Source organism: Kogia breviceps, chromosome 6, assembly GCF_026419965.1.
Source record: "Kogia breviceps isolate mKogBre1 chromosome 6, mKogBre1 haplotype 1, whole genome shotgun sequence".
Lineage (NCBI taxonomy): Eukaryota > Metazoa > Chordata > Mammalia > Artiodactyla > Physeteridae > Kogia > Kogia breviceps.
Window position 1 is genome coordinate 103,264,835 of NC_081315.1, and position 576,716 is coordinate 103,841,550.

Consider the following 576,716-nt stretch of genomic DNA (forward strand, 5'->3'; position numbering starts at 1 on the left):
TTAAAATTTACCAACTGCCTTCCCTCTCCTTTCAATATCAAAAAGGTTCTAAACATAATCTACCAGTACTGGTTTCCTTAAATTCCTGAAAAGATGGTCAGAATATTTATGTGATTATGTCAGCGATCTTTTCTGGGTATTAAAGCACATTGTGCTTTTTCTTTATTTAAAAATAATTATAAATTATTTTCTTGAAATTATTTCTTTTTGGAATTTTTGTAAAAGTCTCAGCACATCATCTACTTTAGTGGGGGAGAAGTCTGCTTTTTATTCTTTAGAATAGTCAACCATTTTCATCTTTTTATTTTATTTTATTTTATTATTTATTTATTTATTTTGCGGTACGGGGCCCTCTCACCGTTGTGGCCTCTCCCGATGTGGAGCACAGGCTCCAGATGCGCAGGCTCCACGGCCATGGCTCACGGGCCCAGCCACTCCGCAGCACGTGGGATCCTCCCGGACCGGGACACGAACCCGTGTCCCCTGCATCGGCAGGCGGACTCCCAACCACTGCGCCACCAGGGAAGCCCCATTTTCATCTTTTTAAAATAAATTAGCCAATAATTAACCAGTAGGAAGTGGCAACATACAAACAAATTAAATTAATGGAAAAAAAGCAGAGTACAACAAATGGTGAACTTAATGAAGAAAAATGAGAAAAGATGTTAAACAATTTGAAATTTTATATTCTTATTAATTCTTAGAAAAATATCTTTTTGAACTTAATTTCCTTTTTACTTCCTTAAAAAATAGAACACACTCATTTTTAAGTAAAAATATTTAAATTATTTTCCCTTATTTGCATATGTGGCAAGACTTGGCTTTTGTCAACCACTTATCTGTAGTACCAAGACTTATGAAACACAAGGATTAATGGGAGTACCACTCTAACATATTTTAAAGGGAATTTTATTATTGCTGTCTTTGAACAATAAAGCAACTAAGCATGCATACCACTTTGCTAATACAGGGAGTCGAAGTTCAAGTGTGAGAGAGTGGGAAAGGAATTCTAAAATTTTTCAAATGTTTTAAAACATACCTTACTGAAGCTGATTCTTATGTTTGGCTCTATCATGATAAGTAAAAAGATCGTGATTCCCAGTTTCCTAGGGGCTGACTGTCCAATATATAACAACATAATTATTAATAGCATTTTCTTTCACCATCAAAAGTGTTCTAGCAATGGGGACAAATGGAGAGGGGGATAGAAAGAGGGGGCTGATATGATTCTCCTTCCTATTTCACCATTCTCTTGTGTGATTTTCTTTTTTATGTATTTATTTATTTATTTATGTCTGCATTGGGTCTTCTTTGCTGAGCGCAGGCTTTCTCTAGTTGCGGCAAGCAGGGGCTACTCTTCATTGCGGTGCACGGGCTTCTCATTGTGGTGGCTTCTCTTGTTGCAGAGCACGGGCTCTAGGTGCATGGGCTTCAGTAGTTGTGGCGCACGGGCTTAGTTGCTCTGCGGAATGTGGGATCTTCCCAGACCAGGGCTCGAACCCATGTCTCCTGCATTGGCGGGTGAACTCCCAACCACTGCACCACCAGGGAAGTCGCTCTTGTGTGATTTTCTTCCATATGGTCTGCCGTTGTTCTTTTCCGGGCCTAAAATAGCACGTTTTTTTTTTTTTTTTTTTTTTTTTTTTTTAATCTCAATTAAAAAGCTGTTTCTTTTAATTGAGGACTTAAATGGAAAGATTTTATCATTTCATGTTATAGTAGCAGAACCAGTTTTTAGTTTAATCTGATATAAAATTATAGGATAAATTTTTTGTTTTCTGGATCACCTAATCATAAATATTCTAAGAGTATCTCATAAGATGTTAAGAGCAATTACAAAAATAAAGGTAGAAACAGACTTCTGTATCCTGTCTCATCAGTAGCTTGGTCAAGAGGAAAATTTGGCTATCTGTGTCAATAGGAGAATTCAAGGACTTTGGGTGCAGAATAAAAATAGCACTTTGGACTACAAAAAAACCACAGGCTTCCAAAGCATTGACCATCAGGAAGGAAAGAAGGAAGGAGGGAAGGAAGACAAGAAAGAAAAAAAGCTTCCTCTGCAGTGTTGTTTTCAGTTGACTGATTTGCATTTTATTTAAAATAGTTGATTTTCCTTCTAGAGGAGTAGGCATCAAGGATTCCTTCTCTGTGTTAGTAATAATAATAATAATAAATGGACACTGGTTATGATAGTTGAAGAAAATGCAAAACAACAAAAAAGTATGAATTAATTACATTTTTAACTGAGATTACATTATATTTGTCATAATAGCATCTTAACTGCCTGGAGAATATACGTGTGAGAATGTATTTCTTTAGACTATAGTTAATTTTTGGTATGTATTTGGGTTGTATTCTCTTGGAATAAATTTGAGGCCTTTTTAAGATTCTGAAGTCCAAAAGCTGGCAAACCACAATCTGCAAGAAAGAACACAGGAATTGGAAACAATTACCTGTGGTTTTATTTCCAACTCTACCTCATTTGCTTAACTTGGGTAAATCACTGAATGATCTTGAGCCTCAGTTTCTTCATCTGTTGAAAAGAAGTGCTAGTACCTTTCCTACCACATCTAATTTTTACAAGGAACAAATAAGAAAATAGATGTGAAAGCAGGTTGAAACTTAGAAAGTACTATACATATTATTCAAATTGTTTATGAGTAGAAATAGCATTATCTGTTTAATGCCTAATTATAACAAATAAAAGCAAAACTTGCTAGAAACAGGCATAGTTAAAATATGTGTGATTTCGGTGTGTTTGGCAACAAAATATTCTTTCTTATGAGATTAGATTCACTATGATACAGTCTCCAGATGCAAATGAAAGGCCCTTATTATTTCAAAGGAATGAAATTGTAAACTGAAAATATAAGGTTGAATAGCGCTGCATAATCTCTATGATCCTTATTCATTTTCTACCTTATATACTCGGTAAAAATACATGCCTTATCCCCTATTCAAATCATTAGCTCTTGGAGGACAGAGTTCCTGTTAGTTTCATCTCTGTAACCTTCACAGAACTTTTGCACATAGTTGAGAGCATAAGAATTATGTCACAGGCACCCAATAAGAAATGAAGAAGCTCAGTTTCAAATCCAGATCTATCTAACATCAAAAGCCTTGTCCTTTCCTGATACCATCTCAGTACTATAAACTAGTCATTTTGTAGAACAGTGTTGAGTGTTCCATGGACAGCAGGTCTTACATATTTATATGTAAAATCATACATATAAGTGTAAGACCTGCTGTCCACAGAACCCTCAACACTTCTGCAAAGTGACTAGTTTACAGTACTGGTTGGAAATAACTTCAGGTCCTCAACTTGTGTTCCTGACTCATGTTCTTCTCTCACCCACCACCTTTGCTCTCACCATCTCAAACCTTTGCTTCCTTGGTTCTTCTCCACAAAGAAAAGATACCCAGAGTTCTTAATCCTCTGAGCACAAAGAAATCTCCTGGTGTCATCTCTCCACCACCAGGAAGAAAAAAAGATAATGTACCCTCTGGTTAGAATTCAAACTGATAATTGATATTTTGAAAAGTTCCAAATATAAATGCTGTCCATCAGCAACTCTGTTGATATTAAATCATTGAAAAACTTCACTACTTCAAAGTACTTGTGTCCCATTTTGTCCCTATGTTCCCAGTGCTGACCTCACCGTGGCTGGGTGCACTTAGGTAACCTAGGTGTGTAAATTCATCAGTTGGGTCTACTTCATTGCTTCCATCCTGGCCTTGTTCTCTAGCATCTGGATTTCTCAGGGAAAACACTAAGAAAAGTCATATAAAGGGAATCTATTAGTAAATGTAGTCCTACATTTTCTCAAAGCATGTTCCTCAGAAAGATAGTCTCCAGAAGTGCTCCACTATAAAGAAGGAAGGAAGAAAAGATTCCTGTGGTCTAAAAAGTAAGATAAGCTGCATACCTTACATTTGCTTGCAGAATGACAAGAGATTCTCACCAGCCCTTACTTCACTAAAGGCAGGAATAATGCGTCTACTATGCCCCAAATACTACTACAGTGTCTGGCCCTGGAAGGTGTTTAACAAATATTTGTCAATCAAAAAAATTAAATGCATTTCCAATACTAAATACTCTGGGAAGAACTACAATTTAAAACAGTTTTTTTCAGTTTTGTTTCACCCAGAGTTACCCAAATATATCTGAACACAGAATCCTTTTTTCAAAGAAATCGTGTTTTATGGATCACATTCTAGGAAATGTTGATAGGTATGGTAAATCAAACAAAAGAAAACCTATTTTGCTCTGAAGGTTAGAAAATATTTTGTTTTAATTCTCTAGAATCTTGGCTAGCCCTAAAAAGACTCATAATCTTTTCCAGAGGTCTGAATAATTCCCATTAGAGAGAGGAATTCAAGCAGGAAGTAGAGAACTTAGACTCTTTTAAAATTTGTTCAGTTTCCTAACATTATGGGAGAATTAACCAGTTCAGGAGATGGTCTAGCTCTGGATTCTCTAATGGTCTCTTTTCCTCAAACTGTGTAAACACCAATTTACCATCTTTATCAGATTTTTGAGATAAAAATAAAACTATTTATTCCAAAGTCAACATAAATTCTTAAAGGTTAAGAACAACAACAACAAAAATCTTATACATTACTCTGGGACCTAGTTCTACAACCATAGAAAGAAATAAGAATCTCCCCAAATTTTGAATTCAAAAGTCTGAGTTTTATATTTTTAAATGCTTTCTGAAACAAAATATTTTTTAAATGAGTTTTATTCTTTCAAAAATGTTGATAATGCATGTATCAGGGTTTTTTTTTTTTAACTTACCCAAAGTTTGGTTAGCTACAGTTCTTCAAAGCAGTCCTAAACACTTCTTGTTTTCAAGTGGATAGGTAATCAAGACTATTGGCCCTGCTTTGTGCAAAAATTATATATAAAAAATTACACAAACAAAAAACTGAACAGAATGTCAGTCTAGATTCCAAGAAGTTCATTACCTTCTAGAATCATTATAGATATTAAAGTACAAATCCAAATGTTAAACAGACCTGGCTCAGGTGAAACAAATTAGTTAGCAGTGTAAGCCCCAGTTGTCTCATGTAAAATGGACATAACCACAGAGCTTACTTCATAGGTTATTATAAAACTCATGGAAAAGTGTCTAGCACACAGAAAACACTCAGTGTTAGCTTTGAATTCTTAGCCCAGTCCCCTATTTTCCAGAAGTTAAAAATGAGACCCAGACAACATAAAGGATTTGTTCAAAGCAACACAGATAGTTAGTATCAGGGCATGAATTGTAACTTAATTCTCCCAACACATCCTCTACAACATCATAACAACAACACGCACAAAAAAATAGGAGTGGGAAAAATAATTTGAAAATACATATAACTTGATCTACAAAGGAACCGTAAAATGATGCAACGGTGAGAAACAAATAACTTACAAGTTGAGAAAACACTTGAGTGAATGAAATGATCATATTTGTAAGGTTAGTCAGAACGGCCACATAAGAATACTTTAAAATCATATTTTCATGAAAAGTGGAAAACATGGGAAGATGAAGCAGAGAAGGCAATTGGTGGGAAGAAGAGATGGGAACAGACATTTGAATGCTCTAAATCAACTACATGCTAAGACCAGCAAGCAAGTTTTCCTGCCCACTGCATTGAGATTGAGAGAACCTGTGTCTGGCACTATTCTTAGCTCTATACAATGTATCTGAGTCCTCACAGGAACCCAAAAAAGTAGATACCATTATAGTCTTCACTTCCAGGTGAGAAAATGGAGACTTGGAGGGGTTGAATATCTGGCCTAGGGCCAAATACTTAATAAGTGACACAGCCAAGAGTTAAGCCCTATTAGGTCCATAACAAATTATGATGTGAAAATGAAAGGGAGAGAGAGGAAAAAAGCAAGGGAAATGATGACTTCGGAATGTTTTCCTCTTTGTAGGCTAAAACTAAAATGTTGTATTAAAGATAAAGATATATTTTAGATATATTTACATATATATACATTCATGTAAATCATTGCATACATGCTTTTTATCAATGTTCTGGTGAATTTTAAGGAACTATTGAAGATCACGTACCTTTGTTTTTCTTAGGTCAAAACAACCAAATTATGAGAGGAGAGGCTTCCATGTTTTACAAAAGTTCAGTATACTTTCTGATACTAAGAATCATTCAAATCCAAAGATTACACACATAACCACAGTTCATTTTAAAAATTGGGCCATATGTGATTGCATATATAAGTGGCAAAGATCCAATAGAATGAAACTATAAAATGCTGCAAGGTGCAAATGAATCAACAGGAAAGGGGATGAGAGATTGCTGGGTTGTAGCAAGAAGTTTAACAGGACTGGCAAACTCAGCTTTAAGCTGTATATTAAAATACATTTGTATTGCCATGCTTGTGAACTAACTACAGTGGAGTGGTTAAGAGCATGGCCGCTGGAATCCTACAAACCTGTTTCTATCCCAGATCTGCAACTTATGGGCCATGTGAACACAGGCATATTACTTCATTTCACTAAGTCTCAGTTTCTTTACATACATAAGGCAGAAAATAATATTATCTATTTCCCGTACAATAATACACAGTGCTTATCACAGGACCTGCCACATTCATATGAGTGTTAGCACTACATAGGTTATATTTTGCTTTGATATCCATAATTTTTTAAATGCTACCCATGACAACCTGAATAAATTATACTTAGTTCTCATTCTCTTTGAACACTTATTGCCCTTTCTCTTTGAACACTTCTTGGCCCATTTGACTCTTCAGCTTCTCCTTGAACTTCTCTGCTTCCTTGACGTACGTGATTGAACTGTATTGTCTTTCTGCCCACCTCTGTGATCGCTGTTGCTTATTTTTTTCTTCTATTCTCTCACTGTGATATAGTCCGAAGATTAGCCCTAGGTATTCTTCTCTCTCTTCATACTCTCTCTCCCCAGCAAATTCATCCACTGTCATAACTGTCTTAACCACATTTAGGTAGATACCAACAAACCACCTCCACTACTGACTCCTTGAATGCCCTCCTTGTCCTTATCCAGCTGACTCTGAACATTTCTGAGTGACTGTCACGCTGTTTGCTTTCACTCATCATGACTAAAATGCCAGTCACTGTCGACCCTGCAGTGGCCTCTGTACATCATCATCCATCTTTCCAAACAAAAGGAACAAACTCTCCACTTAAGTAGAAATGAATTGTTTGGAAGTCTATAGAGGCTAGCTCAAAGGATTGATGGGAGGGCTGGAAAACCAGCCTCAAAAATAAGCAGAAGCCAAGACACAGCCATACCCCACCGCAGTCACAGGCTGCTGAGGATGTCATCACCACTAAACAATTACTCTTATGCTACTGGATTCACAACACTGCCACACACAAAACATAACCTCTGACCATCCACTGCCCTCTTCCATCACTCCCACAAGAACTAAAGCTCCACATGGGTGTATCTGTTCTGTCCAGCCTAGGTGACATCACCTACACTTCACCTACTGTATGAAGAAGATTGGAGGGAGATTATCTGCTCCTGAACACATATTTTTGTCTCCCATGGTACAAGGTAGGACTCTACCTTCTTGTTTTGGAATCTTTCCGAAATATGAAGAATGTTTAGATGCTACGCAACCAAAAAATAGAAGTGTTTCTACACCTTCCGGTAAAACCAGCTTGCCCTCTTGACCACACTGCTTTTGTCATCACCCTCAAATCGCTCTGTGCAAACCCCACCTTGTTATCAATCAGTTTTGGGGTACCATCAAATTTCCCTTATAGTACCTCCTTCACCCTGGTCCATTATCTCATCACTTCATATTGTGCTTTTGAAATGATCTTTTCACTGGCTCCCTGCCTCTAGGTTCTTCCCTTACACATTTGTTGTGGACATTTGCTCTTTAGTTACAGTGCTCCAATTTTCTTTTGGATAACTACCTCTCCTCCATTGCATCTGAACTGTTAATCAAGGTGACTTGACCTACAAATTCGAATAGCAGATCTATGACCCAAGGTAAATCATCACATACTGCCTCTTAGAATAGCAATATTGACCAGATGTAATACAAATACTGAAAATGGTCAGATCTAACAATCTGACCATTCTAACTTGACCCTTAGAGTGTACTTGGTCCTACGTTTTTCCAAGTCTGATTCTCGGTTTCCCATCAGTGAATTCCCATATATTTCTCCCCCCCAAAAATGATTTTTGAGCTTATGTTATGTTTTAACCATAACTCTGATAAAACACTGCTGTCAAATCAGTTTTTCAGAAATATCTTTTAATCAAAGCACTACTCTGTTCAAAAACTTTCAAAAGCTTCCCACAGGACAAATATGAAACCCTTTTAAATGCTCTCTAAGACCTTCCACATTGTGACCTCAAGCTATACATTATGGGTTGAATTGTGTCCCCCCGAAAATTTCTATGTTGAAGTCCTAACCACCTCCCAGTACCTCAGAATGTGACCTTATTTGGAAATAGGGTCATTGTGATGTAACTAGTTAAGATGAGGTTGTACTGGAGTAAGGTAGTCCCCTAATCTAATATTGTCCTTATAAAAAGAACCTCATGTGAAGAGAGACATGTACAGAGGACAAACCATATGAAGAAACAGGGACAATGCCATCTACAATGAACACCAAAGATTGCCAGCAACCAGAAGCTAGGAGAAAAGCATGGAACCAACTTCCTTCAGAAGGAACCAACCCTGCAAATACCTTGATCTCAGACACCTAGTCTCCAGAACTTTGAGGCAATATATTTCTACTGTTTAAGCCACCCAAGTTTGTGGTCCTTTGTTTTGGCAACCCTAACAAACTAATACACCATCTTTCTGGATTAAAACCCCATACTCCCTTAAAAAATAATTTTCTCTCATAAAATAATGAATTATTATACCATTCTCCTTATTTTTATGTACACTTATAATTTTTTGTGAAAAATGTTTTTTCTAAATCCCAACAGATTTCTTCTAGGAAGTTAACAAGCTGATTCTAAAGTTTATATGGCCCAACAAAGACCTAAACAACCTGGAAAATAAAATAATACGTGGGAAATTGCCCTATCAAATATCAAAATTTATTATGAATTTATTTTAATTAAGATAGTGTCTTATAAACACAGAGATAAAGAAATTGACCAATTGCAGTGCCAAAAAAGAGAATTATGTATTTATGGCATCTTGATATCTGGCAGAGACAACTCTAGAGGTAATTAGAAGAAAATCAACGTTTTTTTAACGATGTTGAAACAACTAATTATCCACATGGAAAAAATAAAAATAAATTGAAAACATACCTTATGTCATATATAAAAATCAAATTCTAATGCATTATAAACAAAATGTGATGGTAACTTTAAAACTTTCAGAACAAAATCTAGGAGAGTATACTATTGTCTTGGGATAGCAAATTATTCCTTAAATGAGATACAAACTATTAAGGAAAAGACTTATAAATTTTAGGAAAAGACTTATAAATTCTATTATAATAAGATTAAGAACTTCTTTTCATCAAAAGATACCATAAAGAAAATGAAAAGACAAACCAGAAAGTATTGAGAGAAACTGCAATACAAAAAACTGACAAAGAATTTGTTTCAAGAATACACCAAAAACTTCTGTGAATCAATAAGAAGTCGGAGGGAGAGGCGAGAAGATGGCGGAAGAGTAAGGAACGGAGATCACCTTCCTCCTCACAGATACATCAGAATACATCTACACGTGGAACTTCTCCTATAGAACACCCACCGAATGCTGGCAGAAGACCTCAGACCTCCCAAAAGGCAAGAAACTCCCCACGTACCTGGGTAGGGCAAAAGAAAAAAGAATAAACAGAGGCAAAGAATAGGGACGGGACCTACACCAGTGGGAGGGAGCTGTGAAGAAGGAAAGGTTTCCACACACTAGAAGCCCCTTCGCGGGCGGAGACTGCGGGTGGCGGAGGGGGAAGCTCCGGAGCCGCGGAGGAGAACGCAGCAACAGGATGCGGAGGGCAAAGCGAAAAGATTCCCGCACGGAGGATCAGTGCCGACCACCACTCACCAGCCCGAGAGGCTTGTCTGCTCACCTGCTGGTAAGGGCGGGGGCTGGGAGCTGAGGCTTGGGCTTCGGTCGGATCCCAGGGAGAGCACTGCGGTTGGCGGCGTGAACACAGCCTGCAGGGGGCTAGGGCGCCACGGCTAGCCGGGAGGGAGTCCGGTTGAAGTCTGGAGCTGCCGAAGAGGCAAGAGACCTTTTCTTCCCTCTTTGCTTCCTGGTGCGCGAGGAGAGGGGTTTAAGCGCGCCGCTTAAAGGAGCTCCAGAAACGGGCGCGGAGCTGCCGAAGAGACAAGAGACTTTTTCTTGCCTCTTTGTCTCCTGGTGCGAGAGGAGAGGGGATTAAGCGCACTGCGTAAAAGAGATCCAGAAACAGGCGCGGAGCTGCCGAAGAGACAGGAGACTTTTTCTGGCCTCTTTGCTTCCTGGGGCGCTAGGAGAGGGGATTAAGGGCACCTCGTAAAGGAGCTCCAGAAACGGGCGCGAGCCGCAGCTGTCGGCACGGACAGTAGAGACGGGTGTGGGACGCTAGGGTTGCTGCTGCCGCCACCAAGAGGCCTGTGTGCGAGCACAGGTCACTCTCCACACCGCCCCTTCTGGGAGCCCGTGCAGCCCGCCACTGCCGGGGTCCCAGGATCCAGGGACAGCTTCCCTGGGAGAACGCGGGGCGTGCCTCGGGCCGGTGCAGCATCACGCCAGCCTCTGCGGGCTCGCCCCGCATCTGTGCCCCTCCCTCCCCCCGGCCTGTGCCAGAGCCCCCGAATCAGCTGCTCCTTTAACCCCGTCCTGTCTGAGCGAAGGGCAGACACCCTCGGGCGACCTACGCACAGAGGCGGGGCCGAGTCTAAAGCTGAACCCCAGGAGCTGTTGCGAACAAAGAGGAGAGGGAGAGGTCTCTCCCAGCAGCCTCAGAAGCAGGGGATTAAAGCTCCACAATCAACTTGAAGTGCCCTGCCTCTGTGGAAAACCTGAATAGACAGCGAAATATCCCAAGTTGAGGAGGTGGACTTTGGGAGCAAGATATACTATTATTTTCCCCTTTTTTATTTTTGTGAGTGTGTATGTGTGTGCTGTTGTGTGAGATTTCGTCTGTATAGCTTTGCTTGCACCATTTGTCCTAGGGTTAGACCGACCCTTTTTTTTTTTTTTTAGAAATTTTTCTTCTTAATAATTATTTTTTATTTTAATAACTATATTTTATCCTACTTACTTTGTCTCCTCCCTTTCTTTCTTCCTTTCTTCCTTCTTTCTTCCCTCCTTCCTTCCGTCCTCCCTTCCTTCCTTCCTTCCTCCCTTCCTTCCTCTCTTCCTTCCTCCCTTTCTTCCTCTCCTCCTTCCTTCCTTCCTTTCTTGCTTCCTTCCTTCCTTCCTTCCTTTCTTCCTTCCTTCCTTCCCTCCCTCCCTCCTTCCTTCCTTCCTTCCTTCCTTCTTTTCTTTCCTTTCTAGTTTTTCTCCCTTTTATTTTGAGCTGTATGGATTAAAGGCTCTTGGCGCTCCAGCCAGGCATCAGGGCTGTGTCTCTGAGGTGGGAGAACCAACCTCAGGACACTGGTCCACAAGAGACCGCCCAGCTCCACGCAATATCAAATGGCGAAAATCTCCCAGAGATCTCCATCTCAACACCAAGACCCAGCTTCACTCAAGGACCAGCAACAAAGAGTGCTGGACACCCTATGCCCAACAAAGAGCAAGACAGGTCTACAGCCCCACCCATTAGCAGAGAGGCAGCCTAAAATCATAATACAGCTACTAACATCCCCAAACACACCACCAGACATGGGCCTGCCCACCAGAAAGACAAGATCCAGCCTCATCCACCAGAACACAGGCACTAGTCCCCGCAACCAGGAAACCTACTCAACCCACTGAACCAACCTTAGCCACTGGGGACAGCCACCAAAAACAACGGGAACTACGAACCTGCAGTCTGCAAAAAGGAGACCCCAAACACAGTAAGATAAGCAAAATGAGAAGACAGAGAAACACACAGCAGATGAAGGAGCAAGATAAAAACACACCAGACCTAACAAATGAAGAGGAAATAGGCAGTCTACCTGAAAAAGAATTCAGAATAATGATAGTAAAGATGTTCCAAAATCTTGGAAATAGAATAGACAAATTGCAAGAAACAGTTAACAAGGACCTAGAAGAAATAAAGAGGAAACAAGCAATGATGAGCAACACAATAAATGAAAGGAAAAATACTCTAGATGGGATCAATAGCAGAATAACTGAGGCAGAAGGATAGATAAGTGACCTGGAAGATAAAATAGTGGAAATAACTACTACAGAACAGACTAAAGAAAAAAGAATGAAAAGAACTGAGGACAGTCTCAGAGACCTCTGGGACAACATTAAACGCACCAACATTCGAATTATAGGGGTCCCACAAGAAGAAGAGAAAAAGAAAGGGACTGAGAAAATTGAAGAGATTATAGTTGAAAACTTCCCTAATATAGGAAAGGAAATAGTCAAGTCCAGGAAGCACAGAGAGTCCCATACAGGATAAAACCAAGGATAAACATGCCAAGACACATAATAATCAAACTATCAAAAATTAAATACAAAGAAAACATATTAAAAGCAGCAAGGGAAAAACAACAAATAACACACAACGGAATCCCCATAAGGTTAACATCTGATCTTTCAGCAGAAACCCTACAAGCCAGAAGGGAGTGGCAGGACATATTTAAAGTGATGAAGGAAAAAAACCTACAACCAAGATTGCTCTACTCAGCAAGGATCTCATTCAGATTTGATGGAGAAATTAAAACCTTTACAGACAAGCAAAAGCTGAGAGAGTTCAGCACCACCAAACCAGCTTTACAACAAATGCTAAAGGAACTTCTCTAGGCAAGAAACACAAGAGAAGGAAAAGACCTACAAGAACAACTGGAAACAATTAAGTAAATGGCAATAGGAACATACATATCTATAATTACCTTAAATGTAAATGGATTAAATGCTCCCACCAAAAGACATAGAGTGGCTGAATGGATACAAAAACAAGACCCATATATACGCTGTCTACAAGAGACCCACTTCAGACCTAGGGACACATACACACTGAAAGTGAGGGGATGGAAAAAGATATTCCACGCAAATGGAAATCAGAAGAAAGCTGGAGTAGCAATTCTCATATCAGACAAAATAGACTTTAAAGTAAAAACCATTACAAGAGACAAAGAAGGATACTACATAATGATCAAGAGATCGATCCATGAAGAAGATATAACAATTGTAAATATTTATGCACCCAACATAGGAGCACCTCAATACATAAGGCAAATACTAACAGCCATAAAAGGGGAAATCGACAGTAACACAATCATAGTAGGGGACTTTAACACCCCACTTTCACCAATAGACAGATCATCCAAAATTAAAATAAATAAGGAAACAAAAGCTTTATTTAAAGCTTGTGTTACATTAAACAAGGTGGACTTAATTGATATTTATAGGACATTCCATCCAAAAACAACAGAATACACATTTTTCTCAAGTGCTCATGGAACATTCTCCAGGATAGATCATATCTTGGGTCACAAATCTAGCCTTGGCAAATTTAAGAAAATTGAAATCATATCAAGTATCTTTTCCGACCACAACGCTATGAGACTAGATATCAATTACAGGAAAAGATCTGTAAAAAATACAAACACATGGAGGCTAAACAATACACTACTTAATAATGAAGTGATCACTGAAGAAATCAAAAAATATTTAGAAACAAATGACAATGGAGACACGATGACACAAAACCTATGGGATACAGCAAAAGCAGTTCTAAGAGGGAAGTTTATAGCAATACAATCATACCTTAAGAAACAGGAAACATCTCGAATAAACAACCTAACTTTGCACCTAAAGCAATTAGAGAAAGAACAAAAAAACCCCCAAATTTAGCAGAAGGAAAGAAATAATAAAGATCAGATCAGAAATAAATGAAAAAGAAATGAAGGAAACAATAGCAAAGATCAATAAAAGTAAAAGCTGGTTCTTTGAGAAGATAAATAAAATTGATAAACCGTTAGCCAGACTCATCAAGAAAAAAAGGGAGAAGACTCAAATCAATAGAATTAGAAATGAAAAAGGAGATGTAACAACTGACACTGCAGAAATACAAAAGATTATTAGAGATTACTACAAGCAACTCTATGCCAATAAAATGGACAACCTGGAAGAAATGGACAAATTCTTAGAAATGCACAACCTGCCGAGACTGAACCAGGAAGAAATAGAAAATATGAACAGACCAATCACAAGCACTGAAATGGAAACTGTGATTAAAAATCTTCCAACAAACAAAAGCCCAGGACCAGATGGCTTTACAGCCGAATTCTATCAAACATTTAGAGAAGAGCTAACACCTATCCTTCTCAAACTCTTTCAAAAAATAGCAGAGGGAGGAACACTCCCAAACTCATTCTATGAGGCCACCATCACCCTGATACCAAAACCAGACAAAGAAGTCACAAAGAAAGAAAACTACAGGCCAATATCACTGATGAACATAGATGCAAAAATCCTCAAGAAAATACCAACAAACAGAAGCCAACAGTACATTAAAAGGATCATACAGCATGATCAAGTGGGTTTTATTCCAGGAATGCAAGGATTCTTCAATATACGCAAATCAATCAACGTGATACACCATATCAACAAACTGAAGGAGAAAAACCATATGATCATCTCAATACATGCAGAGAAAGCTTTTGACAAAATTCAACACCCATTTATGATAAAAACCCTGCAGAAAGTAGGCATAGAGGGAACTTTCCTCAACATAATAAGGGCCATATGTGACAAACCCACAGCCAGCATCGTTCTGAATGGTGAAAAACTGAAACCATTTCCACTAAGATCAGGAAAAAGACAACGCTGCCCACTCTCACCACTCTTATTCAACATAGTTTTGGAAGTATTAGCCACAGCAATCAGAGAAAAAAGGAAATAAAAGGAATCCAAATAGGAAAAGAAGAAGTAAAGGTGTCACTGTTTGCAGATGACATGATACTATACATACAGAATCCTAAGGATGCTACCAGAAAACTACTAGAGCTAATCAATGAATTTGGTAAAGTAGCAGGATACAAAATTAATGCACAGAAATCTCTGGCATTCATATACATTAATGATGAAAAATTTGAGAGTGAAATTAAGAAAATACGCCCATTTACCATTGCAACAAAAAGAATAAAATATCTAGGAATAAACCTACCTAAGGAGACAAAAGACTTGTATGCAGAAAACTATAAGACACGGATGAAAGAAATTAAAGATGATACAAATAGGTGGAGAAATATACCATGTTCTTGGATTGGAAGACTCAACATTGTGAAAATGACTCTACTCCCCAAAGCAATCTACAGATTCAATGCAATCCCTATCAAATTACCACTGGCATTTTTTACAGAATTAGAACAAAAAAATTTCACAATTTGTATGGAAACACAAAAGACCCCGAATAACCAAAGCAATCTTGAGAACGAAAAATGGAGCTGGAGGAATCAGGCTCCCTGACTTCAGACTATACTACAAGGCTACAGTAATCAAGACAGTATGGTACTGGCACAAAAACAGAAATATAGATCAACAGAAAAGGATAGAAAGCCCAGAGATAAACCCACACACATATGGTCAGCTTATTTTGATAAAGGAGGCAACTATATACAGTGGAGAAAAGACAGCCTCTTCAATAAGAGGTGCTGGGAAAACTGGATAGCTACATGTAAAAGTATGAAATTAGAACATTCCCTAACACCACACACAAAAATAAACTCAAACTGGGTTACAGGCCTAAATGTAAGGCCAGACACTATCAAACTCTGAGAGGAAAACATAGGCAGAACACTCTATGATATAAATCACAGCAAGATCCTTTTTGACCCATCTCCTAGAGAAATGGAAATAAAAACAAAAATAAACAAATGGGACCTAATGAAACTTAAAAGCTTTTGCACAGCAAAGGATACCATAAACAAGACCAAAAGACAACCCTCAGAATGGGAGAAGATATTTGCAAATGAAGCAAGTGACAAAGGATTAATATCCAAAATTTATAAGCAACTCATGCAGCTCAATAACAAAAAAACAAACAACCCAATCCAAAAATGGGCAGAAGACCTAAATAGACATTTCTCCAAAGAAGATATACAGATTGCCAACAAACACATGAAATGATGCTCAGCATCACTAATCATTAGAGAAATGCAAATCAAAACTACAATGAGGTATCACCTCACACCTGTCAGAATGGCCATCATCAGAAACTCTAGAAACAAGAAATGCTGGAGAGGGTGTGGAGAAAAGGAACCCTCTTGCACTGCTGATGGGAATGTAAATTGATACAGCCACTATGGAGAACAGTATGGAGCTTCTTTCAAAAACTACATATAGAACTATGATACGACCCTGCAATCCCACAACTGAGCATATACCCTGAGAAAACCATAATTCGAAAAGAGTCATGTACCAAAATGTTCGTTGCAGCTCTATTTACGATAGCCAGGACATGAAAGCAACCTAAGTGTCCATCAACAGATGAATGGATAAAGAAGATGTGGCACATATATACAATGGATATTACTCAGCCATAAAAAGCAATGAAACTGAGTTATTTGTAATGAGGTGGATAGACCTGGAGTCTGTCATACAGAATGAAGTAAGTCAGAAGGAGAAAAACAAATACCATATGCTAACACATATATATGGAATCTAAGGAAAAAAATGTCATGAAGAGATTAGTGATAGGACAGGAATAAAACACAGACCTACTCGAGCATGGACTTGAGGATAAGGGGAGGGGGAAGGGTAAGATGTGAAGAAGTGAGAGAGTGGCACGGACATATATACACTACCAAATGTAAATTAGATAGCTAGTGGGAAGCAGCTGCATAGCACAGGGAGATCACCTCTGTGCTTTGTGACCACCTAGAGGAGTGGGATAAGGAGGGTGGGAGGGAGGTTGACGCAAGAGGGAAGAGATATGGGAACATATGTATATGTATAACTGATTCACTTTGTTGTAAAGGAGAAACTAACACACTATTGTGAAACAGTTATACTCCAATAAAGATGTTAAAAAAATAAATATATAAATAAATAAAATAGAAATATCAGAATGTCAAAAAAATTTAAAAAGAATTTAAAATAAAGTATGTTTATATAATGTTAAAAAATTTTTTAAAAAGAAGTCAGATAGCTCAGTAGGAAAATGCCCAAAAGATGTGGACAATAATTGCATTACAAAAGAGAGCTAGCAGCCCAATAAACATGAAAATGCCCTCAATTCCGTTAATAACATAGATATGTAAACTAAGACACAATGAAGCACATGATATAGCCACTAGATTGGCAGAAATTAAGAAATATAACAATAATAAATATTGACAAGACTGCTGTTAGTGAGATTACAGTTTGATACAATTACTTTAGAAAAGAATTTGGCATTAACCTGTAAAGTTGAGAATGCCCATACCTAAAATCCAACAATTTAAATCTTAAGTATACATCTTAGAGAAACCAGGAAACATGTTAAAGAATAGTTATGGAAGTGTTGCTTCTAATAGCAGAAATAATGAATATAACAAAAATGTCCAATAACAGGAGGTTGGATAAATTATAATATGTTGATACATTGGGTTATTATATAGCAGTAAAATTGAATGAACCAATACTATATGCAACAAGGTATAAAATGTTAAAAACATAACCTTGAGTGGAAAAAAGGCAGACCATAAAAGGCTTCATTGAGTACAATTTTTTATAAAGCTCATAAACAAGCGAAACTGAACAGTACACTATCTAAGGATACATACATATATTAAATTTATTGCTAACGCAAATACAAGCAAAGGAAAGGTAAACATAAATTTCAAGATAGAGTTTATCTGGTTGGAATAGAGAATGGGAGGCCCAGAAAAAGAAGGGAAGAATCCTAAAAGAACACAGATAGCTTCAATAGCATTGGTAATATTCTATTTTTAAATTTAATGGTAGGCCCAAAGGTGTTCATTCTGGGATTATGCATCAAATCTTACATATATAGTGCATGTATCCTTTTTTTGCACCTAATATTACATAATAAAATATTAAGGAATATGTCACATTTTTGACGAGATAGATTTGTATTATGGTTTCATTCCTTTCATTGAAAGCATCAATAGTCACGGGGTTTATTGTGATGTATTATAAAGAGGTGATTCTCTATGTTTACTTCCCCCACCCCAAAGTTAATATATTAGTTTTGTATTGATGTTTAACACATTACCACAAACTGAGCAGCCTAAAACCACATCAATCTATTAGCTCATAGTCCTGTAGGCCAGAAGTCCAGTCATGATGTGATTGAGTTCTCTGCTCAGGATCTCACAGAGCTGAAGTCAAGGTTTTGGCTGAGCTATCTTTCTTTCTGGATCGTATGGTGAAGAATCTGCTTCCAAGCTCATTCAGATTATTGGCTGAATTGCAGCCCTTGTGGTTGTAGGACTGAGGTCCATATTGTCTTTCAAGGGGGCTTAGCTCCTGGAGGCTTCCCACATATTCAAAGTCAGCAAGGGAAACTGTTTCTCACATGGAATCCTCACACTTCAAACCTCCTTCCAGAAGGAGCTTATCCCTTTTAAGGGCTCATCTGATAAGGTAAGGCCCATCAGGATCCTCTCCCTGTTTTTAAGGCTAAATGATTTGGGACATTAGTTACATCTGCAAAAACCCTTCACAGAAGTACCTACATTATTACTTGGCTGAATAACTAGGAGAGTATGCATTTGCATCAGAGGCCACAAATCTTGGGGGTCATGTTAGAATTTTGCTTATCACTTTTAGCTAATTATCAAACTTAATTGATTTCATAATTCCTCCCATTGCCAGTTAGTCTTTTATGCCACCTTCATCATATTATATATGTTTGCATATATATATATATATATATATATTATATATATATGCCAAGATCCCATTTCCAGGTTATTTATACTTTAATGTTGATCAGTTTATCTATTCTTATGGCATCCCCATGCAATAATTTTTAATTATAATATTTCTAGTGTATTTTAATATTTTACATGGCAAGTTTCACCCCATTACTTGTTCTTTTCCATATTTTTGGCTGGTTTTACATTTCATGTTACGCCAAAGTTTTAAAAAATAAAAATAAAGTGAAATAAACAATTCATTTGGAATTTTTATTGTAATTACATATTTTATAGACTTTGGAAATTAAATTTGACAAAACTGGAAATTTGATTGGAACTATATTTGAGAATAATTGACATATGTATTAATCTGAACTCTTCCGATTGCTGGTGAAAGAAAGCCAGTGCAAACTAACTGTTAATATTTGTAAATCATATTAAACAGGATCTAACATAAGGTCAAAGTGTCTGTTTAATACATAAACCAACTATTATTTTGGTTTCAGCTTAAATATTTTCTCATCAGAGAGGCCTTTCCTGAATTCCACACTAAAGTAGTCCTCCCATCATTTTCCATCCCATCTGTCAAAATTCTGCAAATTGTAAAGGTCAGGTGACTATAAAGAAATTAAACTTACTTCCTAAAGCAAACACTCAAGAACTTATACTTTTAAATAAGTGACCATCTCCCTCAAGGTTGTCTTCTTGAAAGTTATAGAAAACACCTCTGGGACATATGCCCAGTTCCTGCTCTCCTTCTCTGAGGACTTCTCCCAAAACCATACCACTTCACCCAAGGTATTGAGTCTTTGTACTGGGTCAGCTGTGTTGCCCAACCACAGTCAAATAGACACTGAGATACGTTGGACTACTGAGCTCTCTCTACTGGGAATTTGTAATTGAGAACCTGAGATAAAGAACACACTTCAGTTATCTGCAGGTGCTGAGCTTGTGCATAAGGGCTGAAACTCCATTTTTTGATCAGCCCCTCCTCCCCATCAGAGGGAGGGAGAATGATAACTAATGATGCAGATATGAAAATTACATGGACTTTGTGGCTCCAGAGGGAGAAAGAGAGAGAGGAAGTAGATTTTGATTACTTGTCAAATCCCACTTCTAGATTTACAAAACACAGTACTATTTCTTGTACTTGGATTTCTCCAGGATATCCTTGTTTACTTCAGATGAATTGCCCCTTATGTTAAGCTGTTTTGTGTGGGTTTCTGCTACTTGCAAATAAACTCTTCGTAAAGAAACTATATCTCTTTCTAATCAGTCTTTGGTTATGTAAGACATTTTTGAGATAATTACTCTAGAACTGCCTTCTGAGCTTTGATCACGATCTTTCATTTGATGACACATCTTAATCTTTAAAAAAAATTTTAACAACCAAAAGTCTTTCAAAGATACATAACTTTACAAAAGTGAGGATTTGAAGAATACTCACAGAATACTCATATTTTAACTAATTGGCTTAACTGTTTTACAGTAACAACTTTTCACTGTAGAGTTAGTATATGATTGAGATTAAGAAGATAGATTCAGAAATTAGATTTCCTTAGTTCAGATTCTGGTTCTGTCACTTATTAATTGTGTAACTGAGAAAGTTATAGGGTTATTATGAGATATACATAAAATATCTATAAAAACACTTAAAACAGTGTCATGTAGTAAGTGCTCAATAAATATTAGCTATTCTTATTTTTACTATTACTATTCTGATTATGTGCAATGTGCAAAGCAATGTGGTACATACTACAAAGGAACGTCAACTGAATGTTAGAAGGAATTTCTACCCTCATGAATAAATAGCCTATAAATTATAGTTTGAACTCAAGAGAAATAGAGTCATGGTCTCCTTAATGGTTTAGTCGTGTGAATTTGTACCCAACAATATTTTTAATGAATTAGTTAAATATAAGTGACTTACATGATAAAATAGCTTTTGTAGAAGAATAATTTAATGTTAAAAACATTTGACCACCTTTGAGTAAATAAGTTTTTAGTGCTCTTGTCAGTAGGAATGTTTCTCTATTCCTGAATTTCATTCATTCTTACAATCATTCTACAATATTCATTGAGTATTTACTGTGTGCTATGTTCTAATTGCTATTGATACAGCTGTGAAGAAGACAAGGTCTAGCTGGAGGTTTACTATAAGAAATCAGGCAAGAAGCAAATAAATAATGTAGTGACTTTAGCTATTGATAAGTGCTATGAAGAAAAGAAAACAGGAGAGTGATTGGGATGACAGAGTACTCAGTGATTCCCAGGGGTCTGGGGAAGTGACACCAAGTGAAGTCTACATAGTGGGAAGGACCCACCTAGAGTACCATATGCTTTTCTCAGCCATAGAATTCCCTTTGGCCATAAATAACCAAAGTTTATTCCTTATTTTTGTATCACTGATACTTCAAATCCAATTCTTTTGCAAGTAGTATTTGAGCACAGAAAAAACATCTGAATATGAAAAGCTTGTAGCTAGTTCACCCTGCCTATTTTAAAAGAAGTCTATTTTCCTTGTTGCATCTTGAAACTCAAATGTAATGATACAGAACTGGAAGGAAGTGGTGATCAGAAAATGCAAATTTCATTTAAACTATTTTGGTACCCAATATCCTGCCTAGAATGACTGAGACCAATCTGGATGCCCAAGATGTGGGGAACTTTGTTTGAACATTTCAAGCACAAATCCATCTTCAGTTTTGCTTCCAGAGATTTTGGCAACTGATCCCAGTTCTGGGAGAATCAGTGGGCCTCATAGGAAACCTGGATGGCTCCATTTCTATGAGGAAATAAAATTCTTGGATAATAATATGTATGTTTCACAATTACTGCAAATTTTGAACTGAAAAAATTAAATTGTATTGTATTTATGAAATTATTTCCAATGGAAGAGTACTAAAAACTCTCAACAAAATAATGAATTCTATTAATTATAGAAAAGAATAATATTAAATAATAATATTATTTAATAATAATATTTAAAAGCTAAATTGAAAAAGATACAAATATCTAAAACAATGAGCCAAAGAATTTTTAGGTTAGGTATCTTTTATGTCCCACCCCACTAGATCCAGCTTTTTTTTTTTTTAACATCTTTATTGGAGTATAATTGCTTTACAATGGTGTGTTAGTATCTGCTTTATAACAAAGTGAATCAGCTATACATAAACATATATCCCCATATCTCCTCACTCTTGCATCTCTCTCCCACCCTCCTTATCCCAACCCACTAGGTGGTCACAAAGCACCGAGCTGATCTCCCTGTACTATGCGGCTGCTTCCCACGAGTTATCCATTTTACATTTGGTAGTGTATATTAGATCCAGCTTTAACCAATGTCACCCCTAAGTCTTAACTATTAGGTCTATATTTAAATATCACTTTAAGGTGGTGTTTCCTGATCACTCCATCCAAAAAAAGTTATCTATTCCCCTATTTTCTTCTCTCATTATTCCCTCTTTATTTCTTTCAGAACACTTTCCATGATTTACAATAATGTGCTTGCTGTCCACGTATTCATTATTTATCTACACTAGACAGATAATGTAAATTCTTAAGGACAGAGAAGAGGACTACTCCATTCTGTTCTGTGCTGTATATAAGGCACCATCAGAGCACCTAGGATGTAGTAGATAGTAAATACTGAGGAGATGAGATAATTAATGCCATCCACCCTCTCTACTCTGTTCCATCTCCATCAAAATACTCCATTTTCATCAACTTGTTCTTGCTAACATTATAACTGCCCACACGTTATCATCATCTACTTCCAGTCTCCGGACCACTGTTAGTTTGGGCTGTTTGTGCACTGCATAAAGACACTATGCAAGGGGATAGAGGGGGCTGAAATCCAGCTTGAAATCCAGCTTGAAATCCAGCTGTGAAATCCAGCTTGTGCTCTCTCTCCTGGCATGGTGACTGCGTCCACCCAGAGGGACCATCTTTCCTAATTCACACAGTCTCCATTACAGGCTAAGAGGTCCTTTTCTGACTAGACTCACTTCGGAGCTTGAGTTCTCTCTCTGTTTTATATTCTGTTATGGGTTGATTTGTGTTCCCCACAAAAAAAATATGCTGAAGTCCTAACCCTCAGTTACTTCGGAATGTGACCATGTTTGGAACTAGGGTCATTGCAGATGTAAATAGTTAAGTTAAAGTGAAGTCATACTGCAGTAGAGTGGGCCCGTAATCCAAAATGACTGGTGTCCTTATAAGGCGGCCATGTGATGACAGAGACACACAGAGAGAACACCATGTGACAATAAAGGCAGAGATTGGAGTGATGTAGCTGCAAGCAAGAATCTCCAAAGATTTCCAACAAACCACCAGAAGCTAGGAAGAGGCAAGGGAAAATTCTCCTACAGGTTTCACAGAAAGAACGGCCCTGTCAGCACCTTGATTTCTGAATCCTGGCCTCTGGAATTGTGTGATAATACATTTACGTTGTTTTGAGCCACCCAGTTTGTGGTGCTTTTTACAACAGCCCTAGGAAAACAACATACATCCCTAGTATCTTTTCACTTTGTCAGGTGAGACTGATTAAACACAGGACCCCACCACCACCACCACACACACACACAAAATAAATACCCTGCCTACTGTCAGCATAGCAGGTACTTTTCCCCATTTCATCCTTTTTTATCCCTCACTAGATGGAAGTCTATTAGTCTGAGGCAGAAGCTGTAGTGAATTTAAGGAGGTCATCTTTACACAACCAGTGACAGCTGATTTGGTACTTGAGCTTGTACAAAAAAATCACGGATGTGGAATAATTTTTTTTAAGCTTAGAAATTTGACTTCATGCAAAGTTCCCTTGCTGCCTACTCCATAGACCTACCTTTTCAAAATAAATCCAGAGATTAGATACTAATAGCTGTCACAAACGTGCTTTGGCAAGCTATGAATAGTAAGCTTATTCCTGAGATCTAAACTCTCAAGAATAGAAGCTTCCTAAACCTGAAACATTCCGTGACAACAGAAACTTCCTTCACCTGTCTGTATGATCTTCCACATCTCTATCATATGCACTCTGAGAGGAAAAATAACTGGTTGAAATACAAAGATATTAATGGCCAAGGGGACAATGAGGTATATTTAGACCAAGATGTGAATATAGATCGCATTAATAGTCTCCAATAATAGTCTTCTGTCTGCAGACAGAGCAAAGTTTTTAAATAAATAAAAAGGATGGTAGAGCCAAACCATGCACTTTAGAATATACATGCTACTCCCAGTACAAACTTGCACTCCATTAACATTACAGAGGTTACTCAATTACCAAATTCACCATTTTCAGAAAGGAATCAAACCAAGGTTACCAAAACAGCTGTTCAGTTGGCCTCATTTCATGAATGGAATCCATGGTGTTGGCCCAAATGGTTTTTTTATTTTTAATCTTTGCCAAAGAGCTTAATTAAATAAATTATTTTAAACAAAATATACTACTTAATAATAATTATTATTTTAAAACTGTTTAGAAAAGAAAATCATTGTGAAAATACTTTCTAATTTAAGAATGTTTGCAAATCCAGGCTTAAGTTGAAGCTATATGTAGTCCCACAAAGACTGGAAAAAGTCACCTCTGTGGCTGAATTTTTTCATACATTTCAGACCAGTTCTTTTTCTTTTAAAGTGAGATAGTTGATAAAAATTTGTTTTTAGAAACTTACCAATATGAAATATTTTCCATTTAAATTCTAAAGCAGCTATACTATGAAATCCTAAATTTTTCAAGTAGATTATCCTTCATGGTAGATATTTTTAATGCAGCAAACAATTTTAAACTAGACTTGTATGTATTTTAAGGATGAAAATTAAATATATTTACTGAACAACTTCAATTAACAGGAGAACAAAGAATACAGGACAGATAAGGTACATTTTCATGTATAACCCTGAAACTGCCTCAATTATCTGGAAGAAAAAAAAGAAATATTTTTTAAACTTTCTGATCTGAGTGCTCCCTTTTAAAAAACTAGTTTCTTTTTATTCATTCGTTTGCTTATTCATTCAAATATTTACTGAGTGCTTGCTTCATATAAGGCATTACTAGATACTATTGCTTTATTTTTCTATCACCTGGGCTTTTTTTTTTAATGTAAGTAATCTTTAACAAAAGTCAGGTATTTGCTTGAGAAAAAAAAAGTAGGTTTCCTCTCTAAAGGAATTAAGCAAATAATTTAGGGAAAAGTATAGTGGTTTTTGATAGCCATTGGTACCTGTGGTAGATTGTATGATTGGCTAACAATTCATCCTTCCCTTTCCCACAATCTTGCCATGGTTCCTTGTGTGCAGAATATACCATCTCCTCCATTGACTTTGGACTTGACTGTGTGACTCAATTTGACCAATGGAATGTTAGCCAATGTGATATAAGGAGAGGCTTTAAATGTTTCATGTTGTCTTGCTTGCCCTTGTGCCTATTTGTCATCTTCATGACAGGAGCATGCCCCAAGTAGCCATGGATCCCAGCATGAGGCACGTGCACATGAACCCAACCTGAGACTTGGAGCTAAGCCTACCCGAACCCAGAAAATCCACAGGCTCATCAAATTGAGGGAGGTCGAGAGAAAAGCACTTCAGAAAATAAAAATTAAACTGCTTGGTTTTTCAGTGAACAGTCATAACATGTAGACAACATTTACTGATGACCAATTTTCAGGATCAACCTATAGATAAAGCATACATTTAAATCTGGTTGCAGAGTAGATTGTAAATGTTATCAAACGATGCAAAATGTAGATGATGAAAAGTGAAAACTGAAAGGGAAAGAAAGAACAAATGGAAAGGTAAGGGCGCTAAAAACCTTCATCTGGAGAAATGGAGAATCAAATACATTGGCTACGATTGATGAATAAAAGTATATTAGATTTAAAAAATTTTTAATCACTGTATTAGTTTTCTAGGGCTGCCCTAGCAAAATACTACAGACTGGGTGGCTTACACAACAGATTTGTTTTCTTATATTTCTGGAGGCTGGAAGTCTAAGATCAAGGTGTCGGCAGAGTTGATCTCATTCTGAGCCCTCTCTCCTTGCCTTGAGGATAGCTGCCTTCTCACTGTGTCCTCACATGATCTTTTCTCTGTGCACACATTCCTGGTGTCTCTTTGTGTCCAAATTTCCTCTTCTTATAAGCACACGGGTCAGATTGAATTAGGGCCTGACCTCATGGGCTCATTTTAACTTAATCACCTCTTTCAGGGCCCTGTCTCCAAATGCTCACCGTCTGAAGTTGTGTGGGTTAGGGCTTCAACATATGAATTTTCGGAGAACATCTTTCAGCCTATAATGAGCACCCATGTGTTTAAAAACATGTATTCAAATAGTGATATAACTATATTGAAAGGTAGGAAGAAGGGAAAATAGTTTGACAATGTCAATAATTGAAGTCAAGAACTAGTGGTAAACACTATTTAGAGATATGGAGCTATTCAGGGCTGCCATGTACAGTTGTACAAGTTGTACAGGGTACAATTGAATATGGAGGTCCTGACTGACCACAAGAATAACTATTAACATAAACAGTTAAAAAGTTGAAAGTAGTTAGCTGTGGAGAACTGGACTGGAATTGAGGAAGGGCAGGGCAGACTTGTTTTTTTCATTAAAAACCACTCAGTACTAGTTTATTCTTTTTTTTTTTCACATCTTTATTTGAGTATAACTGTTTTACAATAGTGTGTTAGTATCTCCTTTACAACAAAGTGAGTACTAGTTTATTCTTAAATCACATGTACATATTAGTTTGATTCCAAAAAAATTTAGCTTCAATAAATAAATAAATAAACATTTCATTTCTTCTTTGCCTTCGTCCCACCACTGCCCTGTTTCCAAACCTTATTAACTCTTGAATGGACTATGGTAAAGTCTTTTTAATGTTTTCCTTGCCTCTATTACCCTCCAACCCATCCTGCATGCCTCTAGAGGGTCCTTTCTCAAATAAAAACATCTCCTAAAAAAAACTGATTCTAAATCAAGGAAATCAACTGTATGGGAGAAAAAAAATCTAGAAATGCTCTTTTCTGGCCATTATCATATAAGAATATACTTCTATTGGATTGAACCATATGTAATTGCTTTTTTTTATAGGTCAGACACACTCAAATATCAGTAATTCCATAGGTTGAATACAGTAGATCAGAGATTGAACTTGATATGATGCAAATGACTTTGTCTTCCATGAGTTCATAATCTAATACTTGTTAAAATGTGTCCCCACATAATCTACTTCTTACTGCAGGTTTTGTACAAATTCATTAAGTGCTTGCTTAAATAAAGCACTTTTTAAATGATTTTTACAAAATAAATATGACCATGTCACTCCCCTGTTTAAAATATGTCAGTGGTCCTGCCCTCCTCTGTGTGATGGTCCTTAACCTGGAGGATGTGATCTTCTGTGATCTGTCCCTTGCCTTCCTAGTGTCTTCTGTGATCACTCTATTATTGTCATTTTATATCCTCTCAAAATGAACTGTTTCCCCTTTCATCATGGTGTAGCTGCCTTTAGGCTTATAAAATCTTTTTGTCCAAGGTTATTGGCTTTAGACAGAGCTCATTACAGGACTTGGTTTTCTTCTCTCCTTTTATGAACTCTGTTCCTTGGTGGTGGCTTCATTCTCAAACACCATGTACTTAGTTGCAAAATGGTTGTAGCACATTTAGTAGAAAAGAGCAAAAGTCTCTCCCAAGTTCACTGTGTCTCATTGGCCCTGACTAGGTAATGTGTCTATCCTTGAGCCAATCACTATACAGGGGGATACAATGTGCTGATTGGCTAGTCCTGACTCACCTGCTCAAGTCTGCAGTCAGGAGTAGTGTCAATTCCATAAGACACAGATAAACTGAGGATAGGAGAGGGAATGGTCTTCAGGGGAAAATTGAGATCTGATTTCTAAAAGGAAGGTCTACAAATAGTGTGCAACAAGCACTATAGATATATGTCATGATCATGAGAGCAAATTCTGTGACTTATCCTTGAAGCCCAGAGCCTAGTGTTGCACTTGAAAAACATTAGATGTCCAAAATGTTTATTAAATTTTTATGTGTGGGGTATTGATTTCTGACTAAAAGATATATTTCATGATAAGGTATATATCTTAAGTGTTGATATTTTTAAATTAAATCACCCAGTGTATACAAAAGCAAGTTGTTTAAGATATTTCTGTGAAAAATGAACAGTATTTTATAACTGCATGTAAATTCTAATCATACAAAATTTGCAAAATAAAATTCTGTCACATTTTTTATATATACTACAGTTTTGTTTGAACTGAGAAAATCATGTAAAATCCATCCCAAAGTAGTTGACATTTTGGAGGGTTTTTTCTTTTCTTTTCTTTTTTTCTTTCTCAGAGAGTGCTTGGAAACCAATGCTTTAAAAGAAAATGCTGCTTTGGCAATAAGTTTTACATAATCCTCAAGGTGCCAAAATAAACCCTTGGATCAAGGGATTCATAGTAGAAAAAAGAGCCTGCTTTTTAAACATACAAAAAAGCACATCTGAAGATTTATCCTCAAAAGTGAGCATGTACAAATCAGACTTCTTTGAGGAATAAAGGTGTGCTAAAAGACATTCTATCTTAGCAATTGAGATTGCCCCAACATGATGCAACTATTTCATTAGCTGCATGTGGGTAATTTGATTCTTCTCACTCGTTCTATTCCTTGTAGAACCTATCTGGGCAGCTATTTAATGGTACCAGGCCAAATTTCTTCTTCACTACTTCCTGCCAAGTAGTACCGTAGTCATCAAGATGTGATCATCTGTTTCACATTGCTTTAACTCATGCTGAATGAAAGCACCAGGGTGATTTGCCATTTTATTTCAGTTCTCATTCCTGAAAAGTAGAAAATATGTGAACACTTCTTTTTATCCCCTTTTCAAAATCATAAGACTGTAACCTCATTAACATTGTCCAATTTGATGCATTATACTATTTGATTGGAGGGAGAAAGATGATTAGAATGGAAAGAGATGGTTTTTAAGAGAGGAAATTGGTTGGCGGAGGGAAAGAATAAAGACTTTACTTGATAGAATATAAAAGCTTTCACAGTGCAGAAATGCTTTGTCCAAAATGGTAGCCTTCATCCACATGTGGCTAATCTGAATTGAAATGTGTTGCAAGTGTAAAATACACATAGAATTTCAAAGAGTACAGAAAAAAGAATGTAAAATATCTCATTCAAACTTTTATATTGATTATATGTTGAAGTGGTAATGTTTTAGATGTACTGGATTAAATAAAATATATTTTTTAATGACTTTTACTTTTTAAATATGGCCACTAGAAAATTTAAAATTGTACGTGTGGCTTACATTTATGTCTCACATTATGTTTCTATTGAACAGAGCTGGTCTACAATTTACATGCCAAGAAGTTAGAAAGGTCAGAGATGAGATATAAAGAGATACAAAGTCATATTTAACAAGCAATCTCAAATGCTATTTTCTGTTTTGAAAGGCTTATTTGGAGGAATATTCATCTCTCTAATAGAAGTCAGGGTAAAGTAGGGGAATTTTTTTCAATGAAGTAGCTATTTGGTTTTGCCTGTCTTGATATCTACATTCCCTTCTTCTAGTAATAGTGACCTTTGAGGAACTCTCTCTCCCTGATTTTGAGTCCACGTGGTTTGGATGAGGCTGACCCATGGTTCTAGAGTTGGTTATGTGGCCCAGGCCTAACTAATCAGAATATTCTGTTCCCCTGGCCACAATAATTGGCTCAAGAAGTTGATAAAAGTTGGTCAACTTTGAATAAGCTGTGCATTTTGGAGTAACTAATAAAAAAGAAGTGTTGTTAATCTGGGGGATTAAGCTGTAACTACTAGTGGTTACCTTGGCCAAGCGCATTGGGAGATATGACCTAAGAACAGAAAAAACAAAGAAGAAAGCAATGGTAAAAGACAGAGAGAAACAGATTATTTTTGAGTACCTGGATTTATTCTGTGACTAAAGGTACCACCTGGAATTTTTCAGAATCTTAATAAATAGCCTACTTTAATCAAACAAATTTAAGTTTAATTTGTTTTTCAAAACTAAGAAATCTGACTAAAGGGATTGATAAATGATTAAATAAACAATATGCATTCACAAAATTCAATAAAAATTCACAGAGGTTTGTCTATGTTCAAGGAACTGTCAGGTGGAGGAAGGCACAAAGTCATTATTATATTTTTATTATTATTACTATTATTATTATTATTACATTAGTAATTCATCCATTCATTCATCCATCCATCTATCCATACAGTAAGCACTCACTGAGATCCTCTTCCATGCCAGGCACTATCATAGACACTGGAGAAACAAAGATAAAAATTCAAAGTCACATACATTGAGGATCTTTCATTTTCTAAGTTACTTACGTGCCTATTACTAGTTCTTTTTGCTCTCCCCAACATCCTTCCAATTTTCATTTTTCCACAAGTCAAGCCAGTTATACAATTTCTGCTCCATTTTGTCCCAGGAAATTCTTTCTTGGATCTCTCCATCATCCTACATCCAAAAGCAAGTCCATCCTGCATTTGGACTTGCTTTTGGGGTCTTCAGCCAGCTCTCATTTATAACTGTCCTTCCTCACCTTAGGAATTCCTTTGACCTATTTTTTATGTTGGATTCCCTGTTTCTATGATTACTTATCTCCTTAATTATAAGAAATCACATCCCCCAGTGGCATCCTGAAAAGGAATACATGGGAAGTAAATGCTTTGAGACCTTGCAAGCCATAAATATCTACCTTAGTCACATGACTGACTGACTGTTTGACAGATTTTAGAATTCTAGATTGGAGATAATTTTTAGTTACATTTTGAAGACGTTGTCCATTGTCATTTGCTGAGAAGTGTGATACTATTCTGATTCCTTATTCATTGTACATGGTCTACATTTTCTCTCTAGAAGTTTTTAGAATTGTCTCATTGTTCCTGGGATCATGAAATTTCATAATTATTTGTCTTGGAGTGAAGCCATTTAATCTAGAGGCTCATTTCCCTCAGTTCTGGGAACTTTTATTATTTCTTTGATAATACCCTCCTCTCAGTTTGTCTATAGGCTCTTTCTTGAACTCAGGTTGGTCAGATGTTGGAATTCCCAGACTGATTTTGAAATTTTCACATCTTCTACTGTCTGTCTCTACATCTCTTTGGTTTTTTGATGCTACCTTTAAGAAATTTTCTGTCTTCACCTCTCAACACTTCTGTGGAATTTTGTCTTAATTTCATCTGAAATATTTTTAATTTCCAAGAGCTCTTTCTTGATTCCTTGTGTTCTCTGTTCCCACAGCATCTTGTTTCAAAGTAATTCTTGTTTTAATAATGCAATATCTTCTCTTATCTCTTTGAGGATGCTAATTATAATTACTTGGAGCTTTCTTATATTCCCTGAATTGTCTCTGTTTTATTTTGAATTCCTTTTATCTGCTTGTTTTGGTCTCTGTCTTTTGGATTTTTGCCTCAAATGTCTAAGGACTCTTAGCTGCCAATGCACATTTATGAGTGAAACCCTTAAACATTTTTTGGATGCTCTGTGTAAATGGGTGAGCCTTATGGCTGGTGGGCTTTACTGAAGTGTGATCAAGCAGAAGGCAAGCTTTTCATTATGAAGATATTCAAACGTCAGCATCTATAAGTCTTTTCTGTGAGACTTTTGAGTTTCTCTTGAGAAAGAGCTCCAATTTCCTGCTAAAAGGTGTAACTCTGGTTATGGTGTTCTAGGAGCAAGTTGGGGGGAAACTTAGCAAACTTTTATTTAATAATCTGTGTTCAGTCTGCAACTTTATTTATTTATTTATTTATTTTCGGTACGCGGGCCTCTCACCATTGTGGTCTCTCCCGTTGCGGAGCACAGGCTCTGGACGCGCAGGCTCAGCGGCCATGGCTCACGGGCCCAGCCTCTCGGCGGCATGTGGGATCTTCCCGGACCGGAGCACGAACCCGTGTCCCCTGCATCGGCAGGCGGACTCTCAACCACTGCGCCACCAGGGAAGCCCCAGTCTGCAACTTTAGCCCCTCCTTCTACTAAACTTGGTGTTCTCACATTCATAATCTCTCTAGTCCAATTTCTCCGAAGAGTGAATGTCCAATCTCTTCTAGGAGTTGGGATAAAAAGGCCTGGCTGCACATACATGGTCAAGAAGGAGTCTAGAGGAGGAGGTGATTCTCAGCACTCCTTACACACTCTTTCAACCAATTCCCAGGCTTTTTAGCCACCTTCTCACTTCTACCTTCTGTGTTGAGATTCTCCTATTTCCTGAGAACAATGGAGAAACAGAGACTGGGAGAGACCAATGGTATTCAAAAGAGTTTCTGAGTTTTATATTTAGATTTATTTTTTTTTCAAGTTTCTGGTTTAGAGCTTAATAACTTTAGTGTATATTAATAAGATCAGGTGATTTTACCTATTAAATTTGAAAGTCTACAATATAATCATATTAGACTATTTTTTACCTTCTGTTGCATAAGTGATTATTAATTATAATTTAAATCTTAGTATAATTTAAATCATCAAATGTTATATAATTTTGACATATTGACTACTAAGTTAAAAGGTACTAAAGTTCGGGGCTTCCCTGGTGGCGCAGTGGTTGGGAGTCCGCCTACTGATGCAGGGGTCACGGGTTCGTGCCCTGGTTTGGGAAGATCCCATGTGCAGCGGAGCGGCTGGGCCCGTGAGCCATGGCCGCTGAGCCTGGGCGCCCGGAGCCTGTACTCCGCAATGGGAGAGGCCACAACTGTGAGAGGCCCGCATACTGCAAGAAACAAAACAAAAACAAAAAAAATGGTACTAAAGCTTTATCAACTTTTTATTTTTATTCATATCCCTTCTTTTTTTTAAACATCTTTATTGGAGTAATAACTGTTTTACAATGGTGTGTTAGTTTCTGCTTTACAACAAAGTGAATCAGTTATACCATATCTCTTCTTTATAAGGGTAAATCACAGTATAATTTAATTGCTTCTTCTTTTTTTTTTTTTTTTTTTTTTTTGTGGTACACGGGCCTCTCTCTAGTGTGGCCTCTCCCGTTGCGGAGCACAGGCTCCGGACGCGCAGGCTCAGCAGCCATGGCTCACGGGCCCAGCCTCTCCGCGACATGTGGGATTTTCCCGGACCGGGGCACGTGTCCCCTGCATCGGCAGGCGGACTCTCAACCACTGCACCACCAGGGAAGCACTAATTGCTTCTTTCTTTTCTATCTTTATTTCACATCTATTCTCTAGGTGGATATTAATATGCACTACTACCATATTTCACTGGTTAAATAAACCTTCTTTATGGTAATATTTTAAGATAAACTTCTTCAGTCCACTGGATTTTACTTCAGAGCTTTATTGCTAGGCCTGTTTACCATGAAATATTACTATTTTGTACTATTTTTATATCAAAATACATAAATATTTTCTATAATTGAAACTGAGGACTCAATCCTAGCTATTGTCAACAGCATGGAAAAGATTTTTCAAATTCATAAATTGTTCGTATTTCTGCTCCCTAAGACATTTTAGTAGGTAAAGTGATTTGCTTTATTCATACAAGACATTGTGGTTTATTTTGTATGAGGAATTTCAACACACTGAAAGGCCAAATGATTATTTCTGGGTTTGAAATAAAACCTCTGTAAAATGCAAACATGCCACCTCCTTTTGTCACTGTCTTGACATCAGGGGTGAAAAATAAGTTTGGATTTATGAGTAGGTCTTGAGAATGTTGGTGGGAGTGAAAGAAGTCCTATATATTTCATGTTTTCTTTTAAAAATCCCAATTTGTTACCCTTTTATTTCAACTTAACAAAAGCCTCTTTGGTATCAATGAAGTGTAGAATACAGGTATAAAGAAGTGATGAATACCCAGGCCTTGACTTCACAATCAACAAGGTGATAGAGTGGAATAAAAAGATATATCCACACATAACTATAATATATGGAAGAATATGATAAAAACCCATGAGAAAAAGTATAAAAAACATGCTTTAAGAGCACAGAAAGGAGTATTAGACGAGTTCCATGACAGTAGACAGCACGGAAATATGAGAAAGTGGGTGGCAAAAACCCCAGTTTGGCTGAATGATATATTAAATACTGGGGGACTGTACTTTTGTGTTTGTGTCACTATCTTCACTCAAATAGTGAGGAGCCCCTCATGAAAATCATATAAAGTCCAGGTTCCTCAATTTCTGACTTTTAACAAGGCAACATTATTAACTTCTTTTCTGCTTCCCAGTGTAAAGCAGTCATTAAATTTGGAAAGACAGATTCAAATTCCAGTTCTATCACTAACTAGCTGAGTGAAGTTGGACAAGTTAACTTCTCTGGGCCAATTCATAATTCCTTTTCTGTGATATGTGGATATTAATAACAGCACTTATTGTATAGGGTTATGGGAAAGGTTAAATGAATTAATAACATACATGCTCAACAAATCATGGCTATTATTATAGCAAAAAAAATTCAATATTAGGAACCAGGAAATCTGATCTTTAGTTTGGGTACTACTGCTTGTAAGCTGTGTAACCTACATAAATAGCTTATTCTGTCTGGGCCTCAGTACCCTATCTGAAAAAGTAGGGGAATGACCTAGACAACACATACTCTTCCTAAACTGTAATAGACTAGGTGCTGTAGATGACATTTTTATTTGACTTTGATACTGAACTATGCAATTGGATTAAATTGGATCAAATTGCCATCATTAAGCATATAATACATTGAAATTTTATTAAATGGCTGAAAATGAAAGTGATAATAATGAGTTAGGCTGCAGAAGTAATTTCAAGTGCACACAAAAAGAGTAGTGATAGATCAGATCCTATTAACATCTGCCTGGATGTAAGAGAAAATAGATGGTAAATTTATTCAATTCAGATACCAAGCTCAAAGATGTATGATTTTGTAAAAAAAAAAGAAAAGAAAAGAAAACATGCTCACCCTAATTTCAGTATTGGTTATCCTGACAGTTTAGGGCCTGAGTCTTCCTAATACAGGGAAAATTGTATCCAACTATAAGATATTTAATATGAAGAGGTTACAGGGTGTATTAGTAATGTTTTTAAAATGTATTTAAAAATATCCAATGGTTGAACTAAACAAAGAACATGGAGAACAAAATTCTGAGATATGCCCCTGAGATGAGTGACCATATTGAATCAACTATCGTGTCCATTTTTATGTACACTAAGGACAGCCTGGGATTAGGAAATAGACATTACAGTAGAAGAAATGAAGTGCATCATCATTATATTTCTGCTTCTTCGATTTTTATTCCCTCCTTTGAAATCTTATCATTGTTCCCTATAAAATGTACAAAAAAGATGTTGATAATGGAAATGTATCAAGAAGACAAAATCGCTCATCTATTTAACTAATTATTTAACTACAGTATTGAAATTAAATGCATCAGCATGTATATCTGAGGTAATGGTGTCCTTAGAGTCCAAACTCCCACAAGAAAAAAAAGTACTGAAAAATCTTTGGCTCATAAACATGGATGAATCTAAGATGTTTGCATAAAATTTAGCATAATATGATTATGTGGCTGATTAGAAATTTTCTGGAAGGGGCTATGTTCCATGTCCTACTAATTGGTTGATCAAATTTGTCTTTGATTTTTATATCTCTGATCAGTGCAGTGCATTATAGCTCAGAACTAATGGAAATATAGTAAAGTGTGATATTTTTAAAGCAGCTAATAAAGTTTACTCAAAAAATGGCTTCTCAGAAATATGATTTATAGTTAATTAAGGCATCTAATGGCTATGCCTTATACTTCCAAATATCTAATTCATACAGAAATTTTTATATTTTATTACATTATAAAATGTGTATTATTTTTATGTTACATGTTGATAATTCATAATTGAATGGGTATTTTACAATATTATTAGTATACCGGGTTGTTTATTTTTGTTGCAAAGTAAAAGAATAGCTTTCATTTTTGGTTAGTATCTCAAAAAACATCTCTTGTCATGTACTTCTGTGATTTTATATTTCTTTACTATGGAAACATGTGTATTTCAAGCTACTCCAATTTATTTGTATGTTTATATCATATTCTCCTAAAATGTACCCCAGATTGGGAATTGACTGCCAAATGATCTCATAAATCAAGAAATGTAATTTTCCCAGCCATTTATATGTATACTTGATACTCTATAGAGGTGCTTATAAGCTTTAGTGGATAATAGTGAACTTGGATGGATATTTATGGTGGTTTGATTGAAGTAATGACCCTAATTCGGTGATACCTTTCTGTATCCATGCCATTAGTTAGTATTCTCCCTCTCAGATTTTGGGCTTGATCGTATGAGTGGCCTTGTTTAATAGGAGAGTAGCAAGCAAACAAATGCAAGCAAAGACTTGAAAAGCACTTACACATTAGTGCTTACCCTCTTTATATGCTTTGTATGCTGTCACTAAATAAATAAGCTCTAGCCAGTCTCTGGATAATGAGATGCATGGCTCAGTCGTTCCTTTTACTTAGCAAACAGGGAGCCAAACTCCAGACCAGAGTGAGGCCATCCTAGATCAAGCAGCTTCCAGCATTAGAAATCCCAGTCAAAACCAGCAGAGCCTCACCAACTGAGCAGAACTGCCCATTTGACCCATTGACTTTTGAGTGATAACAAATGGTTGTTCTTTTAAGCTACTAAGTTATAGACTGGCTTTTTACACAGCAATAAACCAATGATACTATATGTATTGGAAATAGACAACAGAACAAAAACATCTTTCCAAAGAACATTAACATTTTCATATAATATACCTGTTGTTATGTTAAAACTGTTTGTGAGTAACTAGATTTTCAGTGTAGGAGACAATCTTGGATATGACCCCCTCTCTATCCTTGTCTTTATAGATATCCCTAACATTTGTCAAATCAATCAATAAACATTAGGCATCAACTAAGTGCCTGGAACAGCACTAGATGCTGAAAATACAAAGGTGAATCAGCCAGACTTCTATCATTATGTTCACTGAGCTCACACGAACATCGAGTTTTTGGATTATTACAACATACTCTGTGATACTTGCCATGGAAAACTCTTTGCTCTTCAAAGTCAAGCTGAATTCCAAAGTTAACTCTGTGTATTTCATTGTATCTGGCCATGATCTTCCCCTTCTTCCAGAAATTCTATAGATATGATATTCATTAGTTCTGTTCGTTAATACTTCTATTTCCCCTTCTTTGTGGGAACATTGTAGCATTGCACTTTCCTTATGCAGTAGATTGAAAAGTGGGCACAAATTATTTCTTTCCCTCTTTCCATACCCCTTTGCAATGTGTCTTGCAGCTCTTCCTGTTAAGAAGTAGGATCTATTTCCCCATATTGTCACTGGGCTTGGCCATATGATTTGCTTTAGCCAATGGGCCGGGGGCAAATGTAACCCAAGCCGAAACTTAAAAACGCTTTCATTGCAGCTCTATTTAAAATAGCCAGGACATGGAAGCAACCTAAGTGTCCATCGACAGATGAATGGATAAAGAAGATGTGGTACATATATACAATGGAACGTTACTCAGCCATAAGAAGAAATGAAATTGAGTTATTTGTAGCAAGGTGGATGGACCTAGAGACTGTCATACAGAGTGAAGTAAGTCAGAAAGAGAAAAACAAATACCGTATGCCAACACATATATATGGGATCTAAAAAAAAAAAAAAAAAAGTTCTGAAGAACCTAGACGCAGACATAGAGAATGGGCAAGCTGGGATGAAGTGAGAGAGTGGCATGGACATATATACACTACCAAACGTAAAATAGATAGCTAGTGGGAAGCAGCCGCATAGCACAGGGAAATCAGCTCCGTGCTTTGTGTCCACCTAGAGTGGCAGGATAGGGAGGGTTGGAGGGAGGGAGACGCAAGAGGGAGGAGATATGAGGATATATGTATATGTATAGTTGATTCACTTTGTTATACAGCAGAAACTAACACACCATTGTAAAGCAATTATACTTCAATAAAGATGTTAAAAAATAAAGAATAAAAAATAAAAAGCGCTTGTGCATTGGGGCTTGCTCGTTTTGAACCCTGTGACTTCCACCATGTGAACAAGCCAAGGCTAGCCTCCTGATGATGAGGGACACCTGGATTGATTGCTCTGTTGTCCCAGCTGACAGCTCACCCTCAGAAACAGAGCTGCCTTGTTGACAGGCAGCTATTCACAAACACCTGAGTGAGCCCAGGCCAGGCCAGAAGAACTGTCTGGCTGAGCCTAACACAAATTGCTATTCCATAGAATCATGAACTAAATAAATAGTTGATGTTATAAGCTTTTAAGTTCTGAGGTGGTTTGTTATGTCCTCAAAGCTATCTGATATATCACTCCTTTGAAGTTAGGCATAGCCATATGATTTGCTTCACCCAGTGAAATATTTCACTTCTGGCAGGTCTTTAAGAGCTGGACTGTGCCTTGGCATCTTCTTTCTCTTGTCATGCTGACTGCAGAACTTTCAGATGGTGGGGCCCCATAAACGTGGGTCCCTGAGTGGACATAGAACAGTTCTTCCTCTCCTCCCCAGTACTGAGTCTTGGAGAACATATAGTTTAAGTAAGAAATAAATCTTTGTATTAAACCTCTGAGACTTTGGGTTTCTGTTACTGGAGCATAACCGAACCCATTATGACTAACATAGACTTTGGTACCCAGAAGGAAGTACAGTTATGATAGAAAATCTAAAATATTTAGCTATGACTTAGAAGCTCAGTGGGTGGTGGCGAGGAAAGTGTTGTTAGAGGCTGGAAAGTTGGCAATCCATGCTAGCTGTGGTAAAATATTTGCTAAAGCTATTCACACATGCCTCCCATTCTTCCCCTTTCTAAACAGAAATGTTTACCACGGTTGTTCTGTTCCTGTCCCACCAGTGTTTGTTTGTTGAGTGCGTGTGTGTGTGTGTGTGTGTGTGTGTGTGTGTGTAACCAGGGAGGATAGATATTTTGTCTTTTCAGATCTTTATAACAACAGAAGTTTTTCTCCTGTTCTAATACGGGGACTACCAAGCATCACCCAGAGATGCTGGACTTTGAGATTAATGCCATTACTGAATAGAAATTTTGGATTGTTTCACTTGTGATAGGAAGGAATGTATATTGTAGTGTAAGGAGAGTGGTATGTATATTGGTGACTAGAAGGATGGATTGTAGTAATCACTGGTGTTGTTCACCAGTAAATCTGGGTTAATTTTTCTTCTGGGCAAATGGTAGGATTACACTTTCCTGTTTCCTGCTCCCTTGAAGATAGCATGCCCATATGATTTGCTTTTGTCAATGAAATGTGAGTGAAATTGACTTGTATCACTTTCAGAAAGAACCTGTTTGCCATTCATCTTCCTTTTGCCTATCTTGTAAGTGAGGAAGTTCCAGAGATTGGTTGGAGCTTCCCTAAGCCATTTGGTTGCTTGGTGAGAATCTCATGGAGTGACTCACCCCACCCTCTCCCTTCCTTCTACCAAAGATGAACATACAGATGAGCAGGAAATAACTTTTTTTGTTGTTTTTAAGCAACTAAAACTCTTGGATGCTTTGTTACTGCACCATAACCTAGCCCATCCTAACCAATGTAGAGTACTGAGATAGAAAAGCTACAGAGGCTGATCATCTTAGCAGTTACAACACGAGTAGAATCCACAACAGAAACCATCCACTGATAACTCCAAAAGCACCGTCACTAGTGATTTCACTTGCGTCTCCAATTGTGTCCATTCTAGAAAAGATGATTATGAGACCTCAAACTTCATTTTTTTTTAATTTTTGAAAATTTAAAACTACATATTCAGTATTGAGGAGGCAACATGAGCAAGGACTACTTTTTCCTAGGAAGCAAAAAAAAAAAAAAAAAAGTGGAGGTGGATAAGGAAGGATAAGCCATAAAACAGGGAGGATGGAAATGAATTGAATTCAGAATTCACAGAAGTTTCCAAGAAGAATTAAAACATATTTCCCACAGACTTGTGCATAAATTCCCTGTAATCCACAGTACTTCTCAGCAAACTGTGTGTGTCATAGCTTCGGTTCGGCCTCCTGCACGTATACAGAAATGCATGCACAATCACTGTGGTGCAAAAGTTAAAAATGTCATTGGAGTTTATAGCTAATCAAAAGCTTTCTCTCTCTCTGAAGAAATATTTTCTCTAGCTCAGCGCAGAATTCATTCCACACATTTAAGTGCTAAATCCCGTGCTGCGCACTGTACTAGGGTTAGGCAAGTGAAAGACGACACGGTACACAAGACTCAATGGGTCGCTGTCCTCCAGGAGTTTACTTTTTGAGGAGCATAAAAGTGTCCCCTTTTGGAGTTTTCACCCAGCCACATCCAAGCCCCCCGTAAACGATTTCCGGTGAAAAGCCCCGCAATTTTCCCCTAATCTTTACAAATATTCTCGCTTTCCGAGATGTCATCACCCTGGAAACTGAAGTTACTGTGGGTTCTCTCTCTGGACATTTGGCAGTTATTTCGGATGCAGCCGAATGACCGGCTTGTTCCTTCCCAGCAGGGACGAGATCACAGTGACCCCCAAAAGTTTCCAGCACTTAAAGCACAAAGCGCAGCCCGAACCTTCAAGATACCGACAACACTAGCGGCTTCCACCGCCTTTCTATCGTGGATCCTAAGGAAGTTGAGGTGGCTGGGTCAGACCCCGCAACGCGCGCAGCGCACTGTCCTGAGCGCTAAACCCACAAGCTGCACAGAGCTCAGAAGCCGAAGGTCAGGCTGCGAGCCCAAGTGTGCGAAGGGTACGGAAACGTGCCCATCCCTAGTGGACTACAAGAACCGGCATGCACCGCGCCGCGACAGCAAGCTCCGCTTCGGGACCCCAGCGCAAGGAGGCCTGGGAAGTGAAGTCTCCGGGAGTCCGGAGTCTCGTCGCGAAGACAGAAAGGAAGCGTTGCTAGTCCGGTCCATTAGCACGCCGGTTCCTGGCGGGGCTCCGAGCCTCTGGCTGCCGCTCAGGGTTTTCGCGGGCGGCGGGAGCGGTATGGCTCGCTTGAGTAAACTCCGGGGGGAGGGGAGAGAGGGGAGTAGATGGGGAGGCGGGGTCAGCGGAAGCGTCAGGTTGCTTCCTTCTCCTCACGCTCCCTCCCCGCCTCTCCCAGAGGGAGCGGTGGGAGGGGGAGGGAAGGGCAGAGGGAAGGTAGTGTGACACGTGTCAATCAACCCCCCTCCGGGGGGCGCGCGCTCCGGGGCTCGCGCCGAGGGCTCGCGCCCCTGCCTCGTGCCTGCGCCGCTCGTATGTAAATGAGGGCGCGTGACGCGGGACGCAGATGGACAAGGGAAGAGAGAGAATGGCCGCTGCCGCCGCCGCTGCTGCCGCCGCCGCCGCCGCCGCCGCCGCTCAGTGCCGGAGCCCTCGGTGCGCGGCGGAGAGGAGAGGATTCCGGCGGGAACTCGACTCTTGGCGCCACCGCCTCATGCACTGTGTAGGTAAGAGAGACACGGGCCGGGGCCCCGGCTCCTCGCGGCGACGGCTGCCGCAGCCCGAGGAGTTTGTGGCAGAGGGGTTTAGTTGAATCTCCCGTTCGGGTCAGTTCATTGGAGGAGTGAGATGGGAGCGGCGGCGGCGCGGCGGATCCGGCGCTCGCCTTTTGTCTGGGGGCTCCTCGCCCGGCGCGGTCCGCGCTCCTTTCCCCTCCTCAGCTCTTTGGCTCCCCGGGAACTGTTAGTTCTGACCCGCTCGCCGAGTCCCCGAGGAAACGGCTCGCTTGCGCTCTCCCCGAAACTCCTCGGCGCCCCTGGCTGCTCGCCGTCCACCCTGTCAAGAGGGAGGAAGCGGGCCGGTGGGTCGGCGCCCGGCCGGAGAGGAGCCCGCGGGCAGAGCCGGCGGGAGGAAGGCGGGCTGGTCCGCGCCCCTGCCGGGCGCACACACACCCCCTTCTGCCGCCGGGGTCCGGGCGGGCCGACGCGACCGGGTTCCCGGGGACGGGGACCTGAACGACCCCCGGGAGCTCGCGGGGCGGGGACCGCGGGTGAGCCGGCTGGGGGCGAGGGGCGGCGGGGGCGTCGCCCGAGGGGCGGGGGCGCCCAACTCTGCCCTCTCGCGCTCGGCGGCGGCGGCGCCGTGTGTACTCCTTTAAGAAGGAGCCGCTCGAGCGCTGACGGTTGGGATTTGAAGTTCTTCCTCCCTCTTTGGAAGTCTGGACGGAGAGGGGGTGTTGCCATGGCGACGGCAACCCCCCCGTTCTTCTCGCGGACGCCCCGAAGACTCGGGTCCTCTTCTACTGTCATGTGATGGACCCTTCCTTGCACAGACACGCACATCGCCCTCCCCAACTCCCATCCCCGTTCTGCAGTTCCGTCTTCCCTTTTGGTTGGGTCGGAATCTTTCTGCTTCAAACTTCTGGGCTCCGGGCTGTCATTCTGCGGGTTGCTCGGGGGTGGCGGGAGGTGGTGGGACCTCCCCACTTTGCCGCCGTCGCTGTTTTGTCTGAGTAAGACGTGTGCGTGGAGCTGTTATCCAGCAGGTTGGATAACACCGAGTGGGCACCGAGGGGATAACGCGGTTTATGGGTTGGGGTGTGTTATGTTTGTTTTGGAAGGGGTTGATGGGTGGGAGAGTAGGAGAAGAGGTAGAGGGAAGGTTGCATTGTCTAAGCAGTGGATAGTGGCAGCAGTTTGCTCGACTGGCAGTTAAATCTTGGCATTTGGAGTTGAGGAGTAACCTTAGTGCCCTAAGAAAACAACTCTTACCATGTTTCCATCTGTTCTTGCGCCACCTCGCGCCCCTTTTCCCCAAGCCCCCTCAGATTTGTTTGGTTAGCACCTGAAGATCTTTCTTGTTTTTCACTAGTGAAAAGTAGATGGTGGTAGGATAAACTAGTACAACTTCAAATCAGAAATGTGCACTGCAGAATACGGTGGATTTAGGAAAACGTACGAGAAGGAAGTTTGCTCTGAGTAGGGGCATTTAAGTTATGTTCAAGCAATTCACTGTTTTACCCTTTAAAATATGTTCTGTTCTTATCTAAGGAAATGTTCTAGGAAATAGCTTTAGTCAGGTATTCATAAGTGATTTTATCTCTTTTTAAAAGTGTAAAAAAACCCTCACGGTATTCTTATATAAAAATGTTAAGCCAAAGGTTGCTGGTGCTTACCGAATACAAAATGGACCCTGTTTTTATAATTGCTTATGTAAAGATCTCTTCCACTGACAACCTGTTTGAAAATTGTTGAGTTCGTTCAGTTAGAATCAGGCAGGATGATAGCATTGTAACACTGGCTCGAGATACTATTGTGTTAAGTTTTGCCGAGGCACAGTTATTTGACGGTGTCTTCGGACAATTTTTATATTTTAGAATACTTTGGCTTTTTGTTTTTTCTCATCTTGCTTGTTTAGATGCATTAAGTATGGCTTTGTCTCACAAAAATATATGTGCTTTTGAAAAATAGTCGAATTTTAATTAAACACAAAATTAATTGGATTTGATGGAAAAAGAGAAATAGGATGTCTTTCTGTCTTACCTACTTGGATACTCAGGTAGGATTGGAAGACATTGAAGATTGTGTTAACGCTGTGTGTCTAATATGCAGTCTCTATATTACATTTTTAATGTAGTATACACTTGTACGGTATTTGAAAGAAATTTTTTTCCTGAGCTCTAACTGTATTTGAGAATTATTTCCCACAGTCCCAGTCCTATTCAGGAGACCTAGGAAGATCCATCTCATAGTTGGTTTTTATCATGGTTGTTTTTTAAATAAACAATAAAACTCTCTTAAGCAGGATATACACTGGTTGATTGGGTTTTTTTCAGTAGTCTGTATGTGAAGCACCTACTCACAGTATGAATTGGGATTAAATGTATTTTGTGTAACTATTTTAATTTACCTTTTGCTATTACTTTGTAAATATATTTGAAAAAAGCCGTATTCTTTTTACTTTGCATGTGTGTATGTGTGTGAATATATATGTGTATATGTACTTCTGTATTGAATATTCATTGCTCTTATTGGTTGAAATTATTTTTATAAAATATTCTTTCTGCCTTTGGGGAAGCAGATGATCCACAAGTCTTATTTTTAAATGAAATATGGAAAGTGTAAGCAGTGTCTCAGGGCCTTACAGCAAATTAATATTGAGCCAGTAGTGAAGTTTTAAAATCTCAGTTCTTAGCCTAAATCTTTAAAGTAATCTCATTCATTTTTTAAACAACATATATAAATATTCTAATTTTATGAGCAAAAAGTTCATTTTCCTTGCCATGACTGCTTGTAGTTAGCTAAGATGTTTAACTCTTGATATGGAAAATGATTATTTACCTTTCTCTATTTGTGGAACTCATCTCTTTAGGTTAGGTTTATGGCTACTCTGTGATTTAATCCTGGTTTTTCTTTTTTTATAATTGAAGAGTTGTCCTGTAAGCTGTGTGTCCCAATTAATAGCTTTATTTACAATGTGGTGCTTTTTACAATTTGATTTTTCTCTGTAATCATCCTGTACTGTGCTATAGTTTTGAATATGTTCATCTAACAAATGTTTGAGTGCTTATTGGATACAATAAACAGTATCCTGGTACTCAGCATGTTGAGTGATAACAGATATAGTCCTGGATCTTATGGAATTATATATGGAATATATAATTAGTATCTGATAAATCATATAATTTAAAGCAAAGTCAAGTCCAGGATAAAAGAAATGCATTAGTATATTTTTAAACATTATCAGGACTTGTGTAGTCTATTAGGATATTTGATCTGGGAAATAAGTTTTCTGTTTTGTTTTAACTTTTAATTTTGATATAATTTCGAACTTACAAGAAAAGTTGGAAGAATAGTACCAGGAACTCCTCTATACCCTTACCAACATTCACCAGTTGTATTACATTTTGCAGTATCTGCTTTATCATTCTTGCTTTATATCTATATCTTTTTTTTTTTTCTGAACCATTTGAGGGTAATTTGGAGACATGATGCCTCTCTACCCCTAAATTCTTCAGTTATATTTCCTAAAGCCAAGGACATTGGCTTACCTAACTACAGTATAGTTATTAAAACCAGGAAATATAACATTGACATACTATTAATGATATTATTATCAAATTCATAATCCATATTCAGATTTTATCCATTTTACTTTATAAGCTTTTCCCCCCAGCTAGGATCATACGTTGCATTTGGTTGTCATATCTCTTTTTAGTCTCTTTAAATCTGGAACGCTTACTTCCTCAGCCTTTCTTGTATTTCTTGACCTTGACATTTTTGAAAAGTATAAGAGAGTTATTTTGTAGAATGTCCCTCAGTTTGAATTTGTCTGTTGTTTCATCATGATTAGATTGGTTATGCATTTTTGGCAGGAATACCTCTGAAGAGATGTTCTGTCCTTCTTAATACATCAAATCTTGAGATTCATAGTGTTGTTTTGTCCCAGTGTTGGTGATGGTAGTTTTGAAAATTTGGTTAGTGTGGTATTTTCCATATTTCTCCCTGAAAGTTGTCCTTTTGTAATTAGTATGTAATTTGTGGGAAAATACTTTTGAGGAACAGGATATTTACATAGTCTCATCAAAACTTTACCTACAGGTTTTAACATCCATTCATGATTTTTCTAGCTTCATCATTCTGTAACTAGTAGTTGATATTCTGTCATAAAGCAGTCTATCCCATCTTCTCCTTTATTTATTTTGTTAGTTATTTTCATCCGTATGAACTCATGGGTTCTTATTTTATTCAGTGGTTAAATCCATTACTGTCATTATTTTGGTTTCCAAATTGTCCCAGGTCTGGCCAGCGGGAGCCTCATCAAGCTGTTCCAGTGTTTTTTGACAAATCACATGTCTCCCCAACCCCTCCCTGCCCAATGATTATTTTTGAGCACTTCCTTCCTGCCCAAACAAGATAGTCCAGGTTCATCTTGTAGTTCATATGTCCCAGCCCTGACATCAGCCATTTTTCCAAGGAGCCCTCCATTCTTTTTAGGGAAAATAGATTTAGATACCAAAATCTGAGCACGAGGTGTCAGGACTGTTTTTAAGCCCTATTTTTCTGATACAGAAGTTAATGATCAGTGTAACCAGTGTAACTGATTTGCCTAAGGTTACAACAATAAAACAATGAAGATTTGATTAGAATCATTTTATAAACTCCAACATACCATTGTTGTCCAGTAGAAATAAAATGGGTGCCAAATATATTATTTAAAATTTTCTAGTAGACACATTAAAAAAGCATGTTTGATTTAGCCCAATATATTAAAAATATTTTAACATTAATCCATATAAAATTGTTGAGTTAGTTTACATTCTTTTTAAAACATTAAGTCTTTGAAATCAGTTATTATAGCATATCTCAGTTTGGACTAGCTACATTTCAGGTGCTTAGTAGCCTCATGTGGCAAATGGCTACCACATTGGACAGCACAGTTTTATAGTGTAGTGACTCCAGCCAAGGCTTGATGACCTTGGTACCACTTATTTCAAATCTGTTGATACTATCCAAACTGATAGCTTTCCCCAAATCTTTTATTTGCATAACGTAATACAGTGAACGGGAATATAGGCACTGGAGCTAGACTACCTGTGTTTGAACTCTAGCTCTCTAGCTGTTACCACCTACCAGGGTGGACAAGTTACTTAACCTCTCTGTACTTCAGTTTCTTACCTGTAAATTGAAAATAATGAGGTTGTTCGAAAATTAATTGTGTTGATATATGTTAATATGTGTCTGCCTTATAGAAAACATTCCATAAACATTTGCTGTTATTATTTATACAGGTTATTAAAAGCTTTGAGCTTTAAGTTTTTGCCAGTAGATTCTTTCTGGTGGGAATGCTGATGAACAATGAAGAGGTCATGAGGCATGTTAGAGAAAAAGATAGTAAGGGCTTGAAAGATCTATATTCTAGGGTATTCTTGAGCCGTAGAGTCATGGAGTTTAAGAATCATAGTATAATCACTTAGCTTGATCTTCGCTTTTTATGTATAAGAAAAGCAAAAGACATTTGATGCTGTCCTACGTTGCAAGGAATGTTTTGGCTTTGTAGTAGCTGAATACAAGAAATTCGTTTAAATTCATTAAAAAAAATCTGTATCATATTATATCATCTTGAACCTACTCTTTGTTGGTACCTACTCTCTGTTCTCTTCCTGTTAACCGCATCACTGTCTTAGAGTTCTACACTCTGCAGGTGTTTACAGAGTAGACTTTTCCAAACTACCTGCCCCATTGATAATCAGCAGTATCAGGGGCAGAGGATATACTCTTTCTTCCTCTATTTTTTAATCTCTGAAGAAGTTACGGGAGCACTTCATAGAGCTATAACACTTAAAGATGGGATAGTCCAGTTAAATAAAGTTCTAGGTAATCAACTTGACACTTCTTTCCGATGCTTCTTGCCTCCTACTCTTTTATTTTTCCACCAACTTCTACCTCATCTTGTCACTATTGCTGTGTAAATTCTGGAAGGGTAGATTTACTTAGAAATCTGGATTTGATGAGAACTGGTATGAATGGGTCAACTACCCAAAAACTTTGCACAACTGTCTTTTCAGGCACTAGCAGATTTTTTTATCCATTAAAAAAAGATGTGAATTAAAGTACTATCTAATAACATGTATCAGGCAAATGGAATCTATGATGATCATGAGTAGTTGGGTGGTAAAGACACATATCCAAATTTCTCTGTAAAATAGGCACATTGTGAATTTTGCATGTAAAAAAATGTAAAAATTCGCATGTAAAATTTTGAAATTCTGTGTACTCTTGGATAATTGTATACTTGGAAGTTCTGCCATCCTTGGGTTCAAGCAGTATATGAATTTCATATATTTGCATATGTTAGAAACAGGCTGTATGCTCGTCTGAGCATATCACATGTATTCTCCTTTCTGTGTGGTGCTGTCTCTTCCTGTCCATGCTACTTCCCTTGGCTGGTTACATGTGTGTATCCCTCCCTGTTTGTCTGGGTACTGTGATAAGTTCCTGTTATGTCACCAGAAGTAGCTATTATGTATCCTCCATGCTCCCCTGGTTTGTCTTTCAATCCTGGTGTTTAATTCTTCTACCACTGTGCAGTCTTGGGAGGAGCAACAGAGGCGTGTAGATTTTTGGATATGCAATTTTTTCTTCCTTTTTGGTAAATCCAGTTTTTCAATTATAATATCATATGTTATTTAGGTTTAGAGTTTCTATCTTTTTCTTTTTTGATGATATTCCTTCTTTTTTGGGGTGTGTGTGTATATTTTATTCACCACAGAATATAGACAAGAGGCTGTGAATAGTCCCAGACCAACCTTAAGGTAACGCCATATTTGTATTTGAAGAATGGCACTTTGCTCTTAATAAAGCTAAATAAAAATTTGTTTTGAGGATTTTTATGTTTTCTAGGAAACAACTTACAATGAAGAATCACTTTTCTATATCTCCTTTCTTTTATATAGTTTTCCCATTAATTGGCAACAACCCTGCTTACTTATATTTGCTTTGTTTTTCTTTTCTCTTTACCTTGAATTATTACCAAGTTATTATTATTTTCTTTACAGTATCTCTTGGATTCAGTTTTTCTGATGAAGTGTTAAGCACTTGGGCTGGTTTAGGTAAGACTCTAGTTTATATCAGTATCTGCATCATTGATTTTACTGTCCTTCAGTCTAGCTTATAACCTATATTAAATCATTATTTGGAATAGCTACTTTGATTTTGTACTTTACAAAGCAATAGTATCTCCCATTTGTCTTTTTTCATCAAATAAAAGCTCCTAACCATATCCAGTTAGTTGATCATAGTCCACCAGGCTTCTTCCCTGTTTGTTTGCCTAGTTTCTTCTTTAGACAGCCCAACCACTTTCATCTGCCTTTACTTCTGTTTTGTACACATTGCTCCAAATTCTTGAGTATCTTATTAATCATAACAGCTACTCTGCCTGCATCCTCAGTCTCCTTTAAAATTCAGTTGTATCCTAGAGTCTTTTCTAAAATATTTCTTGAAAAACTAGTTTGAGACTTTCTCTGTTAATTCAGATTGGCCAGTTCTTTTCTGATGGCTATGTGTAAGGTGTGTATGTAGGGAAAAAACTTTGTCCAGTAGTCTTCATATTTAAATAGTAAACTATTTAGTAAACAGTTTAGGGACAAGGGGCTAAGTCTTCACAAATGGTAAAAAGGATTAAGAATTGAAAGAACATAGTTCCTTTTTAGCCTCTATTGTTATAACCTTAGGCATGAGTCATTTCACTTTTCATAGATGAAAATCTACGGATAATAGATTTATAGCTGTCCTTAAATGTTCACTATCTTTTGTTTTTATGAAAGGTGCTATTATACTTACATAGTAGTTGTTTCTGGGCTAAAAATATAAATTAAGGAATTACCAGCATAAAGATGATATTTAAATCCTTGAAATGGATGAGACCACCTAAGGGTAAGGGATAGTATAACTAGAGAGGAGTACTCAGTACCATGTCTTAAGGAATCTTAGCATTCCTTGGATGGAGGAAGAGGAGCCTCAAAGGAAAGCCCCTGGACTTTCACACTGAAAAGTAAGGCCATTGGCTATGTCGGAAAACCAGGAGAGATGGTATTACCAAATCTAAGAGAAGAGTGTTAAAATAAGGAGGGATTGTTGTATGTTGATAAGATGTCAAGTACTGTTAAACAGGGAAACGTGCATTGTTTTTGGCATCATGGAAGTTCTTAGTGACCTTGACCGGATGAATTTCAGCAGAGTGGTAGGGATGGAAGCTATATTGTAATAGGTTAGAAAGTATTTAAGATTTATGAAAGAGGAGAAACCATTTGAGAAGCTACATTTTGAGGCAGAATAGATGTATAGAGCAGTAATTGGAAGGGTGTGGGATCTACGGATGTTTGTTTTATACATGGATAAGATGGAGAATACTTTTTTGAATTGATAATATCCATGATTACTTTATATGTTAATTAAGCTGAGACTTGATAGCAACAAAATATTGAGAGATAAATTAGATAAATAGAATGGGCTTGGTTTGAATCACTGAATGTGAACACTAAAATTGTTTCTTTTTCCCTTCAAAACATATTTTCCTAATCAAGTTCATCAAGTAAAATATGGTTTGTGGCATTAGTGTGTTACACAGTTTAAAAGATTGATTTTTTCCAGTTAATTTACTGTTGTCAGTCAGTCATCAAATATCTTGAGTTGATGGGAGTGTAATTCTATGTTTCTTCCTTAACCAGGTTCTGAACTAGAAATAGGCTTAGGAATCAGGGATCAAAATGTTAGCTTTTTAGATGGTAAGGTTGTATTGAAGAACCTGGCTTGTAGCTGAGGCCAGAATTAACACAATATCATCCTGAATTGAACTTACCAACCTATCAAAGACAGAGCAGCTAGAGCTGCAGGCCTCTTCTAAAATACAAGGAAGCTCTACCCCATGTGGTTTGCTTATAGTAGGTAGGACCATCTAGGCAGAATGAACAGGCTTGAACATGCATGAAAAATGGCCTTTAAAACATTAATTCATTCCACTAGGAACAACTATCAGCATGTTGCCAATACTAGTTATCCCTCTCTCCTTTGGTAGGATGAATAGGGGTAGAGAAAAGGGCAGAAGCTTCTTCCAGAATACTTCCCCTAAAAACATGATAGGAGTTGGGAGAGGTGGGAACTGTGAGTTGGGTAAAAAAGCTAATTCCTACACTAGGAATTCTTCGCTTTTAAAGAGCTCACAGTTATCAGGAATGTTAAGTATTAGAGATGGCATAATATAATGGAAAGGCTTAGGAGACAGCAATTAATTTTGATTTGAAGAATCTGAAATGACTAGGCTTCAAAGGATTGACTGAAAGCTGGAGTTGGCAGACTTTTTTTTGTAAAGGGCTGGATGTAAATATTTTAGGCTCTGTGGGCCATATGGTCTTTATTGCAAGTACTCAACTCTGCTGTTGTAGCACAAAAGCAATCTATAAATGAATGAACATGGCTGTGTTCCAATAACAAAATTATTTACAAAAATAGGCAGATTTGGTCTACTGGCCATGGTTTGCTGATCCCTAAGTTAAATGATCCAGCAGAAAAGTAGGTTGGAAGAAACAGGTTGAAGGATAGTATAAGCAAAGGTATAGAAGTCTAAGTAATGTATATTCTGAAAATATTCAGCACTCTAGTGCCACTGGAGTATAGGGTGGGAGTAGGAAGTAGGACTGAAAGTATAAATTACGGCATCTATAAGGAGGAAATTATAAGCCTTTGAAGTTTGTTTTTTTAATGGGTAATAAGCATGATCAGATAAGTCGGCTTATTTTCATTTTGAACATCTGCTGTTGGTTCAGGTTCGAGCGTTTTTTTATTTCTAATAGTTTTAAGAAGCTCAAATTGAAGCAGCCTTTTTAAGTCAAAACGGGGAAAATGAGCAATCTCCACTTCAATAAATTAATTAAGATATTGGATTGCTGAAGTACTCTCAGATGGCACCCTTCTTTTTTGCTTGGGTTCTGAACAACTTGAAAATTAAAACAAGGAGAAAGATGGAAGCAGAATATTACTTTTATTACAAATAGAGGCCAGGCTAGAGAAATAGATTGGTGAAGGAGTCAGGTATTCTGGCATAAGCCAATTTATCCACCCAGTGCTAGGCATACTAGGGAAGCAGAGTGGAGTATGAGCTCTCTGGGTGTTCTCGGGATAGCTACTCCCAAGGGTCTACCCAACTATTCTTTACAAAATCACCCATCAGATCAGTCACTTCGCTTCCCTAGGAGTGAAGAGAGGCTCAGATTGTGCTTATGACGCATCCTTCCTCATAGAAACAGGGAGCAAGGAAAACGTGTTACTCCTGTAACAATCAAGGCTAATTTTTGCAGAGTTGTATCTGGGCATAAGTGTACTGGAAACAATACAATTGTCATTATACTGAAAACAAGTCAAACTTACATATTCTAAATATTTTTTAAAATATTTAATTCTAGTGTTTGAAACACTCATATTTTTTAAACTCTCAAAATAAAATTGATAGTTTTGTTTTTTTGATGAACTAGATTTTTCTACAGGCCTGTGTAAGATATTTAAATAAAATGCATATTTGGCTAGAAAAGAAAGACAAGACTTCCTTCTTTATCAATTTTCAATTGACTTTTTAAATTTAGAAGGAATTAATATAAAATAATTGACCACTGTTTCTTTAAGTGGAAAAAGCAGATACTTTGACAAATAGATTAGCCTTTTAATTAGCTTGGATTATTGGTGCTTATGCAGTTTATTCACTGGTATCTCTCTTTTTTTTTAAAAAAAATGTCGGGCTTCCCTGGTGGCGCAGTGGTTGAGAATCCGCCTGCCGATGCAGGGGACACGGGTTCGTGCCCCGGTCCGGGAAGATCCCACATGCCGCGGAGCAGCTAAGCCCGTGAGCCATGGCCGCTGGGCCTGCGCGTCCGGAGCCTGTGCTCCGCAATGGGAGAGGCCACAACAGTGAGAGGCCCGCGTACCACAAAAAAAAAAAAAAAAAAAAATGTCATCAGTTGTTTTCCTTGTTCCCTTCTTCTTTCCTTTCGGAACGTTTTGGTACTGAAACCATCAGGTGGGACCAAACAAAGTGTCCACACTGGTTAGGGTATATGGGGGGGAGGGGGCATGTCCTCTTGAAGGTGTGGGTATGTCAGAGCCTGGCAGGGTTGAGGAGGGTCCCCATGTGGGTTGATGGAGCTGGAGGTATGAGGAGCAGTCTGAATAGGAGGGGCACACTAGTGTAAGGTGTTGGTGCCCAAGCAGGGTCAGATCAGTATTTGTGAAGGTGAGTAGCCTGGTACAGAGTAAGAGGGATAAGAGGGCATCTACTAGGAGGTGATGGCCACCAGGGGTGGCAGCAGAAAGTCATCTGTGTAAGAGGGTAGCCTGGTTTGGGTGTATTCAGCCTCAAGTTGGATATGGTGGGAGTCCATGGTTGGAGGCATCCCAGTGCAAGATCAGAACCTGAGGGTGGGGAAAAGAAGACATCCCAGTGGAGGATCAGTTCAATATGGGATGTTAGTGCCTAAGCAAGATGAGGAGGATATTCTTGTAGAAGGAGTGCCAGGCACAAGGAATAGGGGAGGTTATACCCATGGAGGAAGTATGTGGGTGTTGGGGCAGAGAGGGGTAAAGAGAGTGTCCATGTGGGGATGGGGAAGCAGCCACAATGGGAGGCTGGTAACATACAGGGAGACTAGTCAAATAAATAACCTTAAGGATAATGGGAGCCAGCCTGTCACTGTCTGAGAAGGGAGTTACCATTATGGAAGTGGAAAAAACTAGAATACTTTCTGTAGTGTTGGATTGGAAAAGAGATATTGGTATGTGAATTCATGGTTTTTCTTATATATAGATGTAGAATATAGAAATATATACTTATGCCCTAAACTGTTCACTGAGAAGGCACCTAGGAGCAGTGACACCCCAATAGTAGTGAGCATGATGCTTCATTGTTAATTTCCTGATTTTAATGGTCATATTTGTAAGAGAATGCCTTTGTAGGAAACCCTTATTAAAGAATTCAAGGGTGATGGGTTATCATATAGGCCATTTACTCTCAAATATTTGGAAAAGTAAAAGTTCTTACCATACTTAAAACATTTTCTGTAAATTTAACATTGATACAAAGTAAAAATAAATACCTAAAAGCAATGTCATTAGTCTAAATATTACATTCTCTTGAATTAATCACTTTCAGCCCTTAAAATCTCATAGTTGGTAATATATAAACTGACAGACTTTTCAACACTAAGAATTGCCCTTTGAAATAATGATAGCTAATGTCTATTGAATGCTTACCATCATGTGTTAGACACTGTGCTAATAAGCTTCTATTTGTATTAATCACATTTAATTTCCACATGTGAAAGAGTACAGTTTTTAATCTTCATTTTACAGATGAAAAAACCAAGGCTTAGAGAAGCTGACTTGTCCAAGACTTCATCTAGAAAATATGAAGATAGAATTAACATATAGGTCTATATTACTCTTTTGGTGAAACCTAGTTTAAAAATTAGCAAGTCTGATCCTTCCTGCTTTCTGATCAGATAGTTGCATTTAAAACTTTAGTACCAGAGCTGTTCTCTGTTTTATTTCAGAACTTTGAATTCAGGAGTAGGGAGAAGTATTCTGGGTCTAGACCTCCTTGGCCTTTTGTTCCTGGCCCTAGAATAAGAGAGAACCAGGGGCTTCTGTATTTGAATGCACATATTAGAGTTAAGTGTTCCCTTGAGATGGGTTAGTCAGGGAATAATATCCCCAAATTTCTTTCTTGGTCTTAACATTGGGAACGGGGGAGGTAAGAACATAGAGCTAGTGGGGCAAGGGATTTCCCCAGCATAGATTGTCAATGTTAAGTTTTAGTCTTGATGTAAAGATATACAGTTAACCCTCTATCCCAATTCCAAGAATGATAGCCATCCCCTTTCCAACTCTTTTGAACTTTTCCCAAGAATGGCAAGTGATCAGATAGAAATAGCTGATGACAATTTATTGTTTCATTTTAGCTATCATTTGCCTATGCTCCCCTTTACCCATTTAGCGTAGTATAGGAAAGTAGTGCCCTGGTAGAATATGTGTTTGGGTTTTTAGTGGTTTTTTTTAACACTAATATTATGGCATCAGCTTAATCTTTATCTGTTTTTTCTCCTTTGCCTTATTATTTGGCTTTTAATATTTCTATTTTAGCACAGATACATACAACTCATAAATGAAGTAAAAATTCCCAATAACTACAGATTAGCTTACTTACCTAACTTATCTTACTAAGTTATCTTAGTTAACTAATTTATCTTCATTCTTCTCAGTCTGAACCCATAGGTGCTTTCATCCTCTGGCACAGAGTGAGTTTTTTCTGACTCTCTCATTCTTTAGACCTATTCTGAAATTGCTCTTTTGTTTTTTATCAAGAGTAATTGGATTTTCAGTGTGGAAGGTAGCATGGCCATCTGCTATAATCCTTTCGTACATCTCTTTTCTCTTCATAATTTTTTCAGTAAATATTTGTGGGCCAGGCATTGTGCTAGCTGACTCAGATGCATTAGATTGTCTTTGTGAAGCATAGTCTTGTAGTGAAGACAAGCCTCTCTTACTCTGAAGTATGGTAAATGGTATAATAGAAGCACATACAGTATTAAAGTTGTGGTATAGAGAAGACTGATCAGGTTCCTTTGTATGGGTCCAGGAATGACTGTGGGACATGAGAAGAGAAAAGAGAAATAGAAGCTGAATCATGGAGAAACATCTAAGCAGAATATAACAATAATTATTATTATTTTAAATTATTTTATTTTACTGTTCATTAGGCATTAAATGCTTAATTACGCTAGAATTCATTTGATTTTCAAAACAGTCACATAAGTAGAAACTATTTTTATCATCCCCACTTTACAGATAAGGAAGTTGAGTTACAGGTAGTGGAAAACCATTGAAGGATTTTAAAGCGTGAGAGTGACATAATTTAATTTGTGGTTTTATAATATTACTTGGCCAGTAGGGTAATAGGAGAATAGGACAGGCAAATCAATCGGGAATGTCAGGATAGCCCAACCAAGAAATTATGGGCTCTGAAATAGAGTAGTGGTAGAAATGGAGGAGGGAGAAGGATTCAAGAGATATATCATTACAATCAACAGATTTTAGTCATAGATGAGCTGTGGGCATACAGAAAAAGGAGAAAATGGAGAATTATTTCCAGGCTTCTGTTTAAGAGGACTGTTGGATTGTGGGACCATTTTGCAGGATAGGACATAGAGCGGTTTTCATATTTGAGATAGTAGCGTCAGTATATAGGCGTATCAATATCTAGGATCAACCATTAGGGTGTGCTAGTTTGCTGTAAGTCATCTGTTGCAAGAATATGTACAGCAAGACCTCTAAGGAAACCAATCATACAGTGGAATATAGTATGGTATAAATTCTAAGCTTTCTTAACTCAGAAATTTTGCTGCAGGAATGATGTGGCACCTCTGCATTCTTGAATTCTTAGCATTTGTAGGTCCAGGGGTGGCTTTGGACCTTGATTATTATCATGTGTGGTGTTTTGTTTCCTTCCCCGCCCCCCCACAAATTTTATCCCTTATTATCTGTCAGGAAAATACAGCCTAGATAGACTTAGTAATTTTATGTTGTATTTTTTTGTTTAGTATGTGAATAACTTTATAATTATTATAAGTAATTTGGAAAGACTACCTGAAGTCAGTTTTCACAAATTGTGTCAAAGTTAGTAGAGTGAATGTAACATGGTTCACTGTAGGTTTTAGACTTCCATAGCTTTGACATATAATGATTACTTCTTTAAACAAATTCCTAAACGTTTCCTTGTGACCCTCATTTTCTGTCTCCTCCCATTTATTAGCCTATCTCGATATTTGATTAACTTGATCTCTCTCCACTTGTATGTCTTTCAGGTACCCTAAATATAACATATCTAAAACTGAACTCTTGATCTCCCTCTACCAAATACCAAATCTGTTCCTCTGGTTTTCTTCATCTCATTATACCTAGTTTCACAAGCCAGAGACCTGGAAGTCATCTTTCACTTACTGTCCATCTCCTCTCCTATACCCAGTTCACCGATTATTATTTATTATGCTTCCAAATATATTTTTTATTTGAATTTTATTTTATTTATTTTTATACAGCAGGTTCTTATCAGTTATCTATTTTATACATATTAGTGTATACATGTCAATCCCAATCTCCTGATTCATCCTACCACCATCCACCCTCCCGCTTTCCCCCCTTGGTGTCCGTACGTTTGTTCTCTACATCTGTGTCTCTATTTATGCCTTGCAAACCGGTTCATCTGTACCATTTTTCTAGATTCCATATATATGCGTTAATGTACGATATTTGTTTTTCTCTTTCTGACTTACTTCACTCTGTATGACAGTCTCTAGGTCCATCCATGTCTCTACAAATCACCCAGTTTCATTCCAACAGATGGCCAAGAGGCACATGAAAAGCTGCTTAAACCTCACTAGTTATTAGAGAAATGCAAATCAAAACTACAATGAGGGGGCTTACCTGGTGGCACAGTGGTTAAGAATCTGCCTGCCGATGCAAGGGACACGGGTTTGAACCCTGGCCCAGGAAGATCCCACATGCTGCAGAGCAACTAAGCCCGTGTGCCACAACTACTGAGCCTGCACTCCAGAGCCCGCGAGCCACAACTACTGAGCCCACATGCCACAACTACTGAAGTCTGCACACCTAGAGCCCATGTTCCGCAAAAAGAGAAGCCACTGCAATGAGAAACCCATGCACCGCAACGAAAAAGTAGCCCCTGCTCACCGCAGCTAGAGAAAGCCTGCGCGCAGAAACGACGACCCAACACAGCCAAAAATAAAAACAAACAAACAAATAAATACATTTATAGAAAAAAAAATACAATGAGGTATCACCTCACACTGGTTAGAATGGGCATCATCAGAAAATCTACAAACAACAAATGCTGGAGAGGGTGTGGAGGAAAGGGAACCCTCTTGCACTGCTGGTGGGAGTGTAAATTGATACAGCCACTATGGAGAACAGTATGGAGGTTCCTTAAAAAACTAAAAATAGAATTACCATATGACCCAGCAATCCCACTCCTGGACAGATACCCAGAGAAAACCATAATTCAAAAGGACACATGCACCCCAATGTTCACTGCAGCACTATTTACAATAGCCAGGTCATGGAAGCAGCCTAAATGCCCATCGACTGACGAATGGGTAAAGAAGATGTGGTACATCTATACAATGGAATATTACTCAGCCAAATATATCTTAAGTCCATTCTTTTCCCTCCATTTCCACTCCAGTCTAAGTAAACCTCACTTTTTTGCCTGGACTACTGCACAGATTCTTAATAGTTTCCCCTCTTCTGCTCTGATTCTTTTTAGTTTAATCTTGTGTCCTATAACAACAATCTGATGAAGTTTTTGCTCTATTCTCAACCCAACGATGACTTCCTTTTGCACCAGAGGCAAATGCGTGGAAGTCTGAGATGTTGTTTTTTGGAAAATTATTATAGCATGCCCAAAAGTTGCAATGTGGCAGGAACCATGAGAGTACAAAAATTGACTTGAAGCCAGACTGTGAATGTTTTTCCCCGCCTAAGGCATTAGTCCTTATTCTGATATTTAATTGAGTGTCAGTTGACATTTTTGTTAGTTTGCTTTTAAGTGGTGAAGTTCACAGGAATGTCACTTTCCACATTCTATTCAGTGAATTTACTGTTGCATTTATGTTTTATACCACTCCTCTGCAAACACTGATTACTCTTTCTCTGGGGAAATCAAAAGTAGCTTTCCCAGGAGAATATTTGAAAGCTTGGTCATAATTTATAAAAATTATTATGGGAAATTTTAAATATACAAAAAAGAAGAAGAAAGCATAATGAATCTCCATATTTCTGTGACCCAGCTTTAACAATAGTATTGTAGGTTCTGGACTAATTTTTAATAGTAGAATTTTTATTAAACAAAGCAATTTATATGTTGGTTGTCTGAATGCAGCAATCAATCCGTTCCATGTTCTAATGTGAACAAAGCCAGATTACACATTTTTTGTGGTAGTTGTGGATTTATGCTAGAGTTGTGAAAAACATCATGACATTTATGATATCTTACTGCTTGCTTTTAGGCTTAATATAAACTATTTTTGGTTCTTTATGGTTTGTTTATGAGCCAGGAAAGTTGAGCTCTGGACCCCAGAAGCTTACTCTTTTCTTCCCTTTTCTCCCTTCCCCTCCCTGCTCCTCCCCTCCCTTCCCTCCCTTCCCCTTCCCATCTTTTTGTTCTGCTTTTTGAATGGCTGTAAAATCAATAAACCATTGCTGCTTATGTCTTGGATCTATCTGACATTTTCTATTCATCAAGCAAATCAAAGAAGGTGCTGCTTATTAATAGATTCATTGTGTATGTTGAAGAGCAGTTCATTGTTTTTCATCTTGTAGAGCCATTGAATCAACAGAGATATAGCTAATGTGTCAAAGTGTCTCAGAGCATTCCTCTTATTTGGTTGTTGCTGAAATAACAATAACTCACTAAAAATGTTTTCACATTAGTTTTACAATATTTGTTAGCACTCATGATAATTTGGTACTTACAGTTTGGTCTTGGTGTTTATTCAGATCCAAATCAAATTAATTTATGACATAGAAAGTCTGAATTTTAAGAGATATGGATAGACAGAGACATATATAGAGAGACATAGAAGTACGTATAGGTATCTATCCATCTATACACATATATGTATAATTTATCATTAGTAATAACAATATTAGTGATTCCAGGAGACTTTTTAAAAAAAAATTTATTTATTTTATTTATTTATTTTTGGCTGCATTGGTCTTGGTTGCTCTGCGCGGGCTTTCTCTAGTTGTGGCAAGCCGGGGCTACTTTTCGTTGCGGTGTGTGGGCTTCTCATTGCAGGCGCTTGTCTTGTAGCGGGGCATGGGCTCTAGGTGCCTGGGCTTCAGTAGTTGTGGCACATGGGCTCAGTAGTTGTGGCTCGCGGGCTCTAGAGCACAGGCTCAGTAGTTGTGGTGCACAGGCTCAGTTGCTCTGCAGCATGTGGGATCTTCCTGGACCAGGGCTCGAACCCTTGTCCCCTGCGTTGGCAGGCGGATTCTTAACCACTGAGCCACAAGGGAAGCCCCCAGGAGACTTTTTTAAAAAGTATTTTTAGTTCAATTTTAATGAATCATTGAAGAGAATGTCCTGTTGACATTTGTGTGCTTAAAGTTACAATTATATAAAAAGTATTAAATTGAGATTTTTGTAATTATGAATTTAGAGTACCTTTAATTCTAAGTGTCACTTATTAACTTTGTAACCTTTAGAAAGTCATAAACTATTCTCTCAAAGTTGTTAGGTATTGATTTTCAAGTCAGAGCTTTTTTTCCTTCTTCCTTTCTCTTTACTGGACCTCTCTGTATGATTTGCTGACAACCTCTTCTTAACATCCTTTTTTTAAGCTTCACGCTTTCTTTCCTTCAACAAATTTCCTAAACTCAAATGTGATTATATTACCATCCGTGTAAAATTCTTCATTGCTTCCCCACCACCTTGGGATAAAGTCTAAATTCAAAATATATTTTAGAAAAGCCCATCATAGCCTGCTGCCTATGTTCTTTTAACCTTTCTTTTTTTTTTTTTTTTTTTTTTTTTTTGCGGTACGCGGGCCTCTCACTGTTGTGGCCTCTCCCGTTGCGGAGCACAGGCTCCGGACGCGCAGGCTCAGCGGCCATGGCTCACGGGCCCAGCCGCTCCGCGGCATGTGGGATCTTCCCGGACCGGGGCACGAACGCGTGTCCCCTGCATCGGCAGGCGGACTCTCAACCACTGCGCCACCAGGGAAGCCCTCTTTTAACCTTTTTGTTTGTCATTCTATCTTGAGCACTACCATCAAGGAGCCACATCAGTAGCACAGTAATAGTAGTATAGTAATAATAACAGCTAACATTTATAAAACACCTATAAATATTTGTGCCAGATATGTGCTTTACTCATATTCTGTCCTTTAATCCTATAGTAATCCTGAGTATAGGTATCATAGTTAGCATTTTACAGAGGAGCCATGCTGAACCGTTTTTGGATCATCAAGCACTGTGTCTTTGGGCTTTTGCATTTTTTTTTCCTTCTGGATTACCAGTAGCTGCTATCCATTTCTTCTTTTTGTAAACGTTTTAAAAAAGTATAGCTACATAGAGAAAAGTGTATGGATTATAAACTTACACTTAAGGGAACAAAGTGAACATACTCTTGTAACCACCACCAGACTAAGAAATAGAACACCCCAGAAGTCACCTCATAATCCCTCCCAGTCACTAATCTCTCCCCCGTCAAACGTGAATAGTATTCTGACTTCTTAACATCATAAATTATTTTTTGCCTATTTTGGGAAACTTTGTTGAAATAGAATTATACAGCATTTATTCTTTGTGTATAACTTCTTTAACGTATTATGGTTGTGAGATTCATTCATGTGGTCTCCTGTAGATTATTCATTTTCATTGCTCTAATAATATTCTAATATGTATATATGTGATAACTTATTCATCTATTCTGTTTTGAAGGAGTTGGGGCTGTTTCCAGTTTACATTATTACAGACAATACAGTTGACATTCTTATATATTATACGTATTCAATTTTGATTCAATTGCTGGATTATTTTTCTGTCGCATTTTAGCTTATTAGACTTCATTTTTTCAGCTTTTCTTATTAGCCTTTCCAAGTTTGTATTTGGTACCCTTCTGTATGCACTGATAATCACTCTCTCCTTTCTCTGTCATATAACATTTATGCTGTATTTCCCACTAAGTAAAAAGTGTGTGTGTGTGTGTGTCTATGGGTAAAGGAAAAAACGTGTTTTTTCCTTCCCTTTCTTGGCACCCACTGAGTCCTTAAATAATTGTCGAGTGAATGAGTTTTTTTCAGTACATTTACCCTGCATTGCTAAAAAATAAACAAGCATAAATTTAATGGAAATTGGGTAATATATGTATTCTCTGCCTTTGTTTTATTCTCTTCAGTTAAATATATAGATTTACCTTAAAATTGATTATTATCAAGTTATATTGAAATTTTTAAATTTGTCCAGTATTTACTTAGTCCCTTTTCTGCTTCCATTCTACCATACAGCTATCCTGCAAAGTATCTTTGGAAATTTTCTTTATAATTTGTGAAACATTTAGTAACCTTATTTGTGACGAGTGATACTATTTGCCCTTTGAAGGTTGTGTTGTTTTGGACATAGCCAAAAGACATTTGGAGCTATGACAGTAATTTTATGAATGATACACTGTATCAAAAGTGAGTTGAGATTTCAGGGAACATAGACTCTCTGCTACCCTCATCCCCTTGTGGCTTTGAAAACTATTTCTTTTTAGAGAACTAAGTCACTGAATTCAGATAGAGTTAAGTCATTGAGATAAGCCAGAGTTTATAGTATATTTTGCTTCTGAGTTTCTTGTGCCTTAAAAGCTGATTATTTTGCAAGTTACTTACCTTGTACTTAATTTATACTTGAGCATTATTTCCTTAATTTGTAATTGTTTTCTTTTTCATTTTTAGACTTTTTCATCTTGAATTTGTCTTCTCAGAAATTAAAATTTTTATCTTTGCTTTAACTACCATGCCATTACTAACACCCAACCCCCCAAATTAAAATACTAAAGATAATGTACCTTCTACCATCTTATTTCTCTCACTTTCTGTTTGGCTTTAGCACTCTTCTTTTGCTCATCACAGGGATTCTATGTAATGTTTATTGAACTTGTCCACTTTTTGTTTTTCTTCCCCATTAAACTATGACCTTAAGGCAGGTGTTTATTAGGAGTGTAACAAAAATGTTGACTCTGTGAAGACTTTATCACCTGTTTTAGTCTTCTCTAAAACACTATTTGCTACAAATGCTCATTTTTACAGTAGTAATCTTTCTTATTATTTAAAAGCTCTCTACTTCTTTCTTGAAAAATCATTGTGTTACTAAGTGTAGATGGTCCCTCTCTCTCTCCAGCCAAATCCTCTGTCAGCTGCATTTTAGGCGAATTCAACTACATTTATTAGGTGAATCACTGTGATAGATCCTAGGGTTAATAGAAAGGCAGTAATGTTGTCCCTGTTGTCAAGTTGTTAAACATTCTAGTTACCTTTCTCAATCAAAAAAAAAAAGTCTCAAGTTAGGATGTGAACATACTTGGGAGAATGTGGTGCTGGTAACAGTGAATTCTGACAAGTAAGATTGGAAAAGTCTTTGTGATACCATTTGGACAGTATTTGTTGTATGCCAGACCTTTTATTTTATTTATTTATTTATAAATTTATTTATTTTATTTATTTATTTTTGGCTGTGTTGGGTCTTTGTTGCTGCACGCGGGCTTTCTCTAGTTGTGGCGAGCGGGGACTACTCTTCGTTGCAGTGCGCAGGCTTCTCATTGCGGTGGCTTCTCGTTGTCTGCGGAGCATGGGCTCTAGGTGCGCGGGCTTCAGTGGTTGCGATGCGTGGGCTCAGTAGTTGTGGCTTGCGGGCTCTAGAGCACAGGCTCAGTAGTTGTGGCGCACGGACTTAGTTACTCCACGGCATATGGGAACTTCGCGGACCAGGACTCAAACCCGTGTCCCCTGCCACCAGGGAAGTCCCAGAGACCTTTTATTTTGCATGTGAACAAACTGCTGCTTAATATGATTAATTACTCAGCTAGTTATGAAGTTGGAAGAAAATGTTTTAGGTTAGTTTGGAAGACAGGACACTTGACAGATGAACAAAGATGGGGAAAAAGCATTTCAGATAGACAACAGGTGCAAAAGCTCAGATTTGTAAATAACGTAAAAGGTTAGTTGTTTCTTGTAAGTGACATATTAATTGTAATGGAGTTGTATAAAATGAGGTTGGCGAATAGGCAGGGGCTAGATCAGAGAAGGCCATATATGCTATCCTAGAATATTTATAATTTATCAATAGAGACCCATTGAAGAGTTTTAAGCAGAATTAGTGTAGTTGGCTGTTCTTTTAAATAGTGAAAGTTGATTAGAACAGTGATTTCAATATCCATTATAAGAGCCTTGATAATCAGAGACATTGCAGTAAACTTCACATTTTCTGTACTGCTACGAATAATGTTCAGTAGAGGTGAATCTTTAAGGTAACACATTTACTGTTTGAAACCAAAAAACTTTTTTCAACTTATGAACTATATCAGACCTCCAAAAATTTTTCAGAGTAATATAATATATATTCAAGTACCTTCTATCTTAAGAAATAAAACATGACAGATGAAGTTGAATTTCTCATCTGTCGTTTACCAGTCCCATTCCCTTTCCTCCATCCTGGAGGTATGTATTTTTCTCTTGCTGTCAGTCTTCTACAAAGCCTTCATAGTCTACTTTTTATAAGTTATTTCAGTGTAAGAGACAGATATGCTTTATGTATTAGGTGTCTTTCATAAAAGTTGCACAGAGTTTTTGTGTCTGTTTTAAATGCCCAGCAAACCTTCTCTTTAAATTATTGTTTCTTCCTAAAGCATATTGTCATCCCATATTTTCTTTTCATTTTTATGTAAACCTAGTTGTTTTACCTATTAGGTTTGCTTGAAATGAGACATTATCAGTGCTATAAAATATGAATATTCTAGTATTATAACTTTATAAGAGTAACTTACAAACTTAGTAAGAGGTAAAGGGAAATAATATGGACACAGCCTGATCAGAATGTGTTTCCTGAATTTTTGCCTGTGTACTCAGGTAGGAGTAAAATCTAGTTCAGATACCTGAATTGTGTATTTCTAGTTTCTGGTAAAGTTTAGCATTTATTTATTGATTTATTACATTTTATTAAGAAATTCCAAACAAATTAACTTTCTACCTGGAATATATGTGTTTTATTAAATGTTTGAAAACAATAATTAAATCTTCAACGTATGAATTGTTGATGATACTCCAAGTCTTATAGAAGAAGGATTAGTGATTCAGAGAGGTTATGTCATATATCCAAGATCAAATGGCTGGTATGGTGGGAAATTTGAGACTCCGGCATGGATCTTGACTCCATATCTATTATCATTCTATATTTAATGAGAGGGCAAAACAGATTCATACTAGATTATAAAAATCAGGGAATGATAATAGCTCTTAATGAGAGGATGAGACTGTTTTTCCCATCAATAACTAAGAAGCATCTAAATACAGTAAAATATTCTATTGTCAAATCAACTATGTTTAAGTCTTGAACAGGGTAACTGTCTTATACATGTACTTATTCCTCAGTAATTCCTTATGATTAGCTTGGTTTCCATTTGTTGCATAAATGTAAATTAGAGAAAGAGGTGGATAATTAAGGTATACTTCGAGTTTTTCTCTTCTAGTGTCTATTCAGACATGTTGAACTCAGTTCCTTTAATGCTGAGTTTCAAAGCAGCCTTGGCTCTATTTGGGGGCTGGACAAATTTTTATTGTGGGGTGTTGTCCTGTGCATTGTAGGGTGTTTAGCAGCATCCTTAATACCAGTAGATACTAGTAGTTGCATTTATATCCTCATGTTTGGGCATTAGGGAGACTTCAGGGCCTTGTAATAGAGGCACTTTTATTAATAGAGGCACCACAGTCCTTAAGTCAGAGTAGAATGTATATTTGACATATGCTTACAGAAAGAACACAGTCAAGATACTACTTAAGAAAGAGGCAGTGGTTACATTGAAGCTAAAGTGTTTTAGCCTCCAAGAAATAGAAAAAGCACTAAACTAAGCAAGACACAAATATGGGTTCCTCTTAGAACGAGGTAGGATGTAAATAAATAAATGGTTGTGAATTTCAGAAAGATACTTGATGGGGGAAAGATAATTATTAAGATTTTAATTTACAGATTGGGCTGTGTTTTAAAAATTGTTTTGAGAATGAATGTCTTTGGCCTCAGAGCGAAATTTTTCTCTCAAACATGTATTCAACAAATATTTGAATGCCTTACATGGGCCAGATGTTAGGACTATCATAGCAAGCAAGATGACATTGTCCCTTCCTTTTTTGGAGCTTATATAGTTTTGTGGCATTTATCAAATAAAAATATCAAAGATTTATTTATGTGATTTTTTTTCTCTATCGCTCTTCTTTCCCACGTTTGAGGGCAGAATTCTTGTTTCTTCTTCTCACTGATATATCCCCAGCTTCTAGAACACCTGGTAGACATACAAATATTTGTTAAATGAATAATTGATTAGTTGGGAAGAGACATTAAAAACTTATACATGACTAACCAGAATTGTGATAGGTGCTCCAAAGGGAGTATTATATAATATAAAGCATGTAACAATGGGTCTAACCTAGTCTAAAGCTAGATTCGATTATATGAAGCTTTAATTTTAGGCAGTGATTCTTTTTCCCAGCTTTATTGAGGTATAATTTACAAATAAAATTGTATGTATTTAAAGTATACAGTGTGATGATTTGACATATATATACTTTGTGCAGTGATTACCACAATCAGGTTAACTAACATGTCTGTCACCTCACATAGTTAACTTCTTTGGTGTGTGTGATGAGAAAGCTTAAAATCTGCTTTCTTAGCAAATTTCAAGTACACAACACAGTATTACTAACTGTAGTCAGCATGCCGTACATTAGATCCCCAGAGCTTATTTGTCTTATAGCAGAAGGGTTAATACTCTGACTAGCATTGCTCCATCTCCCCCTAACACTCCAGTCCCTGTTAACCACCACTCTACTGTTTCTCTGAGTTTGACTTTTTTTTTTTTTTTCCAGATTCCATGTATAAGTGAGATCATACAGTACTTGTTTTTGTCTGGCTAACTTCGCTTAGCATAATGTCCTTAGATTCATCCGTGTTGTTGCAAATGGCAGAATTTCCTTCTTTCTTATGGCTGAATAATATTTCATTGTCGATACACATCACATCTTCTTTATCCGTTCATCCACTGATGGACACTTAGATTGTTTCCTTAGTACACTTGGCTATTGTAAATATTGCTGCGATGAACACGTGGGGGCAGATATTTCTTTGAGAATAGTGATTTTGTTTCCTTCGGATATATACCCAGAAGTGGAATTTCTGGATCATGTGTTCTATTTTTAATTTTTTGAGGACCTCGCATACTGTTTTGCATAGTGGCTGCACCAATTTGCATTCCCACCAACAGTCCGCAAGAGTGTTGGTGGGAGTTTAACAGCCATCCTAACAGGCGTGAGGTGATATTATTGTGGTTTTGATTTACGTTTCCCCGGTGATTAGTGATGTTGAGCACCTTTTCATAAACCTGTAGCCGTTTGTATATCTTTGGAGAAATGTCTGTTCAGTTCCTCTGTTCACTTTTAAATCAGATTGATTTTGCCACTGAGTTGTGTGAGTCTCTATATATTTTGGATGTTAACCTTTTATCAGATACATGGTTTGCAAATATTTTTATAGATTGCCTGTTCATTGTTCGTTTCTGTGTGGAAGCTTCTTAGTTTGATGTATCCCACATGTTTGTTTTTACATTTGTTGTTTGTGCTTTTGGTATTATGTCTAAAAAAATTATCACCAAGACCAGTATAAAGGAGCTTTTCCCCTATGTTTTCTTCTAGGAATTTTAGGATTTCAGTGATTTTTAAAACCAAGATTTTAAGAATGAGTAGGAGTTATCTAGACATGTTTTGGGAGTAAGAATGGGGGTTGGAATGCACTGTAGGCTGAAGGAACAACTTTGTGTGAATGCCTGAGTTGGGATACAGTGTGGCTCTTTTTAGGGTTTGAGTGTTGGCAGGCTTGGGGTGGGGGCTTGTGGGTAGCATGGTACCAGATGACATACTAACTTTTCTTCAATTATGTACTGAAATACTGAACATTTGTAGTAAAAACAATAATGTCATTACAATATTAGCAACTAAAATAGAAAAAAAACTTTTAAATGGTAGTTTTAAAATATTTTGATTCTGATATTTGATGAAAACTTGTTTTAATTAATTAGAAAATGAGACTCCATCTTCCATCTGTGTACTGATAATCTCTGAGTCTGTGTTTCTACCTCCAGATGTTTTTGTTTTAATTTATGCCCACATAGCCAAGTAGCATATCCAAAAGTGAACTCCTTTTATATCTACCAGTCATATAAGACAAAACAAAAAAAATTTCATGGATTTTCTGTCTCAGTGAATGTTTCTCAATTTCTCAAGCCAGAAATCTTTTTTTTAACATCTTTTTTTGTTGTTGTTGTTAGTAAAACAGATCTTTATTCAAATATAAAAGTTTTTCCCCACAAAAATATTTTTTAAATGTATGATGTGGAAATACCATAGAGAATATTCTACTAGACTATCATATATAAGAAAAGTATGAAAAACTCAATATATATGTAAAATCAATTTACCTCTGGAAATTGCATCTTTATCACAATTAATGCTTTAATAAATCTCTTTGTTTGCTTTCTCCCCTACGTCCTATATGTCATAATATGTTCCCTGACTTATGAACTAGAGGTGATTTCTTCTGAAACCATGAATATCTCTTTATGACATCATCCATGGAAGTAACTGTCCTGTTGGTTAGCGCTACCATCCTATTCATGGTGCTGAGTTTGATGGAAAGCCTTTAAATTAGCCATGTGAGAATTTACTCTTTCTGAGTTGTTCTTATAGGGATGAAGAATATAGTCTTATTTATTCCAGAAAAATATTTGTTTACATGCTAACAAATCTACAATAAAAATCAAGAAGAATATGCATAGCCAATGTCACTGGACTATTTTTACACAAGAACTAGATAGATCTTACAATCTCATTAATCTTACGATCACTAATATTTTTTTAACATCTTTATTGGAGTATAATTGCTTTACAGTGGTGTGTTAGTTTCTGCTTTATAACAAAGTGAATCAGCTATACATATGCGTATACCCCCATATCTCTTCCCTCTCGCGTCTCCCTCCCACCCTCGGTATCCCACCCCTCTAGGTGGTCACAAAGCACCGAGCTGATCTCCCTGTGCTATGTGTCAAGCCAGAAATCTTTACCCCTCTCACTCCCACCTGAAAATAATGAAACTATGTCACCATTTAATTATTTTTTCCATTTAATTGTATTATATGGCTTAAAGCCATTCTCTCTTTTTTTTTTTTTTGGTTTTGTCTTGCGGTACGCGGGCTTCTCACTGTTGTGGCGTCTCCCGTCGCGGGGCACAGACTCCGGACGCGCAGGCCCAGCGGCCATGGCTCACGGGCCCAGCCGCTCCGTGGCATGAGAGATCCTTCCGGACCGGGGCACGAACCCGTGTCCCCTGCATCGGCAGGCGGATTCTCAACCACTGCGCCACCAGGGAAGCCCGCCATTCTCTTTTTCTTAGGTATACTTCTGCCTAAATTTATGTTCTTGTTTTCTCTCTGCTGTATTTCTGCTGGTTTTCTAACCATTCTAGCTTTATTCATCTTTCCCCTTAATGTGTCTGTGTGCCACTTCCTGCTTGAGTGATCTTTTCTGAATGCAAAGCTAATCCTGTCTCTTGACTACTTAAATGCCTCCCATAGGTCATTCTGGCTCTAAGGGTAAATATTAACTACTTGGCAAAATGTGCTAGGCTCTTCCGGATCCATGTTGTGTGCATCTCTCCAGGCTTTTATATTGCCCTTCTTTCTTTTACCATACTTTTTCAGCGTCTAGACATGCTGCTTAAATTAGTTGAAACTTAAAATTTAAAAATCAGTTCTTCATCACCTGTACTGGAGAGCCCAAGTACAGAACATTTCTATCATTACACAAAGTTCTGTTGGGTAATGCTATATTTAAGCATATTAAGCTTTTTTTCCCCCTATCTCTTTACGCATGCTGCTCTCCTTTGCTAAATGTGTAATGTACCCTTCCTTGTTTTGCCTCGCTAATTCTCATTCTTCCATTAAGGCTCAGTTTGGATGTCCTGATTTCTGGAAAACCTTCCCTGATACCACCTTTTCTTGTCTCTTCCAACTCCAAAGTCTGAATTCTTGCCTTTTGCCTTAATGTTTATTGCATTTAAATTCAGGAGTCAGTGTTTGAAACCAGAATTCCAGCAGATACAAAGTACTGAAATTTTGTATAAATTATAGTTTTAGTCAATATAGTTTTATAGTGAGTGTGGTGCATGGATTTGCCACCATGGAAGTAAAGATATACTTAAATAGATTTATCATCTGAGTACTTACTGAAAAAGCACTTCATTAAATAATTGTGACCTTAGGAAAAGATAGTTTGTATGTTACATAGGTCACAGTTTTCAGATTTGCTACTTGAATGATAATTACATACGTCTAATTAGATTTTAAAACACAGAATTGAATCTAGCAACTCAAGAATTTGTCTGAAGGTAAATTTACGAATAGAAAAGCATTGTAGCAGATGTATTTTCATTACAAAAATACAGTATTAAATTTGTAAGTATCAGGTCAGCTTTAATAATGAGCATTATGATAAGCAGAGTGGGGAATGCAGAAAGCATCAGTATGGGTACCTACCCTCACTCAAGTTTATAATATTGTTGCTTATTGTCAGCAAATTTTACTGCTGCTCTACTTTAGTTACCCACTACCCCCCATATCTCACCATCACTTGGTATATTCCTCTTCTGTAATCATTAGTTCAGATATATCTCTGTTTGACCAAGATGAGGAAAGATTCATTTCAGCATAATTTTAGACCTTCAGAAATGGTATTAGTGAGCCAAAGAGAACTTAAGAAAGGAAAATGTGACTTTTTGGGTGAGGGGGGAGAAGACTTCAAATTTTTGCCCAGGGCTTGTCTTTTGTTCTAGGAAAGGCACAAAAGACCCGTTCTTCTTCTTGCTTAATTGTAGTAGATTTGGTGACTGTATTTTCCAAACCAAAGATCTGGATGTGTCTTCTAAAGAGAGGTGGGCTTTTTGTTTTGGTTTCTGTTTGCTTTGGGTTTTGTTAATCTATCTAGAAATATGAGGCTATCATGGGATAGGTTTAGATGCCAAATATTAGAATGCCTCTTTATGGCTTATGGAACAGTAGATTTCTCAAGATATTTCTGAACTCAGATATTCAAATTAAAAAGGTATAACTACCAGAACCCCAGTTTCCTGAATTCAGATGAGTTTCGTTATGCTTGGGTTTGGAAAGGCTTCATTGATATAGCTTAGATATTTAAATTGTGTGGCACAAATAAGTACAACAGGCATTTAAAGACAGATATTAATGAGGAATGGTTTAATTAGGGATGCTTTCTTAGAAGACCTGGGCTTTAGTAGACAAAAGGAGGAATGGAGAAGAGTAGAGGCCTATAGAGGAAAAGAAAAAGGAATGAATAGAGTGTTTTGAGGAATAGAGTTGAGACAGGTTAAGAACACCTGACCAGAACAGAGGATTGACTATACATACAGACGTTAATTTCACCTATCAGGGAAGGGATTAAGATTATCTGATGAGCTCTCCTATAAAATCTCATTCATATGAAAATATCACATCATCCTTATATTTGCCTTCTCTTCCTTTTAGTCTCAAAAGCTTTTTTTGAAAATAGTTTTTCTATGTGTACTTGTATCATACTTTTGCTTTCAAATCATTGTTCTACTTTGGTTCAAAAGGGTCTTTATTTTTGAAGATCATGGGATTTTTAGTATGCCATGAGCGTGCAGAAAGCTGAGTTACCTTTCCACACTCATTGATGACTGTGCCATCTAATTTTCATTCTTCCATCTTTACTCTCAACCCTGACATCATTTATGTTGACTTTATTTTTTATAAGGATAACCTATCAAGTTGCCTAAACTTCACAGTTCATGTAGTTCTCAATAATGACTTTCACTTTTCTCTGCTTCAAAAATCATCTGTTATGCCATATTTAAAATTTTTGGCAAGGTGTATTTTGGGCTGCGCCACATGGCTTATGGGATCTTAATACCCTGACCAGGGATCAGACCCGTGCCCCTTTCAGTGGAAGTGCAGAGTCCTAACCACTGGACTGCCAGGGAAGTCCCATTGGTGAGGTTTATTAAGGTATAATTTACAAAGTATAGTTCTGTGAGTTCTCACATACTAACAATTGGATAACCAACTCCTCAGCATTCGAGATATAGAACAGTTTCACCATCCACAAAAGTTCTTTACTGTCATCTCCTTACCCATACCCAAGCAGTAACAACCATTGATCTGATTTTGACCCTATAGTGTTATATGAATGGAATCATACAGTATGTACTCTTGAGTCTGTCTTCCTTCTCTTAACAGTATGCATTTCAGATATATCCATGTTGTTGCATGTATCAATAGTTTATTCCTTTTGCTGCGTAGTAGTCTCTTGTATCCCTGTTTTTGCATTCAACAGTTGAAGGACATTGGGTAATTGTGAATGAAACTCTACAAACACTTGTGTACAGGTATTTGTAAAAGTGTAGTTTTCATTCTGTTGGTTAAATATTGAGGAGTGGGATTGTTGGATCACGTGGTGATGTGTGTATAGCTTGTTAGAAATTATCAAATTGTTTTCCAAAGTTGTTGTGCCATTTAGCATTCCTTTCTATAATTTATGAGAAATCCAGTTGTTGTGCATCCTTAGAAGCATGTGGTATTAGCAGTTTCTTTTTAACCATTCTAATAGGTGTGTAATGATTTTTTGTTGGGATTTTAATTTGCATATCAATGATAAATGATGTGGGGTACCTTTTCATATGCTAATTTGCCATCCATTTGTTTTCTCTTCTGTGATGTGTCTGTTCAAATCTGTTACCCTCGCCCTTTTTTTTTTGAGTGGTTTGTTTTCTTGAGTTTCTAGATATAAATTCTTCGTTAAATATATTATTTGCAAAAATTTTACATATGCTATTAACCAGTATTGCTACTACTTTTACTTTAGTGAGTTATCTTTTAGAGCAGTTAAAACTGGGAAAATGTCTCTCTTTTTTTTTTTGTAATTGAAGTATAGCAGATTTACAATATTGTGTTAACTTCAGGTGTACAGCAAAGTAATTCAGATATAAGTATATATATATATGTATATATATGTAAGTATATATTCAGATTATTTTCCATTATAGATTATTACAAGATGTTGAATATAGTTCCCTTTCCTATACAGTAAATCCTTGTTGTTTATTTTATATATAGTAGTGTGTATCTGTTAATCCCATACTTCTAATTTATCCTTCCCTCTTCCCTCTTACCATAAGTTTGTTTTCTATATCTTTGAGTCTGTTTCTGTTTTGTAAATAAATTCATTTGTATTATTTTTTAGATTCCACATGAGTGATACCATGTGGTATTTGTCTTTCTCTGTCTGACATTTATGATAGTCTCTAGGTCCATCCATGTGCTGCAAATGGCAATGTTTCATTCTTTTTTATTGCTGAGTAATATTCCTCTGTGTGTGTGTGTGTGTGTGTGTGTGTGTGTGTGTGTACACCACATCTTCTTTCTCCTTTCATCTGTTGATGGACACTTTGGCTGTTGTAAATAGTGCTGCTGTGAACATTGGGGTGCATGTATCTTTTCAAATTAGAGTTTTCATCTTTTCTGGGTACATACCCAGGAGTGGGATTGCTGGATCATATGGTAGCTCTATTTTTAGTTTTTTAAGGATCCTCCATACTGTTTTCCTTGTTTTTTTTTGTTGTTGTTGTTGGAGTTTGTGTTATGGAAATATTAGTGCCTTTACTAGATCTATTAACTAGCAAAATTCTTTTTAGCTCAGCATTGCTCTACCTCATCACTAATCAGGAAAATCAGTTGACTTGGAACTATAAACAAAAACAAAACAATATATTTATGAACCTCACTGAATCAGCATAGAAAAATTGACTTCTGAGGGTGCTAAAGTACCTGTCAAGATGTAGCATGAACAACTTTCTACATTGTGTTGGCCATTTGTATGTCTTCTTTGGAGAATTGTCTATTTAGGTCTTCTGCCCATTTTTTGATTGGCTTGTTTGTATTTTTATTATTAAGTTATATGAGTTGTTTTTATATCTTGGAAATAAAGCCCTTGTCGGTCACATCATTTGCAAATATTTCTCCCACTCTATAGGCTGTCTTTTCATTTTGTTTGTGGTTAGCTGTGCAAAAGCTTTCAAATTTGATTAGATCCCCCAAAATGGGAAATTTTCTTTTATATTTCCTTTCATTGTAACCATTTTTGGGGAATCTTAACTTCTTTCTGTAAATCCAAATGTTTGGGTGGTAACATTTTCTTTTGCCTGAAGAATTTCCTTTCACATTTCTTGTAGTGCAGATCTTCTGATATTTAGTCTTTCAGTTGTTGTCTGTCTGAAATGTCTTTATTTCACCTTCATCTTTGAAAGGTGTTTTTGTTGAGTATAGAATTCTGGGTTTATAGTTTCTTTCAGCACTTTAAAGGTATCATTCCATTGTCTTCTATGTTGCATAGTTTTGGATGTGAAGTGTGCTGTAATTCTCACCTATTTCTTGTGTATGTATTTTAGGGTATTACCAGTTCTGTTCAACATTAACTGGAGACCTTAGCCAGGACAATTAAATTAAGGAGGTGGGGGGGGAAGCACAGTGGTTTGAAAGAGAAATTACAGTTGTGGTTTTCCACAGGTGTTTGTGTATAAAAATGTAAGAGAATCTATAGATATGTTATTAAAACTACTAGAAGAGTTTAGCAAGTTTACTGGATATAAATTGGCCACATCCATGTATACCAAAAAGAAACAAGTTTTTTTTTAGAAGTTAACATTTTTAGTTGACCATAAGATAAGCAAGAATAACTCCAATAAATGATCTGTTTGACCTTTATTAAGAAAATCATTGAGTGGTATTAAGAATATTTTTTTCAAATTATAAAATAGTAATCTTTAACACATTGTGGTATTCACTTAGGAGTAGACAGATCAATGGAGAGCCTAAAAACAAATCCACAAAAAAAGGTTGATAAATGGGCTTAATTAAAGTTACAAACCTTTGTGCTTCAAAAGACATCATCAAGAATGTGAAAAGACAACGCACAGACTTGTAGAAAATATTTGCACATAGATCATATATCTGATAAGGGACCTATATCCATATGAACTTTTATAGCTCAATAATGAGAAGACAAATGACCCCAACTAAAAAATAAGCAAAGGATTTGAATAGACATTTCACTGAAGAACATATGTGAATTACCAATAGCACATAATAAGATGTTCAGTATCATTATTCACTAGGAAAATGAGATATCACTTCATACTCACTAAAATGGCTATAATTGAAAAGACAAGAGTTGGTAAGACTGTGGAGAAATTGCTGGTGGGAATATAAAATGGTCTAGCTACTTTGGAAGACAATTTGGCAGTTTCTTAAAATGTTAAACATAAAAATACTATATGACCCAAAGATTTCATTTCTATGTGTACTTACCCAATAGAAATGAAAATATACGTCCACAAATGCCCATAGCGGCATTATTGACAATAAGAGGAAAAAGTAGAAATAACCCAAAGTTCCATCAGCTGTCCAATGGATATACAAATGTGGTGAAGTACTAATATGTGCTACAACATAGATGAACATCAGACATTATACTCAGTGAAAGAAGCCAGACAGAAAAGTGCACATATTACATGATTTTATTTATTTGAAATATCCAGAAAAGGCAAATTTATAGAGACAGAAAATGGATTAATCAGTACCTGGGGTTGGTTGTAGGAATGAGGAGACTAGATGGGCAGAAGGTTTCTTTTGGAGGTGATGGAATGTTCTAAAATTAGTTTGTGGTGATGATTGTGCATCTCTGTATATATATTAAAATCATTGAATTGTATACTTACAATGAGTGAATTTTATGGTAGGAAATTATATCTCAGTAAAGTATTACTAAAAAAAAATCCAGACTTACATTTTGGGATTTCTTAGGACATAAAGATAGCCTTCTAATCAATTGAGATGGAATGGCGCTTGGGATAAAATTAGATTTCTATATTAGACTCTTCATAAAAATGAATTATGATGGATTAAAGAACTACATTTATAAAGCAAAACTTCAAAATTTTATACGTACACATAGAATAATTACCTATGACTTAAAAATTTTTTTCTTATACAAGAAAAAAATGTACAAACCATAACACAAGATACAAAAAAAAGTTTGTTTATGCTACATTACAACAAAACACCCCCCCCCAAAAAAAAGTCTGAAAAAAATATTAAAATCAGCTATACCTGGAAAAGCCCCCTGCAAAACTTCTGTTATAAGAGAACAAAACGAAAAATCAAGCCATAACTGGGGTGTGGGGGAGGGTACAGTTCATGAAATTGCTAATTATTACCCAGAATACTAAAACTGACTGAATTTTTGAAAAGCCAGTGGTTCAGTTGAAAAGTGGCAAAAGGGCAATATGAAAATACAACATTTCAAAATACGCTAAATTATAGTAATAATTCGGGAACTGCAAATTAAAATAAGTGATTTTATTTTCATATGTGTGACAAATATAAAGCCTGGTGATACCAAGTTTTGGTGAGTATTTGTGGGAAACAGGAACTCTTAAACATTACTGTTAGAACTGTAGGATGATTCAACCATATAATGCAATATCTAGTAAAGTTGAAAATGTTCATACTTGACAGCCAAGTAATTCTTCCACTTATAGATTTCTACCCAAAAAAACTCTAACACTTGGAAAGGATCACACATTTATGAAGATTTTTAATGCAGCTCTGTTTGTAATAACAAAAAAAGTGAAAAGTCACACAGTTCTCAACAGAGAAATAGATAAACTGCATGTACTTATATAAATGAACTCTATAGTCAAACAGAATGAACTAGGAATTTTGGTTTTTGGTAAGGGTGATCTAAGTTATCTAGATCAATCCTTCTGCTGAAAACAATGGAAAATGCTAGGTTAAAAAAATTTTTTTTAAGAACTTAAAAGATAGTTGGGAATACACAGGCTAATGTTAGAAGTAAGAAGAAAATAAGAGGTAAAAAACTGCTTAAGCGTGAAGTCATTTGTTTTATTTGTTCTTTCCTGGCTGACTAGGCAAGAGGATCAGAATTCAAGTCCTGTAACTTGTTCAAGGTAGATATCCTTATATTCCTATCCAAATTAAGCTGGGACTTCAGAGGACCTTGCCCTCAGGGTAAATGCAACCAGACCTATATCATCTTTTTCCCCTTCAGACCCAGGAGGTTGCCTGATGATCAAAGCAGGAAAAGGAAAATGTAAAGGAAGGAAAATATCTGAGACTGAACTTGTCACAGACTGGCCTTCTAGCAGATCTGTACCCTGAGTCAATCAAGGAACTTCATGCCATGAAATTGGTTGAAGTGTTGCTGTGGTCTGAATGTTTGTGTCTCTCCAGAATTCCTAGGTGGAAAACCGAAGGGCCAAAGAGATGGTATTAGGAGGTGGGACCTTCAGGAGGTGATTAGGTCCTAAGGGTGGAGCCCTCATGATTGGGATTACTGCCCTTATAAAAGAGGCCCCAGAGAGCTAGCTTGCCCCTTCCACTGTGTGAGGACACAGGGAGAAGGTGGCATTCTGTAACCTGGAAGAGAGCTTTTACCAGAATCTGACTGTGCTTGCACCCTGATCTTGGACTTTCAGCCTCCAGGACTGTGAAGAATAAATGTTTGCTGTTTATAAGCCACCCAGTCTCTGGTATTTTGTTACAACAGCCTGAATGGACTAAGACAAGTGTATGTTAGTTTCCTATTGCTGTTGTAATACATTAACACAGATTCTTTGATTTAAGACAACATTAATTTATTATCTTACTGCTGTTTATAAGCCACCCAGTCTCTGGTATTTTGTTATAACAGCCTGAATGGATTAAGACAAGTGTATATTAGTTTCCTATTGCTGTTGTAATACATTAACACAGATTCTGTGGTTTATGACAACATTAATTTATCTTACAGTTCTGGAGGTCAGAAGCCTGAGATGGGCTTAGGTGGGCTAAAATCATGTTGTTGGCAGGGCTGTGTTTCTTTGTGAAGGCTTTAGGGGCAGAATCCATTTTCTTGCATTTTCTAACTTTTAAAGGTTGTCAGCATTCCATGCCTTGTGGTCCCCTTCCATCTTCAAAGTGGTCAGTTGAGTCATTCTCATAATGCCGTCTTTCATTCTGATTGTTCTGCCTCCTTCTTCCCAGTTTAAAGATCCTTGTGATTATACTGTGTCCACCATGTTAATCTCATTTTAAGGTGAGCGATTAGGAACCTTAAAAACATTTGCAATCTTAATTCCTCCCTGCCATGTAACATAATTTATTCATGGGTACTGGGTATTGGAACATGGATATCTCTGTGGAGCCATTCATTATTCTGTTTACTACAAGGTGGTTTCTAGCTGATGGTGCCCTTAGATGCTTTCTGGAAACAAATGATAAGCATCCCTGGAGGAGGGCACATCCATCCTAGGCCTTAGGGAATTTTTAAATTTTTAATCTTTTGATGGTAAAAGCCAGTAAGTACTGAATTAAGTGCACAAAGAAACAAGGCAAGATGAGCAAGACCCATCAGACAGCAGAACCAACCCATAAAAGATTTTATATATATATACACACACACACTATATGATCAGATACTAATTTTTTAAATCACTGTGCTTACCATATTTAAAGAAATGACCTAAATATCTGCAGGAAATGAGGAACTGTAAATAAGATGTTAAATATTTGAAAAAGAACATTATAAAACTTGTTTAACTAAAATTACTGAAATCAGCAAGTCAAAGAATGAACTTCCACCTCTGACCATGAGGAAGTAAGAGGGTTTGGACTTATCCTCTACTATAGACAGCTAGGAAACTGGACTGTACATTTAAAAGAAATTTGTTTCAGACATTGGAAAACAGGCAGCACAGAACTGTGGTCCCTGAGGAAAAGGAAACTAATGATCACTCCAGCTTTTTGCCCGGAGGTAGTTTACAGACTATAACATAGGCAGGATTGACCCAAAAAGTGGTCTCGCTGACTGGAGAAGACAAAGGTCAACCTTAGGGTGGTGTATGTGAGTGGCTGGCTCTTGTGGAGCATAATACTGGAAAGGAGAGAGCTACATGGAGAAAGAGCTCAAGAAACCAGCATAGGGTACCCTTGAATCTTTGGCTGAAAACCACTTCATGCATATGTAGGATGACATTCTACAAGGCCTGATAAATAACACCTTTAGGAAAGGACAAGTGCCAGTGAGCTATAATTGGAACAATTTTCAGAACTTACACAGGGCTGGGAACCATTTAGGTTCCCACCAATCAGAATAAGTACAGTCATGGAATATAAGAGGTATTCAGTGGAGATCCAAGAAAACTAAAGGTAGTAGTGGAAAGGCTTTTCTGCTTCTTTCCTTAAAGCCTTTTTCAAAGCCTCAAAATGATCTTCAAGTAAGTTAACTTCCTGAATGAATCAAATGTGACACTCTTCAAGGGGAAAGAACAAAGGACTCACAATATAAAAATTGATAATGTCTGGCATCTGAATAAAATTACTTGACATGCAAAAAAGCAGGAAAATTTAGCTCATAATCAGGAAAAATATCAGTCAATAGAATAAGAACCAGAATTAACTGATAATAGAATTAGCAGATAAGGATATGAAAACTATTAAAATTTCCTAAGTATACTCAAGGATTAAAAGGATAGCATGAACATAATGAAGAGGAAAATGGAGAATGTAAAAAGGAAAGAAATGGTTCAACAAATGGTGCTGGGTCAAATAGATATCAATATAGAAAAGAAGAACATCAGCTCTGTCACACCATTCACAAAAAAAATAATCAAAATGGACCATAGCCCTAAATGTAAAACTTAAATTTCTATAAGTTTTCAGAGAAAAGCTTTGCAGCCTTGATGTAGAGAAAGTTTCTTAGAGCACATAAACAACAACAATAAAGGAAAAAAAATGGATGAATTGATCTTCATCAAAATTAACTTTTATTCCTTGGAAGACACCATTAAGAAAACAGAAAGGAAGGCCATAAGCTGGGAGGAAACAGCAACAACATATATATCAGACAAAAGGATAGTATCCAGAATATATTTAAAAACAAACAAAAATGCTCTTACCACTCCATGATGAGGTCAAACAACCCAATTAAAAATTTTGCAAAATATTTTAATAGAGACATATGAATGGCAGTAAGCATGTGAAAAGATGATCAACATCACTAATCATTAGAGAAATGCAAATAAAAATCACAATGAGATATGACATTAGGAAGGTTTTGAGTCATTTGAATGGTTGAAAAGAAAAAAAAAAGTAAACAAAAGAACAACACACAGTTGACCATACCAAGTGATGTTGGGGTTGAGAAGCCATAGTGTAACATTTGTACATGGTTGGTGAGAATGTAAAATGATACAATAACTTTTCTAAAATTGAAGTATAGTTAATTTACAACATTGTGTTAGTTTCTGGTGTATAGCAAAATGATTCAGTTATACATATATGTTGTTTTTCATATTCCTTTCCATTATAGTTTATTACAAGATATTGAACATAGTTCCCTGTGCTATACAGTAGGACCTTGTTGTTTATCTATTTAATATATAGTAGTTTGTATCTGCTAATCCCAAACTCCTAATTTATCCCTCCCCCCCTTTCCCCTTTGGTAACCATAAATTTGTTTTCTATGTTTGTGAATCTGTTTCTGTTTTGTAAATAGTTCATTTGTATTGTTTTTTAGGTTCTATATATGAGTGATATCATAGGATATTTGTCTTTCTCTTGTATGACTTAGTTGACTTAGTATGATAAACTCTAGATCCATCCATGTGCTGCAAATGGCAATATTTCATTTTTTTTATGGCTGAGTGACATTCCACTGCATATATATGCATCTTCTTTATCCATTCATCTGTTAATGGATACTTAGGTTGCTTCCATGTCTTGGCTATTGTGAATAGTGCTGCAGTAAACATAGTGGTGCATGTATCTTTTCGAATTAGAGTTTTCATCTTTTATGGATATATGCCCAGGAGTGGGATTGCTGATCATATGGTAGCTCTATGTTTAGTTTTTTAAGGAACTTCCATACTGTTTTCCGTAGTGGTTGTACTAACTTACATTCCCACCAACAGTGTAGGAAGGTTTCCTTTTCTTCACACTCTCTCCAGAATTTATTTGTAGACTTTTTGGTAATGGCCATTCTGACTGGTATGAGATGATACCTCAGGGTAGTTTTGATTTGCAGTTCTCTAACAATTAGTGATACTGAGTATCTTTTCATATGCCTGTTGACCATCTGCATGTCTTCATTGGAGAAATGTCTATTTAGTTCTTCTGCCCAGTTTTTGATTGGGTTGTTTGTTTTTTTGTAATTGAGTTGTATGAGCTATTTATTTATTTATTTTTAAAGTAGCCCTTGAGTTGAGTCTATTTATTTATTTAGTTATGGTTGTATTGGGTCTTCGTTGCTGCGCGTGAGCTTTCTCTAGTTGCAGTGAGTGGGGGCTACTCTTTGTTGAGGTGTGGGGGCTTCTCATTGCAGTGGCTTCTCTTGTTGTGGAGCACGGGCTCTAGGTGCATGGGCTTCAGTAGTTGTGGCACACAGGCTCAGTAGTTGTGGCTCACAGGCGCCAGAGCGCAGGCTCAGTAGTTGTGGTGCACGGGCTTAGTTGCTCCACGGCATGTGGGATCTTCCCGGACCATGGCTCAAACCCGTGTCCCCTGCATTGGCAGGCAGATTCTTAACCACTGTGCCACCAGGAAAGCCCTGAGCTGTTTTTATATTTTGGAAATTAAGCCCTTGTCGGTCTCATCATTTGCAAATATTTTCTCCCACTCCATAAGTTGTCTTTTCATTTTGTTTATGGTTTCCTTTGCTGTGCAAAAGCTTATGAGGTTTTTTTCTAGGTCGCATTTGTTTATTTTTATTTTTCTGTTGCCTTGGGAGAATGACCTAAGAAAAACACTGCTATAACTTAACGTCAGAAATGTTTTGCCTACGTTCTCTTCTAGGGGGTTTATGGTGTCATGTCTTAACATTTAACTCTGTAAACCATTTGGGGTTTATTTTTGTGTATGGTGTGAGGGAGTGTTCTAACTTCACTGATTTAATGCAGCTGTCCCGCTTTCCCAACACCCCTTGCTGAAGAGACTGTCTTTTCTCCATTGTATATTCTTGCCTCCTTTGTCGAAGATTAATTGACCGCAGGTGTATGGTTTTATTTCTGGGCTGTCTATTCTGTTCCATTGACCTATATGTCTGTTTTGTGCCAGTACCATGCTATTTAGATTACTGTAGCTTTGTAGCATTGTCTGAAGTCTGGGAGGGTTATGCCTCCAAGCTTTGTTCTTTTCCCTCAGAATTGCTTTGGCAATTCTGGGTCTTTTATGGTTCCATATACATTTTAGGATTATTTGTTTTAAATCTGTGAAAAATATCATGCATAATTTGGTAGGGATCACATTAAATCTGTAGGTTGTTTTGGATAGGTAGTATGGCCATTTTAATTATACTAATTCTTCTAATCCCAAAGCATGGGATATCTTTCCATTTCCTTGAATCATCTTTAGTTTCCTTTATCAGCACTTTATAGTTTTCAGCATATAAGTGTTTCACCTCTTTGATCAGGTTTATTCCTAAGTACTTCATTTTTTTAATGTGATCTTAATAGGGATTTTTTTTTTACTTTACCTTTCTGATATTTTATTATTAGTGTTAAGAAATGCAACAGATTTCTGTATGTTAATCTTGTATCCTGCTACCTTGCTGAATTCCTTTATCAGTTCTAGTAGTTTTTATGTGGTGTCTTTAGGGTTTTCTATATATAGTATCATGTCATCTGCATATAATGACAATTTTACCCCTTAAAATTTGGATACCTTTTATTTCTTTTTCTTGTCTGATTGTTGTGGCTGGGACTTCCAATACTATGTTGAATAGAAGTGGTGAGAAGAGTGGGCATTCTTGTCTTGTTCCAGATTTTAGTGGGAAGGCTTTCAGCTTTTCCCCATTGAGTATTATGTTGCTGTACGTTTGTCATAAATAGCTCTTAATATGTTGAGATATGTTCCCTCTACACCCACTTTGGTAAGAGTTTTTATAATGAATAGATGTTGAATTTTATCAAATAGTTTTCCTGCATCTCTTGAGAGGATCATGTGGTTTTTGTCTCTTATTGAGGTGGTCTGTCACACTGACTGATTTGCATATGTTGAACCATCCCTGTGGCCCTGGGATGAATCCCACTTGATTGTGGTGTATGATCTTTTTCATGTGTTGTTGGATTTGGCTTGCTAATATTTTGTTGAGGATTTTTGCATAAAATGATATAATAACTTTTGACATTTTGATTTCTTAAAAAACTAAACAACTTGGTGTTGCCAAGGGGGAGGGGGGAGGGATGGACTGGGAGTTTGGGGTTAGTAGATGCAAATGATTCCATATAGAGTGGATAAACAACAAGGTCTTACTGTATAGCACAGGGAACTATATTCAATATCCTGGGATAAACAATAATGGAAAAGAATATAAAGAAGAATGTATATATCTGTATAATGGAATCATTTTGCTGTACTGCAGAAATTAACACAATGCTGTAAGTCAACTGTACTTCAATTTTAAAAATAAATTAATTTGAAAAAGGTAAACATAAATCTACCATATAACCCAGCCATTTCACTATTAATTATATATGCAAGAAAAATGAAAATATCCACTGACATCTGACTGGATAACTCCATACGATAGAGTATACTAGAGAATAAAATAACAAAGTAATGATACAGGTGACAGTACGGATAAAACTCAAAATCATTCTGCTTAGTGAAAAGGGTCAGGCAAAAAAAAAAAAAAATGGAGTCTGTACTGTAAGTTTCTATTTTTGTAAAATTCTAGAAAATGGAAACTAATCTATAGTGTTTGCCTAGGGTTCTGAGTAGAGGGATAGATGGATTAAAAACAAGTGAGCAGGGGGCTTCCCTGGTGGCATAGTGGTTAAGAATCCACCTGGCAATGCAAGGGACACGGGTTTGAGCCCTGATGCAGGAAGATCCCACATGCCACGGAGCAACTAAGCCCGTGCACCACAACTGCTGAGCCTGTACTCTAGAGCCACGAGCCACAACTGCTGAGCCTGTGTGCCACAACTACTGAAGCCCACGCACCTAGAACCCATGCTCCTCAACAAGAGAAGCCACCACAATGAGAAGCCTGCGCGCTGCAACAAAGAGTAGACCCTACTCGCTGCAACTAGAGAAAGCCTGCACGCAGGAACAAAGACCCAATGCAGCCAAAAAAATATATAAATAAATTTATTTTTTTTTAAAAGTGAGCGTGCGTTTGGAAGTGTTGCAAGTGTTAGTTTTTTTGATTGTGGTAATGGTTTTATGGGCATATGCATATGTCAGAACTCTTCAAATTATATATTTTAAATATCTGGTTTCCTATTGCAAACTAGGCACTGCAGAAGAAAAGATCAGTGAATTGAAACATAGCAACAGAAAATACCCCAAACACAGAACAGGGAGAAAAAGAACTAGGGAAAAAAGTAAACTGTGCATTAGTGATTTGTGGAACAATATCAAGTGGTCTAACAATATAGAATTGGAATCCAGAACAAAAAGAGGCCATACAAAAAATATTGGGAGAAATAATTGCCATGAGTTTTCCAAATTTGATAACAACTATAACCCAGCACAGATCCAGGTAGCTCAACTTATTTATCCCAAGTAGACTATACACATAAAAAGCCACCCAGAGCACATAATAATCAAATTGCACAAAGTCAGTGATAAAGAGGAAATTTTGAAAGCAGCCAGAGAAAAAGACACATTACTACAGAGGAACGAAGATGAGAAGGACTGCAGTTAGAAACTTTGCAAACCGTTAGACAATGGAAGGATATCTTTAAAGTGCTGACATCAAAAACTGTCAACCTAGAATTCTATACCTAACAAAATATTTTTTTAAGTGAAGACAGAATGATTTTTTCCTCCAGAAAAACAATAGCTGAAAGAATTCATTGCTAGCAAACTTTTAGTACAATAAATATTGAAGGAAGTTCTTAAGACATAAGGTCTACACAAAGGAAAAAAAGGTTACAGAGATTGTAAATATGTGTGTAAATGTAAGAGAGACATTCTCCTGTTTAAAATTTCTTTAAAATAATTTATCTTTTAGAGTAAGAGTAATGCATTGTGGGATTTACAACAGATGTGGATGTAAAATGTATAACTGTGGCACAGAGAATAGGGGTGGAGCATGGATATATACTGCTCCTATCATTGTCTATTAAGTCATATTATAATATTTGAAGGTAGTGAAAAGTTAAAATGAATATTATAAATCCTATAGTAGCAAGCACTAAAAAACTAACAAGAGGTCGAGCTAATAATAGCAAATAGTGGAAATAAAATAGAGTATTAACAAATCCTTATTCAGTCCAAAAGAATATTGCGGGAGGTGATAGTTGGGGGAAGTAACATATAACAGATGGAATAAATGGAAAAAAAATAACAAGATGGCAGATATAAACCCAACTGTATTGATAACTACATTAGATATTAATCATCTAAACACTTCAATTAAAAAGCAGATATTTATACTGTATTGAAATATCAACTATGCTTTCCACAAGAAACTCAATGTAAATATAAAGACATAGGTTAAAAGTTAAAGGATGGAAAAAGATATATAGTTGACCCTTGAACAACAAGTTAGGGATGTCGTCCCTCCACACAGTTGAAATTCTGCCTGTAACTTGTAGTTGGCCTTCCATATTTGTGGTTCCTCTATATCTGTGGTCTGCATCTGTGGGTTTAACCACCCACAGATCGTGTAGCACTATAGTATTAACTATTGGAAAAAATCCACGTGTGAGTAAACCCACACAGTTCAAACCCATGTTCGTCAGAGGTCATCTGTATAAAAAAAATGCTAATCATAAGAAAGTTGCTGTGTCTGATGTAACATCAGACACAGTAGACCTCAGGTCCAAGGATAAGACTTTAGAACAGGGATAAAGGGGAACATTTTTGAATGTTGATGAAATCAATTCACAAAAGAGACAATATAAAAAATATATATGCACCTAATATCATAGATTCAAATTACATGAAGCAAAAACTGACAGAACTTGAAGGAGAAAGATAAGACAGAAAACCAATAGAAATATAGAAGACTTAAAAAACACTTTGTCAGCTAGGCCTAAATGACATTTATAGTACACTCCACCCAATAACTGCAAATACACATTCTTTTCAAGTTTACATGGAATATTCACCAACATAGGATATCATGTGCCACCTGTAAATCAAATCTCAATAAACTTAAAGTGATTGTAATCTAACAAAGCATGTTTTATGATCTCAAGGAATTCAGTTGGGATTCAGTAACAGACTTCTGGAAAATTCCCAAATATTTGGAAAATAAACAGCACATTTATAACCTGGGCGCATAACAAGGCATCATAAGGAAAATTACAAACATTTTTAACTGAATAAAAATGAAAAGACAATTTATCAAAATTTATGAGATGGAGCTAAAGTAGTGAATAGGGAGAAATTTATAGCTTTAAATGCTTTTACTAGAAAAGGACAAAGATCACATATCAATGTTCTAAGCTTTTACCTTAAAAACTTAGAAAAATAAGTGCAAATGAAACAAAAAATAATTATAAGGAAGAATATAATAAAGGTAGGACAGATATAAAAACCATAGAAAAGGATGAACAATAAAATTATTGAAACCTCAAGGTGGTATTTTGAAAAGATCAATAAAATTGGTAAAACTTTGGCCAGAGAGATCAATAAAAAAGTAGAGGAGATAATTAAACTGATATTGAGAATGAAAGAGGTATATCACTGCAGATTGTATAGACATTAAAAGGGTAGTAGGAAAATCTTTTGAACAACTTTATGCAAATAAATACTATAACTCATAAGATACAAATTGCATAGCATAACCCTGTTACCATAACAAAATAGGCATTTCAATAGAAACGATGCTTAAAATCATTAGTCATCAAGAAATTACAAACTACAACCACTATTATATACCCATACATGTTCCTTACAGTGGCTAAAGTTAGAAGGATTGACAGTGCTATATGTTGGTAAGGATGTGGTGCAACTGAACCTCTCACATTTTACTGGTGGGAATGTAAAAGAGTACAGACATTTTGCAGAGCCACTGTACAATTCCTTAAAATATTAACAACAAACCAGGACAGTCTTAACACTCAGCCCAGCAATAACACTCTTATTTATTCAAGAGAAATGATAACATATATTCACAAAGACTTTGAAACAACTCAAATGTCCATCAACATGAGACTTAATAAACAACTTGCCCTATATCCATATAGGGGAATACAACTCAGAAATTAAAAGCACTGTTGATACATGCAACAGCATGGATAAATCTCATTAACAGGTGGCTGAGCAAAAGAAGCTAGACACAAAACAATATATGCTCGCATTCCATTTATATGCAACTATAGAAAAGATAAGTCTAATTTATAATGACAGAAAATAGATTAGTGTTTCTTTGGGCTTTGGGTTGTTCCAGGGAATTTACTCAGATGGCACAAAGATACTACTATTTGAGGTGATAGAAATATTATGTGCTTGATTATGTTCTTAGTTAAATGAAAATATGCATTTGTCAAAATTTATTGAACTTTATTTTTAAAATGGGTACATAGTATTGTATGACAATTTTATCTCTATAAAATTGACTTAAAAAAATCAGAGGATGTGTTTGTCTGCTGATTGTGCAATAGAGGGAATTTGTGAAGTGGAACATATATGGTAGATGAAATTAAATGCAGTTAAGAAAAGAGAAAGAAATGTAAAATATAGGAGAGAGAGAGAGGGCAGCATGAAGTATATTATGAGGACAACTTAAGTACTTTTGATTAGTCTTAGGAAGGGTGTTAACAGCAACACATATTCACCAAAGGAGGTACTTTAGGCAGAAGCAAAGTATTCCTACATGAATGCTCTGAGATATGATAAGTAATGAAGAGCAGAGACAATGGTAAATATGTGTACAAACATAAAACAATATAGTGTTTAGTGAAGTATATAGAGTAATAGCATAAATAAGAAGGAGGTCTAAGTCCTAGAAGGATGAGTAAAGATTTTGATTAAGATTTTGATTAATGTTAGACCTATATCCTAATTTCTGGGATAACCTCAAAAATAATAAAAATAGAGGGCATAATTATCATATTGATAGAGGAAAAACAAAATTAAACAATAAATATTCAGTGAATTCCAAAGTTTGCAAGAAAGGCGAAAAATAGAAGCTTGATGCAAATAGAACAAAAACAGATAAGGAATTTAAACCCAAATATAAACTCTTAAATTTAAATTACTAAATTTTGACAAAATGTTGTAGTGTTTTAGAAAAAGAAATTCCATATTATTTAATAACACAGAAAGGTTGTAAAGAAATAATTGAAAAATACACTATGGAAACAATAACAAAAAGTGTTTTATAGGTGTGTAACAAAACACCATATAGTCAAATGCAAAAATCATTGCTAGAAATAAAAAGGTTCACTTTGTAATTATATGAAGTTCTATTCACCAGGATGGTATAACAATTATAAAATTATAAGCACTTAATAATGTAGCCTCAAAAACTTATAAAGCAAAATTTCAAAGAAGTAAAAAAGAGAAATAGACAAGCCACAATTTCAGAGAAGATTTTGCTTACTTTTCTCAACAATTGATAGAAAAAACAGACATTGAAAAACCAAAACTGTAAAATTGCATCCAGCAATTTTAGAGTATGTATTCTTTTCAAGCATATGCAGAGAATTTTCAAAAATTGTGTATTGACCATAAAGACAGTCTCAGAAAATTTCAAGATTGAAATCATGTTGGATATTTTCTTTTACTACAGTGTAATTAAGTTAGAAATCTATTAAAAGGATAGACTAACCATATATATTTGGAAATTAAGAACTACACTTCTAAAAACTGTGAACCTGGAAAGAAGACATAATGAAAATTAGGGAATATTTTGACTGAATGATGAGAAAATATGACTGGAATGCAGCTTATTAGATGGAAATCAATAACTTTAAATGCATATATTAGAAAAGAAGAAAGGCTGAACGTTAATGAGCTCTTCTATTTCAGGAAGAAAAAATAAGCAGAATAAAATAGAGGGCAGGAAGAAATAAAAGCAGGGACAGGAATTAATGGATAAGAAAACAGACATACAATAGAAAAGATCAAGGAATCAAAAACGAATTCTTTTTAATCTAAAAAAAGAGAGGGAGAGAAACTTTTAATGGCTCAACTGAGAAAAAAGAGAAATCATAAATAACTGAAGTATGGAATGAAAAGCAAAAAGGACATGACTGCTGATATTGTTGACATTAGATAGATAAAAACATACAAGGAAATGTTTTGTGCAAATAAATTGGAAAATATAGTTGAAATGGGCAAGTTCCCAGAAAACTATGACTAACATAAGAAATAGAATACATGAATAATCCTTTAACAGTTAAATAAATTTGATCAGTAATAGGCATTTCAGAAAGATTATTTCCGTTTGGCATCCCTGGCATGTTCTTTTAAAATGTTCAAGCAACGCATACTACATTTTCTAATATTTTCCCAGAGAATAGAAAAACAAAGGACATTGCCACTCATTTTATGAGGGTAGCATAACCTTGATATAAAAACTTGATCAAGTACAAAGGAAATTTACAGACCAGTCTCATTAGTGAACGTAGATGCCGAAATTTGAAAGGACTAATCAAGATAAGAAACCCAGCAAATGTCTCATGATAATGTTGGGTTTTCCCAGGAATGGAAGAGGTTTGGTTTAATATTCAGTGTAATTCACTGTATCACTATATTCAGAGATTTAAGAAAGAAAAATGACATAGTTATTTCAATAAATTCAAAATAAATTTGGTACTCAGCCTTAAAAAAAAAAAGAAAGAAAGAAATGTTGCTGTTTGTGACAATGTGGATGGACCTGGAAGGTATTATGCTTCGTGAAGTAGGTCAGACAAAGACAAATACTGTATGTTTTCACTTATAAATAAAATCTAAAAAATAAAATAAATGAATACAACAAAACAGAAACAGACTTACAGAGAACAAGCTAGTAGTTACCAGAGGGAAGATGGGTGGGAGGATGGGCAAAATGTGTGACGGGGATTGAGAGGTACAAACTACTAGGTATGAAATAAGCTACCAGGTTGTAATCTACAGCACAGGAAATATAGTCAATATTTTATAATAGCTTTGTATGGAGTGTAGTCTATAAAAATATTGAATTACTGTGTTGTACACCTGAAATGCAATATTGTAAATCAAATATAAATAAACGGATTGATTTGGTAAAATTCAATATTTTTGCATGGCAGGAACGCTCCCCTAGCAAGCTAGATATAGAATGAACTTCCTTAATGTGATAAGCAGTATTTCTCTTAAAGAATACAGCAAACATATTTAATGATGAAACTTAGAATGTGTTCCCATTTAGATTGGGTATGTCAAGGATGCTCACCAATTTTCCACATCATAATTGAGGTCCTAGCTAAGCCAATAAGGCAAGAGCAAGAAAAAAGAAAGCAATAAGGATTAGAAAGGAACAAAACAAAACTACCATTATCTATAGATGATATATTTGTATATGTAGAGCATTTCCAGATAAATTATTATAATTACAAAGTTTAGTGATGTTGTTAGATAACAAAGTCAATATACAAACATCAATTGTGTTTCTATAAGCCTACAAGAAACAAAACTTGTAACTAAAGATATCATTAACAATAGCACCAACACTATGCAATATGAATAAATCTTAACAGTCTGTATGTAAGACCTTGGTCTTATCTAGTGAACAGTTGAGGAACCCAGTAGAAGAAAAATGTAGTCCCTGTCTGCTTTCTTTTCAGGCTTAAATCTAGGAAATATACATTGTTTAAATTCAATATGCTTACCCCGGGGTGGGGGGACACTATACATTTTGTCTAAAATGCCACAGAATAACATCCTAAAATAGTTGTTCGCAATATTATTTTTGGAGTAAATTGATCACATCAAAATAGAATATCTTGGTAATAGAGATTTGGTGCTTGTTCAGTCTGAGTCTTTATCTAATAGTAAGTCTTTTCTGTAGCATTCTTGAAAGCATCCTCTGGTGGGAGTTCATTCACTTTTCTGCCTGAAATTTCCACTCATGGGAACTAGTACTGAATCATTTCACAAAGATTTTTTTAAGTACATATTTACCAAGTACCATGAGAGCTACCTTACTTTGTCAAATTTAAGACATCATCAGTTGTAAGATGCATCATTTCTTCATGTTCTACTAAATAAAAAAGTCACTTTTCGACTGACACACCATTGATTTTAACATGCATCTTGAGTATAGAGGTTTTTTAACGTTTTTGAAAGCAGATTATGATTTATGAAACATTTCTACAGAAGTATTTCTCCTGTTTTACAGTTTAGAAATATTACTGAGAAAATCTGTCTTTTATTTTTCAGGTCTGTCATGCTTCCTTTAGTTTTTTTCCTTCATAATTTAAGCATCCCTAAATTAGTTCCTTTTCTTGATTTTCCATTTATTTTGCCATCCTGGTCACTTTCCAGGATGCCTTGTAGTTTATCAGTAACCTGCTTAATACTGAATATGATGCAAACTTCAAAAAGAAAATTGTAAAATACTAATTTATCCACAAAGTAGCATACTCTGAGTTCATGAACTAGAGTCTTGTTAACTTATTAATAAGATTTTCAGTAATTTGTTTCCTTAAAACAAGGCAAAATTGTTGTGTTTTAATTTTTACAAGTAGGTTTAAATTTTATATATCATTCTTTTCACAGCAAAAATTTCTCCCCATTGACACTCATTTACTCGTTTTTAAAATTGAGGTTAAAGATGCTACTTTTTTCAAAGTTAACATTTTTTGTAACCAGTATAAACAGGATTGTAATACATGTCTCTTCTAATTATTCTTTTCATCTCTACAAGTCATTGCAAAACAAATCTGCTCATTATTTTAACCTGGGACTATTTCTAAATGACAAAGGTGTTTACTTGTTTTAGAAATGAATATTTACATTTGAATATTTACATTTTTTTTATAATCATGTAATTCCTGGTAGTCATTGTGTGACTTCTTGCTGTGTTGTATATATTGCTTAGTTCAACTTAATTCATCCAAAGGAAAAAATGACACCTCATAGTATGTTAAATTTATAATTATCTGATTCATATAGAATTTATGGTTTTTGATTATTGTAAAATTAAGCTTTTTTAGTAGTTAATATACTTTTCTCTCTTTAATAACACAGGTTTTGAGAGTATTTTAGAAGGGCTTTATGGACCACGGCTACGAAGAGACCTCAGTTTATTTGAAGGTAATGTTTCTTTAAATTTTATTTAAAAATTTTAATCGTCCATTTTACAAATGAAAAATAGTTGTTCTATACTAACTTTGTATTAAAATGAATTTGTGATCTCATTTAATTAGAAAATATTTTAAATAAGTAAATAAAATGATCTAAATATTATTTCTATTATATAATGTAATAATGATAATTATAAAATTTAAAACAAAATTTCTATTATTACATTATCATATAATCTTTAAAAAACTTTTAGTACATTGATCAAAGTAGAAAACAAAGCTTGTTTTTGGCTTAATGGTAAAATTTAATTTTTATTATTTTAAACATTATGTGCCCTGACTTATTCTTAAAGAGGACTTAAAAGGGTTCAATTAAATAAATATCTCCTGTTGCTTATGATATAGGCAGCCTGGAACTCAGATTGTCGTTCTGAGATACCCTGCCATGTGTGTTCAGAGTTTTAATACTATTTGTTATTTCTTATACCCTCCTCTTCCAAACACTCTAGCATAAATCCTGGTGGAAGATTTTGATCTATGCTATAATTGCTATAATATAGTTTAGTTTTTTTATTACTTGATTGGAAATGTAGAGCACTAGGAGAGAACATTTTCGTAGACATTTGAAATTTTATAGTACAGCTCATTCACAAAATGGGCAGTGCTAGTATAGACTTTCTACTTCGATTTTGGTACAATTATTTCTGAATCTCGTACCTGTTCAGTTTTATATGCTATAACTCTGTTAGCTTCTATTCTCCTCTGGTACTTTCCATTCTACAAAGACCCAAGGTATCTTGTATAAATAAATCTTTTGAGTTGAAGCAATCAAAAGTTTTCTACTTATTCTTTTTTTTTTAAATTAATGTTGAACAGTATAATTGAGTTATGAACCATAGAGCTGGTATCTATGAAAGATCATTTGTGCCACCCACCCATGTTCAGTCAGATGAATGATATCCATGCAGAACATGACTTTTAGGATGGAGACTCCAAAATGTGCCTTATTCTAGTGTATTATCATTCTCATGGCTAAGAGCTTTTTCTTTTATCTCTTAACTGTACTCATTTCTCGTTTTATCATAGTTTAACACTGCATTAAATATTTTTACCTGATATATTTATAAACACTACTAATTGTAGTTTCACCTATTTTTCTGAGCATGTAAATGAAGAAAGGAAAAATCCGAAGAAACAAGATTTTAACCTGTGCTTGATATTTCTTCAACCTTTCTTTTTAAACCTGCTGTCCTCATTCACATCAGAAGTCAGCATTATACTCAATTGCCTTCTGATAACCCAAGTTGCAACTTGTAACTCTAAGCGTCTGGCATCCCTCACTGTCATTTATTTATTTATATAGTTATGTGTGTATATATTTATGTCTTCAGAAATTAGTTTATTACATAAAGGGCAGAATGTCCTAATGAAATAAATTCTTGGATTTTATATTTAGACTAGTAGTTCCTTAGCATACAAGTAACATATGTTCATTTTTGGAAATCAGAGAATACAAATAAATCAGAAAGAAAAAAATTACTCCTAGATCCACGACCCACAGATAACCTTCTCCATTTTTATATAAATTAAAAATATATGTTTGGATGTATTTATTCTTTTATTAAAGTAGTACATACTGTATATACAGTGTATATAGTTGTGGGTTTTTTTGCGGTACGCGGGCCTCTCTCTGTTGTGGCCTCTCCCTTTGCGGAGCACAGGCTCCGGACGCGCAGGCTCAGCGGCCATGGCTCACGGGCCCAGCCGCTGTGCGGCATGTGGGATCCTCCCGGACCGGCGCATGAACCCATGTCCCCTGCATCTACAGGTGAACTCTCAACCACTGCGCCACCAGGGAAGCCCAGTGTATATAGTTTTTTGTGCCTACTGATTTTGTTCACTAGTGTGTCATTTGGGTATATAAAGTTCTGGATCATCATTCTTAATGGCAGCACAGTATTACATTGTAGATCTATGGTAATTAATTAATTTAATACCCTGTTGCTTATATCTCATTCCATTTATTCTTTTAATTCTCATAGATCTTGTACGTTATATCCTCTTTTGTGCTTTTTTTGGTGGGAGGATTTACAAAATTAGCTAAGCTTTGCAACTCAATCTTCTTTTCACACATAGGCACATATTGATGTTGCCCTTTTTCACCCCAGATGTTCTAACTTTTCTCCAGGTTTCTTAGGTAAATTCTTCCTCCTTTTATTTGCTTTTTTGAATTTAAAAAAAAAGATTTCTAATCAAAGTTTCAGGCTTAAGAGGGATAATATTAATTGTAGTAATAAATCTGTATCTGTGCAAAGATAAAGACAGCCATACATTTTGAAGGAAGGTTACAACAGAGCTATCAAAGTGTAGAGCCTTTGAAAAGGCATGTAGAAGCTATCCATTATAGACATCTCCAGCTTTTCTTATCCTCTTCTTAAATAAGTGTGCTTTCTTTGTTGTTATCACTGTTTAAAATGGTTTAATATTTAGATGTTAGGACTACCAAGTGTAGGTATTTCTCATTATACAAATCTGTATGCAGGAATCACATAGGTGAGTGTGATCATCGGAAATCTGAACCCTTGTTACTCACTTTCCAAAACTCAGGAACTAGATGAATTGGCTAGCCAAGGGATCCTTGTATATTACTCTAAATTATTTTTATTATAAAATTAAATGCATAGTATTTTTATTTTATAATACATTTAAGTTAAATAGACTGCATTGCCAATCTACTGTTTCTGTGGAAAACTTTGCTCTAAACTTCATAGTGCTACCTTGAAAGTCAACTTTGGCATACAGTGTGTTTTTAATTTTAAGGCTTTTTATCATCTGTATTAGTGTTTTGAGAAGTTTATATTTTAATTCTTGAAATCTATTCAGTCACCTCCAGATTGAATGGTTTCTAAAGCTTTTGAGTGTTGCTAATTTTTAATTTGTTGGAAACAAAAGCTTTCTGTCTTCTTTGATCTGTTCTTAGGACTTTTTGTCCTTTTGAGGAAAACATAACTATTATTTCTTTTTGGAGTAAACTCTCCAAAGAAACTTTGAATGTCATCAATTTTTATGTACTCCCTGAAAAGTTCCCCATACTCTATGCCTCTCTTCTACCAATCCAGAATTCACGTTTCCTGCTGTCACATGACTTTTAAGCAGAAATTCACTCTTGTTTTCTGCTTTAGTCAATCCTTTCTCATGTCTTATTGGGGAACCATTTTCTTTCATTTGTAGGATCGTCTGATTTACTTGCCCTATGGATATTTACAAAATATGAAAAGAGTACAGTAGGCAGGTGTAAAGTGGCTGATAGATCCTTATTGGTTTTCCCCTAGCTCTGTCCACATTTCAAAGAGAAATTATATCAGAGGTATGCAAGAGATCGCATCTTGGCCAAATCCAGCTCACTGACTGTTTTTGAATGGCCTGTGAGCTAAGAATGGTTTTTATGTTTTTAAATAGTTGGAAAAAATCAAAAGAAGATTTAATGTTTTGTGGCATGTGAAAACTATATGAAGTCCATATTTAATGCCCAATTGGTACAGTTTTATTGGAAACAGCCCCTCTCATTTGTTGACATATTGTCTATGGCTACTTTTGTTCTTCAACAGTAGAGTTGAATGGTTGTGACAGAGATGATATATCCTGCAAAACCTAAAATATTTGCTCTCTGGCTGTTTATATTATAGTAAAGGTTTGCTAATCCCTGACTTATACCATTGACCAACATTTAATATTTTTGGCTTAATATTCTTTTTTTTTCCCAACTGTTAACACTATGATGATGGAGCAAACAAAATTACTTTTTAGTAAGATTTATTGGATGACATATTTTGAATGCTTATTTTGTGTTAGGAACTGTGATGAGCAATGAGGAAAGAAAGATGAATAGGTAGTATCTCTTCCTACTAGGAACCCATACCCTAGTATTAACTAAAAAATGAGTAACTTTCTAATATGAATTGATGATTATTTATATTAAAACCAGAGAATCTAATACTATTTTATAGTTAGTTATATAAGTTATATTAGCTTTCCTCAGTGTGTACACAGAGACTTACCCAAGTGTACAGGCATACCTCAGAGGTATTGCGGGTTCAGTTCCAGACCACTGCAATAAAGAGAATAACGCAGGGCTTCCCTGGTGGCGCAGTGGTTGAGAATCCACCTGCCGATGCAGGGGACACGGGTTCGTGCCCCGGTCCGGGAAGATCCCACATGCCGCAGAGCAGCTGGGCCCGTGAGCCATGGCCGCTGAGCCTGTGCGTCCGGAGCCTGCGCTCCACAATGGGAGAGGCCACAACAGTGAGAGGCCCGCGTACCACAAAAAAAAAAAAAAAAGAGAATAACGCAATAGAGTGAGTCACATGAATTTTTGGTTTCCCAGTGCATATAAATTTTTTGGTTTCTACAGTTAATGTTTACACTATACTGTAGTCTATTAAGTGTGCAATAATAGCATTATGCTAAAAAACAATGTATGAACCTTAGTTAAAAAAGACTTTATTACTAAAAAATGCTAACCATCACTTGAGCCTTTGGCAAGTTGTAATTGTTTTGCTGATGGAGGGTCTTGCATTGATGTTTATGGCTGCTGACTCATCAGGATGTTGGTTGCTGAAGGTTAGGATGGCTGTGATGATTTCTTAAAATAAGACAACAATGAAGTCTGCCACACTGATAGACTCTTCCTTTCACAAACAATTTGTAGCATTCAGTGCTATTTGATAGCATATTACCCACAGTAGAACTTCTTTCACAATTGGAGTCAGTACTTTCAAAACCTGCCATTGCTTTATCAACTAATTTTATGTGATATTCTAAATCCTTTGTTGTCACTTCAACAATCTTCCCAGCATCTTACCAGGAGTAGATTCCATCTCAGGAAAACACTTTCTTTGCTCATCCATAAGAAGCAACTCTTCATCCTTTGAAGTTTTATCATGAGTTTGTAATGATTCAGTCACATTTTCAGGCTCCACTTCTAATTCCAGTTCTCTTGCTATTTCCATCACATCTGCAGTTACCTCCTCCACTGAAGTCCGGAGCCCTTCAAAGTCATCCATGAGGGTTGGAATCAGCTGCTTCAAAACTCCTGTTAATGTTGGTATTTTGACCTCTTCCCATGAATCATGGATGTTCTTCATGGCATCTAGAATGGTGAATCCTTTCCAGAAGGTTTTCAGTTTACTTTGCCCAGATCCATCAGAGGAATCACTATGTATGGCAACTATAACCTTATGAAATGTTTTTCTTAATGATTCCTGGTCAGTGGGCTGCAGAGTGGATGTTGTGTTGGCAGGCATGAAAACAACATGAATCTTGTTCTACATCTCCATCAGAGCTCTTAGGTGATCAGGTGCATTATCAATGAGCAGTCACATTCACATTTTGAAAGGAATTTTTTTTTTTTCTGAGCAGTAGGTCTCAACAGTGAGCTTAAAATATTCAGTAAACCATGTTGTCAGCAGATGTGCCGTCATCCAGGCTTTGTTGTCCCATTTATAGAGCACAGGTAATGTGGTAAATGAGGACTTTTGGAATGGTAAATGAGCATTGGCTTCAACTTCAAGTTATCAGCTGCATTAGCCCCTAACAAGAGAGTCAGTCTGTCCTTTGAAGCTCTGAAGCCAGGCATTGACTTCTCCTCTTTAGCTATGAAAGTCCCAGATGGCATCTTCTTCCAATATGAGGCTGATTTGTCTAAATTTTAAATCTGTTGTTTAGTGTGGCCATCTTCATTGATTATCTTAGGTAGATCTGGATAACTTGCTGCAACTTCTACATCAGCACTGTTGCTTTACCTTGTACTTTTATGTTATGGAGATGGCTTCCCTCCTTAAACATCATGAACCAATCTCTGCTAGCTCCAAACTTTTCTCCTGCAGCTTCTTCATCTCTCTCAGCTTTCATTGAATTGAAGAATTAGGGCCTTGCTCTGGATTAGGCTGTGGCTTAAGGGAATGTTGTGGCTGGCTATCCAGACCACTAAAACTTTCTTATCATTCATGTGTTCACTTTTAATTTCCTTTAAGAACTTTTCCTTTGCATTCACAGCTTGACTGTTTGGCACAAGTGGCCTAGCTTGCAGCCTGTCTCAGCTTTTGATATGCTTCCCTCACTAAGCTTAATCATTTCTAACTTTTGATTTAAAGCGAGAGACTTGTTGCTACTCCTTTCACTTGAACTCTTAGAGGCCATTGTAGGGTTATTAATTGGCCTAATTTCAATATTGTTGTGTTTCAGGGAATAGGGAGGCCCAGCAAGAGGGAGAGATGTTGGGGCCAGGCCAGTTGGTGGAGCAGTCAGAACACACACACGAGGATTATACAGTGGAAAAAAGACTGTCTCTTCAGCAAGTGGTACTGGGAACATTGGACAGCCGCATGCAAATTAATGAAGTTAGAACACGTCCTCACACCATACACAAAAATAACTCAAAATGGCTTAAATACTTAAATATAAGAAATGACACCATAAAATTCCTAGAAGAGAACACAGGCAAACCATTCTCTGACTTAAATCCTACCAGTGTTTTCTTAGGTCAGTCTCCCAAGGCAATAAGAATAAAAGCAAAAATAAGCAAATGAGACCTAATCAAACTTAAAAGCTTTTGTACAGCAAAGGGAACCATAAGTAAAATGAAAAGACAACTTACAGAGTGGGAGAAAATATTCGCAAATCATGTGACCGACAAGGGCTTAATTTCCACAATACACAAACATCTTATATAACTCAACAACAAAAAACCCAGTTGAAAACTGGGTAGAACACCTAAATAGATATTTCTCCAAAGAAGACATACAGATGGCCAACAGGCACATGATAAATGCTCAGCATCACTAATTATTAGAGAAATACAAATCAAAACTATAATTATGTCCCACCTCAGACCAGTCAGAATGGCCATTATTAAAAAGTCTACAATTAACAAATGGCTGGAGAGGGTGTGGAGAAAAGGGAACTTCCTATGCTGTTGCTGGGAATGTAAGTTGGTGCAGCCACTATGGAAAACAGTATGGAGGTTCCTCTAAAAACTAAAAATAGGGTTGCCATATGATTCTGCAGTCCTACTCTTCAGCATACATCCAGACAAAACTATAATTCAAAAAGGCACATGCGTCCCTATGTTCATACCAGCACTATTCACAATAGCCGAGACATGGAAGCAACCTAAATGTCCACTGACAGATGAATGGATAAAGAAGATGTGGTATATATATACAATGGAATATTACTCAACCATAAAAGAGAATGAAATAATACTATTTGCAGCAACGTGGATGGACTTAGAGGTTATCATACTAAGTGAAGTCAGAAAGAGAAAGACAAATAACCATATGATATCACTTATATGTGGAATCTAAAATATGACACAAATGAACTTATCTATGAAATAGAAACAGACTCACAGACATAGGAAACAGACTTATGGTTGCCAAGAGGGAGTGGGCGGGGGAGGGATGGATTGGGAGTTTGGGGTTAGCAGACGCAGACCACTATATATAGAATGGATAAACAACAAGGTCCTATTGTATAGCCCAGGGCACTATATTCAATATCTTGTGATGAACCGTAATGGAAAAGAATCTTAAAAAGAATATAGATATGTATAACTGAATCACTTTGCTGTACAGCAGAAATTGACACAACGTTGTAAATCAACTCTACTTCAGTAAAAAAAAGAACACACATAGAACATTGATTAAGTTTGACAACTTATATCGGCACAGTTCTTGGACCTCAAAGCAGTAATAATAGTAATGTCAAGGATCACTGATCGCAGATCACCATAGCAAATATAATAATGAAAAAGTTTGAAATGTTGTGAGAATTACCAAAATGTGTGACACAGAGACACAAAGTGAATAAACGCTGTTGGAAAAATGGCATTGATAGACTTGCTCAGCACAGTGTTGCCACAAACCTTCAATTTGTAAAAAATGCAATATCTGCAAAGTGCAGTAAAGCAAAGTGCAATAAAACAATAAAACTGCCTTATACAGTTGGACTACAGTTTGTTCACCTATTTGAAAGACCTGGTCACTTCCTAGGTTTGGCAATTATGAATAAACCTGCTATAGACATGTGTGCAAGTTTTTGTGTGAACATACATTTTCAACTCATTTGGTTAAATGCCTAGGAGCACGATTGCTGGATCCTTTGGAAAGGAAAGACTCTGTTTAGCTTTGTAAGAAGCAGACTGTCTTCAAGAGTGGAGAAGAACACAAGTGAACACAAGAACTATTTTGTGTTCCCACCAGCAGTGAATTTAGGTTCCTTTTGCTCTACATCCTCACCAGCATTTCACGTTGTCAGTGTTTTGGACTTTAACCATTTTAATAGGTGTGTAGTGGTATCTTGTAATTTGCATTTCTCTGATGGAATGTAATATTGAACACCTTTTCATATGCCTCTTTACTATCTGCATATCGTCTTGGGTGAGGTGTCTGTTCAGACAGGTTTTGGAGTCAAGAATGAGTTAGGAAATATTTCCTCTGCTTCTGTTTTCTGGAACAGATTATAGAGAAACCATTTGGGCTGGTGCTTTCTGTTTTGGAAGGCTATTAATTATTGATTTAATTTCTTTGATGAATGCCTATTGAGGTTATGTATTTTTTTGTGTGTGTGATATGGTAGATTGTGTCTTTCAAGAAATTTGTCCATTTTATGCAAATCTGTGGGAAACTAATGTTGTCCATAATATTCTTTTGTTACTCTTTTAATGTTCATAGGATCAGTAGTGATGGCCCATCTTTCATTTCTGATATTTTCTTTTTTTTTCCTTGGTTAGCCAGGCTAGAGATTTATCATTATATTGATCTTTAAAAAATCAGCTGATCCTAATTTTTTAAAAGGTATAGAATATAAACTGGAAGGGTATATTGCAAACTATTAATAGTTATCTCTGGATGATGGGATTATGAATAGTTTTTCTTTTCTCCTTTGTACTTTCAATATAGTTAATATGTAGTTTCATAATGAAAAATTCTTTTTTAATTATATTGCCTACTGTTCAGTATCTTTTAACAAAGTTATAATCAGTTTTTTATGACCTTAATGAAAAATCTAATTTCAGTATTCTCCTTTTTCACTTTTCATTTAACTTTATCTTTAGGAACTCCAAATTTATTTTCTATGGCTTGAGGGTACTGAAGAGAATAAAAACATTCAAAAGAAGTGTGATTAGTTAAAAGAAAATGAAAGTAACATCTACTGGACTTCTGTGTTTTGCATATGTTCTTATTTAATTTTTACTAGCCTTAAGATGCAATTATTATCCTCATTGTACAGTGAGGAAATTGAAGCTCAGAGAAAGTGACTTGCCCAAGGCCACATCTATCAATAGTATGTGGAAAGACCATGGTTCACTACAAGGCTCTCTAATTTCAAAGACTGTTATCTTTCCCAGATAAATTAAGTGAATGATTGGAGCCAGACTTTGACCACAGGAATATGTATATATGGTGGAAAGGTTGATTTTTTTCATTCATTTACTATCAGTTTCATATATGACATTGCCTTTTATTAATAAGGCTAGTTGTATGAGGTACATATTTTGACCCTTTTTGAGCTTATACCTTCATGTATTAAAGTTTCAAAATGAGAGACAACTTATTTTAGAGATGACTATCTGAATCATTGTCACATTTTGTTTGAGAGATAAAATGAATGTGTTTTGTTGTAGTGCTTATTTAATTTTTATGACCTGAAAGGACAACCTGGACAGAGGGAGAAGTCTGGCCTCCAGGTGATTTTTCAAAATCGCTTTTCCTATATATAAAAAAATGTATACCATCATCATTTCTTTGGACTGAAAATTAAAAGTTGCTATATAAAGAGTAATTACTAAATATTTTAAAGTAAATTCATAGATTTCTGAACCCAGTAACATTTAATGGCATTTATGTAATCATTGATTATTCAATGCCATTTGTTTAACTATGTAGGTGTTTATTTTAATTGAATTTCCTTGAAGAACTTCACCTAAAATAACTAAAATAAATGAGGATAATCTCAGCATGCCCAATTTTATTTTACAACTGGTAATTGTTTAATTAACCCAAAGTTGTTGTCCCTTGAGTCAATATATTTATCACTGAAACTTTATGAAACCTTTCAATGATTTTTCAGAAATACCTTTTCCAAACCTACCAGCTGTTTTTCAAAAATCCCAATGCTGGATTCCTTTCATAGTCCCTATTCATGAGGCCATAATTTTTAAAAGCAGTAAGATTTCCTTGATTTATCAAAATTATGTTATGCTTGGCATATGAGTCAAGTTTTTGCTACAGTAATGCTACATAACAAACAGCTCCAAAATCTGTTTCATGTTTATGGGTGACCTTATTCACTGGAATCTAGGCTGTGGATGGGGATAACATCTCCTCATGACTCCATGTTCCAGACTGAAGGATTAATGGCTTTACGGGCCAAGTTCTTCTGATGTTGGATGGTGGAAATCCAAGAGAATTGGGGAAATTTCCATGCCTTTAAAAGCCTCTGTTTAGAATGGTATAGTGTCACTTCTTCTATATTCATTTCATTGGTCAGAAAGCTGTGTGTCGCTCTCTGTAAGAGACACTGCACAGTCCTATATTCAAGAGTGTGAATCTATGCTTCTGTTGTACTAACTGGGTGAAAGGTTGAAGAAAATTATGAACCTGCATTACTACAATTTGGGGTTTTTAACTGTATAGGTTATGTAAACCTTTTCATTTGTCAGGTTGTTTACAAAAAGTGATCAGTTTTCTTAAGCAGATATTCAGTTAAAATTTGTCTTCTACAAACTAACCTTATTAAATATATGTGTGATAGTACAGGATTTAAAAAATAATGACTAGCGACTCTACCTCGTTAATAATTCACCTTTGCATGATGTTTTGTAGTTTATAAAGTATTTTCATATTTTAAAAATTTGATCACAAATAAGTTAGGTGATGGGATCCTTATTTTACAGATGTGGAAATTAAAACAAAACCTTTGTGGCCTGGCAAGGCTACAAATAATAAGTTCCATTCCAGATTTTTGGAGACTTCAAATCCAATCATCCTTCCATTACTCCATACTGGATCTTATGTTCCCATTCCCTCCTCATTCCAAGCTTAAATAAATAAAAGGGATATTTCTGGAGTACTGCCAAAGTCAAAGGAAGCTATCACTATACTCTTTATATTCCAGCAAATTATATTATCTTCTATTCTGACCTATATATCTGGATTAATGCAAGAGTATCCCAGGGGCTAAACCTAAGTAGTATTTATTCATTATCATTCCAGAAGGATGAGTTTATTTCCTGTGTAGTTTAGCAGAAAACATGTATTCAGTTTCATTATGTATTTCAAAAGTATAAGAGAAATTACTGTGGTATACCAGTGCTTTTCAAATTAAGTCCAGTGTAGCTGCCTCAGATGATAATGGTTTATGTATTTGAGGTTCTGTGTATGAATTTATTTGGGAAAAGAAATTGGAGGGTATTTCTATTGCAAGGAGAAAGTTTGAAAAATCACTGTCTATACCAAGTACAGTCAGGATGGCAATGTTATTATATCTTCATAAAATTCCTTCATTAGAAAATGTTTTCCACGAACTCGCTAATATATTATAACAGGTGGATTATAAGGAACATTCTTGTGAAAAACAATCCATGTTTGGTATTGAATAATATAACTTGTTTACTTGCTTTTTGCTCTCTTGCAACAAAGCCTTTAGCATGTAATGAAAATCTGATCTGACTTCTTAGCAGTGGATTTCTACTTTTTTCTTGGATAGCATTCCATATTCTCAAATCTGTAGGCTCTTCTGGTGCTTTATTCCATTTCTCTGTTTTATGTTGTCTTTCATGATGTGCAAAATTTATTCCTTTATCCCCATATCTCCCTGTTTGTTCTGACTTCTTTCATAGTGAAAATAAAAATTAATAGACAATGATAAGTTGAATCTTTCAGAAGGCTAGATGATACTTAAAATTCTATTGTTGGAAAATTAATTTATAACCAGCTCATTGTTCTTGCTACTTTGTCTGATAATAGTGCAAAATTACTCTCCGTATTTCTTTCTAGATGTTACCAGTTTAATTTGGGGGGGGGTTCCCCTTACTATTAGTAGCTAGCTTTTTTATATGAGCCATTGCTATGGCGAGTGGTAATTTTATTTGTTTTAATAAAGTTAGTGTATTTAATCAATATTTTTCCCTCTTTTGAAGACTGTGAACCAGAAGAGCTGACTGACTGGTCTATGGATGAAAAATGTTCATTTTGTAACCTACAGAGAGAAGCAGTCAGTGTAAGTTTTAGTGCTATGAAATTCTTTCTAAACTAATTGCACAATTGTAACACAATTTTTTAAACTTAATTTATTCTGAAAATTTGTGACTTTACAGTGAAATTTAAATACTTGATTTTGGTAATGAGAAGAATATTTTAAAGTCTTATGTTAGAAGTCTAACATTTAGCTTAACTTGCAGGTAAAAATCCCAACATTCTCATCTTTTTTGCTTATTTCACATTTCTTTCTTAAAGCTCTCTGACTTATAAAGTTCAGTTCAGATCTGTTTTGTATTTAGGTAGACACAGGTGGGCCTAGTTCGGTCTGAGACCATCCTGTAGTCTGATTTCTTAGGAATCAGTGGTTGGAGGATAATGTAGTACTACATTTTAGCCTTTTACTTTCTCATGAAGTCTTTTGGATATCATAATTATCTCCTGTGAAATGATTAATTATTAGTTTCTACTTTAAACAGGGCATAAACTAGACAAGCAGCATCTTCTTGCATGGTGGGAAGTCCTAACTCTTTATGTACTGTTGTGGGAAGGGCTGAGAAGAAATGGGAATTTGAGAACTTGCACCCATTTTGGTCAGATTAGTGGATAAACATATCTGCTTTGTTCTTAAAACTCTCATTACTGGCATACTATATAGTGAATTTATTTAACAATATATTTTATCTGCCCCCACCCCCTTTTTGACAATAGTTTTGCTTAGGAATAAGACTAGTTTGTCCCTCTATCAAAGATAAATTTCTTTTTTCCTGATTCCTTTCTCAAATTTTATGTTCTGTATATAATTTGATATATTTAAAAGATAAAAAAATAAACATTTAGAGAATTTTTTTGCCATTTTAAATGGAGTCCCATGTTTAAATAAAAAGTGATTTTTTTATGTTGTTTTCTTCTAATTTTAGGATTGTATACCATCTCTTGATTCTTCACAGTCGACACCAACAGAGGAACTATCATCTCAGGGCCAGTCCAACACTGAAAAGATTGAATGCCAAGCAGAAAATTACCTAAATGCACTCTTTCGAAAGAAAGGTAATATTGATATACTTTGTCATTTAAAATTTGCAGTAGACATCTAAAATGTTTGAATTTTTCTCTCACACAGTTTTTAATATGTCAATCTCTACTCCATTCTTGATTATTTCCTTCTTTGTCCTTAGTTTTTCTTCATATTTTAGGGACATTAGGATTTGCAATCACTGTAGAGCTAGTCTTCTATTAGGCTTTCCTTTTCACCATTCTATTCTCAAATCTCTCCCTGACTTTTATTTTCTTAATCTACTATAGGCAGAAGAAAATTTTATATGCTTCTAGTCTTCCTTATTTTGTTTCTGACTTAAGAAGTTCTTTTGTGTTCAGTAAGTGATAGATGTAATATATTGCAAAGCTGTTTATAGAAATATAACAGTTAAATTATTTATCAGCCAGGTTGGTAGTATATTTGCTGGCTTGAGATTCAGTGTTTCTTTGAACACATTTCTTTGTATGTGCTTACTTGACATTACAATGTCAGTGTTGTTCTTTGCTTCCTGTCTATCTAAACATTTAATCCAAATGAGGGCTGTTGTTACTTGTTTTCTTGCTTGATACACATGTATCAGGCAGAAGTTACTTTTATATCTTGAGTTACTTGAGAAAAATACAGAAATATAGACCCTTCCATTTTTTGTTCTTGGCCATTTGCACAGTAGTAGAATGTCTTAATTTTTATCACCTAGACCTTTGGAGTAAGTCATGGTGTAGGAGGAATGAAGGGTGGTGGTGGGAGGATCACTGTACCTCCCAGCTTCCTGAGATTGAGGAAAACATTACTGTATTTTCATCTAAGTATTGATAGTGCTTTTACTCCTCTTTTAAATTAGGTAACATCAGATATTTTCTGTTAAATAAATAACTTACAGGTTTTAATCTATAATGTTGAATATAGTCCTCACCTTTGAGAAAGGAAGCTTTTGTTTAGTCTTACTGTTACGAGTTCTTTTATGTGTTGAAATATGAAAATCCTCTGATGAGAAGAACCATTAGTATATTAAAAGGCCTAAAGTTAAGAACTATATATTTTTTTAAGTGCAGGGACTGAAAATCTTTTCCTGTGTGTTACCAGAGTACTTATTATTGAGAAATTGGCAGTATCTTTAAAAAACAAATTGTTTTCTTAAAATTTTCTTTATGAACCAATATAAAAAATATTTACATGATTTCTTTAAGAATTTTATATTAACTTAGAAAATTTTATTCTGCCGGTATATTTATATTTATAAGAATTATATCAGACTTACATCACGAAGAAAGCTGGAGAAAATGTATGCATTTACACACATGCATGCAGTAAGTTTCACTCACCTTAGAACTTACTCAGTCGCCTCCTCCTTTGAATAATTTGTAATGGTAGTAGGTAGAAATTAATCAATAATAATGCCTTTTAATATTTGATAGTATGGAGTTAGCCTGTGCTCCATTGCCCTGTTAAGAGTAATCAGTAAAAACTTGGTACTATTTCAGCTGATTCAAGCATCTGGGTCTCCAAGAGGTCTCCTACCAATGGTTGGGTGAGTGTTCATGGATATTTAGTGACCTCTCCATTTGGGGATTTTTTTGGTTTTCTTCAAGATCTTTGAAGGATCACAGAGTTTTTAAATGAAAGATTCTTATTAGTAGTATTTTTGCTTTACTTCAAGTCTTCAGTATTTTTGTCTTTGTTAATTTCTTTGTTTGTAGTTCATCATCACTTTCCAGATTTAATTAAACATAAGGACTTTTCTACTTGTTTACTTGGGTTTGTTTCTGTTGTTTGTTTTTAATTTCTTTGAATGAAATCATTTTCAAGATTTCCAATATGGTGTGACTAGGATGAGACTAGAAGATAATAACAGTATCTTTTAAATGGTCTTAACTCCTTTGTTTGTGTATTCGTTTATTTATTTAGTAAGTTCTTTTAACTTTACTTTGAAATAAAAGGCAAAAAATGTGTTTTTAAAGATAGGAAATACTTCCGAATCTTTGGAAGCAAATAAAATGGTAATAAAGCATCTTGTTAGTGAAGTTTTTATTTGATTCCTGAAAATTTCTCAAACTCGGTCATTTTTAGGCATGCTGCATATTAGTAACATTAGTATTACTGATACTTTAAATCTGTTGCTTAGTTTGAGGAGCATAAGCATGTGATCATCTTGCCAAAACATAGAGAAATATTTTAATATCCTTATTGTAGCTTGTTTATTATCTTTCTCAACTATAGTTTTATGGAAGTTGATGATGTAAGCTGCTATTATTGAGAACTCACACTTAGGATAATTAAGGTGGTTGATGTCATCAATTATGATTGAACACTAAGCCCATTTTGTGACTTACCTCATTTAATCCCAAAACACTGTTAAGAGATAGGTACTCTTGTTATCATTTTAACAGACAGAGGTAATGAAACTCAGAGAAGTTTTGGGTTGTGAACGTTTGAATCCTTGGAAGAAATTTAAAAAGGTCAAAGATGTTCTATGTGAGGAACACTTAGATTCTAAGTATGAAGTAGAAAATCGTTCCTGTTCTCTACTACTTAGCAGCCTAGAATTAGGATTATTTTAATTGAATTAGGCAGGCTAGAGAGGACCTATGAGACATACAGAGCATTCCATCTTTGCTTTATATGAACATGAACAGCTTTAGTGATTAGTTCCCTTATAGTATTTAATAATCGGAGAAAACTTATTACTTAATCTAAATACAGTTTGGACTATCCCTTACAATTAGAAGCCAGTCAAAAATACTCTTGTAGGGCTGAGTAAGTACAGTCAGGGGAGTGGATATTTTAGTGCAGAGGTGAACTTTTAACTAATTTTGTATATTCTTTACTTTAGAAATGTTTCAAAATTGAATTCCTTCTAGAGGTTAACCTAGACAATTGTCTAGAGTGCTAGAGTAGAATGAAACCTCCATGATAGTAGGGACTTGTTTTGTTAATTGCAGAATCCTCAGTATCTGGAATAGTACTTGTCACATCTTAGATCTTCAATAAATATTTTTGAAAGAATGAATGAGTACTAAGATAAACTGTCCATATATCTTCCAGTTTGTCTACATATTCAGTGGTATTAGTACTTATTTGTTTTATTTGAAGAAGAAAATTATTTAGCGTGTATATATTGTTTATCTTTTCCTGCTTTGTACTTAAGTTTATTACTGTGTATAGCCTGAATATCAGTCAGTTTATTTGTTTTGAAATGTGGGTAACATAGGCATATAGATATAAAATGCCTTTTCTGAAGCTGTCCCCGTAGGATATGAGCCAAACTATTTTGACTTTGGCTACGCGTTCTCTGATCACCTGAAGCAGTGTAAATCACTGGCTTATGATTCAGGAAGATATCTCATCTTTTATTTTTCAGTTAAAGAAGGCTACTTGACTAAATTGGACAGATAGTATGTACATTGTAGCTGAATGAATCATACTGCTAAGTGTATATAACAAAATAAAGCCTTCCTTCATCAAAATATAATGTTTTTCCTACTTTATCTTTTACCCCCCCCACACACACACACATTGAGCATTCATGTAACTACTATTCTGGCCTTTTCTTTTCGAAGACCTTCTTGATATATGGTTGAAAGCTGCTATGAACCAACCTTTCCTCCTTAAATTAATTGATAGCTAGGTTTTATATAAAGTTTTTCATGCCTTTTTTGAACACAGATCCTTTCCGTTTTAAACTTTTAATTTTTAAGCATGAAAATAAATATTAATACTGCTTATTAATTAATTGGATTTTAAGCATGAAATAAATATTAATACTGCTTATTAATTAATTGGATTATGACTGATACGAAAACATTTGACTTCTTAGAAACAAAAGTGTTAATCTTTTACATTGCTTTTCTCTAAATGCAGGTATCCTTGAATAGCTTATGTAAATTTGACCTGATTCATTCAGGCCCTATGTGTTTCTTATACAAATGTGCCTTTGTGATAACATGTGGTCATACATTGACTTTCTCTTTATATGTGGGCTGCCCTTTTAGAACTCTCAGGAAACTGTATGTTAGTGTCATAAAATAATCCACATACCATTATGAGCCACAATCCAGAGGTGTTCTTGAAAAGATTTTTCTTATTTTGCCATGTAGAGGATATGAATAAAATTCTAAGAATACACTTAAAATTATAACTGTATTTAAGATTTTAATCATTTCTGTTAAAATCACCTTTCTGCCTGCAACACCATCCATAGCAGGAATTAAAGGCCGACTATCAGGTCATTCATTCATCATCACATGGATTCTTATCTCCTTTTGTCTGTTTTAATCTCTAATTTGACCCAGTCATTTACACCCTTACAAGCACCCAAATTTTTTCCACTGTGTCTTCTAGAACTTGTGGTCTTTCATCAGCAATCCCCTATATCCTCAGTCTTTTCTCTTAATGTTCCCTTTACTTTATTGCTTTAAGTGAAACCTATATATTCATAAAAGATGCTTTTGTAGACCTTTCCCTTGCTGGGTGTTTTCAATTCCTTGCTTTATGTAATATGGGGGTGATAAAATTAACAAGCAACTTCTGAGATCTTTATAGCTGCTTTCCAATCATTTATTTGCCATCCTCACTCCAAACCCTGAGCTTGTTTGGAATATCTAAATATTCCATCCATATTATCATGTTGCACACCTCTACCAGCCTTTTCACTTTCTTCCTCCCATCTTAGTTCTTGGTGACTTCAATTTCTATGTAGCTGTTATGTTCTACATTCTGGCCTCTCAGTTACTTGACCTCTTCATTTCCAATGATCTTTTCCTCCATTCCACTCCAACCACCTTTCCCATGATCATCCCTAGACCTTTGTCCCCTCACAAATATAATTTCAACCATCCCTATTTCTACTACCATTTTATTTCAGTAGTCATCCCAGTATTTTTTTAACCTCCTTGCAACCCCCAATCTATTGACTATACCACTTCTCACTATTATTGTCTTTCGACTTCACGTCTCTCCCTCCTCAGCTCAGATACTGTGCTCAATTGCTGTAATCATCTTTCTGTAAAATTTTAACTCCCTTGCTTCTCTTTTCCTTTGTCATATTTGCTTGTCAGAACCTTATCTGTGTTTTAACCCTATTCTCAATATCTTACACACTTACCCTGGAACAGCTGAACTTGACTAAAGTAAAACACGCTATTATGCTGACTTTCTAAGTCTCACCTAGTCCCTTTCCTCTGTTACAGGTGGTTATTTTATATCCTTCTCCTCAAAAGTTCACAACTAAAAATTATGCTTCCTTTTTGTAGCACAATCACCTTCTAACATATTATATAATTTACTTATTTCTTTTATTTTTATTGTTCATTGTCTTATTCCTTTTGCTAAAATATAAGCACTATGAAGAATTAGATTTTTGTATTTTTGTCTGCTGAGATATCACAAGCATCTGACACGTAGTAGATGTTTATTTTCTGTACTTTTACCATCTTCACTTCTCAACTCCCCTTTTCTTTTCAACCCATCCCAATTAGACTTTCTTTTCTACTACTCCACTGAAATTGTTTTATCAGTTTCAGTGGTAATTCCGTCTTGTACTATTCAGAGGAAAGTTATCAGTTCTCACCTTATTCAGCTTTTCAGCATCATTTGATAGGGATGATCACTTCCTTAATCCTGGTTTCTAGGAAATTATATTCTTTTAATTTTTCCCCTGTCTTGCAGATTACTTCTTTCACATGCTCCTTGCTGCTTTTTGTCTTTTTTACCTTTAAATATTGAAGAGCCTAGGAGTTAGTCCTCAGTTGTCTTTTCTTCTCAATATGCCTCTCTTACTTGATGGCATCATTTCATCCAGTGGATTTAATTACAATGTATGTGTTGATGACACCTGAATATTATAGGATTATATCTAATCCTAATCTTTTCTCTAGCTTTACTCTCTTATATCTGTCCACTTGGTATTCTTCAGTAGAATATTCAATAGGCATCTCAGAATGACCTATCTAAAACAGAACACTTGATTTTACTCTCCCCAAACCTTCCCCTGCCCCAGCCTATCCTATCTTAGTAAAAAGTATCACCCTTGACCCCAGTTGGTCAGCCCCCAAGCTAGGAGCCTTTTTCTTGATTCCTCAGTATCCTCTGTATCCACATTCAACCTATCATCAATTCCCATTAGTTCTACCTGCAAACCATTTCCATAGCTGCCATCCTAATCCAAGGCACTCACTTCATCTCTGGCATATACTACTTAAAGAGCCTCCTAACTGGTGTCTCTTCTTCTACTTTTCTCTTCCCTACCAATTCATTTTTTCTACACAGAAGGCAAAATGATATTTCTGAAGCCTAAACCAGGACATTATTCCTCTGCCCAAAAGCTTCCAATGGCTTTGCATTGTCAGTGAAAGTAAAATTTATCAGAAATTCAATCTACATGGCCTACTTCTGCCTCCTCTTTAGCCACATCTCTTATTGTTTATTCTTTTGCAGACTCTGGCTTTTTGCTTTTCCTCAGATGTGCTAACCTTATTCCCATCTCAGGGTCTTCCTACTTGCTGTTGCTGTTACCTCTGTCTGAAATCCTTGTTTACACCTGAGCATTGCACTCCTTCATATTACCAAACATTACCCTGGCCTGACCACTCATTGCCCCAACCATCCTATTTATGATAATTCTTTCAGTCAGTCTCTTTCCCGTCATTCTCCTTTTCATTTGTCTATTTGTTTCCCTGACTCCTCTTTTAATATCTGTTTGTTATCTGCTACTTCTAGAATATAAGAACAGTAAGACAGGGATTTTGTCTATTTTGCTATATCCTCAGCACCTAGAATTATAGCCAGTACAGTTAAAACTCAATAACTTAATTGAATGCATGTAGAAGAGGAATATTTTAAAGATCAACAGTAATGCTTTAAAATCATGATTGTCTATCCAGTTTTTTAAAATGTTACTTATAGCTGTAGTATGCTAGATCTTTTAGCAAAGTCTTTAATGAGTCCTTGCATGTGATAAGAAAGTTCCAATATTCTATGATGTTCTAGGAATCAGCCCAAATAATGAAAATATAAGTGATTCTATATTCCTTTCAGAAATGTTTAGTCATTGAATTATTCTTTCAGTGGTTTTACACAACTCTGATAACCTTTTGAGGACATAATTTAAATTTTGGGGAAGCAGTGTTTCTTTCATTTATCTTTATATAATTCTTTAGAAGTTTGTCTAAATTATTTATTTGCATATTCTAATTCAGTTGAGGAAGTGTAGTCTATTAGGTGAGAGGGAAGACCTAATTCTCAGAAGAGATATAATTCTATTTGGGGCCCTATTTTTTTAATTACCGTCTGTCCCTGGGTAGTATTTCTTCCCTGTGCTCTGTCTCTAATACGGCAGATAGTGAAATTAGCCTGTATGTGAATAAATGTAGTAATCTATATATGCTGTTCAAAATAATGAGTACTGAATTGGGAAAAGCACTTTTTTGTGGAAGTAATAGATGGTTACTACGTGCTATTTAACTGTTTCGTATTAATTTATCATTTAAAAATCTTTTTAGAATATTTTTCTGATTTTCTTGAATAACTCATGAATTCACCAGCTGTGTCATCACCTATGTGTTCTTTCATAAAATCCTGCTAATTTACTTATTTCTTTCCCTGAGTATGACTTTCCCCAGAGCAAGACTAGCATGTTGGCCTTTATAAAACATATTTCTCGTCCATGGTTAGAGAAGTTAATTCATTCAACAAAGTTCCACTAAGTTTTCTTCTATATGCCAGGTACCATACTAGTGGAAAAAAGGCAGAAAACATCCCTGTCTTCTGTGTGCTAGTGAGGGGAAGCAGACAGTAAGCAAGTAAATTCTGTTTGTGGATGAATGTGAATGCGTGCATGCGCACACATACAGACACACACCTTACACACATGCTGGATATAAATATATATGTAGGTGCTGTGGAGGCAAAGCAGGGAAAGGAGCTTAGGGAATGCCAGGGTAGAGGTGGGAATTGCAGTCTTAAAAAGGGTAGTCAAGGGCTTCCCTGGTGGCGCAGTGGTTGAGAATCCGCCTGCCGATGCAGGAGACACAGGTTCGTGCCCTGGTCCGGGAAGATCCCACATGCCGCGGAGCAACTAAGCCCGTGAGCCATGGCCGCTAGGCCTGCGCGTCCGGAGCCTGTGCTCCGCAACAGGAGAGGCCACAACAGTGAGAGGCCCGCATACCGCAAAAAAACAAACAAACAAACAAAAAGGGTAGTCAAATAACATTTGAGCAAATGCTAAAAAGAAAAAAAATAGGGTATCAAACTCAAACTACAGAAAACCTGGGGGAAATACATTTCAGGAGTTAAAGCTAATATCAGTTTTGAAAACTTATTGATCAGTCATGTAGGAGGTGATCGCCACTCCCATTCCTCCGTTTTACAGATTATTTTCCTTTTAAGACTAAGCTAAAATTATAGCATTTAAAAGCAGATAGGGGATTTGGAGATTATTTAACTCTGTTCCTTTACTTACATACAAAGAAGTAACAGTTAAATAACTTGACAAAGCAACATGTAATGTACTATTATGTAAACAACTGATTAAATAATGTAAGATAGTTAATGATTATTAATAGTACTTAGTAAAATAATCAAAAAAGCTTTTTTAAAATGTTTAATTAATCGATTAAAGAGTTGCCAGCATGAAGTTTGATGGTAATAAAAGAGTTGGAGGCTTAGTTCCTGTTGCTATTTGGTGATGAGTAGTATTAAGTCAGAGTGAGCTGGTGAAGTAGTGAACAGGTGAATTAAATGCCTAAGGTTCATCCATGTCTGAATCCATGGAACTAGCTTATCTGAACCATCAGCTGAAGCCACAGAAAAGGCACTGGGATTTTTTTAAAAACTTCTTTTAAAAATGGATGAACTATTTAAGTTCCCTTCACTTGTAGTTTTTCAGCTCCTTGTCTCCCTTTAATGTGTGGAGTCTTCGAATATCATGATCAGACTCACTAGTGTGAACAAACATTTTATCTGCATGATCTAAAATTTTTTTAAAAGATTTGGTGTCAAATATTTGTGACTCCTTTATCTTTGCCTGACAAATGATGAGCATCAAGTTGAAAGATTTTCTAATCATAAACTCTTCACTATGTGATGTTAACAGTTAACATTTCCATGGTCCACTTCATTAAACCCAGCCTCCTTAGCAAGCTGTAAGACTTTTTGGTTTACAGTCAACATTTCTTTTAACTCCTTGAAGTGAACAGAAGAATATGCTAGGTTTGTTCATACTCCATTCATTGTTTATTGTGATACTTTTTCCCAAGCCTGATTGACTGAGGGTGTCTTTTTATCAAAACACCTTCATAAGTCCTACTTCTAGAAGTGTCAAATGCATCAGCATCCCACAGCAGATATTTCATGCCAAGTGTGAAAAATAAAAATCTGTGTCATGTGGGTATCTGTCCACTGTTCTACTTTGTCAGAATACCTGTGGCTTCCCTTGGTCCCCCCATAGGGGCCATGAGATAGGAGATAAGCAAATTTACTGTTTTTTAAATAGCTCTCAGTTTCTACACACCTCCTGTACTTTAAAGCATCTCTGCAAATAGAGCATGATTCTCATGTTTAAAAATGTGTGTTTCATAATACATAATAATGTATAAGACTGCAGACCATAAGTATACACTGTACTGGTGGGCTATTTAAGAGATTTTTAAGGATAATTTTTATTCTGTGAAATGATTTCTACCTTCTTTGTCAATTTTAAGTATTATTCCATCATATCCAAGAGTATTGATTTTAGTAGATTTTGAACTCCTTAGAGGCAAAGACTATCTTAATAATTTTTATCCTTCCAATTCCTTATAAGCATTTCTTAGGGTTTTTTTTTTTTTTTTTGCGGTACACGGGCCTCTCACTGTTGTGGCCTCTCCCATTGCAGAGCACAGGCTCAGTGGCCATGGCTCACGGGCCCAGCCACTCCACGGCATGTGGGATCTTCCTGGACTGGGGCACGAACCTGTGTCCCCTGCATCAGCAGGCAGACCCTCAACCACTGCGCCACCAGGGAAGCCCTATTTCTTAGTTTTTTGAATAGAGTTTTGGTCAAAGACATAAATCAAAATCATAGAAGATACTCTTCAACATGTAATACACATGTAATATATATTTGCTGTTCAATTTATGTATAATTATGCATTTTAGGGTTAAAGTGAGAACACTGCCTACATGCGTGTGTGGTGGAATAACATGGCTCAGCTGCTGAACAAATTTTAAGGTACCATACAGCAGTGTGGTTCAGGGGTGTTGGCAAGGGGCCAAGCAAACACAGGAGAAGCCTGCTCAAAAGACAAGGCAAAATCAGCTTCCTGCTTTCAGTTGCTATATATTCAGGTGCCTTAAAATTTTGCTCTATGAAGTACTGTGTTTCTAAGATGAGGGGTTTTTTTGTTTGTTTTTTTTTAAATGAGAACTGATGTTTATTTTATACGTTTCATTCAGTTCTCCTGCCTCAAGTTGTGTGTGTTTGTTCAATGCTGTGAAAATAAGGGTTTGTGTTTTTTTTAAACTTCTTGGAAAGCCTACATTTCTTAGAGGTCTGCTTTTCTCTCATGTTTTTCTTTTTAAATTTTGTTGCTAAGTTTCAATTTCTTCATGTTATTTTAAATTTTTTAAATTAAACCACAATATTTGTTAGTTTGTATGCTTTTAAAACAGTGGTTATGTCTTTATATACCTAAAAACAGCAGGTTGTTAGATGACTTTAGAGTAAAAACTACTATGACAGTTCTTTTGCTTAGTTTCTTTTTAAGATGTACTTTTAAAGCATACATATAGAAAGTTTTCATTTTCATTGTAAATAATACGTCTAAAAACTCTAATCCAGAATTCTTAAAAGTATGTTTCCTCTTGGTATTTTAGCTGTAAGACCTTAAACCTGATTGTAGTCTGCCTGCAAATTTAAGACAGCCCAATATACTGAATTGGGTGGTGTTAGAATCTCAAGATCAGGACCTTTTGAGGAAAGAAAGAAAACTTAATGGCCAAGAACATTAGCTAAAGACTGAAATAGTTCATATATCCTGAACTGAAATAATAAGGGAGAGGGAGAGGTATGTTACTAGTCAGCTGTTGTTGTTGTTGTTTTTTCCAGACAATTTTCTTCATATACTGTGGTTTTGTGGATGATAAACTATAGTGTAAAAAACACCTGAGTTATAAGCCAGCCACTGAATCAATCTACCACCTCAACTTTTTAATACAAGGTTGAAGTTCTATCTTGCCATAATTTTGAGTCTGATATTTTCAATTTCTTAATCTCACATAAAGATCTTTTTTAGTGCAGTTTTTGTAGAAATAGCACTTTGTTAAATATGCTCTAACACATGAACTCTCCTCTCTATCTCATTTAATATGATATAGTTATAATTCTCTTTTGAATAATTACTTATTCTCTCTGGCACTTTGGAACCTCAGTGGCTGATGAATTCTTTCTGAATTTCTCTTACTAAGATAGAAGGAGTCTAGGATTCTAGCAGAGGAATTGATCAAATACTGTACTTGTGAAATGTGATAAATTAGTTTTATAAATTACCATCTCACCATTTTAAATTTACATTTAATTATGAACTGTCAGTTACAGTTTACTGTTTGCTGTTGACTAGTTGTCCATTATATTCACAGCCTGCTCAGACTGTTCTATTGATTAGAACTCATTGGTTTGTTATTACCAAGTAGCGATCACCCCCTACCTTTCTCCATATGGATATATATTTGTATGTGTGTGTATTTTCTCCCTTAAAGTGTTTCGAGTGAAGTCTTCTAAAATGTTTCCATCTTCAGTAGAAAGGGCAAAGCATAAGTTTTACCATGAAACATATATGGATTCAAATCTTCCCCTACCATACATTAGTTATATAGTTCTGATAAACTACTTACCCTCTTATGTGACTTAGTTTTCTCCTATGCGCAAGAGGCATAATAACTGTGGATGCTTATACTCTGTCTACCCTCACCCACCAAAAAATAGTCTTATTAAAACAAAAGGTACTAGTTTAGATTTTAGTTTGATAGATATGCTGTGTGTTCAGTAGTAGCTTCTGGTGGAAAAAAGAATATGGGCTATGGAGTCAAACCTAGATGGGTTGCTTACTGCTTTGTTTGTTTTTTAATTAAAAAGCTGTGATATTGGACAAGATACTTAACTTGGTGATATTATTGTGAAGATTAATATAATGTAAATGAAACATGCAGCTTAGTGCCATATGTATACTAGGCATCCAGTGAAGAGTAGCCCTATGGTGGATTACACTAATTTTTTTTTGCTGTTGAGTGTACAAGAAATCTAGGCACCAGCATGTAAATGACTTGCTCTAATCATAGTATGGCATAGTAGTTAAGAGGTCAGATTTTGGATTAGACCTGGGTTTTAGTCCTGGTTCTACTGCTTACTCGACCTTGCATGACCTTAGGCAAACTTTTTAACCTCCTTAAGACTAGTTTCCATTTCTATATAATGGGAATAATTGTGGCATTTTTAAGAGGATTATTGTGATGATTAGAAGAGATAATGCATCCAAACTGACCAAATTGTATACATTATTTATGTGCAGTTTTTCTTGTGTACCAATTATACCTCAGTAAAGTTGGGGAGGGGTGGGAAGTAGAGATAATGTAAGGACTTAGTAATCTAAAACTGCTGCTACTGTTATTTATTATCATTATCATCAGTTACTTGGAATCACACTAAATCAAAAAAGGAAGATCACATAGGGTTTAGTTCTCAAATTAAATCTTGTAATCATTAAGAAGATTGTCCTTAGGAGCCCATGAATTAATAACTAACATCAGGGTGTAAGGCATCATACAGTCTCAAAAGAGAAGTAATACTTCAGAACTGTCAGCAGTAAATATATCAATAGTATTCCTCGGGTTCTTTGGGGGAGTAGAAGTGTCAGTTAAATAGAATACAAATTATAACATTCTTTGTGTTTATTTTATACAAATAAAAAGTCACTTTTTTGCTTTGGTTTCTTAGTTGATAAAATGGGAAAATTTTTGCTAAAGTGTGTTGATATATTGTTAGTCTGTGTAGCATTAAGGAAGTGAAACAAAGGTAAAGGAATATTTGAAAAAAATTATTGTACAGGCATATACACCAGTCATCCTTCAATAATCATGTGAGACACTTTGAAGTAAAATTTTAGCATGGATAGTTTGAAAAGTTGGCTAATCCTGCTAGCCATTTTTCATATTCCCTTCATGTTCTGATTAATCAGAGAACCAAAGCTAATTTTAAAATATTAACTAATAACAGAGTGAAAATCTTGTATGAATATATTTGTGTAATGAAAGGTCACATTTTCTAAAGCAAAATGTAGATTATTTGGGAACTATTTATTATTTTAGATTACTTTTTGCTTCTTTAGATATGGGTAATGAAGAGTATACATTGTAGTAACTAGAAATGTTAAAATACTTTTATATGTATTTAAGAAAATTTATTTTTTATTTAAGCCAGCAACATGTTAAAGTGACCTGCCTTAGGGTTGCTTCTGTCTTAAATACACTAAGTTAGGCTACCAGTGTTTCTAATGAGCAACTGGAACCATGATACTAGCCAAATATTCTAGTGAGTCTGATCATATGCTCTAATATTCTGGTATTATTCTGGTATTATTAACTCCAAAGCCTTTTGGGTATGTTATGGCCTAGTGGCTCCTGATTTACTTTGCACATACTTCTTTTTTTTTTTTTTTTTTTTTTTTTGTGGTATGCGGGCCTCTCACTGTTGTGGCCTCTCCCATTGCGGAGCACAGGCTCCGGACGCGCAGGCTCAGCGGCCATGGCTCACGGGCCCAGCCGCTCAGCGGCATGTGGGATCTTCCCGGACCGGGGCACGAACCCGTATCCCCTGCATCGGCAGGCGGATTCTCAACCACTGCACCACCAGGGAAGCCCCATACTTCATTTTTCAACTTAAAATACTCTAGAGTTCTGTGACTCTAGACCATCTGTGAGCTCATGTTAAATGATGGGAATTTTTTTCATGGGAGTCTTTATCCATTTTTGTTTTTCTAAAAAGCACACTTATTGTTCTGGCAGTAGTGGTTGATGTTGTTGAGGTTTGTTTGTAAAAGAAGCACTTACTCTTTGGTGGAGTAATGGTCACTGCCTACCTAGATTAAGGTATGTTTATGTACCTTTGGCATTGTCGTTTGTTCGAGTTATTGGAGTTCCAGAGTTGCAGGCCTTACATGTGTCTAGAAGGTTATAGAGATGAAACTATGGATAATATTGACAAGTCTGTGATTCTTCCTGTTACATGCATTTCTTTGACTTAATCCTTGTTAACCCTGGAAATGTTTTAGACTATTAATAGAGAACATTCCTTCATTGTTGTTGAATATTTTGTTAGACCAAAAAAAAGAAAAAAAAAATTACCATCATGGAGCCAGTGCTGTAAAATGGTGCTGTCCAAAATCATGTGTGCATGTAGTCAGGGATTAAGTAAGGTGATCCACTGGAGTGCAGGAATTCTATTTACATTGATGTACATCCTTGATAAAATAAAACTTCTCCAGTAAAGGGGAACCAAGGCTCCTTGGAGAAGTGGTTGCTTCCATGGCTGGGGCTGGGAAAGTATAAAATGAATTTGGAGCATTTTGTGGTGCCAGAAAGTAAGGAAGTCTCAAAAAAAGGTAGATTGGTAGGACACAGGTGCCAATCTGAAAGAACTGCTGATGGCCGAAGCTGGAACAATTTGAGCAAAAAAATAAATAAGATAACCCATAGAATAAAATCAATGTCCATTTTTTCATATTGATGTAAATAAATAAATAAGGAAGAAGGGACAGCTCTATCTTACAGAAGAATTCCAATTTTAAAATGTAGAAGGAATGCAGGAAATGAAAATCACCCTTAGAACACCACAGTCACAATTATTACATCCAGCAATGAGTGCTTAAATCAGTGGGCAAAAGTTTGATTAGAATCAGAGTATGTGCATATTTTAAAAGTATCTTCCCCAATATATTAATTACAAAGGAGAAAGAGTAGCTCTGCAGTCGAGAAACCGAGCAGACACCAACTTAACCAAGTGATCCAGCGTAGCATCACCAGTAGTAACAAATATCCAGTCTTATTGGTACACTGATATGGTGCACTGAGAAATACACATCACTTCTGTAGTATTCTCGCCAAAAATGCATAACTTTGAACTATAATCATGAGAAAGCATCAGATATACTGAGGAACATTCTCCCAAATAACTGTTTGGTACTCATCCAAAATGTCTAATATCATGAAAGGAAAAACTGAGGAACTTTCATTGATTAGAGGAGACTAAGGAGAAACATGACAATTAAATGCAATGTGAGATCCTGGATTGGATTTTAGAACAGAAAAAGGACATTAGTGGGAAAACTGATGAATTCCAAATAAAATCTACAGTTTAGTTAATAGTATTGTACTGATATTAATTTCTGGGTTTTGATAATTGGTTATATAGGAAATTAACATTAAGAAAAAACTGGGAAAAGAATATACAGGAAATCTTTGTACTGCTTTTGAAACTTTTCTGTAGTCTAAAATTACTTTAAAATTTAAAATATTTTTAAAAACATAATAAAAATAAATAAATTAACCGTTACTAATCTTTGACAGATGGACTAACAGTGGCACCCTTACTTGGGCTTTATATCAGAAGTCCCTTGTCATTATAAAGGAGACCTAGTGTTTTGGGAGAAGAGTGAGAGTTCAGTCCCTCGGACAAGGAGGGATTGATAATGGAGCCCTTATTCTTTGGTTTGCATTCTGAGTGTTGTGATATATTATAGTTTATATGGCCAGTTAAATGGATATACATATTCTACTGTGTAGTTTTATCTGAATTAAGTCTGAAAAATAGATAATACAAATGAAATAGATAATAAATATACAATAGATAAAATAAAAATAGATAATAAAAATGAAAAATACACTTTTTTTTTTTTTTTTTTTGCGATACGCGGGCCTCTCACCGCCGCGGCCTCTCCCGTTGCGGAGCACAGGCTCCGGACGCGCAGGCCCAGCGGCCACGGCCCACGGGCCCAGCCACTCCGCGGCACGCGGGATCCTCCCGGACCGGGGCACGAACCCGCGTCCCCCGCATCAGCAGGCGGACTCCCAACCACTGCGCCACCAGGGAAGCCCCACATATTTTTAACGTGCATTCTCAGTTTTGTTAGTTGATGAGTGAATATCCAACAGAATTTGAAGAACTCTGCTCTAAAGGCATACTTTAGAGACTGATTCTTCCAAAGTCCAAAATTGATGAGCTGAACTTAGAAAGAACATTTAATTGCTAAAAAGCCTAACAGGGAAAGTTGTAGTCACAGGGGAGTTGGACTTTGGCTTTAACAAGGCTACGAGATTCACAAATACCATGGTCAGATCATGGCTTTAAAGAGGCAAAAAGGGGCTTCCCTGGTGGCACAGTGGTTGAGAGTCTGCCTGCTAATGCGAGGGACCACGGGTTTGAGCCCTGGTGTGGGAAGATCCCACATGCCGCAGAGCAACTAGGCCCGTGAGCCACAACTACTGAGCCTGCGCGTCTGGAGCCTGTGCTCCGCAGCAGAAGAGACCGCGATAGTGAGAGGCCCGCACACCATGATTAAGAGTGGTCCCTGCTTGCCGCAACTAGAGAAAGCCCTCGCACAGAAACAAAGACCCAACACAGCAAAAATAATACAATAAAAATTAATTTTAAAAAGTAAATAAATAAAAATGAAGAGGCAAAAAACAGGAGAAGCAGGAAGGGTAAGGAGGGGCAAAAGGATTAAATAGCTGCATTAAGCTGTGGTAGACCATGACTTTTAGTAAAGCGGTAGGCTTTAAGAAATGAAACTTGGAAGTATAACTGGGGGGCAGCTATCCCTTAGCTCACCCCCCCCCAATAAAAACCTCAAATGTTATAAAAGGCAGAGATCCTATGGTTATGTGTTCTCCATGTTCCTCTCATCTGTCAGACTCCTCATTTTACATGGGCAGTTGAGACAGTCAAATCTATGGAATAAAAAGAAGCTTCAGGAAGTCCATGTCCACTCATTTGATCCTTGATTTTATATTTATCCTTTGCAGTGCATGTTCAGTAGTGACATAGTAAACCAAAGTGAAAGCAACATAAGCAATGTCTAAGTCTGCATTATTTTCTGCTTTTGAACCAACTAGCTCATAAGACTTCCAGAAAAAAAAATCATTTTTCTCTAATAATTCCTTTTAGTGACTGTTCAGAAACCTTTTGTGTAAAGTGTCAGAGAGTAAAGGAATGTCTTCTCATTCTTGTTTTTCTATGCCCTGTAAAAGAAAATAAGAAAATCAAAACCAAAAAAGGTTAACTTATTGCTCAGCTGTTAATGCTGCCCTTTATTCCCTTTGAAGTATGAAGAATCGTTTATTTATGAAATTTATTGAATTACCTTGTTGTGGTACCATTGTAGATCCCTGAGTAGGTTAATGAATAAGATACAGTGCTTAGTCTCAAGGAGGACACTGGCATGTTAATAATAGGATACAGTAGAGATAGAATAGAGAAAGTAGTTCATGTGCTCTTGATTCTCTTGTTGACTTAAACCTCGTGTACCCTACTCAGGAATGTTGAAATTGAAGACCAAATGAGCCTCAAGATACTCCTCCAAGAAATATACAATCTTTACATTTTATCCTTCCATACTGGATTGCTAACTCATAGAGAGCAGAAACTATGTATTTTCCCTTAGTGTCTCTTTTATTACCCTGAGCAAGTATCATAGTTATTTTAGAGTCTTGGTAAATGATTTTTTTTTTTTTTTTTTGCGGTACGCGGGCCTGTCACTGTTGTGGCCTCTCCCTTTGCGGAGCACAGGCTCCGGACGCGCAGGCTCAGCGGCCATGGCTCACGGGCCCGGCCGCTCCGCGGCGTGTGGGATCTTCCCAGACCGGGGCACGAACCCCGCGTCCTCTGCATCGGCAGGTGGACTCTCAACCACTGCGCCACCAGGGAAGCCCCTGGTAAATGATTTTTAATAACTTTAGTTATAACAATGAAGGGAGATCCTTAGTTAAAAGATAGCCCTGTGCCTCTGTAGCTATCCTGTTATTTTCTAGATAAAAAAATTTTAATGCTTGTTATTAGTAATTTATTTGCATTTTGCTTAGAGATTCATTCCATTTAAAATTAAAAGTAATGAAGTAAGAAAGCAACACTTAGGAGGAGCCTTTATGGCTCATATTCAGTAGGCAAGACCGAGCAATAGTATTAGCCTTGCAAGTTGAATATTAAGCCCTCATTCCTCAGTTTACCTTTCTGCCTGTTACTGTAGCAAGAAGATATTCTCCATGATCTTGATCCTACTGTAGTCGTTATCAAACTTAACTCATTTAGAATAGACTTTTTACAGCCTTATTTGGGCTTTGCTATATTGTTAAATTAAAGTATTAGATTTTCTTTGGTAGGGAGTCTGGTTTTTAACACCTTTATTTTGTTTTCTGTTTGTTCTCAGGAATGCCCCAGCTTTAGCAGACCTAAAAGCTTCTCTGGAGATATTCGTATCTCTCTGAGTGCCACATTGGTTATAGTGGGTAGTATATCTACAAGTGGATATGTTCTACAAACACTGTGGCACACTCCGCCATAATTCCCCTGTAATAATAGCCTCTGGACAGTGACTTCTAAGCTCTGTTGACGGTGACTTTGATAGGAATAAGGCATTGTCTAAACAACTACTTTTTTGGGTCAGAGATTGATAGTACTTAATAGCAAGTGCCATAGCTGCTGAGGAGGCAGAAAAAAAAGATAGTTAACTTGTCATGGGAGATGACTCAGCATTCCAAATAATTTCTAGTCAAATTTTCACTACAACAGACTTGAGTAGAGAGACATAAGCATTGAGATAATGTATCTAGCGTTAACTTGCCTGACTGCGTCTCTCTAAGAGGAAAATGGTTTACCCCTCCTGTTCAGTATAATGAATTGTTTTGTATCTCTAGGGTAGCAGTTAGGTCAGCTGAAGGACTTGTGCCATTATTATTCATCTGTTCTGACCCTGGCTTGCATGGCATAGTGTATCAGTAGATCATATAAGAAGTAGAGGCCGGATGAAGCAGGTTGGGAGTGGAATGTATGAGACAAAGAATGATCATTGTATTGGCAGTCTATGGTTATAGTGGTTATTAAGTGATTCCTAATGGGGATAAATTTTTTAAAATTAGTTTAAATACAGTTGTGATTTATTTTCTTTCTCTGAGAATATTCAGAAACCTCTGAATCTTTTCCACCTTACTTTGCTTAACATGCTGTTCTCTGGCCTTTGTATCTTGTTCTACTTGACAATTGTAAGAAATGAAGCAGGGGATATAGTATTTTATCACTGCAGTTTAAAATTAACATATGCTATTTTGTTGCTGTAATTTCCATGATATTGTTTTATCAAGTTTTTTTGTCTCTTTAATTTTACTTTCTAGTTCAAGTGTTCTTAACCGGGGATATTCCCCGAAAAGTTCATGGACAGGATTTCATGGGTTCACAAACTTGAATGGGGGAAAAAAATGACATCTTTATTTTCACTAAACCCTAGCTGAAGTTTAACATTTCCTTCAAATATAAATGCTGATAACAAACAACAGTAGTGTTAGTAATACCTGTTCTTGCAATAAAAATCAAAGATATTTTCATATCACATAATTATTGTTTATATTCTCACTACTTTGAAATTATGGTAGATATTAGACTTACTACTAGATCTTACATTTTAATGCATTAAGAAAAAGTAATATATTACTCTATCTCAACTTACAATTTTTTTTAATTGTATTTCAGTATAGTTGGTTTCTTTTGTAATCCTACAAATTTGTGAATTTAAAACATGATTCTGAGAAGGAAACCACCATAGTCTTCACCACACTGCCAAAGGAATTCTTGCACAAAAAGGGTTAAGAATCTGGTCTGCCTCCTTTACTATTTGATCTTCACGCTGTCCCCAGAATGTTATACCTTAAGGACTGTGTCCTTAGAGTTATATATACATTCATATATATATTTATGTACATACATGTTATTTCCCTGACTGTGCCCCCCCCAAAAACCTCATACACTCTTCTGACTTCCACTCTTAACCTCTGTTTTGATGAGCCACAGCCTCCAAGTTCCATGCTGTTTTCTAGACATCTCCACATATATATTATGGAAGAATTTTAAGCTCTAAATCTAAACTTATTTTCCTTTTTAAGCCTGTTCATTTTCTTATGTTCCCCATTAATTAGTGCCGTTGACACCTTCCCACTCACTCAGTATTAAAATACAAGAATCACTTTTGATTCTTTGTTCTTTCTTATAACCTCCTCTGAAAGCGATTATTAATAAGTCACTAGGGATTATTAATAAGGCTGCTATGAACATTCTTGTGCCTTTTGGACATCTGTTTCATTTCTCTTGGGAAAATCCATAAGAGTAGAATTGCTGGGTCATAGCATCAATGTATATTTAAAATATATTAGAAACTGACAGATCATTCTCCCAAATTTATCATTTCACAGATTCATTAGAGATGCATGAGAGTTCTAGTTGCTCCAGATCCCTGTCAGTAACCCCTGTTATCCATCTTTGTTACTAGCTATTCTGGTTGGTGTGAAATGGTATCTCATTTTGCTTTAAATTGTATTTTCCTCATAACTAATAATGTTGAGTGCTTTTTCAAGTTCTTATAGGCAGTTTGTAAATCTTCTCTTTTAGAGATCTGTTCAATTTGTTTGCCCATTTTTAGTAGGGTTGTTTGCTTTCTACTGTTGATTTCTGTATTCTTTATAAATTATGGATACAAGTCTTTTATAAGATGATTAGTAATGTTTTGTGTTTGTTGAATAGGGCTTTAACCTTGTTGATGTGCCTTTATACCTCCTAATTTGTTCAGCCTTGTGAGGTAGAAGACATAGTTTTGATATCCTCCGTGTGGTAGCTAAATTAACTAGACACATAAGATGAAACTAAGCCAAGATGAAGAAAACTATGAATATTAAAAGGGGATCTCTGAAAACTTGAAAGGGGCTTGGCAACTTTACCTTTTTGAAGTGGGCTTTACAAACTGTTGTATATTTTAAATGTTTTGTCTAACAGATTAAGCTTTAAACACATTTAAAACATGAAATAAAATTGTATTTACAAGATCATTATTGGATCTACAAAAGGTATTAATTTGTAATATCCAGGAAGTCCAGTAGAGGGATGGAAATTTGAAGTTGTAGGCCTTTTTTTTTTTTTTTTAAGTCCTGACACATATAAGTATATAACCTCACTTTAAGATGATGCTAAAATCATAAATATGTAGCAAATTTGCAAATGTGAGGCCCAGGTCAAATGACTCTCCTGGCTGCTTATATGCTAGATAAAACTAGACAGAGCAGACTTTGTTCCACTTCTACACAGTTTAGTTCCTCTTTTTAAGAAAAATGTAACTAGTCTTATCAATTGATAAATTGATAGTTAATATAATGACTTAGGAATTTTCTTTTTATATGGTTTAGCTGTACCTCTTAATTGTGGAGGCAGGAGAGTGTGCTGCCATTTGGCCTCTGGTGTGCTAAGTGTCATACTTGCTCATATCTTTCTCTAGAGAATGATGAAGAAAAGGAGAAGAAATCCAAGTCTGTAAGGTTTTCCATTTATTGCCTCTATCACAAGAGATTTTCAGTAAAGTAAGGGTGAAATTATTAATGAAAATCAGGTGTTTTTTTAAATTTGAGAGATTCAGTTAGCCCATGTTCTTCTTACATTCTTTTCTTACAAATGCTTAAAAAATTTAGATATATTAATACTACTGTTTATATTGAGGAATTTTCTTTTCCTGGTAATATGGTTCAGTGATTGCAGAAGATAACATTTATTTATTTATTTATTTATTTTAAAATATTTATTTATTTATTGGCTGGGTCTTAGTTGTGGCATGTGGGATCTTCGTTCCAGCATGTGGACTTCTTAGTTGTGGCATGCGAACTCTTAGTTGCGGCATGCATGCAGGATCTAGTTCCCAGACCAGGGATCGAACCCGGGCCCCCTGCATTGAGAGTGTGGAGTCTTACCCACTGGACCACCATGGAAGTCCCAACATTTCTTTATTAATAGACCCCTATTTTAAAATATTTTTCCAATTGTTTGTACAGCATGGATGCTAGAGCTTGTTTTGTTGAAATATATCTAGCAGTGGCAATGTATTATAGCATGCTAGAAACAGTTGCAATAGAGTGTTGGCAAAATTTGTCTGAAAACTTTAAAATGATTAGAATGTTATCCCAGAACAGTGTTAGTTTGGCCCTGAGGAATAGGTGCAGGGAATGGAGACCCAGTGTAAAAGGAGGATGAATACCCTAAATTGTTCAGGGGGATTAAAAGGGCATACAGTATGTGTCATTTTATAAATTCTTAACCCCATATGTAAATTATGAGCTATTATAAAATTTATGTAATGAATTATGAAAGATTACAAAATAATGTAGAATTTTTGCTACCTTTTCTGTAAAATTATGAGATTGGAGTAGATTTTGTCTCACCTGGTGGATCCTGAAGTTTAGTAGTCCTCAAAGTTGGTAAAAAGTACAGAAGCTATTTTTGACATTTTAAAAAGCCAGGAAAAAGTCATATATTTACTTGCAATAGGACTGTAAAGCAAACAAAAAAAATTTTCTTTATATTTGGTTCAAATTGATATTACTTTTTCTTCATAAAATTTGCCAGACAAAACAACTTACCTCTTATTGGCATGTCGTTTCATTAAATTAAATAGGGAATTAAATTATGAAAGATTGGAAATCACTGTGCTATATATCATCCAGTGTTTCCCAAGGTTTAAGTGACCATAGTTTACTCTTACAAATTAAGATTAATACATGTATTTATGGACAAACCAGAGATCCATCAGTGGCCATGTTTTTCTATTACCTAGTTATGTGTAGTAGACTTTCAGAGGATTCGCTTCCAAGATTCGTTTTCAATTACTGTGTTCCTAGACTTAATTCCACTCCATTTGTGTTGTTCTGCAACTACAGTTAAACTGTGTTCTAAAATTTGGATTAATTCGTTTCAGGGCACTAAATAGTATTTTTTATTGGAAATAAATGTTAAATAACAATTCTCTGTTGTACAGAACTCTATAATGATAATTAAAGGTTAATATACTTGTTTTTATATTTCAGCCACATGCTGTCTTGTTGATCATTTGTTTTCTGAGAACTGAATTCTAAATTTAGAAAAATAAGAATACGTTTTACTCTTCTCTCCAGATAACTCTTTGATTCCCTCCTTTCTTCTACCCCTTCTCTCCTATCTCCACCAAAGTGGCAGTATATGGTATTCGGTCTCCATTAATGGGTAAAATACATAATTCCTGAGCACCTGAATAAGATCACTTTAAAGTGATATAAATTAAGAAGATGGGGAAGAGATTATTTTTTCTAAGTCAGGGCTACTTCATTTGTTCTCTGTAAAACTGTGTATTGAGTATGTTAGATTGAATCCCAGTGGGTGGACAGGCAATAGTTGCTCGGTGGGTAGTTAACATGTTTCATTGTCTGCATTAGAAAGGCATAATACTTTTTCTGTCCCACCTTGAAGAGAAAATGAATTTTAAAATGCCTTGATGCCACATTTAGTGACAGCTTTTAGTCTGCGGAGAAAAACAATTTATTAATGAGATGCTTGCTCACTAGTAGTCAAGAAGTGTCAAATGGATATGCTATGTAGTTGTCAAAATGTGAGTTGGAATTTGGTTTTTAAATGGTTTAATATAGCACCTTTTTTATTTACCCATAGTGTAAGATTACTATTGTTCCATAATTCATCAGATCTGCATTCCTAGATTTTCATAATTATTTACCTACTTATGGAATAATATAATTTGCATCTAAATTTAGTTTTCTATAACACATTTTTTCAAGAGCATCAATCATATTATTCATTAGTGAATAAATACAATCTCAACACATGTATCAACATGAAAACTACGCATTATGAATAGTACGGCTGTAATTCCTTATTCTAAAGGGTCTCTGGTGCCACCTACTGAATAGTTTTTTTACAAGAAGAAAAGTACGTGAAATCAAATGGACTTTTTACTTAATCCAATTTTTTGTTTTGTTTGGTAAATTAATAAACTTCATTTTTTAGAGCGGTTTTGGGTTTACAGAAAAGTTGAACAGAAAGTACAGAGTGTTCCCATATACTTTCCCCACTCAGTTTCTCCTATTATCAGCATCCTTCATTGCTGGTTGTACATTTGTTACAATTGATGAATCAATGTTGATAAATTATTATTAAATAAGGCCCATAGTTTACATTAGGTTCACTTTTTGTATGCTGTACAGTTGTGTGGGTTTTAATAAATGTACAATTTCATGTATCCACCATTACAGTGTTATACACAGTAGTTTCACTACTGTGTAAATCCTCTGTACTCCACTTATTCATCCTTCTACCCCATGCCCCAGCTTGTGTCAAACACTGTCTCCATAGTTTTGCCTTTTCCAGAATGTCATATAGTTGGAATCATACAGTATATAGCCTTTTTAGATTGACTTCTTTCACTTAGTAATGTGCATTTAAAGTTCCTCTTTGTCTTTTTGTAGCTTGGTAGATAGCTCATTTCTTTTTATTACTGAATGATGTTCCATGCTGTGGATATACCACAGTTTTGTTTATCTATTAACCTGTTGAAGGACATTTTGTTTGCTTCCAATTTTTAACAATTATAAATAAAGCTGCTATAAACATTCACTAGTTTATATGCAGACATAAGTTTTCAGCTCATTTGGGTAAATACCTAGGAGTGCAATTCCTGGATCCTGTGGTAAGATTTTAGCTTTGTTAAGAAACTGCCAAACTATCTTCCAATGTGGCTGTACCAATTTGCATTTCCATCTGGAATGAATGAGAATTCCTTTTGCTCCACATCCTCACCAGCATTTGCTGTTGTCAGTGTTTTGGATTTTAGACATTTTAATAGGTTTGTGGTGGTATCTTTTTATTGTTTTAATTTACAGTTCTTTAATTTACAGTTCTTTTTATATACTTATTTGCTATCTGCATATCTTCTTGGGTGAGACAATCTGTTCAGATCTTTTGCCCATTTTTTAATCAGTTTTTCATTTTCTCATTGTTGAGTTTATATGTTTTGGACATAAAATCCCTTTATCAGGTAAGTGTTTTGTAAGTATTTTCTCTCAGTCTGTGGCTTGTCTTTCCATTCTCTTAAGTTGAGTCTTTCACAGATTAAAAACTTTTAATAAAGTCTATTTTATCAAATTTTTTCATGCATCATGCTTTTGTTGTTTTATCTAAAAAGTCTTTGCCAAACCCAAAGACACCAAGAGTTTTTCCTATGTTTTCTTATTGTGGTTTTATAGTTTTGTGTTTTACATTTAGGTGTATGACCTATTTTGAGTTCATCTTTGTGAAAAATACAAGGTCTTTGTCTAGGTTCTTTCTTTGCATGTGGTTGTTTGGTTGTTCCACCATCATTTCTTGGAGACAGTCCTTTCTCCATTTGATTACTTTTGCTCCTTTATCAAAGATCATTGACTCTTGTTTGTGTGCATCTATTTCTGGGTGCTCTATTCTGTTTCACTAATCTGTTTGTCTGTTTGAGTTCATTATCATACTGTCTTGATTACTGTAGCTTTATAATAAGTCTTGAGGTTGGTAGTATCATTTCTCCAATTTGGCTCTTTTTTGCTATTGTGTTGGCTAATCTGTGTCCTTCACCTTTCTATATAAACTTAAGAATCAGTTTGTCAATACCCACAAAGTATTGTGGGATTTTGATTAGGATTACATTGAATCTATGAAGTTGGGAAGAACTGACATCTTAACAATATTGAGTTTCTATCTGTGAACATGGGATGTCTCTCCATTTATTCAGTTCTTTGATTTCTTTCATCTGTTTGTAGTTTTCCTTATATAGATCTTGTATATATTTTCTTAGCTTTATACCTAAGTACTTCATTAAAAGGGTGCTAATGTAAATTGCATTAAGTTTCAAATTCCGCTTGTTCATTGGTGGTATATAGGAAGATGATTGACTTTTGTATATTCACCTTGTATCCTGCAACCTTGCTATTATTAGTTCCAGGATTTTTAAAAAAATTTTTCCAAACAATGTTATATGTAATTTTTTTTTTTTAGAGTACAGAATAACATGAACATTGTCAGTGCATTTTCAGAATAAAAGTAACTGGTTCAAAATCTGAAAAATTATCATCCTCTAATGAATATATAGACAACAGTTCTAAATGCTGTATTAATCTATTGAATCCAGAAGTATGCTGAAAGAATAATAATCTAAATCATAATCCATGACATAGTAACCTTATTATTGGCTTGATTCCTCAAATCAGTTAGTTAAAATGAGAATAATCTTATGTTTACCCTAATAGATTTTTTCTTTTATTTTTATTGAGGTGTAGTTGATTTATAATACTGTATTAGTTTCAGTTATGCAACATAATGATGCAAAATTTTTATAGATTATACTCCATTTCAACTTAAAACATATTGGCTATATTCCCTACATTGAACAATATATCATTGTAGCTTATTTATTTCATACATAGTAGTTTGTACCTCTTAATCCCTACCCTGCCCCACCCCTTTCCCTCTCCCCATTAATAATCACTAGTTTGTTCTCTATATCTGTGAGTCTCTTTCTGATTTGTTATATTCATTCATTTGTTTTATATTTTAGATTTGACATATAAGTAATAACATACAGTATTTCTCTTTCTCTGTCTCATTTTGCTAAGCATAATACCTTCCAGGTCCATCCACATTGTTGGAAGTAGCAAAATTTCATTCTTCTTTTATGGCTGAGTGTATTCCATTGTATATATATATACCACATCTTACTTATTCACTCATCTGTTGGTGGACACTGGGTGACTTCCAAATCTTGGCTATTAAACAGCATTGTTGCTGCTATGAGCAGCATTGTTGGAAGGTTTTTAAATTACTGATCCAATTTCATTACTGGTCTTTTCATATTTTCTGTTTCTTCCTGGTTCGGTATAGGGAGATTGCACATTTCTATGAGTTTGTCCATTTCTTCTAGGTTGTCCATTTTACTGGCATATAATTTTTCATAGGAATCTGTTATGATCCTTTGTACTTTCGTGGTGTTGTTTGTTACTTCTCCTTTTTCAGTTCTGATTTTATTGATTTGGACCTGCTCTCTTTTTTTCTTATGAGTCTGAATAAAGGCTTATCAATTTTGTTTATTTTTTCAAAGAACCTGCTCTTATTTTCATTGATCTTTTCTATTGTTTTTTAAGTTTCTATTTCATTTATTTCTGCTCTTATTTTTATGATTTCTTGTCTTCTGTTTATAGGATTTGTTTGTTCTCCTTTTTCTGGTTCCTTTAGATGTGAGGTTAGGTTGTTATTTGAGATATTTTTTTCTTGATTCCTGAGTTACACTTGTATCACTTACTTCCCTCTTAGAATTGCTTTTGCTGCATCCCATAGATTTTGGATCATTGTGTTCTCATTTTCATTTGTCTCTATTTTTTGTATTTTTTTGTTGTTCTTTGATTTCTTTGGTGATTCATTGGTTGTTTACTAGCACATTGTTTAGCTTCCACATGTTTGTGTTTCTTGCAGTTCTTTTCTTGTAGTTGATTTCTAGTGTCATAGCATTGTGGTTGGAAAAGATGTTTGATATGATTTCAGTTTTCTTATGTTTACCAAGGTTTGTTTTGTGGCCTAGCATGTGATCTGTCCTGCAGAATGTGCCATGTGCACTTGAAAAGAGTATATATTGTTGCTTTTGGATGGGATGTTCTATATATATCTATTTAAGTTCACTTGATCTAATGTGTCATTTAAGGCCAGTTTCCTTGTTGATTCTCTGTCTGGATGATCTTTCCATTGATGTAAGTGTGGTGTTAAAGTCCCTACTGTTATTGTGTTACTTTCAATTTCTCCCTTTATGACTGTTAATATTTGCTTTATGTATTTAGTTGTTCCTCTGTTGGGTACATATATGTTTATAATTGTTATATCTTCTTCTTGGATTGATCCCTTGATTATTGTGTGATGTCCTTTTTTGTCTCTTGCTACAGTCTTTGTTTTAAAATCTATTTTGTCTGATACAAGTATTGCTGCTCCAGCTTTCTTTTGATTCCTATTTTCATGGAATACCTTTTTCCATCTTCTCACTTTCAGTCAGTGTGTGTCAAGTAATTATTGATAAGTATGTATTTATTGCCATTTTGTTAGCTGTTTGGGGGTTGGTTTTATAGTTCTTTTTTGTTCCTTTTTTTCTCTTCTTTGTGATGTGATGACTGTCTTTACTGTTATGTTTGGATTCCTTTCTCTTTTTCGTCTGTGTATCTATTTTGATTTGTGATTACTATGAGGTGTGTGAGTGTGTGTGTGTGTGTGTGTGTGTGTGTGTGTGTTTATTTATTTATTTTAAGTTGCTGATCTCTTAATTTCAAACTCATTTTTAATACCCCCAGTATTTTTAATCCCCTCCCCCCATGGTTACTGTTTTTGAATCATATTTTACATCTTTCTGTTTGTGTACCCTTAATTACTAATTAGGGATATAGATGATTTTACTACTTTTGTCTTTTAACCTTCGTACTAGCTTTGTATGTGGTTGATTTACTACTTTTACTGTATATTTGCCTTTACTAGTGAGATTTCTCCTTTCATAATGTTCATGTTTCCAGTTGTGGCCTCTTTTTCTCTTAGAGAAGTGCCTTTAACATTTCTTATAAAGCTGATTTGGTGAAGCTGAACTCTTAGCTTTTGTTTGTCTCTAAAACTTTTAATATCTCCATCAAATCTGAATGAAAGCCTTGCTGTGTATAGTATTCTTGGTTGTAGGTTTTTCCCTTTCATTACTCTAAATATATCATGCCACTCCCTTCTGGCCTGCAGAGTTTCTGCTGAAAAGTCAGCTGGTAGCTGAATGAATGTTCCCTTATGTAATCTGTTGTTTTCCCTTGCTGCTTTTAATATTCTCTCTTTATTTTTAATTTTTGCCGTTATAATTACAGTGTGTCTTGGTGTGGTCCTCTTTGGGTTGATCCTGTATGGGACTCTCTGTGCTTCCTGGACCTTTCCCATATTAGTGAATTTTTTAGCTATTATGTCTTCTGCCCCTTTTTCTCTCTCATCTCCTCTGGGACCCCTCTAGTGGGACTGTACGTACGCTTGATGTTGTCCCAGGGGTCTTTTAAACTGTGCTCATTTCTTTTTTCTGTTCAGCTTCAGAGATTTCCACTGCTTTTGTCTTCCAGCTCACTAATCTGTTCCTTTGTGTCATTAATGTACTGTTGATTTCTTCTAGTAGTGTAATTTTCATGTCAGTTAAATTGTATTCTCCATCTCTGTTTGGTTCTTCTTTATATCTTATAACTCTTTGTCAAACTTCTCACTGTATTCATCTCCAGGAATTTTTATGTTGATTCTTTCATATAGACAATTTTGTTATCTGTGAACAAAGACAGTTTTATTTCTTTATTCCCTGTATGTGTACGTCTTGTTGTTTATTCTTGTTACCTAGAGCTTTTTATTATGTTACCTAGAGCTTCCATTATGATGCTGAATAGGTGTGATAAGAGGGGACATCCTTACCTTGTTCCTGATCTTAGGGGGAAAATATCTAGTTTTTCACCATTAAGTATGATGTTAGTTGTAGGTTTTTATAGATGTTATTTATCAAGTTGAAGAAGTTCTCCTCTGTTCCTGGTTTGCTGAGTTTTTATTATGAATGAGTATTAGGTTTTGTCAGATGCTTTCTCTGCATCAGTTGAGGTGATCACATGATTTTTCTTCTTAGCTTGTTGATGTGCTCAATTATATTAATTGGTTTTCAAGTGTTGCATCTGCTTTGTATACCTGAAATAAATTCCACTTGGTCATTGTGTATAATTCCATTTGTACATTGTTGGATTCAATTTGCTAGTATTTAGCAAGATTTTAAAATTTATTTTCATGAGAGATATTGCTCTGTAGTTTTGTCTTTATCTTTCTTTTGTATTACTATAATGCTGACCTTAGAATGAATTGGTAAGTACTCCCACCTCTTCTATTCTCTGGAAGAGATGGTAGGGTATTGGTGTAATTTCTTCCCTAATACTTGGTAGAATTCACCAGTGAAACCATCTGTGTTGGTGCTTTCTGCTTTGAAAGGTGATTATTCATTTACTTTTAACAGATAAAAGCTTACCCATGTTATGTATTTCTTTGTGTGTGTTTTGCCAGATTGTGTGTTTCAAATAATTGGTCTGTTTTGTGTAAGTTATCATATTTGTGAGTATGAAGTTGTTCATAATGTTTATTTATCATCCTTTTAATATTCATGAGATCAATTATGATGGCTTTTTTTTCATTTCTGTGTTTGTAACTTGTGTCTTGCCACTCTTTCTTGGCATCCTGCTTAGAGGTTATCAATTTTAACAACGTTTTCAAAGAACCAGATGATCTTAGTTTTTAAGAAGGCATAGACTATATATACTGGATTCTTTATTCTGATAGTTCTCTAATATCATCTGCTTTTTAGTTTTCTTAAGGAAGGAAAGATTCTGAAAGCATATCATAGATTTTTTTCCCCTTAATCTGATTTTTGTTTTATGGTTCCCATAGGCTTTTCAGATCTTACTTAATGTTGAAACATAGAGGCATATCAAAAAGACAGCAAAGAGTTGCTTTTTGTCAGGATAAGTAACTCTGCCCCAAGGAGAGTTTTACTGTGGGGATTTAACCAACTCTACCCTTTCCTATGAGAATTCAACACTAAATCTCCAGGAATTGTCATGAGATATGACAAAATTGAAAAATCATTTGCTCTTTTGCTTATTATTCTACATTTAGACTTAAAATTTTTCCACAGGGTTAGAGCTGCTCAGAATGTTCCCCTAGGAAGTTTAAATGCCTCACTACATCATTAAGCTTCAAAGGTTATTAAAGGTAGATAACATAAATCACCTTAGTATATTTAAACTGTCTAAAGAGATAATTCTGTATGTTTATGTAAATTATATCTTTTAAACGTAAGGCATATGAATAATTTGTTTTTTAAATGAATTGTTAAAGAAGTATTTATTTTTTAAATGACAAGGAATTTTATAACCAAGGAAAATTTGGTTTCTTGATTCTGGAAATATAGACGATTAGAAATATGAAACTCTCATTAAAGAAACAATGAAAAATCCTAGATTAAAAATCAAAACTTAAAGTAGAGAGCAAGAATATATATCTGTATCCAAAAGGAGAAAATCTCCCCGGGTAATTTTTAGCCATTGACTAATTGCCACAGGGTTTAAGAATCTGAGTTCAAACTAATTCAAAAATCTAGAATTTAATTTAAAATCATCTTGCATTGGAAGCAACCCAGTTGTCCATGGACAGAAGAATGGATAAGCAAAATGTAGTGTATATATACAATGGAATATTAGTCACCCTTAAAAGGGGGAAAATTCTGACATATTCTTCAACGTGGAGGAACCTTGAGGATATTACACTAAGTGAAATAAACCAGTCACAGAATGACAAATACTGTGTGATTACACTTATATATGAGGTAGTTGGAGTAGTCAAAATCATAGAGACAGAAAGTAGAATTGCAGTTGCTGTGAGTAGAGGGAGATGAGAGATTATTGTTTAATGGGTATAGTTTCAGTTTTATAAGATGAAAAGTTATGGAGATGGATTGTGGTGAAGGTTGCACAACATAAATGTATATAATACCACTGAACTAAACTATACACTTAAAATGGTTAAGATGGTAAATTTTATGTTATGTGTATTTCACCACAATAAAAAAATTTTTTTTAATCATCTTTGTTTTCAAAATAGTCCCAAATATAAAGTTCTTTTAAAAATGAATTCATTCCCCCCAAAATAAATAAATCATAAAACACATAAGCAAACAGTTTATAATTGTTGGCAGAAATAATAAAGAACCAGAACCAACCTTCAAAGACTGGATTTTGTAATTAAAAGTTAAGAATATAAAAAGGGTATATTTTAATCTATTTAAAGAAATATGAAGTTTAAAATTAGAATCATGAGTAAAAGCTAGAGACTATCATAAACTTCCCAACATGTATAAAAAAATAAACAAGTAGAATGTCTAAAAATGAAAAATATAATAATGGAATTTTAAAACATAATGAAAGTTTTAAACAACCAATTACATTTGGGAGGGTCATTGATAATTGGGAAGGTTTAAGAGTCACAAAAAATGCAGCAACAAAATGAAAAATATGAAAGATGCTAAGAGACATGAAAAATACAGTGAAATGAGGTATTATGTGTCTAATCAGAATTTAAGATGGGGATTATAAATATAATTTAAGAGGGGCAATATTTAAAGAGATACTACCAGAGAATTTTCTAGAATTTATGAAAGACATGAATCATATTCAGGGATCCTAGTGTTACCTAACAGGATGAGTGAAAATAAATTCACATCAGACTTAGTTGAAGACTGCAGAGCAAGAGAAAATGTTGATAACAGCCAGAAGTACAAGACTGATTACTTACAGTTGAATAACAGACTGACATCTGCTTTCTAAGCAGAAATGGACTCCTACAAAAGAAACTATCAACTTAGGATCTGGTAAAAACTCTTTCAAGAACAAATTTGTTTGCAGGTTAAAAAAAACGGAAAACAGAAACTTTACCTCCAATAGACTTAAAACAAAAACAAAACCAAAAACCCCTCTGAGAGTTATAGTTGAGGAAGAAATAAAACAATCTTGAAAAGAAAGTCTGAAAAGCAAGGAGGAATGAAAGTACGATTGGTAAACATTGAAGTAAATCTAAAGAAAAACTGATTGCATAAAATAAAAATAATAGCTACCTGTGGGATTAATAAATCCCATTAATACCTGAAAACAAGAGCATGTAAGCCTAGAGTGGTATGAGTGGAATTAAAGCATTGTACAGTCCTTTTTAATAGAGCAAATATATTTATTAACTTCAGACTTGCCTTGACAAGGAAAAATAATGCAACTGAAAATTTTGGGGCTAAGTAATGAAAGAATAGCTCTAAAGATACTAGTTTCAAACCAGTAGAAGAGGGAAAATACATGGAAAATTTTTTTCAAAATAAAAACTGGGACCTATAAAAGCAAAAAATAGGAATAAATAGAAATACTAGTTATTTAAATAGATGTAATATGAATTCTCCCATTAAGACATCGATTATTAGATAGATTAAAAATTCAAATCCACCTATATGTTCTTTATAAAAGAAAATGTGAAAGGCTGGAAAATTGAAAATGTGAAAGGCTGGGAAAAAATACACACTAGTAAAAGCCTGACCAAATATGCATAACAATGTATAACATCAAACATAATGACTTATAAAGACAGAGAGAAGTATTAAAAATTAATTGAAATTTTATATCATGATAAAAGGTACTGTTTCACCAGAAAACCATGACAATTGTGAATGTGTGTGTCAGAATAATACAGCCTGAAAATATGACGCAAAAATTATCAAACGTTCAAGGATAATATCATAGACAGCGGAGTTTAAGATCTTGTTAAGTCCAACAGACCTAATGTTAATGAGAAGAAGATTTGAACAACATAGTTAAACAAGTTTGAGGTAATGGACATACATAGAGCCCCAAACCCAATCATTGCAAATTTTGAAACCTTATAAACATTTTTTCAAGTATGCTCAAAATTTTATAAAAACTGACTTCATTTTGTGCCATTAAGAAGTTATCAACAAGTAAAAACTGACATCACACAGACCATATTTCTTGATGCAGTTCAGTTAAGATGGTAATCAGTATCAAAAAAGATAACTTTAAAGGAATAAGTTTATGCATATGGAAATATAATGGCATTTCTAAGTAATTTATGGGATAAAGAAGGAATCCTAATGGCTCTCAGAATATATTTGGCACTAAATAATATTAAAATACATTTTAAAGCTTGTAAGACTTATAGGATTTGGTAGAAGGAGATTTATAGCCTTAAATTTTTTTTTTTTTTTTTTTTGCGGTACGTGGGCCTCTCACTGTTATGGCCTCTCCTGTTGCGGAGCACAGGCTCCGTACGCGCAGGCTCAGCGACCATGGCTCACGGGCCTAGCCACTCCGCGGCATGTGGGATCTTCCAGACCAGGGCATGAACCCGTGTCCCCTGCATCGGCAGGCAGACTCTCAACTACTGCGCCACCAGGGAAGCCCTTAAATTTTTATATTAAGAAGAAGATTGGAAATTTAATAAGTCAGCAGAGCATCTAAGTGAAGGAGTTTTTTTTTTTTAAGTAACCCTAAGGGACTTCTCTGGTGGTGCAATGGTTAAGAATCTGCCTGCCAGTTCAGGGGACATGGGTTCGAGCCCTGGTCTGGGAAGATCCCACATGCCACAGAGTAATTAAGCCCATGTGCCACAACTACTGAGCCTGCGCTCTAGAGCCTGCGAACCACAACTACTGAGCCTGTGTGCTGCAACTACTGAAGCCCGCACACCTAGAGCCCATGCTCCACAACAAGAGAAGCCACCGCAATAAGAAGCCTGCGCACCACAACAAAGAGTAACGCCTGCTCACCGCAACTAGAGAAAGCCCACGCGCAGCAATGAAGACCCAATGCAGCCAAAAATAAATAAATAAAGTAACCCAACCCTAAATAATTAGGAGAAAGGCAGACAAAGAAGATATCAACAAAACTTGTGAAATAATATGCAAAGATAAAATAGAAAATATAAAGTTAAAAAGTCAATTTTTTAAAAAAGGCTATTAAAGTTAAAATGTCAAAATTTGCTGGTACCTGAAATTTTACATCCTAAAATTCTAGGAATTTAATGCTTCAAGTATTTTGCTCATTTTTAAAGTTTTTGGTCTAGGGAGATTTCCAAAATTATTGTCTTTGATTTTTTTCTCCTGATAGGGATTGTTAGAAAATAGTTGCATTATATAAAAATTATGTAATTAGGCTGCTGCTTTTTGAGGACTATGTGATAAGCACTAGGTAAGCACTCTTTATACATTAGTTCATTTAATCCTTGAAGCAACTCCTTTAGACACTATTAGTAAAACTGCTTTACAGATAAATTATGGCTTATAAAGTAACTTACACAACGTTATACAGCCCGTAATCAGCAGAGCTGAAATTTGATTCCAGGTGTATCTGACTACAATGATGTATATTTCCAACCATTCTTCTATATTGCCTTCCAGTGTACTATTTATTATGGGTTAAAAATATACTAAGTTTGGTGGTTCTCCAAGTGTGATACATGGAACTCTTGGGTCTCTAAAACTCATTCAAGGAATCTGCAAGGTCAAAACTTTATAAAAATATAATTCTAAGATGTTATTTGCCACTTTTGCTGTGTTGACCTTAAAACTGATGGTGCAAGAGCAATGTAGGTTAAAATTACTGGTACCCTAGCATGAGTCAAACCAGTGGCACTAAACTATACCTAGTAGTCCTTCTGTTCTTCAGCACCACACACACTGTAGTAAAAAAAAGGGCTATTACACTTAAGAATGCCCTTGATGAAGGAATAAAATTGTTTTAATTTATGAAAATTTAACCCTTGGGTTAGACATTAAAAAAAATATTCTGTACAATTAAATGTGAAGTACTCAAAATATTTTTCTTGCATACCAAATTACACTGGTTGTCTTGAGGACAAAAAACTTTGTTAAGGGCCTTAACTCATGAATAGTATTTATTAATATCTGTGTCAAATAATATAGCAGTGAACTTCATAAAGCAGGAACTTGAGAGAATTCAGAGTAAAGGACAAATACCTCAGGAGTATTAACATGTTACTTTCAGTCCTAGATCGGTAAAGTGGATCTAAAATAAGTAAGGAGGGGGCGCAGGGGCCACGGGGCCGGGGGTTGGGACGTCCCAGCAGTGGCAGCAGGAGGTGGCTGGGAGGAGTAACATAACAATGGATGCCCAAGGAGAACCCCAAGTTCAGTTCAAACTTGTATTGGTTGGTGATGGGGTGGTACTGGTAAAATTACATTTGTGAAACATCATCCGACTGGTGAATTTGAGAAGAAATATGTAGCTACCTTGGGTGTTGAGGTCCATCCCCTTGTGTTCCATACCAGCAGAGGACCTATTCAGTTCAATGTATGGGATACAGCTGGTTAGGAGAAATTCGGTGGACTGAGAGATGGCTGTTATATCCAAGCTCAGTGTGCCATTATAATGTTTGTTGTAACATCGAGAGTTACTTACAAGAACTTGCATAGAGATCTGGTACAAGTGTGTGAGAATATCCCCATCGTGTTGTGTGGCAACAAAGTGGGTATTAAGGACAGAAGAGTTAAGGCAAAGTCAATTGTCTTACACCAAAAGAAGAACCTTCAGTACTATGACATTTCTGCCAAAAGTAACTACAGCTTTGCAAAGCCCTTCCTCTGGCTTGCTAGAAAACTGATCAGAGACCCTAACTTGGAGTTCGTCGCCATGCCTGCTCTCGCCGTGCCAAAGGTGGTTATGGACCCAGCGATGGCAGTGCAGTACGAGCACGATCTAGAGGCTACTCAGACAACTGCCCTCCTGGATGAAGATGATGACCTGTGAGAAAGTGAAGCTGGAGCCTAGCGTCAGAAGTCTAGTTTTAGAGGCAACTGTCCTGTGATGTCAGTGGTGCAGCGTGTTTGCCACTTTATTATATAGCTAAGCAGAACATGTGCTTAATCTTTGGAATGCTGAAGGAGATGAATGAGCTTTGGAGTGAATGTGGCAGTTAAAGAAAAAAACCTTCATTTTTTTGGACCTGCATATTTAGGTGTTTTGGAACACAGTTGTTCCCTCCTTGAGTTTCAAATATAAGACTGCTACAGTCACATCACAGTATTCAGTGGTGGAATCTTGTTTGTTACTGTCATTCCCATTTCCTTTCATTTAGAATCAGAATAAAGTTGTATTTCAAATAAAATAAATAAATAAAATGAGTAAGGATATATAGTATAAGCCCTATAATAATAGTAAGGGGTAGTTTAAGGGTATAAATTGAACTCTATCCTCAGGTAATATGAACTATTCTTTTTTCTCAAGTGTACATAGAACATTCACAAAAAATTTGTATACAAAGTTAAAAAGAAATCCTGAGAAGTTCATAAAGTAGAAACAGTACCCCCAAAAAAGCGTTTTTTGTAAAAAATCATAATGCTATAAAGATAGAAATGAATAACAACAGCAAAAAATTAAGTCCCATCCACCTACAATGTAAACATTCTTTTAAACAACTTTAGTGGGCTCCCCTGGTGGCGCAGTGGTTGAGAGTCCGCCTGCCAATGCAGGGGACACGGGTTCGTGCCCCAGTCCGGGAAGGTCCCACATGCCGTGGAGCGGCTGGGCCCGTGAGCCATGGCTGCTGAGCCTGCGCGTCCGGAGCCTGTGCTCCGCAACGGGAGAGGCCACAACAGTGAGAGGCCCGCATACAGCAAAAAATAAACAACTTTAGTGTGAAAAGGAAGAAAAAAAGTATAGGATCTCTTTAAAATATACTAATAATGAAAAAACTACATGTAAGAATCTAGGGGATATAATTAAAACAGTGATTAGGAAAAGATTTGGCTTTTAATATTTTTATCAATAAAAACTACAGAATGAGAATAAGTTAAATTCCCATCAAAAAAGCTAGGAAAAAAATCACAAAATAGGAATTCCCTGGCAATCCAATGATTAGGACTCTCTGCTTCCACTGCAGGGAGCATGGGTTCAATCCCTGGTCAGGGAACTAAGATCCCACAAGCCACAAGGTGCTTCACCCCCCAAAAAAAACCTCACAAAATAAATCAGAATAATGAACAAGGAAGGAAATAATAAAGATAAAAGCAAAAATTATTAAGGTGGAAGACAGAAAAACAAAACATTCAGACTAAAAAATAAATAGAAAAAGAAGTTTTTTCTTTGGAGAAGGCCATGAAGTAGATAAAGTACTAGTTAACCAATTGGCCAGGGAACAGGGGAGAGGTTAGCAAAGAGGGAGAAAGCAGAGATGTAGAAGACATGATAAGGGGGAAATAATCATTGAAGCAGAAAATTTTGAAAGTCATAGATTCCGTTTTGTACAACTTAGGTGAGATGGATAAAATTAATAGGAAAATCCAGTTTACCAAAATTGTCTCCAAAGAGCTAGAAGACCTATACAGGTTATTCATTTTTTTTTTTTTTTTTTTTTTTTTTTTAAGAAATAGAAAAATGTATCAAGAAACCAACAAAAACACCAAGCTGGGAGGTTTAAAAGTTATATTTTACCAAATTTTCTAAGATCAGCTAATCTCTATGTTTCATAAAATCTTTCAGAACATAAAAAAGTAAGTTCCCAAATTATTTTTTAAATGACTATGATGTTGATCTAGATAAAAATCTCATAAATATAGTTCACACACATACACACACACGACTACAGAAAAATCTCATTTATATCAGTACAAAAAATCAAAGTTCTACAGTGTTGTAGTAAAATAATACATCATTGATCAAGTGTTCCATTGATCAATGGTTCTCTTAGGAAATCCATTAACATAAATCACCTGTTAATCTAAGGAAGAACAAAAAGTGTATTTCATCTCTACTGATGTTCATAAGGTCTTTGGAAAAATTCAGCACGTTCCTGCTGAATATATTTGGTAAAAAAAGGAATTTATGCATGTATCTTCAACCTGATAAAACACATATACTCCTGTTTTTAAAATACAGCTTAAAATGTGGGAACTACTAACAGCATTCCTACTAAAACTGGAACAAGATAGGATTGTTCTGTGTCCCCACTATTCAGCATCTTGTTGGAGGTTTGGGTTTGTGCAATTAGATAAAACTGTTTTAGATTCATAAGAATTGGAAAAGAAGAAATATAACTAGTTCTGTTTGCAAATGATATTAGAAGACCAAGAGCATTGATAATAAAGCTAACTCAAACAGTAAAAGAATTTAACACAGGGATTTCCCTGGTGGTGCAGTGGTTAAGAATCCGCCTGCCAATGCAGGGGACATGGGTTTGATCCCTGGTCCGGGAAGATCCCACATGCCGCAGAGCAACTAAGCCCATGCGCCACAACTGCTGAAGCCTGCACACCTAGAGCCTGTGCTCCACAACAGTAGAAGCCACTGCAGTGAGAAGCCCACGCACTGCAGTGAAGAGTAGCCCCCATGTCACCACAACTTTAAAAAGCCCACACACAGCAATGAAGACCCAACGCAGCTAAAAATAAATAAATTTATATTTAAAAAAAAAAAGAACCTGTGTGCCAGTGCAGGGGACACAGGTTCAATCCTTGGTCCAGGAAGATCCCACGTGCTGCAGAACAACTAAGCCCTTGTGCCAGAACTAATGAGCCTGCACTCTAGAGCCCTTGAGCCACAACTACTGAGCCCATATGCCACAACTGCTGAAGCACACATGCCCCAGAGCCCGTGCACTGCAACTACTGAGCCCATGTGCCACAACTACTGAAGCCCGTGCACTTTAGGGCCTGCATGTCGCAACTACTGAGTCCACGTGCTGCAACTGCTGAAGCCCACGCACCTAGAGCTGGAGCTCTGCAACAAGAGAAGCCACTGTAATGAGAAGTCTGCTCACCAGAGTGAATAGTAGCCCCCACTCCCCGCAACTAGAGAAAGCCTGCGTGCAGCAGTAGACCCAATGCAGAAAAAAAAAAAAATCAGTACAATGTCAAAATTTAAAGCAACAGTGTCTTTCATGTACACATAGATATAATTCTATTTACAGTAGTTAAAAAAAGACAAATTCTTTGGAATAAACAAACAAGCAATTTTGTTTTCCCTAAATTAATATATAAATTTAATATGATTCCTTTAGGAAATCTCATCCACCCCTTTGGAGCTACCATATGGAAATACAGATATGCAAGAATAGGTTTTTTAAAAGATCTAGTACTGGCTCTTCCAGTTATTAAAACCTCTGTAATTAAAATGGCAGTACTGTTACCTGAATGGGCAAGCAAACTCATTGAGAAATAGACCCACACACCCAGGGAAATAGATATATGATGTAGGTGGCATTTCAGATCACAGGGAAAATGATGGACTGATTTTAGGATAATAACTGATTTTAGGATAATTGGAAAACTAATCAGAAAAAGGTAAAATTAGATCCATATCTCATATGTACAGTGGAATAAATTTCAAATTGGGTAAGAGATTTCAATATAACACAAAATAATGTAACCATATACATACTAGGAGAAAATATCAGTGAATTATGTTGTAACCTGGAATAGGGGGCAAAGGCTTTCTCTATGACTTAAAGTCCAGATGCAATAAAATAAAATATTGACTACATTTAAAGGATTTATTTATAGTAAATAGAAATTTGTCTAGCAAGAAAGTCCCATAGTCAAAGTTAAATGACAAAGGCAAACTGGGAAACATACTTGCATTGTATATTACAATAGTTAATCTCCTAGTATATAAGGGATTTTTTTAATTAATAGGGGGAAAAAAATAGGACCAAACACTTAATAGAAAAATGGACAAAAGGTGTTAGCAGAGTGTTACACACAGAAGAATAAGATATTTAAATGACCCTTAAATTTATACTAGAGCTACAAATTAAAACAATACTGAGTTACCATTTCTCTTCTATTAGATTATCAAAAATTCAAAAGCCTGACAGCACTCAGTTAGGGTACCTATGAAGTAACAGTCACTTTCACCAATTGCAGTGGTAAGTACAAAATGTACACTCCTGACAAAGAAGTATTAAGCAATATCTATTAAAACTACATATGTATTTACCCTTTGATTTAATAATCCCACCTTAGAATTTACCTGATGGTACTTGTTTAACAACATGAGAATAGAAATGCACAAAATTATTTATTGCAGCATTATTTATAATAGCAAAATGTTTGAAATCACTTACGTGCCCACCCATAGGAGACAGGTTGACCACGTGGTAGAAACAATGGCTTACCATGGAGCTGTAGAATAAAGTGACCTAAGTGTCCATCAAAAGATGAATGGATAAAGAAGATATTGCATATATGTACAATGGAATACTAAACCATAAAAAAGAATGAAATTTGCAACAACATGAATGGACTTGGAGGTTATAATGCTTATGAAATAAGTTAGACAGAGAGAGACATACTGTATGATATCTCCTAAATGTGGAATCTAAAAAAAACTAGTGAATATTAAAAAAAAAAAACAGACTCACAGATATAGAGAACAAACTAGTGGTTATCAGTGTGGAGAGGGAATGGGGGAGGCGCAAGATAGGGGTTGGGGATTAAGAGGTGCAAACTATTGTGTATAAAATAAATAAGCTGCAAGGATGTATTGTACAATACAGAAAATATAGCCAGTATTTTGTAGTAACTATAAATGGAATATAATCTTTAAAAATTGTAAATCACTGTTGTACACCTGAAAATTATTTAATATTGTACATCAACTGTACTTTAGTTAAAAAAATTTTTTTGAGAACATCTCTATGAACTGATAAGAAGGATTAACTTGGTATATACTTTTAAGTGAAAAGAACAAGAGGAAGAAAATGGGATATATACTATGTTAACTTTTAAGAAAGAAGAGGAAAGAATATATGAATCTTCTTATTCTTATACAAAAACCCACAAAAGCATAAATCAGAAACTAATAAAATTTGGTTATTTGGGGAGTAGTGGAAAATAAAATAAGTGAACCTTCTTTGAGTCTTTTATGTTTTGAGTTTTGAGACATGTTAATTTTGTGCATTTTTTAAAACTAAAATTAAATCAGCAAGGATGGGGGAGGAAGCCCTGTGATTGGGTCAAACAAACAAAGCAAGTAAACCTAACTATATCATATCAATAATACAGAACACAGGAAAAATTAATTCAAATAACTAATATAGTACTCTGTACTCTTAGTGGGGTTATTTTAAGGATAAACATTTTTTGATAGTTGTATTGGTTTAGTAATTTTGTGAGTTTTTACTGTAAGAGAAGGGAATAAAAATATGGAACGGGGGAAGAAAAAGAAGAACTCCAGTTCTTCCAGAGGTCCCAGTATGAACTCATGATTTAAATATGTATATATTTAGCATTTATTAACTTATCCTACTGTAAGATTCTAGAAGCAATGACACCATGGTAGCAATGACCACACTTATCATCCAGACCTTGATGCCTAAATACCAGTCCCTACCACAAGTAGGAAAAATAGGGTATTTGGAATATTGGTTGATTCCAAGTCAGGGACAGGAAAAGTAGAAAGTGGACATGGAATATTTTTTAATATGCTAAAAGAAAAAAAAAAAAAAAGGAAGTCCTCAAAAACAGAAGGTATGTCAAAAGGATATAAGGACCAGCATGAAGGGGTTTCCACTGGCCAAATTTGGAATAATTTGTGCATTAAAATGAATAATGAAGTCATAGATAACATATTGGTTAACAAGAGACAGTCTATGAGTTCATAGTGATAATAACAAACAAAAAATAAAAGGTAAGGGTCACAGAAGAGAAGGCATTTATTTTTTTTTCTTTTTTAAGAATGTTACAGAAAAATAGAAAATGAATGATGGAATTAAGAAAATGACTATTTTGTAACCACTAGTATACCAGTTGATTCTGGCAGGAATTACCAATCGATACTAAAAACATTGGGTAAATACAAGATTGTTGGGGAAGAGGATAAGGATAATCACATTAAAGTATTACTCCACAGATTACTAATTACAAAGGAGAAAAGGTAACTCTCTAAAATGGAAATATCTGTTGGATACCACCTTACAGCTAGTCATCAACAGCATCACTAATACTGGGATCAGCTGGTATGATAAACCAAAAGGCATATCACCGATGTACTATTACTGTCAAAAATGATTAACCTGAACCTAAATCATAAGGAACCTAATCCAAATTTTGGGACATACTACAAAATAAATGGCATGGAAAGTTTTTTTAAAAAGAGCAGGAGGAAAGACTAGGGAGACATGACAATCAAATACAATGTGTATCTCACCACTGTTATTCAACATAGTTTTGGAAATTTTAGCCACAACAATCAGAGAAGGAAAAGAAATAAAAGGAATCCAAATTGGAAAAGAAGTAAAGCTGTCACTGTTTGCAGATGACATGATACTCTACATAGAGAATCCTAAAGATGCTACCAGAAAACTACTAGAGCTAATTGATGAATTTGGTAAAGTAGCAGGATACAAAATTAATGCACAGAAATCTCTTGCATTCCTATACACTAATGATGAAATATCTGAAAGTGAAATTTAAACAACACTCCCATTTACCATTGCAACAAAAATAATACAATATCTAGGAATAAACCTACCTAAGGAGACAAAAGACCTGTATGCAGAAAATTATAAGACACGGATGAAAGAAATTAAAGATAATACAAATAGATGGAGAGATATACCATGTTCTTGGATTGGAAGACTCAACATTGTGAAAATGACTACTAACCAAAGCAATCTACAGAGTCGGTGCGATCCCTATCAAACTACCACTGGCATTTTTCACACACAGAACTAGAACAAAAAATTTCACAATTTGTATGGAAACACAAAAGACCCCGACTAGCCCAAGCAATCTTGAGAAAGAAAAACAGAGCTGGAGGAATCAGGCTCCCTGACTTCAGACTGTACTACAAAGCCACAGTAATCAAGACAGTATGGTACCAGCACAAAAACAGAACTACAGATCAATGGAACAGGACAGAAAGCCCAGAGATAAACCCACGCACATGTGGTCACCTTATCTTTGATAAAGGAGACAAGAATATACAGTGGAGAAAAGACAGCCTCTTCAATAAGTGGTGGTGGGAAAACTGGACAACTACATGTAAACGAACGAAATTAGAACACTCCCTAACACCATACACAAAAATAAACTCAAAATGGATTAAAGACTAAACATAAGGCCAGACACTATAAAACTCTTAGAGGAAAACATAGGCAGAACACTCTATGACATAAATCATAGCAAGATTCTTTTTGACCCACCTCCTAGAGAAATGGAAATAAAAGCAAAAATAAACAAATGGGACCTAATGAAACTTAAAAGCTTTTGCACAGCAAAAGAAACTGTAAACAAGATGAAAAGACAATTCTCAGATTGGGAGAAAATATTTGCAAATGAAGCAACTGACAAAGGATTAATCTCCAAAATTAAAAGCAGCTCATGCAGCTCAATATCAAGAAAACAAACAACTCAATCCAAAAATGGGCAGAAGACCTAAATAAACATTTCTCCGAAGAAGATATACAGATTGCCAACATACACATGAAAGAATGCTCAACATCATTAATCATTAGAGAAATGCAAGTCAAAACTACAATGAGATATCATCTGACACCAGTCAGAATGACCATCATCAAAAAATCTACAAACAATAACTGCTGGAGAGGGTGTGGAGAAAAGGGAACCCTCTTTCACTGTTGGTGGGAATGTAAATTGATCCAGCCATTATGGAGAACAGTATGGAGGTTCCTTAAAAACCTAAAAATAGAACTACCATATGACTTAGCAATCCCACTACTGGGCATATACCTTGAGAAAACCATAATTCAAAAAGAGTCATGTACCAAAATGTTCATTGCAGCTCTATTTACAATAGCCAGGACATGGAAGCCACCTAAGTGTCCATCAGCAGATGAATGGATTAAGAAGATGTGGCACGTATATACAATGGAATATTACTTAGCCATAAAAAGAAACGAAATTGAGTTATTTTGTAGTGAGGTGGGTGGACCTAGAGTCTGTCATACAGAGTGAGGTAAGTCAGAAAGAGAAAAACAAATACTGTATGCTAACACATATATATATGGAATCTTTAAAAAAATGGTCATGAAGAACCTAGGGGCAAGATGAGAATAAAGATGCAGACCTACTAGAGAATGGACTTGAGGATATGGGGAGGGGGAAGGGTAAGCTGGGACAAAGTGAGAGTGGCATGGACATGTATTCACTACTAAAAGTAAAATAGATAGCTAGTGGGAAGCAGCCGCATAGCACAGAGAGATCAGCTCAGTGCTTTGTGACCATCTAGAGGGGTGGGAGGGACGGAGATGCAAGAGGGAAGAGATATGGGACATATGTATATGTATAACTGATTCACTTTGTTATAAAGCAGAAACTAACACACCATTGTAAAGCAATTATACTCCAATAAAGATGTTAAAAAAATACAATGTGTAATCCTAGATTGCAACCTGAGATTGGGGAGGAAAAAGCTGTAAAGGAGATAATGAGGAAAGTTGGGGACTATATTTTTTGTGTTAAATTTTTTGAAAAGGATGATGGCATTATAGTTATGTATCATAAAGTTCTTTTTCTTTATTTCTCAAGTAGAGTTAAAGCTTCATGATATCTGCAACTTTCAAATGCTTCACCCATAAATAACCTGTGTGTGAGAGTTTATATGTAAATCCAATGATGCAAAATGTCAATAGTTGTTGAATCTATAGAAGTAAAATTTTGTGGAAGTACATTGTACTCTTCTTTCAACTTTTCTGTAGATTGAAATTTTTAGAAAAATATATTTGGGGAAGAATAGAAAGCAAGGGGAAGAACTGTACACCATAAGTGGTTCTGGAGAACTTTGCTTTCCTTCTTTCCTTTCATTATATCATTATCTGCACTAATATGATATTTGTCATTAAATGATACCAATGTGTGTCAGAGTTCTTCATGTTATATAAAGTGCTATATAAGTATTAATTGTTAATACATATCAAACATGAGGAGAAGGGAAATGCATTTTGGAGAAGAAGATAAGAAAAATACCATCATTCTGGTCTTTAAAATTTTTGTTGGATTAGTGACCAATATTATCCACTTTGACAGTCTCATAATTGAGACAGCCTACACAGATATTCTTAGATTGGTCCTAAGAGCAACTCTCTCTCTAGGTAAATAGTAGCATTATATGCTACCTATGAGTGTGGAAGAATACTAAACAAAGGAGTGAATACAAGGAAGTTGGAATCAGTTGGTTCTGGTGATTCATGTCTCTCCCATATGTAAAATACACTCACCCCTGCCCAAGACCTCCAAAAGTCTTATCTTATTACAACATCATCTCAGAGACCACACTCTTGTTATCTAACTCAGTTTCAGATACAAATGAAGTTCCTTGAGTGTAGTTCCTTTGGTATAGTACTTCAAATATAGTTTCTCTTGATCTGTAGACCTTTAAAAGTAAAAAGGCAAATTACTTGCCCACACACACCCAACATACAATGTTAGGACAGGCATAGGATAACCACTGTAAACACTCTTGTTCAAAAATGGCGAAATGGAAAAAAAAAAAAAAAAAATGGCGAAATGGGGTGCACACAGGGGTCACTGTTCCATATCAATGCTGAAATCCAGCTGAGCAAATGTTGGAAGTTATTCGATTAGATCTTAAGGAAAAATTCTTTATGGCTCTTGAATCTGCCCTCTGGGCTCTAATTTCCACTTTCTAATTTATCCTTTCTTCCTATTTTTAAAAATTGAGATATAATTCATATACTACAAAATTCACTTTTTTAAAGTGTAAAATTCAGTGGTTTTTAATACACTCATTAACAAAGTTTTGCAACCATCACCGCTATCTGATTCCAGAACATTTTCTTCACCCTAAAAAAGAAACCCATTACTAGATGAACACTCACTCATTATTCTCTTACTCTTCTTCAGGCTTTGGCAACCACTAATCTAATAGATTTCTCTCTTTGTAGATTTGCCTGTTTTAAACATTTCATATAAATGAAATTGTACTATGTGCAGCCTTCATTTAGCATGTTTTTGAGGTTCATTCTTATTGTAACATGCATCAGTTCATTTCTTTTTATGATTCAATAATACTCTATTGTATGGATATACCACATTTTATTTATACACTCACCAGTTGACATTCATTTGGGTTGTTTCTACTTTTTGGCTGTTGTGAATAATGCTGCTGTGAACATTTATACATACTTTTGACTGAACTTATGTTTTTGGTTTTCTTAGTTATATACCTAGGGGTGGAATTTGCTGGGTCATATGGTAAATCTATGTTTACATTTTTTAATGTGTTTTCAAATGTATTTTCCAAAATAGCTGCACCATTTTGCATTCCCACCCACCGTGTATGAGGACTCAAATTTCTCCACATTCTCACTCACACTTATTATCTGCATTTTTTATTATAATTCTCCTTCACGGTGTGAAATGATATCTCATTGTGCTTTTTATTTGCATTTCCCTAAAGACTAATGATGTTAATCATCTTGTCATGTGCTTACTGGTCATTAGTAGTATCTTCTTTGGAGAAATGTCTACTCAAATCATTTGCTGTTTTTTCATTTGGGCATTTGTCTTTTTATTGTTGGGATATAGGAGTTCTTTAAATACTTGGACATAGACTCTTATCAGACATGTGATTTGTAAATATTTACTCCTAATCTGTGGACTCTCTTCACTTAGTGTCCTTTGAAGTACAAAAGTTTTAACTTTTAATCAAGTTCATTATATCTGTTTTTTTCTCATTGCTTGTGTTTTAGTGTTGAATCTAAGGAATCATTGCCTTAATCTAAGGTCATGAAGATTTACACTTTTGTTTTCTTTCAGATTTTTATAGTTTTAGCTCCTATATTTAGGTCATTGATGCATTTTGAGTTAATTATTCTATATGGTATGAGGTGGAGGTCCAGTTTCATTATTTTGCATGTAAATATCCAGTTGTCCTAGCACAGTTTGTTGAAAAGACAATTATTTCCCCCACTGAATTGACTTGGTACTCTTATCAAAAATAGATTAATGGTTTATCTTGGGGCTCAGTTCTACTCTATTGATCTATATGTCTGTCCTTAGGACATTAACACCTAAGCTTGATTATTATACTTTATAGTAAGTTTTGAAATCAGGAATTGCTAATCCTCCAGTTTAGTTCTTTTTCAAGATTATTTTGGCTATTCTGGATTCCTTGCATTTCAATGTGCTTTTTAGATTCAGCTTGTCAGTTTATACAAAAATGCCAGCTAGGATTTTGATAGGGATTGTGTTGAATTTGTTGATCAGTTTGGGGAGTTATTATCATGTTAACAATATTTAGTCTTCCAATTCATGAACACAGGATGTATTTCTGTTTATTTATGTTTTGTCAAACTTATTCCTGTAAGGCTTTTCTTTGTAATACTGTTGTAAATGGAATTATTTTCTTAATTATTTCCTTTTAGAATTGTTTAGTGCCATTGTATAGAAGTAAAATTGACTTTTGTATATTGACATGGCATCCTGTAACCTTGCTGAACTTACAAGTTCTAAAATTTTGTGTGTGTGGATTCCTTACAAATTTGTATATACAACATTGTTATCTATAAAGAGAGTTTTACTTCTACTTTTTCAACCCAAATTACTTTTATTTCATTTTCCTGCCTAATTGCACTGGCTAGAATCTCCAGTACATGTTGAATAGAAGTAGTGAGAGCATGTGTCCTTCTCTTGTTCTGATATTATGGGGGAAACTTTCAATCTTTCACCATTAAGTGTGATGTTATCTGTAGATTTTTCATAGATGCTCTTTCATAGATTGAGGTAGTTTCCTTCTATTCCTAGTTTGTACATTGTTTTTATCATGAAAAGGTATCAAGTGCTTTTCTACATCTATGGAGATTATTATGTGGCTTTTGTTCTTTATTAATACGTTATATTACATTGCCTGATTGGTTTTTATATGTTGAACTAACTTTGTATTCTTGGGATTCTTGGTCTTGATGTATAATCCGTTTTTTTTTAACGTATTTTTTGTAGTATAATTGCTTTACAATGGTGTGTTAGTTTCTGCTTTATAACAAAGTAAATCAGCTATACATATACATATATCCCCATATCTCCTCCCTCTTGCATCTCCCTCCCACCCTCCCTATCCCACCCCTCTAGATGGTCACAAAGCACTGAGATGATCTCCCTGTGCTATACAGCTGCTTCCCACTAGCTCTCTATTTTACATTTGGTAGTGTATATAAGTCTATGCCACACTCTCACTTTGTCCCAGCTTACCCTTCCCCCTCCTGGTGTCCTCAAGTCCATTCTCTACATCTGAGTCTTTATTCCTGTCCTGCCCCTAGGTTCTTCAGAAACATTTTTTTTTTCTTTTCAGATTCCACATAATGTGTTAGCATTCGGTATTTATTTTTCTCCTTCTGACTTACTTCACTCTGTGTGACAGACTCTGGGTCCATCCGTCTCGCTACAAATAACTCAGTTTCATTTCTTTTTATGGCTGAGTAATACTCCATTGTGTATATGTGCCACATCTTCTTTATCTATTCATCTGTCGATGGACACTTAGGTTGTTTCCAAGTCCTGGCTATTGTAAATAGAGCTACAATGAACATTGTGGTACATGACTCTTTTTGAATTATGGTTTTCTCAGGGTACATACCCATTAGTAGGATTGCTGGGTCATATGATAGTTCTATTTTTTGTGTGTGTGGTACGCGGGCCTCTCACTGTTGTGGCCTCTCCCGTTGTGGAGCACAGGCTCCAGATGTGCAAGCTCAGCGGCCACGGCGCATGGGCACAGCCGCTCCGCAGCATGTGGGACCTTCCCAGACCAGGGCACAAACCCATGTCCCCTGCATCGGGCAGACAGACTCTCAACCACTGCACCACCAGGGAAGCCCTGGTAGTTCTATTTTTAGGTTTTTAAGGAATCTCCATACTGTTCTCCAAAGTGGCTGTGTCAGTTTACATTCCCGCCAACAGTGCAAGAGTATTCCCTTTTCTCCACACCCTCTTCAGCATTTATTGTTTCTAGAGTTTTTGATGATGACCATTCTGACTGGTGTGGGATGATATGTCATTGCGGTTTTGATTTTCATTTCTCTAATGATTAGTGATGTTGAGCATCCTTTCATGAGTTTGTTGGCAATCTGTATATCTTCTTTGGAGAAATGTCTATTTAGGTCTTCTGCCCATTTTTGGATTCGGTTGTTTGTTTTTTTGGTATTGAGCTGGACGAGCTGCTTGTAAGTTTTGGAGATTAATCCTTTGTCAGTTGCTTCATTTGCAAATATTTTTTCGCATTCTGAGGGTTGTCTTTTCATCTTGTTTACGGTTTCCTTTGCTGTGCAAAAGCTTTTAAGTTTCATTAGGTCCCATTTGTTTATTTTTGTTTTTATTTCCATGTCTCTAGGAGGTGGGTCAAAAGGAATGTTGCTGTGATTTATGTCATGGAGTGTTCTGCCTATGTTTTCCTCTTAAGAGTTTTATAGTGTCTGGCCTTACATTTAGTCTTTAATCCATTTTGAGTTTATTTTTGTGTATGGTGTTAGGGAGTGTCCTAATTTCGTTCTTTTACCTGTACCTGTCCAGTTTTCCCACCACCACTTATTGAAGAGGCTGTCTTTTCTCCACTGTATATTCTTGTCTCCTTTATCAAAAATAAGGTGACCATAGGTGTGTGAGTATATCTCTGGGCTTTCTGTCCTCTTCCATTGATCTGTATTTCTGTTTTTGTGCCAGTACCATACTGTCTTGATTACTGTAGATTTGTAGTATAGTCTGAAGTCAGGGAGCCTGATTCCACCAGCTCCATTTTTCTTTCTCAACGTTGCTTTGGCTATTCGGGGTCTTTTGTGTTTCCATACAAATTGTGAATTTTTTTGTTCTAGTTCTGTGAAAAATGCCAGTGGTGGTTTGATAGGGATTGCACTGAATCTGTAGATTGCTTTGGGCAGTAGAGTCATTTTCACAATGTTGAGTCTTCCAATCCAAGAACGTGGTATATCTCTCCATCTGTTTGTATCATCTTTAATTTCTTTCATCAGTGTCTTACAGTTTTCTGCATATAGGTCTTTTGTGTCCTTAGGTAGGTTTATTCCCAGGTATTTTATTCGTTTTGTTGCAGTGTTAAATGGGAGTGTTTCCTTAATTTCTCTTTCAGATTTTTCATCATTAGTGTATAGGAATGCCAGAGATTTTTGTGCATTAAGTTTGTTTCTGTGCATTAATTTTGTATACTGCTACTTTACCAAATTCACTGATTAGCTCTAGTAGTTTTCTGATAGCATCTTTAGGATTCGCTCTGTATAGTATCATGTCATCTGCAAACAGTGACAGCTTTACTTCGTTTTTTCCGATTTGGATTCCTTTTATTTCTTTTTGTTCTCTTATTGTTGTGGCTAAAACTTCCATAACTATGTTGAATAATATTGGTGAGCGTGGACAGCCTTGTCTTGTATAATCCTTTTTATGTGTTGCCTGTTTCTGTGTGATAGGAGAGTTGGCCCTTGAACAATGTGGTGGATAGGGGCTGGCCCTTCATGCAGTTGAAAAATCTATGTATGACTTATGGTCAGCCCTCTGTGTTTGCATTTCCACATCCACAGATTTAACCAGTCACAGATTGTGTAGTACTGTAGTATTTACTATTGAAAAAATCTACATATAAGTGGACCTTCACAGCTCAAACCTATGTAGCTCAAGGGTCAACTGGATTTTTGTCTGTTCATAATGGATAGTTTTAATTTCGTTTAGTAGTTTTCTTTTCATGTGATTTTTTTTGTCCAGTTTTGGTATCAGGGTAACATTGCCCTCATAGAATGAGTTGTGAAATGTTCCTTCCTCATCTCTTGTTTTGGAGTTTGTGAAGGACTGGTTTTAATTCCTCTTAAATGTCTAATAGAATTCACCAGTAAATCTGTCTGTCCTTGGGCTTTTCTTTGTGGCAAGATTTTTGGTTACTAATTCAGTCTTTTTACTTGCAAATCCAGGTTTTCTGTTACTTCTTGAGTGAGTTTGATAGTTTGTGTCTTTCTAGGAATTTGGTCATTTCATCTAGGATACCTAATGTGTTGATGTATAGCTTTTTTATTTTTTGTGTGTGTAGTATTTTTTGATTACCTTTAATGTTAATGGTGATAGTGCTTCCTTCATTTCTGATTTTACAAACTTAAGTCCATTCTGGTTTTTATTCTTGGTCAAATTTTTGATCTTTTCAAGGAGCCAACTTTTGGTTTTATTGCTCTTCTCTGTTGTCTTTCTATTCTCTATCTTATTTTTTTCTGCCCTAACTTTTTATTTATTTTCTTCTCTGTGCTTGCTTTGGGTTTAATTTTCAATTTGTTTTCTCTTAAGGATGAAGGTTAGGTTATTGGGTTATTGGGTTGAATTTTTTTTAATATATGTGTTTATTGCTATAAATTGCTCTCTAAGCACTGCTTTAGCTTCTTCACATAACTTTTGCTGTGTTGTTTTCCTTTTCAGTCATTTGGGAGTTGATTGGTCTAGAGCATCTTCTTCCAAGTTCAGTCATTTGGCTGTTTGCAGGAGACTTCAGTTTCTTTCCTTGTGAGCCTCCTCAGTGCCGCTCACAGTACGGCTTTCTCCAGAGTGAGTGATGAGAGAGCAAGAGGACAGAATAGCGTGGGTGGGGGTCACAGTGAACACCAGTGTTCAGAGTATCCAGGGTAGAAACCATATTCTTTTATAACCTAATCTTGGAAGTGACATACACTTCTGCATTATGTTATTATTAATCACACATTCCACCCTTGATACAATGTGGAAGGAACTACAGAACACTGGAAACCAGGAGGTGGGAATGGGAATCATTAAGGACCATCTTGAAACTGGCTACCACAAACAACTTGCTAAACTTTTGAATTAGTTAAATTTGGAAAATGAAGAGATAGGGCAAAAATAAATTATTTCTGTCTTCTTGGGGGCATATCATTTCCATTTGGCAACATATTTTCTCTTCTAGCCCAGTGTTGGTTAGTTGCCTGAATTTTGAAACCATCTGAGTTTATATCCCTGGCCTAGATCTTTAGTTAACTCAGTTTTTTTTAATAGTTATGATAATTTGCACAAGTATTCTAGAAGGCTCACTAATCAGCAGCTGAGCAGCATTTTCTTTGTCTCTTTCTCTTTTTTATCTTGTTTGTTTGTTTGTTGGTTTTTTGCTAAGTCCTTTGGTCTCACACATAGACTTATTCCCAATATAAACAAACGAAAACTGAGTAGATGAATAAAGTAGCATTATCTATCCTGCTTTAAACTTAGCTCTAAACTCAACTCTAAAGTATAGCCCTACCTAGTCACATATGTCTGATCATATTTCTGTTGTTTTTTGATAAATATAATTATTTTGAATTTATAAAGTGATATTAACCAATACATTACAGGATAATTAACCAAAATACCTAGAAGTAAATCAGTATCTCCTTTTAACACATAATTCAAAGCAAGATTAGTTTCGAAAAAAGATGGAAAAGAGTGTTCACAGATGCCTTTAAGGATTCCTGGAAGTAATAATCAAGAAATGGTATAAATTAGGAATCCTTATGTGTAACATGGAAATTTCTCGTTTTGATACAGATCACTTTAGTTGGGTTACATGTGCTAATATTATCTATTCTGCAGCACAGTATATCACATGGGCTTAGAAATTATGTCCTTTGTGTTTTCCCAGCTAGTTAATAATTTTACATATTAACCTAGTTAGTTAATATTTTTACTTATTTGACATTTTATGATTTATGTAAAATATAACTGCTCAGCCTGCATGTTTTCATTTCTCTTGTTATTTTCACTATAACCTAAGATAATAGTGGAGTAAATGTCAGCTATTAAAATGAAAAGTACAGGAGTTCAGTATTTTATGTACAATCTCATATAACTTTAAAATATCCTGTGAGCAAGACTTATTATGACTTCCAAGGTTCTATTATCATTTCCAGTGGTTTTTTTTTTTTTTTTTTGGTGGTATGTGGGCCTGTCCTGTTGCGGAGCACAGGCTCAGTGGCCATGGCTCACAGGCCCAGCCACTCTGCGGCATATGGGATCTTCCCAGACCGGGTAACAAACCCGTGTCCCCTGCATCGGCAGGCGGATTCTCAACCACTGTGCCACCAGGGAAGCCAGCCCTATCATTTCTATTTTTATGAACAGAGAAACTAAAACACGGAGGGGTATGTAACTAGCCTGAATTCAGGAAGATAGCTAAGATTTCAATCTATAGCTAAGTCTTTCTTTTTTCATTAAAATATAGTTGACATACAATATTATTGTAGTTTCAGGTATACTGTGGAGTGATTCACATTTGCATGCATGATGAAATGATCACCATAAGTCTAGTAAGCAACTGTCCTCATACAAATTTAATACAGTATTATTGACCATATTCCTTGTGTTGTATATTATTTATATGTGGACTCTAAGAAACAAAACAAAAACAAGCTAAGCTAAAACAGACTCATAGTTACAGAGAACAAACAGGTGGTTGCCAGAGGGGAGGGGTGTTGGGGGATGAAATAGGTGAAGGGGGAAATTAAGAGGTAAAAACCTCCAGTTATAAAATAAATGAGCCACGGGCATGTGATATATATACAGTTGACCCTTGGACAACATTGGGGTTAGGAGCACTGACCCTCTGCACAGTGAAAAATGAGTCTAACTTTGCAGCAGGCCCTCCATACTCGGGGTTCCACATCTGCAGACTGACCAACCATGGTCTGTGCAGTACCGTTGTATGTATTTATTGGAAAAAAATCCATGTCTGTGTGTACCCCCACAGTTCAAACGCATGTTGCTCAGTGCTCAACTGTATAGCCAAGTCTTTTTTTCTAGTACTCAGAAACAAATAGTGCCTCTCTTCCCTACTGGGCTCTAAACAAAGTATAAATGTGAGGACTAAAATGTTACTTTTCTCATAGGCCCATAATCCCTTCTCAAATGTTTTTTCAGAATTCAACATTCTTCGTTTTGAAAGAGCTAATGTAATGGAGATGTTTATTATGTAACATCTCCAGCAGGTCCAAAACAGCACCCTGTGATCAAATATATTGATATTTCTGCAGGACCATAAACAGATTGATGTCGACTGAGGTCACATTTTGCTACCAGATACGGTGGTGGTCATGGTGGAGGTAGTTTTGTTGCCTTTCCTCACCTTTAAATAGTATGTTTTCTAATCTTCTTGCATTTTAGAATCATGGATCTATAAAAGTAGATGCTAGTTGGAGGACTTGCCTTCAGATCTCTTAGACAATTGCTCCAGCTAATACTGAACCCCAAAACTAAGGAGATTCAACCCTTCAGTCTCAGACAGCCCAGGATCAGGGCAGACCTATTCACACAGCACTGATCTGCCTGGGTAAGAGTTGAGGCATTTAAGGAGCAGAGGAGCATGTTGGTTTGGCCAAAAAGTTCGTTTGGGTTTTTCCATAACATCTTACAGAAAAACCCAAACAAACTTTTTGGCCAACCCATTATCTCTAGAAGTAGGCCCACTTCTAAGAGGAAGAAGTATGGAGCCTACAAATACACTTAGTCATCCTTCCTAGTTCACCAATCATTCTGCCTCTGAAGGAGCAGAGTAAATAAAAGGATTGGGGTGAGGCCAGTAGTGTGTGTGTGAAAAAAGCCACCACCATCCAATATTAAAACTCTTTATTACTTATTATATACTGTGTTTATAAGTGGTCTGTCTTTATTCCACACCTCTTATAAAATCATTCAGTTGTTTTTACCTCTTGTACAGGTTTCAAGCAGAATTGTATATGACTGCTGTCCTTTATTTTGGTTGTAGCTGACCAACATGTTTTGGGACCAAAGACTGATTAAGACCCTCAGTAGTGGTACTGCTGTTTTTATAGGGCAATATTAGTAGATGTGCACTGAAATATTTAAGACTAACATCTCATAATTCAGCAATTTACTTTCCGGTAGTTCTGCAAACCAATAAAAGTAAAAAGAAGGTGAATGTGGCAGAATGCTAACAATTCTTGAATCTTGGTAGAGGCTGTCTGTGTCATTGTAGTGTTCTTTATTTTTTTCTTTCTGATTGAAATTTCTCAATATGAAAAATTGAAAAAGGAAAAAAATCCTTGATGATGACATTTAGGCTATATATGAAGTGCACATTTGACAGAGTTGAAGAATTAATGGGAATAAATAGTTACAGAGTTTAGATATTTTCTTTAATAGTTAATGTGTATACCTACTCTATTAGGTTAAAACTTGCTTGGTTACTTATATATACAATTTATGTTCACATACTAAATGTCCTAGTATCTTGTAGAATACATTTGAATTAAAACTCTGAAAATAAGCTGTCTGTTTTTATGTCTAGTTGTTTATATTTTAGTTTGGGACCAAAAATATTTATTTTTAAGAAACAATTAAAAATGCCAAGTTTGGGGTTGATATATTCTCATAATACTAATTAAACCAACAAGGTTTTTATTGCTAAGTCCTAGAAACCATTCGCAGTTATGGACCAAATCTGAGACTTGTGAAATCATTAATTTGTAATTAAGATAAATTTAAACATAGGTATTTTGCATTCTCTTTTTTAATTCTTATTATATTTATTTCTTCCCTAGATCTTCCTCAGAACTGTGATCCTAACATTCCCCTAGTTGCTCAGGAATTAATGAAAAAGATGATACGTCAGTTTGCAATTGAGTATATTTCAAAAAGTGGTAAAATTCAAGAGAATAGAAATGGTTCAATTGGACCAAGTCTAATATGTAAGAGTATCCAAATGAATCAAGCAGAAAACTCCCTTCAGGAAGAGCAGGAAGGCCCCTTAGACCTCACTGTGAATCGAATGCAAGAACAAAATACTCAGCAAGGTAAGATTTGTGTGTATGTGTGTGGTATGTGTGTGTATGTGTGTGTGTGATATATAATTTTATGTTTTAGTATTCTTAAATATATATAACCTTATATTCACAGATAAATTTACTTCAAAAGTAATATTACTTGTAATTAACCTATGTAGTATGGACTAGAGAGAAGTGCTGAATTAGAGCTTTTGTATTACATTTGTCTTTGTTTATAAAACTAGAAGTGAGAGTTTCTCTCAGTGTTTTTTCACAGTAAAGTGTATGGTGAGAGAATTCTAGCAAGCAACCTAAAAGGAAAGTGTACAAATAAAAAGATATGTATGATAAAAATGTATTTTTGTAATATACAGCTGAGAACATTCAGCACTTGCTGTTCAGTTTTTTGCACTTAGGTGAAAAAAAGAAACAGATGATTTGTATTCAATTGTTTATGATGTATCTAGGGAAAGAGAAAAGTTAATGCATGGGATAAATATAATTAACTATATGGAGATACATTTTTCATAAGAAACATGAATGATGAGGCTGTATTGGTCTTATCTAATTGTTAATTGAAGGAAGAGTTGTGATTCTCAGAGGAAAAGAAGGAAGACCTTAAAGTGCTTGTGGAGGATGCCAAACAGGTGTTTGCCTGGAGAAGAGAGAACAAGTAGCTCTTGTTAATACAAGTTAAGGATAGTGTTGTCTGGCCTCAAAGCCAGAAAAAATGTCAGGATTAAGTTTGATTGCAGAAGGCAGTGTGGTGTTGGAGGCTGTAAAGAAGAGTACACTAGTCAGTGTTTAAAGAAGATAATCTTTTCACCGTATAAGACATTAAAATTGAGAGAGGCTGAAATATGGAAATACTTTTCTCTTTTTGCTTCCCTAATTGTAGGTTGTATGAGTTTATTTATGTACTAAGATCTGAGAAATTTGAGATAATAATTAGGTAGGTTATAAGACAGAGAAAGAAATGTTGAAGATGATTTTGATATAAGGCTTAAGGACAAAAATATATCAATACATTGAATTTTGTAAGTTAGAAAGCATGGGATTTTTAGAACTTTTGTTTGTCTTGCATTTCTATGTTTCATACCCTCTTATATCTCTTCTCCTTTGTGGGAGGCAGTTCAGTGTTCTAAAGAGACTAAAACATAGGCTTTGATATCTGTTACAGACTTGTGGTTGAAATCCCAGCTCTGCTACTTAAGTTACATGAATAGTTAACTTTACCTATCAGAGCTTTAATTTCCTCATTTGTTACTTGGCAATAATAATAACAAACTCATTGGAGCAATATGAAAGTTAAATATAAAGTAACCAACTCATAAAAGATACTCAAACATTAGTCTCTCCCTACTCTCTACCTCCTGTTCCCTGCCACCACAGAAGAGAAGGCTTGGAAGTAACATGGTAGTTATCTGTAAATATTTGTATGGCTCTTCCACTAAAGTAGGATTGAACTTTCTCTGAATGGCCCAATGAGTAGAATTAGGATCACTACCTAGAAGTTAGGTGGAAACAGATTTCAGGTCCATATGAGAAAGAATATTTCTAAAGATCAGACATTTTTTTAAAGGGGAAAGGGGAAAAGATTCCCTGGTTGCCTTATCAGTAGAGGCATTCAAAAGCATCAGATGAGTGGTTGGAATAGATGACATTTTAAAAGTAAATTTCCAGTCCTTACATTCTGTGATTGTATGAATTTAAGTGATAAGGCAGACCCAAATATATATAGAAAATAAGTAATGTAGTTACTTATTTAAATTATTTTGATATTCTAGGCAAAGTGCACAAATATATATGTGAACATTCTGAGGCTGAAAAGTCATTTAGTTTAGTGTGGCTTGTAGTGTATAAAGCAAGGGAGAGAATGGTAATAGATGAGGCTAAAGAAATAGGTAGGGGTAAGATTGTGAGAAAGCCATGTAGAAATATTAAGGATTTTGACTTTTCTTAGGGCCGTAGAAAGCTGCTAGGTTTCTTTAAGCAGAGAGTAACAAATCAGATTTTCTTTTATAAAACTATTCTACTGTGGTATAGATTGGTAAGCTCTAACTTTGTCTACTTGCATATCAAATTTTTTTTAATGTAGCACATGTATATGTGTATCTATACACACCAATACCTTATATGTACTAATATTTCCACGAATTAAAATTTTTAAGGTTGAAATAAAGATGTTATAAACAATTTTTAAATGTCTTGCTAATCGTGGTGACTTCACCCCCAGTATCTTATTACACAATGTAGACTTTGGAGCGTTTCATTAGTAATACTACAAGGTATAAATCCTTATTTCAGATGGTTTCTTAAGAACTAAAAAATCTTTTGTACTGACTTCACTCTTCATACCTTATAGTATAATTAATAAAATGCTCATACTAGTAGTAGCAGGATGAGTTCTGCCTTTGTTTGTCTATTATTTGCTAGTGCTTACTTTTTTCACATTATTCTCACTCTGTAATTTTGCAACAATACTCGTTTAAGTCATTTGTTCATTTTGTGAGTTATTTTATTCAAATTACATGCTGTAATCTGTAAATCCAGTAGATAATCTAGCCATAAATAATGTAGATAATTTATGGATTGTCTGATCTATAAATCTATAAAATTATTAATCCCAAATGGTTTTACAGGTAACTTTATATAATCTTAAGGCAGAAGATAATTCTTATCTTTTACAGACTATTTTAAAGAATAGAAAAGAGAGAAATATTGATATAATCTTTATCAAAACAAGGCACAGATAGCAAAAGAAAGAAAATTTGCAAGCTAGTCTTATTTACAAACCTAGGTACAAAAATTCTAAACAAAATTTTGGCAAACTGAATATAGTGAATTATAAAAACATTATAAATCATCTGTAGGGAAGCACAGATGATTCTGCATTTGAGACACCTTTATGATTTTACACATTACAAAATAAAAAACAACCATATCATCCTAATAGATACAGAAAAAATTTACAAAAGCTGACACATTTATTATAAAAAATGCTTATCACTGGGCTTCCCTGGTGGTGCAGTGGTTGAGAATCCGCCTGCCGATGCTGGGGACACGGTTTCGTGCCCCGGTCCGGGAAGATCCCACATGCCGCGGAGTGGCTGGGCCCGTGAGCCATGGCCGCTGAGCCTGCGCATGCGGAGCCTCTGCTCCGCAACGGGAGAGGCCACAACAGTGAGAGGCCCGCGTACCACACACACACAAAAAAAATGCTTATCACTCCGAGAATAGATGAGTACTTCTGCTATGAGGGACATCATAACCAAATGATTTAAAGTAATGGACATGACAGAAATTTTCAACATTTTATGAGACGTCTTGACTCATGTAACGTGAGAGAAAAAAAGAAATATGAAAGTAAGCAATAATAAGTAATAGGTTATAAGGAAAGAACGAGCAGAATTGTGGTTACTTACAAACAGTATGATTGTGTATATAGAAAATATGAAAGAATATCTATGTAAAGTTTTAGAAGTGATGAAAGAGTTCAGAAATGATACTACTCACGAGATTAGTATGATAACATCCAATTAGAAAATCCAGTTTTTAAAAAATCTTCTACAGTAGCAACAAAAGCAAGAAAAACATTAAAACACCTAAGAATGAAGCTAATAAACTAAGACCTTATGGAGAACATTATAAAACTTTATTGAAGGTTATAAAAGAAGACTCCCAAAATGAGTGATTATATTTTACATGAATGGGAAGACTCTAAAAGATAGCAGTTCATCTTTAATGTACTTAATAATTCAATGTCATTCTAGTCAAAAGTCATAAAATTTATGAGTAAAACTTAAAAGAGCCAAGAATTACCAAGTCAAGGTGGTGAGGGACTTCTCTAAAACATATCAAGACTTTGTACAATAATTCAAACAGGGTGCTATGGGCAATATACAAATCACTAGGACAGATTAGCAAGCCCAGAAGAGATGTCATTATAAATCACCAGGATGATGGCCTGTTCAGTAAACAGTTCCAGGGCAATTGGTTACCCACTTGGAGGGGGAAAAAATGGATCCCTACCTTACACTGCTCACAAATGTAATTTTAGTTGGGTTAAAGGGCTAAATGTTAAAAGCAAAACTAAAAGTTAGAAAAGATAAAGGATTATATCTTAATGAATTTAAAATAAGGAAGAATTTCTTAAGATGCAGAAATAACAATCCATATAACACTTAAGTGTTATAAATGTCACTGTGAAGAGAGTGAAAATTCAAGCCTCAAATTTGGAGACAGTATTTACAACTGATATAACTAACAACCATTCAGCTAATCAAACAGAACTACAGCCAATGAGGAAAACGTGACACCTTAGAAAAATAGGCAAAAACAGTTATCAGAAGATTACAGAATAACCAAATAAGCAAAGTAAAAGATGCTCAAAAGAATATCCTGCTCAGCTTTCATCCCAATATAGGGCTATTTTATTCTGTCATATAAAAGATGGTAATTCAACCTCTGATTGACAATAAGTACATGGAAAAAATCGTTGTTTGACAGCTCTGACAATCAAGCTCCTATCTCTGAAACATCCACCCTTCGTTTTATATTTTTTCCATCTGCAATAATTATTTTACTCAATAGTACTGTAAATATTTGTAGAAATTATTGTATCTCCAGACTTCTCTTTTCCATGCTAACCTTTAGGGTTTTGGGGTTTCTTTTCTATCTGCAACAATATGAGAAAATTTATTCCTTTTACTTATTATTAGTGCTGTAAATATTTGTTGAAACTATTTTGTCTGTCTAAACCTCTATTTTTCATGCTAATCTTTATATAGCTTCTCTAATTGTTCTTCATAAATCAGTTTCCATACTTCTCATTTTCCTTGTCCTCTCTTCCACAAACTGTAGACTGACTTAAAATATTGTTACCCTGAGAGATACATTCCTATTTGCCTCTCCGTTGTACCTTCTAACCAGGTATTTCAAATATTAGAGAGATTTCTTTGTGTACTTTCATTTCTGCAGATTTGTATAAATAATCTGAGCCTCAGAAACTGGGAGAAAGTAAGTTATGAATTCTTTTGTCCTGGAGCAGTAGCTTAAAAAACAGGTAGAAATAACATTAGCATAACCAAAAAAAATTTTTTTTTGATTTTAATCTGGGCCCAAAGTAAAAGCTTCTCCTGAATTCCAAAGTACAGGAAGAAATTTGCAACTTACAGACCTTTATCATTATCGTGACAACCATGAAGTATTTACCAGTTCTGTACAAAACAAGATCAAATGTGGGCAGAGATGAAAGGCAGTGCTTTATTGGCCTTGTTGCTGGTGTCGTCTACCATGAGGTCCAGTGAATATTCTGGTAGAATTTTCATTATAATAAATTTCTCACTTCATTGTAATTGTTTCTCTGTTTATCTCCCCACTGTAATCAACCTTTGGGAGCAGGAACCTGTGTATTCACTTTTGTATCCCCAGGAGGGCGTGTTTGATATATGACTTATTGGATTTACTGGATTAAAAATCTTCACTATTTTCAAATGCTGTTGACAACTAAACTGAGAATTGATACTTGATCATTGGATTTATGGTTTTTTAGCAGTGACATTTCTTATTTTAAACATATTGGATGGAAATTGTCCTGAAATATCTTTATACTTTCTTAAACAACATATGGAACATTGTGTCATGATGAACATTAATTATTGCACTGACCTGTAATGACTTAACATTTTTAGGATTATTCTCCCTTAAGCTAACTGGCAACAGATTAAGTTAAAAATACTTTTAAGAAATTATTTCACATTGCTATCAGTAGGCTAAACTTTGGAAATCATGTCTCCTAGATTGAATAAGATTTTTTAAAAAAATAAATTATGTATGAGACTAATATAAACTAGACTTTAGGTAAATTTTATATTTCATTGAATGAAATATATAAATTTCAGTGATATGTTTAATTGTTATTAAGTATCCTTTGTTGTTGCTGCTGCTGCCATTCTAGTCTGGTTTCTTGGCTGAGATTAAGGTAGGTAACACTGTCAGCTGAGATGTTAAACTATAATTAAAAGAGCAATGTATCATTTTATGATATCACGTATTATAAACTAACCTGTTTATAAATGAAGTTTGTTGTTACTCTGTTAGGAAAATACTGAATAGTTTTGTTTTAAATTTCAATTCAGAAGATATTTCCGTATCTACTAATGAAGGCAATAAAATTATCCATCTTGTTTTTCTATGCTGAACTTTTGTTTTCCAAGGCTGAAGACGTATGGAAGAAAATGTTATGTTCCATGCTTGAGAAGATACCATATTTTAGTAAACCTGAAGAATAAAACATATCTAAATGATTCATGTCCCTTCTGATCTAACCTTCTCTGACTCTAGGGATAGACAAAACAGGTGGTTTTTAAAAATTCCAAATCAAGGCCATATCACTCATCTGCTTAAAAACACTTTTTAAAAAAAAAAGGGCTTCCCTGGTGGCGCAGTGGTTGAGAGTCCACCTGCTGATGCAAGGGACACGGGTTTGTGCCCGGTTTGGGAGGATCCCACATGCCGCGGAGTGGCTGGGCCCGTGAGCCGTGGCCGCTGAGCCTGCGCGTTCGGAGCCTGTGCTCCGCAACGGGAGAGGCCACAACAGTGAGAGGCCCGCGTACCGCAAACAAACAAACAAACAAACAAACACACACACACTTTAATGGCTTTGAATTGTCCTTAAGATAAAGTCTAAAATCCTAAACTCACCAAGATCCAGATCCTACCTATCTGTTCAGTCTCATCTTGCACCTTTCTTTAGTCTTTATATTGGCTTTCTCTGTTTCTTGAATGTCATATACTCTGGCTTCAGAACATTTGTACATGCTTTTGCCTCTCTGTAGAAGCCACTCTACCCTCTACCCACACCAATTTTTTCTAAATAAATTTTACTTGGTTTTTCTTCAGGTCTCCATTTAAACATCACTTCTCTAAGAACACCCCCCACACACCTCCTAAATTGTATGCACACAAACACATGCATTCTTACTAATTACCACCAAAATTGAGTTTAAGTCTCATATTTTCCCATAGCATCCTGTATTCTTTTGTAGCCTCATCACCCTTGTAATTGTTTCCACCATCTTATTTTGTGCTTTCTGTTTGTCCCATTTGTTAAGTTTTTTTCCCTCCTTTGTTATTTTCTTTTAAATTGCATTTTTTCTTTGCTAATTTTGAAGTTATATACTCTACTGCTGTTCTGTTAGTGGTTTCCCTAGAAATTTTTTAATGCTTAGTTAACTTAGCAGTTAATGTAAGGAATTTTTCATTTTTTTTTTTTGGTGACTGCATTGGGTCTTCGTTGCTGCATACAGGCTTTCTCTAATTGTGGCAAGCAGGGGCTACTCTTAGTAGCATTGAGTGGGCTTCTCATTGCAGTGGCTTTTCTCGTTGCCAAGCACGGCTCTAGGCGCTCGGGGTCAGTAGTTGTGGCACTCGGGCTCTAGAGCGCAGGCTCAGTAGTTGTGGCGCACGGGCTTAGTTGCTCCACAGCATGTGGGATCTTCCCAACCAAGGATCGAACCCATGTCCCCTGCATTGGCAGGCAGATTCTTATCCAATGTGCCACCAGGGAAGTCCTGTAAGGAATATTTTAACTTCTTACCTGCCCTGACACGATAACCATTTTATCAATGCTTTGGTTCTCTTTTTATGATATCACAATTAAAACATTGTAACTATTTTATATAATCAAGTTTTGTTTAGATTTACATACAAGATTACCTTTTTCCTTTGCTCATTATTTGTACTTATGTCTCGAAGTTTCTTCTGGAATCAGAGATTTCCTTTTTTTTTTTAACATCTTTATTGGAGTATAATTGCTTTACAATGGTGTGTTAGTTTCTGCTTTATAACAGAGTGAATCAGCTATATATATACATATATCTCCATATCTCCTCCCTCCTGCGTCTCCCTCCCACCCTCCCTATGCCACCCCTCTAGGTGGTCACAAAGCACCAAGCCCATCTGCCTGTGCTATGCAGCTGCTTCCCACTAGCTATCTGTTTTACATTTGGTAGTGTATATATGTCCCTGCCACTCTCTGACTTTGTCCCAGCTTACCCTTCCCCCTCCCCATGTCCTCATGTCCATTCTCTATATCTGCATCTTTATTCCTGTCCTGCCCCTAGGTTCTTCAGAACCATTTTTTTTTAAGATTCCATATATATGTGTTAGCATATGGTATTTGTTTTTCTCTTTCTGACTTCACTCTGTATAACAGACTCTAGGTCCATCCACCCCACTACAAGTAACACAATTTCGTTTCTTTTTATGGCTGAGTAATATTCCATTGTATATATGTGCCACATCTTCTTTATCCATTCATCTGTCGATGGACACTTAGGTTGTTTCCATGTCCTGGTTATTGTAAATAGAGCTGCAATGAACACTGTGGAACATGACTCTTTTTGAATTATGGTTTTCTCAAGGTATATGCCCAGTAGTGGGATTGCTGGGTCATAGATAATTCTACTTTTAGTTTTTTAAGGAACGTCCATACTGTTCTCCATAGTGACTGTATCAGTTTACATTCCCATCAACAGTGTAGGAGGGTTCCCTTTTCTCCACACCCTCTCCAGCATTTATTGTTTGCAGATTTTTTGATGATGGCCATTCTGACCGGTGTGAGTTGATACCTCATTGTAGTTTTGATTTGCATTTCTCTAATGATTAGTGATGTTGAGCATCCTTTTGTGTGTTTGTTGGCAATCTGTATATCTTCTTGGGAGAACTGTCTGTTTAGGTCTTGTACCCATTTTTGGATTGGGTTGTTTTTTTGATATTGAGCTGCATGAGCTACTTGTATATTTTGGAGGTTAATCCTTTGTCAGTTGCTTCGTTTGCAGATATATTCTCCCATTCGAAGGGTTGTCTTCTCATCTTGTTTATGGTTTCCTTTGCTACGCAAAAGCTTTTGAGTTTCATTAGGTCCCATTTGTTTATATTTGTTTTTAATTTCCATTTCTCTAGGAGGTGGGTCAAAAGGATCTTGCTGTGATTTATGTCATAGAGTGTTCTGCCTGTGTTTTCCTCTAAGATTTTGATAGTGTCTGGCCTTACATTTAAGTCTTTAATCCATTTTGAGTTTATTTTTGTGTATGGTGTTAGGGAGTGTTCTAATTTCTTTCTTTTACATGTAGCTGTCCAGTTTTCCCAGCATCACTTATTGAAGAGGCTGTCTTTTCTCCATTGTATGTTTTTGCCTCCTTTATCAAAAATAAGGTGACCATTTGTGCGTGGGTTTATCTCTGGGCTTTCTATCCTGTTCCATTGATCTATATTTCTGTTTTTGTGCTAGTACCATATGGTCTTGATTACTGAAGCTTTGTAGTACAGTCTGAAGTCCAGGAGCCTGATTCCTCCAGCTCCGTTTTTCTTTCTCAAGATTGCTTGGCTATTCGGGGTCTTTTATGTTTCCATACAGATTGTGACATTTTTTGTTCTAGTTCTGTGAAAAATGCCAGTGGTAGTTTGATAGGGATTGCACTGAATCTGTAGATTGAGTAGTAGAGTCATTTTCACAGTGTTGATTCTTCCAATCCAAGAACATGGTACATGTCTCCATCTGTGTATCATCTTTAATTTCTTTCATCAGTGTCTTATAGTTTTCTGCATACAGTTCTTTTGTCTCCTTAGGTAGGTTTATTCCTAGATATTTTATTCTTTTTGTTGCCGTGGTAAATGGCAATTTCTCTTTCAGATTTGTCATCATCAGTGTATAGGAATGCCAGAGATTTCTGTGCATTGATTTTGTATCCTGCTACTTTACCAAATTCATTGATAAGCTCTAGTAGTTTTCTGATAGCATCTTTAGGATTTTCTATGTATAGTATCATGTCATCTGCAAACAGTGACAGCTTTACTTCTTCTTTTCCAGTTTGGATTCCTTTTATTTCTTTTTGTTCTTTGATTGCTGTGGCTAAAACTTCCAAAACTATGTTGAATAATAGTGGTGAGAGTGGAGAACCTTGTCTTGTTCCTGATTTTAGAGGAAATGGTTTCAGTTTTTCACCATTGAGAATGATGTTGGCTGTGGGTTTGTCATATATGGCCTTTATTATTTTGAGGTAAGTTCCCTCTATGCCTACTTTCTGGAAGGTTTTTATCATAAATGGGTGTTGAATTTTGTCAAAAGCTTTTTCTGCATCTATTGAGATGATCATATGGTTTTTATTCTTCAAGTTGTTAATATGGTGTATCACATTGATTTGCGTATATTGAAGAATCCTTGCATCCCTGGGATAAACCCCACTTGATCATGGTGTATGATCCTTTTAATATGCTGTTGGATTCTGTTTGCTAGTGTTTTGTTGAGAATTTTTGCATCTATGTTCATCAGTGATATTGGCCTGTAGTTTTCTTTCTTTGTGACATCTTTGTCTGGTTTTGGTATCAGGATGATGGTGGCCTCGTAGAATGAGTTTGGGAGTGTTCCTCCCCGTGCTATATTTTGGAAGAGTTTGAGAAGGATAGGTGTTAGCTCTTCTCTAAATGTTTGATAGAACTCACATGTGAAGCCATCTGGTCCTGGGCTTTTGTTTGTCGGAAAATTTTTAATTACCGTCTCAATTTCAGTGCTTGTGATTGGTCTGTTTATATTTCTATTTCTTTATGGTTCAGTCTTGGAAGGTTGTGCTTTTCTAAGAATTTGTCCATTTCTTCCAGGTTGTCTGTTTTATTTCCCTTTCTCTTCTTTGTTCACACAGCTCCCAGGGTTCAGCTTTGGATTTGGCCCTGCCACTGCGTGTAGGTCGCCTGAGGGAATCTGTTCTTCGCTCAGACAGGATGGGGTTAAAGTAGCAGCTGATTAGGGGGCTCTGGCTCACTCAGTATGGGGGGAGGGAGGGGTACAGAATGCGGGGTGAGCCTGTGGCTGCAGAGGCCAGCGTGACGTTGCAACAGCCTGAGGCGTGCCCTGTGTTCTCCTGGGGAAGTTGTCCCTGGATCATGGGACCTTGGCAGTGGCGGGCTGCAGAGGCTCCAGATATCCTTTTAATAAAGGTCTACTGGTAGTAAACCTTTGGGATTATTTTTCCAGTTTCCTATTCTTTTTTTTTTTAACCTTGATCTTCTTTTAACCTTGAGATTTTTTTTCTGGGTATACAAGTCTAAGCTGACAATTATTATTTTCTTAGCACTGCTACCATGATAGTGTCTTGGCTTCTATTTTTGCTATAACCACCCAACAAATAGTCTTTTCTTTGTAGGTAATCTCTAAACACTTTTTTTTAGCATCTCTCTCTAACTTTTTTCTCTGTGTTTTTTTGTTTTCTTTTTTTTTTTTTTGCGGTACGCGGGCCTCTCACTGTTGTGACCTCTCCCGTTGCGGAGCACAGGCTCCGGACGCGCAGGCTCAGCGGCCATGGCTCACGGGCCTAGCCACTCCACGGCATGTGGGATCTTCCCGGACCGGAGCACAAACCCATGTCCCCTGCATCGGCAGGTGGACTCTCAACCGCTGTGTCACCAGTGATGCCCTCTCTCGGTGTTTTGTTTATGCTTTTTTGCAGGTTGTCCTGGATATTTTTGGGTATAGATTTCTTTATTATTTTTTTCTTTTTATTCATTTATTTATTTTTTGGCTGCGTTGGGTCTTCATTGCTGCATGCGGGCTTTCTCTAGTTGCAGTGGGTGGGGGCTTCTCTTCATTGCGGTGCACAGACTTCTCATCATGGTGGCTTCTCTTTTTGTAGAGCACGGGCTCTAGGTGCGTGGGCTTCAGTAGTTGTGGCACATGGGCTTAGTAGTTGTGACTTGTGGGCTCTAGAGTGCAGGCTTAGTAGTTGTGGCGCATGGGCTTAGTTGCTCCGTGGCATGTGGGATCTTCCCAGACCAGGGCTCATATCCATGTCCCCTGCATTAGCAGGCAGATTCTTAACCACTGTGCCACTAGGGAAGTCCCGGGTGTAGATTTCTTTTCTTCATTCTGCTTGGAAGTCCTATTTTTTCTAAAACTGAGGACAAATTTCTTGTATCAGTTGTGATTTTTCAGCCATTATCTTTTCAATATAATGCAGCTACCATTTTTTCTCTTGTCAAAATTAACTGAGACATATTTTGGATCCTCTCATTCTATCCTTCATATCTCTTATCTTCTCTTTCATATCTTCCACCTCTTTGTCCCTTTGTGGTATATCCTGACTACTTAATTTAGAACTATCTCCAATTCACTGATTCCCTCTTGAGCTATTCTAATCACTGTTTAACCTTTGTCTTGAGTTTCTAATTTGATATTTTTCCATTTCCAGAAGTTATTTGTTACTGTTTTGAAATATGCCTGTCAGCGTGCCCCTAATTTTACAAAAAGAATCAATAAGCAAGATATCAAGAGTGATTTGAGAGGATTATTTTAGGTAAGGTGGTCAGGAAAGCCTCCCAGAAGAAGTGAGTTTGAACAGAGAACTGAATAATGAGAAGAAGTCCTCCACATGAAGATCTGAGGGCAGGGCATTCCAGGCAGAAGAAATATCAAAAACAGAGAAAAAAATACCAGAAATCAAAGAAGGCAGGAGCAAATCAGGTATGTTTGAGGAACTGTATAAAGATTGTCTCAGTCACTTAAAAATCAAGAGACTAATCAAAGCTTTTCCCTAAAGTCAGATTATAGAGTGTCAAGAAATATAATTGTTACGGTATATTTAAGCTGGATATTTCTCTTTTCTGTTTTGTGAAGAATATCACAAAAAGCCATGCACTTTAAATTCAGAAGTTCCGTAAATAAATGTTATTTACCATGTAACTGTCACTTGACTAACCTAATTAGCTGTATGAAGTATAAAAAGAAAAAGAAATCAGTGTCTTTATAGCCATTACATTTTTCCTGAATATTTGATATAAAATTGGCCACTCTATCACCACATGGTTTCCAGGTGATAATTCACTGAGTTTTTGTTTCCCTTATAATTTTTTTCATGTATTTTCCCTCCAAATACAGCTTTCATAATATGTTCCTTAACTTTGAAGTTATCAGTGTACCAAAATGGGGTTCAAAATAGCAGCTTGAATAAAGTAAAGCTGATATTACTTCTATATTTAAATCTTCCTCTTAGTTTTCTGTTACATGAAGAACAAAATTTAAGTTTTCTTTCCATGACCTACATGGCTTTGCTAAGACCTTGTCCCTGTCTACCCCTCTGGACTTACTCCTTTTCCTCTCTTCCTGGCTTAGTATGTGCAAGTCACACTGTCTGTCTATTTCTGACACATTCTAAGCTTACTTCACTTCTGAACCTTCACTCTTGCTGATGGCTTTCCTGGATTACTCTGCCTTTAGATCTTCTTCTTTCTCTGGCTTGGCCCTCTTCATCATTTATATCTTAGCTAGAATATCAGCTTAACAATAAGACAGTAATAAATTCCAGTGTATAAAAATAACTTCTGGGTGATAAAGAAGAAAGCACCATTAGAAAAATCAAAAGAGAAATAGTAGTCTATGAAAAAGTATTTATAATTTATATTCCAAAATAGAGGACTGATACTCTAATGCATTAAGAGTTTCAAAAATTGGAAGTGCAAGATATACCACTGATAGAAAAATGAGCATTGTTTTACTGTCAATTCATAGAAGAAGAGGTTTTAAAAGCCTTTGAACATAGGGAAACACACTTAATAAACTCATAGGAAATACAGTCATATATGGTTCACACCTATCAGACTGATAACAATTCAAGTTTAACAACGTAGTCTTTCTGGTGAGACTGTGAAGAAACAGGCACTCTAGTCTTCTCATTACTAGGGGAATACAAACTGGTAGAATCCTTATGGAGGGGAATTGACAATACGTGTTAAAATTATATATGCATTTACTCTTTGACCCAGAAATCTCACTTCAAGGAATTGAGCCTATAATTACACTTACACAAATATCGATGATATACACTCAAGGTTATTCATTGGGCTGCATTACTTATAATAGCAAGGGATTAGAAGTAACCCAAATGGGTTAACTAAATTATTGTACATCCACACAGTGGCAAACTGAGCATTTGAATAAAAAGGGTGAGAAAGATCCCTTTTTAGTGACATTTTCAAGTTTTAGGAGATAAAAGCAAGATGCAGAAACGTTCTCTTGTATAAACAAAGCAGGAAAGATAAAACCTATAAGGGAATGAAGTAAATGAGGCAGAGGAGGCAGGATAGAAGTGTTGTGAATTGACCTTGTTATGTAGTTTTATATAAATGTTCAGATCCCAAAGAATAAGCATTTTTTAAAGTTAAAGCAATCCCTAAAATTTGAAAAAGAATGTAACAAATGAGCATACCTGCATCAAGTTAGTAATATATTAACACTAAGACAAGAATGATGTCAGGTGACTTTACCCAGTATTTTGACTGTACTTTCTTGGTGGAATATATTCTAAGGACAAAGGAGTGCTTCAAAGAAATTCTAAACTTCTTTTAGTAATATTAGTAATAATATTGCCATTGTTATTTTGGATCTCTAGGATAAATCAAATATATAATCATGTTACCATTGTTTTGGGAAACCAAGATTTTCAGGGTAAGAGAAGAAACAAGTGTAAAATCAAAGTAAACACCCTGTAATATTACATATGTGTAGATTGGAAATGTCACTGCAAACTCATGATTTTTTTTTTCTTTTCAAAAATGTGCATTTCTGGGCTTCCCTGGTGGCGCAGTGGTTGAGAATCCGCCTGCCGATGCAGGGGATACGGGTTCGTGCCCCGGTCCGGGAAGATCCCACATGCTGCGGAGCGGCTGGGCCCGTGAGCCATGGCCGCTGGGCCTGCGCATCCGGAGCCTGTGCCCCGCAACGGGAGAGGCCACAACAGTGAGAGGCCCGCATACCACAAAAAAAAAAAAAAAAAAAAAAAAAATGTGCATTTCTTAGTCTGACCACTGAAATATTCTAAAAGCAATAACATGACAGCTCAGTGGCACTGAATTTAGACCAAGATTGTGGTCTTCTAAACATTATTTTCCCTTAAAGAGAAATAGGCTTCCTTGGAATCCAGGTCTGGATCAGAAAATGTACAAGATGAGCCTGGAACATCTTGTGCCAGCAAGCAAGAACGTGCCAAAGACTAATTTGTCAAGCAAATACAGGAGGCAACGTTAACCGTTCCCCATTGGCCAAATTAAGAGAACATTTAAGCATCAGAAGGAAGAACAGTTTCAACTGAAACTTGTTGAATGTTTTACAATCCATTAGTTCAAGATAAAAAAAAAAAAAAAAAAAAAAAAAAGGTGCCCCTCAAAGTCATTAGTCTACACTGGAGAAGCATAGCATACCAACTCCTTACTTTGAAAATGAGCAATTAGAGGAAAGAGTTAAGCATTTATTTTGCTTTGCTTTTACAAACTGTATTTCAGGACAACCAAATAGCCTTTTGAGGAAGATTCTTAAAGAAGAATTTCAGTTAATAAGTATGGCAGACACGACAGACTTAAAGTATTATTATGCAATGCCTAGTAAGATAACTGAATCAAACATTATCAGAGGATAAAACTATTAGAGGAGAGGTTGCTTGGGGAACTTTACAATGGAGAGGTCAGGCTGTTGTCATCAGAATGCACTGATCACTTAAGCATCATTAGAAATAGACTTTATACATCACTTGTGAAGTATTCCTGCCAGAAACGTTGAACATGAATCTAAGCAATTTTTTAGGTCAGTGGTTCTCAAATGTGGTCCAGGAAGCCCTCAGTGTCTCTGAAACTCTTTCAGGGGATACACCAGGTCAAAACTAATAATAACATATTATTTGCCCTTTTCACTCTCATTCTCTCATATCACAAGTGTGTAGTGCAGTCAGTCAGAGGCTGATGTATGATTTCTGAACACACTGAATACAGAAGCATATATGAGAATCCAGCTGTCTCCTATTAAACAAGAAGCTTAATAGAAGCTAGGCATTTAAAAGATTTGCAAAATTATTTTTTAAAGTTCTCACTTTATTTTGACAATGTTATTTTTCATTAAAATGTTTTTATAAACATTAACATTTATAGAGTTAATTACAAATATTTAAAGTTTTTAATTAATTTAATTTATAATATGGTAAATATTATAACTCACCTAAACAAAAGTTCTTTGAGGTCCACAGTAATTTTTAAGAGTGAAGAGATCGTGAGAACCAGAAGTTTGAGAACCATTTGCTTTAGAGCAAAGTAAACGACACCATAGGAGAGCAAAAAGAACAAACCACAATGTAAGACATTCTCTTGTAGAATTGATGACCTGGCCTCTTCAAAAAGTCAGTGTCATTATTTTAAACAATGAGGGAAAGTGCTGCTATAAATATTAAGAGACATAGCCATCAAGAATAACACAGACAAATTAGCTCCTAATTTGAACATACAAACTGTAAAAACACATTTTGGACTCACTAGAGGAAATTCAGTACAAACTAAGTATTAGGTGCTAACAAGGAATTTTTATAGTTATGTACAAAAATGTTCATATGTTTAAAGATGCATAAGAATATAGAAATGATGTGACAGCTGGAATTAACTTTAAAATACTTAAGTAGATAGAGATAAATAGAGCAAGTGTAGCAAAAATTTAGGTAATTGTATAAACTGAAGAGTGGATAGAAGGAATCATTCTATATTTTTGCATTTTTGAAAGGTATCTCAATTAAATTTCTTTTTAAAGAAAGAGCAAGTCATCTTCCCAGAGGCTTTAACTGATCATTTATTCCAACATAGTAACCTCTTCCCACTTGCCATTGTTATTATCCTGTTCTGTCACTGTGTTTTATTTGCATTGTAAGGCCTTACCACCTTGTGAAATTAATATTTTATTGACTTTTCTTTGTTCTACTAGAATGTAAATTACATGAGAGCGGGAACATTTTCTGTTTTGTTCCCTACTGTTTCCTTTGTGCCATTCAGAAAAATGACTGGCATGTTATAACCATGCAATAAATATTAATCAAATGAATGAACTGTAAAGCTATACATTGATCTTTTATTTATCCACCCAGAAGTAACTGCTTTGGTTTTCAATCCTTCCAAATCATTGTCTGGAAAAACATACTCAACACACACACTTACACATTCTCACTCTCTCCTCCCAGAGCTCATTCCCACAAATCATTCATTATATAATCCTCTATAAGTTGTATTTTTAAAATATTTTTAAACATCCATTCCATATGTTACTGTTTTTCTGCAGATCCATTTTAATACTTAAACTGATCTACTTAGCTGAATAGTATGCAGTTTTTTGGAAGGATCACATTATACTTAATTCTGTATCTTCAGATATATAAGTGAACATGCTTGAGCTGAGATTTTGCAGTCTTAATTTTTACCTTAGGACATATTCCTAGAAGTGAAATTGCTGCATAAAACAGCATGCATAAAGCTGTTAGAAGTCAAGATAGTGGAGGTAGGTGTAAGTTAGTGACCAGAGGAGATATGATGGGGGGGCTTCTGGGTTGATGGTGGTGATCTAGGTGCTATTTACATCGAAATGTTCAGTTTGTGAAAATTCATTAAATTGTGTAGCTAGGTTCATTCTTGTTATGAATGTTGTATTTCAATTAAAATATTTTTAAAACTCATAAATCACTTTTAGATGAGCATGTTAAGGGCTAGCAAATCTAAAGTCTTCCAATATGATGTCGTAATAAGTATACATCCCACATTTTAAATGTTTGGTTGAAACTTAAACTTACAGAATGCACGGTACAATACATGATAAAAGAGAGTGTGTTTTTTAAAATATTTTTCAAGTTATTGACTTGAAGCCTTTTGAAACTTTGCTTTAGTTCAGTATTTGTAGGAATGACTGAAGAAAGAAAAAAAGAAGTGCAATGAAATTCTAAAATGGCATATGGTGGAAGTGCTGAAACCTTGTTTAATTTTACCAGTAATATTTCCTAATTAAATTTAGTATTATTAATTTTTACATCCTAAATTTACTATAAGCACTTCACTCTGATTTATTTTGTCCCTTGTCATTATTAGTAATTAGTAGGTGAGTGAATTCTATGGGATTTCAGCTATGTATGCACTAAATAAAAACACATAGAGAAAGCAATAACTCTTCCCTTTTAAAAAAGTGTTTGATAAAAAAGTGTTTGATGTGCAGAGGAAGGCAAATGAAGGAAGGAAAAACCAATGTTAAAGCTTAATTGATGTGCTACTGTGATATTATATTATTTCCTCGATGACCCTGAAACTTTAACTCAATGGTTACGCAAGTAACAAAAACAATTTTAAAATAAAATTTGGATAAACCCAAGTGATTGCTTTTACAGTTTGGTATTATTTTGTTAATAAGTTTGTGGGGTTTCTTCATGAATATATGCTCATTATGGCAAACTTTGGGAAAGCAGAAAATTAGCGAGATTATATTGTGTGTATTTTATATATATTTGTGCTTATCAGTAATACTGAAATCTTTGGTATATCTTTGTATGTAAAACCACTTAAATGTTAAATACTATTTTCTTAAGATAGATGCCTAGAGAAGTGTGAACATTTTTAAGATTTTTGATAGCATATTACTAGATTATTTAGAAAAGCATTTGTTCCTAAACTGGTAATGTGTGATGGTGACAAATTTATTGAGCCATTACCAACATTGTAACTTGACTTTTTAAAACATTACACAGATTAGAATTGTAATTGAATACAGAGTCTGGAATAACTGCCTGAGTTTGAATGGCATTTCACTACTTACAGTTATCTTGGGCAAGATAATTAAAACCTCTTTTGCTTTCAGTTTTATCAGTAAAAATTGCAAATAAATAAAACCTATTGGGCTTCACTGGTGGCGCAGTGGTTGGGAGTCTGCCTGCCGATGCAGGGGACGCGGGTTCGTGCCCCAGTCCCGCGTGCCACGGAGCGACTGGGCCCGTGGGCTGTGGCCGCTGAGCCTGCGCGTCCGGAGCCTGTGCCCCGCGACAGGAGGGGCCACAGCAGTGAGAGGCCCACGTACCGCAAAAATAATAATAATAATAAAATAAAGTAAAACCTATTTATATATTGGGCTTTGTGAGACCTAGTGGGGTTAAGACATATAATGCTCTTAGAGTGGTGTTCTGCACACTATAAAAATGTTATGGTTGTATATATTTAGATTTTTATATAAGCTCTGTTTTCTAGAAATCAGTTAAATATAAATGATTAATTTTTGAAATCAGGGGAATCCTAGAGAGTATACAGTAGGGAAAAAGCTGAAGGCTGACTAGAACAATACATTGAGGGGCTAAAAGAAAGACAGGAAGACCCATTTAAGGAGAGAGAGAAGAGGTGATTAAAGACATAAAGACATAAAGTATTAAGGTATTTATTAAAACTGTTAACATAGGTTTGCATCAAACATCATGAAATGTTACATTGCATTGATTTGGATGAAAGTTTTATTGCTAGTGATTAGTGTTATTATGAAATTTAGTTTGGAATATTTTCCCCTTGTCCAAACAACATAAAATGTATGTGGTATTTTGTTATTAAAATTCACTTGCCTTCATGTACTGAATCTTACTGATATTTACATCTTTAATATTGATGATAGGTGATGTGTTTTTGAAGGTCTTTTAACTCATGTTCATGCTCAGGTATGGACTGAGCTTGATGAATTTGTCTTGTATAGCAACTGGAGACCAGTAGTATTGTGAAGAGTTAATAAATATGTTTTTAATATATTTAATATTCATATTTAATTTAGTGGTTAGTGATCACCAACTTGACATTTCTAAAGAAAAATCTGTTATTATTAGAGCCTAACGAATAAAGAAATTGATGATTAAAAATCATTCTCAGCCTCTTTAACTGAACTGGAGTTTCTCTTTGTGTGAAGCTAACTTCTCTCCCATATAGATATCAACTTTTTGACTGTGCTGTCATTTTCTGACTAGCTGAACAAAGTTCATTGATTTCATGATTATTTTGTTAGTCAGGGTCTGCTGTATGCAGTGCTATATGCTTAGGATTGGTGTGACAGAATTGAGCAAGTCATTGATGAGTCAGTGAATTGGTCTTTATTGAGGTACTGTTGCTTTCAGGCCCTTGCTTAGAAGTGAGTCTTGTGAGAAAATCAGCTAAGTAAGTATACTTAATTAGATATAAATCGTAAGTAGATTCTAAACATAGTTACTAAATCCCCACAGTACTATTGGGCTTCAGGTGCTAAACTAGGCAAATTATAATAACACATCATAAATACAGTATAGAAGAATACAAAGGGTGCTATGGGAATATGAAAGAAGGCTGGGGAAAAATTAGGAAAACCTTCTTTGAGGGGATGATCCAGAAGGAAGTGTTAAAGTTAGCCAGGCCAAGAGAGCACAGAGCATACTTTGAAGAATGGACAGAGGCAGGTAAGAGATAAGAAAGAATGGTGTCCTTGGAGGAGTGAAAGACAATTCTGTATTATGAGGATTGTATTTGTCTGCTTTTAATAGATTCTTCATCAGGAATTTGCAGGAGAATACAGAGCTGAGAATAATTTGTAAACAGAAATTCAAATCTTGGTTTTGGAATGCAAATTCTCAAAAAAATTAACCCAATAACATGTTGATACTCAAGAAATTGCTTAATTTGGTCATGATTTCAGTTTTCCAAACACCAGTCCATTTTTAAAGTTATCTGGTAGTGTCACGTAGACAATTACCTGACCTTGTTGGTAGATTACATCATCCTCTCTTTAATTCTATATCTTTTGCACTAGTGTTTGCTGAGAAATAATTAAATCATGTTGTTAATGCTCGGTCTACAACCAGTAAATGAAAACAGTCTGTTTTTATTATTTGGAAAATTTTCATAATTTACCCAGAACTAAAATTCAGAACTAAATTCACCCAGAACTAATAAATGTGTTATTTGATCATATTTGCTTCTAATACGTTTTCTCTTGAGGAACTATCACATCCTTTTGTTTATCCTTGAAAGCAACCTCTGACAATACCTATTTATGCATCTCTAAGCAAAATAGTTTTATGTGCTTTAGAGATTCACATAAATGCATACCAAATGCACTCATGTTCATTTACTCCTGCAACTTGCTCTTCTTACTCATCGGATTAGCAAAAATTAAAAATCTCAACAACACCAAGTGTTGTCAAGGTTATGGAAAAAAATTTTAGTAATATCTACAGAAGTTCAAAATGTATACCCTTCTGTCCAGCACTTACACTCATTCCTAGGTGTGCATCTTAGAAAAATTCTTACACGTGAACATAAGAAAACATTTAAAGGATTTTCGCTTCAGAATTGTTTGTAATAGTGAAAAACTAAAACAGCCTAAGTACCTACCAATAGGTGAATGGTAAATAAATTTCAGTCTCTCTTTCTGTCTTCTAGTTATTTTCTGTTGCCCTGAAGCATTTAGCCTGATAAGTGCTTACTTTTTATCCATCAAGTTAATTATTATTACTTTGAAAATGTATACACACAAAACAATCTAGTTATGATGTGATATCTCCATTGTGAAGAAGTGATGCTGATAGATGCAAATCAGCAGGAGGGTCAAGAAAATGCCCTTTTTTGCCATTTCTGATTTTTTCTTTTTCTTTTTCTTAATCCTCGCCTCGTTCCCAAGCTATTTCTCCCCTTCTCTTACTGTTTTTGGTTTTTCTATTTCAGATAATCCTAGGGGTTACTCTTTATGATTTTTCTAGCTCTTGAGCCACAGCCTTTATGATGGAAAAAGGAATCATGATACCAGCAAACTACTTTTAATATAGGTGACAAAACCACTAACAAAAAGTGAGATTTTTTTATAGATAACCTGGGCAGCCTAGGTATGGAGAATGGGTTTTGGAAAAAAAGATAAAAGCATTTCTCACCTGGGCCACTGTTTAGAGTTCCTAAAGAAGAAGAATCAGTAATATAGGCCTGATTTGGGTAGTTCTCTTAAAGATGGAACAGGGCTTAAGTCTAGCTCATCCTTAAGACTGAAATTAGCTATCAAACCAGCAATCAAGGAGTGGTCCAAAAAGGACAAGAATACCTTTACTGTCCTAGCTAGGGAGCTACAGCCTAGTTTTCATAGTTAATGTAAAGGAGAGAGAGAAGGAGTTCTCTGCACCTCCTTATTTATGGTTTGTGGAGTAGTTAACCGGAAATCGACCATATCAAAAGTCTAAAATTTAGAACTGGAGAAATCATTAATTTATTCTGTAACATTGACAAGTAATAACATACTTATGAAGAGTGTATTTTATATGCTATAAACTACATAAAACAAGCAGAAACAAAATGAGTGAATTCAGTGATAAATCTGAATATGGACTAGGTAGTAATGACTTTTTTGAAGATGGTCTTATAAGACCTTAAAATAGTAAAATTTTAAGTGCTGAAGAAGAGAAATGAGATAGTAAAGGAGAAGACATTCTTTTCTCTATTTTAGTAGGTTATAGCACTCTACTGTTGTTTATGAAATACAAGTGAGTAAGTCAGGATTCCTGACCTTGAGGAATTCAGTCTCATGGAAGAAAAAGATACGTAAATCAAAAATTGCATGAGAGTGTCGTAAGTGTTATAGGATGCTGTTGACAAGGTGAACACTAAGATTCTACTTGGGGGGATCTGGATCTTTAAAGATGAGGCGTTTGGCAAGTTGAAAAGTGGAAAGAGCATTCTAGGCAACGGGAACCATGCACTGCAGTTTGAGAGACCTGACACCACATAGCATGTTTGAGGAACTGCAAGTGGTTTAGATGCACAGGAAGTGTGATGGTTGAGATGAGTTGTTGACTAAGCCTAAGATTGGGCTGGATGGATAAACTGCAGCAAGATACTTCATTTAATAATTTTTTAAGGTAGTATTTACCATGTACTTTATTTGTCTGTCCAGTCTCCCTTTTTACCCTTTACATCTAGGCATTCTAACCTCTAGCAATAACTGAATTCCTTCTAGTTCCTCTCAGTTCTTTTCAGCAAATATTTATTGAACACTTATTGTGTGCCAGCCACTATTGTAGGCAGTGGGGATACGTCAGTAAATAAAATAGACATGATCTCTGCCTTCACATAGCTTATAGTCTGGTGGCTAACACTAATAAGTCAATATGCAACTAGAATATAGCCTGCCAAATGCTAAATACTCTAGGTAAGTGTTACAAGTATAGGAACCTAGTATAATGACAACCATGTTCAAGTTGTGTCATGAATGACTGAATGATGAGTAAGATTTGGTGAATATTAGGATGAGTGTGGGGATAGAAGAAGGAGAGGATTAAGAGACTTCTAGGCAGAGGAAACTAATTGAAAGTGTGAAAGCCTAGAGGTGAGAAATAGCATAGCACTTTCCCAACAGGTGTCCCTGTTCCCCCCTTAGCCCCTTGCAGTCCATTCTCCCCACAGCAGATTGATCCTTTAAAAACATAAAATTGTGCCAGATTTATGCTTAGAATCCTCCAGTGGTTTCTTGTCTTTCAAAATAAAATTTCTTACCATGACCTACAAGGCTGTATGTGATCTGCCTGATTTCTGATTTCTTCTCTCACAGTCTGTTTACTCCACTCTACTCACCCTGGCCTCTTTGCTGTTCCTTAAACATTCCAGATATGATTCCATATCATAGCCTTTGTACAAACTGATCCTTCTACAAGCTTTCCCCAAGATAATCTGCTTGGTTGGTACCATCACTTTGTTCAGGACTCCGTTCAAGTCAAAGAGGCCTTTACTGATAATACCTGATAAAATAGCAGCTACCTTAGTCCTACCCTCATTACTCTATCAGCTCACTCTGCTTTATTTTTCCTAAGTAGCACTGATCATCAACCTGAAATATGGTTGTTGTTCATGGTGGCGGTGTATGAATTATCTAAGTAGATCACAAGCACCGTGAGGATAGGTACTTTGTATACCTTTTTTTAAACTGCTGGTCTCCAAGTTCCTAAAACAGTGCTTTGCGCATAATTAAATTATTTTTAAACCTAGTTGAATTTTTTAGTATATTTTTTAAACATGGGTTTTCTTAAAATTATTTCTTGTAGCTTTAATTTTCAATTTTTTAGCTACCTGTAGAGACATATTCCCAGTATGTATTGCTGTATTTTAAATTCATAGTTTATTTTTATTCTTTTTGATTTTGAAGTTTATTAGATTAACATATCTGAATCATTAAAGCTTCATCTATGTAAATTCAACATTATAATAGTAATAAAAATAACTACATTTTAGTAACAAATACATAGGCAGTTGTTTTCTAACAGTTTATTTTTCCTAAAATGTTATATTGTTGTGTCTTCATCCAATCACAGATATAACCACAATACATTACATAGGCAGTGATTCAACTGATGTACATTTCAGTTATTTAAAACAGGAAAATTTTATGCTGAGTTCTAAAAAATAGATTGGTTGTACATAGAGTCACAGATTACCTACAGTATGTGTTCCACATATTACTAGTCCTAGTAAGTGCTAATTATCGCTTTCTTATTCATCATCATATTTTCTATGCTTTCTGTTTTGTTCAACATACATTATTCCTACTTTCCCAAAGCATCATCTGGTTAGCCTTGAATAGGAAGCAGTCATGTTTCTATTGAATGAGCAGTCAATGGCTGTTCACTGCAGAACAGTGGAAAAGGTGACCAAGGGTGGATTTTAAACATTTTATATCTAGTCTCTTTGTTTCTTCATATCACTTGGCAGTGCCAGCTCCTTCTCTGTTCTTTTTTCCTATGTAGTGCCTTCCCAGTCATGTACTGTTGCTAAAACCACAAGATGAGTTGGTGATGGCCATGTGTCAAATACAAATGTTAATTTTTAGGTCATGAATTAGTAGATCATCAAAATATGAAATGTTAAAATGTTAAGGATTACCTGTCACAAATATAAAGTTTTTTCTCTTGCAAAAATTATAGGGGATGGAGTGTTAGATCTCTCTACAAAGAAAACCAGCATAAAATCTGAAGAGTCATCCATATGTGATCCTTCTTCTGAAAATTCAATGGCTGGGTAAGCAATATCTAGGAAATATAATTTAATATTAATATAAAATTATGGAGAGAACTCTTAATACTACTCTGAATAGATTGACATATATAGTTTTCTTCCAGAATTTTTGTCACTCATAAGTGTGTGTCTCTCATACCTTTCATTTGTCCTTTCTCTTTCTTTTTTATTCTTTCTGTTAAAGAAAAGTTATCAGAACAATCACCAAACTTTAGTTCATGTTACTAAAATGAACTACCAAATTAATCGTAGAATACAAACTAAGAAGCAGGACGAGTAAAGAGAATTTTAAATTCAATATTTAGGAGGCAATGTTAAGGAAAATATGTAATTTCACTATTTAATTTTTTTAAACAGTCAACCAGTTTTAAAAGTACTATACTTACTAATTCTTATAACTAACTTAACAGTGTTTAGATTTTTTTCATTGTGTTCTAGGTGTGGTGGCAGACTACTTTATCTAGTAATCACCACAAAAAATCCTTTCATGCTTTAAAAGCTGTTGTTAAATTAATTAAATAGTTAATAGTGAAATGCTGTTCTGTTGGATTTTGGGATTTTTTTGGGGGGGTAACTTTTGCATCTTCCCATTAACAAACTGCATAGGAAGCTTTCATTTAAATATCAGATGTAGAGTGTAATCTGTTTCAACTAAGGCTGTGATAGCTTTTTGAGTCATGAGGTATAATGAGCTTTCTGTTTAAGAAACTTTAAAAGTTACAGTGATACATTCAAATTAGAAATAACATGTATAAAATCTAAAAGTATTTTACCCAAATATAACTTATCTACTTGTTTCAGATTTTAAGTTTTTATCTAGAGAAAAATTAGTCTTGTGGAAATATGGGGTATTTGTGTTTGGAAATATTCTTGCTGCTACAAATTTCCTTTAAAGGGGTTGACTCTTTTATTACTTGTTTAGCGGTAACGTCACTTTTCTACTAACAAAAACTCCTTTAGGATTTGGGTATTTTATATAATGGAACTCTAATTGTAAAAAAATTATAAGTGTTGCTCTGCAAGCATCTGTCAGAGGAATAGCAACATCATGAGAATATTTTTACAAATACTGAGTTAGGATTTTATGTTCTTGGAAGGTCTGCCCGTTGAGGCCACCGTATGATTGACACATTGTCCTACCAGGACTATAGCGTTTGCTTTGATAAGGAGCAACTACTACATCTCACAGACTTAAAAGAGTCATAAGCAGTGATGTTACCTAAGCAAGGAGTATAATAAAGGAGTGGACCCTCCCCTTCCATAGCTGTGTGAGAGTCTCTCATGCATCAGTTTACCATCGTTTCATTCCATCCATCCAGGAGACTACACAGAAACAGAGAGGACTATGTGGAAAGAAGTGCTGAGTTTGCAGATGGTTTGCTCTCAAAAGCTTTGAAAGACATTCAGTCTGGAGCACTGGACATAAATAAAGCAGGCATACTTTATGGCATACCTCAAAAAACTTTACTTCTCCACTTAGAAGCCTTACCAGCAGGGAAGCCTGCATCTTTTAAAAACAAAACTCGAGATTTCAATGATAGTTACTCATATAAAGACAGTAAAGAAACTTGTGCAGTGCTGCAAAAAGTAGCCTTGTGGGCGAGAGCTCAAGCAGAGCGCACAGAAAAAAGTAAACTCAATCTACTTGAAACCTCAGAATTAAAATTCCCAACAGCTTCCAGTTACCTCCATCAGTTAACTCTACAGAAAATGGTTACTCAATTTAAAGAAAAAAATGAAAGCCTACGATATGAAACACATCCTACTGTACAGTTAAAAATTCCTCAGCTACGAGTAAGTTCTGTTTCAAAACCACAACCTGATGGTCCTGGTCTGCTGGATGTTATGTATCAAGTTTCCAAAACCTCTCCAGTCCTGGAAGGATCAGCTCTCCAAAAACTGAAAAATATACTCCCTAAACAGAACAAAATAGAATGTTCTGGGCCCGTAACTCACTCAAGTGTTGACTCTTATTTTCTACATGGGGACCTCTCTCCTTTGTGTCTTAATTCTAAAAATGGAACAGTTGATGGAACCTCTGAAAATACTGAAGATGGGTTGGATCGAAAAGATAATAAGCAGCCCAGGAAAAAACGTGGCCGTTATCGGCAATATGATCACGAAATAATGGAAGAGGCTATTGCAATGGTAATGAGCGGAAAAATGAGTGTTTCCAAAGCACAAGGAATTTATGGGGTACCTCACAGCACTTTAGAATACAAGGTAAAAGAAAGATCTGGAACACTGAAGACTCCTCCGAAGAAGAAACTCCGATTACCAGACACTGGGTTATATAATATGACAGATTCAGGGACTGGCAGCTGCAAAAACAGCAGCAAGCCTGTGTAGATTACTTGTTAGGAAAATGTGTGTATGTGCGTGTGTGTGTGTGTGTGTGTGTGTATGCGTGTTTGCGTGTGTGTGTATGTGCACAGGTGTGTATTTGTGTGTCTGTATACACACATGTGGGAATTACAGATGCTCATTCTGACAGGAGACATGAAATTTTACAGTTCAAAAACCACTTACATGCCTTTTGAAAAAAAAGTTTTATTCAGGGTTTTCACTGTGGACAGAACTATATAGTTGCTTACTTAATTCTGATAGTTTGTATTTAATCCTTGTATAAATAGGTGAAAAAGATTCAGGTTTTCTTTAGTAGTCAATAGCATAAAGCGTTGTGGGAAAACAAGTAATTGTCAAGTGAAACATTTTTATTGGTGAAAGACCACTCCAGCCATTCAGTTGAACCATCTTATAATGGAAATATATTACTAGTTTGTAAACATTTTTGCATAGCATACTTACATTTGTTGTAAGTATATCAAACAACCAATCAAAGTTTAAACAGACAGCTATCTCCACACTAATAAAAATTAATATATACAGTATTAGTACACTACAGTGCATTCTATGAAATATGAAATGCACTCAAGTGCATCCACCAGGATAGAAAAGAAAACCTTAAATGATATGTATAATGAAATTTAATATTTATCATTTAATAGTTGATTTAGCAGGAAGTTGGGGTTTATAAGGTATATACTTTAAAAAAAACTGACACATAGTTAACCCCAGCAGCTATAGAGTCCTTTAATGTAAGATGGAATACTAAGAACAAAAAGTAATTTAAATTTAATTATTAAAATAATTTAATTTTGTTTTTCATTTGAAAAATAAGCTAATGTGTAAGGTTAGAAAAGAAAGTTGGAATGCAACTTAGAGCATGTTTATAATGTGCACAGAAAAAGCTTGAGTGATAATTTTGGTTTAAAATGTGCTGGTTAGTTGATGTTATGACTACTTTAAATTTTAAGGATTGTGACACACTCCTACTATTGAAAAACCTCAGTGTAACTTTAATATATTTGCTGCTGTGACATTTCAAAACATTTTCAGTTTATCAAAATGAATTACAGATTTCATTTTGGTGGGCGATACATTATCATTTTGCTAATAACCAAATTTGCAGTTTGTTCAGGGTCTTGAATAGATTTACAGATATTTAACACTGAAGCTGTTTTGAACTTTCAGTAATGTAAACTCTCTACTAATTGGGTAGTTAGAAGCTGGGCAGTGCATTTTAACTTTTACTAGACTCATAAGAGAGACCAGTAATTTTATATAGCAGTTTCAAAATGTGGTTCAGAGTATCCATGTTGGATTTATGAAGTATGCAGTTTTAGTGGTAAAATGTTATAAAGCATGTGCCTCCATAGAAAGAATGGGGATTTGCTTCATAAATTCAAAATTCTTCGAGTGCCCCTTTTCTCTATTAAAATTCAGGTCCTGATCATTTTTTCTAAGCCAGTTTTCCGAAGTCCAAAAAGAATACTTAAAGCTGAATTTAAAAAATAAGTGCACCTTGTCAAATACATGTGTTTTTACACTTGTGTTTGTGTGTATCTAATAATCACATATACATGTAATACTAAAGAAATTTTCAGCTATTACATTTAAAAACTGCTTACATATCTTTAAGGAAACTGAAGAGTGGGAAACTCCACAACCGAGTAGTTATTTGGTCTCTTAGATCCATACTGAACCCTCTTCAGCTATTGATGTTACCTGCATACTAGGGTATGAATCCTCTTGCTTTTTTTTTTCCCCACTAAGAAAGTATACATAATAGATTGCAAAAACAGCAGATGTCAGGGTCATCTTTCTTTTTAAAGAATTAAGCCATATTTTGTGAGGGCCAGAACTTGGATTATTTAATATATTTCCCCTTCCCCCCCACCCCATTGAAAAACAAAGTTAAGGTAAATGTTTCAACACAATTTTATTGACCTCTTTATACAGAATTTTACTTGCAAGAATTTGGGGGCTTGAATGCATTACATAATATTTATATTGTATTGAGCTTTTTTATTCCTCACACTATATTTACATTAATAAATTGATTGAGAAGTTTATAGTAAAGGGATACTTACAGAACACTTTTATATCATTTAAAAGATGACCTGACCAAAAACTTTACAGGATTCATAAAATCAGGGATCATTTTGCTATTGACTTCACAGTGATCAGTAGTTTTATAGGTAATATTATAGTTAATTTGCAGCATTTTAGTACTTGTATTATTTATTTTTGGTCAGAAATAGTAAATTAAATATTTTTTGATAGTTTATAGGTAATGATCAACCCATAACTTTTAAAAGAAACAAAGTGTTTCTAATTATTGAGTTAACTTTTGATTATACAGACTAGGAAAGGCAGGGAAATTTATGGGTTCCCCTTCTCCCCAGTGATTCTGTTAAGATGTTCTTTATGTTAAACTTTCAAAGTACTTTATAAATTTAGTTACCAGTTACTACTTATTAACTGACAATTTTCTGAAAAATCCAGTTTCAGCAGACTTTTAATGAAGGTGAAAGCAACCCTTATGTGCTTTCTACTTATTTGAATGTTCCTCAAGTATTTTATATTTAAAAAAAAAAGGAAAAGAAAAAACAGTGCCTCTGTTTTTAGAAAACTACTGCTCAGTAAAGTTGTTTAAACCATTTCTGGTAGCTAATGACAATTTTATATTAAATTGTATACTAACTTTAGTGAGACCGATTTTTTAGTTGTTTACAGTACAAATACTTGTATTTGTTTTTTAATTGCAGTATTTCCATTGTCGCAGTAATTTAGTAAAACTCTGTGGCTGCCTTGATTTTGACAGATTTTGTTAATATAAACTGATTGTTAGGCAATTAGTTATATTTATGCATAAATCAATTGCACTATAATTCATGAATTATTTATTACAATATTTTCTAATGAATTCATGTATCTGTCTTGTGTTGTAAATGTACTGTAATTCTGTTTCTACTTTGTGTTGTTATATATCTAAATCTGATTGTATGAATTTTAATTGTTCAGTTAACGTGTTTCTAGGTTGTAATTTGTAGTAAAGCACTTCAATGCTTTTGCACTTAAATTTACAACACTGTTGGTGTGTGATTGATTTACTCATTCAGTAAAAGAAAAAAGAAAAGCAAAGAAAAAACTGACTACACTGGCTTCTTTGATTCACTCTAGGAAGCAGTTTTATTAATATTAATATTAGAAATTAACTTTCTCCAAAGAAAACTATTTCAATAACAAAACTTGTAATGGCAAAACGGATAGAAACTTACCAAAAAAAAGCAGAATTTTTTAATATATAAATCAAACAGGAAAAGGTTAGAAAAAAATTTTAGCATGAAAAACAAGGGAGCTGTGAAACATAAAATTTTAGAATCAATTGAGAATAAATTCTAGATTGGAGACTTATGTGTATTCAACTATTTACTAATATATTAGGTTTTTCTTTGAGATTCTAACATACAAGAAATATGGAAAAGAAAAAAATTGAAGGCAAATAAGCATATTGTGGAGTTTTATAATTTGAGAACTTAGTTATCTAATATCTGATATATATATATATATAAAATCTTAATACCTGAATATCTAATTAGTAACTTTTTAAAGCTGTTCTTCATATGGCATTAGATAGAAATTACTGGCCACTGTGGTATTTTTGAGATTTTTGAAGTTCCATTATTAAAAATAATAAGTATAGACTTCCTTGGAAAGTCAAAAGAGAGCTATAAAAATCAGTGGTTTTCAGAATAGTTAACACTAGTCATGAATTTTTATTATTTCTACTCTAGACTTTACTAACAGAAAAAAATCATTTGAGCATTTCAGGAACTGTTATAAAAGCATGTTAATCTTTAAAATATAGTGCAATGTATTTTTCTGAGAAACATGTAAAATCTCTTTATTTAGTCACAGATATGTTTAATAGGCCATAACATAACTTTTAAAGAAACCTGTTGGAAATGTGTTTATCAGAACTTTTGGGGTTTTCTTTTGCTTATGTGAAAATTAGAATTTTTAAGTTGCTGGGAAAGAGTATAGTATCACTTATATCTTCTTATTTGATAGTTAACATTTACTCCTGCCTCTGTTCTCTACATAGGTTTCTTGAATTATCTAGTAGTGAATCTTCAGAGTCAGTTCAATTATTTACACTCCCAACCATGAAGACATTTACAAAAAATTATTTTCAGAAAAGAAAGGATACTGAGGTCATGTCCTATCTTCATCTGTCTAGAGGTGGCAGTGGACTTAAAAAATTTTTCTGTAATTTCCTATCTCTTATTTCTTTGATAGCTACTTTATGTCACATCACATGCTAGTTTTAGTAGTGAAACATTGGTTGAATCTAGTAAAGATACCTTTTTTCTAAAAAAAATTTTGATCTAATTTGCAAAATTTGCTTTGTTGTTTTTGTTACTCAACGTAATTTTTATAAAATGTAGATAAAATATTGCATACTTATCTATGAAACAGGGTAAGCCAGTTTTAGGGAGGAAAATTTTTTAAACGTCACTTTTCATTTTAAAAGAAAAATTCTTTAATTTTTAATATTCATGAACATAATAACCCTTTATTTAAACAAAATACAATCTTCTATAGCAATTCATAATCAACATATTTCAACTCCAACCCTAAATAAAATTTCTACAAGTCAGGAACTAACAACAACAAATATAAGAAATCACTAGTGGGAGGCTATTTTCATGTACAGAGTTTGGTGATATGTTTAATTTAAATAGATACTTTTCTGAAACAGAATTCTTTTAATATATTTTATTCTTCTTGCTGCTGGTATTGGATTAAAAAGCCTTTTGTAGACCTCTACATTGGTTGCTAAGTAATCCTGGGTTTTAGTTAACATTAGATGTATGTTAGTTTTTGCAGTGGGACATTTTCCAGCATTTGAAATTAAATAATTAGGTAAGTAATGCCTTTAGTTTTGATGTAATTAATTTAGTATCTAAAATCAATTAAAAATAGATTTCATTTTTAAATAGCTACAATTTTTATTTTCTTATTAGGTTAAAAGGCCTGCAGTTTAATCTTAGACAAGACATTCTGTTATTTATATGAAATCTAAATCCCTTAATTGTGACTATGCAAAACTCTTTTTTATTCATAATTTTATTTTCACTACCTTGAAAAATATCTATTTTAAATAAAGATAAGAAAGATTTTCTTCTACATCTTATTTTTCTTATTTGTACTAATATGGACTGATAATCATCAAAATAATTTATAAAATGTCTACTTTACAAAAATTTTAACTCCTTCTGAAGCACTTTCCATTAAATATTCTTAATATATCCAAAGCACTAAACATTAGCAATCTCTAAATATAATCATATCTATCATCAACAGCAGCTTTTATATCACAAAAAATAGGGCTTTGCTTTAACTCATATTTTGTCATAGGAAATTATCACCAGTGCTTCATTTTGTTTTTGCTAAACAATAATGAAGATGTCACTACTGCAGCTCTCCATAGAAGTTAGGAGTCCAGCAATACCAAAATACCTTTTGTTCAAACTCTGTTAAAATTAAAATTCCTTACGATATTAGTATTTTTGCTGTAATTCATTTTTTGTTTGATTTTTATTTTTAGTTCAACTGTTGATGCAAAATCAGAGGAAGCTACTAAAATGGAAAAAGGAAAATCAGCATTAAGCAAAGTTTTGGAATCTTTGTGCATACATCACCAGCAACAAGTTTTGGCTATGTTGAAATTTCTAGTCCAAGAGCAGAATGCTGCTTCTCTTTGCTGTTGTAAAACACCATATTCTGTGTCTTCAGAATCTCAAAATCCCCTTATTGAAGATGATTTAGATGGGCTATTCTGTAGTTGTGAATATAGGCTGGCAGAAAGAGGGTATTTACACAATGAAAGACAAAGCCCTGGTTTTGTGCCTCTGCCAGTCTGTATTAAAGATATACATTGTTTATCTTGCCAAACTGTAACTATTGAACACATTAAAACAGTAGTAAATAGAGGAATTGCAAACAGTTATAATTCTCACAGGTGTTGTTCTGTACTGTTACCAAACATTCATTCCACAAAATCAGCCTTTCAGACTCCTCGTTCATCAAGGGAAATATGTGATGTTTCAGTAAGTCTTAAAGACGTTTGTAGATCTCGAAGTCCCTCACCCCCACCATTATCACCTGTACAGACTGAAGGATTTGAAAAATTGAAAGATGTCATCTCAGAGCTTTCAGCCTTAGAAAATAACAGACTTGAAACAAACATTAACCAGCCTCCATCTCTGACACCAGCAGAAATAAGCAGTGACAAAGATGATCATGAAGGTAAAATACATAAAACTAAAAAATCCAGTAACTCTGATTGTTTGCTCTTGGAAGACAGCAATAATTGTACTACAAATCAAGAAAACGGTGAAACTACTGTAATTTTTCAAGATTTAATGGATCGTATCAATGAAAAGTTAAAATCAATAGAAACGGTAGATATGACAAACCTTATAAAATTATCTAGCAGTGATTGTAATAGAGATAATGATTTGAAATTGAGAGATTTAATAACCTCTCTCTTGCATAATGCAAAGGCCAGTGATTACAGTTTTATGGAATTACTGAGTCAACATGATAAAAAGGTAGAAAATAAAATAATTCAGACAAGATTTCGAAAGCGTCAAGAAACCTTACTTGCAATGCGCAACTCTCCTGATTCACCCATATTTAGAAGGCAGTCTCTACAGATAAAAAGAGAACTTGCTAGTCTTGATGAAAACTTTATAAGAAAAAAATACACTGAAAAAAATCCAAGGAAATTCGTGTGCCATGATGAACTATTTTCACCAGACAAAGAAGAATTCTATCATTGCCAAGGGGCTTCTTTACAAAATTCTAAAAGCCTTCAAGATAATAATCATGCAGAAACATTTTCACCAGATTATGGATTACAATCATTGCAACTACCTCTTAATTTAGAAACTAACTTGGCTTTTGATGCATTTTCAGAAAGCTTTAAAACAACTTCTGAGAAAAGGAGCATAAGATCACAGGAGAAATCTGTGGCTGGAAAAAACTTTTTGCAAAATCATAAAGAGAATCCAAAATTAGAGAATATTCAAACTCCTTTGAAAAGTGATGTCCCTGGACTTCTGAGCAGAACTAAACGAAATATTGTACCTCCAGGGTGGTATTCTATATATGTAACAAATAATTATATTTTCAAAAAATCCCCTAAGGCCAAAAAAGTTTCTGACTCTACAAAAAAAAAAGATCCAGTAAAAAATATTCAGATTGAAAGCTCACACAATATAGATTTAAACAAAATTGCAATGAATTCTAATTTACAAGTTGTTGTGGAACGTTTGGAAGATACAATAAATATGGCCAAAAAGTCTTGGAATAATCAGTCATTATCGGAAGGATATAAAGCATCCAAGAAATTGATAGAAATTGATGGTAAAGATCAACATGCTGGTAAAAATATGACTCTTACTGTAAGTAGAATGACATGCAAAGAGCAGAGTTTATCAAAATCCATAGTGGCATCCACCAATGTTAAAAGTAATCATATACCTACAATAGATTTGAATAACAAAAGACTTGATAACCAGAAAAAGTCATCTGTTTTAAATACAGGTAGCTTGATTTCCAGTGTTGAAAATGTGCCAACAAAATATGAAGCCATTGAAAACTCTTCTTTTGCCAGCTATTCTAGTCCTATCAAACTCATGTTTTTATCTGAGGTTAAAAGCAGTGAAGGAGTCAAATATACTTTAACTTCAGTTGGTAATTCTGAATCAAATCGCTGTCTTCCTTCGGAAAAAAGACCAACTCATCAAGTAAATGAAAAAAAAAAAGAAACAAATGAGAATATCCCAAATGCTAACTTTGAAAATTATAGTTCTAATCTTAATGATAGTGACGGTCTCCAAAAAGAACTAAACAAATTTAATTGTGCAAAAGAAACTGCAGAATCCTCTGCAGTGTTTACAGATGATATGAATAGTGATAAGCCACAAGAGGAACCTAAGGAATATTCAAGCAGTGCTATTGATTCATCTTTTAAAAGAAAACCAGGTAGACCTAAAAAAATAGGTCCCCAGGTTGTGAAACAGATTAAGCGACCAATTGGGAGACCACCAAAACCTAAAACTGACCAAACGGACATCACCATTTGCCAGAATGAGTCCTTTAGTGCTGAAAAGAAAAGCCCAGAATCTCTCATATCAGAAGTAAAAGAAGGTATATATAAAAAGAGTATTATAGTAACTGTTATTTATGGAAGGTCAAGAAGAACTAAAAGGCATGTTTCTGAAGGAAGTGTAAACATAAGCAATGGTATGTCTTTAAATAACAACGTTGCTGATTTTCCAACAGAATATAATAGTCTCAGAAATATTAGAGAATATGAAATAGACTCGGGTGAAAGAATAAGTGCAATTTCAAGTCTGACTACTGAAACTGAGACCTTGGGGTCTGGCTTTGAATATGTTAGACCTATCAAGAACAAGTCTGTGATACCTCAACCTTCCAAGAACATTATTCGACCAAATCAGAAGTCTTTGGCAATAATTAGGAAGCCTGGTAGACCCGCAAAAGTGAAAATCTCTGGCATATCTGTGACTATTAATAGAATTTCACCTCAGGAGAGAGAAGTAAGTATTAGCAGCTGCTTACCTCCTTTAGAACAAGAGAATATATTAGAAAAAAATCTGCCTGAAGTAAAATATGATCACCAGTGCACCGTGGATACAAGGCACCCTGAAGCTGACGAATTTAAGAATGGATCAAAAAGTATGGTTGCTACTATACCTTTGAGACATTCTATTAGGGATCGAAAACCATCTCTGCATTTCTTACATTCATTAGCATCTTCTGGTTCACTTATTTATAGAAATGCTCTGCTCCATAAATCATGTAAACTCCATTTGCAGAAAGGTAAAAGTCAGAAGGACAAACATAAGCAGTCAAGGATTAAAATAGCTTCCAAAGGTACACCAGGAGCTAGAAATTCAAGGAATGCAAAAAAGCGTTTGGAAGATAAGTTAATACCCATTTCTGAAGTATCCTTGGACCCTATAATTTCATCAAACCCTTTGCTCAGGTGGTGGGCTGCTTCTACTTCAAACGATTCCTTATTAGAGGAATTAAACAATAGATTTGAGCAAATAACAAATGCTTGGGTGCCCGTGAGTGGAGATGAAGCTGAAAATTGTGTTCATAAGAAAAGAGAACACATTGAAAATGATAACTTCAAAATAGCAAGCCCTTTGGACACCTGTTTTTTAGAACTTGAAGTTTCACCTGTAAAAATGCTTTTTCGGAAAAAGTATGATTTGAATGAACTCTGTACCTGGTTTATGCAAACAACAGAAACACAGTCTCTTTCACTAGTTAGAAAAGCAAATGCACGAAACCCTTTGGAAGTAATAAATACCAGAGGAATTAAATTAGGGACCAAATATTCTGATTTTAATACCAGCCCCTTCAGAAAGCACTTTAAAAAATTTGCACTATCTTCTCCTTCAAAATCAGCAGGGAAGTTGCATATACTGCATAAAATGGTTAGCTCTCCACTCTTAAATGTGAAAAGTAATTTAACACTAACTAGGTTAAAAAGAACTGAGTTTAAGAGGTTGCGACATGAAAGGTGGAGAAGAGAGGGAGAGCTGCACAGCCATGGAACAGGTGCTTGGATCTCTAAAAGGAGGAACTTAAGATATTTTTGCCAGAACCAATTTTTGAGTAAGACTGAGGGAGGAACAAATGCTGACATCCCACGCCAAGGAAAAAACACAGTAGATAATCAGTTTATTTTGCCACCTAAGGTCAGGGATGACTTTTTGCAACAGAGGGTGGCAATGTCTGACTTCAAAACACATGGTAGTTTAGAGAATAAATTTAAGTCAGAAGCAAAGGAGAATGGAACAAACTGCAGCCAAAAAGATTTTGAAAAGGGCCCAAGACTAGGAAATGTATGTCCAAATAATTGGAGGTCAAAAACCTTAAAAGATTGTAGAATATTTTTGAGGAAGATCAACTATCTTGAACACAGAAATACTTTTAAGTTAAATACAATCATTTACTCTCCTGAATCTGTTAACAGTGGAAGTAATCATCAAACTCAAATAGAAGAATCAAAGCACATTACCTTAAGATCCCATTCTGCTAGGCAAAATTCTTTTAAAAAGCAATCTAAAGAAATAGAAAATGCTAAAGCAAATAATCCTTCAAGCAATAAATTTCCTAGCCAACTTGACAATAGTAAATTAAATAAATGTGTTATCTATGACAAGAATCCTTCTGATAGTTCTGAAGTTCTTAGCAAATTGAACAAAAGAAAAAGACCACCATGGAAGACCACAGAAATGTCAACAAAAAGACATAAACGGCAGTCTTGCAACAATGGACAAATGGCAAACTATAATTCAAAATCCCAACTAGGTAAGTTTTTCTCTACTTAATTTTAAAGTTTCATTGTAGGTGCCTTGAGTAAAGTATGAGATAATGGGTAGAAAAAGAACAGCTGATTTAGTTTTATTTCCAAAAAATTTGGACAATCTAATTTCTTGGCACCTAGTATGAAACTCATGAAATTAGGTGCTGCTAAATGTCCCAGTGCACTTCCCCACATCTAAATGTGTCCAGGATTTCAAGCAAATTAAAGTATATTTGAGACATAGAAAGCTTCTAAAAATATTAATGTAAACATTACCTGCTTTTGCATCTGGTAGTTCTAATATAAAATATAGAAAACAGTTTGACAAATAAATATGCCCAAGTAACTATCTAAAAATTAACTACTACACTACAGGCTAATATATATTTATTGTCTTGATTTGAGACCATCTGGAAGGAAGTAAAAACTGTCTCATGGCTAAATTGATAAAGACTATAACATATGTAATAATCCTAGGGTATCAGTCTCACATTCACCATTAAGTTGTTAGGCCCTTTGGTACTACTTTGGGATCCACTTTAAGATTTTATTTATTTAAAGAGTGTCAAGGAACAAGATTTTTTTCCAATAAATCAGCAACTCGTTGAATAGTTTTTTCATATCTGACATTGAACTAGATTCCATGGATATAAAGGATTTCTTTACGGAGATAATCCATAGCCTAGCAAGGGAGAAATTCGTATACAGGTAATTTTAAGGTAATGCTAAATTCAGAATGCAAACTGAAATTACTTTAGCAAGTAATTATGGGCTTTACTCAGTTATACTGACCTGACATTGGTGCCTCAGGGAGACTGTTACCCCTAGAACCTAGCAAAAATTGGATGTAAACACTGTAGTTGCCATCATAGTGAGTTCAAGCTCTGCTTATTGATAGGTGCTAGACAATTTAGGATAAGGAAGAGTGTGGTAGTGCTTGTTGATTACTTCCCTGATGTGAAAGAGTGCCGGGTTACATTTGGAAATTTAAGGATATTTTATCATATGGTTGCATTGTTACATTGTGTATTTTAGGGGAGTCTTTTGTGGGGTCCAGAAGGTATTGGCAGCTTTATTTTTGTTACCTTTTTAAAAAACTTTTTTAAAAGCTAAAAAAACACTCTCAGGTCTTAAATTAAAATATTAAAAGCAGTAATTAAACTCAAGTTTTAATAGGTTAGAAGATTATTATAACCCCCAAAATTCAATTACTTAACTGAATAACTTTATAATACCTATTTCAGTATATCTAACATGCAGTGATTTAAAAATTTTAACTAACATTCAGTGATTAATATTTTAAAGGTGGTCAAATTAGAGTCTCCATTATGAAAGATGAGTCAAATCTAAAAGTAATGCCCTTTGTTTCCTGCCCTAAAGATAACTAAAAATAATATTATAACAAATAGTATGTCAGGGAAAAAGAGGGAAGAAGTCTGATAGTTATTTTTTTAAAAGAACTTATAATTCACCTAAAAATATTCACACATATTTTTAAAAGACTGCCATGAATGGAGAATAAAGTGTAGTGTTTCATTTTTAATTCTTTATACCATCTTCATTTCATACTAAAGGTAGTTTACATTGTCATTTTTCAACAGAACTGTATTTTGTTACTCCCAGCTTCTTAACCATTGTATCTTTCTAAGGTATAAGTGTAAATTTATTTTAATATGATTCTTCACCTCACTATAAATATGAGATCACCCTAGAAAAATAAGATGGAAGATGCCTAAATATTACTTTTCAAATTAATTTCAAATCCTTTTGTAACATTTTAAAAAATTTTAATATCATATTAAGAGTTGTTTTTCACCTTTTCTCATTTTAAAAATTACTAGTAGTAGTTCCTGTTCTGCTTAAAGTTTTATTTATCTTTTACTGATAACTTTCCTTCTTTATTTTTTAACATTCTTTTTTTTTCCACTCAATCAACAGGGACATTATTTTTATAAAGTTGTATTTATAGCAATATTTGTTATATTATCTGATTTCTAAATGTTTCTTAAGGTGTTGTTTTTTTCTCATTATTCTTGATATTCCATACTTCTTTTTGCCTTTTCGGAAATGACACTAAAATTCATTATTAGTTTTATATGTGTTTTTCTTCTTCATAGAGTACTTAGTGACTGGAAATTTGAGATAGACTTTTAACAACAGGACTTTTCTAGGTATATAATGAATTAATGGAATATTTCTGTTGATAAAGAGTTTTGCTTCTACCACGAATGTCTTGTTTTTAAACATTTCAAGATTAACTGTCCAGATATAGTTTAATACACAGAAGTTTTAAAAGTTATACTTGACTACATTTGTACTGCTATATATCAACTGTAGACATGGAAAGGAAGAAGAAGAAATGCAATTCTATTCTATTTTTGTTTCAACAAATACTTTTTGAATGCCTACAATATGCTCTTAGGCACCGGAAAAGGTTCAAAAAGTTCTTTTTCCATCTAAGTGAGAAAACAAGATCTATATCACTTATTTATTCAATATATAGAGTGTATTTTATGTTTTAAGTGGGATATTATATGTTTTAAGAGGATAGAATGGTGAAAGTCATGGTTTGTACTCTCAAGGAGCTTATCATCCAATGGGGGATAGTGAGTAGGCAATTCCGGTAGAAAGATGAGTGCTGTGATGGGAGAGATTGACTGTAGGAGCACATAACAGGGAAATTGAACCCAGGTTCAGAGAATTAGACAAGGATTCCTACTTTTAAGCTGGAATTTGAAGGATGACAAAGTATTAGAAGTCCAGAGAGTATTTCAGGCAGAAGCAAATTGCATGGGGAAAATTTGGGTGACAGAAGAGAGCACGCTTGTCTGGAGCACTGATTAATTTAGTTCATATAGCTGAGACACAAAATAGGAATTAAGGATGGGGCAGGGGGTAGATGGAAAAATGGCAAAAGATAAAGCTACTGATGGAAGCATAGCCCAAATTGTGAGGTCAGCATCAGTTAATGAAAAAAAAAAAACATATCTTGAGCCCTAATAGTGGCAGTAATAGGGAAGAATCGATATATTTGATGAGAGATCCATGAAGTAGAATCAACCTGTCTTAGAGAAGAGAGGAATGAAGGATAACATCCAGGTTTTCGGCTTCAACATCTGTGTAGGTGATCGTAATATTCACTGAGATATAAGAGAACACTCAAGGTGTTCTGTTTTAGACATAAGAAATTTGAGGTATCTAGTGGGGTATCCAAGAAAAGATGTTTAGGAAGCAATTAGTTAATATGGGTATTTTGCTCAGGAGAGGGGTCTGAGCTGGAGATACAGATTTGGGGGCCAGCAAATAATTGAAGCCATGAGAGTGGAAGAGACTGTTCAGTGTAAAATATGAAGAACATAGGGTCTCAGAGCCCCAAAGATATGGAGAAAGGAAAAGATATGTGTAAAGGGAGACTGATGAGTAGTCAGGAGGTAAAAGGAAAGCCAGCAGAGCGTGGCGAAAGGAAATATGTTTTAAGAAGGGAAAAAACAACAGTGTAAAATGTTATTAAGAGGTCAGTTAGGCCTTGAAATGTTCCATTGAACATAGCACAAGAGGTTATTTTAGAGATTTGTGAGAGAGCAGTTTTGGTGGACTAATAGAGCCAGAAATGTTATGATTGACTAAATGCAGGAAGAGGAAATGAAGAAAATTATCACAGAAAAATGTAAATGGCTATGATTGGAGAGAAAATAGGGAAGTAGTAAGAGGAAGCCCCGTTGAAGGATGTTTAGATGCCAATGGGAAGAAGCCAGTGGAAAAAAAGATTGAAGATAGAAAAATGAGATGGCAAGTAGGAGAAATGGAGTGAAGGCCCTGACTTGATTATGGGATATCTTGGGACATCATTAGAGAGATTGGTTTTGGCCAGAAGAGTCATTTCTCTCTTAAAACATGAGAATAGTGGGGATAATATATGAGGATGCAAAGCACCTTATAAGTTTATGGGCAGAATATTGAGGATAGTAGAGTCTATTTTCTATGAATCAAGAGGTAATCTAAGAGTAGCATGGTGGGCATTGAGCTCTGTGGATAATGTTTGAAATGCTGTCTCAAGAAATAACAGGATTGAACAGCTTTGTGATTTTATCTCAGTTGCCAGAATGGAAGCTTGGAGAAAGGTGGACCCTTATACTTAAGAGTAATTAGGTTCACCAAGTGGGTGTAACAGGAAGAAAAGAGATCAAACCAAGAATTCATTCTGTGAATTGTGATAAACTGTGTGATCGAAGTGTAATTCTAAGGCGTCTTTTTCTAATAACTGCACACAGTGTAGATTTGAGGGGAGGGCAGAATGGGGTGTGTGAAGGGCCAATTGTAAGAGATGGTTTCGGACGTAATAATGGCCTAAAATTGTGTGTGACTATTGAAAATAATAATATAGACCTCTTCAATGTCAGTGTCTTGAATTCCTAAAGCAAAGGTGTGCCTTCTCCTAATTGATACATATCTGGATATAATAAATGGACTTTGGACACCTCTGAGGAAATTTCAAACTAGAATAACCCAGCGTGTACTTAAAGCTACTATACTATTTTCCTAAAACGTTAAATTTTCCCATAAAAATTCAGAACTCAAGTTGACACTTTGGATTGGATTGAAAAAAGTTCAGTTTGTCAGCTTTTCCTGTTTTGTGGTCTGTCCTCAAAAACGACTGAATATATATATATATATTCTTTTCATTCAGAATTCTGGTTTTCACTCAGGTATATAACTGATGGGGGGATTACTCCTTTAACTACCTAAAACTGATACTAACCCTGCATACTTCTCTGGTCCTGCTAATGAACATTTTACCATATTTTTTTTTTGAATCCTAGCTCGAGATATTCTTTTAAATGTGTAGGGTTGAGGCAACCCTCGGCACAGAGTATCCTTTAGCATTTAAAAATAAAATTTAGAGTTAGAGTTACTCCATGTGCTGTTATTCAGCATCATAATTATCTTCAAATGGAAAAACTGTGAAGCATAGAGTAGATGATTTTCTGAACTTCATTCTGATAGAAAAACGTTTCCAGAGGATTTAGTCACTGTAATCTAGTTCGCTACGCAAGCATTCCAGAGGTGTATTCCAGGAAATGCTCGTCCACCAAGATGTTCTATGTGCAGAGCGTTCTGTGGTCTAATAATGTTGGGAAATGCTCCCTTCTCTTTCCTGCGTTTATTGAGTCGCCAGTGCCCCATTAGCATGGTAAACTGCATTCTCCAAACTTTATATCCCACAGAACACTGTTTGGGCAACATAATTAGGAAACACTGCTCTACATAGTTTCCCGCTAGGCTTTCTCTGTACTTAACCGTGATGCTCCCAGAAAGAAAGCAATGACTGTAAAAATGTAAGTTAATCTATGTACTAGATTTGTTCTTGTTGTACATAAATTGTTAGAGTAATCAAAATTAAATTGTAAGTGCTTTACTAAGATTCACCATTAAAAGAAGACACATAATTAATATTTTAGGCTTTGTAGGCTTTATAATCTCTGTTGCAACTACTCAATTCAGCTTCTGTGGCATAAAAACAGCAATAGACAAACACATAAGCGAACGAGCATGGCAATGTTCCAATAAAACTGCTTACAGATGCCCCAAGTTAGGAAGTTAATTTTGTTTGAAAATAGTGCTGTGCTCCATGTCCATGAATAGGGAGAATTTTTAAAATTACCTTTCTTCGGCTTATACTAATTATGTTGCCAAAGTGAAAAAACAGCTTGAAATATTTTTTGATAAGTTCCCTGAGTTCCTTTGTAACTCTAATGTCTAACAATGCATGGTGGATCAGCCTATTTTGTATAATAAGTTTCACTTTTGTATATTGGATTTTATTTCATAATGAGTTAAGAAAGGAAGAGCTGTGGTAGCAGTCAGTTCAGGTGGCTTTCCTCTCAGTATTACAGACCATGAGAAAGTATCTTACGAGTTTAGGAAAACATATGAGATCAGTGTCTCCTCAAGTCTTAATTTATCCACACTCTTAATTTGGTCAGAACTGGATGAAACAAAGACAGATATTTTTTGTTTGTTTGTTTGTTTGTTTGTTTTTTTTGTGGTATGCGGGCCTCTCACTGCTGTGGCCTCTCCCGTTGCGGAGCACAGGCTCCGGGCGCGCAGGCTCAGCGGCCATGGCTCACGGGCTTAGTTGCTCCGCGGCATGTGGGATCTTCCCGGACCGGGGCACGAACCCGTGACCCCTGCATCGGCAGGCGGACTCTCAACCACTGCGCCACCAGGGAAGCCCAAGACAGATATTTTAATGTAAGAAATAATAAATACATTGACCTATTCTTTATTACATGGACTTCATATGACCATTTTACTTGCCAGTGCCATCAGTAAAAATATTAAAACTGCGACCCAATAATCTAAAGTATTCTAATGAAGTCAAAAATTTTTAATAAAAATCCATTCTGGGGCTTCCCTGGTGGCGCAGTGGTTGAGAATCCGCCTGCCGATGCAGGGGACACGGGTTCATGCCCCGGTCCGGGAAGATCCCACATGCCGCGGAGCGGCTGGGCCCGTGAGCCATGGCCGCTGAGCCTGTGCGTCCGGAGCCTGTGCTCCGCAACGGGAGAGGCCACAGCAGTGAGAGGCCCGCGTACCACAAAAAAAAAAAAAAAAAAAAAAAAAAAAAAAAAAATCCATTCTGTTTACAATTGGTTATTTTCCCCATCATTGTAATTTTCATAGGAACTAAGTAGAGAAGAATGTCAGGTTTTAAAGAGTTTTAGTATAGCATTATTACCATAATACTGTATTAAAATATGAAACAGCTACTTTGATAATTCCTTGTCTTGATTTTTTTTCTTAGAATTTTTCTTGCATATCTTATATCCCATTGCTTTGTCAACCGTTACAGACATTTTGCTTTACTAATTGCCCCATATCTTTCATGGGAAACTATTCAATTTATTCAACAAATATTGTATCTTTTTCTTTTGATCTACCATGCATTGTTAGATACTAGAGTTACAAAGGAACTCAGGAAACTTATCAAAAAATATTTCAAGTTTTTTCACTTTGGCAACATAATTAGTATAAGTTGAAGAAAGATAATTTGTTTGATTCTCCCTTTTAATGGATATGGAGTACAGCACTATTTTCAAACAAAATTAACTTTCTAGCTTGGGGCGTCTGTAAGTAGTTTTATTGGAACATTGCCATGCTCATTCACTTATGTGTTTGTCTATTGCTGCTTTTATGTCGCAGAAGCTGAATTGAGTAGTTGCAACAGAGATTATAAAGCCCGCAAAGCCTAATAATTAATCTGGCCCTTTGCAGAAAAAGTTTTCTGACCCCTATTAATATCAGTAGAATTTTGATAAGGTGTGATTAGAAAAAATTATTGTATTTTTTTAGTAAATTAAGATTATTATATCCAGTTCATTCCCAACCCCATCCATACTCACTCCCTGTTGTCCACTCCCACCTCGCACACAATACGTTTCTCACGTGTAGTTGTGTTATTTTGTTTTTCTCTATGGAACAAGACCTGTCTTTATCCAGCAGAGTGGTGCTGGGGGAGCCATCAATGCCAGTTTTATTCTGTTTTGTAAACCTTTATTCTCTCCCTGCAGCCTCCAGACCTGCTTTGTCTATCTGAGGTAAGTTCAAGAGTCACCCTTCTCTTCCTTAACCAGCTGCTACCACCTGTTAGAAAGAGATTGATTTCAGTGCTTCACACCTTAAATTCCTTCCTCAAGTGTTCTCTTCTCCCCTTTTCTACCCCTTTTTTCCTTCTCTATTTCTTCACTTAGTAATTCAAAATTTTTAGTTCAGCTCTCATGGCTACCATATTTTTCTCCTCATTGTTCCTGGGCAGTAAATAGTTTTCTTTGTAGTGGAGCTGAGTATCCTGTGATTATCATAATATAAAGCCTACTGAATTCACCTTTTGTTTAATTACAGAAAAATAAAAGGCAGAGTAGGTGTCTGAATGATTTCATCCTGCCAGGTTTTTTCTTCCTTGTTTTTGTTTAATTTCAAGCAAGACCTTGGCTTCTTTTTTCTCCCCCTCATTTCCAGTTCTAGGCAACCTGGAAAATTCATTTGTTTGCTTCTTTGTCTCTGTGTTATATAAACGTACAGAAGGCTAGATTTTAGAAGCCAGTATCTATAGACCCCATTAATTCTTTCAAAAAGGTTTGTCTCCTGTGTGCCAGGCAGTATGCTAGACATATGGAATATGATGGGTGGACAAAACCAGATGTCACTCCATTCACAGTCAAGTTTGTTCGGAGAGGCAGACATTGAGAAAACAGTAACACAAATCTTACAACTTCTTAATTCGTAGGTGGTGCTATGAGAATTCCTTATGGGGAGATCTTATCAAGTCAGGGAGGTGAAGGAAGGCTTCTCTGAGGAAATGACTATTGAGCTGAGTGAGAGTGAGTAGCAAGAATGAGTAGGAACCAACTTGGCCAAGCCGCAGAGAATGGGGAGGGGAGGAGTGAGCCTCCAGGAAAAACTGAATGGGAAAAAAGTATGAGGCATGGTGTTTCTGGTGGGTAAGAGGGATAAGACATGACTGGTGTGTCTTGAGTCAAGAGGGAAAGGAGGAGCATGATGTCAGGTGTGGTGAAGACTGAGGAGTAAGTGAAGGAGAGACCATTCGGATTCTCAGAAACCATGTTCATGTCCTCTCGGTGGCTAATTTTACCCCACTAGTCAGGTAATGCCAACACCTGTCTGAGGACGCTACTTAATGCCCCAGGAGCTAGGAGGTCTTTCCATTCTTTTTGGTGGGAACACCAATTATATCCAGTCCTGTATGGCCTCTAGGTATTTTCCACCTGGTCCTTTTCAGTGGTCTCTTTCACAGCCTTGGGAAACGTTCACGTACTGATCAGTATTTATGTACAGACTTGCAAGGAGCTCTGGAACTAGCTCTCTCTGCAGCTCTCTTTCCTTATTCTGCTCCACACATTCTAGTCACCTGGACTCCTTCACCTCCAAACTCTGTCTTCCTTTCTCAGGAAGATTTCCAAGCTCTGTTTGCATTCCCCTTATACTGCAGCCTGGAAACTCTCCAAGCAGTAAGCCAGAGCAAATTTTAGGACTTACCACCTTTTGCTTCCCTTTTTTCAGGAATCACTGTCATCCTGTACTTCCTGTCATCCATTATCTTAAAAACATTATTTCATATATTTTGTGGGGGTTTTTTTAAGTTGTTTAAAGTGAGAGGGCAAATTCATTTTGTTCCTTCATCATGGCCAGAAACAAATATCCCAGATTTATTTTTCTAACAAATATTTATCCAGTTTCTATATGCTAGGTGCTGAAAATAATATACTGAACAAGACCAGCAGGGATTTCTACTGTCATCAAGCTTGTAGTTTTGAGGGAGGGGGGAAAAATAAAATAGAAAACAGAAGGCACTGGTAAATTCTGTGTTAATGAAATTAAATGACATAAGGAGTTTTTAGGGAGAGCTGCTTTAGGTTGAGTACTCAGGAAAATTGAGATATCTAGGATATCATTCATGACTGAAACTGGGTATGGATGAGAGCCAAGGGAGAGTATAGGAGAAGAAGAAAAGAAAGCCTGAGACTCAACCTTGAGAAATGCCAGTATATATTCTGCAGGTAGAGTGGGATGCCTTGCAGTGACAGGAAGAGGCAGAGGAAAGCCAGTATTGTTTTTTGTCTCAAAAGCCAAAAAAAGTGAGTCTCAAGAAAGAGGGTATCTTACTCTGCTCAAGCTGCCATAACAAAATAACATGGACTGCATGACTTAAACAACAGAAATTTATTGCCTCACAGTTCTGGAGGCTGGAAAGTCCAAGATCTGGAGGGTTCTGTTGCTGGTGAGAGCTCTCTTCCTGGCTTGCAGGCCATTTTCCTGTTCTCTGGTATCTCCTTCTCATCTTATAGGGACATCAATCCTATTGGATTTTGGCCCCGCCCTGTGACCTCATTTCACCTTAATTACTTCCTAAAAGCCTTATATCTCTTAATATATAAATCTGAGGCAGGGAGACGGGAGGGGCAGGGAGGAGGGAGGGGCCGACACAATCCAGTCCATAGCAGAAGAAATGGGCAACAGTGTTGAATGTTGTTAGGAAGGCAAAAAAGTTGAAAACTAAAGATCGTTCATTAGACTTATCATTTCATTGGTGACTTTAGTGCTGCCCTCATGGAGTACAAGGCCTGGAAGCTAGATTGGAGTAGGTTAAAGAATGAGAGGTATCGAAAATGGTGGTAGCAAGTATAGGACAGCTCATTAAAGTAATCTAACTCTAAAAATATTAACCTCATGAAGGTAAAAGATTGAGTGAAGCCTTGTTTTTTAAGGAATGAGAGACCTCGCACTTGTTTAAACATCATGGTGAGGATCCAGTTGAGAAGAGATGGTCTATTATTTATCTATTACCACAGCAATGCTACATTACACACCACCCCAAAACTCATTAGCTTAAAGTAAATAAGCATTTATTTCACTCATGAATCAGTGATTGGCAAATAAGCTTGGAGGTTCTTTGGAACTTGGCTGGGCTCCGTCGAGTGTTTTGGGGTTAGCTGGCTGTCAAGTGGACAGCTTCGCCCTGCTCCATAGCAGCTTCCCCCTGTGTCTCTCTTGGCCATCCAGTAAACCAGCCCAGGCATGTTCTCAGGGCAAAAGCAGAGGTGTAAAAGTGAGCATAAATGCCCCATTTCTCAACTTCAGCTTGCATCATATTTGCTAGTATCCCATTAGCTAGAGCAAATCACATAGTTGAGGCAGAATGAGAGGACATGGTAAAAAGGACAGGGCACAGAGAGTGCATATAGTGATGGGTGAAGAACTGAGGCTATTAATGGAATTAATCTGCCACAGATGGTATATTTTAAAAAAAAAAAAAAAAGAGGGTCGGAATCATTGATGATGATCATTGATAAGTTCCTGAGAAGGCCTATGGGAACAGGGTTCAAAAACATTTAAGTCATGCCAGGTTCTGCGATCTTTTACAGTTAGTTGGCATTATTTTAGATAAACAACTTGCTAATTGCTTTTACTTTCATATTAATTTAGTACTGAAGTTTTCTATTTTATTTTTATAAAGGTATGTGAATCACATGTAGTTACTGAATATTTGAATACAGTACTGCTTTAGGCACAGTTGTGTCGTACTAATTTAATATACAAGTTCATTAAGAAATTCAGGGATCCCTACAAGGCCAAGAATCACTTCTAAGTCACATAGCAGTGCAAACTGTTCATTGATTCCTGGAGAGAATTTGTTTTGTACCTTTGAGCTGACTGCAATCTCCTTCATTCCATTCAACTAAAAATTCAGGTAGATTATCTCATTTCTCAGTAGAAATGAGTCAATTCTAAATGTTTTCTTTTGAATTCTTGATTACCATGGTTTGCTCTCTAATAATCATGGTAGCACTTACTAATTAAGCACATACTATGCATCATGTGCTAATCTTTTTTGGGGGACATCTTTATTGGAGTATAATTGCTTTACAATGGTGTGTTAGTTTCTGCTTTATAACAAAGTGAATCAGCTATACATATACATATGTTCCCATATCTCTTCCCTCTTGCGTCTCCCTCCCTATCCCACCGTCCCTATCCCACCCCTCTAGGTGGTCACGAGCACCGAGCTGATCTCCCTGTGCTATGCGGTTGCTTCCCACTAGCTATCTGTTTTACATTTGGTAGTGTATATATGTCCATGCCACTCTCTCACTTTGTCCCAGCTTACCCTTCCCCCTCCCCGTGTCCTGAAGGCCATTCTCTACATCTGCATCTTTATACCTGTCTTGCCCCTAGGTTCTTCTTTTTTTTTTAGATTCCACATATATGTGTTAGCATACAGTATTTTTTTTTCTCTTTCTGACTTACTTCACTCTATATGACAGACTCTAGGTCCATCCACCTCACTACAAATAACTCAATTTCGTTTCTTTTTATGGCTGAGTAATATTCCATTGTATATACGTGCCACATCTTCCTTATCCATTCATCTGTCGATGGACACTTAGGTTGCTTCCATGTCCTGGCTATTGTAAATAGAGCTGCAATGAACATTGTAGTACGTGACTCTTTTGGAATTATGGGTTTCTTAGGGTATATGCCCAGTAGTGGGATTGCTGGGTCATATGGTAGTTCTAGTTTTAGTTTTTTAAGGAACCTCCATACTGCTCTCCACAGTGGCTGTATCAATTTACATTCCCACCAACAGTACAAGAGGGTTCCCTTTTCTCCACACCCTCTCCAGCATTTATTGTTTGTAGATTTTTTGACGATGGTCATTCTGACCGGTGTGAAGTGATACCTCACTGTAGTTTTGATTTGCATTTCTCTAATGATTAGTGATGTTGAGCATCCTTTCATGTGTTTGTTGGCAATCTGTATATGTGCTAATCTTTTATTGAAAAAGTAATTTTCCTAAAATTGGTTGCAGTAAATTGCAAATCTAGGACTCTGATCCGAGACCCTCAGATTTCCCAGTCTTGCTCTTAACCACCAGGTTTTTCTGCTCCTCCAGTAACCACATCGAATGATCAAAAAGCAAGTCAGAAAAAATGGCTGACTTAAAATCTCCCCCTTAACAATCTATCAAAGCCTTTAAATTCAGCAGTATCTTACCAAAGGGAAATTTTACTCTTGAGATAAATTAAGTCTTTTTAAAAAACCACAAAACCTGTACAACCTGAGTCTTAGAGAGTTTGCCAACAAGAGAAAGGATCTGTTTGGTCGTGTTAGACCTCATGGTTCACTAGTGGACCATGTTTACCTGGCTACATTGTATGGCTTTTTTACATTTGATCCCCTTTAAGCCCAGAGATTCAAAATTAAACTGTCGCATTATTATCTGACTCTACAAATTATAGGAACAAACTAGTATGGTGAACATTGTAGAAACAAATCATATACATATCTGCCATACTTTATTCCCACACATGTAATTTTTTATTTTGAGTTTTGTTATTAGTACTAACACATTTATTGACTCCTTACTATGTGTCCAGCTGGGCATATTACATGCATTCTCTGTGCCAGGTACTTTATTTACACCAACTCATTTAATAATCACATTACCCTTAAGATGTGGTATTCTATCTTCACTAACCAGTTAAATTGAAGCTTAGAGGCTAAGGAGTGTACACTCAGCAGGTGAGTGATTTGATTCAGGATCAGAACTCAGGCTCTAAAGTCTCCCTCTGTCCCACTTTCCTAAAATCCTCATCCCTAAATACCTATTTCAAATGTTTTTCCCCCTCATCTCCCCACTTCTGGGATTCATCTTTCCCTTCTCTGTAATCCCTTTGTCCTTAGCTACTCCTTTTATTTTTTTACTGCTTTTAATTCTGGTAGTTTATGAATACTTTTTCCCCACTGTTTCCTTACCAAGCTGCAAAACCCTTGAAGACAGATACCATCACAGTCTTTTATATTCCTAACATATTAGGTAGGTACTGGTTAAGGATTTAACTTTACTTAACAGCAGACCTGGCTGATGAACACATGCCAGCTCCATATAGAACTGAAACATTTTGCTCTGTGGCATGGTCCTCTATACTGGCCTCCTAGAACCTAAGAACCTTCACATTTAGGGTCCAGTAGACCAACGACTTCATTTTTATAACTTCTTATTACATCCCAAACATGGGAATACACTTGTCTGCTTCAGGAAGGTTCTCTGCTCTAGTTTTGCAAATTGACAACCATATCATGATATTTGGACAGATTGGTAGAGAGATCAGGGTCAAAGACAGTGCTGAGCTACAACTATTCAGTAAACTTGTTACTGAATTAACAGTAATTAATTCAGTTAATTATTTCCAAAGGAAAATAAACCAGTCACCCACTGGCGTTAAGTAAGTTCAAATTTGATGGTTTCAGGGACATTATAGCAACTCTTCAAATTCCAGGTCCTATATCAGAATTGTTTATCCATGCATACAGCTGAGTTCTTTCTGTCTTTGAAAAGACAAACTTGTGTTCCCTGAAACCCTCAACCTAAAGAATAGTTTTATGGTAGCTCTCATGTCAATCTCTGCCCTAACGTTTTTTCTTTTTTCACACTGAGAAATTAAAAGATATGACTGGCAGCCCCCTCTTTAGTTAAACATAAAGAAAATTCATGCTCTAAACATATAGGTCTCCTGGATAAGGTTATGGCCGTAGACCAGACATGTGGTGTATGTTAAGTATTCTAAAGAAATAGATAAATGGATATTAACACGAAGGGAGAATCATGACAGCATCACAAACCCCAAGAGTCAGTGTGCAGGATAGTGTGAATAGATCATAGGCCCTGAAGATTCAGTTAGCTGTGTGACCTTGGGTCAGTCATTTTACTTCTTTGAGCCTCAGTGGATGATTGTTAGAACTTAATCAGGTAATGTAAAAAAGGCTTTTAGCATAGTACCTGGCATATAGCAACTGCCCTACAAATGCTATTTTCGGACCTGTCTTGATCACACTAAAATTTGTTTCCTGCAGTGTGGCTCACTTGAAGTTTATTGTCTGTATGACAGAAATGAACTATCACATATCTCTAGTAATAAGTAAAAGAAGTTTAAATTATAAGTTGTATATATTAAAAGTTATTTTTGTTAGAATTATCAGTATCATTACTTTAAATCACAGATGATAATTGTTTGGATTTTCATAACTCACAAATGATTTTTATCTTTTATACTTTCCAAATGCACATATTCTATATACTTTCATTCAGATGGTGGAGAGGGGCTTTGTCTTAGGGTGAGTGAAATTACTGAAGTATTGAAAATAGGCTGAGCTGTGTGCCATAATCATTGCAGGCACCCTTTGCCCCTTATTCAGCCTCACTTACCATCTGGGTTCCTGGATGGTAGAGATAGATATAGAAGGGGCCTTACTTCGGATAAGTACCTCTCTCCAGCTTCTTCCCCCTTTCACCAAAGTATGTGCATTTGCATTTGTTTATAGCTCCATATGGTTATTAAAGCATGTTAACTCTCATTAGATCATCAGAAACATGTAAGCAGGGAAGATGTCATTTAAGTTCTTTTTTCTACAGATGAGGAAAGTGAGGCTGAAGGAGGCTAAGGTTATATGTCCAAGGTCATACATAAGGCTGATTATTAATATTGTCAGAACTGGAACCTGGGTCCTTACATTCTTTTCCCCAATTCTTTACTCTCAAGAGTACCACTGGATACACTATTGCTGGGCTTTCATTAGAATCCTGGATATGGACATATAAAGCCACTTTATCAGATGATTCAAATGCTGCCCCTTAAGCTTTTTAATAATGATGTAAAACAGAAGCCATGAAATAAAAGACTGATAAATTTGATGATATAAAATTTAAAATGGATTCATGACAAACTCACTGTAAGCAGATACAAACAACAAATAAACTAGGCAGGGTGGGGAGGGGTGGGTTTGTAGATCACACAGAACACAGGATTAATTCTTAACTGCCTGGCAATACAGTTAAGACGAGAAAAGTCATCGTCTCAACTGGCAACACAGAAAAGGAAATACAAATGGCTTCTAAGATATGAAAATAAGTTTAACTTTACTGAGGAGAAATGCAAATTAAGCAAGGGCATACAATTTTTTAAGCTTCCCTAAATTTTATTATACATTGTTATAAGAGTGTGAGGGAAGACATTTTCATATGTAATTGGTCAGAGTGTTAAAAGGTACAGTCTATGAAGGGAATTTTGGTAGTATCTATCAAATTTTTTAAAGCACCCGTTGACCCAGCCATGCCAATCCTAGACATCAGTCCTGAAGATGTACTTGCATATATACTTAAAGAGACACATATAAGAATATTCAATACATTGATATTTGTAAGCAAAAGATTGGAATAGCCCAAAATGGCTATTCTATGGCTATGACATAGCCATAGAATGGAGTTCTATGTAGCTATTAAAAGAATCAAATATTCATTGTACAAATATGGAACAATCTCCAAAATATATAAGCAAGATACAGAACAGTACTCAGAATTGTGTAGGGGGAAAGGAGATATTTGAAACAGACATATATACATATATATAAATGTGGAGAAACTATCTGGAATAATACACGAGAAATTGGCAACAGTAGTTGCTCAAGGAAGAGGGGGTAGGAGCAGTGAGAGACTTCATTGTATAACATTTTGTAGTTATTGATCTATTTTTAATTTTGCAAATTTATTACCTATTTTTAAAACATAAAAAAATCATTGTTTAAAAAATACATCAAGAAAAGTTGAACATTTATTAATCTTTTACTTGTTACAAATGTATATGATTCTATGACAAATTTCTAACATTAAACCTAACTAGTCAAAATTTTAATTTCCAAATATAAAGGTAATATTTGTTAAAAATTCCTATAGACTGCAAGTGTTTTGAAAGCGTGGACTATATCTTCATCTTTGTATCCAAAAGTGCTTTCTGATGGGTATTCAATAAATGTTAAATAATTTGACTGGTAGAGAAGATGGAATTGAAAAGTGCTCTGGTAAGTACTGGATTATAATTAGAGATCGAGATTCTTATATTAGTCCTCATACATCTGGTTAGAACACTCTGAAAAAGAGCAGTTTATTTTTCTATTCTCCTATATCTTAGTTTCCCTATCATCTCTTAAAAAAAAAAAAAAAAAAAAAAACGCAGTGAAGTGGGGACTAGAAAGGTCACTTCTAGCTCTGCTGTCCTAATGCCTCTGGTTCTAGCACTTCAAGATCAGTAGTGCCCAAACTTCAAACGCCAGCTTGTTTTTTTTTTTTTTTTTTGTAAGTATATATCTATGAATTAAACATGTCAGTCTGTATATTGGTACTAACATTTAGTTCTTTTTCTTGACTGTTTTCTTCCCATGCATGTGTATAGTTTTGTGTATCCTGGCGTTTGTGTTCTCAAATTTGGAGTACACTCTCTAGAAAAGTAACTTTAAAAGTCTTTAAAGTATTGAAAAGAACAATAGTGTAGTTACTGAGTAGTATTCTCTGATGAATACACCTTTATCAATCAAATAGCAAACAGAAAACAGAAAAAAAAAAATCGTTTTTAGGACTATGATTTGTTGCTCCATGCCATTGTTTTCTTATTTTGGAGTTTGATGCCTGATATACTTACCTACCAAGCTACCTCAATTAACATCATTCTATTTTTATAGCTTGCTTTAGAGTTTCTCAAAGAGTCATACATCAGACTTTCTTGTTTTGAAAATACAGATAAAAATATGAAGACTAGCAGTCCTTGGAGGAAGGAAAAACATTACTGTTAGTGATCGTATCTCTAGGTTTTGGATTTTTTTGTAATGATGATTTACTATTTTTGATGAATAATCTTTTAAGCTGTCATTTTGTTTCATTATCTATTTATAACAATTGAAACCATGTCATTCGGTGGAACTGGGACTGTTTGGGGAGAACTCAACTCAGTGAAAATATGATGGCTGTTAAAATATGGTTTAACAGGTTAAATCTCTGGCTTATTGAATGGCAAGTGAGTCAGTTGTTTGAAGTTGTAAGGAGAGATCAGGAAAATGCTACCGAAGTCTGGATGCTGCTGCCATTTACCAACTCTAATAAGCCACTAAAATACTACACAACTCAGCTTCCTCTTTACGAGTGGGAAGAATCATTGACCTGCGGTTGAAGAAAGCTTAGGAATGATGTAGTCTAACTGAACTGATCAGTTGTGTCAAATGAGCTAATGTATAGCAAGCTATTAAATTATTTCTAAACGTAAGGATTCACATCTGAAGATGTGAATTGACTTTAATATTACATGTGTGGAGTGGCTAGCTGTCCTTTGGACTCTCAAGTTTCTGTGATTTTAGAGAAGATTCTCATCAGAGAGCTAGTAGACAGGCCTAAGGGAAAGAGCAAGGACTGTCGACTTTATTTGTACTGGAACTCTCTGTGACTCACTTTTACCGTTTCTTATGAGCTTACAGTATACCAACCTTACTTGGTGGTTATGAAATTTGAGATAATGCATGTGAATGTGCCTAGAGTATGGTAGGCATTCAACAAAGGTTAATTCCTTCTTGTCTCAAAGTGGCTGTGATCCTGGTAGGTTAAAGGAAACGTTAAAAGACGGGTTGACTCCGGCCAAGCTCAGTAGGCTAAATATCCTTTCTGATGTACACTGATGAAATCGGTATATGCTATTTTTGTCCAGTGGTATCTGAGTGACCTCTCAATTACCTGTGTTGAATTCAGTTCATTTAGGAGACAGGAGCTAAAAAAAACCCAACAATCAATCATCTCTATTGTTTAGAGGTCTGAACAATAAAACTACTGAATTTTCTTTTACAAGGTTGATAGTTTCTTTCTTTGAAATTAAAGTAAAACTAAAGTGCTTTACACTTTTTTTTTCCAGCATGCTACAAGTGAAAACTGATGAGAAAGTGAATTTGTCTGACGGGAATACAGCAAGTTGCCCTTTGAGCCCCATTAAGATGTGCCTTAATCGTCCCATTGAATGGAATCTGAATTTGACAGCAGCATCTCTAGCGAGCTGTACAGTTCATAACCAAAATCTCAAAAGTGAAGAGAAATAGATTGCAGTTCTTCTTGCACTATCCTTATTTTGTACGTCAACATTCTTCCTGCTGATAAGCATTTATCGATTGATTTTGAAATATTTCTAGTCTTGTGATTTGTCTATATTAAATCATTAGCATTAATCATTTTGATTATATTTGTATGTTTTTTTTACATGTTTTACACCAGACCATTGTGGAATTTTGCAGTACAAATGGATTTTTGAAGTTTCTCTTTTTAATGGTATTTTGTGAATTTTTTACTAAGTTTAAATATATAATTGTCCCCAGTTTTATTTCCGTGCACAATGTCTTAATATATAATGCATTGTGAGATTTAGAAGGCTAGTATTGTAAAGATTTGTGATTACCTGACCCATGAATAGTTGTATAACAGGTGGATACCAACTACCTCGAAGCAAATTGGTAAAAGGCAAAGGTATCTCTTAGAAGTATATCTCTTTCAAAGTTATATATGTATAGAAAAATTGATCATAGTTTATCATCAAGTAGCATGTTTCCATTCATAAGGAGAATTTGAACTGATCAGTTATTTCTCTGTACTTTTAAACCTATAAAGTCTGGATTTTAAGAGCAATGGCACAATTGCATGTTGACTCTTCAGCAAATCTGTGACTCTTGCAGATAAGAATACTGTTTGGTTTTTGTAAGTTATCCATTTTGAATGAAAAATGGTAAATGGATTTACATCCATTGATTTTATTGTATTTTAGCCATTTATTTTAAAGTGTAAAGGGATGTTTTAAAATGAGGATAATATTCCTTACCTCTTTAGCTGTACAAAAGCATAGCTTTTGTGATTGGCTTATGTGATTGTGTCCAAAACTTGAATGGTAAGAATACTCAAAGTCTGATGCTTAATTTTTCCCATGGCTGAGAAGGAAAGCTTTGGTCCATGTAAAGTATGTAAGAACATGGCTCCTTCCCTTTGGATAGCCTGGCTATGGGTTAAATGGGATTCAGTTTATTGTGTTTCTAAAGACTTTTACTTATGGCACATTTTGTGTACCTTCTAAGTCCTTATTTCTCCCAGCCTACCCCAACCCCCAAATTATTTTTAAAAAGACAGGGATTTAACAAAAAGGCTTACATAAGGAATTTGAAGCACAGGAAAAGACACAGAGCCAACAGAATGAGAAACAATCATCTATTTTTCACTGTTTTATATCACCACCATATCTGCCTTTTCCTTTTTCTTAATAAGCATTCTTTGTAACCTTCGGACTCCTTTTATATTTCTGAGTTTTGTAAAGCACATATACATATGTAATGTAGCAATTTGGCTCAAAAAAGCACAGCATTCTTACTTTAGCTCCATCTTAGAACATCACCTTAAGTAAATGGCCTCTGGTAAATAAAAAAGCACAATTATTATTAAAACCAATGTATTAGATCCAATGTTAGGGTATTTCTATTCTGAATAATAGAGATGATTATCAGAGGAATAAAAGGTGTTTGGTTGGGAGTTACAGAAGGAAAGAGGACTGATTTGACACGGTGTAAGTTTAAGTCAGACAAGTGCCAATTCAGAAAATAAATTTACAGTGAAGAAATAGTGCTCATTCATACATTAGTATATAGTGGACTTCCTGTCACATTCTTTTCCTACTAGTATTTTTTATTACCCACAATAAATATTTTGTTATGCCAAAAACATAGAGAACTCCATGATTAATATGTATATGTGAACATTTCCCTAACCCACGAACCATCGTAACATAAGCAAACTTGGGCTCTCATATGCAAACATTCTGGGAAAAAAATTACTCATGCATGTAGCATTCCTGGGCCCACCTTAAATTCTGATTAAATCCATGACTGATGGAGATGGTCTGTGGAGCACACTGATGGATGCTGTCTCACTGCTTCAATACAGGCTAAAGTAATGTGGAATCACACAGCAGAAAGTTCTACAAGAATCAGACTTCTTCTAATTTTCATACAAGGGTAACTTTATTAAAGCAAAGAAATGAACATAATTTTAATGGACATTTTTCAAAGGACTCCACCTCCATCATATCTTCTCCTAATTTTTATCTTCACTGAGAAATTATGCAAAGTTAAGTTTACTTTTTTCTAGTGCTGCTGTCTTGGCTCGTCTTGGTAGTCTCATCCTCATTTCTGATTCTGGCTCTGGAACTTCATGATCACTAAACAGATTTTGAAATACACCAATTTAAATACAAGCTTTAAAACCAGTTTATTTATAAATAAAACTTTGTTTCTATCATTCTATCAGTGTGTGATTGATATCCTGATTCCATTAGGCTTAAAACTGAAATCTCAAAACCAAAAAACACCAATTGGCTATCCAGCAAAGTGAACCATGGAAAACCTAACTAATTTTTTTTAATATCTACATGGAACCTGGTATTATACAGAAAAAAGCAAAAAACAAAAACCCAAACTTCTATAATGAAGCTTGTAATTAAACAGGAACCATAACAACTGCCCAAGAGTTTTTTGGGAAACTCAAGTAGTGAAAAAATGAGTTCTATTTATTTAGGCAATACATTCCTAAAACACTGTTAACAGCAAGTTTCCCCAAAAGATACTTTAAATTTAATTAAAACTCGATCTAAAGTTATAAACTGAAAATATATACATTTTACCTATGAATGAATGAATGCAAGACAGCTGTAAACAGCTTCCAACAATGGCTTATTGGCAGAAACCAAAAATAAACTATATCACTAATATCATCCAAATTATAGGCAGAATTATTCTATCATTATAAATGTAGAGAACCCAAATCTGAATCTCAATAGTTTGCTAATTCAAGTTCAGAGGTCATACATACATGATCTTATAATTAAGAGGAATACATGGAAATACAATTTGAAAGAACATAAAGATAACTACCTAGTACTAAAAGCCATGTCAACGAACAGGAAAAGCACACAAGCCAGAGGAAGTCAAATGCTCGTAGATACATAATCTAAAAAGCTGTAAATTTTCACGTATTATCTTGTTACATAATCACAGTATAAGCAAACTACAATTATTTTTTTTCTTTTACTTCTACACAAATTTTTTTTTTAATGAAGATAAAACCTCTTTACATATTCTAGATGTGCATGGCATACCTTTCAGAGTCAGCCTCAGCCTCAACAGTCTGACGTCTCCTGTTCGTTCTAGCTGAAGCTATCACTTTTCTCCGTCCTTAAAGATAGTATATAATTCATTATCAAAATCTATTATCAATTGATTATTTTTAACCTGTTTTCTGGGCTACCCAAATTCTTTATTTTTCCCTCTTCAACACCCTTTCCTCCTAGTTCCCAGCCACCTTGATACAAATTATCAACACCATGGAGAAAAGGAAGCCAGCAAGATCAAAATTTTACTAATTTCTTTTGTAAGCTCTTATAATAGGCAAGGGAAAAGATGGAAATTGAGTTATAGGTGGCAAATTTTGTTAAATTTATTTGGGGGAAAGAAGCATGTGAAAAATGTTATATAAAGAAAGTACCTCATAGCACAAGGTATATGGAGAACCTAATGAAAATTAAGGTTAAAAAGAGAGGTTAAGCCCATAAAACAGATCCTAAATAAACAGAACTTTAGTCAGTAAGGTATGGTTTATTGTAAAATATTCAAACATATACATGGTCAATTCAAATGTGTGTTCTAGAACATTTCAGATAAAAATTGAAGCCCTTTATATGCTGGGGGGTTACAAAAATTCTACTAGCTAGAAATTCACAAGGTTAAGCAGTGAAGTGGCCTGTGATGCTCATTTATGATAATAAAACAGCATATATAAATGGAGTTTGAGCTATTAAAAAAAAAAGAGGTGGAGTTCTTATACCTGACTAAAAGCAATCTGATCAAAACCAAATTATTCAGTATGATCATTTGGTTGAAATTTATATACCCTACTTATTCAAGTGAGACTTTTTGTTTCTGTTTTCTTCCAACTGTACATATTTGCTTGTAAACTTCTAATGCAGTTATCCCCAAGAAAACATCCAACAATATGGGACTAATGTGGAACAATTAACCAGCAATTAGCATTTAAATAACTGATTGGCTACAAAACAATATTTTTTTCCACTACAAAACTATTTTTTTCCATTTAGAAAAAAATCGAGTCTACACAGAAAAGGGCCTCAAAAAATATTTTTCAAGGATTAAAATAAGGGTTGGTTCATAGGTGGAATTATTAGCATTCTTCTGATTAGTTTGCTTGGATGTGTTTTCTGATTCTTCTGTAATAAGCATGCATTGCTTTTGTAATAAGAAAATAATAAAAGATTAAAAAGACCTTGAATTTCACATTTTTTTTCTAAGTGATCCCCTAATAGTCAACATTTACTTTATTCCAGCAATTCCCCTATTGTTGGATATCGCTTTGAAAATAAACTATGTTGGGAAAATATGAAGTAAAACGGAAAACAGAAGCCCAGAAAAATACTAGGAGGATAAAAGGGACAAAAATACTTAATCATATAAAGGACAGACCACAAACAACTGATAATATAAATATAAAATCATCGTTCATCATTTGATAATAAAAATCTTAATTTAACCCAAATAGTCCTTTGCAGTATGATCTTCTGCATCATATTTCTTTCAGTCAAAAGCACTTGAAGCAACACTGATGTCTTTTAGACACAAAGGAAAACCTAATATCAACTAAAACAAATCAAAAAGAAAGTTAAGGATACTGAGGACAATGAATAATCTTTATACATATCTAAGGAAACAAAGTATTTCACTAGATAACAAAAGTGAAAAGTTTTATTATAAGGTTAGTCAATCCAGGGGACTTCCCTGGTGGCGCAGGGGTTAAGAATCCACCCACCAATGTGGGCGACATGGGTTCGAGCCCTGGTCCAGGAAGATCCCACATGCCATGGAGCAACTAAGCCCGTGGGCCACAACTACTGAGCCTGCGCTCTAGAGCCCACAAGCCACAACTACTGAAGCCCATGAGCCTAGAGCCCGTGCTCCGCAACAAGAGAAGACACCGCAATGAGAACCCTGCACACCACAATGAAAAGTAGCCCTGGCTCAACGCAACTAGAGAAAAGCCTGCACGCAGCAATGAAGACTCAATGTAGCCAAAAATAAATAAATAATTTTTTTAAAAAAAGAATCCACCTGCCAACGCAGGGAACACGGGTTCAATCCCTGGTCCAGGAAGATCGCACATGCCGCAGAGCAACTAAGCCCGTGCGCCACAACTACTGAGCCTGCGCTCTAGAGCCCGCACACCGCAACTACTGAGTCCACACACAACTGCTGAAGCCCACATGCCTCGAGCACGTGCTCCGCAACAAGAGAAGCCCCCACTCGCCGCAACTGGAGAAAGCCCATGCACAGCAACGAAGAACCGAATGCAACCAAAAATAAATAAATAAATAAATAATTTTTTTAAAAAAGCTAGTCAATCCATATATTACCTCTGTTGGTCTTTTGCTGAGTGGATTTCATTCGGGTTGCTTTTACATCCTTGACAGGAGTTATATATACTTCTTTGTTGTTTTCTATAAGGGAAATAATACAATTATTAACTAAATTAAAAGTAGCCTCATGAAATACAATAAACGATCAAATCAATGACAACCAGTCCCAAGAGCAGCTATTGAAAATTTATCATAAATAAGTGTTCCAAAAAAATGTGAACACTGGAAAATAAGCAAGCAAAACTCTTAGGAACATAGTATGCATGGTCATATCGTGAGAAATATACACAAAAAAACTATACAGTAAACACTTATCAGTAATACACTTTCCTAAGGGGATTTAATTTAAAAAACTTTTCTTCCATTTCTGACATACAATCACATATATGTTAGAGGAGGAAAACAATGTATCTCAGTAGAGATGAAAAGGACAGAATCTTATAAATACTCAGGTTAGTATGTCATTACCATCTTCACTTTGAAAAACAGTTGTAGTTGTGTTGTCATCCTGTGCCGCTACAACTTGGTCACCATGTTCTTTATTTCCTTTTTCTAACTGAACCTTGATTTTCTCCAAAGCTCTCACACATGTTCTATCTTTTACTAGCTGTAACAGAAAACTTTTTTTAATGCAGCATTTTCTAATCTTTCAAAAACGCTATATACTGATAAAGTTAATAAAACATTCTAAAAATCCTATTAAATTTATGAAGGAAATATTTACTTCAAATGAGCAGTCACAGCATACTAATGTATAAATTAATAGAATCATGTAAATTCTACATTGATAAAAATTTATACACATTAAGAGTAACTAGAAACTACTTACCTCCAGAATCTCATTCAGTAGAACCAGAAGATCTTTGGCAAGACTGCTAGTGAGTTCCAAAGAACTCAAGGCTTTCGTATAGACCCGAATTTCTGGTGAATATGGACATGTTAGGATCTCATTGCAAATTTTTATAGCCAGATTGTCATGAACTGTTAAGGCCTGGAAAATCAAGAGAAAAATCCTTGTCAATTGAAATGGTATGATTACAATACAGTCTGACACATCTTATCATTTCCAACTAATCGTGACATAATCCCAAAATGTCTTACAAAATTATCATAGTCCTCCCCATGTGAGCTCCCCTTCTTGTAGGGTAGATGCTGTGGTACAAGGCCCAGATCCAACTGCTTTACTACTGACCATTCATTCTCCAGGCTACCACGAGTTATGGAGGCTAAAAGTTCCCAGGTTAGAACTGATACAAGCTGAAGACAATGGGCTCTGCCTAAGGTCACACTTCCCCCGCAAGGGTTAGTCCACATTAATAACTGGTAGATGTACAGGTACAACAGCCCAGCCTTGTTTCAATTCTGGACAAAGCAAAGAACTATCCCAATTCTGGAACTTCTGTGAGATCAGCTGGGACCTTAAGACTGCATGACAGTTCAACTTCTCCCTCTGCCCAATCTATTTCCCTCACTCCTCCAAGATGCTGATCATGAGAGTACGCCCTAATGTCAACAGCTTCTTTGAGGTCTTCTGTCACCCACACTTAGGACCTCAGAGTTATCTTGGATCCCTCCATCTCCCTTGCCTCACACAAAGTTCTATCTTCTAGGCTTTTCTACCCGCAATTTTTTTTCTATGTCAATTTCTACTACTTTTTTCTGTCTGCTTTCTACTACTATGTTCTATTATTCTTTTTCTGTTAGCTTTTATCTCCTAATTGTATCAACTTTTAACTGCTCTCTTTATTAATATTCTCTCCCTATTCCTCTTACCAATTCACCTCACCTAATGAAACTGACCACCAAATTAATCTTCCTAATTAAGTAACTGTCATCCCATTAACCCTTTCATTATACCCTTTCATTATACACCCTGCAAATAGAGTCAACTCCAAATTCCCTATCCTAATCTTCTTCCCTAACAGGCCTATTCAGGATCCTTAGCTGACAGATTTTTTCCACAGTTCCCCAACATGACTTGTACTACCAGCTATATTTAATCACCTTTACTAAAAGTCTTTTCTCTCTATCCAAACCACTCCCCAAATCCCAACAAGGCCTAAGTGAATTCTGCTCAGTGAGATTTAAAACTAGTAATGCTGTACTCATCACCCATACCACATGAAACTTGCCATCTTCTAAAGTGCTAAAGCACTTAGTAGCTATATCACTGACCCTTAATATATTTTGCCTTAATATCCATTGTAATCTTCTTTCCAATAACATGTAACATAGTAACTCAAATGAAGTATGCAGTCACTAAATAACAAAACAGAAGACCAATATTTTCTACTTAATCAGCTGGCATCTGAAATAATTAACACATTAATTTTCAATATGGTAAATATTTGATCAAATGATATTAAAGGGTTAAAAACCAGCTTACATGTAAATTGTGGGCGAGTATGCTCTTCGAATTAAAAACAAAACTAAGCTTGAGGTGAGTTTCATTCTTTGAATTCTCCCTCCTTGTATCAGAAACAGATCAGGTAAGCCAACAATTGAGGACTCAATGAGTCCTACATAACAGGTCATTATTCAGAATGATTAACAGCCAGAACTAGGTGAGGAGGGGGTAGTAAGGATGGTGAATTTTCGGTAACTTCTTTTCAGTAGCAAAAATGTTAGCACTGATTACTTCTATTTTTATATGATTATCTCCCCATTTCCCAAAAGAGTTTTTTCTTAAAGTATAGTTGATCTACAATATTATATTAGTTTCAGGTGCACAAGAGAGTGATTCAATATTTTTATAGATTATACTCCATTTCAAGTTATTATAAAATAATGGCTACATTTCCCTGTGCTGTACAGTAATCCTTGTAGTTTATTTTATACATAGTAGTTTATGTCTCTTAATCCCCTATCTCTATCTTGTCCCTCTCCCCTCCCCTTCCCTACTAGTAACCACTAGTTTGTCCTCTATAACTGTGTGTTTGTTTTGTTATATTCATTCGTTTTACTTTTTAGAGTCTGCATATAAGTGATAGAGTATTTTTGTCTTTCTCTGACTTATTTCACAAAGCATAATAGCCTCTAGGTCCACCCACATAGTTGCAAAAGATCTTTTTCTTGCTTTGTGTTATGTGCTACCACATAAACTAGAAATCTCAAAATCTGTATGTAGCTTCTCACTATTTCAAAGAATCTATGAGAGCATTATTTTGCCAAAGCATGCTAGTTACCATCCCTAGACCATCCACAGGCTAACATACTCATCTACCTGATAATCTTGGGAATTCTTGGCCTGAGGATTTAATCCACTTGGTCTTGTCAAATCTACAAGTAACTCAGCAACATTAGTGATGTCTATTTCAGCTAAAGGAGAAGATGCAGGGGCATTGGCCAGTGTTTGTAGAGTTGGAAGAAACGCTTCTTCAAAACATTCCTGGTTAGTCCTATTGAAAAACAATTTGAAGTATGTTGGCAAAGAAAAAACATATGATTCTTTAAAAAGCAGCAACAACAACATTATATATAAAATGCACCCCACCAAGATACAGTACATATTCATCTAGGAAAGAGCCAAATAATTCAGGTAGATAGAATCTAAGTAAGTTCTTCTCATTTCCTCACTTACCACTGAAGAAAAAGAACATTAACAACAAAATGCTATAGATATGACTCATAGGGAGCCTGAATTTAACTTCAAGTTAGATTTTGATTTATCGATATGACTAAAATACCTGCTTGCATAAGCAAACATCGGGAAGAAAACGCCTAGGCAATGTCGAAGTTGAACATCCTCTTCAGTCACAGGATTGTACCATAACAAGACAAGACGAGAAAGAATTCTGCTGCTGACCAAAAGCCCAGAAAACATCAGCTTGGCTAGTCCTTCTGCAGCTCTCGTCCTGAGTTCAGACACCTATTAAAAATGACTTTCATTTAAAAGAAATTTTTTATTTGTATTTCCTTTTTAAGCCTTACATTGTAGCCTAAAATAAGTATTTTTATATAAACTATCCAAAATCATTCCTGTTATTATGAATTATTTTAAAGGCACATAAAAAAATTTTGTTTTTTCCTTTTAGGTTAAGGCTATGTGACAAATTATTAGTCTAGCTATGAAAACGTCAATTCCTTTTAAACTTTAGAAAAACCAAAAGATCTTATAATATTGTAAAACCAGATATCAAAACAATATGTATTAAACACTTATCATGGTGCTAAGATATAGAAAACCTTCGGTAATGGTCTCTGCCATCAGAGAAGGTGCCTATAAATGAAAGCTCCAGAGGTGAGTGTGGCAATGTGTGTGAATAATAGGTAAAATGTGAACAGAAGGTGAACAAGTAGAAAAAGGCATTCTTAGAAAGAGAAACCAAAACAAACCTAGAGAAGAAAATGGAAAAGATGTAGTGGTATTCAAATGGAGGTACAGGTATAAAAGAGTAGTAATTAAAAATACTGGTTATTGAGCCTGAATTAAATTCAAGCCTCTGACACTTCCTACCTGCATGATCCGATCCTGTGCATATTACTTAATTTCTTTATGCCTCACTTTTTTCATATACAAAAAAAGGGATAATAAAACTACTTATCAAAAAACACAAAGAATACACGTAAAGCTCTAAGGAGTGCTATCTACACAGTAAATCCTCAACAAACGTCAGTGATTATTTATTATTATTGATAGAAAGTAAGTTTGCTCAGCGATCAGATTAGAGAGACCTCGAAAATTAGGTAAAGAAATATGGTGGAAGATTTTTGAAAGGGTAGGGAATAAGATTTAAATGAGATTTCAGGAAAATTATCTAGACAGGCCATAATCTGGGAATGAAAGACACATCTAAACTAGAGGGGACAGGAGGAAAAACAGAGGAATGAGCAGATACAAGAACTATTTCAGAAATTTTTCTGAAAAAAATAACTCAAAAATAAGAAGAAAAATGTAGAGGTTGATAAGATTAATAAGTAAGTGCCAGGGTACTGGCATATGCTTTCCACATACAAACTCATTTAGGGCTCACAACAACCATGAGGGCAGAGACTTTGTTCCACTCAGCATTGTACTCTCAAGAGCATATAATGACTGGCACATAAATAGCTCTCAAATATTTGTTGACTAAACTAAAGAATTATCCCACTGAATAGGCATCATTATTCCCATTTTAAAGATAAGGAAACAGGACAGAGACAGTAAATACCTTATTGAAGATTCACAGACATTACCAGAATACAAATCTTTAAGTCTCCAACTCCAAAGGCTGCATGCCCTCTGTCTTTTTAAAAATTTCTAATATGGGGATTTTAATTGGGACAGGACTGCAAGTCTTTAAAGCATGTGAAAAACTATGATTTATGGCCCAGAGGACAGTCAAGGAAGTCAAGATTTTTTAGTGGTTATGACAAAAATAAAATAAAAGCCACAGAATCTAGTTTAGCCAGAAAAAGATAATGTACCTGTACTATTTAAAAAGCAAAAACAAAATTCATTCATCTACTGTCAAACAGTTTTCATGTGCAATAGTTTTCCATCTATGCAATGTCAGCAAGCCCACAGCACTAGACAACTGCCAACGAGAAGTTAGTCTATCACTTGGCTAATAACTCAAAATTTAAGAAAATACTGATACAATCATACTCCAATAAAGATAAAAGAAAAAAAAAAAGAAAATACTGATAAGGAAGGACTTATTTCTGCCATTTTGCAGTCCAAATGTGAAGTCAAAAACTGTTACAATATAAAGACATTAAATATTGATTTTAAAAAGGTCAATTCATCAAAAAGATAATTATAAACATATATACAACAAACAACAGAGCCCCAAAATATATGAACATACAATGACAGAACTTCAGGGAGAAATAGACAGTTCTATAATAATAACTGAAGACTTCAATACTCCACTTTCTGTAATAGGTAGAACAACTAGACAGACTAATAAGGAAATAGAGGGTTTGAACAACACCATAAACGAACTAGACCTACCAAACATATAGAACACTCCACTCAAAAACAGCAGACCACACATTCTTCAAGTACACATGGAACATTCAAGAACAGAGGCTATATTAGGCCCAAAACAAGTCTTAATAAATTCATAAAGAATGACATTATACAAAATATCTTCTCCAACTACAATGGAATACACCTGAAAAGCAACGAGATGAAAACTGTAAAATTCACAAGTCTGTAAATTAAACAATACACTCTTCTTACACACCAAAGGTCAAAGAAGTCATCAAAATGAAAATTAGAAAATAATTAGATGGGGGCTTCCCTGGTGGTGCAGTGGTTAAGATTCCACCTGTCAATGCTGGGAACATGGGTTCGAGCCCTGGTCTGGGAAGATCCCACATGCCACAGAGCAACTAAGCCCATGCGCCACAACTACTGAGCCTGCACGCTAGAGCCCACGAGCCACAACTACTGAACCTGCAAGCCACAACTACTGAAGCCTGTGTGCCTAGAGCCCGAGCTTGCAACAAGAGAAGCCACCACAATGAAAAGCCCGTGTGCCGCAACAAAGAGTAGACCCCACTCGCTGCAGCTAGAGAAAGCCTGAGCACAACGACAAAGACCCAACGCAGCCAAAAAAAAAAAGAAAGAAGAAAAGAATTAGATGAATAAAAATGAAAATGCAACAAACAAAAACTTATGGTGTGCATCAAAAACAGTGTTCAGAGGGAAATTTATAGCAGTAAATGCCTACATTAAAAAAAAACCTCAAATCAATAACTTTACACTTTAAAGAACTTAAAAGGAGATAGAAAATCAGGGGTGCAGCAGGGAGAATCAATGAAACCGGAAGTTGGTTCTTTGAAAACATGAATACAATTGAAAAACCTTTAGTTAGACTAACAAAGAAAAAAAAGATGCAAATAACTAAAATCAGAAATAAAAGCAGAGACGTTACAACTGACCTTACAGAAATAAAAAGGATTATAAATGAATAATAAGAACTGAATACCAACAAATTAAACAACCTAGATGAAATGAACCACTTCCTAGAAACACAAATTACAAAAATAGACTCAAGAAGAAATAGAAAATCTGAACAGACCTATAACAATAAAGATTGAATACGTAAATCAGAAACCTCTCCAAAAGAAAAGTCCAAGACCAGATGTGTTCACTAGTAAATTCTACCAAATATTTAAAGAAGACTTGACACGAATCTTTCTCAAAGTCTTCCAAAATAATAGAAGAGGAGAAAACAATTTCTATCTCAGTTTATGAGGTCAGTATTACACTGATGCCAAAGGCAGACAAAGACCAATACAAGGAAACTACAGACCAATTTCCCTTATGAATACAGATGTAAAAATCCTTAATAAATTACTAGCAAATGGAATCCAACAACATATTAAAAAGATTATACACCATAACCAAGTGGGATTTATCCAAGGAATGCAAGTATGGTTCAATATAAGAAAATCAAGCAATGTAATGTACCATAGCAATTTTTTTAAAAAATTTCAATCATTTCAATTGATGTAGAGAAACCATTTGACAAAATCAAACATGTTCTTATGACTGGAAAAAAAAAACTCAAATAAAAACAGAAGAGAACTTCTTAAAAATGATAAAGGGCATGTATGAAGAATCTACATCATACTCAATGGTTAAAGACTGAAAACTTTCCCCCTAACATCAGAAACAAGACAAGGATGCCTGCTTTAACCACTGCTATTCAAGATTGTACAGCAAGTTCTAGCCAGAGAAATTAGGCAAGAAAAACGAATAAAAGACATTCAAATTGCAAAGGAAGAATTAAAACTGTCTCTTCACAGATGACTTGGTCTTATAGAAAAAATCCCAAAGAATACACACACACACACACACACACACACACACACACACACACACACACACAGAAACTATTGTACAAGAGCTAACAAATGAATGCAGCCAAGTTGCAGGATACAAAATCAAATCCACACACAAAACAGTTGAGTTTCTATACAACAAGAATGAACAATCCAAAAAAGGAAATTAAGAAAACAATTCCATTTACAATAGCAACCAAAATAATATAGGAATAAATTTAATCAAGGAAGTAAAAAACATGTTCCCTGAAAACTATATACTATTTCTGAAAGAAATTAAAAATGACCTAAATAAATGTAAAGATATTTGAGAGCTCATGGATTGGAAAACATAACATTAAGATGGCAATACTGCCCAATGCAATATACATATTCAATGCAATCCCTATCAAAATTCCAATAGACTTTTTTCCAGAAATGGAAAAGCCAATCCTCAAATTCATAAGGAACTGCAAGATACCCCAAATAGCCAAGACAATACTGAAAATAAAGAACCAAAGTTGGAAAACTCAACTTCCTGATTTTAAAACTTACTATGAAGTTACATGAATCAAAACAGTCAAGTACTGGCACAAGGGTGGACACAAACAATGGAAAAGAATTGAGAGTCTAGAAATAAACCCATATTCCTATGATCAATTGATTCTCTCACTCTCCACAATGGTGCTAAAACAATCCAATAGGAAAAGAATAGTCTCTTCAACAAATGGTGCTGAGACAACTGGATGTCCACAGGCAAACCAATGAAGTTGGACCTCTACCTCACACCATATACAAATATTAGCTGAAAATGCACCAATCCACCTAAATTAAAAGATAAAGGAGTAAAACTTTTAGAAGAAAACACAGAGATAAATTTTCATGACTTTTGATTCGGCAATGTATTCTTAGATATAATACCAAAAGCACAAGCAGCAAAAGGAAAGATAAATTAGTCTTCATCAAAATTTAAAACTTTTAAAAAATCTAAGGACATTATTTGAGAAACTGAAAAGACAACCTATAGGAGAAAATATCTGCATATCACTTATCTGATAAGGATCTACTACCCAGAATATATAAAGAATTCCAAAGGACACCCCAATTTAAAAATGAGCAAAGGATTTGGAATAGATATTTCTCCAAACAAGGTATACAAATAGCCAAAAAACACATGTAGATACTCATCATTAGTTATTAGGGAAAGGCAATTCAAAACGAGATGGCTAGAATTTTTAATAACAATTTTTTCTTATTAATAAAACAACAAAATTATTTTAAAATAACAAGTGTTGATAAGGATGGAACCCTGTTCTTTGTTGGCAGGAATGTAAAATGGTTCAGCTGCTATGGAAAACAGTTTGGCAGGTACTCAAAAAGTTAAAGAAATTACCACATGAAATCATGAAATGCCTATAAAAAACAGGATAGTAAGCTCCTTAACATAGGTAACAAAAGCAAAAATAAACACATGGGACTATATCAAACTGAAAACCTGCACAGCAAAGGAAACTATCAACAAAATGAAAAAGTAACCTATGGAATGGGAGAAAATATTTGCAAATTATATATCTGATAAGGGATTAATATCCAAAATTATATATAAAGAATTCATATAACACAAAAGCAAAAAGCAAATAATTTGATTAAAAAATGGTCAGAGGAACTGATAAACATTTTTCCAAAGAAGACACACAAATGGCTGACAGATACATGAAAAGCTGCTCAACATCACTAATAATCAGGGAAAGGCAAATCAAAACTACAATGAGATATCACCTCACACTGTTAGAATGGCTTTATCAAAAAGACACGAGAAAAGTGTTAGTAAGGATGTAGAGAAAAGGGAACCTTAGTGCAGTGTTGGTGGGAATGTAAACTGGTACAGTCATTTTGGAAGGCAGAATGAAGTTCCTCAAAAAATTAAAAACACAATCCAATTTGGGGATATATATCCAAAGGAAATGAAAATAGAATCTCAAAGAGATATCTGCATGCCCATGTTCATTGTAGCATTATTTACAAGAGCTAAGATATGGAAACAACCCACGTGTCCATCAATGAATGAAGAAGATGTGAGATATATACTGCAATATTATTCAGCCATAAAAAGAAGGAAATCCTGCCATTTGCAACAACAGGGGTAGACCCTGAGAACATTATGCTAAGTGAAACAGCCTGACAAAGACAGACAAATACTGCATGATATGACTTATATGCAGAATCTTTTAAAAAGTCAAACTCATAGAAACAGAGTAGAAAAAATGGTTGCCACAGACTGGTGGGTAGGTGAAATATGGAAAAGGGTATACTTTCAGTTCTATTATAATTTAAAAAAAAAAGAAAAGAAAAAAAAGAATAAGTTCTAGAGACCAAATGTAAAACATGGTGACTAGCTGATAACACTACTGTATTACTGAAATTTGCTTAGAGAACTTAAATGTTCTCACTCAAAAAAAAAAAAAAAAGATAAATATGTGAGGATGTATTAATTAACTAGTTGGGATAGGGATCAGGGACAAAATCCTAAAAACAACAACAAAAAAGGATTAATATATGACCAAGCAACCCCACTTCTAGAAATATACCCAAAAGAATTGAAAATAGCTACTCAGACAAATACATCTTCACAGCAGCACTATTCACAATAGCCAAAAGGTGGCAACAGCCCAAATATCTTTCAATGGATGAATAGCTAAACAAATTCTGGTATATACATAAAATGGAATATTATTCTGCCATAAGAAGGCTTGTGATATAAGCCACAACAGTCTTGAAAACAAGGTAAGTGAAAGAAAGCAGACACAAAGCCACATATTTTCTGATTCCATTTATAGGAAATATCCAGAAGAGTTACATCCATAGAGACAAAATGCAAATTGGTGGTTGTTAGGGCCTGGTGGTAGGGGAAATAGGGAACAACTGCTTAATGGGTAGTTTCCTTTTGGGATAATGAAAATGTTTTAAAAATTAGAGGCAGTGATTGCACTATATTTTTAATGTACTAAATGTCAATGAATTGTTCACTCTAAAATTGTTAATGTAATGTCAATTTCACCTCAACAAAAAAAAATTAAAATTTTTTAATTTAAATGTTTACATATGCTATAAAAATGTAGTTCATGAGTACCCTAAGGAAGGAGATCTAATCCCATATCATATCTTAGAACTTCCACCCACCCAATGTAAGATTATTTTCAATTATTTTTTAAGACCCTTCAGGGTGAAACTTGTAAGTCACAGATCACAAAGACAGAGACAAAAGACGAAAAAATAACAACCCCTCCCAATAGTCATTTCATTTTTGTTTACACTTCAATTCTCTACACAATGTAATCTGATAGTGAGAAATTAGGTATATTAGAAGTGAAAGTAGGATTTAATTATAATATTCAAAATGCAAATTAAAAAAAAATGTTAGCCAAGTTTAAACTTCAGCCTAAAAAATACAAAGAGGATAAACATATATATGCTGACAATAACCTTTCACAATAATAGGGCTATGATTATTTCTTACCTCGCTATCTAAAAAATCAGAAAGTAGTTTCAGAACATTCTTGGCTGTATCAGCCTCTTCAGATTCTTTTGACTCTTGCTCTTCATTAGTGTTTACTTCTGCACCTTCACTTTGAATAGCTTTGATTTTTTTCATTTTAAATGGTTGAAATCCAAATGCCATCAGTTGGTCAAAGATTGCCTTTAAAGCACTTATTTTTATTGTCACATCATCAATTTGCAAAACCTAAATCGAAACATCCCCCACCAAAAGCAAATTAGGTATATTTTTATTCTGTTTATGCTACATAAAATTAACATATATCTTATTATTAATCTACTTGCAACAACAGTGTCAAGTCTATATAAATATTTTTTAAAACTTAAGATTTTGGTTATTTTTTTTTATTTATACCATGACACTTTTATATTTCCTTCAGAAAAATTGTCTTCAGTCAAAAAAATTCCCGGAACTAAAGTCAAGCTGAATTATATTATTTGTTCCTTTTATGTACAAAAACGTATATGTTTAACTATGATTTTATTATTTTTTTAAGATCTAGAAAAACTGTTCAATATACTGCAATTGTTTGGGGCCATCTATCAAGACAAAAACATTACATTCTAACCAATGAAAAGCATTCATTGGAACATCAGTACTCTTCTAGGTTATCAAGTTTCATTAAAGAAACTTTTCTCTTATTAGCTCAATAAATTCAGATTTCATTAATAGTGAATTCAGTTTTCATTGAACTGGACTTCTTTATAAAAGAAAGTGAACCATAAAACCTAGCAGTTTCTATGAGTCTATCATGAATCCATTAACACCCAGCAGCTTGTATGAGTCTATCCTGACTTAAGAAAACCGAATTCTTACATACCAAATTTCAAAGCCATGAAAAAAATAGAGCTGAATATTTCTACTATGAAAAGATTTACTATATTTTTTAATGCACCTAAATTTTGGTCACTGATAAGCTACTTGGCTATACAGCTTAGCCCATAGAATGAAGAAAAATCACCCACAAGTTGGTCAAATGAATGAATAGAGAAAAGTGGCTCAAAATTACAAAACTTCGAAGGATATTTCAAGACACATCTATTACATATTTTCTTATGGCAAGACCTGCAAATCTGCCAAAGCCAAATGCTTATTTATAAGAATGTACTGTCATGACTATTCTCTACAAATTCTAAACATGCTACTCTCAACAACATCTTGGTTTTCCTTGTCCTTCTCAGTCCCTCACTGGCTAGCAGTAGCTCTCAATATTGGATAAAGAAAGATTTCTAAATGAAATCATTTCCCTCTCCTGCCTTTCTAACAAGTGTGGATATATTTCTTAAGTCAATTTCTATTACTAAAACTTGATTTTAAAAAAACTGATTTCTTACTCCACCAAAATACTGCTCTTTTCCCTTAATCTAAAATCTTCCAATGATAGCTCTGAAAATACCTTCATAAAGATAAGTAATTGAATCTATTCAGTGGTTAAATTCTTTTGATTGCAAACCCCTTTGAGGACCTAATAAAAGGCCACCTCACAATAACATTCAAAATATAGGCAAAATTCCACATACAATTTATTTTACTGCATTTGTATCTGGTATCATTCACATTTTTAATGTACAAAAAATTATACCTAGCTATTTTTTTCAGGCAAACATTAATAGCTAGTCCCTGAAAAAAGTTCAGAGATCAATGTTGTTTAAAGTTAAAAAAAGGTAAACTTTAATTTTTAAAAATTTTAATTCTATGACAAGGCTGCTATTAACTGTTTTGATTTGAAATTAAGGTAAAATTATGGAATGGTCTTGATAATAAACATTCATTTATTTTTCACATGAACTTGATTTTGACAATTCTTTTTCACCACAAAAAATTATATAGGAGCAAACAGTATCAAGGCTCCTATGGCTCCATCAAATGGGGTATGAGTTAGTATTAAATAACTTCCTATTGCTCCAGGACACTTGTAAGCATTAAATTCATATTACATTTCTTCTGTCTGAAATGACCAAAACACTTATTATTGATGTTATGTCATCAAAAATTAAAAGGATCAAAATCCGCATTTCATCTTTACAAGTCAAGTGAATTTATGTGCCTTTGGAAAGAGTTCTATGGTATTTCTTTTGCTGCAGTACTAGAAATTTTATATAGTTGTCTAACTCTAATCTCCTCTACTTGAAAACAACAACTTCTCAATACAATTTTTCAGAAGTACTCATAATGGTATATAGGGCATCTTAATGAACGTTTTACCTCAGAGTAAAAAGCGCTATACTTAATAAGCTAGACATAAATGAACCCTTCACTATCAAATGTTCTAGTAAGATTTTTCTTCCACTTAAATAAAAAGTAATGACCAGGGGTCAATCTAGCACTTAATGACCCATCCTCTAGAAAGCCAGGAAATTGAAATAGAGAACTTCCTGGTTTAATTTCTTAGCAAAACCTCTTTGAAAATGTACTATTTTATTTCCCGGGCACCTATAAAGCCAATAGATTTCACAATAGTAAACAAGATTCCCTTTAGAATTACTACCAGAATCACTAATGCCAGTACCTGCTAATATAAATAGTAATGACTTTGTATAACACAGGGAGATTCATTCATTCATCTTGGAGCAAAACCAGATGTATGGCCAAGCACTATAAATGATTCATCTGGACAAAGTACCAAGATTTTTCTTCCAGTTTGTTTGAAAAGAAACGGTACACCATTTTAAAGATAATACTTGACATTCTAAGTTTCCAAAAGGATCTCACAATAATAGAAATTCTTCTCTGATAACAAGCATGGGATGATAAATATAAACAAAGCACTGTCAGGAATTTAATCCTTGCACATTAAATGAACTGATTAGATGTCAAGTACTCCAAAAAAGGAAATTACAACAAAACAAAATTTCTGAGGACTGCCTTTTGACAAAAGCATGGTTTTAATTTTCTTCCTTTGATACAAGTCACAAACAGTTTGACCATTTCCAGGACACATGACTTCCCTGAAGTTCTCCCTAATTGTATGTTTTCTTTTTCTTGGCAATGTCATATGCAACATTAAAGGATGCTTCAAGGTAAGGATTTATGTTGGGGGAAAATTCAACTATTGGTTGAGTCTTTTAATATAATCTTCATAAAAATGATAATCCATATTGTCATGTGTTATTTTCAAGTTGAACATGCAAAGCACTCCCATTCACCTGTTGGCAAGCAATTTGCACTAAAATTCCTTGCAGCTTTTTTAATCCCATTACATTTGACAACACAAAAAGACTACATGAATCATACTGTCTTTTTACATGGGGAGGTGGAGGGAAGTATATTTTCCAAGTAAAGCTAAGCCCAAATGTTAAAAACAGATGTCCAAAGGAGTTAAAAAGTCAAATGCATTCCACTGATACACCAGACTTAATCCCCTCTTGTCTACTCAGTAGCACTCTAGCAGCTGCCCTCTCTTCCCTATATTCAATTTTTTCCTTTCAAATGGGTCATTCTCATTAGGATTCAAACAGGTTGTAATTTTCTCCATCCTAAAATAATTCAAACCAAACCAAAAACTCTTTTTACCCCATATCCTCTCTTGCTACCACTCCATTTCTCCATTATTCCTAACAAAATAAAATCTTGAAAGAGTAGTCTACACTGGCTGTCTCCAATTCCTCTCCCATAATTCTCTTTGGACCACTCCAATAGGCTTTGCCCTGTGCATAAACTAGGGCTCATGAAAGTCACCAAACACTTCCTTACTTGCCAAAAATGGTCAACTATGAATCCTTATCAACCTGTCACCAGCATTAGACAGTTGGGTCACCCTGGCCTCTCTAAAATACCATCTTGACTTGCCTTCTAGGACATTACACTCTCCCCTAACTATCTACTTCACCTTGGTCTTTACTGGTTCCTCTTCATCTCTCTAACCTTAAATGTTGCCTGAGCCCTAGGGAACTATAAAGTTGAGATCTCCTCTCAAACTATACTCATTTGTCAGGTAACATCCAGTTTCTAGGCATTGGATACTATTATAAAGACTTGCAGATTCCTCTCCCCAGCCTGGGTCTCTCTGCTATCTCCAAACCCACATAAAAATAACTATTCAGGGTTTCCCTGGTGGCGCAGTGGTTGAGAAGCCACCTGCCGATGCAGGGGACACAGGTTCATGCCCCAGTCTGGGAAGATTCCACATGCCGCAGAGCGGCTGGGCCCATGAGCCATGGCTGCTGAGCCTGCGCGTCCGGAGAGCCTGTGCTCTGCAATGGGAGAGACCACAACAGTGAGAGGCCTGCGTACCACAAAAAAAAAAAAAAAAAAAAAAAGCCTATCCAATATATCCAACTTGTACCTCAAACTTCAAACTTACCATGTCCAAAACTGAACTCCTTAGCTCAACTACCTGCCGTAAAACCTGTTCTGTTTTCCCCATCACAAGAAAGGCAATTCCATCTTTCCAGTTATTCCAGCCAAAATCCTGTTTTCTTCCACTTCTTTCTCTCACACACCACATCAAATTTATCAACAAATTCTATAGACATTGTCTTCAAACTTAAATTACCATCACTTCTCATGACCCAAATAATCACAACACTGGTCCAGGTCATCATCACCTCTTTCCTGGATTATTGCAATACCTTCCTTATGAGTATCCTTCCTTCCATACTGTATCCCTATAGTTACTATTAGGGATCTGCAAACTATGACTCATGGGCCAATTCCAGTTTGTTGCCTGTTTTTATACAGCCTCCAAGTTAGGAATAATTGTATATTTTTCAATGGTTAAAAAATAATATCTCATTATATGCTAAAATTATAAGAAATTTAAGTATCAGTGTCCATAAATACAAGTTTTACTGATCTACAACTATGCTTATTCAATTATGTATCATCTATGGATGTTTTCATACTACCACAGCAAAGCAGTAGTTGAGACAGACCATATGGCCTGCAAAGTCTACAATATTTACTCTCTAGACCTTCAGAGAAAAGGTTTGCCAAACAACCCATGGGGCTTCCCTGGTGGCACAGTGGTTGAGAATCCGCCTGCCGATGCAGGGGACACGGGTTCGTGCCCCGGTCCGGGAAGATCCCACATGCCGCAGAGCGGCTGGGCCTGTGAGCCATGGCCACTGAGCCTGTGCATCCAGAGCCTGTGCTCTGCAACGGGAGAGGCCACAACAGTGAGAGGCCCGCGTACCACAAAAAAAACAAAAAACAAACAAACAAAAAACAACCCATGGGTCTAACCAACACTATATCCTGTCACAGCATAAAAATCCCCTACTCAAAATCTTCCAATTCTGGGACTTCCCTGGTGGTCTAGTGGTTAAGAATCCACCTTCCAATGCAGGGCATGCAGGTTTGATCCCTGGTTGGGGAACTAAGATCCCACATGCCGTGGGGCAACGAAGCCCATGTGCTCTAGAGCCCTCAGGCCACAACTAGAGAGCCCATGTGCTCCAGAGCCCACACACCACAACTAGAGAGAAGGCTGCGTGCTGCAATGAAGAGCCCACGCCACAACAAAAGATCCCACATGCCACTACTAAGACCCGACACAACCAAATAAATAAATAGATAAATTTAAAAAAAAAAAAAAAAAAAAAACCCTACCAATTCCTTCCCATCTCATTCACTGTGAAGGCTACATCTTTACAAACTAGAAATCCCTAGAAGACACGGATGACCAGCTGCCTGCGAATCATTTCTCCTACTATTTTCCCCTTTGCTCAATCTGGCCTAGCCATATGAGCTCCCGTTCCTTTAATATGTGAAGCAAAGTCCTACTGATGGACCCCTTCCCGTGCTCTTCCCTCTCTTTGGAAACCTCTTACCCAGATCTACATGGTTAATTCTCACTTCCCTCTGGTAACAGCCCAAATTTTGACTTATTAGTGAGGTCTTTCTAAACCAAACTGCTCCCTTTCCCTATTTCCAGTCCTCATTCCCCTTCTCTGCTTTATTTTTTTCCATCTGACATACTACATATTTTTTATTTTTCATTGTGTATTTCCTCTTCTAAAATGTAAGCTCCATTAGGACAGCAACTTTTATCATGTTTTTCATTACCTATCTTATTTTTTTTCTAAAGTCTATAATGCTGGGCATATAATATGTACTCAATAAATATCTGCTATATGATTAATTTTTTAAATACCTTAAATAACTGACATTTCATCTTTCTGCTACAAAAAAATCAAAACTGAGCCCTTAAAATCATCCATAATCATCATCATCATCAACCAGCCCTGGAATCAATTAAACTTAATAATACTAGCAAAATCACCACAGATTGAGTATTTATCTCAAGTATAATCAAGATTTTAGTCACAAGATAAATCCTACCTGCAATAGTAATACGAAGTGTTTACTTGCAAAATCCTGATTCTGTAGTCCACAGCATCCCAAGCACAAAACAGCCAGATTTCTTACTGTAGGATGAACACTTATTATTCCAGGAAGAATCTAAAGTGAATTAGAAATTAAAATAATTTTGACTAGGATAAGAAATTTACAATAGTATATTAAAAAAATGCAAATTTCTATATGATTTCGCAGACCTACTTCATTTCCATGTAGTCTATTAACACAAAAAAGTCAACTTTTGGTTTTAAAAAAGGTAAATATTAAATCAGTAAAACAGAAGAATACAGTCAGAGCAAAACAGTCTGATCATGAGATACCTTCCCTCCACCTGCCAAAACTGACTCAATGGCTTCCCAATGCTCATAGAAAAGATAAAACTCCTCAACATAATGTATGATATACACCTCATTGTGTAGTCTTTCCCAGTATCACCTTATACCATGCTATCTCTTGCTGTTTATTCAATTGAGCTGATTTCAATGCCTCCCATTAGTGCTGTCCAATAGAAATATAATGCAAGCCAAGTATGTCATTTAAAATTTTTAGTAGCCACATTAAAGTGAAAAGAAACAGATGAAACTAATTTTAATACATTTTATTTTACTCAATATAGACCAAATATTATCAATACAACATGTAATCAATATTAAAACATTGAGATTTGTTTTTTAGCTGTGGCTTTTTTCATGTTTATAAAAAATTGAGATAATCTCTGTTGTTTGTACTAAGTGTTTGAAACCCAATGTAGTTTTACATTTATAAATATGTATAAATATATATATATATTTGGACTAGATTTAATAGCCACAGGTTTTTAATATCCACATGTGGCTGGTGGCTACCATACTGAAGAGAGTAGGTCTAGATCATTCTTCCCTCTTTTTCACATAGTTAATGTCTACTCAAACATCACCTTAAGGTCACCTTCCATAAACAGATGAAATCTCATTATCATAAATTCACATATGACAATAAAGCTCTTCTTCATAGCAATTATCAATGGCATAAGCTTTCACTTGTTTATTTGATTGATGCCCCCCCTCACTTGACCAGAAGATCCAAAAAGGGCAGTCTGCATGTGTTCTGTACACCATGTACACTCTATCTCCAGCCCTGGGTGTATAGGTGTTCAACAAATATTTGTTCACTTAATATATGATTTTTATTTAAAGCACAGTAATTTCATTAAAATATTATAACTCCTATATTTAAATACCTTACTCATTTACATCCCGCTATGGTCTCTTTCAATCTTTAGACAGACTGTTTTTATACAGTTAAAATCATTATGACCATTTTTATGTTCTTTCTTCCCTCAGTATTGTTTTCCCCACATATATACATAAGTCTTCATATTTACTACTTCAATTGTGCAGTTAATTATACCATCATTTATCATTCTCTTGCAATAGAACCAGACATAAAGTATACAAGCAGAACTTTAAAAGTATCACTTTTCACTAGAGACATCTGCTTTGTTAAAAATAAAACTAAATTCTAACGGTTTAACAGATCTAGTTTTAATCAGCTCTAGACTGTTATAAAACAATAATTGGTCTTCTTTACTACATTTAGAAACTCATGACAACCCAAGGAACTAGATTTTAGATCACATTCATTGGCTGTTTTACACTAATCCCAAGTAAAAACAATTTGGGGAGAATCCTGGAAGAGGTTGGATACATTCAAAATTTGCTTTGGGTAAGTAGCACTATTAAAAAGAATACTCTAGGGCTTCCCTGGTGGCGCAGTGGTTGAGAATCCGCCTGCCGATGCAGGAGACACGGGTTCGTGCCCCGGTCCAGGAAGATCCCACATGCCGCGGAGCGGCTGGGCCCGTGAGCCATGGCCGCTGAGCCTGCGCATCCGGAGCCTGTGCTTCGCAACGGGAGAGGCCACAACAGTGAGAGGCCCGCATATCACAAAAATAAAAAAAAATTAAAAAAATTAAAAAAAAAAAGAATACTCTAAAGCTGCATGTCTAATACTGTCGCCACTAACCACATGTGGCTATGAACACTTGAAATATGAGTAGTCCAGATTAAAATGTGCTTTAAAACTTAGTATGAAGAATAGAATTTAAAATATCTCAATAAAATATTGATTAAATGATGAAATTATAATATTGGGGGTATACTGGGTTAAATATATTAAAATATATTTAAATTAATGTATATTAAAATTAATTTCACATTTCTTTTTAATTTTTAAGTGTGGCTACTAGAAAATTTAAAGCTACATGTGGTTTGCATTATATTTCTATCAGACAATGTGGTTCTAAAGGCTTGTGGTATTTATATCCCTCTGGTCAATAAAATGGAGATTACCTATGAAGGGTTACTTTAGTAAAGTCCTTAAATATATAATAATAAACAAATTTCTTTCACAGGGCTTACAATGTAACCTTCTCAGTCTTTCTACATACCAAGATTCTGGTACTTAAATATTCCTTATGTATCTCAGTATTTCCTCTTACTATTCAAAAAATGAAGATATCCTGCACCTCTTTCCAGCATAAAATAATCTTTTCAAACTTTCTAAAGGAATAATTATAACTTATATACCAGGTCCTTTACATGCACTATCTTAATCTAATCCTCACAATATGAAGCAGCCACTGTATTATTTTTTCTTTTTTACCATTTATATGTATCAGATGTTTAAAATGGTCTTTCATTCTTTCGAACCCCAAGGAACATATTACTTATAAAATGATGAAGGCGTGAGCTAAAATAAAGCCTCAAAGTGCACCAACATACCAAAGATTCAATGATGCCATTCATGGTTGCACCTATACCTGTTGAAGTGCACATCTGTTTCAACAGTTCATAGCACAAAATAAGACACTTCTGTAGTGTATCAGCATCATTCTAAAATGAAATACAAAATATTCAGCATTAGTAAAAATATATTCTGCCCATGCCTTAAATGTTTACTTTCTCGAGGCTTTTTGTCCAAGACATATTGTCTCTATACACATTCCCTGTACAACATTATCCAGTCACAAAATTTACCATTTATAAGCTGGTTCAACTATTTTCTAAGTTTCAGATTCATATATAAAACTGCCATAAGACATTTCCTCCTGTATGGTCCACAGGCTTCCCAAACTCAAAATGTCCAAAAGGGAACTAACCAATCATTACCCAAATTCCTCCTCCTATGCTACCTCCATAAATTTCGCTGCCATCTACCCAGCTGTCCAAACCAAAAGACCTAGGATACATTCTTGACTCACTCTTCTCCTTGTTACTAATTCTTAAATACTTCTCAAATCCATCACTTCTTTCCATATCCAACATCATTATCTTGTTCAGACTGTACTCATCTCAATCCTACATTACTGTAACAGTCTTCAAACTAGTATGCCTGCCTACAATTCATTTTCTGAGTAACAGTGATCTTTATAAGACATAAATCTCATCTTTAGTGGTTCACCATGATCTTTGGGTAAGGGACAATGTTTAAAATATTGTTTATACAAGGCCTTATATGAATTGGCCCTTAATTTCTTCCCTCAGATTTATCTCTTACCTCTCCACCTCAATTCTTTAGTCATGTGGACCTGAAGTTTTTAAACACAACAGGCACTCTTTAACTTCTAGGCCTTCACACATGTCATTCCATCTGCCTATAACATTCCCTTAACAACTCAAAGAGGAGAGATGACACAGAGTGCATTAAAAGCACAATCAAAGCCACTTGCCTGGGTTTGAATCCTGCCTCTACCATTTACTATCTGTATAACTTCAGGCAAGTTACTTGCCTTCTATAAAGTAAGGATAATTGTACCAATTCCGTTAGGTCACAATGAGAATCAAATGAATTTATACTTGTGAATACCACAAAAAAGGATCCTATAACTACTTGCTTATATTATTTTCATTCAAATCTCAAGTTGAAACATTTCTTTTGCGGAAGCCTATACCACCCTCTCCATAAAACCCCTATACTTACCTGAACATAGCATTTATTATACTATACTATATACTGTAATAGATTTATATAACCCTTAAATAGGACAAATGAACAGATAAATGGTCAAAGCAAGTAAAGTTAAACAGATAATATTAATCATGATAGATCACACTAGTTAAAATTTTCCTAATTCAGACCTGCAGTTTATATCATTTTTCAGTTTATATTTTCATTTTTCACTTTAAATTTGCTCCTCAAATTTAAGAGCCTATAATGATCCATTGACTTGGTCAAACAAAAGAAATGAGCTACTTAGCTATGAAAATAAAATTCAGGCATATCCATTGGGAAGGTGGGGTGTTAAGAGCAGGGATGTCTATGGCTGCAGAGCTCAAGGACATAACTTACAAAACTCTCCTGTATAGTAAACTCTTCCCTATCCAGCATTCTCTTTATAATAATAATCAGCATTTCCCAAACCAAAACTACAGTAATAAATGTTTACTACAAAAGGCAAGATCCTAAAAGACCTCCTGAATTAAAGTTAATAGCAAATATTATAGTAATTGATACCATTCTACCTTATATTAAAATATTAGTTTATCAAATACAACTAAGTTAATTAAAAAAGACTGCTGAAATGAAGCTTTAAATGTTATTAAATATATAAGTTTAGTATTTTTTTTAATTTTTATTGGAGTATAGTTGATTTACAATGTTGTGTTAGTTTCAGGTGTACAGCAAAGTGAATCAGTTATACATATACATATATCCACTCTTTTCTTTTTTAAGATTCTTTTCCCATATAGGCCATTACAGAGTACTGAGTAGAATTCCCTGTGCTATACAGCAGGTTCTTATTAGTTATCTATTTTATACAGCATTTCATTTAAAATAACAAAGTTACTTAGCTTTTTCTAAAAACAAGAGTAATTAAACTTTTAAAAAATATGTGTATAATGGCACTGTTACTATAGAAATTCTTTTCCTAGCAGTGGAAAGGACATGAGTCTTCCACAAATAAGGGAAAGATGCATTTTCCTTTTCTAAACCATTCAAGACAAACAAAACAAAACAAAAAGAGAAGGAAACCACTGGAAGGCAGGTTTCCTTGGCAAGGAAGAAAGACTTCAGATTCTAGGGATTAGCATGACAAGGGAACAAATCAAAGTCCTAGCTACAATAATTAAAGTTCATTAAAGCCTTTCAAAGTCCAAAATAGAAAGGAACAGGCGGAAAAATATTATTTTTGTATTAGTTCATGGCATTGTTAAAAATCCCTCCTAAGTGAATCTATTCCGGCAGCTGAGTTAAGAAAACAAGGTTTAGTTGAGATGATCAACAGTAGCTGAAATTTAATATGAAAAATGTATCTATACCTTCTCTATGTGGACTTCTTTAATTTCAAGTTGCTCTGTCTCTTTCAATAGGTTTATTTTGGCATCTTCTAATGCTTTTATTTCTTCTTTTAATTCTGATGCTTGATTAAAATCCTGTAAGTTAATGCAATTTTCCAAAGCTGCTTTTGCCTCAATAAGTTTAACTTTTATTTCAGCCATCTAAGAAAAGATATAAATTGTGTATACACCAAACAAAAACTATTAATGTGAAATCTGTAGCAAACTAAAGAGTATTATTTAGAACCATTTCAACCATCTAGAAGTTAAGCAGTCAGGTACATACAGAAAAAGTGGTAATCTTCCTGAAACAGAGATTGGCAAATCTTTCAGACTGACATAATCTGATAACATTTTAGACATTCTTATATAGTTTAATAGTAAATCAATAATTTGACTTTGTGCAATTTTGAAAATGTAGAAGAAGAAATAAACAACTTGTGCAACTACAATATACTCAAGCATTTCTTTAATTTAGAAGACAGTTACCTTGAGTTCGTTCTTTCTTGCATCAGCTGGGTCATTAACACCAACAGTAACAATGGGTGCCCGAATCTCTGAGATAATTTCTGTAACCTGATAAGTTATAATTCAAAATACATGCCTTAATATATGTTATATATCAGAAAATGACATCAAACTGTTATACAAAACTCCAAACTGTCCACAATCTCTTGAAAAATAGAGCAAAATATACAAGCAAAAATGGCACACATTCTATTTGCTAGACAATTTTAGAAAAAAAATGACCAAACAATACATCTGACTAAAAACTCTTAAGATTATGGGAAGGTAAATAGGCACATAGACACTGAAGATAAATTCTCTTTCATATAGTACTTTAAAACAGAAAAAATGAAAATAGCATCTTAGGCACCATAAAACTAAAATTTTCTGCCTAAAATCCTCAACTCCCTCCCTTGTTCAGCTCCAATGGGAGTGGAATATAAAAAATTAGAATACTCTTTTATTCTTCCTTTGGGTATACAAGGCATAAATAATGACAGCAAATTAAACACTTTCCTTTCAGAGCCACTGGGCATTGGAGTTGGCCAATTCAGGAAAAAGTTGCATCCCAAATGAAGGTACCTTAAGCAGGTGCTGGATAACCACTAACTGGGGATGTTGTAAAAAGAATTTATGATATGTTTAAGTATATCTATATACGGAAGGAGTGGAAAAGACAACCTTTGAATTAACTCGCAACTCCAAGACTATACGATTTTATGAAAATCAACGATACAGGCCTCTCTTTTGGGGCTACCCCAGAGAAAATAACACTTGAATATAGTAAAATAATAGATAATATTTATTTCTGTATTTACCAAGCACTTTATGAACATTGCTTCATTGAACAATGAAAGATAAATTTCGTTTGCAGACAGGTAAAAATTCTAGATTAAATTACTCAGACAAAGCCACAAATCCAGAAAGCGTCCGAGGGGATTTGAACCCAGGTATGTACTAATACAGTCGGCCCTCAAACCTTCTAGCAACCAATGCCTATATGTCACCTCTTCCCTAACCTGCTCCATTTCAAACTGATTCAACACAATGATAGGTATGGTAAAAGAAAGGAGATATTTTTAAAAATGTGTGTGTGAGAGAGATTTGGTTTTAAGAAGTTTAAAGACTTGATAAAGAGACAAAACTAAAACAAAAGCAATTAAAGACAAAGCCAAAAGTACTGAAAAGAGAATAAGACAACCCTCAATGTTATTGACCAAAACCTTTTATCTCTATCAAGAATGAAGAAAATTACTTACAATCTGTGTTCTCTTATTATCATCTTTAATCATGTGGAGCAGTCTCTCAACAAGAAAAGAAATTAGGGATATTGGGGTGGTGGGTAGAGTAAGAATCTCCTGTAAGATAGCCAGCAGTACTTTCCTGCATTCAAAAAGAACTATTTTAATTTCAATACAAGAGTAGAAACACATTATATCTCTAACATTTCACCTATTCTCCAGACTTAATTACAGACTTTGTCTTCTTTTTTATATTTATCACTATAGGTACAAAAATATATGTACAACACAGACCTACTAGAGCATGGACTTGAGGATATGGGGAGGGGGAAGGGTAAGCGGTGACGATGTGAGAGAGTGGCAGGGACATATACACACTACCAAATGTAAATTAGATAGCTAGTGGGAAGCTGCCGCATAGCACAGGGAGTTCACCTCTGTGCTTTGTGACCACCTAGAGGGGTGGGATAGGGAGGGTGGGAGGGAGGGTGATGCAAGAGGGAAGAGATATGGGAACATATGTATAACTGATTCACTTTGTTGTAAAGGAGAAACTAACACACTATTGTAAAACAGTTATACTCAAATAAAGATGTTAAAAATATATATATATGTACAGACTTTAGACCAAAATTCACGTTCTGAAAAAAAATTTATAAATGGCCCTATAATCTTTCATAAATTAACATGATGAAATGACAAAATACCATAAGTGAATCAAATCTTTTAGACTGCAATTATTATAGACAGGACTAGTAATACTAATAGAAATTTTTAAGCAAAAACCTGCAATTTCATTGATTTATTCTGAAGGAACTGAATTAGAAACTCATATTTCCATATATACATATATTCATATAGAAATTAGGAGAAAGAGAAACAGAGACAGTATATAAATATATTTCCTCTTACAAACTCCATATATATTATATAAGAGGAAAGAGAACACTTCGTATAACACTTTAAAGAGCTAGGTTAAATGTATTTAATCATATTGTAACAAGACTACATTTCAACACATAAAATTAGAAGCTCAAATTAGAACAAGTGTTTTACATTTAAATGTACCTTCCTCCTTCTTCACTGGTATCCAGAAACTTGATAATTAGAATCAATTGTTGACCTATGAACTCTTTTGTCATCAAATTGCCAATATAAGAAAAATCACCTCTCTGTTCTTCATTAACAACCGGAATGCTCTGAATATAACTAAAACAAGCACAATTAATAAGATGTAGAATCTGTTTAGAAACATTAAACAGCTCCCCATTATGTCAGAAAAGGTCATTTTCTGCTCATATCAGTCCAAATATATGGATATTTATACCATGTTATACTAATCCTGATCTACAGAGTAACTTCTGTTATTGTCATGAACTTCTATGAACTTACTGGCTTGATTCAAAAGAATTTGGAAAATATATTTTCATTAAAGATTCAAATTTCCTATGGGAAATTTTCAAAAGGTACATATTTGTATCTCTCAAAATAACTAATTATTTCAATGTCACTAGTATTCTCAATTATAAAGTTCTAAATCCCTTCTCCAAAAATCCAATTATTCAGAAAGAGCTAGTCTTCCCTCATCACCCTTAATTAACCATTATTTTGTTTAAAAGAATAGTAGTAGAAATAGTAATTACATAAGTAATGCATGAATACAATGACCTTTTTAAAAAAATCAGAAAAATATAGATAGCTTCATGAATTTGTAGTACCCTTGCTTAGGGGCCCTACTAATCTCTGTATTGTTCTTATTTTAGTGTAGGTGCTACTAAGCAAGCACCATCAACTATCCTTTTAATTTTACTAACACTGCCCAAATTAACACCTTTTACAACCCTCACCTAGATAACATTCAAGAGTCTACCAGAAGGTCTCCTTCTTTGTGTGGAACAAAAAAAGCTACTTAAAAGCAGAATTAAGAGTTTAAGTAGAATTAAGAGTTTAAACCTATACAACTAGGTGCCTTTAGGTTGGAAGTAATATATGAAATGATAATCCTGATGAAAAAATGTCATTTTAAATTGTCAACAAAAATCAAGTTATAAACACTGCAGAATAATGATGAATAAATGAACTGACTCATAAAATGACAGCCAAGAGTAAATAAAGGCTCATAAATCTCTGGCAATGATATTAGGACCTTCAAGGGCATAAACCACCCTTTGGATTCTAGCAGGAGACTAAACAAAAGCTACATAACTGATAATTATCAAAATCAATAAATAAGTAGTTACTGATTTCTGACAAGCTAAACCTTCACTCACCTTTGAATTCCTCCTACTTCTCCATCCCAGCTTTAGCACAATACATAGTATCAAGACTTTGAATTTATTTTTAAAAATACCCAGAGTAGTGTTTCATTAATAATTACAAATCCTGAACTGCATAAATACAACTTAAAATCGACCTATCAATTTTAATTACCATGAAATCGTCTCTTTCCAACCATTTTTAAAGGTAGTCATTATAATGAAGAGACCACTCAAGAAAATTTTTTTTTTTTAACTATCTAAGAATTTAAGGTAGCTTTCTTAAAATTCTATTAGTATCCCTTTTTCTTACTCAAATTTGATAGGCCTCATTTAACATCCTCGATTTCTCTCTTTATATGAACACCTCAATTAAAAGGAAATCATTTCGTATCATCATTCTGAGTCACTAACTCTTCCTGCTACAAAAAGCCTTAGAATACATTTGAGATTATCAAGAAACAATTTTTCCACTTAATTTTGTTTCTGTTCTTGAGAAAACAAATCCTATCTAGTGACACTGCTCCAAAAAGAAAATCATCCTATTTCTTAAGTATTCTTTCAATTATTAAATATGATCTTTAAAGTTTTCCTTTTTATATGTGAAAAAAACAAGTTGATCCAAGTAACTTATTTCAAAACTCACTGATTAAGTGACAAAGGAAATATAAGAATCCCTGACCTCTTAAAGTGAGAGGAGCCAAGCTCTTTACATGTCAATTTTCAGTAACTAAGATTAATCAATCTGAGAACCAGTCTTTGAGATGCTCACCCTGTTATTTGAATATAATATTTAACATTTCCTCATATTTTCTTGTATTTTTTCAATCTTCTATGAGCACTTATTACTTTTATATAAACATATTATTAAGCATTGCATCAAAATTCATTCCTTTTGGGTATATTTCAACATGGTCCAAACAGCATTATAATGAATACTCCAGTTAAATATTAAAGCCTGAAATAATTACCCTTAAAACTCTAAGTAGATTCCCACGTTTTTCACATTACTATGAGCTCAAGCTATAAGTCTCCATATTGGCTCACATTTAAGATATTTATGGATTCAATGTTTTGCATACAAAATTCAAATACGTTCGTAGCTTTGATCCATAACTTATATGTGGGGTCATTATACACGAAAGCAGGACACTATATTTTACACCAAGAGAATTCAGGCCCATAATCCATATAATATGTAAAGCTTTTTAAAAAATGCATCAAAGTCATGAAGTTAAAAATCTACACACCAATATCGATTAAAAAAAATATATAACTTTTGGCCCAGCAAATCCACTTCTGGGAATCAACCCTACAAAATCCCAAACATACATAAAAATGTAAAGAAAGTTTAAAACACCTTCATCAATGAAAACTGAGAACACTCTATATGTCCATCAACAGAAGGATAAATTAAAGGTTACCTCTGTACTATGGAGTGACAGGTTGTTATTAAGATTGTGATAGATTTGTACTGATATGTACCAATATAATGATCTCAGATAGTAGTTGAAAAAAAACCCAAAAATATGTATAGTGTGTTATATTTTGAAAAACCATGCATTTAGTATATGTGTATGGAATGTAGAGAAAGAGGGTTGAAAGTGTATACCCCAAATTGTTTAGATGTTAACTCTAAGGAGATTAATGGGATTGAGGAATTAGGAGTAAGAGGAAATACCACGTTTTTATTCTGTATACTTCTGTATTTGAATTTTGACAAGAATGCATTCATGTTTTACTTGTACAATTTTACTTGTATAATTTTAAAGTGAACGAAGTAGAAACTAGAGTAATTCAAATAATTTAAGAAAAAGATATTTTGAAAAAACTTTTTAAAAAACAAAGCCAAACAGTAACAGTTTTAATTAATACTAAAACTAGCCAGAGGTCCACCTGTCAGTTGGAAAACTATGGCCCATGCACCAGATACAGCCTGCTGATTGTTTTTGTACAGCTTGCAAGGTAAGATTTTTACATCTTTAAATGATATATATATGTAAATACATGTGTAAAAATAGATACATGTGAAAATTATATGAAATTCAAATTTTAGTGACCATAAAAGCTGATTGATCAGAAAACAATCACACTTATTCATTACATATTTTCTGTGGCTGCTCTTGCAGTACCACAGCAGAACTGAGTCATTGTGACAGAGAGCATGGCCCACAGACTTTAAAATATTTACCGTCTGGCACTTAGAAAAAGTTTGCCAACCAATTTCAAAGAGCAACACATCATCATTATCAACTTTATGGAGAAATGTCCATCATTACATCTTACCAGTTTTAAGGAAATGTCCCAAAACATATTGACTTTGGTCTTTCAGTATACTGACCAGCACAGGATATTCTTTAGAAAGACTCAATGTGTATACCTATTTATCCTTGCCTGTCCAAAAAAATGGTTTTCAACTTATTCTCAATCAAGCATGGCTTTGAGGGAGGGGGCTGGGAAGTTAACACATACAACAACACAAGCACAGCACAAGTACATCCCAAACCAAAGAAAACAATTTTACCTCAGTAAATACTCAGCGTATACTACAGGCTCTGGCAAAATCTGCTCTAAAAATTCTTCACCTTCATCTCCTTTTGATCTCAAATATTCACAAAGGACACGCCAATACAAAGCAATTTCAGGAGTTAATGTATCTGCTGGAATCAATTTCCTTCATTTAAAAGGGAGACAAAATAAATCTTAATATCCAGTAAAAATCTGAACTGAGTAGAAAAATGGGAATAAGCAGACTTGATTTATAACCACCATCCTTTTAACTGCAGAGTCATTAACTTACCCACACAAAAAAGAATGAAAATATTTAGACCAAAAGAAAGAAAAAAAGAATCAAATGAGCAAACACAATAGGGATCCATGCTGTTAGACTTTCCATGGTAAGCTGATGCAAAAATCAAAGTAACAAAACAAAACAAAAAACACAGCTGAAGTAGTCTATGATAGTGAGTTCTTACACAAGGAGGAAAAAAAGGGAAAAAAGACATCCACCAGACAAAAGAAAACAAAAGAGGTGTAGATAAAAGGTACTGATACAATCTTACGTAATGTGGAAGAGGACTAATTTTGGAAGAGGACTAATTTTAATTGCAGAGGTACATCAGTATCATATTTCAAATAATGAATACTTTACATACCTGCCATCATTATTTTTACAGATTTCTACCAGTTCATTAAGAGGAATCACTGAAAATAAGGCATTGAGAACAGAGACTGCCACTTCAGAAGAATTTTCCACATCCAAACGATGAAGCAACTCTAATATATTTCCTTCAGTGAAACGTAACCAGCCTTGGAGAAGATGCTTCTGCACTGCTTGTTTCACAGAATCTGTTAAGTCATTTGAAACACAGGTGAACAAAGTCTCCCTCTAGCTTCCATTTCCTATATTTTGTCTGTTTTAATGAACTCTTATCAGATCAATGTTAACTAAGTCGACATTTACTATAAAAGTGGGACCAGACAGAGGCAAAACAACGTGTACTAAAGAAAAAATTAAAAGTACAATGATATTGTAAAAAGTGAAAAGTCACTGTGATGCTTACTTTCATATGAAAATGGAAGAGGTCAGAACCAAATACACAACCACTACCACAGCCTACAAAAATATTTTTGCATTCCTTCTCCCCCGAGTTCACTGGGCTTCAGGTACTAGTCTAGACTATATATAATACCTATTATTTTACTTGTTGCCTGACTTCATCCATTTATTACATAATTGATATGTGCAGTAGTGAATCATACAGGCATATATCACTGAAAAACCTTATTCTTAGTTTTTAAAGTCATCCTAGTCATTAGTCCTTCAAACTCAGGTTTTCTTGCTACAGCAAAATTAAGCCATCTTAGATTATACTGGTCTGACCATTTCTAATTGTTTCGGATACACAGAACACATTCATAGGCGGATATACACAAAAGGGATAAGACAGCATTTTTTTTAAAGGAAGCAAGAGGACTGAAAAAGAGATCCTGCCCTACTTCTGATGCTATTTTTATAGCCTTAAGCTCTAGTTTCTCCATACATAAAACACAGAAAAATTAAAACAAACTGTGCTACTTCTAAGTACCAAGCCCTTTAACCCTAGAAAATGTATTCTATACAATACACGTAGATAAACTTTGACAGGCTGTGGGAATGATAGGCTTACCTGACCTAATTTAGGACACTTTCCTAAACCTTTTAAATCTAACCTCAAAATCTACTAATGTTTTGTCTATAATGATATCTAACTTACCTGATCTGTCATTAAGACCTTGTTGAAGGAGCATTACTCTCTGAGCAATGGACATAGCTCTCATGTGAACCTTTTCAGCTAAAACCTTAAAGAGATGATAATTAAAAAGTGGCCATTAAACTAAATATAATTTATGGATTTTATAACTAGTAATATCTCCTTCACCTAAGAAAATTATCCAGAATTTCCAAAAAAATTAATATCTGGTAACACATTAATGCAATAAGAGTCTACTTAAATTATCTACACTCTCCGTCCATAAAAATCTCAATTGAATTATTATGTGCCAAATGTTTTTCAAAATTATTTTAAGAATACAGCTTCTTGTCTTTTAAGAACATGTCTATATAAGATATCGGACTTATTTACCTGATAAGCCAGCTTTCTGACAGCCTCCTTCACATCCTTGGTGCGCCCTACAATTTTTGGCAAAGTCTTTGCTGATGGCGCAATACATGATAACACTGCCCGCCTAACTTCTGGATTTGAATCATTTTCAATCAAAGTAGCATATGCTAAAAATAGAGCAATATATTTTAGTACGCTAACAACATATTATTTAGTTAGCCATAGTCATAGATGGCCCACATTTTGATATTTAATCTTTAAAATGATAAAAATCATTTTTTAGTCTTACACATTTAATTTTAGCTAAAGATTTCTTTCTGCCAACAACCCTTAAAAAGGACAGAATTAGAAATTAGTCAATGGACTGGGCAGGAAGGCTAAAACTGAAAACAAATAACCCTAAAGATCATGGAAAATCCATCATTCAGATTATGTCTTTGCTACTCTTTAAGATTTAGAAACAAGTCTAGGATGGAAGCCAGTTTATTTTAAACTAATATGGCTTTATAAAAGCTCACTATTTTGCTTTTTAATGAATCCTAAAAAGAAATAACTTCTGATTTTACTCATTGAACAAAATTCATTTCCTGTATTTAAATATTTATTCACCTCTATTTCTCAGATTTTCCCAGGCTTTATAATCAAGTATATGTTGACTACTAAACATGTTTTACATATTATTATGTCCCTCATTTAACACCAAAAAATACCAACTACCATCAGTTATCAAAATTATAAAGGTAGTAACAGAGACAAAGAGAAAAACAAACCAGAAGAGTTCCCAAAACCTAGGCATATATGGAAAACTTGAATATGACTATCTTTATGAGCCCAGAGGTAGAGAAAGATTTCTTTTTTTTTTTTTTTTTTTTTTTGCGGTATGCGGGCCTCTCACTGTTGTGGCCTCTCCCATTGCGGAGCACAGGCTCCGGACGCGCAGGCCTAGCGGCCATGGCTCACGGGCTTAGTTGCTCCGCGGCATGTGGGATCTTCCCGGACCAGGGCACGAACCCGTGTCTCCTGCATCGGCAGGCGGATTCTCAACCACTGCGCCACCAGGGAAGCCCAAGAGAAAGATTTCTTAAATAAAAGATAGAAAATGCAAATCATACAGGAAGAGACTGATCATTTTGACATTAGGAATTTCTGCCCAACAAAAGACATAGTAAAGACAGTGAAATAATCCATCTGAAGCAGGAAGATCTAACAATTCATATAACCCAAGGATTTCCCTTCAGAATATATAAAAAACTCCAATTAATAAGACAAATCAATAGAAAAATGAGCAGAACACATTAATAGGCATTATACAGAAGAAATAAAATTGGCTGCTAAATATATGAAAAGATGCATAACAATAACATGATACACACAACCTGATTAACAAAAATTTAAAAATCTGACAGTACCAAACACTAGAGAGGATATGGCTCAATGAAACTTTTATGCACTGTTATTAGAAATATAAATTGATAAAATGTTTTGTAGAACACCTGTACCTCATCTAATAAAGCTGAAAGCACATATCCCAACAAGTCCACCCTTAGGTACATATCCTAGAAAAACTGTGCACCAGAAGCCATGTACTGTGTAAGAAAGTTCATAGCAACAACACTGTATTTTAAGAGGAAAATAACTGGAAACAACTAGAAGGTCCATCAATATTAGAAACAATAAAATTGTCTTACATTCATACAATAGAACAGTATATCAGTAATATATCAACATGGATGAATGTTACAATGAGAAATAATGTTGAGAGCACAGAAAAATACAGTATGATCCACAAAACATACAAAATGATAGGCAAAACTTAAACATTATTTAGAAGTATATACATGTGGTTAACTGTTTAGACAAACAAACAAAAGGGAACCCAAAATTCAAGATACTCGTTAATTCGGAGGGAGACTGATATAACTAGAAAGGGACATAAGATAGGCGTCAGAGGTATTGATGATGCTCTATTTTTTTTTAAGTTGGATGGTGGCTACTTGGGTATTTTTTTTAATCATATATTTTTACATATATATATATGTGCGTGTGTATATACAAACTATGCTCTTCCATAATATTTCATAATAAGAAAATTCACCTGCTGAGAATTTAACAAAGTCAGTGAAACTAAAAAAGGATTTAGGGAGCTATACATACCATTAACCACCAGGCATTCATCATCTTTGGGATCCTGAAGGCGCGAAAGAGCAAGAACTGCCTGTATCCTTACATTTGGAATTTTATCTTTCAATCTAATAAGCATGGCTTCATTAATTTTATCAAACAAATCATCATCAATCTGGGCATTTTCTGGCATACTTCCCAAGAGCTTGTTTATGAGCTGGCACACTCTAAATCTAACTGCATTGCTGTTTGCTTCATGAGACTAAAACAGAAACAAAATTTATTCCAGGTCACATACCATTACTAAATAACAACATGCCATTTGAATTCTATATGTTTAGAATTCAAGAATTTATAGCAATAATTCATTCCTTGCAGAAAAAATATAATGCTACCTTGATCCATATATGCATGCTAAATACACATTATATAACATAATCTCAAACTACACAGTCTAAAGTACCTGCTAAATTACAAGAGCATCTTCCTCTTTGGAGGAACTCTACTTCTGAACTAGAGAACCCATTTCAAACAAATGTATGTAAGAACTGGTTTAGAATGGTCATTAAAAATTTAATGCTGGAGTTATTTTTAAAAGTTCACTTTTTAATCTTAATGACAGTTCTAATATTTCCTATAAAAGAGAGATTCGTTCAGACATTTCCTCAATTACCAGATATTCATTCTCTAAGATATACAAACTCCCATGGCCTTTTTAAAATAGTAAAATTTTCTACAATATTCCCTCGAAATTCTAGTTTTCGTATACCTTTAATAGAAAAGTAAACAAATAATTTAAAATGCCACCATCTTCCTCTTCTTCATCATCTTCCATATCTGACTGGTGAAATGAAGTAACAAACTTTGCTGTAAATTCTATTATCCTCTCCACAGCTGGTTCTCGTTTATAGACCACCATAGCATATTTAAGGTAATGAACAAACTCCTCATAAAAACCTGTTTTATCATCCACCTGAAAGAGAAAAGAAACCCTTCACAAACTGCAGGGATAAAATCCTTTTTTCTCAACATTACTCTAAGACACTGAAAACACCAGCCCTAACGCAAACAAACTAAAATCATTATTTAGTAAACTCTCAATTATCCAAACCATCAAAGGTGAAATAAATTTGCACAAATTTCTCTCCAGAGAAATTTATTTCTCTCAGGAAGAAAACAAACATGAATTTTGACAGTGAAAGGATTCCTCTGATTTTTTTTTTTAACACCCTTGAATTCTCAATATGATGCCTTGGTACCAGTTTAGTAAAAATCTGCTTCTTCATGAACAACCCAAAACCAACAACAGCTTTTGCATTTTACCGTATTACCCTTAATATTACACAGCAGTTTCCTTTTGATATAACTTTCACATCCTACTTCATATCCTCAAGCCCTACTTACAATTTTTCTCGGACCTCAAGATAATTTATTCTCCCGAAATTCATGGTCCTATTCTTCTTGAGGTTTCATTTAAAAACGAAACAAACAGTATTTACATGACTAAGAAGAGCCAGGTCCTAACGATTAATTTGCTAATTGGTGATTTGATACAATTTAACAGTGGGGCGAGGTTTAAGTAATTAAATGTGGGCGGTGACCTGAAGGACAATAGCCACTGGAGCACCGCGTTCAGGATCCACGCTGCGGCCCTACACTAGATGCCCGGCCACCCCGGTACGCGCAAACTCTTCTCCAAGTTCACCGCCAGAGAATTAACAGCCCGCGCCGTTGGCCGCTGGGAAGAGGCGGGGGGATGGGGGGGAGGGTGTGCCTCTCCGAACCGGGTAGGGAAAGTTAAGGAGTTTGGAGTCTTGGTGCGCGGAGTCGGGAAGGTCGCGGGAAGCCCCTGGGAGAGGCGAGGCCGAGACGGGGAAGGGAGGGGCGGGGGCCCGGTGCCGCAGGCCGCATTGCTTACCGAGCGGTAGGTGCGGCTCAGCGCCACCACCAGCTTCGCCTGGTTCTGGTGCGGCTGCTGCGCCAGCTGGAAGGCCTCCTTAATCGGCAACAGCCTCTTCTCCGCCCCCATGGCGCCGGGACCCGGTCGTGACGAAGCCTGTCCGCGCTCGGCTGCAGCTGGCCCGACTGACCACGGTCGGAGACTCCACAGGTACGTTTCAGACCCCGGTCAGCAGGCGGCCGACAGCCGAGAGCGTGGTAACCGCCAGAGCGTTCAAATAACTCCCGCGGGAGAAGGAAATACGCGAGACTATCGCGAGACTATCGCGAGACTTTAGAGCAGCGAGAGTGGGAAGAGATGGATCCACCCCCTTCAATCCCACCGATGGGGCGCTTGCGCTTAGGGTGTTTTAAACTGTTTTCCGAGTGGAGAGTGGCGTTTCTAAGAGGTGGAGGAATTGGCGCCCCCGGAAGTGGTATCCACCGGAGTGCGAGCCTTGCGGAACAGACCTGGTGGCGCTAGGCTTAGTCGGGTCTTGCGGCTGGGAGTGAGGCGAGGAAGAAGAACGGATCCTCCTTGGGTGAGAAAGGGAATCTGCTGAGGGGAAGAATCCCTGCTCCCGCTGAAGGGGAGGAGGGGTTCGTTCGGAGATCCGTCCAGAAGGGAGAGCTAGGACGCGCGGGAGTGCTGGGCGACGGCCCGGTTTCTACTGAAAAGGAGGATGTTCCGAGGTCTCCAGATGGAGGCGGACCGCAGTATTTTTAAGCCTTAAGTCCGCGTCTGGTGGAGAGTCTGCAAACGTAGAAGGCAGTATGGGAAGAGAGGCATGGGTTAATTTAGGTACAGCTTGTTCTAGATGTACCTGCTTTCGAGGCCTGTTTACAGAGGTGCATAACGGCAATGTTTTCAGCACAGAATGGAAAAAGAGTTTAGGGTAATGGTAAGATAAAGAAATTTGGAGTGCCTTCCGGCAGGAACTAAGTCTTTAAACTTTTTTAATGGAATTATTTGAGACAAAAATTAACATCTAAAGAAATAGATTACAAAGCAGCCTGTACGCCTTTTTTCCTGTTGAACTACCTTTCCTCCCCAGCAGCAATGGATTTTTTGAATTTACTGTTAATATTTATGTATTAATATTAAATCTCTGAATAAGTATCTTGTATTGTTTTCATGTTCTAACATGAATGATCCTATGTGCAACTTGCCTTTTTCACTCAGTATTATTTTTGAGGTTTATTCATATTGATATTTTCATAACAATAACAACACCTTTTGGACCCTTTGTCGAGGAAAAATTAACCAATGGTTGATCTAGGAAAGAAATGGAAAATTTTATTCAAGACAACCTGAGGGTTATAACCTGTGAGACAGTCTTTCAGGAAGCTCTGAGGACTGTCCTGCCCTTTTGAGGTCTAAGCATAGTAATATATGTTTTTGAGACAAAGGGTTATACGTCAAGTGACGTATTATTGACAGTTTACACAATCCAGATCTATAGTTACAAAGGGAGTAGTAGGTCATGGGTCATCTTGACTCCTTACAAGATTAAGAAGAAGGTTATCTCCTTAGGAGGTTTGGTTAGTGCAGATACACAACACACACTAAAGGGGAGGGAGGAGGCCCAAACAGGCAGAGAAAAATTTTATGTTTAAATTTTTCTTGTCTTGCCATAAAATATGAATTTTATTTCATCACCTTATATGCCAAGACACTGTTCTAAGCACTTTACTTCATTGAATCCTTAGGCACAACCCTTGTAAGTTCTTTCTGTCTTTTTAAGAAGAGGAAACTGAGGTAGATATAGGTTGCTCTAGAATTCTGTTGTATGAGCATGCCATAATTCATTCATCTATTCTCTTCATAGTCTCATAATTTCAAAATTATCAAGATGTCTAATTTCTGAAAAGGCAAGAGGGTTGGGTATTTTAGGTTAATCAGCTAGAGGGAAAGCATAGAGGTTTAAGAGTGCATGGAATATACTTGATAACATTTATAATCTCACTATAGCTAAAATGTAGAATGCCTAGACAGCTGTGGTGAAAGAAACCTAGAACGGGCATTAATTTTTTTAACCAACTATATCCAAAATATCATTTCAACATGTACTCAACATAAATTATATTGATGAGATAATTTACATTCTTTTTTTTTCCTATTCAGTCTTTGGAATTGGGAATTATTTTACACTAGCTGCATTTCAAACTGCTCAATAGACATGGGGCTAGTGGCTACTGTATTAGATAGTGTATAACTATTCTTACTTTGGGAACCACTGAATATACCATTTATTTTTCATGTAAAATCAACTGGTGAACTAAAAGTTAGAACAAACTAATATTTGGAGGCATTTTTCTTATTTTGTGGCCTTTAATTGCTCAGCTCTCCTTATGCTTTGGATGCCTGCTACCTTTGTTGCTTTGTTTAACTGTGAAGTTTCTAACAATATTATTTCATTTACCATATTTTATTTGGTTACCCCCAAATGAGAGGTGACTTCATACCATTTTGTCATTACTGAAGGATGAGACATCTGGCCACCAGAGGGCAGCCTAACTATATTTTGACCAGCTTGGGCAGGGGGATTAATATGTTTTTGTTCAGTATTTTTGGAACATTATCTGAAAAGTTAAAAAAAGGATACTAGATTACAAAAATGGCAGCCTTTGGAATGGAAGAAAATATTTTCAAACCATATATCCTGTAAGATGTTAATATCAAAAATATATAAGTACTCATATAATTCAGTAGCAAAAGAATTAATAATAACCTGCTTTAAAAATGAGCAAAGGACCTGAATAGACATTTTTCCAGAGAACACCTACAAATGGCCAACATGTATATGAAAAGGAGCTCAACATCACTAGTCATCAGGGAAGTGCAAATCAATACAATAAGGTATCACTTCACACCTGTCAGGATGGCTATTATCAAAAAGTCAGAAGATAACAAGTGTTGGTGAAGATGAGGACCCTTATACACATTGGTGGGAAACAATATGGAGATTCCTCAAAAAAGTAAATATAGAGCTATCATAAGATCCAGCAATCCCCCTTCTTGGTACATATTCAAAGGATAAAATTACTATCTCAAAGATATATCTGCATTCCCATGTTTATTGCACCATTATTCACAGTAACCAAGATATGGAAATAATCTAAGAGTCCATCAATGAACGAATGAATAAGAAGATGTGACATTTATATACATAAACAATTCAGTCTTTAAAAAGAAGGAAATCCTGCAACTTACAACAACATGGGTCAGCCTGGATGACATTCTGCCATGTGAAATAAACCAGACACAGAAAGACAAATACTGTATGATCCCACTTATATGTCGAATCTTAAAAAGTTGAACTCAGGGCTTCCCTGGTGGCGCAGTGGTTGAGAATCCGCCTGCCGATGCAGGGGACGCGGGTTCGTGCCCCGGTCCGGGAAGATCCCACGTGCCGCGGAGTGGCTGGGCCCGTGAGCCATGGCCGCTGAGCCTGTGCGTCCGGAGCCTGTGCTCCGCAGCAGGAGGGGCCACAACAGTGAGAAGCCCGCGTACCACAAAAAAAAAAAAAAAAAATTGAACTCAAGTAATAAAGAGTAGAATGGGAGTTATCAGCGGCTAGCAGGTGGAGGAAATAGATATCAAAGCATACAAACTTTCTGGAGACCTATTGTACATCATGGTGACGATAGTTGATCATGTATACTTGAAATTTGCTGAGACTAGATCTCGAGTGTTATCATCACATGCAAAAAAAATAGTAACTGTGAGGTGATGGATATGTTAATTAGCTTGATTGTGGTAATCATTTCACAGTGAATACATATATCAAAGCATCACATTGTACATGTTAAATATATGTAATTTGTTAATCATACTTCAATAAAAATGGTAAAAAAAAAAAAAAGATGCCATATTAAGCTTAAACTGACTGCCTTTAGCTTACCTGTGTCTTGACTTTTTCTTTTAATGCTATAGGGAAAAGAACACATTGTAGCAACTAAACTAAGCAAACTAATTCGTATGGTAAGGCTATTTAGTTCTGAAATTACAGAAAAATTGTTCTTTCAAAGTAAATTATGCATGGGAGTGTACAGAGTTAAGTGGTTAATTCACTTTTGATATGAGGGTATTATTACTCATGGAATGTAAAGAGGTAACAGTGATGGGTTCACTCTAGAATTTACATATGCCATCAAAGAAACTTTGTCATATTTTTGCTTAACAAAAAAAAGTAGAGTGAGCCTTTTAAAGAATGCTTTGAGCAACATAATTACTGAAGTATAGCCAATCAATAATCATGCAAATGGAATCTGGTTGAAATGAGAATAGTAAAAATATAAGAAGACAGAAGAATTAAAAGCTAACCCTTGGGGACTTCCCTGGTGGTGCAATGGTTAAGAATCTGCCTGCCAATGCAGGGGACACAGGTTCGAGCCCTGGTCCGGGAAGATCCCACATGCCGCGGAGCAACTAAGCCCGTGCGCCACAACTACTGAGCCTGTGCTCAAGAGCCCGGAAGCCACAACTACTGCGCCCATGCTCCGCAACAAGAGGAGCCACCACAATGAGAAGCCCGTGCACAGCAACAAAGAGTAGCCCCCGCGCGCCGCACTAAAAAAAGCCCGAGCGCAGCAACAAAGACCAAAACAGCCAAAAATAAATAATAAATAAATTAATTTTTTTAAAAAAGTTAACACCTGTCTCAATAAAATACTTATGGTATGTTTTAAATTTATCTTTTGTTTTCAGATTGAAGTAGGTAATAATATTATAAACTTTTAAAAGTATTTGCACTCACGTTCTTAAAGATGAAGTTACAAGCAGTGACCTTTATATTGCTTTAGTAGCATTATCTTTGTTAATCTTGTTTAAAAAAATTATTCCATTTGTCTTTGTACAACATACTACCAAATCACCTGAATATAATTTAGGAATTTTTGTCTCCCCAGAATAAAAGTGAAACATGCTTGTATAGTTACTTAGAGCAGGCCTTCATCATTCTCTCATTACTTTTTCCAAAAAATTTGCTAAGCCCCTAATACATGCCAGATACTTCAGAGAACTAAATTAGATAAAGAATGAGTAGAAGCCAGAGAAATGTTTTTTAAAGGAATAGTACTGACACGAAGCCAGACCATATCCACTTCAGTGTGTATTTGAAACTAGAGATGTTTACTAACTCATTTTGGAAATCATTCCTACATAGTGGCATGAGTGGGATCTTGATATTTTGGTTTTGCTTTTTTCGTTCAGACCTATGCCTTTAGTGCATCCATGTTTGCTATGTATACTTCTAATGTGCTTTTAACACATGTTAACCTATCTACTCCTCCAGTGATGGAAGCCTGGAATGCTTCTATTTCTTTACCATCAAAGATGACTCCTCAGAGTACAGGTTGGTCTTATGGGGAATTTCTCTGCTATATATACCCAAGAGTGGAATTCCTACATCATGAGTTGTGCAAATAGTTTGACTAAGTAGTGCTGCCAGATTGCTCTTCAGAAAGGTTACCCCAGTCTGTAATCCCACCAGTAGTGCTGGTTTCTAAGGGAGTTCCTTTAGTCCCCTCACGAACAGTTGGCATTGTCCAGCTTTCTAATTTTTACCAAAATAATAGAATAATGTGATATCTCTACTCAGCATATAGTTAATGGCCTGTGGATTTTCTCTTCTGTAGATTAGGTATTTTTGTCCTTTGTCCATTTCATTATTGAGATTGCTGCCTTTTTGGTTGTTGTTGATTTGTAATTAACTTTGTTCTTGATGTGTTTAGTTCAATCCAAAAATATTAATTTTGATGTGGTTGAATTCATCGTATTTTGGTCTTGTGCTTTATGTTTTTTTAAGAAGTGCTTCTCTGGCCCTAAGTCACAAAGATATTCTCCTGCATTATATTCTATTAACTATATAGTTTTACAATTCTCATTTAGGTCTTTAACCTGTCATGAGTCCTCCTTTGTATGTGGCATTATATAGGTATACAGTTTTATTTTTCTTCATGTAATGAGCCAGTTTTTACCAACATTATTATATACCAAATGCATTCATTCCCCCTTGATTTATGTGCCAACTTTACTGTATACTACATTCTTAAATCTTATGTGGCTCTATTGCTGAGCTTTGTTCCATTGGACTATTTGTTCTTACACTAACCACCCTATTTTAATTTCTGTGGCTTCTGTAACATGTGTAATAATATGTGTTAATATCCTGTAGGCCACGATATTTACTTTACTCTTCTGTTTAAATAGTTTGTTTAGCTATATGTGGAATTTTATTAACATATTGGAATTGTATAAATTAATTTGGAAAAAAGTTCTTTATAATATTCATTGTTCCATCCAAGAGCATGGAATGTCTGTCTATTTTTTTTTTTTTTTTTTTTGTGTGTGGTTTTTGTGGTATGCGGGCCTCTCACTGTTGTGGCCTCTCCCTCTGCGGGGCACAGGCTCCGGACGCGCAGGCCCAGCGGCCATGGCTCACGGGCCCAGCCGCTCCGCGGCACGTGGGATCCTCCCGGACCGGGGCACGAACCCGTATCCCCTGCATCGTCAGGCGGACTCCCAACCACTGCGCCACCAGGGAAGCCCTGTCTGTCTATTTTAAATCATCTATGTCCTTCATTAGAATTTTACAGTCTTCTTCATAGAGGTCTCGCATATTGATTAGTTCTTAAATCCTTTATAGGTTTTTTTTTTGCCCCTATTGTGCAAGTGATGTATGTAATACATTTCATGGTTAGTATTGCTGGTGTTAAGAGTGCCTGGAGTCAAATCCTGATTCTATCACTTAGTAGTTATATGACCCTGGACAAGTAGCTTAAACCTCATGTATAAAATGGGGACAATAAAAATACCTATCTTATAGGATTGTTAGGAGAATTTTAAATGAGTTAACATTTGTGCAGTTCCTAGAATAGTACCTGGAAAATTGTAAGTGCTATATAAATAAATTAATGAATAGTCATAGGTTAATCTCAGATCCAGGAACTTTGTTGAACTCTTTTATTAGCTCTAATAGTTTATAAGTTAGGCTTTTTTAATGTTAGATGACCATATCATCTGTAAATTAGTAGTTTTATATCGTTTTTTTCCAGTTCTCACAGCTTTTTAAAAAAAAAACATTGATTAGGACTTTGGTACTTTGTTACACAATATCAGTCCTTATCATCCTTATTTAATTTCATTTTTTTAATTACTTAATTAATTAATTAATTTTTGGCTGCGTTGGGTCTTTGTTGCTGTGCTCGGGCTTTCTCTAGTTGCGGCGAACAGGGGCTGTTCTTCCTTGTGGAGCACGGGCTCTAGAGCGCAGACTCAGTTGTCGTGGTGCACGGGCCTAGTTGCTCCACAGCATGTGGGATCTTCCTGGACCACGGATAGAACCCTTGTCCCTTGCATTGAGAGGTGGATTCCTAACGACTGCGCCACCAGGGAATTCCCTAATTTCATTTTTAAAGGGAATATATCTGAAGTTTCTCATTTAGGATATTTGCTGAAAGTTTTTCGTAGATAATTTTTACCTTGTTGAGAAAGTAACTTTCTCTTCCTAGTTTGGTAAGAGCATTTTGTTTTTTAAAACATAAATAGGTGTTGATCAAGAACTAAGAATGGTTAAATATCCATATTTAATAAAATTATCTAATTTATTTTATTGCTGTAGTGACTTATAAATTTTATGAAGTTGAGATATTCTTGCTTTCCTATGATAAACTCTACATGATTATGACATTCTTTTTTTCTTTAATACACTATTATATTTTGTTAGGTAATATTTGAAATTTTTTTTTTTTTAATATTTGAAATTTTTGCAAGTGAAATGAGCCTTTCTTATTTGCTTCATCTCTAGATTTGGAGTTAATATTTTATTATCCTCATAAAAGGGGTTTTATGCTATTTTTCTTTTTTCTGGAACAATTTATATAAAATATGTATTAATTTCCTTGGAAGTTTAGTGGAACTCTCTTATAAAACCATTTGCACTTGGTGTTTTTAATAGGAGGTTGTTACCTTTAGAGTTTCTTTAATACTGGTCTGTTTTATTCAAGGTATCTGTTTCTTCCTGTACAAATTTTAGTATTTTATATTCTTCTAGAATTTAGCCATTTTATCTAGGTTTTCACATTTTAGCGTATATTATGTTTTTAATTTGGGGGGGGTATTTTTAAAGCTCTTTCCTGATAACTCTCACCAGTTTTGTTCTTCTTATTCATTTTTCAGAAGACCGTCTTTCAGTTTTATCACTCTATTATTCTTTTATAGACTATTTAATTTCTGCCTTTATTATTTCCTTTCTGCTTATTTTGCTGTTGCGCTTTTCCGTTGTCCTGAACTGAATGCTTAACTTGTGCATATTTAAACTTCCTTGTTTCCTTATCAATGTATTCAAAGCTATAAATTTCTTCTAGGTACTGGTTTGGCATACCCCACAAATTTTTGCTTGTGGGGTTATATTATTATTCAGTTTTATATCTAATATCTTTTATGATTTCCATTTTATTAATTCATGAGCTAGTTTCCTAACATAGGATTACTTTTAACTAACCTTTAATATCTACTTTTATTGCATTATGGTCAGAGAATTTAATCTAAATGAAATTGACCCTTTGGAATCTAGTTATACTTTATAACCTAATGCATGAACTATTTGTGTGTGTGTGTATGTGTATATGTGTGTACTTAATGTCTGTTCTGTTTGGTATAGAGTTTTGTATACTTAAATAATATAATACCTAAAGTATATTAATATTTTAACTTTTTCAGAATGCTTGTATCCCTGCTTATATTCCCCTGTCAGTTCTATTAGTTGTTACTGGAGAAATTTTGAGGATGTGCTTTCAGGGTCATAGATGCTTATGATGAGTGTATCACTTTCATTGTTTTCCTTTTACTAGTATTATCATCAATCTTTGTCCCTTATATTTTTCTGGCTTGAAATCTTTTTTGTTGGATATTAAGATTGCTGTCCCAGCTTTATTATGGTCCACAGTTACTTGATATATATTTTTTCATATTTTTAGCTTTGACCTTTTTTGGTTCTTTTTGCTTTAAAATATCTTTTGTTAGCAGCATATTGTTAAATCTTGTTTTGTTTTGTTGATCCAGCCTGAGTATCTGCCTTTTAATTGTCAATTTAAGCTGTTTATATTCATTGTAACTCCTTCCATCTTCCCTCATTATCTGTAGAGTATGGTCATAGGACCACAACCTCTGGGGTCCCAGCAAGAATTCTAACGTATAGAACTCTACAACCAGCACAGGTCCCCTAGAAACTAATCCCAACAAGCACCTCTAAAGATAAAAAAGTTATCTTTTATAGCTCCCTATTTGGAGTTTGGAGCATAAGGGATCTGCTTTTGCAGAAGTAATTTCCTGGGCTAGAACTGCATGATAAAAAACAAACTAGCCCAGATATGTACAAACAAAAGATTAAAGTGGCCCCAGGTTCTCCTTAACCAATTTTGTCATGGTAGCATCCATTCCCAGTAGGAAACTCTGCCTAAACCTATGTGCTAAAGATAGGAAAGCTGATAAGGCTTCTTGCTCAACATCAGTGTGCTTGGATAGTCTATGAAGTTAGATGGGTAATAATGTTACCCAGTGCTTTCAGGCTTAAATATCATGTCTCTAGTCTTCTCATTCACAGGTTAAGGCTACCTTTCCAGATAGTCCAACAACTAAGTCACCAGTTTCCAAGGACATTTGCACCACGTATGGAAAACATTGGATCCGTGCACACCAGACAGATCCTTGACAACTCGTCCCACCATCCCCCTGCACGAAAGTTGCTGCACCAGCGGACAAAGAAGGCGACCACTGAGTTTCTTTTCATTACGAAATAGATATAATATCCCTGCCAGCAAAAAAGAGTACAAAAGTGTCTCTTCATAATTTCACAACCAGTTGAGACCATACTAAGAAAAGCAGCTTGCCTAGATGAGGACCCCTTCTCTTCTTGGGTAGCCAGGATTTGAAGGAGAGACTCTGACCTGTGCCACTGGTAAGTGACTAAATTTTACACACTGAACTGGTCCTGAGAACTGAGCTGTCTTCTTTGTAAGTGAAGAATATACAACATAATCTTGAAGAACTGCACAGTGGTGTGAGCCAGAGGCATACTGTGTGTGTGTAACAGACTGAGAAACAGACAAATGAATCCTATTGAAAGGATTTCTCATCTTCTGCTTCTATTTGCCAGTGTTAGTGTTTTACTGGCTTAGACTGTTACCTTTTTCTGGTACCTTTTTTTCTATACTGTTGTTCTATTCTAATGGGTCCTAGAAATCCCTCTCCTGACCCCTTATCAGAATCAGAAAGTGAGGAAGAAGAAAATGCTAACTACCTAAATGAGAGTTCTGGGGAAGAGTGGGATTCCTCTGAAGAAGAGGACCCTGTGGTGCCCAACCTAACACCTCTTGAGAGTCTTGCCTGGCAGGTTAAGTGCCTTTTAAAATATTCTACAACTTGGAAACCTTTAAATCCTAATTCCTGGTTGTATCATGCTAGACTCTTGGATGCTAGCACACCAGTCCATATACTACGAGAAATAGGACTAAGACTCTCCCATTGCTCCCATTGTGTACCCAAACTGGAACCAATTCCTGAATGGCCTCCTCTAGCTTCTTGTGGAGTCCCACCTTTTCAAAAGCCCCTTATGAGTCCCAGCCAGCTTTCTAGAGATCATGCCACTCTAAATGGGGCACTGCAATTTGCCACCAAACAGTTAAGCCGAACATTGAGTAGAGCCACTCCCATACCTGAGTACCTAAAACAAATTCCTAATTCATGTGTTTCTGGTTGTTGCTGTGGCTGGCTAACTAAAACAGTTAAGGAAACAACCCGCACTGAACCCATCAACACTACTTACTCCTACACTGACTTCCAAAAGGCAGTTAACAAACTCCTAACTGCATCACTATAAAGATCCACCATTCCTTCTCATATCTCTTGCGTTGCCAGTTGAGAAAGGAATACAGTCACACAGCCCACGGTTGAGAAACTAACAAACATCTTCTCAACCAAACTGTCCTGATGTGCCAAAATACCATCAAGTACTGCATATAATACCCAAGAGTCCTGTAACTCAACTACAGAAGATGTGCATTGTGAGCATCCCCTTTGAAAGACCCTGTGGTTAAAATGAGAAGTTCAGTAGAGAATTAGTCAAAAGGGACCTTATTACAAGAGATAAGTTGACTATTCTCCACACTTAGTTCTCCCTGCAGTTTACTCTGCCTGTCTAAATGGACTTAACTAGATACCTAATTATTAATGGGAATGAGAAGGAGGCCATTACATTTGTTACCTAACCTTCAGAATAGCCATTGTGGAAAGTGGTAAGTTAGCTACTCCCAATAACACCTTTCTGAGCATACTTTTCTCTGATACTCATTTCTAGGGAGGTAGTTGAGTTAAATTGAATAACTAGATAAAAGAAAATGGTGGGAATATGGATTTATCTCCCACTTTTTATATTGGTAGACCTACATATGGCACCCTTTAGGAGTTCCTGTTTTGGGGGGAGGGAGTGCAGTAGTGTAGTAGTAGCCTACACTGCTCCAAACCTATTATGGAACCTGCAGTTACAGCATAAACATTTTATAGGCTCCCACCAGGTGGTCTCTAGCTAAAGTGGCTTATAAGATCATACCTGGGGATTAAACAGAAACATGTTCTGTAGGCAATATATTTCCTGCATCTTGGCATCCAGACCTTAGTCAAGAGCAAATAAAACCCATTCCAAAGACCAATGGGAAAAAATTAAGAGAGCATTTTTGTTAGTGGATTAAAGTATTTCATCTGTATGATGTTCCCTGGAGCAGTACTTCATGCACTTTCCACGTCCATTGCAAACTTCAGGAACTTTACTGCAGAAAATCTCAGCCTAATACAGTCTGAAGTTGAAGAGTTTTTTAGCATCATTGTTTTTCTACATCTAGCTTTAGATTTTTTTTCTGGCTGAATAGAAAGCATATGTACCCTTGTAAATGAGTCTTGCTGTGTTTATTTAGTTGAGTCAAAACGTAGAAATCAACATACATAAAATGCATGAGACCAGTAAGTCTTTTCACACACCTCCAATAAAGAGTGAAACCTTTGTGTGATCCTGGTTGACTGGGCATCTAAAGGGAATCAGAAAACAGATTGTTAAAGATATATCATATATCCTTCCTTATTTTAGTTTTGCTTTTTCCTATTCTCCATAATTAAGTTCTGTATACAGTGTGGCATCAAAAAATTGAAGCATTAATGGAATCACAAATTCTATAAATGTATAGCAACTTTAAGGAGAGAGGAGAATGTTTATAGTTTCTGCTGAACCTTAGTTGTCTCCTCTTAAGGAAAAATGAGGGAATTATAGTAGGTAGAAAAAAATATTTGTTACTGTACTGAAACCATATAATGTTAGTGTAACTGAATGTATCAGTAACTGTTCCTGTGTAGATGTTCTATGAAATTGGTTTTTAAAATGTTACAAAAACCTGTTTCTTTCTTTGTTTCTTTTTTTTTTTTTTAGGGGAAGGTGGGAAGAGTTGTCTAAAAATTAAAATATGTTGATGTTTATGTAACCATAATATGTTCGTGTGTGTGTGTGTGTGTGTGTGTGTGTAAAAGTGCCTTGTTCATGAACACATTTTTGCTGTTCATTCCCAAAGGAAGCCTTTCCCCAGCTTCCCAGCTGAATAAACCAACAGCTTTGTACATGCTGAACAGAGTATGGTCATTTATTCTTCACGAATGAAATAGATTCTGCTTTGCTTAAGGCATATTCAACATTCACCAAGTGCTGAATAGAGTCCATAGAGATACAGTGTATCTGATAGGAGGTGACTTGGCAGCTCTGAAAAAGAAACATACTTGAAGAGGAAAGTGTCAGATATGCAGTCAAGACCCAGATTTGAACCCATTTGTTTGTATATAAGTAATTCCAGGTTGCACAAAATGATAGATACCTAAATAAGCCTTAAGCCTTTACTGCTTTTTGTGTGCCATGGTGTGGGGTTAGGGGTGAATTTACCACTTTCACACTCTCCCTCCAGGGACCTTTGGTTAAATGCAGTCCGCATAATTAGGATAAAGAAGGATGAGTTTATTCCCTATTTATAGAAATATTTATCAAAAGAGTAAGGAAACAGAATTTCTAAACCAACAGACATCAATGTTATTTAAAGGTATTATTCTGTCTTGGTGCAGATAGTCTCTTTTTGTTGAAGCAGTCCAGATACCTTGAGCCCAGAAGACCATAAACATGTTTTTTTAAGCCCATCAGCTTCCTAACAGAAGAAATCTAGACATGGCAGGAGGAGGGCAGATGTTAGGTCACCTTTAGGGAATTATTTTGCTGGGACTCCAATCACAACTATCCATCTAAAACTTTCTCTGGTGAAAACAGTGTTTTGATATTAGAGTAGATTCTTAAAGCAATTAGGACTTTAGAAGTCACTTGGGTTGTTTTCTTACTGAAAACATAAATTCTCTTACATAATAAATGATTTTCTACTTTTGGCTCCATTGTTAGAGAATTCAATATATTTTGGAGCAGCCCATTAGTTTTAAATAGAAATTTAGTCATTCATCTAACAATATTATGGAGTGCCTACTATAATCCAGACACTCACTGGGAGTGCAAAATTAAATCAGATGATATACATAAGAAATCAGTTTTAAAATAAATTGAACCAATGTGAATTACCTAAATTGATGCTCATTTACTGTGAGCTAGGGTCACAGAATATAAGCTTACTCCTTACACTGGCCCTTAAATATTTGAAAATGAGACAGTCATCAACGTGTAGTGGGGATTCAGATGGAGAGCACACTCCAACAATTAAACCCCACAAGAGGTAGTCAGCTAAGGGAATACATAAAATAAACAGGTATTTTATACACAGATTTAAATTGTATATACTAAATTCACAAGGCAGTGGCACACAAAGATCAGGACCAGAAGTGTTATGCTTATATGGCTGGGGTATGTATAAAAGCCCAGAAAGTCTAGATAACTACTCAGACTTCATGAGACAACTTTATACAAGCTGCTGGCACATAAGTTCTACTAATGAGTGGTATCCATTGGACTGAGGAAAATTGAAGGAGCTACACTAACTGACACCAACCACCAGGTATTTCTTCTGTGTCTACTTGCCATCAAAAAAAGGAAAATCTCTGTGGTGTATCTTTGCCAGTTTTGAACAAAATTTAGTTAATGGCTACATGTTTAAGTGTGATCCTTGTATATAATCTTCTAATCTCTTTCTGTTGGTGGCAGCAGTGGGATTATATACTATAAAATTCTTGGAAATGAGACTGAGGAAAGGGAGAGGGTAAAGGTATCACAGTGATCTGATCTACCCAGCTCCTCTTAGCTGTAAGAGCTATGACCAGCTCTTCTCAATTAAGGTATGGAAAAAGAATATTTGATTTTAAAATAATGATTTAAAATAACAATGTAGCAGGCAGACAGTACTGGAGTTGCTTCTAAACGGTGGAGTCAGTTTAAAATGTAGCCTCCAATGAAGACCCATTATCAAATGGACTAGGAATATACATGTTTCATTTAAAATGTCAATCCTGAACTTAATCACTTTTATTCCAGCCCACACGTGACATAAAATGTAATCCATTTGGGCTTCCCTGGTGGCGCAGTGGTTTAGAGTACGCCTGCCGATGCAGGGGACATGGGTTCGTGCCCTGGACCGGGAAGATCCCACATGCCGTAGAGCGGCTGGGCCCGTGATCCATGGTCGCTGAGCCTACACGTCCGGAGCCCGAGCTCCGCAACGGGAGAGGCCACAACAGTGAGAGGCCCGCGTACCGCAAATATATATATATATATATATATATATATATATATATATATATATATATATATATATAATCCATTTAATTCCAAGAGAATTTTGTTAATTTCTAAAAAAAATATTCAAAAATAAACTTCTGTGGCAAAATTTTAAAACTCCTTTCAACTCACATCTTCACTCAGGTAAAGAAAAAAAATCCCTTAATATTATGTTTAAATGCAAAAATAATATCTTACCCCATCTCAAGGACCACTTTCAGGGCTTGGGTTGAATCAGAGAACAAGCCTGTAAGCAACGAGCATCAAAACTGAGGCAGGGGCTTCCCTGGTGGCGTAGTGGTTGAGGGTCCGCCTGCCGATGCAGGGGACGCAGGTTCATGCCCCGGTCCGGGAGGATCCCACATGCCGCGGAGCGGCTGGGCCCGTGAGCCATGGCCGCTGAGCCTGCGCGTCCGGAGCCTGTGCTCCGCGACGGGAGGGGCCACGGCGGTGAGAGGCCCGCGTACCACACACACACACACACACACACACACAAAAACAAACAAAAAAAAACAAAACAAAAAACCAACTGAGGCAGAAGCGGGGCATTGGTGAAAGCCAGTCCTCTACCTTCTTCTAAAACCTGAATACTATGGCTTTTGCCTTTTTTTTTTCCTACATATTGAGCACAGACCTTTGTGAGGAACCTCTCCCCTCATCCCCTGCAGCTGCTGCATGTGGTTGATCATTGCTTATTTCTCATTGACAGCAGCTCATTATAAACCTGGAAGAGACCTTCCACAGCTGGGCAATATTTACGAAAGTCATAACTAATGTTCATCTATTTTCTTCTTTTCTAATCTTATAGCACCCGTTGAAATGACACTATGAAAGATACTTTCAGATAATTTCTAGAGGTGAGGAATCTGAAGATGAGAAAAATTAAGTGACTTGTCCAATTCAATACAAAGTATTTAAATGTTTGAATCTATTAATAACCCACTTAAGACATGATAATGTATATAAAACTGTACAGTGAACAACAAACAATTCAAGCTCAAAAAAATGTTAGTGACAGCTTAGGGTTGGAGCATAAAACAGTAAGTAGTCTGGAATTTGGGCAGTTTATCTGGGAAGAAATAGATGACCCTGAAACATGATATGAAAATTCCTGAAATCATTGGGAAAGTTCTGCTGTATTCCCTAGCATAGGACATAACCAGTATTCACCTAGGAGACAGGATCCCAGCCAGCCTAACAAGATTATAACTGAGTTCAGAAACTTAGCTGGTATGGTATCAAACTAGATATCAACAAAAACCAGATGAAACAGTCTTAAAATATTGCAGCTTATAAATGAAGGGGCTAGTAATATTTTATTGGGTAGAAATTATTATATTTGGGTTAACTACTAAACCCATGCTTAATGCTACCCTTCAATCCATGGTGTCAGCTTATGAGACCTGACACTCCAATACATCAACTGATATCTTGCTGTGTGTGTATTATCTAGGTCTGGTTGGGGCAATTTTGTTTGGGAGGTGCACAGATAATTGGAACTCTCAAGAGTATGGCCATCATCCATCAAAAAAAACCCTAGATTGTCTTTATGACTGAACCCTGAGCAACCAAAATGGCTTGATAGAGTAGCAGAGCTCTGGTGACACAAGGGGCTGACCACACCACCTAGAGAATCCAAGTTCCTATTGAAAGTATTAATTTTGGTCACAGCCAAGGCATTGTACATTGCAAAGTGGGTGCATATGGGGTTGCCCATGGCTACCTGCCTGGTAGTGATGTAGACTTTCCCAGTGGCTTGAATAGCTTTGGTCCAGATCCCAGTTTCCTTCTTTAAACCCAGTTTTTCTACGTTGGTCACTTTCTACTTATGATATACTGTTTAAGTAAATGTGTTGGATTGCCACACTTAGCAAATAAAAATACAGGCTGCCCAAGTAAATTTGAATTTCAGATAAACAATGAAATAGGGGCCATACTTATTCGAGGAAAAAAAATTAATTATCTGAAATTCAAATTTATCTGGCATCCCATATTTTATCTGGCAACCTTATGAATGTGTGAGTAACACTGGTTAAATTTGGATTGTAGTCGTGTAGTTGTTCCCAGGGAACACTCTGGTTCTTTCCATTATGTGTTGTTTTTTTATCTGCGAATACTTGATGCAGGAAGAGAGAGGCTAACACATAGTTGACCCAAGATTAAAACTGTTGTTAAGAGATAAAAGAGGAAGGTCAATTGCAGATACGAGCGCTTTTATAGGAGACACATTGTCTTTGGCTAAAATTATCACATAGCCATTAAAACATTTCCAGAGGTACAAATTTTCAAAATAATGTCTCAGTAATAGGTAGTTTGGGGGTTTGTTGTTTTTCGTTTGTGTGTATTTTAAACAGTTACTTTCTCATTCTCTTTTACCACGAAGGGAAAGATTAAGTGCACTACTTTTTTTTTTAACATCTTTTTTTGTTTTGTTTTTGTTCTTTTTTGTTTAACATCTTTATTGGAGTATAATTGCTTTACAATGGTGTGTCAGTTTCTGCTTTATAACAGAGTGAATCAGTTATACATATACATATGTTCCCATATCTCTTCCCTCTTGCTTCTCCCTCCCTCCCACCCTCCCTATCCCACCCCTCTAGGTGGTCACAAAGCACCGAGCTGATCTCCCTGTGCTATGTGGCTGCTTCCCACTATTTTACATTCGGTAGCACTACTTTCTTTTTTTTTTTTTTAAACTTGATAGGTAGCACAGTTCTCACAGCCACTCTTCATTGCAGAAAAGGCCCACAAATTTGGAACACCTATCTTTTCCTTCCAGAACCCCCCAAAGAGTCAAGGATTTGGGGGCACAAGGTACCCTGGAAGGTGAGGTTGAGGAGCAAAGTTGAAAACAAGGGAAGTATTTGAAAGTTTATTTTTGTTCTCCCTTTGTAGCCAGGCAGCTTTCCCTTTTTCTAGCAGAAAGCTAGAGGCTTATTCTCTGGAGAAATTGAACCAAATGGATCAGAACTGGAACCTGTTGGGGGAGAATGGTGGTGGTAGTGAGGTGCTATTCTGAAAACAGGATGATTGAGAGAAGGTCAGTATTCTGAACATTATAATCCTTCAGTGCCCTTTCACCACCTCACTACAGAATCTGGTAGCTGGGCTTATCCCCAGCCCTGACCAGCCCATCTAAAAAGCTGGACAATTTAAAAAACAGTTTGCCACTTGATTATTTGTTACAGTGAAACCCAGAGTTCACAGGCCTGCTCATTCATACGTGGCTTTCAGTCCCTTGAAGTCATGATAAGCTGATAGCCAAGGATCACTAGACATTTGAAGATACCTTCAACAATGAAAGATGAAGACCAAAACAATGAAAAGTACCTAAAAAAAGAAATCTGAAAATAAGGCAGAAAACATAAAGCTCCCAAAGATGCTATGATATTTTCAGAAACATAGAATATATTACATCCATGAAAATTAAGAACAGGGTGCTATAAAAGATGAACAATCAGAAAATAATAAGAATATTGGAAAAATAGGAGAGCCAAAATTAAATATGAAATAGATGTGTTGGGAGATAAGCTGAAGAAATTTCAGAAATTAGAACAAAAAAACAGAGGTGAAAAATAGCAAAGAAAAAAGAAAATTAGATCAGAATGGGATGCAACATCTGATTAATAAGATCTCCACATGAGAGAACAGAGAAAGGAGGTGAGGATAAAAAATTAAAGAACAACTCCCAAAAATGTAAGACATGTGGCTCCTAAATTAAAAGGATCCACTGAATGCATGGTACAATGCATTCACACACACACACACACACACACACACACACACAAAGGCATATGATGATATTTCAGGATGCCAGGGTTAAAGAAGATCCTAAAAATTTCCACAGGGGGAAAACAAGGGTTACATAAAAGGATGTTTTCAGAATGGCATTTTGACTCCTTGGTAGCAACACTAGAAGATGGTAGAAAACTATGAAAGCAAGGTCTTCAAATCTGAGAGGAAAAATGATTTCCAATTTAGTATTCTCTCTAGAATTATAGATAGTCCAATCAAGTATGGGACTAAAATAAAGGTTAGGCTGGCACAGCCTCAAAATTTTATCCTCCCATGTACCCTTTTTTAGGAGGCTACTGGATGATGTGTTTCACCAAAACAAAGGAGTAATCTAAGTAAGAAGACATGAGATCCTGAAAATATACAATCTCACAAAGGAATGCCATGAAAGAAAGTCCCACGATGACTGCTGTGTCAAGTAAGTAGGGTGGGGATTTCAGGAAGCTGGTCTCTAGGAAACTTGGAACAAAGTGTGTGAGTACATGGAACGTGTAAAAAATGCAACAGATGTTGGGACAAGGGAAAAAAATTAAAAGATAAGTACAAGGGTAACTAGAATAATGATAAAATGAAGCAATTCGAAGTACACCAAATACAAATTTTTGGATGAGTGTCTCTGTGTCACAAAAATATATCTGAAATTTTATTTCTTAAAATGTAATCATTCTATTACAATTTCAGTAGTCAGATTTTAGAAGTTTGACATTTAAAATATAGGAAAACTGTAGTATTGTCAGCGATTAGATTGCTCCTTCAGGCATCATACACAACAATTGCAATAGGTGCTCACCTTCAATAAGATGTGCACTGCGGAAGACGTTTTCAGAAAAACTCGTGTTCAGTGACTTGTATTGTAAAAGGAACTATGCCCCTTGCTTAAGCAAATCTCAAATTTTTTTAAAGAAATTATGCATAATACATAGCAATCATTTCAACCAGCTTTTTGTTTAAATTTTAGCCTCTGTAGACTCAAAAGCATAAGGAGTTATTTACTTCTTTACAAATAATATTCTGAAATTTCATATAATTTTTCATCTTCTGTACTGTTTTTGCTATCAGGATATAGTTATTCCCATATAATGCTTTAGATTTTTTTCTATGTATTATGATTGAGGTTTTTTTTCCTATACTTTGTTTATATTACTATTATATAACTTAATAAATTTTGATCTAACTGCAAATAACTATGTGTGGTGATGTGTTTTCTTCTCCGTCATCAAATCTATTGAGTAAACCTTGCCAGGTTTACTTGTCCATGTGCCTTTTTTTTTTCTTTCTTTTTTTAAGTAAGGGATAATCATACCTACACTAAAATACATAAAGTGCAATAATTGGGCTTCCCTGGTGGCACAGTGGTTGAAAGTCCGCCTGCCAATGCAGGGGACACGGGTTCGTGCCCTGGTCCAGGAAGATACCACATGCCGCGGAACGGCTACGCCCATGAGCCATGGCCGCTGAGCCTGCGCGTCCGGAGCCTGTGCTCCGCAACGGGAGAGGCCACAACAGTGAGAGGCCCGCGTACCGCAAAAAAAAAAAATTTCTGATTCCCTAGTGCCCTCTTCCCTGTTTATACCTCCCCCAGAAATAACCACTCATCTCTTCTAAAAATCGATTAATTTTGCTTGTTCTCAACTTTATGTGAATGAACTCATCCAGTATGTATTGTTTTACACTTGGCTTCTTTCATCAACATAATATCTGCGATTCATCCAGGAGTTTGCATCTATCCATGGTTCATTTTTTTAAATTGCTGTAGACTATCCCATTGTATGAATATGCCATAATTCATTTATTCCTTTACCTGTTAGATGGCATATGAGTTCCTTACAATTTGCAGCTATTACAAATAAAGCTGCAATTAAACATTCTTCTGTGTTTTTTGTGGGTGTAGGCACTCATTCCTTTAGGGTATGAGCAGCTATTACAATTTGCAGCTATTACAAATAAAGCTGCAATTAAACATTCTTCTGTGTTTTTTGTGGGTGTAGGCACTCATTCCTTTAGGGTATGAGCCAGACTGCTGTGTCATAGAGTAAACTGCCAAACACTTTCCAAAGTGATTGTATCATTTTACATTCTCACTAGCAATGTATGAAAGTTCCAGTTGCTTCACATCCTTACAAACACTTGTTATTGTCAGTCCCTAATTTTACCAATTCTGGTATTGTATAGTAGTATCTCATCGTGGCTTTAATTTACGTTTCCATGATTTGCAATATTGAGTACCTTTTCATATGCTTATTGTCCTTTCAGATACCTCTTTTGAAAGTACTTTTTCAAGTTTTTTGCCCGCTTGTAAATTATGCTATCTTTTTCTTAATGATGTGTCCTTTACATATTTTGCATACAAGGTTGTTTGTCAGATATAGGTATGTGTGTTACAAGTATCTTCTACCAGTCTATGCCTTTTATTTTTACTTTCTTAATGGTATGTTATGAGTGGAAGTTTTAAATTTTTATAAAATCCAGTTTATCAGGTTGTTTTTCTATTATTGTTAGTGCTCTAACAAATTTTTGCCAACCTGAATGTTATGAAGATATTCTTCTATGTTGTGTTTTTTTTGAAGTCTTATAGTTTTAGCTTTCACATTTAAGTCTGTGATCCATCTCAAGTTAATTCTGTATATGATATGAGGTAGAAGAGGAATTGTCTTTATTAAAATATTCTTATTACAACTGACATTTTGAAATTTAATTACTGAGAACAATACTTTAGGTATCTAATTTTTCTCTATTACTATCTTCTTTTTATTTTTTGGTAACCTTTATGTTTATTTTATCCAGGTTAAAGGTCATTTATTATAGATGTGGTTTATATATCTTTGGAGTTTGTCCTTTTCATGAAATTTGAGGTAGGAGAGTTGACATTCCATTTTTCAGTTATCCTCAAAAGACTGAAGAATTCCCAAATTGGACTTTTTCTGGAAAATTAATTATCTAAATGGTATAAATTAACTAAAATCTAATACTAGTTCTTTGTTTAAAATTTTGAATTTTAGCATACCAATTCTACAGCTATTGGAATTATAAACAATTGAATCTATTATTCTGCCATGTACTGTTATTTAAATGTTTTTATACATTTTATACATTTAAGGTATTCTTCTAGACGTCATCTAGTCTAATATTCATGTTCATCTGTTTCTCTGTTATTCAGCTACCAGAATGTTCTCAATATCTGTTTCTGTACATAAAATTAACAGTTTTCAAATCAATTATTTGCAGCACTTTACTTTTGCAATACATACACATTAATATTTGATCTGATTATTAGAATTTCAGAGCATAAAATACATTCATTCAGTTGGTCATTCAGCAAATATTTACTGAGCACCTACAGAGTGCCAAGTACTATTCTAAGCCCTAGGACTTTAGCAGTCAACAAAAAAGACAAAAATTTTTGCCTTCATGGAGCTTACATTTCAGTGTGATTTTTCACTTCAATTTATATCCCAAATGTTTACCTGTACTAGAAAATATATATTCAGATATTAACACTAAGTCTGAATTATTTGTAATAGATAATTCTATGTCCATCATATTGTGTGCTCCCCTTTTCAGAGTGTAGAGTTCTTATGAGAAATTGCGACCCAGCCAGGAATTATATTTCCAGACCCCCTTATATCTTAGTTCTCGCCTATAATAAGTTTTTGCCAATGACTACAGAGTTGGTGTGTCAAGTCCAGGCCCCAAGGTATTTTAGAATTGGATATACCTTCTCTATATTCTTTTTGCCTTTTACTGGCTGAATGCAGATGACTATGTGGTCCCGAAGGATCTTGGAGCACAGATAGAAATAGCCAACTGCTGATTCACTTTAGATAGGAAGGGGCTCCAAAGACAAGTAACTCTGGCTTTCATGTGAGCAAAAAAATAAACTCTACTGTGTTAAGCTACTGAAATGTAGGGTTTGTTTATTTTAGTAATTAACATTACTGTAACTAATATACTTGCCTTGTTAATAATACAGATGTTGTTAATCTGAATAGGTATGATGTTCATCTGGAAAAAAGAACCATTATCATTGATCTGGTACAATTTCAGAGTTGCCAAAAATGATAGTGAAAGAGGTAGTCAGCTCTTCAGCCTCCCAAAGGGTAAGGCCAAAGCCTAAGAGCAGGTTTTTGCTGAATACTGAAACCAGCACACACTTAAATCTATCCCTAGAAAAAGAAAAAGACAAAGACGGATTATATTAGAAAGTAGGAGTAATTTTGAGCACACTTCGGCCCATGAACCATTATTTACATTATCATATTAAGTGATTACTATTGGAATTCTGATAAAATAAGACTGAGGAATGTGGAAGGGATATGGTGTAGGAAAACCACATCCTTCCTCATTCAGTATGGTAGTAAGTGTAAAATGTGTCAGAAAATTAAATATATACATGCTTTTTATGCTCATGTAGGAATAGAATTTGTTGCTTCTGCAGGAGTGGAACTAGTGACTAGAAACAGAGGTGGAATGAAGTCATTTCATTTTTTCACTCTTGAATATTGTACCATATGAATAATAACCTATTTAAAAATACATATAGAAATGCAACATTTTATGATTAGCTTGTGAGAATTGATTGGTATCAGGGAAGATACAACTTTACTGAATTTCAACAAAATTTCAGCAAAATCCTTTATGAAAATTGGTGTATGGGATTGCAAAATTGATAACCATAATTTAGTGAGTACCTTTAATGATATCCATCCCTTGAATCTATGAAGTTTCATATGTCTTCAGTTATAGCAGCTATTAAAATCAATGTTGACATAAACTGAACTTAGAATTAGACCTCTGAATCACAATATCCTAAAATGATAAATCAAGATTTTTTAAAATGTTGAAGCATATTCAATTAAATTGCTTCATCTAAAATACTATATCACAATATATATTAATAATATATACCAAAATTTTTGTCAAATTAACAATAATTTGTCATATTTTCTTTAATTCATCTGTTAACTTTCTCTTTGGGGTATATTTTAAGTATATATAAAATATTAGAACAGTACAATCATAGGTTAAGAAGTACATTATTGGAATGCATGCTCAAAAAGTTTCTGCTGATCGGTTGCTGAATCAAAGTTTAGAGACATCTGCTGTATACTACGTGCCATGAGAGCTCAGGGAGAGTATCTCTGACTGGAGTAGTCAGGTCAGGGCTCCCTCAGAGTGCTACCTCAGCTGAGACATGAAGGCTGATAGGATGTGAATAGAAGAAAGGATGAGGAGGACATAATAAAGCAGGACGACATAGAGGGAACTGTTAAGGCTTGTTTGGGACATTAAAGCAATTCTCATACTGGGGTCTGGTACCATCTACAACAGCATCACTGAAGTAATTGTTTAAAATGCCTTACTCAGACCTGAATCAAAATTTCTGATGTAAGGAGTCAGAATTATTCATTTTTATCAAGCTCATGATAATTTTTATGTTTACCAAAATTTGAGAAATTCTAAATCCATGTACATATTCTAGGTGATACTTGGATTTGTACTGCAGAGACACCATAGATGACCTTAAAAAACAAAAACAAAACAAAACAAACAAAAACAGTGGTCAATTCTGGAAAGGGAAATTGAAAAATGACTTGGCTAGGTTGAAAAATTGAACCATAGGTCATTCTATTACCAATACTTAATTCAGTTAAAAAACTTTTTCATTTCCATTAAGTAGAGAGCACTCTACTGCTATGTAATAAAGAGAATTTAAAAGCATCAGTTCCATTCCTTTTTCCAGTGTTGGAGAGTTCTCTTGTTTAGATACCTTTGAACTCTAGAAAAAGACCAGAAAGGCAACAGCACTGAGTGGCCAGATTCACTTTCTGCCTGTTTAAGGTGAAGTCAAATGTACTTTGCAAACTGGCTGTTAAATGTTTCATGTATTGGAAAGACTACTTGTGCGATTAACTGCTCTTAGCCCATGTACTCAACTCTTCTTTTATCCCTGTGCTTCACATCTCTGTTACCACTAACAGGATTTTAAGGTATGAAGATGAGAAAAATGACTACCAATGCTCGCATTACTAGACTCATTGCCCACTGGCTGATTCCAAAACAATTTGTGGCACTCATGGTGATCATATCAATATTTAATATAACCTGGCTAAAATTTTGCCACCAAACATTTTATTCCAAAATGTCATGTTCCATAGTGTTATGTTGATATACTGTAATCTCAGTGCAAATGTTGCCATTCTGTGACAAGCGGTTTTTGTTTTTATTTTCCTCCTGTGGAGATGAGATGGAAAGCCTGTTATGAGGCTACCTTTAATAAAACCCTGCTACTATTTAATGTGTTAGGATGACAGTAAAAGCATAGTGCCAGTCTTAAGCTGTGTGTTTGTTCATTTCTTGCATTCTTCCCTCGAAAAAAAGGGGAATATTTGACCCCCCAAAAAAAAAACTTTATTTTTTTTGGTTCTTGAATATGTATTTTTTACTGAAAACATCATTCATAAATTAACGTACAAAAACGTACAAACACATGAGTAAATAATGTAATGACAGAGGAGAAGTGAAAAGCGTGGGTTTTTTTGTGAAGAGTGTTTTTTAAAACATCTTTAGATTTCAGTGCAAAAATGTACCCCTGGCACCTCTTAAAACATAAGAGCAAGCTCAAAAAACTGTAGTGATGGAAATAAGCTAGCTACATTCAATGTAGTCCTCATCGGTGAGTGGATACGATCAGTATGTGTGCTGTTGCTCAGCTATTAATGTCTGTGGTAGAGAGGCTCCCACAAGAGGCCCTGTAATGTCAAAATGAATAGTTGTGCTGATAACCTCCCCACCCCCAAAACAAGGCAGCATGAAAGGAAAACTTCTTCCTGCACGCAGCCATCAAAAGACTGATTTAAGGGATCATTCATCAGTAGCCTTAAAGAATTTCAGCTGTTAAAATATGCGCAAGGTAACATTTGGTTCTTACTGTGAAAAATAGCGTGAAAATTTCACGCTATTAACAGCACACAGTTTTTAACTTTTACCTTTCCCCACAGGATACTCAGCTTGGTGGATAAATGACTTACAGTGCACAGCAAGAGATTTCACACGAATAAAACAAACTCACACATGATTGCAAGATGATTTAAATGACCCTACTTTGAGCAGTGGAAAGAGACTTTTCCTTTTGTCGGCAGATCAGCATTTTCTTTTTCAAATCAGGGGTTACCCTTTGGCCAACATGTTGTTCTTGATGGTAAATGTGTTAATGAAAGGCTTCAAACAAGATCAGTTTACAATGCTGCCAAGTGTACGAGCCATCCTTGACCAAGAAATCAGTCTATCCTGGCAAATTCTTCCAAACAACATCATAATTTTGTCACACTGAAAGCAGCTCACAGCCCTCAGAGAGAGAAGAGGCCAGGCCATCCCAGAGGCCTGGGGGCGCCCAAAGGAAGGAGGGAAAGAAATCTTTAATGCTATATGCACCATACATCAAAGGAAAGCCAAAAGAACTTCTGTGTGTCATGTTCCTCGTGAAGTTCTTTTAAAGCAAGAAATGCTCAAAACTCTTTTAAAACATGATGATACAACTTACCAGTGTGTTCAAGGGCAGGAGTCTGCTCTCTCATATGAGCCGGTAAGAGCTTTGTAATGCAGTTTATTTTCTAAATAGCATTCTCCTCTTCGAAAGAACAAAAACACAACAAAAAAACAAGGCCTTGGGCTTCCCTGGTGGCGCAGTGGTTGAGAATCCGCCTGCCGATGCAGGAAACACGGGTTCGTGCCCTGGTCCGGGAAGATCCCACATGCCGCGGAGCAACTAAGCCCTTGAGCTATGGCCGCTAGGCCTGCGCGTCCGGAGCCTGTGCTCCGCAACGGGAGAGGCCACGACAGTGAGAGGCCCACATACCGCAAAAAAAAAAAAAAAAAAAAAAAAACAAGGCCTTGGCCAATCATTCCCACAGCTTGTGGGGATTATACGTCCATGGAACCAACACATGCAATGGACGAAACCCCAACACACGGTATATACACAAATATAGCCTCTACACACATCCATGTAAACCATGAAAATTAAGGAAGTTGAAGGCAAACAAGGCAATTAAAAACATGAAGTACTCTTCAGAAACTACTCCTAATAACGATATATAAATATGCTTTATGGAAAAGGAGGGGGGAAACCTGGCAATTTTCAGAATTCTGCAGAAGCCAAAAAACCTTTAGCTTTTAAAAATAAAATATGACATAGGTGCTACACAAAAACGCAAAGCCATGAGAGCATATTTTAGGGACATGCAAACTAGTCTGAAAGATCAGTAGAAATAAGGCATGGTAAGGAAAATAGCCTTGCAGGTAAAGGAGTTAAGTGAAATACTCAAGAATATGATCTTGTTTTTAGATAAGCAGTAATAGTAGCAATAGAGTTACCGGAGCTGCTTAACTCATTAGGAAAGATTTCTAAGCAAAGGATAAAAGATTACCTTAGTAAATTACTACGGAAGAAATCACCTAAGGCTGCACTTAGATGATTAGTGTGATAAAGATGAATTTAACCAAGCTGTTGGACAACGGCTTAGCCATCTGGAAAAACATAAGCTTGGATTCCAACCTCATTCCATGTATCAACATAAATCCCAGCTAGATCAAAAATTTAAACATTTAAGAAAAATGAAACCATAAAAGTGCTAGGAGAAACTATTCTTGGATGGGGAAGGCCTTTCTAAGGATGATGCAAAAGCCAGAAAATATGAGAAAAGATAAACAGATTTACCTACGTAAAAATTCAAGATATTTATAGAGCATAAGAAAGGTAAATTGCTAACTGGGGGAAATGTTTGTAATATGTATGATAAGTAAAGTACTAAAAGCCCCTGCAAAGATCTTGTAATAACTGTTAAAAAATGATTAAAGATGACAATTTTGGTGCTACAAACTTTAGCACTTTATGAAGTGGAATAAAATGGGGTGGAAGGCAGGAAGCTTTTATAGGATAAAGAATAAAGAACAAGGAAGAGAAAAATAGAAAATATCTGATTGGCTGGGGTCACCTAGTCAACCTTGTTTCGAATAAGAAGAAACTAAGTAGAGAGCCCAGAGCTGGCTTGGTGTTTGGGGATTGGCTGACTGGATATACTGTGTTTCTGGTCACACAGAGCATTACAGGAACACAAAAGTTATCTAGGTGTTGGTTTGCTGACATGGCACCCTACACAGTAGCAGCCCCATCTTGGGTCTAGAAAGTTACTTCAACATATAGAAGACAGCCAGACAAAAAGAGTGCACAAAAAGTTTAATTCCAATGACTGATCAATTTGTGGAAAGGTGTTTTAACAGCCCTGCTAGTAATCAAACAAATGGTGTAGGGGAGACACTCTTCCCCTTTTAAATTGGAAGATATTTCAAGATCACTAGCATGGGAAAAAACACATTTTTGAGCACTATTAATGAGTATAATTTGGAATAACTATTCCAGAACAGTATAGAATATATAAAGATTTAAAATTTGCATTCTTTGAAACCAGTTTATTCTAGGATTTACTCCTATGGAAATACTTGCACATCTGCGCAAAGATCCGTGTATAATGTCGTGTAGGAAGTTTTCCTGATGCAATGGTAATCTCCAAATACACTACCAGGCAGACTATCCCAGATGTCATGGACAGCAAATCCTTACAGCCCAAATTAAGATGCTCAAATCCCATGGTTTATTGAATCCCTTTTAAACAGAAGTCAATTGGAAAGTATAGTGAAGGTTAAGACATTTAGGATAGGGTGCCAGGGAGGTGGGAGGACCACATTACCTGAATCCTGGGGTATGCAGTGTGGTTGTCCTGTCTGCTGCAGCAGCCTTAACTTCTGAACGTGCAGTTTTGAGAACCACAGTTGAAATTGAAAGGGGCTCAGCAGGTGGAGGATGCCTAGAGTCAATACGTGCTTGCTCTGTTAGAAATGTGCAAAGGCAGTATGCCTGGTTAACGGCCTGCCGAGAGCCATGTTTTATATCTGTGTTTCTGGGGCAGACCATTCACGGGGCCAGAATGAGTGTCAACAACAAATGGCATTTTAGGGATGATACAAGTGTCAGCCTGAAGGTGGCATCATCTTTACCTTACATCTTTGGTCTTTCCATCTTTTTCCACCTATTAGTAACACTCTTGTTCGTTCCCTCCTTTTTACATATATTCCATTCTATCTTTATCCTGTCTTACGGTACACTGTGTACTTAACACATTTTAAGAATTCTCTCCAACATAAGTTTCATGTATCCTTTTTTGGTTTTCCTGTCCTTTAGAACAGAATTGAATATTCTCATAATACAGCAAACATTATAAACATATATGAAACATTTTTCTTAAAATATAAAAAAACAAAAGAATTGTTCAATAATGGGTGGGGTAAATATATTGTATATAATGTAATACTGGCTGTATAAAATGGGAATGTAGATTGTTATTGGCAAAAGGAAAATAAGATTGAGTGAATAGGGTTCAAAAACATTATTACAGTATCTCATTTATTTTAAAATACATATATGTACTTAACATTTTCTAGGTGTTTTCAGAGAGAGGTCTAGAAGAATCTTCAAAATATTAACAGCAATTTTCTATGAGTGTGGGATTTGGGGTGATTTTTGCTTTCTTCTTATACCCATTTTTTGTATTATTACAGGTGAGACTGAGGAGAGAGGTAACTAAAAGAAGCTTATATGTTTATAATCTAAAGGAAAAAACAAATCGATTGTAGTTTTAAAGTTTCGGATTCCCTGTGCTCTGGGAAGAGCAGCCGTTGAAGTTGGATAGACTCAGATCCATTTACTAGCTGTGTAAAATTGGGTACTTAGCCTCCCTTAGCTTCAATTTTCTAGTCTGTAGAATGAGAATAATAAGTGCCTTAGTGGGGGTGAGAACATGTGCAAAAAGCATGGCATAATTCCAAGACCACATTAGTGGGCTAATAAATGCCCTGTATTAGACAAAGCACATAGTCCTCTTCTGCCCTCTATTTCATTCCTGATAGTGTGAAAAGACCTCCTAGTCATGGTGCTAGAAAACCCCAGCAAACTGCAAAGGACTCTTTCCAAGACAGGCCAGCTTGTGGTACCTTGATTACAGTAACTGCAGTCCAACAAAGCCTGGTAAGGGAATCTGCTTTCCCCACTGTCTGCCACTATAAAGTTGCAAGTATAATATATCCAACTGGAAAATGTTTTGGCCCCCAGACTTAATAAGATCATAATTAAATAACTGAAACTTGGAGTTAGAAAGCAGTATTTCTAAACTTTAGTGTGTATAAGATCATCAAGAGCAGTGGTTCTCAATTCTGTTCACACCCAATATCACCTTTTCTATAATGTTCATGTTATTATCTTGAAATTCATAGATAATTTTTTAAATTAGTAAACACATTTTAAAAATCAGTATAATTTCTTGACAGAAATAGAAAGGAGACATAAATGGAAAGCAATTATAATTAAATCATTTCAGTATGGAAATGCTCTCTGGCTTGATTAACTTTATGACATAATGTAGTACTCAGATGCTTGCACATATTGGCAGACTCACCATGAATGTGGCAGTTACAAGTGTGTTGTATCAGCAACCAAATATGAGCCACAAAGCCACTGATGATGTGATTTTCCCCAGAGGTGAACAACTTTTGATAAAGTTCTGAATCAAAAAGGCTAATTTTCTTCTAGTTTACAAAGTGGTTGAATTCCTGTAAGATGTATTATATATTAAGACCCTGCAGAAAATACTCTAAATTTGGAATTAAGTAGGACGCTCATTTAAAATGTAAATTCTGGATCCTCACCTCCAGAGATTTTGACTCATGGAATCTAAGATAGGACCAAGAGTCTAAATCACCATCCTGGCAGTGATTCTGATTCAGGCATTCTGTTTCTAATTGAATTGGGGGAGGGGGTAGTTGTCCTGGAGAGAGAACCTAAGAGGTTAAACTAGGAACCAAAACCCAGGTTGGCTATGCCTATGTAGTATAATGTATTGGGGTGAAAGTAAGGAATTTAGAATAGGAATATCTCGGTTTCAGACACAACTCTGCTACTTGTAATTGTCTTACTTGGTACAAGTTTTCTGTATTTCCTCATCTATAAAAATGGGTATTGTTACCTGCAGTGTGGAGGGATGGGATCATGGTTTCTGAGACCCCTTGAGGTTTGCTTGTTTTTTTTCCAAGATTATTAAAACTTCTGATATAAAGCAGTTTGTAAAATGAAATATATTAACCATGCAAATTGCTTATTATTTTGATGCTATTATTCACCCTTTAGGAAATTCTGATCAGAATGTTGTCACTTTCCCCAAAGCCCACTGTTTGAAACCAGAAAAAGCAAGTCACGAAGAAATTTGGCCCGCTAACCCCTCCACTCACCAAACAAACGAAAAACACACAAGCTCGTAATCCAAAGACTTGACAGGATTCTGGCTCCGGGTGGCCGGTGGCCAGGTGTGTGGATGAGTCGCTTCACTTTCCCTGGGATCGGTTTGCTCAGACTTTCAGCTCCATTTGTTACTCACCTACTCCTCCATTCCTCTTTGCTTCCTCCTTTCTCGCACCTGCCACCATCCTTTCTACCCCCGTCTTTGACTTTTTTCTCTGCTTTCTTACACTACACGTTCCCTCACTACGTACTCTGCGATTTCTCGTCCCAGATTTCGGTCACCAGCTCCTCGGCAGCCCTTTTGGTTTCTTCCCTTTGGTAATCTCCGGCAATTCTCCCGTAACGTCCCGGGTCCTTCTTAAAATGGGGGAACGGGGGCTCCCACCCTCAGCCCAGGCAGGGGCCCAAAACGTATGCCCGGGTCCCCGCACCTCCTTGCGTCCCCGCGACTCGCTTTCCCCTCCCCGCCCCTCTCTCGGCACCCCGCTCCCCCTCTCAGCCCTCAGCGCCCAACTCCGAGGCTCCGGAGTCGCTGGCTGAGTGCACCCGTCAAGGTGCCCGGTCTCTCGCCATCCATTCGCCAGCAGCACGTCTCCAGGGTCCCTTCTCCACACCAAACGCCTCAGCTGCCCGAGGCTCTGAGGCCGGCTCTTCTTCCTCCTTGGCCTGGGATGCCCACCACGGGCGGGGTCCGTCGCCGCTGAGTCCGGAGCCCGGCGCCACCCACATGTCCCAGAGCGCCGCGCCTGACCGGCGCAAACCTCTCCAAGGCCACTGGCTCCTCGTCGCTGAAGCTAATTGCAGGCGAAACCCGCACGGGCCCGGGAGCTGCGCGCGGGTCACGAGCGGCACGTGCGGGTCCTCGGCGCTTCGCCGCAGGGTGCGGGTGCCCGCCGAGCCAGCAAGCGAGCGAGGGCGGGAGGAGGAAGGGTGGGCGCGCGGGTGCCACGCGGTGGCGCGGGCGGCGGGACTGCAGTGCCACCTCCCCCGAGAAAGCCCACACACTCACACGCCCGCGCGCGCAAGCACCTGCACACCGTGGGCATCGAGAAGCCGAGCCATAGAGAGGCTTTGAGTGCCGGACGCGTTTCAGCGATGGCTTCTGCCCTCAACAGAAAAATTCACGCGCCCGGGACTTGCCCGGGCTGCAAAGTCGATGCCGGAGGTGGCGCCGGCTGGAGAATGGACTGTGATCCCGAGATGCACGTGAAAATGTGCAAGAAGATCGCCCAGCTCACCAAGGTAACGTGAGGCGCTGCAGGCCGACCAGCTGCGCGTCCGGGGCGCCCCGGGCCGGGGAGGGAGTGTGGACGCGCCCCAGGGAGGCCCAGGCCGAATCCGAGCTGAAACTTTGCCTTGGAGGCCAACGCGGAAGGGAAGCGGTCCTAAATCTTGGTGACCTTCTGGAGGCACCATCCTAAAGCAGCTGAGAGAAAGGATCCTTGCCAAGGAAACTCCTACAGCCTCCGCGCTGAGCAGGTGTTCTGTGCTCCCAGGGTGGGAATGTGAATCGAGTTGAATCAGTGCTGTGTGTGTGTGTGTGTGTGTGTGTGTGTGTGTGTGTGTGTGTGTGTGTGTGTTTCCTTGCGGGCTCTGCTCAAGTGATAGTGCCTGGAATGTTGTGATTTCATTCATCGCCGTACTTTACAGGAGGGGAGGAGGTCATGTGGGCTATTTAAACATTTGATTCATTTGTTGAGTGCCAGCAGCTTGCGTGTCACCGTAGTAAACCTGGAAGGCAGCCCAGGGTACTTACTATCAAACTGGGTACAGAGCATAAATGCGGAAGTGAACGATTCACCATTTAATTACTGGATTACAAAGACCTCGGGAGGTCAGCCCCTCCCCCATCTCCCTACCTCATTCCAGAGCCCTGACTGAACCTCCAGGAACAGTGGTGTCTTCCTTATGAAGACCAGCAAGAAGATGGACACCCTGTCCTTTGTTAGCCCCCTGCAGCTTCCCAATTAGGAGCTCCTTGTGGTAGGTTCCCCTCCTGTGCCTGTTGTGTAAAAGGAAAACAACATCCCTCTCTGTCTTTTATACAAGGTCCTGAGTGCCTGAATTTAGCTAGTTGCCTTGCGGTTTTCTTTCGATCTTATAATAATTACTCCTGATAACATGCCTGATAGTGGAACGTCCGGTCCAAGTTCTGTGTATGGGACATACTCTCTTCCCCAGCTATCTTCCTCTCACTTCCCACACCCACTTTTTTGTGGGATCACAGGCATTTTCCTCCTTATTTTGCCAGAAGGAAGAGAGCACAGAGACCTGGAATTGGACACTAGCTGCCTTCTCCTATCCCTCCCATTAACTTCTCCACATTTTTTTGCAAATGAGCCTGTATCCAAACAGTGATCTCTTTAGTCAAGGATGGAAAGGGGGGAATGGAGATACTCCTTGGAGGCCTTGGCATGTGCTGCTTGGCACCACTGATCTAATCTGGAGTCATCCAAATAGTGACATCGACCCAAAAAGGTATTGATTTGAGGCGCTGGGCACAGTATAAGGCATCTTCATCTTCAAAGAACCTAAAATATTTTTGGAGAAACAAGGTTGGAGAGAAACCTAAAAGACACTGCTCTATAATCAGTTGCTAAATTGGATGTTTCAAGTTGTGAGTGCTATAGAAGTAGAAACAAAGGATAAGTCATTATGGGTAAGAACATTTAGGAGAGACATTATGGAAGAGATGAACCCTGAACTCAGTTTGAATTTATGGAGTGCCTACTGTGTGCCAGGCTCTGTGCTCAATATCGATGGCATAAAACTGAGTAAGATAGGAACCCTGCCCTTGTGATGAGACAAATGCATAAACAGATCATTTCAATATAATGTGGTAATGGTAGTCATTCCGCCCATTAATATTGATATTTTGGCACAATTATTATGTGCCAAGCACTGAAGGATACAGCAGTGAAGAAAGCAGACATGATGCCTAGTGCATAGTAGGCAGTGTTTCTCAAAGTATATTCTGCATTAGAAATCACAGTTGATTCTTATTATGTAGGACCTCTCTTTACCATTTTTCATGCTAATTGTTTAAATTAGACATTTTTAATATTGATATTGATATGCCACCTTTCATTTGGCTACCTTTTGTGTGTGATATTTTCCATCTCTTTATATTTAATCTCTATAAGTTTTATTTTAGTTGTATCTCTGATAGGTGAATTTTTTTTTTTTTTTGCGGTATACTAGCCTCTCACTGTTGTGGCCTCTCCCATTGTGGAGCACAGGCTCCGGACGCGCAGGCTCAGCAGCCATGGCTCACGGGCCCAGCCGCTCCGTGGCATGTGGGATCCTCCCGGACCGGGGCACGAACCCGCGTCCCCTGCATCGGCAGGCGGACTCTCAACCACTGCACCACCAGGGAAGCTCTGATAGGTGAATTTAATCCATGTGCGTTTACTGTGATAACTAACATTCTGGGGCTTATTCTTCCATCATATTTTGTATTTTTCATTTACCATCCTGGGTTAGTTAAATGATCTATATTCCCTCATTTTCCACTGCTGGTTTGAGGGCTTCTGGCATTATTCCTATTCTTCTCAGCCTTGTCTTTTATTTTTCCACATACATATTTAACTATAGTTTTTCTAACAAAGTTATCACATAATTCTTTCTCCCTACAAAAGAGCTTTGCATACTTTACCCATTTAACAGCCCTCCCCTTTCCCAACTTGTCATTGTTGTCTAGAGATTTTTACCTTTTAAAATTTACAATCGTTTTTATACTTGAGTTCATTAAATTTACTGACATTTTACCAATTCTTCTACTCCCTATTTTTTTCTTAAATCCATAGCCTTCTCTTTCGGTTCACTTTTCTTCTAGCTGAAGTTCATCATTTAATAGTTCTTTCCGTAAGGGTCTTGGTGGGGTAAGAAATTCTTTGTATATTTGAAAATGTCTGTATTTTGCCCTCACTGTTGGATGGTTGTTTTTTGGGGTATAAAATTCTAGTGATGGGACTTCCCTGGTGGTGCAGTGGTTAAGAATCCGCTTGCCAATGCAGGGGACATGGGGTCGATCCCTGGTCCGGGAAGATCCCCCCACATGCTGTGGAGCAACTGACCCCGTGCACCTCAACTACTGAGCCTGTGCTCTAGAGACTGCGCATGCCACAACTACTGAAGCCCGCACACCTAGAGCCCGTGTTCTGCAAGAGAAGCCACCGCAATGAGAAACACATGCACCCCAATGAAGAGTAGCCCCCGCTTGCTGCAACTAGAGAAAGCCCATGCACAGCAATGAAGACCCAACACACCCAAAAATAAATAAATTTTTAAAAATTCTAGTGAACAGCTATTTTCCCAGAGCACAGTGTTGATTGTGTTCTATTGTCTTCTGATACTAATTACTGCTGGTAAAAATCCTACTGCCAATCAAATTTTCATTCCTTTGTGGATAATCTGCCTTTTCTATTGGTAGCATTTGTGTATGTGTATTTTGACGTTTAGCAGTTTCATTAGAACTCTCTAGTTGGTAGTGAATGTACTTTCTATTGAAGACTCAGGTGCTCTCTTTAATTCTGGAAAATTATCAATGATTTTGTGTTCAGATATTGTTTCTCTGTCATTGCTTCCATTCAGTTTTCTGCAACTGCCATTAGCTGAGTTAAGGAAGCCTCTCCATCCATATCCTAAAATGTTATTAAAAATCTTTTTGTCTCTATTGTGTCCTGGTGAATTCCTTAATCCTGTCTTCCTATTTCCCAATCCTGTAAATAATATGTCAAATCCAGAGTTTTTCCCATCTATTAAGTTTTATTTATTTTTAAAATTTATTTATGTATTTATTTTTGTCTGCATTGGGTCTTCGTTGCTGCACGCAGGCTTTCTCTAGTTCTGGAGAACTGGGGCTACTCTCTGTTGCGGTGTGCAGGCTTCTCATTGTGGTGGCTTCTCTTGTTGCAGAGCATGGGCTCTAGGCGAATGGGCTTCCGTAGTTGTGGCACACAGGCTCAGTAGTTGTGGCTCGTGGGCTCTAGAGAGCAGGCTCAGTAGTTGTGGCGCACGGGCTTAGTTGCTCTGTGGCATGTGGGATCTTCCTGGACCAGGAATCGAACCTTTGTCCCCTACATTGGCAGGCAGATTTTTTTTTTTTTTTAATAAATTTATTTATTTATTTTTGGCTGTGTTGGGTCTAAGTTGCTGTGCGAGGCCTTTCTCCAGTTGCGGAGAGCCGGGGCCACTCTTCATCGTGGTGCGCGGGCCTCTCACCATCGTGGCCTCTCTTGTTGCGGAGCACAGGCTCCAGACGCGCAGGCTCAGTAGTTGTGGCTCACAGGCTTAGTTGCTCTGTGGCATGTGGGATCTTCCCAGACCAGGGCTCAAACCCGTGTCCCCTGCATTAGCAGGCAGATTTCCAAACACTGCGCCACCAGGGAAGCCCGGCAGGCAGATTCTTAACCACTGCACCACCAGGGAAACCCCATCTATTAAGTTTTAGAGTTACATTTTTCATTTCTAAGATTTCTGTTCTTGCTTCCTTTCTGTCTGACTTTGATAACTTCTTAATTTTATAGTTTTATTGAAGTATAATTTACATACCATAAAATTCATCTAAACATACAATTCACCATCTTTTAGTAAATTTACAGAGTTGTTGCATCATAACCATAATCCAGGTTTAGGACATTGCTATCACCATCCTTTGTATCCATTTGTAGTCAGTCCCTGTTCCTACCCCAATGCCACGCAACCACTGATCTACTTTCTGTCTTCATAAATTTATCCTTTCCAGATATTTCATATCAGTGAAACGATACAACATGTATTTCCATCTGGCTTTTTTCACTTAGTTACTAAATCTCAGCATCATGTTTTTGAGGTTCATCAATTGTTATAGCATATGTCATTCATTCATTCCCTTTTATTACTCAGTAGTATCCCATTGTATGGATACACCATTTTCTGATTATCATATTCGCCAGTTAATAGGCATTTAAATTGTTTCCACTCTGGGGCTATTATGAATCACGCTGCTACAAACATTACATTCCTGCGCACACATTTTTGTTACTCTTGGGTAAATACATAGGAATGGGATTGTGGGTTGTATAGTAAATTTATGTTTGACTTCCTAAGAAACTGCCAAGTGACTTTCCGAAGTGACTGTGCATCTTACATTTTCCAGCCTACTTTTCCAGGAGGATCAAGTACTACCCCAGGCACCAGTTTTCAAATACAGTGAAGTGTACTTCTCCCTTTCCTCCTCTGTGCACTCACTTCCCTCTGATATTTCCTCTCCTGAAATGACTTCATCTCTATAAGTTGAATCCTACTTATCTTTTGAGTCTCACTTCCCCCAAGAAAAATCTTTGAAAAAAATCTCACTTTTGTAATTAATCATGTATTCATTAATCACTAATTGTATATTGGTTATTTCTTTCTTATTAATCTGCTTTTCCAGAAGTTTGTACAATGTCTGGCACATAGTAGACCCTCAGTAAGCTGGTTAAAGTTAAAGTTTCCACCTACGGATTTGGTTAATATTTCTTTCATCATGCTTATCCATCTGATATTATAGTTGATTTGTATATAGTATGTCCCTTAAGATAAGCTCCTTAATTTATTCACAATCCTTTGCACCTGGTAAACACTCATTATGTCGGGGTTTTGGGGTTTTAAAAAAAATTATTTTTGGCTGCGTCGGGTCTTCGTTGCTGTGCGCGGGCTTTCTCTAGTTGCCGTGAGTGGGGACTACTCTTCGTTGTCGTGCGGTGGCTTCTCTTGTTGTGGAGCTCGGACTCTAGGTGCACAGGCTTCAGTAGTTGTGGCTCGTGGGCCCTAGAGCGCAGGCTCAGTAGCTGTGGCGCACAGGTTTAGTTGCTCTGCGCCATGTGAGTTCTTCCCAGACCAGGGCTCAAGCCCGTGTCCCCTGCATTGGCAGGCAGATTCTCAACCACTGCCCCACCAGGGACGCCCTCATTATGTGTTAGTGTAGCAAATAAATATTCATTTACACGGTGGTCCAAAGTCCAGGATGCACATTAAATTCACCTGGAGAGCTTTTAAAAACACACCAGTGAGACGGTAACTAAATGCAATGCCTGATCCTAGACTGGATTGTATCCTGGAGGTAAAAATGCTACAAGGAGATGGTTTGGGTCAGTTGACAAATTGAATATGATGATAGAGAAAATTAAAGTATTTGTATCAATGTTAAAGTTCCTGGCGTTGACAAGTATACCATGGCTACGCAAGAATATCTAAAAAATATCTAAGAAAATGCACCTTGAACTATGTCTTATCTTTAAGGAGGTGAGTGTGATGTCTTACTCTCAAAGAATTTTATTTTATAAAGAAAATAGAGAAAATAAAAATAGAAAGATCAAATGATAAAACAAATGGGACAGAATGTTAAGAATAGGTGAATCTAAGTAAATGGTATGTGATGTTCTTTGTACTATTCTTTTTCTGGCAGTTTATTCCTAAGTTTGAAATTATTTCTAAATAAAAGTTAAAAACAAATAAAAGGAATACAAGGCCCCGGGCTCCATCTCAGAAGGAGAGGAGAGAGAGGTGACAGGCACTGCTATTTTCTAAAGCCCCTTGAGACCTCTAATGTTCACACAGTGTTGAGAACCACCAGTTTAGAACAACTAAAGGTTTAAACAGTAGAGTGGGTACAGAGGAGTTAATTGGGAGAACAGGAGGTTTCAAATCCATGTCCCCTTAAAGTCTGTGGGATGCTTTGGTCTTGAAAGCATCAGGCATGTTTGCCCAGCCCTGTCCCTGGGCCCATTCAGCCAGTCCCTGCTTTTGCACCTGCCCAGAAATCTCCAGCTGATTTTTCCTTTTGCAGGTCTCTGCACATCCTCATACCCAGCAGCGTTAGCATCCCTCATACCCAGAGATTCCCCAATTCCCATTTGCAAGGTGGGATGGAGTGTCTTGCTCCCCAAATACAAGTTTAGAGAAGACCCTTTTATATTAGAACACGAAAACGAGTGGGAAAGCACATGTTCCCTCTCCATAAAGCCTCCCTGGAACTGAAGGCTGACTCTTGGGAGCCCAGCCCACAAGAATGACTCCATATACCCATGGGACAACCTCTCATCTGGAGCAGTTAGAGGAAGAGTACCCAGGAGGCAATGAGCAGTCCTCTTAGTGCCAGAAGCTGCCAAGCTGAAAGTATAAGAAGTAAGATAACCCCGACAGACCCTCTCCGTCACCCTTCCTAAATGATGTCTGCCAGGATCTCGGAAGACCCTATAAGGGCTACGGTGGAATCAAGTGCCTGCAACGTCTGCACATTAGTAATGCCTTATGATTCCCTAGTATTTGTGTTCTTTGCAAAGCCTTTGACATACTTACTCATCCTCTGTGTGCACAGCAGTTCTGCATGGCAAGGAGACGAGCACCATCTCTAATTGAGAGAATTAATATCTGAGACCCAGGAAAGGGCCAGTATTCTTGCCTGACGTCACATTAGGATGTAGTGACAGAACCAGGGCATCCAGAACCCAGTGTTAGGTGTGTGTGTGAGGGTGATGCTTCTTCCCTGGTCATCCTTGTGTTTCCGTAACCTTTCTCAATCATCTTTAGTGCTCTTTCCCAGGCGAGGGGAAATGTAGATCTAATCAGTGAGGCTGAGGGCCGGAGCTGGGTCTGCAGAGCTCTTTCCTCTTTCTCCCTTGTTTCTCATGGAGTGATCTGCCCATAGAAGCACACATTCTGCTCTGTCAGCCGTGCGGTCGATTTTACAGGGGTAGGTGCGGTTCTGGGAGGAAGAAATGCCGTGGCCCAGTATTGAGACTAGGCGGGTAAATATCAGGAATGCAGCCTGCCCGTGGGTATGTCACATTCTTCTTTTTTTTTTTTTGCGGTACACGGGCCTCTCACTGTTGTGGCCTCTCCCGTTGCGGAGCACAGGCTCCGAACGCGCAGGCTCAGCGGCCATGGCTCACGGGCCCAGCCGCTCCGTGGCACGTGAGATCCTCCCGGACCAGGGCACGAACCCGCGCCCCTCGCATCAGCAGACGGACTCTCAACCACTGCACCACCAGGAAAACCCCTACATTCTTTAATATTATATCGGTAATGTGTTATTTTGTTCTCAAAACAGCCTCACGCCTTGGTCTTGTATTTCAATTAGTTCGTTGGAGAAGAAGGGTTTTGTTTATTGGGCTTTCCTAAAGACCTACCACACAGATCTTAGGATGAATTCCGTTTTGAGGAATTTGGTAAAGTGTTATAGTAAAAACGAATTCTGTCACTGGGAGGTCATCCTCACCTGAGAGCAGGGGACCTTTGAGTAGCAGTGTAGTACTTATTTGTAGATCCTTCCTTCCTTCCTTCCATGGGAGGTTCTGGAGGTCAGAGTCACCACTCCCAGCACAGTAGCACGACCAGACCAAGCAAACTCTGTCTCCCCACGTTCCAGAAACTGACTGAGGTCTATGGAGACACATTAGCGGGGACAGTCATATTGGATGTTGAGGGGAGATAGTGGATTGTTTAGGGATGGGATAGGGGGAATGCTGTTATGGAGAATAGACCCTGAGTATAAAATCAGAAGAATTATAATTTCTACTCCAGGTTATCTTTTTTTTTTTTTTGCAGTACGTGGGCCTCTCACTGTTGTGGCCTCTCCCGTTACGAAGCACAGGCTCCGAACGCGCAGGCTCAGCGGCCATGGCTCACAGGCCCAGCCGCTCCGCCGCATGTGGGATCTTCCCGGACCGGGGCACGAACCGGTGTCCCCTGCATTGGCAGGTGGACTCTCAACCACTGTGCCACCAGGGAAGCCCCAGGTTATCTTTTAAATGAATTTAAACTTGATTTATCTCTAGAGGGGTGCTTCTTACTCTTATTTATACTAATGAATATAAAAGAAAATTAAATGTGAATAAAAATGAGGTCACCTGGAGAGCCTACAATTTGGGGGTTGCTCTTGGAACGCCCTTACTCCTGATCCCTGCATGGCTCGTATCAGCTAAAATGCTATCTCTTCAGAGAGACTTTTCTGGCTTTCCAATCCAAAGGGGCCAACCTGCTTTATCTGTAAATGAGAAAAATAGTCCTTTCTCCCTTGGTGATTTGCTGTGAGGGTTCACTAACTTAAGGAATGTAAGTGGAGCATCTCACCCGGCGGAGGGACTATTGAAAGCCTGATAGATGTTGGTTTCCCTTCCCTTGCTGAGCTCGAAGAATTGCAGAGGGACAGGACCACTGCCCAGTTGTCAAAACCAGCAACTAGGAACAAAGCCAGGCCTTCTCTGGACTGAGAGGCCAGGGCAGTGTCCCAGGCAGTAGGAGTGATGCTTACTGCCACACGAGTCCTCAGCAGCAGGCTGCCCGCTGAGCCCTGTGTTTTTTGTGGAGCACAGGCTCCGGACGCGCAGGCTCAGCGGCCATGGCTCACGGGCCCAGCCGCTCCGCGGCATGTGGGATCTTCCCGGACCGGGGCACGAACCCGCGTCCCCTGCATCGGCAGGCGGACTCTCAACCACTGCACCACCAGGGAAGCCCCGAGCCCTGTGTTTTTATGGCTTGAAGTTGTGGAAGTTTTATCGCACCCACTGACTCCCTTAGTTTCTCTGAAAATACCCTCCTGCCTGCAGGAGCTTGTGTAGGGACAGATGTTTAAACAGTTCCATACCAGTTTGCTTTAGGATTCTAGATTTGAAAACTGCAGATCTGTTTTAACAGGCCCTCTCTGTTGGAATCTTTTAACCAAGTGACTCATAGGGTGTACAGACAGCTATCTCACAGAAATCTTTTTGCCATACAACAGGATGAAGTACACGTTAAATTGGGTGTCTTTGAACCCTACTAAGATGCCTCTACTTTTGCGTAACCATTCTGATCTCTGCATTTCCCCCCGGCCTTGCGCCAATCCTTTCTCCACACAGCAGCCAGAGTGATACTAAAATTGAATCACGCCCTCCTACACTGCTGTAGAATGTTGCAGCTGCTTTGGAAAACAGTCTGGCGATTCCTCAAGTAATTAACCGAGAGTTATCATATGAGCCAGAAATTCCATGCCTACGTATAAACCCAAGAGAAATGAACTTGTACACAGTATTCAGAGCAACATTATTCATAATAGCCCAAAAACCGGAAATAAATGAAATGTCCATCAACCGAAGACTGGATAAATAAAATATGGTACAAAGTACAATGAGGGTAGTGACTTAGGGATGCAAGGATTCTCTTTGAGCCATGAGAATATTCTTCAGTTGACTCTAGTGATAGTTACACAACTCTATGAATATACTGAAAGCCATTGAATTGTACAGTTTAAATGGGTGAATTGTATGGTCTCAAGAATTATATCTCAGTTAAGCTGTTAACATTAAAAGAAACGAAAACAAGCTGAATTTTCTCCTGTTTGAATCCAGTTCTGAAGCAAGTCCTGATGACTTTACACCATAAACGCAACGAGTCAGTCCACCTCCCTTCTGCATTTCCGCCTCTGCCCTAGTCCAAGCCGCCTTCCCCTCTGGCCCCCAACCCCTGCTGCAGCCTCCTTGTGGTCTACCCTTGCCGCTCACAGCGGCAAGAATTATCTTATACAATATAAACCAGGGCATGCCATTCTTCTGTTTAGAACCCACAAATGGCTTCTCATTTCACCTGGAATAAAATTGGTTCACCTAAAGTAAATTCTTTAATATGGTCACTTGAGGTGACTGCTATCTACTTCTCAGCGTCATCTCCTTGGCCACACTGGCCTTCTTTCAGGCTTTCAGATGTGCCAGCCTGGTGCCACCGGGAGCCTTTGTCCTCATGGTTTCTTCAGCCTGCCCCTGGCTTGGTTCAGATGTCTCTTTAGGGAGGGCCTCCTTGCTCACCTAGACCATGAGATTTCCTCAGCTGAATCTGCCGTTTCCATTTTTTTCCTCTATCTGTTAATCTATTTTATGGCCTTCTCTTCCCCACTAAGGAAGTTCCTTGAGGGCAGAAATTTCTGTCTGCTCTGTTCTCTCCTATACCCCCTGGTGCCTAGAACAGTGACTGGTTATCGGTGCCTAGCAAGTGTTCGTTGATGGACTAAATGAACAAAACTCTTTCTGGACCTCCCGCAGCTCCTAGGATAAAATAGCACATTTCAAACACAGCCTAGGTACAGTCATCTTATGAGAGAGTGGGAAGGCTCCTTTCTCAAGGCCAGAACTCAGGAGGTGCTAGCATCTAATTTCTAGTTTTCTGAGCACAATGGAGAACTGGCATATCTGACAAATAAGTGGACATCCCCCATGCCCTCCCAGGCCAACATCTGACTTAGTCACTCCCAGCACCTGACCACAGACACAGGGTTGGACCAAACTTGGTGCCTCCATATGGTCAGATCCACATTCCTTCAGAACACTACAATTATGAGGTAAAATAAAAACAACAGTGACCAATCATACACAGAAATCACAACCATTTTAGAAAAATCAAGAATACAGAGAAGCAAAAAGAAAAAGATTTTAAAGTATCCCCAAACCCATAATAACTACAATGATATAATAACTAATATCATTTTTTGCAGAGCCTACTATCTGATTTCTCATACAAATATAGACATGTAATTTTTAAAAAGAGAGTTATATCACACTTAACTATTGTGTTACCTGGGTTTTTTCCCCTTCACAGTAAATCTAGAACCCTTCAACACAATTTTTAATGGATGTATCAATAGTCTATTGCATAAATGTTGCATAATTTAACTTCTTTCATTTATGACACACTTACTGAGTGCCTTTTATGTGCCAGGTAAAATCCCTTATCTCATGGACCTTACAGAGAGAAGTAGAAAGAAGCTCTCAAATACAATAGAAGCCCTCCTATTCAATGTCATGTGAACATTTTGAATAATTGAAAATGAAAACTATAAAAGAAAAAAACCTAACATACGTAACTTTTTAAACTTAAAACAGGTGTCAGCACTGAGTTCCAGTGGGCAGGTGCAAACAGTTGTTGATTAAGGAAGGGAGGGGATGCAAGACAAGGGAGGAACAGTCAAGAGAAACAATAGTACAGCCTTGGGGCAGGGTCCTGGTTCCCTTCCAGGGATACACACAACAATATCTTTGAGCTGTTTTGCAGAAACTGAAACCTCCACAAGGTGGGAGAAGTTAACTGTGTGCTGCCCACAAGAAAGTAGACCCAAGACTTTTTGGAACCAGAAGGTTGATGATATTGACTCCCACTTACCTCACCACCAACCGATCAGAAGAATGTCCACCAGCTGATCATGCCCTCTTTGAACCAGTACTATAAAACTTCTCACTGTACCCTACAGGTTGGGACACACAGTTCTGAGGGCATTAGCCTGCTGTGGCCCCTTTTGCCTGGCAAAGCAAATGAAACTATTCTTTTCTACTTCACCCAAAATATTTTTAAAAAGGGTCAGCAGGGGCTTCCCTGGTGGTGCAGTGGTTGAGAGTCCGCCTGCCGATGCAGGGGACACGGGTTCGTGCCCTGGTCCGGGAAGATCCCACATGCGCGGAGCAGCTAGGCCCGTGAGCCGTGGCCACTGAGCCTGCGCGTCCGGAGCTTGTGCTCTGCAACGGGAGAGGCTACAACAGTGAGAGGCCCGTGTACTGCAAAAAATAAAAATAAAAATAAAAAAATAAAAAGGGTCAGCAAACCATGTCCCAGGCCAAATCAGTCCGCTGCCCATTTTTATATGGCTTGAGAGTCAAGGAGGGTTTTTACATTTAGAAAAAAAATACAAAATAAGAACAATATTTGGTGACACATGAAAAGTACATGAAATTCAAATTTAGTGTCCAAAATAAAGTTTTATTGGGACACAGCCATGCACGTTCACTTAGAGATTGTCTTGGGTAGCTTTCGTGCTAAAATGGCATATTTGAATCATTGTGACAGAGACTGACTAAAGCCTAAAATAATTACTGCCTGGCCCTTTACAGAAAAAAAGTGTGAGGATCTCTAATTAAAACATGTGGGTGAACACTCATTCACTAATCATTTCACGTGAGGCTCAGTTTCAATTCTTTGGGATGGCCTGATGATTGACATTTACCTTATTTGTCTTGTATAAACTACAGCTATAGTTAGAGTGAACTTTTAATTTATCATCCACACTGAGACACTTCTGAGAATGAAAGGGGGCACTAAACCAGAAAGTGCGCTGAAACAACAGGTTTAAACAGGGACTGTCCTGGCCTGACCAGATGTAAGGTCACCCTGCCCGTAATGCATATGTACTTTTTACCATTTGGGTGTCTTTAAAGTGGAGAATGAGAATCTAAAATACACGTGGAACAATCTGGGTTCAGAATCCTTCTAAACCTTTAAAACTTTTCACTTCTCTGTCACAGCTAATTGAATACCACGTTTTTTCTTTTTTTCTCTAGCAACTTGCCTTTATTGAGCCTTTTCAAAGCATTCAGTCCAGTTTTCATTGGAACAACAACGTACTCTTTACATTCATATATAACTGACCTAGTGTGGTGTTAAATCACATAATTATAATAGAAAATAAAGTGGCACAGACAAGTGACAATTAGTGTGAGAAGTGTGGTGGCTTCCCAGAGGAAGAATGAAGCGTATTAAGTTATCCCATGTTTGCTGAATGGAGACTGGTTAAAAGAGCTTCTACTGTTTTTATACATAAATAAATACAATTTTGATATGCTACCAAATAGGAAGTAGGAAAACATTGAACAACCTGAGGGGTCAAGAAAAGTTCCCTGAGATACATAGGGACTATTATTGGTAGACTTTTGGTTGATTCCAGTTTCTCATTGTTATAATCAGTACTGTGATGGACATGCTTGAGACTCTATCCCTGCATTCTTGCTAGATTATTTCCTTGAGACAGATTTCTATGAGCAAAACTCACTTTTGTTACAGGTAGATTCCCATAAAGAATATCAGGAAAATTGGAAGAAAGCGACTTGGAAAAATATTTATCTATTAGTTAAAAACAATCTAATAGAGAGTTCCCTGGTGGTCTAGTGGTTAGGAGTCGGTGCTTTCACTGCCGTGGCCTGGGTTCAATCCCAGGGGAAATGAGATCCCACAAGCTGTGTGGCACGGACAAAAAAAAAAAAAATCTAATAGGCAAGATGTATGGAGACCCTTACTTGTTAACTACAAAGCTTGCCATTTTAAAATGCACTTACTACAACTCTCTTCGCCTATAATCCTAACACTGGAACAGCTCCGTGGGAGCAACACTCATAGTTGCAGAGACAATGGTGTAATTACTTTCAAACTATAGTGGCATAATAACAGGCCCGGGCTGTCGGCTCACATTATGACTGTTTAATGGACCTATTTGAAGTTACTCACTATATTCTGAGCCTCCAGGGTAAAAGGATACATACACCTGGAAAATGCTCCCAGGTTGCTCAAGGCATTAGAGAAACAAGCAGCTCTCTCAGGGCTCATGGGCCCAGCAGAACCAATAAACACACAAGCAATTCTCCCTGATCTGTCCCTGATCTCACGAGGAAGCCTTTCTCTTAGCTGTGGAACCTTCAGAATATGAAACAGAAAGAACTGCTTGTGAATCTTTGATGTTATCATCAGGAATAATGTTGTTCCCAGCCTGCTGAGGCAGAAAAATTTTCCTGAAAAGATATGTCCCTGTCTGCTGAATCCTGACCAGCTAGCATATACTTTACCCCTTGAACTTCAGGCTCTCGTTTTGTTAAAATGCAAACCCAAGAGATTATTCAGTCTTTGACAGCTTTGTGCTAATTGTGCACTTGGCACTTTCTGTCTTCTCTTGATAGTAGTCGTGGTAGACCAAAAAATAGCCCTGCAATAGATATCATCCCTGGAACCTGTGAATGCTACTTTATTTGGAAAAAGCATCTCTGAAGTTTAAGCGTGTTGAGATAAGATCGTCTTGTATTATCTGGGTGGGCCCTAAATCCAATGACAAGTGCCCTTTGAAGATAAAGGCAGAGGGAGGTTTGAGACACAAGAGGAGAAGACACAGAAGAGGTGAAAGCCACGTGAAAATGGAGGTAGGGGTTGGAGTTATACAGCCACAGGCCAAGGAACACCTGGAGCCACCAAAAGCTGGAAGTGGCAGGAGGGAGTGTGGCCTGGATTCACCTTGATTTTGAACTTCTGACCTCCAGGACTGTGATAGAATGAAGCTCTGTTTAAAAAAAAGAAATAGGTTTCAGGTGTACAGCATTATAATTCAATATCTGTGTACACTACCAAGTGATCACACCACAAGTGTAGTTGCCATCCATAACCATACAGTTGACCCCCTTCACCCTTTCACCTGCCCCCAACCCTCTTCCCCCTGGTAACCACTAATCTGTTCTCTGTGCCTGTGAGTTTGCTTTTGTTTTATTTTGTTTGTTTTTGTTTTCTTAGATTCCATATGTGAGTGAAATCATACAGTATTTGTTTTTCTCCATCTGACTTATTTCACTTAACATAATACCTTCAAGGTCTATCCATGTTGTCCCAAGTGGCAGGATTTAATTCTTTATTATGGCTGAATAGTATTCCACTGTGTGTGTGGTGTGTGTGTGTATCCATCTTCTTTATCCATTCATTCATTTATGGACACTTAGGTTGTTTCTGTATCTTGACTATTGTAAACAATGCTGCAATGAACATCAGGGTACATATATCTTTTCAGATTAATGTTTTCATGTTCTTCAGGTAAATACCCAGAAGTGGAATAGCTGGGTCATATGGTAGTTCTGTTAATTTTTTGAGGAATCTCATACTGTTTTCCACAGTGGCTGTACCAGTTTACAGTCCCACCAACAGTGGGTTTCCTTTTCTCCATATCCTCACCAATATTTATTTCTTGTCTATTCAATAATAGCCATTCTAATAGGTATGAGATGATATCTCATTGTGATTTTGATTTGCATTTCCCTAGTAATTAGTGATGTTGAACATCTTTCCATGTGCCTGTTGGCTACCTGTATGTCTTCTTTAGAAAAATGTCTATTCAGAGCCTCTGCTCATTTTTAAAATCAGGTTGTTTTTTTGTTGTTGAGTTGTATGAGTTCTTTATGTATTTTGGATATTAATCCCATATCAGATATATGATTTGCAATTATCTTCTCCCATTCAGTAGGTTGCCTTTTCATTTTGATGTTGGTTTTCTTTGCTGTGCAGAAGCTCTTTAGTTAGATTTAGTTCCATTTGCTTATTTTTGCTTTTGTTTCCCTTGCCTTTAGAGTCACATCCACAAAAACATCACTAAGGTCCATGTTAATGAGGTTATCGCCTATGTTTTCTTCTAGGAAATTTATGGTTTCAGGTCTTACATTCAAGGCTTTAATCTATTTTGACTTAATTTTTGTGTATGGTGTAAGATAGTATCTAGTTTCATTCTTTTGCATGTGGCTGTCCAGTTTCCCCAACACCATTTTATTAAAGAGACTGTCCTTTCTCAACTATGTGTTCTTTGCTCCTTTGTTGTAAATTAATTGTCTATATATGTGTGGATTTATTTATGGGCTCTCATTTCTGTTCCATTGATCTGTATGTCTGTTTTTGTGACAGTACCATATGGTTTTTTTTGTTTTGTTTTTTGGTTTTTTTTTGCGGTATGCGGGCCTCTCACTGCTGTGGCCTCTCCCGTTGCGGAGCACAGGCTCCGGACGTGCAGGCCTAGCGGCCATGGCTCACGGGCTTAGTTGCTCTGCGGCATGTGGGATCTTCCCGGACCAGGGCACGAACCCGTGACCCCTGCATCAGCAGGCGGATTCTCAACCACTGCGCCACCAGGGAAGCCCAGTACCATATGTTTTGATTACTATAGCTTTGTAGTATAGTTTGAAATCAGGGAGTGTGATACCTCCAGCTTTGTTCTTCTTTCTCAAGTTTGTTTTGCTATTTGGGATCTTTGTGCTTCCATACAAATTTTAGAATTATTTGTTGTATTTCTGTGCAATATGCCATTGGAATTTTGACAGGGACTGCATTGAATCTGTAGTTTGCTTTGGATAGATTGGACATTTTAACAAAGTTAATTCTTTCTATCCATGAACATGGAATATCTTTCCATTTATTTGTCGTCTTCAATTTCTTTTGTCGGGCTTCCCTGGTGGCGCAATGGTTGAGAGTCTGCCTGCCGATGCAGGGGACGTGGGTTCATGCCCCGGTCTGGGAAGATCCCACGTGCCGTGGAGCGGCTGGGCCCGTGAGCCATGGCCGCTGAGTCTGCGCGTTCGCAGCCTGTGCTCCGCAACGGGAGAGGCCACAGCAGTGAGAGGCCCGCGTACCGAAAAAAAAAAAAAAAAACAAATTTCTTTTGTCAATGTCATATAGTTTTCAGTGTACAAGTCTTTCACCTCTGTGGTTAAATTTATCCCTAGGTATTTTATTCTCTTTGATGCAATTGTGAATGGGATCATTTTCTTAATTTCTGTTTCTGTTAGTTCATTATTAGTGTACAGAAAGGCTATAGATTTCTATATATTGACTTTGTATCCTGTGACTATACTGAATTCGTTTATTAGTTCTAACAGTTTTTTGATGGAGTCTTTAGGGATTTCTATATGTAATATCGTGTCATCTGCAAATAATGACAGTTTTTTTCCTCCCTTTCTTATTTGGATGCCTTTTATTCCTTTTTCTTGCCTAATTGCTAATGTCTATGTTGAATAAAAGTGGCAAGAGTGGGCATCCTTGTCTTGTTCCTGATTGTAGAGGAAAAACTGAAAGCTTTTCACCATTGATAACGTTCTCTTGGTTTAAACCACAAGTTTGTAGTGACTTGTTATAGGAGCCATGGGAATTGGGTCCATTGGTTAACTTTCACAATATCGTCTTCATCATTACGAAAGGCTTCTTCCTTCTCAGACCCTGCTGAGGTTCTTGCCTCTGATAATTGTCAGAATCAACTAGTGAGCATTTTTAACAAAAATTGAGACCAGTGCATTAAAACCTTTGGGTGGGGCTCAGGCAATTATGCGGGGGTTTTTTTGTTTGTTTTTTTGTTTTTTTGGTTTTTTTTGCGGTACGCGGGCCTCTCACTGTTGTGGCCTCTCCCGTTACGGAGCACAGGCTCCGGACACACAGGCTCAGCAGCCATGGCTCACAGGCCCAGCCGCTCCGCGGCATGTGGGATCCTCCCGGACCAGGGCACAAACCCGTGTGCCCTGCATTGGCAGGCGGGCTCTCAACCACTGCACCACCAGGGAAGCCCCAATTATGCATTTTAAAATCTCCACTGGTGACTATGACTTTAGCCTGACTCTAAAATCACTGCAGTGGGTCCTTGGCCTTTGGTCTATATAATATATCCAGGTCTGTTGCCTGGCCCTGGACTTGCTCTGTCTGGTAGCAGAGAGAGTGTGTGTTTGTCTTATTTCTTCTGCTTCTCTAGGAGCTCTTTAGGCCAGTGCTGTTCAAACGTTAGTATTAAACACAAATGGCTAGGCCCACCTGCAACATTTCTTGTTCATTTGATCATGGGTGAGGCCTGAGAATTTGCATTTTAAACAAGCTCAGGTGATGTTGTAGACTACAGTTTGAGAAAGCTTTAGGATCATCAGGGCTCTCTCTTTTGCCTTCCTCATATTTGAACTTCCAGAAGCTTCTAGCATAGTGTCCTGCTGTCAATAATATCAACAATATGAGCTGAATTACTTAGAACTGTGAAACCCTTGATGACAAGAACCTTGCCTTATACCTTTTAAATATATCTTTAGCACCTCCATTAATGCCAGGACACAGGGGATAACAGTAGGAGACCTATTAAAGGGTGGGTGCACCAGTAAATCTCCCATCTATAGGGATGCTAATGCATCGCTGGGTGCCATCACATCCCAGGAAATGCAGAAGGATGCCAAAATGGCAAAGCCCCTCCTTAAAAGAGGTATTGTGCATGCCTCAGTGGCTGTTTCCAGTTTAGGCGAGACTTGGAAGAGGTTGTGAAATAATGAGGAGTACAATAAAATGCTTTGTGAAGGAGGACACCACTGGTTAACCTAAAGGCTTCAGTTTTGCTGAGTAAATATGCAGGTTTGGGGCCAGAGCTGAATTGCTCCAGACAGTAAAAGAAAGATTAATCTCCCCTCAGCAGTTCTGATCCATCCTTTTCCTCATGTTGCATTCAGTCTCTTAAATAGGCATTGACCAATTGCAGGTTTGAAGGAATGATAGATGTTAGCCTGCTAGTTTACCCACGTGTCTTGGTCTAGCTTTGCAGTCTTCTGATGATTTTGTTATGATTAGGATTACAGAAGCATTTGTGGGGAGAGTAAGGATCATGCAGATAGGATGTGGTTGGGTGGGTTGCATGTGGAGTGATAGCTTCATATTTTGAAGACAAAGTTTATTTAGATCATAGTTTTGGTTAAGCCAAACCAATTTCAAGGAAGTGAAAAAGAAGCTGTTACTGATTTTCATCTATTTTCTTCCCAGGGTGCTCTGCCCAGGGTGCTCTGCCCTTGAGAAGCATACCCCCCAAACATCTGCTTTTCCTTGCACTTGCAAGCTCATTAATGGCCGTTTCCCAGAGAGAGACCCAGAAATAGCCAATTCCATTAAAAGGCTTATCATTAAGTACAATACATCTCTTTATGTGGGGGGATGGCCTCTGAATAAGAGTCCATTAGGGCTGTGGGCTGGAAAAATGGGTCAGCTTTCTTTTAAGGGAGAAATTAATTCAGCAGGCAAGAGCCAGAAATACTGTGACATTCATCCTGTACAGCTTTTCCTCTTCATGCTGCCAAAGTGCGTCTATCCAGACCTGCTATTCCTGTCCTCAGGCCCCTGGAGCAGGGCCCATTTGTCCTGAGGAAGCCTATCAAATTGTATGGTGACAGCCTAAATAAACATGAGCAAGGAGATCAGAACTGAGGGTAGGGTGTGTGTGTGTGTGTGTGTGTGTGTGTGTGTGTGTGTGTGTGTGTGCATGGGAGCACACGCACCCTGAATATAATCTAAACCAAGAAAAAAAAGTTAATCAGTAATATATTTGCTGACCTCTTTCCCCCTTGCTAGGTCCTAATGTCAGTTCCATGAGAGGTGGCTCATAGCCAAGTCCATGTGGTGCTGTCCCCAGAGAAGAGCTGATAAAAAGAAGCTTGTTTCCAGTATAGGAGGCAAGTGCTTGAAAGGACGGTCCAGTGTCCAGTCTCCTCCTGCTAACTTAGGCAAGCTGATTCACAGGGCGTGGTGGGCCCTTGGTAGCTGCGGTCGACAGGTGGAGGAAGAACTAGAGCTGAGCAAGTGGGAGCTGGGGAATAAGCATCCTGTTGAGAGCAGCCAGGGACACAGTGTCCAAAAAGCACAGAAAACACAGGAGTGAATCAGGCACATGTCTGCAGTGGGAGAGCTGGTCAGCTGTGTGGGCCAGGACAGTGAAGGATTCCAGAAGGTGGATGATTCAGAATTCAGAAGAGCTGCGAGTCAGAAGTAGATGTTCTGCCCAAATTCAGCAGGATGCCCTGCTAGTAGGTTATGGACATGAAGACTCAACTCTACAGAAGGAGGGAATTGGCAGAGTGGCAGGTTCTTGGCAAACAACATAGAAAATTTAATGAACTTGTAAGACATTTAAGGAGGAGATGTCTTGTAGGACATTTGTTGTCTAGTTGTGCTAGATTGGATTTTGCATTATTGTTCAGTAAATATTCACTCACTCTTATTGCCCTCCCTTACCCAAAGAGCAGAGAGTCTGTCCTCACCCCATCCATGATGGGCTTCTTGAGATTTGCTTTGGTCTGTGGAATGTTAGAGAGTGCGAACACAGGCAGAGGCCTTAAATGTGCTCATGCAGTTTGGTGATCACCATGAGAAAAGCATGTGCCGATTGGCCTCTGCCCCTACGGTCTAGTGCTAGTGAGCAGACCAGAATCCAGCTCACAGCCTCAAGCCAAGCCCAGACAATACAAGACCTGAAACGCAGGGCGGATCCACTCAGCCAAGCCCAACCACAGTTACCCTACATGAGAATAAATGCTTCTTGTTGTAAGTCATTGAGTTTTGGGGGTAGTTTTTTATGCAGCATTATTGTAGGCAGTCCCTGACTAAGACAGAAGAGCTAGAACTCAGAAAAGATATCTCAACTAGAGATGCAGTTTTAGGAATTATCAACTCATAGGGAATAGTCCATTTATTTGTTTATTTACTCATTCACTCAGCAAATATTTAGTACAAGCTGATTCTAGGCTGGGGACTTATTCATTGGTATGGAGGAGATCGTCCAAGATCCTCATGGAAATAGGTCTCTTGGCATCTTTCCCAGGGAGAATTTGCCGAGTAAGAAAATGCTGTCAAAAATAGAACCTTGGGGATTGCTAGCCCATGAAAGAGAGTCTGAGAAAGAGCCGTCTGAGAGGTACCAGGAGACACAGGTGAAGGTGGTGTTTCATCTGGGAGAAGAAGCCTTCAAGAGGGAGCATTGACTGGTGGTTGGTGCAAAGAGGGAAGATGGGTTGAGGCCTAAAAAAATGTCATTATGAGTGGTCATTGGTGGCCTGGGTGTCTTTAGAGTGATGGGCCAGGGTTGGGAGAGCCTGATGCTGAGAGCCATGTGTTGGCTTCTATATAAGTCGGCTTGGGCTGACATAACAAAATGCCACAGACCCCATGACTTAAACATCAGAAATTTATCTTCTCACAGTTCTGGAGGCTTGAAGTTCAAGATCAAGGTGCTGATAGTGTTGGTTTTTGGTGAGGGGTCTCTTCCTGGCTTGTAGACAGCACCCTCCCACTCTGTCCCCACATGGCCTCTCCTCTGCGCAAATGTGGAAAGAAAGAGATCTATGGTGTCTCTTCCTCTTTTTATAAGACACCAGTCTTATCAGATTAGGATACCACCCTTATGACCTAATTTAACCTTAATTACCTCCTTAATGGCCCTCTCTCCAAATATAGTCACATTGGGGGTTAGGGCTTCAACACAGGAATTTGGGAGGGAACACAGTTTAGTCCATAACAGCATCAGGAGACTTGGTTCTGGTTCCAGCCTTACCACTGCCTAGGCCACCCCTTGAACTTTCCCCAGGACTCCCTGTCCTGATCTAAAAGACACAGCAGCCACCTTGCCTACCTGCCTCAAGGTTGCTGCAAGGAGAAAGTGAAATAAATTCCTTTGTATCTCTGGGGCAAGTCAGGGGTACAGTCAAGGTTTACTTAGTTGCAAAAGGGATCCTGGATAACCACCCCTACCACATTCTATCCTCCCTTTCCCTGTGGGTCCTGGATAAGCATCTGTTTTCGTGTTGGCTTTTCATGCCTCTTCGCTGCTGCTGCTGGTTGCCTTCTCCATCGGTCCTCCTTGGGAAGAGAGGCTCCTCAGAATTTGTGTATGAATTCTTTATGAACTGAGCATGTCATGAAATTCTGAGACATTTACAGGGCACAATGTGATGCGGGGAAAGAGCCCTAGCTGTGCAGTCAGCCAGGCCTGGATTCACATCACGGGCCTGCCACAGACTGTCTGAAACCTTAGAAAGTTATCTAACAGATTCCTTAGATTCCTCACCTGATGAATATTGGAAGGAGTGCCCACCTTGATTTGTAGAGATGGCAACTAAATGACATAGTAAATGGATGAAAACCACAACAGCGAATGGATGAAAATTTTCATGACTTAACGTTAAGAACCTAGATGCCTGGTATCCAACTTTGAGCTGCTTGCTGAGCTATGATGCTGTGCAGTGTGACACCCCTCCCAACGATGCAGGCTAGTCCTACTCCTGTAGAGATTGTCCTTGGGAAAGTAAAGGTGTCCAGGCAGTGTCCACCACTTGGCAATGTCTGCAGAGGCAGGACAGCACATCAGGGCAGTGAGCTGATCCCTAAAGAGAATGAGTCCAGTGGAAGCAAGGATGTGGAGCTAGAGGGGACTGGGAGAAACAAAAGCCAGTCCCCTGAAAACTCAAAAGGTCGATGGTGCTGTATGTTTACTGGAGGTTCAAGTCACATTTCCTTTGAATCTCAAGGATAGGAAAGGATGCAATCAACCTGTGTCCATCAACAGATGAGTGGATAAAGAAGATGTGGTATATATATATGTGATATATATATATGTGGTATACACACACAGGGAATATTACTCGGCCATAAAAAAGGATGAAATTCTGCCATTTGCAATGGTATGGATGGACCTAGAGGGTATTATGCTTAGTGAAATAAGACAGAGAAAGCCAAATATTTTATGTTATCACTTATATGTGGAATCTAAAAAATAAAACAAACAAATGAATATAACAAAACAGAAGCAGACTCACAGATATAGAGAACAAACTAGTATTATCAGTGGGGAGAGGGAAGAGAGGAAGGGCAAGATAGCAGTAGGGGATTAAAAGACACAAACTACTATATATAAAATAAATAAACTACAAGGATATATTGTACAGCACAGGGAATATAGCCAATATTTTATAATAAATTTAAATGGAGTATAATCTATTAAGATATACTGTTTGTACACTTGAAACTAATATAATATTGTAAATCAACTATACTTCAATAAAAAAAGGATAGGATAGGATGCCCGAGCTGATGTGAGGCTTATATTGCCTCTGAGGAAAGATAGACTGAGTTTAGTCACAGCTTCAGAAATTTGCTCTGTAAATCACCTCCAATGCCTTGGTGGTTGTGGTACTTAAAAGTTCATAGAGTGCTGCAGAAGATCTGTGTCATCTGTACATTTCAAGGAAATTTACCCCAGAAGGTGTTAGAACTCAGTTGAATCCATTCATTCCTTCCCATATTTCCAATGTGTCTAAAACTATCTCCTCTCTATAACACAGAACAGCATTGACCAATTTCATGGCAACGTTTTTGAAGGTAGAGCTTGGTGTAGAACCTTGGCAGTTTTATGAAATATTTCACACATATAAAAATGCATAGTACCTATGTGGAAGGTACAAAGAATAATGATAAAATAAGCACATGTATTTACTATTCAGCTAAAGCAACAAGACATTACCAATTACTGTGTGTCCCTCCCTAACTGTATTTCTTCTCCTCCTCCCCAGAGGTAACCACTGACCAAAATTTTGTATTTGTCAATTCTCTTGCTCCTCTTTAGGGTTTGCTACATTTCTCTAAACACTAGTAAACAATATTTGGGTTTTCTCTTTTTTAAGATTTTTATATAAATGGTATATTCTTCTGGAACTTGTATTACTATTTAATATTGAGAGTTTCATTTTTAAAAAAGATAAACTGAGTTTAAATGCATTGTTCTTACACCTGGGGAAGTTCTGAATTGGCCAAAAGAGGCTGAGCCACTTTTTCTCCACCTTTTTCCAACTACCTTTTATTCCCCTTTGTATTAGGCTTACTTGACTTTTTTACTCTGTTAATTCAGGTAAACCATATGAGCAGAGAGAAAATGAAGTCCAGCAGCGCCACCAGCATGCAGCGTAGGGAGCCACAGAAAGGAGGAGCGTGTCGTTGTGATTCCTGAGCTGTGCACAGCTGTCGCTCAGGCGCCTCCTCCCACTAGATGCCATTTAACGGCCCCCAAGAATCTTATTTATCACCCTTTCACTTCACTGTGGGAGCACCCTCACTTATGCAATAAAAATGACAAGTCACCCTCTGCAGATGCTTTCAACAGGCACTAGAGGTCAAAGCCATCTCTTCCTCTTGCCTTGGAAAAAATTGCACCTGTCACATTTCTGAAACAGATACAAAAACAAAAAAAACAAAAAAACCCAGCCTTCGAAATTATCTTCACAACAGACAGCACCTTGGCTACAGAGAGGCAGCTTTCTGGCTGGTTGGTTCTGGGATGCATGCGCCCATACTGAAACCAATTATGAGCTATTTGAAATTTCAGTCAAATATACTGCAGTCGCCGATACTGAATAAATGATCACTAATGGCTAAACTGACTCTAAGATTATCATGAGATAGTGCTGCTTCTAAAAATATATAGCCTAAGTCCCTTTTTTTAATATCATGGCCTTCCTCTTTTATTTTTTTTAATTTTTACTTTATTTATTTATTTTTGGCTGCATTGGGTCTTCGTTGCTGCCCACGGGCTTTCTCTAGTTGTGGACAACAGGGGCTACTCTTCGTTGCGGTGCACGGGCTTCTCATTGTGGTGGCTTCTCTTGTTGCGGAGCGCAGGCTCTAGGCATGCGCAGGCTTCAGCAGTTCTGGCTTACGGGTTCTAGGCTCAGTAGTTGTGGCGCAAGGGCTTAGTTGTTCAGCGGCATGTGGAATCTTCTCGGACCAGGCTCGAACCCGTGTCTCTTGCATTGAGAGGCGGATTCTTAACCACTGGAGCTAGCGATGACCTGGAGATGATTTAGTCATTCTCTCAGTTCACACACTAGAGACTAGGGAAGATAAGGGGCTTCTTCGAGGTCAAGGTCACACAGCTGGTTAGTAGAAGGGGAGGGTTAGTTGGAGGGAGATCATTAGTTTTGGTTTTGGTGTGTTGAGTTTAGACGTCCTGTGAGACATCCCAGTCAGGTGTCAAGGAAATAGTTGGATATTTTTGATGGTCGTTCAGGAGAGAGGTCAAGGTTTGAGTTATAGATTTGAGGGTGGACAATGTTGAACATTTCACTCACACATATTTCAACCCTGATTCTGACGTGTGCTGCAGAGGCTGGAAAGCTTAGAATTATATTTCTCAGAATTCCTTACAGCTGGATTTCTTGATGTGATTCTGGCAATACCAATCATGTGCTCCCCAACAAGACATTTATTGTCATTTTATATAAATTTTGCCATGAAAATTTCAAGTATTGTTATATACAACATTTCAGTGTACTGTTTCCCTGTTGCCCAGTTTCAAAAATGACTAACATATACTATCTTTGCCTCATTTGGACCCATATCTACTCCCTACTTCTGTATTATTTTAAAGCAATCTCAGGAGTATTTCATCCATAAATATTTAAGTGTCTATCTTTGGAAGATAAGTATTCTTTTTTTATAGTGTATCCTTAATACCATTATCACACTGAAAAAATTAACAGTAAATCCTTAGTATCACAAACTATCTGTTCAGTGTTCACATTTCACCCATGTTTTCTTCTAGTAGTTGTATTGTTTCATAGTGTTGTCTGATAAAATTTTTACAATTTTCTTTTCAAATCGGGATTCAAATAAGGATTTATATATTGCAGCTCAGCTGGTTGTTATGTCTTTTAGGTTTCTCTTAATCTATAGTCACACACACACACACACACACACACACACACACACACACATTCCTGCCCTTTACTTGTTAAAGAAACGGGGTTATTTTTTCTAGAGTTTCCAACAGTTTGGATTTTACCGATTGCACCCTTTGATGCTTTTTAATATGTTTTTCTGTCACTTATATTTCCTATAAATTTGTGGTTCCATTTACAAGACCGAGTAGATTCAGGTTCAAATTTTTGGTAAGAAAACTTCACAGAAAGTGTCGTGAATGTCACAGGAGTCCTTCTAAGAGGGAGGCAGAAGGGTCAGAGGCAGAGCACAAGATGTGGTGATGGAAGTAGAGATTGGAGTGACGCAAGGAAGGGGCCACAAACCATGGCATCTTCAGAGTGACCTCTAGAAGCTGGAAACGGCAAAGAGACAGATTCTCCCCTGGAGCCTCCTGAAGGAAGGAATGCAGTCCTGCTGACACCTTGATTTTAAGTCTGCTGAGCCCCAGATTGAGAGACAATAAATTTGTGTTGTTTTAAGCCACTAAACTTGCGGTAATTTCTTACAGCAGCAATAGGAAACTAATACAGTAGGTAAATAACAACTTAGAAAGGCCTTTACCCTTCTCCAAAATTATAAATTAATATAATATATAAAATAAATATAACTAAATTAATCCATAGTCTCTTCTAATATTTTTATGGTTTTATTTTTTATTTTACATTGTTATTCTATCTGGGATTAATTTTGATATAAAGAGTGAAGTGGGGATTCAGCTTTATTCCCTCTCAAATGGTTAGCCAATTGCTCTATACATTTATTGAATAAATGCCATTCCCCATGGACTTGAAATTCCATCTTTGCCATGAACTTAGCAATCAGGACTCTCTCCTCTGTTCTAGTCATCTGTTTCATGTTTAGGACCAAGCTATTTAATTATTATAATTTTATAATAAGCTTTGATATCTGATAGGGCTAGTCCACTCTTACTACACTTGTTTTACAAAATAGTCCCTGTATTTTCACCTATTTAATTTTTGATATGGTTATTAGAATCAGCGTGTCCAGCTCCACCCAAAATCCTGTTGATATTTGTATAGAGATTGCTTGCATTTATGCATTAATTTAGAGAGAATTTACATGTTACAGTATTAAGTGTTCCTATTCAAAAACACAGTAGGTCTTCTCATTTACTCTTATGTTTCATGGCTTTAAAGTTTTCTAGATCTAAATTCTACACATTTCTTAATTTATTCCTCTGTGTGTGTGTATATTTGCTGCTATCGTAAATAGAATATTTCCTTCCTTAACCTTTTTCAGCTGGTTATTTTTTATAATTGGGAAAACAATTGAATCACATATTTTAATCCTAGTCAGTTTTTTTTAATAACATCTTTATTGGAGTATAATTGCTTTACAATGTTGTGTTAGTTTCTGCTTTATAACAAAGAGGTGAATCAGCTATAGGTATACATATATCCCCATATCCCCTCCCTCTTGCATCACCCTCCCACCCTTCCTATCCCACCCCTCTAGGTGGTCACAAAGCACCGAGCTCATCTCCCTGTGCTGTGCGGCTGCTTCCAACTGGCTATCTGTTTTACATTTGGTAGTGTATATATGTCCATGCCACTCTCTCACTTCATCTCAGCTTACCCTTCCCCCTCCCTGCGTCCTCAAGTCCATTCTCTAAGTCTGTGTCTTTATTCCTGTCCTGCCCCTAGGTTCTTCAGAACCTTTTTTTTTTTTAGATTCCATATATATATGTGTTCGCATACGGTATTTGATTTTCGCTTTCTGACTTACGTCACTCTGTATGACAGACTCTAGGTCCATCCACCTCACTACAAATAACTCAGTTTCGTTTCTTTTTATGGCTGAGTAATATTCCATTGTATATATGTGCCACATCTTCTTTATCCATTCATCTGTCGATGGACACTTAGGCTGCTTCTATGTCCTGGTTATTGTAAATAGAGCTGCAATGAACACTGTGGAACATGACTCTTTTTGAATTATGGTTTTCTCAGGGTATATGCCCAGTAGTGGATTGCTGGATCATATGGTAACTCTATTTTTAGTTTTTTAAGGAACGTCCATACTGTTCTCCATAGTGGTTGTATCAGTTTACATTCCCACCAACAGTGTAGGAGGGTTCCCTTTTCTCCACACCCTCTCCAGCATTTATTGTTTGTAGACTTTTTGATGATGGCCATTCTGACTGGTGTGAGTTGATACCTCATTGTAGTTTTGATTTGCGTTTCTCTAATGATTAGTGACGTTGAGCATCCTTTCATGCGTTTGTTGGCCATCTGTATGTCTTCTTTGAAGAAATGTCTATTGGGTCTTCTGCCCATTTTTGGATTGGGTTGTTTGTTTTTTTCATATTGAGCTGCATGAGCTGCTTGTCAGTTTTTAAAGGCCTCCAGGGAGTGACAGCCAAAAAGCTCTCTAGGCAGCCAATCCCAGCATTTAATAACCTCCTCTGAATTACATGATTGTAGAAATTATTGACAGCAAGAGAGCGGGCTTTAGTAAGTGGGAAAATTGCCTTATTTTTAAAATAATGCTGTGTTCCATTTAAATACATTTTGAACTTTTTATTTGAGTAAAATATACATACAGAGCAGTTTTGTTTTGTTTTGTTTTTTCCGGTACGCGGGGCTCTCACTGTTGTGGCCTCTCCCATTGCGGAGCACAGGCTCTGGACGCGCAGGCTCAGAGGCCATGGCTCACGGGCCCAGCCGCTCTGCGGCATGTGGGCTCTTCACAGACGGGGGCACGAATCCGTGTCCCCTGCATCGGCAGGCGGACTCGCAACCACTGCGCCACGAGGGAAGCCCCATACAGAGCAGTTTTAAAATTCTGTTTTAATAAAACTTGGTCCTAAAAATTCAAGCTGACTTATTTATTCCTAAAATATTTTTGAGCTTCATTTTGTGCTAGGAACCGGGTTAGGAATAACCTGATGGGACCCCTGATAGATTAGGAGACAGATTCTGATGGGTGTGACATAACAGAGGGGTGAAGAGGAACCCACAGGAGGGACCCCAGTGGAGTGGGTGGGGGAGGATGAAACATCAGGGTAGGGGTCAAACAGGTGTGAGAGGAAACTGCACTGAAAGCCCAGCTACCAAAGTTGAAAGGACATTTCGGTTTTGCTGACTGAAGGACAAGCAAGCAAATTAAAAACCTGTGAGCAAATTAGTCGTAGCTGCTCCCTTCAAGGGCAAATCGCTGAGGTTAAGAGAGGAACTCAGGAGTCGGTCACACTGCCTGCCAATGGAAAAAACGTGCATTGCTTTCATTTTCACTGTTCTTTTAATTTTAACAAGTGCAGCTATCTCGGATTTGGTGGAGGCCAAAGCTTTTTTGCAGTGATACTATATTTATGAGTGCAGTCCTATATCAGTTTGGGAATTCATTTGCAATTCTCATTTACATGCCTGACTTGTAGAAAGTGTCTTTATTTCTTTTTATTTTTATAATATTTACAAGTTTTATGTCATAGACAGTTGGGATACCCTGGGCATCATCTTGAGGTCTAAGTTTGGGGATGTCTGTGAAATGGAGCCACACTTAGAATGTGAATGTGGCTTGCTGAGATCTCCAGAGGTTCCTTCCCACTTTAAGAATGTGGTTCTCTGTGAGCAAAACAAAACCCAAAAAGAGTTGTTGTTATTCATTTGTTCATCTATCAAGTTATCCACTGCCCCTCTATTCCGCTGTCCCATTCACTCACTCACCCACTCTCCCATCCATATCTTCATCACTTTCTCACCCATGCAGCTTCTGCCCAGCCCCTCCTCCATCTGTCTGCCCTTCTCCCCACTTTCCTATCCATTTACTCACCCATCCATCCATGTCAAACATGGGTTCGAAATCTCTCTTGAAACTCCACTTCCCAAACCCTTGTTCTTTCTCTTGTACTACGATGCTCTCCTCCCAGCAAGGTACGGTGGCACCAGTTCCATCAGCCCCTTGCTCTTCTAGCTCCCCCCAGTTACTGGTATTGGACACCTCCAGGCTCAGTTCTGCCCACTCTGAGCTAGGGAACACAGAGCCAGTCATTGTGTATCAAGAGCTTCTGTTACTTTTCGTGGTGGCCTTGGCAGTCATCTACTTCCCTGAGCTCCTGGCCTCTGAGGAACAGCTTCCATTCCACTATTCCTCTACCTTTCTGGACCTGATTGCCTGGTTCTGTAGGGTCAGAATCAGCTCTCCAGACTCCCTGATTTCACCACATCTCTTAGGTACTGTGTTTGGGGCTCCCAGATAGCCAGTTAGGATGCAATCGTGGAAGACACAACAGTCTTAAAAGTTGAGAGGTGTGTTATCTCACATAACAAGAAGTCAGGAGGTAGAGCCTCTCCGTGGCTGGTAATTCAGTGTCTCAAGGATGTCACCACAGGCCACATGCTTGCCATCTTCTCCATCCTGTGCATATCAAAGCTTTCCTCCCTCAGAGCTTCTCAGTGGCGGTCCCAGTTCCAGGCAACACACAAAGACAAGACAACATCTCCTGAAGAGGAAGGGCATTTTCTCCTTTGTGCTTCTTTTTATTTATAAGGAAATCTTTCCCAGAAGTCCTTCAGATGTCTCCTTGGGTCCCATTGGCCAGGACTGAGTTCCACACCCAAATCAAAATGAGTCATTGACAAAGGAGACAATACTGTAAGGCCTGGTTTAGACCAGGCATAATTCACCCTCTGAGCCCATGCGAGGAGACAGCTGAACAAAATTGGGGTTTTCTTGCCAAGAAAGAAGGCAGGAAGGGGTGTTGGGTAGGCACTATTGGGTCTGAGATACTGAAGATCAAAAGTTTAACATTGGAACGGAAACTTGGACTAATAGAGCTCTGTGTTTCTCATTAGTCAGGGACTATTTTCTTCCCAGGGGACATTGGGTTCTCAGTTAGGGGCTATTCCTCACCCCCTGGAGGACATTAGGCAACATCTGAAGTCATTTTTGGTTGTCACAATGGAGTAGAGGGGAGCTGCTGGCATCTAGTGGGTCAAGGCCAGGGGTGCTGCAATGTCAAAAGTGCCGAGGTTGAGAAACCTTCCATTAAAAATATGAGAAGATGAAGCATGATGAAAGAATAAAGCTGCATTAATTTTTGTTTGTTTTTGTTTAATTTATTTATTTATTTTTGGCTGAGTTGGGTCTCGTTGCTGTGCATGGGCTTTCTCCAGTTGCGACGAGCAGGGGCTACTCTTCATTGCGGTGCGCGGGCTTCTCATTGCGGTGGCTTCTCTTGTTGCGGAGCACGGGCTCTAGGCGCATGGGCTTCAGTAGTTGTGGCACACAGGCTCAGTAGTTGTGCCACAGGGGCTTAGTTGCTCCACAGCATATGAGATCTTCCCGGACCAGGGATCGAACCCGTGTTCCCTGCATTGGCAGGCAGATTCTTAACCACTGAGCCACCAGGGAAGTCCCTAAAGCTGCATTTATGAACGTTAATTAAAATGATTTAGCCCACTTTTTACACATCTATGATTCTTACTTGTAATGTCTTAGTGGCATCTCTGGGAATTGAGGTTCAAGGGATTAAAACAGGACCATGGGAAGTAAGTCAACAATTTTTGCCAACAAACTTGTAAAGGTTAAAGAAGAGGAAACACACAACAATAGTGAGGGTGTGGTGATGCAGGCATTTGTTTAGCCTGGTGGCAATATGAAATGGTCCCACTGTTCTCAAAAGCAGCTTGACAATGTGTTGATAACTCTTAAAAATGTTCTTATTCTTTCATCCTCAAATTCTACTTCTGAGAATTCATTCTAAGGGAAAAATCCAAAGTATGAAAAAAAGCTTTAATGCAAATCTTTATTCTAAGCACCATTATTTATAAGAAACATTGAAAATGACTTAAATTTCCAGCAATATGTGTATATAGCAATAAAATATGATAGAGGTACGTGATGGAATTTTATGTCCACATTAAGCATGATGTTTATGAAGAAAAAAAATCACTCATAATGGTAAATGCAAAAGCGAAGAAATGAAATTGATTACATACCATGATCATAGTTATGAAAATAAATAACTTAAAACATATACATATAAAAGCAACCTGGCAGGAAACACATCATAATGTTAGCGAGACTATTTCTTTGTACCAGTGGGGATATAGGTGATTTTTATTCTTCTTTTGACTTCCTTAAGGTAATGCAACCATGTTTATTTTAGCTTATTGTGTTCAAGGCAACAAATGCTGAATCTATAGACTGTACTAACAATTCAATATTTAGATCTGTTTCTGTTGTGGGTTCTTTTTTTTCTGATCCCTTCTGTCTTCCTTTCTCCTTTCCTCTCAAGGACTCCTGAACTGGGGTACCTTGACAGTAAGAGACTTAAAGATGCACTTCAGAGCACTCTTAAACCTCTGAAATTGTAGGATATATGTACTCCTTTTTTCTTTTTTTAAAAAAGGGTATTTTAATTGGGAGTAATTTTTAAATAATTGTTCTTTTGATTTATTTTTACCTTGATCATGTACTATTTTGATAACAAAAAATAAAATGATTTTTAAAAAATTATACAGGGGATTGAAGTGTAAGGGACAAAACCATATGTCAAACCCAAGGACAACTATGGATCAGCTCTAGGGATTATCAGTGGACCAAAGGATCTTGATCCTCACTTCTGACCTGGGATCAAGGGACTCAGATGCCCTCACTGATAGTTGAGTCCTTTGCATCAGGTTAACCTTGAGAGACGTTGGGGGGTTTCCAAATTAGATGTTCACTCCTGGGGCTGTGAGATGCCCCAGAATACAGCACACTCCTCAGGGAGCCAGAGCAGAGATCCCGCAGCTTCACAGAGAGCCTCTGATCAAGTGCCATTCTAAATTCTGGCATGTGTTATGCCATGGAAGAAAAAAACAAATAGCATTTACTACTTCTGACTCTTTCTTAACTTTCTGCTGACATTGTGTTTTATTTAGATAAGAGGGCTGTTCCCTAAACTTCTAAAGTGATGTTGACATTGTGTTTTATCTAGATAAGAGGGCTGTTCCCTAAACTTCTAAAGTGATGTTCTCTGTCAATATCACAGATGTTGAAAATAAAGTACAAGGTGGTAACTGAGTTAAAGCAGAAGGTCCATATTCCCTCCCGCTGACCAAATCCAGGACTCGTCAGCTCCCCTGCCTAATGTGACCTAAACATACTGGGAGTGCCTTCACCATGTTATTGGCTGGGAGACAAAGTCCTTCTTATTTTTTATGACCTACTGCAAAAAATCACCACCTATGAGAAATCATCTTGGACCACCCTGCCCCCCACCATGCGGAGTTAATGACTCTTTATAGCTTCTCACAGCACACTATAGGTTCTCAGTGAATAACTATTGCAAAACTTAAGAAAAATGCAAATTTACTTTATCGTAGGTTCTCATTTCTCAGAGTTACCCATGAACTACCAGCATCAGTCACTAGCGAGTTTGATGAAAAGGCAGATTCCCAGGGGCTACCACCCTCCTCTTGAGTGAAGCTGTTTTGGGGTTGGGTCCAGGAATCTGCCTTTTATAAGGTAGCCCCAGGGGACTTTTCTGCACACTGAAGTATAAGAACAATTGGCTAAGGCAAAGCGATGCTTCAAGCCTCGTGTAGAGTTTTCAGCCAGTCCCTGAAATGTTTATAGCCATTTGAAACTTTGCCCAGAATTATTTTCCTTGTTTGTTAAGATATTACCAAAAGGGTGGGATAAAAATCAAAAAGAGCAATGATCATAGGCCCCAAATAGTTGTAGATTAGCGATCTAGATGGTCAGCCCTCTTTCTCTTCTTTCATCAAACAGGTGTAACCTTGTAGAATCTCCCAAATAGGTGGAATTTTAGAGCTAGAAGGGACCCCAGAAATCCAGTCCAAGTTACAGATGAGAAATAGAGTTTTGACATGTGTGTCAGTTTGGATCTTCCAGAAAATGAACAGCAAGACAAATTTAGATGTGCAAGAGATTTATTGGGAGAAGAGTCTGAAGATTAATGGGGGAAGGAACAGGAGTATACAGGCAGCACCTACTGGCCATGCTTCAGTTCTGACACCTGCGAGAGGCAAGAGGGAAGAACTGGGTAGAAAAACCTACAGACTACAGTCCCGCTAAGAAAGAGTCTTGGACAGGCCAATAAAGAGCTCCTGAACAGAGAGGGAACATTAGCGGAGTCTTGTGTTGGATAGAAATAGCCCAGCCTTGTTCCTCCCCCTGGGCTTGCTTGTTGGCTAGAGGCAGCTTGGGGGGATCATTGCCTTGGCAGGACTGTGATCGTGAATCTCAAGGTACCAACTGGCTATACAAATCACCTCAGGTTCTCGGGAAAAGAGACCTGAACGGCTGATGCCACTACATGCTCCATATCACAGTTAGTACAGAACAAGGACTAAACTGTCATCCAGAATTCTTTCTGGATTATTCTACAGAACATTATTCCTTTAACTTCTTGATGCATCCCACATCCCCAACTGTGGTAGGTTTGAACTTAATCTTGTGGATTCTAGAACTAGACCTCATGAGGGGTAGAGAAGGCAAGACTAACTGTCAAGTAAGAAAAGGAAAGGGAGAGAAGCAGAGGGGATTTAAGGTCTTTGTGGGTAAGAGTGAGACAGCTGAGTACGGTCATAGTTGGTCTGTTTGTCTATCCAGCAAGCTTTCCATTTGCCCCTTTTGGAGAACTCTTCCCCCTTTCCACATGGTTCTCAGAAGGCTCTCAATCTTGGTGCTCTACTTCCCATCCCAGCCAGGAGTACTTGACCTAGGCTGGGGGAATCCTTTGGATTGATATTCAGTCATTAGGGGAGAGAAATTCTCTTTTTGCTGGAATAGCAAAACTGTGATTGCAGGAACTAGGGCAACTGATGGTGGTGGTCTTTTTTTGTTCTATGGGGAGAGGAGCTCTGCCGAATTGAGACAAGCAGAGGTCAGCAGAGATGAGAGGTGAGTAGAGAGAGTGTGAGTCATGCATGCTCTGAGGCCTTGCCGGGCTCCTATACTTCTTCCCTCCATTCTCGGAGGTCCTTCCCAGACACATGGGTCAGTGTGCTCCCTTTTACCTGGTACACTAGGCAGATTCTAACATAGCCCCAAATTCCCAGCCCCTGGTACATATACACCTTCTTTTAGTTATTCAATCAAACACCAATCTAGATTTCTCTGGAAGGGATTTTGCAGTTGTAATTAAGGTTCCAAGTAATCTGATCACATGGGCCCCGAAAGCCTAATCAGAGATTGCAGATGGAGAACTCAGAGAGACTTGAAGTGTGAGAAAAACTCAGTGAGGGAGATGGAGGAGCCATGTACTAAGGAATGCAGGTGACCTCTAGGAGCTGAGAGCAGTCCCAAATGACAGCCTTAAAATCACAAGGGACTGAACTATGCCAACAGCCTGAGTTAGATGGGAGCCACATTTCTCCCCAAATCCTCCAGATGAGAACTCAGCAGGCAACACCTCAATTTCATTCAGCCCTTGAGCAAGAACCTAGCCAAGCCATACTGGTCAGTTTGTGGTAATTTCTTTATCAACAGTAGAAAATAAGCATACTTGGATTTGCTTTGCTTACACCTGAAGAAGTCCCGACTGAACACTGGGGAGAACGTGGACCCCCTTCACCCAGTGGAGACTCTACAGACTGTCGTTCTTCACTCTGCTTTCCTTGGGTATAAATCTGCTCTCAATGGCAGCTGTTGTTGACCAGTGTGACGGAAGAATCCAAAACTACATTTTGATGGGAACAGAGGGAGCACGAAATGGCTCTTGGGACTGAAGTGGGCTGGGGAGGAAGATCACCAAAGGAAGGAAGACGGGGGAAAAGGCTGGTGGGACCCAGAAGAGACACATCTCCTGATGAATCTCCCTGCTTCCACCATTCTCAACAGCAGCCAGAGTTATCTTTATAAAATGTGGATCAGATCATACTCTGAGCTCTCCAGGGCTTCCCCTTTCACACAGGGTAAAAACCAGAGTTCTTCAAGGAGCCACGGGTCCTCCACGACCTGGTCCTGTCACCTCTCCTGCCTGCTCTTTGCCCACATTGTTTGCCCCGGACACTCTGGCCTCCTTGCTGCTCCATAGCCCAGCGCACATTCTTGTGCTCTAGGACTCTGCTCTTAAACCTCTGTGGGGAATGCTCTTCCCTGACACCCTTCATTCTTCACTCTTTTGTGTCCATCTGCTTTTCACTCAAATGTTACTTCGTCAATGAAGCCTTCCTTCACTGCCTTGTGTAAAGTTTTGAGGCCATCCCCCCCCCAATATTCCTTCCTTGCTTTATTCTTTTCTTTTCTTTTAGCATTTATCACGTCCTAAACAATTGTTTATTTCACACGTTTGTTGTCTGACTTTCTCACTAAAATGTCAGCTTCATGCACACAAGGATTTGAGTCTGTTTTGAGCATGCTGGATCCCCTGTACTGAGAACTGTGCCTGGTATATTTGCTAAATGATTGACCAAAAGGGGGATGTGTGCATAAGGAGAGATATATTTTACTTCATAAGGGTGATTTCTTTCCCCTTAAAAGAAATTGATGGTGAGTAATGTGATCCAGCAATCCCACTCCTGGACATGTATCCAGAAAAGATGAAAATTTTAATTTGAAAAGATACAGGCACCCCAATATTCACAGCAGCACTAGTTACAATAGCCAAGACATGGAAGCAACCTAAGCGTCCATCAACAGATGAATGGATAAAGAAGATACGGTGTATAGAAACCATGGAATATTACTCAGTCATAAAAAAGAATGAAATAATGCCATTTGCAGCAACATGAATGGACCTAGAGATTGTCATACTAAGTGAAGTAAGTCAGACAGAGAAAAACAAAAACCATATGATATCACTGATATGTGGAATCTAAAATATGACACAAATGAACTTATTTACAAAACAAAAACCGACTCACAGACGTAGGAAACAAACTTACAGTTACCGAAGGGGAAGGTGCGGGAGGGACAACTTGGGAGTATGGGATTAGCAGATACAGACTACTGTATATAAAATAAATAACCAACAAGGATTTACAGTACAGAACAGTATAGCAGGGAACTATATTCACTATCTTATAATAAACTATAGTGGAATAGAATTTTAAAAGAATATATATAAATATATATATTATATATATATTATATATATTATATTTATTATTATATATATTTATATATATTATATATATATAAAGTATATATGCATATGTATAACCAAGTCACTTTGCTGTACACCTGAAACTAACACACTATTGTAAATCAACTATACTTCAATTTAAAAAAAAGAAAGGGCTTCCCTGGTGGTGCAGTGGTTGAGAGTCCACCTGCCAATGCAGGGGACACGGGTTCTTGCCCCAGTCCGGGAAGATCCCACGTGCTGCGGAGCGGCTGGGCCCGTGAGCCATGGCCACTGAACCTGCGCGTTCGGAGCCTGTGCTCTGCAACGGGAGAGGCCACAGCAGTGAGAGGCCCGCGTACCACAAAAAAAAAAAAAAAGAAAGAAGGAAAGAAATTGGTCGTGGGTATATTTTTAAGAAAAATAGTGAGTTGGCCATGTATTCCCTTTAGCTACAAAAAGTCCAGGACAGCGGACCATATGGTTTGGCAGCTTGCTTTGCATACGGAGCTGACAGTAAAGACTGCTGTGATAAAAAAGAAATATTGGGGCTTCCCTGGTGGCGCAGCGGTTGGGGGTCCGCCTGCCGGTGCAGGGGACGCGGGTTCGTGCCCTGGTCCGGGAGGATCCCACGTGCCGCGGAGCGGCTGGGCCCGTGAGCCATGGCCGCTGGGGCTGCGCATCCGGGGCCTGTGCTCCGCAGTGGGAGAGGCCGCAGCGGTGAGAGGCCCGCGTGCCGCAGAAAAAAAAAAAAAAAAAAAAAAAAAAAAGAAATATTGCCAGCCTGGCCTCAGGACTCTTCCAAAAGCAAGATTATGTGTGTTATTTCAAGAAGTGAGGGGTGTAAACAACAGCTCAACTGGGTCTTAAAAGCTACAGTGAAAAATCCCTAGCAACTCCCCAAATAGTCCCTGAACTATAAATAGCTACATATATTTTATGTATGTATGCATAATACTCATTTTTATTGTGTTTGTGGTATGGGCCATTTAATACAAACCCATTTGTTTATGATTCATCAGACATTTCTCATGAGCACAGATTTTGTGCCAGATACAATGCAAGGTACAGGAGATATAAAAGTGAGCCAAATAAATGGGCTTTTAATTACTTGGGATTAGGTTCAGCTACGTATAACAGAAAAACCCAAACAAATGAGAAGTTTATTACTCCCTTACATAAAAGAGGACCAGAAGTACACAATCACAGGTTGGGATGGAAGATTCATGCTGTAGGGAGCCAGGCTTTTGTATCTTTCTGCTCTGCCTTGCCAGCTGCAAAGCTTTATTCTTGATGTCTCCTCATGGTCCAAGATGACTGCTAGAGCTCCAGCCATGACAACTCCTTTCCACACTGCTGGAAAGAGAGGGGTGAAGATAGGTGCATCCCCTCCCATTGAAGGAGGCTTTCTGGAAGCCCATATAATACTCTTTCTAACATTTCGTTAAGTAGCACTTAGCCGTGTGGCCACAAAAAACCTGCAAGAGGGTCTGGAAAATAGAGTAAATTAGCAGGATATCAGCTACAAATTGAGATTCTTGGGACCAACAAATTGTCAAGCAGAACATCATGTGCTTGTTATCAATGCCAGGGGAGAACCCCAACTACATGGAGGGAGAGCCGAGTTCATCACTGTGCTGAACACCAGGAGTAGAAGTCCAAACACTTCTGCCCACTGCATGTTGGTATTCGAGTCGCCAAGGAAAGCATGTCATCGTCAAGCATTAAATGAATCAATGCTTTACCGACATAGAGAAGAGAGACAAAGATCAGCTCCAGTGGTGTGCACTGGTCCCTCTGCTAGCAGATGCCTGGGCGGCTGACATTGGGCGACTGTGCACTAGCAGAAGGACCCCTCTTCCTCCCTCCTGGGGTCTGAAATACTGAAAGTTGGGCACGTGCCGCAGGGCCATCGACCTACACGCTCCAGCAGAACAAAGGAATACACCCTGAGCCTGAAACAGGGAAAGATATTCTCATACAAGCTGATAAGCCCGGCACAGGCTGTGTGCATTCTTTAACTCTAGGTAAGGAAAGGTTCCAGGCCAAGAGGCCTGGACCTTTAAAAATGATACCGAGGGGCCTATTCTTATGTGGCCCTGCAGGGGCTGAAAGACTGCATGCATGAGACTGCCTTTCCCAGCACAAATAGTGGTCTCTGCTAAGGAGAGTACAAAGGGGCTCCAAAGGAGTGTGGACAGATCCTATGGGGGAACAGAGAAGGAGGTAATAAATGTACCCTAACCTCTTTAAGAAAAGAAAGGAGGGCTTCCCTGGTGGCGCGGTGGTTGGGAGTCCGCCTGCCGATGCGGGGGACGCGGGTTCGTGCCCCCGTCCGGGAGGATCCCGCGTGCCGCGGAGCGGCTGGGCCCGTGGGCCATGGCCGCTGAGCCTGCGCGTCCGGAGCCTGTGCTCCGCAGCGGGAGAGGCCGCAGCAGTGAGAGGCCCGCGTACCACAAAAAAAAAAAAAAAAGAAAGGAATGCAAATTTTAAAATCTACATCTCTTTCCGTGTCTTCATACCAGAAGAGAAGTATTAGGCGAGAATAATTCACAGTGTCAGCTTAGGGCCTCGGGACTCAGTACATATTTCTTGAATGAATGAGTTTCCCGTGGTGGCCCTGGAGGAGCTCTTGGAAGGCAGGGTGACATTGGATCTAGAACTTCGTGTTGAGGAGGCTTTCACCAGGGAGAGAATGGCAGGAAAGGCATTCCAGACGGACGGAGAAGAGTGAGCAAAAGCAGAAAGGTTTGAAAGCGTGTGGCTCGTGCAGGAAGCAGTGTGTAACCCAGTGTCACTGGAGCTTGTGTTCTGCGGGGGCAGTGGCAGGATTTGACACTGGATTGTTTAGAGCCTCGAACGTCATGCCAAGGAGCATCAGTTTACCCAGGGGGCCGTGCGGAGCCCCACTGGATAGTGTTGGGAGCAGTTATAGTCAGTGCAGTGACTCCCGCAGGGCAGGGAGCTGGGCAGCACAGAGACAGATGGGGATGATGAGGGCCTGTGGGGGCGAGAGCTGGAGGAGAGATGGACGTGGGGACTTCCTGGCGGTCCGGCTGTGCAGTCTTCACTTCCTGGGAGGACGAGAAAAGTGCCAAAGAGGACTCCTGGGCTCCCAACTTAAGGGGACTGCATTGTGGCCTCCAGAAGCAGGTTGGAGGTGGGTAGTGAGGGGAGGAGGATGAGTTCACTGCGTGCTGCACTGTCTTGAGATGCCTGCGTTACTTTCGCTGAGATGATTGCCTCCTAATTGTCTCCCTGCTTCCATCCTGGTCCCCTTGTACTTTATTCTCAACCCAGCAGCCAGAATGATCCCCTTTTAAGTCAGATCTCGGCTGCTCTCCTGCTCAAACCCACCAGTGGCTCTCATCCCTGGGTAAAAGCCAAAGTCCTTGACTCTACAACCCAGGCTCCCCATGACCTCACCAGCCTAACTCCTATTACTATCTCCTTGCTCACTCCACTGCAGCCCCTACTGGCCTCAGGACCCTTGCTTTGGCCTAGAACCCTTCACCCAGAAGTCTGCCTGGCTAACCTCCCAGCTCCTTTTCATCTTTGCCCAAATGCCACCGTCTCCACGAGGCTAACCTGAACTGCCCTGTTTCAGATAATGATACCCTCTCTCCCCATACTCCTGATCTCCCTTTTCCTAGTCAGCCTTTTCATTTTCCATTGTACGTACAAACTTCTAACTCACCATAATGAACTCATTTATTATATCTATTGTTAATGTCGATCTCTCTGCCACCCCCTCTCTCACCCTGCCCTGCCACTAGAATTCAACTGCATGAAGGCAGCGATCGCTGTATATCACGTCCCCTGATACATCCCAAGAACCTTGAAGGGTGCCTGGCACATAATCAGATCTCAATAAGGACAACCTGTTGGATAATGAACACTGTGGAAATGTGTAGGTGTCAGAAATGGTGGTCTTCTACCCTGAACAGAGGTGGGGACTGTAGAAGAAGAGTCTGATGTTCACCCTGGGGCAGCTCAGGGAGAGGACTTGAGATTTCTCTGCCTGCAGGGAGGACCTCCACCCATGGTGGTCAAGGAATGGACATCAGATTGGGGAGAGGCCCACCAGGAATCCACACAGAGAAGACGCTATCCCCAAAGTCAATCCAGCCTGGGGTCAAATGGGAAATTCAGGCCACCAGCCTTCATTCAGAGCACAGTGCCTTTCGGGCTCAGGGCTATATGTTGCTGTAGAAAGAACTAAGATTTTTATTTTTTGGCTGCACCACACGGCATGTGGGATCTTAGTTCCCCTACCAGGGATCGAACCCGTGCCCCCTGTGTTGGAAGCACGGAGTCTTAACCACTGGACGTCCAAGGAAGCCCCAAAATTGAGATTTTAGAGTCAAACAGATTTGGGTTCATGGCCCAGTTCTCCCACTAGCTGTGGGACAAATTACTTGTCCTCTTTTACTCTTCTGTAAAAGGAGGATAATAATAACTTTATAACTTTATTCATATTACTATTATCATTATTCAATGAAGTGCCCACATTTTATACAGGCACCGTTCCCAGCATAAAGTAAGCACTAAAGGTGTTAATTCTAATGATGTTGATGATGATGATGATTATGATACAAGGACCTAGATATTTGTTGCTGTTAGACAGGTACCTTTAGCTCTTTCTCCCACCATCTCTTCATTTGTTTGTGTGGCAGAGTCATTCTTTTCCAATAATTGGCTTTTTCCATGTGATGGAGAACAAGGCCATAGGTCACTCTGAATTAACATCCTTCCAACCCTCAGACCCGACAGGCAGGAGAGATTCTCTCCTACCTCAATTGAATAAAATCCTAGGAAGGATCCTGCTTGGCCTGGCTTGGATCCCACGCCCTTCTTGTTCCAGTCACTTGGTGAGAAGGATGGGGTTCTATCAATAGCCAGCCAAGGATACCTACTCGTCCCTTTGGCCAGGGGTGAGAGTCTCTCCGAGATGGTGGGTGGGATATTACATTTTCTGGGAAAGTAAAGTCGTCACCACTCTGTATCCTACCATCATGTCATCTTGCATCACTTCATGGTTGTTTTACATATTTGTTACTAAATTGTGAGTTTCCTGGGGCAGGGACCATGGCTTCTGTATCTTCACATCCCTCCACCCCAGCACGGTGATTGATGAAGGGAAGGGCTTCTATAAATGGAGGCTGTTGAATTGAAGCTGAATATGAGTCAGATAAGAGAATAACAAATTCTGTAGATAACACCTGAGGAGAGAGAAGTGGGGCTTCCTGGGAGTCTCGTGGGTTCCAACTTTAGGCTCTTCTGAGACCCATTATCTCTCTCATGAGGGACTTTGAGATTCAGTGAAAGGAACACTGCAAATAAAGAGATAAAGGCCCCATTGTGGCTCTTCCACACAAGCTGTGTGATGGTGTAGAAATCAGTAGACTCCTGGGGCCAAAGTTGCCTTATTTATGAAATGAAAAAGATGGTCTTTGTGATATCTTGCTTATAATCTTAAAATTCTACGAATATAGTCATCTTTCTTTTTGACATTTTACTGGCTCCTTTGGAATCTCTGTTCAACATTTGAGCAATGTCACAATCTGGTATCGTGTTTAAAGGTCATTGTATTTATCTGGCACAGCTTAGAAATTCTGTGGTAACCTTTTCAATTTAAACCGAGGACTCAATTTAGAGAAAAAGAACATTGGACTGAAAATCAGGAGACAAGCTCTAGTTTCCATTCTGCCCTAATGTGATGAAGGATATTGGCAAAATTACTTAAAATCTCTGAGCCTTGGCATCCTCATTTGTGTATAACATAGCTGGTATAGATTTGGTAAAAGGCAAGATTGTACCTTTCTAAGGTACTGGCACAGGGGAAACAGCCTGTCTCTCTTTTTTCCTGTTAGTAATAGAACCATCTGTATTCTAGCTAAGCACATGGCAGCCCAGCCAGAGACTGCATCTCCCTGACTCCCTTTTGGCTCTGAGATTAAGTGTAGGCTTATGGGTGCTGAGAGGAGTGATATATACATCTTCCAGTTCATCCCCAACCTAAGCACAAGCTGCTTACCCTGGACCTCTTCTATGATGGTAATAGTAACAACCATAGCAATGACCTTGGGCCCAGTAAATGGAACACTCTAGTGAGGCAAGGGATGAAGGGGCCCTAAAGTAGAGTAATCACAAGGAAGGTGGTTTGGAAGAAATGATTCCAGAAAGTTTTAGGAAGTACAGAGAGCAGGCGTGCCCTCAACTCTATGAAAACCAAATTTTCTTTCTATTGTCACACGTTCATTCCCAGGAGAAGTTTATTCGAGGTTGAGTTCAAGAGCTTATTATTGAAAGCAGAGAGTGGCTGCAACCAACGTGGCCTGTGGCCTGCAGCTCCCTGTGTCCCATATAGAAGCTTCAGGCAGCACCCTGCACACCTCGTTACACCCACAGCAGCAACAAGACTACCTTAAACTCCTCCCCCACAGAAAGAAGGTCCTTAATGGAAAAGACAACACATTTATCACAGCTGAGCTGCTTAGAGCAGAATACACCAGCCAGCCAGGAGGAGGCAGTGCCACCAAAGCCAGATCCCCAAGAGGGAGGCCTCAGCACTTGCCTCTTCCTTGTCAGACGTTTCTCCTTCCAGGGCTTGTGTCTCAGGTTTAGACATTTGTGGATTAACTGATGCAGAAGAGTTTGATGGTATATTCCTATCCTTAAAAAAAAAACAAAAAACAAAGATTTTTTTCTGATTATAATTGAAGTGCACACTCATATAGAAAAACTGGGAATGCACAAAAGTTTTAAAAAAGGAGAAAAATTGGGCTTCCCTGGTGGCGCAGTGGTTGAGAATCCGCCTGCCGATACAGGAGACACGGGTTCGTGCCCTGGTCCGGGAAGATCCCACATGCCGCGGAGTGACTGAGCCCGTGAGCCATGGCCGTTGGGCCTGTGCGTCCGGAGCCTGTGCTCCGCAACGGGAGAGGCCACAACAGTGAGAGGCCCGCGTACCACAAAAAAAAAAAAAAAAAAGAAAGGAGAAAAATTGATACCTTTCATTATTACCATCCAGAGATAACCTTGGTCATGTTTTTGATATTCTTGACCTTTTTCTTTGTTGATGTGTGTTTATGATTTTAAAACAAAATTGGAACATGTTGCATCTTCACTCTTACATCCTTTTTTTTTTTTTAAAGATGTTGGGGGTAGGAGTTTATTAATTAATTTATTTATTTTTGCTGTGTTGGGTCTTCGTTTCTGTGCGAGGGCTTTCTCTAGTTGTGGCAAGCGGGGGCCACTCTTTATCGCTGTGCACGGACCTCTCACTATCGCAGCCTCTCTTGTTGTGGAGCACAGGCTCCAGACGCGCAGGCTCAGTAGTTGTGGCTCACGGGCCTAGTTGCTCCGTGGCATGTGGGATCCTCCCAGACCAGGGCTCGAACCTGTGTCCCCTGCATTAGCAGGCAGATTCTCAACCACTGCGCCACCAGGGAAGCCCCATCCTTTTTATTTTAACTTAAAGTAATCTACTCCTGACGTTGTGAGGTCCCTGACATGGTGGGCTGGCAAGGGCTCTGTTCTCCCACAGATACTCCCGGTAGCTCAAGTCAGAGACAAAAGATGATCTAGTCTATGAACTTGACCCGGTGTGACCCTTCTGTTTCTGGTGTGCAGTTTAAGGGAGCAACATGTACCCATCACCCATAAATTGCGAGTAAAACTTCTTATTGCTGTACTCAAAGCCACGTGATGCCAGAGCATAGAAACTCAGGCATGGCTGGGAGGACAATCTGCAAAGGTTACCCACGTATAATAAACAGATCTTTGGGTTTTGTTAAGGTGTTTGGACAAGAATATGTCACTTGAAACATACTGTTTATCTGAGGATTATGTAGAAGGTACAATAAATGGACTGGAAAATGTTTAAAGAGATTTCCGCCCCCACCTCACCCGCCAAACACAGAGAACAGTGGAGAAAATAAGAATTCCTTTAGAATGGGCATTCAATATATCTATCTTTCATGCTGTGGGGTTTACCTCGTAAAGTTACTTTGTAAGCTGTAAAGTGCTGTGTGAAAATAACGTTAGCATTCAGTGTGGTATCATTTATATGGAACAAATGGATATGCGTGTTCATATAGATATGCACAGAAAGCCCTCTGTCAGAATTTAAATTTATAATACGTAATCTAAGCAGGTAAGCTTGAAGAGCTTCTTTTTCTGCTATTAAGTTCACATGATTTTGTTTGTATCTGTAGTTATAGATTTTGATGCTCCTACTTGGAGTACTTCTCTGTTAAAGTATTTCCTGTGAGAGGTATTAAGATTTCTTTATATTGATTTTTTAAAGAATTTTTTGTATTGATTTTGTTCAAAAGGAAGTATTGCAACACATATGTATAAGTATTGACCAGGTTGGCTAACCAAGGGAGCTAGCCCTAGTCTTTGTGTTCCAAGAAGCTGTAAACAAGTCATTGGAACTTCAGAAGATGGTCCCTCATCTTTTTTTGTTTGTTTTTTGGTTTGGGGGTTTTTTTTTAAAGCTTTTTTAAAAAAATTTTATTGGAGTAGAGTTGATTTACAATGTTGTGTTAGTTTCAGGTGTACAGCAAAGTGAATCAGTTATACATATACATATATCCACTCATCTTATGCAGAGGGTGAAACTCCCTGGAAGGCAGGCGGGCCTGTATCTGTGAGTGTTGGCCTCTGCCAGTGAGAGGAGGGGCTCTCAGTAAGAGCCTTCTGAAGAGACTGCCCTTACCTTTCAGCTGAGTCTCAGTCTAAACAAGTTTGGGAGACAGTTGAGCTTCAATTACTCAGAAGCTTATGCCTCACAGCTCAGTGCCATGTGCAGCTAGGTGCCTAGCAATGGCTGTCTGATGGGTAATGATGAGATTTTCTTTAAAAAAATGAGTGTCTTGGCCTCCACTCCAAGCCCATTTGCTTGCAGGAGCCCAGCCTTGTTTGGGACCTGTTTTAACCCATTTCCATAAAGAAAGGAACAGCAATCACATGACCTCTGCTCTTCCCAGGAGTTTCAGCACCCAAATTCAGGACTTCCTTCTTAAGGTTTAGCTAGTCCTCTGTTCTGACTTGGTGCCAGGAGAGTTGGAGCCGCCTCATGTGCAGGGACATGAGTCGAGCAGTGACCTTGGCCTACCCATGTTCTGGCATTCCAGGATGCTATGCTTCTGAGGTGGGGTGGCATGGACACCCATGATACCAGTCATGCCAGCTGGAGAACCCACTGGACTCTTCCCTCTCCCCTACCCCACACCTAGTGAGTCACTGCCCTGCCACTCTTGCTAATTGGCCACTCTTGAACCCACACCCCTTCCCATTTCCCCTGCTCTGATTCCAGCTCATCCCCCTGCCTCCCACAATTTTCTCCCTGCCCCATCGCATCTGGACTCCACACTGAAGTCAGGGCAGTGGCCCCCAAACTTATGAAATGGAGAATGTCTTAGTCAAGATTCTCCAGAGGGACAGGGCCAATAGGATATATATGTAGAAAGAGATTCCTTATGAGAAAGTGTCTCATGGTCCCACAATGTACCATCTGCAGGTTGGAGACCCATGGGAGCTGGTGGTACAAATTCCAGTCTGAGTCTAAAGGCCTGAGAACCAGGCGAACCAATGGTGTAAATCCTAATCTGAGGGCAAGAGAAGACTGACATCCTATCTCAAGCTGTCAGAGAGTGAATTCTCCCTGACCCAGGCTTTTTTTCTATCCAGACCTCCACTGGATATTGGATGAGGCCCACCCACACTTCACTGGATTCCCATGGTGCTTCCCAGAGGTCCCAGTGGAACTCCTTACCGGTTTCTCCTGGGGACAGTTTCTAATAAATCACTTCCATTCAAATCCTCGTCTCAGGTGCAGCTCGTGGGGATCAGCCTACGTCACCGCCAGGGTCACGGCCCTCTCTGGTCACGTGACCCCTCAGTCACACCCACGCCCCTCCCGCTAACGCGGCTCTGCTAATTCTCCGCAGGTGATCTATTCCCTGAATACCCGCCAGGACGAGGCCGAGGCGGGCGTGGAGGCGCTGCGTGAGGCCCACCAGGAGGAGCTGCGGAAGGCGGTGGCCGAGACAGAGGCCAGGCTCCTGCAGGCGCAGGGCCGCGCAGGCGAGGAGGTCCTGAGGCAGCGCATCCAGGCCCTGGAGAGCGCCCTGGAGCTGCAGAAGCGGCTGACGCAGGAGGCGCTGGCCCGGTCGGCCGCGTGCAGGCTGGAGACCCAGGAGAGCGAGCTGAGGTTGGAGGCCGAGCACGCCGAGCGGGTGCTCACCCTCTCCAGGGAGATGCTGGAGCTCAAGGCCAACTACGAGAAGAGGCTCCGGCACCTGAGCGGCCACGAGGCGCCCCGGTGGGGCCGGCTCGCCCAGGAGGGTCCCGAGCCCCAGGCCGAGCCGGGCTGCGGCCCCGAAATGCAGGAGGTCCTGCTGGAAGTGGAGCGGCTGCGAGCGGAGAATCAGCAGCTGAGCAAGGACTATGCTCGGAAGGCTGAGGAACTGCAGGCCACGTACGAGCGGGAGAACGAGGCTGTCCGGCAGGCCGTGCAGCAGTCGGTGAGCGAGGCCCTGTGGCAGTGGCAGGAGAAGGAGACTGACCTCCGGAAGAACTTCCAGGCCCAGGAGGTGGCCCTGCAGGCCCAGGTCCGGAAGCTAGAAGGGGATCTGGAGCACAGAGGCCGCAAGATAAGTGACCTGAAGAAGTACGCCCAGAAGCTGAAGGACCGCATTCAGGTAAAGCAGGGATCTTCCTACCTTCCAAATGGGAGACTAAGCGTGGCCCCTAGTATCGAACACCTACCGTGCGTCACGCACTGCGCAAAGCCCTTGACTTCTGCCAGAGCGGGCGTTATTACCTCCATGGAGTTCAACTACATTCATTCAGCAAGTATGTATGGAACACCTACTATGTGCCAGGCCGGGGCTGTGGGCAGGAGACGCACGGTGAGCCGGCCTTGATCCCTGTCCTCTGAGAGCTGAGAGACTTACAATTTAGAGATGAGAAGATAAAACTGAAATTGAGAAGCTTAAGGATGGGCCTAGCTGGGCACACAGCTACAAAGTGTTTGAACTCAGTTCAGCCTAATTCTAAAGCCCCCACTCACTCCATAACAACTTGCTGTCCTAACATCCTTGGGGCTTTGTATTTGTGGAAAGCCAGACCATTGACAAGTCAGTTACATGAGGCCCACAGACTCACAGAGCCCCATCTCTAAAAGTAACAGCAGCTAGTATCCTTTGTACTCCTTGAGCATTTTTTTTTCTGTCCCAGACACTTTATCTCATTTGATCCTCACTACAGAAAGGTTAAATAACTTGCAAAAAGTCACCCAGCCAATCAGAGGATAAGTAGGGATTTGGTGAACACTGAGCCACTGAATTCCAGAGATTAAAGGCGTATGCTGTGCACTTACCCACTTTTCAGATCTGATGTACTTAGGATGTCTCGACACAGAACTGTAACAAGAGAAATGAGACCCTTTCTGTCTGTTTAGGACCTGGATGTGCAGCTCAAGGAGGCTCGACAGGAGAATTCAGAGTTGAAAAGCACTGCAGAAAAACTTGGGGAGAAGCTGGCTGTTGCCAAAGACAGGCTAATGGTGCAGAACTGTCATGTGACACAGAAAAGCGGTGAGATGCCCAGAATGATTTCCTTACACAGCAAAGTTTGGCCACCAGGTTGGCCTGACACTGCTTGCAGCCTTGAGACTGTTGAGGGAGCAGAGTGGAGGGCAGGGCTATTTGATCTGACCTGCCTGGTGGGCAAGTCCAATCCATGCAGGACACAAGTGAGCCGACATCCAGAGCTTCTGCAGGTCAGGTATTTAAAAGGCATGATGCAAAAGGATGTCTGGCCCCCCAGAAAATTCTCCACCAGATCCACCATAGCGCCTGAACTTCTCAGCTCTGGCTTTTCCCCAGACTTAGACAACACTTTATACTCTAACATCATTCACACAGTGACGTTATTGGGTGTTCCCAATAATTTTGTGAGTTAGGTACTGTCAGTATCCCCTGCCACAGATGAAGACATGAGGCTGAGAAAGTTACGTGGCTAGCTCAAGGCCAGCCAGCTGCCTGGTGATAGAGGTGGTGTTTGAGTCTCAGACTATCTGACTCCAAAGTGCTTTCCACTGAGCTCCCTCATCAGAAAGTTCTTGAATATGTACAGTGTCATCAGCTTGACACTGGGAGATATGACAAAGGCACAAAACATAGGCTCTGCATCTAGGGAGTTTATGGGACTGTTACTTTACAACCCACAGCATGCCTTGCTATCGTGAGTGTGGCCCAGGCAGCAGTGAGGTGTCTGGGAAAGAAGAAATCACCTCGGGCTGGAAAGTACGAGTTGGAACCAGAGGGTATGGAGGGTTTACAGCAGTGGTCTCAGAAGTAGGGCATATGGGAAGAAACTGAGCAATTCTAACTATATTTATTTTTTGTCTTATACTTGAAATCTCTTTATTTAAATCCTTTGAATGTACATATATCCAGGAACGTCCTCAATTTTTTTTAACCTATGGAAAGCACAATCAAAAAAATTTGAAGATGACTAGTTTAAGAAGGGAGAGCCGGACAACTATTTGAACTCAAGATGTTACTCGGGCAAAGGTGACAGTCACCACTTGGACCATGCTTAAGGCCAGAAGGCCATGGAGCAGGGATTACATAGGGGAGTCAAGGGCAAAATAGTTGAATAGCAGAATGGCGACCCAGCTGCAGAGGCCTCAGGCATGAGGCCAAGGCCAAAGGCATTCCCAATGATGTTGACACTGTACTTGCAGATGACATGAAGACAGAGAGGGTTTCAGAGAATGAAGTCCTAGGGAAAGAGAATGATTTGGAAGCCTGCAGTCTCCATCCTCAGCAGGATCAGAACTTTCCCAAGGAGTGTCCGTGCATGAAAGGAGGCACAGATACACAGGTACTGTCTGACCCAGCCCTGGGGATGGAGCAGTTACAGGGGGCTCTGCTGAAATGAGCTTCAGATGGAGGCCAGCCCCAAACCATGACAGGTCCACTTGGAAGCAATAGGTCCCATAGTTTCAGGGGTGGATGCGTGGGTGTGAAGTTCCAGCCAACGTCCTGCCAACTGCATGTCATTGCATGTCAAGCTAGGAGACTGAGAATGTAGCAGAATTCTCCCAACTCCTTATCATTAGCTCCTGGGAAACTGGAAGCTTGCTTAAGATTCCTGCTATATGTTCCCAGTCAAAACAAACAAAGCATTTTTTAGAAACCACCATAGTATGGGCTGGAATATCTGATCCTATGACAATAGATACACTACTCCAAAAAGCCCTTTTCCAATGGTGGATAAACTGAAGTCTCTTACAGATATCAAACATGTGACTTTATAAACTTTATTGTACCTTGTGATACATGCTTTGAAATCAGTAATCAACATTGTAGAAGTTACACAAAAGAGAAATGGTGATCTCCTGCTCCTCTCCCCACCCTGGCAGTTTTACAAGCCCTTTTTCTTTTTATAGACCAAGAAAGAGGCATGTATTGAGACAGAATATATGAAGCAAAAATATGAAGAAGACCTTCGTAAAATCAAAGATCAGACAGAAGAGGAGAAGAAACATCTCAAAGACCAGCTGGTGAAGCGCCTAGAAGACTTGGTGAAGAAGCACACGGTGGAAATCCAATTAGTTCGCTCATTGGTGGAAGCTGAGAGGCAGAAGCTACAGAAGGTGAGATCCCCTTTCAGAGATACTGTTCCGTTGTTTTTGCTTGCCTCCACCTCCCTCCTTTCCTCTTTTGTTTCTTCTTTCCTTCCTCAAACATTTACTGAGCTCCTGTTGTATGTAGATCTCAGCTAGAGCTCTGATCAGAGGGAGTTCAGAGCCTGCAGGAGGAGACAGGGCACCCCAGGGCTGTGAGACAATAGGGCCTAGAGTTGTTGACATGGGGTGGAATTGTGTCATATGAGTGTTTAATTTAGGGAAATTCAAATCCTCTAATCTGCAAAAACAGAGAGAAATAACATGAAGTGAACACGCAGGCCTGGCAGACTGCCTGGATTCAAATCCCAGCTCTACCACCCTCTAGCTCTGTGGCCACAGAAAGTTATTTAACCTGGACTCCTTACAGGGAAACTCTGCGGGGCCCCAAGTTACTCATTTATAAAACAGATGGTGATAATAGCACCTCACAGAGTAGCTGCCAGGATTGCATGAGGTAATCCATGTGTGAAAAAACGAAGCAGATCATCGCGCCTGGGGTGTAAGAGGCACTAGGTAGATGAAGGTAATTAATTAACCAGTGAGAGAGCAGTTTCTCAGCCTCTGAGTATTGTTCCAACTTCCCACCAAAGGGGGCGTTTTCTGCTGAGAAGGAGTGCAAAGCATCATCCCTCGTGTTTGCTGAGGAAAGCAAATAACATATGTATATGAATGTTTTAGGAAAAGAGTGAAGTATATCAGTATTATTGTGAGCATAGGTGGTGCTTTATTATAAGAAGGCTTCCTTCTAATCTAAGAACTTGCATTATCACTATGAGTTTTCACTGAAAGATAATCATATATCACTGAGGAATGCAATGTGTGGTAGTGAAGAGTAGTAGATACTCAATAAGTATGTGTTGGATACATAAATGAACTTATGAAAGTTTAGTCCTGGGTCCAAGTCCTGACTCTTTCACTGGCTTTACTACCACGGACAGGTCACTTAATCTTTCTGAAACCTGATTTTGAAAATAAGGATAAATACTTTGGGGGCTTGTTATGTGAATTAAATATGGTGGTTTTAAAAATTATTTATTTATTTATTTACTTTTGGCTTCGTTGGGTCTTCATTGCTGCATATGGGCTCTGTCTAGTTGCAGTGAGCGGGGGCTTCTCTTCATTGTGGTGCACGGGCCTCTCATTGTGGTGGCTTCTCTTGTTGTGGAGCACAGGCTCTAGGCGCATGGGCTTCAGTAGTCGTGGCCCGCAGGCTCTAGAGTGCAGGCTCAGAAATTGTGGCGCATGGGCTTAGTTGCTCCGTGGCATGTGGGATCTTCCTGGACCAGGGCTCAAACCCGTGTCCCCTGCGTTGGCTGGCAGATTCTTAACCACTGTGCCACCAGGGAAGCCCCTAAATATGGTTTTATATATAAACTCTTATCTCAGTGTACAACATGTAGCAAAAGTTTGATAAACTGTGGCTGTGATTAGTTACCATGTGCATTAGATGATATCATGTGTGATAATATTTAGTGTCCACTGTACTTTATAAAGCACTTTATTCTTATGAACACATTTAATCCTCCCAACAGGATTACAAAATGAGTGTTCATATCCCCATTTCAGAGATGAGAAAACTGAGGCTCAAAGATGTTATGTATCCATTCACACAGTGAGTGGTGCAGCTACATTAAAACCTGACAGCCTGACTCCAGAGGCCGTGGTTCCCCATCCCTGCACAGAGGGGGAAGCAGCTGTATTGAAAGCACTTTCCTCCCCATGAGCAGTGACTGGTTGCACGAATCCAGTCCTCACGTAGCTGAACCCACTTTCCATCGTGAGCCACAATCAGTGGGAGGGACAGTAGCTCTCCCAGAGCTACAGGTGGTCCTGGTAACCTGTCAGCCAAGCCTGACTCTGAGTGTAGAAATCCCACTTCAGCTTTAATCAGGGACATGGATCCATTTGGGAAATGAATCATGTAGAAATAAGTTGCATTTCCTCCTGGTTTTTTATTTTCTTTTTAAAAATTATGGTCATTTCTACAAACTGAGGATATAAGTTATATAAATTAGGCCATGCAGAGTACAGGAGGGTAAAAGCTTGACGAGGTTCCAGATCTGGTGTTCGTGGACTAAAAATAGATACCGGTTTCCCCTCTAGAGTTAAGAGCACACTGTTCCTTTGGGCCCTTGAGTGTAAGTATGTTGTGTATCCTGAATGCTACCTTAACCTGAAAAAGACACCACAGGAGATGGGCTGGAGTTCACCCAGACGGTTTATCTGCCTTTCCTGTCTGTAGGATTAGATTATTTTACCACTTAATCTTCACAGACAGAGCAGAGTACATGTCCTATAATTAGTACTTGCCCACATTGATTCCTAGGAGAGTGTGGAAAGGTTTATTGAGTCCTCACTGAGCTGTTCTAGACACTGCTGCATTCTACACCTCATTTGTATCACTTAGGATTCTGGGTGGCAAGCATCAGAAACCCACCCTGGGCAGTTTAGGTAAGAAAGGAATTTAGTAAAGGGTAATGAAAAGCTTTCTGGAAAACCAGGGAACTGGGCTTGGCAAGCTACTCAGTGATGAAGACACCCTTGCTGCCACGTCTGAGCCCAGACCTTCTGTTTACACAGCTGACACCACCAACACTGGGCCCTGGATGGTGCCTTTAGAACTGCACTGTCCACTATGGTAGCCTCTTGACACATGTGGTTATTTACATTTAAATCAATTACAATTAAATAATATTTTAAATTCAGTTCCTCAGTGGAACTAGCCGCATTTCAAGTGCTCAATTGCCATATGTGGCTAGTGGCTCCCAGATTGGATAGCACAGTGTTGAGGGATTTCTTTCTACACATTAGCTACATCATATTTTAGAACATTTCTATCATCACGGAAAGTTCTATCAGTCAGAGCTGCTGTAGAATGGCTGCCCCTGCTACCCCTGGGAAGTTCAGTTTCCAGATCCTTTATGACTCCAGCTTGTACATATCAATGGCTTCCAATTCAAAATCCGGGGTGCGTGTGTCTGATTGGTCACATGCCTTGATCACATGCCCATGCCCTCATCACAAGGGAGTCTGGGAAGGTAAGTCTGATATTTTCTGGTTCTGTGGTGGAAGGATGGCTCTGATGTATCAGATGGAGAACTTCCCAAACATTCAGAGAAGGAGCAGAGGCTGGGAATCCAAAAGGAACAACAGCTCTCCACTCCATGATTTAATTCTTACCTCAGCCCTGTAGGCAGGGGTTGTTTTCCCATTTCACAGATGAGGAACCTGGGAAATGAAGTCACTTGAGTATCACATGAATTGGGTGTGAGTCAGGGCTGCCTTGACTCCAAAGCCACTAACTTTTGCCCTCTGTCTATGTAGCAGAACAGAATAAACATTGCCCTGGGCCTTGGAGAGCAGCCTTCAGATCTTCACCCTGCCAATATCCGCTTATGGTTTATTTATCATTCATTGAATGCATACTTGGTGTTTTGAGCAATGCAGGGATACAGGAATCAGCCATGCCTACAGGGAGCTCACAGTCTGGAAGGAGGAACAACATGCACTCAAACCACCTGTCAAGTCTGTGTGTAAGAAGTGCTGTGCTGGGGAAGCAGCCACATTGTCACCTTAAATACTTCACCCCAAACCATTCTAGGCCTCTACTTTCTGATTTCAGTAATAATGTGAATGTGAACGATTTTGTCTAATTCTTTTCAACTTTTTATTTCTATCGACTCCCAACATACTCTTCATTATTTAGAAGTAGGTTGCTTAATTTCCAAATATTTGGAACCTTTCCAGATATCTCTTTGTTATTGCTTTCTAATTTAGTTCTCTTGTGATCAAAGAACAGATTCTGTTCTTTCCTTTTCAATTAGCTCATATTATTGTATGGCCCAGGGGTGGTCTATCTTGATGAATGGTCCAGGTGCCCTTGAAAAGAATATGGATCTGCTGCTCTTGAGTGGAGTGTTTCATGAATGATAATTAGGTTAAGTTGGTTCATAGTGTCGTTCAAGTATCTTATTTCCTTACTAATTTTTTCTCTATTTGTTCTGTTGACTATTGAGAGAGGAGTATTGAAATCTCAAATTTAAATTGTCAGTTTTTATATTTTCCCTTTTAGTTCTGTCACTTTTTGCTTTAGATAAATTCAAACTTATTTATGAGGTACATACACATTTAGGCTTATTATGTATTCTCAGTGAATTGGCCCCTTACTCATTATGGAATATTCCTTGTCCTGAAGTCTACTTTGATAAAAATACGGACGTTCTATCATTTTTATGGTTAGTGTTACAGTCTATTTTAATCCATTCCTTTACTTTTAACCTACCTGTGTCTTTCTAGTCAAAGTGTGTTTATATTGGGCTGGCCAAAAAGTTCGTTCGGGATCTGTAAGCTGTTACAAAACCTGAAGGAGCTTTTTGGCCAACCCAAATAGGATAGCTGGATCTTCTGTTTTATTCAGCTTGGCAGTCTGACTTTTGAGGGTTATTTAGACCATTTACATTCAATGTAATTATCATTAAGTCTACCATATTGCTGAGTTGGGTTTTTTTTTTCTATTTGTCACATCTTTTTTCTTTTTGCTTGTTTTTCTGTTTATTTTTTATTTTTTTTATTTTTTCGCGGTACGTGGGCCTCTGTCACCGCCACGGCCTCTCCCGTCGTGGAGCACAGGCTCCGGACACGCAGTCCCAGTGGCCATGGCCCACGGGCCCAGCCGCTCTGCGACACGTGGGATCCTCCCGGACCGGGGCACGAACCCGCGTCCCCTGCATCGGCAGGCAGACTCCCAACCACTGCGCCACCAGGGAAGCCCCTTTCTGTTTATTTTTGATTACTTGAATATATAGCTTTTGGTATTCCCTTTTTTATCTCCACTAGTGACTTGTTAGATATCCTTCTTTTGGGGAGGGGATGGTGTGCCATGGTTGCTGTAGGATTTACAACCTGCAACTTTATCATTGTCTGCCATCGAATAATATGATGTTACTTCATACATATTGTGTTGTGTAAGGTTTGTACGAAGAAGCAATACATATATACTTCACTGTACAAACCTTACAGCAACACGCTATTTTTATTTAGCCTTTCCTCACCTTTGTGAAGTTGTTGTCATGTTTTACTTTACGTATGTTATAAACTCTACATCACTTTTCTATTTCCTTAAATAGTCAATTATCTCTTAGAGAGAATTTTTTAAATGAGAAAACTAAAGTCTTTTATATTTTCTAATTTACCATTGCTACCCTCTTCTTTCCTTTGGCGTATTCAAGTGCCCCATCTGGTATCATTTTCTTTTGGCCTGAAGAACTTCCTTTAATGTTTCTTGTAGTGTCATTCTGCTCACAGCAAATTCTCTCAGTGTTTATATGTCTGAAAATGTCTTTATTTTGCCTTCATTTTTGAAGGTTATTTTGCTGGATATAGAATTCTAGGTTAACAGTTTTTTTTTCTTTCAGCACTTTAAAGATGCTGTTCAACTTTTTAAAATTTTTGGTGTGTATTTTCTTCAGATGAAAAGTTGGTAGCCACTCTTATCTGTTCTCCCCTGTGCATAATGTATCTTTTTGTTTTCTGATTGCTTTTAAGACTTTTTTCTTTATCATATCACAATTTGATTATGATATGTCATGGTGTGATATTCTTTGTGTTTTTCTGTTTGGGGTTCATTGGATGCCTTGGGTCTGTAGGTTATAGTTTTTTTCTGTATTCAGATTTTTAAATTGAAGTGTGGTTTATTTGCAATGTTTTGCTGTGGGTTATAGTTTTTATACAGTGTGGAAATTTTAAGATCATTATCTCTTCTGCCTTCCCCTCTGAGTGACATTTCAGGCTTTGTACTGGTTTACTCTTTCAGCTATACCAGGAACTTTACTATAAATACACACCAAAGAGTGATTTTTCTTCTTGAAAAAAGTTAACATGTTTTCCTTTAAAATGCCAACTGAAACCTCTGCTTGGTGATTTCCTGTGGCTGCTTATTTGTTGTTCCCGTGACAGTGGCTCCCTTATGTGTCTTTTCTTAAACTGGCAGTAATTGTGGACAATCTAGACAAGAAAGCAGAAAAAGGGTGGGAGTCCTGCTTTTGCCTCTTACCAGCCATTGGATTTACTTCATGTGAAATGGATGCAATAAAGCCTTTTTCCATAAGTATTATGAGAGTTAAATGAGAACAGAGCTTATGAAAGTACTCTGTGAATCCTGTAAATTAATAGCCCATGGAGCCTTCTTCCAGGGGTGGGATGCAGCAATTTATATATCTGAAAGCATTCACCTCCTTCTTTTTCCTCACGTTCTTGTCTTTGTAGTTGTTTTTTCTCTTTCCCCGAGTTAGGGAGAGAATGTTAACGCTTCCTGTTGAAATCCTCAAGGTCACTTGAGGAAATTTGTGGGGACATTTTTTCCCTTTAGGTCCATTTGTCAAGGCAACAGCTGAAGCTGTGATTGATTACATATACCCTAGGACATTAGGCTGTGCAAGATTAGAAATAGCCACTGCTTTATGCTAAGCATCTTTCTCACAGGGGCTTTCCACTGTGCTGTTACAGTGAACATGCCTTGGCAGAGTCAGGGAGTGTCTGCACCAATAAGCATGTTAAACAAAACTTCTGTTCAATAAAAGATTCTGTGAATGAGGGACTAAATAGTGAAGTTTAAAAAAAAATCAGAATCTTTGCTGAGGGGACGGCCTTATTTCTGATGGTTACTTAAGTTATCTCAACTTGTTTTAAACAAAAAGTTTATCTATCATCTTCAGAAAATGTACTCTCCAAAGCAACAAGCCCTGCAAAAGGAGATGGTGGATTTACTGAAGACACTATACATGGGCTAAGTGTCCACATCATGCGACCCTTACAATCGAATCACAGCCCTCTTTTCTTCTCTTTTAAATGACTGACCCCAGGGACAATGCTAAGTGCCACCCCAGGGCCACTGGCCTGGCCTGGGGCCCCATAGAAAGTGTAAAGGTGTCATCCAGATGATCAGTAGCAGCATCTTTTTAGATGATCAGGTTAGAAATCCAGGAGTCAGAAATCCAGAAATCCATAATTTCTCTGTCATCCCTCACATTCAATCAGCCATAAAGTCCATTCATTCTACAGTTGACCCTTGAACAATGTGGGAGTTAATCCAAGTATAACTTATAGTAGGCCCTTCGTATCTGCAGTTCCTCCACATCCACAGGTTCAACCAACCACAGACTGTGTAGTACTGTAGTATTTACTGTTGAGAAATGTCCATGTATAACTGGACCCATGCAGGCAGGGAAGAAGCACAGCCAAGCGGTCATCCGTTCCTGAGTTTGGATCTTGACTCTTCCGCTTACGGGCTGCATGACCTTGGGCAAGTTATTTAACCTCTTCAAGCTTCATTTCTTCATCTGTATAATGAGCTTTAACAATACTACCTAGCTCATAGGGTTTTCATAAGGTTCAACGAGATGATCTGTGAAAAGCGCCCAGAAAATGGTACACACTCAGTAGATGTCAACTGCTAATGTATCCGTCTACTTCCAGTTAGAGCATAAAGGTCTGTAATCAATTATCACCATCCAACATGGTATACTGCGTTATAGCTGTTGACTTTGCTGCCTATCTCTCTCACGCAAATGTGAGCTCCTGGTGAGTAAGCATATTGTCTGTTTTTAATCCCCAGCTTCAAGAACAGTGCCAAGCACATGGTAGGTCTCAATAAATATTTGTTGAACAAATAAATGACTTAATATCTACCTAAAATTCAGCTACGAGGAACAGAATATTTCATCCACTGCTCTAGACGCTTGAAAAATTTCCCCAGATATTAAGCTCGATCAGAAAGCATAAGCATCTGTAAGAAGAGTACTACTTATCACTTATCGATCCCTTACTATGTACCTAGAACTGTGCTAAGCATGTAAGTAATGCATTGAATCACAGAGATATTAGGAAATGTGCCCAAGATCATGCAGCTAAAATGCAGCTGCACCACTCACATGGGCTCCAGAATGTTCTTTTATCTGGATCTGCTTTGTGCTGAGACTATGAGGCTGTGGGGAGGGACCAGGGAGGAAGCAGCCCTATGAATCCCATCATTTTGACTAAAGTAAGGATGCTGTTGAGAAGGCCGAAGAAGAAATTTCATTCTGCTTTTGGAATTTCCCTGCAACTGAGGATGTAGTTGGCTTTTTGATTTATAGAACCATGAGAATTGTGTCAGTAATGAGCATTCTCTTTTCTTATTTGACACTACAAAATTTAAAGCCAGGGGTTTACTCTGCCCCCGCCCCACCCCCCAGTATATTTTCGACTTTGTGGTGTGAATTTAGCACCTGTTTTCTTTGGACTTTCTCAGGTATTTCTAATTTATATTTTCTTATAGTAGTTTATGACTCCTGTGAGTTTCTTTGAACTCCTTTGGGAGTAAGGCAGGGTGTGTCCTGTCCATGTTTTCATGGCTTGTGTGGTTAACTCTTCCATTCATTATTTAGGAAGTAGAAGCACAGTTGGAGGAAGTGAAAAAGAAATCAGAAAATGAAATAAAGCATCTGGAAGAAGAGAAAGAGGCCCTAAGTGTGAAGCTCCAGAATTCACTGCTTGAGGTAAGTCCCGAATAAAAGCTGTTCTTGGAATGATGGTTCTGGGCTCCAGGAGTTTTTGATGAACTGAGATGCTAGGAATCTTGGGAAGCTGCCCTGACCTCCTTACATTTAGCATCCTTGGAAGGAAGGAAAAGACTTCATCCTGACAGGAAGGCTGTCTCAGGGGCATAAATTCAGCTGCAAATAATAGAGAGCCTGATTTATAGAGGCTTAACAAAGAGGCGCTTAATGTCACACATAAAAGAGGGAGGCAGGAGGCTGCTGGTGTTGATTCTGTGGCTACATGATATCAGGCCTGGAAAATCTGCAAACATCTTGGTCCCGCCCTCTCCCCACGCCCGGCTGTGTTATCAGTGTCCTGGGCATTAGATACTTCTGCCTTCCTGGGCTCTTTTCTTTATCAAAAAAAAATTAAAAATTATAATTTGTAACTGCACTGTCATAAAGGTGAATATGGCCAGGCTGCAGTTTTTTCTTCTGATTTTGAAAGAAATGAAAATATTTTCATGGCCCCTAAATGCATCATACGTTCCTAGCACTGCACGTAGGAGAAGTTGGCTCAGATTCCCCTTGGCTGTGAGAATGACTGTCACTGTTCCAGTTGTCATGTCCAAAGTTAAAGCAGGAAAGAAGGAGAGGCAGGGATGACCAGGCCTGCCCACTTCATCAGGAAAACAAAAGCATGCGCAGAAGCCCCCAGCTGACTCCTACTCCCATTGGTAATATCTGTGCCACGTGGCCAGCCTGGGAAAGCAAGGATTTAGCCGTCAGGCCTCCCTGATGGAAGCCGGCAAGGAGAGCAGGGTAAGGAATAGATGTAAACCAGCTGAACAATGGAGTTTTCTTCTTGGGCCCACTTGTCCAAACCACCCAGGGACCAAGTTCAAAGTTTAAAGGCGTTGTGGACAGTGTTACTAGGGAGAAGAACTTGCCACTGATGGACTCCTATTCATCCTTCAGTGCCCTTAACACTGTGCTGGAATTGCCTGGGCAGAGTTTATTGCTGTAAGTTCTCTGCAGTAGTACCTACCTCATAGTAATTGTTAGGAGAATTAAAAGAGTTAATACTGTAAAATGCTTAGGTCTGTGCCTGGCACAGAGCAAACACACCATTAATGATGCTCTTATATATTGTACATGTGTCTACTGAATGTTGTTGTGATTGTGAACATGCATCTGTCTGCTCCATAAGATGACAGCTCCTTGAAGGCAGGGACGATATTTTATGATCTTACCATCTTGCTCTCACTCTGTCCCTTCTCCTCCCTACTTTACACCTGAGGAGCTGCCTGAGGAGCATTAGTTTTAGCAACATCAGAGGTTCCTTTATGGTTATTGACCTTGTTCTTCTCAAAGTCTAGAGCAGGGAAACCAGACCGTTTAATTGACACTCTACAATTAGTTGGTTAATAATAATCATAATTAAGGCTTTATAATTTAATAGCAGCTTTTAGCCACTCTTCTCTCATATTATCTGTATAATTCTTAAATATTGTTCCTTTTCTTTACCAACTAACTTTGTAAAAATGAAATAGGGTGGCCTTCCAGGAATGGTATGAAAACTAATGGAAACCATGCTACAGCTCTGGTATAGTTATGTGGATGTGAATAATTTAAAGAGAAGTGTGGAATATTGTAAACCTGCCAGGCTCATCTTCTTCTGGAGAGACGAAGCAACTAGCTAATTAGAAATGGCCTCTCTAGAAGCATGTCTAGGATTTGGCTAGTGGGGCACAGTCCCCAGAACTGATTGAACCAAGGGAATAGGTCCCAGATTAATGACCACAGCCGGGTGATAGGACTTTGTTTCATTGCTGAATGTTTCTATTCTTCTGTTTTAGGTTTTAAGGCTGGAAGCATTTATCCAACAGAATAATGTACATCCCCCGAGAGGCAATGAACGGCCCCAAGAATTGGACTGCCAGCACTGCAACATTTTAGAGACCCAGGTAACCTCTAGCTTTTCCTGCTTTAATTAAGGATATTTTTCTTTTTCTTTTCAGCACTTTGGTGTCCCCAGTGACACACGCTGGCATTAATGGGCTCTTTTATTTCCCCCCTTAGAGCTGCCAAAATGCCTGAAAAAAAATCATTATAAAATCAATTTGCAAAAACCATGACGAAAATAGAGTTCTGAGTAATTATCCACCTGGTTTGAAAAAGAACAGGGCTTGTCAGATGACTCTTCTCTCCCTCTCTGAGAGCAGCCTGGCTGGCAGATCAGGGGGCACTGGACTAGAGTGGGGTCTTTGGTTCTGCCCAGCATGAAGCATAACAGTAATCATAACTCCCCCTCAAGTGCATGCTGAGAAGCGTGCGTTGGTTCACCATGAGACTCGGCTCTCATCCGACCCTCCTGGATCTAGACCGTGATCCCTCCATGAGCTTAGTTCTAGAGAGAAGTACAGACCCCTCCTACATAGAGTTGCAGGAGGAACCTTGATGAGTATCAATTCCACTTGATTCAACTCAACATGCACATTATTCGTTCATACTGCAGCCATCTGTGAAATACATAACAAGTGCCAGCCTCTGAGCTACATGGAAGATGGGAGAAATATATATAAACAAATAGCTTTAACACAGTGTGGACATTTAGTAATAGAATTAAACATCTGGTGCTGTGTTTTCTATTAGGCAACTGTTATGTACTTTACAGGTATAGTTCTTTTGTTTTTTTAAATTTTATTTATTTATTTTTTTATACAGCAGGTTCTTATTAGTTTTTTATTTTATACATATTGGTGTATATATGTTGTCAATCCCAATCTCCTGATTCATCCTGCCGCCATCACCGACACCCCGCTTTCCCCCCCTTGGTGTCCATACATTTTTTCTCTACATCTGTGTCTCTATTTCTGCCCTGCAAACCGGTTCACCTGTACCATATTTCTAGGTTCCACATATATGCGTTAATATACAATATTTGTTTTTCTGATTTACTTCACTCTGTATGACAGTCTCTAGGTCCATCCACGTCTCTACAAATGACCCAATTTCGTTCCTTTTTATGGCTAATATTCCATTGTATATATGTACTACAACTTCTTTATCCATTCCTCTGTTGATGGACATTTAGATTGCGTCCATGACCTGGCTATCGTAAATAAAGCTGCAATGAACATTGGGGTGCATGTCTTTTTGAATTACGGTTTTCTCTGGGTATATGCCCAGTAGTGGGATTGTTGGGTCATATGTTACTTCTATTTTTAGTTTTTTAAGGAACCTCCATACTGTTCTCCATAGCGGCTGTATCAATTTACATTCCTACCAACAGTGCAAGAGGGTTCCCTTTTCTCCACACCCTCTCCAGCATTTGTTGTTTGCAGATTTTCTGATGATGCCCATTCTAACTGGTGTGAGGTGATGCCTCATAGTAGTTTTGATTTACATTTCTCTAATAATTAGTGATGATGAGCAGCTTTTCATGTGCCTCTTGGCCATCTGTATGTCTTCTTTGGAGAAATGTCTATTTAGGTCTTCTGCCCATTTTTGGATTGGGTTGTTTGTTTCTTTATATTGAGCTGCATGAGCTGTTTATATATTTTGGAGATTAATCCTTTGTCCATTGATTTGTTTGCAAATATTTTCTCCCATTCTGAGGGTTATCTTTTCATCTTGTTTATAGTTTCCTTTGCCGTGCAAAAGCTTTGAAGTTTCATTAGGTCCCATTTCTTTATTTTTGTTTTTATTTCCATTACTGTGGGAGGTGGGTCAAAAAAGATCTTGCTGTGATTTATGTCACAGTGTTCTTCCTATGTTTTTCTCTAAGTTTCATAGTGTCTGGTCTTACATTTAGGTCTTTGATCTATTTTGAGGTTTTTTTTGTGTATGGTGTTAGGGAGTGTTCAATTTCATTCTTTTATGTGTAGCTGTCCAGTTTTCCCAGCACCACTTATTGAAGAGACTGTCTTTTCTCCATTGTATATCCTTGCCTCCTTTGTCATAGATTAGTTGACCATAGGTGCATGGGTTTCTCTCTGGGCTTTCTATCTTGTTCCATTGATCTATATTTCTGTTTTCGTGCCAATACCGTATTGTCTTGTTTACTGTAGCTTTGTAGTATTCTCTGAAGTCAGGGAGTCTGATTCCTCAGCTCCATTTTTTCCCCTCAAAATTGCTTTGGCTACTCAGGGTCTTTTGTGTCTTCATACAAATTTTAAGTTTTTTTGTTCTAGTTCTGTAAAAAATGCCATTGGTAATTTGATAGTGATTGCATTGAATCTTTAGATTGCTTTGGGTAATATAGTCATTTTAACAATATTGATTCTTCCAGTCCAAGAACATCATATATCTCTCCATCTGTTTGTGTCATCTTTGATTTCTTTCATCAGTGTCTTATAGTTTTCTGAGTACAAGTCTTTTACCTCCTTAGGTGGGTTTATTCCTAAGTATTTTATTCTTTTTGTTGCAGTGGTGAATGGGATTGTTTCCTTAATTTCTCTTTCTGATCTTTCATTGTTAGTGTATAAGAATGCAAGAGATTTCTGTGCATTAATTTTGTATCCTGAAACTTTACCACATTCATTGATGAGCTCTTGTAGTTTCCTGGTGGCATCTTTAGGATTATCTTTATATAATATCACGTCATCTACAAACAGTGACAGTTTTACTTCTTCTTTTCCAATTTGGATTCCTTTTATTTCTTTTTCTTCTCTGATTGCTGTGGCTAGAACTTCCAAAACTATGTTGAATAATACTGGTGAGAGTGGACATCCTTGTTTTGTTCCTGATCTTAGAGGAAATGGTTTCAGTTTTTCACCATTGAGAATGATGTTTGCTATGTGTTTGCCATATATGGCCTTTATTACGTTGAGGTAGGTTCCCTCTGTGTCCACTTTCTGGAGAGTTTTGTTTTGTTTTGTTTTTTAACGAATGTGTTTTTATTTTTTTATTATTTATTTATTTATTTTTAACATCTTTATTGGAGTATAACTATTTTACAATAGTGTGTTAGTTTCTCCTTTACATCAAAGTGAATCAGTTATACATATACATATGTATATGTATATGTATTTTTATCATGAATGGGTGTCGAATTTGGTCAAAGGCTTTTTCTGCATCTATTGAGATGCTCATATGGTTTTTATTCTTCAGTTTGTTAATATGGTGTATCACATTGATTGATTTGCATATATTGAAGAATCCTTGCATCCCTGGGATAAATCCCCGTTGATCATGGTGTATGATTTTTTTAATGTGTTGTTGGATTCTGTTTGCTAGTGTTTTGTTGAGGATTTTTGCATCTATATTCATCAGTGATATTGGTCTGTAATTTTCTTTTTTTCTAGTATCTTTTTCTGGTTTTGGTATCAGGGTGATGGTGGCCTCATAGAATGAGTTTGGAAGTGTTCCTTCCTTTGCAATTTTTTGGAAGAGTTTGAGAAGGATGGCTGTTAGCTCTTCTCTAAATGTCTGAGAGAATTCACCTGTGAAGCCATCTGGTCCTGGACTTTTGTTTATTGGAAGATTTTTTTTTTTTTTTTTTTTTTTTTGCGGTACGCAGGCCTCTCACTGTTGTGGCCTCTCCCGTTGCAGAGCACAGGCTATGGACACGCAGCCTCAGCGGCCATGGCTCACGGGCCCAGCCGCTCCACAGCATGTGGGATCCTCCCGGACCGGGGCACGAACCGCATCCCCTGCATTGGCAGGTGGACTCTCAACCACTGCGCCACCAGGGAAGCCCTGTTGGAAGATTTTTAATCACAGTTTCAATTTCATTACTTGTGATTGGTCTGTTCATATTTTCTATTTTTTCCTGGTTCAGTCTTGGAAGGTTATACCTTTCCAAGAATTTGTCCGTTTCTTCCAAGTTGTCCATTTTATTGGCATAGAGTTGCTTGTAGTAGTCTCTTAGGATACTTTGTATTTCTGTGGTGTCCATTGTAACTTCTCCTTTTTCATTTCTAATTTTATTGATTTGAGTCCTCTCCTTCTTTTTCTTGATGAGTCTGGCTAAAAGTTTATCTATTTTGTTTATCTTCTCAAAGAACCAGCTTTTAGTTTTATTGATCTTTGCTATTATTTTCTTTGTTTCTATTTCATTTATTTCTGCTCTGATCTTTATGATTTCTTTCCTTCTGCTAACTTTGGGTTTTGTTTGTTCTTCTTTCTCTAGTTCCTTTAGGTGTCAGGTTAGATTGTTTATTTGAGATTTTTCTTGTTTCTTGAGGTAGGATGGTATTGCTATAAACTTCCCTCTTAAACTGCTTTTGCTGCATCCCATAGGTTTTAGGTCATCGTGTTTTTGTTGTCATTTGTCTCTAGGTATTTTCTGATTTCCTTTTTGATTTCTTTGGTGATCTCTTGGTTATTTAGTAATGTATTGTTTAGGCTCCATGTGTTTGTGTTTTTTATGGTTTTTTTTCCCTGTAATTGATTTCTAATCTCATAGCATTGTGGTTGGAAAAGATGCTTGATATGATTTCAGTTTTCTTAAATTTACCAAGGCTTGATTTGTTGACCCAAGATATGATCTATCATGGAGAATGTTCTGTATGCACTTGAGAAGAAAGTGTAATCTGCTGTTTTCGGATGGAATGTCCCATATATATCGGTTAAATATATCAGGTCTATTGTGTCATTTAAAGTTTGTGTTTCCTTATTAATTTTATGTTTGGATGATCTGTCCATTTGTGTAAGTGAGGTGTTAAAGTTCCCCACTATTATTGTGTTACTGTCAATTTCCTCTTTTATAGCTGTTGGCATTTGCCTTATGTATTGAGGTGCTCCTATGTTGGGTGCATATATATTTAGAATTGTTATATCTTCTTCTTGGATTGATCCCTTGGTCACTATGTGGTGTCCTTGCTTGTCTCTTGTAACATTCTTTATTTTAAAGTCTATTTTATCTGATATGAGTATTGCTACTCCAGCTTTCTTTAGATATCCATTTGCATGGAATATCTTTTTCCATCCCATCACTTTCAGTCTGTATGTGTCCCTAGGTCTGAAGTGGGTCTCTTGTAGAGAGCATATATATGGGTCTTGTTTTTGTATCCATTCAGCAAGCCTGTGTCTTTTGGTTGGAGCATTTAATCCATTTACATTTAAGGTAATTATCAATATGTATGTTCCTATTACCATTTTCTTAATTGTTTGGGGTTTGTTTTTGTAGGTCCTTTGCTTCTCTTGTGTTTCCCGCCTAGAGAAGGTCCTTTAGCATTTGTTGTAGAGCTGGTTTGGTGGTGCTGAATTCTCTTAGCTTTTGCTTGTCTCTAAAGCTTTTGATTTGTCCATCAAATCTGAATGAGATCCTTGTCAGGTAGAGTAATCTTCGTTGTAGTTTCTTCCCTTTCATCACTTTAAATATATTGTGCCACTCCCTTCTGGCTTGTAGAGTTTTTGTTAAGAAATCAGCTGTTAACCTTTTGGGAGTTCCCTTGTATGTTATTTGTCATCTTTCCATTGTTGCTTTTAATAATTTTTCTTTGTCTTTAATTCTTGTCAGTTAGATTACTATGTGTCTCTCCTTGGGTTTATCCTGCCTGGGACCCTCTGTGCTTCCTGGACTTAGGTGGCTATTTCCTTTCCCATGTTAGGGAAGTTTTCGACTATGTCTTCAAATATTTTCTCAGGTCCCTTCTCTCTCTCTCTTCTCCTTCTGGGACCCCTATAATGTGAATGTTGGTACATTTAATGTTGTCCCAGAGGTCTCTTAGGCTGTCTTCATTTCTTTGCATTCTTTTTTCTTTATTCTGTTCTGTGAATTCCACCATTCTGTCTTCCAAATCACTTATCCATTCTTCTGCCTCAGTTATTCTGCTATTGATTCCTTCTAGTGTATTTTTCATTTCATTTATTGTATTGTTCATCTCTGTTTGTTTAATTCTTCTAGGTGTTTGTTCTTTATTTCTTCTAGGTCTTTGTTAAACATTTCTTGTATCTTCTCGATCTTTGCCTCCATTCTTTTTCTGAGGTCCTGGACCATCTTCACTATCAGTATTCTCAATTCTTTTTCTGGAAGGTTGCCTATCTCTACTTCATTTAATTGTTTTTCTGGGGTTTTATCTTGTTCCTTCATCTGGTACATAGTCCTCTGGCTTTTCATTTTGTCTATCTTTCTGTGAATGTGGTTTTCGTTACACAGGCTGCTGGATTGTAGTTCTTCTTGCTTCTGCTGTCTGCCCTCTGGTGGATGAGGCTATCTAAGAGGCTTGTGCAAGCTTCCTGATGGGAGGGACTGGTGGTGGGTAGAACTGGGTGTTGCTCTGGTGGGTAGAGCTCAGTAAAACTTTAATCCGCTTGTCTGCTGATGAGTGGAGCTAAGTTCCCTCCCTGTTGGTTGTTTGGCCTGAGGGGACCCAGCACTGGAGCCTACCCGGGCTCTTTGGTGGGGCTAATGGCAGACTCTGGGAGGGCTCACGCCAATCAGTACTTCCCAGAACTTCTGCTGCCAGTGTCCTTGTCCCTGCAGTGAGCCACAGCCACCCCCCGCCTCTGCAGGAGACTCTCCAACACTAGCAGGTAGGTCTGGTTCAGTCTTGTATGGGGTCACTCACTGCTCCTTCCCCTGGGTCCCGATGCACACACTACTTTGTGTGTGCCCTCCAAGAGTGGAGTCTCTGTTTCCCTCAGTCCTGTCGAAGTCCTGCAATCAAATCCTATTAGCCTTCAAATTCTGATTCTTTGGGAATTCCTCCTGCCATTGCCAGACCCCCAGGTTGCGGAGCCTGACGTGGGGCTCAGAACCTTCACTCCAGTGGGTGGACTTCTGTGGTATAATTGTTCTCCAGTTTGTGAGTCACCCACCCAGCGGTTATGGGATTTGATTTTATTGTGATTGCGCCCTTCCTACTGTCTCATTGCAGCTTCTCCTTTGTCTTTGGATGTGGGGTATCTTTTTTGGTGAGTTCCAGTATCTTACTGTTGATGATTGTTCAGCAGTTAGTTGTGATTCCGGTGCTCTTGCAAGAGGGGGTGAGCGCACGTCCTTCTGCTCTGCCATCTTGAACCAATCTCCTAGTCTGTTCTTTTAAACTGAGTTCTCTTTTCAAAAAGATAACCTACCTACAAAGCACGGAATTCATAAGGTGCATAAAGGTATACAGTGAAAAGCGTGCCTCCTCCCCCAGTTCCCTGTCTGTTTTATTTTGTTTTACCTCTTCTTGTATCTCCTTTCATATGGTGCATTTGCAGGCATCATTATGAATATATTATTTTCTTCTTCAAATGATAGAATTCTCTCCTTCACTCTGCTTTTTTCTAAACTTAAATTTTTATAGCTTGGAGATTGCAACACAGCAGTACACTTCCACATCAACTTCATTTTTTTAAGAAAAGAGCAACTGTCTAGTGTTCCCTTGAACAGAAAAACTGTAATACATGTACCTTTTCCTTTATGATGAATTTTTAGGTTGTTTCTAATTTTTCACTATAGATAATACTTAAATGGATAACACTGTAGAGGGATACAGTGTAGCATAGTGGTTAAGTGATCTGTCCCCTGAACCTGACACCTGGTTTCTTACTGGCTAAAGAATCTTGGACAATTGATTTAAAGTCTCTTTGCTGGGCTTCCCTGGTGGCGCAGTGGTTGAGAGTCCGCCTGCCGATGCAGGGGACACGGGTTTGTGCCCTAGTCCAGGAGGATCCCACATGCCATGGAGCGGCTGGGCCCGTGAGCCATGGCTGCTGGGCCTGCGCGTCCAGAGCCTGTGCTCCACAGCGGGAGAGGCCACAACAGTGAGAGGCCCGCATACCACACACACAAAAAAATATTAAAGTCTCTTTGCTTGAACTTCTTCACCTGTAAAATGGGTATGATTATAGTCCCTACCTCCCAGGGTTTTTGTGAGGACTAAAGGAATTAATATATAAGCAGTGATGAAAACAGCACCCAGCACATGTAAATGCTCAATAGGTGCTAACTCTTACCATCGTAGAATTTGCTGGGTCCAGCGATATGAGTGGCTTTAACTTTGATAGATTTGCTGCATTGCCTTCCATCAAGGTTGTGAGTGTACCCCCATGGCAGCACGTGCAAGTGCCTGTTTCCCCACAACCTTGCCAACACAGCAGGTTATACAACTTTCTGAACTTGGTCAATCAGAGAAAATTTATAATTTAATTCAGATATTCTTGGCAAGCCAACTCTATACCAGCCAAGCGAGTCAAACCTTTGCTGAGGCCCTGGAGGTGCAAAGTCCAGGCTCATGCGGATGGTGTGTGAGTAGCACACTGCAGTGTGGTGAACCCTGCACCCACATGGGACACAACAAATGTTGTTCTTTGCTGTTCTGCCAAAGCATTTCAGTGAGTCAAGAGAGATATAAATAATAAGGCCAACTGAGAGCAGACTTTTCACTCCACTCCCAGAATATGAAGAGGGAGGGTTGCCAACCCTGGGTATGGCTCTGTCCCCGTCATAGACAGCTGAGACTCCACTGAGCCTTTTGTCCTGGTCTCTCATGTCTAGTCTCCTTGATTCTCTTAGGTTCACAATGTTCTTCATTGGTTTCCAGAAAGCCATGTCAGTCTTGGTAATTCTAAAGGAAACTTTTTTTCTGGAAGTTTCTGGTGCCTGGGTCACAGTGAACTGGGGGTGGAGAAGGTGCAAAGTTTTCATAGATCCCTGCCTGCACTGTCTCCAGAAGAAAAAGGAGAGTCATTTGCGGTCATTTTTAGTCAAGCCATTTCGCCTCAACAAGTATTTATGAGTGCTATCACTATGCCAGGCACGGGGCTGGATGCCGGGGTGAGTGAGGCCCAGTCCTGGTCCTTGGAGAGCTCCATTTCAAATGCAGGAAGTAAATATTATGTAATTATCTCTCTGAGATCAGTTTCCTCACTACTCCTAGCAGCAAACATAGATTAAGTACCAATAATGTAGTGCAGTACACAGTCCCACAACAACCCTATGAGGCAAGTGTTATTTTTTTTTTAATATTTATTTATTTATTTTTTAATTTGGCCATGCCGGGTCTTAGTTGCGGCTCGTGGGATCTTTGCATGTGGGATCTTCGTTGCGGCATGCAAACTCTTAGTTGCAGCATGTGGGATCTAGTTCCCTGATCAGGGATCAAACCTGGGCCCCCTGCATTGGGAGTGCAGAGTTTTAGCCACTGGTCCACCAGGGAAGTCCCAAGGCAAGTGTTATTATTATCCTTGCTTTACAGATAGGGAGACTGAGGCCCAAAGAGCAGCACCAGGGCCCAAACCACGATTCTATACTGCTTCTCATTAGTAACGTGGCAGTGATAATCCCTGCCCTCCACCCCTCCAGAAACTTGTAATGAACAGAAGAAAGCACATGAAGGCATTTTTCAAAACTGTTATAGAGTCTATAAATGTAAGGTGACTTTGTAGTATCTATTACAGTCCCCTGTAATCATTTCAGCAAAACCCCATTGCATTAGGTGTTCTATTTTAAGATGTACATAATGCTACCTTTGAAAAATTGTCAAATGAACTTGAGAATGACTTTCAATATTTCCTTCCAGGAGATTTCCTGGGCATGGGTATTCCTTTAAAACAGAAACAATCTAGGTGAGGTTCATTGCCTAGAAGATGAAAGATGAAGACCTAATGTGAACGTGGGTTTAAAATAACCAGCCATTTGCTTGGGGGGAGTTGGGAAGAGGCTTTTGCAGTGGATGGTTGGAGAAGAAGCAGAGTTATTTATTTTTCTGTGCACAGTTTAACAATGGAGAGAGCCCTGGACAGAACCTGAGAAATGCCTGATGGGAAACCCAAGGGTGTGAATTAGGGACGATTAACTCAGGATACACTGAGAGTGGCTCAGGGTTGGTCCTGGGAGGAACTCACTGGGATCGCAAGCAGACAAACAGAAAAGGGAGGTTGAAGAGTCCGCTCCATTTGGAATTCAAAGAAATGAGTATTGGCGGGCTTGAAAGTGTTCTTTCAGCCAACTGTTCATTTCCATGGTCAAGTCCATTTGAGAAATATTCAGATGGCATCCCAGCTGCTTTTGAATGATGCACTTTAACCTAAAACACCAAGTACAGAAGGTGGGGGGGATGAAGGAAGGGAATGTTTTTGCCATTTATATGGTCTGTTGGTCCCTTCTGCTGAACCATTAGTTTGTTGAAATCAAGAACTGTATCTCATTAATCTTTATCCTTCCAGCACTTAACATGCCTGAATGTGGCAGATGTTTATACTTCCTTGTACATTAACTGATCCATTACATGACAACTGAATGAATGGAACTGAGGGTGCCATTCTGAGTTATATTAGGAACACCTTCAAAAATTAACCTTGGCCAGAGGATGATTTAAAAGAACACCGGGGTCCTTCAGTTACTTGCACGGAGGGGGAGGATTCATCTCCCTTTTTGGGGGAAAGATGCTCTTGTCTCTGTTTTCATGGGGGCAGGAAACAACTGAACAGAAACAGAAAAGATTACCGAGTTTACCTCCCTGTTGATTTGGGAAACAGCCTTCATCTCTCAGGTGGATTTTGAGTGTTTCTTTTTAGATACTTCTCAGCAGCACTTTTGTACCACCCAGTTTGAACTCACCCAGTTAGGCCCTGACACTGGCAGCTGGCGATCATGCTAACAGCATAGCCAAGTGCCAGTGCAGTCACATGGAATGACACGAATGGTAGTGAGACGACCCAGGAGTCCAGTCCTGTGCTGTTCTCCAGTGGCTGTGTGACCTGAGACAAGTCGCTAGACTTCTCTGATTTTAGATCCCCCTCTATAACACAAGGAAGGGGGTGTCTTTCCTGCCCACCTCACTGAGTTGCAGGCATCCATGAGTTAATGGATGTAAATGGATGACTGCTCTGTAGTGGGGAGCTGGTGTAGTCATCTGAGTGCATCATCAGCCTTTTTAAGCATTTTCCATCCTCTCCTGTTTCTGGACTCCTGCCCAGGATGCCTTTAAATATATCAGTGGTTGATAAGGTAGCCCAGAAATTATATCCTGCACATTCTCTTTCATGGTCTTCACGGTGGCTCAGAGTACATTTGAACTTCTTTTTCATCTCCATAATAACTGTTGTGAGATCTTCGTCCATTATGCATGGTGCTTTAAGTTCCTTCTCCCTTTTTCCTTGATCAGTCTTACTACAAGTTTGATGTGTCTTTTCAAGAAGCCAGTTTTCAGATATGTTGGTCAAATCTGTCTTTATTTTATTTTATTTTATTTTTTTCTTTTGTGGTACGCGGGCCTCTCACTGTTGTGGCCTCTCCCGTTGTGGAGCACAGGCTCCGGACGTGCAGGCCCAGCAGCCATGGCTCACGGGCCCAGCCACTCCGCGGCATGTGGGATCCTCCCGGACCTGGGCACGAACCCGTGTCCCCTGCATCAGCAGGCGGACTCTCAACCACTGCGCCACCAGGGAAGCCCTGCTCTATCTTTTCCTGTGTCATTAATTTTGCCTTTCATACCTCTTTCCTTCTACTTACTTTAGGTTTATTATGTTATCCTTTTTCTAACTTCTTAAACGTTCTCTAATAAATACATTTAAGGCTATGAATTTCCCTCTAAGTATATATCTTTAGCTGTATCCCAGAGCTTTGAAGTTTGTCTCATTTTTAAACCTACTTTCTTATTGTTTTCTAATTTTATTGCATTGTCATTAGATAATATGGTCTGTAGAATGTCAACACTCTGAACTATGTTGAGATTTGCTTTGTAGCCTGCTGTGGGGTCAGTTTTTTTTAATGTTTCCTATGTGATAGCAAAGAAGTAGTCTCAGTTTGGTTGTTAAAGTTTATATATTTGAATTCTAGTTCTGTGATATATTCACTGTATGACCTAGGGCAAGGTACATATCCTCTCCTGCTTCAGATTCATCACCTTTAAAATGGAATGATTTACACCTCAGAGAATTGAGGGCCTGGTGCACGCTAAGCATCATATAAACATTAGCAGTGATTACTATTCTTTTTTAGCTATTAAGCTTAGCTTATTAATCTTGTTCAAATCTTTCATATCCTAACTCATTTTGTGTACCTGATATATGAGTCTCTGAGAGGTACACATTAAAATCTCCCACTATAAATTTGCTTATTTCTCCCTACATTTCTGTACATTTTGCCTTATGTTTTCAGTCTCTGTTGTTAGGTGCCTACAATTTCATTATTAGAGCTTTTTAATGAATGATTCCTTTTACCAGGGTAGAGATGTTCATGTTGAATTGAGCCAATTCTTATTTATTGTGATTACTGGTACCATTTAGATTGTTTTGGCCGCATATTTTGTGCTTTCTATTTACTAAAATTTCCTTGTAACATTCCATTTTCCTTTTGAAACCTGGACCTAATTAACTTTGATCATCATGTGTGCATTTATAGTGTAGTATTATGCTATTCTGATTTTTTTTGTTCCATATTTACTGTGCAATTTTCCCCACATTATACAGAACATGTGTTTGTAACAGTTGTCTCACAAAGCTCTTTTGCTTAGATTATGATCTTTGCTTCTGGGCTTTATAAGAGTTGGAGAGCTCCAAGATACTTCAATGCCCAAAATACCTGAAAGTACAAGGCAAAGGTGGTCCTTTTAGCCTCAGGTCCATGTGGAGGTTGTAAGCTGGTCAGTGACATCATTTTTGAAAGTGCACAGCAATGAACCAAACTCAGTGGGTCCTGCACCTACAACATGTCAACTAGTTAGACTTCAGTGTCCAGTTACAAACACTGAAGAGAGAGGATTCAGGCAATGGAAAATGGCCATGCTGAACATTCTTAGTTACTGGCTGTAGGACTTATAACAATTTGAAAACTATATCTGGGATTACTTTTACCCTCATTTATATTCCAGGATGGGAGAGAGAGAACACTCCTATAACTGATACAAAGCAGAAAAACTTTTGTCTGTTTCATTTATTGGTGTGTCCTGGAACAGTGCCTGGAATGTAGTAAATGACTAGTAAATATTGTGAACAAATTATGGTACCAAAATAACTGTTGTGGGAACTTTGAGAAGAAAGAGTGTAATTGCAACAAAAGAGATTGTGAAGGCTTCATGGAGGAAGTGACAGTTGAGTAGAGTTTTGAAGGATAAATGGGGTCTGGAGATTAAAGAGTGTGCATCAGTTAGGGTTTGATCAGAGGAACAAATTACTAGAAATGATACAGAATATGGAATTCCTTTTGGGAAATAACCTGACATAATTATGGGAGCCAGCTAAATACTTTATGTTCAACTGTTGCTCTGGAATCTGGTGTGGGGCTTAAAGTGGGCCTAAAGCAGGGCAGGCAGCCAGGAGGAAAGAAGGACAGATGTAGAATGGGGAAGACCAAGGGCGAATGCAACCCTGAAACTGAGCTGGAACAATGTCCGTTTCTGAGGCTGATGAAGCACCAGCTTTGGTGATACGTGTGACCTGTGGGAGAGTCTGGCATCCTTCATCATAGAGCCAAACGTGCCCTTGGCCCAGGACATGGAGAAGCCTAGGGATGACGGAAGAGCTGAGAGCTCCCAAACTGCCCAGTCCACCAAGCTGAGCCAGCAGATTGGTGACAGTGCACGTGAGCTCCAGCCACACCTGGCGCCCTGCATCAGGCATCCAGAGGCTTAGAAAGATAAAGGCTGCTGCTTTGTGCTCACCTTCCAGACCTTGCACAAAGTCAGCTGGCCCAGAATATTCAGGGAAGGGAATCCTGGGAAATGTAGCTCTGACTTAACTACGTTGGCTCAGAACACATCACCCGCAAAGGGAAGACAAGGGCTTAGGTAGAATGGCTGTGGAGGCAGAATGGCCCCTTAGCCTCTAACAAACTGTGCTGCTGGGCACTCTGGACAGGTCCTCCGGGCAGGGGTGGACAGTCACTTCCCAAATGCCCCTCCACCCTGATTCTTTGGAGGGGTCCAACATCACATGGGATCAAGATTTTGTCCCACTTAGAGATACCACAGAGTTCTCGGAACTTAAGAATTATGAAGGCACTAAGGGCTCCCGAGCAGAGCTGAAAAACACCCAAAGTTTGAGCCACAGCCATCCCTACACCCACACCTTCCAGCCGCGTGCCCTGCAGATTTCTCACGAGAAGTGCAGTTAGTCCCAGCCGTTGCCCCCAGGGGACGTGATGGGAGCGCGGGGTGAGTGTGGGAGAAAATGGTCCTCCTGCTGTCCTAGAGTGGCCCGTGAGTTATTTGTGTTTATTTATGTCACGTTTACCGAGCGTAACCACACACTGTCCACACACTGTCCTCGGAACCAGGAAAACAATGGTGAAACATAGCAGAGTTCCTGCCCTCATGGGGCTTACTTTCCAGTGAGAGAACCAGAATTAAAAAGTAGACAATTAACGTCACCGGAAAACGAACAGTGAGGTCATACAGCAAGATGGGAAAAAGAAAGTGAGAGGGGGTGTTATTTTAGAGAAGGGTAGTCAGAGAATAATCCTGGGGAATGTTATTTTGAGTACTTACTGTGTAGCTAATACTGTTCCAAGGATGTTACATTCGTTTACATTTACATGCATTTAATCCTCATGACAACCTAAGTAATTTTCCCAAAGTTATGTCATCAATAAGAAGAACTGGGATTTAAACATAGGCAGTCTGCTGCCAGAGCCCAAGCTTTAAACAATGGAAGGAGTCTTGGTGGTGGTGACTGAAATGAGGAAGCACATAAATATCACAGGGTAGAACATTGCAGGCAGCGGGAACAACCAGTGCAAAGGCCCTGTAGCAGGTACATGCTTGTCGTTTGGAGGAAGTGAGACCAAGGGTTCAGTTCTGGACGTGTGACAGTTTTGAGAAGCTTATTAAGCATTCAAGAGATATTTGGAGGGCAGTTGGATATACAGGTCCAGACTTTAGAGGGAAACTTGGAAACAGAGATAAATTTGTTTGTCATCAGTGTCCATGGAATTAGATGAGACACTAGGGAGTGATAGAGAAAAGAGAAGTCCAAGGACTGAGGTCTAGGGCAGGGGAGGAGGAGGTTTTAGCAGAGGAGACCAAAAAGGAGCAGCCGCAAGAGAGGCGGAAACCCAGGAGAGGGGGCTGCATGGAGGAGGGAGTGATCAGATATTTCCAATTCTGCAGAGAGGTCCCGTTAGCTGAGGCCCAAGGAGTGACCATTGGATTTGGCAACGTGGAGGTCATCATTGACCTTGACACTGGGGGCCTTTCATAGACATTAGAGTACATGGAAGGCAACCAAAGCAGTTTCATTCTGTGTCAAGTGGGGAGGGGAGCCCCAGGCCCCATCTTCCAGCCTCAGCTTTGCCCCTCTCACCCCCGAGGGCATCTCCTAGGGTCCCTGGAGCACAGTTTGAAAACCACAGATGTAACCAACCCCTTTGTTTTACAGCTGATGAAGCTTAGATCCAGTAAAAAAGACAAGACTGGCTCAAGGCCAGGCACATAGTTAGCAGGAAGCCCAGGTTGCAATTTATTATTATTTAATGAGATTTCTCAACAAAGAAATCTGTCCTAGCCTGTCTTACCCTGTTTTCCATGGACAGTGGTTACTGTAACAAGTAGAAGAATCAAAATAAGAAAGTCTTCACCTTTCTATCTCTGCAGAAAGGGGAAATGATAACAGACAAATTCAACCTCATGGAAAATTCCGAAGCCTCATTATCACCTCATGGTTTCCATATTGTCCTCCCACCATACCCCATTTCTCAAAGCTTGTGGTCAAGTTCCATGTTTTCTGATCCTGTGTGATAGGATGTAGCAGACTGCCACCTGTAAAATGGGTATAATAATAATACCAGTTGCTCCCACTTATAGACCAGTGGCTGTTGCTGGCACTGTTCTCAGATCCCCACAGCAGGGTCAGATACCCCGATGGCATTTCATTTCCACTCCTCACTGGTGGGAACCGTGGACAAGCTACTTCCTCTCTCCGTGGTTTAATTTCGTCAGCTGTGTGACATGCTTGGTAGACTGAAAACAGGACACAGGGATAAGGGCTGACACTGCTCCTAAGCAAGGCAGGGGCCTCAGCACTGAATCATCACAGGCCTGCGAGCCGGGCACTGCCACTGGATTGCAGGGGGCTCTTTCTCCTCCACTCTCTGGTTTGATAAACCACAGGTTGACTCAGAGAACTGTACTTCGTCTCATCTTGCAACTGTTTTTGCCTTAGGATCCATGCTTGAGGCCGAATGAACCTTCTCAGACTCTGCCCAGAGGAGAAGAGTTTCAAGATACGTTAGCAGCTGAAGAAGGAACCAACAGCGACAAAGAGGAGAGGTACGGGAGGACAGGCAGGCTTCTCTAGAGAATGAGGACTCAGATTTGGAAGGATTCATTCATTCATTCATTCTGTCCTCACATGTTTGTCACCACCCCCTGCATGATGCTTAGGGAGGGAATAGACATGTCTTGTATGCCTCCAGCACAGCTATGGACTTTACCTGAATTATTTAATTGTCACAACAACCCAGAGGGACCATTTTGTATATTAAGAACCTGAAACTCAAAAGGGTTAATAAAATGCCCCAAATTCAGACAGACCTGGACTGGCCCCAAACCTCTGCTCCCTATTCTTCCAAGTGTTCTTAACTAAGTAAAGGAGATGAGGGAGCTTAGTCACTGAGTGGAAATCTCCCACCTTTATCACCTATATTAGTCAGCTTTTGCTGTTGTAACCAACATTCCCAAAATATCAGTGGTTTTAGCTCATAGGTCAGCTCTCTTTATTCTTGGCTCTGCCAAGCTCTGCTATTTTTATATGAGCTCGGCTCCTGACTGAGAGTCAGCTGTTATTGCTCTGCCCCAAACCATGGGTAGAGTTTAAGTCTGCTCAGATGCCTTCCCATGCTGGGACCAAGACTGACGGGTTAGTCTCTCCAGGGCATGTTGTTGTCATGGTAAAGGGAAGAAACTCAAAAAAGCTGATGGAAACATGCAATGCCTCTTAAAGCCTACACTCAGAATTGCATTCTCTCATTTTTACCCACATTCCATGGGCCAAAGCAAGTCACATGACCAAAACTAATATCCCTAGGCAGAGGAGAATATGCTTGCCACATGTCTTAGTTAGCTTGGGCTGCTATAACAAAATACCATACATTCTTCACCTCACATGGTGAAGAGAAAGGCGGCAGGCAGTGTGGGAGGAGGTCTCTCTTGTGTCTCTTCTTATAAGGACACTAATCTCGCCATGAGGGCTCCACTGGCCTGACCTAATTACCTCCCATGGCCTTATTTCCAAATACCACCATTGGTGATTGGAGCTTCAACATGTAAACTTGGGGAGACACAATTCAATCCATAGCATCACACAAAGCAGAGAAGGGGAGAGTGAATATTTGCTGAACAGTAATGATCTGTCATACCACCTCACAAGATTATGATACAGTGGGTCTGGGTACATCCCAGCCCTATGTCTTTTGAGAAAGCTTCCCAGGTGATTCTGAGGCCACCACAGGTATAATCCACTGCCCCACACTAATCAATGGTTGTGTGGGGTCCTGACAGATGACGTGGAAGCCATGCTACCATCTGGCAGCTCTTCAAGTAGTTGGTTGTCATAGTCCATTCAGATTGCTTAGCCGTGGCTTATGAGCAACAGAAATTTATTTCTACGGTTCTGGAGGCTGGAAAGTTGAAGGTCAAGGTGATGGCAGATTCTGTGTCTGGTGAGGGCTCACTTTCTGCCTTATAGAAGGCATCTTTTCACTGTGTCTTCACAAGGTGGAAGGGCAAGGGAGTTGTCTAGGGTCTCTTTTATAAAGGCACTAATCCTATTCATGAGGGTTTCACCCTCATGACCTAATCACTTTCCAAAGCTCTCATTTCTTTTTTTCTTTTTTTAAATGGGTATTCACATTTATTTATTTATTGAATTTTATTTTATTTATTTTTTTATACAGCAGGTTCTTATTAGTTATCCATTTTATACATATTAGTATATACATGTCAATCCCAATCTCCCAATTCATCCCACCACCACCCCCCACCGCCACTTTCCCCACTTGGTGTCCATACATTTGTTCTGTACATCTGTATCTCAATTTCTGCCCTGCAAAAATTGTACCATTTTTCTAGGTTCCACATATATGCATTAATATATGATATTTGTTTTTCTCTTTCTGACTTCACTCTGTATGACAGTCTCTAGATCCACCCACATCTCTACAAATGACTCAATTTCGTTCCTTTTTATGGCTGAGTAATATTCCATTGTATATGTGTACCACATCTTCTTTATCCACTCATCTGTCGATGGACACTTAGGTTGCTTTCATGTCCTGGCTATTGTAAATAGTGCTGCAGTTAACATTGGGGTGCATGTGTCTTTTTGAATTATGTTTTTTTCTGGGTGTATGCCCAGTAGTGGGATTGCTGGGTCATATGGTAATTCTATTTTTATTTTTTAAGGAACCTCCATACTGTTCTCCATAGTGGCTGTATCAATTTACATTCCCACCAATAGTGCAAGAGGGTTCCTTTTTCTCCACACCCTCTCCAGCATTTATTGTTTGTAGATTTTCTGATGATGCCCATTCTGACTGGTGTGAGGTGATACCTCATGGTAGTATTGATTTGCATTTCTCTAATAATTAGTGATGTTGAGCAGCTTTTCATGTGCTTCTTGGCCATCTGTGTGTCTTCTTTGGAGAAATGTCTATTTAGGTCTTCTGCCCATTTTTGGATTGAGTTGTTTGTTTTTTTAATATTGAGCTGCATGAGCTGTTTATATATTTTAGAGATTAATCCTCTGTCCGTTGATCCATTTGCAAATATTTTCTCCCATTCTGAGGATTGTCTTTTCATCTTGTTTGTAGTTTCCTTTGCTTTGCAAAAGCTTTTAAGTTTCATTAGGTCCCATTTGTTTATTTTTGTTTTTATTTCCATTACTCTAGGAGGTGGATCAAAAAAGATCTTGCTGTGATTTATGTCAAAGAGTGTTCTTCCTATGTTTTCCTCTAAAAGTTTTATGGTGTCTGGACTTACATTTAGGTCTCTAATCCATTTTGAGTTTATTTGTGTGTATGGTGTTAGGGAGTGTTCTAATTTCATTCTTTTACATGTAGCTGTCCAGTTTTCCCAGCACCACTTATTGAAGAGACTGTCTTTTCTCTATTGTATATCCTTGCCTCCTTTGTCATAGATTAGTTGACCATAGGTGCGTGGGTTTATCTCTGGGCTTTCTATCTTGTTCCATTGATCTATATTTCTGTTTTTGTGCCCGTACCATATTTTCTTGATTACTGTAGCTTTGTAGTATAGTCTGAAGTCAGGGAATCTGATTCCTCCAGCTCTGTTCTTTTCCCTCAAGACCGCTTTGGCTATTTGGGGTCTTTTGTGTCTCCATACAAATTTTAAGATTTTTTGTTCTAGGTCTGTAAAGAATCCAAAGGCCTCATTTCTTAATACCATTACTTTGGGCAATAGGCTTCAAAATATGAATTTTGAGGGGACAGAAACATTTATAACACAGCATTGAGGAAGCAGAGCCTACACTCCTAAATCTTATCAATGGCAGTGTCAGGTACCCTATAGTCCAGTGAACTCTTCAGCTAATAACACTTCCACAGGTCCCTCCAGATTCTGTCTCAGGCTCTATGAGGTATAGAACCATAGAAGTTAAAGAGCACAGACTCTGGAGTCAGCCCTCCAGACTAAATCCTGGTACTGTCACTTATCACTGGCAGCCACAAATCTTGTCCTGTTTAAAAATCACAATTCCAAAGGGAAAGAAATAATCTTTACTGTGAAAATACTGGCAGGAATTTCAAAGAGGTTTCTAAGGGGCCCAGCTTGGGGCACATGTGCATCCCTGAGCCAGTCTTTCTGGCCAAGCTGATGCCTGGCTCTGATTGGCCAGGTATGTGTCACATGCTCTTCCCTGGGGCCAGCTAATGATGAGGGCAGAGTTAGCTGCACCCAAACCCTGTGGACTAAACAGGACCACCATGGAAAGAGGAAAGGCTTCCCCAAGGAGAAGATGCTGGGCAGAGCAACAGCAGTGGTGGTCACAACAGACTTGTCTTTTTCTCCCACATAGCTATATTGATAAAGGGGTTCCTCAACTATAGAACCAAATGAGGAGGTGTGGGGTCTGTAAGCTTCTTCCACAGTGGTTTTAGTGGGAGTGTAAGGACTAAGCAGTGATGAGAAAGGAATAGAAAGATCCAGGGTTAGAGGCTGCAGGACAGAACAAACGCATTGGCTCCTTTAAGGGGTGAGGCTGCGTATTCAGTAGTTAACCCCTTGAAGGATGCTTGTCAGGGAACTTTTGGCATGGTGGCTCTAGGAGGGAGGTGGCTTTTCCATTGGCTGTTGATTTAAGGTGGGGGGTAGCAGGTCACAGTTAACTTCAAAGGGAGCATGAGGAGTCAGGAGAGTTAGCTATGGCTTGCTTTGTGAGAGATGGTAGGATAAGATCAGGTTTTTAGGATATGAGGGAATTTGGGGCAATAAAATGGAGTAAGAGAGGGGAATTCCAATTAGTGGTGTTCCAGGGAATAATGATGATGATGAAAATAATAAATATTTACTGAATGTTGGATTAACCCATTTCATCTTCATTAGGTAGACACCATTATTGAAGTTTCATTTTATTTTCTTTTTAAAATTTATTTATTTATTTTTGGCTGCGTTGGGTCTTTGTTGCTGTGCGCAGGCTTTCTCTAGCTGGGGCAAGCTGGGGCTAGTCTTCATTGCAATGCACGGGCTTCTCATTGCAGTGGCTTCTCTCATTGCAGAGCACGGACTCTAGGCTCGTGGGCTTCAGTAGTTGTGGCACGTGGGCTCAATAGTTGTGGCTTACAGGCTCTAGAGTGCAGGCTCAGTAGTTGTGGCACACGGGCTTAGTTGCTCCATGGCATGTAGGATCTTCCCAGACCAAGGCTTGAACCCATGTCCCCTGCATTGGCAGGCAGATTCTTAACCACTGCACCACCCAGGAAGTCCCTGAAGTACTTCATTTTAAAGATGAGGGAAGGGCTTCCCTGGTGGCTCAGTGGTTGAGAGTCCGCCTGCCAATGCAGGGGACGCGGGTTCATGCCCCGGTCCAGGAAGATCCCACGTGCCATGGAGAGGCTGGGCCAGTGAGCCATGGCTGCTGAGCCTGCTCGTCCAGAGCCTGTGCTCCGCAACGGGAGGCCACAAAAGTGAGAGGCCCGTATACCAGAAAAATAAAAAGAAAGATGAGGGAAACTGAAGAACAGAGAGGTTAATTAACTTGCCCATCTACTTACACTGCCAGTAGATGGTAGGATCCAGTTGATAGTTTCTCTGGCTCCAGAACTCGTGCTTTTAACTACATCTCAACTTAGGGCAGCTGTTCTTATGTGCCACATGAAGTTCCACAGTTTTTCTACTTTTCCAAGGTCACTCTCTTCTTTAATACTCAATAATAAGGACTGAAACTTCCACTTCCAGGCATGACAGGGTAACTGGTACTAGACTTGCCCTCTTTCTGTAAACAGCTATCAACTGAGCAAAATATATGAGACAGCTCTTTTGAGTAATAGGACAATATGCAGAGAAGGACCATGTCCTTCAGAAGGGAAACATGAGTTGAAACCCATAATCATCCCACATTTGCTCCTGCCTCTCTCCCTGGGGACAGTGGCAACCACAGTGCAGAGAATTGGAGGCAAGCCGAGCTGAGCAGGCAGATGTCAGGGCTCAGGGCTGCTAAAGCAGCTGGACTTTGTAAGGTAGGGCACCAGAAGAGAGGATCCTATGTGGGGGGGGTAGAGGGCAGAAATTTATAAGAGTTTTCTGTAGGTCCTTGCCAGGGGCTTGAGTGAGCATGTACAAGATGAGACTCCATGAGGCCTAGGAGTGTGCTGCTGCCATGGTGCTGAAGAAAATGAAGATACCAGAGATGCAATGCTAGCAGACATTGGAGTCTCAGCTCAGCCAGAATAAAAAAAGCCTTTCTGAGCTCTCTGAGCATTTAGTTGAGACCTGGGAAAAGTAACACTTTAAGAGTAAGAAACATACCCTATAGGGTAAGGGCCACACCCTAGAACAAAGGACAATGTTGAAATATACCTGCTCTAACAAAAGACAAATCCAAGCGTAAAAGGATCAGAAAGAGCCTTCAGTAATTTAACTGGCTGTCATAACAAAACTCAACACTTTTGAAAGGAATTCATAATACAGACTCCCTACATTGTATTATCCACAATATTGAGCATTTGATGAAAACATTATGAGACATGGAAGGAAGCAGAACAGTGTGACCTCTAATCAAGAAAAAAATCAGCCAATAAAGCCTAAAATGACCTAGATATTGGAATTAGCAGACAAGGACTTGAAAGCAGTTGTATGAGCTATGTTCAGGGACATAAAGGAAAAGATTGTTATAATGAGTGAACAAATAGGGAATTTCAGCAGAGAAATGAAAACCTTGAAACAAACGGAAATTCTAAAACTGTAAAGTACAATATCCATAATGAAAACCTCATTGGATGGGCTTAACAGCAAATTAAAACCATGAAAGAAAGGTTAGTGGCTTGAAGACAGATCAGTAGAAACTGTCTTGTTCAGAAAATTAGGGGAACAAAAGATTTTTTAAGAATGAAGAGATTCTTCCTGACTTGTGGGACAATATGAAATGGTCTAATATGCATGTATTTGGAGCCCAAGAGAAAAAAGGGAAAGAAAATGGAGGAGGAAAAAAATATTTGGAAAAATAATGACTGAAAATTCCCCCAAACTGGTATGGGACATCAATTTACATACTCAAGAAGCTCAGTGAACTCCCCACAGAATAAATCCAAAGATAACAATGCCTGAGTACACCACAGAAAATCTGCTGAAAAAAAAATATATTCCCCCAAAATCTTAAAGCAATCAGCTTTTAAAAAGACAAATTACATACAGGGGACAGTTGACTTTTCATAAATACTAATGACAATTGACTTCTCATCAGCCTTCCAGCCTTATTTTCTTCTGAAAGCCAGAAAACTATGGAACAATATCATTAAAGTACTAAAAGGAAAAAAAAACAACCTGTCAAGTCCAAATTTTAATTCCAGTGAAAATATCCTTTAAAAATGAGACTGAAATAGAACATTTTCAGGTATATAAAAGCTAAGAGAATTTTTCACCAGCTAAGCCGCAGTATGATAAAAGGCAATGGAATTTATTAAAGCTGAAAGGAAATTACACCAAATTTAAACTTGGATCTACAGGAGAAAATGAAGAGCATCAGAAATGGTAAACGTATAGGTAAATATAAAAAACTACTGTTTTTCCTTCTCTTAATTTCTTTAAAAGACATCTAACAGCTTAATAATAATAAAAAAAACATTGTATTATGGAGTTCATAATGCATGTAGTTGAATAATATATGACCACACTAGCACAAAGAACAGGGATTAATGGAATTATTGTGTTATAAGGGACTTATGTTTTATATGAAGAGGTGAAATATTAACTCTAAGTAGGCTGTAGTAAGTCAAGGATAGAAATTGTAATCCATAGAGCAACATTAAACATGAATACAAAAAAGAGCTAAAAAAAATCCAATAAAAGAACTAAAATGGAATCCTAAAAAAATATTTGTCAGGTAAGAAGATAGAAAAAGAAGAACAGAGGAACAATAAGAAAAAGGATTGGGCAAATAGAAAACAAATAGGAAGATATAGATTTAAACCCAGTCATTTCAATAATTACTATGTAAATGAAACAAAGACATCAGTAAAAAGAAAGAGATTGCCGGAGAGGATAAAAAGATAAGACATTACTATATGCTGTCGGCAAGAGAGATATTTAAGCATAAAGACACTGTTATTGGCTGAATTGTGCCCCACTCCCCAAATTCATATGTTGAGGCCCTAACCCCCAATATGTTAGAATGTGAATGTATTTAGAGATAGGGCTTTAAATAGATGATTGAGTTAAATGGGGTCATTAGATTGGCCCTCACCCACTATGTCTTTATAAGAAGAGGGAGATTAGCACACACTAATGCCAACAGAAGGACAATCACATGGGGACAACAAGGTGAAGGAAGGTAGCTATCTGCAAGCTTCAGAAGAATCGAAGCCTTAGAAGAAGGCTTAGCGAAACCAACCCTGCTGACACCCTGATCGTGGACTTCAAGCCTTCAGAAGTATGAGAAAATGAGTTTCTGCTTTTTAAGCAACCCAGTCTGTGGTATTTTGCATGGCAGCCCTAATACAGGCACAGATAGGTTTGAAGGTAAAAGGGTAGGAATAGACATACCATGCAAATATGAAACATAAGGAAGCTAATGTGGCTATATTCATATCGCAGTAGACTTCAGAACAAGGAGTATTACCAGGGATTAAAATGGAATATTTCATAATGGTCAAGGGGTCAATTCATCTGGAGGACATAACAATCCTAAATCTGTATTACCTAATACAGAGCTTTAAAAATAATGAAGCAAATACTGAGAGAACTAAAGGGAGAAATTCTCAATCACATTTGGAGATGTTAACACCCTTTTCTGAGTATTTGATTGAATGATTAGACTAATATCAGTAAGGACATAGAAGATTTGAACTACACTTTTAACTAACTTAATCTAATTGATACCTATAGACAATATGCTGAACAACTACAGAATAAATTTTTTTCAAGGCACTTAAAACATTCACCAATATAGACAAACTAATATTCTTCATGAATGCAAAATCCTCAACAAAATGTTTGAAAATAAAATCAAGCAATATATAAAAAGAATAATACATCATGACCAAGTAGAATTTATCCCATCTTGGCAGAGATACCCAGCGTGTGGCATCCTTTTGCACTGTTAAACAGGATAAATACTTAACTTTACAATCTCAACCAATCACATTTGAATTTCTCAGCTGGTTTAAAAGCACAGAACTGAGTACAGGAAAGTCTCCAAAAATATTTGTCAGCGTCTCTTCTAGAATGCAGAAACTACTGGAGCTTTAAACCAGTGTTTTCTTGTTCTTGCTACACACACAAAAAGGCCTGTTTATAATCCTCCTATCTATAGCTGGGAACAGCCAGTAAAAGTTTAGAGTGTGCTTTGAAAAGTATAAAGTACTGTATTCAAGTAAAGCATCATTGTTTTGTTATTTTTTTCCATATGCAGGAAAAGTTGTGAAATTAGACCACAGAGACCTCTTCTTTTGAAGCCCCCGGGGACCCCATATAAGTAAATTTAAGCTCTCAGTCATTGTGACAATTAATCATAATTTATTAAGCACCCACTAAAACAGATGCCGGGTGATTCCAGCTGAATCTTGACAGTATCCCAAGTGCAATAGCACTGAGAATGTGTAGTCAAGTGCTTTTTAAAGTCCAAGTGAGATGTCTCTCATTCTACTAGCTGCCATCGGAGCTTCCTCCTCCCAGTCCGAGTGGCTGAGATGCTATCAGGGTGACCGTGTCATTTCCAGCCTGGGATCTTTTGTGATTTTGGCCTCCATATCTTCAAAGGATTGAAGTGTCCGTCAAGGAGGGAGGTGACCTGCAGCCTCCGCTGGGCTCTTTGCTGAAGGAGAAGGCACCGGAAATCCAGCGTCTGCAGGAGGAGTGGCAGAGCCAGAAGGCCAGATTGCAAGCCCAGGTAGAAGGACAGCCTCGGTGGCGATGCACCCTCATGCTGAGTGAGACCGTACCTCTTCCCTTTTTTGTTTTTTGTTTTTTTGCGGTATGCGGGCCTCTCAGTGTTGTGGCCTCTCCCGTTGTGGAGCACAGGCTCCGGACACGCAGGCTCAGCGGCCATGGATCACGGGCCCAGCCGCTCTGCGGCATGTGGGATCTTCCCGGACTGGGGCACGAACCCGTGTCCCCCGCATCGGCAGGCGGACTCTTGACCACTGCGCCACCAGGGAAGCCCCTATTTCTTCCTTATTCTTGCAGACAACCTTGGAAATGCATGCAGGGTCTGATTCTTGTTCAAGCTGGAGAGGGTATTCCAGGTCCAGGGCGAGGTGGGACTCTTGGTTCTGTTTATTTATTCATTCAACACCTGCTATGGCTCATGAGCGCCTGCTAGGAGCCAGGAACTCTTCTAGGTGCTTGGATATCGTCAGTGAACAAACCAGACAAAAGTCCTGCATTACAGGGCATGTATTTTAGCAGAGGAGATGGATACAGACAGAAAATACTAGACATAAGAAATAAGCAAAGCACATAGTATATTAGAACATGTTAAGGGCTTCAGGAGAAAGAAAAAACAGAGCAGGAAGAAGGCGATTGGGAGGCTGTCTGGTGATGAGAGGGCGCGTATAATGCCAAATAGGGCTGTCAGGGAAAGCTTCTGTAAGAAAGTGAGATTTGGGCACGGGGAGGCACGCAAGGTAGGCTGCTGTGTAGACCTTTGGAGGGTTTTCTGGTCTCCTCTTGATTTCTCTTGGGTGGCATACGTTGCAGCCCTTCTTCCCTGTTCCCTGGAATCCATGGCTCTAGCTGAGGAGCCCCCAGGAGGGCTGGCTGTCCCCGGATTCTTTTTTTTTTTTTTTAACATCTTTATTGGAGTATAATTGCTTTACAATGATGTGTTAGTTTCTGCTTTATAACAAAGTGAATCAGTTATACATATACATATGTCCCCATATCTCTGCCCTCTTGCATCTCCCTTCCTCCCACCCTCCCTATCCCACCCCTCTAGGTGGTCACAAAGCACCGAGCTGATCTCCCTGTGCCATACGGCTGCTTCCCACTAGCTATCCACCCTCCGTTTGGTAGTGTATATATGTCCCTGCCACTCTCTCACTTTGTCACAGCTTACCCTTCCCCCTCCCCATATCCTCAAGACCATGCTCTAGTAGGTCTGTGTTTTATTCCCGTCCTACCCCTAGGCTCTTCGTGACATTTTTTTTTCTTAGATTCCATATATATGTGTTAGCATACGGTATTTGTTTTTCTCCTTCTGACTGACTTCACTCTGTTGTCCCCGGATTCTTTACGCTTGCAGCTTCTACCCCCCTCAGAGTTCCCTTGGGTAGAGGAGGCTCAGCTGGGCTGTGGAGACATTCAGAAAACTTTTATGTTTAAAGAAAATCCCAGGCGGGGTGAGGGGCACAGCCTGAGGTCGGATGTTCTGGCGGACAGGTCTCGCAGATGCAGCAGGCTCTGGAGCAGTGCACCAGCAACTACAGGGAGGACCTGCGGGAGCTCAGGCAGCTCTCCCACCGCGAGCGCGAGCAGCTGCGGCGCGAGCTCCAGGAGACCGTCCAGCAGAATCAGGTGGCGAAAGCTCAGCTCGAGGCCGCCCACCGGCGAGCACTCCGCATGCTCGAGAAGGCCAAAAACCAGGAAGTCAAGGTAAGGGTGCTAACGATGACATCTACTAACTACTACCGAGCACTTGCTGTGCAAACACCTGCTCGGCGATTTATGAGGTGCCTTATGTACGTTATCTCCCATCCCCACAATCATCTTACGAGGTCCTTATTATCATGTTCTCTTTTTCTGGATGAGGAAAAAGGCTCAGAGAGGTTCAGTAACTTGCTCATGGTCACACAGCTAGTAAGTGGCAAGACAAGGATTCAGACTCAGGTCCCTTGAGCTTCTGGTACTGCTTTTCCCCATCTGCCCATGATCTTGATATCGTAAGAACAACTTTCTTTCGTGACTTGGGCAATGTTATGCATGATATGTGCTAAGGAGTCAGGCTCAGCCTGGCAGCTAAAAAGAGGAGGGCAGCCCAGATTTGAGAAAGACCAGCTCGGTAGAACAAGACCTTCCGAAGGGCTTGGAAAGCAATGATGAGGTGGTCAGGCCCTTGGCGATGTGTAATCAGCAGCGAGGTTCAGGCACCTTTCACCTGTCACCTCTACCTTCTGCTTTCTCAGAAGGCCCTCCCTCCCTGCTCTCTCAGGAGATGGGCTCCTACTCTTACTGCTACAGATAGCACACTTTCACCACAGGCTTCACACAGCGGGCTGGCTTCACATGCTGATTCCCTCTTTATATGATCAAATTCACCAAACTGGAAGCCCCTTGAAGCCAGGAACCATCTCTACCTGTCCATTACTGAATCCTCTCCTAGCTCATAGTAGCTAGGTACTCAAGGGTCTCACTGAATTAAAGCCTCAAGTTTAACTTCCCCTTCTATAAATTGGGGATATTGAGACCCACTTCTTTGAGATGTCAAGATGATTAAATGAAAAAATGTGGGAGTTCTGGTTTTAAGGTGGCAAAATAAAGTCTTGAATTCTTTCCTATTGGAAATGCTCTAAAAGAACAATAAAGACGCACAGCAGACGCATATTCTGTTCAGATGAAGCTGGGAGACATCTGTACCCTTGAACCACAATACATGAGGACAGGAAACAAATGGAGACATAGTATATGACCTTGCAGAGCAGAGAGGCTCAAACCAAAGTGCCTGAAGACAGAGAAGGACGAGAATCAAGCTAACGGTGGAACTCAGAGAAGCCAGGAATTGGAGGCACCAGTTGAAACAGAAGGCAAGAGTGAAGTGGAGAGTATGACTCACCTAGAAGCCCAGATTCCCAGCTTACCCAGCAGTCAGCCAATTACCTCTGTCTTATTTAAGGACAAGAGATTGGGGTGGGGGCAGCGATCCCTGGGTAAACTAAGCCAGAGAGACTCTGAATTAGGAAGTACCAGTCACAGAGGCTGGGATGAGGCTTGCATCTGAGACTAAGTTTAGGTGAAAATCTGTGTACTGAACCATTAGGTGGACCACAGTCACCTCTGTCACACTCCCCAGCAATGCTGTCTCTGCTCAGCTCCAGAAAACAAGCAGCTAGAACCTAGATCCCCAGAGGAACTCACCATCCAACAGATGCCCCGCTGCTGCACCACCCCAGGTACAGATGGAGCTTCTGATTATCCTTCAGTGCCCACTCTTAAATATGAAGAGACAGCAGAAGATTGCTAAACTTTCGAGGAAGTCTCTAATGGGAGAGTGGGAATCCAAGATTATCAAGAGGAAAAGAATGAACTCAGAGGAAATGGCTAATGCGGGGGAACAGAAAAACAAAATTCAATGAGGATTGATATCCTCAGAATTAAGAGATTAAGATTAAGAGATGAAGAGATTAGATTTGCATCCATGAAACAAGGACAACATGTTATTTGCAAAGGAGGGGGCAATTAGAGCAAGAAAGAGTTCTTTTAAAATAAAAAACAGGATAGCAGAACACTTAAAAATCAGTAAATGAGTTGAAATATAGAAAATGAAGAAACATTCCAGACAGCAAAGTAGAAAGACAAAGAAATGGATGATGGGAGAGAAGGAACCGGAAGTGTAGAAACACAATCCAGGAGGATGATATCTAGCAAATAGGAGTTCCAGAAAGAGATCATGGAAGGGAGGAGATTTTCAAAGAAATAACAGAATGAAATTCCTATAAGGAAATGAAAAAGACCAGACCCAGGCTTGTCTTGAAACTTCAGAACACCAAGGAAACAGAAGAAATTCTAAAAGCTCCCAACGAGGAAAATTGATCCCAGATTCAAAGTGCTTGAATCCAAATGTCATCAGACACCTCAGCAGCAACAGGGAAGCTAGAAGATCATGAAGCAGTTTTGAGAAATTCAATTAAAACCATTAGCAAGAGTGAAAACCGAATAAAAATACATCAGACAAATGAAATATTAGGAAATTTACCTTCTGTTATCAGTTTATGCCTCTCAGCTCTCAGTTTATGCCTCTCAGCTCTTGATGCCTGCTTGCGATAATGATCTGGATTCTTCAAGCATTTCTCCTCCTTTACTGAGAGCACAGTGTTAAGCTTTGTCGGTAGAAGGTGCTGGAGGCCCCTTGCAGGAAGAAGGAGGCTTCTCTTCCCGGTTCTGGCAGTTGCATTTTTGCTCTGTTTCTGGCTTCTGTTGCACAGTCGAACAGCGTCCTGGGTGTGTGAGGACATCAGGCGATACTCCCCCAGTGACTTCACGGTGACCTCGCAGCCCTGGTCCAGGCCCAGTGACTACCGTCCTGTTGTCTCACGATGTGGACGCCACAGGCTCCCTCCTCACACCCGCACACCCTCTTTCTGGGCTCCTGCCCGTTGGCTGCTGTTGCCTGCACGCCGGAAGTTTGTTTCTTGCAACCCTCCCAAAGCAAACGCAGCTCCCTCTGGCCCTCACGTCTGCACTGGTGCCCCCGTTCCTCTGGGCACCTGCCCATCTGTGGCTCACCAGCACTGTGGAGGGTTCCTCCCGCTTGACTCTGGCCTGGGCAACCTGCTGATCTCCATCAGTGAGCTGCCACCACACCACCACACCTTCCCCCACAAGCTCTGGATCCCAGGCTGGGGAATGGCTCCCCCTTCCAAGCTTTCCCTTCCTTGAATGCTCTCCCTCAGCCTCAGGATACCCTTCAGAGTTCTCTTTGCATCTTTATAGTTACTCTCCTATCAGAGCTTGATAGTCCTTTAGATTCCGTTTCCCTTGTTTAAATTACTGTGTGGTTTCTGTCTCCTGTTGGACCCATACATCTTCCATACACTTAGTTCCTTGAAGAATATCCCACCAAAACGAGGGAGCAAATCAAGAAAGAGGAAATAAAAGGGATCTAGGCTACAGAGAATCCAACACAGGAGAAGGAAGGTTTTAGGAGCCCAGCTATGCTACTGGCTGAGGGAACAACTCAGTCTAGACTGGAGCATGATGATTGAGGGCTCTAGAAGAGATGCCTCTGAGGAAAAATAGACCTGATGGTTTCTCTGACCGATTTGGCCATGTGAAAGATTGTAGTGAAAGTATTTTACAAAGCTTTTAGAGGTTGTAGGAGGACTTAGCCAAATAGCCAAAGAAAACTAAGCACATTAAAAATGCAGTAGTGGGCTTCCCTGGTGGCGCAGTGGTTGGGAGTCCGCCTGCCGATGCAGGGGACACGGGTTCGTGCCCCGGTCCAGGACGATCCCACGTGCCGCGGAGCGGCTGGGCCCGTGAGCCATGGCTGCTGAGCCTACGCGTCCCGAGCCTGTGCTCCGCAACGGGAGAGGCCACAACAGTGAGAGGCCCGCGTACCGCAAAAAAAAAAAAAAAAAAAAAAAAGCAATAGTTATTAATGCAAGGAAAACAAAACTTTGTATAAGGTAGATTTTAATGATTATAGTTCATTTAGCTCAGCAGTAAATGGTATTTACTCACAAGAAGGATAAATACTGAATATATTTTACTGTATTTAAAAAGGCAAGATAACTGTATATAAGGAATGGAAGGGGAAGAATGTATGAGACCAAAATCCTCATCCACCATAATGGGAAGACAATTCATAATTTCTAAAATAATCAAGATAGAGCAGGAGGAAGGTACTGTCTTGTTCATGGCGGCAAATATCAGAAGAAAGAACTAAAAGAGTTGCCAGTGGGCAGGATGCAGAAGGAGGAAGAAAGGGGGCTAGGAGGTGCTGGTTTTCCTTTTTTGAAAATATTATTTGGCTCTTTATACTATGTGCATGTATTGCCCCAATAAATAAAATAAAAATATAAAATTGGCTTTTTAAAAAAAGAAAAGAAAAAAGAAATGAGATCATGCAATGTGGACTGCTTGGCACTTAGTAGGTGTTCAAAATTTGTGAGTTCTTGGACTTCCCTGGTAGCACAGGGGTTAAGAATCCGCCTGACAATGCAGGGGACACGGGTTCAAGCCCTGGTCCAAGAAGTTCCCACATGCTGCGGAGCAACTAAGCCCATGCGCCACAACTACTGAGCCTGTGCTCTAGAGCCCGCAAGCCACAACTACTGAGTCCATGAGCCACAACTACTGAAGCCCGCGTGCCTAGAGCCCGTGCTCCGCAACAAGAGAAGCCACTGCAATGAGAAGTCCGCACACGGCAATGAAGAGTAGCCCCTGCTCGCCGCAACTAGAGAAAGCCCGCACGCAGCAGTGGAGACCCAACGCAGCCAAAAATAAATAAGTAAATTTATAAAATTTGTGAGTTCCTTTTCTTCCTTTATTCTCTTAAATCTTTTTCCAGGTTGGCTTGCAATCTATAAGGGCTCAGGTTGCAGAGATTCCCAGGTTATTTGCTGCTGGGTCACGCCGGCCTTTGGGTTGGCCTGAGCTTTATTCCTCCAGGCTTTAGGCCTCAATCCCCTGCAGGAGGCAGAGGAAGCACAGAGGGCTGGCCCACCTGCAAGGGAGGTGTCCCAGGGCCTCCAACTGATTGGAGGAAAGAGGATCTGGTGGTGAGAGAGGGGAAGGGTGCTCTGCCCATTGGGGGGACCCTGCAGTTCTAAGCCCCCGTCCCTGGTCACCTTGGAACCAGATTCACGGGGTCTTTATTGCTGGCTCCAGACTGCATGGGATGGTTCCAGAATGAGGCGTAAGAGACAGGTTGCAGTTCTCGTTGGAGATGGCAGACATCTGGTCATTCCTAACACAGGATAGTGATTAAGAGTGGGATGCCTGGGTTCAAATCCTGGGTCTGCCACTTAAGAGGAAAGGGAGATTAGGCTTCCTTGTGCCTCAGGTTCCTCATTCATAAAATGATGGCTAATAGTATGTACCATACAGGACCACTGAGAGCGTCAAAAGAGATAATCCATGTAAAGTGCTTAGAACAGTACATGACTGAATAAGAGCTTGTCTTAGTCTGTTCAGGCTGCTCTAACAGAATAACATAGGCTGAGTGGCTTATAAACAACAGAAATTTATTTCCCACAGTTCTGGAGGCTGGAAGTCCAAGTCTCAGACTTGGACAGATTTGGGGTGTGTTGAGAGCCTGCTTCCTGGCTCATAGATGGCCATCTTCTCACTATAACCTTACATGGCAGAAGAGGAAGGGAGCTCTCTCTGAGGTCTCTTGTATAAGGGCACTAATCCCATTCATGAGGGCTCCACCATCACGACCTAAGCACCTCCCAGAGGCCCCACCTCCTAATTCCATCACACTGGGGAATAAGTTTCAACATATGAATTTTGGGGGTGGGGGGACACAAACATTCAGTCCATAGAAGAGCTCAATTTTAAGAAGATCCACTCTTCTTACTCATTGATTCTGCAGGTATTTATTGAGCATTTACCTTGAGCTACCATCGTGCTGAGCTCAGGAAATACGAAGATGATTAACACAGTCTGCCTTTATGGAGCTCACCTCTCAGGGGAAAGGCAGCCACTCAAACAGGTTGCTGTAATTCAGTAAATTGGAGCCATGAGAGGGCCACCCATGGTATTTGGGGAGCACAGGGGAAGGAGACTTTATATAGGATGGAACATGGAGAGTTGGGGGTGAAGTCAGGCCGCTTAGGAGGCCCCAAACCAGCCACAACAAGAGCAAGGCCAACAAGAGGCTAGAGCAGTTTGCCAGGGATGAGTGTCTGACTTGATATAAAATCTGGCGGCTAAACCCTGCATGGTCTTCACTGCCAAGGGCTTCTGAGCCAGAAGGCAGGCAGGGCTGACCTGAAGACGCCAGGTCAGAGTGAGAGTTTGGCTCCATCTTTTACAAACCTTTGCTTCAATCTCTCCATTCACATTCCCTGAGGAATAAAAAGGTCACCAGTTGGAGTTCTCTGAGTGTTGCAGCAAGTGCAAGAGGAGGAAAGTATTGGAGAGTTTGAAAAGTGCGAGACTTTTCTGTCTTGTTAAATAAACTCACCAGGGGATGACTGAGTTTCCCACGAGAGGGATAAGACCGTTTCTCCCCATTTGCTGGGGAGCAGCAAAGCAAAGACGCTGCTGTCTTCAGGTAGCTGCCTTGTCTGCTCACCCCTAATGGGAGCCTCATGCATTTGCTGCAGTCATTGTTCCCAGGGGCTGCATGAGGGAGCGGGTAGGGCTTGGGCCCTGGACACCGCCGCCCATGGGTCACAATCCTGCCCCCGCCATTACCTGTCTGCAGTCCTGGCACTTCACCTTTCTGAACTTGTTTCCTCCTAATCCTGCATCTTTTCTGTGTGACCTTGGAAAGCTAATTCATCCCTCCCAGCCTCAGTTTCCTCACCTGAAAAGTGGTATGTGATACTGGAACTCTCTGTTGCAAAATATATATATATATAAACTATTAGTTTCTTACTGCTGCTGTAGCAAAATTACCACAAACTCGGTGGCTGAACACAGCACAAATTTATTATCTGACAGTTCTGGAAGCCGCAAGTCAGAAATCCTAAAATCAAGGTGTTGGCAGGGCTGTGTCCCTTCTAAGGGCCCTATAGGGGAGAACGTGTTTTCTCGCTTTTCCTATAGCCAGTGTCTGTCTGTCTCTTTCCTGCTCTCTTCCTCCTAACACCAAATTCCCAACGATTGGCCCAGCTTGGAACAGGTGTCCACTCTGGTCCAGTCAGCTGTGAACAGGGGTTAGGTTCACACAGCACAAAATGGCTGCTATGGCCAGGCCATCACTGTCATTCCAGATGGACAGGGGAGCATTCGCTGTAGCCTGATAAGCCCTCCATCAGGGAGTGGCAAGTGCTCAGGGCAGGGGCCCCAGCACAGAGGAGGAGCTAGGCAAAAGGGACAGGTCTCCCCTCTGTGCCCACTTCCATGCCTCCTTCCTCCCCCTTTTGCCCACAGGCCACAGAGGAGCGCTTGAAGAAGGAGTCCAGCCACAGCCTCCAGATCCAGCACCAGGCGCACCGGCTAGAGCTACAGGCCTTGGAGGAGAAGGCCCAGCAAGAGCTCCAGGGAAAGCTGGAGAGGATGCAGGCTCAGCAGGCGCTGTTGCTAGGTATGCAGCCAGCTGTGCACCCACCAGGGTTCACACGAGGAAACTAGGGGCAACAGGGGGCCCAGGGGTAAGGGCCAGGGTGACTCTCCTGGCTCTGATGCCAACAAGATGTGAGATGTGGGACAGGTTGCCCTCAGCCTCATTTTCCTTTTCTATAAAGTGGAGTTACACTTGTCCTTCCATCATAGAAGCATTATATGGATTTGATGAGATATTAAATATAAAATGCTTAGCATGCAGCATGAGCCCAGTGAGTGCAGATAATATCATCGTCATTACTGAACATAAGCCAGATCTCTGAGCCTTCATGAGAGTTTCATGAGATAACCTCAAACGCTCATTTCTGAAGATTTCTGCAAATTTGGGGACTTAGGCCCCCAGGCTCCTGGCTGTTCCCTGTCCCCACATTATCCCCAGCATGAAACTCACCTCCTCTTCAGTTTCCACAGCAAAAACTTGTCACACAAAGCATTCTGGAAGTTTCCAGAGGCAGTAAAGATCTCCAAAGCTAAATTGCCTGGGTTTGAAGTCTGACTCCAGGGCTCACTAGCTGTGTGACCTCAGGCGAGTTGCTTAACTGCTCTGTGACGCAGTTGCTCATCTGTAAAATGGGAATAATAATAGTATCCACCTCATTGGGCTGTTATTAGAATTATGTGAGTATATACATGGGAAGAATAGAGCCTGGTACATGGTAAATGCTATGTAAATGTTCACTGTCATTGTTGAATATTCCAACTTTGCATGGCTGACTCTAAGGGTCTCTCTCCATTTTTGTAGATCATCTCTCTCCCTCATTTTCTCTTTTACTCTCATCTTCTTTTTCACTCTTAAGAGTAAGACCAATGCCCTCCTTGTTTCATGCCTAGCATTAAAGACCATATTGACCTTTAAAACTATTTTTTCAATCCCAGACAGGGCTCTCCTTAAGAGAATTCTGGGAAGAGCATTTTCTTTACCTCCATAAGTGAATAAGTTCTACCTGCTGCTTGGTTGAGTTTTCATTATGCAGTATGTCCTGTTCACTGCATGTCAGCATGTCAGCTCTGCACGTTTCCGGATGAAGGAGAGAGACAGAGAGAGTCCCACAGATTTCTTAGTTAGCAGCTACCCTGGAATGAGGCGGCCGCGTGGGAAATGCTAAAGTTAGCATCATCTAAAGGAGACGCATTATACGAGATAAAACCTGGGTTGTACCACCTGTCTCAGAAACAAGACTCCCCAGATTGAGATCAGGCTGGACACCCCTGGTGATTTCAACACCCCACAGCAGCCATCCCTGCTGCCCCTTCCCTGGCCCCTCTGACCCCACAGCAGCCCGGTCCTTACCTGGATGAAAGATTCAGGAGGGACCCTGGGGAAAGACGGGGGTGCTCAGCACAAGTCCCAGGAAGAAGGGGCCTTGTGGACTCTGTAATGACGATAGCAAATTGTAGGCTTTGTGGGTGGCATTGGGTGGGTGGGAGCACGGACCACCATAGGTGATATTAGAAATTCCTGGTTACTCCTATTCCACCATCTGGAGAGACACACCTGACCTGCAGTATAGGTCAGTGTGTGAGGGGCAAAGAGTTTGAGTGTCCACCAGATTACCTGACATACTGGGGTGGGGACCCAGACATGCTGGGTGAATAGGTGGATGGGCAGGTGGTTGGGTGGATGGGTGGATAGATGGATGGATGAGTGGATGGAGGGATGGATGGTGGGATAGTATGAGAGAAGAGGGGCAGGTAATGAATGAACTGTCTGTAGTTCCTGCTTTGCTAAAGGGTTTTATTGCACATATTTTTGTGATAAAGGATTTCAGAAATTGGGTTGTGTTTAAACTATAGAAATCACTATAATAAAATCCTAGAGGAGAAGGAAGATGATCAAGTAAAGTTTTCAACATAATAACATCAGAATACATTAAACTTTTTTGGAGGGGGGGGCGGTACGTGGGCCTCTCACTGTTGTGGCCTCTCCCGTTGCGGAGCACAGGCTCCGGACGTGCAGGCTCAGTGGCCATGGCTCACAGGCCCAGCCGCTCCGCGGCATGTGGGAGATTCCCGGACCACGGCACGAACCCGTGTCCCCTGCATCGGCAGGCGGACTCTCAACCACTGTGCCACCAGGGAAGCCCTAAACTTTTTAATGTGTTTTAATACTGTCCTTTTCAGAGAACCTTAGTAAACTTATGGGAAATCTTTTACAACTGATACACTTTCACAATATCATTAATTTTCACTCTAAACATCATTTATTTGTTTTACAAATATATGTTGAGCACTTGCTTTGTACTACGGCCTGTACTGGGTATCTTATGGCCTCTAGGATTATTGGAACAATGTTTCAAAAGTAATTTGCAATAACTAAAATATGGTCTCAGAAGTTCATAATAGAAAATAAAGTATCAAATTTACTAGCACTTGAAAATCATCTTCTCTTTAAAAATTAATAACTTGGACTTCCATGGTGGCGCAGTGCTTAAGAAACTGCCTGCCAATGCAGGGGACATGGGTTTCAGCCCTGGTCCGGGAAGATCCCACATGCCGCGAAGCAACTAAGCCCATGCACCACAGCTACTGAGCCTGCACTCTAGAGCCCATGAGCCACAACTACTGCAGCCCGCGGCGCCTAGAGCCCGTGCTCCGCAACAAGAGAAGCCACCACAATGAGAAGCCTGCATGCTGCAACAAAGGGTAACTCCCACTCGCCGCAACTAGAGAAAGCCTGCGCACAGCAACGAAGGCCCAACGCAGCCAATAAATAAATAAATTAATTAATTAATTAATTAATAGCTCACTGAATAGTGTCTACTCATCAGAAAATATTCTTTTTGAAATGATTGTTTTATTTGCCTTTTGATCATGCTGGTAAGTGTTACACTATCAGAAATCACCTACCATCCTCAGAGGAGAAATTTGAGTTTCTGGCTGTACTGGTCACCCAAGTTAAGGAGGGCGTGTACATTTCTCCTGAATGATTCTGGTTTTCATCATGATCCTGTTGGGATGACATGCCATCTCCCGCCTTCACAATCCAGCTGGGACTTTACATCCATGAGAAGTACAACCTGTGAATGTTTTGTCTCCTTAAGTATTGGCGCAAATGTCAACATTTCCGATTTGAGGCCCGCACCCCCAGAAGAGGCTACTGGGTCATTTGCTAATTCCCTGTTCTTCTTAGTTTTCTGACTTGGTGCTGAGGCCAGGTGTTGCCTCGGGGTTCAGCTCTGGACCCAGGCTGTCCCACCTTAACCGACCACCCGTCCTGACTAACGAGCAATGGCGAAGCAGGTGGTCCCAAGGGAAGAAGAACCATGGGAAGTGTTGAATCCTGACTCTACCACTTATTAGCAGTGTGGCTCTGGGCTACTTAACTCAGCTTCTCTGAGGCTCTGTTCCCTCGTCATAAAATGGGAGGGATAATACTGGATAGGATGGTAGTAGGGCTTAACCGAGAACAGTGTTCAAGGGTTTAGCACATTTAGCACTCTATACATGGTACTGTTGTTACTGTTCTCTTGAAATACGTAAGTAAGTTTGGGGAACTCGAGCCAGCGCCTGCAGCAGCTCCCCACTCCAGCCCACCCCAGAGACTGGTCCCTGCAGATGAGCCTTGGGCCTCTCCACACTCCTGACCTTCCACCGCTCTTCCTTTTGCAGAGGCCCTGACGCAGGAGCTGGCGGAGCAGCGGACTGCCTGCTCTGAGCACCAGGACCTGGAGGCGCCGCAGGCTGCGCTGAGGGCCCCGGGCAGCGTGGGCAGGCGGCAGGCCAGCAGCCAGTGTCCAGGGGACAGCGAGGACCGCGCCGGCACTGCAGAGGTCAGCAGCCCGGCCCTGCCCATGCCATACCCTTCTTGGAGCAGTGTCAGGGAGAGGCTCTGGGTGCTCGGTCACCCCCTGTCTGAAGGGGGGAAGACTCTCTCTTTCCACAGGCCCGGGGGACACTTGATGAGCCTGCAGGCTCCCATACTTGGAAAGCAAAAACAAGTTTTAAGTGCAGCGTGTTATCTTAAATTCAGATGCAGTGGGATCTCAGGGTGTTGGTGCCAGACAGGGTCCGTCCTGTAGACCTGCAGAGAGTTTCTCAGAACACCTCCCCAGACAGACTCCCTGTCTAGACCTCCACGTTCCTGTGAGGACAGGTGAGCTTGTCACCAAAGGTCAGTGTTGACTCTCCTTGAACTTTCTGGTCAGACTCGGCCCATCATCCCCCTCCTTGCCCTCCATAATTCCTACCTTGCTGGGTAGCCCAGGGACCTCCTAACAACCCAGGCATCTCTCCCCAGCCCACCACATACGGCTTCAGGTATTCATCTAAAGTGCATCTGTGTAAAGCCTTCAGTGGCTCCCTACTGCTACGAGAATAAGCTCCCAGTGGTCAGTCTGACATTGAAAAGCCTTTACCCACTGGCTGCCTATCCCCCTCTGCTCTAAATGCAGGCTCTGCATCCTGCCTCACTGCCTTTGCATATGCCCTGCCCCCTGCCTGGGACCCCTTCCTCCCTCTTCAGTGCCCAGCTGATCCTTCAGTGCCCAGCTGATCCCTCCATGCTATGGGCCTCCCCTCCACACCCATGACCTCTCTACCCACTGAGCTCCTGGAGCACTTCCTGTTGCTATAGCTCAGCTGGCACCCGCCTCTACTGCCTGTCCTGTTGGAGACCCATCACTTCATGGATGCCCTTGTTTCCTCGCCTGGACTAGGCATCCTTTGAGAACAAGCCATGTCTGCTTCATCTCATCCCCCAGCCCCACCCCCAGTGCTCGGCACACAGCTCTGCACACAGTAGAGTCTCCACCAGGGTGTGCAGATGGCCACGATTAGTTGGTGTCCCAGCCCTGCTGAAGATCACAGGAACATGGGGATGGTTCATTCCAGATTTTGCTGGTATTGAGAACCCGAAGACAATTTCTGTGTTTAATGAGAATTATTAACAAATGATGTATCACGATGAGTTCAGTTCAGTTGGTAAAGTCTAGCAGAGGGAAAACAATATGATCCATTAAATGTTCTAGGTTGGTGGGGGCCACCTGGACCTGTGGAAGGAGATAGGGGAAGTGTGGGATGGTGACAGCTGGTGGCTGGAGGGCCCAATATTAGGCCCTCTGCAATGAATGACAGGCTTGCCTGAGGGCTATGGATAGAGACCCGGGCTGGGTAGATGAGGTGGTACCTGGTCATCCACATCCAATCCTCACCTACACCTCACTGGAGGGAAGTCCTGAACCCTCCGGGAGGAAAAGCAAGGCCCTGGGTGATATTCCACCCAGAGAAGAAGTATATCCACAAGAAGGAACAGCCCCAGGCAGCAGGAGTGAAAGGGAGGGTGCAGTGTCAGGATGCATTTCCAGCGTGGCCACCACCGCAGGTAAGTGGTGTTGCATCCACTGGGATCTTCTGAGGAGCCCCATGAAATAATTCTCAAATCTGTCGCAGCCAAGTACAGAGGGGGATGCACTTATCCAGCAGTTTCTCTCTCCCACTAGTCAAGGTGGCCCCACAGGACTTTAACCAGGCTCTTCAGGTCATGCAGGTATGGGTGGTGCCCATGGGCATCCCACACTATGCGAACCCCAGAGCTGGAAGCAAGAGGTACAGGGCCTGGGCCACACATGCTCCCTGTGCAATGCTGTTCAGTCTTTGGAAGGAACAGATGCACAAACCTTCAGGCATGTTTGCATGGACTTGAAAACTGCTACATTCACTAATCGGGGACTAACCCTGACCCCATTTAATGGTGGGTATCAGTCTTTGTATTTCTGTCTGAACCATTGACATTCAAGCATCATTTCACAGCAAGCATTCATTTGGCACCTGCTGAATCCCAGCTACTGTGCTAGGTGCTGTAGGATTGGGAACATGAAGAGGAGATGATGGCTCCTTCCCGAAACAGCTGCTGGGCTGGTGGAGGAAACCAGCATTTCAACAAATCAGCGCACTTCATTATAACCTCTACACGGAGAGGAGCTAGCTCTCAGAGAAGAGACAGCTTGTCGCCTCTCCCCTGAGGGGTCGAGAAAGCATCACCAAGGCAGGAATGGTTGGGTGTGGAAGGCACCCTAGGTAAAGAGACGGGCAAGGTCAAGTGCGGGGCAGTGGATTACAACCGTGGTGGCCTTAGAGTCACCTGGGAAGCTTTCTCAAAAGACACAGGGCTGGGATGTACCCAGACCTGCTGTATCAGAATCCTGTGAGGTGATATGACAGATTGTTATTGTTCAGCAAATATTCACTCTCCCCTTCCTCTGCCCTGTGTGGTTTTGCCGCAAATTCACAAGTTGAAGCCCTAACCACCAATATGATGGAATTTGGGAATGAGACCTTTGGGGGGTAATTAGTGAATTAGTGTCCTAACAAGAAGAGACTCAGAGACATCCTACCCCCCTACCCCGCACCCCGCTCACTCCACACAGGTGCAGTGTTGGGCTTGTTTTCATTTAAGCCACATTCTTGTCTCACCAGCATTATTAGACTTTTTGAGGGCCACATTTGGCCAACTCTCAAAGTAGAAAACTTTAAGAGACCAGACGTGAGCTCCTGAATCAGGAGCCCGATTTGGGTTCCAGGCAGGGTCTTTGCCGCGGCACATCTCTGGCCCTGTCTGCCATTGCGCCTCCTGCAAACGGCTCTTCTGGCTGCTTTCTCCCTAGGAGGGGGGCGGTCCGGGCCAGGCGGGCTCCCCGACGGGCAAGGGCGCCGCCGCCGAGCAGGAGTCGAGAGAGGGATGCGGCCTCTGGGAGGAGAACTCGCAGCTCAAGGAAACAGTGCGGCGGCTGCAGGCCGAGGTGGAACAGCACCGGCAGGAGGCGCTGCAGCTCCGCGACCAGCGCAGGTAGGTCTGCGGGTCGGAGCTTCTCTCCTCTGCCCCTTGGAGAGCCGCTGGGATCTAAGATTGGGTTGCACCCTGGGCATTTTCCCAAAGAAAGGTCTCCCTAGTACGCCAGCACTTCACTGATGTTACTCCTTTGACCCATGGAAAGTATCAGTGGTCTAGGAATTCTAGATCTCAAAACTGCCTAGGATTAGCCCTGAAATGGGGGGAAGGGTACCCTATTTCCCTACAGATGAGGGAATTTATGGAATCAAACTTAACGATGCCAAAAGTATCCTAGCCTTAGGGAGTCAGTGCAGTGGAATAGTTAAGACAGTTCTGTGTGCTCTTAACTAGCTGTGTGACCTTGGGCGAGTCTGCTAATCTCTCCAGGACCCTGCCCTTACCTGTAAAAGGTAGAAAACACCACCCCCTCTCAGGGCTGTTGTAGAATGCAGTGAAACGTATAGGAAGATGCTTAGCACTGACCCTGGAACTCGGTAAATTGTAGTGGCAACTCTGATTTCCTTGTCCAGGCTGGATAGTCCTTTATCAAGTCCTGAGTTCATGGCCTTTTTTTCCCTGGCTGGCAAGTTTATAACTACAACTTTAATTTCATTAATAGATATAGGACTTTTCAAGTTATCTGTTTCTTCCTGAGTGAGCTTTGGTAGTTTGTATCTTTGAAGGCATTTGTCCGTTTCATCCCAGAGTTTGAATGTTCCCGTCCCCGGCATAAAGTTCAAGTGAAAGTAGGCCTGAGGCTCATCTGAGAAACAGCCTTGAATCCACCTGGCCAAGGTGGAGCACCTTAAATTCAGTTAGGGACTCACCATGTGACACTGGAATAAGGAGACTGGACTAGAGTAAGGGCTCCTAACCATTTCCGATTACAGCCCCCTCCAGGTGAGGAAAACGATGTCCCTCTCCTGGAGAAGGATATCATCACACAAAAATATGCACGTACTTTCAGAAGGTGTCAGGCCCCCTGGGGCTGGTCTGAGGATCCCTTACCCCACCCCAAGGTTAAGAAAAGTGATAGCTGATGGTCGAACATACGCTTTGTGCCACGGGCTGTTCTGGACATGGATTAACGTGGTTCATCCTTTCAATAACCCTATAAGGTAGCCACTGTTGTCAGATGGAGAAACTGAGCAGAGCGTAGCTCGACCAAAGTCGCGCAGCTAGGAAGTGATGGGGGAGGCCGCGGAGGGACACAGGCAGCCTGGCTCTAAACTGTTCTCCTAATCCCTCTCCCATCCTGCCTTCCCACCCTGGACCGCTGGTCTCCCAGCTCTCAGGGTCCACAACCTTCGGTAATTCTGATACAGAATCTCAGCCTCCAGGCCTACCCACCTCCCCCAAGTGAAAGGAGTGTTTTCTGGGGCTCCTCTCCTGAGCTGTCCTCCACCCCTTCCCCCAGAAGGCGGCCCTTTGTGCTCAGGTTCTCCTTCATGGAATGCTGGGGTACTGAGAAGAGGTTCCACAAGCTGGACCCCACAACTCAGAGACCCCGGATCTCCTTCCCACTGTGTCCTGACCTTAGATTCTGCAGGCCACCCAGCAGAGTGGGGAGAAACTCCAGTGCCCTAGAGGTTCAGTCCCTAGAGCCTGGACAAGCCCAGCTGTGCTTCCACCCCGCCCACAGGCTGCTGGAGGAGGATCAGCAAGCCTGGCGGGCCCGGGAGGTGGAGATGCTACGCCAGGAACACCGGAAGGAGACGCAGGCCATGGTGGCCGATTTCAGCAGCACTCAAGCGCAGCTCCAGGCCCGGCTGGCTGCCCTGGAAACCGAGTAAGTGAGGACTTGGCTCCAGGTTGGGAGGGACTAGTAGGTGTACCATTTTATTAGGGGGACCAACTCATCCTAGTGTCCCCAGGACTCTCCTAGTTTTAAAACTAGAAGTCCCGAGTTCCAGAAGCGCCTCAGTTCCAGGCAAACTGGAATGGTTGGCCACCAGTCTTTTTATGAGACTGCATTCCCGTCTTGTGCAGGGTACTGGGAATCTGTGAGGAATGAGCATGGTTTGACCCTCACACACAGAAGAAGATCAGGGCTACTTTTTTATGAGCATTTCCGCCTTCTAATGTGCATCATGTCATTTAATGTTCACAGCAGTTCTTCAGGGTGGAAACCATTATTCCCATGGATCGACTAAGAAAGCAAGGGCCCCTCGCTTTCTTAATCGATCCATGGGAACAATGGATTGTGCAAGCATTCATTTATTCATTCAGCAAATATTTGTTAAGGGCCTACTGTGTGCCTTGCACTGTTTTAAGCTCTGGAGTTACAGTGGGAATAAAACAAAGACTGTGCTCTCATAGCACTCACAAATTCTAGATGGGGATTCTGACAAAGAAATAAGCAAACAAATATTTAACTTCATATCAGGTAATGAAAGTACCTGAAGGTACTAGAAGGAAAACAGGGTCAGTGTCTAGAGTGCCAAGGGTGGGCAAGGAGGTGACATTTAAGCATAAAGAGGTGAGGAAATGAGAGCCATCTGGACAAAGAGCATTCCAAGCAGCCAGAACAGCAAGTGCAAGAGCCCTGGGGTCCACGTCCCAAGACCAAACAGCCAGAAGGCTTAAGTGGAATGAGTGAGAGAGTGATGATAGGAACTGAGGTTGGCAAGGTAGCTGGGAGGTGTGGAGGAGATGTTATACTGAGCAGGAAGGGGTTTGGGTGTATTCAGATGCAGTGCACTGGGAAGCCCTTGTAAGGCTTTGAGCATGACTGAACTGACATGGTCTGAGATACCTTTTAACAAGGTCACTTCTGACTGCTGAGAGGAGAAGAGACTGGGAGATTGGGGTTAGTGACAGGGAGATCAGCTCAAGCAGCACTAAGTAAATTTAAACGTCACCTGTCTGACCCTTACCTTGTGCTCTTAAAAACTGTCCTCCACTGGCTCCAATACAAAGCAAATCATCCAAAATCTGCAGTGGAAGGTTTTACCAGCTACCATCTAATGGGTACTTAGCACATGCTGGGCTCGCATTATCTCACTGAATCCTCACAACCACCCAGTTTCACGCCCATATTAAAGAAGGAACTGAGTCTCACGGGCAAAATGCCCAAGATTACATAGCTAGAAAAAAGCAGAGCTGGGATAAGAGCCCAAGTCATCTCACCCCAAAGCCCTGGCCTCTTATCAACTAGTCAGTAGATCACTGGCAGTCCTCACCGTCTCTCCCCCACCATCCGGAGGTTATTTCTCTCCAGCTTCACACTGAAAGGGCGGTGGTACCAGCTGCCCCGCTGCTTTGCAGAACTAGCTCATGCCGTGCTCTCTGGATGCCAGCAGGTGGCACGGGAGCCACATCTGTATTGGCATAACCTGCTGGCCTCGGCGTGGGTGGGGACGTTTTCCGGCTGAGGCCTCTTCTCCCAAACTTCGCTGGTTCTTGAAGCCCCACTGAATGTGGCATCAGTGTGCACACACAGGCCTTTGGTTCCTGGGCCCTACAGAACCTGGGGGAACTGACAAATGTCAGACTGGGAGTTGCAGTCCTGGGCTCCACCTGGAGCTCTGCAGCCAACTCACTGGGTGGCCCTGGGCAGGCTCTCTGGGCCTCAGTTTCCCCTTTGGTGAACAGAGAGTGGCCGGCCAGGCCAAGCAACATAGCAGCGTCCCCGTCACGTCCACCTCTTCTCCCTCCTTGCGGTTGAGTCATTGCAGCATGGTGGCTAACTGCATGCCTGCTCCAAACAGACTGAAAGATTCCGGAGAGAAGCCAGGGAAGGGGGAGTCGAGGCCGGAGGACGTTCAGCTCATAGGCCGTCTGCAGGCCCGCTTGAAGGAGAGGGAGGAGATCATCAAGCAGCTCACGGTGAGGCTGTCAGGGGTATTCGCTTTAGCCTAGCACTTCCATGGGTGCCTAAAACTGTAACCCTGATAACCCTAAAACTACCTTACAAAAGGTCCTTGGTTATTTTTCCCTATTATATAAAAAAATACGTGCTCACTAAAAAAAATTAACACAGGAAAGTAGAAGGCAAAAAAAAAAAAAAATCACTTTCAAGTCCCACACCATCTGCTTGATGTTGGTATTGGTTTGGTTTTTTTAACCTACAGCATGGTTTGCACCTCACACTCATGTCTCCTCCCACTTTAACCGTTGCTTTAGGCTTTTGCCCAGCCTTCCTGTGCTCCAAGCTTTGGTTGGAAGTTCTCTGTAAGCCAGCTCCCAGTGGCTTACATTCAGCTCTGGCGTCATTGGGTGATACGCTCGCTCCTGTCAGCGTGGCCCACGCGGGTCAGCTAATTAGCCACATCAGAAGTCCAGCTTCTTCCCACCATCTCTACCTTCACCACCTTGGTCCAGGCCCTGCTGCCTCTCATGCATGATGGAGAGTCCACTGGTCTCCCCACTCACTCCAGCCTCACCCCACTCTGTTGACCTCACAGCGACCAGAGTAATCTTATAAAAATGTAATTCGGACCACAACACGGCTCTGTTCAGCACCTCCTGGTGGCTCCGTCCTTCTCAGAGTAAAATCCACGGTCTTATGGTGGCTTACACGGCCACACATCCTCCCACAATATACATGCACACTTGTATCTCACGCCCATCCTTGCTCCCTCCTGCTCCCCGGTCACATTGCTTCATGTCAAGATGAAGAGGAAAACTTAACCACCAACTGAAAAGTAGATACTAATAAGGAATTGCTTGTTTGCTAAGTGTGACAAAGGTATTGTGGTTATGGTTTTTTCTTAAGAGTCCTTATCTCTTAGAAACACTTATCAGTTGTTTTTTTGTTTTTTGGGTTTTTTTGGCTGCATTGGGTCTTTGTTGCTGCGCACGGGCTTTCTCTAGTTGCAGCGAGCGGCGGCTACTCTTCTTTGCGGTGCGCGGGCTTCTCACCGCGGTGGCTTCTCTTGTTGCGGAGCATGGGCTCTAGGCCCGCGGGCTTCAGTAGTTGTCGCACGTGGGCTCAGTAGTTGTGGCTCGCGGGCTCTAGAGCGCAGGCTCAGTCGTTGTGGCGCACGGGCTTAGTTGCTCCGCGGCATGTGGGATCTTCCCGGACCAGGGCTCGCACCCGTGTCCCCTGCATTGGCAGGTGGATTCTTAACCACTGCACCACCAGGGAAGCCCTCAATGCTTTTACAGATTAAATTATACAACTGGAACTTGCTTTAAAAACAATACAGCAGGAAAGAAAAAAGTGGAGAATGACACAGGTAAAGAAGATTGGCCATAGTGATTGTACCTGGGTGTTTCTTTTTCTTTGTCTTAATAACTTTCTGCAGTAGATTCTGCTCAGATCCTAAGAGTACCTCGATCTCTGACTTCCCTAAGGCATTCCAAAAAAGCTCACCCTTTCCTTCACAAGAGGTGCTGGGGACACAAAGGCCCCAGAAATAAAGGTGGCTCCTCAAAGCTTCAGTGGGTGGCAGCCTGATTCCCACTGACTTCCCTTCCCTTCCCTGGCCTTTCCTCCTCTCTGTAGTCTGCTCTCACACAGCCATCTCCCTTCAAATTAAACTCAGTGTGCTGTGTAGTTAGGCTCATTTAGACTCAGTTGTATTGTTTTTCTAGGAGGAAAGATTTCACTACGCAGCATTCCCCAGCGCAGTGTCCCATCGGAATCGGTCCTTCTCTTTCAATCCTCGCCCACGGTATTTGACCCCTTCCATGAAGGTAAATTGGTCCTACTAGTTTCAATGCATTACATAATTCTGCTGGCTTTGTTTTTCCCAAAGGTAATGGCAGCTTATTTATCAATTGTCCGGCATTCATTTAGAGGAATATTCATTGAAAATAAGACCCCCAGGAAATAGTCCAAATTATTAATAAACAGTATTTATATCTGGCTAGGCAGATTGTTTTTTGAATTTTCCAAACTTTTTATATATAAATGTGTCACTATTAATAATGGCTATATCTGGGTGATAGGAAGGAGAGAGAGAAGAGCAGGAATCCTTCACTGTAATTATTTTTCCTTTTATAAAAATTTTTGGAATTTAGTACAGTGAGAGTATTCACATCCAAATCTCTCATCTGCTATCACAAAATCCTAAAGTGCTTAAAAAATTGTAATTTTTTTGTAACTCATAGGACAGTAAACCTAACCCAAGCTTCAATTCACGTAAGCTCATGTATAACTTTTATATATCGCTCTTGGTGTGACAAAATGTAAGCTTCACTCCAGAAATATTAATGTGTTTGAGGACAAGGTGGGCCCAGCTTCTGGGGGTGTTATATAGCCTTTTAAAATCTAAAACAAGATTTTAAATTAAAAAACACATCTATCACCAGACATTTTGGATAAGAGATTGTGAGCCTGTGTTTTTTTAAAGCACAAAGTGGATTGGAAGAAAAACTGCTTTAAAAAATAACATGTAAGTTACTGCCTCCTTGCTCATATAATTTCAGCTGGGCAGGCCTTATCTACTTTTACAACAATGCCTCTTTGGGTGGTACTAACAGGCCTTTAATACCAACAGAAAAAGAAGATGGAGGAAGTGCCCAGCCGAGTGGTCAGTGTGCCAAACCTCGCCTCCTATGCTAAGAACTTTCTGAGTGGCGACCTGAGCTCCAGGATCAACACTCCGATAACAAAGTCACCCAGCTTGGACCCAGGCCCCAGCTGTGGCCAGCCTTACAAACCTACCCCATCTCTAGATGTAAAAACTGCCACAAGGTAGGGGGCCAAAGCTATAATTCCATTTTCCCATAGTCAGGAGGGAAATTAGTATTCCTTTCTAGTACCTGTTAAATACCCAGCATTTGGGCCAATACAAAGGATAACAAAACAGCCCTGCCTTGGACAAATTACAACCCAGCCAAAAAGGAAGATATGTAAGAGAAGGGAAATAAGTCATTCTTTAGAAGAGGCACTATTCCTGATACCAAATTCCAGAAGAAAACTTTTTTTTTTTTTCCCCATGGATGATTAGACAGGGGACATTGAATCACTTAGCTGACCACTTCAGAGTGAGTCACACAGAAGATGGACTCATCATCTGGCCTTGAGTCTGGATTCAAATTCTGGTCCTCCTTGTTGTTAGCTTGCTTGGCTTTGGGCAGCTCACTTGACTTCTCTGAGTCTTGTTTCCTCACCTCTAAAATGAAGGTAATACAGCACCTACCTCATTAGACTCATGTGAGACTGAAGGAATTAATCCATAGGACATGCTTAGCGCAACACCTGGCACAGAAGCATTCAGTCATTTTCCACTATTATTATTAAGGTTATTTCTCAAGATTCACTGTAATCTTGTAATTTTAAGGCCTCTTAATCTGTGGGTTTGGTTGATCACGCATGGTGATCTCTGATACTGCCTAATTTTTCCAGAAGCCCTTGCAGCATGCTTCTCTTCCAGAAATGTGTGATTTCCCCTTTGTTTATTGATTCCTTCCTGTCCAGCCTTCCGTTCAGAGCAAAATCTTTAATTCTGGGCTTGGAAGTTTGCATTTGTGAAAGGGCCTCTTCTGAAATGTTCCTTTTCCAAAGGCCCTGCCTGCGCAAGGCTATTTGGACAAATATGAGTGTGGAGCTGGAAGGACTTCCTGTCAATCATTGAACGAGCCCTTTGTGTCACAGCTGAGGACACTGAGGCCTGGAGCCCCAAGCACATGGTCTATTAACTGCCAGAGCCAGCCTGACTGGCCACAGTTCATCTCATTATCACACACCTGTTTAAAGCTGTGTTCCCACTGTTTTTTTGCTTGTTTTTAAGATTTATTTTATTTATTTTTGGATGCATCAGGTCTTAGTTGCGGCACGCAGGATCCTTGTTGAGGCATGCGGGATCTTTTGTTGCAGCGCGCAGGCTTCTCTCTAGTTGTGGCATTAGGGTTTTCTCTCTCTAGTTTTGGTGCGCAGGCTCCAGGGCGCACAGGCTCTGTAGTTTGCTGTATGTGGGCTCTTGTTGAGGCACCAAGCTCAGTAGCTGTGGCGCGCAGCATTAGTTGCCCCACAGCATGTGGGATCTTAGTTCCCTGACCAGAGATCAAACCCGCGTCCCCCACATTGTAAGGCAGGTTCTTTATCAGTGGACCACGGGGGAAGTTCCCCCACTATTTTATAAGAAGCTTCACAAATTCAGTTAGAGACCGTTCAGACAGGTATACACTGTACTTTCTTACCTACCGTCTCCCCTTTTCAATTTATTAGGCTAATTTCACAACCTCTTTGAAATGCCCGAGCACATCAGATAACTTTTAAAGAAGCCATAAAGTGTAATACTGTATTGATTAACCATTTCTTCTTTTACCTGTTTTTGGACGGGGTTTATTGTTTAATTTGTGCCTGAAATAAATAGTACATGTTGCAAAATATGCCTCGTTAGTGTTAAGTGAAACAATGGAGAACCTTCTGTTTTCAAAACTGGAATTAGATGCTCCCTCTCCATCCCCATCCTTCACAACTTGTTTCTAGCTCCTAATATTGGCCCATCATGTTCTAGTATCTTTTTAAGAGTAAAGAAGCAGTTATCTTTCCCTGAAAAGATGGTAGAAAGTTGTTTATTGAATAATTTTCAAAACCATCTAAGAAAACTTTTTTGTTTGTTTTTAGGACACAAGATGATGAAACAGCCCAACCCAAAGAAGTCCAGCAGAAGCAGGGCTCAGCCCACCAGGAATGGTTTACCAAATATTTTTCTTTCTAAACTGATCCTTAAACTGATCATAAAGTGGATATTTGAAACACATTTCTTTTGAAGCATCTGATTGAAGGAATGAACTAAAAAGCGAACCAACCAAATAACTTGCTTGTAATATGATTTACATACATAGCTAAAACAAATTCTTACATTAACATTTCATAGTTTCATTGTGACATTAAGATAAAACAAGCCAGTGTTATCAGAAAGTGCCCACAGGGAAATATTATTAATGTTACTGATGACCTACCCATGGTATTTCTAGTGTCCGTAAGATTGCAATCCGCAGTGTGGAATATCAGACTTTTGTGATTTCCATGGTCTACTTTTAAAGTGGTTTCATTTTCCTAGGACGCTGGTCATCTTCACTTGAAAAGTGTTTCTACGTAAATTATATAATTCCAAAATACACATGTAACCTCAATAGGCAGAAGAATAAAACAAAGCTCAAACTAACCAGGAAAGACAATTTTAAAAAACCAAAGAAAACAGAACTACTAGGAATGGACTATAGCAGACCTTGGCATACTTGGATCAAATATTTTGACTTCCTAGGTCCAGGACATGAAGAAGATTATAGAGCGCATAACACCTACCTCAAAGGGGCTTTTTGAAGTTTAAGCAAAATATGGGTAATGATACTAATCATGAATTGGAATTAAGCCTTGCCAGGATTTTTCTGTGAGTAACTGAGCCTCACCCCGTAATACATCTCAACATCAATGACTGTAGCCATCAACTTGGTCATTTGTGATGGTTTCTAGATTATTCTTTGAAGTGAAAGATCTACTGAACCTCTAGTCTTGCCTCATGGTGCATTGCTTCCCAATTGCATGGATGCTCAGCAGATTAAAGGGAACTGAGAATGGCCATTCACAATGCTGACCTCGCTGTCAGTCCACGCTGAGCTGTCTGACCCTCTGATGGAGCGGTGCAATTTGACAAGTCAGTACAACTTTTAGTGGTCAAAACGTGTTCTCAATCCTTTGGTGCTGGCCCAGCAAGTGGCCCATAAACAGGTGTCTATTCTATGCATCATCAAATCTTTGCTCTTTGAATAAAACTTTCAACAACTGGGCAATAAAAATGGTTGTGATTTGTATTGATTTTCCAAAGAAAGGTGAAATTAGATGAAGGCTGAACTTAGAAAGTTCACATTAACCTCAGTCAGATCATCTTCAATAAAACGTAGCTGCATGCTTTGTGACCACCTAGAGGGGTGGGATAGGGAGGGAGACGCAAGAGGGAAGAGATATGGGGATATATGTATATATATAGCTGATTCACTTTGTTATAAAGCAGAAACTAACACACCATTGTAAAGCAACTATACTCCAATACAGATGTTATAAATTCATTAATTAAAATTAAAAAGTAAAACGTAAGCTGCTCACGCACTTATGTCATTTTAAGAGAAATGCAATTACAAATTCAGACTCACAATTTAAAAGTAAATTTACTACCTAATCAAAACACATGGCCCAATAACATAAAATTTTAAATGCAAATACCTGTTACTATCCATGTAACATGCCATATTATTTTTCAGTATCAAATATTTTTTAGTTTTGTTACCTACTTAGGGTGAGCATTGTAGGATAATGTTTGTGTTTTAAAGACTACATACAGGTAGTTCTACTTTTGTTTGTTGAAATATTTTCCCACTGCTGTGCAACTCCTGATGACTAACAAAGGAGACTGCCCTTTATACTACTGTCCTTTAACTCAGCATAACACATGCTGCAGGGATAGAATTTTACTGAGACCCCACATCTGTCTTGACTCCTTTCTTGTTGCAGGCAAGTAAAAGATCATGTTAAATTTCTAGGTTATATGCAAACAATTATGTCTGTTAAGTAAACCTTGGCATGCTTCTATCATTTTTTTTTTCTTTAGAACATATTCCTTGAGTATTGAAGTAAAGCATCAAAGGATACTCCGAGGCTTTTTGTGTGATACTGCCCAATTACCAGAAAGTTTCTAGCAATTTACACCTTCACCAGCAGTGAATGAAATTCTACCTCTCTGTACCCTAGATAATATTGACAAGGAAATCTGGGAGATAAAACATTATTGTTTTCTCTTGCATAACCTGGTTCCATCCATCTCTCAAGAGCAGAGTGGTCTAGAGATGATGGGGATGGCTTGGAGGTAACAGCAGACATGAAGAGAAATCAACTGATTCAAAATTGATCTAGGAGGGAGAAACAACAGGATTTGACGATAAATCTCTTTAGGCATATATATTATGACAGAGAAGAGGAATTAACATATTCCTGGAGCAAAACTGGAAAGGAACATTGTGGCAAGCTGTTTCTTAATTGGGGGAGAAAAGAATGAATTCACCCAGTCAGCGGCTGCACACCACATACCTGAATCCTCACTCTTGCTCTGCATCAGTGCCACATCCAACACAGCAGCTGCAGCTGAGGCTACTTGGTATAAACTCACTCTCCAGCCTCTATCTGGATTCTGCAATGGCAAGGCTGGGGAAGTAAATGGAGTTATGATAGGGAAGAGCTTCCTAGCATCCTTTAGATTTCTCAGGATAGCACTAATCTCCACCATTACCCCCAAGATGCAATATTGGTTTTGATCTGCTACCTCCTAGCTCCTCATCTGTCTGTTCTCCCCCTGCAGGAGATAACCAAAGATGCCCTGGGCACTCACAGTGGCCTCTGAGCATTAAACAGTTATTTTGTCATTGTCCCTTTGCTGAGAGTCGAGACAGTGTAGTGATATAACCTGCCAACTCCACCGTTCTTATATGCGGTATTCCCCCTTAGCTTCCAAATGTTCGAATCCGTGCACTGACAAAGTTCCCTTCCACGGGGACACTTGCCCAGGGCACCGCTGGTGGGACTTCAATAACTGGGCCACCCTCGAGCCAGTGACTGTACCTCACATACCCTCAGGGTGGGTCTTCCTTGCCAGTTGGACAGTAAGCAAGCCAGTCCCCAACCCCACCCTCCTGCCTGCTCTCAGGCCGCGTCTGCGTCTGTGCGGCGTGTCAGTTGGGCCCTCCAGGAGGCATACCCCAACACAGTGGAGGAAGAGACCACCAGAAACCCACCTATAGTTGAATGAGTTGGCTTTACTACTTGTTGGACACAGGGAGAATGTCCATCATGAAGGATGGTGGAGCTTCTCAGAAAAGAGGGCGTTAGAAAGAACCTACTGTAAGATTTTGGCATTGGTTGGGTGATTTCCAGGAGGGTCTAAAGAAGCAGGGATTCATTCTAGATTGGATGCTGTCAGAAAGCAGGGGCAACTCGATGACTGGGTGTCTTAATAAATCTTATCTATAGGAAAGGCAGACCAGAGATAAAGCTGTAAATAGTTAAAAAAAAAAAAAGCAGTCACTTATTTTTTAGCCAGGAGAATGTTTGGTATTTCGGGGGTGGCAGTGACCTTGTTTGTTTTTCCTGTGCTTAGACAAAGTTGTGAAGTGGTTTTGGTTTGTCTTGCTTTATCATGGTCTCAGAGCAGCTTTATGTAGGAGGCTGGTATCCTCAGACTGCTTCTGTCCCGTAGGAGAATAACATGGCCAAGCAGTGCTGGGTCAGCGTCCCATGTCAGGGGCAGGTTTCCACCCTTCTCAGGGGAAACACCTGTGTTGAATAAAGGGGAAGCAGGAGGCAGGAAGAGCCTTCAGATTTTGATGGAGAGTTGACACCCATATAGAAAGCCAAGGAAGATTTGGGAAAGAGGCTTAGACAGCAGTAGAGTTCAGAGAAAAAGCCTCGGCCAGGCTGAAGAGCTCCAGAGCAGGGACTGCCCATTAGAGGGGTCTGTGTTGGGCAGAAATGACACAGATCCAGTATCCCCACTATGCCTGGTCACACCCAGGAAAGAGCATGGCCTTTGAGATAACTGAGCAGGGCTCCTTCGTGGCCTCTGGTGGCCCAGGACCAAACCCTCAGGAACGTCAACATTTAGAGGTTGGGGAGAAGAGGGAAGAGAAAAGAAGGGGAGATGTGTTAAAGAGAATAAGAGAATGAGTTCAAATAAAGAAGATGATGAAGTATCCCAGTGAAGCAGCTGGGAGCCATCACAAGCACAGTTGGAGCTGTGGAGCCACACGTCACAGCCTGGGGGCGGGGAGTGTGGAGCTGGAGACTGAACGAGGGGCCGGGAAATGGGGCAGCACTCAGGCATCACATCACAGCAGGGAAGACTAAGAATTCTGTGAGCTGCAGGGGGCAGAGAGCCCCCAAGGGGTTAAACCCTAGAGAAGGCAACTGGCCTGGACCCAGATCACTTGTGGAAAGATTCATCTTATACAGGGTAATAAGCGCTTCAGCAGATGGACCAGGAAGCGAATAAAGATGCCCTGAAGATGTGGGTTGGTCTGTCATCCCCAGAGGGAGGACGAGGGAAAGTCCACCTGATGGCTCGTTATTTTCTCCTTGAAGGAGACGGACGGCATCTCAGAGGGTTTTCTGTTTGTCAACCAGCAAGATGCCACTAAAAAGGAAAAAGATTTTTATAAACAGAAAAGAGTAAAATGTTTATGTGGCAGAAAACTTTTGAATTTAGTAAAGAAATGACAATAACTGGTACACACATTAATTCAAAATATTTTTACCAAGCACCAAATAGAATAGTTGCTAAACTTTCCACTAAGAATCTCTTCATTACTGAAAAAATGCCTAAAATGTAATCAATTTAGTTAGGTTTTTAATCATGAAATCAACAGCTGCCAATCAGAGCTTCTAACTGGCACGAAATGACCAGGTTAACCACCTTGAAATCAGATAATGTGACTGAAAACAACTTTTAAAAGCTTTGTTTAACTATATACTCTGGATGAGGGAATTCATTGGCCTCCGGCTGTGTACCATACACATACGAACACAAACAAAAATAAGTACTAAGTTATTATGTATAAAAGGTAGTAAGTGGTCCCTGTGCATTCAGAGGGGAATAATGCCTACTTCTCAGGAGGAACAAAGAGACAGATCACTAACTGCAGAGGGAGAACCAAGCAAGGCTGGCAGAAGAGACAAAAGTCCTGTGTCCTGTGGATACGACGGAGAGGGCCTTTGGAGGCTGCAGAGACCAGGTAGCGTCCAGGTCCAGGCCAGACGGGAACTTGAGTGGATGTCAAGGTGGGTGGGCAGGGCCTTCAAGACTGGAGGAAAAGCGAGCCAAGACACCTAGTCACAGAATTGCTGCCTGTTCAAGAGACACTGGGTAAGGGAGAAGGGGTGTAATCTAATGAGGGAATATGAACAACAGAGAGAGGAAAGCCTCCTCCAAGGAGACCAGGCACAATGCCGGTCTGTATTTCTCAACAGTAGACCAGGCACAATGCTTGTTTGTACTTCTCAACAGCGGTTCAACAGAGAATCTGAGGTGGCCTCTGTGACTGACAGAGGGTAAAGTATCTTCCCAAACACTGAGTCTCCCATGCACCCTGCAGCCAACCTCCCACCTCGAGGCCCCAGTCCCTCAATACCACCCATTAGCACGAAATTCATTAATGGAAAAATCTGCTCCAAATAGCAGAACAAACAAACAAAACTCAAAACTCAGAGATGATCACAGCAAACTTTAACCCTCATACTTCACCTATGCCCCTATTGAGAGCAGGGTCCGCTCTGTTACTTAAACTGATTATTGCAGAAATGAATATCACTAGCATCACTGTTCTTACCTTCCCCCCAAAGTAAATGAATACTACACAAAATATAAACTTACCCCAAATAAAAGTCAACATTAACTTAAGGATACTGCTGGATTCCTAGGGCGCTAGTTACTGCAGTACAGTAGCAGTTACTACACTAACCTACGATATTATAATCCTCTTCCAACCTATTTACAAAATATCCTCATTTGAGGTTTTGGAAGTGTTACATCATTGTATTAGACTCCTCTTCTTTACGTAGTTCAGTCTTGAAAAACAGAATTTACATATTCTTATATACTGCCACTAATGGGTAAATTATAAAAGGCTTACAACCAAAATTTTGCCCCATTCTTTGATATGCAGATCAGATCATACAAGCTTTTCCCCTCAGATCATACAAAATAATCTAAAACTGGAAACAGAGAGATAAACACTCATACAAAAATAATAAAAACAAGCAGCAAAAAACAAAAACATAAAATGAATCTGTAAACGGCATCATATTAATAGTCTTAAATTTTGCTAAAGACAATATACTTGGTTTACCAAAGCAATAAGCATTTTATAAAGTACTCCAGAAATAACGCTTACAAAAATAGGGGGAAAGGGCTTCCCTGGTGGCGCAGTGGTTGAGAGTCCACCTGCCGATGCAGGGGACATGGGTTCGTGCCCTGGTCCGGGAAGATCCCACGTGCCGTGGAGCGGCTGGGCCGGTGAGCCATGGCCGCTGGGCCTGCGCGTCCGGAGCCTGTGCTCCGCAACGGGAGAGGCCACAACAGTGAGCGGCCTGCGTACCACAAAAAAAGAAAAAAAAAAAAATAGGGGGAAAATTTTAGACAAGAGTGCAAAACTAAATCATTTCACCCTCTGTCAAAGAGTTCTCCCAAAATGTCATGTCTACAAGAAGAGACATTTGGCAAAACTGTGTCTGGGCTGACTTAGCCACCAACTCATGTTCAGGTGGCTTTTCCTCAGGTTTGCTTTATCGGTGCAGGGATATTTGCAGACGCCTGCTCAAGGTAGGCCAGGGAACCCTGAGGGATGTCGGCTGGCTTTTTGTGCTGCATGTTGATGTCCTCCAGCACCTGCTGCCAATGTCTCAGTTTTGTTAAGTGCTTCTGGACCAGAGCATCCTTTCGCTGTAATTCGTTCCTCAGTTCTGAGACATCCTACAAACGAAAGCAATGAAGTCAGAGTAAACTCACAAAACATGAACATAGTTTCTGATTAGTTAAGGGCACTAAGAAGTAAATTCAAAACAGAGAACCAACTGAACTACAGTAGGCTGATTACTCTGCTTAGCTGCATACTTTGAATAATCCAAAGCAACTCTTCTCATGAAAGATGCCTGCTTAACAGTTTTTACTTTTAATTCATGTTCTTTTAGTAAGTAATACACGCATTACAAAATTCCAAAGGACAGCCAAAAAGAAGTCAGTCTCTTTCCCATCCTGGTCTCCAGGCACTCAGTATATCTCTCTATCCAAAGGCTACTGTAAGAAGAATCTAAAACATTGAGAATCTGAAACACATGTTAACTGTTTTAAAAGAATCCACAGCCACTGTTCTATCATTTCAGATTATTAAGTGTTAAAATCTCATTTTCAAGAGCTTTTTAATGGTAACAGTATTAAAATCCTGTATTAAGATCTAGTCTTGAACACACCTAGACTGTCACTCAGGTATTCAAATCAGGAAATGATCTGATATGGTGAACTGTAAGAATATAATCTTCTTACCATTCACCTTCTCAACAGCTGGTATCAAAGAACAAAACGAACATTCTGACTAACTGCTCAGCTTGTGGGAGGAGTTATTTCAAAAACTGCTAAAAAAATAATCACCCCAATTTAGTATTTCCCACTGGGGGCATCACCGTGTTTGGGGCAGGAAGATTCTTCCCTCTTCCACACTGCAGGGCGCAGGCCCTGGCCCTATCCACTAAATGCCATTAATGACAACCTCAACACACTTCCAAATACCCTGGTTTCAAACAACTGAGATAAATGAAATCCTGAGTTTCAAGGAGCCTGGGATAGAACATTTACTTTTTGGTTCCTTGAACAAAATTGCCTAGAGCCCTTCCTGTGTGTAAGGCACCAGGGACACACAGATCAGTTCCTGTTCAAAATGAGCTTATCATCTACATTAATGGCTTTTCAACCTTTCAAGCAGAACCTTTTCTTTTTTTTTTTTCTTAAAAGAAAAATCTTCCATGAAAGCCAGTGTATGAAATGAGTAAAAGCCGAGAGCTGCTGTGTTTGAAGCACCGCTTTCCCCCCTGACCCCCAGGTCCAGGTTGTCATGAACACTGACAACCAACATTTTACATTCAAGCTATGAAGCCCCACTGTAACTAATGGGCAAATGGAGCATCTCATTTAAAGCATAAATGGAATTTTGACAACATTTGCTCTTCCTTAAACTTAGGGAGAGAACTGAGCTTGTACCTCTTTGATAACTTGCTCTGGTTTCTGGACAGATAACTGCAATCTTTTTTGTAGGAAAAAACATTCTGTCTGTCTCGCAATATCTAGAAATTTCTGGATACACTGATCAACACCTTAAAAAAAAAAAAGACCAAAATATTAAATTAAGGAAAACACTAGACACATATATCTCTCTCATAAATCAACAGCTGGAATACCAAAACAGCACCTTCTTGTAGATGTAATCAGGGATTTTAATCCTGCCCACAGCAATATTACTGATCCCAACCCCCTATGTGTTAAGCAACATTAACTAGAAGATAATCTATGCTTTTACCAGGTGAGTAAGAAACCAACTACAACGGAAAAGTTCTTCTGAAGAAAGACAATCCAGAGAGCCAGCAATTAACATCATGATTTCCAGTTAAAATGAAACATTTAAAACACAGTACAGAGAAATCAGAAGTACCTCTCTGGGGACAGAACTTTGGCGAGGAAGGGGAAGTAAAAAACTTAGTTTGTTCTTTATCTTTTTTAAAAGACACAGAGGAATTTTTTTTTAAATTTACTTATATATTTATCTTTGGCTGTGTTCAGTCTTCGTTGCTGCGCACAGGCTTTCTCTACTTGCAGCGAGCGGTAGCTACCGTTCATTGCAGTGCGCAGGCTTCTCATTGTGGTGGCTTCTCTTGTTGCGGAGCATGGGCTCTAGTAGTTGCGGCTTGCGGGCTCTAGAGCGCAGGCTCAGTAGTTGTGGCGCACAGGCTTAGCTGCTCCGCGGCATGTGGGATCTTTCTGGACCAGGGCTTGAACCCGTGTCCCCTGCATTGGCAGGCAGATTCTTAACCACTGCACCACCAGGGAAGCCCAACTTAGTTCTTTAAAAAGCAGTACACACTATTGGTCTTCTTTGCCTTGGTACGAATATGAAAAGCTCATTCATTACAAGTGGCTCATTATGAGTGACATAAGATGTCAATAAACTGAACAAAGAACCAGCAGTATATAAAGATTACATAAATCTTATTCCCTGGAAAAGTTCTCTTAGGATACAAGCAGGACTGAAACACATCAAGTGTAAAATCAGCAATGAGGGAATTCTTACCAGTTCGAATTTCTTCCTGATCTGTACCATTGACATAATCCTGACTCACCAGAGAAGCAAAACAAGCCTGTGTGATCAAAACATATCACAAAAGAAAAAAAATGTCATTTACACATCAAGAATCCTACTTTAGAATAAGAAATAACTTCTCGTGATGGAAGACGAAGGCTGAGCCAAGACTTGCGAGAAGACTAGGTGGGTGATCCAGGTAGCACCTCTCCCCATCCTTCTCACCTGGCTAATTCCCAATGCCCGCCTGGGTTTCATGTTTTCTGGGAAGCCTTCCTTGACAGCCATGCCCAGATGTGCTTTCAGAGTATCCCGGGTTTCTTCTATCAGAGCACTGATCCCACAGTACAGTGGCTGACTGCCATTTATCTCTTTTTTCCACTGCACAGTCATGAGCTCCTTGAAGGCAGGAACTGTTTTCTGTGTATTCTTAGCACCCAGGACAGGTCCTGACACATAACAGGCTCTTTCACTGTTTGACAAATATTCATCAAGCACTTGCTATCTACTACCACTGGATTAGCACTACAGATACCATGAAACGAGAGGAGGGCAAAACAGGTGTTCTCTGACTTCACGGAGCCTGATGTAGTGTGCTACAAAGAGCAGCAGGGCAGGGTCGATGCGGAAGTGATGTGTGAGCTGGGGGAAGGACCTGGAAGCCCAAAGAGAAAACGAAGAACACAAGCAGAAGGTCTCCCATGGCCAGAGTAAGAAGAGATGGGTCCGGAGCAGAGACGTGAACATGCAGAGCTAGGAAGACCACAGCACCTCTTGGGCTATCCCCACAGCCACAAGTATACACTAAAGGGTTTTAAGCATTAGGGTGCTGGTGGTCAGCTGCGGACTTCTTTCTACAGGGCCAGTGTTTCAGCAAGAGCTCATGATGAGAGCCACCTCCCCTCTCAATGCTAGATGCTGCTCTAAAACTTCACCTGTCCCTTTCCTTTACGGATTAGCCCCACCCCAAAGGCGTCTCATCCTCCTCCCAGACGGAAGAGATTTCTCTCTTCTTTAAATCTGTTGTCTCCAAACTTCTGAATGTACACCCCACCAGCAAAAGCATTTTATCCACGCAACCCCAATAACATGTTCATTTACAAACTACGTTTATCAACTACTCTGCTATTATATACAGTATAAAAGTCAAACGACTAGGATTGAAAATGTAGAAAAGGTAATTCCAGTTACAACTTATTTTATTTCGACACGTTAATGGCTCATCTTCCACTTTAGAGACCACAGGAAGCCATCTTATTTCTAAGCACTTATTTTGTACCTCTCCTTTGTCTGCTATCACTCCCCATCGTCTTTGGTACAGGGTTAATACTTGAGCAGAACTCACAGTTCGGGTCACTTCTGCCTCTCTCCTCACCCCCCAGCTTTCCTCCTCCTTCCTCGGCCCTGAGTACCAACTTCCCCACAATAACTTTTAAATAACTCCATTCAGCTCCAAAAGTCCCACTACTTTAAGACCGTTTAAGGGTGGAGCCCAACGTTAAGGATACAAGACATACGGGTGGACGCTGCGGTCCAGAGAGGATGAGCACGTACTAAACACGCAGGGACGCGGGAAAGGATACTCAGGGATGGAACCAAGGATAGGGTGGGACGGGAACAACCCACTGAAAACCTAGAAGGGTCCCACGGCTAGGGGTAGACAAACTTCAAGTCCACGTGGCTCCAGAAATGTCAAGTTTAGGCATCTCCGCCAGCCAACCACAGAATTCCGGCCACCATTCAATGTGGAGACTAATGCAAGCGACTTAGGCGCAGGTATCGCCGAAAGAGAGAAGCTGCGCACGCGCAGCATACGCTTCAGAAAAGAAGGGAGGTTGGGAACACAGACGCCCACGTCTTATCTTACCTCGAACGATGACTCCAACTCGTCCACCAAGGTACTGTTAGAAGTCCTCGGAACGCCTGGTGTGGCCTGAAGAAGCGAAGCCTGGGCCAAGAGGCCCGGCGGGGGTTGCGGGGGTCCGGGTGGCTGCCCGGAGAACATGCCTCCCAACGGAGCCGCCATTTCTAAAATGGCGGCTAGGAGGCTCACTGCGCCTGCGCGGAGCTGGGGCGGGTCACGTGACATGGCTGGTCACGTGACGGTGTTGAGTGCACGTTGGCGTCTCTTGGACACCCAGGAAACCTATTGTTTGGTGCCTCGTGCCCTCTTCTTTCCGGTCACGCAGGCAAGCTGGCTTTTACTTTTGCTTTTTTAACTTGAGAATTGAAGGCTTTGATAGGGTTTAACACAGTTGTGTGGAGAGGAGAATTAGTAACTACTGTGGAGCGAGCCCTCTGGCGGAGTCAGGATATTCCTGTACCAGCCCTGCCTTTGCTCTCAACTCTTGAAATGACTTGCCCAGGCGCTTTCTCTGGGCTCGGTTTACCCGTTGATAGAAGGGAGGTGCTCATTCATCCCACAAACATTTATTGAGAGGGCACTGTGTGCCAATTACTAATCCAGTCACTGTAGCGGGAATAAAGAGGAAAAATGTCCCCTAAATTTTCCCTTGGGAGATACAAGTAACAAAAACGACTTAACATTGTTGAGGGTGTCTTATGTGCTGGGAACTGTTTGCTTTAGATATTTATCGTTACATCAAAGAAAGTCACTATGCTAATCTTTTTTTAAACATTTGCTTATTCAACTTTTCAGAAGCTAAATATTTTTTCATTATCATTAACTTTACAGTTATCATCCAGCATATCTGTTGAGCCTTCCATGTCCCAGGCTCTATTTACTGATCTCAGGATCATAGCAATCACCCCAAGTTTCTGCCCTTGGAGAGTTTACCATTGTTTTGTGGGAGATCAATAAACATGTACATATATAGAGTGAAATCATGTAGAGATAAGTGCCAAGAAGGAAAATAAAGCCCAGTAAGGGAATGACTAATGATGGATTTTATTTAGTTTTTTTTGGCTGCATTGGGTCTTCATTGCTGCATGCGGGCGTTCTCTAGTTGTGGTCAGCGGAGGCCGCTCTTCGTTGTGGCGCAGGGGCTTCTCATTGCAGTGGCTTCTCTTGTTGCAGAGCATGGGCTCTAGGGTGTGCAAGCTCAGTAGTTGTGGCGCACGGACGGGCTTAGTTGCTCCGTGGCATGTGGGATCTTCCCGGACCAGGGATCAAACCCCTATCCCCTGCATTGGCAGGCCGATTCTTAACCACTGTGCCACCAGGGAAGTCCCAAGTGATGGATTTTAGATGGGTGGTTGGAGAAGGTCTCTCTGAGGAGATCTGCACTGGAGTGACTAAAGTTTAATTAGGAAAGTTTTCTAGACAGGGGCGCCTTGAAGAAGGAAACTGCCTGGCATATTTAAGGAGCTAGAGAGAGGCCAGCAGGGCCAGAGTGAGTGAGGCAGGCAGAAGTAGAGAAAAAACAAGAGGCTTCCCATCGCCAGTCGAGTCTCAGATCAAAAGTCACCTTCCCAGCGTCAGTCTGATTGGACCCACACTCCCAGCTATTTCACCGTTTAGTTTTCTTTACAGCACTTGAACACTTACTTGAAATTATCTTGTTCACTTTTCTTCTTCATTGACTAAGTTGCCTTGCACACATGCACACACGCACACAACACGCGAACTGGAAAACAAGATCTATGTGATCAGGGCCTGCCTGTCTTGTTCACCTGTATTCCCAACACCCAGAACTGTGCCTGGCATAAAATAGACATAATAAATATTTAATTGAACAAAAATAGAATGCCATGAGGGAACTAGTGTACTCCAGCAGTTCTCAAACTTTTCTGGACTCCTTTACACTCCTAAAAAATTATTGAGGACTCCAAATGTTTTTGTTTATGTGGGGTATGTTGGGCAATATTTACCTATTAATTAAAAATAATAGGTAGGGGCTTCCCTGGTGGCGCAGTGGTTGAGAGTCCGCCTGCCGATGCAGGGGACACGGGTTCGTGCCCCGGTCCAGGAAGATCCCACGTGCCGCGGAGCGGCTGGGCCCGTGAGCCATGGCCGCTGAGCCTGCGCGTCCAGAGCCTGTGCTCCGCAACAGGAGAGGCCACAGCGGTGAGAGGCCCTCATACCGCAAAAAAAAAAGGTAAATACTAAAACAGAATTTTAAAAATATATTCATGTAAAAATAAGCCAATTATGTTAACATAAATATTTTAATTAAAAATGTAACTATTGTATACAATGAAAAACAGAGGAGTGGAACCATTTTACATTTTACTCCTAGGTTTCCAATGGCCATAGGGCTGCTTGAATTCTGGATTTCTTACTTCAGCTATATTTTAACACTACTGTATTCTAAACCGCTACTGTTTTGGATTTGCTGCTCTCTGAAGCCATGGCTCTCTCAAGCCCTGCCTTGTCCTTAGTGATTTAGATGCAGATTATACCACCAGTCTCTGGAACATCATTCTAAGGACCCACCAAGGTTTTGTGAATACCTGGTAGCCAGATGCACCAGCAGTGGCAACTAAGTTTCACCTCAACCAGATTAGATAAGCACAAGAATCTAGGACTACACCATGCCTTTTGTATCTCACACTCTAGTAAACACAAGAGTTCTATTGTTCTTTTACTTATAAAAAGCCTTTGATACAAAGGTCAAATCCCTATTTGGTCTTCTGAGAATCACACAGAAGAAATCTAAATATTTTTAGTTTCCTTTCACAAGCCAGTAATTCCACCTCTCCGTTTCCATCTTTCCTGCTGAAGTAGCTTCTGGATATAGATACCCAGAGGAACCTGTGTTTACACACTATTCCTGCCTGATTTTAATTCTGATTTAATTAAAATTCATGTTATTTATTAACATGGATATGCATATCCATTGTCATTCCCTCTCTAAAAGCCAGTTTAGACACATAATATCCATTTACATGTCAAGTTTTTGAAAGATTAAATGTTTAAAATAACTACAATTTAAAAAAACTGTCAAACGTTATCAGTCTTAAAAAAAAATATCCTATTTGTGGGTAATTTGATTCACCCAATACAAATGTAGCAGAAATTTAACCCCAGGGCTTCCCTGGTGGCGCAGTGGTTGAGAATCTGCCTGCCAATGCAGGGGACACGGGTTCGAGCCCTGGTCTGGGAAGATCCCATCCTGTGCAGCAACTAAGCCTGCACCACAACTACTGAGACTGAGCTCTTGAGCCCGCGTGCCACAACTACTGAAGCTCACACGTGTAGAGCCCATGCTCCACTCAACAGAAGACCCAGCTCGCTGCAACTAGAGAAAGCCCTCGCACAGCAACGAAGACCCAACACAGCCAAAAAAATTAAAAAGTAAATTTATAAAATATAAAAAAAATAAAAATGCTTAAAAAAAATTTAAACCCAGGCAGTCTGCCTCCAGAGATGGCATTCTTAATTGTTCCACTGCAATGATTTCTTTCAGTTCAGGGACTTGAATGGATGTGGAATTTATTTGGAAATACTGAAATAAGAAGACCATAAGAGGGACTGTCAATGGGTAAACTATTTGCTTACCACCTGGAACTAAAACCAGTCAAAATTCCACTTGTGCAGATTTAGAAGGAAGCTCTAGGGCTTCCCTGGTGGTGCAGTGGTTAAGAATCTGCCTGACAAGGCAGGGGACACGGGTTTGAGCCCTGGTCCGGGAAGACCCCACATGCTGCGGAGCAACTAAGCCTGTGCGCCACAACTACTGAGCCTGTGCTCTAGGGCCTGCGTGCCACAGCTACTGAGCCCACGTATCATAATTACTCAAGCTCGCACGCCTAGAGCCAGTTCTCTGCAACAAAAGAAGCCTCCACAATGAGAAGCCCCTGCTCGGTGCAACTAAAGAAAGCCCGCGGGCAGCAACAAAGACCCAACACAGCCAAAAAGAAAATAAATAAATATATTTTTTTTTTTTTAAAAAAAGAAAACTCTACTGCTTTCTACTCTCCCACTTGTTAGCTTGGTGACATCGTTGGCGTGCTACTAACCCCCTCTTGTGCCTCATTTTCCTCATCTGTAATGTGGGGATAATAGTATCACCTCACAAACTCATAAGCTCATCACTGAGTGCCCCAAAGTGATTATTAACATTGAAATCCAACTTAATTATTTAGTTCATATAACACAGCCAGAAGAGACGTTATATTTATAGCATCACTGGGTTTATAATATATAAGTAAATCAGAGCCATACCAGGGAGCACAAGAAGTTGGATTTATTGTTTCTGACAGCTGCAGAGCAACTTTTAGTTTGTTCATATTCCCAGCATCACAAATCTGAAAAACAATTTTGCTCCTCAATTACAAACATATACTCTGAAAAATGATTAGGTAGCTTTTAAAAAATCATCATTATTCATTTAAGATAGAGTATCTTAAAAATCTTTGCCAAGCAAGATATTAGCTTTACCTTTATAAATCTCTGCATAAAATGAAAAACAACTCAAGGCATACAAATTTCATTTTGTTCTATGTTTTTAAATACCATCCTTTGTTTCCCTTAAAAGATTTTTATCTATTCATTCAAAAGTATTCTGAAGCTCTACTGCCTGTTTAAGACAGAATGAAGTCATTTTAGAGCATCTGAACTAAGCACTGTCTTGACTGAACCGAAGCAGGAACTCAATCAGGGTCCTCGTGGGCCTCCCAGCCATGCCTTTGCGCAGATAAGGAACCTCATCTTTGTTGGTCATTACACCTGCTATGTCTAAATGCGCCCACTTAGGATGAGTCACGAATTCTTTCAGAAACGCTGCAGCCGTACATGCTCCTGCAGATCTGAAGAGGAAGACAACAATCAACATTTAACCCCATGTAAATGTGCACTGAACGTTTTATTAAGATCCTCCATTCTTGCTAAGTGGCTTCTATGACCAGAGAGCAAAGTCAAGCTAATGAGACCTCTTAAGGTGTTAACCCAGAAATCACTTTCAAGATTTTCAGACACAGCTTTAAGCATAAATTCTTTTTCCTATGGTAATGACCATATTGTGCATCTCATTCCCTTACCATTTGCTTAAAATGACCTTTAGAATTGAAAACTTGCAAAATTTTGAGAACCAGTTGGGAAATACCTTGAAAATACAAGACAGAAATTAGTGCTTACAAGCACTACATCAAAAGAAAATTGGACAGCTAAACCTTTTGTGAAAGGGGATTAAACTGAAAATGGTCATTCTGGCAACAAATGATGACTGTAAAAATGTACTTTTATAGCTTATTTTACATACCTATATTTCCCGATGTTATTAACATCAGCAAGCTGGCAATCTACAACCTGTCTTGTGTAATGTTCAAAGAGAGGCATCCTCCAGACACGGTCTCCCGTTTCAATGCTGGCCTAAAGAACAAATAGGTATGCTAGTCGGCAGAGTAGATGAAGCAGGTTCTGACCTGTTACTCTAAAACATGACGCAATACAACAGATTCCAGAATTATTTCAGTTAGTTAAAAGGTTTACTTAAGAATTATAAAAGAAGCCAGGAATGTTGTAAAACAGTCCCACAAATTTGTAGGGCATCTGCTAAATCATCAAACTAATACTATGGGTCTCAGTTTAAATGCGTAAGCTGGTAACCTGTAGCACAGACAGGCTTCGCTGGTTTGATTAGGCCAGATCTCCTAAGATAAGGTGACCTCATTAATTCATATAATCAGTTACACATTCATTCATTCATCCATCCATCCATCCATCATCTACTGAACTGCTGAGCACCAAGAGGTGTTGGGGATAGAAAGACACTTAATAACTGAGCCATCAAAGGGCCCACAGGCTAGTAGGAGAAACGGATAATGGTTGTTTTAATACACTGTGGTCAAAGGTAAGAGCCAAAAGTGAAAAGTCAGGAAGCAGCAATGTAAGCTGTTGCTTTGAGACTTGAGCAGTTATCAGATGAACCCACCAAGGGTTGAAAACAACTGCCTCCAGGAAAAGAGGCTGTAGGCTGTATAGACTGCTGACTGTTATTTCAGTGTTTATGTACATATAGCTTTAATTTTTTAAAGAAAATTTTTTAAAAAATCAAAACCAAAAACAACGTTGTGGACGATAGCAAGGGACACTGGACATTGGGTGCCTGGTGCAGAAGAGAGGCCCCACAGCCTACCTGAAAGGAGACAAGGGGGCTGAGCTTCTCCCTGAGGCTGGGGACAGTAGAGGGGGGCTTCCAAAATGGTGAGATGACAGAGGTGGAAAGGCAGTTTAGGACGTTAAACCACATCAAGAATGTATTCAGGGACACTGTTTCTGCTGGCACATAGTAATCTCCCATTAATTACTTGTTGAAAGAATGAGGTGCCAGATGGAGCTGTTTCATAGCCAAGCAGGATGCACAGGGTCTGGGCCACAGGAGAGACGGGAGCTCAGCAGAGAGGTGCCAGCTGAAGCCAGGGGAATACATGGGCTTTCCGGTGAGGACCATGCAGAGTCAGGACATGCGGCCCGGGACTGAAGGCAACCAAAGGGGCAGACAAAGGAAAAAGCTGGCCAAGGAGGCTGAAACAGAAGTCAGCGAGGAAGGAAACCAGAAGAGAAGATTATCGTGGAAGCCAAGAGCAGGGTGTCACCAAGACGCCAGAGGCACACGCTGCCTCTGGACAAGCTAAAGGAGGCTAACAGAGTGGCATCGCTGGGCAAAGCTGATGGCAGCGAGAGCAGGGGGTGGGTGGTGGTGACGGGAAACTGCTCTTTGGAAGAGGCTGCTGTGAAAGGGCTGGGAGGAGGCACAGAGCACAGCTGCAGAAGTCGTCCTTCTCACCACCTGCGAAGGGACAGGGACGTGGGTGAGCCCTATCTACATGCTCCCCTACTTGACTCATGACCCGTATTCCTTAAAAGGCCATTCCTTCTTCTACAAAGCTGTCCTTGTAACCTTTTCTACATCAGGGATATTTTTAAGTTATTTTCACTTCATTCTGAAGCTGCTGGAGGAGAGGAGGAATATAGCATCATACCCATAATTCTGGAACATTTATAGAAAACCACACTGAATCAAGTTTATTGAATTTTCATTTCAAAGGCAAATCTACAACATAAAAATCACTTTAATGAAGAAATACAGCATTCTAAGGCTAGAGTAATTAAATCATCTCCATAATCTAGGTCTGTATGTGTTATTCTTACCTCAAATAGTTTGTTCCACAGCCAGGAAGAATTGGTAAAGACCCCAGTGGCACCAGACCCCAAAGCTACGTCCATGGCACCTGCAAGACACAGCCCTTCAGGTCAGCGTTCGGTCTTTTCTGGAGAGACAGGTTTCTCTGCTGCTGTGCAGACCAAAACTTTAGCCGTTACCCCATTTTAATGTCTCCCTCATTTTAGAAAATAGATGCTATTGGGAAGTCCTTGCTGTATATATTTAATATCTTTCTAGTTTCTCAAGCTAGAATTCACCTTCAATTATTAAGGAAAATGAAAAAAAAGCAAACATCAAATATCACCAATAATCTCATCCCAGGGATAACCACTACATATTTTTAATATTTCTTTCCAGATTTCTTCTAAACTTAAAAAAAAATAATAATTAAGATCATACTGTACATGTCCAATATGTTTTCTTCCTCTTATGCTTTAAACGGTTATTCTTTTATAAACAAATTTGTTTAAAGTATTCTTAATGACTTTAAAAGCCCACTGGGTAGAGGTACGGGCATACCTCGTTTTATTACACTTTGCTTTACTGCATTTTGCATTTTTCACAAATTGAAGGTTTACTGTAACCCTCTGTCAAGTAAGCCTATCAGAGCCATTTTTCCAACAGCATTTGGTCACTTCGTGTCTCTGTGTCACACTTTGGTAATTCTTGCAATGTTTGATACTTTTTCATTTGTTAAAGTGATCTGTGATCAGTGTTCTTTGAACTCGCAGAAGGCTTAAATGATGGCTAATTAGCATTTTTCAGCAATAAAGTATTTTTAAATTAAGGTATGTACATTGTGTTTTTAGACATAATGCTACTGCACACATAACAGACTACAGTGTAGTGTAAACATAATGGTGACCCATATGTAAAAACCTGTGATTCCACATGACATTTGGGCAACTCTGTTTGGGTCCTTGTCCCTTGGGGTTTTGTTACTCTATCTCCCAATTATATCTCAAACCGATTCACTTCCCTTCACCATGACCACTACCACCATCATCTACCACTGGACTATGGTAATACTTTAAACAAACAAAAAAAGCTTATTGTCAAAAACTTCAAATATACACAAAGCAAAGAGAATAATGTAATGGACATACAAGTAAGCACCCATTAAGCACCACAAACAATTATCAAGTCACGGGCAAACTTGTTTCACCTATACTCTCAGACCTGACAGATTATTCTGAAGCTAAACGCAGACACTCATCCTTAACACACACTTACACATCCACCGGAGTCAACAACCAAACGCCGTTCACCAGCCCACCTGGACTGCCAGCGTCTCCTCGGCCCTTCTCCCTTGCACTCAGCACGCTGCCGGCCAGGGACCCTTTCACAGGGCAAATGTGATCCCACAGTCTCCACTCTTAGCTTCCTGCTGCACTTGGCTCCAGACTAAATCCCGCAACACGCCAAGGCCAGTGGGGGACTGGTGCCTATCAGCACACGGGTCCGAAAGTCCTCACCCAGCCACGCTCTGCTCCTCTCGGCCCCCCCCCACACACACACCTCGAGAGGTGCCTTCGCTGTCCCCTCCTCCACCCGCTAACGCCTCCTCCTTCAGATCCCAGCTCAAGCAGCACTTCTCAGTCAAATCCCCAGATGCACAGGCTCTCACAGACTCCTATTAACTCGGCTCCTCTGTGCTGGTCAGCATGAGGATCTGCTGACTGCCACGCCCCATGGGACGCAGGCCTCACCTCTGTCCTGACCCACCTCTGTATCCCCAGCCATCTGAAGGAATTAAACACAGGCCGACTGTGTCAACAATCATTCATGGCATCCCCTATATCCCAGATACTACGATGGTTGCTGGTTACTCACTGCCTATTGTCTGTCTATATGATTGCGGGGATACACACTCATTAATGCTTTGCTTTTCAAGTTAGTGGCTTTTTCCATACTTATTCACTTGTCCTCAAAACATTCCTATCAGCCCTGTAAGAGTCCTGCATCAGTGTGTGAATTTCTCAAAGAGAAGACGAGCACTGACTGCAAACAAGAATGTGATATGATATCCTCTCTTAAAGGAAGAGAAAATGGGAGACATAAATATTTAATGTGATCCAACAGGGTTCATGGCTCTAGAGATGATTTCATTACATACTTCAGAAAATAATCTATTTTCTACATAATTACAGAACTAGAACCACCAGTGATTTCAGAATTACCACTATCGGGGGCATACCTTCCATTTTCTTTTACAAGGCATTTTTGAAGCTGTATATTGAGGTGCTAACTCATCGGTGTTACCAGAATTTCTCAGAGTATGGAAGGAACATCAAAGCTCCAAGGGAGGTACTGATGTCACCACTCTCGTTCCATCCTAAATCACAGGCATTAAGAAAATGAGAGGTACCATGACTGAATGGCACCCCCTGAGCAGCCGCTGCTCCTACAGTCTGCTACAGGCCTACCCTTTAAAGGTCAATAACATCAGTCCAGTGTCTACCAGGCACAACAACCTGTATCACCTTATTTAATTTTCACAGGCACCCTTCCTGCCAATGACGTGCTATTATACCCCTTTTACAGACAAGACAACTGAGATATTGTCAAAGTCACGTGCTATTAAGAGGCTGGACAAATTATTTTCTCCTTCTAAAGACTACGTTCCTCCTGCTATGAACTTGGGGTTGGAAACTGTTTCTCATCCTCCCCCTTTGAATCCCAGCTCCTGGAACTCAAGAAGGGGCTCAGTAAGTTATTTGGGGAACTAAAATGAGCCATCAACAAACAGCCTTCAGCAAGGACAACGGCTGGGGTGATTTGAGGCTCCCCCATCAGGTTGCCCTTAGTTACTTGGAACCAACTTTCCCACCTTCTCACACCCTCAGGCTTGGGAAAAAAAAGGGGGGGGGGCTGTGATTCCTCATTTACAGAAAGTGTACTATCACCCACCTCAGCACTGCCCCTCAAACACCAGCCCCAGAACCTCTGTTGTTCAGCTTAAAATGTTTGCTGAACTGAAAAGGGAGACAAATGACCATAAAAATACTATAATGCCAGCTTGCAAAAAGGATTCTTAGCATAGAAATCTGTGGACTATTGTTAGAAACACATAAAAAAGAAACATGAACTGATTTCTCTTAAAGTAAAGGCTCACGTGACCAGGGGAAGAATTTAAACCAAAGGATAAAAAATGATCTGAATTTTAATCTTAAAAAAGGTGGAGGGCTTCCCTGGTGGCGCAGTGGTTGGGAGTCCGCCTGCCGATGCAGGGGACGCGGGTTCGTGCCCCGGTCCGGGAGGATCCCGCGTGCCGCTGAGCGGCTGGGCCCGTGGGCCATGGCCGCTGGGCCTGCGCGTCCGGAGCCTGTGCTCCGCGATGGGAGGGGCCGCAGCAGTGAGAGGCCCGCAAAAAAAAAAAAAAAAAAAAAAAAGGTGGAGACAGAATGAATCCCTAAAAAGAGAACCGTTGATAAAAGATTATGAACACTGGGTTTCTGCAATAAGGCAATGCCCACTGTCGTCCCTTTAGGCATTTACTCCTACTCTACAGAGCCGGTGGTGTTGCCTGCCGTGTGCAGGCGCCGCATGAAAGAGGCTTTCCAGAAACTCCCTCCAGTCTTCACAACTCTGTGAGACAAACAGACTTGTCCCCAGGTACTGATGCTCGGGGGTGTCAGGGAATCAGCCCAAGGCTGGCGGACTAGTAAGTAGCACAGCTGGGAGCCACCCCCGGGTTGGCCTTAAAGCCAACAAGCTTCACACAACACGTGACACGGGCCCGCCTCCACTACATGAGGATCTTGCCACCTCCATCCCCAATGTTTTTATTTCTCTACAACCTCAAGTACAAAAGTTCAGAAAACACTCAGGCAGCATTAGAAGCATTATGATTAATAAATATAACTACTGATTTTGGGATTTATCACTAATCTTTTCAGACCTGTATCAAACAGCAATCGTAACAGAAAACATCGCTTAGTATCATTTATAGATGTGGTCGCCGTGGATGGGCTGACCTGACCCACTTGCTATTTCTCTATTTAAAGGTACAGCCTGGGATGTTTCTAAACAACAAGACTAATATTCGAAGTAGTTTACAACTGCAGAACAATTCCTCTGGTGAAAGATCTTTGAATGCAAATGGAGCGAGCCAGTTTCAGCAAAATAATGCCCTGAGTACAATGTGTGCACTCGATGCCAACAAATGAGACTTTCTTCAAACAAAAGCAGGAAAAGCACGTTGTCTGACCTGTCAGGGTGGCGGCATTGATGATGACCTTTGGGTTAAAAGTGTGCGCGTAGCAGAGCGCATCGGCCAGGATGAGTCTCCCCTCGGCATCAGTGTTATCCACCTGCAAAGAGGAAGGTCAAAAGAAAAAAAAAAAGGGTAAGATGATACAAATAATGAATATAAAATCTAGACACTCACAGCTATGTTCAATTTAAAAGAAAACGCTGGTGTGATGTTTGTCATTGAGTATCAGAAACATACTACCATTAGAACAGGAATAGTGTGTTTACTCTGAAGAGCAAATGTAATTTAATAATCCCTGTATCAGAGCTGATAACCAAATGCTGATGACTCTGGAGGCTGAAATAAAGAGAAGTGTCCGGTTCACTTTACCATTAAGTTTGTAACAGGAAGGAAAAAAAATATCAAGATTTCTGAAAACAAAAAGGCTAAAGAGTTTAAGAAAGATACACCAAAAACAGCAGCCTGGATCTCCAGACCAGAGAACTCTTGCAACTTCATATATATTATATCCTTCTCTTTTAAATAGAGGCTCAGTCGTTATGGGCAGTGTGTGTGTACACGCATACACGTGCCCGGCGGACGACCTGCAGCCACATCGCCACATGCAGCACACACGATGCAGAATGTGTTTTCCACTCGAATGAGTTGCTATATGGAAAAACTTACCACGTTGAAGGTGTATCCCGAAAACAGCCTGCACTTTTACTGCTTTGCCCTGTTCTGCAGGGTTGGCTGCAAATTCATGGTAATTTGTGTGTAGAACATTCAGGAAGTAGGAGTAATAGTAAGGTAGGAAAAACAATCTTAAAGTTCCCATGAAGAAATACTTTTGACTGCATGAAAAGCTACTCATAATAAAGGCACTGCCCTTCCCTACATAGAGCCAGCGCTCTGCACCCGTTCAAGGTGTGTTTATATGACTATGCGGGGAGTCCTTCGGAAAGAGCAGAACTCAGAGGCTGTGTCTTCCACCTACAAACCTGTATGGTCTTCCCGTTCTTGGCTCTAACAACATCCCCAGGCTTGTTGGCCTTCCCGCTGGGCATATTTTCACAAAGAGGGGCCAAACCTGTCAAAAAAAGAATACATGAAAGAACATGGAGTGTGCTAGGTCCAAATACGCCACCCATGGGACCTAGATCATCAGCGGGCCCTCAACAGATGCCAGTCACAGACACCACTTCGACCAAGTGATCAAGTTTAGCATCACCAGTGACCGAGGTGACATTATGTGCACCAGCAACAGGAAATACATGTCATTCTCTCCAAAGAAGTCTAACCTGATTCTATTGTGAAGAAATAACCAAATAAATCCGAACTGTAGAACATGGCAAGATGACCTTGAACCTTTAAAAACTACCAGTGTCATGAAAGAAAAAAAAGGGGGGCAGGAATAGCTTCTAGATTAAAGAAAACTAAAGAGCCATGGTGACCACACACAAGGGGTGATCCTTGAGTGGCTCCAAGATTTCAAAAACAAATAGAAATAAATAAATGCGTGTGTGTATAGACACACATATAAAACAAAACATTTTTTTGACAACTGGGCAGTTTGAATTTGGTTACTGTATCAATCCTTGGAAATGATAATGGTATTGTCATTACACAGAATGTCCTTGTTCTTAGGAGACACAAGCAGAAGTATTCAGGGGTGATGTGTCATGATGTCTGAGACTCACTTTCAAACAGTTCAGCAAAAATGGAGGAGGAGAGGGAGGGGGCATGTCAGACAGACCTGGATTGCAGTCCTACCTTCCCATGCAGTGGAGGTGACACTGGGCAAGTCATTCGACCTCAGTCCCCGCTCCCAGCTCCCCCTCTGACACATGGCAAACCCCCAGCATTGTGTCTGGCATTCTGCACTACAAAAATCGCCTGCGTACTGAACACTTTTTCTGTCCCAGGCATTTTCTGCATGTCGAGGCACTTAATCAGCCACAACCCTATGAGGTAATCGCTACCCTGACTACTGACTGAGCATTTTCCATTGCAGTAAACCGCAAACTTGACATTATGTGCCCCTGACTGCTAACCACTTTCTGCAGAAGTAAAACAAATCAATTCTAGTTACAGCCCACAACGCAGAATACATTTAACTCTGCCAGTTCAGACAAGATAACACCTATCTCAGCTAAACAAACATCTTCCACTTGATGAAAACCTATTTAAAAACCATTTCTTGATCTTTTCAGATTAGAGGAAACCATGTTTGTTGTCTCCTTCTACCATCTGACAGGATTCCAGAAGCTCTCCAAGACACCCTCCCTCTCCCGCGCACCTACGACGTTGATGGGCAGGTCGAGCTTGGCAGCAGACACGATGGCTGCACAGATAGTGGCGGCTCCTCCCATGTCAGCCCTCATGAGGTCCATGTTTGCAGCCGCCTTGATGGAGATGCCACCACTGGGGGGAAAAGGACAATGTACCATGTTACTAGCAAAGAAGGGGGCCAGAACCATTTCCCTAAAAGGAACGTGTGAGCTGAGGGGAAACTACCACATACCAACACCAAGAAATTTCCAAATTGGGAGTCAATGATTTCAGCATTTAAAAAGATACTATTGTGGTTTTTATAAAAGACACAAAATAATTCCAGAAATACAGGCAGGTATGTTAGCTCATTTTACTTCTGTATGAATGAAATTTAAGCAGTGCCACTGGAAACATTACTACATCATGCAGTCAACGCTGCTCAAATCCCACCTGAACTCCTGACACCCAGGTAGATTTGTCTTTTTAGCAAATTTTATGAATTGATCAACTTATTGAACCTGAAGGTCACAAGCTGTTGGGGAAAGCTGACAAGCTCACAGAAGACCGGGAGGACCCCTTTCAACTCCTAGGAAGACAGGAGAGAACTCGTTCTTACACCCCCAAGGTGTGCTAGATCCTGCAGACGGCAAGATACGACTCAGGCACGAGGAAGATGCTAGCCCAAAACCTCGAGACAGCGCCCAAACACAAGAGCTGAGAAAGGTTTCAATTACCCAGAAACCCAAGCCACTGCCCCAAACAGACTTCTTGAACTAACTAGTGACTTTTCTGCTTCCGGTTTATAAGAATCCAGAGCCACTGGCTCTGCAGGCTGGGCAATGAGCCAGGGGTTTCTACTCTGAGTTCTAATTGGATTCTGCTGCTGACTTGCCTTGGTGAGAGTCAACTCCTTGCTCTGACATCTGCTCACCTTAGAAATCAGGTCCTAATTCGCATTCACCTCCAAAGCACTTGATATTTAAATCTATTTTCTTTTAAATTTATTTATTTAATTTACTTATTTTTGGCTGCATTGGGTCTTTGTTGCTGTGCGTGGGCTTTCTCTAGTTGCGGTGAGCGGGGGCTACTCTTCGTTGTGGTACGCGGGCTTCTCATTGCGGTGGCTTCTCTTGTTGTGGAGCATGGGCTCTAGCAGTGTGGGTTTCAGTAGTTGTGGCTCGCGGGCTCTAGAGTGCAGGCTCAGTAGTTGTGGCACACAGGCTTAGTTGCTCCACGGCATGTGGGATCTTCCTGGACCAGGGCTCGCACCCATGTCCCCTGCATTGGCAGGTGGATTCTTAACCACTGCGTCACCACGGAAGCCCTGCACTCGATATTTAGATGATTGTCATTTACACCTAGAATTAAAGATTATCCACTGGCTCAGAATAAGAAAAGAAGTACACTCCTGGTCCAAGAAGTCCAGACATAACCCCATGGGGACAAGGAGAGCTGGTGCATGAGGCTGTCCTTCTATCTACTTCTAGGCCACTTCTGCTCAGGGGGTTCCACTCTGTGTATAGGACTATCGTTCTAAATAACCACCAGTCAAAGGTCAGCAGTTATCTCTGCTTACCTTTTAGATTCCCCTCCAATCCATCCATTTCTTTTCTCCTGCATCCATCCAAGTTGAGGCTACCACCATCAGTCATTCAGATGTTTGCCTGGCTCCTATATATATTCAGGTGTCCCTATAGCAGTCTTACCCCTTCATTTCATGACCCACACAACTACTAAACTTTTACAAATAGATGAAAAAAACAAAAAACAAACAAAAGAAACTCAATGCTTTTTATAGGCATATACAAAAATTCAAAGTGGATCACAGGGCTTCCCTGGTGGCACAGTGGTTGGGAATCCGCCTGCCAATGCAGGGGACACGGGTTCAAGCCCTGCTCTGGGAAGATGCCACATGCCTCCAAGCAACTAAGCCCGCGTGCCATAACTACTGAGCCCACGTGCCACAACTACTGAGCCTGCACTCTAGAGCCCACAAGCCACAACTACTGAAACCCGTGCGCCTAGAGCCCATGCTCTGCAAGAGAAACCACTGCAGTGAGAAGCCGCAAACCTCAGTGAAGAGTAGCCCCCACTCTCCACAACTAGAGAAAGCCTGTGCACGGCAACGAAGACCCAATGCAGCCAAAAATAAATAAATTAAAAAAAAAAAAAAAAAAATGGATCACAGCCTTGAAAGCTAAAACCACAGACCTGTCAAAGAAAACACAGACTTGGCATAGGCAATAATTTCTTAAACAGAGCAAAAAAAGTACAAACTATAAAATTAAAAACAATTATACCTCATTAAAATTAAAAATTGCTCTTTGAAAAATGAAACTCTTTTTTGAAACTTTTTTTGAAACTCTTCAAAAAATGAAAAGGCAAGCCTCACAGCGGAAAAAAATATCTTTTCAACACATCTGTCTGAAAAAAGGACTTGTATCTAGAATATATTTTTTAAAAACTTATAACTCAGTAAGACAAACACTCCTATAATAAAGGGCAAAAGATCTGAACAGACACTTCATAAAAGATGTACCAATGGGTAATAAGCACATAAAAAATGCTAAACATCATTAGTCAGAGAAATGCAAAATAAACCTCAAAGAAACAGCACTACACACTCCCTGAGTGGCTAGAACTAGAAAGACGGACACCATAAAACGTTGGGGAGGATGGAGAGCAACTAGAACCTTGTACACTGGTGGTGGGAATGCAAAATGGTGTAAGAACCTTGGAAAACTTTGGTAGTTTCTTATAAAGTTAAGCATGCAGTTATTACACAACTCAACTCTCCTTTCGTATGTATTTAACTAAGAGAAAGATAAACATATATGCACACAAAGGCTTCTAGATGATACTGGCTTTATTACTAATAACTCAAAACTGGAACAACCCAAATTCCCCTCAGCAATGACTGGATAAACAAATTTTGGTATTTCCATACAACGGAATAGGACTCAGTGATACAAAGGAACAGATTACTGACATGACCACAACATGGTGAAATCTCAAAGATAATACGCTGAGAAAGAGGCCAGGCAGAAAAGATTCCACATAAATGAATTTCTGAAAGAGGCAAAACTAATCTACAATAACAGAAAGATGACTGGTTGTCTGAGGTGGGGTAGGGGAGAGGATGACTGCAAAAGAGCATCCCCCAAAATTCCCCAAGGGAGTTTTTGGGGTGTCAGGGAAATGTTCTGTTTTCCTGACAGAGGTGGTTTGCTGCACGGGTGCACACGGTTGTTAAGCTCATTGAACTGAACACGTAATGGGTGGACTTTACTGTATGTGTAACTCTCACGTCATTCTTTCCCTCTGCTAGACACCCTTCAGTTACTTCCAACTGTTCAAAGTCCAAAATCTAACCAGGCCCAGAACAACCCAGCTTCTGCCTATCTCTCCAGCTGTGTCTCGTCCCTTCCCCCAGTCACGTTCTGTCACGGCCACTCTGGCATGCTTTCAGTACCAGGAATTTCCCCTCTTCCTTCCCACCCGCAGCCTCCACCCGGCTCTTTCCCTGCCCTACTCCCCGCAGAACTAACTCCCTTATCCTTTACATCTTAAGCTAAAACTGTCACTCCTTCTAGGAAGCCTGCTCTAAACCCAGAAGACTAGGTCAGGCCTCCTTGCTTAATATTACCATAGCAAAAAATTCAAGTACAGATTTAAATGAACAGTAAACTTCACCCCAAGCATAAATGTTTCAATTAAGATATTAGCCCATGATAGTATAAAACCATCACAATTAGCAAGACGTTTAAAAACAACTTTCATTCTCTTATTTTTATCTGCTATAGTGTTCTATTTTTAACTTTTTTATTTTTTTGGTTGCATCATGCGGCTTATGGAATCTTAGTTCCCCAACCAGGGGTTGAACCCAGGCCCCAGCAGTGCAAGCGCCGAGTCCTAACCACTGGACCACCAGGGAATTTCCTGCTGTAGTGTTTTATAATACACACTTTAACACAACAGTACACGCATGTGACATAAATAAATATGCGTATTTTGAGTGGTATGAGCTCGGATCTTTTACTGATAGGCTACATAACGAAGATCATTTGGAGACCAATGTTTTAAAGGAGAGAACGTGAACCAGTGGACGGAAAACACAGGAGGCATTACAATCTGCTAGTACAAGGAAGACCAGCCTGGAGGCCAGATCTGCCCAGGACAGAGTCATCACAGTGCCTAGAAACACTTCTGTAAGGGTGGGATTCATTCACGTTTCACATGGAGTTCCTGAATGGGTGCAAAAACATACTAGGGGACATCAAGATTTTACGGATCTCTAGCAGCATTTTCCAAAGCAGTTTCTATGGACCATGATTTCCTGAGATAAACGTTCCCTTCAAAAGGAAATTAAGATGTCAACTATATTTATATTTCAATTTTAAAAAAAGGAATTTAGAAAATGCTATTAGAAATCCTGTAGTTCAAACAAAACAAAATAAAAAACAATGTTTTATCTAACCTAGTTTTTTGATCAAGTAATCCTTTTCAAGTCTCACATTTAATTAGCAACCCCAAAACTAGTATTCAGTAGCAAATGCTTTCCATGGGAAATATTGACTCTGATCATCTTTTCCAACTCAGCTTCTCCCTGGTTGAAATAACCAGAGACAGCTTCCAATTCTAAGGAACACTTATGGTTTAAGGAGGTTAATGAAAGCTAGACTGGTCAGCAAAAAAAGTAATCTCAAGTAAGCAAAGGAAAGACAGCATGATCTACTTGGAAAGCTGCCTCACCATTATCTATTTGGAAATCCTTAATATCCACACAGGAGAATCAAAGTGTATGATGGAAATATTTTAAGACATTTTAAACACACAGCTGAGTTTGACTTCCGATTCTATTAGTTATGGGGCTTTGAACAAATTATTTGACCTGAGTCATGGTTTCCTTACCTGAAGAATGTCTGCAATGCCTAGCTCCTAGGCATAAGATCAGGGCTAATATATGTAAAATGCCTAGTAGAGCCTCTGACACGCAGTAGGTGTTTTGTTAAGTGGCAGCCTAATATATTTAAAGTTACACATAAGATCTGACCAAACACCATGCTTCTGAACCAAATTACACACCAAATAATACAGTGGCATACAAAGCATTCACCAAAATACAAAGCATGGATGCAGTAAAGAAGTACCTGTCAAAGGTAATCCCCTTCCCAACAAACACCAAGGGAGGTTCACTTGCATTGGGGCTGCCTTTGTAGTGAATTTCCAGGAAGACTGGAGGTTCTTCGGACCCTTTGGCCACACTGAGGAATGATCCCATTTCCTGTTCCTCAATCCAAGGCTTGGGTCTATAGGGCAGAAAAGGGAAAAAGTAAATACATGTTGCTATCTCCATTTCAATAACTTCGAATAACTCATCCATGTGTAAAAAAGTATAACATACAAGCTCTTAATACAGACACGTTAATGCTTCAATTATCACCTCCTATCTGCTTTCTATATATTCTTGGGTGAGTCACTTGATTCTGAGTCTGTTTCCTCATCTATAAAATGAGATCAATGACACCTCCATCAAAAGATTATCTATAGAATTACTAAGAGAATTCATGTATGGTATGCAATACAATGTCAGGTAATAGTGCATAGTCAATAAACTATTATTACTTGATTTTTTTTCCCAAGCCACTCACATATTTCTAAAGTTTTAATTTAAAGATGAAATTAGCAAGGCTCTGAGACCATAAAGGGTACTCAAAGATAGCTGAGGAGTCCACTGATTTATTTTTGGTACTTCTGAAAAAGACAAAGCAATAACCAAACAACCAAACAAAGAACCAACAAAACCAGACTCCATTGATTAGACTAAACTACCTATTTCTTTGCTTTTACAGAATTGCTGGAATTCCATCTTCTTAATGTTGTCACACTATTTCTCACAGTTTGAGATGTCTGATTGAAGTGGGAAAACTAGTTATGACTTAATAAACATGGGATCAATGGGGGTAATTTAATGGGAATAGTCCTTACTGCCAACCGGAAGACAGATGCCACATCGCTATTCCTCCTAGGCTGGAGGCCCAAAAGGGCTTTGTATTGCCTTCTGGCCACAGTGAAGTAGGCCAGGGGAGAAATCCTACCCTCCTACAGACAGACCAGAAACAACCACATTCAAGGAACGCTCCTCCCGCACCTGCCTAGCTACTTGTTGAAACTATTAAATCTAGGATGTCACTGTAGAGAGAGGCCCACCCAACTTCAGAGGGAAAAGAATATAAAAATGGAAGGTATGACAATTAAAAAAAAAAAAAACTTCAAAAGATGCGAGGCCATATAATGTGGGCATTTTTATTCACAAACCCAGTACATGATGTTTTATTAAAGTCCTGCCCTTCTGCAAGTACAGTCTGTATTTCTTTGATTTACACCCACCTACACTAGATCACGTTTGACGCAGCTGCCTCAGTTTAATGGTTACATTCCGCGCACCTGACCTGCCTCATCTCTGGCCGACTTCCCTTTGCTCCACCGCAAGCCATGCAGTTTCCCAAGGCCACTGCATAGGTGCTCCTGCCCCGCTCTCCTGTCTGTTCACTTCTAAGCCACCTCCCTGACCCTGCTTAGGCACCACTTTTGTCGGCAAGATGTTTCGACTCTTCCACAATCCTCCCTGGCTCTCTGCTCCTGTAGCATCGCCTGAACAGCCATTTCCCTGCCTATTCCTTCCTGCAAGGTCCTCAGCTGTCTGAGGACAAGAACCATCGCCACCCATCTTTGTATGCTAAGTTCCCAGGCACACAGGAGGTGCCCTTACTGATAATGTGAGGCCACACAGCCACAATCTGCTGACACAACATAGCTCTGGTGTCTCCTTAAATAAAACAAGGAATAGTCTTTACCAAGACACCTTTGTAGAGACTAAACATTGCTACAGAATATATAGCAACCATTCCAGAAATTTTATCAAGCTCCAATACTACGTTTTCTATAGATTATACGTTTTCTTCACTCTATCTAGACCACAGGGGTTTTCCTGAAAAATGGGAACTCTACTCACAATTAAATAGTGAAGAATCCTTTTAAATGGAAGTGCCCTTGAGAAGCAACTTTGATAGTAAAGGATTCTTTAGGTAAAGCAAATATCTGTGGATTTACTTTAATCATAAATCCCCAAATACTGAGACTTGGTTTGCTTAAAGAGTTATGGGGAGGCTGGAGGGGCAGCCTTTTACATCCAACAGCCTGGCTGCTGACAACGAACCTGAGGACGGCCTGGGAACACCAGTTCTGGTTATTTGATCTAGCTAACGGAATCTACCAGGTAGAGATTCTCATTCCATGCCAAGGAGGGCGTGCTCTGTTTCTTCACTTATGTCAAAAAGAGAAAAGGTAGAAAGGATTCACCAAAACAAAATACAATGTGCACACTCCTCAAAAAGGTTAAGTTACCATTCAATCCAATAATTCAATTCCTAGGCACATGCCCAAGAGATAGGAAAACATACGTCCACATAAAACCTTATACACAAATGCTCACAACAGCATTATTCAGAGTCCAAAAGGTATAAACAACCCATATGCCCATGAACTGATGGCCAGGGGGATAGGAAAATGAGGAGTGACTGTTAATGGGTACAAGGTTCCTTTTACGGGGTAATGAAAATGTTCTAAAATTAGCTGTGGTGGTGGTAGCACAACTCTGTGAATATACTAGAAATCACTGAATTGCATACTTTACATGAGTGAATTGTACGTTACATGAATTATATTTCAATAAAGCTGCTACAAAACACACACATGTGCAGTGTTCAGTCACAACACTCTCAAAAGCAAGGCAAGATGTGACGGGAGAAACCTCAAACTGAGCCCTTACCCCCACTTGTATGTGGCTGCTGGTGGGTGACCTCACCTCTCTAGTCTCAAGTTAATTCTCCGAATAGTGAGAGAGCTGGATCTTAGGATCTCTGAGGCTCTGTCTGGCTCTAGCATAGGAGTCTACGACATAATCCTGAATTACCTGATGTGGACGTGTGTTTTACTACTAGCACTTTTGAGATTCTTCTCGATAATTTCCGCAAATCTGGTTGGCGTCATCTCATTGGCAGGCGTCTCCATCAAGTGGCGCGCCAGGTTCTGCCCAGAAGCAAAGAGGACTCCCCTTTGCCAGGCCTCCTGATCCCCACTGGCAAAAGCAAGCACAAGGTCATCGTCAGACAGCCTCCCCAGAACACTGACCACAGCCCAGCTAGGAGGGCTCCTGCCGAAGATGACAAGCGAAACGCCATGGACACAGGGACCCAGAGCTATTCCTTGTGATGTGATCCAGGGGGGCAGCTGTTATGGTTTATCAAGTGCTGGGGAACACGACCCCCACTGAGCTGAGCTAGAGGAAACCTAGAATCCTCACCTCACCTGTTAGCCTGAGGGACCTCTGGAGCCCTCAATCTACCCCCCAAATCTGACGGCAGAGGCTTCCACAGAAAGGCCTCTTTTACACTCCTCCAGAGTGTGACTACAGAGCAAGCCCCCCTTGCTCGGTCTTGCCGGGGAACTGAAGGCCTCCCGCCTTCTCCCTGCCTGGGTCGGGACCCTGAACTCCAACCCACCAGAGCACAGAGCCGGCTTCAGAAGACAAAGGACGTGGGTGAGCTCTCCACGACCCTGGCTCTTCTTGTGCACGACAGGAATTAACACGGCGCAGGGACAGGCAGAACACCACTCATCACTTCCGGAGTTCACCATGTGACACACCTTTGATGGGTTTTGTCTTGCGATCATAAAAGCCCCATGAAATCCAAGCCACAACTCTACTCAACCAATGAGGAAAATGAAGCACAGAGAGACTTCAGTCACTTTGCTGAGTTTACCCAGCCAGGAAGTGGGAGCCAGATTCAAAGCCAGGCTGACTGGTTGCAGGGCCCTCAGTCTTACCCACTACATCACAGATGCCAACCACCGGGAGGAACCCCGCTGTCCTCCCAGCGCCGCCTCCTGAGGGTCTCACACTGTCTGCTCCTGAACACAGAATAGGGCTGGAGTATAGCTGGTGCTCAATAAATCTGCTCAAAGATGAGTCTTCCCACTAGACTAGGAGGGCAAGGGCTGGATCCCTGCATCTGCGTATCTCTGGCGTTTAGTACAGGGCCCGCAGGCACTGGGTAGATGGAAATGATTTGCATCAAAACCTGCTGGGACCTGTCTGTCATCTTGTTCCCTCCTTCCTCAGGGAGACAACCAGGGATGGTTTCCTAGGAAGCAGCAAGAACGGAGGGGTCTAGAGTCAGGGGGGAAACACACACACAGGACAAAAGCCAGGAGCAGAATGGAGGCACAGTCACCAAACTCCTAAAATGGCTAAGGCCATGGGAGAGCCACAGACAAGCTGAATGGCCGTGCCCAATGCTGAAAGGCAGGCAGCTCATGTCCAAAAGGCCCTGCCATCAGCACGCAGGGAATGGGCCTGGTCCTGGTTTTGTTCCATCACCTTCCATGTAGCTTCACTGACACGGCCACCTTCTTTTTCTGCTTCAGGTCGTCATACTCATAGAGCCCAAGCACCGCTCCTTCCGCAGCCGCCTGGGCATCTCCGCAGGGGTCCACCTCCACGGACGGGATCTCCAGGTCCTGAACCTGTCTGCACCCCGCTTCACAGGGACAGAGGAACCAGAAAACTGGAGTCAGTCAGGGACACCTCTGAGGGCAGAAGGCAGAGGACTGGGGTGGGGTCCTGAGAAAACATCAAGATTGAGGTTCAAATCCTGGCCCTGACACTTGACTTTTCTGAGCCTCCACTTCCCCTTCTGTACAGTGAGGACGAGCACACACCTCACAGAGGGTGGGAGGACAGACTGATGGCTAAAATGACTAGTCGAGCACCTCACACAGCAGGCCCTCAGGAAGTGGCTGCTATTACTAGTATCACTTCTGAAACACTAGTGTTTCCTGATGAAGCGTCCCAATCACCAGGAGCTTGCCAGATTAAAAATGACATGGAAGTGATAACACTGAAATTACCCCCAAGGAACTGAGCAAAGTCCCTTATTAACACAGCGTTTATTAAGATCAGGTCAGCAAAATCTCCCAAATACAAGTTAGGAAATAATCTCCGAATTAATAATTAATTAATAAATGTACTTTGATAGTACATTTAACAAGCACATATGATATACACGGGGTCAAAAAGCAATAAAGCTAATTATCAGCACCTCAGCAATGCATTTCAAAGCATCTTTTTTTTTTTTTTTTTAAAGAAGATGTTGAGGGTAGGAGTTTATTAATTATTTTATTTATTTTTGGCTGTGTTGGGTCTTTGTTTCTGTGCCAGGGCTTTCTCGAGTTGCGACAAGCGAGGGCCACTCTTCATCTCAGTGCTCGGGCCTCTCACTATTGCGGCCTCTCTTGTCGTGGAGCACAGGCTCCAGACGCACAGGCTCAGTAGTCATGGCGCACGGGCCTAGTTGCTCCACGGCATGTGGGATCTTCCCGGACCAGGACTCGAACCCGTGTCCCCTGCATCGGCAGGCGGATTCTCAACCACTGCGCCACCAGGGAAGCCCCCCAAAGCATCTCTAACCACAGTGTCCGCAGTGAAGGCCTTGTCCTGCAACTCAGCTCTGAAGAGACCCAACGGCACCTACCTCAACTTCTGAACTGTCCACGTGACAAAATGGGACAGGAATGCACCTTTGGTAACTAGTGATAAACATGCATCCTGCCCTTGGCATCCATTTTCTCTGATTTGTAAATATGACGACTCCACGTGATTTAAAATTTGGGCAACGCACTTCCCTGGTGGTGCAGTGGTTAAGAATTCGCCTGCCAATGCAGGGGACACAGGTTCGAGCCCTGGTCAGGGAAGATCCTACATGCCGCAGAGCAACTAAGCCCGTGTGCCACAACTACTGAGCCTGCGCTCTAGAACCCGCAAGCCACAACTACTGAAGCCCGCGTGCCCTAGAGCCCATGCTCCACAACAAGAGAAACCACCGCAGTGAGAAGCCCGCGCACCGCAACAGAGTAAACCCTGCTCGCTGCAACTAGAGAAAGCCTGTGCGCAGCAACGAAGACCCAACACAGCCGAAAATAAATTAAAAATAAATAAATAAAAATAATAAAATAAAATAAAATTTGGGCAACACAAGGGCTGCATTACAAAAAAGGATAAAAATCACCCATTAGGACTTTCTGGCAAAACAGAGCTCTAAGGCCAATACTGCAAGAGGGAACAAGTGGTCCTGAAACCCCCAGACACAAGCTAAAGAAATATAAAAATAAAATTCCACAAGCTAACCTTCTGTATCTAAAGTAAAGCCAAGCATGTTAGGTAAGGGAAACTGAATATCCGTTGAGAGTTATTTGAGTGAACACGAGGGGATGGTGATGGAAAGAGGGGAGACATAATCTGACCGAGTGATCCTTAGGAATCTTTACCAACATTAAAGATCAAAAGTTAAAGAACCTGCTGCAGCGGCCCTGATGTTCTCCTTGCCTCCGTGCCAGTTTTCCTGTTCGTCGACTCCGGCCGTCCTTTTGCCGAGGCCAACCACCACCACGCTGGGGAAGTCCTGTTCCAAAAGATACATGAAATCAGCTGATTTAAGTCTTTAAAGCATCCACTTCCAGCACAAAATGGCACAGGAGCTTGCACACAACCCCCTAAAGTGCTCCACGGGACAAAACCCTCCACAAAGTTTGCTTGTTTTATTTTTGTAAGCCCTGTTATCTTGGTTAAATTTTATAACTGTGTGTTGCAAAGGGAGAGCGAGGATAATCCTGCAAATAACTCTGCTATGTAAGACAGGGCCACTGAACCAAGAAAGCCTGCAGACTGAGGAATACAAGAGATGCAGTTAACTTTTTGACAACAACTCATCTCTTTACAATGTTAACTAATACTTGCAGCTTAATCCTGGGATAAAACGAACCCATAATCTGATACAAAATTTTCTGCCTGACTGGTCAGCCACAGTACTTGGCACATATAGGTGCTAACTCAGGGTTTGCCACATAAACCTTATTTTCACCTCATACCTCATGCAGACCATAAAAGGTTCGGGTTTTGCCTGCCTTCAGGGGTGGTCCAGATCTGCAACAAGAAGAAACAGTTGTTTTAAAAATTATAGTTTGCTCTGCTCCATTGAGAAGTGACATAAACAAACCTTTAGCATTATTACAGTATGCTCTGATGCTTCTGCAAATTTGCTACACTTATGTTTTTATCAAATACAGAATTCTCTCAGGCCAGATTTCTCAGATGCAGCACTTCTAATTCTATCTCAAAAACTTCCAGATTAGATTTAATGCCAACTACAGAAAGCGATGCCATGGATGGGTAATGAAGGGGAGAGCTGAGCATTGGATGGAGGCTGACCTCAATCTTAAACCTCATAAAAGACGCAAGACACCAACCTAAGTGGCTGACTTGACTGCAGTGTGTTCAACCTGGAGGTTTTTTGTGATTTATCTACAGATGGGATACCCGGCAATTTAAAAACAAAGCAGGTGGCAACGCACAATTACAGCCTGAGGACTGGATGCCTTGGTACCTCGCAGTCAGGAAGGCCAGGCTGTTCGGTACTCGTACAGGTTAGCTTTGGGGTTAATGAATTAATCAAGGTAGTTCAGAGAGCTGCCTACTGGTGAAGGACTGGTAAATTGACAGGCGATGCAAATTCTGTCATTCAGTAATTAGACAATTACTCTAATTATTAGACTACACCTATCAGATGCTAATAGGCTATCTGTAATCCAAATAATATACAGTTGCAGTGGCCTATGTTGTCACCTCTGTTTCTGTTAAACGTGGCCCACAGCTCAGAAGGACTTGGAAACCCCAATATTTTCCTACCTTCCCCAGACCCTGGCTAATCCAAGAGTGGTTAGAATCTCAGGCCCCACCCAGATTTACTGAACTGGAATGTGCATTCTAACTACACCCCCAGGTGATTCACATGTCATTTAAGATCTGAGAAGCCCTTGAAACTCAAGGCTTGCAGCCTCCTCAGGCTATTCTGAACCAGCCCAGGCTGTTCCCCCCAAGTGAAGGGGAGTTAAAGAGGTAGAGAGATGGAAGGTGGGAAGGGGGTGGGGAGAAACAAACTGGAGCCAGGAGGGTGGGCTGAGGAAATATGGTACTTTCCAGATCCTTCTGGGTCAGCCTCTCACATAAGTCTGTGATTTGGTTGAAGCAGCCTGACTTCCCAGAACTGTGGACCCACCCAATACTGACCCTGATGTAGCAATGTGCATTCCACATACACATACTTTCACTTCCACTGAGAAGATCCCAGCCAGTGTATTTTCATCCACTAATAATAAAGCACAGAAAATATATTCTCTTTCACTTTCAGGGCATTTTAAAAACTGGAACCCACAGATGAATACTTACATATTCAAGACTTCTCTCAGCTTTCCAGACACCAATTTATTAAAATTCTCTCCTGCGCTTGTAAACTGGGGCACATCATCTTCTTTTTCTTTGCTATAGATTCCTAAAACAAGGCCCTGAAAACAAGAGAAAAGGTGAATATAATTAGAGTAGATCCCTGAGAGGGACTCAAGGGTTCCCAAATTCCAAAAAGGGCTAATCATTTCAACAAAACCGTGTCCCCCTCAAGGACAGAAGAACAAGGCCAAAACAGCAGCAGGTGCTGGGCAGTCAGCTATACTCACATCCTGCCTAAATGTTTCCAACTCTTGACAATGCAAGAGCGCAATTATTACCTGTCCTGGTCTTGATGGTCCCTCCCAAGAGCTTTCACAATATAGAGGGCTTCCTTCACTTTCAAATAAAGAAGAGCAGAAAGGTGCTTTAAGAAAACAATTCCATTTGTAAGAAAGTCAGATCTGGAAGGGGTTCAGAACATGCCACCCCAAAATATACCACTCTGGCATATTGATTACTTTGAGGTGCAGGCAGCTGAGAAAAAAGCAGATGCAGGAAGGGCTCTCTGACCGCCCAACACCCCCCCCACTTCCTATCTAAAAGCTGGTCATAAAATTTCCCATGAGAAAGCTTCCCTCCCTGTACCAGGAAGAGAACATTCTTATCATCATAGACTGGGAGTCAACACCAAACAAACTTACTAAATAACCCTTATCCTCCCTTCATTTCCCCCATATATTTCCCAGTCCCTGTCTCTCAACTTACTGCCTCCGGGCTCCTTTGCCTTATCATATCCCCACAATTTCCCCATCTCTGTTAGAAAAGGTTTATAAGCTTTCGGGCCTATAGGCTTCTTCGGGTCTTCATTTCCCTTTTGAAGATTCCCATGTACACATAAAAGTATTTAATAAAACTTGTATGCCTTTCTCCTGTTAATCTTTTTTATGTCCATTTCATTCTTAGGTGCAGCCCTAGAAGCTTGGAGAGCACAAGTAAGTTCTTCCTCCCCTACAAGCTTCAAATGCAAATCTGCAATACTCTGGGATGTCATCCCAATAAAGTCAATGGCTGCACTTGCCAATACTAACAAGTACTCTGGCCAACTTATAGGCTGGAAGAAAGGAAAAGGATGCACCTTCACCGGGAGGGTCGGGCCAGAGCATTCTGTCCAGCACTTAGTGGCTTATCCTTTCATCTCCTTAAGCTCCAGGCCCCAAACACCTGAAATAAGAAGTAAACCTAGGTAGGAATCACTATTTGCCTTTGCACAGCAATTTATGACTTTAAAAATGTGTTCTGACTTAGGGCACCTCTGTGAGGTGGAAAGAACAAGTAGTCTTCTTCGCATCTGATGGATAAGGAAACTGAAACCTGGTTTGACATAATAGCCCGTGTGCAACAGAACTGGTCAAGAATCCGGATACCTTCCCTCAGGTTTTCTGTCCTTCCTACAGAATCACACTGGTACTTAGACCAAATCATGTCCTGTCCTTTCCATCAAAGAAAATAGGCTTTCTCGGGGTTGGTAACCTTCCCAGGTTCTAACTTACCTAGACTGCCCACTGTCTGGGATTCCAGGGAACCAAGTAGGGAACTGATCAGACAGAACACGGATGTTACCTGAATAGGATCTATTTCCATAGTGTTGAACAGAGTAGGGGACAAGCTTCTGGCCCCTCAGCCATCTGTGATTCAGGGAGAGGCCTGAGCTCAAGCTCCATCTAGAACACTCCTAGCCAGGCACAGTCCTTCTGGTCCTCAAGCGTGACTCCCACACATGTGCTCCTCCCGCCAAGCCGTTCCCCTTTTCCAGATCCCCTACGGCCTAATAGTGACCCTCTTCACAATGTTTTGGAACTCAGTTAGATAGAGGAGGCGCTTCTTCTGCAGGACACTTCTAATCTCACGAACTGATGGGTCTCCCTGCAAAGCCCTCTTCCCTAGAAAGACATTTTGCTCTAGAAACCCTTCCAGTCAGTTTACTCCCTGAGAGCCTGTTTTCCTGGCCTTTAACTTCAGCGGGGGAGGGAAGTCTTGGTGTGGAACCCCGGGTCAGTGATTGGCCGACTCTGGGACCCTAGAGGGCATTTCACCTCACCAAACTTGGGCATCCTCCTAGCTAAGGTGGGAACAATCCTGGCACCGTCCTTCCCTGGGTTACTGCGAGGACCAAACAAAATAATGAAATAAGGGCACGGCACAGAGTGGGAGCTCAGGAAACGGGAGCTACGGCTATCATTCCCTCGCGCGCAGAGTTCGGATCCTAGCATTTTCAAGCAAGAAAAGGAAGAGCGCATCCTCGGCACTTAGCCGGCTGGAGAATACTGGGGGGTCTGCAGCCCCGCGCAGCCCCCTGCCAACGCCGAGCTCCGCAAAGACACGAAACGTTTCTTTCTAGCCAATGTCTGTAACTCGGCTCAGAAGCCCGGAACAACGCGGCCTTGACCTGCCCCGAAGTCCCCGTGGCCCGCGGGCAGGACTCTCGCGGCGGCCCCGGAGCGAGCCGCGGCCTCTCACCTTCGTCATGTCTGCGGCGGCTGGACCGGGTCCCCAGAAATGCTTCACGCTCAGATGTCGGACGGCGAGTCTCGCGGTAGCCGGAAGAGGCAGCAAGAACATCTTTTCGGCTCGGCCCCCCCGCACCGCCCTCCACCGAGCACGTGGCGCAAGGAGGGCGAGTGCGCGCCTGGGAGCCCAGCTTTACGGGGTGGGGGAAAAGGGTGGGGAAGGGGGGCAGAGGGCGCGCGCCTAGGGGGCGGGGAAGGTGCCAGGGGGCGTGCCGGGCGTGCGCCATGGGCGTGGCGGGAGGGCGTCGGGGGCCGGGGCCGTCGGGTGAGGGCCGGCGCGGGCGCGGTAGGGCTCGGGCGCGGACGAGCATGCGTGCGCCCAAGGGGCGGGGCGGGCCGACTGGGCGGTACTGCGATAGACGCGAGACCGTGGCGGGCGCTCAGGGCGTGCATGCGCGTACTGAGACGAAGAGGCGGGGCTCTTGGACAAACACTCTAGAGAGGGGCGGAGTCGCTGTTATGCTGTACCACGAGGGGCGGGGATGGAGGCGGGGCACCGGGGAGAAAGCGGGTAGATGCAGCTTTATAGCAGAGGTGTAACTGGGTAGTTAAGAGACTCCTGCTGAGTAATTTTTATTAGTTTCCTTCTCTTGAACTTTTTTTGAACTTGCATCTGGTCCAAGGGTTCAACATGGTAAGGCAGTTAGCCCAAATACTGTTTTTTGAAAAGAGATTTGCGAATAGCGCTCAACGTTTTAATATATATATTTTTAAAGGGGTCTTACATTTTTTATTGTAAAAAGGTACACGGTTGAATGGAACTTGGAGAACATGATGAAGTACAAAGAGGGATACGAAAGCCGTCCTTAATGTTACACCGGTGTCTGAACCCAATTTTAGCTGGATCTTTGATTTTAGCTAGGGGCGCGGGGTAGGCGGGGTCCCCGAACTGAAGTGAGTCAAGTCCTGGTTTCAGTCGCGGGAAGGAGAGAATGTCTGTTTCACCGAGCAAGGGCTGGACGCAACAGAGATTTGACTCTCCATTCTTGAAAGTTGGGCAAGTTGCGGGTGGTAGGTCCTCTTTGACATCCTTTAGATAGTTGAAGAGGAGTTGCATCATAAACTCAACAAAATCCACCTATGTTCATTTAAGAGACATTTTGTAATCACGTTATAGCTGTTTTCTCGTTCCAACGAACTCATGCTGCAGTTTCCATAACCAGAAATTTGCTAAAACGTGTCCCCCAACCTTCTGTGTGAGTGGAGAGGAGGAGGGCTGTGTGAGCTTCAGAGGTGACAGTGCTGCAGAGCCATAGGTTACATTTGTGACTATCTCCTTTTAGCAAATTCTGTTCCCTTCATTTTATTTATTTGCTGCTCCTGCCAGGGAGAATTTGCTTCCTGGCATAGCCTCATTTACTTTTCTCTTTGCTTCTAGGACCACACCATGTACATTTTCACATGCCTAATAGAATAAGGGAGAAATAAATGTCAAAGCCCCCAAATAACTTCTGTCCTTACTGAACAATATTTTTGACCACTTTGGGATGCAAGGTTTAGCCATCCATCAAACCCTGAGTTTACAAAGTGTTTAGTATGTTTTTCTGTTAGAAACCATGAGGTGCAACAGAATTTAAAAGGGTCCCTGGCCTCAAAGACTGTATTATCTAGTAGAGGCAAGATATATCATGACTGTAAAGAGATAAAAATAGACACTGTTTCATACAGTTATAAGTGCATATGCTTCAGTTCCTTCTGTCCCCTTCTTTGCTTGACCGAGACTTTGTCTGGTACCATGTCCTCCAGGAAACCTTCAGTGACATTGCACATCTGGGTTATGTGCCCTCCCTTTGCTCCCAAAGCAGCCGGTCTCAAAGTGCTGATCCCCTGTATTCTCTCTGTTTCCCCTAGGCGTCTTGGGAGCCACGGCTTTCATCTCTGATCTCCCAGTGCCTAGATCTAGAGTTTAGACTGTGACTGCCACATATACGAGGTGTTCATAAAATATTTGAATGAATGCATGATCAAGGTCTACTGGATGCGGCAGGGTTAATTAAAGAACAGAATAGTTCCCGATTGTGGCCTTCAAATAATAAATACAAAAACAGAAAAAGCTTGAAAGGAGCCAGTAGAATGAAAAGGATATAGATGGTTGAGGAGGACATCAGAATATGGAGGAGTGTGTGGGAGGGCTTTGGCTTGGCTTATGGTGTAGGGATCAGGCTTGCCTGGATTTAAAGGTTATAAAAGACAGTGATGCTGGATTAAAGAGGATTTTGAAAGGCTAGAAGAGTTTATTATTGATATGGGAGTCAACATGGACTCAACAATGTTTTTTGTAGAAGCTGGGAGAGGTAAAATCTATGTTTTAGTACAGTTGATAGAGGTTGGAGTCAAGGATGAAGAAAGACCAAGCAGTATAGGGAGAGTTGTGGTTTGGTGGAAACCCATGTACTGTTCAGAGAAATTTGAGATGACTCCTGTGGGTAAACTGATTCACATTCTACGAAATTCTTTCACAACTCTGTAAATTGTTGTGCATTGCAACACAAGTCTTGTCTGTAGATATGTAGATTATATCCTGTCTAGTAGAAGTGTGTGTGTGTGTGTGTGTGTGTGTGTGTGTGTGTGTGTGTGTGTGTGTGTGGCGGGGAGGGGGGACCAGTGTTGTCTCCATTTGCACATTCATTTCAATATTCCTGATCTATAAATGTATCAGTTCTCAGAATTCCCTTTTGAACCAGTTATAACAATTGTTTCCTCCATGAGCTAAAGAAAATCTTTAACATGTGTTCATTTTTATATCTGTATGAGTCTTGATTTTAACTTTTTTGGAAAATTATCTTTTAATAATAGGTAAGCTGGCTGGAGACATGAGTTTTTGCTTGTTTGTTTGTTTTTTCCTTATTTATTTATTTTTTTATACAGCAGGTTCTTATTAGTTATCTATTTTATACATATTAGTGTATACAAGTCAATCCCAATCTCCCAGTTCATCCCACCCCCACCCCCCCCACCGCCCTGCTTTCCCCCTTTGGTGTCCATACGTTTGTTCTCTGCATCTGTGTCTCTATTTCTGCTTAGCAAACCGGTTCATCTGTACCATATTTCTAGATTCCACATATATGTGTTAATTAATATATGATATTTGTTCTTCTCTTTCTGACTTACTTCACTCTGTATGACAGTCTCTAGGTCCATCCATGTCTCTACAAATGACCCAATTTCGTTCCTTTCTATGGCTGAGTAATATTCCATTGTATATATGTGCCACATCTTCTTTATCCATTAGTCTGTCGATGGGCATTTAGGTTGCTTCCATGTCCTGGCTATTGTAAATAGAGCTGCAATGAACATTTTAGTACATGACTCTTTTTGAATTATGGTTTTCTCAGGGTATATGCCCAGTAGTGGGATTGCTGGGTCATATGGTAGTTCTATTTTTAGGTTTTTTTTTTTTTTTTTTTTTTTTTTTTTTTGCGGTATACGGGCCTCTCACTGTAGTGGCCTCTCCCGTTGCGGAACACAGGCTCCGGACGCACAGGCTCGGCAGCCATGGTTCACGGGCCCAGCCGCTCCGCGGCATGTGGGATCTTCCCGGACCGGGGCACGAACCCATGTCCCCTGCATTGGCAGGTGGACTCTCAACCACTGTGCCACCAGGGAAGCCCTATTTTTAGTTTTTTAAGGAACCTCCATACTGTTCTCCATAGCGGCTGTACCAATTACATTCCCACCAACAGGGCAAGAGGGTTCCCTTTTCTCCACACCCTCTCCAGCATTTGTTGTTTGTACATTTTTATGATGATGCACATTCTAACCAGTGTGAGGTGATACCTCATTTTAGTTTTGATTTGCATTTCTCTAATAATTAGTGATGTTGAGCAGCTTTTCATGTGCCTCTTGGCCACCTGTATGTCTTCTTTAGAGAAATGTCTATTTAGGTCTTCTGCCCATTTTTGGATTGGGTTTTTTTTTAATATTGAGCTGCATGAGCTGCTTATATATTTTGGAGATGAATCCTTTGTCCTTTGATTTGTTTGCAAATATTTTCTCCCATTCTGAGGGTTGTCTTTTCATCTTGTTTATAGTTTCCTTTGCTATGCAAAAGCTTTTAAGTTTCATTAGGTCCCATTTATTTATTTTTGTTTTTATTTCCATTACTCTAGGAGGTGGGTCAAAAAAGATCTTGCTGTGATTTATGTCAAAGAGTGTTCTTCCTATGTTTTCCTCTAAGAGTTTTATAGTGTCTGATTTTACATTTAGGTCTTTAATCCATTTTGAGTTTATTTTTGTGTATGGTGTTAGAGAGTGTTGTAATTTCATTCTTTTATATGTAGCTGTCCGGTTTCCCCAGCAGCACTTATTGAAGAGTTGAAGGCATGAGTTTTTGATGGAACTTGCCAGATGACTCCATTTGGGAACTGGACCACAGAATTAGCTAGATACAACTTATGAAACTGGCAAAACATACACCCCTAGCCTGTTTAGGGCCCTAACACTTCCCACTTGCTTAGGAAGAAAGAAGCTGTGAAGGTGATGGGGGGGGGGGTAATTATAAATGCTGACTCTCAAGTAACAGTGGGACATTGGAAGGGAAAACAGATGGAAAAAAGTCCAGTGGGAGCTTAAGATGATGATGCCGGTGCTCCTGGGGTGAGCTGAACAGCAGGAGTCTGGCGATTTCCCTAAACAAACCATCACAGAACAAAACAAGCAAAGGGGAAGGAGAGAGCCTGTGGAAGACACCCTCTGTCAGGAGATGCAAGAACCCTAGAAAGAGTAAAAGTAGGGAGTGGTTGGGGAGAGGCAAGAAGAGATTAATCTTATCAACATTCATGAGTAACAGTTATTCAGTACTTCCAGGGTCACCCTGGGCAGACTAATAATTCAACACTGCTTCTAGCTGATTTGTTTAAAATGTCAACATTTGAGAGGGAAGGAAGGAACAGTTTCTAGTGATAAAAATTGTTTATCTCTTGCTATGTTCAAATTAAGGGAGTTGCCACACGTATTAACCATAAAATAACATCTTAACTTGCTTGAAATCATTTTATACTTTTTTTCCCCAAATCATAACTGAAGAGTGTCCATCACTCGCAGTCACTGAAGATGGGGGTCATCTCCACACCATGGTAGAGTCTGTGACTTGTCCCCCAGTATTGTCCTCCCCCTTTTTCTCTAGCAATGACAGCTTTAGTCAGGCACATCACCATCAGAATAAAACTATATTTTCCAGTCTCTTTTGCTGGTAGGGTGGTTGTGTGACTAGCTTCCAGCTAATGGGAGGGAGTGGAAGTGAAATGTGAATGTGTAACTTCCAAAGCATGGCTCTTCTTCATGCCTACATTCATTTAAAAATAATTGTAGAGCATCTACTAAGTACCAGCCAATGTCCTAGGCATTTGGGAAACCATCAGTGTATAAAAGAGATAATGATCCTTGCTTCTGTGGAGCTTATATTCTAGTGGGAGACGTCAAACAATAAATGTAATGAATAGCTGAATTATATAGTATGTTAGAAGATAAGTGGTATAGAAAAAAGCAAAGGTGGGGCAGGGTAAGGGGCTTGAGAGCAGTGAGGGAGCGGATGTGTGGTACTGTTCCATAGGGTAGTCAAGTAGGTCTCATTGAGAAAATTACCTGAGCGCAGCCTTGAAAGAACTGAGTGAGGGGATGAGCTCTGTGGATATCAGGGGAAAAAGATTTCCTGGCCTAGAGAACAGCCATTGCAAAGGCCCTGAGGCCGGAGCATGCGAGGAAGCCAGTGTGGCAGGAGTGCAGCGAGTGAGAGGGAGAGCTGAAGATGAGCTCATGGATGGATGGGGGCAGCGAGGGCTCACCATGTAGGACCCACGGGCCACATTAAGGGCTTTTATTCTGAGTGCAGTTGGTAGCCCTGGGAGGATGTGAGCAGAGTGGAACAATGGCCTAACTCGAGAAGTATTACTCTGGTCTCCAGGTTAGGAACAGTCTGTAGGGAGCAAGGTGGAAACAGTGAGACCAGTTAGGTTATTGCAATAATGTAGGGAAGAGTTGACAGTGGCTCAGACTAGGGTGCTAAGTGGAGGTGTTGAGACGTTGTCAGACTCTGGGTGTATATTTAGAGGGCCATTAGAACTTTTTCGTGGACTGGAGTTTGGGTGGTTGGATGTGAGAGAAAGAAGCGTCAAAGATGACTCTAAGTTTTGGCCTGAGCTGCTGTAAGGAAGTTGCCATCAACAAGGGTGGGAAGTAGGGTGCCATCAGCTAGGAACACTGTGGGTGGAGCAGATTTGCAGAGAGTGGTCAGGGGTGTGAGACATCCATTAGACCTCCAAGTGGAGAGCTGGAGGAAATAGCGTGACCTATGAGTCTGGAGTTCAGGAGAAAGTTCTGGGCTGGAGGTATAAATTTGGGAGTCATTGGTATGAAGATGGTACCTAAAGCCATGGGTCCATGAAAAGAAAGAATGCAGCTAAGAAAAAAAAAAAAAGGTAAAGAGCCAAAGACTAAGCTGCAGCTTCCTCCAACACAAAGACGTTAGAACAAAGAAAAAGAACCAGCACAGAGAATGAAATGTATCAACCAGTGGGGCAGGAGGAAAACCAAAAGAGTAGTTCTTTGGGAAAAAAAGCCATAAGATTTCTAGAAAATGGAATGGTGAACCTGCTTCTCCCCCTTCTTCCCTTCTCTCTCACTGAATTGCAGCCACAATGGTAGGAGGCAGAGCAGCATTATTTTAACCCATAAGACATGAGGAAGCTGGGTCACCAACAGCATGAGGCCAGTGAATCATTTCTGGATGATTAACATCCTGACTGTGACTTTCTTTAAGCCCCTGTTATTTTGACTTTTGTTAGAGCAGATGACCTTGAATTCTAACTAATACACACAGATAACATCACAAAGTTTTGCTCAAGACATGTATTTAATTCCCTGACCCTGGTTTCAAGCTCGTGAAGTGTTTTGCACTTTTATTTTTTTTTTATTTTTTATTTTTTTTGCGGTCTGCGGGCCTCTCACTGTTGTGGCCTCTTCCGTTGCGGAGCACAGGCTCCGGTCGCGCAGGCTCAGCGGCCATGGCTCACGGGCCCAGCCGCTCCGCGGCATGTGGGGTCTTCCCGAACCGGGACATGAACCTGTGTCCCCTGCATCAGCAGGCGGACTCTCGACCACTGTGCCACCAGGGAAGCCCTGCACTCCTTACTGGTTCTCATTCTCCCTTTGGTTTTCTTCTTTATTTTCCAAATTGAACAAATTCTTGTGGGGTATATTGGAAGTATTAAAATTTAGATAGTAAAGCAAATCACTATGCCACAGCATTATTTGATTTCTTTTGATGGTGACCATAGACTAAGAAATTGTCAAACAGGCTGGTCTCAAGGTAGGGGACACAGTCTGCCTCTGTTCCTTAAAACTTGCACATTTGTATTATCCCCCTAAAAAAGGAATCCACAGAGAAGAGGAGCGTCCTGAAGAGTGTTTAATATTCCTTTGAAAGTATTATGTACTTAAGTAGGAAGAAGTCTATTTATATTTCACTGGATATAAGAGAATCAAGGTGGGGGAATTTGAGTTAATTGACACCATATTTCTGACTTCGTCCATTAGTATTTTAGAGTCTCTTACCACGCCAGGCTACATAATTTTCAGGGCCCAGTGTAGAATGCAAATGTGAGGTCCCTTGTTCAGACTTATTAAGAATTACAAGATGGTGACAGCGGGCTTCCCTGGTGGCACAGTGGTTGAGAGTCCTCCTGCCAATGCAGGGGACACAGGTTTGTGCCCCGGTCCGGGAAGATCCCACATGTTGCGGAGCGGCTGGGCCCGTGAGCCACGGCCACTGACCGTGTGTGTCCGGAACCTGTGCTCCGCAATGGGAGAGGCCACAACAGTGAGAGGCCCACGTATCGCAAAAAAAAAAAAAAAAAAAAAACCAAGATGCTGACAGCAAAGCATTAAACCAAGCATGGGGTCCTGCTAAGGGTGGGACTTGTGTGGCCACACAGATCACACACACTTGAGGCTGGCCTGCCCCCTATAGTATAAATCGGTGTGCTGAGAGCTTCCTGGCTGGACAACTCTTGCATGGCATTGGTCACCGTGCTCACTTCATAACATTAATGGTGAATGTCACCAAAGCCAAAGGAGGAAGGAGCTTGACTACTGATTGTATGCTCAAGAGTTTCAAATGCTCCTGAGGTTAAGAAGTACAATAAATAGAGGATATTCCATTGTGTTTGTAAAGAAAGAGACTTTCATTCCCATCTCTATGACAACACTTACCACTCCTTGTTTGCAATTTTGCTCTGTTTAAATTAGGAATGCTTTCAGCCGCAAGCAGCAGAATATTTGACTAACAGTGGCATAAACAAATAGTGGTTTGTTTTTCTAACAACAAGACCAGAGAGAGATTTTTCCAGGTGTTAGTTTAGCTGCTTACTGATGCCTCTGCTGTTCTTGCTCTTTGCTTCGCTTATGTTCATGGTTGCATGTGGGTTCAGGCATTGTATCCACACTCAGGGCAACAGGAAGCCAGAAGAGTGGCACCACCCACATCTGTGTTTTGTCTGAAGAGCAAAAACTTTCCCAGGAGCCGCCAAAGTGGACTTCCACTTACTTGTCATTGGCCGGTACTGTGTCACATGGCTACTCCAAGATGCAAGAGATGGGAAGTATTTATTTTTCCCAGCTTCTTTATTTTTTCTTTCAGTTTTATTGAGATATAAATGACATACAGCACCATATAAGTTTCAGGTATACCAAATAATGAACTGACTTACATGTATTGTGAAATAATTACCACAATAAGTTTAGTTAACATCCATCATCTTGTATAGATACAAAAAAAGAAAAAGAAAAACAAAGGTTTTATCCTTCTGATATGAACTTTTAGGATTTATTCTCTTAGCAACTTTCAAATATACCATACAGCAGTGTTAACTATAGTCACTTTGTGCATTACATCCCCAAGTCTTATAAATGGAAGTTTGTATTGTACCTTTTGACGATCTTCATCCAATTCCCCCACCCTTCATCCCCTACTCTGGTAACCACAAATCTGATCTCTTTTTCTATGAGTTTAGTGGGTTGTTGTTGTTTTCTTAAGACATATGAGATCATACCTTATTTGTTGTTCTCTGACTTATTTCACTTAGCATAAGCCTTCAAAGTCCATCCATGTTGTTGCAAATGTCAGGATTCCTTTTTATGACTGAATATATATATATATATATATATACACATTTATATATACATAAAATTCACATCTTCTTTATCCATTTATCTGTTGATAGACACTTAGGTTGTTTCCGTGTCTTGGCTATTGTAAATAATGCTGCAATGAATATGGAGGTATCTCTTCAACACAATGATTTCATTCCCTCCTGATATATACCCAGAAGTGGAATTGCTGGATCTTTCCCACTTTCTATAGCAGAAGCAGAGAAGAGGGGTGGGGGGTGGGAATGGATGTTGTGATAACCAACCCCTGGTGTTTAATACCCCCTTCCTGATAAGACTTTGCACTCCTTGATGGTGTGAATTCTACTATCTATCTATCTATCTGCCTATCTATCTACATCTGTTTATCTATTTATCTATCCATCCACTATTTATTTGTCATCTGTCTATCTATCTAATTTTATTTTTTGTATTCCTAGTGCCAAGAACATGTTGGTTTATGGAACATAAAATATCGGGAGTGAGATCTATCAGAATGGAGTTACAGGAAATAGCACTGATTGTGGCTCCATGCAGGCAACAGAAGCAACCCTGGCTAATTCAGCAGAGGAGTTTATTGAAAGGGAGGCTTGAGGGCTGGAGAAAAGAACCAAGGGGCAGAGCTTCCAGAAACAATGCCCTAGACCTGCTACAGGCCTGATGTGATGAGACAACTGCCCCATCTTCCCCACTCAGGCCCCACCGCCACGGTTGATACTCCTGGCACCCCTGATCCATGAATCCCATCTTGCAGCCACCGCTACCTCCGAACATCAGGTGCCTCTGCTTCCATACCACCAGCAACTCTGATGCCATGGGAGCCTCCCTCCTCAGGTTTCTGTCCTCTGAATTGGAATCTGCTGAGGGTGCTGCTGACTGACTGGCAGAGCCAGGTGTGTGCCGGCCCCCGTGCTAGGAGAGCCAGGCATCGGGCTGCTCCTGAGGGAGAGGGGTTCCCAAGGTGGGCCATTCCCTAAACAGAAGAGGAGTGGGTAAGAGGTGCTGGGAAACCAGCAAACACGAGAGATGTCCACCACCAGTACTTCTAGATGAGGCATTTAACACCCACACAAAGGAGACAAACAGGAAGATGGCTGAAAGAGGCCAGAGGCACAAATAGTTTTTTTTTTTATGGTTAGAAATTATTTTAAATGCACCATTTCATACATCAGAAGAATAATTATAATGTATATGCTACCTATAAAGCATAGCAATAAATCAGACACCTGTGAACCCAATACTTAGCCTCAGACTAGAAATTTCCAACTCCATTGAAGTTATTGCTGCACTTCTTCATCTTGTTTCTGAGCTTTGTTAAAGGGTATTTATACTAGATATAGCTTTCTGTGATGTTATTCCCTTAATATTGTATTTCTAAGATTCATCCATATTGCTCTATGTATGTACAGTTGGATCAGTTTCCTTAATATGTAATTAGCATGTGACTACCAGAATGTATTTATCATCCTCCCACCAGTCGACATTTGGCTTGCTTCTAGCATCTGTTACAAACGATGGTGCTGTGGACAAAATTTAAACATGTCTCGTGAATGACGAATTCAAAAATTCCTTTAGAAAGAAAAGTAGGAGTAGAATTGCTGGGAGGTAGGGTTTAAATGCTTAAATTTGTGAGACAATATCAAATTGTTTTCCTTTTGCCAACAGTGTATAAGAATCCTGATTTTACCACATTCTTCTCATCCCTTGATTTTGCTAGATTGTTTTGCCAATCTAATTGGATGCATGTGAAGTAGTATCTCATTGTGATTTTTTGTTGTTGTTTGTTTTCTTTTTTTTTTTTTGAAGTACGCGGGCCTCTCACTGTTGTGGCCTCTCCCGTTGCGGAGCACAGGCTCCGGACGCGCAGGCTCAGTGGCCATGGCTCACGGGCCCAGCCTCTCCATGGCACGTGGGATCTTCCCGGACCGGGGCACGAACCCGTGTCCCCTGCATCGGCAGGCGGACTCTCAACCACTGCGCCACCAGGGAAGCCCCTCATTGTGATTTTAATTTCAAATGAGGTGAGTATCTTTACATAGATTTATTCACAATTTCCATTTCCTCCTCTGTGAAATGCTAGTGCCTTTTACCCATTTATCATTTGGTAGTTTGTCTCTTAAAATTGGTTTATAGTTCTTTATATATATTGGGCACTATTCTTTGCCAGTTAAATTTGTTGTAAATATCCCCCCTCCAGTTTGTGGCTTGTTTTCTCCCTTTCATCTTTTTGATGAACAAATGTGGGAGTGGAGTCAGAATTCCAGACTCAGAATTTCAGTAGAGTCTGAAATTCTGAAAGCTGGTGACATGCCTGAGGACCGTTGACACACATACTCCAGTAAAACAAAGGAATATACACTGAGCCTGAGACAGAAAAATATTTCCACATAAGGTGATAAGTCCACCACAGGCCCATGTGAGTTCTTTATCTCTAGGTTAGGAAGTGTTCCAAGCCCAAGGCCCATTCTTACGTGGTCAAGCTTGGGTTGAAACAATGCATGAACAAGATTGTCTTTCCCAATGTCTAGTGCAGAGTTTTCATCCTTGAGGTCACCTGGCTACTGAAATGTCAGTGATCACCTACCTCTACCTTCCAGATAAGAGGAAGGGTAAAGACAAAGGTCAAACCACCCTCCCTTCCAGCTGAGTCATCCCCTTTGAAGAATGCTTTGGAAGCTCCACTCAACGTTTTGCTTAATTCCATTGTCCATTCCTATCTCTAAGGAGGGTTGATACCCAGGATAAGATCTGAGTTCTAAAACTAACAAAGAAAGGGAGCCTGGATGTGGTGGGCAACAAGCAATGTCTGCCCACATAGTAATTGCTACCCCTCAGGTCCCAGCTCAAAGTTCATTTCCCAAAGACATTCTTTTTTTGTTTTTTGGCAGCGTGGCATTTGGGATCTTTGTTTCCTGACTGGGGATCGAACCCACGCCCCCTGCAGTGGAAATGCTGAGACTTAACCAGTGGACCACCAGGGAAGTCCCAAAAGGCATTCTTTCTTGATGCCCCTCCTTAGATCAAGTTCCCTTTGGCTATACTTCATTGCAGTGTGTGGGCTTCTCATTGTGGTGGCTTCTCTTGTTACAGCGCATGGGCTCTAGGCATGTGGGCTCCAGTAGTTGTGGCACATGGGCTCAGTAGTTGTGGCTCACGGTCTGTAGAGCACAGACTCAGTAGTTGTGGCCCACGGGCTTAGTTGCTCCACATGTGGGATCTTCCCGGACCAGGGATCGAACCCATGTCCCCTGCATTGGCAGGCAGATTCTTAACTACTGCACCACCAGGGAAGCCCTGGCGGTACTCTTTAACACTGTAGAGAAGAGAAAATTTCCCCTCTACCTTTTTAGGGTCTCTGGCTAGATCTAAAAATTAAGCTGACATGACAGACTAACAGGAGGAAAGCATACATATTTTATTTAGTCATTTTTACATGTGCATAGGAGCCTTCACAAGAAAAATGAAGACCCAAAGAAGCAGTTAGGACTGAGAGCTTATATACTGGGTTGTTAATGTTGAAATCAATGCAGCTGCACTGTGTATTATGTATGTTGGGTAAATTCATTGTCATTGTACAAATCTAAGTTTAGTGTTCTAAAATCAGATATGTGAATTTTATGTTTTAATAAAATAGTCCTACAAGACACATTCCAATTGGAAGGAATCTCATGTGCAAAAATCACTGACAAATTTATTTTCTGAATGAGATGATAATAGCTACTATATATTAAGATTCTACTATGAGCAGATAGAGCCTGAACATATGCTTAACATAGATTTTTTAACATTGATCTTTTTTCCTATCTCCTGTCTTTTCGTTCTATGAATTTCTTATTTCTGCTATCAAATATTTTAATATTTGATTTTAAATATCCAAGAGCTCTTTCTTTTCTCCTTGATCCAATATTTACTATTATTTTCTATAATATTAATTACACGTTCTCTGAAGTTTCTTCTGCTCTCTGAATTGTCTGTTTCCTCTGAATCCCTATTTCTTCTTTGTTTGTTTTGGTCTTTGACTTTAATGTTGGTGGATTTCCTCAAATGCCTGGTGATCTTTGGCTGTCTAATAATATTTAAAAGTGGAACACTGAAAGTCTGAATGGAACTTCATGAGAAGACCTTGGCAATTCATAGCCATCACCTTAGGGTGATTAGGTAGCACCCTGTCATTTCACTGTGACATCCCCAAATGTCAAAATCTGTAAGCTTTCCCTCTGGGATCCTTTTTCCTCAAAAAGGATCCTTTGGGACTTCCTGGTGGCACAGTGGTTAAGAATCCACCTGCCAATGCAGGGGACACAGGTTTAAGCCCTGGTGCGGGAAGATCCCACATGCCGCGGAGCAACTAAGTCCATGCGCCACAACTACTGAGCCTGCGCTCTAGAGCCTGTGAGCCATAACTACCGAAGCCCAGGCGCCTAGAGCCCGTGCTCCGCAACAAGAGAAGCCACCGCAGTGAGAAGCCTGCGCACCGCAACGAAGAGTAGCCCCCGTGCCCTGCAACTAGAGGAAGCCCGTGCTCAGCAACAAAGACCCAATGCAGCCAAAAATAAATAAAATTAAAAATTAAAAAAAGAAAAGAGGATCCTTCAGTTGCTTGTCTGTCCTTCAAGAGCCTGACTGCTAGTATTTTGGAAGCAAGTCAGAAGGAATGTCTTGACTCATATAATTCAGTCCATAGATTTTGACTTAGTTTATCTATTTTTATTTAGGTGTCTCCTTCCCCCAGTTGGACTTGGGACCCCAAAATCTGGAGCATCTCTGACTCAACCCCTTTCGAGAGAAAATCCAGTCTTCTGCTAAGTTGGAGAAGATGTATTTATGTGGGAGAGGATGAATATAATATGTAAAGATCTATTGAAATATTATTTCAGGTCTCAGATTATATTTTCTTCATTTCTATGTAATTTGGTCTCATGATTGCTCTGTCCGTTAAGAATTAAGAGGATGGCTCTCAATGTAACTGTATCACAGACTGAATAGTTTATTACTCCTCAGACCACTGGAATGGAATTTCACTATGTGTAATGATTCACTTGTTCAACAAATATTTATTGAATGTCTACTTTGTGTCAGGCCCTGCTGTAGGTGCTGGGGATGTAACAGTGAACAAGGCAGGCAAAGTGATCTGAGTTATATGAGCCCCAGATTCTACCTGTTCATTTCTTCCATTCACTTCATAAATATTTTGAGGGCTCACGATATGACAGGTAATGAGCTGAGCTCTGGGGATACAAGATAAGTAAGAGACACAATCTCTGCCTTCACTCAGCACATCATGCAGTGAGGAAAACAACTCAGCAAGGCAATGCCAAGGTTGTGTGATGAGTGAGGGCTGTGATTAGGGAAATAAAGGAGCATTACGAGCAGAGAGTAGGAGACTCTTCCCTGATTCATGGGTCAGGAGAGTTCTCCCAGAGAAATGAACTCTGAAGCGGAGACCTGTACAATGAGCAGGACTGATACAGGTGATGAGCATGAGTGTGAAAGGCTTGCGAAAAGACAAGAGTATGTGGATGGTCTTTCAAGGAACAGAAAGAAGGTCGATGTGGCTGCAGTGTACACAGTGAGGGAATGATGGAGCTGGATAGGTAAGCAGGGTCCAGTGGTTAAAGACTTTTGTCATACCCTGGGGAAAGTTGATGGTGGCTTGTACTCTGTGGTGGCTAAAGCAAAGGAGAGAAGTGGAGAATTACCTTTATGTAGAATCAAGATGACTTAGCAATGGACTGGGTTTGCAGAGTGAGAGAAGTGAAGTTTCAAAGATGACTCCTGGATTTCTAGCTTAAGCAACAAGGTGGATATCTTTCTTTTAGCTGAGACTGAGGACCCAGGAGGAGAAGCAGTCCTGGTGGGGGTTAAGGAAAGAGGCAGTAGAGAAAACAATTCCATTTTACACAAGATGAGTTTGAAGGATTTTGAGACATCCAAGTGGAAATACACAGTAGGCAGCTAGATGTTTGGGTCTGGAGCTCAGTTGAGACATCCTGGCTAAAGATACTGATTTTGTAAACATTAGCATATAGCTGGAATGAAACCAGAGGAAAGGATGAAATTGCCCAAGGAGAGTACATTTCCTTAGAGGATATCAGGGCCACATACACAGTCTTGAGCAAGTCAGATGCTTATGGGACAGGTAGAGGAAAAGAGACTGAGAAGAAGCAGCCAGAGAGGAAGGAGGTAAACATACTGATTAGATGACAAGAGTGGTCAATGTGGTCAGATGCTGCTGAAAGGTCACTCAGCAGGAATAAGGACTGGGAAGAGTCCAGTGGATCATGCAAAGTAGAGGTGATTATTTACCCTGGCCAGAGCAATTTCAAAGGTCTCTTCCATTCTCAGCAGATCCTGTAAAAGTGTAGGTTAGATCCCATTGATCTGTTCAAAACTCACCAAGGTCTTCATAATCTCTCACCTTTCAGACTACAGTGTTGGACAAGTTATCTGGTCTCTCCACTTCCAACCAGTTATCTCCTGGGCCTCATCTCCTTTCACTCTCCCTCCCCTATCAGACTTACCTCCTTGCTCTTTTTGAAAAAGCCAGGATGGCTCCCACCACAAGGCTTTTGCATTGGCTGTTTGCTCTGCCAGGAATAATGCTCCCAGACTTCTTTCAAACTCAATCCCTTGTTTCCTTCAGGTCTTTGCTCAAATGTTACCTTTCAGTGAGGCATTACCTGACACTCTATTTAAATCACATTTATTTCCAGTCAAGTGCTCTCCCTCTTTCCAACTTTGTCTTCAAAGCATTTATCACTATTGAACATACTTTCTGTTTTACTTACTTACTTTATTTATTGTCTGTCTCCCCACCTTCCCTCAACTGTAAGCTACATGAAGGAAGAGATTTTGTTTACTCATATGTCCCAAGAACCTAGAACAGTGCATACAGCATAATAGGCACTTAACAAATAATTGATGAATAAATTAGTGAATCAAGCAATGGTGCAGAAAAAGGTAGACATGGAGAATACAAGTTAAAGAAAATATTTTCATGACTTCCCATGTTGTCTAGTGGTTAAAACTCCATGCTTCCACTGCAGGGAGCAGAGATTCAATATCTGGTCTGGGAAGTTCCACATGCCACGCCATGTGGCAAAAAAAAAAAAAAAAAAAAAAAAGTAAATATTTTCAATAAGTTTGGCTGCAAAGAACTGGAGAAAGATATTGTTGTACTTGGAGGGAAATGTGGGGTCTAGGAAAATTTATATGTTTTTATCTGTTTAGTGTACACTGATATTTTTTCTTTTGAAAAAATTACTGGTTCACGGAAAGTTGGAAAGAAAGTACAGAGAGGTTCCATTTACCCTTCACCCAGTTTTTCCAATGGTTACTTCTACAGCTATGTAACTACAGTACAATGTCAAAACCAGGGAGATGACATTGGTATAACATGTGCATATAAGTCTATGCTACTTTATCACATGTGCAGATTTGTATAAACCACTACTGCAATCTAGATACAAAACTATTCCAGCACCACAAATATCTCCCTCATGCCATCCCTCCTCCATCCTTAACCCTTGACAACCATGACTTTGTTCTCCATCTGTGTAATTTTGTCATTTCTAGAACTTATATAAATGGAATCATATAGTATGTAACTTTGAGATTGTTTTTTCTCACTCATCCTATGCTCTTGAGATCCATCCATGCTGTTGTGTGTACCAATAGTTCATTCCTTTTTATTGCTGAATAGTACTCCATGGTATGGATGTACCACAGGAGTTTTTAGCCATTCATGCATTGAAAGATATGTTCATTGTTTCCAGTTTTTGTCTGTTCCAAATAAAGCTGTTATGAACATTTGTGTATGGGTTTTTGTGTGAACATAAGTTTCATTTCTCTGGAATAAATGCCCAGGACTATGATCACTGGGTTTTATGATATATGTATATTTCATTTTTTAAGAAACATCAAACTATTTTCCAGAGAAGCTGTACTATTTTTTAAAATTAATTAATTAATTTATTTTTGGCTGCATTGGGCCTTCGTTGCAGTGCGTGGGCTTCTCAATGCGGTGGCTTCTCTTGTTGTGGAGCATGGGGTCTAGGCATGCGAGCTTCAGTAGTTGTGGCTCACCAGCTCTAGAGCTCAGGTTCAGTAGTTGTGGCGCACGGGCTTAGTTGCTCTGCGGCACGTGGGATCTTCCTGGACCGGGGCACGAACCCGCGTCCCCTGCATCGGCAGGCGGACTCTCAACCACTGCGCCACCAGGGAAGCCCAGCTGTACTATTTTAAATTCCTCATGGTCTTTTTTTTTTAAAAGGTGGGGCGATGTAAAGCATGTTTGGGTGTTCTGGGGAGGAGCCAGCCCCCAGGAAGGGGTAGGATGCAGAGCAGAGAGCCGAGTCCAGAGGAAGCAAGTGAACATGGAACAAGGTAAAGAGATGCTCCTTCCTCTGGAGGGTGTGCACTAGTTACCTGCTGAAGAAGGAGCGAGGTTGGATGCGGTGGCTTTATGGGTTTGATGGCAGGAACTTAATGGCTTCTCTTCTCTTGATTAAACAGTGAATGAAGGCTATGCTGAGAGTGAAGTGTTTTGACATCAAAGGCCTTTGTGGTCACACTAGGTTGGGAAATGTTTCTTAATGTCACAGCCTACTTATTAGCATATTAAAAGTTTAGAAAAATCCTAGGGTAGAAAAAGAGACCAGTTATACTCTGGCTTGAACAAATGCATTTATGTGGTGAAGAATTAATTTTTTTTGCTCTCCACATTTATTTCTAAACCCTCTCAATTCCCCCACCCCAACCCCCAAAGAACAATTTTCTCTTCACACCAATTTGGAAAGCTCTGGAATAGAATATAGCTACAATGAAACATTGAATGTATTCCATGCAATACATGGAATTTCACCCTCTCCAGGAGAGGCATACGTCCAAATTTAAATATCTGTGGGATCAGAATATAATGATCAGATCTTTAGTAAAATCTTCTAATATGTAAAAAGTATTCCAGTATAACTTAGTTGTTGCACTAATTATGCCAAGCTGATATTTTAAAATGAATTAACGTGAACGCTTGATTTATTATAAAAGTAGAACAGTGGAGAAATGGAGAAAGAGCAGTCTTTTAAATAAATATAGAACAGTGGAGAAATGGAGAAAGAGCAATCTTTTAAATAAACAAAGTCCTTTGATTTCAATAAATGAAGCTGGATATCCATATGGGAAAAAGTGAGTATTGACCCTTACCTTATTTCAAACACAAAAATCATTTACAAGTAAATGTGAAAAGTAAAACAATAGAACTCCTAGGAGATAACATCGGAGACTATTTTGATGAATTTGAAGGTAGGCAAAGATTTCTTAAATAGAGTACAAAGAGCACTAACAATAAAGGAAATGGTTGATGAATTCAATTACATTAAAATTAAGAACTCCTGTTCAACAGAAAGACATTAAGAGAGTGAAAAGACAAACCATATTACGGGAAAAGACATTTGCTATTCATGTGATCAGCAAAGGATTTGTATCTAGAATAAATAAATACTATAAACCAGTTATAGACAGTGCAAAATGAAAACTGGACTATAGAGCTAGACTGAGTCCAACTTCGTTCTGCTTGCCACACGACAGGCCTATAAATCGGGAGAGGAGGTGTTGAGGCAAGGAATAGAGACTTTATTCGGAAAGCAAGCGGACCAAGAAGATGGCAGACTAGTGTCTCAAAAGAACCATCTTATTTGGGTTTAGAGGCCAGTTTCTTTTATAGAACAGGGACGGGGAGGAGGTGGAGAAGTAAAGTAAAAAGGCCATAAGTCTTGCAAATATCTCCTGGAATGGCCAGCCTCAGGGAGGAGATATGTTAATTTCTTCTTTTCTTGCAGCCATTCACAGGTGGCCGGAGTCAGGGTGCTTCCCAGAACAAAGGCACTTTGGTTTACCATTCAGGCAGAGAGGCAGTGTTCCCTGAGGCAGTCCATTATGTATAGACAGTATCCTTTTAGTGAACAAAAGCAATGGGAAGCAAAGGTTAAAGTAAAAGAAACAGATCCAACATGTAATGAGATTTGGTTCTTCCCTGTAACAAAACTGCCTATAGCTACTTCCTGGTGCGACTTTGGACACATTTTTCAATGCTTTTTTGCCTCCATTTCATCACTGTAAATGGGAATAAGAGTATACCCACCTCCTACAGTTGTTGTGAGAATTAAATTAATCAATACAGATAAAACACTTTGAGTACAGTTTTGCACATTAAAAGGGCACAACTGAAGTTAGCAATTATCATGTGTCCTCTGTTTTCAAAGAAAGGTGAAGCCTGATGCAGCGAATTTAGTATTTAGTGTGCTTTCATTATCAGAGTGAGTATCACTGATGTCCCTGACATGTTGCACCATCACATTTCTTGTTACACAGCAGCCATGTGTGCATGTAAGTGCACATGAGTGAGGTGTAATGCCATTAAATGTCACCCACCTCTTCCATAGTAACTGAGAGGCATTCTGGTTTAACCACCATGCACCTGCAATGAGCTTGGCTGTGTTCTCCTTCACCCAATAACTGTGACTGCTTCTACCAGTATTATATTTGGACAGTTTTCTTACAGATACATACATAATTACTGGAGAATATAAAATCTCATACATTTCAGTTCTAACGTTACCTTGTTATGAGTTTACATTTGTACAGATGTTTCTCTGTCTTAAATAAAATGCTTTCCTCAATTTTATCATTTCCAAATGGGTTGTCTTATGAGTCACTGTTCTCCCCTCTCGGTGGCAGAGAGTCAAGTTCAAGGCATCTCCTGCCGGGCAAGCATCTTCCTTGGCTGTGGCTCACTAGGGAGTTTTCTCTAAGTTGTGCCCTAGCTCAACTGGATTTCATAGGTACCAGAATCACTTGTAAAGTCAGCACATCTCTGGTGCTGTTCTAATTAACCCATCATAACTCCTTGGGAGGTGGTCTGTGTATGAGTATGAAATGATCATTAACAACCAGACCCACGATTCTCAAAATGTGCTTGTGGTTCAAGTTCATAAAATTCACCTGGGATACCTGTTAAAATGCAGATTTGCAGGTTTCATCCCAGACCCTCGGAATCAGAGTCTCTGGGACTTTCAATTGAAAGTTTACATTTAAAAAAAAAGCTTGCTAAGTGAGTCTAAAATTTGAGAATTATCAAAATGTATATTACTGAGTCCCACAGAATCTGGTTCTAGAATTAGAAGATGAATGCCCAACAACTCCAGTAGGATACAGCAAAATACAAGCTGTGAAAATGGACACTGGTTGAATCTATGTAAGGATTAAATTCGAGGAAGAAGGGATGTGTGAAGAGGGTGGAAGAGTGCCCAGAACACTGTGAGCACTGCACATGTTGTAGTCATGATTTTCTTAGAGCTGAGGGAGTATTTTAATTTGCCTCTGAGATGTGAATTACTCAAAAATAGATTTATTTCATCTTTATCAATTCCAAAAATGAATAAAAATAAGACTATTTCTGTATCTCAAGCACTTTGTTTAAGATCTGGTACTCCTTCTCTGTTGGGAGTATGTGATAAATGTATAGATTCAGGTAATTCTGCTCTTGCATCTGAGCCCCCAGGCTGAAGGTCCTTCTAACCTTACGAACTAACAAGTCTGTCTTGATCATTCTCATTGCCATTCACTCATCTAACTACTGATTAGGTGGTCTAGGAGACCTAACTACAAGTACATTCACTGCCTGGGGGTGTCTTGTAACATGCAGTATAGGATCCAATGGGTCTTGGGTGAGACCTGAAATTCTGCATTTCTAACAAGTTCTTAGGTGATGCTGGTCCATGGACAACATTGATAGCAGTATTGCTTGTTTAAGAAGCACTGTCTTCTTTCTGGCCTCCAGAAAGACTTTTTTGAGACTCTCTGGTCCCTGGATATCTCTGAGCTGGACTGCTGGTGGAGGAGGTGAAGGCTCCATACGGGCAATGCAGCACTGGACTTTGCTCTCAGCAGCTCCTGACCTGAATGCTGTGTTGGCTGCTGATGAATGATAAAGATCCTCTCTCTTTCATACCTGATCCAGGTCTCAACTGTGAGTCTTGTAAACCAGCTAGTTCTTTCTCTGGGAGTATAAATTTGGAATTCTGGTCTGTCTTCCCCCACACATCTCCTGAACTGTTGATAATGACCATGACTGCCCTTAAATATCTGGTAAGCCTTCAATGGCTCAGTGGTGTCTGAATCCCACAGTAGTTGTTTCTCCTTATTTTCCATTTTTTTAAAAAGATTAAAGTATAATTGACTTACAATATTATGTTAGTTTCAGTATACATCATAGTGATTCGATACCTTTATACATCACAAAGTGGTCAACATGATAAGTCTAGTTACCATCTGTCACCATACAAAGATATTACCTAATTATTGACTATATTTCATATGCTGTATACTACATTCCCATGATTCATTTATTTTATAACTGGAAGTTTGTACCTCTTAATGTCCCTCACCTATTTCACTCATCCTCTCCACCTCTTGTCTCTGGCAACCACCAATTTGTTCTTTGTATCTATGAGTCTGTTTGTAGTTTATGTTTATTCATGCATTTTGTTTGTTAGATTCCACATATAAGTGAAATCATACAGTATTTTTCTTTCTATGTCTGACTTATTTTACTTAGCATGAGACCCTCTGGTTCCATCCATGTTATCTCAAATGGCAAGATTTCATTCTTTGTTATGACTGAGTACTATTGCATTGTATGTATATATGTATGTATGTATGTATGTATCTATCTATATCTTTATATATACATCTTCTTTATTCATTCATTTATCAGTAGGCAAGATATGGGTCAATTCCATATCTTGGCTAATGTGAATAATGCTGCAATGAACGTAGGGGTGCATATATCTTTTTGAATTGGTGTCTTTGTTTTTTCAGAAAAATACTCTGAAGTGGAATTTCTGGATCTTATGGTAGTTTTATTTTTAATTGTTTGAGGAACCTCCATAGTGGCTGTACCAATTTGCAATCCCACCAACAGTACAAGAGGGTTCCCTTTTCTCCACATCTTCACCAACACTTGTTATTTGTTGTCTTTTTGATAATAGCCATTCTGAGAGGTGTGAGGTGGTATCTTGTTTTGATTTGTATTTGCCTGATGATTTGTGATGTTGAGCATCTTTTCATGTGTCTGCTGACCATAAGTATGTCTTCTTTGGAAAATGTCTATTCAGGTCCTCTGCCCATTTTTTAATTGGGTTTTTTTCTTTTGATGTTGAGTTGTATGAGTTCTTTGTATATTTTAGATATTAACCTCTTATAGGAAATATCTTTTGCAAATATCTTCTCCCTTTCAGTAGGCGGCTTTTTCATTTTGTTCATAGTTTCCTTTGCTGTGCAAAACCTTTTTAGTTTGATAGGATCCCATTTCTTTATTTTTGCTTTTGTTTCCGTTGCCTAAAGAGACATATCAAAAAAAACATTGTTAAGACTTATTTAAAAGAGAAAACTGCCTATGTTTCATTCTGGGAGTTTTATGCTTTTAAGCCTTATATTTAAGTCTTTAATCCATTTTGAGTTTATTTTTGTATATGGTGTGAGAAAGTAGTACAGTTTTATTCTTTTGCATGTAGCTGTCCAGTTTTCTCAGCACCATTTGTTGAAGAGGCTGTCTTTTCCCCGTTGGATATCTTGAATCTTTTTTTGCAGATCAATTGACCATTATATGACTATGGGTTTGTTTCCAGGCTCTCTATTCTGTTCCAATGATCTATGTGCCTTTTCTTGTGCCAGTAGCATACTGTTTTGATGACTGTAGGTTTGTAGTATAGTTTGAAATCAAGGCGCAAGATACCTTCAGCTTTGTTCTTCTCTCCCAAGATTGCTTTGGCTATTTGGGGTCTTTTGTGTTTCCACACCAATTTTAGAATTATTTGTTCTTGCTTTGTGAAAAATGCCATTGGTATTTTGATAGGGATTGCATTGAATCTGTAGCTTGTCTTGGGGAGTACAGTCATTTTAACAATATTAGTTCTTCCAGTCCATGAGCATGGTATATCTTTCCATTTGTTTGTATCATCTTCAATTTCTTTTATCAGTCTCTTATAGTTTTGCAAGTACAGGTCTTTTACCCCTTTGGTTAGATTTATTTCTAGACCTTTTATTCTTCTTGATGCAATTGTAAATGACATTTAAAAAAAAAATTCTCTTCCTGGTAATATGTTGTTAGTGCATAAAAATGCAAGAAATTTCTGTATATTAACTTTGTATCTTGTGACTTTACTGAATTTATTTATCAGTTTTAATAGTTTTTTGGCGATATGTTTAAGACTTTCTATATATATGTAGTATCATGTCATCTGCAAATAGTGACAGTTTTACTTCTTCCTACCAATTTGGATGACATTTCATTTTCTTGTCTGATTGCTGTGGCTAGGACTTCAAATATAAATTAAAGTGGCAAAAGTGGGTATCCTTGTCTTGTTTCTGATCTTAGGAGAGACACTTTCAGCTTTTCACCCTCGAGTATGAAGTTAGTTGTAGGTTTGTCATATATAATTTTATTATGTTGAGTTATGTTTCCTCAAATCTCACTTTGTTGAGAGTTTTTATCATAAATGGATGTTGAATTTTGTCAAAAGCCTTTTCTACATTATGAGATGGTCATGTGAATTTTATTCTTCAGTTTATTAACGTGGATTATTACATTGATTGATTTGCAGATATTGAGCCATCCTTGCATCTCTGGGATAAATCCCACTTGATCATGATATATGATCCTTTTAATGTATTGTTGAATTTGGTTTGCTAATATTTTGTTGAGAATTTTTGCATCTATGTTTATCAGAGATATCGGCTGGTAATTTCCTTTCTTTATGGTGTCTTTGTTTTTGGTATCAGAGTGATGCTGGCCTCATGGAATGCATTCAGAGCATTGTTTCCTCTTCATTATTTGGAATAGTTTGAGAAGAATAGATGTTAACTCTTCTTTTAATGTTTGGAAGCATTCACCTCTGAAGGCATCTGGTCCTGGACTTTTGTTTGTAGGAAGTTTTTTTGTTACTGATTCAATTTCATTACTGGCAATTTGTCTGCTCATATTTTTTCTTTCCTCAGTCTTGGGAGATTGTACCTTTCCAGGAATTTATCTATTTCTTCTAAGTTGTCCATTTTATTAATGTATAATTGCTTGTAGTAATCTCTTATGGTCCTTTGTATTTCTGTAGTGTTGGTTGTAACTCTCCTCTTTCATTTCTAATTTTATTTATTTGAGCACTGTCTCTTTCCTCAATGAGTCTGGCTAAAAGTTTATCAATTTTGTTTATCTTTTCAAAGAACCAATTCTTAGATTCCTTGCTCTTTTTATTGTTTTTAAAGTTCAATTCCATTTCTGTTCTAATCTTGATTATTTCTTTTCTTCTACTAAGTTTGGGTTTTATCTGTTCTTTTTTCTAGTTCCTTTAGGTGTAAGTTTAGATTGTTTATTTGAGATTTTTCTTGTTTCCTCAGGTAGGCTTTTATCACTACAAACTTCCCTCTTAGATCTGCTTTTGCTGTGTCCCATAGATTTTGGATCATTCTGTTTCCATTTTCATTTGTCTCCAGGTATTTTAAAATTTTCTTTTTGATTTCTTCAGTGAACCATTGGTTATTTAGTAGCTTGTTGTTTAGCCTCCATGTGTTTGTGTTTTTTGTAGTATTTTTCTTGTAGTTGATTTCTAGTCTCATAGCACCGTGATTGGAAAAGCTGCTTGATATGATTTCAATCTTAAACTTACTGAGACTCATTTTGTGGCCTATTATGTGGTCTATCCTGGAGAATGTTCCATGTACACTTGAAAATAATGTGTTTTTCTCTGCTTTTGGATGGAATACTTTATATATATTAAGTTCCCTACATATGAACGAGTTCCATTTTGAGAGCGTGTTCATAAGTCCAATTTGTTTGTAAGTCCAGCAAAGTTAGCCTAGATATCCAACTAACACAATCTGCTATATAGTACTGTACTGTAATAGGTTTATAATACTTTTCACATAAAAAATACATAAAAAACAAACACAAAAAATAAACATTTTAAATCTTACAGTACAGTACCTTGAAAAGTACAGTAGTAAGTATAACAGCTGGCACACAGGGGCTGGCATCAAGGGAACAGGCAAGAAGAGTTACTGACTGGAGGAGGGAGAGGAGGTGGGAGATGGTAGAGCTGAAGGATCATCAGCAGTAGGAGATGGAGGGCAAGCTGCAATTTCACTCACTCCTTAAGTGATTGGACATGAGAACACACGTTTGCATCTTTGAAAGTTTGCAACTTGAAGGTTCATATGTAGAGGACTTACTGTATATCTACTAAGTCTATCTAGTCTAATGTGTCATTTAAAGCCAGTGTTTCCTTATTGATTTTCTGTTCAGATTATTTGTCCATTTATGTAAGTGGGGTGTTAAAGCACTTACTTTGTTGTGTTACTGTCAATTTTTTCCTTTATATCTGTTAATATTTGCTTTATGTATTTGGGTGCTCCTATGTTGGGTGCATTTATATTTACAGTTGTTACATTGTCCTGTTAGATTTTTATCATTATATAATGTCCTCTTTGTCTCTTGTTACAGTCTTTGTTTTAAAGTCTATTTTGTCTGATGTAAGTATTGCTAACCCTGCTTTCTTTTCGTTCCTATTTACATGAAATAGCTTTCTCCATCCCTCTCTTTCAGTCTGTGTGTCTTTAGATTTGAAGTGAGTCTCTTGTAGGCAACACATATATGGGTCTTCTTCTTCTTCTTCTTCCTCTTTTTTAAAAAATCCATTTAGCCACTGTATGTCTTTTTTTTTTTTTTTTTCTGTAGTAAGCAGGCCTCTCACTGTTGTGGCCTCTCCCGTTGCGGAGCACAGGCTCTGGATGCGCAGGCTCAGTGGCCATGGCTCACGGGCCCAGCCTCTCCATGGCATGTGGGATCTTCCTGGACCAGGGCACGAACCTGTGTCCCCTACATCGGCAGGTGGACTCTCAACCACTGTGCCACCAGGGAAGCCCCACTGTATGTCTTTTGATTGGAGCATTTAGTCCAGTTACATTTAAAGTAATTATCAATAGATATGTACTTATTGCCAATTTGTTAGTTGTTTTCTGGTTGCTTATTTTCCAATTCTTACCTCAGCGCCTCAGCTTTCAGTCCTAATGAGCTTTCTATGCCTCACACAACTCTGGTTTTAATTATCTATTTTGCCAGGACTCTCACCTGGGCAACTGGCCTCCCTTCCATGGCCGCTGTCATTCAGCCTTAGCAGGGAATCCAGTCCTATGGTTTGTTTATAAGAACCAAATCCCAAGTTCTCTATACTTGAACATGTGTCCACATGCCTTTTAAAGAACTTCCTTGGGACTTCCCCGGTGGCACAGTGGTTAAGAATCCACTTGTCAATGCAAGGGACACGGGTTCAAGCCCCGGTCCGGGAAGATCCCACATGTCACGGAGCAACTAAGCCCGTGTGCCGCAACTACTGAGCCTGTACTCTAGAGACTGTGAGCCACAACTACTAAGGCCTGGGCACCTAGAGCCCGTGCTCTGAAATAGGAGAAGCCACCACAATGAGAAGCCCATGCACCGCAATGAAGAGTAGCCCCCGCTCACTGAAACTAGAGAAAGCCCGCGTGCAGCAACGAAGACCCAACACAGCCAAAAATAAATAAATAAAATAAATAGGGCTTCCCTGGTGGCGCAGTGGTTGGGAGTCTGCCTGCCAATGCAGGGGACATGGGTTTGTGCCCCAGTCCGGGAAGATCCCACATGGCGCGGAGCGGCTGGGCCTGTGATCCATGGCTGCTGAGCCTGCGCGTCCGGATTAATTAATTAATTAATTATTTTTAAAAAGAACTTCCTTTCATTCTTCTGCCTCCACGAGCTAAGAGTAAAGAAGATTAATCCTTTTCTCTTATTCTCATATCTATCAGGTCTGAGATCTTCCTTCATAACCCCAGAACTTTATCTTCTTGGAGAATAATCTTCCTTTGTAATATAAGTGACAGTCCTGTGAGATGCTGTAAGGTGCATTTTTTTGTTTGTTTGTTTTTACTGTGAGGGTCTTTAGTGAATAAGAACTCTCATTTCTTTGTTCAACAGTTTGTTCATCTTTATATACTTCCAGAGACAAACTGTTCTGAGTAATTGAGTAGTTTCAAACTTTTTTCTTTAAAATATCATAGATTTAAATGTATTATTAGAGTTGTCAATGTATGCCTTTCACAATTTTTCTTATTGCAAAATGATTTTTTTGAAAAGTAGTTTAATTCCAATTTGGTTTCCACAAGTTGCGTTAATTAAATTTAAGTTCTTAACCATTCAGATGCTCTATATTTTCCATGGCATCACCCACATGTCGACTCACTGGGGAACTCAGAACAAACATGCACACACACACACACACACACACACACACACACACACACTCAGGGATCCACTGTCCTATTCTTTTCCCTTTCCCTCAATAAATTCTGATCTGGATTTTAAAAGCTCACTAGGTAATTTTGACTATCAGCTAGCTTTGGAAACTATTGGGATGGTTTCTTGTGTATCTATCTATCTATCCATCCATTATCCTCCTTTCCTTATTCTAAAAAAGATTTAAGGTACTGCCTTAATTAATATAGTCAAGTAGGAAAGTAACCATTTAAGAAAATAGATTAAAAGATCAATAATAGTTTAATCTTTATCTACTTTCTCATAGTTTTATGTTTTCCAAATTTTCTTGCCATGTATTATTATAGCGATAATAACTTTTTTATTTATTTATTTTGTTGCGGTACGCGGGCCTCCCACCGCTGCGGCCTCTCTTGCTGCGGAGCACAGGCTCCGGACGCGCAGGCTCAGCGGCCATGCCCCACGGGTCCAGCCGCTCCGCGGCACGCGGGATCCCCCCGGACCAGGGCACGAACCCGCGCCCCCCGCATCGGCAGGCGGACTCCCAACCGCTGCGCCACCAGGGAAGCCCGATAACTTTTTAAAAGACTGAATTTTTTATGGATTAAAAAATTGATGCTGTTACTTATCAGGGTTGCTCTGCTTGTGTACTATTTTATACTTAGTGAGTTGTCAGTTAACCAAGTATTTTAATTTTTAGGACTGTCTGTTCCCCAGAGGACTAGAAAGGAAAGCTTTCACACCTGTTACTTTACAGATTCCTGGTAAGGCAGAAGACCTCGGAAGTTCTAACATTTTCTGTTCTTTAGGGTTCTGCAACACCCCTGGAGGAAGGATGCATATTATCCTCAGCCAGCAATGTTATATAAAACATTGGAATTTGAAATTGTAATCTAGCATATTAGAATCTGTGTTGGAAGAACCACTTAAGGCTCCCTGCCCAACCAGTAGTTAACACCCCAAGGGCACAATTTATTTATTTCAGTGGATTGCTTCCCTCTAGTGGTGAAAGGTGGTCATACCACTTCAATTTTAGTGTTAAAGTTTTTAGTCTCACATAGTTTATAAATTATTTTACACCACGGGTTTCTTTGATTACAAGGATTGCAATCTATGCTTTTGTGATAATATCACATAATATCTATGCTAAAACCATTAGCTCATGATTTTAACAACCAAAGCAACAACATCTAAGAAGTCGTAGCCTGTTCTCTAATTTCTTTCTGACTCGCTAATTGTTTCAAATGAAACAACTTATCTCTGATTTATAATACTCCTACTATTAAGAAATCTTACATAAATTCATGTAATTGTTCTAAGTCAGCCCTTATCACTAGACAGCATTATAAGTCAGTATGATTAAGTTTCTAGAAACACAAATTGCCATCATGTGGTTATAGCCTTTGGTGACAAACAGAACAAAACAAAAGGATTGGGACAGTTTACTACCAGATGCAGGATTTGATAAACAATTCCTGCCTAGAAAACACTTTTTCATTTTGAGACAAATTGCTCTTAAGAAACTCAATGAACTCAGTAAAGTTTCTAAATCATCCTTTCATGTCCTTTTCTTTTTTCCTTTCTTTTTTTTTTAACATCTTTATTGGAGTATAATTGCTTTACAATGGTGTGTGTTAGTTTCTGCTGTATAACAAAGTGCATCAGCTATACATATACATATATCCCCATATCTCCTCCCTCTTGCGTCTCCCTCCCACCCTCCCTATCCCACCCCTCTAGGTGGTCACAAAGCACAGGGGTGATCTCCCTGTGCTATGCGGCTGCTTCCCACTAGCTATCTATTTTACACTTGGTAACGTATATATGTCAATGCTACTCTCTTACTTCGTCCCAGCTTACCCTTTCCCCTCCCCGTGTCCTCAAGTCCATTCTCCACATCTATGTCTTTATTCCTGTCCTGCCCCTAGGTTCTTCAGAACCTTTTTTTTTTTTAGATTCCATATATATGTGTTAGCATACGGTGATGTCCTTTTCATCTGAACTCTTAACAACTCTCCAACATAGAAGGGAAGGTATTATTATCCTACCTTATTTTTTTTAATGGTTGAGGAAACTGAGGCTCAGAGAGCACACAACAAAACAGTCTCAGAAATGGGACAAGAATAAGAACCATGGTTGTCCCGCTCTTTGTGAGATGCTTCAGACTCAACATTCAGTGTTCGGCTGTGCATTTTTATTTGGACGTCCACTCACCTGCTCTCAAATGCAACTCAGCCTGAGCAGCTCCTTCTCCAGGCTCTCTGTCACACTGAGTGGCCTTGCCTCCACTAATCTCATCAAACGAGAAGTCTGGCAGGCCTCCTGGCCTTCTTCCTCTTCCATCCCCACTTGTAATCAACAAGTCTTGCTGAGTTTCGTGACCCTCGTCCACATCCTGTTTCACCTTCATGTTACTGTCCTAGAGCTGCCATAGCAAAGTTCCACAGACTGGGTGGCTTAGACACCAGAAAGCTATTTCTCACGGTTCTAGAGGCTGGAAGTCTGAGACTGAGGTGTGATCAGGGTCGGTTTCTTCTCCTTGGCTTGTGGACGGCCATCTTCTTACTGCTTCTCCACGTGGTCTTCCCTCCATAGGTGTTTGTGTCCTAATCTCCTCTTCTTAAAAGGACATCAGGCGTATTGGATTAGGGGCCACCCTAATGACCTCACTTTAACTTAATTACCTCCTTAAAGACCCATCTCCATGTATGGTCACATCTTGAGGGTCAGGACTTCACCATAAGAAATTGGGGGAGGGGTGCAACTCAGCCCCCAACGACCCTGTTACAGCTCTGGACTGGCTGACGGATGCCTCCCTTCATCCCTGCACTATGCAACATATTCCCACCTGGATCCTCTGCCCCAATTCACTGTCCACAGGGATCAATCCAACATACAGGTCCGATCGTGCAAGTTCCCCTGCTTCGAATCCTCCAACCGAGCCCGATTCTATCACAGGACAAGAGAAGACCTCTTGGCCCTGGCCCTGCCTTTCTCACCTGCCTCTTTTCTCTCCACACCTCTTGTCTCACACTTGACCTCCACTGATGCTAAAATGCTTCGTGACCGGGCCATGCTGCTTCATGCCTCGACGCCTTGGCTTATATTTATGCCCTCACCCTAAGACCTTTTTCTTCACCTGCCTGCCTCTTCCTCATTCTTCAAAATGGACAGAAAATGGAAGCCTCTTCTGGTTCCTTCAGGCCGATTGAAGCTCTGGCCCCCAGAGCAACCTGTGGGCATGAGTGCACCTTGGTGCATTATGAGTGACTGAGTAGGGGACGATCAATAACACTGATTGTTGGAACAGTTTGTTAAGGAAATGATCATCCAGCTCTGACACTGGGAACTCACTGCCCCAAAGAGCTGTCCCCCTCACTTCTGGAGGCGACAGCTGCCCTGGATCAGGTGGCTTGTATGAGCCCCTGCGCAAGTGAGGCTTCTTCATGGTTTCACATAGACACCTCGGTTTCTTCCCATTTATGGCTGGCTACATATGTATTTCTATTTTATATACATTTTAACTTAGACTCATACCTGTGAGGTTGGTACTCATTGGTGGAGATATTAATTTATATTTCCTTTTCCCCAACCCTTCCCAGCCGATCGCAGGCCCCAGATCTCCTGGCTTCAGGGGAGGATCGTGACAACATGGAACACAGGGGTGTTATCAGGGTGGATTTCCAGTCCGGGGCTTTTCCAGGCTGTGACTCATGCCCAAGCATTCAGTCAGAGAAATGGCTCTGCCTTCACATTTTAACCAACTCCTACCTCATTGTAGTAGCTCCTTTAACCCAATATAACCTTTAAAATAATATCATGTAAGCACTTCCACACCAGCAACTTTATCGGAAACATCACCCCCTCTCCGGCATGTGATTACTATTAATGATTTTATTTACAAACCCCACTACCACCCGCGTGAAGCTGTGTCAGGAACCAACTTTGTCCATCCCCCAGCCTCGTGCTATAATTAAATGGAATATTTGTGTTTCGTGTTCCTGGTGTGTAAACTGCCCAGACAATGTCCTATTCATCTTTGTGTCCTCAGGACCCAGCGCTGGACACAGAGTAATGTTCCCCAAATATCTACTGCAGATAAAGTTAACATAACCAGAACTATGGGAGAACAGGGGTGTCCAAGTAAATATTTCCAAGGAATTTTAGTGAGAAGCTTTTGGGAAAGGAGGTGGGGAGTGGAGGTGATGGTACAGACTGAACAAGATTCGTTAGGAATTGATCGTCATTGATGCTGGGTAATAGGATAGACTACTACTATAGACTACTATATATATACTATATATACTATATATATATATAGTATGTATAGTATATACATAGATATATATATATATACATGGATATATAGATATATCTATATACATAGATACTATAGTATCTATAGTATGTATATATAGTCTATATATATAGATTATATATACTTGTATATATAAATATATATATATACTATATATATAGTATATATATAAATATATATATCTAAGCCTCTTGAGGCATCCATTCTCCTCCACCTCCTATGGGTAGAGGAGATAGTTGTCACTCTTGTGAATGCCCAACATCTAACACTCTTTTTGTTTTTTGGAAATCCTCCATCTTATGAAGCCAAGCTCTCTTCCCACTGTACAAATGGAGTAGAAAATGCTAGACATTCTTTTTCCCGGTACTGCTTTGGCGCAGGCATGCGACTTGGGCTCTGCCTGCCCCACTTACCTGCCTCAGATGTTGACTGAGAATCCAGTGAGGTAAGGAACCAGGAACAGCCAAGAAGGAGGTGGGGTCACTGAGGGTCCCCAGGGGTGGAGGCAGCCATGGTAATCACTGTGGATTTGCAAGGTCCCTTTCATTTGTAACCTCAAAGATGCGAAGGTCAAGGGTCAAAGTGTGGGAAGCTAAAGTCATATGTTTATAGGACGTAAATATGTAAGTCTCTCGAAGGAACAGCTAACATGGCTGGAGCCCCCAAGGCTCATGGAACCTTAAGGAGCTCCACCTGGTGTCATAATTTCAGGACCAAGAACAGCAGCTGTTTCAGACCCCGGGGCCCTCCGGTGGCCGTGATGAGAAAGAGCAGGGCATGCCAGGGGTTCTCAAGCTCATCAGCACCCTCCTGGAAAAGGGTAGGTTGGCATGGGAACGGGGAGAAGGAGAGATGGGAGGAGGGGAGAACAATGGTCTCCACCGTAGGTGGGCGGTCACTCCAAATGTTCGCAAGGACTCACTTCATCTGAGAACCTGGGTAGGAGGCCCAGACCTTGGATTATGAAAATACTTACTCAGCCATGGCGTCACTCAGATTCAAACATTACCAAGATTTTGCCGCACCAGCTTCATCCTTCCCTTCTTCCCCTTGTTGTTTTCCCTAGACTGGAGGGTTTTCATTGAAATCTCCCCTTCACTTCAGCATGTGTCTTTCTTACACACACAATGCCGTTATCATATCTGACAAAATAAAAACAGTTCCTTAGAATCAGCTGGTAGAGTCCAAGGTCTAATTTTCTACGCTGATATCCTGTAAGTTTATGTGTATCCACCCATTCCTGCCTGGAGTTTCTGATGAGATTAGAATTTGAATCACACAAGTCAGGGCAGTAGATGCCCTCCCAGTGTGGGTGGGCATTGTGCAATCTGTTGAGGGCCCAATAGAACAAAAAGTGGGGGAGGGCGAATTCTCGGTCCCCCTGGAGCTCTCTATCCTCTCCTGCCCTCCGACATCCCCGTCCCTGCTTCTCTGGCTTTAGGATTCATATCGGAACTTACACAATTACCTGGCAATTCCCAGGCCTTTGGCCTTGGAGTGAGTTAAACCACCAGCTCTGGTGCTTCTTCAGCTTCCAGCCCAGAACTGTGGCACCGAAGCAGGCAAGCACACTGCACTCAGAAGACAGGAAGCCAAAACGTTCCAGGAGGGCTTCCCTGGTGGTGCAGTGGTTGAGAGTCCGCCTGCCGATGCAGGGGACACGGGTTCGTGTCCCGGTCCGGGAGGATCCCACATGCGGAGCGGCTGGGCTCGTGAGCCATGGCCGCTGAGCCTGCGCATCCAGAGCCTGTACTCTGCAACCGGAGAGGCCACAACAGTGAGAGGCCCGCGTACCGGAAAAAAAAAACCAACTTTCCAGGAGTAATTATGAGGGTGAGTATTATGGATTGAACTGTGTTCACCCAAATCCCTTTATCGATGTCATATACCCTCATCCTAAGAATGGGACCTTGTTTGGAGACAGGGTCTTTACCAAGATAATCCAGTTGAAATGAGCTCATTAAGGAGAGCCCTAACCTACTATGAATCATGTCCCTGTAAAATGGGAAATTTGGAAACAGACTGATGTGTTCAGGGAACAGCAGGGATTGCAATGTGAGCAGCAGACAGGACGGGCTGGGACCCGGGGGGGGGACCGTGAGGCTGGAAGGGACCACGGGCATGCAGAGGTGGCTGGTTAGTTCTGGGCTCTGAGAACCAACCTAAGGGGCTTGCCTGAGGTCCGCGGGGAGCCCTTCCCTGCACCAACCTCTCATCTCCACGTGCTGGCCTTGCAGAACAGTTTGCCTGGCCCAGAGCAAACTGAGGCAGAATGGAAGGCTGCCTGAGAAGGACGGAGACTCAGGAGCTCTGCCACTGAGAGCTGTGTGGCCTCTGATGTCGACTTAACTTCTCTGTGCCTCGGTACCCTTCTCTGAAAATGGGGAGGTGGTGGTGTTTCCTGGCAGGCTGCGGTTAGGACGGAATGTGTGGGTATTGCCGGTACTTGGAACACACAGGGCCAGGTGTGCTTGTTACAGTGACGAGGCCGCCTCCCCACCCCCCGGTGTGCCCTGCCCAAGCACCTTCTGTGATTTGGGTCACCCAGGAGAGGAAGGAAAGGGAAGCAGAAACGAAGGCCTGGGCTCCTAACAAGTGCCTGACAGGCATTTCCATCCATCTCTGCATGACCTGCCAGCCAGGCAAGGCCACCCCATTGTACCCCAGAGAAAATCTGGGGCCAAGAGTGACTTGCATATGGCCAGGGGGCCAGTCAGGGTGAAGGCAGGACTCAGTCTAGGAGGTAGGTATGGCCATTTGCTGCTCCTTTTCCAGCTAGAAAGACACCTGTCAGTGGCTCTGGCTGCACAGAGGCCCTTGGCCCAGGGGAACCTGAGGAAACAGGCCACACCTGTGATTATGGCCCTATTGGCCTCTGGGGCACGTCCAGTCACCCTTTTGTCCCTGGGACACCCATTTGCCCCCTCTGGGCCTGGCACTGTCATGGGGCTGTCACTTGCCAGCAAAGCTTCTCCAAACAGGATCAGGAGTGGGGTGGACTCTCTTCCCCCAGTGCTGGCTTCTGCAGGAGCCCCGGAGACAAGCTGGATGGGGAACCCACCTGCACTCATTAAACTCATTAGGCTGCACATTATGCCACGCAGAGAGGTGGGCTCTCCAGCCCGCTCTCAGAGACTGTGGCTCAGAGAGGTGGAAGGTGTGCTCAGCTTCCACAGCCAGCAGGATCCACGCCTGTTCTGTGGGGTCGCGTCATGACCTGGAGAGCAGGGGCTCTGGACGGACCTGGGTATTTCTTAACCCAGTGGAGGTGACCCTGCCCTGTGCCCCACCCTGGACCAGTGCTGCTCTTCCCTCCTGCCCTGTCATTTTCCTCCCTCTCTCCCTCCCCCCCCTCCTCCTCTTCCTCTCTCTCCCAGGTTCTGGCTCCCCGCCCAGATGGGGGTGGCACTGCCCAGTGTGTGGTCATGAGATGCTGGGTGCAGGGTGCAAGCACAGAGTAGGAGGTACAGGCATGGGTGCTGGAACTGGGTGAAGCGTTTGCATGAGGGGTGTGGAGTGCAGGGCTCAGAGCAGGGAGAAAGTTCTCGGGCTGCAGGGTGTGGGCAACCACGCTGCTGTGTCCTCTGCATCCACTTACCATACTGGGCTCACCTGCTTTGTATGAGGCCCTTTCAAGCAGGAGATACCAAGGCTGTGAGAGAGGAAGGATCTCGAACTCTGGACTGTTTGACGCTGCCCTGAGACATTTTTCTGTCTCCTCTTTCCCCAACCTGCCCCCTGATATATGGCAGGGATGACTGCCCTCCCCCAGCCCCCATGGATGCCCTATAGGGCGGGGCAGGGCCCTGGAACCCATTTCCAAGGAGGGAGAAGAGCGGCGCCCCCAGCTGTTATCCTGACAGACTGAGGAAGAACTGAACCTCTCCTGGTCCCAGCCGCCTTGCTTAATATGGACACAAAATCCCCCCTCAGGAAGCTGATGTTCCTGAAGTATAGGGGTGGATGGACTTGAATAACCAGCCCTCCCCTCCCCCCAGCCCCAGGAACAGAGGGGAGGGGTGACGGCCAAGGAGAGCAGCCAGCTTGAGCTGTGAAAGGAGAGGCTGGAGGAGCAGAGAGATCCTGCAAGCTCATGGCCTCGCCCTGGCTCTCCTTCCCCACCATGGCCCAGGACTACTGGCTGCCAGCCCACTAACTCCTCAGCACCCTGTCCCCTCACGCCTCCTCCAGGAAGGCCTCCCGGGTCCTCCAGGAGCCCCCAGACCACCAGAGCAGCTTTTCCTGTGGGCAGAGTCCACCATGGCCAAGGCCCGTCTGCCTAGCAAGGCTTTCCTGGGGGCAGGTTATCTCCTGTTCTCTCACCTCCCAGCACAGAGTCAGGGTTCAGTGGTTGTTTACTGGTAAAAACTTGAGAACAGGACCCAAGGCAGACTTGCAGCCTGGGGTGGGGTGGACCTGCTGTGTATGGGCAGAGTGCTCTCTGAGGTCAGGCTCTGGGTGGCCACCTTACATCCCCAGCAGCTTAATTTCCAAGCCACCCTCTGGACAGACCTACGGATCCCCATTGTACAGATCAGAAGCCCGGGGCTCTGAATCAGGCTGCCAGGAGTTTCGTGTTGCCCTGCTCCAGGTTTAATGGACTTGCTCACACAGCAGGTAGAGGTGGAGTACGGAGGAGTTGCTGAGCTGAGCTTTATAGGCTGCACCGTGGATGTGACCCATGCCGCCCAGGGTAGAAGGAGACAGGCATGTCCATAACAGTTACACTCTTGGGTTCTTTCCACACAGAAGGTAAAGAGCTCCTGCTTTGTCCCAGGTGCTGATATAGCAGAGAACAAAGTGGAGCTCCATGAAGCCTGTCTAGCGAGTGAGGAGGGTGTTAACCAACCACACAGATTAATATACAATTATATTCATCATTAAATACTATGGAGGAGAGGGTGGGAGGTCCATGGAAGATCTCTCAGAGGTGGGGGAAGACATAACGGAGGAATAGCAACCTGCCCAACAGAAAGTGGAGGAAGGTGCTTCCCTTTAGAGGGAGCAGCCCATGCAAAGGGCCTGAGGTCACGAAGGGCTTGACCTGTAGGGAGAATTTGACCCTGCAGCGGTGGTGCCAGGAGGAAGTGGCTCCTTCCAGGTGGAGGAGAAACAGCAGCCAGGACGCAGCAGAGGGAAAGGGTCATGAGGACTTTGGGCAGGGGCCTTGCCAGCATCTTCTGGATGGAATGGAGCAGAAAAGGGGGTGGGAGGTGAGGGCAGAAAGGCAGGTGGGACAAGTCCTGAAGGCTCTGAGATGCAGGCTGAGGGTCAGCCACCTGGAGGGCAGACAATGGGAGCTATGGAAGGTTGGAAGCAAGAGGATGCCGGGGTCCATGCTGCTGTGGGGATGTTCTTGGCACTGGGTGCAGCACCAGGCATTCTAGCCATCAAGGCAAGCCTGAGACCCCAGGCTGGTCACTCGCCCTAGAGGACAGAGAACTCTGATGTCACAAAGAGTAAATAGAAATAGTGCCAGTGTATCCATCTTACAAACTCCCACACACCACGATGCAGGGTCAGGCTGTTCTTTCTCTAGGATACCCAGAACAAGTCATGCTTCACACTCTCACGTGCAGCTATGGCCCAGAGCAAGAAAAGGTCACATGCCACGCGCCCACTGAGGGAGAGGTGCCAGTACCCTGCATTCTTCTCACAGTGCTGGGATTCAATGTGGCGTTTGTGGTGTATCTCATTGGAGCAGCCAAAACATGCAGCACTGGCCCTTTTGCTTGACAACAATTTTTTGCCAGTAACCAAGGTCACGGAACCTAGAACTTCAAGTAGCGTCTTCAGGCTGGGCATGGTGAGCCTGTTCTAGAAAAATCTGCTCCTGTGCTCTAGCCTGTCCCCACAGGGAAATGCCACCTCATAGTGACAGACAGCGAGCCTCGGAGATTGTCACTGAAGCTGCCCTCTCTCCTACCCTCCCCAGGGGACTTCAGCCTCCAGAACTATGGGAAAATACATGTCTGCTCTTTAAGCCCCATCTGTGGTGCCCTGTTAGGACAGCTGAAGTAGGCTAAATGCCAGTCATGGAGGATTTAACAAGAGGAGACAGATTAACAGGCTGTGGAGATGCTCTGAAGTTGGACAGTGTTGGTCCACAGTGAGTGAAGACGAGATGCCAGCTCTACCATGGCAGGTGGAGGGGGAAGGAATAAAGATGCAGAGAAGTAGGAATGGGCTGGAGTGAAGGTGGTAGGTGAGGCCAGGAGGCCCAGAGGACACTCCATTTACCAAACACCGGCATCAACAGCAGGCTCAGAGCTGGGGCTGTCCCTGTAGGATGGGGTTGATGAGAGCGATGCCATTACAGAAGGGGGCTCCCTGGTGGCACTGGAAGTCATATGATGCAGAAAGGAGAAGCCAGGTGCCTGCATGCGTCTGGAGAGTTAGTGCAGGCTGTGGAGAGGACGCCTCAGCTGCTCTCTACGTGGCCTCTCCACTGGGTGCCTGAATGTCCCCTGACGTGGCTGCTGGTTCCTCCAGAGTGAGTGCTCCAAGAGAGGACATAATGACACCAGGCCAAGGCGTTCACTTTAGTAAGGAGGTGTGACGGTGGGCACATGACCAAGGGGTCTGCTTCTCCTTTTGGGAACCCAACAACCAGAAGCTGCTGGCCAGAGAGAGGAATGGAACAGCCAGTTGAAGGCTCATTTGAGCAGGGGCTTGGACATGACACCTGTGACATTGGGGGACCGTCCTCTAGGAGGCATATACACCCCAAATCAATGGCCAGTGCATGATGTACCCAGTGGGTAAAATATGTGAGATGGGAAAAGGAGGGACCTCCTTTATCCTCCCTCCCAGTGACCTACTTGGGATTTGGAGTCTCATATACACAAGTCTGGACTCTGCAGGTTCAGAGGTTTGGGCATCCAAAAGGGGGATACTTCCACCAGGTAACAAGCTATTGCTTGTCCTGGTCACTTTGGGTTACTCGTGCCATGAGATCAGGAGACAACTGGAAGAGTCAGCAGTCTAGAAAAGATCACTGACCCAGACCATGGGAGGAAGTAGGTCCAGCGGGCTGAACACAAGGAGGCAGAGAAGACTCGGTTTGGAGCTCATGTGGGCATCTCTGGACTTCTTATCCTGATCTGAATGGACAGGTGAGTTCTGTGGCTCAGGAAGGCATGCTGGCCAGGGGTCAGGACCCTCAGGAAGGAGGCTCTGGGCACCCCACCAGGTCACCCATCACGTCCAGCACCGATGCTCGTCGGAGTTGAAAGGCATGGAATGGGTGGTAGGTGGGCGATTATGAGTATCAGATAAAACCCCTAGGAGAGATACAGCAAGAACAGCTAATGCAAAGGCCTGGAGGAAAGGACAAGAATAGATACCTATGTCATGGGGCGTGAGGTCTCCATGTGGGTGCAGTCAGGTGGGGCTGGAGCTGGGACAGCAGGAGCTGGAACAGCTGGGGCTGGCCTGCCTCTCTCCCTTGAAGCGCTCTCAGGGCTTCTCCATGTCTCCTTCCCACGTGGCCTGGTTTGGGCGTCCTCACAGCCTGGAGGCTCTGAGATCCACATGTGAGCGCTCCAGTGACCGAGACAAAATGTGCCTTGCCACTTCTGACAGCCTCCAATCACACAGGACATCTTTTTTCTACATTCTGTTGTTTACTAGTGAGTCACAAGCCCACCAGCTACAAAGGGAGAAGACACCCCACTATCAGCTCTACTGGGCAGGGGCTTCATCCATTGCTGTCTATGGACATATTCTCAACCCACGGAGGGACAGAGTAGAGGCTCTATGAAAATTTGTTGAATGAACAAAAGAATGAATGAATGAACAATGGCAGAAAGAAAAAGAGGGAAAGACTGATTTCCTTCAGTTTCTGGGGCAGTTGATTGTAAATTATCACCCAGGCTTCCTCGAGCTCTTTTATGGAAGGATGAAGGAAGTAAATAAATGAAGAACCCTCTCTGTGATGATGTATAAAATACTTTACACGAGATGTTAATAAGTGAGTAGCTCATTATAAAGGGGAGGGGACAGTAAGAGGCCTCGAGGCTGAGTGTTAAGTCTGGTCCTGGGTGCTCTGGGCAGCCTCTGTGGGTGGCCACCTTCCTGTGTGGAGCTGCTGATGTATAGGGAAGTATGCTTGCCACCCCAGTTTACAGAAGGGGAAACTGAGGCCCAGAGAGGGTCAGTGCTACCCAAGGTCACCAGATACAGCCTCCATGCCTGCCGACTCCCTGCCCAGTGCTCTTTGCATTCTTTTAACAAGCATCTCTGGGCACCATGGTGTGCCAGCCTGACCCAGATGGGCAGCAGCCACGGCTCCATCCCTCGGGGCTCCCAGCCTTGGGGGAGGCAGGTAGATACGCAGGACCAACCCTGGAGGTCATTCCTCTCAGCTTCAGCTCTTGACACCTGCTCCCCCATCATTTCAGCCCAAGCAGGCCCTTTGGGTCCCTGCACCTCATCCACTGGGGCCCCTGGACTTGACTGCGCTGACCCCCCATGGCAGCCTCAGGGCCACCCAGCACGCCCCTCTGGGGAGCTGCGCCTGACCCTGGGCTGGGCTGGCACGTCCCTCTGTCTCTCGAGTGCCTCAGTCTGTCTCTTCATGTCTCTCCTCAGGGGGGCACCTTCCCATCAAAGGGGGTCCTCATGTGTCCTCCTTGCAGTGCAGCACTCACCGTGCACCTGGAACAGAGCGTGCACCGGTGCTCCCCTGTTGGAAGAGCAGTGGGGGAACAGGGGGCAGGGCCCTGGGCAGAAGTGGTGTGAGTGCCAAGGTCCCCTGGACACTGTGTGACCTTGGATTTTCCTCCTTAGTTCCTGCGGCCAAGCCCTCCGGGAACCCCCATGCGGCTGAAGTGATGGTGTCACCCCTCTTCCGAGGAAAGCATGGGAGCTTATGTCAGCAACGTCTACAGCTCAGTGGTGGAGGAGCTGACCCGTAAGAGGCAGCACAGGTTCATCATCATGGAGCAGGAGGTTTTCTGGCCGTGGTGGGATGGCGTCACCTCGGACGAGCAGAAACGCCAGGTCATGCTGCCTCCGGGGTGGTCCTCACAGGGACAGCCAAGAGAGGAGTTATCTGAGTGTCCCAGGGATGACCCTTCAGGAAACTCCTGGGACAGTGCTGTCTGTGGTCGGGGCTCTGCTTCATAGACCAGGAGGCCCTAAACCCCACTGGGCTATTCCCAGGGTGTGTTTAGATCAGGTTTGTGGTCAGTCCCATGCCCAGGGGACAGGTTTGTGTTTTCATTGTGCCTTTCTGGCTATTCATAAAAAACTGCAGCTCTGGCAACCCAGCTGGGCACTCAGCTGGTATGAACGGGGTCACCTCTGACACTGGGCACTCCCGGGTGGCCCTGCGCCCACACCCTCTTCCTTCTTTTACGCATCTACACGGCCCCCATGGGCACGGGAGCTGGTGACCCAGCCGGGGGTGCAACAGTCTCGTGGTTTAAAGGCCGGCAGCAGATTAGCTTCACACATCGCAGGGAGTCAGAGGCCCTGCTCCACGGAGGGGCAGGCTGCAACCGGGTCCTCTCCCCGACCTGTCTGTGTGATCACAGGTGGTGACTGGCCTCTGGCAGCTGCACGTCCCACATCTGTAAGTGGGAGTGACCTACCCCCTCAGAGAGGCTGTGTCCACCTAGGATGCGTCTCCGGAGCTTGTTCCCCTCCAGGCATCACCGTCCTTCAGAACAGTCACTGACGGTGAGGCTCAGAGGCCCAACCACTTGCTCAAGGTAGCAAAGCTCAGAAGGTGAAGCCAGGCATCCACCAGGTCGCCCTGGAGGGGATGTGAACCTGCAGCCTGTGGAACCGAGAGGACATGCCTCCCATTTGGTGGGCTCTGCCACCTGCCAGGTGCGGGGCTAGGACTTCCTACACGTTACTTCATTGACTTCTCCCAACAGCCAGTGAGGTAGGCTGTACAGAGCTGGTCCAGGTTCAGAGAGGACAGGAAACTAGCTTGTGGTCACAGAGCTTATACCCAACAGGTGGGACTCTGGGTCAGATATCCTGACTCAAAGCATAACTCTCCAGGGTGTCCAGTGGGAGGTCCTCACTCCTTTACATGGACACCCCCAAACCCAATTGTCTTTCTCCTACCCCCAGAGTAAGGCATGTCTTGGCTATGAACTGGGCAGGCAACTCACTGGCATAGACCTGGAAGCTAGACTTTTTCTCTACTTCGTTTTGCCTGAATCCCCAGTGCCTGCACAGTGCCCAGTATGCAGTAGGTGTTCATTTAAAACAGTACATAGTGGGTGTCATTCAATATTTCTCAAGTGAAGAAACTACAAATACTGCACCTTCAGAAATCCGATCAAAACTGCAGTCTATCAAGGGCATGGTGGCCTCACTGTCACAGTCTTTGATCTGATTTATGTTTCCATCCTTCCCTTCATTCATGTACTTTAAAATTTGTCATCCAGTCATGCGACAAACGCAAACTGAAGAACACTACAAAATAACTAGCCTGTCATCTTCAAAATTATTAATTACAGGAATTAAAAACAAAGGCTTATGAATTTTTGTAAATTACAGGATAATAAAGAAAAATGACATTAAAAGCAATCAAGGTCCTAGATTGAATCCTGCACCAGAGAAAGGACATTAGTGGATCAGGTGGCAAAATTTGAGTAAAGTTCAACAGTAGTGTTATTAAAGTTAAATTTCTTGATTTTGACAATTACATAACAGTTGTAATTATGTTGTTCTTCCCAAACACCTACTGAAGTATTAGGATAAAGGCATGCTGTTGCTAACTTGTACTTTCAAATGATTTTGGAAAAAAGCATGCTACGTACATAAAGAGATGGGAGAGTATTGAGTCAAATATGTAAAAAACGTTAGCAATGAGATAACCTGGGGAAAGGATATGCGGGGCTCTGTGCAATTCTAGCAAGTTTTCCGTAAGTTTGAAATGATTTCAAAAGAAAAAATTTTAAACATATATACACATACATCCATGTATGCACACACGTATACATACATATGTGTGTATGTGTGCATATATGTACACACATATACAGCGTCCTGCTTTTGCAGAATAAATGAGGATGAAGGGTTTGAAGGAAGGACCGTGAGGTGCTGTAGCCATGTCCCCAGCAAACACAGTCAGGCTCAGCTTGGGGGTTGTAACCTGGCTTTCTCTCTGCCCACAATGCCAAGGTCTGCCAGCTCCTGGCCCAAAGATGCCTGGAGTTTGTCCTCAGGGGCCAGGTCATGCACGAAGAGGCTGTGACCCACTTTGATGACCAGCTCCTATAGCTCACAGGTCTGATTACCCTTCCCTAGACCCAGGGTTCCTTGGGTCTCCTGTTGGCCTGGGACTGCATATCTGAGCCCTGGTCCCGGGCTCCATCTTCCCCTCTAAGCAGGAGACTGTGACCAGTAAAAACTGTGATTAGCTGGTGCCATATTCATGCCTCTGTCCTTGAGTGCAGGGCTTAAGAGTGTGGATTCTGGACCAGCTGCTCTGGCTGTATCCTAACTCTGCTAATTCCCAACCCTGTGATCCAGGGCAAGAGATGTAACTGCATTAAGCCTCAGTTTCCTCCTTCATAAACGAGTTTGAGAATGAGGTAAAACCTACTTCAAAGGGTTGTCAAGATTAAATTAGGATAATTCAAATAGAGCACATTGAGTTCAGTGTGTGGGTCCCTAGTGAATGCTCAGCAAAGGTCAGATGCCATGACCCCACCCACCACCTACCTACTCCACCAATCATCTCCAACACCACCATGACCTCCAACACAACCATCATTAAAAATACCACCCCTGGATATATGTATATGTGTAGCTGATGCACTTTGTTATAAAGCAGAAATTAACACACCATTGTAAAGCAATTATACTCGAGCCAGAATTTTCTCCAGGATGTGACTGAAGCTCTAGTTCCACCATCACTCCACAAACGAGGAATCGCAGTTACCCCTTATGTAAAACAACAAAATAGCATTGGATGTTGTCTAAGGATCTTCTTAGCATTCTCTCTCCCTGTCCCTCTTTCATCTGGGGTCCCTCACTCATCTGAGTTTCTACTGCCTTATTTCTAGACCTCATTCAACCCTGAGATTTGCCACTTCTGTCTAGAAGGTGGCATTGCCGACAGAACCCTTTCTTCTCAGACCCTCACATCCCTTTCTTTTGATCACGATGACTGCCACAGACAGAGTCCTCCTGTGTGCCAGGAGCTGGTCCTGTGCCCTCGTGCATAGTCACACCCTAGGAAGGGGGCTGTTACTCCCTGTGGCTGTGAAGGTGGTGAGGCTGAGAGAGTGAGCCTCTCCCACCAGGCGGGGCCACAAGATCGGTACTGAACCTGGTTCCCCGACTCCAAAGTCTGCGGCTTGTTCATTTCTCCTGTTAAAGTCTGAGCAAGTGCTTTTCAGTTTGAAGCCACAGCAAGGTAAGCGGGGACCTCCACCTGACCTGCATGACAACCAGATCCCAGCAAACTCGGGTTCCTATCATTGGGAGAGGAAGGGCTGTTGGAGCCCTGCAGTGTGGTTTCTTCCCAGCGGATTCAGTGAGGCTTGCAGTACCCTCAGAGGATGGACATTGATTTCCTCTCACAATAAACTCCTGTTCTAAGAACAAGAGGTGCACTTATTGGCTTCAGTCCTCAGGGATGTCCTAGAGATGGGTATTCTTAGAACACCCCGCTCACAGAGGTCGAATTTGAGTCTCAAATTCTGCTGAAACTTACCTGCGTGATGCTGCCTTCAGGTGAAGGTCGCAGATCTGACCCGAGCCTGGCCCAGTAGTGAGGTACTTGTTAGCTCAGCCCTCCTCCCTGGTGGCTGAACCAAGTGCTTTCCCATCTATTCTCTCCTGGTTGCCTCCGAACAACCTGGTGGCAGGTAGTATTGTTCACAGCCCCATTTTCCAGATGAGGAAATTGAGGCATAGACAGATACAAGTATTTGCATGCAGCCAGTAGCAGAGCTGGACTCCAACCCAGGTCTGTCCTGGCCCGGCTCTGTCTCTAACTTGAGCCCCCCAGGTGCAGGAGGGTGTGTGTAAGGGGGAGGAGGTGTGTGCATCAGACTCTCAGGAGGCCCTTTTCAAACCACTCATCTCTGATGTCCTGGACAACCGCCTGTGATTGTGTCCACAGTGGGCGGTGTTTCTCAGACGTGGGACGTGCTGGACCAGCCCTCACTGCTCCTGGATCCTTTCCTCCTCCTCACCTTTGTTGAGCCCCTGCAGTGACTCAGGAAGGAAGAATCAAGAGGTCACCATGGCCTCAGAGGTCAGGTCAAGATGGTTTCCCAGGTGGATCTCAGGATGGGCAGCGTCTCAGGGGGCAGGCACGTCGAGGCCTCTGAACTTCTGCTGCTGTAGCTGGGCTTCTGAGGCATCTCTTCAACCAAAACCCCTGTGACTGCCTGTCAGGGCCAGGGGGCCATCGAGCTTGTCCTGGAGCTCATTTTCTCACCTCTCCCTGCCCCATCTCCTGCTCTTTGCATCAGGCCAACACCCACCTTAACTGTAGACAGGACATTTCTGCACAGTTTTTCCCCATGGCTCAGTGAACAGGGAAAGCTGAGTGTGGGCTGCAGCCCCTGGGGATGCGAGCTCATCCTCTCCCAGAGATGACAGCTCCCCAGCTGGGATTCTCAGCAGAGGCCTGGAAGAGTGGCAGGACACAGAGGGAGGTCTCCCCACCTACCGCATCCTGTGGGAGAGAGCCCAGCTCTGGCCTCAGAGGCCCTGGGGCTCCACTAGCTGCGGTGACAGAATCGAAATGTCCTGGAGAGGGAAGGAGACACCTGGGACTGTCCTGAGAGGGCCCTGCTGTCCTGGGTTCTTCCAGCCCAAGCTCTGGCCTGTGCCCCAACGCTCTCCCCCTCCAGATACTGGTAATCCCCTGTCTCCTGGGTTTTCCCCTCGGTTCCACCTCCCTCCTTCTCTCTGTCTCTTCCCCAGCAGTATTAAAATGTGCTGAATGTTCTCCTGAAAAGGAGGGAAGCGGGTCTCTCCAGCTGAGGTGGCGGCCACATTTCCTATGTCCTCTTGTCCTCTCCGTCACCCCGGGCCCTGCACTCTGGCCCCGCCCTCCAGTCACTGGCCAGGTAGGTCTTGACCTGGTCATTGAGCTCATTAGGACACTGGTTCAGCTCATTGAAGGTGACTGAGTGACAGTGGCTGAAGCGAGACGGAAGGTTGCTTCTCTCAGGGAGAAAAGTCTGTGGCTGCCGGCTGTTCTGGGCCATTAGGTAGCTCTGCTCCACAGAATGATCCAGGCATCCAAGTTGCCTGTGTCCTTTCTCTCTGCCATCCCCTAGGGTGTCTCTGCCCTCCTTGAATGGCTGCAGGTGGCTCACCCCACTGAAAAGCCATCCCAGCAGGGAAGGGGGAAAGGGAATGGTGGGAAGAGAGGAGACTGAAGCCTTGTGAAGGTGACCCAGAACTTACCCTCATCACTTCTGGTCACATCCATTAGGCAGCACCTAGTCACATGGTCTGTCTTCCACAGAAGACTGGGAAATGCAGTCTCCAGGTAGGAGTCTATTGTCCTGACCTAAGAGGTACTATGTGGTTCTGTTACTGAAAGGCAGAGGGGAGAATGTATGTTGGGGGAAGATTAGCTCTTTGATGTGCCACTCACCTGTTCATTTGCATCTCAGGAATGTTTTCTCTTGGAATTCAGAAAACCTGAGTAACAGTGACTTGAGTCCTTAGGATATTTACTATTTGCTTTCAAAGGAGAGCGATGATTTAGGAATTGATTCTGCAACCCATTGATTTTTCTCATACTCTTGTGTCCTCTCCCACGTGATCACAGAATGGCTGCCACAGCTCCAGTCATCATGTGGCCATACTTCCACATTCAAGGAAGGAAAGGGGTGCTTTCTTTCTGACTCTCTTTTTAATTAAGGTTAGAAGTCTTGTCCTGAAACCCAAGCAGGCTTAACCCGCATATCCTTTTAATCATAACCATAGCCCATGCCCACCTCTAGCTTCCACACAGGCTGTGAACGCAAGTATCTGATAGAGGTGAATGATCTCATCATGACTGGTTAGACTAGTGATGTCATCCCTTGGGTCTGGGTCGGTGTCCCCTGAACAAAGTGAGGATTCTGTGGGTGAGGAATTCGGGGCCACTGAGTCGACAGCCCTCAGGCCTGCGCTCCTCAGGCAGCCCATCTGGGGAGAGGGTGCACCCTCCACAGCTTACCGCCCCGCAGTGTGATGCTATTGGCTATCGCCGCCCTCATCCCAGACCCACCGCCCCCGGGTCGTCCCCTTCCTCTCCAGCTGCCCCTTCTGGGTCTCCTGTGCTTCCCGCACGGACTCTGCTCTTCCCGCTGCTTCCTTAGGGCTCGGAGCCCCACCCAAGTCCAGCTGCCTGGCTGGCCCCCATTGTCTGTGCACCAGACCTGAATCTTCCTCCGGTCCACCCAGGCCTCCCAGCAGTCACCTGCCACCTGGATGGGCCTTGTTTATGGATCTGATCATGGCTCTGTCCCAGAACCCTGGAATCTTCTGGGCCACAGCCAGTGTCCCAGCCTGGGGAGCTCATCACTGAAGGGCAGTTTGACTTAGCACCAGTCACCCGACCTCTCTGAGTCTTACTTCTCTCTCCTTACAACGTAGACTTCAGCACCCAGCTCTCAGGGTGTTCAGAGGTTATATTTGGGGGAAGAAGCCCTTGGGGAACTTTAATCAATGGTTTATCAAGTCTGGGACCTTCTGCCGTCACTCTGACCTCTGGCTCATTGTGGTGGCTTACAAATCATGAATAAAGAATGAATATTTAGATGATCCTGGGATGGAGTCCTTTGTGTCAGTATCTATAGCCGCAAGACCCTCCTTGCCCTGTAGATAGCACTCCAGCCCAGGAGAAGGGCAGGGGTCCCTGAGGGAGTGAGGGGGTGAGGGGGCCATCATTCAGTCACTGAGGAAGCTTATCTCTTTGCAGAAGGACATGGGTTTCTCTGTGAAACATTTGGGATCTGGCCGCAGTTCTCCTGGCAGGTCGACCCATTTGGCACATCTGCCCTATTTGCCCTGGCGGGCTTCAGTGCCCACATCGTCTCCTGGATCGAGTATGATCTGAAGGAAGCCATGGAGAAGGACCAGGTGAGTGGTGAGCGTCATCCACTGCTACTGACTCGCCTATGCTTCTTCTCCCCTTTGTTCACTGCATCTTAGAGCCCCTGCCATTCTCCAGAGCATTCAGGACGCTTGGTGACTACCTAGGCCATTGGATGTCCCAGGCCCATCCTCTGCTCTGCTGTGCCCTCAGCACGAGTGGCCCTCTCTTCCTGCATGTCTAGCTCCTGGTTGAGCTGCAGGCCCAGCTCGGATGCCTGCTGCTATGAGTCCCCTTCCCGCCTTCAGCTGGGCTGGGCTGGGGCCGCTTCCTTCTTTGAGTCTCCAAAGGGACTAGAGCAGACCCGCACTTAGGAAACCATGCTCAGTGCAGAGAGGAGGTGGCCGGGGGTTCAGGTACCTGGGACATAATAACTCTTCCCACGTGTGGGCAGCTAGTAAGGAATGAGTGTAACACTAAAAAACCACAGCAGACGCTTCCTGTCCCATGTACGAAGTGCCAGGCCTGATGGGAGCCACTGCCCTCTTGGTTTCCTTTAATCCTCACAACAACCCTAAGACGTGGTGAATTCGTTTCCTGGGGCAGACTTATGAAGGTACCAGAAACTGGGAGCTTCCAACAATAGAAATGTGCTGTTCACAGGTCTGGAGGCCAGAAGTCCAAGATCAATCCTGGACAGGGCCATGGCACCTTCTGAGGGTGTTATATCTGTTAAGACCTTATTTCCACATAACGTCATATGAGGTACTAAGAATAGGAATTAAATATATATATTTGGGGGACACCATTCAACCCATAACAGATAAGTAGTGCTATAAGTATCTCATTTTACAAATGGGGAAAATAAGACCACAAACCTAGGGATTCTGTGCAGGATCACTCACTCAGGTAATAAACTTCTGGACAACAGCGGTAGGATGGCCAGCCGGAGTTATCAAAGAGGATCTGGGCTCTAGGTAGACAAGAAAAGTAGCTATTTAATGAGCCCCTTCTGAGTACCACACTGAACATTGCTCACACTTCCTATGGCAGCTTGTTTCTCCTACAGATAATTCTGTGAGCTGGGTGTGGCTTCTGGAAATTCATGTTCAAAGACCAAATCACAGAGGAGTAGATGAACTGTGTATGAAGCAGGAGCTAGTGCCCATAGAAACAGGGTTTTATCCCTGCTTTGTAACCCTGAGCACTTTTTAACCATCAGAACTTGAAAAATGGACTGTACCCTTAGTGCTAGGTGATGAGCTCCCTGTGCCTGGGGGCATTCAAGCAGAGTTTGAGAGAGAATGGCTGGCAGGTCCTGGCAGAGTGAGTCCTGCCTTGAGGAGGGGTGGGATGAGAGTGCAGGCAGGCACCTTCTGGAAGGCAAATTCCTCAACCCCCTGTGGCTTTGGGAGGTCAGGAGGAATCTTAAGGAGGATCCCACAGGGGGAGATCTTGTCCATGAACCAGTGAGAGAGAGCAGAGTGCAGGCAGCCACGAAACTCAGGTGGGGCCTAGGGAGGGGAGCCAGGGCAGTTGTGTTGCCCCTGGGCCCTCACTCTGTTCCCTCCAAGTTTGCAGGGGCTGCAGTTCGTGTGGCAATGGTCCAGGTCCCAGCTGGCACAGCAGGAACTCTTCACACAAGTCCTGGACCAGTACAGCTATTGCTCGTGAGCACTTGCCTTGGGCCAGGCCCTGTTCCAAGCACTCTCTTTGTATTACCTCAGCCAGAGAGCTCAAGGCCACCCCTGAGGTTGACTCACTGAGCACCCATCTTACAGAAAGAGCAGCTGAGGCCTAGAAACCCAGCCAAGTTCCCGTGGTACTTGGGGCAGCAACACTGGGCTCAGGCGGCAGCTCCAAGGCCTTCGAGTCTCGGGAACAGCCCTCCTGCGGGCTGTCTGGTCGGATGACCCGGGGTTCCATCCTCGTCTGCCCCTCTGTACCTGTGAGGCCGCAGGCAGGGGGTGAGCCCCTCCTTGAACAAGGCAGGTTGACAGGCAGGATGAAGGGGCAGCTGGGAGAAGAGGCCAGGTGGGGACTTACTACCAGGTTCTGGGCGCCTGGCAGGGTGATGTGCCCGAGGTCCCAGAGGGCTGAAACGTGGCGCCTTCTGTCCACAAAGCTCTCATCTGCCCACCACTGACCTGTCCGTCCAACTGACGGGAGGCGGAGTTCCCGAGAAGGGTCTGCAGTCTCAGATACACTGTGGCCTTGCAGGGCCTTGCCTGCTCTCCCGGCAGGGTGGCCCCCTAACACTCCTTTTTCTCTCAGTGAAAGGTTTTACTAAGATGGAGAACCTGTCTTCACAGATCCACCCAGGGTTGGGATGTACCCCAAAATGGATGTTTCCATCACTCAGGGTAACATCGAATGCTATGCTGACATCCTGGTTTACAATGTGAAGTGACGGGCCACCTGATTCCAGGCACCGTACGTCCTCTGGCCCTGGGTAAGTCGGGGGTCCCAGGCCCTGGTTCCTCAACTCTGCTCAGGGACTGCTGAGATGGGTTCGGCCCCTGTACCTAGGACCACTCTGGACTTGTGTCCACCTCTAACCGGGCCAGTCTCCATCCAGGCAGTGGGCCAGGCAGCCATCCCAGACGTGGCTCAGTCCTTCCCTGCACCCTCCCCCAAGTCTCCTCACCCAGTCTACCAGCTCCTTCCTCCACCCTGGATCACCCCCAGACTCTCCCACCTGAAATGCAGTTCCTCACCCAAGCGGGCCGCCAGGTTCTACCAAGCTCTCTCCTCCTTTTCCCTTTGCAATGCTGGGAACAGAAACCTCAGCCTGCATCCTGGCTCCGTACTCCTCTGCTCTGAGACTTAGGACCCTCTGAGCCTCAGCGTCCTCATCTGTAAAATGGGATGATGACAGGACCTGCTTCACAGGCTCAATTTGACATCAAGTGGGAAAGGCAATCCCAGGGGACGCTGCCCAACACCAAGCAGTCATTGTTGTCATAGCTAAAGTTTATGGAGCACCTATTGTGCACCAGGCACTGTTCTATGGGATATATTTGTCTCACCCATTTAATGTGCCCCACTTGGCCTAGGGCATGCACTATGGTATCCCATTTGCACATGAGGGAACCGAGAGCCAGAGAGGTTAAGGAATCTTCCTGAGGCCACACAGCTACTTAGTAGGACAGCTAAGAAAGTGGAATTTGTGTTCAGACCCCATCAGATAAGCTTCACAGACTACTTTCTTTGCTCTTGACTGCCATTTTTTTTCATGCTGTTTTAGTTTTTTTGCTGTTTTTGTTATTACATTTTTATATAGATGCATATATTAATAAAACATGTTTTAACCAATAAAATTCTATACATTAGGTCAATAGGCCAATTGGTATGACACATTAAGTCAAAATATATAAATGTATAGAACTTTATCTGTGGTTGAGGCATAACTGAAAATATCTGTAGGCAGTAAAGAAACAATGAAATATTTACTTTCTCAACAGTGCAAAATAGAATGTGATATTGGCAAAAGGAAAATAGAAACATCTCCTTAAAATAACTTGGGTCCAGATTACAAAGTTTTATAAATACCATTGTGTGAGCTTCTACTTCTGATACATTATGAAGACTGTCAAAGTGGGGTCCTATAGGATTTATAAATCTAGGCTTGCCTGATCAATATATTATTCCAGTGCTTCTTTGTGGAGATGGCTCTGAGCACCCCTGCAGGCCTCCCTGAGATCCAGTCATGACCTTCTCTACCCTCTGACTAAAGCCCTTGACTTGGAATCGGGCAGTTTCTCTGGGGCTGCTTCAGCTGCTGTCCACCTGTGATAGGGAAGGTAAGTTGATTATCATGCTCTCCATCCTCATCGGTTTTTGTGATTAGTTCATAACAAAATTCAGAAGAAAGGTGATAAATATAAACCTTATGAATTTATCTCTTTAGCCAGCCTGTGAGCCGACAAATTCTGAAGGTCTCATCACTCTGGCCACTCGTAAGACTAATTTTGCCTGGGCTCACCTGTCAAAACCTAAAGAGAACTTTCTTTGCTCTTATCTTGTTGTACTCATGAGAGTCAGATAGAGATCTCCTCTGCAAAATATCTGTGAACCAAGAGTTGCAGATTGTAATATATCCAATCAGAGGTGGCTGGGCATTAGATTGGGTCCAAGATTTGAGGTACACGTGCAATGCATATGAACAACTTTACCCATTACATGATTTCATCTCAGTCAAAATTAAGACTTTGCCTCCCATGAGCCCTGCCTCTTACATACATTCTCACTCTAATTCTATTTTATTATGTATTCTTCTAAATGGCAAAATTTAAACAAAGATAATTTAGAATACTGTGATTGTTTGGGGGAACCATTTTTATACTGTAGCTCTCTTCTTGATTGAGATATAATTAACATATAACATCATCTTAGTTACAAGTGTACATAATAATGATTCCAGACATGTATATGGAATACATGTATATGTGTATATGGCCATACATGTGTATGGCCACCCTCCATGGGGGACATCACACCCATTGATTCAACCTGCCTTCTTAAATATGGTGACCCTACTCTAATCAATCATCCTCTTTAATGGGTGTCAGGAGACTTAAAAAGCCAGATTGTATTAATGGGGTCAGGAAACCTAAGGTGTTTGGTTGATTTAATGAAAGTCAGGAGATTTAAGAAGGCCAATTGATTTAAATGGGTTAACAATATTTAAGGGAGCTGATATAATCAATGGGAGTCATGTGATTTAGGGGGCTGACTGAATCATTTACAGCCCATGATTTGAGGGGATTGATTGAAGCAAAGGCAAACACGTGAGTTAAGGGGGCCCTCTGTTTTAAGGGTGGTCAGGAGATTAAGAAGGGCAATTAATTTAATGGGGCTCAGGAGAATTAAGAAGGCAGAATGACTTAATGCAGGTCTGGAGAGTTAAGAAGGCAGATTGATGGTTGGGGTGGGTTAGGAAACTTAAGAGGTTTAATTAGTAAAATGGGTGTCAGGAGATTTAAGAAGAATGACTGATTTAATGGGGGTCAGAATATTTAATGGGGCTGATTTAATCAATTGGAGTCACCTGATTTAGGGGGCTGGTTTAATACATAGGACTCACGTGATAAAAGGGTGCTGATTGAATCAATGGGAGTCACCTGATTTATGGGGACTGATTTAACAATAGGAGTCATGTTCTTCAAGGGGCTGATTGAATCAGCCCAAGCACCCACCACGCTGAGCACATACATTTGCAACCGTGTATAGAATATGTGTACACAAAGGAACTTTGGGTACCCAATTGTATACACGACAGTTTACATGCTAGTGTCCACAAACTGTGGGTACATGCTGCATATACACAACTGTGTACATACAATGTGTCCACAAAAAAACTTTGGGTACACATTGCATATACACAACAGCATACACACTATGTTTCTTCAAAGGAACTTTTGGTACACTGTGCATATACACAACTGTGGAGATATTATGTTTCTCCAAGAGAACTTTGAGTACATAAGGCATATACACAACTGTGGACATACTATGTGTCCACAAAGGAACTTTGTTTACACAGTGCATATATACAACTAAGTACAACAGGCGGTGCCTGGGTCTCACTTCAGGGGCACCTGGCCAGGGGGATACCTGGGCCCCATCACCAGGGTGCCCAGCCAACCTCCACACTCACATAGAAAGAGGAAGGAAGAGAGATGGGGAGAGGAGGGAGAGAATATGATAAAGCAAATGTAGTGAAATGCTAATGTTTGGGGTATCTAGATAAAAGATAAATATCTTTTAGGGATACTTTGCATCACTTTTACAAATTTCTAAAATTATGTCAAAATAAAAAGTTTAAAAATTGCCATGGGAATTAAATGTGACAGTACAAGTAAAGCTGTTAAAGTATTGTACTTAGCATAGTACCTGGCACATAGGAAATACTTGCTGCACAATAGCTAATATTATAAATGTATCTTCCTATATACAACCTTCCAAACTTTCCAGTCCATCTGTCCACTGTCTGCAGAATATACCCTGTCATCTTTCCTGCCCTGCTTTCTTGGGTTTCTGACTTTGCCTGGCATATACCCTGTAGTCTTCCTGGTTAGCATGAAACAATTTTAGCTGAGCCTTTTTGAAGAAACTATGACTATTTTCTGTACCCTCCTCTCCCTTTCCTGAATTCCTATAGACAAATTATAGATCAAAAAAGCACCAGCTCACTTTCTGTCATATGTGATTTCCTCTTTGTAAAAAGAAAACAGTTATGTTGTCCAACCTATTCTTTTCCAGAGAGGAGTTGCTTGACTAGAAATATATAAAATGCAAATTACAGAACAATACGTATACAAATAATCCATTGTGTAAGAAAAATAAAGTAGATGTATATTTAGAAAAGAATATAGGAAAATGTGCAAAGAAACTTTAGAAATGGTTACCTTTTGGGAGTAGGATTGAGGGGGGAAAGGAAAATCTTTCAAAAACTTTTTGTGTATTTTAAATTTTTTGTGGTAATTGAAAAATAATTTTGTAAATAATTTAGAAACAGTTCTTGGTGCCTGAGATACATCATGAGCAAAAAACTTAGAAGGATCCTTGTCCTCATTAAGATGACATTCTCATGGGAGAAGACAGGCAATAAGCAATAAACATAATACATATATAAACTATGCAGCATGCTAAATGAAAATAAAAATAAAATGTAGAGCTGAGTAGGGAGAATCAGAAATGCTAGGAAGATGCAAGACAGGTTTCAGTACTACACTGGGTGATCATTTAGGAGATGATATTAGAGGTGAGACTTAAGGTCATATAATGTGACCTCAAGTCTTCTGAGAAGTCAATTCCCAAAATTTACAGAAAGGCAATTCCTAAAATTGTGACAGGTGGCAAATTATTTACTTGGTGAGTAAGCATCTTTTGCTCTGACAAGATTTAGAATTAAGCACAGAAATATTCAAAAGAAGCAAAATCAAGATATTGATATTTTGGGGTTTAAAATCTGTGCATATTTATTATTTTAGGCATTGGTGATAATTAAGAGAGCTGGTCTGCTAGAGAAACAGGTCAGTCTCTCAATTTCAATTGATTTGGAATCATACTGTGTTTATAGACAGTGTTGGAAATTTGTCTAAAACAGGCACAGGGACCTCTCTGAGTGGCTGTGTCCCTCCTCAGCATTGTATCCTGAAATTGCTTTTCACTTTTGTGATTCCCTGGGTCTTGCCTAGCCTCCTTCTACCCATTTATGATTTCCAAATATATACCTGGCATAATATATAACTTTTTGAAATTCATGTAGGTGATATAGGTAAACACTCCACTCCCAGCAAGAATTTTCTAAATTGTGGTGCCTATCTATTAGTAACGATTAATAACACAATATTTTGTTCTTTTATTTTATATTAAACATTATATTTTCAGGAATATTGTTAGAACAAGAAACACTGAATTTGAGAAACATTGTTGTGGTAGGTGGAAAAATGCCCCCCAAAAGACGTCCTGGATTATCTGGGTGGGCCCAATGGAATCACAAGGATCCTTATGAGAGGGAGACAGGAGGGTCGCAGTTATCAGAATCATCACCGTATGACTGAAGCAGAGGGTGGAGAGATGAGATTGCTGGGGAAGGGCCAGGAGCCAAGGCATGCAGGCAGCCTTTAGACGCTGGAAAAGCAAGGAAACAAATTCTCCCTTGGAGCCTCCAGAAGAAACAGACTTGCCCACAGATTTATTTACCCTAGTAGCACATTTTGGACTTCTGGCCTCCAAAACTCTTAAGATAATAAATTCTTGTTGTTTTTAACTATCAAGTTTGTGTAATTTGCTACAGTCAGAAGAGGAAATGTGTCCAATTGACATTAGGATTATGTTGTAGACTTTTGTTAAAGCAACCATTAGCCCTGTTCTTTTATCAACTACTGCAAAGTGCCCTTATGATTTAGAAAATGAATTTTGTTTAGAATGGAAGAGCTAGTATTTTTTATTAGATGCTTTGGGAAGTACAAAAAATTGTTTAATTAAATTTTCATAGTGTTTCATATTTTTCTCAAAAGAGAAAGAACCATATTGTAATATGTCTACTCTGATTTGATATGGAAGGTTTCTTGCTATCCCAAGAATTAATATCCCAATATTAATTGTATATTTTATTGGTACATTTTTATTAATGAAAATGTGATGTGAATTGGGAGATTGGGATTGACATATATGCACTAATATGTATAAAATAGATAACTAATAAAAACCTGCTGTATAGCACAGGGAACTCCACTTCTCTGCACAGTAGAAACTAACACAACATTGTAAAACAACTATACCCCAATGTGATGTGGACTGTTTGTATCCCCCTAAAACTTAACCCCTAATGTGATGGTATTAAGGGGTGAGGCCTATAAGAGGTTAGGTCATGAGGGTGGCATCCTCATGAATGGGATTAGTGCCCTTACAAAAGAGACATGAGGGCTTGCTCTAGCTGTCTTCTCTCTGCCTTGTGAGGATACCATAAGAAGGTGGCTGTCTACAAGCCAGGAAAGAGGGTCCTCACCAGACATGGGATCTGCTGGCACATTGATTACAGATTTCTAGCATCCAGAACTGTGAGAAATAAATTCCTGTTGTTTAAGCCACTCAGTCCATGGTGATTTGTTAGGGCAGCCTGAATGGGCTGAGACATCACATATTACTCAGATTTCACAGAGTGAACATAGAGTAGGACTTCATCTCATGGATAACTAATTACTTCTCTGAATTACAGTTTAAGTTTCCTTGGCTTTGGTCCCTACAGTTAGTGTTAGTAATAATCTGTCAATGTATGCATATGATAGTTACCTTTAAGGGACATGTGGAAATTAATCATCATTACCACAAGCTGATAAACAATGTCATAAAATAATATTATGATGAACAGTTTGACTTGACATGGACTGGGATGAGGCACTGTGAGCCTTCCAGACACCTTGGTGAGCGTGAGGAAAAGGCACCCTCTCTGGGTGGAAGCATCTGGAGGGTTCAGGCCATGAGAAGCCAGGGGAGGACGGGCTAGATTTGAGCTGCCCATCCTCACCCTTGGGTGAGGTGCAACCTGCACAGCCATCTGCCGGAGCCCTGGGAAGGCACCTTAGAAGTCTTGCAAGAAGCACAATCCTGTAGTGGGAAAATGGTGACCTTGACATTACATAGATGGGGGCTGACTCCTTTCTCCACTGCTTATTAGTAATGTGGCCTGAGCAAGTGACTTATGTTCTCTGAACCTAAAACGGCCCATCTGTAAGATACAGACAGTAATATGTATCTTGAACAATTGTGTTCTAAATTAGGAACAAAGTATGTCAAATGCCTGATTCACGCTAGATGGTGGTCATTATCATGCAGTATAAGTTTCTCGTTTAAAAAATGAGGAAATAGAAACCTCGAAAGGGCCAGGCTCACCTAAGGCATATTAAGAGGTTTTATGTGTTTGACCTGCAGCCACTGTTGAGCCTCCTTGAAGCATTAAGTGAGTTTGGTGAGGCAGGAAGTGAGTTTGGTGAATTTTTTTTCTAAGTGTGGGAAAAATATAACCATCTCAATGGGCTCTGAGTCTGAGGTTTTACTTTATACCAATTATATACTTACAGCTCTTTCTGGTGATTTTAAAAAACAAAGACTTAATTTTTGTGTGTGTGTTTATTCTTTTTTATGTCTTTATTTTACTTCTTATTTATTAAAATTTTCAAACATGAAGAAAAATAGAAAAATATAGTGAATATCCATCATCTGAGTTTAACAGTTGTTAATATTTTGCAGAGACTTAATTTTTCGAGTAATGTTTATTTCATATTTAGACTAGGCCATATTAGCAGCAGGGAACCTCTCAAGTCTGCAATTTTGGGGGAAATAAGAGCCTATAAATCACGTTAGTTACTTCGTGGGAGTGAATGGAGAGGTGTCTCCAGGACCCCCGGGGCAGGATGCTATGTTGACACCAGGTGAGGCTCCTAGGCTGCCAAAGCAGGTGGGCAGCTCTGCAGTGAAGCCTGGGTGTGGACCAGAGGACAGGTGAGCCGGAGGGAGGACTTGGTGGTCACTCGGGGGTCTGCAGCTGGTAGGATCCAAGATGAGGACAAGCCTTCCAGGCAGTGATCGGGCTCTGACCAGTTGAAAGAACATTTCATAAATTATTCCACCCTCAGGCTGCCCTGGGAAGGCTGGCAGGGCAAACAGCAGCCAGGGGGACAGAAGCCCAATGAGCCCAGCCAGTGCACCCTCCCCGCAAGAACCATCAGGATACCAGGGGATGCTCCCCAGAGATCGGGAGTATGTGTGTGCCTACCTTCCTCTCCCATAACCCCAGGACCTTCAGGAGAGAGGCAGGGGCAGAGAGCTTATCTGAGGAGCCAGCCATTTTATCCCAGAGAGGCTCAGCATTATCCCTAAGTCTAAGCAATCAGATTGGGTTAAATTTAAACTGAATCAGGCATTTATTATTAGTTCTTCTTTATTCATAAAATGACCAGATTAACTATAGTCAAAATAAATGAGCTACAATTTCTCCATATCTTTGAATATCATGCGAGCGTATCGTGACCCAGATATGTATTCTCCCTCCTTCCTCACTCCCATCACGCCTAACAAAACTCACTAAATTCCATATAGGAATCTCTTCTACAGTATCCCTGAGAAATGACTTTCACACCGAACCTGATTATCTCCAGCAACGTGAAGGTTGCTACCTGATGGATCAGGGTTTGAAATTTTTAAGGTGTTACAGACGCTTCTGAAACATTTTGTAAAGCTATAGTCTCCGTCACTGGAAAAATACACACTCATACAAAAGCTTGCACTTTGACACCATGGAACATATGCAGCTTGATCAAGGTTACCACCTTGATAAGGTAATTCCATTATTAGAAGCAAAACCAGTTCACTCTGCCGACACGCCACCTGATGGCCTGCACAGATCTGAGGCAGTGATCAGGGTGAAGGCTACGGCTGGGCTGGGGTAACATTTTTAGTAGCTCACATGCTGTCTCAGTATGAATCCCCCGCTTCTCCCCAGCTGCTCGGAGAATGAAATCTCTGCAGGGCAGGAATTTTTGTCTGTTCATTCACTGCTCTACTTCCAGAAGTTTCCATACTTGTTGAATGAATGAATAAATGTACTAAGACCCTCAGATGTTTATCATATAAACTGTGGCCAGAGTCTTGTGTTTATGTTATTGATTTTAAAGAAAAACTGTCAGCAGGACTTTATGTTAAACTTGATAGAACATTGACCTTTCCACTTGTTTTCAAGACAGCACTGCAGTGTGTCGTTACCTTTTGGACCCAACTCCTATCATGTTAACTCTCCCTTCCAGCCACGTGCCATCTGCATATCTGATGAGTGACATCAGTCTGCTAAGTAAGACTGCAGCTGTGTCTGGGGTGGCGATAGAGGGCTGGAAGGGGCAGAAGACAGCAGGGAAGCAGAAGCAGTTAGAACAGAAGAGATTCCATGGAAACTTCCTGAAGCTCAGTGTTAAGCAAAGTAGAGTGAGTCCGAATCAAGTGTATTTTATTATTTTATTTTATTTTATTTTATTTTATTCTATTCTATTTTTGTGGTACACGGGCCTCTCACTGTTGTGGCCTCTCCCGTTGCGGAGCACAGGCTCCGGACGCGCAGGCTCAGCGGCCATGGCTCACGGGCCCAGCCGCTCCGCGGCACGTGGGATCCTCCAGGACCAGGGCACGAACCCGTGTCCCCTGCATCGGCAGGCGGATTCTCAACCACTGCGCCACCAGGGGAGCCCAAGTGTCATTTTAGATGAAGCTAATCTGGGGGGATTAGATAACTTTTACTTGGCATGAAGACAGGAGAGCTGGGAAAGGATTCACCCCAACTGACATGGTGGGAAAATGAATTAAGAGAGTTGTGGACCTGCATGAGTGAGGGTTCTCCAAAGAAACAGAACCAATAGGAAGGTGTGTGTGTGTGTGTGTGTGTGTGTGTGTGTGTCTGTGTGTATGAGCGAGAGAGAGATTTATTGTAAGGTTGTAATGAGGTTTAAATGGGTGATAATGTTGCCAGCCTTTGTATATTGTAGAGCACCCTACACATATAAGGTACTGTATGCTCCAAGAAATGTCTATTTCTTGTCTACTTTGAGGTCGTTAATATCCCCATTTTACAGATGAAGAAACTGAGAAGTAGATATTAAATGAATTGTCCAGTGTCACACACGGCTGGCAAGTGGCAGAGTCTCTAACTCCAAGGTCAGTGAGAAAGAAGTGCAGGGATGCCAGAAATTCGGAAAGTTTTCTTTTCTGGCCCAGGTAACTACCCTTCCCCCTTCCACTTCCTCCTTCTTACTGCCAAAACATAGACATTCAGGACTTCAAGCTGGAAAAAAGAAAAAGGTTGTTTCCATTCTCCTAAGAACTGATTTCAGGAGAAGGTTATTAATACAAGATATCCTCGGCCGTGACCGTGGCCTCTTCTATCTTGGTCTTAATCTCCGGGAGGGGAATCTGACTGATGGCCACCACAACCAGGTTAGTGGCGTGGGCTGAGGCGCTGGCCACGCAGATCCAGAACGACTCTTCATACTCTTCCTCCACCACCACAAAGCGGAAGAGTTTCTCCTGGAAGTTGGCGATTCGTTCTGTCAGGTCGTGAAATTTTACTGCGGCCATGAAGCTGGCGATGGCCAAGGCCACGACTCCGCCTGAAACCCAAAAAGGACACCCTCATGCACAGCTCTTTTCCTTGCGATTCAACCACTAGATGTGAGGTGGCTTTTCTGTGGCACAGGCAACAAACTTGCGGTGTAAAACACGCTTAGGGCAACACAAATTTTAAAATGCTTTTAAAAGCAGCAGATAATCCACTGTGTGAGGGGCGAGAGAGAGGTATGGGAATAAGCTTCCTATCAGATCTACTTTGAGTCTCGACCCCGCTACTTTTTCCCTTACCCAAGGCGGGGCAGGGGTGTGTGTGCACATTTGGATAAGCTCAGTCTCTAAGTATTTCAGCCTGTGTATGTAGACCTTGAGGCTTCTGAGGGAAGAGACAAGAGCATCTTACTGAGTAGATTGGGGGATCAGAACTGAGGGCCAGACTGTTCTCTCCTCCTCAGTTATCCTCTTTGCAAGCTTAATGATAAGAGAGAGGGAGGAAAGGAAAGGAGAGAGGAGAAAACTGGAAGGATCCCAAACTTCACGTCCTTCCCTACCTATTGCTTCAGACTTTGACCTTCCAGGTTCCCTCTGTTTCTCTTTCTCGCTCCATCTTTCTCTCTCTCTTTCTCTCTACTTTTCTCCTGCCCTGATTTTAATTAATATTTAAAAACCACATTTATTATGCCCTTTGTTTAGATGATTACATCTTATTGAAGAAAATTTGGACGCCAGAGAAAATCACAAAGATGAAAAGACAAATTTGCTCTTTTCCTAAAAGCCAAATATAAACACTTTGAACATTTTAGTATATTCCTTTACATTTCCATCTCTTTAACAAAATTAATATTATGGTACTCTTACTGCTTTACACTTGATTTTCTTCCCTTACCTGAATATTTTTCCATGTTGTTAAATATTCTGTTAAAGCACCACTTTAAGCTGTGTATGATGTTTTATACTAGCGACACACCTAATTATTTTAAGTTTAATGAAGTGTGACCTAATTTCTGGATATCTAGATTGCTTCTAATTTTTTGATATTATAAAGTGCTGCAGGAAACTCCTTTTAATGTACATTTTTTGTTCTCTTTTCCTGTTATTTCCTTAGCATAAATTAATGTTTGGAATTGTTTAATCCAAGGATACTCGTATTTTTATGCCTTTTGAGAGTAAAGTTTTGTCAAATTGAGTTTTTTAAAATACTCTTGTCAATAGAGCTTGAGAGTACTGTCTCCCTGAGGAAGGGAATTGACAGAGATAAGCATTTATTTCAAAAGCAGGATTGAGCACTTTCTACATGCCAACCACCGTGAGCATTCAGGCAGAGATAAACAAGTCTACATGGGAATGAGCCATGTTTATAAGAAATTCTGAAGGATGGCCACGGTCTGCAAATATAGGCAAATACATAATAATTGATTTACTGACATTACATTCTAATGCATGATAAAACAACATTACTTGTTTCTATACTTTATGGTCATCCTGTATAAAGTAAAAGGTAGTGAGGGGTTATTGCCATCAAGATACTTTGACCATTTGACCTGGGTTTTCTGAAATCATTCTTGGGATTTTGTTACTCTCATTACAGGTGATTTTTTCAGTGCCGAACTAAATGTGAATTAATTTCTGTATATCAGATACTCTCCCAAATCAACACACACACACACACACACACACACACACACACACACACACACTCATACACATCTTTTGTCTTGGTTTTTGTCTTGGAAAATAGGTCACGGTGGTCATAGATGATTAAAGAAAGGACAAAAGGCTTAGACTCAGTTATACCTGGGTTGGAATCCTTCCTCTGTTACTCATTGTTGTGTGACTTTGGGTGCATCTTTTAACTTCTCTGAGCTTCAGGTTCTTCACCTGTAAATATGGGTCTAATAATACCGCCTCATAGAGAGCTTGTGAGGTTTACACGAAATAAGGCATGTAAGCCCCCCAGGTCCCTTCTCTTCTGTCCTTTGTGAGGTTCCTTCAGAATCACAGCAGCAGTCCTACATCCTCACTCACCCCATGGTCCCCTCTTCTTCACCCACAGCTCTCTGTCTTCTCTCTTCTCTCATCCTGACCTCTCTTTGCAGCTCTAAGTCCTCAGCCACTCATGCACGCTAATACTTCAGTTCTTTATGATGACAGAGATTCTTCGACTTTTATTAAAAAGATATTCCTGCCCATCAAGGAAGTAACAGACCCAGGGAAGTGAAGGCTGAGGTGGGGCATTTTAATTCCTTCATCCCTTCTGCCCACCTACTTGGAACTCAGCCTCCTGATGGCAAGGACAGGAATCTCTCTCCCTAGGGGCCTTCCTTACCTGCGAGAACGTTCCATAGACAGATGCCCCCGGGGCCGTTGACTGCCCGGTACGGAACCTGGATCATGTTGAGAATGGCAAAGCCCATGCTGACCAGAGCCAGCGCCAAGGCCAGGAAGAGGAGCAACAGAATTGTCACGTGGATGCCTGCATTGAGCTCCTTCACCAGGTGTGGGAAGACTGGGGAGAGAAGACACAGCCAAGATGTCAGCCTCAGAGCTTGGCTCAAGTTCGTACGTCCCAGGCTTGCTTACCATGAAGGCTTTAGCAGAGGGGAGTGAGGGCAAGGCAGCAATTGCTGGGTTTTCAAAAAGCAGGAGACTTCCTGAGATGAATTCATGGCCCCCAGATTTACCACTTATCAGTTGGCCAACAGTCTTCTCTTCCTTGGGGTGGATACAAAATCAGAATGTGCCCCAGCTGGGCATTTAAGTTGCATCGGCCTCGCAGCTCTGGGATCTAGTGTGAGCTAATCCATACAAGCTCCAGAGGGTGTTGCTTTAGCAAAGGAGGCTGGCAAGAGAATCAGTCAAAGAAGGCTGATCGATCACAAAGCTTTCCTCTGGGTCAGAGAGTAGCCTTCATTAAATCAGAAAGGTAGAAGCGGTCTCAGGTATATCATGAAGAGTATAGAAGGGTGTAGCAAAGTGAAGCCTAGATCTGCCATCCAAAGTTCCAGGTTCAAATCCCAGCTTTGCTGATTTGCCACAATTATAAAATATTTAGGATCATCTAAACCCTACTTCTCCTACTCATCTTACAATATTGAGGGGGTCAAGTGAAGGGCATAGGAATAATCATAGTGACCACTTTGTGGGCACTAATGCAAAGCTAGGAGCATCATTTTGGATTCCCCATAATGATTCAGTAAGATAGACATTAATTCCCTGTGTATGATGGGCATGTAATTCTCATGTTGCACTTTATTAGAATATTAATTTGCCATATTAATGTGGCAGGATAATTTAGTGAAATATTAATTTGGATTTGTTTTCTCTATATTTCTCTCTATGTGAAGATTAAATGATATATCATAGTAGAGGGTTTAAATATTGTCTAGGAAAGAGTCCGTTCTCAAAAATGGCCACTGCGGTTGCTGCTGTTATTTTACGCTCTGACTTGGGAAAAGTCATGTGACTTCTCAAGCCTCAGTTTCCTCATCAGTATAATGCGGATAGTAATAGTTGCATATGAGTTGAGTGTAATCAACATTTACTGAGCACAGTCAGGGGCCAAGCCCTTTATATCTGTTATCTCATCCAATCCTTGTGACAAGGATATGAAGTAGATTTTATTAAACGGCCCTTACCCACAGGCTTGGAGACACTAAGTTCCTTGTCTTTGGGCAAGGTGATCCTGAACTCTATCTAGGACCAAAGTCCTATATATCACATGGTATATAGAGTTTAGAGTCACTGATTTCAGTTATTATAAATGAATGATTTAAAATGATGAAAGCTAAAAAACTCCTGGGCAAACCCTTTCCTCTGCAACTACTCCAAAGTTTCTACTGAATATCTCCTGGTCAAATCTGGGTCCATATTGTGAATTCCAACCTTCCTCCTTAATTACTTGATACAACCCATCTTTGGCCCCAATTGGGAGCCAGGACTCAAAGCTTTCCAGGTTCCACTCACTCCCTGACCGCGTCCTGCGTCTCTGGCTCCTTTGCTGTCTCACCTGTCCATTTTTATTCACAGAAGGCTGGTGTCTCCCAAGCCTGAGAATAAGAATTTTTGTCCTTCTTCCTTTGAAGTGTCCTTTCCACTCAGAAGTTTCCAGACACTCCACAGTTATGTCTTTAGTTCTGATCTAGCTTTCTTTCCAGTTCTGTATTTCCATGTATATTTATCTCCGTGTGGTTATCTCATCAGCATCAGAAACTTTACCCCAGAAAATGAACTCCTTCCCGTGGGATTTTTTTCTGTAGGACTTCCCTCTTCCATTTCCTTTCCTTACATTTCAGTGTCCTTTAGATTTTCTTTTTCATTGCAAACCCGCAGCACTTTTTCATTCCAAACATGGTAGCTTATGCCTGATTACCTAATTGTTTCATAATCCTCTTTCTTGCCATGCAATCCTTAGGACACATGACCAGAATAATAATCCTCACCAAACACTTAAAATAGAAAATCATCACCTGTGTGATTGGCAAAGATCAAAAGGTTTGCTAATATACCATGTTAATGAAGGTGTAGGGAAGGAGGCAGTTGTTAAAACTTGTAGGGATATTAATTCATACAATGTCCTTAGAGAGCAATTTGGCAACATCTATCACAGCAATTTCATTTCTAGGAAAAGCACTCCCACGTGTGCTCAAAGTGTATATATCAGACATTCATTACAGTAGCAAAATATTGGAGAAAAAACCAAAATATGAGTCAATAGGAGATTGATTTAATAAATTAAAGCACGATCACACAAAGCAACTTATAAAAAGAATTAATCATATCCATATAATGATATGAACCCATCTCCAGGTGTGATTTAATAAAAAAATTGAGAAATAACCATATTATGATGATGGGGCAAGGGGATTTGTGGCATATGGAGTGATATGGAGAGGGATGGTGAAAGAATACCCAACCCTTAGCTTCTGCAGTAGGAAATGTATTGACTATATTAAAAAAACAAATCTTTACTGGCAAAGGGCTGAATCTCATTCAGCCTCCACAATCGTGGGCCATACTCTAAGGCTCTAGATCTCCCAGTTAATTGAGATCTTATTATTTTTTATATATGTCATTATTTAGAAATTCAAATCTTTCCTCATGAGTTTTCATGCATTAGTTCCTTCTATTAACAATTTCTTTAAGGGCTGACTCTACTTTTGCTCTTGTCACACAAGTGCCATCCCAGGAGACCTGTTGCTTGCTTGCCTTTCATATTTGTACCCAGTTTCCAAAAGTTTGAGACACATCTGACTTAAGGATTATATTTAAGTTTCCAGCTTGAAATCCATGACCATAAAATCATATGATCCATGGTGACAAGTGACAATAGCTACACATATTGAGCGCAGACTGTGTGCCAGCACATATACACTTTCTCTCTTTCACTGCTCACGGCAACCTTCTCTCACTCCTACAGATGCGTAAGTTAGAGTCTTAGAAATGAGAAGTTAAATAGCTTAGTCAGGTCGCCTAGCCAGGAAGTGCTGGCTTCAGGATCTTGCCGCAGGACCTATTGCCGGAAAATCAGATAACTTGGATAAGCAAAGATTTAAAAGTTTAATCCTAGTACAGCTGGCGGTCTAGAGGTCTTATTTTGAATTTGAATAAATATTCTTATGGTGTACATATTAAAGCTAACTCACTTGAATCCCAGAAGTGATTAATCATCCTGTCACCAACTCAAATTAGACAACTATCTAATTATAAGTAATTTGTTTGCTCCCCACTCCAGAGAAGTCCAGCAGTCCCTTTTGCCCCAGCAAGGCAAAACTTAATTTTAAAAAAGAAATAATTGATAAACTGGATTTCACTAAAATGAAAAAATTCTGCCCTACGAAAGACAATGTCAAAAGAATGACAACACAGCCACTGCTATGGGAGAAAAGAGTTGCAAAAGACACATCTGAGAAAGGACTGTTATCTAAAATGGACAATGGTAAGAAAAGCCTGAGATCTGAAGTCAGATCCAGGTCTGGCTGTTGATGGAATGCTTGGGGGTGGGAGATGATGGGGGAGCTAGTGAATTAAAAATTATCAAGCGCATACTATGTATCAAGTACCACATCAGGTGCATTTACAGAAATTATTTCATTTATTGATTTCTCTGATCAATTTCTTCATCAGTAAAATGGGCATAAATAAAACCTCTCCTCTAGCGCAGAATGGGTTGAAGGAAATGAACAAAGAGGTGACAGTTTGAGACATTAATGTGTCACTGCCCAGTGCTCATTTACTGCCTTTCTCTTTCCCAGATGGAAAGCTTCTGGAGGGCAGACACTCCTCTGTTTAGTTTATCCCTGTTTTCCTAAGAGCGCCAGGCCCATAAATACAGTACAGCTGAATATGTGAACACTGCTAAATTAGCGTTTGTCCCTTTCTTTCCCCAGCCGCTCAAATTGCTAGATTGATTTGCTTTTATTTCAGAAAGTCTGGATATAAAAAAGGATCTTAATTGTGATTATGCTGTATAGTTCTCTGCTTTTCTCCATGATTGGTTTGGAAATTGATTCTTGGGTGATTCTAGCGGAGACCCCTATGAAGGTGCGAATTGAGGCTGTTTGTCCACGAGACCCAATCAAACTTTCCTACTCAGGTTTACAAAGCACTTTCACCACCCCCCTTCTCCGCTGATCTGCACTCCGGGCCCTGGGAGCAGGGATGTTTTTTTTTCTTTCTTCGGAACGACAGTGACAGTAGCAGGAAAATCCTGATTCCAACTTGGGGTTTGGGGGCTCTGATACACCCCATAGCTGCCTCGCACAAGTAGGTGGTACTGGCTCTAGGAGCTGTACATCTAAAGGTAGAGAGACTCACCTCTGAGGCTAGAGAACGTGGTAACAGACGCGGCGTCCCTGGGTGGCATTGGTATAAAAGCAGCCAAAGCCACGAGGAACCTGGCCCCAGCTCCCAGTGCAAATTTTCAACAAGAATCACATCATGGTTATACACCCTCCTTTGGGACACCACCCAGGGCAGCCAGGAATAAAACTTTCCTGAGTATTATCTTGCTCCGAACTAATATTAAAAAGTCCTTTATGATTCTTACACAGTTCTGATGTTTCAGAGAGCAGACCACGTTAGATGAACCCAGGGGGCTTTTTTCCATAGTCACCCATCTGAGAAAGAAGAGGGAGGAGGGAAAGGAACATTGTACTGAGTGCCTCCAGTGGGCAAACAGAAAGTGCTCATTTGCTTAGCTTATGGCTTCCAGGGCTAGAGGTAGTTTGCATTTCTGTGAGCAGGGATGGCAGGGATTTAATTAGCATCGCAGTGGAAGGGCCCAGTCTTGTCTTGCCTTCCTTTGGCCTCCTCCTTCTGCAAAGCCTGTCTCTGCTTCAGCTGCTTCTCCAGAAACGGTGCTTGTGCTTGGTGACCTCCTTAATTATCCTAGGCCCACCATCTGCCACTCTACCCCCTCTGTTATGGGTTGCATTCTGTACCCAGCCTCAAAAAATGTGTTGAAGTCCTATAACCGCCATCATCTCAGGATATGACCTTATTGGGAAATAGGGTCTTTACAGAAGGAATCAAGTGGAAATGAGGTCATTAGGGTGAGCCCTATTCCAGTAAGACTAGTGTCCTTATAAAAAAAGGGGAAATTTGGACACAGAGACAGTCATACACAGAAGGAAGACCATGTGAAGAGACTTAGGGACAATGCCATGTGTAGAGTGGAGTAATGTTGCCACAAGCCAAGGAATGTCTGGGGCTACCAGAAACTGGAAGAGGCAAGGAAGACGCCTTCTCCTAGAGGTTTCAGAGGGAGAACGGCCCTGTCAACAACCTGATTTTAGATTTCTAACCTCTAGAACTGTGAGAGAATAAATTTCTGTTATTTTTTATTTATTTTTTTTTTTTTGTGGTATGCGGGCCTCTCACTGCTGTGGCCTCTCCCGTTGCGGAGCACAGGCTCCGGACGCGCAGGCGCAGCGGCCACGGCTCACGGGCTTAGTTGCTCCGCGGCATGTGGGATCTTCCCGGACCAGGGCACGAACCCGTGACCCCTGCATCGGCAGGTGGATTCTCAACCACTGCGCCACCAGGGAAGCCCTAAATTTCTGTTATTTAAGCCACCCCGTTTGTGGTACTTTGTTATGGCAGCCCTAGGGAACAAACACACCCTCCCAAATGACCCCTCAGTCATTTCTGACAGGAGCCATCCACCTGTATCCTCTCATCCTGGAGAATTCACATCCATCCACCACCTCCCCAACATCCAGAACTTGCTGAATTCCGGGAGAACAGTAAAGACTACTAGGGGTACACGCCGCCGTGGGAAAGTTGCCAGTCACAGATTCCGGAGGGAACAACACACAGTGGAGGGTGGGAACTTTAGGGTAAGGCCGACCGGGGTTGGGGCCTGGCTCTGGCACTCATGGCTCTGTGACCTTGATCAAGTGGCTTAACCTCTCTGAGCCTCATTCTTCTATCTGGCAGGTTTGTGGAAGATTAGTATAGCATAGGTCACATGTCTGGCATCTTGTACCTGAACATTCAGTACAAATGAGTTTGAAAGTACTTTATTGATATTCATTCAACCAATGTTTTTGAATGTGTGCCAGGCACTGTTCTAGGGGCTTGGGATCATCAATGGACAAGATCTTTGCCCTAATGGTGCTATACACCAAAGGGGTGGAGACATAATAAATACAAAACATAACAGATAAATAAATGATCTAGTGTGTAAGAAGGTGGTTATGATGGTAACATGGTGTATCATGCTATATAATTACATAATTATATGGGCTATTTTTATTATGTTCCCTGAGCACTGGCTTGCTTATTAAAGTCTCTGGAGTATTGCTGCTATTGAATCTATTGCTCCCTTGTTCAAGCTTTGGAACTTCCTTCATGAGGTTTGTTTATATCAATTCCCCACAACTTATCCACTACTATATATAAAGTAATCAACAAGGACCTACTGTACAGCACAGGGAACTTTACTCAATACTCTGTAATAACCTATATGGGAAAAGAATCTGAAAAAGAATGGATATTTGTATATGTGTAACTGAATCACATTGCTGTATACCTGAAACTAACACAACATTAGAAATCAACTATACTCCAATATAAAATAAAAATTTTAAAAACCCTATTATCTACAATTATTTAAAAAATTGTGCCATTTCCCTCTTTTTGTGTGTGTATTTGTGGTTTTGAAACAACCTCAAACTTCAGAAAAATAGCAAGAATGGTACAAAGAAATTTTTTTTTCCTTCTGAACAATTTGAGGGTAAATTGCCCCTTCAACCCTGAGCACTTCAGGGTCACGTTCCTCAAAAAGGACCTTGTCTTTCACAACCACGATACAACTATCAAAATCAGTAGGTTAACACTGGCATATGACTGCTGTTTAATCCTGACACCCCGTTCAAGTTCCACCAATTGTCCCAGTGACATCCTTTATAGTAAACTGACCCAGCTCAGAACCAAGTACTGCATACTGCTGTCATCATCCCCTTTTAGCATGTCCTATTTCTTTGTTTTATTTTTTTGTTTATTTCTTTATGTTGAGTGTGTTTTCAGCTTTTTATGTTATGTTTTTAACAGAGCTTTTCAATATCCCTGGTCCAATTAATTTCTGGGTACATATTCCCAGCGATAGTTTTTCTTGCTATACATAACAAATACATATAGCCTTCATGTATATAAATGATGCCAATTTGTATCATTATATTTGTCAATGGTTCCAGTTTTCTGTCTTTATACGTTTAATAAGATACTCTGGCCAGGATTCTAAAAACTACAGTTATGAAATATAGAAATCATACCATGAATAAATCCCTTATCCCCTTGCATTTGCATTACGTTGATTAATTATGATTTTGTAGGATACTGTTCTCACCAGCAATCTAATTGTATGAGTCTAAAGATGTGCAGAATATTGCCTTTCTTGTTTTGGTTTTTCCTTCCCAGAAGATCCTTCATAAGCTGGTCTTGGATTCCTGCTCTAGCTACCTGCAGAGCAGCTCTGCTGTAACGCTGGATGGCCGCCTGCCCACGTCAGTACCTGCTCACGTTCATGGACAGCAGCCTCACCTGAGGTCTCCTTGCCAGGAAACATCCGGGTTGGGCTTTGAACCCAGATAGTCTGATTCCAGAGCCCAGACGCAGAGCCCTTTTGCTTTTTCGCAGGCTCTGAAGCTTTTATATAAATAGAAGTGGAAGGTTCATTTCAGCAGGTCGTCTACACCCTCAGACCACACTGGCTGAGCATACCCAAGTCGCGTGACCTGGGTCTAAAGTTTTCCATTGGGTGACCTCAGGCAAGTTTTGTAACCTCTCCAAGCCCTGGTGTAGTCCTCTGCAAAATGGGAATGTTAATAATTCCTTCTTTATAAATTTGTTATAAGGCTTAAGAGAGACACACCAATAAAGCATTTAGTAGAATGTCTGACACACGTAAGCACTCAATATTTTTAGTGATTATTCATAGAGGTAAACTACAAAGATATACAAATCCCTATTTCTAATGTTTCTATAAGCCTCCACAGAATAAAAAGGTCTCTTTGGGTGCTGAACAAGAGTAAGTCCTTGGCTTACTGTGGATTAAGTCATTATGCCTTAGACTGTAGTGGCACTTGAATTTCACATTTAGACACAAGCAACCTTACGAATATTTAAAAGTAAGTGTTCTAAAGCAGGTTTCGTGCCCCCCAGTATACTCACTCGTGAATTGGGACTGGCGGCCCCCGAGCCCGCATTGCCGCACCTTACAACCGCGGAAGAGTCCGTAGTAAATGTCCCCAATGAATTGCACCAGCTCTGGATCTGTGGCATTGACAAGATCAACTCCAGTCTGACAAAGGATTTTCCCACTCAGCCAGTGGGGCACCGCCAGGGCAACGATGATCAGGATGAAGGAGGAGAAGCTGAGTAAAGATGCCAGCCCATACCATGTCTTTTTGAACCATCCAGGCATCCTGGTGGGTGCAGGTCATGCCCCAGGTGTCTGAGCAACAGCGGGGGTCCTTGACATCTTCCAGACACTCGGCAATCCCCTGCTCTACGGTCAGCTCTTCCAAACACACTGTTTCAATATTTCAGGTCCATCTCCTGGTCCTGCCTCAGCGCCTGCCTCCACAGCCCATGTTTACTACAACTGCATTGGAAGTCTCTACAGAGACGTCTTTACCTGACTGGAGTGTAGAGGAGTGTGTTACCGAAGGAAGTAACCCTATATCCCCCACTAGACTAAGGTTTCAGCAGAGGGCTTAATTGTTCCTCGTTTCAAGTATTTGAATAAACCTGGTGTGGACCTCTTAATGACAAGGAAGTTATTAGCAGGCATAACCAGGTAGATCTGACTATAAAGAGATGCTAACCAGTCTCAAAAAATGCATATGGTAGAAGGAAAACACAAATGGAATGATTAGCACTTGAACATTGCCAACAATGCACCGTATCAAATGTTGATCTCTTTGATGCATGTCCTGGCATTTCTTTCTCTAAAATGTCACTGCTGTCAGAATCCCTAGAAGTGTTACTAATACCACAAAATGACCTCTGTTCTCAAGCCTTTTAATTGAAATGTGTAAACAAGGCTTTATGATTCTTAAATTTATCACTGGGTGAATCTGCTGCAGGTAAAATTGCAGCCTGAGTCAGAGTCAATTTGTGACTGTTGGGGAAACCTGGACCCCAACACTTACAGGCCCCCTTTATCTCCACCGTTCCCCCCTGCCCCCACCTGTTGTGTCACCTGAAACGGGAAAGGAAAGTGTTTTTCTAATGTGTTAGCAAATAATAATCTCCCATCACCCTGCTGGGGTCTTTGTCTCTCCTAAGAGTGAAGATCTGTCTTTTTCTTTTGATTTACTGGCACAAGGAATGAAATATTCCACAATTTCTATCTTATACTGTGGCTTTAAAAATTTAACTTTTAGTCTATTGCTGAATGTCAACTTCACGTTATGTGAGACTGGTAACAGTCATTGTCAGTAGCTTTGGGGGCAAAGTGGGGCAGAAGTGGCGGTGAAATTTCTTATTTGGTCACAGAGCTCTGGAGGGAGTTCAGGAGGTTGCCCTGTTAACCAACAGAACTTCTGGGAATCTCACCTGGAGAGCACAGAGGGGCAGAGAGACATGGTGATGGAAATAGTTTTCTTCCCTCTAATGGGGGTTCACTTCTGTGGTCTCTCCGCAATGAAAATAAAGAGTGTTTCCACAGCTTGTGGGTGTACAAAGACTCTTACCGTACGCTTGCTCACCCCTGATGGTGTGGCAACCCTTTGTGGTAGGCAGGGGATGTGCTATTCCAGACATTTCTCTCCTGAGAAAACTGGATGTCAGGGTTGGGGCTGGAGATCAGGTCTCTGAAATGCAACAGCTGTCTTCATCACAGTAACCTTGACATAGCAAATGTTTTTCTGGTAATGAACAACAAAGTACCTATAAAAGGCTTAGGAGAGCGCTTGGCACATTAGTAAGTGACCAATAACATTCGTTATCCTTATTGTAACATGAAGCATGCTTTGAGAAGGCAGGCCATGTGTAATACCTTTGCATCCTATCTCTGCCCCAAATGATGGACCTATGTCAACTTTTGGTGTTTTAGGGGTTAAGCAGTTATCTTTCGAAAAATTCTGCGGGTGTTCAACAAGCCCATGCTCCTCCAGGCTGAATGGAGGTGTGGTTAGGCAGAACCCTGTGAAAGACTTGGGATCGAATTCCTACTCTTCTGGGCAAGTGGCTGAGACTCCTGTTTCAGTTTCCTAACTTGTCATAGGCTTGTTGTGCAGACTAAAATGAAATGGCACTTGGAGATCACTTCTCGCCGTGCGTGGGTGTTTTATTGGGGCTGGGGCGGGGCGGCGGGCGGGGGGCGAGGGGGCGCGGCCCTGCTCGCCGAGTGTGGCTGCGCGCTAGGCGGCGGTAGCGGGCTCGGCTCCGGGCGCGGCCGATGGGCGGTCCCTCTTGGCGGGGTAGGCGGCCAGGGCGGAGCGCCACGTTCGTGCTCAGGGCTTTCAGAGCAGCGGAAGCCGAGTCGGAGGAGCGGGATGGCGGCGGTAGCAGGCGAGACGCGCCGGGTGCTGGTGTACGGCGGCAGGGGCGCGCTGGGCTCCCGATGCGTGCAGGCGTTCCGCGCCCGCAACTGGGTAATTCGGCGGGCTGCGGGCGGGCACCGTGGTGACTGGGGCCCAGAGGGGCCTGCCGGTGCAGCGCCGGAGCGCGGTCTGGAAGGAAGCTGCGGGCCCCCGAGCACCCCCAGATATGGGTGCTTGCACATGTCTGCACACGTCTACACGTCTGTTCTGTCTCCGAGTGCGTGCGTACCCCGGGTCCTGAGGTGCAGGGCCTTTGCTCTCCAAGGAGAAAGGTTCGGGGGCATGCGGCGGCCGCTCCGTTGGCCTCTTCCAGGCCCGGAAAGTCTGGCATGACTCGAGAGAGAACAGAGACGGAGGAAGAGGTAATGAGAGGGAAGGATCTGGAATCACACTGCTTGCCTGGGGTTACTAGCCCTATGACCATGAACGGATTGCTCAACGTCAGCGAACTTGAGTTTCCTCATCCGTAAAATGGGGATAATAATAGTATTTATCCCGTAGGGGAGTTACGAAGATTAAATGAGATGAATGGCATCGTTGCGCATAAATTGTAAATTGCTTGACTAGTGGTAAAAGCTATTTAAATGTTAGCTATTATTGATATATATACATATATATTATTGATATATACCTCTGTTCCATTTGCTTCCGTTATATGTGATACTTTGAAGCCCCGCAAATGCCTTTTGTTTTGCAAAGATTACTTCTACTACTTTGCATAATCAGTAGCAGCTCCCCAGAAAGCAGCAAGGAAGAGACTAGGTTGTCGCGGAGCTTGTGGCGGGGTCAGGAACCCTGACCCCAGCAGCCACAGGGCTCCGCACGCACGCCCACAGTTTCTTCTTGCTGCAGCTGTTTCTTACTCAGGGACCCCACTCTGGGGAGCTTTCGTGGGTGTTTACTTAGCAGCAGCCTGAGCAAGGGTGCGCTGGGACCAGAGAAAAAGGGTGCCAGGGTTTTCTTCTTACTCACAGTCTGGTATAGGAATATGCTTTGAAGGATTCTAAATACATCACCTTCCCACCATTTACCTGTCTTGGGGTATCTTCCCAGGTCTGCAGCCATGGATGGTGGTGACAGTGGGAACATTTAAGGACTGCCAGCCAAAGGCCAAGCACTGTGCTCCTAGATACTCTTAGTTTCCTTTACTCTTTCCTGTAACTTTAATACAGGGCTCCTGTATCCACCTACATTATAGATAGAAGGGCTGTGCTTCCTCCCGGTGGGGGCACTTTGGCCCTTTGACTTGGTGAATCTGCAGAGCTGATTTACCTGTGACTCTCTTGTCTTTCTCTGCCTTCCTTCCTGGGGGCTCCGGGAGGGCGGGGATAGAACCTTTTCTTTGTCTCAGTATCCCCCATGGCTGTGACACAGAAGTAGTGAGTGTTTTGAAAGGATGCTGTGTTCTTCAAAGCTTGTGGTGGAGGTGCTTATCTCTGGGAGCTTCAGACTCCCGGACCTTGGAGCTTTCTGAGTAAGAACCATGTGTCACCTGTGCCGGCAGCTGTAGAATCTTACATTTCATTTAATTCTCACACCTAACACTGTTCATTGTTGACAACCCCCATTTTACAGGTGAGGAACCTCTGCAGAGTGGGTGAACGAGAAAGCCGCTATAGGGCAGAACCAGGACTCAAAGCCTGATATGCACAGTCTTCCCTTTATGCTCTGGGACAGTGGTCAGAAAACTCCAGTTCTCCGTGGGTTGAATCCTGCCTGGCACCTTTTTTCATAGAGCTCAAGAGCTGGAAATAGTTCCCCATTTTTAAATGGTTGAAAAGAAATCAAAAGAAGAGTAATATTTTGTGACGTGTGAACATTATATGAAATTCATAATTCAGTGTCTGAAGTTTAATTGGCACACAAGCCACGCTCATTCATTGATTCATTTACTGTTGTCTATGGCTGCTCTCCAGCTATAATAGCAGAGTTGAGTAGTTGCAACAGAGGTTGTATGGCCAGCAAAGCCTAAAATATTTACTCTCTGGCTCTTTACAGAAAAGATTTGCAGACCCCTGGTCTAGGGGGTCTCTGCATGATCAGGGTTTGGCTTTCAGAGGTGAGAGTGGAAGAGGAAGAGGTGTTTGGGGGCAGAATGGGCTAGCCTGGGGCTCAGTAAGGGGTACACTGGCTGAAGCCAGATGCCCTGCAAAGAGTGCAAGAGGTCGGTTGCTAGATCCTTTCTCTAGGGGGTTTTCATGTAAGCCTCTTATGTGCCTCCACTCCCTGAGTTCCCGGGTGTGGATCTTTAACAACTGACTGTCTCTTGACTGAAGTTGTTTTCTCCTTGATCCAGTGGGTCGCCAGCATCGACGTGGTGGAGAATGAAGAGGCCAGTGCCAGCGTCCTGGTTAAAATGACAGACTCATTTACGGAGCAGGCTGACCAGGTAAGTCTAGAGAAGGCCCTACCGTGCATGTGGTACAGGAACGCTGAGGATAGGGTTCCACCAGCTGTGTGCTCTTCCTTTTTTTCAGGTATTAGTTCTCTAATTATGAAAGCCACTTGTGCTCATGGAGGGAAATTTGGAAAAAATGAAAAAAAACCACAAAGATAAATTGCCCATAATTCATGTCTAGTTAGCTCACTAGTTAGTTCACATTTTGGCCCATTTTCTTGTCTTACAAACTATGCATACTATATGTTACTAGTTTTACAAGTTGAGATGAATTCGTATTTTATCTGTTATGGTCAGCTTTTTTTAAAAACTTAACCTTTAACCTAGATACTTATTCAGATCACTTAATAAAACCTGTGTTGACATGTAATTTTTCTTTGGGGTGGATTGGTCACAATTTGTTTAGTTTGCACTTAATTATACATTTAAGTTTTTTGTAAGGTTTTCTTTTTTTACCATTATCAAGAATACTGTGGTGAACTTCTTCATCTCTATCTCTGATTATTTATTTAGCATACATTCTAAAAAGTGGGCTCCCCCCATTCAAAGCAAGAATACTAACAAAGCAGGTTGTTTCTAATTATAAAATTATAGGCTTAACTGTAAAATAAGTCAAACAAAACTATACAAATATATAAGTAAATTGTGAAATACCCCTCTTTCTCTCTGTGATAGTGTCACCTCCCCCTGCCCAGAAGGAAGCACTGTTAACAATTTGATGGATATCTTGGTATAAATATCTGAGATGCCCTTAAGTGATTCTGCCTTTCTGAAAGAGCTGTTCCCACCAGCTGCATGAGGATGTGCTTTATATGGTTCTCATGCCAACCCCCAGCTATTTCTTATAACAAATTTTTAAAAATTTAAAAGTAGTGCATGTATGATGTAGAAAATACAGTAAAGCAAAAAGGAGAAGGAAATCATTTCTGTTCTCATGATGCAGTTAATATTTTGTTATATTTTTCTTCCAGTTGATTTCTCCAAACATACATGTATAAATCTAAAAATTTTTTAAAAACCCTGGGACTTCCCTGGCAGTCCAGTGGTTAAGACTCTGCGCTTCAGGGCTTCCCTGGTGGCGCAGTGGTTGAGAATCCGCCTGCCGATGCAGGGGTCACGGGTTCGTGCCCTGGTCCAGGAAGATCCCACATGCCGTGGAGCAACTAAGCCCGTGAGCCATGGCCGCTAGGCCTGCGCGTCCGGAGCCTGTGCTCCGCAAGGGAGAGGCCACAGCAGTGAGAGGCCCGCATACCACACACACAAAAAAAAAAAAAAAGACTCTGCGCTTCCACTGCAGGGGGCATGGGTTCGATCCCTGGTTGGGGAACTAAGAACCTGCATGCTGTACAGTGTGGCAAAAAAAACCCCAAAAACCCAAATAAATTATGACTATACTGTAACTGCTCTTTTGCTCTTCCTAAAGCATCAGTTTGACATAGTTTAGAATATAAGAACCCAGCTGACTTATTCCAAAACGTAGATTTTTGTTGTCCTTACTTTTTATAATATGCTTCCAATGTTTCCTATACTTAATGATATTATTGTCTTTAATGGACCTAATAGTAAAACTTGACGTGGCTTCATTGTGTGTTAGACACCATACTAAGTACCGTATTTGCATTTGCATTAACTCAATCTCTGTAAAACAGTTTCTCATTTTCTCTTCCTTTTAGATATGAGTAGTATGAGGCATAGAAGTCCCTGGTGTTTGCTGAAGGTCAAAGCTAGTAGGCGGCAGAGCTAGGATTTGAACCTGGGCAGTGGGGGTTTGATGTCTGTGCTCTTAACTGTACCTTAAGTTGATTCTCAGCAAAATAGCTTCTTGTGAATAAAGTAATGAAAACTAAAACCAAATGCTAGGGAGGCATCTGGGCTTGGATAATAGCAGCTCCTCCAGACTTGGTTCTCTGTAATCAGCGTCTCTCCTGCTTCTTTAATTGCAGGTTTCTGATGTCTGTATCCCTTTTGAATGTGAAGTTGTCCGCATCTGAGTCTTGACTATACAGTGCATCTTTACGATGAAGATTGGGAAATGCCTTCGTTATTATAAGCTTAGCTTTTAAAATCTTTAACCCCTCCTGTAGGAGACTCTCTCATCCCCCAGTCACTCAATTAAGAATTTCTGGACAAAAACATGACATCCAGTTTTTGTTTCTAAAGCTCCAGAAGAGGAAGTTCAATCCTAATACAAGTAAAATTGGCCCCTTGGATTGGAAATTCACAATGACAGTGATAAGATGAAGAAGTGAGAGAAGTACTAAATCTTTAGAAAACTATTGGGCAGAAAGCAGAATTTAAGGGGAAAGAGTTTTAAAATGCCTCGTTTTAATTTTATTATAAAAATAAAAGACAGAGGTGGTAAAAAAACAAATCAAGCAGGTGCATTGTTGGTACGGGCTCCATGCTTCCCTAAAAAAGTAGAGAGCACAGGTTGTGTGCCTGTACTGAGGTCAGGGGAAATGATCCAATTTCTTGCAGCTGGGATCTGGGCTCTTGGCAACAGGGTGTGGCTTAGAAATCAAGGGAGGGGCAGCCGGGGAGCCACGGTAACAGGGGAAAAGGTCAACAAAAGCTAAATCAGGATTAGGTGAGATACTTGCCAAGGGATATTCAGGAATCTTCTTAAAATGAAAGCTTTATGTATAGAATGTACAGAGAGGAAAGATTGGTTTCCATTGCCAAAGCAGTCTCTTTTTTTTTTTTCTTGTGATACGCGGGCCTCTCGCTGTTGTAGCCTCTCCCGTTGCGGAGCACAGGCTCTGGACGCACAGGCTCAGCGGCCATGGCTCACGGGCCCAACTGCTCCGTGGCATGTAGGATCCTCCCGGACCTGGGCACGAACCCAAGTCCCCTGCATCGGCAGGCGGACTGGACTCTCAACCACTGCGCCACCAGGGAAGCCCAAGCAGTCTCTTTGGAAGAGTAATTTTTTTGGCTGGGCCTCATGGTTTGCAGGATCTTAGTTCCAGGGATTGAACCCGTTCCCCGTGTAGTGAAAGTAAGGAGTCCTAACCACTAGACCGCCAGGGAAGTCCCTTGAAAAAGTAATTTGAGCCTCAGAAATTGTTAGGGAAAGCAGTCAGAGACTGAAATGTTACTGCTGGGAGAATTAACACCATTTATACTTAACACCATTGTGTGAAGTCTTAAGAAGATTGATCTTAACAAAGCTACTGAGAGGCTGTGGTCCTTTCAGCCATTCCAGAAAAATATGGTATAGTGGTGAGCGTAGCTGCCTTCCAGAAAAATATGGAAACGGGTCATGGGTAATGACCAGGATTGTCTGTCTTGTCAGACTTTTGTTTTAATAAATTGTAACAAAAGGACATGTATATGTTTTCAACACTTTAAACATTTTAATCAGAAATAGAGAATTAAAATGAACCCCCTTGTACTCATTATTTACCAACATTTTGCCGTTGTCTATTTTTTATTGCTTTTTAAAAAAAATAATTTCTCTTTGGCTTTTTTTTTTCTTGGAGTTACAGTTAATGGGATGCTTGTATTCCAAGGAGAGTGGAATTATTTCAGATTATGATTCTGTGATTTGCAAAGAAAGTCGGCAAAGAAGTATACTAGAAGGCTAGCTGTAGGCAGTGAAGCCCTACTTGATTTTTTTAAAACTTTTCCTACTTTATTGTTTTATTCCAGGAATGCATATGTCTTCACCCTTTAGATGTTCAGAAGAAGACTAGGTTGCTTTATAAAAACCACACTGAAATGTAGTCGAGCTTCACTGTCCAAATGTCCATTATAAATTGGTCCTGCATCTTATTTTCAAAGTATTAATTGCCAGGTACTGTGAACTGACTTAAAAAGAAGTGAAAAATAAATGGAGGTGACTGTAAAGATGTCAGCCTGTTGAGGTTTACCTGACTGTGCATCTTCCCGACCCTTTCATTTCAGGTGACCGCTGAGGTTGGAAAGCTCTTGGGTTCAGAGAAGGTGGATGCGATCCTTTGTGTGGCTGGAGGATGGGCTGGGGGCAATGCCAAGTCCAAGTGTGAGTCCTTTTCTGAGTTAGTCATTTTGCTCTTCTCTTTGTCCAGGTGTGTGGGGATGGGTCTATACTATGTGTCAGGTCAGATGTTTTCCTGTATGTCTCCCAGAAGCTTTACTATAGCTGTGAGGTAGGGATCAACACCCCGTTTTACAGATAAAGAAAAAACTTCCATAGAAGGGGGTTAGGGCAGAGGGACCTTGAGACTGACATTTAAAAAAGAGACAAAATGAAATCAGCATTGTTTCTACCCCAGTCTTTCAGGGCTTATTATTGGGAGTTGGGGGATGTGAATGGAATGGAGAGATCATTCTGAAGACCAAAAGGACTCAAAACTGAGCTTTTGTTAAAGCTGAGTATATTTTCCATTTTTTATTAGAAACATTTTCAGATATACAGAAAAGTTGAAAGAACAGTTCAACACACACCCTTATGTCCTCCATCTAGATTCAATACTTGTTAACATTCGCTATACTTGCATTCTCTTGCTTTCTTACATGTGTGTCCTCTGTGTGTGTATTTTTTTGTTGTTGTTGTTGATCATTTGAAAGTAATTTGACACTTCACTATATTTTAACATGTGTCTCCAAAGATGAAGCTGTTCTCCCATGTTATCGTAATACCATTCTCATACCTAAGAAAATTAACAGTGATTCTATAAGATTTATAGTATCAGCTCATGTTCTGATTACCTCAGTTTATTCCATATCTTTCATAGTTGTTTTCTCTAAATTTGTTCCAGTCAGGGCTTATGTACTACATTTTACTGTTGTTTTTAGTCTCTTAATCTAGAATGTTTTTTTTCTTTTCCTGTGACAGACTTAGCAGGTCCAGGGCAGTTTTCATATAGACTGTCACCCACACTGAATTTGTCAAACTGTTTCTTTAAGGTATCATTTACCTTGTTCCTCTGTCCCTTGTATTTCCTATGAACTGGAAGGTAGGTCTAGAGGCTTGCTTAGATTCAGGTTAAATATTTTGAGGTGAGAATGCTTCCTGGGTGATGTGGACTTCACATTGCATCACATAGGGAGCTTACCATGTCACATGGCCTTCTCCATCCGGAGTGATGCCAAATTTCATGCTTGGTTAAGGTGGCAAGCTGCTAGATTTCCATCATAAAGGTTCATTTTTCTGTTTGCAATTATAAGTGACCTATGGGATGGTACTTTGGCATCGTGTATGAATATCCTGTTCCCAAACACCTTGAGAACCCCAAATTCCCAAAACCTAATGGCTATAAGCATCCAGTGGTAATCTCTACTTGAGTCAGTCATCCCATTGGGGATTGGAAAATGGTAGTTTTCTAATTCTATCATTCCTTCTACATTTATCAGCCAAAGCCATTTAAAAAGGAGTTGATTTTCTGTGAACCACACTTAAATGTGAAATTGGTATTTTGTGTGGTGATCAGGTTGGCAAAACACCCTGATGGCCTTTTGTGTACTTTGGTAACAAGAAGTGATATATGTGGGTCCATCCATTTTTTTTTTTTTGTAGTTCTTTTTAGCAGGGAAATGCAGTACCTTGGTTGTCACCTACTGAAGACCCCCTCCTCCTGTATCAGGAGGTCTCTCTTTCTGGGTCATGGGTTCAGCTTCACTGGGTTCTGTGTGTCTTGTGAGGGAGGAAGGGGACAACTGTTCAGCTGGTGATGTGACACTCCTTACCACTTATTCCTCTTCATGTCTTTGGAAGGCCAGAGGGTTAAAACAACTGCAAAATGGTTGTTATTTCAGCTTTCTTTTAAAGAGTCTTTAAAGCTGGCATTAAACTTTTAGCCATAAAAAAATGTAGCTCCATAAAAGCCCTCCTTATGTCCAGATGGTAATAGTCCCTGAGATTTTTATCACAGATAAAACCTGACTTAGATATATAGGTTTTAATTATAGATCTAATCCCTTTATAAAGTAGGACAATGTTTGAATTAAAGCCAGTCCTGCATATTTGTCAACAGTCCTCATTTATTGGCTGACATTTACCAGTTTACAGGTGAGGAAGTTGAGACTCAGGTGATCATGTGGCCTGGATTCGACCCCGTGTCTCTGACCGCAAGCCCTGGGCTGTTTGTATTAGATCTCCTTGTAGACACATAGTGGCCGTGAGGGCTTCCTGGAGTGTCGGGTGCCATGAGTCAAGCTCACCTGTCATTTTCTTCCCTGTGAATGCTCACCTCATGTGTTTCTTTGCTCAGCTCTCTTTAAAAACTGTGACCTGATGTGGAAGCAGAGCATGTGGACGTCAACCATCTCCAGCCACCTGGCCACCAAGCACCTCAAAGAAGGAGGCCTCCTGACCCTGGCAGGGGCCAAGGCCGCCCTGGATGGGACTCCGGGTGAGCCTCAATTTCCCTGTCTGTGAAATGGGAATGCTAACGCTTGCTTGGGTTGCTGGACACTTCCATGAGATGAGGACTATTAAAGCCCTTTACCCTCTCAGGTGCTTTACAGTTTGATGGATTTTGCTTCCTTTTAGCCCCAGATTTTTTTAGGGGAAAAACTCCTGATCTTTTCATTTAAATGGTCCTCATGTTCTCAGTGGTGAAGGACCATTGTAATCTGGCAGCCCCTCATCTTGTTTATTTATCTGTGATGCACCCAGGGAATGAATGATGTTGCAGTAGCTATCAGCTAGGTAATAGTCACATTGTGTTCACGTGTCCCAAGGATAGTGTGAGCTGTAGAGCGAGAGACGCTGAGGTAGATTCTTCACCCTAGAACAAATCATTTGTTCTCTTTGACGATATTTCTGCTGTAGTTTCCTTAATTGTAATATAGTGACAATAATATCTACCTTGAAGAATAGTTATAAGATGTTAGATGTATTAATATGTACAAAGTGCCCGGCACATGGTAAGTCTTATTATGTATTCTCATTTAATCCTGGGGTAGAGGTCATTATTATCTTTTTCATTTTACAGATAAGGAAACTAAAACTTAGAGAGGGTAAGTAATTTGTCTGGGTTATGCAAAAAATAAGCTTCAAACGTACATTGAGTTGAAACCCTGATCATTTTAAAATTCTGTGCTTTTTTGTTACATCATGCAGATCCAAGTTCCCTTTGCATTTTGTACTCCCTGTGTTAGCTTGCTAGGGTTGCCATAACAAAGTACCACAGACTGGGTGGCATAAGTATTTTCCCACAGTTCTGGAGGCTAGAAGTTCAAGATCAAGGTGTCAGCAGGGTTGCTTTCTTCTGAGGCCTCTCTCCTTGGCTTGTGGATGGCTGTCTTCTCCCTATGTCTTTGTATTGTCCTCCCTCTGTGTTTGTCTGTGTTCAAATTGCCTCTTCTTAGAAGTATACCAGTCATCTTGGATTAGGACCCACCCTAATGACCTCATTTTAACTTAATTAACTCCCATCTCCAAATACAGTCACATTCTGAGGTATGGGGGTTAGGACTTCAATATCTGAATTTGGCTGGGGGCCACAATTCAACCCATCACTCTCCCTTTGGGATCGGGCTAAAAGAATTTAAGCAGGGGGTCAGGGAGTTAGCACAGGGAGGCAGAAACTGTCTTATCTTGACTACCTACATTGAACTCTTTTTAAAAAAAAGGGGGGGAGCTTTTTTGGGATCTCTTTAGTAAATGGTGGAAACCTTGAGCACCTTTTTCGATTTTAATGTAACTAACTTAACTGTGAGGCTGTTACAAATTAATAATTTCTTGCCACTCATTTTCTTATCATGTTTCTCAGAGCATGTGATCTTACAAGTTGATGGCTATTGCAATGATTAAAGCTATGCATATGTTAGATGCTAGTTTGGTTAAGATCTGATTTTTATTAAAGGTGACATAGAGCAGAGGTACTGGAAAGTAAATAGAGAAATGAGTAATAGCTTGACATTGAAAAAAAAACCCTAGGACTGAAAGACTAATTTTTCTGAAGGACAAAAGAGTCTTCTACTTGCCTTTGGTTTGTAAATATCATTCTTTGCTTATAGTTTCAGATACTGATTAAGACTATGGGATCTGGAACCACTCGGGTTGGTTTTGTATTGTGGTTGTGCTATTCAGTTGCTGTGCGATATTTGTCAAGTTACTTAACCTCTCTGAACCTCAGTTTTGTCATCTGTAAAATGAAGGTAAATAGTAATACCTCCTTTATATGGTAGTTGTGACTTGTAAACATCTTAATGAATGTAAATGGTTTAGTAAAGGCTTTAGAGTCAGTAGTAAATGTGAACTATTATTATTATTTACTCCAGGCTTACTTTTGCTCAGTTACTCTTGCTTCAGATGTTAATAAATTTGTTCATCTTTCAGCTCGTTAGTTAGATATTGTTAAAATTACTTGAGTCATGAAATCTTTTAACTGATTCGGACCCCAGAAAAATCTGGGGAAATCTGTGATAGCAGTGATGAACAGGCTTAAGTGTCCCTCAAACCCAAGAAGAGTTGTTCAAAAATAGAAAGTTTTTCACTTGGAAAGATACTGAGAAAACCCTCACCCTCCTATTTCCAAGGTTGTATTTGTAGACTGTCCACTGGAGCGTAAACTGTATGGAAGTGATGGTGATCACTTTTGTTTACCATTTAAGGATCTGTTTTATGTTTGGAAATCAGTCCTTAGGGACTACACTGATCATTTTGTAATTGGAAAGACAGTTTTTATCTTCTTAATGAAATGCATTTTTTTCCATATCTTGCCTTACCTGCATTGTGTAGACTTCTGTGCAATTAAACTATTAGGGCTGCTGGCTGCTTGTTTCTTTCTTCATCCGATTCCCTGCTTTCATGCTGTTTGAGTGGAATGAGGAGAGAGTCCTAGGAGTTTGCTGGGGACAGGGGCTGAACGAATGAGATTCATGCACTGGTTTATTTTAATTACTGGTAGATCTTCCTGCCATTGTTGGCCTCCTGCCCCTAATTAAACAGAGAAGCCAGGTTTGGTGAAATATTCTTCTTGTACTTCTAAATAACTTTTTGAAACCTTGACCCTCTTTTGCAATTTGAGGTTACTGTGGAAGCGGTTCAGTGATTGGTTTCTCGGCTGGGCTGTGAGCCCCACCTCCCCCTGGACCTCTGATGCCTCCTCAGTTGTTATTCTTTAAACAGCATGCCTGCTGGGGTTTTTAAGGGCACTGCTGACCTTGGAAGTAGTGGTTTTCTGAAGGTGGAGAGGTGTTGACAGCAATTAACCATTCTTTGTTACTGTGATAGCTCCATTTAGTACACCTATAGCTGGGTGCTGTGGGAAACTTTGGAGAGGAGAGAGACCTCACTTGCCATGTGTCTGGGGGTTCAGACGGAACCCTGTCCTAATAAGCTATTGTATTCAATATATAGACTGGATAAACAGCAAGGTCCTACTGTGAAGCACAGAGAACCATAGTCAACATCTAGTAATAAACCGTAATGGAAGAGAATATTAAAAAAAGAATGTATATAGATGTATAACTGAATTACTTTGCTGTACAGCAGAAATTAACACAACATTGTAAATCAAATGTGCTTCAATAAAAAAAGGCATGCCTTACTTTTGTCAGCAAGCATTTGCTGACTGGTCGGAGGAAAGGAAGGCTAATAGGTAGCTTGTATGCCCATATGTCACAATTGCTCAAATGGTATACTTTATCTTTTTATTTTTTGGCTGTGTTGCGTGGCTTGTGGGATCTTAGTTCCTGGACCAGGGATTGAACTTGTGCCCCATGCAGTGGTAGCGTGGAGTCCTAACCCTGGACCGCTAAGGAATTTCCCCAGATGGTATACTTTAAACAAGGAGTTGGACTCCAGTCTGTAGCACTTTTATTAATTTGATGGGAAACAGTTACAGAAGTCCTATCCTGTCCTGAGCCTAGAATTTAAGTACTTTATCCCCATTTTACAGATGGGATAACTGAGGATTAGAAAGGTTTTGAGAACCCACCTGGATTTCTTTAGTGGTAAGTGGAAGAGCTGGGCTTTGAACCTGCGCAGCCTGCCTCTAAAGCCTGCGCTTCAAATGACTGCTCAGTTTTGCTGACCCATTGGGCACCCAGGGTGGGTGTGTGCAGGCTGCTTACAAGCAGTTGTCGATACAAGGGTTCAGAACTCTTGCTTGGCTTTTAACCTCTCCATTGGCCTCCGTGCGAGTCTGTGTGTGAGCCTGGGCATATTACTCACCGTGTCCGAGCCTCCGTTTCCTTAGCAATAAAAATAGGATTAACCTCATGGCTTCTGTGATAAATGTTAAGTATCAGGCAAATAGGTTATGTCCCTTCCACTTTCTCTCCATGGCCGTCCCTGGTTCTCTTTTCCCATCCTCCTCTGGACCCTGGCGTGGTGTTCTTTGGACATACCAGTGGCGGCCGGTGGTCACTGAAATACTTTCTCCTTATTTCCCAGGGATGATTGGCTACGGCATGGCCAAGGGTGCGGTTCACCAGCTTTGCCAGAGCCTGGCCGGGAAGGACAGCGGCATGCCGTCCGGGTCTGCTGCCATCGCTGTGCTCCCGTAAGTGCTGGGGAGTCTCCCCCACCTCTGCCCGATGGCTGAGAGTTCACATGTGTCCTAGAGTCAACTCTACACCAGGGGCGCGTGTGTGCCATCACCTTGGCTTCTGAAATTCATCAGAGGCCCTGAAGATACCTGTTTACGTTTTGGATTATCCTGGGCTTTCCAGAATGGTTGCTTGGCTGATGGGATGGGTCTCTCTTGCCCTCTGTCTTTCTTGTTTTCTTTCCTTCCCTCTATCTGTCCCTCCCTCCCTCCTTGTTAAAAAATAGTTTACACATTTAATTTTATTATTTGTAGTTCTGTCTTTCAAGCCATTATAAGGTCGGTGTGGAAGAGAGACTGTATTAGGTTTGTGGGATGGGGGAGGGGGAGCTTGGGGAAGAATATGGGAAACTATGGGGAGACGTTTCTGGAGGGATTCCAGGACCAAATGGCTTGTCTCTTAGCTGTGGTCCTATAAAGAGGATGTCTGTCTGCTAGGGGACTGGGCTGTCCTCGTATTCATTTGTGGGCTTCTGTGATTCTGTGACTTGGTCTCATGGCTATTTTGAATGATTTCCAAGGCCTGAAGGTTCTTGGGAAAGTCATACATATCTGAATTCTGTATTCCCTTGCTGAAAATTAGAAGATTTCATGGAAAACAGCCACAAAGTGAAGGATGAGGCTGTCTTTTCCCCATATTTAAAGGAATATTATGAGTACACTTACAAAAACCTGAGAAATGAGTCTGCCACATTTTAGGGAGTGAATGGAGACATAAACAGCAGAACAGTTTACTTTAGTAAAGACAATGTTTTAGAAAAAAAGGCAAAACATGGCCCTTTCATTGTGTTCCTGTCTGCCTGAAGGGTGAGTTCTGAAGCGCTTGGCTGAGTCAGGCTGGGATGTGATCTCTGTAACCGTGGATGGCTTCCTGGCCTCTCTCTGACTATCTTCGTGTGATCTCTCCACGTACTTTCCTGGCCATGGAGGACGGGGCAGCTGTTGTTCTGAGGGGAGGCACATGTGACACACTTATCTCTGTGCTCCGCAGGGTTACCCTGGACACACCGATGAACAGGAAATCAATGCCTGAGGCCGACTTCAGCTGCTGGACGCCCTTGGAATTCCTAGTCGAGTGAGTATCACAATCATTTCAGTGATTCAGCAGCTTCCATTCTCTGCCTCTTGAGGGAGAAAGGACAGGCCTGTGTTATCTTGGCTTATCAGCTTGGGTGGTTCGAGAGGGCCTGACCTCCGAGGGCACCTTGCACATCATTGTCAGTATCATGTCAGTATCACGGGGTGGAGGGGTTGATGGTGCCGACCTGAATCCTGGCTCCTCCACCCACCAGCTGGCCAATCTGAGCACGTTGTTTAACTGCTCTAGGCCTCAGTTTCTCCGTCTGTATAATGGGGGTCGGTGATAATTGTTAGGAGGGTAAGACATGGAAGTGTGTGCCAAGTTCTCAGCACTGTGTGTGACCCATGGCAGGGCTGGGTAAGCCTGGAGCCTGTAAACTGTGTTCTGTCTGTTAAAGAGGAACAGCTGCATGGAATCCGCCGCTGGTCTAGGTGGAATATCTGGGCACACATGCCTGAATTAGTGCCAAGCCACAGACCCACAGGAAGCATCCTTTGTCCTCGAAATCATATTCAGCCCTTTGTGAGTATGGGTGGCACTGGAAGGTCACAGAGAGAGTGAGCTCTTTTGTGTTTGCCTAGATCTCAGTTTCCCGCACTCCTCTATTTAAGGGGGTGTTAAGCACGTGTTCACTGAGCACCCACTCGGGCCAGGGGCTCTGCTGGGCCTGGGGACAATGAGGAATAAGATGCAGGCCCTGCCTTCATGGAGTGGGGACGGACTCGTCCAGCAGAGCCAGTTTCTGAGCCGCTTTGATGGCTATTTGCACAGGATGTTTCTAAAGCTTGGGCTGAGAAGAAGCTTGCTTCTGGCCTGAGGTTACATCTTATTTAACTTGAATTAGGAGATATTTGGGACTTCTATGATTGGAACAAGCACTTATATAGGACTTACATGTCAGGCACTGTTTAAGCACTTCATAACTATGATCTTAGGAAATGCTCATAGCAGGTCTGTGAGGGAGGTCGTCTTTATTTAAGGTTTGGGGGCTCGGAGGCATGGGGAGTGTGGGCTTAAGGAACTTGCCCAAGGTCGCACAGCAGAGCCAGGATCTGACCCGGGCAGTGTGGCTGCAGAGCCCTCGGTCTTAACCACTGTACTCCTGTCTTTGCCGGGTATCATGCTTAATCCTGGATTTGCAAAAGAAAAAAAAAAAAATTGAAGTTGTGGAAGGAACAACTCTTGAATGGTGTTTGCATTTGAGTTTCTTTTTAAAGGCCACTACTGCCAGCAATTCTTGACAGAGACATTGACCCAGGACCCTAGATGGAACATCTGGGGCCACGTGTGTAAATCAGTGCTGGGCCACAACTGACAGAGGGTGGGCTGGGACAGCCATGCCTTGCCCGAGAAATCATGCTCACCTATTTGTGGTATTTGAAAACTCACGTGATAGGTTGACATAAAGTTGGCTTTGCAGTGTCTGTGAGCATGTTACCTTCTTGGCTGTCCATGGTTAGAATGGCATTCTCTCCCATCCACTCCAGACGGTTGATGAGGAGGAGGGAGAAGTAAGACCGTTTATTAACCTGCCTAAGTAACACATACTCCTCTGCACATCCAGCTGTGACTGGTCTCCTTCAGAGCTGTCCCCTGGGCTTCCGTGGTGGCACAGTGGTTGAGAGTCCTCCTGCCGATGCAGGGGACGCGGGTTCGTGCCACGGTCCGGGAAGATCCCACATGCCGCGGAGCGGCTGGGCCCGTGAGCCATGGCCGCTGAGCCTGCGCATCCGGAGCCTGTGCTCCGCAACGGGAGAGGCCACAACACCGAGAGGCCTGCATACCACAAAAAAAAACCCCCAAAAACAAACAAACAAAAAAACAGAGCTGTCCCCTGAGCCCTGCCCCCAGAGACGGCTCAGGACACATGACAGTACTTTAGGGAGTTGGAGCAGCACTTGGGTTTTTGAGCCTGTGTGACTTCCTTTCACTTGTTCAACCCCCAGAGTGGGAGCTCGAATGACTGGACAGCTAAACATCAGCTGTGGTCCAACAGGTTACTTATCAGCATTAAAGACCCTGGGAGCTCCTGAGAGTTCTCTGGCGAAGGAAGGGCCAAGGCCCCATCTGGGGTTTGTTGGAGAGGATGGTATACTCAGCACCGAGAGTAAATATTTCAAAAATGATCAGCTACTTGTTAAACTTTGTGAATTCCTTGTGCCCTTTTTCATTCCTCTCTTCTTAGGCAAGGTCTCTCGTCTTCCTCAGGCACGGTTGGTTGCCCCTCCCCACACAGAGTTGGTTATTAAATGCCCCATTCCAACACCGAACGCGTTTTATTGTAATAGTCTGTTCTTTCATCTTTTTCCATTGCTTGGCACAGCTGTGGGCGTGCCATAAATATTTGTTAAAAAAAATAATAAATTTTTTTTCTTTCTTCTTAAATTCTGGAAAGTGATATAACAAAGTGTAAAGTATTGTGCCCATATCTGTCTCTTAGAATGAACTAATTAAAATCTTTTAAAATTACATAAAATCGTACCACCGTGTTATAAAGGATTCCAACAATGCAGAAAAATAGCAAAATGAAAACCTTGCCAAATCTAGCCACTCAGGAATTAGAAGGAGTAAAGTTCTGAAATCATCGGGGACCTAGGTTTGTGTCCATGAGACCTTAGAGGCTTTTTTACAGCTGCTGCTGTGCCCTCACCCCCCACCCACCCAACCAGTAATGTGACTCTAAGCATGTGTCCAGAGTTTTCCTTTTAAAATGTAAACCTTCTCTTCTTTGTTCTAGAACCTTCCATGACTGGATCACAGAGAAAAACCGACCAAGCTCAGGAAGCCTAATCCAGGTGGTAACCACAAAGGGAAGGACGGAGCTTACCCCAGCATATTTTTAAGCTACGTTTCATTGCCTGTGAGGTGCCTGTCAGAAAAGTCACTAATCTATTAGCGTGGCCACATCCGGCCTTGCATTTTCTGTAATCCTGTTGATGGTATGAGACAGTGAGTCCTATCTTTCTCTCATCTAATGTGCATTTGTTCTCCTAGGACAGTGTAACAGGTTTATGTGAAATAAAAACACATGGAGCCCACAGATAGATAGCACTGTCAATCTGTGTTAACCACGGAATTTAGGAGGTCTCAGGACGGCCCCCTCCGCGTCAGTGTCATGTTGAATTGATTTTGAGGCTCTGTTTCTGTGTCCCTGCCAGTGGCTGTGTTGACCTGACTAGTTCAGAGATTTGTTGGGTCAGGGACATTTGGACCCTGAGTTATTTTTGAATGTTGTTTATGTCACAGCCGTAGTTTTTGTAGCCTCCAATTAAACTGCCATAAAACTCCTTCTGTAGTGTAAGCAAAATCCTGTGGACTCTGTTAAGGTACATTTTTCCTGTGCATTTGCCAAGTGCGCGAGAGAACTACTTGTGATTGTTTGGAGTTTATCTTCTTAATAAATGGACTTCATTTACTGTGTTGTCTTCTTTAATCAAAACGCATCTTATAAGCAGTCATAGATGAAGATACTAGAATCACAGGCTGCTAGTGGTCTTTAGCCTGATGTTCTCGAAAAGGGGGGTGGGTTCAAATCCTGAAGTAAGTGTTCTCAGCACAGTGACAGAGGCACGTTTCCTTCTTGGGCGTATCAGAATCTGAAGCTGGGGGGATGGCCCTGTGCATTTAGAGGCAGTGCCCCACGTGAATGATACCGGCCATTCTGATTGAGAATTAGTGGTCTAGTATACCCCATCATTTTACAGATGAGGAAACTGAGACCCAGAGCAATGACTTTCCATCCTTATGGCCAGTAAGTGGCAGAACTAAGCCCAGAACCCAGTCACCAGATGGCTGCTATTCATAAAGGCTTTTACCATGTGTTTTCATTTTCAATTCTTAAAAAAAAAGTTTTTTTATTGAGGTAAAATTCACATAACATAAAATTAACCATTTTAAAGTGAAAAAATTTGGTGGCGTTTAGTCTATTCACAATGTTCTGTAAACATGTTCATCACCCCAAAATCCAGCCCCATACCCACTAAGCAGTCACTCCTCATGCCCCCTGCCTCCAGCCTCTGGCAGCCACCAATCTGTTCTCTGTGAATTTACCTGTTCTGGATATTTCATGTAAATACTATCATGCAGTCTGTGGCCTTTTGCGTCTGGCTTCTTTCACTTAGCATGTTTTCAAGGTTCATCTACTTTGGAGCAGCTATTAGCACTGCATTCCTTTTTGTGGCTGAATAATATTCCATTGTTTGTATATACTACACTCCATCCATTCATCTGTTGATAGACATTTGGGTTGTTTCTGCCTTTTGGCTGCCGTGAATAGTACTGCCATGCATATTCCTCCTGTACAGATATTTGAGTACCTCTTTTCAGTTCTTTTGGATATATACCCAGGTGTGGGGTTGCTCAGTCATCTGGTAGTTCTGTGTGTAACTATTTGAGGAGTCTTTTTTGATTCTTGACACTGCATTTCAAGGAGATATTATCCAACTTTTATAGGAAAGGAGATGTGAGCTCAGAAAGATAGGACTCATTTCTTCAAAGTCACCCAATGCTGTGGTCTGAATGTTTTGTGTCCCCTCCAAAATTCGTACATTCATATCTTGAAATCCTAATGCCCAGTGTGATGGTGTTTGGAGGTGGGGCCATTGGGAGGTGAGCCCTTATGTATAGGATTTAGTGCCCTTTTAAAAGCAGGTCCAGCAAGATCCCTAGCCCTGTAGCCAAGTGAGGATACAAGAAGTCTGTGACCTGGAAGAGGGCTCTCACCCAACCCTGCTGGCACCTTGATCTCAGACTTACAGGCTCCAGAACTGTGAGAAATCAACTTCTTTTTTTTTTTTTTTTCTGTACGCGGGTATCTCACTGCTGTGGCCTCTCCCGTTGCGGAGCGCAGGCTCAGCGGCCATGGCTCACGGGCTGAGCCGCTCCGCGGCATGTGGGATCTTCCCGGACCGGGGCACGAACCCGTGTCCCCTGCATCGGCAGGCGGACTCCCAACCACTGCGCCACCAGGGAAGCCCTCAACTTCTTTTTTTATCAGCCATCCAGTCTTTGGTATTTCGTTATAGCATCCCGAGTGGCCCAAGACCACCAGCCAGAGAGCAGTACAGCTGCAAGTCACAGCACCTTACATGCCCACTCTTCCATCTCATCCTCCCCAAAATACCTGAGATAGATGGTTGCTGTCTTCAGATGAAGAAACAGTCCCATAAGTTAAGTGACTTGCTGAGGATACAATTAATTTCAGGAGACGTTTTCATTCCATTTAGAAACCAGACCTTATCATTGATTATTTAGATGTGTTTCTTTTCCTTTCCTTAGGCCTTACAACCTGGTGACATGCCAAAGAATGTAATGGGATCGGGTGTGAGGAAGGTGGGATGTTTTTCCTCTTATGCTTTAGCCAGTCATTCAACAAGTAAGTTTTGAGTGCCAGCTATGTAATAGGCGCTAATGTATGACATGTAGTGAATGGAGTAGGCAAAGCCCTCTGTCTGCCCTCAGTAGAGTTTCACTGAGGGCAGACACAATAAACAATGAAATATAGCCTGAATATAAGTTAGAGTAGGTGAAAAAGGTGTGAACTGTGAGGAAAAAAGAGCAAGGTAAGGGGGTTAAGGAATGTTGAGGAGGTGAGGTTGCAATTTCAGACAGTGTAGAGTTATGGACTGAATGTTTGTGTCCCCCCTGTAGATCCCTATGTTGAAACCCTAAGCCCCAATGTGGCTGAAGATGGAGCCTCTAAAGAAGTAAGTAAGCTTGATTGAGGTGACAAGGGTGGGGCCCAGATCTCATACAATTAGTGTCCTTATAAGGAGAGACACCAGAGAGTGCTTTCTCTCTGTCTGTCTCTCAGTGCACACACCAAGGAAAGGCCACATGAAGATACAGTGAGAAGGTGGCCATCTGCAAGCCAGGAGAGTCCTTACAAGAACAAATCACCTGGCACCTTGGTCTTGGACTTCTGACCTCTAGAAAATTAAGTTCAGTCCTTTGGGCCGCCCAGTCTGTGGTATTTTGTTATGGCAGCCAGAGCTGACTAAGACAGTGAGGGAGGACCTCATTTGAAGAGATGACATTTGAGCAAATCTTAAAGGAGGTGCAGAAGTTAGCCCCTTTGATATCTGAAGTATGAGTGTTTTAGACAAAAGCCCCACTGCATGAGTGTGCCAGGTATGGCCGAGGAGCTTAAGGAGAATTGGGGGACTGGAGTGGAGTGAGTAGGGTCAGTAAAGGAGCCGTTGTAGATGAGACCAGAGACATGATCATGTGGCGCAGAGGTTCCCAAACTTCCTAGGTCTGTGGTGCCATTAGTGTCTTAACAATTTTTCATGGTGCCCCTACATCAAAGGAAATACCTAACAGTAGTTTATAAATAGTTAGATCCTAACAATCTAATAGTCACAGTGGGACAGATATTGCTATGTTAACCTAGGAGATGGAAACTATCCAGTGGTGACCCTGTGAATTCCCTGGGGTGCCTGGTGCACAGTTTGAAAGTGGAAAATGTAAGGTGGTGTGCATTTTAAGGACTTTGGCTTTGACTTTTGGCAGCCGTTGTGGGGATTTTGAGCAAAGGCGTGACATGATATATTTTAAAAGATTGTTCCAGCTGTTATGTTGAAGATAATCCTGAGACTGTTGTGATGATCCAGGCAAGAAATGATGGTGGCTAGGGTGGTAGTGGTGGAGGTGGTGAGAGGAAAGTGTATTCTGAAGGTAGAGTCAACAGGATTTCCTGGCGGACTGAATGTGAGGGTGAGAGAGAAGAGTCAGAGATGACTCCCCAGGTTTTTGACATGAGCTAAGGGAAGGATTGAGTTTTTTGCCAAATGTGATGGAGAAGGCTGTGGATAGAGCAAGTTTTGCTGGGAACATCAGGAATGTAGTTTTGGACTTACAGGTTTGCTCTTTCCTATCCCGGTGGTGATGTCGAATTGTATTTTGAGTCTGGAGTTCAAGAGAGAGAACTGGGATGGAGATGAAAACTTGGGGTCATGAGCATACAGTTGGCATTTAAAGCTAGGAGACCAGCTGAGATCACTAAGGGAGTGTGTCAATGGCATCTAGGAGGTGGAAACCACACAGTGATATAAGCAGGGCAAGTTTGACATGAAGCATTATTGAATAACAAGAGATTAACTATAAAGGACTAAAGAGAACCCCAAAGAATACCTTTTGGCTGGGGGAGAGTACTCAAGGAAAGACACGTTTGGAAGACAGACCCCTCCCCAAGGCTGGGATCTGGACCTCTTTGGAGCCAGGATGGTTGTGGCTCCGTGGATGGCAGAGAACTTCGCTGGGTTTCCTGGGCCAGTGCTGCTCTACAGTCACTGGGGAAGCAGTGACTACACCTGTCAAGGTGCAGGTAGACCGAGGCTAGAAGCACTTCCACTGGGGTGCCTTTGAGACTCACTGGGGATCCCGCCTATGGGGTGCTGCTGAAACTCAAGGCAAAGCTGTCCCTGGGAGTGCTGCTTCATGTCTCCCACATGCACGTGGTATCCACGTGGCAGGAGCAGAAGGGAAAAACGCCAGAACCAGGAGGAGAAGCCCCTTCTTGTTGCAGGGTTTCCAACACTCTCTGTTGGCAAAACTTTGCGTGATGTCAACTGTGCAGGAAGGCTCACAGGGTCTACCACCATTACTGCAGAGCAGCCCATGAAGGTGACCTTGGAGCAGTGCGGCAAAACACTGGCTGTTATGGACTGAATGTCTGTGTCCTTCCAAAACTCATATGTTGAAAGTCTACCCTCCTGATGTGATGATGTTAGGAGGTGGCACCTTTGCGAGATAATTAGGATGAGACGAGATCACTGGGTGAAACCCTCATGGATGGGATCAGTGCCCTTATGAGAGTCACGAGACAGCTTGCTTCCCTCTACTCTGCTGTCTGCCATGGGAGGTCACAATGAGAAGTCAGCATGCTGCAGCTGAGAAGTGGGTCCTAACCAGGACCCCTGATCCAGACATGCTTACTCCCTGATCTCAGGCTTCCAGCTTCCAGAACTGTGAGACATACATTTCTGTTTTTTTATAAGCTACCCAAGCCATGGTACTTTGTTACAGCAGCCTGAACTAAGACACTAGCAAAACATTAAATGTGTGCAGAGAAGATGACCATGGACTGAGCTCTCTAAAATTGGGAAGAAGAGGAAAAATCGACAAAGGACATTGGAAGGAGCAACCAATAAGGCAGAATGCAGTCCTGGGAGTAAAAGTGAAGAAAGTGTATCGAGAAAGAAGGAATGAACAGCAATATGGCAAATGCGGCTGAGAAGTGAAGGAAGATAAAGGCTAGAAACTGACCATTGGAATTAGCCGTGGGGAGTTCACGGATGATGCCGGCAAGCACTTTCAGTAGAGCAGTGGGGGTCAAAGATTAGAGTGAGCTTAAGAGAGCAGGGGAGAAGAAGAATGGGTGTACAGATGCCTTTAACTCAGTTAAAGGAGTTAACTTTGTTAGAGTCTTCTAAACTTTATCCTTGAACTGAATCTAAAAAAGTCTACCAGGCTTTTGGGTCTGCTTTGTTCTCATAGATTTACCTTATTGCTGAAGCCCTTTCTCGGGGAGCTGATCTGACGCATGTAATTTGCAGCCCGGTTTATGGCATTTTCTGATTGCCTTCACCTGAGCTCACCTGAAGCGCCCTTGTCCCAGGCGCTCACTTCCTGCCACACTCCAGAGGTCGGCCTCTGCTCCCTCCGCAGATGGGCTCTCACCAGCTCGATGTCAGCCTGTGCATTCCTGGTTCCTCTTCCTCATGGATTCTTAAGGGGTCCACATCCAGGGGCAGTTTTTGCAGGGACACATCTTTTCCTCTTTTGAGGTTCTTGCCACAGGAGGAGGATGAGGAGGATGAGGATTTATCCAACTGGAGAGACTGGGCATAAAGAGTGACTGGCTGGCCATATGGACCAGGGGCCAGGCCACCACATGGACGTGGGCAGTGTAAGTCTCCCACTCCCCTGCCCACTCTCTCGCCTTTTTGTCTCCTTTTGCCTGTTCCCAATGGTTAGGAACTTAGAGGAGAGGAGGGATGAAGGTTTGATTCCCCTGAACTCCTAAAGCATTATTTTCCATTTTGCATCTCCCCATCCTCAGTGTTCAGTAAATGTTGAATGAGTGGACGAAAGGCAGGCTTGGAGAAGTTAATTAATCAGCGTGCTCCTAGTACGTGATGCAGGTAAGTGATGGAGCCCGGTGTCCACAGGTCCCCACCCGTTGTTGCTTGTATGATACCCTGGCTAGAGACCTAAGACTGTCATTTCCCTTCCCACAGCCAGTTTTTAAACCATCTTATTTCTTCCATCTGCTATTTTGTCCACCTCTCATCTCCCTTGTTGCCTCTCCCAGGCTGATGGACTCAAGTGCACCTTGTTTGCATACCTGGCTCTGCCACATGGTAGTGGAAGGACCATAAGCAATGGACCAGAACTGGTCTCTTTTCTCAGCCCCGCTCCTTGCCCTTCTCTGTCCTGCTCTGTATTGCAGGGACCTGCCTTTCCCAGGCTCCCTTGCCAACTGTCTTCCTATAGATTTTGGCAGTGGGGTCCCTTGTGGAAGACTGAAGTGGGGGAGAGGGGAGAAAGCACAGTATCTCCATGTCCCCTCCTGCCTCTGGTGGCATCTCTGGGGGCAGTGGCATCTTTGGCCATGGCAGTATCACTTCCACAGCCCCAGCGCCCACTGGCCAGCCCCTTCCCTGCGGCTCCCTGCAGACCTGCCCACTGGGCTCTTTTTGACTCTCAGCCCTTGGGGAAGCAGTGGCTTTCCACTGTTGCTAATCTTTGGGTCACCTCACCATCCCATGTTTGGATTCTGGATTTCTCCACCTCCCATATGGCTTATTTCCTTTATTAAATCCCCCCCTCCCATTTGAGTAGTCTCTGTTTGCTGGCTGGTCCTCATCTGTGAAATGGGAATGATCATATCTGCCTTATGGAGTAGCTGTGGGGATTCAGTGAAATAGTACATGATTATTTATTTTTATTATCATACTTCAGGGGGAAATAGTGGGCCTATTTTAGGAAAGAGTATGTTTTGACTTCTGCATTTTTACTTTGCCTCAAAGTCATTGGTCCTCAAGTTCACTTCTCACTCAAGGGAGGTGGTGGCAGTATCACCACTCACCCTTCCGGACACTCCTGAGGGGCTGGATCAGTGCAGCCGAATAACCTGGGACTGGAGAGAGACCCTCCCAGTGTGACCATGTTCGTTCTGTGGCAGGTCAGCTCAGCCGGGGACCTGGGGAGAGCAGTGCTGCTACTCTGAGCCTGTTCAAGTCACAGCTGTTTACAACCCTAGAACATGGAAAGGCTGACGTACTCTGTCTAAGGAAAATGCGAAGGCAGACACTTCATCCAAAGGGCAGCTGAGAGCCTCTCTGGGGGCTTGGAAAGAGGGCTGGGAAGGTTCTGCTTCTGGGTCTCTGTTGGTGGAAAAAAATCGGGGTTGAGTCCAATTTTTTCCCCATAGATCCATTCTATTGTGATACTCTATCACTTAGATTAAAATAAATACCATTTGGGACATTCAAGGGGGAAGAAGCTCCATGGAGGCTAAGGGAAGCACATTAGCTAGAGAATCCTACTCAGCCAGAGGCTTCTGTTGTCTTGGGGTCCAGACCAGCCTGTGTGCAGGGGATTATGGGTAGAAACCGGCTGTGTTTCTAGAATGTTCTTAGCATTGAGAGACTGTGTACTGAGGAATACTCCCAAGTTAAGCAAGTCCCTTTCTGGCCTCTGCCTCAGTTTCCTAGAGATACATTTGCTCCATCTTCAGGGAGAATTTCTTACTAAAATTTTTGCAAATTATGTTATCTCTGGATAAAGTAATTTGGACGAGAAGTCTGACTGGGAGAAAAATTAAATGTCCCACTTCACTGGTTATTTAAGAAATGCAAACTGAAACAATGAGATGGCAGTCGTACTAGGTAAATGCAGGGGAGCAAATTTGCCACGGAAACATGTATATCTTTGGCATGAGGGTTGTTTTAGGCTGATTATCTTTAAGAAGAAGAAGATTCAGGAATTCCTTCTTTTGACTGCTCCCTTAGCTGCCTAAAGAATTTAGATAAAGGGACTGTTCCCAGAATAGAGCTACCACCAGAGATATCTGCAAAGAATATGGGCCGGGTGTGGTGGGAGAGAGATCAGAGTCCACTCTGTGTCCCTCGTCTCTGCAGGGCTTAGCAAAATAGCAAACATTTGTTTATCAAACATTTTCTTTTTCATCTTCATGTGAATTGTCTTTCTTCCCTTTGAAGTCCCCAACCACTACCCTCAATGTCCTCTTTTGTCTTTAGCTGAAGATGATATTTAAGGTGAGGGCTTTGGCCATTTCGGTGAGTTACTACTATTTTCCTGGGTCTCTCCCATGCATACATGTTATTAAACTTTTATTTGATTTTCTCCTTTTAATGTGTCTCATGTCCATTTAATTCTTAGACCAGCCAGAAGAACCTAGAAGGGTAGAGGAAAATTTCTTCCCCCCACCCCCCGACACAAACTAGCAACTATTTTTAAAGCATGTGCTGACATGTGTTTTTGAACCCTGTTAGTGGGAGGGCCACATAGAACTGTTTAGGAGAGTAATTTGATACTCTATCAATACTCTTAAAACTTTTCACCATTTGATCTAGTAATCCCATATCTTAGATTCTATGAAATAATCAGAAACAAGACAGAATGGATAAACAGCAAGACGCTACTGTATAACACAGGGAACCATGTTCAATATCCTGTAATAAACCATTATGGAAAAGAATATGAAAAAGAATGTATATATTGATATATATGAATTGCTTTGCTGTTCAGCAGAAATGAACACAACATCGTAAATCAGCTATACTTCAATAAAATAAAAAAAGAAACAAGGACAAGAAATATAACAAATATATTAATTCCTGAATCATTAATTACTGCAATCTTTGAAACAACTCAAAAGACCAACAATAAAGTATTGGTAAGTAATCACTGTAGCTAACATTTATTGAGCACTTTCTATGCTGTAGGTACGGCTTTACAAGGATTAACAAATCTTCACAATTCTATTGAAGAAACTCCTATTTTTTAAGTCCATTTTACAGTTGAGAAGAATGAGGCATAGAGAGAAGTTACTCACCCAAGTTTACACAGTTAGGAGGTAGTGAGAGCCAGGATTTGAACAGGCATTTCGATTCAGCGTTTGTGTTCTCAACCACTACACTACAGCAGCCTGCAAATAAGCCATACGATTAGCACAATTTAATTATGCCAATAACAAATATAATAAATACCATTATCAAAGACCACATTTTCAAACAATTCTTACTGATATGAGACAATCCTCAAGGAATGTGAAAATTATCTGTTGTGGAGAAATAGATTTTTGGTTAATAAAAACTTCATGCAGAATGCTTTTTAAAAAAAAAAACATACTCATTTCCATGGGCAGAAGCAGACCCAATAGTTTGAAGATACTTTTGCAACATCACTTTTTTGTAGCGTTTGTTCTGAATTCACAGTTTTCCTGTCTGATCTCCTAAAGGAGACTTCTCGGGAGGCACATGGAGGGGCTTGCAGTTTAGGAGGCCAACAGCTGGTTAGCAGCAGAGAGGCAAACAAGTTCTGAATCAGCATTTCAGCCCGTGGTGACGCTGGGCTTTTAGCTGCTTGTGACTTCGAGTGTAGAAAAGGGAAACACTCAGATGAGAGGAGTTTTTGAAATGTCCACTTGGTGGCGCTGTCAGCTTAGGTGGAAGTGTGATTGGCTTGCTTACCTGCAAGTGATTTTCAGTGCTGTTTCAATGACTCTTGGAAATTGATGCCCCAGACAACTCCTAGCTCCTTCAAACCCAGATTCTACAATTATAACTAAACAACTTGCAACAAGAAGATGTGTAAATTCTGGGGATCTGATGCACAGCATAAGGTTTATAGTCGATATTGCTGTATCATATACTTCAGAGTTCTAAAAGAGTAGATGTTAAATGTTCTCACCATGGAAGAGAAATGATAATTCTGTGATGTGATAGAGATATTACTGAAAGCTATGGTGGCTATCATATTACAGTATATAAGTGTATCAATCAACATGGTGTACACCTTTAACTTACACAATGTTATATGTCAGTTATATTTCAATAAAAACAAAATCCAAAACCCTAAAACAGTATTTGGTGTGATACCTGCCTGTTGCACCCACGGGACTGTAAGCTTCATGGGGGCACTGAATGTCAGGGCTCCCAGAGATACTGCCTTAGTCCTCTTCTTCCTCTAACTTTAGTTAGTTATCAAAAGGACCATCTAGGGAGCTTGTTAAAAATGGATTCCTGGAACCCTCCCCAGATCTGAATCATAGTTGTAGGGTAGAGTTATGTATTAGTTGTCTGCTACTGCATAACGAATAGTGGCTTAAAAGGACAGTACTTATTATCTCCCACAGTTTCTTGGGTCTGGAATTTGGAAGGGGCTAATTTGGGGGTTCTGGCTCAGGGTTTCCCATGAAGTTGCTGTCAGATGTCATCTGGGGCTACATTCATCTGGAGGCTTGCTTGGGGCTAGAGTATCCACTTCCGAAGGTGCTGGGAAGTTGGTTCCAGGAACGGTACAGGACAGGAAGGATGTGCTGGACTAGTTCAGATATATTCAGCCACACGTGCTGTCTGAGAATGGCAGAGTTTTAAATGCTGGTTCTTTTGTTGGGTGCATTCCTGCTGGAGTCCTCTGACCAGCAACACTGAATATAGTTTGTTTCTTGAGCAGATGTAACCCTCGGCTGCTAACCTGCCATGGTTCCCTTCTGTGCTGGGACACTTTGTCTTTCCAGGCCATTCTCCTGGGCAGGGTATTTTACAAGATGCCTCGAGGTTGGCTCCTTCTTACATGGCCCACGTCTGGCCTGTGGGAAAACATAAGCCTTTGCCTCCTCTCACTTACAGAGAAGGGAAGGGAAGTGTCATAGCTCTCCAGTAGTTCTCTCCTAAGACATTGTCTCCCCCTCTGCAATCTCTCCTCTGTCACAGACTGGAGGTCGGTGTCAAGGACTCTGGTAATGACTTCCCAGGCTCTCGATGGGCGCTGCATAAATGATCTAATGCTGTGTCTGGGCATGTGGGGACCTAGTACCTATCACGTTCTCACCTGTGGACATCAACAGAAAAACTGACACACCGGGTCCCTTTCAACATCCTGTTCCATCTCTCCATACTCCAGCGCTAAAGCTTCCAGGAGCTGCTGCACCCTTTCCACTTTTGTGTCCCAGAGGTAACTTGAACATGATATGTCCAAGCTTAGTATCCATCCCTGTCTTAGTCCATTCTGTCTGTCTTGGTTGGCAAGGGCTGGATCATGAAGGATCTTTGTTTAGTGAATTTTGTCTTGCGGGCATTGGGGAACCTCTGAAAGCTTAAAACATTTTTTTCCACTGTGAGGCTTTCTGCTTCCTTGCATTTTAGAAAATCCAAGCAGTGTGAAGAACGTCCACAAGGGGGAAGGCGTTGGCAATAGATGGGAATATTGGTGCGGAAAACCAGCGTGGGAAACTGGTTCAATTTTCTTTTCCTTGTGGGGCCTCTGCTCAGCTCTCTGAGTAGGTAGGTCTATGATGGATACATAACCTCAAGCACTGAAGACTAGCTGCTGTGCATCCTGACTTTTTTCTCTCTCCCTGCCTTTCTCCTTTCCTCTCACCCTTTCTAGCCTGCATCCTCTTGTGTACTTTCTTCACTGAAATGGAAAGTCAGGTTTTAAAAAGTAGTAGATACTTTCTAAAGATGACCAAGCTTGCAACGTCTTAAAAGCCCAATCTCCATACAAACAGATGACGACACACACACGAGAAACAACAACAGTTCAGACTTCTAGAGTGCTGCTAGAGTGTACACAAGCCACTGGGAAAAGGACCTGTTCCCTGTCAGTATGTCAGGAGTCCCTGTAAAGTTCCCATCACCTGTACACGCTAGGAGATGGTTATTGATTCCTATTCAGGTCTCACTGACATTTACTGAATGCCTACTGTGTGTCAGGTTAGGTGCTGGGAGATCGAGACTATATTATTTCACCGAATCTTCACACCAGTACTTTGAGCTCAGTAGGCCTTTCCCTATTTACACATAAGGCAATTGAATCTCAGAGAGATCATGCCACTGGCAGGTCACAGAAACATAATTTAAGCCAGAGTTTGGACTTCTTACTCTAGTGTTCCTGCCATTAAACCACACTGGATTGCTTGATTTAGTCCCATCTCCCAATGTGAATATGATTCAGGGTGACCAGTGTGGGGAAGAGAGAGGCAGCTTTTTCTTCTGATGTCCACTAAGCTCAGTGCATAGATGCTCCAGAGGGAAAGAAGAGGCATGAGGGGACAGGGGCTGTCATTGTTCTTTTTGACTCCAAGTCAGTCAGAGGCTGGAGGGCTCAGTCAGGGGAGCAGACTTAAGGGAGCAGAGAGTGAAAACTTTGGACAACTTGGTGGTCTGTGACCCTTTGCTCAGCCAGGGATTGTCCTGGATAGTCCTGGTGGCCAGCATAGGGCTGGGGTCCAATAAATATTTGTTCCACTGAACCCCTTGTACAGATGGGAAGACAAAGGACCAGGAGTCTGGCTATGACCAGTTTAAGGTCAATGAATGGTAGAGCAAAATATGGAACTCTGGGGGCTTTGAGTGTTTCTTTACACCAGTTTTTCAAAGTATGAACCATTCCATTGGGGTACGTGTACAGGGAGATGTGGGGTGGGACACAGGAGAATGCTTTCTATTTAATAATAATCTATTTTATAAAATATATATATAAAATAAATATATATATAATATTTTATTAAAATATATAGCAAGCTTTCAATTCCATGCATATTATGGCCAGGATGCGACTAAATTAGACAGCAAGTAAAAAGTGGATCGGGGCTTCCCTGGTGGTGCAGTGGTTGAGAGTCCGCCTGCCGATGCAGGGGACACGGGTTTGTGCCCCGGTCCGGGAGGATCCCACATGCCGCGGAGCGGCTGGGCCCGTGAGCCATGGCCGCCGAGCCTGCGCGTCCGGAGCCTGTGCTCCGCAACGGGAGAGGCCACAACAGTGAGAGGCCCGAATACCGCAAAAAAAAAAAAAAAAAAAAAGTGGATCGAATTAAATGTTACATAAAGAATACACCAGAATAGCCAATACAATATTGAAGGAGAAGAACAAAGTTGGAAGACTGATGCTACTTGAGTTCAAGACTTACTGTAAAGCTACAGTAATCAAGACAGTGATGTACTGGTGAAAGAATAGACAAACAGATCAATGGAACAGAATAAGGAGCCCAGAAATAGACCCCGATAAATACAGTCAACTGATCTTTGATAAAGGAGCACAGGGCAAAGATAGTCTCTTCAACAATGGTGCTGGAACAATAGAACTTCCCCCAAAATTAATCTAGACACAGTCCTTACATCTTTCAGGAAATTCACTCAAAATATAGGATCATTTCCCCATTTCACAGGCTTAAATGTAAAATGCAAAACTATAAACTCCTAGAAGATACCATAGGAGAAAACCTAAATGACCTTGGTTATGGTGATGCTTTTTTAGATACACCACCAAACACATGATCCATGAAAGAAATAATTGATAAGCTGGACTTCATTAAAATTAAAAAGTTCTGCTCTGTGAAAGGAAATGTAATAGAGGCGGAGCAGGCAGGCAGCTGTTATCGCGAGACCCTGAGTCTCGCGGGCGGTGGTACGGCTGTGCAGACAGTCAGTGTGGTCCTCGCGCGGCAGAAAGTACGATCCACGAATCAGCTGTTATCGCGAGACCCTGAGTCTCGCGGGCGGTGGTACGGCTGTGCAGACAGTCAGTGTGGTCTTCGCGGCAGAGAGTGCGGGAAGACGCGGGTTGCTGCCGTGTCCCCGGGGCCCTCTGGGCCCTCAGGCCTTGGGGCCGGCGGGTGAGCTGGGGGGCCGGGGAACAGCCTGAGGGCTGTGTCCTCTAGAGCTCCAGAGCCCTCACCACGGCCGCCCCCTGGCCGGACCCAGGCCTTGAAGAAGCAGTGACCCTTCTCATCCCATCCCCACCTCGTCGACCTAATGGTCGTGGCAGTCACCATGTGTCACAATCCACGGAGGCCTCAGCAGCTGGAGTATATGGACACTGCCATTAAGGTAAGGGCTTAAACCAGCTTCCGTCTCTTTGTTCAATTTTCAAAACTTGGTACAGCTGAGATCAGTTGTTTACTCCTAGGAGGTTGCCAGAGGTCAGGGTTAAGGTGTAAGGACGTTGCACAGCATTACACCTCTGTGGTTTGGGCTTTTCTCAGAGAAGGGCAATTGAGAGCTGGGAATTCACCTGATGGTTATTTGCTCCTATTGATGTTATACAAATGATTCTCTCCAGCTTAAATGAAAAGCCTAAGGACCGGTAGATCCTGGGTGCCTGCTCGCTCAGTAATGACGGCTGGGCAGGGTCTGGGGACCTGGCCCTGAGGGCGCCAACAGCTGAGATATGACTCTTTAGCTAGGCCTGGGCCCCGGCAGGAGGATACAGACTGGGTGCTGGACGAATGCTCCTGGGCCGGGTAACCGGCCCGTGCAGCGACCCTCTCCTCTTAGCCAGGGCCTGGACCTCAGAGGAGGAAAGTTGAGCCTTGGGACCTTGCCCCTTCTTGTCAGAAGAGAATAACCTTTGTTTTGGAGGTTTATGGGAACTCTGTGACCGGACCTCAAAGAAAGTTTTTTTTTTTTTTTTTTTTTTTTGCGGTACGCGTGCCTCTCACTGTTGCGGCCTCTCCCGTTGCGGAGCGCAGGCTCCAGACGCGCAGGCCCAGCGGCCATGGCTCACGGGCCTAGCCGCTCTGCGGCCTGCGGGATACTCCCAGACCAGGGCACAAACCCGCGTCCCCTGCATCGGCAGGTGGACTTTTAACCACTGCGCCACCAGGGAAGCCCGAGTGCAGGGTTTTTAAGGCATGAGCCACCCGTCTCCTTTCATGGGCCTACAAGAAGCCTTTCTCTGTTCCCAGCTCTGACGTTTTGGTATTGTTTGGCCTCACTGTGCTTCAGGCACATGGACTTGTGTTCGAAAACAAGAATATCAAGTGAATTAGAAGAAAAGCCACAGACTGGGAGAAAATATTTACAAAAAACACATCTGATAAAGGACTGTTAGCCAGTATACCAAGAACTTTTAAAAAACAACAAGATAACAAGTAACCCAATTAAAAAATGGACCAAAGACTTCAACAGATGCCTCATCTAAGAGGATAGACAGCTGCCAAATAAGCATATGAAAAGATGTTCCATATCGTATGTCATTAGGGAAATGCAAGTTAAAACAATGAGATATCACCATACACCTATTAGAATGGACAAAATCCGAAACAACAACACCATATGCTGGTGAGGAGATGGAGCAACGGGAACTCTCATTCATTGCTGGTGAGAATGCAGCGTGGTACAGCCACTTTGCAAGGAGACAGTTTGGCAGTCTCTCACACAACTAGACATACTCTCAGGTACGATCCAGGAATCACCCTCCTTGGTCTTTACCCAACGGAGTTGAAAACTTACGTCTACACAAAACCCTGCACATGGATGTTTAGAGCAATTTTAATCATAATCGCCAAACCATGGAAGCAACCAAGATGTCCTTCAGTAGGTGAATGAATAAATGAATTGTGGTCCATCCAGACAATGGAATAGTATACTCAGTGCTAAAAAGAAGTTCACTGTCAAGCCATGACAAGAAGTGAAGGAAACTTAAATGCATATTATTAAATGAAAGAAGTCAATCTGAGAGGGCTACAGACTGTATGATTCCAACTATATCACATTTGGGATAAGGCAAAACAATGGAGGTAATAAAAAGATCAGTGTTGGTGGTGGGGTTGGGTAGGAGAAGAGATGTATGGGCAGAGCATAGAGGATTTTGAGGGGAGTGAAAATACTCTGTATGATATCATACTGATGGGTACATGTCATTACACATTTGTCCAAACCCATAGCACCCTTAGATAAACTATGGATTTTGAATGATTATGATGTGTCAATGTAAGTTCATCCTCTGTAAAAAAGGTACTACTCTGGGGAGTGATGTTGCTAATAGGGAGGCTATGCATGTGTGTGGGCTGGGAGTTTATGACTAATCTCTGTACCGTCCTTTCAATTTTTAGGTAAACCTAACCCTGCTCTTGAAAAGATAGTCTTGAAAAAAATACGTTACCTAAAATAGGTTTCCTTTTGCTGCTGTACCAAATTACCACAAACTTAGTGATTGAAAACAACCCAGATTTATTATTTTATAGCTCTGGAGGTCAGAAGTCCTAAAATTAAGGGATTAGCAGGGCTGCATTCCTTCTAGAGGCTCTTGGACACAGCATCCCCTAGAAATTCAGATTATCAGTTATTCCTTTCGTGAACCGTGTCTTTGATGTTTTATCTAAAAAGGCATCACCATACCTGTCACCTAGGTTTTCTCCTATGCTAGAAGTTTTAAAGTTGCATTTTGCATTGAGGTCTATGATCCATTTTGAGCTAATTTTTGTGAAGGGTGTAATTTGTTTCCTTGCCTTTTCTAGATTCTAATGGTGCCTTTCTTGGCTTGAGGTCTCTTCCTTCCCTCACTCCAACCTCTACTTCTGTTGTCATGTCTCCTTTTTCTGACTTTGACCTTCTCGTCTCCCTCCTATAAGGTGCCTTGTAATTACATTGGGCCCACCGAGATAATATAGGACAATTTCTTCATTTCAGGATCCTTAATTTAATTACATCTGCAAAATCCCTTTTGCCATGTAAGGGAACACATTCATAAGTTCTGAGATTAGGACATAAATACATTTTGGGGACCATTATTCTGTCATAGAGTAGAGATGGTATAAATATGTGGTGAAATCACGAAGGTCTTCTTTGAATGGCTGAAGTTTGGGAAATACCGTCTCACATCCCAGCTGCTTCCTTGGAGAACATTTACAGCCATGACACCAGCTTCCTTAGGGATTTGTGTATTTGCAGGGTCAGGTAGAGGAAAGCTTTGCTATCTGAGGGCAATTGCCTGTTTTTTTTTTTTTTTTTTTTTTTTTACTGAAGTATAGTTGATTTACAATGTTGTGTTAATTTCTTCTGTACAGAAAAGTGATTCAGTTATACATACATATATATATATACATTATTTTTCATATTCTTTCCATTATGGCTTATCACAGGATATTGAATATAGTTCCCTGTGCTATACAGTAGGACCTTGTTGTTTATGTATAATTGCCTGTTAATGAGAGCAGGTTGTGCCATGGGAAAGCCCTTCTGAGAGCAGGTAGACGTGGAGTTTAATTTGGAAGTGGGCGCTGGAAAAAGCTGACTTGTTCTACGTAAAAGCATGAGAAGAATTACTGGGAAGGGTGATGCACAGCCTTGTGCAGGTGGTGTGAGGCTGAGGTACATTTAAAGAACAGGATGTTGATATTTAATCTAGAGTTGTTTTCATTCTTGCCTTGTCACTCTTTCGTCTGGTCTCATGCTTGGGGCAGGATAAAAATGCTTTATACATGTGTGAACGTGAGCTTGAAAAATGTTCTTGGCTCCCACTGGCCAACATTTTATCCCTGGCCCCTCCTCTTCCCAATTAAGGGAAAGACTGACTTATACATCCAGGTCTTGAGGGACAGATGGTGAACAGAACAGGTGTCAGGACAGTGTTATAGGTTGGACCAAGTAGAGGGACCCGAGAGAATAAAGCCTTTGCAAATATCTCAGGGGAAGTTTTGGTTTTCCTTGTGCATTATCTCAGTTAATTCCCACTAGACACTCTGAGACCCAGAGACATTATGCAATGGACTTAATGGACCAGCTGGGTCTTTAGTCATGTCTGTGTTGACTTGAAGGCCAGTTCTCAAATTGGTTGTCATGGGCAAACATGCCTGGTTATAGCATTTTAGAGATAGGGTGGTCTTGATGCTAGAGCTCAGGCCTCACCTGAAACTCATTGTTACATCGATTATATTGTCCAGTATCAATTTTAATGAGTATGCTCTGAAAATTTATAATGTATGGATAACTATGCCTGTAGGTGGGGTATGGGGCATTGTAATGGATATGCACCTGCACTCTTTCCCAAAGCATGTTCCTAAGAACACCATTGTCTCAGGGTGGTAATAGGTCTTCATGACAAAAAGCGTTCCTACTCAGCCATAAAAAAGAATGAAATTTTGCCATTTGCAGCAACATGGATGGATCTGGAGGGCATTATGCTAAGTGAAATGTCAGTCAGAGAAAGACAAATACTGTATGATCACTTATAGGTAGAATCTAAAAAATACAACAAACTCCTGAATGTAACAAAAAAGAAACAGATTCACGGATAATAGATAACAAACTAGTGGTTACTGGCTAGGAGAGGGAAGGGAAGGAGGGGCAAAAATGGGGTAGGGGATTAGGAGGTATAAGCTATTATATATAAAATAAGCCACAAGAATATATTGTATAACACAGGGAATATAGCCAATATTTTACAATAACTATAAATGAAATATAACCTTTAAAAATTGTGAATCAATATATTGTACACCTGTAACATATAATATTGTACACCAACTATACTTTAATAAAAAAGAGATGGTAAAGATATTTTTAAAGTTTCCACAAGTAAGGAAAATACTGAAAATCAATTTATCTATCCATCCATCCATCCATCCATTTTTTGCCTATCTCTCATTTATCTATGTATTCCTTATAGAATTTCTTAGAACCTCTAATATATGCAGTGGGAATCTCCAAGAGGGAGATATAGCATGCAGCATTTCCTTGGGGATCAATATCTAGAGAGAATGAGTGCCTGACACAGAGCAGGTGCTCTGTGAATGTGTGTGGCAGGAATAAACCAATGGGTGAATGTTACAGATGATGTAAGGAGTTCCAGGAGGGGAAAGAGAACTTCTCTGATCAATATGTAGCTCAAGACTATGGTAATGATCGATCCCAAAGTGTTAATGAAACATTTACTGTGCCAATAGCTACCATTTCCTACACACCTACTGTGTGCCAGGCATGATGCTAGATGCTTTCTTATATTATCTTTTTAGTTAAAATGGGATCAAGAGATATAATCAGTCATTTGGGAGGGCTTCTGTAGGGTCTGCTGATAGAAGTAAGCTTTACAGGGCAATTGTGGTAGCCCCACAAAGACTTAACATAACCTGCGATCATAATAGGAAGGACTAAAGACCAGGTGACCCTTCAAGCCACTTGAAACACTAGCACTTAATAGCAGAATGTTATGCATAATTAGACAGGACTAGTGTGCAGCTCTTTTAAAAATGCAGCATTTACACTGAATGTCAATATTTCCTTTGGTCAGGGAACCACCAGTGTATGTACATTGTTAAGTGAAAGCAAGCAGCCAAGTTAAATTCTAATTAAATGTTACCGTTGTTATTTGAAAAATAACAGGTTAGTGTTGGTGTCAAATTGACTTTTATCAGTGGATGGAATTAGAGCATTTTGTCATTTTAGGGTTGTCAAATACATGTGAATAATGTTGCCTAAGAAGCCTTCCTTGACTTTAGTTAAGGTTGAAACAAAGAGAATTAATATGGTGAGGATGTAAATGAGAGTGTCATTAGCACAACAAAAGGATTATGTTGTATCTGGTTTTCTTTGAGCCTCTGCAGTTGCTTTGTTAGCAGGCTGGATGTTTTCCTGTGCCGTGAATTCCAAATGTAGCTCGTGTTCTTGGTTGGCAGTGCAGTGGACAAGCAGATCTCTTTCCTGTGTACAACTTCCCTAAACCGGCTGTCTGAGCAGGGAAATGAGAAACCTTTCCCCAGGGGCAGAAGGATAAAATATGAAAGAGAATTTGAGTTTTAAGAGAACAGGTACTTATCAAGAGGACAAACTAATCAAGAGTCGTTTTAGGATGGGAAGTGAGTATGAGACAGAGTTTCACATCTACAAAGCTGGCAGGGAGGTGGCATGATGCCAGCACTGAGCATCAGAGTTCTATTAGTGGTAACAGGTCAGTCCTCCTGTGTGCCAGGACTGCATGGTATCCTGGTGATTCAAGACAGTTACTGCCTTTGAAGACCTTAAGATTCCAGAACAGTGGGGAAGACCTACAACGGAATGTGACTCTTAAGTGGATGGCAGAATCCAGTTCCCAAGTCTTTCCACTTCTCTCTGTGTGAACTTGGATGCATTACTGCACCCCTGTGATTCTCAGACTCCTCATCTGTAAAATGGGAGCACTGACACCTACCTCACAGGTTCTTTGTGGGGATGAAATGATGAACTGTATTGATAGTTTCCTGCACACACATAGCTAACCTTCAGGAACCTGCTAGTTTCCTTTCTCTGAATGCCTCTCTTCTTAGATCAAAGAATGACTTCGATTGGACTGGTAAGAAGGGGGTTGTATCAAGACAAATAGGTCACGCCAGTTCCTAGTTGCTGATAAAGAATGAGAAGGCAACTTGATCAAGGGGCTTTGTCTCTTCTCACCGGGGCTGACATTTAAGCACATCCCATTCCATTTTTGTGAATCATCTCAGAACAACGGTATTGTCCAGTTTTATTGTCAACTTAAGTCACCAGTGAGTGTTGACATCTTTCATTCTTTTATTCCACAGACATCCATAGACAACATGGGTGGTGTGGGTGAGGGACGGGTGATTGACAGAGAACTGGGAGGGGCCAGTGCTCTGGAGTCAGGCTACTTATTGGTGACATGCTTAGGAAAGTCGCTTAGCAACCATAATACATGAAGAATAATTTCTACCTCATAGAGTTGTAACAGTGCTTAAATGATACAATACACTGTAATGGTTAAATGAGATAATATATGTTGTGTAATTCATCTGTATATAATATATATGTGCATATGATAGAGAAAGAAGTTGGTACCCAAATTTACATGTAATATTATAATATATCTTCAAGACTGTGAGCTTCTAATGCACAGGCTGTGTCTTATTTGAAAAGCACTGCACTATTGTGGTTAAGTGCATGTGCTCTGAGTCAATCCTGGAGTTTAAACCTTGGCTCTGATACTTACCAGCTGGTGTTCTTGAGTAAAGTATGTGTCTCTGAAACTTAGTATCCTAAAATTGAAAATTAGGATAATGATGCCACCTCACAGGGTTTTGCGAGAATTCAGTAGTACATAATGAAATTCTGCTGAAGGATGAGGGCACAGCTAGCTGCTAAAAGACTAACTCTGCCGATAGCAAAAATAGCCAAGTTGGAAAAATTACAGAAACAGCTGTTTGAAGGCATCAGAGGACAACCAAGGCAGCAAGTAAATTTTGGTAATATCCTATTTCTTGATCCAGGTAGGGGTTACTTAGAAGTGTTAACCTTGTGTAGATTGATAGAGCTGTACACTCATGGGCTTTTCTGTAAGTCAGCTATATTTTAATAAGGACATTTACAAAAGTGTGGGATGGATTGTTAGAAGCACTGATTATGGCACTAGAATGGAGTGTGTGCATCCAGATGTTATCTGGTCTCTTTTTTTTTTTTTTTTAACGCCCAGGCCTCGTCCTGTCCTGTGCCCTATACGTAGGTGTTCAGGAGATTTCTGTAGAGTCTAACTGAATTGAATGCTCTTTTTTTTCCTGGTGCCTTTTGAAAATCTGTTTCCTCTCCTTTATTTTCCCTCTCAGACACTCACTGGCATATCAATGTCCTCTTCTATTGTTTATAGCAAGTTGATTATTTTGGCAGAAACTTTAATCGCACCCCTTTTCCCTGGGAGGCATCAATAGAATACTGAAGTTTGATTATAGAGATGTAATTTCTCTAATACTATGAAAGTGTCTGTCAAACCCAGGGCTGAGTTTTCAACACACCCTGAACGCAACAGCAAACCCCTGTGTGATGTCCTAATGACCATCATAGCCAGTCACCAGTGGCTTCTCCAAACAATGTGCTATTCTCGCCAAATCACACCAAAATCAAGGGCAGCAGATTTCTATAAAGTAGAGAGAATCTTGAGCAGGTGACCATTTTCCATATTCGTGGTTAAGCGAAGGAAAACAAATGCTGATACAGTAAAGAAAGATAAGCTGTTTCCTTAAAATGAGTTTACTGCTCTACTTTTTAATCCTTGAACTAAAACACTAAATTGGGAAGAAACCTCACATGAACTTGGAGCTTGGAGGTATTCTGGATAAAACATCTGAAAGCAAGTAAGCTTCATCACCCAATGGGAAGAGAGGTCACAGAGTCTGGGTTTCACTCTAAGACCTTCCACTTACCTTCCCCCCTTTCAGATACTCCCCTTCTGAACAACAAATTAATTTCTAGTTCTTCTCTACAAGTGAATTATAGCCCTTTGTAGTACCAGATTTATATGTAGCTTTATATGCAGCCAACCTTAGAAAGGGGTAAAAATAATAATTGGCCACCTTGAGCAGACTTGGTTTTGCCTCCCACTCCTTCTTTCCAGCCCATCACCCAGGAAAGTTCAGGGTCTGTGGGGTGCAGCAGAAAACTTCAGTGAAAGTTTTAGAGCTCATTTACCTCCTGCTTTTGTCTCATTTGTTTTTGCTTCTGTACACTCCTTACATCTGTCGCAGCTTACCTAGTGATGCATTTATTTAATTAATTTATTTATTTTTAAATAAATTTATTTATTTTATTTATTTATTTTTGGCATCATTGGATCTTCGTTGCCGTGTGTGGGCTTTCTCTAGTTGCGGCCAGCGGGGGCTACTCTTCGTTACAGTGTGCAGGCTTCTCATTGCGGTGGCTTCTCTTGTGGAGCATGGGCTATAGGCGCACAGGCTTCAGTAGCAGGCTCTAGAGCACAGGCTCAGCAGTTGTGGCGCATGGGCTTAGTTGCTCCGCAGCATGTGGGATCTTCCCGGACCAGGGCTCGAACCCGTGTCCCCTGCATTGGCAGGCAGATTCTTAACCACTGCGCCACGAGGGAAGCCCCACCTAGTGTTGCATTTAAAAGATACTTTTTAAAGATTTCATTTCACGTTTTAGTGATTCTTCATTGGAAATGTAGTTCAAAGTGCCTCGTCTGCCATCCTGCCAGAAATAAAAGTCCCATCACTGTAACATCCCCAAAACAGGCAGTTCTCTCCCCAGGAGTTCAGCTCCACCTTTTGAAATACTCTTCTCTCACTGCCACATCTATTGTCCTGTGTAGATCTGGTCATTTATTTATTCATCAAATATTTGCTGAGAGCCTACTGTGTGCCAGGTACTGCTTTGGATGCTGGGACACAGTACAAAACTACACACTGGCATTATCTGAAGAGTGTGTATAGTGGCTACTGAAAATGGGTATAAAATCAAATGTAAGAAAAGTCTAAACATCAGGCTTATCTAGTATAAGGGAGGGTTTGTTCTCGAAAAGTCCAACAATACTATAATGCCTTTATTTACATCTTGTCCTTTAGTTGGAATTTTGCCAATACATTTCCAACATTTCAGGATGTTTCTAAATTTGTTTTTGCTCTTCCATAATTGAACCCACCATTGCTTATGTTAAGCTCATGAGTTTGAAGCTAAAGACTTGCTGCTTTAGACACATGTATAACGATCTCCATCTACATCTCAGTTCTATCAGGTTTATGATATTTACACTTCTACCAGAGTATTAGGATTTTATTATTTTCAGATTTTTACTCATTATATGAGATAAGGATCCAATGTTCTACAACCTTGCCAAATAACCTAATAGTTGATCTTTTTTATAAACTGCTTACTTTGTTATGGACACTTTGTTAAGTGAGCATGATTTCATTTAATCCTGGAGTAGGAGTTACATGGCATCTCTGGACCATATAATAGAACTGCATTCTGTTCAGTGAGTTATTTGAGAGAAAGGAAATTTGATGTAGTTGAAAAGATCATCATGGCATAATGAATAGTACACAAACAAGATGATTAACATTCTTTCAAATTTCAAATAGAACTCGTTATTCCAGTGAATGAATAATCTCTTGATTATACTTTTCAAGTATATAAAGTCTAAAAATCAGGCTGTAAGCCAGCAGCTTCTAAGTTCTAATTAATTTGAAGTGAATATGTGGGATTCCCTTATTGTGAGCCGGATAGATGTGGGTTGAGATCCCTCTTTCCCACTATTACCAGCCATCATCTGGGACAAACAGCATAATTCTTTGAACCTCAGTTTATTTGGCTCTACAATGGGAGCAAACATGAAAACCTCAAAGTGTGGTGAAAAGGATAAAATAATTTGTTATTTGTAAAGGGCATACACTGTGAAACTTGGAACATCATAGTTGTTCAAAAAATGCATGGGTCTTCTTTTTGCGCAGTCAGGCATACTGTAAGTATTTAATGAATATTTATTGGAGGTTTTGAGTTATGATATTAATAATCAAAATGGGGTATAACATTAAAATAAAATTAGTTATTGAAGTTGGAAAGAAAGCTAAAACCTTTCAAACTTAATTCTTTCTTCCTTTCCTGGTCATGGAACTCTTCAAGGCCAGATGTCTTGGAATGGGCAATTATTCGACTACTTGCTTTGTTTCTAACTACCCAGCTGGTTAGAACTCCTCTGTTACAGGAAAATGACTCCAGGTAAGTAAGATCATAGATGAGAAAAGGAGGGGGCTACACTTCTTCCTTCCGCTCTGTGCAGTTGAGGTGTCTGACTGAGGAGATGCTGAGGACGACTTTCCTGGCTTCTTAGGTGTGTTTTAGGACAGAAGGCAAAGGTGAGAGAAGCAAGCTGCCTCTTCCCTCTCCCAGTTATGTGTAAAGGTTCACAAGGGGAACAGGCTTGATAGGAAGGGCACTTGCACATTTTTAACATATAAAGTCCTTGTGAAGCCTTGGAAGTAGATAGCACCAGAGCTCACTGATCTCTGGTTTCTTCTCCTTCCTGGGTCCACAGAGGACAGCGCTTCCCAGCCTCCATGCCTATTAGTGGGGTTACCTGTCTAGTTTTGGCCGAGGGGCTGTGGCTGAAACAGCCTGTGTCACTTCTGAGTCAAAGCAAAGAACGTGCAGACATGAAATCTCCACGCTCTCTCTTCTTCACCTTGCCTCAGAGGCACCAGGTGAGTCACCTGCATCATTGAGTTAATGCACAGCTGCCCTGGAGAGTTGCCCGGACCCATAGTGGTCTTTGCAAAAGTGAGAAATAAACTATTACAGTGTTAAGGCCCAGAAATTTATTGATATTTGTTACTGCCTCATAATCCAGTTGATCTTGACCAGCAGAGACTCTTTAGGAGGGTTTCAAATAGGGTGGGGAGCATTCCATGCTATCAACAAAATATCTTATATCCAGACAAATAGTCCTGTCTTATGTTACAGGGGATCAAGGCTTGAGGTGGGAGGTGAGAAGAAGGGAAGCAATGAATCAAGATAAGCTGCAAGAGAATTACAGCATTAAATAGTGCCTGATTATTTCTTCTGGGTTTTGAATTACCGAATAAACTTTCTGCTTTCTGGAATTCTCAAATAAATCTATACTCTTTGCCCAACTCAGAAGAATCCCCCTGAAGACCACTGTTTTCTAAATGCCTTGAAGATTGCTCACAGCAGAAAGCAGCTAGCTGAGTGCTTGTCTGTGGCCAGGCTCCTTTTCAAGATGGGAATGATAATTGGGAGACTTCAAGCTCCTGTTCTTCCTTCACTTGAAGTGAACAAATTTGGCTCAACATGTACGGGTTGGGGGCTTACCACATCAAGTCAGATGTCTGGCTCTGGGATGCAAAGATGAATGAGGCATGTACCCTCCCCTGGAGGAACTCACAGTGCAGTGGGAGAGAAAGATGCAGACATAACTAGCTGCAAAACAAGTTAGCCTGGGCAAGTGCTTCAATGGAGGCATGAACAACAGAAAGCCAGGGTCTAGAGGAGAGAGATTCATTGATGGGGTGAGGGGGCCGGAGGGCATGGTGGGAAGACTATATGTTTGAGCTAGTGCTTGAAGGATGAGAAAGACCTTGACAGCTTTCTGTGAGAAATGAAGAACAGCCAGTGTTGTATCTCTAGCTTTTTGGATTTTTATTTCTATGCTGTGGAAACACTAGTGCAGGAGATGTGCAAGTTGGGCATTTTCTAAGCCGATGTAACCAGAGATCTGGGCTAATGGGAAAATAGTCATAACATTGTCACTGAATGCAAGAACTTGTTGATGTATTTTGCTAAATTGCCCTATTAATGATTCATCAGATCTTTTTTGCTTTCTGCACTAAAAAAAAATCTTGCTATAGAATTTAACCCACACGTATACGCACCCAGTTGGTGGCCCTTGGCAGCCTTCCTAAGCAGAGTGTGCTTTCCAGATGTGGTTGTTGACAAGCGAATTTTGGAATTCCACAATAACGAATACGTGCAACGTGGATATGAGGCTCAGAACAAGTCTACAATATACAAAGATCCGTTTTTCTTAAACTGTGGTCTCCAGAACATTATTTTTGGAACTATGAATAGATGTAATAAAAAGGGTTTATGTGGTGTGTTTTAAGTCAGCGCTCTCAGTTCCGTATTCACCCTGAGTACTACTAGCTCTGTCATGGAGCTTTCAGTAATTCTCCTTTGTAGCGGCTGTGATACTCAGCTTTGTCAGTAGAGAGCACGGGAGAGTCACTGCAGGAGGAAGGAGATGCTCTTCTTGGTTCCAGACTGCGTTTGTTTCTTCTTGCTTCTGATGCACCCTTGTCAGCAGCACTCATTCCCCAGCTGCAACCCCAGAGCATGCGGTTCCCCAGCAAGCTCACAGCCCCTGACCAGCCTGGTGATCTCCTCACACAGTCGTCCTGATGTGGACACTCTGCGCTCAGGCTTTGTGCTACCTGCTGCCTGGACAACCTTGCAGCCTGCCCCTCTGCTCTCTGGAGGGGTGTTTCCTGCTCACCTTGAGACTGTGGGCCAGCTCTAGCCCACGGCCTTCTTGGCCATCCAGTGTGCTTCAGCCACATCCCAGCTGTGGGGACAGGCCCTGTCTTGCAAGATTTTGTCCTCCTTCCGTTAGTCTTCCTTGGTCCTAGGGCATTATTTAGAGTTCTCGGTTCATTTTTATAGTTATCCATTATTATGTTGAAAAATTCTTTATAGTTAGTAACCTTTACGTTAAGCTTTCCCTGTGGCTTCTGTCTCCTTCATGGCTCTTGACCTTGACCGCACAGCAATAGTTCTTAAGCCTTGATTCTCAGGACCCCTTTATACTCCTAAAATTATTGAAGACCCCAAAGAACTTTTGTTGAAGTATGTTATATATATTGGTACTTACCATATAAAAGTAAAACAAAACTTAAACACATATATTTATTAATTTCTTTAAAACGATAAGCCCATTCATTCATTACATGTTAAATCATGTTGAAAAATATTTATAGTTTTCAAACCAAAAGTGTTAATGAGAAGAGTAGAATTGATTTATATTTCTGCAAGTATCTTTCATGGCTGGCTTAATGAATACAGCTGGATTCTCATATCTGCTCCTGCAGTCTCCTGTGATATGTTGTTTAGTTTGAAATTTATGAAGAAAATCTGGCTTCTCACAGATATATAGTTGGAAAGGGGGGAGTATTTAAGATAATTGTGGATATTCTCTGATGCAATACAAAAATTCAACAAGTGGTAGTTTTCAAGAGATTAGTTGCAATGTGAAATCTGAAATTAAAATTCATTGATCTCCCTTGTACTTTGAGTGTCTTTTACCCATGCATTTCCAATTTCAAAATTGGTCATATGGAAAATACTGGCTCACTGAGTTATACAGATCTTCCAAGTGGTGACATATTTCATTATACAATATCAGAAAACCACATTCATTAATATTACCACTGATCTCATCAGAAAAAAAATCTTTATTAGAAAAATGTCAAGATCACAGTGACAGATACAAGCTTAACAAAATTCAAATACTCACTTGAATACTAATATTCTAATATTAATTCTAACATTAATGTTCTAATATTAATTGAATTCTAATATTCACTGAAGTGTATTATTGGCAAGAAAAATCTCTGACAATTGACTAAGTCTGAATAACCATAGTTTGTCAGTCATCCTTTCAAATAAAAAAGAATTTTTTAAATGAAAGAGTGGCTAATTCAGCTTGCAACTCAAACAATTACAAGTGCCCTTTCTCACAACACAGTGCAGTACTTTGGTATGCAGCAAAAGAGCTTTATGCCCACTTTCCATTTCATCACAAAGAATATTAAGAAGCTGTGTACTCAAGGGTGTGATTTAATAAAATTAGTCCTTTTTTCTGTTCCATTAAGTGATAAAGTGAAACTTGTAGTTTTTAAAACTATGCGTGCTTGGGGGTGAAGAATACCATGAATACTAGTACAGTTTGGTGTTACTGCTTCGATTTGTGATAAGGACCAGCCGTTTTACCCACCGTTACTTTTCCATCATTAATGTAAGTGTCAACATGGTGGAAAAGGCAAACAATGCCTTAGTATTTTTATGAAAATAGTTTTGACTTCTTGGATACACTGAAAGCGTCTGAGGACTCACAAGGAGTTGAGGACCACACTTTGAGTGTGTTATGCCTTGATTACAAGTGATTACAGAACCTCAGGGGCTTACACTGCAAAGCCTCTTTTTTAAAAAAAATAAAATTTATTTATTTATTTATTTATTTTTGGCTGCATTGGGCCTTTGTTGCTGCGCACAGGCTTTCTCTAGTTGAGGCGAGCAGGGGCTACTCTTCATAGCGGTGCGCGGGCTTCTCATTGCAGTGGCTTCTCTTGTTGTGAAGCACGGGCCCTAGGCACGTGGGCTCAGTAGTTGTGGCGCATGGGCTTAGTTGCTCCACAGCATGTGGGATCTTCCTGGACCAGGGATCGAACCCGTAACCCCCGGCATTGGCAGGTGGATTCTTTTCTTTAAAATTAATTAATTAATTTAATTTTGGCTGTGTTGGGTCTTCATTTCTGTGTGAGGGCTTTCTCTGGTTGTGGCAAGTGGGGGCCACTCTTCATTGCAGTGCGCGGGACTCTCACTATCACGACCTCTCTTGTTGCGGAGCACAGGCTCCAGACGTGCAGGCTCAGTAGTTGTGGCTCATGGGCCTAGTTGCTCCATGGCATGTGGGATCTTCCCAGACCAGGGCTCGAATCTGTGTTCCCTGCATTAGCAGGCAGATTTTCAACCACTGCACCACCACTGCACTGCCTGGCAGGTGGATTCTTAACCACTGTGCCACCAGGGAATTCCCAGGCTCATTATTTCTTGCTCACACTACATGTCCATATGGAATGGTTAAAGGTTTGCTCTGTGTCATCTTCACTTCAAGACCCAGGAATTGGAGCAGACTGTTTCTGGAATATTGATGACTGTCCTGGTAGAGAGAAGACACAAGAGGAGCTATGAGCTGGCTTTTAAGGCTTCTGCCCAGACATGACTACAGGCAGTGATAACATGTCACTTCCGTCCACATTGCACTGGCCGGACCAAACCATATGGTCATACTTGAGCTCATCAGTGTAGAGATGTATACTCTTCCTTCAGGGAGGGAAACTGGAAACATGGCAAATAATTTTGTAATCTATCACATTAGTCATAAGAGATTAGAAAATATTGCATAGTATACTCCTTTCCTGGAGATTCACAATAAACGAAGGCATTTTAAGAAAGACATGGAGAAATCCTGCAGTAAAGAAACTCTGCTTTTGGTTTAATTGAGAGGAGGGGGTGCTGAGGGGATAGTTTAGAATTATGCCCTGGTTGCTCATTTCCCCTTTACTCTTTTACTCTTTGCTGTTCCTGAGCTGAGAAAATGCCAACCTTGACTAGTTCTCTACCCCAGGCTCAGCAACAGGTGCAAGAACACTGGGGTCATTACTCAGTGACTGACCAGTAGGGCTAAGTGACTGACTAACCGAGGCTCACTCCAAGACTTCCCTAATTCTTACCCACTACTGTGCTAGTCGACAAGAACCCTGGATGGGACTACTTGTATCCCAAAGATTGTTATTAAAACAACTAATGAGATTTGCCACCATCATAGTTTGGAGGACTTCACAGGTGGGAGTGAATCTGAGCAGAAGTTGAATAGCAAATGTATGTCAGAGATGGGATGAGCCACCAGCTTCTGGAAGGGCTTCATCTGTGACACCCTAGTCCTGTGACCTGCTAGGGGCCACCTGTTGGGACCTAGAAGTCGTCATAATTGTCTTTGGTTGTCTGACACCCTCTTACAGGGCCCCAATATTCAGATAACCTAGTTTTTAGTTCAGACTCCTTTGATCATGATAAATCTTGATTATTGCCTATAGCTCAATCAAGTCCTAACTTCTCTCCAAATCTAAATTAAACCCTTCCCCATACTGGTTGCCCTTTCTCATAGCACTTTGCACAGCACTTATAACACTTTGAATGATCTCTCTATTTGTGTGACTGTTTCCTGTACATGTCTCTAACCTAAACTACAAGCCCCATGATGACGGAGGTCATGTCTCTGGCTCATCACTGTGCCTAGCTCTATGCCTGGCGTGTGGCAGGTTATCGATAAATATTCCCTGAATCGATAGATGAGTAAATGAATGGACGGCTACCCTTGAAGTAAGATTTCTCTTTTTGTAGACGTCTATGGCATTTCTTGTTTGCACCATTGACGTGGTACTTATTATTGGAAGTCCAATATCACTCTAATGAGTGCCAATATTGCCCTAATAACTGAACAATAAACTAGTAGAAAGTAAAACTCTGATACTTGTAGATGGTGGGGAATATTTGCTAGAATAACCCAGTAAATAACAGTAGTTTGTTTTTCTTTTCCCTCCAAAATAGTGGAAGCCTTTTGAGATTTTGAAAACAGTTTAGAACATATATATATGTGTGTGTGTATATATATATATATATACACACACACATATATATACATATATAAAATGAAAACCTATTATTGACCCGATCTTTGATGTCACAATGTGGAGAAAGTGGCCACTGCAGCAGGAAATGTTGCAGAGTATAACTGGACAAATATGAGCCTCCTTTATTTCCACCATTATATGGATCTATATGGTATCAAATCAGTGGTAATAATAGCTGCAGCTTAGAAATATGGATGCTGAAGCCTGTGAGCAGTGGCTGAGAGAGAAACAGAGAATTCCTCTCAGTGAGCTGGTGAAATGCCATGCAATGTAGCCATCCTTCCAGTGTAGCCTGACATAAGAGTAAACATGGGAATTAAAAGAAGGTCCTTGAAAAATGTTGAACAAGGAACACAAACAATTTGATCAGGACAGGGACATTTTTTTTCCCTAAGGAAATAGTTCTCTAATAAGGAGAATTGTGGTTAAAGCCAGAATTGCACCATAGTTAAATATTTCTATTTTGGTCATTTAGTTGTATATAAATAAGCTCAAGAAAACTATGTAGTAAACTCTGTGTAATCATCATTTCATTGATGAGTTTACTTTTACTCAGCTACTGTCTTCATTATTCTTCAGAATGTAAATATTGAAAAAGAGCCATGCCAGGATGTTTAAAGGAAAGGATAGGAATTAGAGTGACCTGCCTATCATTTATATTCAAGATTCTGAATGGGCAGAATGGATAAGCTGCACTTCTTTACAGCATTACACCTCTTCATGTTTGGATGTGCGAAGTATTACATGATTCTGAATTAATTTTTTTAACGTTTATAGATTATATCAATAATTCTTTAAGTTCCTTTAAAACTAAGGATCTTTCTCCATTCTTCTTTTCTTTTCTACATGGCACCAGTAGAGTTGCTTGGGCTTAATAGGTGCTAGGTAGATATTTGATACTTGTTGACCATCTCTTTGGCCCTTTCAACTGTTCAAGCCTTTAAAGTGGGCCTTGAGTTATAGCTGCATTATGAAAGGCACTGTGTGAATAGCAAGATGGCTTCACAAATGCCATTTTCATTCCTGCCTTGAACTTTGCTCAGGCTGTTCTCTGTCCTCTCCTCTTGCTCCTCACTCTTCAAAGTCTGGTTCAGGGTTTACCTTCTCTGTGCAGCCTTTTCCCACCAGTGCAGCCCATGGTGATCTCTGATGCTGCTAAATACCTCGCCTGGGTTGTTATTTTATCATTAAAAGCTAATGACCTTTAGCGCAAAATGATCAACTTAAATTGTGAATGACCTCCTGGTTTGACTTGTTTTCCTAAGAATATAATTAGCTTCATGAAAGCTAGGACTAAGTCTCATCTATTTTTGGGCAGAGCTGGACCCGCTGCTCAACTGACATCATCAGGAATCAGGTGGCTCTGCCTCTCTGTGTTGGCTTTATTCTCAGGCAGGTTATTTCTACTGGTGACAAGATGACAGATCCAGCCCAGCAACCCTAGTGGAAAGGAGGCAGCTCTTTTCTAAGACTTCCAGCACAATATCTGGAGCTGATTCTCACTGGTTCAACAAGAGTCATGTGTTCAACTTTGAACCAATCACTGTGACCCACAGGTTGCAGTGTTCTGATAGGCTGGAAGCTGTGCCCACCTCTATGTGTTCTGGTTTGCAATGAGATAGTCCCCAGATTTATACCTGTTGGCTTTCCTAAGCGGTTTAACATTTACCCTTGTTTCTTTATTTTTAATAAAATATTATTAACAATGACATTAAAATAAACAAAAATGGGTTTGGTAGACCTCCCCTTTGCACTTCTACTTTTTACTATGGACTCCTCTAGTTGTGTGAGAGAAGCATATATAGTGAACAGACTTTTGACTTTAGCCCATGGCTAAATTTAAAAGGCACCCAGTCATGATGATTCTCAAGTCCTGAGCCTTTTCTGACATGAAATAACTCATACCCCCTCAAGGACTGCAAGCAGGATGCTTGGAGAGGAGCTGCCAGGGCTTGCTAACTTTTTTGGTCTTGGGTGGTAGTGGGGTAAGTAGTCCATGCTGCTGTCCCTGCTGGTCAAGTGGTTTATAGGTACCAGGCAGAAGTGCTGTGGCTTGTGCCAGGCCTCCAGCTGGCAGGATCAATGAAATTATGTGAGGTTTAAGTGAAGTAATGTGGAGGAAACGTGTGTATAGCACAGAGAGTAATCTGCATGATCTTGCTACCGTGGTTTTTTCAGTTATTGTGTGGTGGAATCTGCAACTATTTATTTCATTGTCAGGTAATACTTTTCTGTTTTATGATGTTATTTACATTCTTTTAACAACAATGAACTTAAAGGGAATGTTTAACGAAAAGTTAGAGAATGAATTTCCATTTCTCAAGAAAGTTGATGATGAAGATTAACTTGTACAAGATATTTGTTGACATTTATCATTCACAAATGGGGGCCATAATAGTTCCCTGACTACATGATGACCAGAGGTACAAATCTACTGGAGTATCAGAATCTACTTCAAATGTTAGTAGTTGTTTTAATAATATTGTGGCTCATAATGATGAATTGATGTGTGCTGTGGCCATAGGTGCTTTTGCATATACTCTGTGAGGCATGGCTGTTCATTTAGATCAAGTGATTTCTCTTCTAAATGAACTTTGCTCATCTTTTTTCCAGGTTTTCCCGTGCAATAGAAAAAGTAATATGACAGCTGTTAATGGGTTGAATCCAATAAAAGAACTTTGCAAAGAGTTATGTGGTGCTAACTTTATATCCATGTCCTGAGATGCTTCAAATAGAAAATTAATTTCTGTAATGGTTTGAATTTTTCACCCAAATTATTGGAAACTAAATAAATTTGGAAATTTAATGAAAGTGAATCGTATGATATTATGGTGACTCTTGTTGTAAATTAAGTTCAAAAGTTCAACATTAAAAATAAAATTATTGTCTTAACATAGTAAGACAAATACAGTTTTTGGTGCCACACAATGTCAAGGTAAAACAATATTTTTACTAAATTATGAAACCATGGAGCAAATTTTTTCCTCAGAATTGTTTGATTGTATACATGATTCAAAATCGCATCCAAATAAGCTGTGATATTCTACTAATGAAAATAGAGCTTTACTTGTGAAATTTTATACAATTTTTTGTACATACAGTGTTTGAGTAACTGAACAACACAATTTTTTATAATTAAGCTAATGTCAGATTTAAACCCTCAGAATATCAGGACATACCTTTTTTCTTAGCTGCCCACTAATAATCAGTATCTACAGACAAGTGTCAACTGAAGTGTTCAACAATTTCAAATTGATAAACCATATAATGCAATTTGGAAAAATAGGGCAGGCAATTTTATGAAAACATTAAAAATGGTAAAACTGTTAATTATTTAGAAAATAACTTTGACATTTTACTAGCGACAGATATGGTTAAGAAACTGAAGTATTCAATGTGTAAAGAATAATTATGCTGCCTGTTACTTTGAATATTCAGAAAAGCAACATAAAGAAAATTTCTCCCATTTTACTCTAATGGTCACAAATTTACTTTTTAGAAAATATTTCTATATCTGTGACTCTAGGGGGAGGGATAAACTGGGAGATTTGGATTGACATATACACACCACCATATATAAAATAGATAACTAATAAGGGCCTATTGTGTAGCACAGGGAACTCTACTCAATACTCTTTAATGACCTATATGGGAAAAGAATCTAAAAAAGAGTGGATATATGTGTACGTATAAACTGATTCACTTTGTTGTACACCAGAAACTAACACAACATTGTAAATCAACTATATACTTCAATAAAAATTAAAAAAATAAAGTATTTACTTTTGAAAACAGTTTTTGAATAGGACAATTTTATAGGTCCACCAATTGAAGAAAACCAATTTGTTGGTCAGTAAATAAATATTTCAAAAATTATAAATTGTCATCTTAAAAAATTTAGTCTCAAAAATGCCCCAGTTTGTGACACTGCAGAAATACAAAGGATCATGAGAAATTACTACAAGCAACTATATGCCAATAAAATGGACAACCTGGAAGAAATAGACAAATTCTTAGAAAAGCACAACCTTCTGAGAATGAACCAGGAAGAAATAGAAAATATAAACAGACCAATCACAAGCACTGAAATTGAGACTGTGACTAAAAATCTTCCAACAAACAAAAGCCCAGGACCAGATGGCTTCACAGGCGAATTCTATCAAACATTTAGAGAAGAGCTAACACCTATCTTTCTCAAACTCTTCCAAAATATAGCAGAGGGAGGAACACTGCCAAACTCATTCTACGAGGCCACCATCACCCTGATACCAAAACCAGAAAAAGATATCACAAAGAAAGAAAACTACAGGCCAATATCACTGATGAGCATAGATGCAAAAATCATCCACAAAATACTAGCAAACAGAATCCAACAGCACATTAAAAGGATCATACATCATGATCAAGTGGGATTTATCCCAGGAATGCAAGGATTCTTCAATTCATGCAAATCAATCAATGTGATATGCCATATTAACAAATTGAAGGAGAAAAACCATATGATCATCTCAATGAAAAAAAAAAAAAAGCTTTTGACAAAATTTAACACCCATTTATGGTAAAAACCCTCCAGAGAGTAGGCATAGAGGGAACTTACCTCAACATAACAAAGGCCATATATGTCAAACCCACAGCCAACATCGTTCTCAATGGTGAAAAACTGAAACCATTTTCTCTGAGAACAGGAACAAGACAAGGCTATCCACTCTCACAACTATTAACCAACACAGTTTTGGAAGTTTTAGCCATAGCACTCAGAGAAGAAAAAAGTAAAAGAATCCAAATCGGAAAAGAAGAAGTAAAGCTGTCACTGTTTGCAGATGACATGATACTATATATAGAGAATCCTAAAGATGCTACCAGAAAACTACCGGAGCTAATCAACGAATTTGGTAACGTAGCAGGATACAAAATTAATGCACAGAAATCTCTTGCATTCCTATACAGTAATGATGAAAAATCTGAAAGTGAAATTACGAAAACACTCCAATTTACCATTGCAACAAAAAGAATAAAATACCTAGGAATAATCTTACCTAAGGAAACAAAGATCTGTATGCAGAAAACTATAAGACACTGATGAAAGAAATTAAAGATGCTACCAACAGATGGAGAGATATACCATGTTCTTGGGTTGGAAGAATCAACATTGTGAAAATGACTATACTACCCAGGGCAATCTGCAGATTCAATGCAATCCCTATCACACTACCACTGGCATTTTTCACAGAAATAGAACAAAAAATTGTACCATTTGTATGGAAACACAAAAGACTCTGAATAGCCAAAGCAATCTTGAGAAAGAAAAACGGAGCTGAGGAATCAGACTCCCTGACTTAAGACTATACTACAAAGCTACAGTAATCAGGACAGTATGGTACTGGCACAAAAACAGAAATATAGATAAGTGGAACAGGATAGAAAGCCCAGAGATAAACCCATACACATATGGTCACCTTAGTTTTGATAAAGGAGGCAGGAATATACAATGGAGAAAAGACAGCCTCTTCAGTAAGTGGTGCTGGGAAAACTGGACAGGTACATGTAAAAGACTGAAATCAGAACACTCCCTACCACCATACATAAAATTAAACTCAAAATGGATTAAAGACCTAAATGTAAGGCCAGACACCATAAAACTCTAAAACATAGACAGGATACTCTATGACATAAATCCTTTTTGACAAGATCCTTTCTGACCCACCTCCCAGAGAAATGGAAATAAAACCAAAAATAAAGAAATGGGACCTAATGAAACTTAAAAGCTTTTGCACAACAAAGGAAACCATAAACAAGATGGAAAGATAACCCTTAGAATGGGAGAAAATATTTGCAAATGAAGCAACTGACAAAGGATCAACCTCCAAAATTTACAAGCAGCTCATACAACTCAATATTAAAAAAACAAACAACCCAATCCAAATATGGGCAGAAGACCTAAAGAGACATTTCTACAGAGAAGGTATACAGATTGCCGACAAAGACATAGAGTGCTCAACATCACTAATCATTAGAGAAATGCACATCAAAACTACAATGAGGTATCACCTCACAGCAGTCAGAATGGCCATCATCAAAAAATCTACAAACAATAAATACTGGAGGGGTGTGGAGAACAGGGAACCCTCTTGCACTGCTGGTGGGAATGTAAATTGATACAGCCACTATGGAGAACAGTATGGAGGTTCCTTAAAAAAATAAAAATAGAACTACCATACAACCCAGCAATCCCACTACTGAGCATATACTGTGAGGAAACCATAATTCAAAAAGAGTCATGTGGGCTTCCCTGGTGGCGCAGCGGTTGAGAGTCCGCCTGCCGATGCAGGAGACACGGGTTCGTGCCCTGGTCCGGGAAGATCCCACATGCCGCGGAGCAACTAAGCCCGTGAGCCATGGCCACTGGGCCTGCGCGTCCGGAGCCTGTGCTCCGCGATGGGAGAGGCCACAACAGTGAGAGGCCTGCATACCGCAAAAAAAAAAAAAAAAAAAAAAAAAAAAAAAAAAAAAAAAAAAGAGTCATGTACCACAATGTTCATTGCAGCTGTATTTACGATAGCCACGACATGGAAGCAACGTAAGTGTCCATTGACAGATGAATGGATAAAGAAGATGTGGCACATATATACAATGGAATATTACTCAGCCATAAAAAGAAATGAAATTGGGCCTTCCCTGGTGGTGCAGTGGTTGAGAATCTGCCTGCCGATGCGGGGGACACGGGTTCGTGCCCTGGTCCGGGAAGATCCCACATGCCGTGGAGAGGCTGGGCCCTTGAGCCATGGCCGCTGAGCCTGTGCGTCCGGAGCCTGTGCTCCGCAATGGGAGAGGCCACAACAGTGAGAGGCCCGCGTACCACAAAAAAAAAAACAAAAAACGAAAGAAATGAAATTGAATTATTTGTAGTGAGGTGAATGGACCTAGAGTCTCTCATACAGAGTGAAGTAAGTCAGAAAGACAAAAACAAATACTATATGCTAACACGTATGGAATCTAAAAGAAAAAAAAAGGTTCTGAAGAACCTAGGGGCAGGACAGGAATAAAGACACAGACATAGAGAATGGACTTGAGCACACGGGGAGGGGGGAAGGGTAAGCTGGGACAAAGTGAGAGAGTGGCATGGAGTTATAAATACTACCAAGTGTAAAACAGATAGCTAGTGGGAAGCAGCCGCATAGCACAGGGAGATCAGTTTGGTGCTTTGTGACCACCTAGAGGGGTGGGATAGGGAGGGTGGGAGGGAGACGCAAGAGGGGGGGGATATGGGGATACATGTATATATATATATAGCTGATTCACTTTGTTATAAGACAGTAACTAGCACACCATTGTAAAGCAATTATACTCCAATAAAGATATTTTTAAAATACCACCTATAAAAAACAAACAAAGAAACAAAAAATGCCCCAGTTTGAAGGATAAATTATGTGGTCATTCTAGGGATGGGCATGATCAGTCCCACTGGAAATCCACAAGGTGAGAACAAGAGATGAGGGACTCTAAGGGGAATTAAGGATGGCTGCTGGGTAGGCAAAACCAACTGTGAATACCCATGTTCCAGATTAGGACTCAGGTTTTCTGACTACACCTTTGATGCTCCAGCAGCAAGTTTCATTTTCCATTCTCCTCTATTCTTTTAGGTTATAACATACATTCCCCTTGGCCCTTTGTTTGCCAGCTCCTTAGGGCAGCTCCAAAGAGCACAGCTTCCTTTAGTGCCCTGACAGCAGCCAAAAGGTTTCTTTAAACATTTCTAAAAACTGCAACAGTCATGTCTCAGTTCATTGCAAAACAAATTCGTAATGCTTAAATCACTGTTCTTAGCAACGTGAGTAAAAATGGAGCAGCGGCAGAAGCTTTCAAAAAAGCCTCAGGAAAATGAGAAGACTCTAAAGTACTTACTATATTCTTTAAGTAGTATATGTCACCCGCTTCTCCCATTCTCACCCTGTAGGGGTTCCCTACTTGAATAGTAAGTTGTAGCTGCCAAAGCAAGGCAGCCACTCCATTAATTATAAAGTAAGGAAAAAAGTGGGTATTGATCTTAAGCAGTTCCATTCTACATATTCAGTATTAACTGAAAGTTATTCCTCTGATGCCACTTAAAAGAAATCGGAGGCACTCTAGAAAATAATGTTTAAAATTTTCATTCACGGTTAAGTGAACTCAGAGTTGAGCTTCTAGAAGCAAGATATTTAAAAATCTGAACTGGATTTTATGTGAGTGACAGAATGATTTCTGAGATCCCTTCAGATCTCATGGTTCAAGCACTTACCTGCTGATGTGCACGCCTGGGCGTGGACATAGTATATCTCTGCCAGTGCAAGGGTAATGCATTGCCCCTTTCCCAGAAACTCCTCTTGTGAAAGCAACTTCTTTTCATTCACTTACTGATTTATTCAATCGCTCTTTCTGAGCACCAGAATCTTGGTGAGACAGCAATTTAGGTATAACATTATGCCAAGTTGGGTATAATACACCAATCTAGGTATAGACATATACCAATCTGGATATAATAATATTTTGGCTAATGTTTATGTTATGCTGACTACATGTAATGTATTGTTCTGAATGCTTTATACATATTAACTTATTTAACCTTTAATACAGCTTATGAGGGAAGTGTGATTGTCAATACCTCCGCTTTTCAGAAGAGGAAACTGAGCTATGAAGATAACCTGCCCAGGGTCACCTATCTGGTAAGTAGTACAGCCAAGATTTTGACCTAGGAATCCTAGTTTTAGAGTCTGTGCTCTTAATGGCTACGCTACACCATAGCTATGCAGGTTATATTTTCTATCTGCAATAATATCCAAGATGTTCTTTGATGACTTTAAAATGGTTTGTTGAGAATTTCTATCCCCATGGTCTGGAACAAGAACTGAATACAGCCAGTGTAAGGATAATTTTATATAATGACTATGATGCAGTGGACTTTTGAGAAATGCTTATTTTCAATTGCTTTTTCAAAGAATTGGTGAATACCTTTATGCAGAAATGGCTGTCTGTGTAGGTCAGTCAGTTCTGGATCATGTTATTTTAATTTTTTTAATGGAATGCATTTAGATTTAGGAGTAAGAAAGACCTAATTTGCTATCCAAGCTCCACCACTGGTTTCCTTACTAGTAAAATGACTATATCTATGTCAACTTTGCTGGGTTGTTTTGGGAGTTTAAGAGACTGGCTTTTCTTGACTCTGGGGACATTCTATATTTTTTGCTGTAATTCAGTGCTTCACTTAGTGTCTGTTATATCACAGGAGTGTAATAAATTATCAATTGAGTGATGAATGAAAGTGCTTGGAATACACTGTATTTCATTGGCTCTCAGAACACTCTTTCACATTTTAACTTCTCCAAATTTGAGATATATCCCACAGTCAATGGAATATTACAGTAGATCTCAGCCAGATGGCTGCTGAGTTGTTGTTGCCCGTAAAGCTATGAACTTGGTTGTTATTCCAGGAGCATTCAAAGAGTGAATATAAGTCTTGGTTGCCATTTGAAAACCTTCCATTGATACCTTTTGGTAAAAGATGCTTCAGCATTAAAATTACAGAATGGGTATCAGTGGTTTGGAAGAATATCCCCACAGACAGCAGTACACCACTCTTTCAAGAAATGCTGTATCATCAATGTATTTGATGGCACAGAGGATGATCCTATATGGGAAGGAAAAATGGACATATCTACTCTGAGTCAAAAAAAGATTAGAAGAGTTGAACACTTAATGTAAGCACATTAAGTAATACTTTAGGCAATTTATCTTGTCTATATATTCCATTTTGTGTTTGTATAGGAATGATGCAAGTTGAGTCCATGTTGAGATGAGTCTAAAAAGAACTTTCAAATAAAATTATAAGTAATAAGGAAGCGTAGTGCTGTTTAATAGGCAGTGTTTTTTCTTTTTTAGTGTTGTATATGTTAAAAGGTACATAACATGGTAGATTTTACAATAATCCCATGTTAGATCCATGAATATTATAGTACAAGCTTAATAAATTATAGCTATTAATTATTATTTTAATTTAATCATTATGTAATGGATTTGTATTGAAAACAGATCCTCTAGTATGTATAACCTGTACATGCAGCATATTAACATTTTGCCAGTCAGGAATTTTCTGTTTAACAGTTTACTACTTTCCCACGTGTCCTGTTACCAAGGAAGGGTCTGTGTGGAGTTCAATCCAGAAATATCAGGCCTTCAGATCATGCTGGGATTGTCTACAGTGGGATCCATGTGATGAATTTGCCTCCCACTTTTCCGAGATCTCAAACATGAGGAGGCCAATGGTTTCTAACCTAGAGTCTAAGAATATTATAATATGCACATCCATGTGGTTCAGAAAAACTATTGGACAAATGAAACCATAAACAAAACAAAAAGACAACCCTCAGAATGGGAAAAATATTCGCAAATGAAGCAACCGACAAGGGATTAATCTCCAAGATATACAAACAGCTTATGCAGCTCAATATCAAAAAACAACCCAATCAAAAAATGGACAGAAAATCTAAATAGACATTTCTCCAAAGAAGACATACAGATGGGCAAAAAGCACATGAAAAGATACTCAATATCACTAATTATTAGAGAAATGCAAATCATATTACAATGAGGTATCACTTCACACCAGTCAGAATGGCCATCATCAAAAAATCTACAAACAATAAATACTGGAGAGGGTGTGGAGAAAAGGGGACCCTCTTGCACTGTTGATGGGAATGTAAATTGGTACAGCCCCTATGGAGAATAGTATGGAGGTTCCTTAAAAAACTAAAAATAGAACTATCATATGACCTAGCAGTTGCACTCCTGGGCATATACTCAGAGAAAACCATAATTGGAAAAGATACATGCATCCCAATGTTCATTGCAGCACTATTTACAATAGCCAGGACATGGAAGCAATCTAAATGTCCATCAACAGAGGAATGGATAAAGAAGATGTGCTACATATATACAATGGAATATTACTCAGCCATAAAAAAGAATGAAATAATGCCATTTGCAGCAACGTGGATGGACCTAGAGATTGTCATACTGAGTGAAGTAAGTCAGACACAGAAAGACAAATATCATAAGATATCACTTATATGTGGAATCTTAAAAAAATGGGTACAAATGAACTTATTTACAAAACAGAAGTAGAGTCACGGATGTAGGAAACAAACTTATGGTTACCATGCGATAAGGCAGAGAAGGGATAAATTGGGAGATTGGGATTGACATATACATGCTACTATATATAAAATAAATAACTAATAAGGACCTACTGTATAGCACAGGGAACTCTACTCAGTGCTCTGTAATGGCCTATATGGGAAAAGAATCTAAAAAAAAAAGGAGTGGATATATGTATATGTATAAACGATTCACTTTACTGTATACCTGAAACTAACACAACATTGTAAATCAACTATAATCCAATAAAAATTTAAATAAAAACAAAACAAAAGCTATTGGACATTTACTAACTTAGAGGCAATGAGGCCTCACTCGAAAGACTTTATTTCACTTTACATTTTGAACAGTATTTTTGCTAAGTATAGAATTCTAGATCGATACTTTTTTCTTTTAATACTTTAGAGGTGTTGCCCCAATGTCTTCTCACTTGCATTGTTTCCAATGAGAAGTATGCTCTAGTTATTTTCTTTGTTCTTTTGTATATAATATGTCTCTTTTCCCCTTTGGCTGCTTTTAAGATTTTAAAGTCCTCATCTATTAAATCTACCATCTGTGTCATTTCTGGGTCTGTCTCTGTTGATTAATTTTCTTCCTCATTATTGGTTATACATTTCTGCTTCTTTGCATGCCTAGTAATTTTTAAAAATAAATATTTATTTATTTTTTTAGAGCAGCTTAGGTTTACAGTAAAATTGGGAGAAAGGTACAGAGATTTCTCATATAAACTTGCCCCCCACAAATGCATAGCCTCCCCATAATCAACATCACTCAGTAGAATGGTGCATTTTTTCACCAAGGATAAACCTACATTGAAAATTATCATCACCCAAAGTCCATAGTTTACCTAAGGGTTCATTCTTGGTGTTCATTCTGTAGCTTTGGACAAATATATAATGACATGTATCTACCATTATAATATCACACAGTGTTTTTTCACTGCTCTGAAAATCCTCCGTGGTCTGCCTATTCATCTCTTTCCCTTCCCTACCTCCCACCCCCAGCAACCACTGATCTTTTTTACTGTTTTGCCTTATCCAGAGTGTTTTGCCTTAATCAGAATGTGACATAGTTGGAACCATACAGTGTGTAGCCCTCTTAGATTGGCTTTTTTCACTTAATAATATGCATTTAAGATTCCTTAATGGCTTGATAGCTCATTACTTTTTAATGCTGAATAGTATTGCATTGTCTGGATGTACCACAGTTCATTTATTCATTTACCTATTGAAGGACATCTTGGTTGCTTCCAAGGTTTGGTGATTATAATTAAAGCTGCTATAAACATCCATGTGCAGGGTTTTGTATAGACATAAGTTTTTAACTGCTTTGGGTAAATATCAAGGAGGGTGATTCCTTGATCATACCATGAGAGTATGTTTAGTTGTGTGAGAGACTGCCTAACTGTCTTCCAAAGTGGCTGTACCATGCTGCATTCTCACCAGCAATGAATGAGAGTTCCTGCTGCTCCACATCCTCACCATCATTTGGTGTTGTCAGTGTTTCAGATTTTGGCCATCCTAATAGGTTTGTAGTGGTATCTCATTGTTGCTTTAATTTACATTTCCTTGCTGACATATGATACGGAACATCATCTCATATGCTTATTTGCCATCTGTGTATCTTCTTTGATGAAGTGTCTGTTGAAATGTTTGGCCCATTTTATAGTTGGTTTTTTTTTATTGTTAAGAGTTCTTTGTATATTTTGGATAACAGTCCTTTATCAGATGTGTCTTTTGCAAATATTTTCTCCCACTCTGGCTTTTCTTCTAATTTTCTTGGTAATGTCTTTCACAGAGCAGATGTTTTTAATTTTAATAAAGTCTAGCTATCAATTATTCCTTTCATGGATTGTGTCTTTGATGTATCTCAAAAGGTATCATCATACCCAAGGTCATCTAGGTTGCATTTAGATCTATGATCCATTCATGCCTGGTAATTTTTGATTGGATGCCAGACATTGTTAATTTTACCTTTTTAGATGCTAATAGTAATATCTGTAGTCCTGTAAACGTTCTTGAGCTTTGTTACGAGA

The 576,716-nt window shown here is 39.7% G+C and overlaps 8 protein-coding genes and 2 pseudogenes across 21 annotated transcripts; 5 read left to right on the top strand and 5 right to left on the bottom strand.

Moving 5' to 3' along the window:
- The first annotated feature begins 40,988 nt into the window (after window positions 1-40,988).
- On the top strand, window positions 40,989-221,737 carry LCORL (ligand dependent nuclear receptor corepressor like). Of its 9 annotated transcripts, XR_010841110.1 has the most exons (8): window positions 41,061-41,359; window positions 91,533-91,598; window positions 103,791-103,870; window positions 104,769-104,898; window positions 106,369-106,415; window positions 161,145-161,396; window positions 186,158-186,251; window positions 187,568-191,680. XR_010841110.1 is itself a non-coding variant. In XM_067036355.1 (7 exons), exons 1-7 carry the CDS (start codon window positions 41,200-41,202, stop codon window positions 199,034-199,036), a joined length of 5,613 nt encoding a protein of 1,870 aa, XP_066892456.1. In that variant the 5' UTR covers window positions 40,989-41,199; the 3' UTR covers window positions 199,037-202,040. The 9 variants fall into 9 exon arrangements, 8 of the variants coding, with proteins under 8 accessions (XP_066892456.1, XP_058923471.1, XP_058923477.1 ...); XM_067036355.1 differs by lacking the exons at window positions 106,369-106,415; window positions 187,568-191,680 and adding an exon at window positions 194,206-202,040 and having other exon boundaries at window positions 40,989-41,359; XM_059067488.2 differs by lacking the exon at window positions 106,369-106,415 and having other exon boundaries at window positions 41,030-41,359.
- LOC136794441 (GTP-binding nuclear protein Ran-like) lies at window positions 140,745-141,394 on the top strand (annotated as a pseudogene).
- Window positions 219,435-404,133, bottom strand: NCAPG (non-SMC condensin I complex subunit G). Of its 3 annotated transcripts, XM_059067496.2 has the most exons (22): window positions 404,045-404,133; window positions 258,487-259,260; window positions 257,338-257,541; window positions 256,602-256,830; window positions 254,469-254,614; window positions 254,100-254,184; window positions 252,999-253,191; window positions 252,368-252,517; window positions 248,657-248,797; window positions 247,607-247,730; window positions 246,330-246,416; window positions 245,823-246,002; window positions 243,285-243,395; window positions 240,505-240,624; window positions 234,184-234,408; window positions 226,598-226,779; window positions 226,135-226,309; window positions 223,741-223,902; window positions 223,380-223,518; window positions 222,909-222,992; window positions 220,587-220,662; window positions 219,435-219,650 (listed from the first exon to the last, which is right to left on the bottom strand). In XM_059067496.2, exons 2-22 carry the CDS (start codon window positions 258,595-258,597, stop codon window positions 219,551-219,553), a joined length of 3,024 nt encoding a protein of 1,007 aa, XP_058923479.1. In that variant the 5' UTR covers window positions 258,598-259,260; window positions 404,045-404,133; the 3' UTR covers window positions 219,435-219,550. The 3 variants fall into 3 exon arrangements, with proteins under 3 accessions (XP_058923479.1, XP_058923481.1, XP_066892461.1); XM_059067498.2 differs by lacking the exons at window positions 258,487-259,260; window positions 404,045-404,133 and adding an exon at window positions 258,170-258,285; XM_067036360.1 differs by lacking the exons at window positions 258,487-259,260; window positions 404,045-404,133 and adding an exon at window positions 257,973-258,065.
- LOC131759015 (U6 spliceosomal RNA) lies at window positions 249,274-249,374 on the bottom strand (annotated as a pseudogene).
- Window positions 258,969-271,179, top strand: DCAF16 (DDB1 and CUL4 associated factor 16). 2 transcript variants are annotated; one of them, XM_067036362.1, is made up of 3 exons: window positions 258,969-259,048; window positions 263,804-263,863; window positions 268,115-271,179. In XM_067036362.1, exon 3 carries the CDS (start codon window positions 268,739-268,741, stop codon window positions 269,387-269,389), a length of 651 nt encoding a protein of 216 aa, XP_066892463.1. In that variant the 5' UTR covers window positions 258,969-259,048; window positions 263,804-263,863; window positions 268,115-268,738; the 3' UTR covers window positions 269,390-271,179. The 2 variants fall into 2 exon arrangements, with proteins under 2 accessions (XP_066892463.1, XP_058923487.1); XM_059067504.2 differs by lacking the exon at window positions 263,804-263,863.
- On the top strand, window positions 290,140-402,117 carry FAM184B (family with sequence similarity 184 member B). The gene is made up of 18 exons (XM_059067507.2): window positions 290,140-290,690; window positions 337,527-338,279; window positions 339,041-339,176; window positions 340,331-340,470; window positions 341,039-341,245; window positions 349,702-349,812; window positions 351,654-351,761; window positions 367,834-367,940; window positions 377,100-377,229; window positions 378,720-378,932; window positions 386,103-386,256; window positions 389,904-390,064; window positions 392,897-393,078; window positions 394,706-394,852; window positions 396,774-396,891; window positions 398,602-398,703; window positions 399,510-399,706; window positions 401,585-402,117. Exons 1-18 carry the CDS (start codon window positions 290,544-290,546, stop codon window positions 401,676-401,678), a joined length of 3,207 nt encoding a protein of 1,068 aa, XP_058923490.1. The 5' UTR covers window positions 290,140-290,543; the 3' UTR covers window positions 401,679-402,117.
- On the bottom strand, window positions 401,511-412,903 carry MED28 (mediator complex subunit 28). 2 transcript variants are annotated; one of them, XR_010841111.1, is made up of 5 exons: window positions 412,715-412,896; window positions 410,839-410,905; window positions 409,755-409,867; window positions 404,045-408,473; window positions 401,511-403,866 (listed from the first exon to the last, which is right to left on the bottom strand). XR_010841111.1 is itself a non-coding variant. In XM_059067506.2 (4 exons), exons 1-4 carry the CDS (start codon window positions 412,871-412,873, stop codon window positions 408,276-408,278), a joined length of 537 nt encoding a protein of 178 aa, XP_058923489.1. In that variant the 5' UTR covers window positions 412,874-412,903; the 3' UTR covers window positions 401,511-408,275. The 2 variants fall into 2 exon arrangements, 1 of the variants encoding a protein (XP_058923489.1); XM_059067506.2 differs by having other exon boundaries at window positions 401,511-408,473; window positions 412,715-412,903.
- A 4,078-nt stretch (window positions 412,904-416,981) lies between these two features.
- On the bottom strand, window positions 416,982-442,639 carry LAP3 (leucine aminopeptidase 3). 2 transcript variants are annotated; one of them, XR_010841112.1, is made up of 14 exons: window positions 442,244-442,588; window positions 439,730-439,845; window positions 438,373-438,427; window positions 437,801-437,906; window positions 435,827-435,986; window positions 434,360-434,524; window positions 431,535-431,693; window positions 426,410-426,534; window positions 425,112-425,200; window positions 424,126-424,228; window positions 419,903-419,982; window positions 418,887-419,540; window positions 418,011-418,120; window positions 416,982-417,558 (listed from the first exon to the last, which is right to left on the bottom strand). XR_010841112.1 is itself a non-coding variant. In XM_059067499.2 (13 exons), exons 1-13 carry the CDS (start codon window positions 442,343-442,345, stop codon window positions 417,369-417,371), a joined length of 1,560 nt encoding a protein of 519 aa, XP_058923482.1. In that variant the 5' UTR covers window positions 442,346-442,639; the 3' UTR covers window positions 416,982-417,368. The 2 variants fall into 2 exon arrangements, 1 of the variants encoding a protein (XP_058923482.1); XM_059067499.2 differs by lacking the exon at window positions 418,887-419,540 and having other exon boundaries at window positions 442,244-442,639.
- A 59,888-nt stretch (window positions 442,640-502,527) lies between these two features.
- CLRN2 (clarin 2) lies at window positions 502,528-513,673 on the bottom strand. Its single transcript, XM_059067503.2, has 3 exons — window positions 513,421-513,673; window positions 505,076-505,255; window positions 502,528-502,793 (listed from the first exon to the last, which is right to left on the bottom strand). Exons 1-3 carry the CDS (start codon window positions 513,671-513,673, stop codon window positions 502,528-502,530), a joined length of 699 nt encoding a protein of 232 aa, XP_058923486.1.
- A 1,984-nt stretch (window positions 513,674-515,657) lies between these two features.
- Window positions 515,658-533,176, top strand: QDPR (quinoid dihydropteridine reductase). Its single transcript, XM_059067501.2, has 7 exons — window positions 515,658-515,849; window positions 518,095-518,187; window positions 522,103-522,199; window positions 524,391-524,531; window positions 528,527-528,635; window positions 529,672-529,755; window positions 532,499-533,176. The coding sequence occupies exons 1-7, from the start codon at window positions 515,751-515,753 to the stop codon at window positions 532,602-532,604; spliced, it is 729 nt and encodes a 242-aa protein (XP_058923484.1). The 5' UTR covers window positions 515,658-515,750; the 3' UTR covers window positions 532,605-533,176.
- Window positions 533,177-576,716: the final 43,540 nt, after the last annotated feature.

What these genes read in the sequence shown, in the direction of transcription:
- LCORL (XM_067036355.1), top strand. Translation starts at nt 41,200, where the DNA reads ATGGACAAGGGAAGAGAGAGAATGGCCGCTGCCGCCGCCGCTGCTGCC. An exon ending in AGACCTCAGTTTATTTGAAG is followed by an intron (nt 91,599 to 103,790) that starts GTAATGTTTCTT and finishes CCTCTTTTGAAG; the next exon opens with ACTGTGAACCAGAAGAGCTG. An exon ending in TCTGAAAATTCAATGGCTGG is followed by an intron (nt 186,252 to 194,205) that starts GTAAGCAATATC and finishes TTTTATTTTTAG; the next exon opens with TTCAACTGTTGATGCAAAAT.
- NCAPG (XM_059067496.2), bottom strand. Translation starts at nt 258,597, where the DNA reads ATGGGGGCGGAGAAGAGGCTGTTGCCGATTAAGGAGGCCTTCCAGCTG. An exon ending in TGTTTACTTTTCTATTAAAG is followed by an intron (nt 256,831 to 257,337) that starts GTATACGAAAAC and finishes TTTCTGTTTTAG; the next exon opens with TCTCATGAAGCAAACAGCAA. An exon ending in TCAGAAAGCTGGCTTATCAG is followed by an intron (nt 254,185 to 254,468) that starts GTAAATAAGTCC and finishes CATCTCTTTAAG; the next exon opens with GTTTTAGCTGAAAAGGTTCA.
- DCAF16 (XM_067036362.1), top strand. Translation starts at nt 268,739, where the DNA reads ATGGGTCCTAGAAATCCCTCTCCTGACCCCTTATCAGAATCAGAAAGT.
- FAM184B (XM_059067507.2), top strand. Translation starts at nt 290,544, where the DNA reads ATGGCTTCTGCCCTCAACAGAAAAATTCACGCGCCCGGGACTTGCCCG. An exon ending in TCCAGAATTCACTGCTTGAG is followed by an intron (nt 349,813 to 351,653) that starts GTAAGTCCCGAA and finishes CTTCTGTTTTAG; the next exon opens with GTTTTAAGGCTGGAAGCATT. An exon ending in AGATCATCAAGCAGCTCACG is followed by an intron (nt 396,892 to 398,601) that starts GTGAGGCTGTCA and finishes TTGTTTTTCTAG; the next exon opens with GAGGAAAGATTTCACTACGC.
- MED28 (XM_059067506.2), bottom strand. Translation starts at nt 412,873, where the DNA reads ATGGCGGCTCCGTTGGGAGGCATGTTCTCCGGGCAGCCACCCGGACCC. An exon ending in AGTTGGAGTCATCGTTCGAG is followed by an intron (nt 410,906 to 412,714) that starts GTAAGATAAGAC and finishes TTGATCACACAG; the next exon opens with GCTTGTTTTGCTTCTCTGGT. An exon ending in TCAGGAAGAAATTCGAACTG is followed by an intron (nt 409,868 to 410,838) that starts GTAAGAATTCCC and finishes TTTTTTTTTAAG; the next exon opens with GTGTTGATCAGTGTATCCAG.
- LAP3 (XM_059067499.2), bottom strand. Translation starts at nt 442,345, where the DNA reads ATGTTCTTGCTGCCTCTTCCGGCTACCGCGAGACTCGCCGTCCGACAT. An exon ending in CAATGCCGCCACCCTGACAG is followed by an intron (nt 419,983 to 424,125) that starts GTCAGACAACGT and finishes TGTGTCTTGCAG; the next exon opens with GTGCCATGGACGTAGCTTTG. An exon ending in AATAACATCGGGAAATATAG is followed by an intron (nt 417,559 to 418,010) that starts GTATGTAAAATA and finishes CTTCCTCTTCAG; the next exon opens with ATCTGCAGGAGCATGTACGG.
- CLRN2 (XM_059067503.2), bottom strand. Translation starts at nt 513,673, where the DNA reads ATGCCTGGATGGTTCAAAAAGACATGGTATGGGCTGGCATCTTTACTC. An exon ending in CCGCCAGTCCCAATTCACGA is followed by an intron (nt 505,256 to 513,420) that starts GTGAGTATACTG and finishes TTCTCTCCCCAG; the next exon opens with TCTTCCCACACCTGGTGAAG. An exon ending in TCTATGGAACGTTCTCGCAG is followed by an intron (nt 502,794 to 505,075) that starts GTAAGGAAGGCC and finishes TTTGGGTTTCAG; the next exon opens with GCGGAGTCGTGGCCTTGGCC.
- QDPR (XM_059067501.2), top strand. Translation starts at nt 515,751, where the DNA reads ATGGCGGCGGTAGCAGGCGAGACGCGCCGGGTGCTGGTGTACGGCGGC. An exon ending in CGCCCTGGATGGGACTCCGG is followed by an intron (nt 524,532 to 528,526) that starts GTGAGCCTCAAT and finishes CTTATTTCCCAG; the next exon opens with GGATGATTGGCTACGGCATG. An exon ending in CCCTTGGAATTCCTAGTCGA is followed by an intron (nt 529,756 to 532,498) that starts GTGAGTATCACA and finishes TCTTTGTTCTAG; the next exon opens with AACCTTCCATGACTGGATCA.